This window comes from Crocodylus siamensis, chromosome 2 (assembly GCF_052110815.1).
Source record: "Crocodylus siamensis isolate JL-2025a chromosome 2, ASM5211081v1, whole genome shotgun sequence".
Lineage (NCBI taxonomy): Eukaryota > Metazoa > Chordata > Crocodylia > Crocodylidae > Crocodylus > Crocodylus siamensis.
In genome coordinates, this window is record NC_143396.1 from 32,196,394 (window position 1) to 32,773,109 (window position 576,716).

At 43.3% G+C, this 576,716-nt stretch overlaps 1 protein-coding gene and 2 long non-coding RNA genes across 24 annotated transcripts; 2 read left to right on the forward strand and 1 right to left on the reverse strand.

The window, feature by feature from the left end:
- Positions 1-5,933: 5,933 nt before the first annotated feature.
- On the forward strand, positions 5,934-40,404 carry LOC149870132 (uncharacterized). The gene is made up of 2 exons (XR_016440424.1): positions 5,934-6,052; positions 39,593-40,404. It is a non-coding gene; the product is annotated as an uncharacterized LOC149870132 (long non-coding RNA).
- A 28,661-nt stretch (positions 40,405-69,065) lies between these two features.
- LOC149870133 (uncharacterized) lies at positions 69,066-78,443 on the forward strand. Its single transcript, XR_016440693.1, has 3 exons — positions 69,066-69,211; positions 69,384-69,542; positions 77,691-78,443. It is a non-coding gene; the product is annotated as an uncharacterized LOC149870133 (long non-coding RNA).
- Positions 78,444-111,520: 33,077 nt separating this feature from the next.
- Positions 111,521-457,319, reverse strand: LDB2 (LIM domain binding 2). 22 transcript variants are annotated; one of them, XM_090035640.1, is made up of 11 exons: positions 456,805-457,317; positions 377,812-377,895; positions 314,380-314,482; positions 311,062-311,148; positions 185,779-185,951; positions 176,643-176,765; positions 173,298-173,381; positions 125,893-126,016; positions 124,695-124,837; positions 119,716-119,781; positions 111,521-112,816 (listed from the first exon to the last, which is right to left on the reverse strand). In XM_090035640.1, the coding sequence occupies exons 1-11, from the start codon at positions 456,934-456,936 to the stop codon at positions 112,586-112,588; spliced, it is 1,350 nt and encodes a 449-aa protein (XP_089891766.1). In that variant the 5' UTR covers positions 456,937-457,317; the 3' UTR covers positions 111,521-112,585. The 22 variants fall into 22 exon arrangements, with proteins under 22 accessions (XP_089891766.1, XP_089891771.1, XP_089891765.1 ...); XM_090035639.1 differs by having other exon boundaries at positions 111,522-112,816; positions 124,695-124,840; positions 456,805-457,312; XM_090035652.1 differs by lacking the exon at positions 119,716-119,781 and adding an exon at positions 115,615-115,757 and having other exon boundaries at positions 112,684-112,816; positions 124,695-124,840; positions 456,805-457,314.
- Positions 457,320-576,716: the final 119,397 nt, after the last annotated feature.

Below are 576,716 nucleotides of genomic sequence, written 5' to 3' on the forward strand. Positions count from 1 at the left end.
TTGTTTTAGGTAGTAATTCAGTTCACTTTACCTATTACCTATTTACCCTATTCAAATACTTTGAAGAACTTGTAAGGAACAGTGTTACAGATGACTTTTACTTAAAAATAAAACAAAAAATGGACTGAAGCTTAGTAAGCCAGAAAATGTGTGCAAAAGAATATCAATGGGAATAAAATAGCTCTTTTAATATTCTATTAAGGGAAAAAACAGAATCACAACTATTATTTTTAATTTTGGTCATCTGAAGAGATTATGAACCATCTTGGTTTGCACTCAGAAAATTAAACACAAAGAGCAGTCATTTATATTAGAGAGAAATGGATAATAATGCAACAGTTTAACATGATGAAGGATTTTATACATTTAAAAGGCTAATTGATAGATCAATGCAAATAAATATGGAATATGGATTACTCTGATGAGGCTTTAGCTTCATAAAACTTGAACTATCAAAAAGCCTAGTAAAAGATTCAGATGAGGAGTCTGAGAAATGGATAATAATGCAACAGTTTAACATGATGAAGGATTTTATACATTTAAAAGGCTAATTGATGATAGATCAATGCAAATAAATATGGAATATGGATTACTCTGATGACCGAATAAATATTGGCTTTATGTGCTTTGTGTGCTTCATAAAACTTGAACTATCAAAAAGCCTAGTAAAAGATTCAGATGAGGAGTCTGTAAGTATTATTAATGAACGATGAAGAACAGAAAGAGTGAAAAATGAATTTCAGTATTTCTGATAATTCTTTGCACAAGACTGTATATTTCATAAAATATGAAGAATGATATAGTTACAGGTAAATGGCAGGACTGTATGTATCATGATATACTGCAAATCTGGCAGCTAGCTCTGGCTAAGCAAATAATAATGCTAATTTTTCATAGTTAAAACCAAATGAGTGTTCTCTCTTGTAACATCGTATTTTTGCCAAAAAAAGACATTACATGTTTTTAATCTTCTTAGATGAGTAGGAAACAGTTGCATTCTAATTACACAACCTTGCCAAGGTGATTCTGTGGTCGTGTTTCCATCGCCCCTAGTCCATGCTAGGAAGCAACCTTAAGCACAACATGCACGCTCAATGCAAGCTAGACGTACTAGAGCAGGGGCAGGCAATTATTTGAGGTGGAGGGCCACTTACTGAGTTTTGGCAAGCCATCAAGGGCTGCCTGACAGGATTGAGTTCAGCCCCCTGCCCCAGGGGCAGGACGTCAGCAGGGATCATAGGATCCCAGCAAGATAAGCATCCAAATGTGTCTTGAAGGCATGTGAACTGGGTGCTTGAACCACGTCTGGTGGTAGTCTATTTCAAAACTTGGGGGCTCAGACAGTGAAAAAGTTCTTTCTTATGTCCAGCCTGAATTGGTTGCGGTGGAGTTTGTGACCGTTTGATCTTGTCATCCCTTGGGGTGCTCTGGTGAACAGATGTTCCCCCAGATCCTGGTGGTCACCCCTGATAAACTTATAGGTGGCCATCAGATCACCCCTAAGCCTGCACTTTTCCAGGCTAAAGAGCCCCATGGCTCTCAGCCTCTTGTCATAAGGTCTGTTATCCTGACCTCTGATCATTTGCGTGGCTCTCCTCTGCACCCTCTGAAGCTTCTCCACATCCTTTTTGAATTGTGGAGCCCAAAATGACGCAGTACTCCAGCTGCGGTCACCAAGGCTGAGTACAACGGGAGAATGACATCCTGGGATTTGCTTTAGAAGCATCTCTGGATGGAAGCCAGCATTTTGCTCGCTTTACTAGCTGCAGAATCACACTGGAGGCTCATGTTCATCTTGTGGTCAATCATGACCCCCAAGTCCCTTTCATCTGTAGTGCTAACCAGTGTAGTACTACCGAGCCTATAAGGATGCTGCAGGTTTTTCCTCCTAAGGTGGAGAACCTTGCATTTTTCAGTGTTGAACACCATCAGGTTCTTGTCTTCCCATTTCATGAGCCTGTCAAGATCTGCCTGGATCACCCTCTTGTTCTCAGGTGTGGATGCTTTACCCCAGAGTTTGGTGTCATCGGCAAACTCGGCCAGTCTGCTTCTGACACCAATGTCCACATCATTGATGAAGATGTTAAATAGTATAGGCCCTAAGACAGGGCCTTGAGGGACCCCACTGGTCACAGCGCACCAAGACGATTGGCCTCCGTTGACCACCACCCTCTGGGTCCTACCGCAGAGCCAATTCCCCAGCCAGCAGATCGTGGTGAGGTTGAGGCCGCAGTTAGTCAGTTTAGCCAAGAGGTGATTATGGGATACCAGACCAAAGGTTTTTTAAAGTCAAGATATACAACATCGATCTCTTCCTCTTTGTCCAGGTGATAAGTCACCTGGTCATAAATAAATTAGGTTGAACTATTGATTTCAATTAAGGTGAGATATAGGATTTTATTCTGAATCAACCTTTAGCACAGAAAAACTCTGGAAGAATCATTCTACTTCATGGATCCCTACGCGATGTGGCTCAGAGACATGACGATGCAGAGAGTAATAATTAGAATAAGTCCATCTGCATGAGGAATGTTGTTTTCCTTATTACTAATCATGTATATTATGGTAGTTCTTGAAGACCAACCAAGATTGGAGCCCTTTCTATAAGGCATGCTGAAAACACAGGTGCATTCAGACAACCCATCCACGGCACTGAACGCTGCACATGTCACATATGCAGGCATTCCCCATACAGTGCTGGGGGTGGGGGTTAATACTGGGAGATCTCCATGTCAAAAAACTCCATTCCTTAAAAAAATGGGGTGGTGAATGTGGTGGCAGTGTGCACTGCCAGGAACCATAGCCTGGCCAGCCAGACCCATGCTTCAGCTGCCTGCCAGGCTTCATGCTGCCAGACTGCTGTGGCTGCAGCCCTTGGAGGCCCTCAGGACCCCAGGTTAGGTTGCGGCTGGCCCCAGCCTCCCCTACCCCACCCAGGGCAACTCCAGAGCAGGTGTGCGTGGGTGTTTCCCAGGGACAAGCAGCAGCAGTACATACTGTGCCAGTGCTCTTTTTCCCTGGAGAAACGCATGTTCCTGCTCTAGGGGATGTGCCCATAGAGTCCAGATAGAAGATGATGTTCATTAAATTTCAGGATTCCATCAAACTTCATAGTGGTGTGGTGTAAACCTGTACATTTGTAGCACACTGATGTTAAATTTCATATAATGTATATATACACAAGTTCATTTTTTATCCATCTTCCATGTCTTACTCTGTTTTCTTTCAGACCATTATCCCCTGAGGCACTGAAAGATTTTCAGTCTTTAATCGCTAAAACACCAGACTCAAAATTTGTTTAAAATATCATTTCTGCCATGTATAAAAATAGAATGAACACATACATGGTTTGTAATGCCATGAGCACCTGCATGATTGTAGTATTATACTCACTGCCCTACTTACCTAATTTTTAGAAGTTAAAGCTCTGAGAGGACACTTCAGCATCCTGTGTCCAGCAACAGTCCTCTTAGTGTAGGACCTAAAGAAGGTGGCTGTGCATCATCTTTGTCCTGCCCAAAATTCCAAGGATGCAGAGAAAGGTAGGGTGCATTAATCCTACTTGTAATTCAGCGCAGCAACTGTGTCAGCTGGGATGTCTCTTTGCTAGAAAAATACTCAGTTTCCTTTTGCAGACCTTTTCAACTCTCTAGTGGCTAAAAGTGCATGTGTGCATCAGGATCAGATTCCTTGATCTTTTTCTTGTACTTTAACTCTGGAAAGAATATATCTGTCTTCTTCTCACAAGCATCTCTTAATACCTGCTTCTGTGGAAACTTTATAATCCTAATGGTGCTTTTTGTTTTTTCTTGGTGGTCCCTTTTGTGATTGGGACTTGTCTCTGACAGCTGAGATACCTTATCATCTTCTCAATCATAGTAGGCTCTGATTCCTTCTCATTCATAGTAGGCTCCGATTCCTTAATTGCCATCCTGCTCCAGTCCACAATTTTTAAAAGACAAGGTAAGGGCCCAAATTTCTATTAATAACCAGCCTTCTGACAATGCAGTTGCTTGTTCCATTCTGTATATTATAGTAGAATATGGCTGTATAAATTGTATGGTACTTTTCCTAATTGCCTGCAACAAAGCTCTTTTTGTTGGATAATAGTGTCTAGGAAGTAATGTATAAATTTAAAACATCTGATGTTATGAGGAATATATTAAGCACAAGATGTTGAAAAGAAAGAAGAAATCTTGTTCAGTGAATACTTGCTTTATCTCTCCTGGTAAAAGAAAGAAGTCTGTATTAAAAAATACTTGAAGGTGGCATATTCCAGAGGTAGTGCTGCCCTACAGGAGCTACTGGGGACAAAAGGTATATAATTAGAAATTAGGAACCATGGGACAAATATTACTAACCAGGTACATAGGATTTTCATCCTTTAACTGTTTTACCAATATTAATTAATCCAAATGAGAGTTTTAAAAGCTGGAGAAACATTCTTAGCAACAGTGGAGTAATCTCCCCTAGGATATATTGGAAGCTCAATGCATTTAAACCTGAGCTGAACAAACACACTGTGAGGAGTAACTTTGTACTGGCACTGGCACAGAACTAAGAAGAGAATTTGGCCCAAAGCCCACTGAAGACAATTGGAGTCTTTCACAGTTTACTTCAATGGGCTTTGGATCTGGCCGCGAGCTGAGTGATTGCATTCAAGTCAACTGAGTTATTCTCCATTTAAACGGGCGTAACAGAGAGCAGAACTTGGCTCACAGGAAGAGACACAAAATAGATTGCTATAATACACATAAAAGATGCATCCTCATGAGTACACACGTGTTGTTTGTGGCACCTTAAAGCTGTTTGAGGTGCTGCAAACTGCACACGGTGCATGTGCACCCATGCACTGTGTGGCGGGCCAGTAGAGGGCGCTCCTGTATTGAGCCACCCACCTCACTGTGCCCGTCCACCTTCCGGACTCCACGTGTCTCTCCAGGTGCGCCTAAGCCCTAGCAGACCCGCTCTCGAGCCCCATCACAGAGTCCGGGGGTAACGTATGCTGGCACCACACTGAGAAGTGACTCTCTCGGCCCTGTGTCCTCGGGGAAACACAGGCCTAATAGTCCTACGGGTACTTGACCCAGTGCAAGCACTTGGGGCATTTCCCCAAGTCGGGGACCAAAAAGGAAAGTGCCTTTTAGTCCGCAGACCTAAGGGGCCTCTCAGGCATAATTTAGACTCACCCCTCAATAAGTCTCCTACACTGGTCACAAAGGAGAACTGTATTGTTTACAGGTGGTAGGGTGAAAATAGGGTACAAGATAGAGCAATATCATAGAAATCCCATCAAGCAAAACTGTCTGGCTGAGGTAGCCTTTTGATCATGCATTTGAGTTACTGCCAGCTATATATCTAATCAGATCTCGAGTAGCTTCCTCACAAGCATCATCCCAAGGCTGTTGGAGATCCCCTCCGGAGGCAGGCTGTTCCTTTCTCGTGAGTTATGGGGGAGAGAGCCAGTTTCAGATGGTGAAACTCCTCTCCATGTCTGAGTCCCTTGCATGGCTGCTGCTCCCTCCTCCTGGGCAGTCTTAACTTATATAGCCCCTGTGACCTCATTCACCTGGTCCAATGGAGGCCAGCACCTGTTGGCTGTCGGCCAACCAATTTGAAATACATCACTAGTTGCCGGGCAGACTCCAGACAACCAGGTAGAAGCCCCTCACCCCGGTAGCTGATACCAGTCACGTAGGCAGAGGGAGCAGGTTTCCCCTCTCCCTCAGGAATGTAGCCAGCTCAGGTTACCTAAAGAGATGGGGTAAAGGTGTGTCTCCTCTGCTGGGCCCATCCTTATCAAATTGTCACAGAGCAGAGATTTTGGGGAGAAACAAAGGTGGCTTCCTGCCACCCACTGTGCTAATAATTTGCAGTGGGAAATCCCAGTGTAAAAAAACCACGCTGCTAACAAAAGCAGTGTGGTGCACATGGAAGCAGCGTGCGTCGCTAGAAACGAGCCTGGCTGGCCAGAGCCATGCTCTGGCTGCTGGCCAGGCTATGAGCAGCTGACTTGGCACTGCTGCTGCCCCAGGAAGCTCCAGGACCCCAGGTAAGGCTGCCCCAGCTGCCCCTGCCCCACCAAGGTGCCTTTACCATGCACCAGAGTGTGTAGGGGCGTGCCCGGAGGCAAATAGCAGCAGCACAAATACGTGCCACTGCTATTTGTTCTGCAGGGAATGTGCACCCTTGCACATGTGCGCTTGTAGGATCTCCCCAAATTGTCTAGGTTATAACCACAATGGAGGAGAACAAGTCACTGTACCATTTCTAATGAGAAAGCTTGAAAGTACATGCATTAGAGTGTCATCTAGAGAGGTTGAGAGAATCAGTCAACAAGAAAGTTATACAGTGAAGTTATGGTCAACAAGCAAGTTATGGTGGTTGTGCTTTTTTGTGTCACTAGCCTTATTCTTCAATTATTTTTTCAATAAATCTTACATGCTGGTAAATGTTTTTAAATGAATGAAAATTGTAAAATTAAAACAGACGGCAAGCAGCAAATGAAATCACATCCATGATCCTCCACAAGATGGAGCTGTGAGCTCAGGACCATGTAGGATATTCTTTGTGTATTCAGAAATGAGATATTTTTACTTTTACCCTTTTCTAATTTTTATCCTTTGCTAATATAATGCAGATTGGTTTTATACATTATTTATAGAGCAGAGAGCTGGTATTGGGAATGCTGTCGCTCATTTTAATGATTTAGGTATGTTTTTTATTATTATTATACTGTATAGAATTTGGAAAACCTTCATTTGGATCCCATTTAGAATACAGGAAGTTGCCCAAAGCTTGGATGTGAACCTTAATTTTCTGAAATCCTCGTAAGGCTGGGAATATTTACTGCTGGCATTTATTGCTCCTGAGAGAGTTGGAGGGAAGGCAAGCAAGGGGGAGAGAGAAAGAGAGAAAAGGAAAGACAACCATAACTTAAGCCAAGAAAGCAAAGAACATATGTTAGAGTCATGATCAGCTTGCTGTATGAGTGGAACAACAGGATAAAATGCATGTGATCACTTCTGCCTGTATTAGAAGGTGCTGTATTGTTCTGGAGATTTAGCAGGAAGCTTAATTTACAAAAGCTAAAGTCTGATTCTGCTGCAAGGTGCTAAACTCCACTGTATAAGGCAGAGCCCAGTAGCAATTGTGGACATGTGGCACTATATATAGCATGAAGGACAGTGTCTCGCTTTTTGCAGCAGAACTGCACTCATTGATGACATTCTCTTTGGTGCCCTGTAAACAACATTTACATCTATTTTAAAATGTAGGCCTTCCTCTATTAGTTAAAAGAATGTTGTTAGAAGGCACTGTACTGTAATAACAAGGCAGCATCTCCAGCATGTTATAACTCATGCTCAGGAAGAGGAGGCACAAGATAAGGGCACTCCTTTTTTCCCAGTTGACAAGACTGCATATTTTCATCAGATTCAAAAGAAACTGAGTTCTACACACTAGGAAGGGCAAGTAAACGCCCTTCAATTCCTATGGGATTTTTCACTCAGAAAAGCAGAACAAGTCTTTTAAAAATGTACCATGTTTAGTTATTTCCTTTATGATCCATTGCTCCCATCTTCTACCAGCCATTCTAGGCAGCTGTTTAAGTTACCTTCCAACATCACTCTCTTGTGGGTTGCCAGGTGCTGCAAGAGTTAGAACAGCTAATAAAGCAGCTGGCAGAGGGATGAGTAAGGGGGACCATGCCAGCCATATCAGGACAGCAGTAGAAGTTTATATTCTGATGATGTACTCCACCCATCACATGGGACAAAAAATATTAATGGACTTTTGATATGTCTATGTCAAAACTGACTCAGACACCCAAGCATTCTGACCCACATCTTTCTGGAAAGAAATGCCCTTCTTTAAAGATGCATCCAATTTTCTAAAATGCGCTTTAATGAACGCTTACATGATTCTGATACCCACCATAACTACAGTGTTTATTACTGCCTGCTTACTGACTTCTGAGTATGACCTAGCATTATTTGTATTTATGATTTACATTGCACTAGTGTATCAGGGCACCATGAAAGATCAGGGCATTGTTCTATTTTGCTGCACTGATGCATAGTAAAAACACTAGGGCTGTGCTAAGCTTCAGTTCCTGATTCGATCTGGCAGACATTCAGCCTGATTTGGTGGCCAAATCTCTGAATCCGAACTGAACCAGGAGATTCTTTAATCTGTCTGACTCGAATCGGAAACTTTGGAGAATCAGCGATTCCAACATAGACACAGCTTTAAATGTTTTCACTACATACCTCAAGGTACCAGGTGGCTTGTGAATGCTGAGATGGTGGGGCAGATGGAGTGTCCCACGGGAGCATGGGGGACTCCCCAGCATGTTGGGCAGCAGACCCAGAAGTAGACCAGAAGCACTTCCTATTCACTTCTGGGTCCACTAGGGAGTGTGCTGGGCTCCCACCCCTGTATGCCCCTGGCTTGGTGACTGGTGCCTCCTGGGTCCAGAGGGGCACCTGGGGTCCCCCTGCAGATGATCACTGAGCCGGGGAGGGTATGGGGGGGCCCTGCCCCTGCCCGCTCCCCGGAGGACCTGGAAGTGGACTGCAAGTACTTCTGGTCCACTACCAGGTTCACCATTGAGCACACAGCGGGGCCTCCCCATACTCCTGTGGGAATCTCCATCTGCCCCAGCATCACAGCATTCACAAGCCAGGCCTGGTACCTTGAGGTATGTACAAAAAACATTTAAAGCTGTGTCTATGGCTGAATCACTGATTCTCCGAATCAGCATTGAATCTTCAGATCCAGATTTCGCTGAATTGAATCAGCGAGTGACCTGAATCAATGAATTGAATCATTGTCCCTGATTTGGGCTGAATCTGAATTCGATACAGCTCATTCTGCACACCCTTAAAAAACACAGCCTTTGTCCCTAAAAGCTCACAGTCTAGGTTATGACAAGATGTAACAGACGGATAATGCAAACAAATAGGGAGAGAATAAGGGGAGTCAAAATTATTATGTATTAAGCCAAGGGTTTTCAACCTTTTTAAAGGCGTGTACCCCTTCTGGTGGTAGCAGTTGGATGCAGAGTTGGGGGGGGCTTGCACGTGGTGGCATGGGGCGGGTGGGTGGTGGCAGTGGTTGCATGTCACACGGCCGGTCACACCATGGTGGCTGATTACATGTGTACCTTTGCGGGCTGCTCATGGGCCTCACACTCGGCCAATTGCACACCACCATCAGCAGCCTGCAGAACTGCATGTGCAAACAGCTCGCAGTGGTGTGGGATGCTGGATGGCAGTGGCAGCCATCATGTGTGAGGTCCCTCCCCCACCACGTAGGGGATCCACTGCACTTGCCCCTCCCCCAGCCTTGCTCCTGGGAGGTGATGGCATGGTGTGGGGGTGGTGGTACTCTGTTCCCAACCACCCATACATACCCCCTAGCACCTTTCCTCGTACCCCCGGTTGACAACCCCCGTATTAAGTAGTTAACCATTTGTCTATCAAAATGATTTTGCATATCATATCAGACTGTCACAGATGCAAGTTCTTCAGCAATCCCTCTCAGGCAAGGATGATGGGGGCGGGGCCTGGTGCTTTCCTCTGCGGCAGCTGGGGAGCACTGCAGCCATGGAAGGAAGCACTGGGCCTCCATGCAGCTCAGGCAGGCAGGCTCTGGAGGTGGGGGGGTGGGGAGGGGTGCGGGGCAGGGTGAGAGATCAGGCTCACATCTTTTCTTGGCCGGAGCCTGCCTGCCTTCCTGGGCTGCAGCCAGGCTGCCTGCAGGCCTTCCTGCAAAGCCCCTGAGCTGCATTGAGCCTGGTGCTTCACTCCATGGCTGTAGGGGCAGCAAACTACCAAATCAGTTAAGGCGCATTAAACTGCTGAATTTCCTACAGCGGGTGGAATTAATGCGCAATATACCACCGAGGTGTGCAAATATTAAAGTGGTAAAAAAGCATTTAGCCCTCTTTAAAGTGTCATGCACACAAACCTCTCGTTTTGTCTACATGTGGCCCTTGAAGTGCTTTCTCTGTCCTCTTAAACTGAGGCTGAGAGAATAAAACCTGCTTTGGGAGTCTGGAATCAGACATCCAGATGACTTGGCTGGCCCAGCAAAGTTAATGTTGGATGATTGGCACCTCGAAGCTTGTGGTGCTTGCTTGTAAGAGGATGTTAATGCTGGCATGTCTATCATCCCACTGGATCTGGAGGATCTTCCACAGGCAGTATTGATGGTACTTCTCCAATGAGCTGAGGTGTTTCCTGTACATTGTCCATGTCTCAGCTCCATACATTAAGGAGGGGATCACAACCGCTTGATAAACCATGAGCTTGGTTTCAGATCCGATGTCACAATCTTTGAATGCCTGTTTCCTCAGATGTCTAAAGGCTGCATTTGCATATTTGAGGTGATGTTGGATTTATTTGTGGATGTCAGCCTTTTGTGAGAGATGGCTTACAAAGGTACAGGAAATACTCAGTGTTCTCCAGAGTCTCATTATGAATCTGATTTACCAGAGCCCGGGGCTGCTTATTAAGACCTTGGTGGTGGAGGACCTGAGTCTTCTGTATGTTAAGCATCAGTCCCATTTTCTTGTATGCTTCAGTAAAGACAACAATGAGTGCCTGAAGGCCTGCTTCTGAGTGACTGGAGATGAATTAGCAGCATATTGGAGGTCAATGATTGAAGTTGGGGTAGTCTTGGTTTTGGCTCAGAGTTGGCTGAAATTGAACAGCTCACCATCCATTCAGTAATTTAGCTACACTCTGACTGGTGGTCAGACGTAGCATCATGGTAAAGAATATCAAAAGGAGTGTTGGAGCATTGAGGCAGACTCGTTTAACTCCCGTCTTAATTTCAAAGGGATATGTAATGATAGATCTGTTACTGAGAACCACCATTCCCATACTGTTATGGAGCAGGCAAGCATGGTGAATACAAAGAATGCCGAGTACAAAGAACAGTACAGTTCTGCCGCCAGAGATACCAGATCACTGTAAAGACCTCACAGTTGCAAATATACCTGAGTAAAGGAATATGTTTGAAACAGCAAAAGGGGAAAGTCAGTGGTCACAGTACACTATCTAGATATTAACTTGGTATTCATTATCATTGTATCTGAGCACCTTCTTGAAAAGATGGGGGGGCGTGCATTCTTATATTTTTGTGGGATTGAGAGTGCACCAATCTTGAACAAGAGTTGGCTATTCATTCATTTTTACATGAAAATGGTGAATTTCAAATTAATTGTAACTAGGTAAAAATAAATTCATTATATTAGGAAGTAACCTGAAACTTAAAAGAAATTTGTATCTGTTCAAATGAGCAATGTATAGCAAGGAGAACAAATCTGCTATTAAGTGACATATTGCAAAAACCATATCGTTAAGGCATTTGAGCATATGTGGTCCCAGATTAAATTGATATCTTAAAGGCATGTTAGATTTTCTGCTATATTTTTCCTCCTCACTGGGTGTATCTACACGAGATGCTTAGTGAGTAGTAGACTAATTCTACTATGCATTAGCATGGCAGGCAAAAACTGTGCTAATGTGCAGTATAGTCTACTGTGTCACAGAAAAGCATGCACTGGCGCTACTGTGCAGTAGCACTGATTAGGGCACATTAAGTTAATACCTGTTATTATAGGTACTAAATGTAGTGCACTGTAATTACGACACATTAATGAATGTGTAGACATGCTCATTGTCTCATATAGGGCAGAGTTTCCCTTAAGAAGGTAGCCAGCAGTCACCTCTGTTAAAAGCATACCGTGGCTTCCAGTTCAGGAAAAACAATGGGGAAAGTGATGCTCTCCCCAAAATGGCTTAAGAAAGCTCATAAGCAACTGGTGCCTCCTGAGATCCAGGCAGCGACTTGGGGGTGTGTGGGGGGGGTCCCCTGCGGCTGATTGCACTGACCCAGAAGTGCCAGCAGTGCTTCTCCTGGTGCCCCCACTCCCTGGCCAGTGCTCTCAGGGGAGGCACTAGCACTCCCACCTGCCCCCCTGCCTATTGCCTAAGTGGGGAATGCTGGCTGTGAGGGGGGTGCACCAGCACCCCCAGCACATGCACCTCCTTGCACACCCTATGTGTCACCACTGAGGAAGCTATTTCTGCCATCAAGTTGAATACAGTTTTGCTTCAAGACCTCAGATACATTAATAATGTTATTTTGTTTGCTCCAGTTGATGAATCTCTGTTGATGTGCTCAGCTTAATGGGTAGCAAAGCAGTATACATAAGCCTGGTTATCAGGCTTTACAAACTAAATCTCTCTAACTATCTCACAGCCTCAATTTTTAAGTATTTGAGGAGCATAACCAGTAGTTCTGGAAGATATTCTATTATATGGTATTAAAATGTGGGTGCTGCAAAAGCCAGAGAAGTGGCAGACTTATTTCTTTTGATTCTTGATGTCTTCATCTGTTCATCAGCTGTTCCATGTTAAATGGCAGGATAAGATTAGTAATGAAGGTATCTGTAGCTGAACCTAAAAGTTGCCTCCATCCGTCTAGTTCAGTTTTGGAAGTTCTTTTGGTTCAGACATATTATTAGTATGGAAGATCAGTGAGTAATGAGCTGTGAAGCATATTTATTAAAGAATTCCATTATCTGGTCAGATGGTCACCAACAATTCAGTGGCTTCTGAACATCAGTGTTCAAAAATTCAGTAGTCTTTGAACACTATTGACAGACACAGACTGAACATCTCATCAATGTCTTAAAAACTTGCTTCAGAGTGATCCAGGTAACATTCACTCTGCAAGGAAGCTACGTCCCTTTGGGATGTTATGCTTGAATCACTGTTTTAACAGCAAAAATTAACTAGTTGCTATTATGGAACTATGAGTAGTACTTCCATAAGGAGGCTGTTGTAATCAAAGTTTAAGGGGACTCAGGTACCTGTAGATTCCCTAACCATCACAATGGAGTTCAGTTAAAAAAAAACAGAGATAGGACACAACACCAAACTAACCTATTTATGCGTTTTTGTTTATGGAAGTGTCCCTCGCAGTACCCTCTTTTCCACGTCACTGTGTATGGAAATTTATATTTGGCAAACGCCCCATATATTTTAGTGACTCACCAAGCACTTAAGTCAGCATTGTTTGATCCATTCAGTTCCTGCCATTTGCCAGCTCTTTCCATGACTAGGTGGGGCAGAAGGATTTTCTACTCAGCAGTTTTCCTTGACAAGGAGCTCTTAGGATCTCACTGCCAGGTACTTTGGTAATGGGAGCTGAGATATGAGTGAGAATGACTATGCATAATTCAAACTCACCTACACATGCGAGTTGGGTTGGAATCCAAGGATGGGCAAGATGGGTTGGAGGCAAGCAGTGTTCTGTGCTAAAGAGCCAGTGAGCTCATGGGCTGCACAGCCAAAGAGGGTCTGCGGTCACACCTGGGCCTGGCCATGACAGAGTCTATGTCTAATAGTTTTGTGGTAAATAGTGTCTTAATTTCTTCAGTTCAGAATATTCCCAGATTCCTCTTTCAAGAATGGGGAACAGAGAATGGTATAGTTCAGCGGTGGCCAAGCTGCAGCTCCAGAGCCACATACAGCTCTCCAGAAGTTAATATGAGTGTCCTTGAATCTTTGCACAAGCACATGGTGACCAGCTTCCATAGCCGTTGTCACATCACATGATGTGACTGTTCACAGTGAGCACATTATTCATTTTAGACTTGGAAGTTTGGACTCCAGAGCCACGGGTTGGCCACCCTGGTATAGTTGGTCTGTGTGATGCAGAAACTTAACACAGTCAGCCAATTCACCAACACTGAATGTATGCAACTACCCACCTTTTCACCCAGCCCTATTGGAACTTATGAATCCTCTGCTCCCTTTGCTCCATCTCCTCAAATTCTTAGATTTACTCAACACTTCTTTTCTTCCTGATACAATCCTTCCCAGGCAATTTCCTCAAGACCCTAAAGCCCCTAATCCTCCTGTAAAACAGAACATAATACACTAATGTGTTTTCTTTATAATAATCCTTACTATTATTCTGACCTCCCACTATTATGAGAAAAATATTGTAGGACCCATATTCATAGCATGAGAAAAATTCAGGGTTCCTTGTCTAAGATTTAGGCAATTGCATATACAGCAAGTATGATGATGAAATTAGTTTCCTTTCCTTGATTTGAGAAGATATGCATTGATGGTAAAAGGTTTAAGCAACTGAACACCTTAACTCAATGGTCCTCAATTAGGGTGCTGCCTAACCTGGGGTGTCTTGAGATCCTTCTAAGGGTTTCACAAGGTACCACTCAGTATCAACAGTGTTAGGTATACAGCCACTTGCATATGATTCACAAGATAAACCCAGAGATTTCAAATAGGAACTCAGAGTGTAAAAACATTGTGGCCTTGTTATGGTGTTTCGGAGCAAAATAATTGCTTTATTATTTTTGCTTTATTATTAATAATTGCTTATTAATAATTGCTTTATTTATTCCGTAATCAAGAAACAAGTGAAAGCTAAGAGCTGGCATTTTCCAAAGGGTGCCTTGAGTCTAACATGGGGTTCCTTGAATCTAAAAAAGGTTAAGAACAACTGCCTTAGCCAGAGGTAGATTAAGATTTATTGGGGCCCTGGGAAAATACAAAATTGGAGGCCCGGTCTTCCCCATGGGAGATGGACTCCACCGGGGGGAGGGACCCTTTCTCCTCCTGGTGCTGCCACTGCCAGGGGCAGGGTGGGCCTCCGTACCCTACAGTGGAGGTAGGGTGTACTTGGCTGAGCTGGGGTGGCATATGCCTGCCTCTCTTCCCTGCTACCCCCCACTCCCTCTGCCATGGCCAGAGTAGAGCCCAGTGAGGCAAGGGTGGATGGAGGCTGCCCACTGTGGTCTTGGGGCTCTCCCTCCCCCTGTCCCACACCCCCTGGACAGGCCACCTGTAGCTTCATCCAATTCCATGCCCCAGCACTGGGTCTTATGCACTACCCTGGCTGGACAGTACCCCCAGCCCTAGCCCCATTACCTCCCTCACTGTAGGGGCCTCGATCTGCTCCATCCCATGCCCCTTTCCCTACCATTAGACTTACCTGTAGGGAGCTGGCTCCCTGGCTGTGTTCCTGGCCACATGTGGGCATGCACATGTACAGGTCTGGCATTGGGGGAGGGTTGGGGGGGCTATAGCCACCCCAAAATTCACTTTATCTCCCCTTCCCAGTGCTGCCATTGCCACCCAGTTGCCCCGCTCCCAGCCACAGCAGCGTGGTGCTCCCAGCCCAGCCAAGCCCAGCGTTGGCCCAGCTCCCCACTGGGAAGAGGTTGGAACCACCCCTGCATCTCCTGGCAGCCCCAAGCAGGACCCCTTGCAGGCTGGAATGCTGTCTGCCTGCAAAAGGAACCCACCAATCCTGAGGGCACCCAGACATCCAGGGGCCCATGACTGGCAGGGGCCCCGCTAGCCTGTGTGTTGATCTGTTAACTGAAGTCTGTGCTAAATCTGTTAACAGAAGTCTGTGCAAAAATTTGCCAGCCAGGTACATTGCCAATGTAGTTATCAAAATGCAAATATATGCTACTGGCTTCAAGTGGACAGACCTGATCTGATCTTTCTTTCATGTATATTAGTGTAAATCATAAGTAAGTTTGGAAGTACATGGAATTACACTAATATAACATTTTTATGAAGGAAGAATCAGACTTAAAATAGCTATTTTTGAACCTGGTATTTTGTTCAAGCTAGATTGCTTCCATGCAAAAAATAAGGGCATTATTCTTGCTGTTTTGTATCTTACTCCCACTAGCCTCTCTTTAAGAGATGTTGGTTAAATGAGGCATCAGATAGCATGGCCAAGATATCTGGAAGGGGAATGAGATACAGTGCCTTTTATTTTGTCCTTAGTTAAATGATGGTGTTAATTTCTAGCCCATCTATTTATGGGTACAAGCAACCTTAACTCTCCTCTGTAATGACAACAGGGATCGATATATGATTACAATTAAATTATTTATTGTTTTAATCCCAGGTGGTATTAAACTGGTGTTTAAGTACATTAGATTTTTTTTATGTTTTCCCTTCAAAATTCTTTTGTAAGACAATAGATAAGAATTTCTGGATGCTTTTACTGTGAATTCTCATACCTTAACATGTCTAGATTTCTTTGAGAGTGACCTTAACTCTGAAAGTGTATATCTTGGTTTGGAGAAAATTGTAATAAATCATTTTTATCTATTCATTTTTAATATTCACCATCAACCTTAACTCCATTTTAACAGTTGAATCTGCTAATTATCTCAGTTTTAAGAAATGCAAGACTACTGAACAAGAAATCCAAAGGAGAATACATACTATATTTCTAAAGAATTAAAAGTTAAAAATGAAAGATGATTTCAGGATACATTTTTTTAAGGGCAGATTCACTTGTATAAGCAGTAAAAAGCAGCCAGAGAGCACTGGGTTAGTTGCACTGGGCTTTCAGCTTATTTGCATTAGCAGAACAGCATAAAGTAGCTTTCGTGGGAGCTTGAATCTAGCCTGGATTTGTAATTAATTAGTTAAAGGACTGCGTAAGTGAGACCAGTGCCTTGTGAAGAAAGGGCAGGTGGAGCACATGCAGGCTCCAGAATCCTTGTATTTTAAAGGAATTCCCTTTTGCACTTGTCTCAGCCCTGGGAGGGCTTCATCAGCATGTAGTAGAGCCAAGACTGTATTGCTGATGCCAAACTAGCACGCGCCTACAGAACCTGCAAAGAGCAGCAACCTACTAATGAGACCTGGTAAGTAATCTACTAATGAGAACTCTTGACATATGTCCAGTCTCCCTCCTACTGCTGAATCATTATAACCAACAGAATTGTTACATGCAGATTAGCTATATATGAAAGGTGGTGATTGGTTAAAGTACGTCTGATGTAGATCCACTTAAGAGTGACCTGAGCTATTGACCTGACCCTCTGTGGATCAGATATAAACATAGCAATTAGCTCAGCTTAATTAAACTTAACACTTAGCTTAATTACAACCTAATTTCATCAAGTGTAACCTGCACACAGGATTTTAATTAATTTTAGCTATAGAGAGAGTTGGAAGAGTTTGTTTGTTTTAAGATTAGTCAGGACAAAAACAAAGATTAACACAGATGCTGAATTTCCTTAAAGGACCCAATTTAATTTTAAATCAAAGAAATAAGCAGGTTTTCTTCTAAATGCTCAGAAAATCTATGTTGCGCTCAGGAGTAGTGTTAAAAGTTTGCGGAAGATTCAGGGGGTGGGGAGGGGGTTCATGCACAATAAGGAGCTTGAATCCCTGCTTTAAATGCAAAACAGAAAATCTTCCTTAATTGCAAAGTTGTGAATGAAGCTTCTGTAACAGCAACTTGCAGAATAATGATTCTGAGGCAGTGTGGGTTATGTCCTGTCTGAATGTACAATATGGTGTGGGGTACAAGGAGCCACTCTTATTCTTCCTGGGCAGGGGCTGGGTACACAATTAGTCTCATTGTTGCCAATTCTAATGATTTTACTGCACACCTCACAAAACTGTTGGGACTTGATATAGGTCCTCAGAATTTTCTAGTTTTGCTTCTCTAATTCTAGCACATCTTGTAAGTAGTCGAGCCCTCGTCAAAAACAGCTGCCATCTCCTAGGCAAGGCAGTGGGACTAAAACAGCCCTACGCAAGGCAGCCAAAATTGTCACTTTAACCTTTTCCCTTAAACAAGTAGTTTTCCAGGTGAAAGTGAGGCTGCCTCTAAAGATAGCTGTGTTCCCCTATTAGTGCCAGTAGGGCTGAAGCTTCAGGCTACTCACTGCAAAGTTAAAGTCTCTGACTATTAAAAAAAATCTCATTTTTCATTGTTCCCAAATCGGCAGCAACCAAGTTGTCGTTAGGGAAGACAGTAACCTTTTCATCAATATGGGAGGGCTAGAGACATGTAAAGATGCAGAGAACAAAGCTTTGGAGTCAACAAGGAATTTGCTTGGAAACAGGTTCAGCCATAGGAGTTAGAATGACGCTGGGGAGCGGAAGGAAGTCAGAATGAGGGCATGGAGGGAGGTGTGCCAGAAAAGAAGAATGTGAGGAATACGAGGCTAGGGGATAAATGACAGAGAGTGAATGCAAAGCACAGGTGGGTGGCAAGAAACAAAAGGAGTGGAGTAGCTGTCTATGTTCATCCCCTTCCCAATCTAGACAAATAGCAGTTCCCCCTACCTTGGCGAGAGGGAACTCCTCTCACCCTCTCCTAAGAGAAGTGAAGAGGGAGTTGCCTTTAGTTCTTGAGATCTCAGAAAAGGTGGAAAGAAAGCTTCTCCCTCCCCTGCCCAAACTGGGGAAAAATAGCAGTCAGGAATGTGGGGCCTTGATGCTTAATTGTGGAATGCTTGGAGTCAACACGCTGTTCTTGTGCGCAGGGCTGGATGTATTCTGCATAGCATATACCAATAGTAGCAGCCAGCTTTTCTAAAGGGGGACCTATCTATCAAAACTTATATGCAAGTATGGCCCCCTTAAGCTCTACAAAAATAAGCAGAATTGTCCACTAGGCACAGTTAAGCATCTGTTTCAGACTTTCAAAGCCTGTGACTGCAGCTGTGCTTTGCTGTGCTCCAGAAGGCCTTGCCTGTGCCTGAGGTGTAGTGCCTCCAGTGGTGGTAGGGGCAGGTATGAATGTTTTTTTATGTATTCCCGGCACAGCTTGTTCTGCATGAATGTTGCTTATCCTTCAAATACCATGGTCACCACAAGCTGTTGTACTGTAAACTATGAAATTATATACATTTTAGACGCTAGTACCAATCCTTTTCAAGGTTTTCCTGTATTTCCAAAAAATCTGACCGTTAAAACATGCTCTCTAACAGCATTTGTCACAAGTGCTGATTTATACTATTCAGTGGTCTGATATTCATGGGTTTTAATTGGCTGTATGAAATTTAAGATGTATACAGGTGCACTGCTAGAACTCATGCAAAATTAGTGCCAAGGGTTTGCTTTAACCACGATGAAAGCCGTGGATTAGGCCTTTCAGAATAAAGAAAACCTGCTTCTGAACTTTTTGCCACAGTTGGATACTCCCTCACTGAATAGTCTTCATACTTCCAGTACATTTTACAATGTAAACGTTTTCGTTTTAAGGTCAGGGTTTTAAAGCACTAGACTGCTATTGAAACTGCAGGGGCAGAGCCTGAACAATTCTACTGGTTTTCTAAAAATAAGGAGCTTTATATTTAAACTGTAGGATGTATTTTTAAAAAAAGAGTCTCAACATTTTCTTTTTACTGCCACTTGTATCCCATCTCTACCAATTTTTTTCATGCTTTATACAAAGGCACATCTATTGCAAAGAACTGCATAAAAACCAGCACTCTTGGATTCTAGCAGTTAAGCCCAGTTTTGCAGGGTGCATAATGTGCCACTATATTCTTAATACTTGATTCTCAAATGCATTAGCACACAATCAGAAACACCAACAGGAATAAAGCTTCAAAAGAAAAATACCTTATAGTTTTGGAGAATGGCAGCTGGTTAAATTCATCTTATTTTTCGCGACACCTACTATTTAAAATGTTACATTAAGCTTCAAAGACTGCCCCCCTTAAACTTTTCATGAAATCCTGCATTGTTCTAAGGTACAAATGACACAATTCATACATTATAAATGTTTCATTTTTCATCAGTCACTGTTTGGTATTCCAGACTTATAGGAGAACTCCTGTTTAGTCTCACAGTGCTTGAAATCTTTACTGGTTGAAACAGAAGGAATTTGTTTTCTTCTTAATGGAGAGATTTTGCTATTAATTGCTGTCACTAGTACTGTACTGTGTCCAAAAATGCCGTGTGGTAGACTTTTTGCCTGGTTATGTGGAGGTAGAAAAGCAGTAAAAAACCTTCCTACTTCTGTGTTGCCTGTTCACATGCTGATGGTCTTCCCCTAGAAATCTATAAGGCTCTTGCTGAAATAGTCCTGAATGGGGCAAACTGGGATGCATCTACACATGCTATTACTGTGATAAAGGCTTAGTGTGCAGTAAAATACTGTGCAATAAGTCTTCCCCGGGAGCATGTCTACATGTGCACCCTGTTAGAAGCAAATCTGTTCCCAATGGGAGCAGCCCAGTACAGGGCTGCTCCTGTCCTGGTATGACATCCTGCCTGTTGTGGGGGGGCTCCAAGTTCCCCTGGGGTGCTAGGCTGGGGGATGGCAGGGGGCACAGGAGCCAGTCTTGTTGCACATGGGGCCAGGAGAAGCTGTTTCCTGGCCCCATGCACATCAGGACCCCTCCTGATGTGCACAGGGCCAGAAGACAGCTGCCACTGTAGCCAGCAGACCTCTCCTGGCCTTGTGCACATCGGGACACAGAGCTGTAAGCCTGGTACCCAGCAAGGCTTCCCTGCTCAGCAGAGCTGTACTGCTTTTGGGGCATCTGTCAGTGAGCCCCCAGCTCAGGAAGATGACCAGAGAAACCAGAAGCAGGACAGCTCCTGGACAGCCCCCTGTTGGGTGGGTGGGGTGGGGCTGGGACAAGCTGCCCAGGTGGGGTGAGGGACACATTACTTTGGTGAGGGAGAGGGGGCGTGGGTTGTGGGCATGTCAGCACTGGGAGTGGGGACTCTGCCCTGCTGCCGCTTGCCCAGCTGGGGCATGGGGAGGGGCAGGATGAGGGCGCAGCTTGCTCCAGGCACAAACAAGCAAGCAGCAGCAGGGCATAGCTTCTTCCCCAGTGCTGCCACACCTACATCCCATGCCCCTCTGTGCTGGCTGGCAAGTGGTGGCAGGGCAGAGCCCCAACTCCCAGTGCTGATATGGGCACGGCAGTGCTGGGAGCAGGGGTTATAACCTGCTGCCACCCGGAGTGAGCTATGCCTGTATCGTGCCCCCCCCGCTACCTGATGCTGGCACCAGGGCCTAGCCCCCGCAGCTCCCCCTGCCAGGGCAGAGGCAGGCACAATGGGAGGATCTGCGGGAAAAGTCCCCACAGCTGCCCTGCCTGTCCCTATCCCGTGCCTGGCCCCAGCCTAGTGCCAGCACTTAAAAAGTCCCACACTCACCAGCCACAGGAGCAGTGACTGGGGCCTCTGAGGGCTTGTGGCAGAGCCCTACCCATGCAGCATGGGGCAGTGGGGATGGCCCACCCCACCTGGCACCCATGCTGCAGCTGCTTCATGGCATGGATGCAGTGTGGCTTGGCAGGGCACCATGCACTGTCCCAGAGCTCAGGCAGCTCCATGTGTCAGCTGGAGCCTGGCATTACTCAGCCCCAGCTCTCAGGCAGCATGCAGTGCCCTACCAAGCTGCACTGCACCCGCACCATGGGGCAGCTGCCATGTGGGTGCTAGGTGGGGGGGAATCCCTGCTGCCCCCCCCACTGCCCTGTACTGCACAGGAGGCTCTGCCACAAGCTCTCAGAGACCCCATGCCGCTCCCAATCGCATGCAGTTGTTGAATACGGGGCTTTTTTTTAAGTGCCTGGATGCTGGGGCCAGGTGGGGCATCAATTGGGGGCATGGCTGGGCGAGGGGGGGGAGATCAGGGACCACAGGCTGTGTGGGGAGCTCTGCCATGTGGCCCCAGATCCCCCACAGCCCCTGCTACTGCTGGTGAGTGAAGTTGTTTATTTTTAATTCCCAGACTTCTGGGGCCCGGTGGGGGGGTAATTGGGGAGTGGGGGCTGCAGAGGGAGGCCCTGCCATGAGCGCCCACAGGCTCCAATTGCTGCTGCTGCATCCAGTGAGTGTGGGGCTTTTTTTTTTTTTTAAATTGCTGGGGCAGGGGATGGGGCCAGGCAGGGGAGCTATCAGGACTTCTCCAGCAGCTCCCCCTGCCCAGGGATAGGCAGGCACAGCTGGAGAAGGCATAGGAGAATCTGTAGCCCTCCAGCTGTGCCTGCCTCACCCTACCTGATCTGAATCACCAAATCTATCCAAATCAGCACCGAATCTTCCAAAGCTGATTCAGCTGAATTGATTCAGGACAGTGATCCAAATCTCCGAATCCAATCACTGTCCTCTGAATGAGCCGAATCCAAACTGGCTTCCCTATTTCCCTATCAGTCAGGCTTAGGGAGTGGCGCGAGATATGCAAGTGAAAGCCTGCTGTGCCCCTGTACCCTGAAGCTCCCCAGAGACCCCTAACTGCCGCAGAGCGGTCCCACCAACCCCCAGCAGCAGCCAGAGGTAAGGAGGGCCCTGTGGTGGGAGGGACTAGCCCAGCCTAGCTGCAGGGAGGCAGCTAAACTGGAGCCGAGGAGGGTCTCACCCCACCCTGGCACCTACTTTGCCCAGCCCCACAGGGAGTTGTGTGGACAGGCTACTCAAACAGGCATGCTTATCTGCCCAGTCCATGAGTTAGTGTGGGAGTCTGCGCAGGAGGACAAGTGGGAGGGCCCAAGGCCCTGCCAATGCACCCCCCCTAGGGAAACCAGTCCCAACCGTAGCCAGTCCACCAGCAACATAAACATGGATGGGCACATGCTGCAAGCCTGCAGCCTCCCCCTCTAGTGCCTCAGAGGCCTCCACCCAGATGAAGCCCATGGTTCCGGGCTCCACACACATGGAGCCCCTGGCTCGCAGCTGTGGGGGTTGCCTATCACTTTTTCAGGCTCTGGGGTCTGGGAGCATGGCCCCCTCCCCTTGTGAGGTCTGCTCTCTTTTGGGGTCTCTGGCACGCCAACTGGAGGAGCTCCAGGCTGCAGTCCAGAGACTGCGTGCCATCAGGGACTGTGAGCAGGAGATCAACTCCTACTGCCAGGCCCTTCACCCCCAAAAGGCAGAGGGTCAACAAAGGTCACCTTCTAGGGTAAGGGAGGACTTGGGGACCTCCCCTTCTGTCCAGCCACAGGGGTGGACCAAGGTGGTCAAGGGCCCTAAGACCTGCCACACCAGGGTCCCTGCCCTGCTGGAGTTTTGCAACAGATATGAAACTGTTGCAGCCCCAGCAGAGCCTGCCAAGCTGCCAGATCCTGCAGGCAACACTGGCTCAACTGCAGCTACCGCCCCTGGTCTTCCCAAGACAAAACACAAAGTCCTTGTCATAGGAGACTCCATCTTCAGGGGGACTGAGGGGACAATCTGCTGCCCTGACCCTCTAGCTCATGAAGTCTACTGCTTCCCATATCCAAGACATTGTGGAGAAGATCCCTGGGCTCCTCCGGCCCACTGACTACTATGCTCCTTATCCATGTGGGCACCAATGACACAGCTTGGAGCAATCCCAGCCGGGTCATGAAGCACTACAGGGATTTGGGAGTAGGGCTTGAGGGGTTGGGGATACAGGTGGTGTTCTCTTCGATCCTCCCAGTCTCAGGCTATGGGCTGTGGAGGGAGAGGAGGATTGAGGTAGTGAACCAAAGACTGTGGCGCTAGTGTCAACGGGAAGGCTTTGGCTTCTGTGACCACAGTCCACTCTTCAGTGAGAGATTCAGTGAGCTGCTGGGAAGGGATGGCTTCTACCTCTCTCCACTGGGGAGGAGGCTATTCTCAGCCAGACTGGCTGACCTGCTCCACCAGGCTCTAAACTAAGCCTGCCGGTGGATGGGGGAACTACCATCACTGCTAGCCCGCTGAGCAACCCTTGCAAAGCCAGCAGGCCAAGGCACTCTAGGGAGCCCACCCCTGCCCTGCCCATCCCATTCCCAGCCCTGGAATGCTCTGGAGACAAGGCAGAGGCCCCCAAAGGGACACTTGCTTGCCTGTACACAAATGCCAGGAGCTTGAGAAATAAACAGGAGGAACTCGTCCTCCTGCTTAACACAAATAAATAGGATGTCATAGGGATAACAGAAACCTGGTAGGACTCCACCCATGACTGGGCCACAGGTATAGAAGGCTATACCTTGTACAGGAGAGATTGAGTGGACGAAACGGGTTGGGGTGTAGCTGTCTATGTCAAGGAAAGCTACGTGTCCCTGCAAGTCAACACTGGCATCCAGGGTGGACAACTAGAGACCATCTGGGTGAAAATCCATGGGGAACACGGCACAGGGGACACAATGGTGGGAGTCTATTACAGACCTCCTACCCAGGGTCAAGAGCTTGACTAGGAGTTCACCAGGGAATTGGCTGAGGCCACATGCTCCCAGTCCATGGTTGTCATGGGAGACTTCAACTACCCAGACATCTCGTGGGAAGAACGCTCGGCCGAATCCGAATGGTAACAAAGTTCTCTCACATGCATGGATGACCTCTGATGCAAGAAGTTTATAGGCCAATGAGAGATAAAGCACTGCTCGACCTGGTACTAACAATAGGGGGTGACCTTATTGGTGACCTAATGATAGAAAGGAAGCTGGGCGAGAGTGACCATGAGCTGATCACCTTCACCATCTGCTGTAAAGCTGACAATTTAGTCAGCAATACAGAAGTCCTCGATTTCAGGAAAGCTGACTTTGACAAGTGTCAGGCCAAAGGGGAGGGGAGTTCAGGATGACTGGTTGCTCCCCAAGGGAGCGATCTTCGATGCACAAGCAAAGTCTATCCCATCTTGGAGGAAAGGAAGCAAAAGGGCACAGCAGCCCCCATAGCTCTGCAGGGAATTAGTGGACCTCCTGCATCTAAAAAGTAAGGCCTACAAGTGATGGAGGAAGGGATCCACCTCCAAAGAGGAATGTTCTGCACTGGTCCAGACATGCAGAGACCAAACCAGGAAAGTCAAAGCTGCAACCAAACTCCAACTAGCTACAAGTATCAAGGACAATAAAACGTTCTTTTTTAGATACGTGGGGAGCTGGAGGAAAAGCAAGGGCAACATCGGACCCCTGCTAAACCAGATGGGACAACTGACAACTGATGCCCATGAAAAAGCCAACTTGAAAGACTAACACAAAGTACCCATTTAGCATCAGTCCCAAGGGACATCCCTGCCCATTATGGGACAGGAAGGCCTGGGTGAGGGAGATTCCTTACCTTCTATCAATGCTGACCTCATGAAGGAACATCTTGAGAGGCTGGATACCTTCAAGTCAGCCAGCCCTGACAATCTACACCCCAAGGTACTCAAGGAGCTGGCAAGCATCATAGCTCAGCCTCTGGCACAGGTCTTTTAGAACTCCTGGTGCTTCAATGGAGTGCCCAAAATTGGAAGAAGGCCAATGTGGTGCCTATTTTCAAGAAGGAGAGGAAAGTGGATCCAGCAAACTACAGGCCCATCAGCCTGACCTCTATCCCAGGGAAGTCTTAGAAAACATTATCAAAGAGACCATCCTCATCAGATTGGCCAATGGCAAAATCCTGAGGGATAGCCAGCATGGGTTTTTGTCACGGGTAGGTCTTGCTTGACCAATCTTATTTCCTTTTATGACCAGGTGACCTATCACCTGGACAAGGCGGAAGAGATTGATATCATATAATTTGACTTAAAGCCTTCGATCTGATATCCCATGATCACCTCTTGGCAAAACTGACCAACTGCGGCCTCAGCTTATCCACGATCCACTGGCTGGGAAATTGGCTACGTGGTCAGAACCAGAGTGGTGGTTGATGGAAGTTAATTGTTGTAGTGCCCTGTGACTTTGGGCCTATATTGTTCAACATCTTCATTAATGATGTGGACACTGGCATCAGAAGCAGACAGGCCGAGTTCACCGATGACTTCAAACTTTGGGGTAAAGCTTCCACACCTGAGGACAGGAGGACACTCCAGGTCGACCTTGACAGGCTCAAGAAATGGGTAGACAAGAACTTGATGGCATTTAAGACCGAAAAATGCAAGGTTCTCCACCTTGGGAGGAAAAACCCACAGCATGCTTGTAGGCTCAGCAGTGCTGCATTGGCTAGCGCTTTGGACAAAAGGGACTTGGGGGTCGTGATTGACCACAACATGAACATGAGCCTTCAGTGTGATGCTGCAGCTAGTAAAGCAAGCAAAACGCTGGCTTGCATCCATAGATGCTTCTCAAGCAAATCCCAGGATGTCATTCTCCCATTGTACTTGGCCTTGGTGAGGCTGCAGCTGGAGTACTTCATCCAGTTTTGGGCTCCACAATTCAAAAAGGATGTGGAGAAGCTTGAGAGAGTGTAAAGGAGAGCCATGTACATGATCAGAGGACAGGAAAACAGACCTTATGATGAGAGATTGAGAGCCATGGGACTCTTCAGCCTGGAGAAGTGCAGGGTCAGAGGTGATCTGGTGGCCACCTATAAGTTTATCAAGAGTGCTCATCAGGATCTGGGGGAACATTTGTTCACCAGAGCGCACCAAGGGATGACAAGGTTGAACAGTCACAAACTCCTCTGTGACCGTTTCAGGCTGGACATAAGGAAGAATTTCTTTACTGTCCGAGCCCCCAAGGTTTGGATAGACTGCCACCAGAGGTGGCTCAAGCACCTACTTTGAACACCTTCAAGACATATTTGGATGTCTATCTTGCTGGGATCCTATGACCCCTGCTGACTTCCTGCCCCTGGGGGTTGGACTCAATGATCTCCCAAGGTCCCTTCCAGCCCTAGTGTCTATGAAATTGCACAGGCCTATGTTTCCTGTGGTCCCCTGCTGGTATAGCTGATCAAGATCAAATTTGTTCCTGGTCAGTGCCTACACAAGCAGTATTGTACAGTCGCTAATCTACTACCTGTATTTACAGGTAGTAGAAAACCACACGTTAGCCTATTTTAATGCACAGTAGCTGCTGTGCATGGATACATGGTGGCATCAGTCTACTAAGCAGTAAAGCATCTTGTGTAGATATGTGCCCACTGAGCCTCAAGGAAGATGCAGAGCTGAGATAAGGATTTAACTCTTAAAGAATTTCATGTGGGTTGCCTTACATCTCTGAATGTTCTTCAGATTTCAAATTTGGCCTCCTCAGCTACAACCTTGCTGTACCACTTTCCTGACATGACTCTTGAAAACCAGTTTTAAATTGCAAACAGTAACATCTTAATACCTAAGAAAAACAAGATGAATGTTAGTATAGTTTTTCTGTGTTCATTGAGAAATGAAATAAAGAAAGAGTAGGTAGTAAAAGGTAGAGGAGGGTAAAACTCCACTCTTACAAATCTATTAAATAATATACCATAACTGTCAATGGTGCCAGGATTTTTAATACTGAATCTTATATAGAGTTGAGTTCCCCAGTTCTCAAAAGCTTCAGTGTTATGCACATCATATGACTGTCCTTAACTCCATTACATTTTAAAGCATATGGCATCATCCACCATTTTACCATATCAATACCACTTAGGTAATGTTACAGAATGTTGAACTCACGATTAAGATTTAAACTGATTATCACCAATCCAAATAAAAGTGGAAAGTATTCAATTTCAGTCTGGATTCTGCTTGATTTTTGACATAACTTTTGCTCAAGCCTTATTACAGAGACACATATATAGATCATAGCCAGTCACTGTTTAAAACACGCACTCTCCTTTGATTTTTGTCTTCAAACAACTGTGAAATAAGTCATATAGATGAAAATGACTGTTTTGCTCTGCTCCCAAGCTTACAGTTCTAAAAATTAAGTAGCCATTTATCACTTATACTATACCAATTCTTTATCTGGAACTACAATTTTGGTGGAGTCAGACTTGGACATTTGAGTTACTACTTATACTCTAAGTAATTCCCAACTAAAATAAGTGGCCTATTATAAACTAGTCAGGGGGGATCAGCAGGCATTAGGGGAGTCACTGTTTCCCCGAGCACCGCCAGGAGTGACCAGGAATAATGGTCACAAGCTGGCAGAGGGTAGGTTTAGGTTAGATATCAGGAGGCGCTACTTCACGGTCAGCGGCTAGGGTCTGGAACCAGCTTCCAAGAGAAGTGGTGCAGGCTCCTACCCTGGGGGTGTTTAAGAGGAGGTTAGATGAACATCTTGCTGGGGTCATTTGACCCCAGTATTCTTTCCTGCCATGGCAGGGGGTCGGACTAGATGATCTGCTCAGGTCCCTTCCGACCCTACAAACTATGAAACTATGAAGCTTCCACCACCTCTCTGGGTAACCTGTCCCAGTGTTTTACTACCCTCCTAGTGAGAAAATTCTTCCTAATATCTAATCTAAACTTCCCTTGCTGCAACTTGAGACCATTGCTCCTTGTTCTGTCATCTGCCACCACTGAGAACAGTCTAGCTCCATCCTCTTTTGAACCCCCCTTCAGGTAGTTGAATGCTGCTATTAAGTCCCTTCTTGGTCTCCTCTTCTCTAAACTAAATACGCTCAGTTCCCTCAGTCTTTCTTCATAAGTCCACATCTTTTCTGTAGTGGGGGGCCCAAATCTGAACACAGTACTCCAGATGGCCTCACCAGTGCTGACTAGAGGGGAATAACCACTTCCCTTGACCTACTGGCAGCACAGCTACCAATGCAGCCCAGTATGCCATTAACCTTCTTGGCAGCAAGGGCACACTGCTGGCTCATATTCAGCTTATTGTCCACTGTAACCCTCAGTTCTTTTCTGCAGAGCTCCTGCCCAGCCAGTCAGCCCCAGCCTGCACTGGTGCATGGGATTGTTCCATCCTAAGTGCTAGACTTTGAACTTTTCCTTGTTGAACCTCATGAGATTTCTTTTGGCCCAATCCTCCAATTTGTCTAGGTCACTCTGAATTCTAGCCCTACCCTCCAGTATATCTGCTACTTGCCCCAGTTTGGTGTCATCTGCAAACTTGTGGAGGATGCACTTATGCCATCTTCCGGGGTGCTGAAGAAGACATTGAACAAAACTGGCCCTAGGACCAACCCCTGGGGCACTCCACTTGATACTGGCTGCCAACTAGATATCAAGCCATTGATTACTACTCTCTGAGCCCAATGCTCCAACCAGTTTTCTATCTACCTTACAGTCCATTCATCCAGCCCATACTTCCTTACCTTGCCTGTGAGAATGTTGTAGGAGACCGTATCAAAACCTTTCTAAAATCAAGGTACACCACATTCACCAGTCTCCCATGACCTGGTGAATCCATGCTGACTGTTCCCAATCACCTTCTTCTCCTCCAAGTGCTTAGAAATGGATTCCTTGAGGATATACTCCATGATTTTTCCAGGGACTGAAGTAAGGCTGACTGGTCTGTAGTTCCCTGGATCCTCCTTCTTCCCTTTCTTAAATATGGGCACCTTGTTTGCCCTTTTTCAATCATCCAGGACCTCTCCTGATTGCCAGGGGTTTTCAAAGATGATGGCCAATGGCTCTGCAATCACATCAGCCACCTCCCTCAGCACCTTCAGGTGCATCCCATCCAGCCCCATGGACTTGTACATGTTCAGCTTTTCTAAGTAGTCCTAACCTGTTTTTTTCACCACTATTAGCTCCTCACCTTCTCCCCAAACTGTGCTGCCAGGCGCAATAGTTTCAGAGCTGACCTTGCTTGTGACGATTGAAGCAAAAAAAGGCGTCGAGCACTTCAGTCTTTTTTGTATCCTCTGTCACAAGGTCGCCTCCTTGATCCAGTAAGGGACCCAACACTTTCCCTGATCCTTCTCTTGCTACCAATATACTTACAGAAACCCTTCTTGTTACCCTTCACATCATCCCTTGCTAGCTGCAACTCCAACTGTACTTTGACCTTCCTCACTTCATCCCTGCATGCCCAAGCAATGCTCTTATAGTCTTCCCTAGTTATTTTTTTTAAGTTTCCACTTCTTATAAGCTTCCTTTTTGTTATTAGTTTACTGCTATGCCAAACTGGTCTTCTGCCATACTTGCTAGTCTTCTTGCACATTGGAATGGCTTGTTCATGCACTCACAGTAAGGCTTCTTTCAAGTGCAACCAGTCCTGGACTCTTCTCCCCCTCAGTCTGGCATCCCAGGAGATCCTACCCAGGAGTTCCCTACATGAGTCAAAATCTACTTTTTTGAAGTCTAGGGTTCTTACTTTACTGGTCTCCATCCTTCCTTTCCTCAGGATCCTGAGCTGTATCATCTCGTGGTCACTGCTGCCTAAGTTGCCATCCACTACTACGTTACCCATCAATTCTTCCCTCTTTGTGAGCAGCAGGTCAAAAAGAATATGGTCCCTAGTTTGCCGCTTCAGCACTTGCAGAAGAAAGTTGTCCCCAGTACTCTCCAAAACCTTCCTGGATTGCCTGTGCACTGCTGTATTGCCCTCCCAGCAGATATCAGGGTGATTGAAGCCCCCCATGAGAACCAGGGCCTGTGATCAGGAAATTTCTGCTAGCTGTTTGAAGAAAGCCTTATCTACCACTTCCTCTTCTTCTGGTTGTCTATAGCAGATACACTTTCAAATTTTCAAATACACCTTCAAATTTTCTTTTTCGAAGAGCACATAAAATGTGTTGACCTGACAATTTGCAAAAGCACTAAGATTGGGAGAACTTTGCAAGATTTTAGGATCTATGTAAATTTTTCACAAATTTCAGATACTTGGAATCTTGTCTCATCAGTACTCAGGCTTTGGGGATTGCAGACTATAACTTGTGTCAAACATGTACTTGATACACTGGTTTCTATATCACCCGTGTCATATTTGCTAGTGGGTCTTCTAAACTGCCTACTACAAGGTAATATTATATACAGAATTTAACTTGCAGCTAATTAAAACTAATTAACTTGGGCACTGAAAGTAATATAGTTGTAGTGGTATTACTGCAGCTTCATATGGGCTAATTTATCTTGCTTCCCAGTAGAGTAAATTATTGTGTGCCATGCTCCCTGCACTGTACCTACACCCATAGTTATACTGCTTCTGATTCAGAGTAGCATGTATGCTTGGTGTCCCACTGCTGGCATAAGAACCTGGTTGCATAGACATTAGGGGTGTGCAAAGCAGGCCTTATTCAATTGGGATTAGGATTTGGCCTGAATTGAGGACAGTGATTCGGTTTGATGATTCAGATCACTGTCCCCGATTTGATTCGGCCAAGTCCAAATCTGAAGATTCGATGCTGATTCAGAGAATCAATGATTTGGCCATAGACACAGCTTTAAATGTTTTTCTACATACTTTGAGGTATCAGTGTGGCTTGTGAACATTGCAGTGCTGGGGTGGATGAAGCATCCCACAGAAGTGTGTGTGTGTGTGTGGGGGAGGTCCTCCACGTGCTTGGGGGCAAACCCAGGAGCCCCCTGTGCTTTTGTGGGGCACTCCATGTGCCCCAGTATTGCAGCATTCATGAGCCATTTGGCACCTTGAGGTATGTAGAAAAAATATTTAAAGCTATGTCTATGTCTGAATCACCGAATCGATTTGGAGGGTTTCAATTCGATTCGGAGAGATTAAAGGGTCCTTTGATTCAATTTGGATTCAGGGATTCAGCTGCTGAATCGGCCTGAATCTCCACCGAATCAAATCAGGGACTTAAGCTTCACACAGCCCTAACAGACATGTCCCTAAATATTTCTAAGGAGATGCCCCCCAAACACCTTTGGAACAGATAGAACCTATAGCTAACTAATTGCCCTGGTTAGATTGTTTTGTTGTCATTTTAATAAGCCATCTCCTGTTGCTAATTTTGTCAAACAAGACAAAGAAATATTTCTTTAACTGCACAGTGTTATTATGTAGATGGGGCTCAGAGATAGAAGATAGAGTTCGTGAGTGTGCCCAGAATAGCTGAATGAGTAAAGCATCAGTGTAAGGTTCAAATTCCTACTCTGCCCGACTTGGACAATGGACTTGAATCTAGGTTTCTTACATCCTGGAATTCTCTCGTTGCCAAGCTATAGCTGTTCTAGAATGGCTCTTTTTCAGTCTTTCCTTTTTGGGTTGTTCCATTTGCTATAAATCATTTAACATTATTTGGAGCAAGGAGTGGAACCTCAGTTTCCTTCATCCCACGTGAGTGTCCTAACCACAAAGTTATAGATACAGTACTTCTCCAGGCCAGTATTTAAAAGTGATACAGATCTAACAAGTGATTGAGGAAGACATACCTTACAGTACCCTATAGCCTAATGGCCAAGCAGAGTTGTGGGTCCAGCAGCAGTTGTGAATCAAGAGGCTTAAAAAAAGCCCCTGAAAAGGCTCAAGTTCAGGATCCCAAGCAGAGGGAGGCACCTATCTCTGGGCAGGCCAGCTGCTTAGGTGCTTAAGTCTTTCCTATTTCCACTGCCCTGACTAGTTTAGGCAGTTGTCTTGCTAGCAGGCTTCTGAAGATTCCTTTTCTGACACCTAAGTCTCCCGTTGCATAGTATAAGAGAGTTTGGAGGGGGGGGGCAATCTTTTTTGGAAGATGTTCCACAAACTAGCTCCATAGTCTCCCGTGCCACTCCCAACCCCTTCTCTCAGTGGATCTGTTACTCTGCTTTCTGGTTCTTGCTTGTCTGGTGCTTTGCTTCCTGTCCCCTCCCTGATCTTCCATATGCCACATGCAGAGCTGACCATGCATGCCACTTGTGGAACCCATACTGCAGGTTGGCTACTCCTTGTATAGGATCCTGGGATCCCAGCGGGGGGCTGGAGATTCCAGTAGGCAGCATGGCACATAGGAGTTTGATGTTGCAACATCAAAACAGTGTTTATACAACATTTACTGCCTTATGTACAGCACTCTCAAACATGCAGCTGTTCCTTGTAGGCTGTCTTCTGAATTGGAAGTGGTGTAGTTATAAGCAGGTTAGTTAGCATATGATAATGCCATTCAACAGGGATTGTTAGTTTGTTTACCATTCCACGCACACATAGCTATACTTCTGGTTCAGGAGTCCATGCTGCCCAGGATGGTAAATTGGCTATATAGACTTGCCCCAAACTACTTCTAAGGATATGCCCCCCAACTTTCATTGAGGTAGGTGTCTAAAGGTCTTTAAAAGTCTAGGTGTAGGACTTGTGTGTGAAAGGTGTGAAACAGTTGTGCCTGAAATGCTAAGTTGTATTTTTGATGTCTCCATAGATTTTACCCAGCTTTATAAACAAGCCATAGGAAACTATGGAACTCATTAAGAGTAGTTTATCCATGCAATGTGTGTTAGAATACAAGGTGAATTGAATAAAAAAAAGTATTGCTTTATCCCCCTCTTCAAATTTTAAGTAAATGGCAATTCTATCTTCAAATATGTTCAGATACGTCTATAAAAGTATCTAGGAATAATGTTCTGAGTTTCAATACTTAAAAGAAAACTGCCAAATTGTAAACCCTACATTTTACTAACATCTTACCATAAATACTCACTTAGCAATTATCACTAAGGCCTATTTATCTGACAGCTTTCTACATCTAACAAATTAAACACCAATGTACAGCATTAGTGAATGCATATAAGAAGCCTATTCATTATCCCCGTTATTTTGAATTTGGTCCATAACTTAATTATATAAGTACATATGCCTGCAGAAGATTTGTAAAGAGGAGGAGGCCAGGAACAAAATACAAGCTCTACTGGAAACTGTGAAGAGCAGTATTGGCTAGTCTTGTGCACAAGTGACCAAAGACTACCCAATGTGTATACAGGTAGCAGAGTCTGAACTCTGGAGAGAAGCTTAGCACTGCAGCTCCACTGAATAATAGGGTTCATGCCAAGAACCCACAGGAGTTGGTTGGGAAGAATGGTATAAGTGACCTCAACTCAGAAACAAGTTAGCGCTGAATGCAACCCCTTTGCAGCGGCTCTCCCAGTTATAACTCTGCCGTACCACATTTTGCAGTGCATCACACATTACAACTGATTTGGGCTCTCTACACCACATATACATTTTGACAAGGCTGTCTTCCACGTATGCTGTTATCTCAAGCATCAACAAAAGACTGACAATGGAAGAGCGATGAGGACTGCCTGTGCATAATGATGTCTCCAAGCATAATCATGACTACAGACAGCATAGACAAAGGGAGGAGTTATGAACCCAAACTGCTACAACCTTCAGTATCTGCAGCTCAGTACCATAACTTCAGAAAAGCGTGACACCCTCATCCTTTACCATCTGTTCCTACTGGAAAGGAGCTCCCCCATCACAAGAGAAGGAGGGGGGCACAGCTGCCTCACTCTAGTCCCGTCTCAGGCAGAACACTGATGCACTAAGGGCTGTTCTCAGCCTTGCAATGCTGCCACCATGGCCATCTGTTTTCATGTCTGTAGTGGCTCATTAGCTGCCAGGATTTCAAAGGTGAGGAGATATTACTCTCACTTTCCACCAGCACACCTGCTACCCCACTTATGCTCCTCCCTGACCTGAAAGTTTTGCCATAGGACTCCCAGATGCTTCTTAACAGCTCGCTGTTTGTGAGATGATACTGGGAGATAAGGCAATGATGGGACATGAGACTAGAAAGGTGGGAGGAGAGGCAGAGAATGCTGAGCCTTTGATATCACAAGGCTGAGTGTCGTAGCATCTAACTTGTAGATGCCCCATCATCAATCACAACACCAAGTTAAGTGTCTTGGTTCCTATACAAGGCATGGGGAAGGCCAACATCACAGAAACCACTACACTAGGAAAATACTGAGTAGAGGGGTCTGGTTTACAAGAGAAAAACACTTAAGTCGGCATTCAGAATTTCAAGCTTGAATATTCTCTCAGAATTAGGCACTTAAGTCAGTCCTTCTTTTAAAAATGTAAGAGGAATTCAGCCCTTTCAAAACACAGGGGAAGAAGAAGTGGTTGAGAGTGACCCTGCCTTTTTTCAGTGGCCATGTAATTAAAGCATTCACCTAGGATGGGGAAAATCTGGATTCTTTTCCCTTTGCTAGTGAATATGTATTTTACACAAAGTGAAATGACTCCAACAGAAGACTCTAAGATAACCTCATCCCCAAATTCCCTGTAATCTTGACAGCATAGATGGCATGGAAAGTAGGTTCAAATTCCTCTGGTAGCAAGGGCAGTGCTGGGGAAGGGCTTGGGGAGGCTATAGCCACTCCAGAATTTGCCTTAGACCCCTGTAACCACCCCTCCCAGTGCTGCTGCTGACTAAGCCCTCTGCCTTCCACCTGGGACACTGCCCATGCCCTGCAGCCCACAGAAGCATGGCATGCCTAGCCCGAACCAATCTGTTTGCATACAGTATATATTTTTATTCTCCTTTTGCAGATAACATAGATAAAACACATGTTTAAGTGGGTATTGTTAAAAAACCAAATAAGCATGTTTGGCTAGAAGCTGTATAGTGCAGTCCCTCCCCCTCCAATTTTCTGCCTAGCCCACCTCAGCCCCTCCTCCCCCAACAAGCAGGAAGAAGCTGGTGTCATCCCTATCTGGTATAGGACATATTTGAACCCCAAACTTCCATATGTCAGGCAAGTACTCTAAACAGTGGTCTAAGAGTGGAACACTACCACCACCATATGATTTTCATATGCCCACTGCATTAGGCTCCTACTAGTGTTATGGGTTGGGAACACCAACTTAATGATCCCATCGTGGCCTAAGTGTGAGATAGGCACCTAAAGAGGTGCCTTTATACATAGACCATTGTACATATGACCAGCCAGACAAATTTGGTATCTAATGTGCCCACAGGGTTTGACAGGGACTTTGTGAATGCCAGGAACACCAAAATGTTGGACTTTGCACCTGTTATGCCCCTAAATGTTGGACTGTACCTGCTATGCACCCAGAGAGGCAAGTCAGTACCTCAGCCTCGCTTGTAAATCTGATCCAGTGAGTAAGAGCTAGAGAGAATGAATGGGGCTCCTGTGTTTTGTTGCATGATGTCTCATGACCAGCATCATAGTGGGGGGAGGGAAGCGGGGTGACTGCCCTGGGTGCTGAAGCAAAGGGGCACTAACAGGTGCTGGGCAGCCGGGGAGGGGTGTGGGACAGAGTTGCAAGCGACTTATTTGGAGGGGTCAGGGACAGGGTCGGGGTGGCTCCCGCTGCTGAGTGCACCCCCAGGCAAGCATGGGGGGGTGTCCTCCGTATCTGTGCATGGGGTGAGCTGTTGCTGCAGGCTTGCCCCAGGCACCAAACTTCCTTGCTATAGTACTGCTCATGACTGACAGATTGTAACAGCTTTGAACTGTGAAACCTGCTCTCTCATTAAGCAATCCAAATAGCTTAGTTTTGCAGTATCATTCACTTAAAGAAAATATATCCCTAGAAACTGTTTTACCATGAAAATCCATTTTCAACTCTTAATTTTGACACAGTGAATAATGAAGCCCAGTTATATCACTTTTCACTTGCCAGGCTTTGAAGCTGAGAGGTCTAATTCTATCATATACACTCTAATAGTTATGGCTACTCCTCACTTTCATCTCTTCAACCTTGTGCAGCCTTGTTCAGAGTCTTCTATGGCTAAAGGGCCTAGTACATGTCCTTTATATTGGAATTAGCAACATTGAAATGAAATTGTTGATTTATTACTTCTCTCTGTGAAGAAAACAGATTCCATTATGGCCTCACACCTCCTCACAATTTTCATAGATTCATAGAAGTAGGGTCAGAAGGGACCTTGTAGATCATCAAGTCCAACCCCCTGCCATGGGCAGGAGAGAAAACTGGGCTCAAATGACCCCAGCCAGGTAATCGTCAAGCCTCCTCTTAAAGACCCCCAGGGTAGGAGCCATCACCACTTCCCTTGGAAGTTGTTCCAGATCCTAGCCACCCTGACTGTGAAGTAGTGCCTTCAGATGTCTAGTCTAAACCTATTCTCTAACAACTTGTGGCTGTTGTTCCTTGTTACCCCGGGGGGCGCGGGGGGGAACCCGGCTGGTTCCCCTAGTGAATTTATAGACGGCCACCAGGTCCCCCCTCTGCCTTCTCTTGCAAAGGCTGAACAGGTTAAGTTCCTGTAGCCTCTCCCTCATAGGGTCTGCCCTGCTGTCCCCAGATCATGTGGGTGGCCCTCCTCTGGACTCTCTCAATGCTGTCCACATCCTTCCTGAAGTGCAGCACCCAGAACTGAAGGCAGTACTCCAGCTGTGGCCTGACCAGTGTTGCATAGAGGGGGAGGATCACCTCCTTGGTCCTGCTTGAGATGCACCTGTGGATGCACGATAAGGTACAGTTAGCCCTACTGACTGTGACCTTGCATTGTCAGCCCATGTTCACCTTGGAGTCGATAATGACTCCAAGATCTCTTTCTGCCACTGTGCTCTCGAGAAGGAAGTTTCCCAGCTTAAGTGTGCTGCTGGCTCCTACTGCCCAAGCGCAGCAGCTTGCACTTGTCAATATTGAAACCCATCCTATTTTCATTAGCCCACCCCTGTAACCTGTCCAGGTTCTGCTGTAATCTGTCCTTCCCTAGTAGCATGCCCACCTCACCCCAAATCTTGGTATCATCAGTGTCGGGTAATCACCGATGTCTGTGGACCATGCAGGTGCCACCTGCCGTTCGCCTAGTGTATCCTCACCTCTAATTGGGGTGTCATACGCGTCTGCTTCACCTGCCATGACTTCAAGCCCTTGCAGAGGCCAGCAGACTGGGTTCAAAACCCCTCTGGGGCTTTGATCTCTGCGAGAGGCTCCTACCAGCACTCAGCGTTGCTTTCAGCATCCCTCGCAGCGTGCACCAGCCTGCTCCACCTCCTCCTTGTGCTCTTTCCGGTTCTGCATTGCTGCCACTTTCCAGTCCCGGCTCTCCTTTATACTGGCAGTGGAAGTACCGGCCCCTCCCTTCCCAACACACCTGGGTAAGGGAACTTTCTGCCAGGCTCTTTGGGGCTGTGGGCCTGGGGCCGCTGGCCCTCCGCTTAGCCCGGGAGCCTTGGAGCCTGCTGACTCCTTCTCTCTCTCACAATCAGCAAATTTAAACGGGCTGCTTTTCACCCCATTGTCCAAGTCATTAATAAAGAAATTGAACAGTGTGGGCCCAAGGACCGAGTCCTGGGGGACCCCACTGCCCACTTCCCTCCAGGTCGAAAAAGACCCGTGCACCACTACCTTCTGACCCTTCAGCCAATTTACAATCCATCTGTGTAGGCATCAGTGCCACAGTCACCTAGTTTTTTAATGAGAATGGGGTGGGAGACAGTGTCAAATGCTTTGCTGAAGTCCTAAAAGACTACATCCACTGCAACATCTGCATCCAATGCTTTTGTGACCTGATTGTAGAAGGCAATCAGGTTGGTCTGACAGGACCTGTCCCTAATGAAACTGTGCTGGTTGCCTTTGAGCATCATCCCTGCTGCTGGCCCATCACAGATGTGCTTGATAATCTTCTCAAAGAGTTTCCCCAGGATTGAAGTAAGACTAATGGGCTTATAGTTGCCCAGGTCCTCCCTCTTCCCTTTTTTTTAAAGATGGGGACCACGTTGGCTATCTTCCAGTTATCTGGCCAGAGCACCACGAGTACTTGTAAAGCCATGCCAGGGGCCTCGCAATAACTCCTGCCAATTTCCTCAACACCCTGGGGTGGAGAGCATCTGGACCTGCTGATTTGAACACGTCCAGCCCCTCCAGAAGCTCTCTAACCTGGTCCGCCCCGACCTTAGGCCTGGCGGCATTTCTCCCAAGTCAATCTGGAATTGGTCAGGGAGTCCCAGTCCCTGCATGAGAAAGTGGAGGCAAAGAATTTGTTAAAGAGGTCTGCTTTCTCCTCTGGTGCAGCCACCAGATTGCCAAGCATATCCTGCAGGGGCCCCACATTCCTTCTTCATTCTCCCTATATATTTAAAAAAGGACTGTTTATTATCTTTGATCCTTGATGCTAGCCCTAAGTCGGTATCTGACTTAGCTTTTCTAACAGCCCCCCTACAGACCTGAGCGGTGGAGGCATACTCCTCTTTGGTGATAGCCCTTTCCTTCCACAATTTTGCCTCGTGCTATTGCTGATTCCAACCTAGTGCAGCCTTCCCTGAATCACAGTATTTAATATAGTGATATAATGTCTGTGGAACTCAGCACACTCTCTACAGGCAAGTGTGTTTGTTTTTAACACTGTTTTGCCCACTTCATCAAATTTTTTCTTTTTGAACTTTACAGAAAACTCTATAATGATTGTGACCTACTAAGCATGAATATTGTGCTTTGCATCTGGGAGTTGTAGTTCAGTATCTAGACTCTTTACCCAGAGGCACGCATTTAATAAAAACATTTGGTTTACCTTCTATATGCCTTTTACTGTTATCAATATGTTAGTAAAATAATTTAAATCCAGGGGGAACTAATTATATATGTAGAAAATAATAAAATTCTATGGAACTATTCAATACTAAGAAAGATTATACCACCCTAGTGACCAACACATTGACCTCTGCAGGTTCAATGTGATTCCAGGAAATCTTTTAGATTTCTGAGTCAGACTTCCAAAGAGAAAGTTTAATGCCTTACAGTGCTAGAAGTTATCAGTGCTGACTACTCCTATTCCAGATACTATCAAAGATAGTTTTCAGGACTCAGCACCTCCAAGAGAAACAACAACAACCACCATACCGTAGCCAAGGTCTAAGCCACACACCTAACAGGCAAATGATCTATAGTAGTAGTTTTTGTCCAAGGAGGAGATATATAATTCAATCCACATAATATATACTGGGGAGGCGGTTACTGTGCTGTGCACACAGCACACAGTTAAATTTTGCCATTATGTTGCCGTAGCAACACGCTATACCAAAGGAGTACGTCACTACAGCGACATAGCTGCTGATCATGTACAGACCCATGTGATTGCTACATCACCATAGCACACTGTATGGTGATGTAGCGCGTTGCTACATCACTGTAGGGTGACATGTAGATGCACCCACAGTGCACCACTACCTTGCCTTCTGCCTAAATATATTTAAAACAGTGAATGTTGTTTCACAGTTTTTGTTACTTATACATTTAACTACTGCCCTATTTGATGAAACTCTTCCATATCCTTTTCTCCATTAGGTGCAGGAATATAATAAGGCTGTAGGATCTATTATGAGAAGATGCAACCGAGTGATTGCAAGAAACTGGATTTGATGGCCCAGGAGGCTCCTTGCAGGCTTATGTTCCTATCATTAGAAGACTATGGACAAAGTTCCAAATTCTGCACAATAGTGAACTTCACCCCCATGGAAAAGGCCAGTGTGAAAAATCAATAAGCTCATATAATCCTTACAGCCTCCATATAAAGCATGATTGAAACGACTGCATTTAGTCTCTGATAGGCATTGACTTCAAGATCTTTAATGCTCATTTATCTCACTGAAACTTCCCCCTTTTCAGTATATTAAGAGCTGAATATGCAACCAAAAAGGACAAGCAATTATCCAGCACCATCTTCTGAGAAAGGCCTGCCTAATGTAGTGGTTAGAGGCCACATCAATAGGGATGACACCCCACCTTCCCCTTCCTGGGCCACTGCCTCCCCCACTGTACTGCACTGTAAGCTCCCCCAGCACTGCACGCACAGGTGTGGGGTCTTCTTCACTTACTCAGCAATGGACTTCCCTGGCATTGCAGGCAGAAGCAGGGCAGGAAGAGAAAACCAAGGAAGGAAGGGGAGGTAAGAAACCCAGTCTGCAGCAGCAACTGGAACGAAGAGTGGAGCTGGACAGTCAGTTGGACAGCCCTTCTCTGAGAAACCCCAAAATGCCACATATAAGTCAACAGTAGTTTGGTGCCAAAGGTATCAACAGCTGTATCTCATATAATTGTCAATTACCAGTTGCAATAATTCTGGTAATTTAAAGCCAAATAAAACAAGACCATACAGATTCATGTTGTACCAGAATGCTGCTGTGCCACAAACTTTCATCTTCTGCTCTTCTGTTTATGGGAATGATACTATTATGCAACAGTGGCTTTCATCTGGAGCTACAATGGTAAGCGAGGCCACTTTCAGCTCTGGAAATTTTGGTCTGCACCTGCTTGAGCATGATGTTTTTAAACACATTTGCAGATTTTGTTAGTAAAACACTAAAAACAATTACCATATTTACTCAAATCTATGACGACCCTGAATATGGGACAACCCCCCCCCCCAATTTAGAATCTATACATGAAAATTGATAAATTTGATATAATTTTCCAGGTATACAATCCAATTATTGGAGCTCTGTCTTGAATTTGTTGATCTCTGACTGGTACAGCAGGAAAAATAAACCTGGGGGGCCAGGTAGTCCCTTTGCCCTCTTCCTTTCCTCCCTGCAATTTCTTCCTCCTGCAGTCCCTGCTCTCCTTGTACACATGGAAGTAAGGAACAAATTTAAAAACTGATCTTTAAATAAACATAGCTGTAGCAATTTGCATGTAGTATTCCCAGACATAGCTCATCCAGAATTGAGACATTTTACCTATTTTTGAAACTGAAGCAAGTTTTAGCACAGGTACTGCATAAACAGACTTTTAAGCAGCTACCTATTTATATATAGTACAAACTATTTTTTTAAAGACATTTTTCATGTTCCAAGCCAAATCAAGTCCAAATCTGTGAGTCAGTCCAGAACCATAAGTGGCCCTACAAGCAGCAAACATCCTCTACCCCCACCAGGGGCCTCTGAGATTTCCAAAGTCTTTGGCAGGCATCCTATATGCAGGCCCAAGCCTGGAAACTTGTGGTTTGGATGCCCCCAAGTTTCACCTGCCCTCAGCCATATGGCTATAGAAGTAAGCTAGGAAAGAGCCTCCTATTTCCCTAAAAAAGAGTTTTAAAGCCCAACACCTTGGCAGGTATTAAACCATCCCAGAAAAACAGTTATCCCCAGGAGTTCTTAAGGAAAACTACCTTCATTAGCCCAAACATATGGTGTTGCCCCTGCCAAGTAAGTACAAACTTTTTTTTTTCCCCCATCTTTTTTGCTCCAGTCCTGGAAGCACTGTAATACCAGGTCAATGCATGGAGTGGATGGAGCACGCTCCAGTTCCACCACCCAACACCAAAAACAAAATCTGCTCAATATAGACCTCCTATGGAGGACATATCAGAGACAATCATCTGCCCTGGGGAGCCTGCCCATCTGGGTGATCATGATGTTGCCCCTGCCAGGTAACTTTTTTATTTTTATTTTCTGTTTTTTGCACCAGTCCTGGAAACACTGTAATACCAGGTCAATGCATGGAGTGGATGGAGCAAGCTCTGGTTCCACCACCCAACACCAAAAAGAATCTGCTCAATATAGACCTCCAATGGATGACATATCAGAGACAATCACCTGCCCTGGGGAGCCCATCTATGTGGTCACGCTGTTTCCCCTGCCAGTTAAGTATTTTTTTTTTTAAATATACCATTTTATTAGAAAAACAAACACTATCAAACATATTAAAGAAGGGGAAACAAACAAAACCCACCTGAGGTATCACAAGGTTAATACAAATTCGAATTTACAAAATTTACATAATATTCACAGAAGAAACAATACCACCTTCGAGTAGCTGGAAAACGCCTTCAGAAATATTGCACCCTTGTTTCTAATATAATTACAGGTTCTGACGAATCCCTCACCCACTCTTGGAGACCCTTTGCCACTTTATTGGCAAACTAGGCACTATTCAACCCATTGAGGAAATAAAGGATCCCACCTGAAGTATCACAAAATTAATAATACAATGTCAAGAAATTACATACTATTCACATAATCAATGTCACAGACGACTTGCAGAAGATTCCATTCAGGGAACATCTTACCCTTGACATATAACGACAGACTGACCCCTTGATACCTAATAGGCAAATACTGAGAAACTCCCACCAACTCTTGCTGACAACCATGCTGTCCCATAGACTATCCTATGCCTTTGCGGGGCTGAAACAACCCCCTGAAGTCCAGCCCTTGCCAGGGCGTTGTGTCCCCTCCTTCCGTCCCCTGCTTTCCTCTACCACTATAGAACTGCAGCTCGTGCATTGCTAACTGTAGACACTCTACCGTTGAAAAGCACGAGCCCTTTAATGCTAACAGGGAGCACACTTTCCAAATTGCTACTTTGATACATGTAACAAGAACCCTCACACCCCATGACCCATCCGTCCCCTCTGTTAAACCATAGAGCACGTTTTCGAGCGTGATCCCCATTGCCTTCCCTGTCTCCTTCAGTAAAATGGCTGCCTTCGCCCACACCTTTTGTGCATAAAAATAATCCCACAAAACATGCACCACAGACTTGGTTTCATCACAGATTTCTCTTGGACACTTGGGGGACCGTGAGAGTCCCCACCATACGGGACTTGTTGCACTGGCAGTGCATTTCTCACAGCCCTCCACGCCAGCTCCTCGTGCTCCCCTTTCCACTCCTTCCCCACCAGCCCTCTCCACACCCTGCCAACTTTTCACCGTGCTCAACTCCCCGACATCTGACATTCTCTGCTTCCCCCTCATAAACTTAAGAACTTTCCGAGCATCTGCCAGGCCTGCGATCCCTAACCCCGTCAAGCCTTCCCTTGCCACAAAGGATCCAAGACGCGCATAAGGGAGTGACATCTGCCAAGCCCACGCCCCCTGCCACTCGCTCCCAAACAGTCCCAACCTTTGTAAGAGTCTTCCCTCCCAGAACGCGCAAAAGTTGGAAACAGGTCCCGGTGCGCCCCTCACTTCCCTCACGACCATTTTCAGAAAGTGCACATAAACAAAAAACTCTATGTTAGGGAGACCCCATCCCCCCAACCCCTCTTCCTTATATAACTCTGTCCTAGCCACCTTCTCTGTCTTCCCCCTCCAAAAAAGAGGCATAAGGCCCGCTGGACCCGCCGGGCCTGTAGCCAGGACGGGGGGTACACCATCGCTGTGTACAAAATCATTGGCAAGAGGCACTGTTTGATCACCTGCATCTTACCCCTTGATGATAAATTCCGGGTGCTCTACAACCCCACCGTCTGGTTTACCCTCCCCTCTAACACTTCCCAAGCCCACTTTCCTTTCCCCTGGGTATCCATCCACACACCCAGGATTTTCAGTTCCTCCCTTTCCACCTTCAAACCAAATTTCCCTAAATCTCCCCAGTTCCCAACTGCCAGGACTTAGCTCTTGTCCACGTTCACTCTCGCTTCCGATACTTCCCCAAACTCATTGGCGTGCTTTACTACTCTTCCTAAGGACACTTCATCCCGCACCACGCACGTCATGTCATCCATATACAGGAGGACTTTCAATTCCCCGCCCCTCGGCACTCGAACCCCGTTGATCACCCTATCACTTCTAATTCGTTGTGCCAGCGGCTCGATGGCACACACAAAGAGCCCCGGCGACAGCGGGCACCCTTGTCTCACTCCCGAGTCCACTGCAAAGGCTTCTCCCAGGAAGCCCCTCACCAGCACTCTGCTCGTTGCCCTCCCGTAGAGTGCCCGCAGCCACCCCACAAATTCCCCCGGCATCCCCATCCTTGCCAGAACCCCAAACAGAAACTCGTGCCCGATGCTGTCGTACGCCTTTTGCAAGTCGAGATTCACCACTATCGTATTCCACTTCCAGTCAGCAATGTACGACAGCATATCCCGTAGCAGCCAGTGTGTGTGTGTCGTCCGTCACCCCCCCACCACGCACATTTGTTCCCCACCCAGCACCTACGGTAACACTTCTCCCAGCCTTGTTGCTAGGATCTTGGAAAATAATTTATAATCGGTATTCAGCAGGGTGATCGGCCTCCAGTTCTTAATGTCTTCCCGTCTCCCTTTCTTATAGATCAAGACCACGATTCCCTGGGCAAAGTCCTCCCCTACCCGACCCCGATCCATAATTTCCTTAAACACAGCCAAGAGGTCCCCCTTCACTAAATCCCAAAACTTCCCATAAAATTCCACTGGGATCCCGTCACCTCCCGGGGTCTTCTTTAATGGCATTGTCCTCAAGACACTCAGCATCTCGGTTTCTGTCAATTCCTTTATCAGTCCCTGTCTCCCTTCTTCCCCCACTTGGGTTTCCAAACTCCCCACCAGCCCCTCCAGGTCTTCTCGCCTCACCGCTTTCTTACGAAACAAATCCCCGTAGAACCTAGTCACCTCCCGCAATACCCCATCCATGTCCTCCACTCTCCCTCCGTCGGCCGTGTGGACCGCCCTCATCACCTGCTTTTTCCTTCTCACCCGCAAGGTGAAAAACTTGCCCCATTCCTCTCCCTCGTCCACCCACTCCGCCTTGGCCAGGAACATCTGTTTCTGCATCCTGGTCTGGAACCAATTTCTCAATCCCTCCCTCACCCTATCCCATTCTCCCTGTACCGCTGCCCCCTTCTTCTGCTCTTCCCACAACCTTTGAACCTCTCCTTGTAAGCGCACTAACTCCTTCTTCCTCTGCCGCGGCCGCTTCCTCCCCACACCAGTGAACCACTCCCGCACACGCTTCTTGATTTCTATCCACCAGTCCCACCATGTTGCAAAAAGGGACCGTAAGGACTGCCACTGGCGATACGCTCTTTGAAAGTCACTGCATTCCTGAGGGTCATCCAGTAAGGACACATTCAATTTCCAGATCCCTCTGCCCTGTTTCAGCCACTGTCCGATGCCCACTTCCACCCACAGCACACGATGATCCGAGAAGCTGACTTCTATCAGTCGCTTACCACGGATTGCCAAACCTGCCGATACCAGCACAAAATCGATCTTCGATTGCCCCCAGCCACCGGGATCCACTCTAGTAAAGACTTCTGTCCCTGCCCAAATACCCTGGAGCCCCTCTTCTTGAATCCACCCCTGCAACCACTTCCCTGTACTATCCATCCCAACTCCCTGCCCTATCCCTATCCACCCACCTTCTTCAAGTATGCAATTGAAATCCCCCATCATGATCCGCGGTCCTCCACCCCCCATACACATCCCCATTTTGCAGAAGAATCGTACCCTCTCCATTCTCTCGGTCGGGGCATAGACGTTGTACAAAGTCACCTCCATGCCGTCCACCTCAACCACTGCCTTTTGCAGATGCCCTTCTTCCAGGACCTGCTGGTCTTTAAATTTCAAACCCCGCTCCCTCATCAGGAACCCTACTCCTGCTGCTCGATTCTCGTTTGAACCCCCCCACCACGATGGTCCCACATCCCAACGCTTCTCCAGATATTTGTAATTTCTCCCCCAGGGAATCCCACACTCCTGTAAACCCAACACCTGCACATCTAGACCTTGTAAAGTGGTATACATTGACTCCCATCTCTGCCTCCTGTATAGACTTCTTACATTTAAGGATGCTATGGTCAATGCCATCAAGGCTATTTTCCAGAAAGAAGTCTACCTCATTAAACATCCGATCCGCTACTGGGGTCTGAGGTGTGTTCCCCCCCTTTCCGCATCCCCGTGGCCCTAGCCAGATGTTCAATCGCGGTCGGGCTCAGATAGCCAGAGAAGTCTGCTCTCTCAGACTCTTCAACCTCTCGTCCCTCCACCAGCAGCTCCCTGCTCTTTCCCTTGTCTTTTTGTATTGCATTCCCTTCTGTCTCCCGGACCGTTCCCCCTTCCTCCTCTATTCTCTTTTTCTTAGGTTTAACCCTCCGCTTCTTCTTTCTTTTGGTGGGGGAGGGCTCTTTCCCCTTCTCCCCGGACACATCCAAGTCCATGGTTGCCGAGTCAGATTCGTGTGCCCCTTCTCCCGCTGCCTCGCTCTGCTCCTCCTTCATCTGTTCCTCTCCTCCAGACTTGGAGAGCTAGTCAGCCGCCTCGATCACGTCGTGTCTCTGCTCCGCTTCCGGTGTTTCCTCCACTATGAAGGTGTCCATATCCAAGTTGGTGGACTCCGCATCCTCTGGCTTTTCTTTATCCCTCTCCTCTGCTGCGTGGGACTCTTGTGCTTTGTTCGCGTAGGACAGGGGGCACTGGCGCGGCAAGTGCCCCTCACCTCCACAAATGGTGCATTTCAACTCCTCTTTACAGGCTTGTGCCCGGCGGCCCCTGCCGCCACACCTGTAGCAAATTGTCAGGCTACAGAAGGCAGCCAGGTGCCCCGCCAAGCCACACCTGCTACACAGTTTCGGCTGGCCGTGATAGGTCACGTATCCGCGGTAGGGCCCTATGGACACTACAGAGGGCAGGTGTCTCACCCCACCGGGGTGTCTTGGGTCTTCGTCGAGGATGACTCTGGCTCTCCATACCCCGGTCCAGATTTGCTACTGATCCAGGACCCGCTGAACATTGAGGATCTTTTTGATCCGGCCCTCCAGCCACCTTCTGATGTCTGCATACTCTAAGTCGGCTGTATACATTTTAAAGTATAAAACTCGCTCCTGGTTCTTCTGGCCAGTTTTAAAATGCAGACCCCGCAAGTCCCCCTTGTCTGCTACTTCCGCGTACCGGGTCCAGAAGGCCGCGTACCTCCAAAAGGTGATATTCCAGTGGCGGAAATTATCAAAAGCCACCACGCAACTTAAATCTTTAGGGTTCACATGCAACTCTTCGAAAAGAACCCTGGTCGTAAAGTCTGCTCTCAACATGGTTGTTTCCCCTTTAACTCCTTCTGGGGTCAAAGTGGCCTTCACCCTCAGCTTCACTGTTCTTCGGGGGTCTCCATCTTCCCACAAACAATAAGAAGGTTCTGGCCCCTTCCGGCCAGTTTTACTGCTCTCTGCAGAGCTCTGCCTCTCTTCCTGCAATGGGACCGCCCTCTCTCTAGAAACTGCTTGCCCAGCAACATTACCACTCTTCCTCTCTGAAGACACCACCTTGCCTCTTCGGCCCACCGTGGACCAGTCCCCAACCACCTTCTCCGTCATGCTGCCGGAAAGCTCACCAGAAACACTCTTCATTATCAAAGCCAACAGGATCTGAGATGAAACACTTGCTGGTCCATACTCTTCAATAATCAAGGCTTTCTTCTGCGCTGCCTCCTCCAGCAACTGAGCCTTTTCCTTCTGCTCCACTATCTCCATCACTGCACCAAATCAGCAGAGACACCACTTTACAACTTAGGGTATTTCTCCCGGCCTGGGAAAACTTTCCAGATCATGGTGTTTCCTCTGCCAGCTAAGTATGCACAACATTAATCCAAAAGTAAAAAATTCATGATTTGCCATATAGTTCATTGAGCTAAGCCCCACCAGAATCAAGAGCATTTCAAGCCATGGTGACCCCACAGCTCAGTATGAGTGTGTACTTCAGATACCTCCCACAAAGGATCCACATACTAATTTGCCCTCATGAATGAATGAAACTGGGTGCTCTTGTCATGAGTCCTGGGATCCTCCAAAAATTTATATGCAGAAGAAGCATAGGGTAGCCTGGTCCAGCTTTACCTCATAGAAGGTGGGGCCACACTAATAATATGCAACAGGCTGAGTGGGGGCAACATAGGGATTCTGGGTAAGATGCTTAGGGTCCCATTAGGTGATGTTTGCTAGACATTTAAGGCCGGAGAAGAAACAAGAATGATTGGAAATGGGAAGGAAAGGTGCAGCTCAGTTGTGGGACTGAAGAGGAAGTTGAAACATATGCAAAGTAGTGGTTCACCGTGACTTGAGAGCTAGGACTGAGTGGGGCTGTTGGTGGGGTGAAATAGCCTTTTTGGTAGGTTTCTATTAGCATTTTCTCAGCTTCTTGGGTTAAGATCAATTGATAAGCTGAACATCTGATTGAGCTCACGAATAGGGATCACTGGAGCATTAAGGTGTAAGGTGTAGAGGGTGGAAACCCAAAGTTCAAAACACTGGCAGTGGCAGCAAATAACCATGAGATGGAAAGTGGAAAAGAAAGTCTGGAGACAGAGAATGGGAAAAAGTTGAGAAGCAGAGAAGAAAGATAATGAAAAAGATGGGAGCAACAGTGGAAGTAGCAATGATGACAGAGGAAGCAGAAAAGGTGACAGGGAGAGGAACAACATCAGAGGGAAGACAGGAGCAGGGGAGAATGGGAGATAGAGTAGGAACAACAGGAGAAAGTGCATTGGATGAGAGGCAGAAAGTGGCAGGAGTATGATGGAATGCCAGCCCACCCGGAGGGGCATGGCTGGAAGACACGGAAGATTAGATGAGAGATGTCAGGGAGGAAAGGAGCCTGCAGATAAAAGCAATATCAGCTGGTGATGGGATGCATAAAGGATTTATGATGAACAGATATGAGTTCATAGAAAAGGTACTGTTTGAGAAGTTCTGCCTGCACCTCTAATATCTCACCAGCCTGATTGCTTTCCAAAACAGAAAGACTTGGGAGTTTACTTACTGGAACAGTGAAGGGCATGAACATTTTTGGAAGAAAGATGTAGAGGAATGTGAGAGGAAGGAATTAAGAGGGATTAAGTTTACAGCAGGGGAAAAGTCAAGGGAATGAGTGATTATTGTAAGAATGTATATGGATTAATTAGAGGCTGAAGACATAGAAAGGTGGATGAAATTGTATGTGCAAAGAGTAGTGTGTGTAGAGAAGGTGTGGGACAAATATGATATTTGGATGAGGTCATGGAGCACATAAATTGTGTTGAGAGCAAATGAGTGGATCCTAGGTGGAGTATAGCACCTCCCATCTGTGATCCAGCTGGGGCCCCACCAGGGTTTTATAATATACCATGGACAACCTGCTTCAATGCAGCAAATGCAGCAAGGAGGGGCACCTGTCTGCACACTGTCCCCTCATGATGTGTTACAAAGGGGCATAGAGCTGCAGAGTCCCTAAAATGCACTAGCTGCTGGAGGGAGAGGGGGAGGGGAATTTATTTCCTAAGTGTCCCAAAGCATATGCAAGCTAGGTCAGACCTCTGAGGAACAGTGTGGATCAAAAAGGGATGGCGGGGGAGAAAAGGAGCATAGAAGTGAAGTAGAAATGGTGGATGAGACCCCGCAGAAGGGAGGAAAGGAGAAAGAGGGGAGTGGGAGACCTGTGACTGAGATGACATAAGGAAGAGCAGGAGCAGAAGGAAAGGGGGAAGTGGCAGAGGTGGAGGTGGGAGAGGGCTGGCAAGAAACCAAACAAGCAGAAGAAATCAATGTGGAACAAATGGAAGAGCCTGGGAGTCAGGGAGGGAAAAGGAAGAAAACACGGAAAGAAAAATCAGAAGAAAGAAACCTTAAAAGGAGGGAAGTGAGTCAGAGTGAGAGCCAGAGAGCAGCTTCCCACCATGATCTCCCTGGGCTCTAGCCCAGAGTAGAGACGGAAAGAAGCAGAGAGGTGGGAAAATGGAAACCTTCCTGAATGCAAAGGCGATCGGGTAAAGTTTGCAAAGAAAACCTACCTGATTGGGAGTGAGGGAGGGGGAGGAGTCCACCTTGGGGAGCAGCAGTGCCACCAAACCTTAAAGGGACAGGCATGCTCATTTTAGAGGAAGTGGAAGAGTACTTAAACTTTTGAAAGAGGGAAATCACCAAGAGCAGGTGGACTGCCTACAGAATTTTATGGGAAGTTTTGGGCATGGGTAGTGAGGAATATAGGGGAAGTTTTCAAAGAAACAGAAGAAATAGGAGAGGCAGGGAAAGATTTTACAAGAGTGCTGTGATCTGAAGAAAGGGGAGAAGGAACTCCTGAAAAATTGGAGACTAATTACACTCCTTAATATGAAATATAAGTTAATGGCCAAGGTGCTGGCTTTGGGGATTAGGAAAAACTTCCAGAAGATAATATATGAAAACCAAGTATGTGTAGTACCAGGTAGAAAGATCTCTGAAGCAGTCAGAGTGATCAGAGATCACTGTCCCACACCCAAGAGAGGAAAACAAGCACAGTTATAGTAAACCTAGATTTAGAAAAGACATATGACAGGGTGGATCATGATTACATATTCAAAATGGTAGGAAAAATGGGGTTCCCAGAGAAATTTGTATGTTGGATAAGGTTATTGTATACAGAAGCAGAGAGTGAAGTCCAAATTAACAGGCATCTAAGTAAGGCTTTTAAAATCCATATGGGGGAAGGATGTCGCCTGTTGCCACTACTATTTGTGTGTGACATGGAACCATCAGCAGAAAGCATAAGGAAAGGCAAGGTCATACATGGATTAAAGAAACTGGGGGAAGGGGGACGATATAAAATGTGTATTATACATGGATGATATAAATATAGTAGTTAGAGAGACTTTTGATGGAAAGGGTGCTAAAGCATCAGGGTATGGAGAAGTGATGGAGGCTAAATGAAATAGACCAAAAAGCACCATAATGGGAATGGGGAACTGAAGGGACTTGGAGAAATTCGGCCTTCAAATGAGAGAGCAAAATCAGGGTACTAGGGATCCTAATGGACACCAAGGGGAAAGGTAATGCAACATGGGAAAAGGTGATGGCAAGGTTACAGCAAATACTTTGTTGATGGTCCAGAAGGACATATCCCTTGCTGGAAAACTGATGGTTAAGGCTGTGCTACTGCCAATTATTTTCTATACAGGAATTGTATTCCCACTGATGTGGCAGCAGATAGCAAAAGTACAGAGGGAAATATGCGTGTTCTTCTGGAATCCCAAAAGAGAAAGGTTGGCTAGATCTGAACTGAACAAAGCAAGAGAGATTGGTGGGGAGGGGGTAAATACCAGGCTTTGGATTGTTTGTCCATATGAAATATGTAAGAACGGTGCTCAAGGCAGTAACAGAGGGAGAGGGGAAAAAAAGTAGTGTGTGTCACCTGATTTCATGCAGCTGCAATTTTGAGGAAATAAGGAGCATGTCAGACCTCTTTGGAGTCCACAGGCAACCACTGATTCATTACATCAGGATGGAAGGTTTCATGGAAATGTATAAAATTGGGAAAGTAGGAGTGGAAGTCCTGAAGGATCATAAGAAACTGATGAAAGCTGTAAGGGAGAGGGACAGGATGGTGCCAGTGGGGTGGTGTGTAAACAACTAAAAAGTGAGCATGCTGACCTAGTATGGATGGTTGTAAGAAATGTTTTGCTGGTGACAGGTGTAACGCAGAGTTAAATATATATAGCTGTATGGTTTTTGATATGTAGTTGCTTTTGTGATATGAAGTTTTGGTAAAACAAGGATGCTCAACATGTCAAGTTTTGTAAGTGAAAAGTGATAAGTGTATTTTTAATAACTTCTTCTTTTTTTTTTTTTACAAAAGGTTCCCATCAGCATGTTTCCTACACATGAGCCATGTACTTTATAGTCATGCTCACCCATGGCTACATTCAATCAACTTCATAGTTGGTTTACATTACTTAGCACATGCTGCTCTTAGTAGTAGTTCAAAGATAAACGATGTATTTAATGTTGTTTCCTTGTATGCAAATGCAAGACAAGGAACTTTTTCCCCCACCCCTCCTGTTGATTGGGGGGGAAACCTCATCTTATATTTGAGTAAATACAGTTCCAGAGTCAAATCAAATTCCAAGTGAAAATCAACACTACTTACACATCACTACTCTATATGCATACAAGAGCTGTGTAATTGCTGTCATATTCCCTATGGCTCCAAATACCAAAGTGTGTGGCTCCACCTATTTGTTATGCATTTGGAAATAAATTGGGAAATTTAGCCCATTTCAAACTGTGGAGCTCACTCAACATAATTTTTGGACTATTCCTTTTTATCTTGTCATAAATTTGACTATCAAAAGTCCTTGTCCTGTAGATGAATGAAGTTATTGCCAGTCTAATATCCTATGGACTAAAAATTCAATCGTTTTAGGTTTTTAGGTTTGATTGTGCATGGTTTGTGGGATTATAGCTTCTTGGTTTTAATGTCTATTTTTGAATGCTGGTTTGGGGTCAATGGTTAGACATTCTCAGTATCATTTTTAGTTCTGAAATATGCTTTTGATTTACATGTCTGAAGAGACAAAACCTCTTATTGTTATCATTTTTTAAAATTGCCAGGCTACAGCCAAATCTTTCATTGCTTGCTGCAGAAAGCTGCTTCTTGCCTTCATGTCATGTACTATAGAATTCATTATTGTAATGCCTTGTTTACTAACATTTCTTTCTGGTGATAATAGGCTTTTCAGCCTTCAGCATTCAAGGCCTTTGTCCACAGAAGGAAGGAAAGAAAAATAAAGGCAAAACATCAGGCTCTTTCATCAAGCATTTCAAATCTCATTGGAAAAGTTTGCTGTTAACTCTTTGGATGCTACACTACAGGAATAAGGCCCTTGATTATATAATTTCTAGATTTAGCAACAAGGGATAAAAAGTCATGTACTCAAAAAGATAGGATACACCAGAATGCCTGTTTAACAATAATTTGGTTCCTTTTTGCATGTGTCATGTATGTGTGTATCCATTAGGACAAGAGGTGATAAAGCACTGCATTTTTGTTTCACAAATATCTCCCATTTGGACTGTTTGTCATTTTTTAAATGTAAAAATCCCAAAGACAAATACACAGAAATGTTCTGAAATTGAAATGCTGGGAAAAAATGATTTGGGGCCAGTCGAAGTCTGTTTCTCTTATATAATAATATATACAAACATGTTTAAAAATTAAGCAAAAAAGGCATTTCAGAGTAGAAATTTGAAACATTCCATTTTAACTTTATTGAAATCCTTTTTTCCCCCATTATTTTTCAAAAATAAATTTTTCCTGAAATAAATATGGTTCCATGACATACTTGTCTCTAATTGAAATAACATTTTCTGATATGATTTAACTTGCAATATCATGATCATGTATGTTTTTCCCCACTGGACATTTCATTCAGGGCAAAAATTAAACCTGTTCAAACTTTTTAGAGAAGGAGACCAACCTCTAGTACTGCTCCCTCAATTGCTGTAGCATTTGGAGGATGTACACTATTTCAGACAAGTCCTTGAACAGTGGTCTCCCACACTCCTTACTAGTGCCCTAACAACTGAAAGTGTGTGGTGAGTGAGAAAGGGGACTTCAGGGAGTCCTAAATCCTCTCTGGATTTGGTGCTCAGCCTCAGTTTGTCATCTACAATAAAAAGGATAATACCGCTCCTTTAAGGTCACAATTCTGAAGCATTGGACACTATAGCAAGAAGCACACTAGGAAAACCCATAGGGAAATTAATACATTTGTCTTCAGAGCAAGATTTCAGTAGTGTACAGTAAGGGATATATGGGGCCCACACACATTGAAGAATGAAGAAGGAAAATATATCAATGAACTAATTCAGCAGATACTTTCCATTCTGTACTGAATGAGACGGACATCCTGCGAAAAAAAAATACCGTGGGATTATGTCATTAAGGACTATTACAGAAAAGGGAGGCCACAGTAGGAGGCCCCAGCCGGTGATAATTCTGGTATTGTGCAACTTATTAAAACTGCAAGTCAAGTGCTCATAAAGTTCATCTAACATGATCTGTCTGTCTGTCTCTCCATCTAATTTAGGTAGTGCTGGTAGAATCATCTATAATTAATTTTGCTCCACCATTCCTATTATTAAATCCTATTTTCTGCTCTTAATAAAGTTTGCACCTTATTAAATTAGAGATGTATAGCATAAGCTTTTTTGAGCCTAAGCTCACTTTATCAGATGCTGTCACAGTATCTGTATAGCTGTCATAGCATCTGATGAAGTAAGCTTGAACTTGCAAAAGTTTATGCTATACATCTCTGATTTAGTTAGTCTATAAAAGGTACAAATCTACCCTGCCTTCTGCTTGCCTTGACTAACGTGGCTAATCACCATTATCTCCTTAAAAGTTTGCCAACCTTGAACAATTTGGCCTGAAGTTTTCCATGTTGAGCATCTGTCTTGGACTGAAAGTGTGTTCTTTGTTGGAAAGTTTTCAGCAGAAATATTTCATCCATTTCCAACCATGAGATCAGAAAAAAAAAATGGCCCATGTTAAAAAATTTAAATAATTTTTCCCTTACCAGCTAAATCTACTCCATGCTTTGGAGCCAGAATTTGAAATAAAGCAAAGGAGAAAGGGAATCTGTGCGTTTGTAAGGTGTCCTCCCGTCATGAAAATTTGCCCAAATTTTGCATATGCTCAGTAAAGACTTGTTCAGGAGGCTGCTTTTTCCTGGGAATGCCATGGTCACTGAGCATACTTTGACTATATGGCAGTCAGACTGCGCTCTGCACCATTCCTACAAAGCAGTTGAATATGCTTTAGCTGCTAGGGCTGTATAAGCTTTTCAGATATTATGCAGCTGTCTTGGGAGTCATTATATAGGGAAAGAACTGAGAGTTTTCAACATCAGCTGCCTGTTCCTGGCTACAAGTTAGTTAACTCTTTTGGTGACTGTAGGTCTTTTAGTACTTTAATGAGTTACTTTGACTTTTAACTGTTCCCCTGTGGGGTCAGGCCAACTCTCAGGATCTCAATATTGTGCTGTTAGATGGGAGGGTGTGACACAATTGCACGTATACAAATACACAAATCAGTTAGGTGCATACACACACTCCCAGCCTAGGCACATGAATATCTATCACAAATTCAAGCACATACACATTAAAATTAGACAAAAGTCAATTACATACATACATGTTCCTAACCTGGATGGTATGGTATTTATGTATGTGCTTGGGGTACCTGGGAGAAGGTTAAGGTGGGAGGGAGAGAGAGAGTTAAAGTGTAGGGAGTGAAAGTTGCCAAAACTAGGATTAGAACTGGTGGACTAGAGAGAAGCTAAGTGAGACTTGGGTTTACTTAAGATCAAGTGGCCCCAGGGTTACTTGAGGTCACTGGTGCATGGGAGGGAGGAAAAAAAAGCCTGGTGGCAAGGAGGAGACAGCCGAGAAAGAGAGAAACCTGGGAGCTTGAGGCTGGAAACTGAGGCAGATAGCTGAGATGTTGGTGGGGGGAGGGGTTAGCATCAAATACCATAAAACTGGTACCTTGATAAAATAAGAGCAAAAGGGGAAAAAAGTGAGCATTTTTACATAGCATTTAGTTGCTTTTAATTTTTGTTTTCTTTTATATTCCATTGTATTGGCTTCTCATTCCAGCATATTTAAAACTATAATTAGAATGACAGTTGCTGTATAACATGAATCTAGAACCATAGGGTTGGAAGGGACCTCAGTGGTCACCTAGTCTAATGGTAGACAGCCTTTTCCAGCTGCAGGTCAGGATGACCTCCCTTAAGTCAGAAGCAGACAGACTGGCACTAGGACCCTACAGCCAGTGGCTAATGCTTCTCCCTGAGCCAAAGCCCCAGGTCTGCAGGCCATAGGTTGCTGACCCCAAATCTTGTCCAACTCCCTGCACAAATTTGAATGTAAATCAAAATCAGCTCTCTTTGGAGAAATAAAGACAATTAAAGAGACCATTAAAATAAAAAAAATTAAAGATATAGTTCTACAGACCTCTCACAAATAGAGTCCCATTTACTTGAATCAGACCAGTCTTAAAAATAAAGACAGCTTGCTAGAGCTGGATCAAGCTCTGGTTGTTTCCTTTTCATAATCACATGTTTGCTTGTTTTAACAGTGTGAACATGTTTGAATTGCCTTACATCTATGTAATTAATATATCCTCATTAGAAATCAATTAGCTCAGATAATTACCATTGGTGCTATGGTACATAAACAAAGTGCCAATCATAGTAATAAAAGGAATGAAATATAATTTCTTGTTGTTCAAAGGGCTGATCAACTTTAATCAGCAGTAAATTTAGTCAAAACATACTGACATCGATCAAACATATTGAAGCTTATAAAATATAACTATCTGTGTCTGACACGTTATGGGAATTAAAACAAATTGTAATCCACTACTGTATTCGAGTATTGGCACAGTGTATATACCTAGACCAAAACATGTAGTTTGAATGAACCACAGACTGTTATTAAAGTTACCATTACTTGAACGTTATATAATTTATAGACATGTTTTTGTGTTCTATGGCTCAAAACTGAGTTTGGCATTACCTAGATTTTAACACAATGTGAATAATGAACAAAAGCTGATGGACTTGTCCAGCTTGGAAGTACAATGTTTTTTGGCTCTCTAGATGGCACGTTGTCTGGAACTCTACCTCCCATCTGGTTGACATGTCTGCAGAGTGTTTTGCCATTAGAAGTCTTGAATCTTGTAGGACACAGGTCCTGTAGTTTCAAGAACACCTTGTTCTACTAGACAATTGATCTCAGCGTTGATCTTTGGGTGGAGGGTCAATGTAACAAGATGGGGCTTCATGTGTTTCAGTACCCTGCCTGGATCTAAAAGAAACAGGCAGACTTTTGTACACGCCAAGTCCTTCTCTAAAATTTTTGCTGAATTCCTTTAGGACATCTTGAATCATGTCTGTTGCAACTATGTTCCTGTTAACTCAGTGCTTTAAACCCTTATCCACCTAGGAAGCTCATTCGTTATCCTTTGGCAACTGAGAGGTAGAGGACTCTAATTTCTGTAGTGGTTGTTGACATAGATTCATAGATGCTAGGGTTGGAAGGGACCTCAACAGATTATCAAGTCCGACCCCTGCCTAGGCAGGAAAGAGTGCTGGGGTCAGATGACCCCAGCCAGATGCCTATCCAGCCTTCTCTTAAAGACCCACAAGGTAGGGGAGAGCACCACCTCCCTTGGAAACCCATTCCAAATTCTGGCCACCCTCACCATGAAGAAGTTCTTCCTGATGTCCAGCTAAATCTGCTCTCTGTCAGTTTGTGACCATTGTTCCTTGTTACCCCAAGAGGTTCCCTGGTGAACAGAGCATCTCTGATCCCTTACTGCATCCCCCTAATGAATTTGTAGGTGGCCACAAGATCACCTCTCAGCCTTCTCTTGCGGAGACTGAAGAGGCCCAGGTCCCTCAGTCTCTCCTCATAGGGAATGTCCTGTAAGCCCCTAACCATTCGAGTGGCCCTCCTCTGGACCCTCTTGAGTCTATCAACATCCTTCTTGACATACAGCACCCAAAACTGGATGCAGTACTCCAACTGCAGTCTGACTAATGCTGCATAAAGGGGAAGTATCACCTCCTTGGATCTGCTTGTCATGCATCTGCAGCAGTACTTTTCATTAAAACAAACATTCCAGTTTATCTCCAGGTAAACTACAGAAACATGACTCCATGAATATTCAGAGTTAGTCATAACAATTGAGGGCACTTACACAAGTGACAGTTTTCATGCAGTCGGGCCCCTGAAAGTGCTCAAAAGCTGCGACTTCATAGATTTCATAGACATTATGGCAGGAAGGGACCTTGAAAGATCATCAAGTCCAGCCCCCTGCCCCAGGGGCAGGAAGTCAGCCAGGGTAAAAGGATCCCAGCAAGACAAAGGTCCAAACATTTCTTAAAAGAGTGCTTGCACCACCTCTGGAGGGAGTCCATTCCAGGCCTTGGGGGCTCAAACAATAAAGAAGTTTTTCCTTATGTCCAGTGCCATGGGGAGAGACAGGGAGGAAGACCCCGAGGAGCCAGGGAGGAACCCTGGGGCCAGGAACCCGCCAAGGAAAATGAAAATAAAAGAAAAGAAACACAAAACTTCTTACCTGCAGCAGGATCTGTGGCAAAGACGGAAATGGAGGTGGGACCCGAGCGGCTCATTAGCCACATCTGTATACAGCTGCGGCCAGCAGGTAACGCTGGCGGCAGAAGCTGGCCGGTGGGTATAAAAGGAGCCACTAGCAAGGAAGGGGGGGCGAGACCCGCAGGGACCTCAGCAGGGAGGATACTCCCAGAACCCCTATGAGAGGGAAAAGGGTGGGGAGCTGCCTCTCCCAACACATGTGGACACTGCAAAAACCGCCACAGGAATAGCTCTGCCAGTGGCAGTGCAGGGACCGAGGAAACTGCTGCCCCTCACCCAGATCAAGGACCCGACTCTGAAGACCGGGAAGAGCGGAAGGAGCATGACACTGAGGGCTACTACCGAGGAGCTGGAGGGAGCAACAGCCACCAAGACGCCAGACCATGTGGGATAGCTGTGGGCTCCGGAGGGCTTGAAGAGACACCCCAGGTGGGGGTTGAAGGGTATAAACAGTGCAGGGGGTTCCAGAAGCCAGGCCCCATGGCATAGAGCTGCCCAATGAGGGAGAGAGGGGAGGTGTACCTCCATGGTTCCAGTGAGCCCACAGGCGAGGTGAAGTGTGAGGAGAAGGAGAGCGCTACAGCTCACAGTCTAGCCCGGACCCAGTTTATAGCCAACTGGGGATCTTGGGCATCTAGAGCTTGGCGGTGGTAGGCAGACTGTGACTGTAGGTGGCCAGAGGGCAAAGGGCCCCTCCCTTTGCATAGCCTTATATTTTTGTTGTTGTTGATAACTTTTCTTGTGTTTCCCACTTTTGGAGGGGTTGTGGTGTATGGCATCTAAAGCCCAAGCGTTGCTTAGGCCTAAAAGGGGTTCCCATCTTGGGGAGGCAAGGCAGGGGTTAGGCACTGTGGGCGGAGGCAGGGCCAGGCCCAGCAGGTGGATAAAACCATCCCCGCGAGCATCCGCAGAGCCCCAACAGTCAGGGAAGCCGGCCGAAGGACCTCACGAACCCATCAAGGCAAGGTGTGAGGGCGAGGTAGAGGGGAGGTGGAGCCTCGCAGAAGACCTCCATACAACTGTCCCATAGTCGCGAGGACCCTGGCAGTTGGTCACCCCACCACTAGAATGAGATCCAAAGTCGTGGCAGGAAAGATTGGGGAGAAGACTACTTGGGAGAGAGACGACTACTCGGCAGGACAGCAAGGACGGATAGATGAACACCCTTGAACATCCGGGTCCGTATGGCGTGTGACCAGATGTTCGAGACCAGACGGGCACATCCAGCCTAAAATGGTCTTGGAGGAGTTTGTGACCATTGGAACTTGTCATCCCTTGGGGCGCTCTGGTGAACAGGCATTCCCCCAGATCTTGACACACACCTTTTATATACTTATAGGCTGCCACCAGGTCACCCTTGAGCCTGCATTTTTCCAGGCTGAAGAGTCTCATTACTCCCAGCCTCCCTTCATAAGGCCTGTTCTCTTGTCCTCTGATCATGCAGGTGGCTCTCCTCTGGACTCTCTCAAGCTTCTCCACATCCCTCTTGAATTGTGGAGCCCAGAATTGGATGCAGTACTCCAGCTGTGGTCTCACCAAGGCCGAGTACAGTGGGAGGATGACATCCTGAGATTTGCTTGAGAAGCATCTATGGATGCAAGCCAGGGTTTTGTTCGCTTTACCAGCTGCAACATTAGATTGGTGGCTCGTGTTCATCTTGTGGTCAATCATGACCCCCAAGTCCTTTTCCGCCATGGTGCTAGGAAGCGTAGCACTGCCAAGCCTATAAGCATGATGCCGGCTTTTTTTCCCCCTGAGGTGGAGTACCTTGCATTTTTCCATATTGAATGTCATCGGGTTTTTATCCGCACACTTTCTAAGCCTATCAAGGTCAGCCTGGATCACCAGCCTATCCTCAGGTGTGAACAATCTACCCAAAGTTTAGTGTTATTGGTGAACTTGGCCAGTTCGCTTCTGACACCAGTATCCACGTTGTTGATAAAGACATTAAAGAGAAACAATCCAAAGACAGAGGCTTGGGGGATACCACTGGTCACGGAGCACCATGATTCACTTTCATTGACTACTACTCTCTGGGTCTGACTTCAGAGCCAATTCCCAAGCCATTGGACTGTAATGTAGCCAAGGCACAGTTGGCCAATTTTTCCATGAGGAGGTCATGAGACACCAGATCAAAGGCTTTTTTAGAGTCCAGATATATGATGTCAATCACTTCTCCCTTGTCCAGGTGATGTGTCACCTGGTCATAGATGGAGGTGAGATTGGTCAGGCAAGATCTACCCACAACAAACCCGTGCTGGCTGTCCCAATGTTGCCATCAGCCAGCTTGTCAAGAATATTCTCTCTGATAATTTTTTCCAGAATCTTACCAGGGATTGAGGTCAAGCTGATGAGCCTGTAGTTCTCTGGATCTAGTTTCTTCCCTTTCTTAAAGATGGGAACCACATTAGCCTTGTTCCAATCTTCAGGTACTTCGCCTGAGTGCCACGAGCACTTAACAGAGTGCTTTTAAAATGGTTGATCTCATGAAAAATTAACCCTGGTCAAATGAGTATTAAATGAAGGTGCTTTAAAGCAGAGTGTCTTAGGGAACTTGTGTTCCCTCCAGGATTAATTTTTCATGCAGGTACAGGGCTGCATTGGTGCTTGTGTGGGCAACACCATCCCAGCCCCTCCCCCCTGCTCAGCCAGGCTGTCAGTCGGGGAGGGAGGGAAAAGGGAAGGGAGAAGCCAGCACAGAGTTGCCAGGTGCTTTTGAATAGCCAGAGCTGGGGGAGGATGAAATGAAGCCCCCTCACCACATGTCCCCCACCAGCTACCCCAGCTGGGGTACTGGAGGGAGCCAGGCTGGGCCCATGAGGCATGGGGGCTCTGTTCCACCCTGCCACTCCCCCTGCCCAGCTCTGGCTACCATTCAACAGCAGCCAGCAGCTCCATGATGCTGCCACTGTCCAGAGGCCTGGATGGGGGATGGGGAAAGGAGCCCCCCTCACTTCATTGGGCCCCCCCAGCTACCTTGGCAGGGTACAGGGGGGAGGGGATCTGGGCAGGACCAGTGAGGCAGGGTGGGACTCTGTTGCACCCTGCTGCCCACCCCTAGCTCTGGCCATTCAAAAGCAGCTGGCTGCTCTGTGATGGCTTCCCCCTCCTCTTCCCCTGCCCTCCCCCACTGTCAGCCTGGGGGTGGGGGGGCTTGGCTGGTGTTGCCCACACAAGCACCAGCCCAGCCTTGTCCCTGCATGAAAAATTAACCCTGAAATTATTATTTGACATTATTCTCTGAATAGTGTCTCTCCAATTTTCCATCTGTAGCTTGTTTGTACAGGGAATGTTTGCTAATTTAAGTTCTATTAGTTTTGATTGGCCATCTATTTCAATATGCTGTGACTTCCATTCACTTACTGAATGTGGCTTCCAGTGAATATTGAAGGGTACCAGTTAAAATTCATTCTGAATACTGTCATTATGCTCAAATATTTGGAAGGCAGTAATTACCCTTCCTACCTGTAAAGTCATGGTAGAATGTTCTCAACAAGTAAGCAGAAAAGGGGCACAAACACACCCAAAATAAATTCACTGTTTTATGTAAGTGAATAAGGAAAATGTTTAGAGGTATTGGCCCAGGTCTGTTAGTAGAATTGTATGAATACTTACGTAACTATTAGGTCTCCTACCTGAAATTACTCAACTCTTTATAGGAACTTGACAAGTAAAAGTCATGTCTTTTAATATATTTTTGCAATTTTTTCCAGAGGTATAATAGACAGACTGGATATGGCCTTATAAATTACAGCCTTTTTACACTCATGTAGTTATGGGGCCAAATCTCAAAGTTAACTTTAATGGGATTTTGGCTCAGCAAGAAGGGAGGAAATGGTTCAAAATTTAGTCTGATTTATACCACTTTCAGAAATCTGTCAGTAAGAACCCCCCCCAACGAAAAAATAATAAAAACAACCCCAGCAATGGTCCTAATGTCCTACAGTTGTAGGAAATTTAATTCTGCATAAACTGCATGAAATGTAATAGGATATAAAAAAGTCATATTTGACTGAAGTCTTACAAATGTAGCTTAAGTGAAAATAACTGTTGGCTTTTCAAATGAATAGACCAAGTAAGGTCAAGAAGAAGGAGAGTGAGAGAGCAAACAAAAGACATGCATTGCAGTGTGTGGTTTCCCTGAATTCTACTTTGAAAAAAAATTGCTTTTTATAAAATACACCAACATATGACAAAGATTAGGAAATGTTATGTTGTCATGTTCTCAGCAGGAAGGAAAGAAGAGATTCCAGATAGTTTAGGGACAATTTTTAGATGGGGAGGGAGGGAGCGGGAAACGTAGCTAAAACCATATCAGACTCTAAAATCAGTCCTCTTATTTAAATTAAAATCAATAGTAGCTCCAAGTACTCAGCACCTCAAAAAGTGTTTTATGGTTGTGGGAGCCTAACATCACCTCCTCAGTTTTAAATCAGAAGGTTCAGGGATTTTTTCTTTGTGTTGAATAAGACTGTGACCGGGCTTGGCTGATGCTTGTCAGTAAAGGCAATCAATGACATTCCTGCTGATTTTTATGTATTTTGGGGGGTGCTGGCTTAAGTAGCAAATATGAAGAATCTAAAATAGCTTATTCACATTCTGGCAGGGTCAATATAATCCATCACGCTTAGTAGAGTAAGTAAGCTTAGTTCAGTTACGAGTATTACAGGTTAACTTTTTGGTGTGGATCTTAAGAGCCAACGGGTGTGTGCGCTCACGTCTGTGCATTAAGAATCGGTAGTGATATTTGTAAGAGTAAGGGTTTACCTTAGGGCCTTCCAATGCAATTTTTTTGCGAACAGCTTATGACTGAAAATCCACATAGCAATGATGTTCTGCTATGTGTGAGCACCGTGCATACAAACCCTGGTACCTCTACAATGCCATGTTACGGTCAATATTCAATTTTAGTTATGCATGGATCTTGCAGTAGTTCTACTGTGGCACATCTGTTGATGTCAGTGGAGTGAAGGCAGGATCAGGCACTGCTTGCATTATAACTAGGGACCTACTGAATTCACAGTGGAAGTGAACTGTGCAGCAGCTCCTTTAATCTTGAAAGTTCCCACACATGCTTCCCGCATTGCTGATTGGCTGAGGCCCTGCTGCTTGTTGCAGAAAAGCAAGGAAGCAAAAATTTAGAACCACGGTTTTCACCTCCCTACTGATTAGGAGCAAGCGATGGGGCCCCTCTGCCAATCAGTGTGTGTGGGGAGAAGGGGGAGCACATGGGGGAACCTGCAAATTCAAGGAGGTGCTGCACAGCCCACTTCCACCGTGAATTCAGTAGGTCCCTAGTTATGACTCTCAGAATATCACTAATTTGGTAAATCTTGTTTTTCATCCAAACTCTGTTGATACCTACTTTTTTAGACCAGTGATTATTAGTACTTTTGACAAAGACATGTATTTGATATTACTTGATCAAGATGCATTAGGTTCTAGATTCCTCTTGTGCTTTTACCAAAAATTCATTCAAATCATTTACTCATAAAAGGGCTCTTAATTCTTCTGTTAAGTCTCTAGAAAGCTAATTATTTCCATATATTCCCCAAACTAAAAACGCAGATAATTACAAACTACTGATCGACTGAATTCCCATGTCATAATTGCATACACAATAGAGATCTAGGAGGCACTAAAAGAAAATCTTTTACTTGTATACAGTGTTCACAGAAATGAGGTCAAGCATTCCCCAGTCCTTAGCAAGAAACTTTCTGATTCATTAGTCAACCACAAAGCATCTAGAAATTCCCCTAGGGTGCAAGTCAACTTGTTCAAATCCTTCGGAAAAACAGATCTTTGACATCCTGAGAAAGGGAATATAGAAAAAAGCTGTCTTCATTGCATGAAAGGATTTAGTCACTTTAGATTTGAAGTTGTATGCCTGCACTTCCCAGAATATTTTCATGCGTTGATTCACGCAATGGATTGCACAAATACTGAGGTATTTTACAGAATTAAGCATTTTATTGCCAAGACATAAATACAAAACTCCACTCATTGTAACCGCTACTGAGCTGCAGCCATTTCTCTTCTAGAAGAACACTTCCAGCAAATGACGTATCTAGTCCAGCTCCTCCTATCTAACACTTGCCTAACATTAGATACTAATCCCAAATATGCTTAGCATCCTGGTCCTGGGCACCAGTTAGGTATTAACCAGGCTTTAGGCCTCTCAATACTCATTTTGAGTTCAGACCTATTTTCTGACACCCCTTTGCAATATGGGAACTCCACAGTTCAAAGACCTCAAGCCCAAAGCTAGTGTTGTTGCTCCCAAACTTTTCCAGCAGCTCAGAAACATTCGCTATCATGCTCCTGAAGGCTCAACTTTCTGGAATACTCTAGGGTAGGGGTAGGCAATGTTTTTTGGCCAGAACACCAAAAAACCCACAATGTCTACCTTGGAAGGTGCTGGAGTGCTGGCATGCCAGAAAATCAAAATGGCGAGGGGGAGGGCGTACATGGCAGGACGTGCTGCATATTAGTATATTTAATAATCATAAATATTGCCTTTGTTGTTGTGTATTCCTTTTTTGTTGAGCATGTTGCAATGAGAGAGAGAGAAAAAAAGAGACAAACAAGAGAAAGGAGAGAGAAAGAACCAGACACATGCACACAGAGAACCATGTGCCCAAACACAGGAAACCAGAACACACTCAGAACAGACATCCAGAACCAGACATGTGTGCACACAGAACCAGACAGAGGCAGACAAACACACAAAACCAGATGTGTGGGCACACAGAGCCGGGCTCCTAGGCCACTGGATAAAGTTTGACCCAACAATGCCCTGGTCCGGCCGGAGCCCCGGTGCCTCCCCGGGGAGCCAGCCCCTGGGCTGCAGCACAGCTGGATGAGGCCCGGGCCCAGAGCCTGCCCATCAGTCCACCCACCCACCCACCCACCCACCCTGTACAGCTAAACCCGCAAAAGGTGCTGTGCTCCTGGCAAGAAGCAGTGCTAGAGTCATTCCGGTAGGGGAGCTGGGCCAGGGCTGGGCTCAGAATGGGTGGGAGTCAGGCAGGCTCAGCTGCAAGCCCTTCTGCAAGCAGCCTCAGCTCCGTGGTTGGCAACAGCTACCAGAGCCTGGGCTGGCTGCAGCCGGGAGGTAGCAAACAGCTGCTCTGGGCTCCGGCATCAGCTCCATACCAGTGGGAGCACGTGTGCCTCCGAGCAGATGGTGGGGATAGGGCCGGAGGCAGCACAGCCCTCATGCTGTCCTCTCTGAGGTACATGAGCAGTCGCCGCCAGCATGGAGCTGATGCCAGGGCTGTGGAGTCCAGCACAGCTGTTTGCAGCCTGCCTCCTGCCTGCTGCAGCTGTCCAGAGCCCAGGCTAGCTACAAACAGCTGCGCTGGGCTCTGGAGCCCCACCATCAGCTCTGCGTTGGCAGCTGGGGAGTGGCCAGGGTTGCACTGCCTCAGGCCGCTCCCCTACTATCTGCTTCAAGGCACAAGTGCACCTACTGGTATGGAGCTAATGTTAGAGCCCAGAGCAGATGTTTGTAGCCTCCTGGCTGCAGCCAGCCTAGGCTCTGGGTAGCTGCTGCCAACCACAGAGCCCGGTCTGCTTGCAGAAAGGCTTGCAGCTGCACTGCTGCCTGCTGGGAGCAGCCCGAGCTTTGTGGCTGGCAGCAGCTGCCTAGAGCCCAGGTCAGCAGTGGTGTGCTGAGCAAAATGGTCTCACGTGCTGTGCTCAGCACATGTGCCTGGGGTTGTTGACCCCTGGTCTTGGGACTCAGCGGTGTTTTCTGGAGCAATGAGGATCCTTTTACCTAAGCTAAAAGCATCTCATCAGAATCACACAGCAACTATCTGCTTCAGATTGCAGCCAGACCAGGTCAAAAAAAGAAGGCTAAAGTTAAAATTATATTCAGCTGTTTGCTTTAAAAAAAAAAAAGGACCATAATTTCTTGGGTGCCTCTAGGTGTTTTCTGCTTAGTCCTGGGTCTTCCTGTTTCATCACCTCTGTCTCTTTGTCCCATTTGGGAATTTTCTGGCCCATATATTTTCCCCTACCTGCAGACAAACTGGTAAAGATATTAAATTCTACTAGCTCCACTCAGACTTCTTAGCATACCATTTCCCTGTTAGAGTAGTCAATAAGGTTAATAACTCTCCATCATCTCTTGTCAGGTAAATAACATGCTGTAGGACTTGTTCTGGACCCCATATATCTTGAGGTAGTCCCTGATACAATACGTTTTCAGAATTAACCAACAGAATTGATAAGTAGACAAAAATTCTACAAATTGTCCAGAAAATTATTTTTGGGCAGAAAATAAAGAATAGTACCTATATCCATATGATGAAGAAAGGGAGTTTAGGTAAGCAGAAAGTGCTGCTTAAAAAATTTAGGCCAGCAGAAACAGAACTAAACACACCTAGGACACGTCCAGACGAGCATGCAAATGTCTGCTGTGGTGTCTCAAAACAGCTTGAGATGCCACAAGAGACATGCTTGGAATGGAAAAATGTAAATCCAGGTATCAAAAATAAAAAGCTGTGGGAAAAAAAATGGGGCAAGACATGGTTCACAAACATGCCCTGAGGCAACTGGGGGGGGGGGTCCTCCAGAGAAATGCACTTGTATCTAGCCAGAGCATCTCTATGGTGCCCTGCTGCCTCAGTGTGCGGGGCAAACAGGGGTGGGGCATGACCCAGACCTACGTGCTGTCCCAGGTAAGTTAGCAGGGACATGTGGGTGATGGTGTTGGGGGGTGTTATGGATGTGGTGTATGTGGGTGGCTGTGGGGTGTGTGGGTGTGGGATTTGTTGGGGAGCTTGAGTAGGGGCCACCACATGCATGTTCTCACACCCCCTGTGGCACTGGCAGCAGCAGCCAGCTAGGCTATCAGGGCCTGGCTGCAGGTACAGCTCATGGGGGCATGGCACTGCCTGATATGGGCACTGTGCTGAATGGATCTGAGCCAGCTTGGGGGTCCAGCCCACCCCACTAGCGCACGGGGCTTTCCCAGTCATGTCCAAAGCTGTGTGCTAGTGGACTGGTCATGGTCAGGGTGTTCAGCATGTACACACCCTGGGTGAGGCAGCACTGTGCTGCTGAGGGCTGTGTCTGCAGCCAGGCCACGGCCTCGACAGCCCGGCTGACTGGCATTGCTGCCAGTGCTGCATGAGGTGGGGGGGCAGGTGCGTGGTGGTCCCTGCTCAAGCCCCCCCACAAACCTACCCACAAACCCCATATCCCCCCACACAAGCCCCACATCCACCCATACCCACACCCACCCATGAACACCCAACACCTACGCAAGAACCCCAAACCCACCTCCCACACCCCTTCCTGCAAACCCCACATCCCCCACATCTTGCATCCTATGAGCCCAGCTGTCAGAAAGGATGGGACCTGCTGGCAGAAGCGGTGGCTGCAGGGGCAACTGTCTCCACATCCTGGTTAGTAAATGGGTCACAGGGAGCTTTGATTTTTCTTTGATAAGAAAACCAATAGCAAACACCAAAACATATAGATATTTAGAATGTATTTTATTATGATGATAGAGGCACTGGCAGGCTTCCAAATGGCTTTAAAATTGTAAATATATCAATAAAACACTGTCCAATTGATTGATCATTTTATTTTAATCATGGAAGAACACAAATTTTGGGGTATTTTAAAGAGTGAATTTGGGATATTTTAGGAGAGAATTTGTAATTTTTAAACAAGGAACACCAGGATTCCTGCTAGTGAGGCAAGTGGCAGGACCCAGGCAGAGGACCCTGCCCAGGGCTGGTATTGGGGACCCAGATGGAGGGCAAATTAAGTGACTGAACTCCTAGCTATTTGGGGCCAGGAAGACATGCTTTGACAGTTCAATGCTGGCCACCACACTCAGCACATCTTCCAAGTGATAGCTGCCAAGATGGCAGGCTGGGGCCACACATGGCAGTGGTGCTACGCAAAGGCCAACTGTGCAGCCACAACCCAATGGCAGCTGGCCCAGAGGTGCAGGAGACTTTGCTGCAGTGCCCATGCCACAGCCCAGACAGTCAGTTAGTCCCTGTCCAGATCTGGCAGGCATGCAGACACAGGGCTGCAGGTCCAAGGGGACGGATGCTGTTGCAGGTGGCAGCAGGTAACAGCCAGGAACTGCCGACAGGCACTTCCGGGTAGACCGGGCGCCTGATTGGCTGTTAGAGCGGGGGCGGGTAATTCAAACCGCAGGTTTCAAAGCCGCAGGGTGACGTAGTTCCCTCACTTGGGAAGCAGCAGCGGGAAGGAGAGGAATCAGGCACACGTGTGTCCCGCACGCAGGTGTGCCCCATAACTAACTTCTGACCGGAGGCAGTGGCGGCGGCGGCAGCAGCAGCAGCAGAGGAATCGGCAGCGGGGGCAGCAGCAGCTGATCCCCCAAAGGTAAGTGGGGCAGAGGGCCTTGGCACAGCTGAGCCGGATCCGGAGGGGAAGCCCCCCGGGTCCCATATAGCTGAGCCGGTAGGGAGCCACGCTCCCGAGCCGCGCAGCGCGAACAGAGTGCGCAAACAGGCGCGCTCTGTAAGAGCGCGCCGGCGTTTGCGCAGGCGTTTGCGCCGGCGGGCGGGCCAGGAGTGGGACTCCTGTACGGGTAGGACGTAGACACCACACAGGTCTACAAACAGCAGCTTAGAATGGTGTCTACGAGGAGTGCTGCTAGGGCCTCTGCCCAGGGGGACAAGGCTAACCGGGGCTGGTCTGAGGCCTCCACCCAGACTGAGCCCATGGGGGAGCTGATGTCCCCCTACCTCCTGGCCTGTGGGGGATCCCCAGCAGGGCCGGGGGGGGCAGAGATTGGGAGCCCCCACACCTGTCCGGCAGGTGCCCGGCTTAGGGCTCTGGAGGCACAGGTGAGGGAGCTCCGGGAGGAGGTTAGCAGGCTGAGGGGGATCAGGGAGGCGGAGGAGGAAATTGACAGTTATTTCCTTTCCCTGCAGGACCAGGCACCCAAGGAAGAAGCAGCCCAGGGAAGGACCTCCACAGCAGAGTGGCAGACGGTCACAGCCAGGACTGGAGCAGCTCGCAGCGAGCAGGTACCAGCTTCTCCAGTCCTGACTGGAGAACAGGTACGAGGCCTTGGCGACTCTGCAGGAGATGGAAAGGGAGGAGGAAACCCTTGGGCAGGAAGAAACGCCACATTCTTCACACTCCAAACAGACCGACAGGACCCAGAAGAGGAGGAGACGCGTGCTCGTCATAGGCGATTCCATCCTGAGAGGTGCGGAAGGGCCCATTTGTCGCCAGGACCCTTCAGCACGAGAGGTCTACTACCTGCCTGGAGCTAAGATTCGGGATGTGACGGAGGTAATCCAGGCCAGGATCAAGCCCACCGATTACTACCCCACGGTCCTTGTCCATGTGGGTACTAATGATGCGGCCAGGAGAACCCCCGATCACCTGATGGCGGACTACCACGCTCTGGGCAGCGTGCTGAGGGAAGTCGGTGCACAGGTGGTATTCTCTTCCATCCTACCAGTGAACAGACGCGGCAGACGGCATGAGAACTGCGTCCGAGAGACCAACTGGCGGCTTCGGCAGTGGTGTCTCGAGGCAGGCTTCGGCTTCCTGGACAATGACCCACACATTACAACGAGGGACATGCTCAGCTGGGATGGGCTTCACCTGTCCCCCAAAGGTAAGCGTGTGTTTTCTTACAGGTTGGCGGATCTCCTCCGGCGGGCTTTAAACTAGGCTCGTCGGGGGGAGGGGAAGATGAGGGCGGGGGAAGCTGTGGACCACCAAACCAGGTGGCACCAACAAGGACAGCCCAGCCTGAAGAAAGAGAGCTTTGGGAACATGAAAGACAGGGGGTGGACAGCAATACGGCACAGGTAAGGAATGAGAAGGTAAGAGACAAAGAGCCCTTTGGGACTTGGAGCGGGGGGGCAGCAAAGGCACCAGTCGTAGGGCTCGAGTGCCTATATACTAATGCTAGGAGCATGGGGAACAAGCAGGATGAACTAGCGCTCCTGGTTGCACTAAACGCCTATGACTTAGTGGGGCTGACGGAAACCTGGTGGGATTCATCCCATGACTGGGCGGTACATATCGAGGGCTATAGATTGTACAGAAAGGACAGGGTGGGGAAAAAGGGGGGAGGGGTTGCGCTCTATGTCAAGGAGCAATATACATCAACCCTCATCAAGACAGAATCAAAGGATGAGGAAGTAGAAGGACTGTGGGTTAGGCTACATGGGGGGCAAGGAGAAAAGGATTTGGTGGTAGGGGTCTGCTACAGACCCCCACATCAAGGGGAAGAAATAGATTTGGGGCTCCTGAGGCAACTCTCGGAGACCATAAAAGCTAAAGAGGCGGTGGTCATGGGGGACCTAAACTACCCGGACATCTGCTGGGAGACACAGACAGCAAAGTCCCACCGCTCACGCAGGTTTCTAACCTGTGTACAGGACCTCCACCTGACGCAGGAGGTACATGGTCCCACTAGGGGGAATGCCTTACTGGATCTGGTATTGGCAACGGGGGATGACATAGTAGGGGACCTACAGATCGGTAGCCATCTGGGGGACAGTGATCACCTAAAAATACAATTCAACATAAGGCGTCGAGTGGGTAAGGTAACTAGTAGGGTGAACGTGCTGGACTTTAGGAAAGCTAATTTCAGTGAACTCAGGCGATTAGTGAAGGACGCACTGCAGAGTAGTAGTTTTGAAATGATGGGAGCCCAAGAAGGGTGGCTGTGCCTTAAGGAAACTATCCTTCGAGCACAAAGCGAGACGATCCCCGTGAGAGGTAAAAGAGGGAAAGGGGCCAGGAGGCTTCCCTGGCTGACCAGAGAAATCCAGGGCAGACTAAGGGCCAAAAGGGGAGCACATAAAAAGTGGAAACAGGGAGAGATCACCAAAGAGGAATATACTTCTTCTGCTCGTGCTTGTAGGGAGGCAGTTAGACAGGCCAAAGCTACCATGGAGCTGAGGATGGCAACCCAAGTAAAAGACAATAAGAAATTGTTTTTTAGATATATAGGGAGCAAAAGGAAGGCCCAGGGAGGAATAGGACCTCCGCTAAATGGGCAGAAACAATTGGTGATGGGCAGAGGGGACAAGGCTGAACTCCGCAACGAGTTCTTCGCCTCAGTGTTCCTAAGCGAGAGGCACAACAAGTCTCTCACTGGGAGTGTAGAGAGGCAGCAGCAAGGCACCAGACTTCCATGCGTGGACCCTGAGGTGGTGCAGGGTCACTTGGAAGAACTGGATGCCTTTAAGTCGGCAGGCCCGGATGAGCTCCATCCGAGGGTACTGAAAGCACTGGCTGACATCATTGCAGAGCCACTGGCGGGAATATTTGAATGCTCGTGGCGCACGGGTCAAGTCCCGGAGGACTGGAAAAGGGCCAGTGTGGTTCCCATTTTCAAGAAGGGGAGGAAGGAGGACCCGGGCAACTATAGGCCAATTAGTCTCACCTCCATCCTTGGCAAAGTCTTTGAAAAAATTATCAAGGCTCACATTTGTGAGAGCCCGGCAGGACAAATTATGCTGAGGGGAAACCAGCACGGGTTCGTGGCAGGCAGATCGTGCCTGACCAATCTAGTCTCTTTTTATGACCAGGTTACAAAACGCCTCGACGCAGGAGGAGGGGTGGATGTCGTATACTTGGACTTCAGGAAGGCCTTTGATACGGTATCCCACCCCATACTGGTGAACAAGTTGAGGGGCTGTGACTTGGATGACTGCACAGTCCGGTGGGTGGAGAATTGGCTGGAGGGTCGCACCCAGAGAGTCGTGGTGGATGGGTCGGTTTCGACCTGGAAGGGTGTGGGCAGTGGGGTCCTGCAGGGCTCGGTCCTTGGACCGATACTCTTTAATGTCTTCATCAGCGACTTGGATGAGGGAGTGAAATGTACTCTGTCCAAGTTTGCAGATGACACTAAGCTATGGGGCGAAGTGGACACGCCGGAGGGCAGGGAGCAGCTTCAAGCAGACCTGGACAGGTTAGACAAGTGGGCAGAAAACAACAGAATGCAGTTCAACAAGGAGAAATGCAAAGTGCTGCATCTAGGGAGGAAAAATGTCCAGCACACCTACAGCCTAGGAAATGACCTGCTGGGTGGCACGGAAGTGGAAAGGGATCTTGGAGTCCTAGTAGACTCCAAGATGAACATGAGTCGGCAGTGTGACGAAACCATCAGAAAAGCCAATGGCACTTTATCGTGCATCAGCAGATGCATGACAAATAGGTCCAAGGAGGTGATACTTCCCCTCTATCGGGCGCCGGTCAGACCGCAGCTGGAGTACTGCGTGCAATTCTGGGCGCCGCACTTCACGAAGGATGCGGATAACCTGGAGAGGGTCCAGAGAAGGGCCACTCGTATGGTTAAGGGCCTGCAGGCCAAGCCCTACGAGGAGAGACTAGAGAAACTGGACCTTTTCAGCCTCCGCAAGAGAAGGTTGAGAGGCGACCTGGTGGCTGCCTATAAGTTCATCAGGGGGGCACAGAAGGGAATTGGTGAGTATTTATTCACCAAGGCCCCCCTGGGGGTTACAAGAAATAATGGCCACAAGCTAGAAGAGAGCAGATTTAGATTGGATAATAGGAGGAACTTCTTCACAGTTTGAGTGACGAAGGTCTGGAACGGGCTCCCAAGGGAGGTGGTGCTCTCCCCTACCCTGGGGGTCTTCAAGCGAAGGTTAGATGTGTATCTAGCTGGGGTATTGTAGGCCCAGCACTCTTTCCTGCTTATGCAGGGGGTCGGACTCGATGATCTATTGAGGTCCCTTCCGACCCTAGCATCTATGAATCTATGAATAGGCAGCAACCCCTACTGCCAGACTGCTGCAGTGGGTAGATGGTGCAGGGTCTACTTTAGGTCAAGGCTGGTGCAGCACTGGCATGGGAGACTAGTCTCCCCAGATACCAACTGGCTGGGCTTGAGAGGCTCCTGTCTATTTGTATCTTCCAGAGATTGTGGGCCTTAAGGCCCACCTAGTTAACTAATTGGCCCCACACAGTAGTGGGGGCTAAGTTTGAAAGATACAATGGTTGAGAAGCCCCTGAGAGCAAGTAGCCCCAAGCTGCTTGCCAGAGCAGCTTTTTATACTGTTGGGACCAGCACAGCATAGCCTCCAGCTCCTCCTGGTTACATATCTGGGAGGAGCTGAGCAGGGTCAGTTTGCCCCAAGTGGCACAACTTGCCTCACACCAGAGTGCATGTTCAGGCATGTGTGTGGAGGCAAAAATCCCCGGCAGATTTGTGCTGCTCTTATTTGAACTGCTGCAAGCGCACATGCCTGCATGTGTGGATGCACCCCTAGTGTTTTCTATAGCCAAGATTTTCTGTCCTGTCAAGGAATGCTACCAAGCAGCATTAAAACAAATTTAACTGGCAAATGGAGAGCTCTCTTCAATAGAGGAATATCCCACTTTTGTAGATACCTCAGAGCAGCTTCATCCTCCTAATTCTCTTCTACAAGAAGCCTAAGCAAGATTTGTCTTAATTCACTGAATATCTCCAGCTGCCAGAGAAACTCCTTGAGAACCAGTATCCTCATCCATTTAGGCTTGTGCCTAAAGTTAAATATGGGTGGTCCACTGAAGCCAACTGTGATGTTTATGTGCTCAAAATTAGGTAGCTGCTTAAGTATTTTGCTGATCAAAGCTACAGCTCACAGCATGAACAATACATGCCCCTGGCAGCTGGCAGGGGGGACATGGTGGCACTGACGGTGGTAGGAGCGCAGCGCCAGCAAGCAGGGAGCTCCTGCAGATGCTGCAGGTGCTGTCGGTGGTGGGGGAAGTGGGGTGGCGAGCATTGACCAGGGGTTGGAAACCATGCATAGGCACCACCAGCAGCATTGGTGGCAGCCATTAGTGATCACCGACTGCCTGCAGACGCTGCTGACACCTTTTCATGGGGGGTGCATCACCATGCTCAGGGGTACAGGTGCACCCACATGCACCCCCCCTACATGTCGCCACTGGCTCACAGGATATAGACTCAGTTTTGAACTGCTCTACTTCATTAGGAGGCAAGCACAATTGCCTTATCACTTTGCCACTCTGACATGCACTAAGCTGCACAGATCCAGAGCTGCCACCGCTGCAGCTGTTTCTGCCTGACTGGGATGGGGCTTGAGAGACCATGTGTTCCGTGCCCTGGGCCAGAGTGGAATCAGTGCCACAATGTATAGTAAGTGGCAGCAGGGATTGGGGGGACTGCACAGGATAAGAAGAGTGGGTCAGGCCACTTAACTTCCTCACCACCTGCCCCACTACTGCTTCTCGCCCTGCTGCAGTCACGGTGGGGAAGGAGGAGTAGAGGGCAGCCAACATTAAAATATCCCCTCCCAATAATTAGATTCTATACATAGAATGTAACAACAACATTTATAATTTTTTCCATATATAAAATTTAATTAATTGAGGGGGGTTGTTTTAATTTTGATGTCATCTTGGATTTAGGTAAATAGAATATTTGGTTTTCTGCCTCACAATTCCTACTAGAAGAATTACTTTCATAACTTAATTCTTAGTTTATTATACATGTCAAAAGAAAAAAAATTAGATACTTATTGTGAATATAATAGTTACTAGCCAATTGCCTGTCACAAATGACGGACCATTTCAAGGAGAGCTTATGTGCCCCCCACCACTCACCCTTTAGGGCCGGCCATGCAAACCAGGGACAGGCAATTATTTTGGGCGAAGGGCCACTTACCAAGTTTTGCAGTCAAGGGCTGCATGGGTAGCACTACCACTTAGCAGGTGCCCCACCCCCTGGCCATCTTGTAACCAGAAATCCCACCCCCTGACCCTTGACCTTTACCACCAGAAGTCTGGCCCCCTACCGCCAGAAGTAGATTCATAGATTATAGAGTCGGAAGGAACCCAATGGATCATCATGTCCGACCCCCTGCCCCTGGCAGGAAAGAGGACCGAGGTCAGATGACACCAGCCAGGCAACTGTCAAGCCTCCTCTTCAAGACCTCCAAGTTAGGTGACAGCACCACCTCTCTTGGAAGCCCATTTCAGACTCTAGCCACCCTTATTGAAAAAAATGTCTTCCTAATATCTAACCTAAAACTACTCTCCACTAACTTGCACCCATTATTCCTAGTTACTCCTTGGGGTGCTCTGGTAAACAGCGTATTCCCAATTCCATGCCGTCCTCCCCTGATAAATTTATAAGTGGCTACAAGGTCACCCGTCAGCTGGCTTTTGTATAGGCTGAAGAGATCCAGCTCTCTCAACCTCTCCTCGTAGCGTCTTTCACGGAGACCACTAATCATGTCAGTGGCCCTCCTCTGAACCCTCTTCAGATCTTCCGTGTCCCTCTTGAAGTGCAGCACCTAAAACTGGACACAGTATTCCAACTGCGGCCTGACTAGTGCCACATAGTGGGGAAGCACCACCTCTCTCGATCTGTTGGTCATGCATCTGCTAATACATGACAAGGTACGATTAGCTTTGTTGACGGCCTCATTACACTGCCAGCTCATGTTCATCTTGGAGTTAACTATGACTCCAAGATCTCTCTCAGCCTCTGAGGTGCTGAGGAAGACCCAACCTGTAGGTGTGCTAGGAAGGAGGAATCCCCAGGTGGAGCACCTTACATTTATCTTTGTTGAATTGCATCCTATTATGTTCCACCCATTGATCTAACCTGTCCAGGTCGGCCTGCATCTGCTCCCTGAGCTCTGGTGTATTAACTTTGTCCCATAATTTGGTATCATCCAAACTTGGAGAGGGTGCTCACCACACCCTCGTCCAAATTGCTGATGAAGATATTAAATAATACCAGCCCAAGGGCCAAACACTCCGGGACACCCCTGCCGACCTCCTTCCAGGCCGGGAATGACCCGTCAACCACCACTCTCTGGGTGCAGACCCTAAGCCACTTAGCCACCCACCCGACTGTGTAGGCATCCACTCCACAGCCTATTAGCTACCCTATGAGAATAGGGTGTAAAACTGAGTCGAAGGCCTTCCTAAAATCCAGGTAGATCACATCAGCCTCAGCTCCTGTGTCAAGGCAGTGTGTGACCTGGTTATAAAAGGCTATAAGGTTTGTCAGGAAGGATCTACCTGTGATGAACCCATGCTGGTTTCCTTTCAGCATTGCTTCCCCTGCTGGGCCTTCACAAATATGCTCTTTGATGATTTTTTCTAGCATTTTCCCAGGGATAGAGGTAAGACTGACTGGCCTAAAGTTACCCAGCTCCTCCCTTCTTAAAAATGGGCACCACGTTGGCCTTTTTCCAGTTCTTAGGGACCTGGCCGGAGCACCATGAGAGCTCAAACAGCTGGGCCAGTGGCGCAGCAATGACACTGGCCAATTCCTTCAGCACCCGTGGATGCAGGTCATCCAGGCTGGCTGACTTGTACCCATCCAGCCCTTCCAAGTGCTCTTTAACTAAGTCAGCACAAACCTTTGGTGGTCTTCTGCCTTTTGGACATCCGTCTGTGCTCAAGGTGGGGGGGATTGTCTTGGTCAGTATTAAGGAATTCTGAAGCGAAGAACTCATTGAAGAGCTCTGCCTTTTTCTCTGCGTCAACCACCAACTGACCTGATTTGTTCTGCAGGGGCCCTATGCTATTCTGCACTTTCTTTTTGCTTGCTATGTATCTGTAGAACTTTATATTGTCCTTAATTGTTGTAGCCAGCCTAAGCTCCAGTCCTGCCATGACCTGCCTGACTCCCTGCAATAGCACGACAGGGTGGTGTCTACCTCCTTGGTGGCTGCCCCCTGCTTCCACTGCCTATACATCTCTTTCTTTGTCCCCAGTCTTTCCTGAAGCTTCCTGTTCAGCCAAGGGGGCTTTTTTTTTTTTATCCCCCTAACCCCTTTCCTGCATAAGGGGATAGACTCCTTTTGTACCCCAAGGATCACTCCCTTGAGAAACTTCCAACCCTCTTGGACCCCCATTAGCTCGATGCTCTTGAGTTCTGCCACCTCACTAACTAGGTTTCTAAGATTATTAAAGTTGGCCTTTCTGAAGTCTAAAACTTTAGCATCCCTGGATATTTTTATCACCCTTCGCTGGATAGTGAACACTACCAAGTGATGGTCACTATCACCCAGGCAGTGTACCTGCAGGTCCCCACAAGATCATCCCCTGTTGCTAAGACCACATCTAGCAAGGCGCTACCCCTGGTAGGACTGGACACCATCTGGGTTAGGTGGGGGTCCTGCACACAGTATAAGAACCTCCTTGAGCAGCTTGTTTTGGTCGCCTGTTCCTCCCAGATGATGTCTGGGTAATTTAGGTCCCCCATGATCACTGCCTCCCTCGCCTGTATGGCATCTGAGAGCTACTTGGAGAGTACCTCGTCTAGCTTATCATCCTGGTGAGGAGGTCTGTAGTATACCCCCACAACAAGTCCTTTTTCCCTGACTCCCCCTGGATCCTGACCTGCAATGCCTTGGTATTGCCCTCCTCTACTCCTGCCTTTATGATGGAAGATGTGTACTGCTCCGTAACATAGAGAGCTATACCCCAACCTTTTCTCCCCACTCTGTTTTGTCTATACAACCTGTACCCCTCAATACCTACCACCCAGTCGTGCGTAGAATCCCACCCTGTTTCAGTTAAGCTGACTAGGTCATACTGTATGCTAGGAAGTAGGAGTGTGAGCTCCTCCTGCTTGTTCCCCATACTGGCATTTGTGTAAAGACATTTTAGTCCCCCAGTGGGTGCTCTTGGTGTTCCTTTGCCTTGATGGCATGCGTTCCCCTTAGTGCTTACCTGGTTAGGTCCTGTGCCTTGTTTGTGGCTTTCCTACCCTGGGTTCTCATCAACCACTGGTTCCCCATCCCCTTAAACCTAGTTTAAAGCTCTTCAGAGGAGATCAGCCAGCCTGCAGAAGAACAGATGCTTACCTCTAGGAAAGAGATGAAGATCATCCCATCCCAGGAAGCCTTCTCCCTGGAAGTGCTGGTCGTGGTTGCAGAATCTGAATCCCTCCTGAAGACACCATCTCTGGAGCCGCCGGTTGACTTCCCTGATGCAGGCATCCTGGTGCCTTCAGCTGCTGCCAACTGGAAGGATGGAGGAGAATACCACCTCTGCCCCTGACTTTGTAAGGCTGACCCCCAGCTCATGGAAGTCCTTCATGATGCAGTCAGGACTACTCCCAGCCACATCATTAGTGCTCACATGGACAAGGACCATGGGTTCTGTCCCAGTCAGAGGGCTTGATGAGTTTAGGAATCCTTGCAGTGATATCACTGATCTTAGCTCCAGGTATGCAGGAGACCTCTCTCATCATGGGATCTGGTCAGCTGATCAGCCCTTCCGTGCCTCTCAGGATTGAGTCACCCACCACAATACCTTGGTGTTTCTTCTTCTGCCTGGGCAGTGGTCCCCCAGTCTGCATCCTCCGCATCCTCCTCTACTGGAGAATATTCCTCCTTTGTCTCCTCCTCCAAGGCTGCCAGGGCCCCGTACCTGTTCCCCAGATACACTGGGGGAGCAGACGCCAGTACTCCTTTCAGCAAGGGGTTTTGCCATCTTGGAACCAGAAAAATACCAAATTATATTCCAAAAAGAAAACTTCTCCAGCATTCATTAATTTGATTAAAAAAAATGTCCTGATTTACATGCATTTGTGTAGTATATGCAGAGGTGATTATGCAGTAGCTTAAAATGAAGTTTTACTCTTGTATATCGTGGAGGGTGGATATAGGTTTTTGGGGTCTGTGGGTGTAAGGGATGAGGGAGCGTGTGTGTGTGTGGGGGGGATATGTGGGGGGCTGGGTGTGAGGGGGTCTGTGTGAATGGTAGTGTGAGGCAAGTGTGGGTGCATGTGTATAGTGGGGTATGTGTGTGGCACTCTCCTATGAATACACCCCCCCCCACAGACACTCTGCCCCTGCCTACACCCCCCCCCGCATCTGGCCCCTGGCTGCCCAACCACACCCACCCATGTGCCGGGCCCCTGGCTGCCTAATCCGGCAATGCGGCTCGGCCATGTGGTACTGACAGTACCAGCAGGCAGGGGGTGGGCTGGGCTGCTCAGTCCTGCTTAGGCTTTCTCTGGGTCTTACTGCCCCTGGCTCCTATCAGCTGTGACAAACCAAAACAGTTTTAAAGCCTAAGGTTCTCCCTCTACCTCTGGCTCCCTGCCTGAGGGGGCAGGGCCCATGCAGCCAATTGCCACCTGCCCTCTCCAAGGCGAATGCATAGTTGGCCCCAGCATGACAGACAAACAGGCAGAAGTACTACGTTTTTTATTAGTTTAGAATAGTTTGTCTTAACATCAGTATTACTGTTTAATATTTTCTTTTTACATTTGGATAAGAATTCAATATGCTCACTCCTCGTCCCTCACTCATCTGTCCCAAAATATTGTATGCTCTGGCACTTAAACACTTATTTACACTTAATAAAAGTATTGCTTTGGCATCTTTACCTTATTTGTGCTGAAGTCTCATCTCCAATTCTTTTAACTATCATATCCACCTAGGTGTCTCATACACTCAAATGACATTTGATGGCCTGGTCTAGGAGCCCTTAATATGAAAATGTCCCATTGGTCAGATTGGGAGTTATGTAAGTTAACAGCAGGAGAATGGAGACAATTCAGATGAATACATTTGCTTGAATTGACTAAAGAGGGAATTAAAGCTTCTTGCCTTTGAAGCTGGACTTATATTGCTGCAGTATCCTACAGCACATTTTTATGACTCATCATTTATTTCTGTAAGCAAGGAACATGATGATAAACCAAGAGCTTGGTTTTGCTTTCCTTCATTAGGGTCTGAGGACAAATCCTAAAGGCTGAGCAGATCCTGGGTCAGGATTAGACCCTAAATTGTTCTCATTTGGTGAAACTGAAAATAGAAAAACACTTGTACAGATCTTGGCAGAGAGCCTTTTTTTTTTTTTTTAAATCTGAGACTAATGATTTAGTCAGAACAACTTTCTGCAGCCTCTTGATCAGTTAAAGGTGTGTTTGTTCAAGCCACTTTAATCCCAAATGGGGCACCAATTTCTTCTCTTGCTGACTTGCATTCATCATTAACATAAAGCTGGCCTGACATTGTTTCTCATCATATTCTTATTTATTTCTCTCTCTAGAGATCTAGAGAGATCTCTCTTTCTATTGAGAGAGAGACTTTGTTGTAAGACTGTAGGGGAGGATAAGCCAAACACCAAAATTATAGGGCTGTATCCCATTGGACTTAAGGAATGTTCAGTTCAGTTCCCAGCCAGAGTGTTGTATCTAGAAACTATTACAAGCCACAAAGGTAGTCTCTGATATTATAGCAGCATTCAAATAATGCTGATGGTGGAACAGGGGAAGGTGAGCAGGCACTCCTAGCATATAGCAAACCACTGCCCTGGAACAGCTGTGGACATATACCACTTATGTCAGTGGTATTTTATCCCCATTTTTTTTCCAGGCAACTGTACCCAGGATACAAGCAAGGAACCTGCTACATGTTCAAATTAAAGCTGGCTAGAAACTAGCTATAAAAGTTGTTATACATTTTCAAGCACTAACTTTGTAGTTGGTTGACTCCTTTTATAGCTGCATGAACATTTTTATGGAGTGATAACTTACTCTGCATGTGTGGCCGCTCTAAATTTATTTAATAATTAACCAGTTAGTTGCATAATATATGTAATGTACAGGAGGGGCCTAAATTAGACAAGTAACCGAGTATATACTGGTGAAAACTTGGTGTCTGTCCAAAGACAAAGGGGGGAAAAATCATGGTTAACAACACATATCAGAGTTGAAAAAAAAATCTTTTTGAGGGTTGTAATTTAATTTGTTCTTAAATGTTTAATTACCTTTTAAATCAGTCTGGTTTTTAGTAGTCAATAAAAGGTCCTAAGCATAAAAAAATGCAAGGAACTGCAGTGCCTGTTCACTTTCCCTCATCTCACTGTCAGCATTATTTGAATGCTGCCTATAATATCAGAAACTACCTTTGTGGATTGTAATAGTTTCTAGATACAACACTCTGGCTGGGAACTGAACGTTCCTTAAGTCTACGGGACACAGACCTATAATTTTGGTGTTTGGTTCATTGTAAAGAGGGATCAGAGAGAAGCTTAGAACTAGTTTTTAATTTTCTTAGAAGTTCTGGTGTATTCAGAACCTGGATTTTGGTTCAGGTCCAAACAAAGTTTTTATATAATGTCACCATTAACTTTTCTTTCACACATAAGTAATAGAAGGCAGGGAGGTACACATTTCCTGACAGCAGTATTTTTTAAAAGAGTAAAAGTTGCAAAAAGTAAGTGATAGCCATTATAGCTTTTCATTTCTATTCTGCCTTTCATTCAGATCCTGGAGGGATGTCTACAGCTCATACCAACGTTAACAGGAGCTGCTTGCACATATCCCTAGGTAACATTGGTCTCCAAATATGAGAGGTAGGAATCATTTCACACATTGTTGAGGTGAAACCTGACAACTATTTAACAACATCACTGCAGCACAGTGGAACATTTTAACACAGGAAATTAAGAGCATCTGAGCAAACTAAAGCTACATGGGGAGATTCAGATGGACAGGATTTAATTACCTGTATGGAATCTAGCTGTGACATCAGGACTTTCTCTTGTGTCAAGTACCATCAGACATTTAATAATAACAGATGGCCAGGGCATCAGCTTCAGGTATGTTCAAGAGGAGGACAGCCGTATGTCATTAAAAACTGTACTGGGATATTTATTTAGTACCAACTGACAAGGGAGAGAGTAAAATGTGCTGAGTCACCAAAATCAAATTTGGCACAAATAGGAGAATACCTTGGTTATCAACATCATAGCAAACACCCATCCTCCAGAACTACCTTAATATTTTCAGGTAAGCATAGAATCAAATAAGATTAGGGTTGCAAGGGACTGCAGGAGGTCATCTCGTCCAACCCCCTGCTCAAAACAGGATCTGCTCCAGTATGTTACTACATTCCTAGTAACAAAATTCTTCCCAATATCTAACCTAAACTTCCCTGGCTGCAGGTAGAACAAGGAGCGACAGTCTCAGTCATCTGCCACCATTGAGAACAGTCTAGGTCCATTCTCTTTTGAGCCCCCCTTCAGGTAGTTGAGGGGTGCTATTAAAACCCCTCTCAGTCTTTTGTCTAAAATAAATAAGCCCAGTTCCCTCAGCCTGTCCTTGTAAGTCATGTGCCCCAGCCCCTAAACCATTTTTGTTGCCCTTCTCTGGACTCTCTCCAATTTGTCCACATCCTTTCTGTAGCAGAGGCCCCAAAACTGAACACAATACTCAAGATGTGGCCTCATCAGTGCTGAATAGAGGGGAATAATCACTTCCTTGGACCTACTGGCAATACACCTACCAATGCAGCCCAATATGTCATTCGCCTTCTTGGCAACAAGGGCACACTGCTGGCTCATATTCAGCATATTGTCCACTGTAACCCCAAGGTCCTTTTCTGCAGAGCTCCTGCCCAGCCAGTCAGCTCCCAGCCTGTACTGGTGCATGGGATTGTTCTGTCCTAACTTTGCATTTGTCCTTGTTGAACCTCATGAGATTTATTTGGCCCAATCCTCCAATTTGTCTAGGTCACTCTGAATCCTAACCCTATCCTCCAGCATACCTACTACTGCCCCCAGCTTGGTGTCATTTGCAAACTTGCTGAGGGTGTACTCTATGCCATCTTCCAGGTTGTTGATGAAGACACTGAACAAAACCAGCCAAGACCAACCCCTGGGGCACTCCACTTGATACTGACTGCCAACTAGACTTGGAGCCATTGTTTACTACTCTGAGACTGATGCTCCAGCCAGTTTTCTATCCACCTTACAGTCCATTAATTCAACCTATAGTTCCTTAGCTTGCCTCTGAGAATGCCATGGGAGACCATATCGAAAACCTTGTTAAAATCAAGGTACAGCATGCAACATTTGCACACACCTCAAAATTCCTCGAGTGAAGTATACATCAATAATTCAGCTACTAAAATATCCTTATTTTACAGGCTTTTAAGATACTTTCAATTCCCAAATCTTTGTTCATCATGAGTACGAAAGAAAGAAAGAAAGAAAACTATGAAGTATGAAGGAAAGAAAACTACCATATTAAAATTACCCTAGTTATAGGATTCATGTTCAGAAGTAGAATTTTGTACTTTAGTTTTTTTTGCATGTGTTTCACTAAAATCTGGATTCTAATTAAGAAATCATTTTTAGTAAAACTAAAAAAAATGTTTTTTAAACAAAATGGGATTTCTACAAATAATCATTCTTGAAATTTGGTTCATGAATTATGTCAGGCAAGAAAAGCTGACATAATGGTTCATTATTCACATTGTGTTATGCTGTTGACATAATTCACGAAGACTGGGAGATGAGGTGTCCCAGTTTGATGTGTCAACCTGCAGTCCTGGCGCTTAGCTTTTGTAAATACATCATTGTACACGAATACTTGTTTTTAGAAGTCATTTTGACAGTGTATGTACACAAGAAAGGAAACCTGGGTTAGATGTAGACTACCAGCATATTAGAAGGCAGCATTAGCCATGCATGCCATGGGGATACATTTCATTATTTGAAATGTATTCACTAAGAACCATACACATTCGTGGTTATTCTTTCATTAATAATGATGATAATATAGATGAATCCTGTGTTTCATTAACACCTTTGTAAAGAAAATACTACTGTGAAGGGTCTTTCCCCTCTTTGTAAATCAAAAGTTATACAATAGTAAAGTCACTCTACTTGAAACAGAGGTTGTGGACTTTGGCAGTTAGTAGTCAGCTGCTGGGAGCCACATTCTTTTTGATCTTGATCTTAAATGGCTTACTTTGATCACCTAGACAATAGACTAAAAAAAAAAAAAAGAACAGAGCTTTTACCTATAGCTCCCTAATTTGCAGGTAAATAAGGAGATGGTTGGAACAGAAGATTTTTAACAAACAATTTTCTTTGAAGTTGACTTAGAAAAATTAGCATATAAATGAGCAGTGCTGTACATAAGGCTATTTGGTTGAAGAGGGATAATTGGACTTAAAAGTCAGTTCTTATATGATGTCATTTGCTAAATGACCAGCAGTCAGGCTGGAGGTACGTTCATTTTAGGTCTTTGATATCAGTTTTTAACAAAGAGCGGGCAGGCTAAATAGGAAAACTTAAGGAGCTATGGTTTGCATCTCTTGTAGTCAAAAAAAGTTTGATACTTTTGCGTCAGACAAAGTGAGAAAAACTGGACATGAAATAATCCTACTTAAACATCAATTTTAGAAGTGTTATCCTAAATTAATCTCTATAAAAGTTTGATCGTGGTTTATTATGGCTGTAAATAAAGAAAGGATTTGCTACCCCTGAGCACCTCTTTCACCCCCGCCCCTTTGATATTTTTCACTATTGTGTGCCTGGCTCCCTGTGATCAGAGACCTGAGGAAGAATGTCTTGCATTTGAAAACTTGTCTAACTTTATTCCAACTACAAACTTGGTCTAATAAGAGATATATCAATCTAAGAAATCATAGCCCCCCCACATGATTTCTGGACCAGCAGGGCTACAACATCATTTTTATACTACCATCTATAAATAACTTGTCTGTCACCACTATCTTTAAACTCATAAAGTTGTATAAATTCTAGCAACTAAGTCTTTTGTCCCTATAGTCATTTGAAGATTTTTATTAAATATGTAATATCTCAGATAGTCATTAGGTGAGGCAATAAATGGCTTTAGCAATTAATTAAATGAGGAGTGAACAGCTAGGGTATTAGATAGTCACAAGTTAGTACTTACGATTTAATACCATGTATCAAACATTTCCCTTAACTGACACAATTTAATAAGTCAGAAGAAAAACTATAATTCCTTTTTTGTGTTGGTTGAATGTTGTGCGACTCTTGGTTTCTCTCAATGTCTTCGAGAATTAGTGTTTAGAGGAAAAAATGTTGAAGTAAAAAGTAAACAAAATCTTACTTGTACAAAAGACTGGTCTGGGTAGAAAATGGGTGGAGGTATTATCATGTGTCAACAGGCATTTCAAAAGAAAAGTCACATTGGCCATTTATTAAGTATGGCCAGGTGCTCAGGGTGCCAGAATGGTCTCTGTAACCCTAGAATCAGTTCCCACTCTGATACTGTAATCTTGGGTAAGTCACATACGCTCAAATCCTCAAATATAGTTAGCTACCTGAGATCTACAGGAGTTACATATCTACCTTTGAATATCTGGGCTGTTGCCTCTCTGTGCTTTGTTTTCCCCGTCTACAAAATGGGGATAAGAGTGCTTTCCTACCTCACACATGTGGTTAAATATAGTGTGGAACTCATACTGCAGTGATACAAATAGCTTAAAAAGTGTTTTGAGGAGCATAAGAAGGGATTTACATCTTCTGTGGCAGTCACTTAACAGATTCTTCCAATCCATCCCTAGTGGCTGAGCTTTTTAGGAAACACAAGCTGTTCAGCATTATTACTTTTAGATCTTGTGTTCCCAGCACAAGATGAGCCATAATTCACATAATTCAGAGTATTTTTGCTTTTATGGGTTGTGTGTTCTTGTCACCACTTGCTCTTTGGTTTAAGACCGATTCATTGGGCATTACTGTATTTCTTTTTTTTATCCATGTTAACTTTGATATACTGTTCCAGTCAGCATTTTATAAGTCACACTGTGGAATCATGTCTTGCAACACCACATTCTGCTGATTAACATTAGAAGTTAATAAACTCTTTGTAGTCCTGATGTATTGATAATCTCAGTAGAATCCAACCAGACTACTTTTGCAGTATTGTTATTAAACCCTGCAACACCCCACTTGATATCTTGGGTGTGGGCCTCTGGGCTAGGGACAGACATTACACATAAACTGGTTTAAGTGATCAGAAACTGGTTTAAATCTATAAACAGAACAGACATTCAGTGCACATAAACCAGTTTGAAAATGGCTGAAACCAGTTTGAGATAAACTTGGTTGAATGTAGTATCAGATTTAACTGATCTGGGTCAAACTGGTTTATGCAATGTCTGTCCCAGATTCCTTGGTTTAACTTAAACCAGAGTCCCCCAGCATCCCAAGATACTTTGCAGCCCTGGGCGGGGCTCTCTACTCTTCTCTCTGGCTGTCGATCCAGCAGAGACAGCCTTGACTTCCCCATGCTCCTCCCTGTCCCTCCCAGCACTCCCTGCTCAAGCAGGGATTCCCCCCTCCCCCCCCCCACAGCACAGACCATAGCCAGAATGCAGTATGCTTGCTAATGCTGCAAGGTGTCTTTGTAAGGCAGACAGGACAAAGACAGACAGGACAGTGTCCACTTACAGCTTTTTGGAGGTAATCAACAGGTAGCTGGTAACGTTTGGGCCCCCACTACAGAAATGATGCAGACAATTGGAGAGATGTTACCAGACAAATTGGAGAAAGCCCAGTGAAGGGAGGTGGAAATGTTTAGGTAGCTAGGGTACGTGACTTCTGAGGAGAGGCTAAGGGCTCATTAATCTGGAGAAAAGAAGCCAGGGATGGGGGGAAGAAGGTAGATTTAATAGCAGCCTTAAACTACTTGAAAGGTGGAAGATGGAGCTAGACTGTTCTCAGTGGCAACAGATGACAGAACAAGGAGCAATGGTCTCAAGTTGCAGCAAGGGAACTTTAGGTTAGATTAGGAAAAAACTCTTCTCACTAGGAGGGAAGTAAAACACAGTAACATGTTACCCAGAGAGGTTGTGAAATCTCCATCTTGGAGGTTTTTAAAACCCAGCTAGACAAAGCATTGACTGGAATGATATAGTTGGGGATGGTTCTGCTTTCAGTAGGGGGTTGGACTAGATGACCTCCTAAGGTCTGTTCTAAACCTGATTTTCTATGATTTTATGAATTGTTTAGGATTTAATATTGGAGGTGACTATCCCTAGGCAACAAAGTCCTCACAGGTGCTTAAATGTCAACTGCTGAGCACACCCAGGGCTACTAAAATCTTGATGATGCTAAGTGGGTAGGTGTCTCTCTCATGCCCCGGTCATTCCATAAACAGTGGAATACTTGCATGTTCATTGCATTAGAGAGGTGATACCTCTCTAGAGATGTGGGTTTTCTCCTTGTAGAGGAGAACCCCAAGTTCCATACCTTGCTTTGGTAAATATTCAAGTATTCTATATAAAGTGGAATCATTTCAATAGGAAGGACGGCATGCCTCACTTCACAGTGCTATATACGCTTGTTGTTTACAGCATAGGTTCAGCAGAAGACAGACTATGGACTAGTTCTTCATTGTGCGTGCTCTAGCTATTGGCTAAAGGACACACTACCACTTCCCCTGCTACTTTGTGAGCAAGGGCTGGTATAGGTGCTTAACTCCAAGAGAAGGTGGCATCAATAACCTGAATGTGGGGGGAGAGCAGGGGAGGGGTGGGAAGTATGCAGGGAAGATGCCAGAGAACACTGGGGCATGGGGCACAAGTTAGACCACAGCAGTTCTACCATCTGGTTTCAGATCAACTGGTACAATCCAACAACTTTTAAGATGCACCCTAAGAGGATCAGGAGACAGGAAACTAAGGGATAAGAATGGCTGTGGCAGAATTTGGGCTTTACTTGCAAGTCAAGAGATGAGCCTGTACCTATCTCCACCTCTTTTTGGCATCCTTTATTTAGAGAACAACCCAGGATGAAGTATGGTTTGTCACTACATCATGCGTTCCCACCTGACCCATGTTTCTGAGGTCTACCTAGGGTGCTTTGTGCATTACCTTGATCCTAAGTATTCTGATAACAATGGACCAGAAAGACAAGTCTTGGCTAAGGCCTGAACATCCCCTGAAGTGTCAGACTTTAGCTCCTGTAGTCACTTCCCCTCCCTCCTATGTACTTGGCCTCTTTCCCTTTCTTCCTTGCCCTCCTCCAATTATTTAGTAATAGGAAAGGAGTGCTGTTGCAGTTGCAATGGTCCTACTATGAGAAGCTAGGGGTTTTTGTGATTTTTTTTAATTGGAACAGTAGTAGAGTTGGGAGAGAAGTTTGTCAGAATTTTCTCTGAAATATATAGTTGGTCCAATAAAAGACATCACAAAAAAACCCTCTTGCCTCTTAGTAATGAGAGTCTGCCTTAACTTCCCTGGACTGGTTTCTTTTGCAACATAGTTGTGAGCCAAAGATAATAGCCTAAGCAGTCTGATGCTGGTTGAAGTTTGCCGGGTAGACCAGGTGATAAGACTATAGGCTCTTTCCACATTTCTCAAATTGCAAAAGTTGTTAGACAGCCAGCACTGAAAGAGAAGCTGCATTCTCTGCCTCGCTCATGCCTTTTGGTTGGGTGTTCCTCGTTTTGCCTTCAAGGCTGCAGATCATGCTTTAAAAGTAAGTCAACAGCTGTGCCAGCCTACCCCAACTCATTTTTTCTTTTCCTCAGAAAGGATTGGTTTTACCCACTATAGTGATATCAAAGGGTTTCTCTCTCCCCTCTCCCACTATAAAGATTCTCTACAGCTATGGGGAAAATTGAAAATGGAATGCTGTTAAAATAAAAACTGTATGCAATACTTTTCAAAAGTTGGACCCATTTTACTTTTAAAAAAAAAAAAATCATTAATAAAAAAAGATTAGGAAAAAGATTTTTAATGGTGGTGGCTGCCAAGAAACTAAGCAGACCAAGGTCTTTTTATTAAAAAGAAACACACTCAAACCTTGCTTAACAATTTAGTGTTGGATAGCAACTGGGTTATGTTAAATGTTTTAAGTCTCTGGTACCATTTATTCCATAGAATATAACATAAACATACCTACAACACTGAGAAAAATGCCACCTTTTTAGAGGTACTCTGTTCTTGCTTTGCTTCCTGTTCTTACAGCTGGTGCAGAAGATGACCTTGCCATACCCCAGGAGGGACACAGAGTTAGGGCTGATCAGATAAGGAATTTTTTAGTTTGACAGCCAAACAAATGACATTATATCATAATTGCAGGTTGATCAGAAATGGAATCCATTTTCTTAACTAAAATGGATTTTTCCCCCCTTTAAGTTTTTAAAGGAAAGCAGTGATGGATTAATAACCTGGGGTTATTGAACTTGGGTTGTCCCACTTTTAGGAAGAGTGCCTTAATTATTAGACTTTAGAGACATGTGCGATTGACTTGGCCTGTTCAATATTCAGCTATGCGAGGCAAAATGAACAAGCAGCGATAGAAGACCCATTGCAATCCTCAATACCATATAGCCTGGTACTTACAGTACTCTTCTTACAGGAGTCCAAAGCTCAGCTTGTGCTCAGACAGAAAAGCTATTTGAAACCAGATCTCCCACATCTTGGACAGATGTACTAACCAGGGTATGTGAGCAGCACCACAACTACATCATGTATGACACTTAATTCCCCTATCAGACCCCATCCCTCCAGTAAATAAAATCATTTTAGAACCATTGAGATGAACAGCTTTACTCTTTATAGTTTTGTTTTTTTATTTATTCATTCATTCATCTCAAGTATTTGTTGCTCCTAACCCGAATTCACAAGTTATTTTAAGACAGCTGATGCTACTTAAGTTCATTAAATATGGACAACATATATCATTTTACCAGCCCAACATTTAACTCACGTGGCCTGTAAGCAGATCAGTGCACTTGCTCCTCTATAGTGGACTTTGCCCCATTAATAATCCTTCTAAAAGTCCAAGCAATAGTCCATGAGCAGGCTTGGGCACTACTGTCTGACATTGCTTTCTTGGGAGCCCCTCAACCAGTCCTTATAACAAAACAATAATCCTTGGACCAAACAAATAAATCAATAATGCAAACCTTTAGCACTTTCCCAGACAGCATGAAAGAGGCCTGATTAGTTCTAGCCCTACCTAGGTACAAGCTCCCCTGGGTTTCAGTCTGCTTTCAGTCAAACTGCTCCTTCCTAACTCAAGCTGTTTCCTCTTTCTTCCCTTCCTTTTTTACCTGCTTGCTTATCAGCCACAGCTGGGCTCCAAGCCCAGGGCTGTTTGCTTCCCTTAAAGGCCAGATTGCTCTGTTACACAGTTCCTTTATGCTGTTGGGTTTGTGGCTGGTCTCTGTACAGGAGTGTAAGGGACAATTAGAAGGAAGACCTACTTGCAACTTCCATGCCTATGTCATAAGGTATAAATTGATCTTTATGTAGAATGTACACCTGTAAGGGACTGGTGTGTAGACTGTCTTGCATATTGGTTAGGCTACTGAGGGAAAAATGGGGCCTGGGGCTAGGTCAAAGTGCAACAGCCATAAGCCAGAGGGTGATCCAGACGTAGAGTCCATGACACAACCCAAAGTCAGGATCTGGGTTCAGATGCTAAACTTCAATCTGAGGGCCAATCCACAGGGTAAAGTCCAAAAATGGAGTCAAACAAAGTCCAGAAATAAGCCAAACAAAAGGGTCAGGAACCAGGTGACTTGCTACAGCAGACAGTTGACTGGACTGCAGACCCAGGTGCTAGCTGGTGCTAAATAGATAGGTGGTACTCCCAGCAGCCAGTCAGGATGCTTGCTGCTCCTAAACTGGGGCAAAGTTTATTTGGTGGGGCTTTCTGCTGGAGTGGCTGCTGTGATACTTGGATTAGGTTAGCCTGCCTGCTCAGCATCCCTGACAGGCTGGGTCCAGGCTGGTCTGCCTAGTTAGCGTCCCTGACAGCATCTTACTATATTAAAGTACACTGATGCTCCAACTTCATTCCTAACTTTGAAGTCTTACCTACAAAAGTTCTCTGCAAAGCCAACAGGTATCACACAGACAACACATTGAAGCCACGCTAATTTGTGCATCTAAGTGTAGAACACAAAACCTACACATGGCAATACTCTTTAATGGATCAGCTAAATATAATAATGTTGTGCATTCTACAATCCTTCTCTTCATACAGCCATAGAAAGAAAACAAGGTACAGCTGCATGTTTAAAGGTCTCAGCTGATGCTCTGTCACATCCCTTGCAGCAGCAGGACATTGGCCCCTGCTATTCCCCTCCTGTACCTCTGGCAGGTTAGGGTGCTTTGTGCTCTGAGAGGGGATCACCTGTGTAGTTTTAGTAGTAGGTTAGATAAAGATTTGATTGTGATAGGGTTTCAATAGGGATCATTCTGTCTCCGGCAGGGGGTTTGACTAGATAGCCTCCTATGATCCCATATGAACTGCTACAAGCCTTGCACAATTCTATATGGAGACAGATAATCCTGTGCTATTAACAGACTTCTTTAAATCTTTGACAAATTACTGATCAGCTAATTATAGCTACCAAACAGTAAACTGGTGATCATTATGAAAAGCTGACAAAACATGTGTTTTACATCTCAAAAAGTGCAGGGCAGTGGTGATCAGACTCACTTGATTTATTGCCTGAACAGATTTGAAATGATCCATCCCTAGACACAAAGCAGTTTCCAAGTGTAGCTGCATATGTCAGGCATTATCCCTCCTCTGCCTCCCATCTCCCATGGGGCACCCAGATTTGAATCAGGCCTCCTCTTTAAACACCACACAGGTTAGTATTTTAAAAAAAATAATTTTCAGTTCATGTGAATGTTTATTTCCCTTGGTGTAGTGAGAAAAGTTGAGTCCTTTCCTGTTCTGCGTAGAATGGGTATAGCTGCAATATAAGCTTTCCGCTCACTGCTGTATCTCAGGCCCCTGCTTGGAGATGCCAGCTATTGCAGGGTGTATTGTTCTATAAAACTATACATGGCTGCTAGCAGGCTGAAATGGATAGAGCACTATTTGTTCCTGATGCTTGTACAGTAGTGGAAAAAAAGGAATTTTTCCCTTTATAACACTTCTCAGTTAAAATGCTAGGGGAGTAGCACAAACAAATGAAATTGGGAAGTACAGGAATCAGACCTCAGTGGCTAGCCATCGGGGAGGGTCAAGTTAGGTTCATACTGCACATTCAAGAGTCTGAAGGAGCAGAGCAGTTGTGGAAAACACAGTGTAGTGTGGTCTAAAGATAACAGCATAGTCAGCATACGGTGTAGTCTAGTGTGCTGATGCTTCAGTGCAATCTAGCAGTGACTGGCAAACTGTTCAGAACCTGGCTAAAATGGAGTTATGATTTCTGGCTTTGGGAAACCCTATCAAGGGAAATGAAACTGCAGAGTGCAAAACAGCAAAGAATTGCTTTCCTGGAATGTGATATGTAGCAATAGGTGAAAGGAAATTGGGGAAATAAGAATGGTTTTGATGGGACAGATATAGAGCGAGTGAAGAAGACACCAGGGTTTTTTTCCTCCCGACAAATTGAAAGAAGGAAGAATGAAAACAGCTAGGGGTCTGGAGAGTTACGGGGAAAAGGATATTCCCCAGGATGTAACAACTCCAGCCTAAACAAAAAATAGCACAAAGTGCCCAGGAAAATCAGTTTAGTCTTGAACATTAACATTATGTCCATTTAGCTCAGATAATCTATTTCCATTTTAAGTGGAATCCACTCCACCAGATACCTACCATAAATAACAAAATACATTATAACCTGGACATGTCCTCTACATGGAATAATCCTGCTGTAAAAATTGAGAACAAAAGAATTTGCAGGATGACTAGCACTTAAACGATTGTTCCCTGGTGGGTCATTTGCATCCTTTTCTCTACTTCAGTAGAAGTTTGTGTTGGATAACTCACAGCTGTGGAAATACCTGCAACTATGGAATTTAATATTGCTAATAAATGGATCCAAATTGGCAGAACTCCACACAAGACTCACTGATCTTAAAATATACAGCTGTCTTGGGTCATGTTAAATGGAGAGTGGCCTCATATATAACTGTATATATGCAAGTACTGGCGTGGACACATATAATGATTGTGGAAATAATTAAAGGACAGTATCTGTGTTATCTAGACATATATTTAGGACATAACATCTGAACACCTGGAAGAGGGGAATCAAGTATGTGAGACTAATCCAGAAAAATAGCTTATGATTGTAGGGTCAACAAAAACAAAAGAGGTGGGAGTAAAAGAAATTGCTAAGTGCAGGAAACAGGTGGTATTGCAGGATACACAATGGCTCATATTGAGATATCCCGGGGCAATGTTATGAACAGAAACAGTGAAATAATCCCTATGACCAATAAATCCAGTTCCAGTTTCATAGATTCATAGATATTAGGGTTGGAAGGGACCTCAGCAGATCATCAAGTCCAACTTCCTGCCCTGGGCAGGAAAGAGCACTAGGGTCAGATGACCCTAGCCAGGTGCTTGTCCAGTCTCCTTTTAAAGACTCCCAAGGTAGGGAGAGCACCACCTCCCTTGGAAACCCATTCCAGATTCTGGCAAACTTTACCGCAAAGAAGTTCTTCCTGATGTCTAACCTGAATCTGTTCTCTGTCAGTTTGTGGCCCTTATTTCTAGTTACTCCAAGGGGTGCCCTAGTAAAACAGCATCTCCTAACCCTTGTTGTCCCCCACGATGGATTCATAGGTGGCCACAAGATCACCTCTCAGCCTTCTCTTGCAGACATTGAAGAGATTCAGGTCCCTCAGTCTCTCCTTGTAGGGCCTTACCTGCAGGCCCCTAACCATATGAGTGACCCTCCCCTTGACCCTCTCAAGGTTATCCACATCCCTGTTGAAGGATGGCACCCAAAACTGGATGCAGTACTCCAGTTGCAGCCTGATCAATGCTGCATAGAGGGGAAGTATTACCTCCCAGGACCTGTTTGTGACACACCTGCTAATGCATGATAAAGTGCAGTTAGCTTTACTGATCGCTTCATCACATTGATGTCTCATGTTCATCTTGGAGTCAGCTATGACTCTGAGATCTCTTTCTGCTGCTGTGCTGCTGAGAGGATCATCCCCCAGCCTATAAGTGTGTTGGTGATTAGTTCTCTCTAGGTGCAGCACTTTGCATTTGTCCTTGCTGAACTGCATCCTATTCTGTTCTGCCCACTTCTCCAACCTGTACAGATCTGCCTAGATTCATTCCCTGCCCACTAGTGTGTTTACTTTTCCCAATAATTTGGTGTCATCCATGAATTTGGACTGAGTGCTTTCCACACCCTCATCCAAGTCACTAATGAAGGCATTGAACAGCACTGGTCCAAGGACCAAGCCATTTAGGGCTCCACTGCCCACATCTTTCCACATCCATCCCATCCCATCCCATCCCATCCACTACCACTCTCTGGGTGCATCCCATTAGGCAGTTTGTCACCCACCTAACCATGAAATCATCTATGCCACAGCCACTCAGTTTATTTATGAGACTAGGATGAGATACCATATCAAAGGCTTTCTTGAAATCCAGGTAGATAACAGTTATTGGAAAGAAAGATAATTAGGTCCATTTTGGGAAGGTGTGTTATGTTCTAGTACAGGGGCAGCCAATTATTTCTGGTGGAGGACTGCGTAACAAGTTTTGGTGAGCGGGCCACGTGGGTAGTCCCACCTCTTGACAGTTGCCCAGCCCCCTGGACTCTACATTGGGACCAGAAGCCCTACTCCCTATCCGCTGACCTTTGTCACCAGAAGTCTCTCCCGTTGACCTCCAGAAATACTCCTTTTGGGAGGGGGGGTTGCCATCTTAGAACTAGAAAGAAAACAAACCATGCGCTAGAAGTCAAACACCTGCTAGAACATAAATATTTTTTGTAATAAAATTCAGTTTCATAGTTAGTAAGGTCAGAAGGGACCTGAGCAGATCATCAAGTCCGACTCCCTGCCATGAGTACCGGGGTCAAACAGCCCTGGCAAGGTGTTCATCTAGCCTCCTCCTCTTAAAGACCCCCAGGGTAGGAGCCTGCACCACTTCTCTTGCAAGTTGGTTCCAGACCCTAGCCGCCCTGACCGTGAAGTAGCGCCTCCTGATGTCTAGCCTGAATCTGCCCTCTGCTGGCTTGTGACCGTTATTTCTGGTCACTCCTGGTAGTGGTCGGAGGAACAGGGACTCCCCCAGTGCCTGCTGGTCCCCTCTGACTAGTTTGTAACAGGCCACTAGATCCCCCCTCAGCCTTCTCTTGTGGAGGCTGAACAGCTTCAGGTCCCGTAGCCTGTCCTCGTAGGGCCTGCCCTGCTGCCCCCGATCATGCAAGTGGCCCTCCTCTGGACCCTCTCCGTGTTGTCCACATCCCTCCTGAAGTGCGGCGCCCAGAACTGGACGCAGTACTCCAGCTGCGGCCTGACCAGTGCCGCATAGAGGGGGAGGATCACCTCCTTGGACCTGCTTGAGATACATCTGTGGATGCATGCCAAGGTGCAGTTGGCCTTCCTGACTGCATCCCCACACTGCCAGCCCATGTTCATCTTGGCATCAATAATGACTCGAAGATCCTTTTCTGCCTCTGCACTGATGAGAAGGGAGTTCCCCAACCTGTACGTACAGTGCTGGTTCTTCCTCCCCAAGTGCATCACCTTGCACTTGTCAGTGTTGAAACTCATCCTGTTCTCATCCACCCACCCTTGTAACCTGTCTAGGTCTGATTGCAGCCTATTCCTCCCATCTAGCATGCTCACTTCCCCCTACATCTTAGTGTCATCTGCAAATTTGAACAGGGTGCTTTTTACCCCCTTGTCCAAGTTCCTGATGAAGATGTTGAACAGTGCGGGCCCGAGGACCGAGCCCTGGGGGACCCCACTGCCCACATCCCTCCAGGTCAAAAATGACCCAGCCACCACCACTCTCTAGGTGTGGCCCTCCAGCCAGTTAGTGACCCATTTGACTGTGTAAGTGTCAATGCCACAGTCCCCCAGTTTTTTAATGAGAATGGGGTGAGAGACAGTGTCGAAGGCCTTCCTAAAGTCCAGAAAGACTACATCCACTGCTACCCCTGCAGCTAAGGATTTTGTGACCTGGTCATAGAAGGCCACCAGGTTGGTCTGACAGTACCTGCCTCTAATGAACCTGTGTTGGTTGCCCCTAAGCATAATCTCTCCTGCTGGTCCCTCATGGACATGTGCTATGATAATTTTCTCAAAAAGCTTCCCCAGGATCAAGGTAAGATTAACTAGCCTATAGTTTCCTGGGTCTTCCTTCTCCCTTTTTTGAAAATGGGAACCACACTGGTCCTTTTCCAGTCCCCTGGCACCACACCAGAGTACCATGAGTGCTCATAAAGCCGTGCCAGGGGTCCTGCAATGACCTCTGCTAATTCCCTCAGTACTCTGTGGTGGAGATCGTCTGGACCAGCTGATTTAAATAATCCAGTCCCTCCAGAAGTTCCCTGACTAGATCCTCACTGACCATAGGCCTGGATGCACCTCCCCTGGGGCCTATGGGGGTCCCGGTGCGGGGGGGGTCTCTGCTCAGGAAAATGGAGGCAAAGAAATTGTTAAATAGGTTAGGTGCGATAACCAGATTTCCTAGTGTGTCTTGCAGAGGCCCCATGTTACCCGATACCTTCTTTTTACCCCCTAGCATTTAAAAAAGGACTTCTTTTTGTGCTTGATCCGGGTAGTTAGTCCCAGTTCCATCTCTGCCTTGGCCTTCCTGACTGCCCCCCTACAGTCCCGAGCCACTGAGGTATCAACCTCCCTGGTGATGGCCTCTCCCTTCCATTGGGTGTACACCTCCTTTTTAGCTAGGAGACGTTCCTGTATGCTTTTGGTGAGCCATGGGGGCTTGTGTGCCCTCCTGCTCCCTTTGATCCATGTTGGGATTACCTCCCTTTGGGCTTGGAGGATCATCTCCTTAAGGAACAACCACTTTTCTTGGACACCTGACTCCTCTCCCCTTTGGGACCTCAGTGCCTCCCCGACTATTCTCTTTACCTCACTGAAGTCCAGGGCTGCCGCCTTGCTGCATGCCTTTGCCACCTTGCGCTGGATGGTGAATTCCAGCAGGCGATGATCACTGTCGCCCAGGTGGTCGAGCACCAACAGACCCCCTCACCAGCTTGTCGCCCATGGCCAGGACCAGGTCCAACAAGGCGTCTCCCCTGGTGGGCCTGTGCACCTCCTGGGTTAGATGGAGGTCCTGTATATTAGCTAGGAACCTATGTGAGCGGTCAGACCTAGCTGACTGCTCTTCCCAGCAGATGTCTGGAAAGTTCAGGTCACTCATGATGACCACGTCTTTTGACATAACTACCTCCGTGAGCTGACTTAAGAATTCCTGGTCTAGCCCTTCCCCTTGGTTGGGTAGTCTGTAGTAGACCCCCACCATTAAGTCCCTTTCCTTTCAACTTCCTTGTATTCTAACCCAGAGCACTTCAGTGTGCCCCTCCTCTGACCTTGTGCTACTTGTTGAAGATGTGTATTCCTCCTTGATGTACAGCATCACACTCTCAACTTTCCTCCCTGTCCTATCCCTTCTGTACAGCTTATAGCCATTGATATTCACTGCCCAGTTGTGCATTGGGTCCCACCATGTTTCTGTGAGCCCCACTATGTCTGGGTTGGTGTCAGCTAGCAGGAGGGTAAGTTCCTCCTGCTTGTTCCCCGTACTACGAGCGTTTGTGTAGAGGCATTTGAGGCCTCCTGAAGATGTGTGCACTGGTCCCCTAATCTCAGTACTGCCCTGGCCCCTGTTGCTTACTTGGGTATTTGTTCTGCTGGTCATCCATCTAGGCTGGGCTGTTCTTGTGGGTGACACTTGGTTTAGTGGTCCAAGACTTCCTCTACCCTCATTTTAAAAAAAAAAAAGATTTGTGTTAGTGCCATGAATATAGAAGGGATTGCCTAATAACTCAACAATACAGTCTTACTCTTTTATGTTGTGTGTGAGGGTGGTGGTGTGTGCGTATGATGAGGTGTGTGAGGGGGTTGTGAGGGGCTGTGGCTGTGTGGGGGGGAATAGGTTATATTGGGGTGTGTTTATATGTGGGTTGGGGGTTGTGGGGGCAAGATGTGGGTGTGTGAGGTTTGGGGGCCCTCCACACACTGCCCCCATGGCAGTACCCACTGCTGCCAGCAGCAGCAGCAGGTTGGGGACTCAGGGAGCTTCTGCCCAGCACAGGGGCTGGTGCCAGGTGGACTGTGGCTCTGGTCAGTGCTGTGCTGAGGGCGAGAGGTGCAGCCTGCCCTGCTGCCTCTATTGCGGGGGCTCTGCACTGTGCCTGCAGCTCCTGCCCTTGCATGGGGAAGTTCTGCAGGACCCCGCGGGGAAACAGGGGGTGGGTTCCCTCCAATCACAGTCCATAGACCTGTACCGCAGGGGCAGGAAGGCAGCAGCTCCAGTGTGGGTCTTCCCCCAGTGCACAGCCCTGCCATAAAGGAGGCAGCAGCAGCTGGCAGGAAACCATGGGGCCAGGCTGGCTCCTACTGCGTTCCACATCCTGGCTCCTGCTGCAACCCCAGAGCTGGGATGGGAGTGAGGAGCAGCATGTGCAGCCCTGACCCTGTGCACCCTGCATTGGCTATGGGCTTACCCATCTGATCTGAGCAGCAGCAGCAGCAGCAGCAGCAGTGGTGGTGGCGCCAGACAGAAACTGTTTCTCAGCTCAGGGAAAGTGACCCCTCCCCCTTGCTGCTGCTAGGCAATTTTTGGTGCAGCCACCCAGACCCTACTCTAGGCTGTGATGTGGCTCCATCACTGCTGTCACGCAGAGTAGTCCAGAGGTGCTGGAGATGCAGGGCAGCCCTGCACAGGCTCCTGTTGCCTGAACCAGGATGTGCTGGCATGTTTGTGCAGTGCTGCCGCTACTTAGCCCAGACAGAAAGCCTGGACCTGACACTGGGTGTGCGGGGTTGAGGCTGTGTGCACTGGTCCCTACCTGTACCATGAGGCTGGGGACAGTGGCAACAGCAAAGGAGCTGCTGCGGCCCGGGCTGCCTAGAAAAGCAGTTATGCTGCAGAGCTGCCCCAACCCCTCTGCATGCCCAGGACACAAACGTGCATGCAGGAACGCAGCAACAGCTGTGTGGGAACACAGGGCCTTCACTGGTGTGCTGGGGCCAGCACCAGCGAGGCCCAGAATGGGGCAGCAGGAGCACAGGGTGTGGGCAGGCAGGGACTCTATGGACTCAGGCTAGGCTGTGCCAGTAGGGAGGGGAGGCACCAGGCTGGGCCCTGCACTCCTGCCTCCTCGCTCTCGGCCCTGCAGACACTGGCTCCGGCATGTTGGCATGGGCCCCATGCTCCCTCCAAGCTGTGGCTGCACTCCACGGAGCCACTCACTGCCTCTTCCTCCCCGTCTTCTGCAGCCATTTCCAGCTTTCCTGTCTGTGGCTGCCACCGCTCCCCTCCGCCCCCTGGCCAGTCACTCCAGCACCATGTGGTTCCCTGCTGCAGTGCTGGCACCACAAGAGCTGCTGGCACCACAAGAGCTGCCGGCCCAATCCTGAGGACTGGGGTGATCACCCATGATCCTCCCCTGCCTCCCTCCCCCCATCCTTATCTGATTTTTCCCTCCAGTGCAGGGAGGTGGGAACAGCCCCAGGGTCCCAGGCCAGGAGCCTGCTAGGCACAGGCTTCCAGCTGTGGGCTGGAGGGGCAAGGCAGGGCGGGTGGGCCTTGCTTCTACAGTGACTTGGTTCTGCTGGCAGCTTCCCCTGGGTCCTACTGCCCCTGATTCTTGTCATTCTGTACAGGTAGCCAGGGTGCCTGTACAGGATAAATACTAATTTTCTAAAGTTTTAGGGGCCCTGTGGCCCAGATAGAATAGCCTGGTGGACTGGATCTGGACCACAGGCTATATTTTGCCCATTCCTGTTCTACCATAACAGAAAGGGGAGACATAATAGGATTTAATGCTACTCCCCCAGCTGAAGGGAAGGCAAGGCAGGAAGCCCAGCTAGCTGCAAAATGGCTGCTCAAAAGCCAAATCTCTTTTCCCGTCAGATGCCAGAAAAAACCCCAACACACACACACACACACACACACACACACACACACGTGTGTTCCTGTACAATTATGACAGAGTTGACAGCTTTTCTGATTGTCTGGTGTGTATTAACAATACATACATGTATATATATTTAAACTCCTAACTGCTGGAGTTGGGAGAATCTGTTTTGTTTAAGGAAGTGCCTAGGCTCATAGCTACAGAAAAAAGTTATAAACTATAACCCCAATCTAGCCTAATAACGAAGCTTCAGATAGAAAAAAACAAATATTTATTTATTTTTGAAACCTCACGATTTGGGGAGTCAGAATCTCCCTGATTTCCCAGCACAGTGCTCTAAGCATTGTGGCACAGATTAGGTGTGGTTCAGATCTTTTGCTAGTGCTTTTGAGGCAGCCAAGAGAAGGAGGTTGGTAGGAACAAGGAGTACAGATCATGCTGTGAAATGGCTGCTGCCCTGAATGGCAGAGGCCTTACTTCTAGCCTGGACCTTTACTTCCAGTACAGAAGAAGCTTCTCCACTGCATTCCATCCCTCTTATCCAATGACTGTTACAGGCAACAGGCAGTAGCTCAAGTTTCAGAAGGAGAATGAGATGGGTCTAGGTACTGCTGGACACACGATATATGGTTAGAGTACTGTCCTGGCAATTGGGGGACAATGAATTACCCAAACAGAGCTTAGGCCTGCTATTGGATCTGGCATGTGAACCTTATAAAAATTCTGAAACCCACTAGTTTTTTTGTTTAGTGTAGCAGCATTAAAATAGTACTCACCTGAAGGGATAGGAAGTCCTGCCCTGCAGAGGGACACAGTGTGATGAGAGAAGGTTTGTCCCAGTAGGGACACCTTTTACCTTGAGGGTAAGTGAAGCTGCTTTGGAGGCAGCCTTCTTTGAAGTGGGAGGAGTGATGCAACTCCAGCAGGGGTTTTGAGAGAGAACCCCTGTTGGAGCCCTGCAGACAGTGGCAGTGTGTAGGGGATGCACAGGGGTGCATGTGCACCCTGACAGCACCAGTGCACCCCCTGTCAGGCCGTACTCCCTGTTTAGCCAGTGGGCAGAGAGGCAAGCAGAAGCACCAGTGCCCCCCCCCCCGCAAGCACCAGCCAGGGAGCGGGGCCACCAGCAAAAGCAGCCACGCCGCTTCCAGAAGTGGCTGTGCAACTTCCAGAAGCAGCATGGCCACTTTTTGATGAGTGAGATTGGCCATGGGGGAGCCCCCTCCCTAGGTCAGTGGGATCGGCTATCAGGAGACCCCTTCCCCCCCCCCGACTCAAGTCATCAGTCACCCATGACTGCAGAGGTGGCAGCTAGAGGCTGCACTGGAGAGAAACACAGTATCCTTTTTTCTTCTCTTCCCCCTTGGTACCCTGCCCGGGCAGGCACAAAAGAGGACCTGCCTGTCAGGAGACCCCCAAGCCTGGGAAGACCCTCCAAGGCCCTGTGTGGCTAGGTGATCACAAGAGGGGAGGGGGACACAGGACCAGGGGGAGACTGCTCTACTTTGCTCCATAAGTGAGAAAGAAACCAGGGAGGGGCAGGCTCAGTGTGCCAGAGGGAGTACTGGGCAGGAGGGGTCAGGAAACTGCTCCAGCCCACCAGAAGCCCCGGTGCAGGTAGGGCCCAGGGTGGGGGGTTTGCATTTGCCAGGTCGTGTGAGAGTGCTGGGCAGGGGAAACTGCTACAGCCTGCAGCCCAGACACTGCTCCCTGCTGTGCCAAGGTCAGAAATAAGCTGTCTTGCAGGGATCACAGGGGAGGAGCCACCACCTGCTGTACTGAGACCACTTGAAGCTCATGCGAGGGATGCTGGCAGTGGGGACCCACCTATGGCTCCTGTGGGAGGGGCACAGAAGCAGTCCTGCTCCCTGAGAAACCAAGCCGAAGGGTAGTGTACACAGGGTCCTCATATTTACCGTGGAGCATACAAGTTATAGACTAAGTGTTTAAATATGTTCTTGATAGTTTTTTAGTTGGTGTATCAATTTATTTAGTTATTGGTTCCTTATTTAGCTTGGATAATTTGTATGCCTTCCCCTGGTGTAATGTGTATACAAGACATATTAACCCTTAAGCCACCATTGCCAGGTTATGTTGTGTAACATTATTTATTTTATTCTATTAGTTATATGTCATCTTCTGTACATTAAATTACAGAAAAACTATATTAAATTCTGCAAATAGTTCTATAATGGTCTGCAAAGTTGTTTTGATTGTCAGGGGAGGCTCTTCACTTGGAGACCCTGCAGCAGCTACCCCAGGATCCCACCATTCAGGTAAGGGTGTAGCATCACTCCCAGGGTTACATTAGCTAGCACAAAACATAACAGACATGGACAAAGCAATGCATTCTTACATACCTTTCCTTTCCTCAACTTCCTCACCACTCTTAAACAGTCATCAGACATAGGTCAGAGTTCTTTAAGGAGTTCTCCTACCGATCCTACACAGGACTGCTTCTCCAGGAAAAAGTAGTTCCACACCCACCCCCTACTACATGTACTCCCATCCATCTTTTAAGCAACCAGTGAGAAACTCTTTCATAATCTTCAGTCCTTCTGAAAGCTGTACCCCTTGATTAGTTGATCAGTGACCAGAATCCCACATCAGGTGAACCTATGGAACAAACTCACCCCCGAGGTGGTGCAATCATCTACCCTAGAGGTCTTCAAGAGAAGACTGGATGGTCACCTGGCTGGGGTCATCTGATCCCAGATGTCTTTCCTGCGCATGCAGGGGGCTGGACCTGATGCTCCTTCGGGGTCCCTTGCAGCCCTACTATTCTATTGCTTAATTACACCAGTACCCTGGAGTTCAGACTTGAAAAAGTGGTCTGACTTGGTAGTAGCCAACTCTTTGTGTAAGAAGATGCCTGTATGAAGAATGGATCCCCAAGGTTGGACCACTCTGTATTGTTTGTCTGAGGAGCTCAAAAAATAATAGAGACAGCAGGCAAATTACACACACAAAAATGTTGTAGTCTGGCAAGGAACTGTATAGATAGTCTCCAGTGTCAAACAATTCATAAGCTGCATGTAGATACACTTCCCAAATTGCCACAAACACTAGCAGGTGAATTCCATCATTTCTTTGAAGCCACATACTGTCCTGATTTTAATGGGGGTGCTTGTGGAGATTAAGTGAAGCCACAGTTTTATGGATAATCAAAGGAAGGCAGAGGGTTAAATGTTTGAGTGAAGCAGAAAATGAGATTTTAAAAGCTATCAGGAAGGTTTGAGAGAAAGTTTAGAAAAAACAGAGGTAGAAGTATTAAATACAGCTCTTAAAAGCTTTTCCAGTACTCAGACCCCCAAGAGATCACTCAAGGAGGATGAAACTTTATGTGATGAAATGAGAGTTGGAGTTGAATATGATAAGAAGTGTTAAATGACTGTTTCATATCTAGCATTCACTAAATGTCTTCTAAATGCACTTACAAAGGAGACACTGGCCCTATACGTTCTAGCTGTCCAGTACTGAAATATACATAGTGTCTCAGATGTATTCAGAGTAGCTGAGACAGAGCAATTAATTAAAATAGAAAGATACAAAGCTTTTAGAGCTCCAGAGATCAGGTGGAATTCATTTTAGCCTAGGATAAAATATTAAAGAAAAAAATTGTATTCTAATGGCACTCATGCTTGCCAGCTCACAATGTGTAAGATCCTAAACACCTGCAAATAATTAAAGCCAGCATCTTAAAGTGAATGAATGAAAGAAAGGGAAAACAAAACTGAGAAAGACATTATATACTTAAATTATAAATATAGATTGAGATGATACTTTCTGGGGATGAAAGGTCTCTTGCATTTTCCACAGTGGTGAGGCAATTGGACTTTCAGTTCCATATTCTAATGATTAACAAAAAGGACCCAGCCTTTTGAGAAGCTCTAATGGGTTTACAGTGTCACCGTTAGATAAGGCCTTGCCAGAAAGATAAGTTGTGATGAATCACAGGTTAGCAGAATAGCCCCATTATGCAAAGCTGTTTAGCCCATGCATTACTGAATAGAACTAGGAAAGAACATATGCTTAATGTATGCAAAACTTAAAGCAAAGCTAGAAGTTAAGCACATGTGTAATCCAATCCCTATTCATTTATGTATGGGCTCAAGTGCTTTGTGGACTGGAGCCCTCAGCTCAAACCACCTCCTGGCCTGTAAATCATAATGACTTAATTTCAAATATATTGTAGCAGGCTCACCTTTCAGAGCTTGAGGTTGAGTCCCAGGCTCAAGATTCTGCTGTTTTGATTGGTGGAGCCCATCCACCAGTCAGGAGGCAGCAGGAGAAATAAAGTCACTCCCCTTTCCTGAGGGGAGGGGGAGAAGAGCTCTCCCGGACCTGATTGAAGACTGTAAACTGTCAGGTCCAGAAGACTTCGGGGCGGAGCCCTGGAGCGTATAAAAGGAGCTGCGTGCCCAGCACGAGGGGGCAAATGCAGGGAGGGACTCAAGAGCAGCAGAGCCAAGAAAAGCTGGGGAGCTTTCCCTCAGCGGGCAATAGGCCCAGGGCTCCTGAAGCTGCCACTAGAGGAGCAGCCTTGGGAGTGGAGCGAGACCGCTTGGGCTGTTGATGGTGCACAGGGGCAATGCATGGAGACCCGGCCCTGGGAGCAGTGTGAGACTGCTCAGGCCCATCATGGTGCACAGTTAAGTGCACAGAGCCCAGGCTTTGGGAGCCACAAGCGGCAACTTGAGACTGCAACCCTGGTAGGGCACTGGGTGCCGCAGTGAGACAGCTCAGGTCCCATGGTGCACAGGCCCAAGACTTGGGAGCCAGGGAGCAGCAGAGGCTGCTTAGGTTAGCCACCCAGCACGAGGATGGCTGGCCGGAGCCTAAAGGGCCCAGCCTGTGCTAAGAGAGCCCTCAGTGCCGAGCCAGGGCACAGGGAAATGGTAGTGCTGTGGCATGAGGCCCAGGAGCCAGCAGCTGAGAGGTGCTGAGCCCTCAGTGCCCAGGAGCGGGGCACAGGGTGGGGAGGAGCCCAGTGGCACGGGAGAGGCCTGGAGAGGCACTCCAGCAGAGGAGACCCCATCGAGCTGCACCCTGACCACTGCCACTCATGAGGGGACATGAGTCATTGGGCCCTTGGGTCCCACAGGGGAAAGACATTTGGGGCGGGCAAACCCAGAGAAGGGGCCGGGTGAGGGGAAGGGCCCCTGGTGCTTCCTGGACACCCCCCAAAGGGACCCCGTTGGAAGGAGGACTGTCTTTTGCCATGGGTCAGGGACTATGTTAAGCGATAAATGTTATTAAGATTGTTCATGTTTGTGCCTTATGCTGTAATTGAAATGTTGTATTGTGATGTTGTAAATAGTGTTACTTTGGGTTTGACCTTGTTTATTGGTTAGTGTTCACTGTGCAAATATATGTATATATTTAGTTTTATGTTTATGTATATTATAACTCAATCAATTGTTTATAGTTAAGAACTTTGGGCTTGGACTAACTCTGGGATCTGCTTGAAATTCTGGCATCCCTCTCACAGCACCCCCTCCTGCCTACTCATCCCATTCAGTTGAGAATAGGGCACACCCTTGGATGTACCCAGGTTACAATATGTTTAAATGCTTTGTTGCATTAAAAGTTATTGTCCTGATTCAGATCCCTTTGAAGTCAATGGATACGCATATGTTGACTTCAGTAGGACTTGCATCAGGTCTAAGTCTTCAGCTGACTGACTCATTGGCATGGCAGAATATCTTCCAATGTCTTTAACCACAAGTACTCACACATTCATTGCTTTATATCATCAACATCAGTGCCTCTACATGTGTCATTAACGGCTTTTGTAAATGCACTTTTACAAAAGGACTTAGAGATTAGGTTACTCCTGGGCACTGAAACAACTATAGATATAAAAAGATTAACATGATAGTTTATATAAGGGATATAAATCCTTATGATTCAGGTGCAACTAGCTTATTCCATTAATTGTCCCTTTGGGAGCTTCTTTCTCTAAAGCAGCTGGTACTGGTCACTGTCAGAAGCACAACACTGAATCACATGATCCTGCTGCAGTAATTCCTACGTGTATCCAAAGTCCATGTTGAGTTCCTCATTGGAAACTCAGATATTTTGATATTGCACAGCAATACTGGCAATACACTAAGAGACTTACCTAAACAGTTATTTCTGGATAAGGAAAACCATTAAAGTTAATCATAGTTTCATACCACTTTGCAATGTTGTGGTACCATAGTATTTCCTAATCTGAACATAGAGATATCCTAACATTGATCCAGTTACATGTGGCAAGAAAGGTTAAATGGTGTCTAACACAGTAGAAGCCTGTCTTGGGTTTCATGCTTATGTAAAAATAAGTGATCAAAAAGCAAAGACCCCATATATATCATTAGACACCACTCAGTAAATTGAGCCACCTCTTTGATTGTTCTTGTAAAGATTTATGACAACAGATTTTTTCTAAAAGTTAGCAGCCAAGTTTAACTGTGTCTGGATGCAAGGTCAATTTGGGTACTCAGTTAGATCATAGGTCTAATTTACTAGGGTTGCACAATCAAGGAACATTTTCAGGATGACTGAGTTTCATGTAGCAATTTCTTCAAGGTATTTCAGACACAACAAGGTTTTTCTTCAGCATCAGTTATACATGTTTTCTCTTTCATCCTATCTTTGCTAAAATAGGCATATTCATTATGGTCACTAAATTGGAAATTGCAGCTGATTCTTATGGCTGGCTTGCTTCCTTCTTTTTCAGTCTCACAGTATGGAGGCATAGAGACCATGGTTCTAGCCTCATAGCATAGAGCACCTGCTAGTATTTATTTTGCAATTCCATCCATTGTTTCAATCTATTTTGCAATCAGTCTTTTTTTTATTATCTATAGTTTGGCATCCCTGCAGAAAAGGGAGACTATCATCTTGTTTTCTGGAAATGTGTATTGATTAGGAGAAAAAGGTGGGAGGTAGCAGCTTTTGCAGTACTGGGCTTATGAATTTGCTTGGTCAAGGTATCCGCTTAAGGATCTTTGATATCGGAATATAAACTGTAAATAATGCACGCAGTGCTATTTGCAACAGGAAAGAGCCTGCCTTCTTTTGGGAAAGGTCTGAAAGATCTAATGCTGCCTCCATTTGCACGATGTAGAAGAGTAAAAGGAAGAGCTTTGTAGACTACATAAAGACAAGTCTGGCTATACTGTGCTCAGATTTTCTCATTTGCTCACACTTCTGCTCTACTCATACAGTTCACGCTAGCACCACGGTGCATAAGAAAAATAGGGGTCATAACGTGGACAGAGGATGGGGGAGGTCTCATTGCCCTTGATACTTTCAGACATTTGTAGCAAAAAAATGGTAACACTTGCAGATACAAATACTCACCTGACCCACTGGTAATACAGATACTGTTGATGCCATACTTTCGTTCACTCCAAGGGCATAGTTCCCCTTTTCTGGACCAACAGAGGATATGGCTCATTAAGTATGTACACTGTAGACCTAAGCAGTGTTTGACTGAATTTTGTGCTCTGGTGTGAAAGGGGTCAGGATTTAACTCTGCATCGTTCCATATTGAACTCTGCTCTTAAAGGTGCAGCTGGAGAAATCCAAGGGCGACTGGCAGGAGGGTCACAAAACATAGATACTCTTTGAATAGGATACAAAGCAAACACAAGAACAAATTTCAGAAACTAAAGAAAAAGAGTTCAAAACACACAAGTCCAAAGTACTGGGTTGGACCTTGTTGCTTATGATTCCCACATGACCCTAATAAGAGGAAAGAGCAGTAAGATCACTTATCCAATCTCTTATTTGGTACCTTATTAATGATATAATCCCGCTTTTCTAAGTACACTTCTGGAATTTCCTCTTTCTGCTCTGGCAGGGCACTTCTCATGGCTAGCATTTCTCTTCATTTAGGTAAAACAAACAACATTTTTTCTCTTTGAAAAGTTTTTTTGGCAGTTTGCAATAAGTTTCCTCCCTCCTTTAATAATTCCCTGGCTCCCCAGAGGAAAACACTGACAACATTATTTCCTTCGAAATTCTGAAACAGTTGCAATGCTCTTGTAGGGGGTGAGATTAGATTACAGTAAAATGAATTGTTAATTTTAAACTCCAATTTTTCAGACAGTTCACACAGCTACTTCAACTCCCAAGGTGCTTTTACATTATCTCTCTAGTGATCATTATTTCCCTCGCCTACTTTTTTATACAATTATTGGAAAAGCACAGGGCCATATAGTTAATGCCTCCCCCCCAATATTTTTTGGAAAATATGTTTGCAGATCCAAATCTCGATTTACATGAACATTTTATTATCTATAAATTATATCCAAGAATACCATAGAGCAGGAGTTCAAACTCTGACAGATTGTGCACTACCAATTTAAAACAATACAGCCATAAGTACCACCAACAAAATTTTCAGTTCAACCTTAAGTACCACCAGCAAATTTTTGTCATTTAAAGTAATTATAATAAATCTGTTTATGCATACCACTGACAAGTTGGCTGTGTACCACTGGTGGTACCCATACCACAGATTGGGAACCGCTGCCATAGAGGCAAGAAGCTATAACTAGAATGGCTATTCAAAAATAGTACTTCTGGAAGCATACACTCCCCTCAACAGCAGGGTAGAGCATCACTTCAGTACTCGTTCAGTTGAAAAGAGTATATGGACTGATCCATATTGCATCCCGCATACCTCAGTGTACTTTGGAAGGCTCTAGATTTTCCACAAGCTCATCAGGTCCAAAGTTGATTAGCTTGTGAGATTTGACAGAATCAGGTCACAGGATGTTATAACTCACAAAACAGTCAACTTACGCTGTGGCAGACCTTAACAATGCACTTTTGGAAAGAAATGCTACTTAGTGGCAACTTGTGGATCAAATAGGATGAAACTGGAAAGATAAATGATTATTTGTTATGTAAATAGCAAATAAATAGCACCCATGTGCCTACATCAGCCATCGAATCCCATGATGATGGGCACAATACAAACACATAGAGGGGGGACACAGTATCTGTCTCAAAGAGTCTACTATATCATTTGAAATGATGTAAAAAGATCATGCAGCAAAGTCTGAAAGAGAAATGGGAAATAGCAATAAAATCATCACGTGGTCACCTAAGGCAGATATTGCACAGCTTTATTAGTCCAAAACACTTGGACATTTTTCTGTTATGGATAAATAAATGATTCAGTAAAACTGGCTGTCTTCTCCTGCCATTCAAATTAACTGCCAAGGTTGGAGGGATATCTTGGAGGTCAAGTTTTGAAGAGGGATGGGAAAAGAACCTTAATTAATTCAAGGAGGGCACTCTGAACAGCCAGTTATTCATTTTTCAAAATGTTTCTATGTTTATTTATTGAAATGACAAGAGCAATATCGCATTACAGATCCTTTAAAAATTAAAATGGTAGTGCCAGTCTTAAAAGATTAATAATAAGGAATGCTTTTTAAGTGTGTTTATGGAAATGTAATGTGAATGATTAGTGTTTTAGAACATTAGAATTAAAGTGTGTAATTGTAATGTTATTGCAGTGATGTATGAGCCAGTAATTCCTTAATGGAATACAGTTTGAATTTAATTATTTACAGAGAAAAATCATTGTTGATAAATTCACTGATTGATAGTCTCACTGTCTCCACATTCTGCAAATATTAAAAAGGAACAACTTTGCTATTATTTTAGACACACTCAGTTCATGTTCTCTATATCTGAAAGTAATCTCTCAACTTCTAAAACTAAACTAAACTAAATGACCATACCAAGGGGACACAATCCAAATAGATTCTGTTATTATTTGAAGAGACTAACTTTGCACACACCAGGCACCTAGAGTAGCATATGTGTGGACAACAGTTCCTGAAGAACTGCAATTACTGTAGGATAAGTAACTTCTTGCATTTTTTTGTACTTAAGCCCTAATCTGAAGCCCAAAAATGAGGGTTTTCATTAACTACAACAGACTTTGGATCAGGTTCCAATTCAGTGAAGTACCTAAGTTCATCCCTATTCAACGAGGCAGCTAAGCATGTGCTTATGTATTTTGCTGGCTAGGGAGACTTTCCCAACTTGGGGCCTTAAAGAGTGATTTAAATCTGTTTATGATGTGTGAGCATGCACAGAAAAAGCCACAAATAAGCCTAATCAAATTAGGAGCATGAATTTAATCTTCTAGGCACCTTTCATATTCATTTAGCATATTTTTAGAAATCTACAGCTTTCCAGAATGATTTTACACGTATAGGCCTGAAACAAATCTAGTAAGATTTTTTTCTAGCTGCTTGTCCACAACCTAACTACACAGCTTGGTTTTTTGCAGGGCTTCAACCTAGGAACAAGTACAGCTTCGGGTAATTTTGTAACAACTAACAGGAAAAGAAGTTTGTTATCCCCATGTAATGTAGAGTTGCAAAGCAGAAAAATGTTGGTTACAAACAATAGAATGAAATATTCAAGATTACAGTCATTGTTTGCTGCTGGACCTCAGACACAGTTGTCACGGAAGGAATGGTACCTTATTTCTCACCTTTTATTATCAGCTGCATGCACATGATGGGACCCTGGAAATGGAAATAAAATGCCAGACACAAACTCTTGGTCTGAGGTTATTTTATTACAGGAAGTCGAAAAAAAAGGAATTCCCAAATTCTGGGATGAAGCTTCCAATTCTGCTTTCCAATAAACTGAAAATCTAATGCAAAAAGGTGCCTTCTGTAAATCTAGTCCCTCCAGCCCCAAAGGTCCAAAATTATGAATCCATCTTCAGAAAATCTAGAGCTTGGATTAAAATATATAGAACTAAATATACTAATAATACATTTCTGTTATCAGTTTGCACTGTTCAGTCAGTTAGCTAAAAATGGCAACTAGGATTATATTATTTTATAGTCACAAAGGGTGCGCATATAGGTACTAACTTTCTGACTGTTAAGCTGACTTAACTTTTTAAAGTGTTAAAGAATCAGAGTGTACATTTGTATGTGGAGCAGAGATGACTTAAATGCGGGGCAAACTAATACACCCTGAGGTATATTGTCTTGAGTCGCATTAGTTAAGTCGACTTAGGTCACAAGATGGCTGCCACCATGTCAAGAACCTGTACATGTGTACGCTCCAATGTGGTTTAACTTAGTTTGACTTAGATAAGTCACCTTATTTTAAGTCATCTTAGTCTGTGTGTATGCACCCAAACTGCTTAACTTCCTGGATCACTCAATAAGCTGGTGGAGCCTTAGTTGTGTGCATATCGTAGTAAGAGACATTGAGATCTGTCATCCTCAGGACATACGTGAAAACCTGTTCTGCATTAAAAACATTGAATGATTAAAATACATTGCCCTTGAGAAGCTCACAAGCTTTCTTTGTGCAAGATTTTACTTTTTGAAGGTGTTCACAGCATTTCTTATATGGTCCTCCCTGTCTGCCTGTTTTTCTTCCTTATGACAGTATTATAGAATGCACTATTTGGGCACTATGTACACACCAAGGTATGACTGTCACACCAAATATTTTAAGTTCCAGGTTGGCTTTGTAAATCAATTTGTATTTGATAGGAAATGGACAAACAATAATTTTCAATCCTTTCAGCAACAGTTTATGGACCCATCACCAGAGTTAGAAAAATGGGCAGTCCCTGCTGAGGTGGGTGGCAAGATCAGAGGGATAGGGGTGTCTATGTCAAGAACAGTGTGCTTTGGCAGAGTGAGTAAGTGCTATTTCTACTGCACTGCATTCTTTTGTGCTTGGCTCAAGCCATGGCAATCAGTCTTTCACTTGAATAAATAATTAATGTCCAGGGAGAAAATGCAAACAAATTAAAATGTGAATAATGTATTGTATACCTTGCAAATCCAGCCTTCTCTTTTTGCTAGAAACAGCTGATAATTAGATGGAACACTAATTTCAAGAAATAAAACTGTCAAAGACCCTCAGACGAGCTCCATCTCCCCTTTCTGTTACATGATCAGCTGTATGTTGATGGGCTTCTCATGTCTGTGAGGAACTTGGAAAGACGCTATATAAAAGCACATTTGTTAACACAGTTTATTGGCACACTTATTGGCAAAGCATACATAAAATACAGTTGTATTATATAACACACTGACTCACTGTGTCTTTACATGATGAGTTGAACATATTAATATGTAAATGAAAAAATTAGTTTCTTTTATAAAGTTTCACATAAATACACTGGAATCAAAAAATTAACTGCTTTGAGGGCTTTACAAAAAATATTATACAAGAAATATACTATGAAAAGAAATAGCAACAAAGCCAACTGAGATACAATAATAAAAACACAAAAGTTTTAGATTTATTAAGCTGCCCACAAAATTAATGGATTACATGGCTTTAAAATATCTGGATCAGCAGCAATTTTACAAAGCATAAACTCTCATAGGACTGGGTGCCTTTCTCCACAGAAAAATATTTTTCATGTCTTTGATGAAAAGTGACATTTCTTGTTTCAGCCTTTTTATTAAATGACAGAAGGATTATTTATTGGCCTCAGCTGTAATATAAATTAAAAATGCTGGATCCTTTAAATGGTTAACTAATGAAAGAAGATTTAAAGAAAGAACTAAAGGATATTTTAATTTACTTTAAAAAAAAAGCTGATATTTTTCTGAAACAAGAAATTTTAGGTGCAAGTTGAATAGCAGAAAATATTTTACAATTTTAAAAAGTTTTTCATAGTTACCTTAATGAGATCCTGAGCACTGATGACTTGTTAAAATATGGCCTTCATTTGATGAGGAAAAAAACCCACCTCCAACAAAATGTATTGTTAGAAATTTGCCATGAGGTGCTATTTAATTTTCAATTATTTTAATTGAGGTCAGTGCCAGTATCGTGTCATATGTGAAAGCTTCCAAGAAATAGACAGGGAAGCTCACACATGATTTTTCTCTAATTAAAAAATATCAGATAGCTGGCTGGAGTTTTAGAAATAGATACTGTACCCAGGGAAAGATTTTGTTTGTTTATGTGTTTCATTATTTAGAGAACACTCTGAAATAGTAATTATAATCCACTGATGTACATTGCAGTGGATGCTGCTGCAGAATAATCTATTGGGAAGCTTGTGGTGTTGGGTTTTCAGATTTGGTTTCCTGGTTAGCAGGAGGTTTGCTGTTCCAAGGGCTGTTATTTCCCAGTGCAGGTGAACTGTTGAAATCTTCTTCATCATCCATGCCATTTGCTGCATCATACTGTGTATTCTCTAGTCTAGTGATAAGCCTTTCATCTTCATCCCCAAATTCGCCTCCCATCAGAGTTGGTTCTCCTACCACCATCACATCCTGTGAACAGCACCCAACATTTGTTATATGGAAACCTTGAGAGAGAGAAAATCAACTTAAAATAGCCATATTAGAAGATTAGAATCTGTTAATTTTGTGACATTCATACAATGGAATTAAATGTTTTTATATGGTAGGAGCCATGATATAGAGCAACATGGCTACAACCAACAACCCTAATGATATGGATTTACACTTGACTTTAAATATATATGAAAAACTGTAGCATTCTTTTCTAGTTCCATGTTCATGGCACTGGTCTTAGAAACCCAAAAATAAGCAATATAAGCAGAGTGAAAACCATGCATTATATATGTCAACATGTGTGTACCCCAAGCAGCCTTGGCAAAAAAAATAATATATGGCCTGGAAATGAAAAAGATTAGGTAGGTTAAAAATACGAGGTAGAAGATTAAACCAAGTAGTTTCAAAACCTGATATATGTAAAAATCAGGCTTTGAAACTAATTGGCTTAACCTACCTGGTATTTTTAGCCTCCCTAATATTTTTTCATTTCCAGCCCCCCACACACGCACACTTTTTTTTCGGCCAAGACTGTTCGGGGTACAAGCAAGTTGCCATTCTGTAGTACTGATACATTAAAAGTAGTTTAACAGGAAACAGTACTTCATCTGCTCAGACTTTTGAAATAGGGAGTATAGTAACATCTCTCTAACAGAGATGGTAACTCTCTTATTCCTAGCCAGGCAAGCCCTTTTATGCATCCAATATACTTGACATTCTGCTACTTAATTATGGTAATTAATTTAGGTAAAGTTTTCGATAAAAACAATGTTCACACTGATTTGACAATTTGCATAGCTAATTAAGTCATTAGCAAAAACCTGCTGATTGCCAACAAGCCCTGAATTTACCATCTGTTATTTCATGGTGCCTGTCACCTATTTCCGTGTAGGCAACCCTGCCACCAATCTGTGCAGTAAGAGGACCAATCTGTCCAGCTGGTACCATAAAAGGAAGATGAAGAGTGCTAATTATAATTACACTGATGAAGCTAGTAGTCATCAGAAACTGAAGTATGCAAGAAAGAAAGAATCTATCTAATCACTGCTTTAAGTACAACTTGTCTTTCCATAAAAACAAGTAAAGCTCCTACTGTACTGCAGTGCATCCCAGATTTGTTGCTGAACACTAACCAGAGCAGGATAGAAAGTTGTGAACCAAGACTGGAAAGCAAAGATGCAAGACCAGAGAACGCTCTTGTTCTCTTGGCTTAAAAAGATAAAATCATGTTCCTGTGCAAACAATTGCACTTGGAAAAGAAATACGTGGGATGCATCTCTTGCAGCAGCTTGACTGCAGCTCAGCTGGCAGGGTTTCAGATGACATTTGGTGACTGTACAGTAATTCCAGATGTCCAGATTTGTACCTGCCAATTTAACAAGGTCTTCTAAGAACCCTTTAGAACTACAGATTCTTATTTGAAAGCATCTGTAGCTACTTACGAATATAAAACATTTGGAAAATGCAAACAGAAGACTAATGCTTGCACAGAGTAAGATTTTTATCAGATACACATTTCATTTTCCATGGAATAAAACAAGACATTGTGTACACATATTTATATTGCTTCTTCATGTTCCTTAGCAAAGGCTGACACATTATGGAAAAAGGTTTATGTGGCCATTTTAACCTGTGCTACGTGAGGAATTCTTGGTTAGATGGACTCTATTAGAGAATTTCTTCTTTACAACATCTTTCTTGGGTTACTCTCAATATCAGTATAAATATTTTTAAATCAAACTGTAACACAACTTTGCAACATAAGAATTTAAAGCAAAAATATGTCCGTAACCCAAAATTTGTTCTGCTTTAAGCCTTTAAACATCAGAAAACAGTTATTTTGCACTGCTGAACCCCTTTGTGTTGAGAGAACAAAAATGATGAGAGAAACCTGGCAGCAAATTAGATTTGGGTTTGAAATGGGATGTGGCAAGCAGAAAAGACTACAGTTTAAACTAAGTCTCTGTCCGGGCAGTTCAACACTGTGAAGGTATCAGCAGCTTAGATGGATTTTAGAGACGTGCATCAAAAATAACTAATGGTCTAGACTGGCTGGTGTAGGAGCCGCTCTCTCTATATAGCTACTCCTATGTGCACTGACCAACTGATTGCTAGGAGGAAATATGTCAACTGGCTGCAAGCAGTAAAAGGAGAGTTGGTGCTTAGGACAGTCCAAGGACATAGAACTTGGACTACCAAGATAAAATTAAGTAAAGGAAAATGCAAGTCACATTAGTAGGAAATTTTTCCTTGCAGAGTAGCAGATGGTGAAATAGTTACCCAAAGGAATCACTGATGAGAGCTCTATCACTTGAGTCACTGAAAACTTAACCAGGCAGAGCATTTAACATTCATGCACTGAGGTAGGATATTCTAAGTGACCTAGGAAGTATTTCCTTTCTCTAATTCCTCAGATTATTTGCAGATCTGTTGTCATCCTTCAACACACTGACATCCACAGAGAGAACAGTTTATACCTATATGTCTCTCCATTAATACATGATTTCTATTTGGGAGCTAAACTAAAATTATGTAGATTTTAGTGGAGTCTTTTCCACTTCTATGTAAAAGATAGAAACTAGAGTATTAGCTAGAGGGCATAGATGCTTTACATTTCTGCTATTGATATATAGGCAAAAAGATACTTTCTTAGGAGGCACACATGCCACCGCCTCCCACAGAGGGCTCTGCTCCTTTGATGGACTGTGGAAGTTCCCCACCAACTGAACCCCATATAACCTCCACTAACTAATTCCCGTGCAATGACCACCAACCTCTGAGGAGGACTGGAAGTGACTCCTTTTAGAGCCCCTCAATGCTTCTCCTTAAATTGGCCAGTAGGGGTCACTGTTGCTGAATGACACAAGGCTCCATCCCTCCCAGGGTTGAGGCTGCAGCTCTGGAGTGCTCCTAGCTCCTGCTCATGGAGTGAGAAGCAGAATCCAAGAATTAAACCCTAGTCTCTTGTATGGCAGCACACACTGCTATGGGATAGTTATGGTAGCACATATTTGACTAGATTATTTAAAAAAAACAATTTAGGCTGTAGTCACTTAACCTTATTTATTTACTTTGTGATTGAAACAACATTTTTTGGTCGGGAATGTCGAGTGATAACAGTATATTTTTGCAGTGACGCACTGTAAATAAAGCAGTGGATGTTTTACACTGTATGACAGAAATTTCTGACTGAATAATATTATCATAATAGCAGCTTTTATGTATATATCTTTTATCCTAAATCATCTCTGACTGCCAAATATATATCAATAGTTACAGATTATATACAGGGATCACTTTATCTGCAGCAGAGGGTGTGGACACATGTTGTACTCACAATGGCTTAAACGCAGTTCAAAGTTGAAGCAGACAGACATACAAGCCTGATAAAATGGTTTATATCTGCACAGAATAATTCAAATGTGTACCTGGAAAATCAAATAGTATTTTGAACTGGTTCATTGTGAACCACTTTAGTGCTGTGTATCAACATCAAGCATTCCGTGACACATGTCTGGTCAGTCCTTCAGGTATCCCACACTGTTTTGCTCCTCATCCCATAACATACGCTGCTGCAACTGGCCACTCTAGTGTGTAGCCAGAGCTCTACTGCTGCTTTTTTCTTCCTAGGCACTTTTTAATAAGTGAGCTCCCTTGCATTGCTTGGTCAGTAAGGCTGCTTGTACACACCACAGGGGTTTAATTTGGTTTAGTTCTCCCTAAATTGAAACTGTGGATTTTTAAAAACACCGCTTCAATTTAGGGAGAATTAAACCAAACTAAACCTCCATGGCGTGTACCCAAGGGTGGGGACCCAATCCTTACCTGCCTCTTAGGCAGCAGGGGCAGAGGGCAAGCTGCTGGTGGGCTGAGTGGTCCCTGAGCTGCATAGTTCACTCTTTCTATATCTAACCTGTACAGTTTAGCTTAGCTATGCTTGATTATGTAACAGACCTCTTTAACCTGTGATTTTCAATATTTTCCTAAGGCTAAATTATATCTCACTGGAGCGTGGATATATACAAGTATAGTGGGCCATGTGAAATTGCCCTAAGCTTTTTCTTGCCTATTTTGCTGTTCTGCTCAGAGCATGAAAGCAATAGTTCACAGCACAAGAGAAATATGCATGTTATTGCCTCAAAAGCCTAAGGTAATTAAAGAAATATAATGCAAGTGCTATTTTGGCAAAGCTGCTAGCTTTGGTGCTTGGAAAGATTATTTGATAATGGGGTGAACGAAGCTGGAGGTGATTATAGTGAGAGTGTTTGAATTTCAAGTTCTACTCCATGGTTCCCATTAATGGCTAACTATCCTACTGCTGACCATCCCAATAACTGTGACCATACCCAGCAAAGAAAGGTAAGAATGTTAGATTGGTATTTCTGCTGAAATGATCTATAAAGATAGAATTAACATTCACATTAGATTTTAGAATAAACACCCCATTGAAACAAATGCGTCTCAGATTTTAAGTTGGAGTTTGGTTGACATCCTATTTTCATTTGGAAGTTTTGCAAACCTGATGACTAGAAACTACCTTGCTAATTCTTACTCCCTTATAATTAGATTAGATGTTGACATACTATTCTAGGACAGTGGGTAGTTTCTGCCACAAATACTCCAGCTTTGGCACTGTAGATGATGTGAAGCCCTGGTTAAAGATACTGCCATATCCTCTACAATACATCTTAACTTACCCTGTTTATACAAGGCATGCAACTAAATAATATAATTCTCCTTCCTACTAGCAGTTTGATTTGTGAATGTGGCTTACAAGTAAGGAACTACAGACTGGAAGTGAGACCACTGAGATCTATAAACACCATCTGGAACATGACAGGACTCTAATTAGGATTTTAGATGCCCTAAGAAGGATTAATTATTTTAGGGCAGGGATATATTAATGGTTAATATTAAGCTAGGGTGTGAACTTAAAGTATGTTGACTACTCTGTGGTAACTGCCCAGGTGCCTGCTCTGACCTTATAGAAAATCCATGGTAGCTTACCTTTCAATGAAAGTGGGGTAAATGATCTTCCATTTACTATAAGAGTGCACAGATGGGTGGTTACCACAAAATATTTGATACACTGCATATTCACACCCTAGTTTACCTTCTAGTGACTTGTGTGTAAACATGCTCTTTGTAAAAGAGTCTTGCCCGGTTGTTTCTGACACTCTAGCAGCTTCACAGGGATCAGAATTACTCGGTACAATCGATGATCTAGAAGAACCAGATATATCTAACAAGTGCCAACATTCAGACCAGGAACATTCACAAGAAAGAAGATCTGGTGTATCAAAATCTGGAAGAGAGAAGACTGTGAGATAGATGACAGCTCTCCAGGAGGCGGCATGTACAGAACGGAGAGAGATCCCCATCAGCTTCAGTGCCCTGCACTATGCTTCAAATATGGAGGAAACAGTAGTGAAGTGTGGAATGAGGAAGCAAAACACACACAAACATTCGAGCAAGAGCAATCCTATCTGATGCCCTCTGAAACAGAAAGCAACTTGGTATGTGGAGAAAGAACTAGAAACATGATCGTCTGTCAGCCCGAGGGAGAGAAGTCAATGTACCAGGTTCGCACGATCAGATATGAAGTGTGGAGGTGGATATTCCCTTAATCCATTTTTGCACATGGAGAAGAAAGACATTCAAGTTGGTAACACAGTTCCTTAAGTAAATGCAGTGGCTTGTGTGGTTGTCTTATTTAATGCCTGCCAAGGAAGTGACCAAAGGGATGATGCTGAAGAAACTCATGAGTAGATTGAATGATCTGAAAGCTTTGGTGCTTGTAAACCTAAAAAGAACCCAAGCCCTAGGGCCTTGGTGGTATCCTTGATAGTGTACCAAGAAGAAAAGGGATGCCACACTGGAAGTGCAGAGCCTGGAAAAACACCTTTCTACCTTTGATGAGACTTTGTATCTTTGATGAAGCCAGCTTCATGCCATAAAAGTAGCCTAATTGTCTGAGGATTCAGGTCAAGTGAATTACCAAGGAACTGAAGAGCAGTTCGGTGCAGGACTGCCAGCTGGCAATTTAGATCCTGAAGTGCAGTTGGCCACCCACACATTTTAAAGGAAAAGCTCCTAATCTGTAAAAAGATTACAGGGAGCAGGGAGGTTTAAATCCACAAAAAGAGATGCTGAATGAGGGGAGCTGAAAAGAACCAGAGCGAAAAACAGGACAAAAAGTGAAGGAAGAGAAGTGAGGAAGTGTCAAAGGGGAAGAGCCAGAAAATATAATCACTTCTTTTTTAACAAGGTGGGTGTTTGTTACTGACATTGTTGAAGGACCATACAGTGGAATAGAGAGATCTGATATCTGAATGGAAGTGACTGTTTTCAAGTTATAGGTGGAGAGATGGATATTTAGTCAGAAGCAGAGGACTAGACGGTTTTTTGGAGACCAATGGGTACGGCCTGGTTTAAATTGTGGGCCCAGGTCACCGCACAGCAGCTCCTTTAAACTTGGAGTTCCCCTTATGTGCCACCCCTCCTCCCCACTGATTGGTGGAGGGGCCCTATTGGACCTGCCACTCAATGCTCAGTTCTGATGGCTGAGAGGCAAAAACTGTGGTTTTAAATATGCCGTAGTTTTTGTCTCCCACCTAGTCAGCAGCAAGTGGCAAGGCTGCCAGGGCCCCTCTGCCAATCAGTAGCAGGAGGCAAAAACTGTGGGATATTTAAAACGACAGTTGTCACCTCCTGGCCATCAGGAGCAAACAGTGAGCAGTGAGGCCAACAGGGCTCCTCCACCAATCAGTTCTGTTATAATGGCTGTCACATTCTTGAAGAAGGAAGGACAAAGGGCCAATAAGACAAATACAACTAAATCTTATTTAACTTTCATGCATTGAAGTGGCACTTACGTGGCCACGTGCCTGCACTTTTTGGCACTTATGCAGACTATGGGATTTTGTGTAGCTACGTTCACCCTGCAAGAACAAACAATATGTTGTTAACCTGTGGAACTTATGGTTGCAGGAGCTTGTAGAGCCAGACACTATAACATGGTTCAAAAAGGGATTAGAAAATCCATAGAGGACAGGTCCGCTATTAAACAGAAGAGTCAGAACTGACATCCTTAAACTGATGATACTTGATGACAGAGAGGGTATGTTAAAACATGCCATATTCAATACTCTTCCTCTAAACCAAGGGTCAAACTCACCCTGGGCCCCAGGCCAAATCCAAACTGCAGGAACCGGTCCCAGGTTAGATCTGTGGGCCTGGGAGATGGTAGTGAGTGCGGTCTGGGGTCATGCAGCTTCACAGAACCTCATTCTGGAGCGTGGAGCTGTGGACGTGCCGTGTGTTCCTGGCTCCAGGGGCAGGCAGCTGCACAAAGCAGCTGCAAAGCCCTGGTGCTGCCTGGTGGTACAGAGCTCAGACTGGTCAGCAGTGTCAGGGCATGCAGCGCTGTGGAGTCGACAGCGGTAGATGGACTCTTTTAGGCTGAATGCAATGGTTCTGCACGCCAGATCTGACCCACGTGCTGTATGTCTGACCTATCTCCATACCGTCTAATTTTGCCACTGTTGGAGATAGGCTATTGGGTTAAGTGGACTATAGGTCTGACACAGTCTGGCACTTCTTGTGTTCTTTTACTGAACGTGCTTAGCAGGCTGCATGCTAGCTGTGTAGGTGCCCACATAAGCTAGAATAGTCTGGGCATGTATATAATAATCCTAGGTAGGAACTGGTGAAGTAGGTTCTACAGTGACCCTCGCCCAGGTTAATTCTTATCTTATTCAGATTCAGGTTTGACCCCGAAGTTCCAACTTCTGAGCAAACCACTTCTCTATCTCACAGACAGCTGTGAACTACATGCTGCATGGACCGCAGTCCTGGGGGCTGCACAAGATGTGGGCTATGTAAGTGGCCCCTCTTGGGCTCTCTGCTGCTCCATGGGCTGCCTAGCATGCCTCCCCCCAGCTGTCTGCATAGCCTTCTGCTCTGCCCCACCCAGAGACACATGCCACCTGGCTTCTGCCTGCTTCCCAGCTGCATGCACTGTGCAGGCAGTCCCACTCGCCCTCTGCAGCACAGGCAGCTTGGCTCCCTCCACTGCACTCACAGCATCTCCTTCCCCTCCCAGCCATTCACCATCCTTCTGTGCAGATAGCTGGCTTTTTCATGCACAGCATGAGCAGCCTAACCCCCTCTCCTGCCAAGCGTGCAGCTCCTGCCATAAGCAGCCTAACCCCCTCTCACTGTGCCACCCCAGCCCCCAAAAGTGGAGGCAGGAAGTAGAAGTGGGAGGAGGAAGGGGGAGCCTAAAGAACCTGGCTGCTGTGGCAGGAAAAAGAGTGGAGGGAGTGGGGGTGGCAGTGATGCTTGAAGGTGGTACGCTAGGATATCAGGGCCTGTCACTTGGACAAACCTGGTCTACAGCATTCTCCAGCATCCTGTTGAAGCTGTTCCACTGTCACTCTCATTTAATATTCCTTGCAGAAAATGGATAAAGAGCAGAAGGATTGTTTCTGCCCTACCGCCTGCTATCCCACTGCCTCTTTCCTTCTACCTTGTTCTCTTCCTAGTTGCCCAGTGAGCCAGCTCAAAAAAGCAGCCTAAGAAGTTGGAGATGCTGGTTCAAATGTCTTCTGGGGGAGAAAAACCTAGAAACTGCGTCTCCTGATTCCTGAATAAACCCTAACCACCAAATTACTCAGCTCATATGTGGGAGGGCTGCTCTTTCTTTTTATTTTACTTCCAGCAGGAATGAACACGGGACAATTCTATTCTGCCACAGGCAGAAACAGAAATCCAACCTATGCATAGGTACCACTTAGGTATGCAAAGGTGAAAAAGGACTTAGCCCATAATGTGCCCTGTAACCAACTGACTACATTTTTCTGGATATTTGTGAGGGTTTGTATGGGAAATGCCATTTCCTCATAGAGTTTAAAAATTCTGTCGTTGCTGATAGTGCTGACTGCTCTCTGACCACCGGGGCTGAAGATGATATGTCATTTGCTTAGAGCAGGGCACTCCAGGTTGCTGATTTTGAAGAGATTCTTTTGGCTCAAGTGATCAACGTGGAGTAGGTGTGTTATGTTTTCAAAGCACCCAGAGTATATAAAGTATACCACTGTAACTGTGACACTGACCTGGGTAGTTACTAATGTTCTCTAACAAGAATGCCCAGATGGAGCACAGCACAGTGAAATATTCTTCACCTGAGCAGACTGGCTAAGTTTGATTACCAAAGAAAAACTAAGACAGAAGCATACAATTAACTAGACCATAGCAAAAACAGACTTTCTTTGCTTGGTAGAGTTGACTCTGAAGAAAAAAGGAAACCTCTTTGGATGGAGTGCCCCCAAACTAACTTTGTACTATGCTTCCCCTTGGAGAAAATGATGGGGAAGAAAACAGGACTGGAGCTAATTCTACTCATTTGAGTCATCTGGAAACAGAGGCTGGAATTATGTCATTTCTATCAGCTAATAGCACCAGGAAGAAATGTGTATCATCATCGTCTGCTTTGTGCACTCGAATCCTGAGCACGTACTAAGAAGTCATCTCAGGAGCAAAGAGCAGAACAAGACTATCTAAAGAGAGTACTTTGATAAACTGAGCTGTTAGTAGGCAAACTGTAGTTTTAGACTGCTTAGTCTGTGAAGTAATGATACTATATATGAAAATAAGTAAGTCTGAAGGAGATAGAAATGCAGTGTCTACCCCTTGTCCATTGCATATAGATGAAAACTGTAAAAACTTTACCTTCACTACTGGTTGCTTTGCTAGTGAGTGAGGTTAGAAAAAGTAGAACTGAAGCACCTGTGCTGCAACGTGTAGCCTGTTTTAGATAGTATCAGTTCTATAATAAAGACACTGACTGCATTAATGACTATGATTTTAATGACATATGGTCTCATCTCACTGATTCACATACCTGAATATATATTTCAATATATTTAGTGAAAAGTATATCTAATTTAAAAGAAAAAATTCTGAATAGGTTCATACCAGAACATCTGATAGCTGAAATCATCTTGGGTTCTGTCTAACCTATATAAAAATACTTCTGTGCTTCCCTAGATGGATATGATATGCTACAAAATAAAGGCAAAACTAAAAATCCACCCATATTTTATGAAGAATATCATATGGGGAATATTTTACTATTGTGTATATCAGAGTAGTTGTACAATTACCATTAATATCAATGGGAATTGCACTGTAATTATTACTTAATTAGTAATTTATGGGCCCTTAAAGAAATCTCACCCTCTTCTATGGCTGCACAGAGTCTCTTTTTATCACTGGGAGGGATGGATTTCTCTCAAAAGGCACAAAAATTTCTCTTGAAATCAATAAGACCAGAGAACATGTGTCTCCTGGGAAGATGAGACTCAAGGGATGTACATGTAGGGTACCAGATTTGGGTTTGGCTGAAATGAATCAGAGCAGGGAGCAAGAGATATAAGGTGTCTCTAACCACTGTAATGGCCTCCTGATCCTGGTGCCTTCTGGGGACCACCAGGGGTGCACTTTCTCATGCATGCTCATGGTCCTAGGGAGTCATTTTGGCAGCGAGGCACAGCACCCCGTGCCACCCAGAGAGGGATGGAATCTCCAGGTAGTCTCCTGCACCAGTTTTCTGGTGCCATCTGAACCGAATAAAGCTAGCAGCATTAGAGGAGGGATCTGGGCCTGGATGTGAGATCTGCATGAAGTCTGATTTGCCAGGGAAAAAATAAGTTTAATATTCTGAAGACAAAAGCTGCTGTAACCTAGTGGTTTGCTGAATTAGTCATTAAGAATGAAAATCCATTTTACATCCCCTAGTACTACCTCTAGGTAGTTCAGTGCTCCTATTTACTTAACTAGTTAGCTTCTTTAGGAATTCCCTTCTGTGTGGTAACAAATGGCCCATATCCTTTGTTAGGATCCACAGAGGATCTACTCCTTTTGTACATGTTGATCAAAAAGACAATAAAAATCACTTTATGTTATTCTCAAATTGCAACATTAGAATCCCTATAATGTCAAATTAATTTTTCAAGCTTTAAAATGCATGACCTACCCCCTTCAGATACAAAACTCACTTCAGTCACAGTTTGGAACCTGATTATCAATAGATAGTGATTCAGGCAACAAACTCAATACTGATAAAAGGGAATATTTTTTGTGTGATGCATAATTAGACTGTAGAATTGTTGCTATGAGATACCACTGAGACTGAGAACTCAGTAGGGGTCAAAAACATATTATAGTAGGTGGCTATATGTACTATACATCAACAATTACAGGTAACAAGATAAAAATTGGTAAGAGGTATCAGTTCTTAAGCTGCAGGTGTCCGCTGGTAACTGAAAGGAGTTAGGAGAATATAACCTCTGTGGGGTTTCTGACAGCTTCCACTGAAGCATCTGAAAAAGGCTGTTGTTAGAGATAGGATATTAGATCAGATGCACTGTTAGTCTGTCCCACTATGGTATCCTTATGCTTGCATTATAACTCAGATTAATGCATGAATCTAGTTTCTGGTGACTATAAGAGAGACGATCTGTGGTCCTACTGCTGAATACTGAAGGCTCAAACCAACACCCACTGCAGTCTATGGAAAGTCTCTCTCTGAGATGAGTGGGATTTGGACCAGGCCCCAAAAGATTAAATCCATTTTTAATCCCACCCACTCCCTGAGGGTCATTCACTAAAACTGAATTGCAGAACAGCCTCTTCACGGTCTCCCTCTCATTTCGCAGATTCCACATCACACTGTGTAAGGTCTCGCCATACGCTTGATAATTTTGGCTCATGAATAAATCTTCTTTGCATATGCAGAAAGCTGTAAAGTACTGAGATTCAGTCCTAAAATGAAAATGAGACTTACAGGTACCTGACTTGACAGACTCAGGTTTGCAGCTGCTGTTTTCTTCTTGCTATTGGTGCTGTTCGCATTGTTCCCAGCACTGCTGTTTGAAGTGCTGCTGGTTGAATTTTTCCTTTTCCTCCGTTTCGTGGTTGGTTGTCTTGTGGGTTCTGCTACAATAAAATTGTACAAGCAAAGCAAATCATGGGTGTTTTAAAGCATGTAAAAGAATGAACAATAAAAGTAAGTACTAAATAAATACCGTTTTTTCCTCACCCATTTCCAAATAGCTGCGTGTTTAGTACTGTTATTATTCTGGAGTTAATTTATAAACTTGTGACCACCGCATGGAACAAAAAGCAATGGACTCGGTTTTCAGTGTAATTAATGGATTAATAATAATTATTCTTCCAGCAGTGTTCATCAATCTACCTCAGAAGGAACATTATAATGAGTATTATTAGGGGTAGCTGGGGTGCAGAGAGGTCCTGGGCAGAACTAAAAACAGAAACCTGTTCTACTAGCCCACAGCCCTAACCATTGGACCATCCTGCCAAAGTCAAGACTATTTAAAGGATCAGAGAATCATTCAATATGACTTCAAGTCTCCATCATGGCTCTCACCTTCAGTAGAGACTTTCAGAGTGTAAAATGTCAATGTGTATAAAATCATGTTCCTCTACTAGATTTCAAAATATAGACCATCCACTAAACCTATTTTTCAGTTGTCTTAAGCTAGACAAATACAAAAGTGACAATTTTTCAATCCTTCTAGAATGTGTCATGTGATCTACTTTAATAGCTTAATTTTTATTTTTTTGTAGCAGATGGTTATTATTACATTTAAGATGAAAGAGGTTAAATACAAGTCTGTAAGTAAAAATATATTAGACTTCAAGCCAATTAATTACGACTTGAAGCTCTAATTCCAGAGTCACAGCAGGAAGCTAGAGTATATAAACTGAATTCTAGTGGTGCCAGTGGGCTTTTTACTTTCTCTCTCTGTTTTATTTTTCCTAAACAGTGAAACTATTTGAATATGTATATTTAGCATATCATATCACAATTTTTTACACCAAATCAAATGACATCAAAATCATGTCCAAGTTTTTCCAAACATTTCCAAATGGATATTCTGAGTGGATTTTCAAGAGTACAGTTTTCCCATATTGATTAAAAAAATTCTAATCAGAATATAGAAAAAAATACTGACACCCAAACTTACCTGGTGGTGCCACCATTCGCTGCCATTTTTGAAACAAACATGTCTTCAAGCAGTCTCGAGGACTTAAATTGTAAGTTTTATGTCTTGACATCAATTCTTGCATTGGCTCCAATATTACACACAACTGAAAGAAAGAGTCAAGACAAAATGATTTGACTTAAAAGTGTCATAATGTAATAGTGTTCTCATGATATGAAACTCAAAAGCTACTCTTTTTGGGTGCATACAAATATAGTAATTAACTGACAGTTAAGTCAACTTAACTTTCTAAAGTTGACTTAACTGTCTGTGGAGCAGTCTCAACTTAAATGCAGTGCAATATAATACACCTTTGAGATGCATTATCTTGAGTCACATTAGCTAAGTTGACTTACCTTCAAAATGACCACCACCATGCCAAGGAGCTGGACATGTATAAGCTCTAATATGGTTTAACTTAAGTCGACAGTTAAGTTGACTTAGTTAAGCCACCTTATTTTAGGCTGACTTAGTATGTGTGTATGCACCCCTTCTTTCTGGCTTTCATTTTTCCTATTTAGCTAATGAGGAACATACCAAACAGTGCAGTTCAGTCTGTGGTGGGTCTGCAAAATCAAATACTGAGTTATTTAGAATTTAAATGTCCTTAAACACTTACAGAAATCAATGATACTTCATTATAGAAATGTGTATTAATATATATACTTGGCAAAACAGCATACAGCTTACTTAAAAAATCAAGTAAATGTAAAAAAACAGATCCTTCAGAATATGGATACTTCAAAAGAGAAAAAAAGCTTATCATGCCTGATTGTGAAAACTGAGACTATTGATAAATCAATAATAACAGATTCCCACAGTTTACAGTACATTTCTCCAGTATATACAGTATACACACTCCAGTATAATAATAATGTAGACTTAACCAACTTCAATCTGCCAGATCTCCATCATGAATGCCCATTAATTCAGATTATAAACATGATATTTGTACTTTCACTTCCCTTGTAATTTCACACAGTACAATGATATTATTGTTGATCAGTCACTCAAATGATTTTCTTCTCCTCTTGTTATGAAAAAGAATATAGGAGGGTCTCTTCCCATCACATTAATGACATCTCTAGGAGAGAAACCTCATTCTGCTTCCCTTCAGTCAGCCCAAATGTTTTATTATTGAAGAAACCAGGCAAATACCATTGCCTGTATGTGTGGGGATCCAAATAGTTCTTGTAGAATCTGATCATTTCCCTTCAAAAAATCATCCTGGCACTGTGTACAATGGGAGTTGCTAACACTTTTGAAACTCTGGTCATTTTATTTAGGCACCTGAATAGGAACTGGGCCCTTTTGAGAATGTATTCCCAGTTGCGGTTGATGGACATTTTTAAAAATCTGACTTCAAGTACAGTTCTTCTTCCTCGAATAGTTTTGGTCCTTATGCATTTACTGACATATATCTGCTCATTTAATAATTCAAATAATTTTTCACTGATCTTTGCTAATGTTAGTACACCCCATACAGCTCAACTGAGACGGAGGAAGCTGTATTCTGTTCCATCTCATCTATCAGCACAGAATCAGTTCCAGCCAAGCTGCAGTGTTGCTGTCATGTAATAGAGGGCTTAATTTGGCCTTCAGAATGCTTTTTCTGGTCATCATATGTCAGAAGGAAGAACTCAGATTGATACCTAGATCCTAGGTTAAGTTTTAAGAGTTGGTATTAAGGGGGGGGAAATGTCCTTACTCGTGAGATGAGCCCATTTGATACGGAAACTGCAGGGAACCAACAAGGCTACTTTTACAGTCAGTTTCCAGAATAGAAGTGCTTTTTAAAATCTGCTTTTTGAATGAAACCTCAATGTTTCCTTGATGATTAGAAGTCAGAAGGGAATTGTTTTTGTATTGGGTAAGGACAATAACTGCAAGTGGTACTTACCTTGTTTAGAATGGTACAGTCCCACTTTCATAAATGTAGTATGTCTTGCTGAGTGAGTAACTCATGTTTATTTTTACCACCTGATGATTTGCATTCATTCTTGTATACATTTATAAGACAAGAAGTAAATTCTCCTCTCTGAGCTACAAAGCAGACCAAAGTATGCTCCATCCTCACCACACAGATTCCACTCTAATCTGTATGAACAAAGATGCCAGGCTTGAAGAAAGAGCAGCACGACAGTGAGAGAATTGCTATGCAGACTAGAGAGAAGAATTCAGTATTTCAATAGTGTTAAGTAGTGGCTCTATCTTCTGATGAGTCCCTTATTAGCCATCCAGCTATAAAAATCCAGATAATGTGGAACACTGGGGCAGAATGAGCAGCTTCAAGAGGTTGAATATTCTTCTAACCACAGAAATCGGATCACTGATTTCTGAGAGATGGTGTATATAAACTGCTGTAGAAAAATCTAGTGGTCAAACTGTTGCTACTGAACTGTCTGCTACTGCCTTTGATTTACTCAGATTTTGCCTTGTTGCAATATAATATTCTTCAGTTAATCAGAGTATAATAATCCACAGGATCCAGTTTCCGCTGCAGCATATGTTGTGCCTTGGGTTCTTTTTAAATTTATTTTAAAACCTGCAAGCACCTGCTCAGCCTTTTGTGAATTGTGATAATCCACAGAACTCGGGTCCCAAATATTTCTCTCTTTGGCTAGCTACTTAAATGTTCTCTAAAATCAGGTTAGTCCTTTTGGGGTCTTTGAAGACCTGCATCATACAGGTATACATATAAAGCATTAGCACTGTAACTATAAAATTACATAGTTGCTATCTAGAAGTTTCTTAAGTGATGACCTTACCTATGCTGTACTTGATTTCACACAGAATTTTAAAACTGACCGAAGAGCACAGAAGTTAGAGATGCCTGCATGTCTGCTCTTCCGCACAAGCACCAACGTGACTGAGGCTCTGTTCTTTTTGAGGTGGGGGGACTTCTCCTGTCCCAACTATTTAGCAACCCACAGACCAGCCCAAACACCTCCTCTGGTTCTGGGCCAGGAAATTCTCTAGCAATTTCTCTCACTAGAGTCTTAGACCCTGCAAATTGTAAGGTTACTTCTGGATGCCTGAGTAATAAAAGAGTATTGTGCTCTGTAGTGACAAGTCCATTTAAAATACCTCCAGCTTGCTGTGAACTGGACACAAATGTAAAAAGAACAGAATTAAGAATGATTGATATTAAATCTTTCAGTCTCTCTTAGTGACCTTTGAGACCCATTTGAAATCTAAAGTAACTCAAGGGACAAATCCTTACAAACAAAGGAATCATGGCCCAATTATCCTAAACCTGAAGAATCTGACAGTGACAATCAGCATCTGGGTCCCTGCAAAGAGCTCGGTTAAAAGTGTAAGGACAAAATACATATAATTCAGGGGTATCGCTAAACTATCTGCCACCATTTGCTGCCAGAAAGTAGCACAAAAGGCAGTCAGGATTCAGACACACCATTTGAATAATACGCTTTCCTAAAATGATTATACAGAGATGTTTACTCATTTAAATAAAAAACAGCATGTTAACTGGACTGCCTATTCCCAACAGATCTCATTCTTTTAGGTGTCTTTTAAAAATCATTGTTTTAACTTTCTAAAGAGTACTGGGTAGTATTTAAATGTAAAAATCCATGTCTAAGGCTCATAATATATGTAGGAACAATACAGAATTATTATATCTACAGGCATTTTTGGTATAGCCCAATATAAATACTTAGTTCTAGGAAAAATACCCATACTTTAAATATACTTCTGCAGGGATGCATAGTAATACAGCTATTCATATGGACTTTTGGTGATGAAGATGTTTTGTGAGAGATTTCTTGTGTTGACAAGCTCATAATCTGTTTTCAAAGTCATATTTTTTAATGCATACAATATGTGGAAGAACTTACGCCATTTTAAAATCTATATAGTGTCTCTGCATTCCTGAGCCACCACCAAAAGAACCATGTGCAATACAAACAATTCTAAGAGTATTATAATTAATGCATTTACTCAAAACCAAGACAAGGTTTTCCCCCCCATTTACCCTGGGAAATAAAGTCCCTTCTTTTGGATTCAAGGTGGCAGGAGCAGGTGGCTGCTGCAGCTTTGACCTACAGCCCGAGTCAGAGCTCTTGTAGCTGCCTGACCTCCGCCCCTGCTGCCTCTGCCCCACCACCTACTCCCCATCTCTGCCTGGCCCTTCACCCTCCCCCCCCCAATACCTCCTGCCCACCAGTACTACCCATTACCCTCTGGCCCCACTCCAGCCTGGCCATGCCCCAGCTCCAGCCTGGGGCAGAGAGTAAGCTAGGGGTGGGATGCAGGTGAATAAGAGGTGACAGGGGAGAAGAGGAGCAGGGGCAATAGGGGGCAGGTGAGCAGGCAGAGGTAGTGGGGGGTAGAGGCAGTGGGAGGACAGGCAGGCAGGAAGGTTGACAGGTGCTAGGGAGTGCAGGTACTGCAAGGGTAGGGGAGGGGGCTGGTGCCAGAGGGTACAGGTAGGGGGGAAAGGGGCGGGGGGGCAGATACTGGGGGGGGAGGCAAAAGGGCATACAGCTTCTGGGAGAGACAGGTGGCAGCGGGCAAAGTGTTGGGGGGAAGGGGCAAGAGTCAGACCACTTAACTCTCATACCCCGACCCCTGTGCTGCCTGCCTCCCTGCCATGGCTTTCCCCGCTGCAGCAGTTGGGGGGACAAATTTAAGATGACCCTCCAATAATTGGATTTGCAAATTTATAAATTTTTCATGCAGAGAATCTATCTGGGGGGGGGGAGGTATCTTAAATTAAGTGTTCTTGGATTTGGGTAAATAGTTTCTACTGAGTTTTTTATACTCAGGCTATTGCTATCACCTATCAACCAGTTCCACTATGGTAATATTACTATGAGTAGCAGGAGAATTTATAAAGAGCTGTAACAGAACATAGTCCTTTATACTGACAGAAGGAACTGTCACAATGAAGTTATATGCTAGGGTGCTAATCATGCATTAGATGGCTGTGCTTGGACACTCGCACCTCTGCGCACCTTAGCATCTTTGGTAATGTTCCAAGAGGCACCTTTGGTCCATCCCCACTGATCCAATTACATGATAGTGATCTCAGATAAAATAAAAGAGAATGAGGGACATTGGAAAGGCAAAGTAAAGATTAAAATGATACAATCATACAGTTACTTGGGTTAAAATGCACTCTTCTTGATTTTTTTTAATAACATTTTTCTTAGAAGAGAAGCTTAGCATTATAGGTTCAAGAAAGAAGGAAGTTTTAAAAAGCAGCTTCCATGAAGGGGTGCTAAAGGCACAGCAGGTTTTAGTAAAGGCTTCAAGTGTGTGGGTCCATATGAAGGCCCATGTAATATGTTAATTATCAGTTCAATAACATAGCAGGACCCAAATTTGCCTTTACAATTAAAAGATCAAGTCTGGCTCCAGAGGACCACAGCAGTCACACTTTATAAAATTAGGTCTGGCCCCATGACTGTTGTTCCCTCAGTGATTTCCTGTACTCAATTGGAAACATCAGTGCACTGTGACAGCACAACAGCTAAGAAGAAAGGGCTAATAGGAAAGTCTCCTTTCACATTATTGTTGTTTATGATTAATGTATGTTTCTTACTACTGATTTTGATCCCCCCCCAACTCTCTTCAGTCACTCTTCTCCATTAGATTGTCAACAGTTTCTCTAATCTAAGCTTATTCCTCCATATACATAACTGAATTTTTTAAACATCTTGCAGTTCTGCCAGTTCTGAGCTGCAGGTGGCAGAACTAACTCAGCTAAGAAACTTTTCCCACTGCTTAAAGACACAAAAGAACTGCATTCATTTCAGACATTCAATGCTATCTGCATTTTAAAGAGAATGCAGTGGGATTTGGAATCATACTTAGGTGGTAAGATGAACATAATCAGCAGGCCAGTACCTTTAAAGCAAGAAATGCATTTAGTGAGTAGGAACCAGCCAGGCAACAACTTCCAAATTTTACCAAAAGCAGTAGTTTTAAAGGAGGACTTAATCTCCCTATATCTTATAATTTATGCCCCAATAAAGAAATGCTCCATTAATCACCATGGAAAATGGACTGACTTAGAATTTCATCAGAGATGAAATATAGAAAATTGTGCAGAATTTGATGGTGCAGTATTAGCCTTTTCTGAAATAAAACAATTGTAGACTTCCTTGATGTTCTACTGCAATTTAGCTTTAACACTTTAATGTCTGTAATTTTTCTCCAACAGAGAACCACTGAAAAACTGAGGAAACTGTAGAATAGCAGCACCTCAGAGATTTAGAACTCTTCATAAAAGTAACAAAACCCCATTTATATCTAAATATTATTCATTGTCAAAATCAAGTTAGGATTCAAACAATGAAATTACACCTGGAGGGGGCTGTGCAATTTGTATACGGCTGAATGCTTTAAGGCTAAAGATCTTCAGAGCCTCTGATTTAATGTCAAACAAAGCCGAACACACTATTTACTTCAATTTTCATGTTGAAGTTCAACAGTCACAGCCCAATGTGTTTTGCCATTGCAGTTTTGTATGTTTGAAAGAGAATGCTTTCATTTTAATTAACCCAATGAGTAGAATTCTGGCCCCCATAACTTCAGTGGCAGGGATTTCACCACTGCAACTGCAAATTTGAACTTCAGGCATAATATCTCCAAAGCACAGTTGTTCAGAGCTCCAGAGGTATTTGTGAACAACTCTTTCACACAATATGGGTACTGTTACATTACTGGAGGAAAAACCATACACAAAAGTGAACTGAAGGTACTGTATACGTTTACATGACAATAATGTATTGAAAGAGCAACACCTGGCCACAGTCCTCAATTTGGTATAGTGAAATACACAGCAGTCAATTTAAGTCCCTCTTCTTTTAACTGTTTTCCAAAAAAGTAAATCTTTCTTGTAGAAAATAGATTAAAGAATGGAAATTTTGTAGGAACAGGAAATATATTGCTACTTTATTCACTGGCCAGCTTACATAATTTACTGTTCAAGTAGTTTGTGTTTGTGAGTATTCACATATGAATGTAGAAGATTTCCACCTTAAAAACTGCCTTTTAGTTTCCATTACAAAGATTTAAGCATAAATGAAAAGTATATTGGTTGGTCATGAACCAAAAGGAAAGTTTCTTGAGGTCTTTTTTTCCCCTTTTTGCTCTAAGCTCTTGTTGCCTAGCATGTCACCTCAAATCTGGCTCTCCTTCATGACTGTGTTTCAGTAGGTCAGCTATAGGCATGCTTCCCACTTAATGAATACTAACCCAAAATAAGTATATTGCAGATATCTGCTGTCACTATTCTCCTTGGCACCTGCTTTCACTTTTTTCTGCATCCAGAATAAATTCTGTCTCACTGTATACTTATGAAGAATTCTGGGGACTAAGAGTATGCACACTGATGAGAAGTGGGGTAAATCAGCCTGTACAAAGCTCTGTGCTACTAGTACCCAACTGAGTTCGGTTAGACCTAGCTTGGCTATTTCTACATGTACAGTCGTGTGCAGGGCAGATGTGTGAAATAAAAATTCCCAACAAATGCTCAATCGGACAGCAATATTTGTGTTGTTTATTTTGTTATTAATTTCCTTTTATTTGCTGCTGCCCCCACATTTTCAGTTTCTAATCTGTCCAATAGTTCTTACTGGTGGGGGTGGGCAGGAAGATAGTGGTTTTGGTACATAGGAAAGGAGCAGTTTGAGCTTTTGGTCTCTGGAAAGCAATTTGGGAGCATGGGATCAGCACATTTGCTGCTACTAATCCCCTGCTGCTAAAATGCTAAGCAATGAAAATATTTCAAATTTGTCTTACATTTTCATCTTTAACCACAGAATAAAACTTCACTAAGATAAACAGGGCCCTTCACATCTCTCAGAGCTATTGTTTGAGGCTTTCTGAAGATTCAGCAAAAAGCTTTCACAGCAGCTTTCACTTGGTTCTTCACTGCCATATTGAGGAGATATTTTTATTCTTTAAAAAAAAAAACAGAACTTGAACATCTTCACCAAAGGATAAATCCCATGGCTATGAAATGGGCTGGGGTCTGGATACAGTTAATGAATCATCATTCCCGGATAAGGACAAGCCTTTGTTTTTGTGATTACTTTTAAAAGTGAGCCAAAAAAGCATCCAAAGCTTGTGGTTATACAACATTAGAACTAGAGTTACAGTGTTAATGATGATTAGGATCTTGAGATTATTATTTAAATATAATTCCATGTATAAACAGTACCATTACAAACTACTGAGTTCCTACTGTGAAAGGGCAGCTAAGCAGTTCAGACAAAAAGGAAGAGATGGCCAAGAGAGGAGAGAATTAGTGGCTGTGAGCTACATGTCTGATGACAGTTTCCTGTGGACTCCCATATGCCTCTTGAGGGTTATGCAGATTTTGTTGAGATGATCCCTGAGGGCTGCCACTGGCAGCTTTGGAGAAATACGTCTCTTTTGTCCTCAAAGCTTTGTTTGATGCACGTTTAACAAGTTATTAGGGTTTTCATTCATTATTTTGTTACATGAGAAACACTAGGAGCTCAATTACAGCACAAAGCTCTTGGAATTAAGGATCACATTACCCTGGGCTGCTGACCCTGTATAATTTAGCTGGACAATACAAGACTTCTGTTTCCCCATCATGGTTTTATTGGTAAGCACTCGTTACTCAGTTATGTTTATTCATCCCATGCTCTGCCCTGAATGCTGGTCTAGGACTCTCCAGTTTCCGACTAACACCCAGAGGTAAGAAATGATTTCTCAATAATGCAGCATTCAGTAGTTCAATTGCTCCCAAGTTACATAGCTCATCATGTTTTTACACTGTGCTCTGTATCAGCAGCCATTTCAATTCCCAGTAATAGTGAAAATGGAAAGAAGCTGCATTCATTTCAAACAGGGCAAAGCTTTAACAAAATAAATATTCTTTTAGACAAATGTTATGGACATCTAGAAAATAGAATTAACTCCTAGTACAATATTGACTAGAGCTGCTACTAATTCTCATTACTGTTTGTACTGCAATGTTTTAGCATATCTGTCAGCTACTGACATCCAGTACTGCCCTTTCCTCTATTATACTTAAAAACAATGCAGGGGAACGTGACTACACTTCCAGTTCTTGTTGTCATTAATCCTATCTTTGTAAGCAGTGATACAAGCAATGGTATCAACAGCATGATCCTGTGCTGGCAAGGATTCTACTGTTCCTAATGCCTCCTTCCCTCGTATGCTAGATGTCGTGCTCACTTGCCGCTAGCTCCCTTGAATTTGTCTAACATAAGGGCTTGGTGTTTCAATATTTCTGTGGTCAAGGACCTGCTGATGTAAACTTCCTGATAATTTTATAATTAATGCTGACACGCGTTGATGCCTTGTCAACATCCAAGCACACTGGTCTTTGATGACAACTCAATGTAAAGTTCTTTATAGGGTTTATGCTACAATTGCTGCTTGTGTCATATACTCCAACAACTTCACTAACTTTAGTACTCTTTCTGCTGGATGTAAGCAGCCTTGCTAAAACCTGGAGTGAGCTAAGAAATGCAATAAGGAACAAGCTTCTTCCAGATACTATTTCATGAATGCAAACCTAGATAGAGGTACTCTCCTCTGTCCATCTCAGGTGGAGCTGTCATGCCTGTGCTGTTTGAGAAGATGTCTGCCTAATCTATGTGGTCTGGCATCTGCTTTATCCACTTAGCTATCTGCTCTTCAGTATGCCCATCATTATGACATATGTTAGGATGAATCCTGTTTTACAATACTTTTTCTCTTGGGGGATATTAAAAGTGTTTTCAACCTACCAGTGGCTATTGTTAAATGCGTTTGATAATATTTTTACTTTACTTGTTGGTTTGCTTAATCTCTCTATTTTGACCCATAGTCTGAGTGCTTGTAAAGGACTTTTATTGCTTGTGTTAACTGTTTCTCTCTTTGAAATTTTTATTTTATTTTAATAGATTTGTATTAGTTACAAGTTCTTTGCAGTAAACTTTGCATCAGAGACTGCTTGCCCTTTCTCTTGTTACTCAATCATGAGAAGAAAGTCCTGTCGTTATTTGCTGGGAAATCACCTTTTTCTAGTCACTGCTTCACACAATGGAGGGATGGTTCCAAAAAACCTTCGCTGGGCACCACTGCCTCATTTATTTGTCTGAGCTTTTCAAGTTGTTTGCACCAGCCAGGGTCATGTCCCCTTAACTGTCGTTCCCAATGCTAGCACTGAAGGTGTCCTTTCATTATTCCTAGATGGCAAATCAGGCAAACTGAGGGTTTCAAGAGAATCTTGGATTCTAACTGGCAAAGACGAATGATCTGTTATAGCTATAGCCCAACTAGCAAAAGGAAAAGGACTGCCTAGATTCAGAGTCTCCCCTCTCTTCCCTGGCTCCACTAGGTTCTTAGATCTCTGAAAACCTGGGAATAATTCAATATCTAACCCTTTCTTATGGTCCTTCCTGATAACAATCTAGCCTCTTCCCATCACGCACCTGAGTTTCTTGGTATTCTCTGCATGAAAGCAAACACCTTGAGCCCTATCTTTGACCAGAGAAGCTCACCAAAGAACAACAGTGATGCTGCCAGACATAAACCTTCACCATATGGAAAAGCCTGCTGCAAACGATCACACTGTGTGATTCTCATCTCAGAAGCATTTACATATGGGCAATGACCACTAAGCAATATTTTGTCTAGTGCATATCTGAAATCAGAATCAAGCTCTTAATGATTTTGAAAGCATACATAAAAATGCCTTTGCAATTTTAAGTTAGGTTTCGTTTTTATTGGAAAGTTTATCCTGTTGACTCTTTAATTTCATGTTTACAGCAATTCCAGAACAGCACTGCTTACAACTTGTTCATTCTTTCCCTATTATCTCCTCTACAAATCTAATATCATTTTTTTGAAAAACACTCAAGTTAAAATCAAACCAGTAACACTTTTCAGAATTATGCACATTTCAAAAATGTTCTATAATCATTCTTTTCAAAGTCCAGACTTTATTAATTGAAACAGCATAATAACCAACCAGCAAACCAAGTTCAAACAGTATCTTTAGGAAACAGCCTGAGAAAGGTTTATTTCCCTGCTTGCCATCTCCCATCCCTATCATGTGTGATGTTGCTGCATGACATTTCCTTCCTCTCAATTTCTCCAAAAGGCAAACAAGCTACTATTCAGCAGTTCTGAGTCAAATCCTAACACCTGATACATCTGATATGCAAACAGTTAGCTTTTTCTATTTGTGCAACAATGAGACCTTATCAGTTTTGTTGCTTTTCATTTTGATTGTAAAATGCATCCACTATCTCTCTTCACCTGTGTCCTTGGCAGCTCTCTTCAGTTTGGATGGATTCTGGAATGTTGTTTGTCTTGCTCAAGCTAATGCTGATCCAAAACAAATCACAGTCTTATAAAAAATCAAGGGTCTACAGATTGTTCTTGAGTGCTGACAGTTCTAAGTGTGGCAGCATATTAAAACTTGGAAATAACTTTAGGAATATTTTCTTTGCGAAATGTTCTTCAGACAGCAAATGGCACTTTAGAAATACTTAAGACAGATAGTTCAAGTAGGTCACACCTGACAGAGACATTAGAGCTTAAACATTTAGCAGTTTTTAATTTGGTATATAATTTACTGTTTAATGTTAGGCGGCAGTTCAAAATATATGGCTCACATGTAATCGCTTTATTTATACTGGAAAAAAATCATGATTATATGGCATTCCCGTTTTTAAAAGCTCATTTTTTATCATTTTGCTCTTCTTCTTTCGTGTGGCATCAGAAATCAACTTTCAAGTCTATTAGCCGCTGCCTGGTATTATCACTCAGTGTGCAGATTCCATCTACCCTGCCTGGGCATTTGTAAAGATTATTGCTTGCAATTAAGTGCCGTGCTGTTTGCTAGACACCACATTCACACAGGGGGCTGTCCAAGATGTTCATCTTGCACAGTGTTGTTTTGAAGTGTCCGTATCCAGATTTCAGTCTCCTTCAGTTTGACCCACGTTTTTCTGTTGAGGTCATGCCCACTGGTGGACTTGGTTGGTGTTGGTATAAAACCCTGCAAGAATATGCTTGGCTTTTTCCAGTGATCAGCCTACTCTTTTGCTGCCCATAGGATTTGTTCAACATCTCCAATGTCTTCCAGGAGCTTGTGGGCATGATGTACAAAGAATTTATGACTTTTAAGCCTCTTAAACCTCCATCTGTTTGGGTCTTCAGTTAACAGGTGATGGAGCAGGTGATTTTCATCATCTCTTGCCTCTGTTGCCAGTAATGTAATAATGTTCGCCAGAGCGCCCCAAGGGATGACGAGGTCGAACGGTCATAAACTACTGCGAGACCATTTCAGGCTGGAAATAAGGGACACTTTCTTTACTGTCCGAGCCCCCAAGGTCTGGAACAGCCTGCCATCGGAGGTGGTTCAAGCACCTACATTGAACACCTTCAAGAGCAAATTGGATGCTTATCTTGCTGAGATCCTATGACCCCAGCTGACTTCCTGCCCTTTGGGCGGGGGGCTGGACCCGATGATCTTCCAAGGTCCCTTCCAGCCCTAATGTCTATGAAATCTATTAAATGATGTTAGAGTCTGTTTTCTCATATCACTTGGTCTTATGACAAAGTATACAGGAATTTCATCTGTGTGTGTATAAGTTGTGTAGCCTGTTATGAGTCTCAGCGCATTAAGTACAGTGTCAAACTTTTTAGTATGACAACTTATGGACCATACAGGAGTGCAGTATTTTCCTGGACAAATAACACTGTGAATGCAGTGGTTCTGAGCCCTTTGCTACATGCAGGTTTCCAGACTATCCCTCTCTTACAAATACACTCACAGAGGCATGATATACAGATGGATTCATACAAACTGAGGCAACATTACACATGTAACACATCCATCTGTAGAGAGTTGCATGTACATAGCAACTATAATCTTATGTATAACCACACAAAAAGGAAGCCTTTTCCTAGGGTATAACTAGCTAACTGCTCTGTGTCATGAATCTCTTCCAGTCCATATAATATCCTCTTGTTTCTATACAGCAGCTCAGGCACAAATGCAGTGTTTTTCACATAAACAGTTCTATTTTTAGACTGAATTGTAGGAAGTCTGCAGTATTAATAAATGAAAGAGAAGTACAGAACTACACTGCATGGTAATGTGCCAGTGCAAAAGCTAGCTTGGCCTTTAGCCAATGAACTGTGAATAGATGTTAGAGCAATGAAAGTAAAAACACCACTTAAAACAGAATGGTTAATAAGCTGAAAAACTTCCATGCGTTTATTTCATACTTCTTGTGTGCCAGCTGTATTAATACCAACATATTTTCCATTTTATTTGTAATATCTCTCAATCTGATACTGTTTTGTGTACATTACTGAGGGTCTCTTAATTCTACTTTCAAATAAAATGGTACAACATGAGAAGGAGATGATATTTCACGGTGCTGAGTTTGACATGCAAGAAAAAAAAAAAAAGAGCCATTCCTTATAAACTATTAAAGCACCACCACTAGCGGCTAATCCATTGTTTCATGATTTTCTTTTGCGCTGATTCTACAATTCATTTGCTCAGTAACAAAATTATGAAAGCAAAAATCCTCCAAAGTCTTTCTGTGGAGGACAAAAGTTCAGAGTTCTTTCAGGGATACAGATTCTTCCATAATCTCCCCATGTCTCACCAAATCTCCATGACTTACCCCAGTGTGGACAGATGGATGTTTATATAAAAGACCTTGTGCCTCAATAAAATTCCATTTTGGAGTTATATAAAAACGGCAATTACTGGAAAATGGAACTTTTTAATTAAATGTATTCAAAGGAAGTAGGGATTAATGACTTTAAAGTACGAGAATATTTAAAGCTTATAGTCATAGATCATCCTCTACTGAAGCTCTTTATCACTGTTGGCCAATGATGCTTTTAAGTATTGATATTGCCTGCATTAATATTGCTCTAAACTATCTTCATAACAATATAATTATTAACAATTAATATTACATACTGTACCTAAACCTTTATGTTAACATTTTCATAACATTAACTTAATATACAGGAACATAATCTTATTTGACTTCTCAGCTTAAAGGTGTGTTAACATCAAGAGCTTTTTGTGCACCTGGGAGAGCGAGTGTGTATGACACATTTCACATCTCTTTGGTAGCTACTGAAATAACAGGATTCTGGTTTTGAAATATTCTACCACTGCAGATATATATTCTACGCACCTGCAAACTATAACATCTGTACATCTGCTTACTTGATTTGCAGGTAGACAGATATAGAACTGCTATTGTTTGAGTTGACAATTAATTGCACGCACCCTGTTATGGCAACATTATTTGCAGACCCAAAATTTTGAGTTCAGGTTGTTTACCTTTTAAAATTCAGGCCCAATGTCTCTACCCAACAAAAAATCAAATACAGTGAATTCAAAAACCCGTCCACAAAAGTCATAAGGGAAACACACATTAGGTTTGTTTTTCTATTAAGAATTCCAGTCAGATATACCAAATCAATACTTTGCCTCTGTCTGTACACAGTGTACGCAAGCTGTTCTGTGAGGATCTATACAGAGATGGGATTTAGGGTAGGTGGATCTGCCAGTCAAGACAAGATACAGCATCCTAACATAACATATTTTCTCATATACAAGACCAACTCTCCCCGGCACCACAACAGCTTGAAATTGGAGTGTATATATACATGAGGAAATACAGTAACCACTGTCTCTGCTGCTTAGGCTTCTGCAAAGCAAAAGCAAAAGTAGCTCTGTGTGTGAACCACAAGGAGCAATAAGGAACAGATTACCTTCTGCTACTCAGTTATTAAATACAAGGAAAGATCTTTTTTCTTCATTCTGCTTTTCAAAAACCAGGTGCTCATCTTATTCTGGGGTGTGCTGCATACAAGAAAATAAGGTACTAGGGCCCAGTTCTTGGAAAGCCTGGATTCACTAGGTCCAACAGAACTGTTGCTCTGAGTTACGGGACAGGGTTATGCCACCCAGCTACACACAAACCTTTCTAGCTGCCTGTCTATGCAGGCAATTTTCTTTCCAAAAGGGAAGATAGCCAAAACAGGGGGGGTTTCTGAAAGAGAGAGAAAAGTCTCTTGACTCACTCTCTGAAAAACTAGCACAGGCGAAGTGGTGATAAATTATCACAATAAGCCAAGAATCACTGAATATCTATGAGTTGAAAGGTAGTATAATCCATGTAATGTCGTATAAATGAATGCGTTTTGAAATCCCTGAAATCCTGGTAATTCACCAAATCCTGGCCTTGCCAGAATCCAGCTTTTCAGTCACAAGAGCTCCTCTCCTACCCCCTCCAGAAAAATGAAGGAACTGAGATTAAAGGAAAATGGTAAGAAAAACATCTTAACTATTTCACTCATTCTTTTTCCCCCTATCTGTTATTAGCCAGCCCACATCCAACTATGTGACATGTTCGATAGCTGAATTAGTGATGCTCCACACACAACTTCCCTTGTCTGACATGCTTTTTTTGTTGTTGTTTTGCAGATGCAGGTTCTTGCAAGTTCTCTGCTAGTTCTTGCAAGTTATTGTAAGTGTTGCAAGGAAGATAAGGATAATAATTCACAGTTGTTCCATAGAAAGAAATTACTTAACCTGCATAACTATTTGAAAGAAAAAAACCTAAGATGCAACTGGAATGTCAAATATATTATCTGGACGACTTTTCAAATTTACTCATTAACTTTAGGTTTTGAACAATGGAAATTCCCATGAAAAGTTTCCTGTTTGTCATCAGGGCCACTGACTTCACAGAAACACTGTTCTGAACACTGATAGCTGTGATCCCCTCAGAGAGAAATTTTTTGTCAAGCCATCTTCCAACTGATGTCATCTGCTGCCCTTGGAAAGTCACTTCTGCTGTAATGATGAGAAACTGAGGTATTCCAGGCTGGACGAGTTATAGGCAATGTAGATCTTTCCCTTCTCACTGTGGATTGTAAGGAAAAGGTCTACATTTCTTACAGACAACACTACCAGAGGAATCCCCATCCTGGAAATTTTCAAGAGAAAGTTAGACAGACACTTTAGCTGAGCTGTTTTAGCCAGGGATGATCCTGTCTTGAGCAGCGGGCCAGACTAGATGGATGTAAGAACATTAGAAATATCATATTAAGTCAGATAATTGTCCCTCACAAACCACTTGAACACCTGTATGCTTGTTTTTGTGGTAAAAGGATGGATTTCTCACCAGGAATGTAATGCCTGTCCACATGTACAACAGGGACAAAAATAGTTCCAGATCCCACCAATGGGTGCTATGAGGACATTTTGCACTTAGCCAAGCACAATTTATGTTTTATCCATTCAGCCCAGTGACTTTGCCTGACTAACGGACTATAAACAGATGTCACCAAATGAAACACATAAGGCATGCCAGGACGTGATTTGGCACAGCTGATCTGCTTCACTGGGTGAAACAGGTGTTGCCTATTGTCCTGTAAGGGTAGATCCTCTGGAACAACTCAGAGCATCTCTCTGCAAATGGGGGAACCCCAGATTTCCATGCTTAGAGGCAAGCCTAGGGACTCCAGCAGGGGATTTCATGGGTGCAGGTAACGTGTTACCATGTCCTGAATTGGATCACATCTTTGCCAGTGGGGAACCCTGGGGTTTCTCAGTTTGCAGAGACATTTCCCAATTTGGGGCATAGCAGAGTGACACATGTGCCTACGGAATCCCCTGGCAAGGAATTTCTGGGGCATGCATCTGCAAGTAGGGAAGCCAGCGTTCCCCATTTGCAGAGTTACACCCAAGTCAGGATGCAGCAGAGTGCCTGTGCAAATGGGGAAAACCAAGCAGGCACTCCTGAGACCTCAGGAACCTGATCCTGGGAATTACCATTCCTGGGCTGCAGAATCAGGTCCTTGAAGCTCTGAGAGTGCCTGCCCAGGGCAACTGGAGAGTACAGGCTGCTCTGGGCTGCCCATGCTCTCCTATCCTAAAGCACATAGACATCTGCTGCAAAAAAAAGCAGCGTAAATTTATAATACTTATTGTTGCTGCCACAATTTTTGGCTTTTGTGGCACAAGGAGCATAGACCTCTGTTTGGTTTGCTTTTGTGCTGCCATAAAAATATTTATGGTGGCATAAAGGCAACATCTATTTCCAGTTTCAGCGGTATTTAATGGTCTATGATATACACAAAGTCAAACTAGATGATCTGGTGGCCTCTTCTGGTCTTGAACCCCATGAATCTATACATCTTTATTGATGATCTTGAGGTGTGCAGACCATGGGAGTAAGGCCAAGTAAGTATTGAAATAGCTATAAACTTACTTTGCATTTTACTAGTTTGAGAAGCATATTCTACAATTCCTACAATTTTGCATTCCACAATGTTAACTTATTCATGTGCGGGGCATGTTTTTGAAATGAGTCCTTTTTATTGCTGTGACTAAATCAGAATTTTTCAGGCTTCATGGACAGAGCACCGTGTTTGCAGTTCTTGTGTGCATTCTCAAACTGCAAGTCACTTATCAGCAAGTTAAGTCAATGTGCATATGTGTTTCCTTTTTAGTTTTTGGAAGTTTTTTTGGCTTGCATAGACACCATCCATTGCAGGATAGCTTGCTGGTATGATTATTGAAAATATGTAACAATTGAATTACACTTTCCATACCAAATGATAATACAATAAATTAGATCATTTTTCAAAATTCAAATATATATATGTTTAAATACAGGCTATTTCAAATATATATACAGCTACAAAGACCATCTGAATAATATAACTTTATAACCAGTGGATCAATTTATACAGCACCCCTTTAATCTAGAAGGCAGGAAGAAAGGATCCAGATTTAGAACCCACAATATGGCAAGCAGAATGCATTCCTATTGGGTAACAGAAACATCATGGCCCAGCATTTCAATGGGTATCCATTGTATATAGAAACCAGTCATGTGTGTACTCATGCCTGTCATAGAGTTTCCCTTGACTTGTGCTTGGGTCAGACATAAGATGTACTTAGCTAAAGCACAGTGCTCTTACAGCACATGTGTAAACCTCTAACTTGCATGTATACATTGGCATGGTCCATGCATGCTTGAATATCTGTTCCTCCTATTCTGTATAATTAACTTTATTTCCATAGTCCTTGTTCCTTTCCAGGGACTAGCAAAATATCCATGCTGAGGATAATGTTGTTTCTTGCAAGTTTCACAACTTTTTTCACTTCTACAGAGTGGTAGAAAAGACAATCTAATAATATTCTAAGGTTCAAAAATGGTATCCTGCAGCTTGGTCTTACTTGCCTCTCTTAGCTTCAGAGTCTTAAGCACCCAGGATTTTGTTTTTATGGCCTTCTGAACCAATTTTCTTTTTCCAAATGGCATTTCAACAAATGTTCCCAAGTGTCTGCCATTCTTTCCTCTCCTGACACTTGGTTCAGCACACAGTGCAAATGAACTGGCATATACAGTATTTGCTGAATCCAGGTCAGAAAGCTAGTAATCTTTGTTGCTTTGCCCTGTGGCATCACTCTGTTTTGAGACTGAAGCCAATTGCTTATTATAGTGATTTCACATCTGGGGGCTTTCCTAGATTGCATTACATTCCTGCTTTTGTTGCATGATTTCTGCTGTTTTTTCAGAATATCTGCAGTCAAAGGGCTTGATGATCCACTGCCTTGCAGCTCAGATCATCGTTTATTGACACAAAGTGAGCATAATGTGCTAAGCTGTACACAAATATAAGAGACTGCACAAGATGCAAGGCAGAGAAGAATCAGACCTAGAGACTCTGTCACTAGAAGTAATTTAGGGAAAACTCAGTGCTCATATATTGTGTGGCGTAAGTCAATTGATCAAGACACACATTGACAAGTCAGTGTGCAGATATAATTTAGGCTTTGTCTGCATGTTATAACTAGCATAGCATTTGCAGGAATAAATTATTCCAACATCACTACTTTGTGAACTCACTGTAATGGGGAAGAAAAGTCACTTTGTTCTGGAATTATTATTTTATGGTTATGAGTATACAGTAAACTTAACACCACTAGCAGTGGTGCCATCAACCACAATACGCTGCTCTTAGCAGCCTGCCTCCTCAGCTGGAAACACTGTAGCCACATCTTCACAGCCACACAGCAAGCTAATTACCTAGGGGTAGGCTAATTCTGGTGCTGCCACTCAGCGGTACTACTTAGAAAACATAAAAAAAGGAGGGTTGGAAGGGGCTTCCACAAGTCATGTAATCAGATCCCCTGCCTGAGGGGAGTCCACCTCTAGTTGCAGAGGCAGGTACACTGCTTCCAGTGAACATGCTTGAGGGCCCCCCTTCCAGTGCTAGGTAGTTTACCACATAGCCAGAACCAGGGCCAGATTACCTCTTTAGTGGGCCCTAGGCAAACCGACTTGTGGGCTCTGGGCCAGTCAAGACCCCTCTCCCCACTGTGGTGCTGCCATCCGCAAGGAGTGGGCTCCGAGTCGCTGCTAGGAAGCAGCTGCCACTGTGGTAAGGCCAGTGAAGAGGAGGGGTGGGGAAGGGAGGTGGACAGGGCCATTTGTGCCACCGCTGTGAAGGGAAGGACTGGGGTCCTCCGCAGCTCAGGGCCCTAGGCATATGCCTAGTTTACCTATGCATTAATCCAGCTCTGGCCAGAGTCAATAAGATATACTTCCACAATAACTCCTGTGGAACAGCTTATTCTGTTCTAACTATGTCAGTTGGTTTCCCTGTGTAGACAAGGTCTTGCATCACAGAGAAGGAGACATTAAAGCAGTCCAAACAACTACAAAGAAGGTATACCTAATTCTTCCTGCTTTAGTGGTACCCTTTTATGCCTCCAACACTGCACTTCTCTATGTTCTACCTTCCACTGCAATAGCTCACAGAACTCCTTTTTTCATTTTCCTTACCATATTATCATACCGTATGAGTGGATACCATATTATCTCCTATTCCAAAACACTGCAGCATGTGGGGAGCCATGCACTGGTAAGCAAAGGTTTGGGCTAACAATGGATAACACTCTCTACAATGCCTAAAGTTCTTCAGTTCTTTGTAACCAGGTAAGTTTTTCCCATTTTGCTCAGTGGTCACATGGGAAAGAGAAAGTGTTTTTTGGGTGGGAGTGTAGTAGAGCTCAGGGCCAGAGCTGGTGGGATCTCCCCCTGGTGACCTCTCAGTTTCAGCCTCTGGGTCTTGGGCCTGTCCCTTTTTTACTCCCCTTCATGCCTTTGATGATACCTTAAGAGAAAAAGGAGTTGAAAGGGAGCTGCCCATATCCCAGGATCTCACTGGTCTAGCCTACTTGTTCATACAGTGTCTGTGTTCATGTTGTATCCTACTGGTTATCTGTGGCCTCCAGCCTCCCCATTAGCCATGCCCATGCCTTGCAGGTGTCAATAATCACTCACTTCTGCAGGCCTTCAGCCTCAGACTCCTCCTCTGCCTTGCCAGGCATATAGGTTTCTAATCAGTCTTTGCCCCTCCTTGGGCTTGGGCCTTGCCTCCTCCCATTTTGGGCTGCAGACTTCTGGCCCTAGTCTCTTTTTTTCTTGGGGCCATGGATTCCTGACCCTGACCCCACCTCACTCTGGCCCTGGGCTCTGGGCCAGTCTCAGTCTCTTCCTCACTTCTCCTTATGCTGGATTGCTGGACCCCTCTCAGGGTATGCTGTCATTTGGGCCCTGTCCTTGACAGGATCAAGCTTGGTTGTGCCCCTGGGCACTACTGGGACCTCCTCTTCCCCTGATCAGCCCCAAACCCAGTTCACCAATGCAAATCACAACAATAAAGTTCAGCCCTCTGGCTACATTCCAAATCAAGCACTCTGGCTGCATAAGAAACTTTAGCTTGCAAGCAACTCATAGTTTCTTATTTCACCTGTAGCGAGGTCTCTGGCAGTCCCTTAGCCTTGGAGTAGCACTAAACCCCTTCCTTGGCAGTGGAGCAGGTAGGATTCCTCAGGCAGTCTCCCAGCCAGCCATCATGGAGGAGCTCCATCTCTGGGAGCCTTCAGAGGCAGACTGATCACTAGTCTCGAGTTCTGGGTTTATATAGAACCCAGCTCTTATGATTCCCCCAGCCACCACAGATAACTTTCTATATGCTAACTGCAGAGCTGCTCCCAGCAGCCAGTGATAGGAGCTAACCTCCCTGCTTCCCAGTACTACTGTGGTATAGCTAGTCTTGCAGTAGGCAGAGTGCTGTCCTCATCCTTCTCTGCCCTATGGTACTATTGCAGTGCTACTGCTTCAGCAATACGCACCTCTCCAGCCTAAGATCCAGGTGGCCTGTTCTTCTGATACTCTTTCCCACTACCAGCCCCTTCTTCATAATGACAGGGAGTCCCTGCCTTCCTGTTACAGGATTCAGAATACTGGCCATTTATCTTCGGTTGGCAGGTAGAACTAAATCTATGTTTTTTGGTCTTATTTTTATGGATGTTGTCCTTGGCCCTGGCACAGTAGCTGCAAAGGGAATTCCCCTTCATTCAAGGTTTGTTGTTGAATTAGAAGAGAAAACAGAGTCTTAGGGAGTGGGATCTGTAGATATAGCTCATTTTCTCTTCTCTCATATCCTTTTTTTATTACTATGCTTGAAACTGAGTCTTTGTCTCAAAGCACTTTAGAACAGCAGGCTGGTGAGAGAACTCATCACTGAAATACATGTAACAAAGAGAAAGGAAGGAAAAGAATCAGCAAAAGATGAATGAGAATTCTGGCTTTTAATTTCATGTAAACAGAGCATGGTATGTTTACCAATGTAAGATTCAAGAATGTATGTCAAATATTCATATAGCCTTGATCCCATAAGTCCTTTCATACTATGTAATATTGAGCTTAAGTAAGTCCTGCACCAGCAGACAAGAGTTGGTGGGGGTAGGGGGAGGCAGGGACTGTCCTCCCCCAGGCAAACTCCAGCTGGGGTCTGGGGCCAGGGAGCGGGGAGGGTGGGGTTAAAATTCCCCTCCCCTCCCCTGCCTTACCCTACTAAAAAAACCCAAACGAAAACAAACTTACTGCTGGCCACGACTGGACTACAAATCCCAGAGGCACCTGGAAGCAGGAAGAGGAAGTGATGAACAGCCCTGCAAAGTCCTGCTGCTGTAATTCTGGACTGCAAATCCCTGTGTCCTCAGGGGCAGCAGGAAGAGGAAGCGAACATACAGCCCATGCTGGCTATGTGCCAGACAGCTGTGTTTTAGTGCTCCTCAGCTTCTGGCCTGAGACACTGCAGGCATGTGGCTGCATTTCCTGAATCACAAGTGAATGTCTGGCCAGTTGTTTCTCAATTTAACTTCTGCAGCTTAGACTAACCTGCAAAGACTGAATTGACTCATCCTCAGGTTTTTTGACTGTATGTACTTAGCCTTTCTGTCAGGGCTGGAAACAAAAACAGGTTAGGTATGAGGAAGACTGGGCACATCTAAGTAGAGGGTTACTGTGATTCTCAGAATATAAATAAGGAAAACACACTCCCTCTTGCATCTTATTCCTGATGCAATATGGAAATAACTCAGGAGTTGAGTGGGATTGTTCACATGAATGCAGGACTGGGTTGCCCTAGTCTGCTGATCACTTTAGATCTGCTTTTTAGATCTGCTCAATATTCTACCTGCACTGGAAAGGATCAAATCCCCCAAGTAACATCACTAAAGTCAATAGAGTAACACCAGAGAGAAGTCTGGCTTTACAAAAAGCTTTTCACAGTTCTGTTGCCTTCAGCAGAGGTAGCGCTTATCTTTGTGGTTGACTGTGCCATGTGAGCAAACCTCCTTGTTCCACTACTCTGCCCACACAGGCACATCTAAAAAGGTATTCCCAAAGCTTTCTAGCATAGAAAGTAAACATGTCTCCTGCCCCACCCCTTCAGAAGATGCACACTGCCCTCATATAATTGCACAGCTGGCTAGTGGGGAGAGAAGAAATGGTCATGCTCCCTCACCCTTTTATGATACAGTTGGACCCCATCCTGCCTGGTCCACTGTTACGTAATACACTGAAATGTGTGCAAGGGGTTGATGAAACTTGCAGGCAAGAATCCAAACTGAGCAAACCTGCTCTCATCTCACTTGTGGTAAGGGAAGATCATGGTTTACTTTCAGTGCCACTTATGAAAAAATATAAGAACTGCCATTTACTGGCTAGGAACACAGGCCCATCTTGCCCAGTATCCTGTGTCACATGGTGGCAGACCATGGACGCTGAAATGAAGAGCAAACTGGATACGACCAGGTTTTTTTCCATTGTTCCTCTCATTTGCAGCCATTTAAGGTCTAGGAAGTTCTAATTCAGAGGCCGTATGTGTAATTTCCATGCTCAATAGTTACTGATGCCCCTTTCCTCCAAAAATTTGTTTGATCCCTTTTTGAATCTGGCTAAACATCTGGTGGCAATGAATTCCAAACTTTAATTACATGCTATGTGAAAAAGAACTTAACTTTTAACTTACTACCTAGTAGTTTGATTTTGTGGCCCCTAGTTCTTCTATTGTGAGAGACAGTAGATAATAAATCTCTATTTACTTTCTCTTGGAATTCACCACAGAGCTCAATGGGAGTTTGGCACATGCGTGTGTGCGCACGCACACACACAGCCCCTGCTGTGCTCAAAGGGCAGGGGTTGGAGGGGCAGAGCTGGTAGCAGCTGAGAGCATGGAGCCACCAGCCCCTCGCTCTGCTCAGGTCCCAACCTGGGCAGGGGCCAAACTACTGTAGTGCCCAGCCTGTCTCAGCCTTCCTGGGAGTTTGGTCCTAGTCTGATCACGCGGGGGTTAGGCCAGGCTCTGCAGGAGTTTGGCCCCTGCCCCAGTCATGCAGGGGACAAACTCCCATGGAGCTCAGCCTGGCCTGGTTCCTGCATGATTGGGGCAGGGACCAAACTCCCATGGAGCCCAGCCTGGCCCAGCGTCTACATGATAGGGGCAGGAGCCAAACTCTTGTGAAGACAAGCAATTAGCAAAGGGAGGGAGCACTCAAACACATAAGCCCGTGCCTGAGAGGGAGAGTGTGTAGGCCACACATAGGCCTATGTGGTATAAGCCCTAGGTACATTGCTGCTAAACTTGGTCATTTGCAAGAAGGCTAGGGCTACACTGAAAAAAATGTGGCTGAGCAGCAGCAGAAGTAGGCCTGAAAGCCTGATGCTTAAGTGACCATGGAGTGTGGCTTTGCAGATTCTGCAGCTGACTTAGTCAGTGGAACAGAGGAAAGTGTCCATTAGCTAGACACCCCCAGACAACACAAGACCTCAGTAAGAACAAGGCAGCCTTGTTAACCAGGCTTGAGACAGCATTCTACCATGGGAAGAAAGGAGATAAGCCCTCGTTACTCCCCTGTTATTTTCTCAAAGATATACATTTTAACTAATTGGCATCTTCTTGGCCCATGACAAATCTAGTTTAATCTGGTTCTGGAAGTTTCAGTGAAACAAAGATATTTAAATAAAACTAATCAGAGACCATTCATTAAAATATCAAAACTGCAGTTCTGATACCACAGCAATGAAGACCCATCCTGTAAGACTGAACTAATCCTCAGCTACTAATTTTGCTTTATCAATTAATCAATACATTTCTCTCATTGGTTGAAATGACTCAAGGGTCCACTTGAATTTTTTACCCATCCACCCCTACTAAAATTTGTCAAACAGGAGGGAGATAAATTCTGCAGGGAATGGAAGAAGGTGCCTGCTGGCGAAGGGCAGAGACAGTAGCTCGTGTGTTTCAGGAGCCAGGACGCCGTGACACAGACAGCAAGAGCCAGGGTGGGCCATCCCCTCCTGCGAAGTTTGTGTACTCCAAGGGACAAGACTTCAGTTAAAGCAGCAGTACTTATTTTTCTGTTTGTTGTATTATAACCAGGGAGGAAAGAAGTTTCTGTTAAAAAACAGCAGCTTATTTGTTTATGTTAACATTACAGTGGTGGACCTGAAGTGACTTTCAAAGGGACAAAGAGATCACAGAGTGCTGGAGGGGCATAGTATTGGGCCCTGCCACAAGGTAGGGGGGGGAAATGAGATACAGTGAGAAGATCTTCCCCCCAAAAACTGAGAAAAAGCACAGAGAGGTGGACTGGGGCCCAGAAGCTGGGACCAGAACAGCCGACTCAACCAGAGAAAAGGGGTTGAGGCCAGGGAGGCTGGCATCCCAATAAAGCTTGCTGAAGTCTGAGGATCAGGCAGTGAGGAGGGTGAGAGGACCTCACTCAAGTGTTAAATGAATACATCTGCAAAGCATGGGCATGACTATGGGAGCAGCAGGAGCTCACAATCATCACCTATAAGGTGTGACTGAGGAACTGACTTAAAGGAGAAATCCACCTGACAAAGTGAGGAGCAAGAGGAGCCTGGAATATAGTGCACCTAGGAAGAGGTCACCGCATCTGTCACCAGCCTCCTGAACTAGAAACCCTTAAAGGCCAAGTAGTGGCAGGCAATATAGGAGGCAAGGCAGAGACAAGGGGTTGTGAGCAGGCAGGCCTAACCACCAAGGGACCTCTAACACCAAGTGGATCACCTCATATCTGCTACAGGGTCCCTTTTAATTTCTGCCTAACTAGCTTCCTTATTTTGGTATAGTTTTTTCTTTCTAAAGTTAAAAGCTACTGTGGTAGATTATCAACCTATCTCCCTTCCTACTGGGATGACAAATTCAATTGCATTGTGGGCATTCCTACAGAGGGCTTGACGCCACCAAATGTTCTGTTATTAAAGAGGGGAAAGACTATTTTAGCTTTCTTTTTCTTTACAATTTTCATAAACCAGCCAGGACAACTTTCATGAACCAGCCGTGTTGGCAATGAACAAAGTAAATGATCAAAACAACAATTATATAGACAAAGCTAAAATTCTACTGAAGCAATGACAGGTCATTTCCATGAAGTTGCACCTGCCCTTTTTATGTTCCATATGACAAATGTCAGAGACAGCATTCAGGAAAAAGGTGTTTCTCTGATAAGGAAAAAACCTTGCAACAGTTCCTTTGGGGGGAAACAAACAGTCTTCCTCCCCTCCTTTCAAAAACAAACCATCAAACTTATTGCTAACAATTTGTACTAAGCTTCACACAACAAGATCTTTAAGTAACAATGTTCCATAACTGTTTCTGTAACAGAGTATCCTGGGGGCCTAAGATTATTATCTCACAGTGATAGATAGGATCTGCAGTTTACATGTTAATTTTTTTTCCTAACTCCCAGCCCTAAAAATCATGCCTGGAATTTGAAAGCCAAGCTGTGTTCAGACTCATGCATCAACATCCTAAGAGCTGTGCAACCGGAAGAACTTTGCAACAATTTTTTGAACTGGGCTTCACAAGAGAAGAGTCCAGTTCAGGCTGCTAGCTGTATGGACTCTAAAAATAGCAAAAATCCTTATTTTACTCAGCTATACATACAAAGAGAAAATCTGTTAAAAAACAGCAGCTTATTTGTGTTAACATTACAGTGGTGGACCTGAAGTGACTTTCAAAGGGACAAGGAGATCACAGAGTGCTGGAGGGGCATAGTATTGGGCCCTGCCACAAGGCAGGGGGGAAATGAGATACAGTGAGAAGATCTTCCACAACCACTCCCTAAATGCACAGAGAGGACTAACTTTATGTAGAATAACCTTGCTTTACATAGGAGGGATTCCCCATGTCCCACATCATGAAGCAGCATAGAACTGCCAGGTGCTATACACCTCAGGTGAAACTCATAGATTTAGAAGTCCAACCATATGGTGGTGACATCTGAACGAGTAAATAGAGGTTGATGCTCTTGTTGGTAGGATCTAGTATGAGTTGGGGTACAAAAAAAGCCCAAAATACAAAGCAAAACAACAAAAAATCCAAAAACAGTTGTCATGTCACCCATTAGTTGAGAGAATGAGAAGCTGATGGTAGTCCTTGTCTATGTTATAAAGGGAAGAGAAAGACCTTCTATCAGTGATGGCGAGTATCATCGTATGTAAATACTGGAATATGTCATAAAGCTCAAAGTTGCTTCAGCTATTGCACCACAAAGCTAAGATAAGAGATGTGGGTTCAAGTCACCAGTTTGCTACAGACTTCCACAATGACCTTGGGCAAATCAGTAAGGTCAAGATCCAAACCGGCCAACTGGGACTGCAGATCTCCCAAAGGAGTGCCTTTATCACTCAGCTACAGTCAAATTCCCTTTTGCTTGCTTTCCTCCTGGCCCACGAGTCTTGCATTCTTTACTGCCTAGTGGCCCAGCTTCAGCAGAAGCAATGAAGGACTCAACCACATTGATTATTCAAGAGCTTATAGTTGGGGAACTTTCCTGGCAAGCTGGGGAAGTAATCTGAATTCTCCCCTGGCTGAGGAAGGCCTAGAAGCCACATCGCCCGATTTCTAGGCAAATGTTCTAATGAGTAGGTATGCTGCAGAAGGTAGGCAGAATCACCCCTAATGATCAGGCAGGCACATTCCTTGGGTGTGGTGGCTCCTGAGATGACAACAGCACCAAAGCTCTGAGGTAAGTTATTCAGGCACACTGTGACGGGGGCCATCCTGGGGCCCGTTACAATGTCGGCTTGCCCGCCTGTCTGGGGCAGTCCACCCTGACTTTCCTGCTACATCTTGATGCATCTGAACCAGATGGAAAAATGCAGGAGGCTGCCCATTTAATGCTCTGATTCTAAGGGCATAACATACTGCTCTGACTTTCCCTTTACCATGTTCCATGTCTCACAGATGGCATCCAAAATCACTTCCACTATTACTCCCCTGACCCCAAGTGCTGGGCCACACTTGGCCTTGGGCTCAAATTTAGCCTCGGGTGTCCGTAGACATATCTTGGCCACATGTCCCCTTCACTGGGCCTTCTACTCCCACATGCTTTGGGGTCCTTGCCTTTGTTAGGCTCCTAGCCCCTCACATTCTGCCCCCTCACTGGAGCTTCTGGGCTTTGGGCCTCACACTTTTTTTTCAGGTGTCTGTTGACATGCCTAGACCTCACTCCTACTCAGGCCTCCCATTAGGCATCACTCATTTAGGCCTTGGCCCTCGGACCCTTCTGGCACCTGTGCTGTTGCCCAAGCCTAGTGCCTTTCTCTCAGGGTGTGCTCCCCTAGCCTTTCCCCTCCACAGGGTCACCCACAAGGCAGTGGGGGCTGAGGCTTTGTAGAGCCCCATACTTGCCTTTCACTAGGGTTGCACTCATGTGGCATTTCCTGGGGACTGCTCTACTGCACGCAGCCTATCCACACCATCCTCTCCAGCAAGGTGTAGTTTTAGGTCATTCCTCAGGACCAACTGCAGGCCCACCTGCCCTGGTCTTCCATTCACTCACTGGGATCCTCGATGCTCTTCCTTCTGGGCTGCTCATTCCTGGGCGCTCTATTATAGCCGCCACCACATCACAGTCACCAACCCCAACTCACTCAGACCACCTTATAGGATTCCTCCTGTCAGGAGGCTGGGCTTTAGCCTCTACCATTTTAGCACACTGGCTGCTGACTGCCTACCCTCTCTTGGCAGTGATGTCCCCCCTCAGGGAACTTAAGCCTCTTTTAGGCTCTGACTGGCTCTAGGCCAGTCAGGGTGTCAGTAGCTCTCCACAGCCCTGGCCTGCCCCTCAGTGGGCTTACCTGCCCTTCAGCCTGTCAGTCCTGGCCCCCCTGTATTGACCAGTCAAGAGTCCTGGGTCAATTGAGAAGCAGCTGACTTCTTCCCTCAATAGGGGCCCCCTCCTGGGCCCACCATAAAGCCAACAACTGATACTGGGCTTTCCTAGAGACCCAGAGAGCTTATACCTGGAAGCCCTTTGCTCCGCTGGGCTCATTTGAGCCCCTGGCCTCACCACCAGTTCCAATCAGGGCCTGCCGGCCTCTCAGTAGACACACAACCTCTAAGCCTGTGCCTTCTCTAGGCCTAGGTGTACATGACCTCTCTAGAGCCCCAGGCCTTCAGCCACTTCCTTGGGGCTTGGGACCCCACTGGGTCCTGAGGAACCTCCTCCTTTCCCCATAGTTCCTACCCTGACCTTCTGCACATTACCAGAAGCTGGCTGAGCAATGTTACTCCTGCAGCCACTGCCAGCTCTGCTCCTCGAGCCTGCTCTTATACTGAGGCTGCTCAGCCCTGCTCCAATCAGGCAGCTTCCTGGTTGTCATGTAAGCACCCGATTGGCTTTGCCATCACCTGCAGGCTGCCTCACAGCTTGCTCAAGCCCTAGTGGCAAGCACCCAAAGGCGTGCTGCTACACATCTTCCCCCTTAAAATCCTTCCAATGGGGGTGTGTGTGCGTCTCTCTGCTACTCCCCCACCCCCCGCAGGCTCCTCTGTAGCCAGCACAAACCCTTAAAGTGGCAGGCACCCAAAGGTGCTCTGCCACACGCATCCCTGTGCATAGTTTCCCAGGTGGCTTCCTGATTGAAGGCCTGCCTCCATTGATTCTATAGGGAGCCTAGGTACCCAAACTTCTCTAACTAGATTATCCCTCCTATGGCAAATCATCTAATATTTTGGCACTGCAACATGCTTTGTCTGAGGCTGATGTGAATCTGGGCCAAGTTCTTCTGAGTAGGGATGTGCAGCACAATGGAGTGGGTATCCTGAAATACTTAAGGTCACTGTACCCCTGTGGTAACTAAACCTGCTGTGAAGCAAGGTATGTTAGTCCAGGGGGAAGATTGTCCTTGCATGGGTATACTGAGTCCAGTGCCTAAGCTTGCTTACTCAGAACTAATTCAGTATCTCTGCATGGCACTGCATTAGGCTGTGTAGACAAACCTTCTGTGCCTATCTATAAAATGGGAATAACAACACTTCCCTAGGTCACAGTGGTGCTGTAAGGACAAATATCTTAAATATTTGTGACATACTCAGAAACTACAAGAATAGGGGCACAGATACAGCAAGAGTTTCAGAGTGAAGAATACATCCCAGGAGGCCTTGTAGGTTTTACATTATTATGAAATAGCTTTAACACACTGCAACTTTGGACATGTTGTCAATGATGTCATGGGCATGTAGTAAATGCGCATGTATGAATATCTTCTCTTCATTACTATTTCCATTCTGCAACAGCAAACACTGCCTGCCAGTAATGCATTTTCTGGCACTTCTTAGGTGGTTGAAATCATCTGGCCTTCCTAATGCCATGTCATGCTTTCAAGGTGTTTAATACTGATAACCAACCACAGATGCACTCCCTGGACTTTCCCTATTGCTTCAATAACACTGTGCCTAAACTTGCTAACTAGCATAATTTTATTCAAGCAGGGATTGGAAAAATTTGCTGAGTTTCAAATAAATATAAAAACAGCTACGTGATCAGCGTAAATCAATTGCTCTAGATGCATCCACACAGTTTTACGTTCAGGATTTTTTTCAAACCCCCCAGATGGAGGTTTGAACACAAGTGCTATCACCAGTGGCATTTTCTACAATATTGCAATGCCTGTCTTAAAAAGATTCATGCAGCTTTATTTAGTAGTACATGGAGAGTTGACCAGTATTAAGTGCATATTTCTGACAGTCTCCAAAGTTACAAATAAAGCAGTTAATGAGAAGAAAAACTGCCCATATTGCCTTATTCCCAAGGCCCAAATCATCTTTAAGACAGAATACAGTTACAAACGATACTTTTCCCCTTTCTATAACTCCTTCTTCTGAGATTACACATTTAGATGGATAGTTTTTTTTTTACAATAAAACTACAATACATTTTAGTGATAGAATCAAAAGCTCCAGCATTAATGGTATGCAATCCACAATAAAATTTCCAGAATGAAATCAAATCCACTCATTTTTAAATGTAAAATATATATTTATATTCTTAAAGCAAATTAATGTAAATATTTTTTAAAACCCAAAGTGTTAAGCTCATTGATATATTCAGGTTTTTAAAATGTCATTGTAATTAGCTGTGTTAACAGTAATTATAGGTATCTTTTTCTCTAAGGTGGCTGATATTTTGAGCCAAATGTTCCACTAGTGTAAACCAGTGTAGTTCCCCTGAAAACAGTAGAGCTGTGACAATTTATGCCACCTGGGTACCCAACCAAACTCATTTAGTCGATATACCGGCCGTAACTTGCACAATTAAAACAAAATGTTTTAAGCTAAAAATGCAGAAAACCTTATACCCATTTTTGAAAATTTACACTTGGGGGCAAATGCTGTAGGATACTCATCACCTTTTTTCTGAAGAGCTACTGAGTATCCCTAGCTTGCTTGCTTGCTTTTTTTAAAAAAAGGAAACAACAGAACAATTTCAGTGCTAGAAATAATAGGAGAAAGGTGTGAGCAATAAAAACGAGGAAGGCATAAGCAGAAAAGTGAAAGAAAGCATTACAAGGAACAACAACTGGTTTACAACTCCTGGGTGCTACAGTTCACTCAGTTCTGTTTTTGTTGCTTTTTCCTCCCACTTCATGCATTTCTAAACCTTTCTGCATGAAACATTGAACAATAATAAAAGCTCTCAAAGCTTCCATGATTTCCTTCTTCCTCTTAGTCCAAAGGGAGGCTTCTTCTCTAAACTGTATTGGTACTGCAGGGATAAGATCTTCAAGAGGTGAAGGTGTAGCACTGTTGATCTCAATGCAGCTTTGCTGATTTATAGCAGCTGAGGTGAGCGCCTTTGCAGCCACTTATGTTGCAAGTTAAATTATTACACGCTTCACCTCTGTTTTGTTCATGTGAGCTTCCGCATGTTGTTAATTATGATTAATCTTAAAATATTTAAAATAATGTGTCATATAAATATTAAGAGAGAAACTCTACCTCCTATTATACCACGGTCAGTCACTGGTTTCCAAAATGATATGCCAGATGTAGACAAGAACAGAATTTAACCCTGAGTTTTATACAATGCTTTGCTCAGGTAGGTAGGTAACACACAATATCAGCCAAAATTTTAAAATAAGAATTAACTGAACGAATCTACTATCTTACAAATCCAGAGAAAACCTGAGGGTGCTAGACAGAAAGAAAACACATGGCCTTTGAGGTATTGTAAGCCCCCAGAAGATGCAGAAAAACAGAACAAAAAGCAAAAACACAACAAAACACCCTCCCCCCCAAAAAACCAACCAGAAACAAAAACAAACAAAAAAACCCAAGGCACCAGGAACATGACTCTGCTGATAAATACTGGACCAGGATCACAGGATGCTGTTTTTGAACGGCATTGTTTTTCATTTCACTTTCAATCTTGGCATTACACCCTATTAATGATTAAGTTTTGTTCCATGTGCCAGTTTCATTGCTATGCTTTCCAAGAATTATTTTAAAGATAAATGTATTGTAAGGGAACATAGCCACAGCACATAGAATATTCTGTCCTTTACACGGGTAGACATTTCACCTCCTGTTATAGGTTAGTGAGTCTGTCAGGAATGCAGTGAAATATCACTCAGAATACTACATGTGGCAGAGTTATAAAATACAGAACCCTACAACTGAAAACTAGAAAAGTATTTTAAAATGGCATTATAGCTTTGACACATCTTGCGTAAAGCCAGTAAATGGAGACATTCAGTGGCAGGGGCCGAGCAAAGTAAGTCTTTGCTATCTCTTTTGATCCTCACATAAACATTTATTTAGTTTAATAATTCTTCTAAAGTTTTGTGGGAATGGCTTGTGTCTTCTTACAGATTTGGACTCTGCACTACACTAATACAAATAATGATAAACAACAATCCATTTTCTTTTGGAGTCAGTGGAAATGCTATATCCGAGCAGAAAGGTGGGACATGAATTGATCCAGAAGAAGCAACAGTGCCTACTTATTCATATACACCAGTTACCAGGGTACTTGGCTTTCCTTGGAAGACTCGTGTAACTCTTGATCAGGACTATCCTGCTTAGTATGTGAAATCCAATGAAATAATACCCTCAGAAATATGTCAGTGTGCCTCTTAATCTCTGTAAAATAGTCTTGAGCAGAAAAGAGTCCCTTAATTAAATCAGCACTAAAATTTGTCTAGCTGATTAATACAATGAGGAAATTCTCTGTTTCGCTGTGAAAACACTTTTTCCTATATTCTATTATGATTTATATTCCTAAACCTTTTCTTAAAACAAGATCTCCAAGCTGATATTTGTTCATTTGGGTTCACCTAAGAACTATAATCTAGGATTAAATCAAATACATTTTTTCTTGGCACACACACACACACACACACAAAATCACAATAAAAATAACCATTTTTTTTTTTGTTCATGAAGCATGGCATTTTCATGGCTAGGAATTGCCCAAGGGAACACAAAAACTAATGTCAAGAAATGTTATGGACACAAAAGGCCTCTGAATAGATGAAAATCTACATGACGACATTTGGATAAAAAGATACCCACCGACTCCAGTGGAAGTTGGTTTGGATCCTTCATTAACAAACTTTGCTCTTATGTAACAATGAGGCAGATATAGCTTTAGCAACAAAATGCAATAAGACATAAAATTAACCATGCCATTTTTGTCACATTTTGAAGAAATGCCATGCAGCTCGTAGTGCCATAGGTGCTAACTTTGGTTTTTGCTGGTTGGTGGCAGTGGGTGTTGGAGTGTGGATCTCTTCTCCACCCAGCCCCTAGCCTGACTATCTGGCCCTTAGGATCCCAGCCACCCAGTTCACTTAGCTTTCTCTTTCCTGAGTTGCCCTGGTCTTCTCTGGGTCTTGTCCAGGTTCCTCCAAGGCTCCTTTATTCAGCCACCTTGGTTCTGCATCTCCACATGAGTTGTGCAGCTCCAGGGGAACCCCAAAGCTAATGAGAGCAGGCTCCTCCTGGTACATGATCCCAGGTCTCCAGAGGAATACCCTTCTTCTGGATTGCCTCCGGACTCCTTTTTTGGGGCACCGGTAGCCATGTGGCTCATGGATGCTGAAAACTTGTTAATTTTTTTCAGTGGGTGCTTGAGCCCTGGAGCACCCAGATAGTCGGCATCTATGCCCAGTGCTCCCAGTGACATAATTCAGTAAAACCTCTACAAAACATTCTAAAAATGCTCCATTCTCCTTAAACTCATCCCAGCAAGTTTCAGATAGGTTCTAAATGCATGGTAAAACAGGTTTTTTGTGGCTGCCATCTCTACATTCAAATTAAAGTCCAAAATCCTCAGAAGCTGAATGGCTAACTAGGCTAGCTTGGTTCAGGCATGCCAGTTTCTGTAGGTAATGTGGAAATGTTGAGTGCATCACATTTGTTCACCTTTGACTGCTAAGGTTTAAAGGCCCAGTGACAGAATTCCATTTCCCTTTGTGCCCCCCCCAAACCCAGTTCTCTAGCCATATAATCAGTGTTTTTGGCAGTTATGCACAGAATGTGATTTGATTATCCCTCCACTGAGAATGCATCATGTGCATGCATAGACTGAGACTATGCAGTAGGCTGCACAGTGACCAGGAAGGTATGCAACTGTATACACATGCCCATTCTGAATGTTTAAGTACATGTAAATCACAAAGACATAGCTAGTTAGAAACCTGTGATCAACATGATAAACAGTGGAGGGTGGGAAGGACAACCTTCGTATGTTTTAGCCCCAAGAGCTGAATGTTTGGGACGCTTGCCCAGGAAGCAAGAGATTGAGGTCCTAAGCCCCCCCACCCTAACCCAGAGGTGGTTGGAACTGCATCTTTCTGACTTCCTAGCATAGAACTATAACCACCACATCACAGGTCGGGCATTATTTAAGCCTTTCTTTTGAAGCTGTTTGGGAAGCCAAGAAGGGGAAGATATGTCAGGCCAGAAGAATGAGTATAAGCTGGTTGGTATGTATGGCACAGTGACATGGCTGCTGCCTTGGATGGAAGGGACCCTGGGTTGCAGCCTATAATCTTGCTCCTAATAGGGCGGAAACTTCCCCAATGCACTCCATCCAGAAACACTGGTGAAGAAACTGAATAACACCTTACCTTTGGCATAGTAGTTGGATCACTGTTCTGGCAAGGTGGGGTCTAGAACAAAGGTGTTTGGCTTCCTGGGTGAGTATCCCAACCATGCAGCTACCGAGGCTACTTCTCCTCTGACTTATGCTCAGGTCACCATGTTCCTGCCCAGTGTAGCCTGCTGCACATGCTCAGTTTACACATATATGCTTATGTATCCACAGTGCAAAGGTAAATAGAAATACAACCTGTGCAGAAGTTCCAAAAAGCACCACTTACATGGCTACAAAACTGTTATTTAGGTGAACAAAGTTAAACAGAATTCCACCCCAGATGCTCATTCACAGCTGGGTCTACTGAAAACAGATTTTATGAACACCTAATTATATAGTTTTATTCATACCATGAATTAACATGGTACTAGACATGGAGAGAATATTTTTAATTGATGCAAAGGCTGCTAACTTCCTGAATACCTAAGCTACCTCCTACTTTTTAAAACACACTTTTCTGAATTAGACATTTATTTATTCATAAATCAAATTAGTCACAAAGCAAAATGTATTTTGAAATTGGCTTAACATTCTCAGTTCAACACCATAAGGTATATTCTCCAATGGGCCAGAATCTACCCTTTCACCCAAAACAGCCAGGAGTAACTTCACTGCAGTCAATAAAGTTACACCAGTGGAAGTGAGATCAAAATCAGTCACAGTTGCTACAATCTTTTTAAGTGTTAATTGTACATTTCTTTTTTCTTTCTATTTTTCTTAACAGAAAGTAAGTCAGTGGGGACTGAACATTTTTGCTGGTGAACCACAAATTAGCCCTGCACCCTTATGGAGTACTACTCTAATATCCTCCCGTTGCCCGATCTGCTGCTCTGCATTCTGCTCCCTGCCCTATCTGCCTTTGAGTTGCCTGCACCATCCCCAATCCAATCTGTCATGTGCCACACAGAAGCTGCATATGCAACTTGTGACACATGTGCCAAAAGTTGACCAACCCTGACTTAGGTCATGGCACAAGTGCAATCAAATGCTAATGACATTTGCCAAAGTAGGGAGGCATTGTCAATGTGATGGACTGGATTCTCACAGAGAAAGACCATGAGGACTGGAATAAAAGAAATGGTATAGTTTTAAAAGTGCAAAGCTGTGTGCTTAGGGATTAATAATAAAAATATGTACTGTAGCTAGAAACTAATCTCAGATTTTGTAAAGAGGGGTGCGGGAGTGGTGACCAGCACAGCTGGGGTGACTGTATCTCCACTTCCAGCCTCCTCCCCCCTCAAAGAGGGGGCCGACCATGCCCCGGGAGCAGCGACAAGGACTTCTGATATCCCTCTATCAGGTATGAATCTTCCCTTCCCTTCCATTATTAGCAGCAAATCTTCTCCTCTCCCATTCCCTGCCCTCTGCCTGCCAATACAACTGGCCCCACTGCCCTAAGCTGACCTGGGGGCAGAGAGGGGAGGCTCTAGAGTGACTCCTACCCACTCCATCTGGGCTGCATGTGAAGCCAAGCTCAGTCAGAAACAGAAGAGACAGCAGTGGTTCCCTTTCCCTGTGTCTGCTTTCAGACTGCCAGGGAACACCCAGGAGGATGGGACAGAGAGGAGGAACCCACCTGCTGCTGCTGCTGTCCCCAGCTGGAGCATGCAGGACTGGCTCTGGAGTCTCCCTCTGCCCCTGGGGCAGCTGGGGTCAATGGCAGATGTGGGCAGGGAAGGGAGGAAGAAGGACTTTTTTGGGGACTTAAAAAAAGTTTCCAGCTGCTTCTCCTGTGATGGTGTCAACTGAAAAGGGGTTGCATCAGCCACAGTGGCTGCCACAGCACCCACTCTGGATCCACCCCTGATGTGATGCAGACAAAGTCAAATGTGATTTTAAGATATGTCAGGAACTGTATTTCCAGTAGTGACAGGTGAATATTACTGCCATTTTACATACAAGTTATGGGGACAAACAACTTAAACTAGTTTTAAGATAGCATTTGATCAGTTTATGAAAGGAATTATATCATGTGGCTGCTTGTGGTGCCAAGGGACTGGACTTGATGATCTAAGAGGTCTCTTATATGCTTATGGCCAGGTACAAACATTACACTTTTACAGTATAAGTGATCAGAAACTCATCTATACCCATAACAGAACAGAAGTTCAGCACACAAAATTGGTTTAAAAATGGCAGAACCCAGTCTAAGATTTTTCCCCCACCCCTCCCCCAAGGGAAAATATGTGTTCTGTTCACTACAAATATAAACTATGCCGCTCACAGAAAATGATGCAACTTAGATCAATTCCCCTTTAGGTTTTCTGAATGTCTGTAGCTAGCCTATGAGATAAATGTGCCTCCTTTATGACTACTTGAATGCATAGGTCAAAAAGAAATCTCAAAATCCAAGATCTGCAAGCTAATCAAATGGATCCAATCAGCTGGTTTTGTAATTGCACTTGTTTTAAGTACTTTGTAATTTCAGTCAAGAGCCACAGAAAAGGACAACTGCCTTACCTGTCTCCTTAGCTGTTTCTAGAGGAAAAGCTTAATCAATTGCCAGAAATGTTACAGACACCAAGAAGTAAAATAATTGCATTTGCTGCTAAGGATCGGAGCCAAACTATTCCGGTTCAAGATACAAGAAAGTCTGTGGATGCTGATTTTTTTTTCTTTCTATATTAAGCAACAAATGGCTTATTTATGGTGAAATTATCCTCTCCTTTTATGAAGTAACAGATCAGTCTTTGTGTAAGGACAGGTGAAGGCCCAGGTGAAGGTCTGGAATCCACCTGCAAAGAAGGCTAGGGGGCTGCAAGAGAGCTCTTCTGCAGCTAATACTTAAGACTGAAATAACAGCCTTTTATCATCTGCTTTCCTTGAGCAGAGACTTTGAGCCATCAGATTTGCATGCCTGTTTTTTTCCTGAGCCCCTGTGACTGACTACCCAGCCCTCTGCACATTATTTGCACCAAGTACAGCCATGGCATGCAAGGTACCAGAAATGATTAAAATAAGTAATGCTGACAGCTTTGAACAAGAAGCTGGCATTCTCACTGCTTTCCATCAATCCTGCTTCCCTGACTCCCATTTCTATCATTAATTAATAATTATTATTTATTCTTACACGGACTTCTAATAGAGGCTTCTGCTTTCTCTGCTGCAAAATGCCTTATGGCTTTGGTCTTGGTCCTCTCATTTCATTCCATTATTTTATCTCTTGAGATAACACTGTTAACTTAAACCTTGTATGTAGCTTATGTGAATAACACTCTCTCTTGCTGATCCTTCTCTATTCCATCTCTCTGCCTTCTTTTGTCAACTGTGTGCACCCGGCTACACCCTGCTTTCTGACTCCTGGCTGCTTCAAAGACAGAAGTCCTCCTTTCCACAGCCTCTATATCATCTTCTCATTCTCATTAATCCAGACCTTAATTTTGCTCCCAAGGTCAGGTGTTTGTATATCTACCATGCACCAGAAGTCAGTTTGTGTTCATGCACAATATATCTTTCCTGTAGGATTCTCTTAAACTAAGACCCATGAGCCCGCCAGTGTTTTCTGTGGGCAAATTTATCTCTGCTTCCTCTAGAATATTGCTAAAATTTGTCTCTGCCTCAGTTGAAATCTTTATTTGTTCTTTAACCACCTGCTCCCTTCTTGCCACTATTCCTACTTGTTCACTGACTTCCTAAATTTCTGCTATCAAGAGAAACAAAGAACCTACTTCACCAAAAAACAGAACTGATGTACCACACCTTGATGTATGGTAATTCTCAAAATCCCATTGAAAACCATGTCCCTAGTTTTAAAACTCTCTTGGGATTCATTCCATCCAACTGCCCTACAATCTGTTTCCCACATCAACAAAATACATTTTTTTAAATGTTTGGGTAACATAGATGAATTAATTAAGATTAATTCATTATTATTCTCTCTCTTAGTGTATCTACCTCCCAACTCTTAACTCCTAGCTTTTGTCTCCTCCCTATAATATTTCTTAATTAGAAGTTAATTTTTTACCAAAGATGTCCCATTTACTGGAACTGTTTCACCTTCTGCTTTACCTTACCGCTTTCTCTATCTCAATCACTTCTTTTCTATACACTCATCCTTATGACTTTCCTTCCCGCTCTTTTCCACTGATCTTGGATGAACTCTTGCTATAAATTGTTTAGTTACACTGTGTCTTCAAGCATCTGGTTTTTTAAAAAAATCTGGATTAGATTAATTGGGGAAAACACATACTTCATCAGTTTTTCAATTAGAAAGTACCAGCTGGTCTTGTTCAACAAAAGTTAGATACCTAAAAGGAAAGAATGCAAGTTACCCTGATTGCAATTAAACAGTGCAATATAACATTTGCTTCTCTAGAAATTCCTTGGTAGAATCACCTTATCATTGGTTGTAGAGAGTTAAAATGCCTATAATTATGGTTGCCTAACACTTTCCATTATAAGATTCTGTTTTCAGTTGCCTATAACTTTGTCAAACAATCATGTAGAAGAAAATTTCCCATAGTGGTTGTTTGCCTCAGGCGGAGGGTTTTTTTTGTTTGTTTTTCATTTTTTAAGTTTGAGGTAAACTGGTTTAGACATTTCAAAAAATGAGGTTGATACCAAGTTCAGTTAATCACAGGTTTCATAGGAAAGTAGGGCTGGAAGGACCTCATGAGGTCGTCTAGTCCAGGCCCCTACTCAAGGCAGAAATCACCCCCAACCAAACCATCTCAGGGAAGTGCCTGTCTAACCTCCTTCTGAAAGTTTACAAGGATGGAGATTCCACAACTTCTCTACGTAGCCTGTCCCAGTGCTTGAACACCCTTATGGTCAGAAAGTTCTCCCTAATCTCCAAACTAAATTTCCCCTGCTGCATCTTGAGGCCATTGCTCCTAGTCCTGCCCCTTAAAGCTGCACAGAAAAGTCCATCTCTGTCTTCTCTATTATTGCCCTTCAGGTACTTGAAGACTTATCAAATCCCCCCTCAGTGGCCGCATCTACACAAGATGCTGATTATGCAGTAACAGAGAATACTGCACAGTAGTGTCATGTGCCAGCAACCATGATGTGATGCTACAGCACAGCAGTCTCAGGCTATTGTGCAGCTAGCATCAGAAAGAAGCCATTTGTCAATGCATTTGTTAATACAAGTACTAAATGACTATGCAGTAGTGACTGCACAGTCAGAGTCTCATGTAGATGCAGCCAGACTTCTCTTCTCCAGACTAAATAACATTGTCTGCAGTACTACAGCCTAGCCAGTCATTGTCCAGTCTGTTATGCAGTTATTTCATCCCAAGTAACTGCAAGGCGGGGTCTGCTCCCAGCTCTGCACTTGTTCTTGTTGAAATTCATCTCATTGATTGTAGACCAATTTTCCATTCTATCCAGGTCATTCTGGATCCTACCATCCTGGGTGTCCTCAGTTGCACCCAACTTGGTGTCATCCACAAATTTGTGAAGCTTGCACTTGATGCCATCATCCAAATCATTAATGAAGATATTAAAAAATATTTGTCCTAGGACAGACTCCCCTGGGGAATCCCACTTGATGTCTCTTCTCATCTAGACATTGAGCCATTGAGGACTATTCGCTAGTCCTCATTGGGCATGTCTACACAGACACTTTACTGCACAGCAGATTAATTTGCTCTGTAGTAAAGCATTGTCATCTACACATGTGATGCAATTAGGGCACAATAGACTAATTTACTGTGCTGCCAGATAGTCCTGTCAGATACAAGTGGTATCCAACAGCACAGTAAATTACCGCACTTAAATGCACATGTAGACAGTGACATTGGGATTCATTTACTCCAGCTCAATTCAAGTATATTCAGTTACATTAACTGCACTGTAGACATGCTCACTGAGGACTAGTTGTGGTATCCAAAGTTCAGTATGGATGTAGATCTTATGTGATGCTGGGCAAAAAAGATAAATCAGAATGTTCATAGGTCAACACTGGGCACACCTACATGTGGACTTTACTGCACATTAGTCTAATCTAATGCACAGTAAAGCATCACTGTCAACACGTGCACCACAATTAGTGTGCAGTAGATTAATTTACTTTGGCATAGGATAGTCCCGTCAGACACAGGTACTATCCCACACCACTTAAATTACTGTGTTTAAATACACATGTAGATGGTGGTGTTGAAATTTGTTTACTTGGTCTCAAACCGAGGCAAAGTACATTCAGTCACATTAACTAAACATGTTGACATGCCCACTATGTCCTAAATCCTATTTCACTTTTTGCATTTAAATAGAATATGCTTGCCACATAAATGCAGTTTTTGGTGCTTACATACAGCTTGAGATTTGATATACTCCTGTAGAGAAACAGAAACCACCCATGTATATAGCTGCCAGAAATAGACTGGAAAAGAAAGAAAGCCCTCCAAAGTTTTAGCCTAGTCTAGTGACTGGGATAACTGCTGAGGCAGGTGGACAATTTGTAGGTCCCCCTTATTCAGAGAAAGTTTAAAACTGCATTTCCTGCTTTCTAGCAAAGTGCTATAACCACCAAGCCATGGGCAAGGCATTGCTAGAGTATTCTCTAGGCCTCCCACTGAAGCTGACCCATTGCACCTTTCCTTTAATATTCATTAGATAAAAAGCTCTTGGAAAAAAATGCCCTTTTGGGAAAAGGGTCCCAAGCCTAGGGCCTATTCCTTTTCAGGGCAGCATCTACCTCACCGAACCACACTCCTTCCCTGGACTTTTCTTCCTGGCTTCATGTATGTTCCTTACTTTATTATCCTATGAGCCAGGTTCAAGAAAAGTGTAAGAGGGGAATGTGGGAGGGCCCACAAGCCCAGTGATTAGAGAACTTTTCTGGGAAGTAGGATGCTATGGGGCTTAAAATTTGGGGCTCACTCTACCTAGGAAAGTGCTCTAATCACTAGGTATTTGGGCTAAACTTTTTTTCCTTGTGGCTTATAATATTGGATTTTCTGTCACTGTTACTGTGACTAAAATTTCAGGATCTAATTGACCATATGCATATACTCAGGTGAGACTGTTTCACAGGACTTCTGCCTGACCATGGCAATGGCCTACTGAACATGTGTGGGCTTATGTAGGCAGAGCTGAATCACAAACTGTTCATAAGTGCCAAAACCTGCACAAAAGCAGCTGTGGGTGCATCTATATGTGTATTAATGTGCTTTAGTTAATGCACAATTAAATCTAGTACCTCCACTGTGAGGTACTAGGAAAACGTGCATTAGCTTGTCTTAATGCACATCAACTAAAGAGCAAGGGGCATTTATACACGTGCTCCAGGAGTGTGCGGGGGGGGGAGGGTGCTTTAATTAGAGTGGTTCCAAGAGTCATTGTAATTAAGCACCCAGAGCATATTTCATAATGAAGGTTCAGAGCATGTTTCATAATGAAGGTTCATTTAGGGCCTGAATTAAGATTGCATGGACAACCCTGTGTCTGGTATTTCTTACATTCTGAAACCTTGGGGTTTTTTTATTGATGTAATTATGCACACTTTTCTCTCTGTGCCCTTGTGACAATTATTTACCAGAATTTGCAGATTCACTGGAATATGACAGGGCCATGCCATGACCACTTCTGCTATGGCCTCAAACTTACTACCTCTGGGATGTCAAAAGTGCACCTTTGTGCCTGGGCCACTGCAGCCCCCATTATACACGCAACACACAGAGTTGCAAAATGCTGACTTGATCCTGCCATAGACAATTACTAGGGCTACAAAACTGATCTCCAAAATAATTTGTGCTCATAGTGAGAGCGTGTATGAAACCTATATTTATACATGTAAACTCCTTATTTGCACAATAAAAAGTAGCAATTTGTGCATTTTACATGCATAATACACACACCCACACACATACACCCACATATACACACCCACACACACAGTGTGCGGGCAGTTTAAGTAGTTCTTCTTATTCTTCTGTAGAAAACACTACTCCAGATAGTGGGTGGAAGGGGCAGGCTCTAAAAGGTTGGTTCTTCATATGCAGGAGAACAGAGAGGTGTCTGTGAATAGAACCTCTATTGTACTCTAACATAATGGTTATTGAGCTGATCTTGTATATCCACACCTAGCAATGTGCTATAGCAAATAACCCCATCCTTTCCCAGTAAGCGAAGAACACAGGAAGAACTGTGAGCTTCCCCTGAGCAGCACAGAGCTGAGCCTAAAGGAATAGTTTAGCCCCAATTACTTTAATGTGCAAGACCAACATTTCTTTAAACTTAAAGTGTATGTAAAATGTGGCTTTGTTTTTATAGCATCTGACATTGGAGGACAGAGAGGATTTTGAGGTCTAAAATGAAAAGGTCCAACTACTGGAAATTAGACGTATCAGCATTTACACCAAAGGAAATAGCTGAGTAGATAACAAATGACATACAAAAGAATTTGGGTCTAATGCTTTAGTCACCTAAAATTCTTATGATCTGATGGGAACTGTTCACGGTGTGTCATATCCATCCTCAATCTCTGTATAGGATTTTTATTAGTTCCTAAGAGATGTTGTGACTGAGACTAGGCAACAGTTCATAGCTATCCTGTCTGATATTTCACAATATTCACCATTTGCTGAGATATTAAAGAAAAAAAATGTTTGATATTTTAAATCCTCTCGATTTTGTTCATTATTTCTCAGTGGGCCCCTTGCAACAAAACAGTGATATTCAAGATTCACAGCAAGGCATGTTGACCTCATTGATGACGTAATCAATTATGCTGGTACAAAACAAAGCAGAAATGAAGAGAAAAAGAACCTATGTTCTTTCTATGGTGCAGGTAGAGAGAGCACATTTGCCAAGAGGAATAGGGCAAAAGTAAAAGGGGAGTAAAATTTCTTTCCGGGTTTCAAGCAAATATATTTTTAATTTTTTTTAAAAAAGGTTATTTATGAAATTAATATTCCTCTAAGCAAAACAGATTTATTTCCACCACATCAAAATAAATAAAGACAATATAGAGTACACATCCAGTCCTAGGGGCATTTATCACTCTGGAATGAAGGTTTACACATCAGCATCTGTAATTATCCTAAATAGTAATGATTTACTATACTGTGGTGTCTGAAGAGGACAATATACAGACTACAAATTTATAACTGCATCATCCAAAACCAAGGTTTAAATTCTGCTTTTAAATACACTGCAGCACAGCTCACTGCTGTGTGCACTTAGGAGAATAGAAATGATTAATTCTGCCCATCAGCTAAGTTTTTGCTTACGATTATCACAATCCTTTGCTATGTGCAGCAGAAGAAAAATGGAATTCATTTATATGTTTAATTTTAAAAGCTTATTTAAAATCATGTAACAATACTAATTAATAACCACCAGAAAGGTTTAAATAAAATCACATAAAATGCTGACTTCTAAAAACTTAAACATAGCCACATGTAACAGACTTCTTTTTTCAATGCACCACTTCACAACCGTAGGTTAAAAAGGAATTTTCATTTAAAAATTAACACAAGAAAGTGATTGGGAAAGATGTAAATCAAACTGGAAGTGTATTGCCTAATGAGAGCTCCCATGATGAGCTGTACATCTGAAAAGAGCAGAATGATCAATTCACTACAAGGCAGAAAGAAGCAAAGAGTGTCTTGCATAGGATGATTTCCTTTTGGAATCCCACAGCAGGAACTGGAGAAAACTTTACATTCAGAGACCTAAAGTTATCTGTTAAGCTAATAAAATAAGACCATTATGGAAGAAATATTTTAGGGGGTGGGGAGGGGGAAGAAAGATTTCAATTTTTTATCCCCTACTACCTCTTTGAGCAGCCCCTTCAATGGTTATTTCAATCTCAGTTTCCTTTTCTGGGTATAGTTTTTATCCTGCTATGTTACTTCCATCATGCCAACTGTGTCCTAACAGAGAGCCTTCTTATTTCATTTGCATTTGCACATGCAGGAGTTATAGAATATGCCAAGAAGGATCCCAAAGGTGTTGGCAGTTGATACAATGTTTTAGATTCAAAATGGCACTCTGAATATTTTGAGCTTGCACAGTCACAATAATCTAGAATTGGCACCTGAAAAAACTCCAATATGATATCTTATTTCTGTTAGATTTTATACTACATACATCTCTTGGTTATTTTGGGGTAGACCTCTCCTATGTAACTGATAGAAAAAGATAACCAATTGTTTTTAAACCTACGTGAAGCAACACTGAACAATGTCCAACTAGTCTATCAGGAGAGTCTATGTTGTCCCTGATTGGACAAGAACAATATTGACTTTAACTGCATTTTGTTTCAGTGAAGGGGTCTGTCCAACTCTCACAGGATCACAGCCATAGAGAAATGCAACTGTTATTCTGTCTAGCTCTTCACAGAGCTGAAAACATTTGGTATCTTCTTGAATACTCTTCTTGTCTTAAATCCATTTTGAGTAATTATTTTTATAATTAAAATAAAATAAACCGTTATTATGGCCAGATCTGAAGGACAATTACCTAATGATGCACATTATTTTCTTAACCCTCTGCCTAGAAATAAAAATATTACATGTGTAGCAGGGCACCAGGGTGCCTGCTACTAGCAGGAGGAATAGGGCTGCTGAAGCACCCTGGAGCAACACAGATGGGGGTTGCTAGGGCAACCAGGCAGGTCATGTGGCCAGGAGGGGGCACGGCCAGGCCCTTATAAACAGCTAGGCCAAAGCCTAGCTAGCAGTTCCCTTCTGGCAGCCGCAGGAGCAGCCAGAGTTGGGGACTTGCAGCTTTACCTTGCTGACCGGCTGTGATGATGCTGGGAACAAGAACACCCTAAAAGGAGGTAGGATTGAGAGCCCTGGTGGGGGCTTGGAGTACGGAGACTCTGTGTTTATGTTACAGCCAGATGGCTTGAGTCTCAGTTATAGTTTACACTGGAGGACCGGGTGAGGCTGTAGGGGAGCGAGGAGGCCTCAGGGGAGCTCCCCAGCAGCTTGGGGGTCCCCAGTGCCCAGTAAGGGCACAGTGCTAGCAGGGCACTACAGTTGCACCGGAGAGGCACGGGTTGTGCCAGAGAGACGCGCGGTGTTTGCCCAGAAGGCAAGAGACCCAGAGAAGGGTCAAGGGGGCCAGGCACGGCGGCGGCCACCTGAGCCCCAAGAGCGTAGAGCGCGGTATAGGCCCGGGAGGAGGGCAACCGCCGCGGAGAGCGTGGCGTGGGCCCTAGAGAGGGCAAGGCCCCAGAGGGGCCAGAGAGAGCGCGCAGAGAGAGTGTGGCGCAGGCCCAGAGGCTAGGCAATGGCCGCAGGAAGCGCGGCGTGGGCCCTAGAGAAGGCAAGGCCCAAGAGCAGGGCAGCAGGTGCGGTGAGCGCGGTACAGGCCCTAGAGTGGGTGAGAGGTGCGGTGAACGCGGTACAGGCCCCAGAGTGGGCAAGAGGCGCGGTGAGCGCGGTCAGAGACCCCAAGAGGGGCCGCAAGTGTGGAGAGCGCGGCAGAGACCCCGAGAGGGGCGAGAGGAGCTAGGGCGGCGGCTATGTGCCAGGCCCAGGGGTGCCGGTAGTAGCTGGACATTGGCGAGACAGGCCCGGGGGCGCCAGGAGCAGGCCGGTGCATAGGAGCCCGGCCCAGGGGCGCCAGGCGGGTGAGGAGCCCAGGGTGCCCGAGAAGGAGAGAGAGCACCCGAGTGGAGAGGGACCGCACAACATCCCAAGGAACAGCTGCAAGGCTTGGGGTGTGCTAAAGGGGAGGTTTGGAGGCACGCATTGGCCCATAAGGCTGGGGTGAGGGTACCCCACTTTGGAACGGAGGTGATCCCAGCAAGGTGTCATAGGGGTAAATAGGCAGCCTCCCATTCGGAACCTCAACAGCAAAGACGTGGCAGGCGAGTAGAGGGTGCCGGATCACCCTAATTGGCACGGCAAGGGGGCGCTAGCGAGCTCACGGCCGGTCGCGGGCCCCACCCCGTGACAACATGCTAACTACAAAATATGAACTGTCCAGACTCACATTTTAGTATGTGCACCGTACATCCACACAAGGGAATACTTTCAAAAATAAAAATAAAGTTCTAAACTTTGAATGCACTTCAAGGGTCAAAAAGCAATGAGAACAAATGCATATTTAAACATACAAATTACAGTCAATTCAATGCAAAGCTGAAGAAACAACTCATGTTCTCAGGAGCAAAAAGCAGAATGGATGCTTAGAGGGTACTGCTGCCTTCATAGCCAAAACTTTCCTTCCTCCCAGTCCTGAATCTTACTGAGAGAGGTGGAAAAGAGGAGGAAACTAGTGGATGGTGGTAAGAACTTGCTGTAATTGACTCAAAAAAGTGAATTGGAGAGAGGAAGAAAATCTGAAATTTTAGCAAGAGAGGATGAAGAATTTCTAGCTTACAGGCAACAAATCCAGTCAAATTATCCAAAGTTTAAAAAGTTCATGAAAAACAAGGGAGCTCATCCTGATTTCTTGCAAACTAATGACAGAACTCCTATTCCCTTTAATAGGGCATCACTATTTTCTTCATTGTTTTCTTAATTACAAACACCGATTAGCTTGTGCTCTATTTTTGTTACTTTGGCTTCCCCAAAGATGATTGTAACCTTTTAAAACATTACTCACAATAATCCTCAAGTATAGTATCACTTACCCTGAGGTAGTTGAGGGTGAAGTTTGTCAGACCCATTCGGGTGATGTTTTTGGACAGCTGCTCCAGCACCTGAGGGTCTTGTGCCTAAGCAGGGAAGAAAAAGGAAATTTTCACTTGCTTTTTAATTTGTAGTTGTTTTTGTTTTGTTTGAGGGGGGCAGTCAGTCTTGTGAGAAATGCACATTTTAAGGCCAAATTTAAAAGTAGAATAAATAAAATCACTGCTGAGGTCCTCAGATGAAACTGGAAAATATTAAGTAACACTAATTTGCTGTAGGATAAAGTCCATTTCTGTTGGTTTTTACAAAACATTTTCTGATCCAGCTCATCTGAGGGTCTGCTGAGACCCTGATCTTCTAGTAGATAGCATACGGCCAGACTAGCGTGCCTGTGTAAAAAAACAACTGAAGTAAAAGAAGCTCCTTTTAAAAGCAGCAGACTGTGTGAGAGCCATCACCTCCAGATAGAGGGTTCACACAAATGAGGAAGATGAAGGATAAAAGAAAACAGATTAGCACCCCCCCGATAACATATTTCAGTATGTGCCTTCCATGTTTTTATTCATGTGATTGAACATAAGCATAGGCTGAAGTACCTTGCTGAACTGTGGGGCTAAGATATTTTCCCAAAGTCATGGGGGAAGTCAGTGACAGAATCAAAAACTGAACTGCTAACACCTGAGACCCAGCCCAGGGCTTTAACCATGAAACCATCCTTCTGCCTTAAAATCATTTTAAATAAGCATAATCCTGGAACACACCCTGTTCTTAAAAACAATACATGCTGATTTTGTCTGCATACGCACATTCAAGTAATCTGGGAGAATTCTCCCGGGTTTGTTTTCCTTGTAGGAAAACTTACCTGGACATACCTGAACAAGCATTTGAATGCAAAGCCCCAAAGAGCAGAGAGCTTGCAGTGCTGATACTATGCAGTCAGGGAGACTCTGTGAACACAACTCAGTGTGCTCTACAGACTCTGTCAGTTGGCTTGGAGACAAAGTCAGGAGTGGACAGGACAGTTCTGACTGACTACCCAGACTGTCTGTGCCTCCCTGTAGCATAATGTGGGGACTATGAAGCAGGTATGTTCCCTTCCCTGATCACTGGAGCAGCAGAGTTCAGTGAATAACACACTGCCTTGTGAGTGAGAGGAGGGACCCTGGGATGCTGGAAGACAGCTATAGCTTCTCTCAGAAGAGAACATGTATAGACATTCACTCTTCCAGAAGAAACTCTCCTAGGAGTGATTTAACCCTGGCTGTTACTGAGTTTTTGTCTTCCTGGAGTGGCCATTTTTGCTTTTAGAGAAAAGCCCCAAACGTCTGCGTGCTTGTGGTTTCATTTAGTGATTCTCCCAAGAGAAAGCAAGGGTACGGACAGAAGTGCAGCTCCCCACTGCAACTAAGAACACTTAGCAGGAAGCATTCTGAATTGCAACGACTCCCTGGACCAAACAGAAGTCCGCTCCTGGTTCCAGGGGGAGAGGAATCTAGCTGGTGGTGGCAAGCCTGCAGCCCGTTTCCTCTGGCAATGGCCCTCTCTCTCTCTCCCAGGTTACCCCCATTTCAGAATGGGAGGGGGAAAGAAGGAGAGGTAGCTCATTCTAGGGGTTCTCTACCCAGTGCTGGAGTGTGATGTGGATGTACTGGAGCCCCCACACCTCAGGGGGGCTCCAATACACCCAACTGCACCCTCCAGTGGGGGCTGGAAACCCCCCAGACCAAACTTCTTCCTCCCTTTCCACCCTCACAATGCAGACAGAACTTACAGAAGATGCTCTGTTTTGAAATGTCTTCGTCTGACCCCTCACACAATGAGCATTCAGATTTTCACCCAATTGGTCGTTTTTGAAGCTGTCTGAAGCTGTGTACTTGTATTTGGTCACAGCTATAAACTGCTTTCTGTGGCCAGATCTGGTGAAAATTGTCACTTCTGCCTGTTCCCCGAATGTCTGTACATGGCTTTTGGCTGACCCAGTTGTAAGATTTTTTGTCATTTATCAAAAGGAGTGCGAACCATATGGCCATTGCCCAGATCTAGTCTGCAGGGGTGGGTTAACTGGCTTGCAGAGTTTCTCAGAACTGCTGCCAAAGTTGTTGTGTTAGGGGTCAACATCTATGAGATTAATGCCACCGCCACTCAACCAGCTTTCCAGTTTGTGATCCCCACTGGGGTGGTAAATCAGAAGCAGGTGAACAAGCATTGGTGTCATTAACCCCTGCATACAGGCCAGGCTGACAGAGCAGCTCTAGCAGCAGCTGTGAGAAGCTGTGTGGTCTGGATCTGACTGGCCAACTCAATGAGTTTCACACTTTTGCTTTAAGTGACTAACTAATCCTGAAAACTCTCAGTTTCACTGATGGCGAGTCTGCACTGGCATTTTTGCTAGATGAGGTCCATAGGCTGAAAGGTCCTCAGTGGTGTTTTTTAAAGCGGATGAAATGCTTAAGTGTTTTTAAAAAATTCACTCAGCACTTACCTGCACCTACTGATGCTTTAAATCCATTTGGCCCTCACCTTGCAATTCATTTTGTGCAAGTGGACTGTTGGACCTGCATGGAGCTTCACTGATTTCTATGGCTGTATAGTGCTCAGCACCCAGAAAGTTCTGAACTGAAACTAATATTAGCATTTGTTTCTCATCAGTGTATTCTATTTTCTCCAATTGATGCAAATTATGCTATATATTTTATGCTAAATATATCTGCACTTCAACTTGCTGCAGCATTTTTTTGGGATTTTAATGTTCCACTTGACTATTTCATTTAAAAAAAAGAAACTAAGCTAAAAATTCAGATTGTAATGTTGCTACTGAGGTCTGCACAGTGTGTAAGTAATATAAGGTGTAGTTTTTTCCCTTTGTAGAACAAGTACTCTAAACGTGAAAATCAAATCTTGATGAGGGACCCAAAGTTTTGTTTTGGACTCGGTTCTACCAACAATATATTCACTTTATCTATCTGAGAGGATAAAAATCAGTTTTAAATTGCTGAAGGACCAAAGCCAGCTTTCAGCAATATTGAGGAAAGTCCACAAATGTCAGCAGAGTATGACTTGAAGCCAAAACCTACTATACAAACCAGAGTGACAAAACGGGATTCAAGAAAAAAAGTGTTAAAGTGAAATGAAAATCTAAAATAATAAGAAAAACATAGTTACAATATAGCCTTATGGGAAACACTGAGAAACAATAGAGAGTGATGAAAGAATTTGCAAATAAATGTGGTTGTAGGCAAAACAAAATATTTATAGTTAATTGCCTTGGGTGTGAAATTTGCTTGAGTTCTTTAAAACCATAATCTTATCAGTTTGTATTAGGTCAAGTGAAAAAAAGGATTACTTACATGCATGGCTAGAATGCTGCGTGGGACTAATTCTCTGTACTGTCTAATGGTAAAGTGCCATGTTTTTATTCTCATTAGATCATCAAATGTAAATTCCAAAATAAGACGCCCTTCTGTGCATACCTAGAATTGAACAGAAGAAATAAAAACTTCCAGGAATGTTCCTGCTCCCAACCCCCAACAAATTATGGTATTTTCATTCACTTAAACTAAGTACCAAAATATTATCAGTATTATATGGTTCAACATCATTGGGTTAATTGTTTTTCCTTCTCCAGAAAAAAAAAAATGAGTGTAAGTAACTCAATATAGGCTTTATAGTGGAGACAATAACTCATTATGATAGACTTTATAGCATTATGTGCTTTAATTATTATTTATTGCATCATTTCAGTTCCCCTATTGAATCACTACTACTAATTAATGACAGTAAACCCTTCACTACAGGTGGCTGAGGTGCAGTTGTGCATTCTTGATGTTAAACTGCTGAACCAGTCAGTCCCCAACCATTTTTTTTGTCTGATCCTCCCTAGCGCTCCACTCGGTGTACGCGTTGCATTGTATCCAGTGAAGAGTACACCGTGCCCCTGCAGAGCTGCTGCCAATCCTTTTTTTTTTTTTTTTTTGTCCTTTTCCATCCTCTTACCTTTTAATGTGGTGTTTTCTGCTTTTTATTTTTCATTAGTATTTCTTCTCTCATTTTCTTTCTTTTGTATCAACTAGCTATCACCTTTCCCATCCCCAGTGGATTTAATACCAACCAGAATGATTTGTGATGGTGTGTGCACTGGATGTTCCTTGGAGCTGAATCATGACTACCATTGCAGCAGAGTCAAATGTTGCGGGAAGAGAGAAAGGAATCTTAGGCAGGTAGGCTGCTGCCTGATCTTGCTGTCCTGTGCATGTGAGCTGTCCCCAGAACTGCATGATTTATGCAGAAATGAACAAGAGAAGAGACAAGAAGAGAGAGACACAGAGGGAGGGATAAAAGCATTACAGGGGAAAGGAGGGAAAGTTGGTGGCTTTCAAAGAACTGCCCAAAACCTTATCTGCAGGGAATGAAGTATCTGAGTATGTTGTAAATTGAGCCTTCATTAGGGTGCATAAACATACACCTTTGCATGGTGCCTTGGCTAGTGTGTCCCAAAAAAAAAAAAAAAAAATCACTGTACGTGCATCTACACGAGACATTTACTACAGAGGGCCACTTGTACATGTGACAGGGGTTTAGTTCCCTAAATTGAAATGGTGGGTTTTTAATTGCGATTTAGGGGCTTCCATCAGTGTTACAATGAAGGGCCCGATCCTTTTTTTTTTGCACAGTCTGCCCACAGCCAGGGGGTGAACTGCCAGTTGGCTAAGTGGCCCCTGAGCTGTGGGGTCCCCAGTCCTTCCCTCTGTGGCAGTGGTGCCCCCTGGGGCTGTCTGAGTGGGCTGCTAGTAGGCGGGTGTCACCTGGGGGTGCTACCACCTCAAAGGGAAGGTCTGGGGCCCCCTGCAGCGCAGGGCCCACTGACAGCTAGCCCCCCGGCTGTGGGAGAGGCGGGCAGGCTCTGTGGAAAAAGAGAGAATGCCTCTCACTGCTTTTTTTTCTTCTTCTCCCTCAGTGGAGCCTGTCCGCGTGAGGTGCTCCCGGGCCACATAGCCCCTGTGCTGCAGAGGAACCTGGTCCTTCCCTCCTTGGCAGTGGTGCCTTCTGGGGCTGTCTGGGTGGGGTGCTAGCTGCATGGGTGCTGCCCCAGCTCGCAGGCAGCACCTGCTGGATCCAACTCTTTCCCACACCCACATGGCAAGCAGCACCCAAGCTGGGGCAGCATCAGTCCCCTAGCAGCCCACCCAGGTGGCCCCAGGGAGTGCCGCCACCATGGAAGGAAGGACCGGGGACCTCTGCAGCTCAGGGGCTGCTTCGTCGACTGGCAGCTTGCCCCTTGGCTTGACCCTGGCAGGCTCCATGGAAAAACAAAAAGGATTGGGCCCCTCACTGCTTCTGCCTTCAACCCGCCTCTCTTGAGGCTGGGGGAAGAGCTGTCAAAGGTTGCAATGTTACAAATAGGTAAAGTGCTAACTAAACTATATGCAGATGTGGTTTAGTTTAAAACATAGCAAACTCATTTAAATCATAAAAAAATCCTGCACGTGTACAGTGTGATGCAATTAAAATCGCAAAAAAGTCCAATTTTCATAGTGTGTACAAGTACCCAAGTAGACTAATTAGTTCCTCAGTAAACGTCATGCATCTACACGTGCACCCCTTATATGCTGGAGTAAACTAACTTGTAAAAACAAGTAGTATCTTGCTGCAGAGTTTTTATTTCACAGCAGTGCATGTGCAGACATTGCCCCAGCTGGCCGGGACATAAAGGTGCTTTAGTGCAGGGGCTTCCTGCTGGCTAGCCCCACACTGGACCACTCCCATACCCCAGCAGTCCCTCTGCAGCACACTGAGCCAGGGAGAAGCAGCTCTGGGCAGGTAGGCTCACCCACAGGGCTCCCTGCCAGCCGGGTCTGCTCCGACCTGGTTCACCATGCTGTGGTCCCAGGCACACGTTCAAACAACATGCCCGGGAGCAATAAACTCTGAAGCAATAAGCTCTGGAGTCTATTGGTTCACATTAATGCACGTGTAGATGTGTCCCATATGTATTAGATGAGCTGGTAATACATTATTCCTGACAAAAAAAAAAAAGATATAGGAATTTGGTTTCATAACACCTGTTAGAGGCTAGTACAACAGAGAGAACCTGCAGCGCAGTGTATAATGAAAAGATGCAGACAGTAATTAGTGAAATGTCCTAACAATATAGAAAACAGACACTTAAATTGCATAAACTTCTATTACAATCAGATTTTCTTCTGAAACAATAATCACATATTACCTTAATTAAGAGCCTGGCATGCTAGATTTCTCTTTAGTCTGGTGAACACATTGAGATACAAACAGACTCAGATTTATATAGTTGCTAGTTTTACAACACAACTTCTTTGGTTAGTTATTCTTCTGAGGGCAGCACCATGCCTCTTCATAGTTTTGACCTGCTTTTGCATGCTGTTCAAAACTACCTTTTGCCATGTAACCAGGCACACTGTATGTACAAGAAGTTTTAGGTCTAGTAAGAAGGAACTTGCAACAGGTCCTTGTCTCTCCTGATTGATCTACCTTATTCATGCCTTCAACTTCCTTTGCATGGCTGATGGTACATGCAGAACTCACTGACCTGTTTGACTCTGATTTCCCCATTACTTTCACTAGAATTAAACATTTCATGAGCAAACACCCATCCACTCACTTACCTATATCCCCCAGCCTCTTGGTATAACTGTTCTAAGGGCAAGGATTCTGCCCGTTTTACATTAATGTATTTCATGTTTCTAATTTCTAATATATCATAGCTCACAAATATGTCTTCCATGAACCTCGAAGAAACAGTTCTTAACAGAATTTATTTTAAATGACAAACAAATTACTACAGAAAAACTGGAAGACATACCTCATTTCACAGTAGTAAAAATTTACACATCTTATAAAGGAATTTAATTTCTCCATGTACAGAAGAACTTTATACATTGCTTCTAGTCAATAAAATTAACATAGTTCTTATTTTAAATTGGCCTTAAAAAAGACTGTCTTTCATATAGAATCCAAAATCAAAAGGGTCTCCAATTAAGAAAACATTTTCTGTTGTGCTGAATTCATGTTACCGTACTGTGAGCTCTGACATTTTGTTTCTGTGGTAACCAAAATCAGCTGATTAGTTGGCATGGCAACAGAAAAGATGTAATCCCAGCAGACACTCTAATCAATGCCCCCAGCACAGATGGTCTCCAGAGGATCAACAAGAAAGAGGCTGGCAGGCATTCAGTCTGTCACGTGATTGCTCTAGACTAGGCCAGGAAAAAGAAAACTAAAAAAGAACATTTCTCAAACTAACCAATAGCTATTTAACCCTTTCATTGCTTTGATTAATTGTAGGACATTCAGGCACTTGCACCCAGGAAAAAAATCCAATATTGCTTTCTGTTGGACAGAATATTGATTTTTTCCAAAATAATGTAAACTTTTTTTCCTATTCAGCTTTTATTAATGACCATTTCTTAAATCTGTCCCTTTTACATAAGACATAATGTAATGAGTATATGAATGCATAAAACAAAAAATTCAGCAACATTTAAAAAAATCATGAAGCTAGTTTCCATGCTATCCTTGTACACTACAGATGACTGGTTCATTTTCAATCACAGGGAACAAATACAGCCTAACAACAGGTACATTCAGGGTGCATCTACATGAGATGCTACATCACCATAGCGATGAGCTACATCATCGGTAGGCACTAACTGTGATGCTGCTGCTACTGCGCAGTAGGGTTGAAAGTGACCCGTGTGCCGCTGGGACTGTACAGAGGGGACTGCACAGTCATTTAGTACTTGCTAAAGCATGGAGCTCCACTGCTTTAGCAAGTACTAAATGATTGCACGGTATCAACTGCACATCAGGGACATAAGTAGCCATGCCCACATATTAAGATTTTCTGGTAGTACAGTTTTAATTTTGTGAGGCTAGAAGGAAAAGCAAAAATCATCAACACTAAAATAACAATCCAACTGCCATATAAAATTTAGTGTAAGGACCTAGATAAATTCTGTAAGAGCACTCCTCAGTGATTTTGAGTGGGGGAAAAAAAGCCCAAACTGGAACACACACTAAGGTGAATCAGCCTGGGTGACTTGGATTACAGGAACTTGATCTTCTTATCATAAAAGTCAGCAGCAAAACTACCAATTGCACCTGTCAATCCTGAACACATTTTCTTTCTTTTATAGGTTTTCAGTCATATCCTTAACCACCTAGAAGATATCTGTTATTTCCTTTGATTTCTTTTCAAATGCAGCTTTTATTTATACATTAAATCAAGAAATGTAAGCATATGCCTCCCTTTAAGGTACCTATTCCCCTAAAGTCAATTTGAACTACTCATGTGCTTAGACATGTATTAACTCTGCACTGTTACTTTGCTTATACAAGAATTTGAAAATGGTCTATCACATATTTGCTTAATACTGACTAATAAGTTGACTTAACAAGAAAATGTAAAAAAAACCCCAAAACATAATGAACAGCTCTGGACTCTTGATATAATAAATTAACAAAGCTAAATAATTAACAAACTAACAAATGTCGAGCTTATTGTATTAAAATCTACTTAGAGAATGTTAAGCTTATGGATTGCTCATCAGATCAAAGCTCATGTCAAACAAGTGCTGTGTGTTTAGTATGTTGGCATCTATGAAGAACTTACTGAAGAAAGAAAAAAAGAAACAACCTTGCAGGCCAAAATTTGATATACTGTGCATAAGCAAATTAAATTTAATTTAGTGATACCTGTTACAGAAGGTTTGAATTTGATCCAGTGTATAAGTGCCACAAAGGTAAAATTCTTCCCAGAGTAATTATGGTGGGCATATGTTCTTGTGGTGACTTCACTGGAAGCCATGAATACACATTTGAAGGCCACTAATTCATTTTAGAATAGGATAAATTATTTCCCCCTCTGTCCTCCCTTATTCCACATACTTAAGATATCTTATGTCAAATGTTATTTTTCTAAGAAAAGTCATGCTTGCAATCTACAAATATTCAAAGCATCTCAATTTTTTTTCAGAAGCCCAGGTTGGATCTCTGTCAATGCATCTACATGTGCAATCAATGCACCTGAATTTTCTGGGCAGATAATTCAGGCTCATTAAAGTGCTCCCTGGTGCATGTCTACATGTGCATCCCCACTGGGAGCAAACTGAGCACAACAAGGAGCAGCCCAGTCCAGGGCAGCTCCTGCCATTCTCTGCCCCTCTGCAGCAACCAGCAGGAGTTCCTGGTTCCCCTGGGTTCTAGCCCCTGACTGGCAAAGAGCACAGGGGCTTAGCCCTAAGCTCCAGAGGGCAGGGGGAGAGCTGTGCCAGCTACATCGAGATCAGGAGGGGTCCCAATCTCCTTACGGCTAGGAGGTAGCTTCTCAGCAGCCAGATCTCTATGTGGCTGGCAGGCAGCATCTCACTGGCCCCTGTGGCCCACTGCTGCCTAGACTGACCAGGAACAATTTGTTCCCAGTTAGCATCCACATGTGCAGTATATCATCTTAGTTACTGCACTGTTTTTCTAGTACAGGTTTCCCTCGATTTATGTGGGTTCTTTATATGCAAATTCGCTCTTATGCGATGAACATATTTAGACCCATAATTCGTTATATGCGGGGTAAATTAACTCTTATATGAGCAGCTTTGATGCCCCTCCCCCCCAAGCAGGTAAGTCTGTGGTGGGGAGGAGAAAGGGCTATGGCCCCACTCACCCCATCCCCGGCTGCAGTGTCTCCAAGAGTGGCTGGCACCAGCTGCCTGCAGCCAATAAGCTGCACTGTGCTCCACCTGTCCCCCTGCACCTGGGTTCAACCCAGCTCCTGGGCTGCACCGTGCCATGGTGGAGGCAGCTGGTGTTGGCTGCTCCTGGGGCCGCTCTAGCACGGGCTGGCGTGAATGCGGAGAAGCGGAGCAATGGGTGGCATTAACCCCAGCCCATCTGCAGCAGCCCTGGGAGCAGCTGACACCAGCTCCCTGCACCAGGGCATAGCGCAGCCCAGGAGCAGCAGTGAGTGGGGACAGGCAGAGCACGGTGCAGCCCAGCAGCTTCAGGCAGCTGGCACCAGCCACTCCCAGGGCCACTCTGTTCCCTCTGCTTTGCTGCCTTGTGCAGCCCCGGGAGCAGCACCCCTCCCCTTGCCCCTTTCCTAGCCCCAGCCTCACTCCCTCTTCCTCCCTTACCATTTCAACCTATCCCTATTTGTTACCTTGTAAAGTGAGTTCACTTTATGTGAATTTGATTTATGCGCCATTCTCCAGGAATGAATGTACAGCATAAATCTACAGGTACTAGAAAACAGACTATTAGACTAATATACTGTGCAGTACCTGCTGCACATGTGTAGATGGTGATGCTCTACTGCACATTAGTCTAATGCACAGTAAAGTGTCTGGTGTAGACACACTCTGAGTGAGCTTTCTACTTAAGTATACGGAGTTTATATTACAAGCCACAACATAAGCTTCCTTATGGGGCATGTGTAGTGTCACTAAGACCCTGGTCCTGCAAATACTTGATTCTAAACATAAGCGTTGAGCCTAGGGTCAATTTCAGTCCTGTTTCACCTTTGATTTTGTTTCAGCTAGGTGCTGTTTTTCTCTCTGAAGAAACAGCTCTATAACAGACCATGCTGACAATGAAAACAAATTAATTAAATTGGTGAAAGTCTGCTTCTTATTTACTGGGTACCAAACTAAGGGTTTCAAAGTTTTGCTTCTCTCTATATTACAGTCAACCAACTAACCGTTACTCAGCTCTTGGGCCAAGTTTACCATTAGGGGGAGGAATGACACAGACATGTGTTTGGCAGTCATGCAGAGGGGCAAAGGAGCAATAATATTTTATCTCCTTTCTCAAGGAGGAGGGTAGGGGGGAAAATTTCTCACACATACAGGCACTGTAAGTTACTACTGCCCTGCACATAAATAACTCTCTCCCAGGCTAGGGACAGATATTCAAAAAGCCTGAGCCTGAATTGATTCCATCTTTGCAGGTTAATTTAATCTGGCTAGGCTGAATCACTTTGCAACTGCACAGACATCCCAGAAATTCAGGCACATGCCTGCAGTGGCCAGGAGGCACTAAAGCAGCCCTCTCTTCCCTTGCACAGAACTGAGCTGAGGGGGAGGCATGACCAGGCCCCGGCAGGATGCTCTAATTAACCCAGCAAGGAATTGATAACTGTGTTTATCACCCCATCAAGAAAACAACAGAGGGACTGTTGATTCTTCCTTTTGATTCAGCATGGACCATAGCCAGCATGTGGTCTACTAACTAATACACAGACACCTTTCTGCAAGGCAGAGGGAAGGGAGGAATTCCTGCTTAGCAGGGAGTAGTGGGGGGGGATGAGTAGCCTGCAGTCCCTGCCAGAGCTCCAGCCAGGGAGCAGAGGGGAGGGGCCAGCCCTGCTGTAGAGCAGAGAGCCCCGCCCAGCCCAGAGAGCATGCCAAGATGCTGGGGGAGTTTAATTTATCTTAAACCAGGAAGGGGTCTGGGTCAGACATTGCATAAACCAGTTTGACCCAAATCAGTTAAGTCTGATACTACATTCAACCAGGTTTATCTCAAACCAGTTTCAGCCATTTTCAAACTGGTTTATAAGCACTAAACATCTGTTCTTTTACAGGTTTATACCAGTTTCTGATCACTTAAACCGGTTTGTGTGTAATGTCTGTCCCTAGACCCAATGACCATCAAATACTTTGGAAAAAGCATATGAGTGTGGCAGGCAAAGAGTCAGTGCAATCAGCTAAAACAAGTTTCACATGACCAAACCCCGACACTCTCTCAAACAGGGAATTAATTTAACTGTTCCCTAAAGGCTCTGATAAAGGCCCCTGATTTAAAAAGCAAAAACACTGATTTCTACTCCAAATAATGACTATTGTAATTTTTCCATTGAAGTGCATCATATAAGTACATAGGAATTTTATTTTCATCTGTTATGTCCACCTGCTATTCTTCTTGCTTGGTCTCTCTTTTTGTAAGTATCCTAATTACACAAATCAGCTGCAAACTGAAAAGAGGCCAAAGCATGAAGAAAATTCACTGCAGAATCAGAAGCAGTGGATACGTACAGAGGGCCTAATCAATCCTTCTACACATGTCAATGCACTTTGGATTCAACTCTTCATAGATCAATTGAGAATATCAACTGAAATGTTATATACTAATAATGTAAGCATTCAGTATGGTTTAAAAACATGAGAAAAGGGTAGACATGCCACTGAATCACAGTTCCCATAAGTTTGGTGGCTCTTGTGGCTTAGTTTTATGCGCCTTCTCTTCCAAGCTCCCTAAAAAGACTTGAAAGAGTCACCACAAAACTGTCAAATATAATTAATATAAAATGAAGGAATATAACAAATTATTAAAGAGCAGCAAATGCCCAATATTTCAGAAATAAAAATCAGTCTTGCAGGAAAAACCCCCCCATAGTTATTATCCTTCAGTATACACTGAAAAGAAAGCCAAGCAAAGCAACCAAGTTTTCCCTGTTACCTTGGTAAACATAGGTTTTCCATGCTGAGTGACCATGGTGCATTGATCACAGTCCACTGTGATAGATGAGTTGTGGTAGGACTCTTTTGAGTGCTTGAGAATGTAATACAGGTCTGTTACACCTCCTTCAAAGACAGTGCTAAAGTAACGAGGAATGAGAGTCCTTCCAATTGCTGTAAGGAAAATATAAAGCAGAATTCTCTCTGTTATTAAATCTTAAACCATTTCTTATATTAAGTATTAATATAACATGAATAACTTGAAATAAAATGAAATCACCAAAGTAAACTTTTATTCAAAGAACATAATACATATTCTCTGGTTTCTCTGTTAAGTAGGCATTGCTCCCATTCCCACTGAAATCAGTGAATTCAGTAGTTTTTTTGTTTTTTACTGTTAGTAAAGAATCTTCTCCATTTATGAAGGTTTGAAGGTTATTGTAGATGCTCTAAAGTTATTATTACAAAGAAACCATATTATGTAAATATTGATTAAAAGTTGGATGTTATCCTTAAATAAACGTGTGTTTGTGTTCATTGAAAAATATGTTAACATACAAAGACAGAATGAACGCATTCTGCAGATGTGATACAGGCTGAATGGAGAGAAGGCTATTGCAGAACAATTAAAATAATGAAGATGGAAAAATGGCCTGACAATAGGCAACAATATATAAAGCCTCGTGGGTGACAGCATCAGAGCCCATCTAACTCAGCTGAAGTTGCTTATTAAAGCTAGAAACAATGGATGCTGACAGATGTGCAACTCCCTGCTGTAACTTGAATGCCTTGAGTTACAGCATTCCCCTAAATCCAACATATTGGCTGTTGGGTCCGGGGGGTTTGGCAATAGAGCTCCAGTTTGCAGCAGCTTCATGCCTGCTCTGCCCCAGCCCCACCGCTCCCGCTTCCCAGCTCTAGTGTGGTCTTCAGAATGGAAGTGGGGGGATGGAGCAGATGGATCTTAGTCTGGGCTGTGCCTCTTCTGGGAGGCTCCAATCCACCCATCCCAGTGCAGTGCAAGCTGGGCAAACCCCAGATGGAACAACCTCCCCTCCTTTCTCTCCTTCTATTCTGAAGACAGCCTTAGGGGCAGGGCTGGCCTGGGCTGATGCATGCTAACAGACATTAATGAAGGAACTTCAGTTTGGAGTGCTTCCTTTGAACCCTCAAATGTAATAAGGGTTCAGACTGTCACATGATTGGGCATACTTTCAGTGTTCTGCAGCTGTGCACCTCTGTCAGTGCATGGCTGTAGAGTGCTTCAGGGGCCCAATTTGTATGACAAACAGTCACTTCTGTCAGCACCCAATGAATAGTCACTCAAATACCATGAAGATGGGCCTGATATAAAAGAGATTAAACTGACACACCAGCCTGCATGAGTTTCTTAAATCCCAAGAATGGACTCCAAGGTTCAAATCCCAAAGTGCTTACTTAGGGAAATCATTACTCATTGAAATCATTAGCAGTTTTAAATACAGACTGCAGAATTTAGTTTAAATTATATAGTACTGGGCCTCTGAGGACTTTGCCATTTGCATTAACTATTAGCACCATTTGGACATAAAAGAGAAAATTTTTATAGGCAACTGATGTTTTCCTATTATATTTCTGCAGGTAAATTTGGCTAGCATCAGCAGGCCAGTACATCAAGACAATATGTTCATTTGCAATAGACCAACGCTGTATTTTTAGAAGTGCTCATTAATAATTTGAGGTTATAGGATGTTGATTTTTATCTGAAAAATACTTTGCAAATGTTAATTAATCCACAACACCCATGAGTGGTAGGTAAGTAAAATCTCTCTCCATATTACAGAGGGAGAAAACAAGACAGATAAATGGAAGGCAACAAAGAAATCAATTATGATAGCCAAGATTAGAACTCGTTAGCCCATTGCTTTTTCTTCTCTGCTCAGCCTACTGAGTTCATGCCTCTTACCTGTCTGATGTAAGCTAATTATTTTTTTAAAATTGCTTCCATAGGAGTTTTTCTTGCACATGAACATGAATCTATTTGTGAATAGAGGCTGGGAATTAAAACTATGAGGTTTTGCACGTAAGCAGTTCTGTAAAAACAGATTATACTCTGTGCATTAGTTTTAAAAATATCATAAACTGCCTGACTCAGCCAACTGGATTGTATAGTTTATAATGCAAATATACAATAGATAGACAAATACAGACATATATAAGAGTTTGCTAAAAGCTTCTATGGATATACTACACTTTGATATGCCTGTGAATGCCTTTATTGCTTTACATTTAATTTATATACACTGAGTGGCTGTCAATTCAACGTACACTTTGAACAACTATTCTGCAAGCTTATATAAAGACTCACCCATATGTCAAGAATGTATTAAATTTCCTATAGTCTTTAAATTTAATTAGCGAAAATAGCATCCAATGTGTCAGAAAAAAACTTTACCAAAGCTTTAACTAAAATTTTCCTGTGTTGCTCAGTGTGGTATGTAGTAAAACGTAAAATGTAGCCATCAGGTTAATTTCTTGCTCCCATTACGACTAATTAGAATACATTAATTTTCCTGCTAATCACTCTGAATGGTTAATCCATGATATGAAAATCCAGGAATTCTACAGATTGCAATAAATATATATTCATTTACTTGGGCAATATATTAATAAAATGGAGCTATTTTTACTCCAATTTATAAGTTGTTCTCAAAATGGCCTGGTCACATAGCCCTGCTTTCTATTTTGTATCCAGCTGTTACAACACATTAAAGAAAGCTGAAATATATATGCAATACTTTCCTATTATTACTTTTCCAGGTAAGCAATTGCTGTGGTTTCCATAGGGATCTTGTGCAGCTGTTACTGGAATAGTCATGAAGGGTAAGGTGTCCAGAAAACATTTGGCTCAAAGTGCAAAGGCACATTTTCTTCACCTGTATACTAAGCAATATAGAGTATATACTAGGGCCATGAGAAAGTTTGCTGGGTGTTTTGTTTGGACGCTGTTTCAACTCATTTCGCGCTCGAAACAGTGAAATGAAACAAAAGGCTTCAAAACAACCTCGAAACGAAACGAGAGCGCTCAAAACATTCAGAAAGTTTCAAAACATTTTGAGTTTCGAAGCTGGGCTTACTTGCAGAGAAACAGAAAGTAAGGAGAAGGGCAGCGGGGGGGGGGGGGGAAGCTGCTCTGATATTGACATGTGTTGCTGGCCAGTGACTGTGATCCTTCCCTCAGGTCCCTTCCAATCCCAGTGCTCTGGTGGAGGGATGGAAAAACAGCTGTGCCGTGACACGCACACATCACAAGTTTTGCTTGTCAACTGCTTGAGGTGCAGTTCCCCATGCCGCACCTCTCACGCTCCCTGGCCCCTTTGGGCCTATATCGCGTCTCTCGCGCTTCTCATGCCCGGGGCTCAGGTAGCTCGTAGCTGTGCCTGGCCCCCTTGACCCTTCCTCCGGGTCGTATGCCCTACTGGGCTTTCCCCCTCTGGGGCCTATGCCGTGCTTCTCATGCTCGTTGCCCCTTTTGGGGTCTCTGCCACGCCTCTCGTGCCTTGGGGCTCAGGTGGCCGTACCCGTGCCTGGCCCCCTGACCCTTCCTCTGGGATCATCTCCCCAAGGGGAGCCAACACTGCCCTCAGGGTTGGGGTCCCTGCCCCCTCACACCACACCTCACTGGCGCAAACAGCTGTGCCCCACTGGCACCACTCGCTGTGCCCCACTGGGCACCAGGAGCCCCCACGTTACTGGGTAGCCCTACAGCCTCACCCAGTCCTCTGGTCAAGGTCAACACCCCCAATATGCACCCCACTGGCGCAAACAGTTGTGCCCGCCCGGCACCACTCGCTGTGCCCTCTGGGCACTAGGAACCCCCAGATTATAGGGGAGCTCCTGTGAGGCCTCCTCGCACCCCTACAGCCTCACCCAGTCCTCCGGTGTAAGCATAACTAAGCCATGAGCCAAACAGCTGTAACATACAAAACAAGGAGCCTTCTGGCTCACAACATAAACTTCGTGCCACACCAGCTCTTAGCCATACCTCCCTTAGGGTTCTCTCTTCCCCTGCATCATTGCAGCTAGCCTGCGTGGTCAGGCAGCAACCATCCACCCAGCCTGCTCAGCTCTCCCACAGAGCTCCTGCTCCTGCGGCTGTTTAAAAATGCCTGGCCCTGCTCCTTTTTGGTCATGTGACCAGCCTGGTTCCCCCAGCAACCCACATCTGTGCTGCTTCAGGGAGCTTCAGCAGCCCTATTCCTACTGCTAGTAGCAGGCACCCTGGTGTCCTGCTACACCCCAGAAATCCCTACACTTATCTCCTTGAAACTTGATGGGCTTCATGGTCTCAGATGGGGCTACTATCCCTGGAAGTTTCATCTAAATCAGGCAAGAAATGACAAAGTTATAGGCTGTTTTGTGCTTCCCCATTATAGGCTATGGGCAAAATGTCGAAACAGTGCCAAAATAGAGAAGGAGTTTTGATGAAATAAAATGGAACAGTGCTTTGCCGCTGCTGTGGTGGTGAGTGAGGGAGCAATTTCTCCATCCCACCTCGGGCCCAATCCTTTCTCACACCCCCCACATCAGACCCAGGCCCAGGCCCAGACCTCCCATCCCCCCACTACTGCTGCATTGGCCCACCCCTACTGTGATGGGCCCAGTCCTCCTCCCACCCCCCCCATGCTGGGCCCAGGCCCTCTCCCCCCCTTCCACTTGGGGTCTTGGACTGCTCCCATTCCCCACCGTGGAAGCATGGGGAGACAGAAGGGGGAACATGTGTAGGCCTGCTCCTCACTTCCCCACTGCCACAGCCGGCCCTGCAGGCAGCAACAATGGAAGAGGGAAGGGGCAGGCTGAGGCCAGCACTGGTAGCCTCACCCCCCCCGCAGCATCTTGACCCCGCTCCCGCCCACTGTCTCGGCGCCACTGCTGTTACCTCCAAGGAGCAAGGGGGAGGCGTGAGGCCAGCTCTGGTGGCCTGGCCCCCCCTCCACTCCATTGTCACCATATCCAGGGAGCGGAAAGGACAGCTCTACTAGCCATGCCCCCCCTTCCATCTTCTCCATTGCTGCCACTTCCTGCTTCCCCTTTGCCTTATTCCAATTTCATTCTCCTTGTTATCCAGTTTCACTATCTAAACCTCTATTTTCCTCTCATCCCAATTCCACTGCCTCACATAGGTATTCCTAGAGTTCTGCTCTAGGGTCACTGTCCAAGTCCCAGTATTTCCATGTCTTTCCCCTCTCCCACACCAGTTTTCTAGCTAATCCCATCCAATCTCTCTCTCCCTTCTCTACTGTCTCCCAGCCTGTGCTTCCCGTCCAATTTTAGTCTTCTCATCATCTCCCTGCCTTTCTGATACAGTCTCTTTGCCCAGCCAGTCCAAGTCGTCTTTCCAAGCTCTGGGGTCTTACCAGAGCTCCTTTCCAGCTTTTACCACTTCCTCTATTCCTCTGATTCCTAATTTCAGTCTCATTCTCTAGCCACTCCCAGCCCTCTCTCCCAGATGTTCTTCCGATTAGCCTTCCCCCACCCCATTCCCCTCAATGACTCATTTCCCCCTACCATGGCTCCTAAGACAGTTTCCTTGCCTTATCAGTTGCTACCTCCCCACAGTCTCCTTGACCAACCAGTCCAAGTTTCTCCATTCCATATCTTAGTAACAGATTCTCTCTTCATTCCTGTAGTCCTAGCTTTACCAATCTTCTTGTCCCCATCTATTTCCCTCCTGCATTAGAGGCTAAGTCTTGCAGAATCCTGAAGAACTGTGGAGAGGGCCAACATACAGCCTGGCCAGCATGAGAAGCTTTAGGAGACTCAATCAGGCTCAGTGAGAATGGAATCTTTGGAGATTTTAAACTGTTAAGCATTAGCAAATCTCTACGGAGCATATGTAAACTGTAATGGTCTCAGAAATGTATAACTTGGCCAAATTCAGACTTCCACAGGGAAGATAAAAGGCAACTCCCTAGTACAAAGGTCACCCTCTGTCAAATTTCAAACCTTTGCTTCAAATTACGAAAGAGGAAAATATCACAAAAAAAAAATTAACATGGGCAAAACATGTATACTTGTTACCAGCCTCACTCTCTGAAATGGTAAAAACATTATGGCTGAAAAAGAAACAAAGAAAAAACAACAACAACAACAACAACAACTGGCCTGAGGCAAGCAGCAAACATGGACTATTTCATGTGGTTAAAGTCTGGCAAAGTTGTAAAGCAACTGCAAATAGAGTCTTACTATAGAAACTGCCAGGGAACCTTAATAATAGATAGCACTATAAGCCCTAAGAAGAAGCACTATAAGAAGAAATAAGAACAGACTTCAGTGCATGTTCTGTGCCAGGATGAGCTCAATCTGTCCACTGGTGGCCCAGAGCCCTCCCAGTGCTAGGATGGCAGATATTGGTGCAATCTAGCATTCTTTACACAAATGCACCAAGAACTGGCAGGGTATTATCCAGAAAAGGTGGGAGGGGGCAGAAACAGGCACCTTCTGCTCCAGCAGCAAGTAGTGCATTTTGTAGCCTGGTAGGAAACCTTTCCACTTGTTCTCCTCCGCTGCTATCTGAGCATGCATTGAAGGTCTCTGAGAGACATAGCTTATTGCCACTGTGCAGTAGTGCCGGCATCATGGTTTCTGCCTGCCAATGCTACGTTGCTGTAGCAATGAGCAATGTCACCGTAGCTTGTTGGTATGGCAACGTAATATCTCATGTAGACACCCTGCATTAAAAGATGTGTAGCTTCCTCCACCCTTAACAGAGGATCAGATAATGCCCAGCCACCTCCCATGAAGAATAGGTCATCACGGATTAATGTTTCTGTATTCATGTTAGCAAACCAAACTGACAAAAAGTAGCTGGATTTAGTAACAGGTAGAAGTTACTTATATAAACATGTTTATGACAAGGGAATATCCAAAGCTAGTTTTTTGTGCATAATCTAATGGCAACATTTGCTAGAATAACGTGATTTTCAGCCTCCTCAGTTCTGTAACCAACAGAGAACTGTCTAGCTACTTGCAACTTCATATAGCTTTCAGGTGAATTAGAGATCTAAATACAGTTCTAGCACTCAGGGAAGTCTTGTGGCTATTTGATACTCCTTGGAGAAGCAGGGACCCAGAAATCAATTAATCCATTATAGCAAAGCACAAAGTGGGAGAGGAGCTTTCCACTATAAATTATCTTCATATCACGTAACTCCTATAAAAACATCATGAAGGAATTAAAAGCATAAATAAATAAATAAGGAACTGCATCACTTGAGAATGGCTGAAATATTTCATGGCATGTGACCTGTGTCTGAGAAGAATGAAAAGCATATCTTGTGCCACCATATCTTTGGCTTGCTGTTGTCATTTATCAGGACTATCTGTATAATACTGTTTTGCCAGTACCAGACAAGTTTATTTTCACTATTTTTTCAGGTATTCCACTACTAAACAAGTATGATTGGGCAGGATATGATTTTTCCATCTCAGGAAAATTTTCAAGATTTCAAAAGTTTTTCATATCCCAAATAAGGAACGAAATTTAAGATTCTCAAAATATTCACAAATTGATAATCCTCCCAAATTCTGCTTCATGGCAAAAGCCACATTTCATTTTTATTATTTTAAACATGCTAAGTTTAATGATCTATTACTATATTTAGTTAAAATTTTGAAACAAAAAGTTATTTCAAACCACACTTGTTATAATTTTCAAAATGGAACTTTTTTACAAGGACTAAACTTTTTTCTTTAAAACTTTCAAAACTTTTTTCCCAGAAACATTTTTAATGCAATAAATGTGCCAAAGCTAATAATTTCTCATGAAAAAAATCAGTTTTAACAATCCAGCCTTTTCTGATGAAGAAAAAGCTTAGTTTAATTCTTAACCTGCTCTATAAATAAGACAGTATGTCAATAAATCCTTGGATATGTTTCCCTTGTAGTCCCTAAAACTCTGTCATCAATTTTTATATGATGCTTTCATTCTGAAACAGCTATATATAAGCTTTACTTTTACTTGTAGGGAAAAATTACAAAATTCTAGATGATATAGAACTTTTATTTTAAGGTAGCTTATCCCAGGAACCCTTCTGTTTACTTTAATTCATACTTTATGGCCACACAAAAAAAAAGTCAGGCTTCATATAATACTCTTCATCATTCCCCATTAATGCAGTGAAATACCTGTGTTCTTGTAAATGAAAATCTCCATTTCTAAAAATGAAAATCTCCATTTCTAAAACTAACTTCCTATAGCTCACTAGCTACAGAGAGTCTCTGGATGTTGATTGTTAAATATAACACTGTTCTCTCAGTAAGAGGTGGTGCTCTCAGGAACACTGTGCTGCTTCATACACACTGCCTTCTCAACCAGAAGCAGATTAACCACATCTACGTGGCATTTGTGCAAAGCTAATTAGCTCAAAGGCAGGCTGTTACTTGTCAGGTGATGTGTCTACCTGTGCATTGACACCAGCTTAAATTTATTGTGCAGTAAATTACTGTGCAGTAAGCAAGAATAGGCCAGCATTTACGCATGCAGGCATTAAAGCACATGAATGCTGTGTGTGGACTGATCGGGGATTAGTGGACTGACACCTGATTAGTTACATGTCTTGACCCCTTACTGTGCAGTAACTAATTGGATGTAATTTTGATGCCTGAATGATGCAGTTATCAAACCTGTGCTCACGTCACCGTAAGTCGACATATTTACTGCATGGTGCAGGCATGCCCAGGTACTATGCAGTAATTTTTGTTCCTGTGCTGTAAATTGTACCTGTGTAGATGTGCCCAGTGCTCACTAACCTCTTTCCCCAAAGTTCTGTGCAAATATAACTACTCACTTTCCAATTTATGTGACAGATTTGATAGACATACAGGATAGTCAGAAGATAATCTACTGGAAGTCTCATTGGACATAAAAATCCAAATCCTACATCAGAAATGTGTAGGCAAGTCTTGTTAAATTACCCATGTCTTTTACAGACAGAACCTGGTGCCTCTCGCCTTCTTGTCTTTTTTCCCTTCTAAAAGGTAAAATTATTTAAAATACATTATTTGCTTTGTAATTATAGCAGATTTTTCTTATGGTATATAACAAGTATTTTCTTTCTGTATATAACAGATTTTTATTATTAACTTACTTATCCAAAGAAATAGAATGATGGTTGATTGGAGACTACATATAGATATTTTATCTGTACAATTTTACTGACATTACAGAAATGTCACAGAATAAAAAAAATGCATTTAAAGAAGTATATACCTAATAAAACAGAAAAGATCTTTACATAGTGGGACACCTCTTTTAAATGGCAGCATCTTCCATTTTGGCATCAGACAGGTTAAGATTACACTAACCAATCATTAGCAGGGGTTTTTTTTTTCTTTTGTTGAATGTTGATTGTACCTGTCCTTGATCAATTACATCACACTATTTCAGATGAGATGCAAGTTGCTAGCGATACATTTGAGCACTTTGTACACAATACAGTGGTGAAGAACATGAAACTGCACCACTTGTATTTTGATAAGTAAGCATCTCAAAGTAATTAAGAAAACTGATCAACATATTATGCTTTCTACTCAATCCAAAAAGATCTTTTTTATATACATTTGTACCATACATATTTGTAGTCTGAGGCTCAACAGTTCTATCAACTTTGCTGTTGCTCTTAGTTGCGTGGGAAAACGGCACATGCAGGATGAGTAACATCATATGTAACATATCATAACACTGTGGCTGCATGGCCTGAATCTTGCTGACTCCCACACTCCAACCGTGTCTTTATGCTGTGCTCCACCTGTATCAGTCAGGTCAGAGTTGGTTCCATAAAAACTTCTGCTTTCACTTCCTATTAAAATTCTGGATCTGCTTCCTTCCTTGACAGAGTTAGTCCAATCATTCTACTTCTGTAATGGTTTTAGTACCCAATCTTCTCTCTCACATAGCACCACTGGTTGCAAATTAAAGTACAAAATAACATGAAATCTTTCAAAATATTGCAGAAGTCCTTTTCTTCCTCTCTGATCCTCTGTAAGTTTGGACTGGGCTCTGATTGACTGAACTCACACCCACAGCCATGGAAGGGACCTCAACAGTCATCTAGATGAAACCCCTGCACAAATGTAGGATGCATTATTCTTAAACCATCCCTATCAAATGCAATTTAATTTGTTCTGCCAGTTTTAAACCTGGTCAGGATGCTGACAAGTAACTGAGGATGTGGAAAAATATAACATCTGAAGCACTTTCCAGGCCCTGAGTATCCCAGCCAAGTTGAGTTAACTAAGTTACACTTCACCCTTGTTTTGCCAAAAAAGTAACCCGTGCAATTTTGATTCCATAGGAAATGTGGTTCCTCCCCTCAAATATCTGCAACATCTTCACCACTTCTACTATCCTTATTTGCAACCTACTTAATTCAGAAACACAGCATATATTTTCTTTATGACAGTGGGAACTCTCATCAACTCTTCATAGCTATATTGGTGAGTTACCTAGGATGCAAGATTTTGCAGGAGGTTTTTGCTCCCTGAGAGGTTCCTCACTCAGTCCCCTGATATAACAATACTTAGGCAACAAGCAAGCTAACAAAATACAAGCAAAAGAAAATACAAACACTTCTGCCCTGTCCCAGGACTTCAAGAAGCAGTTGTTAAGGTATGGCTTCTAAAACAGCTGCCTGGCTCCCTTCTTATAGCAAGCAGTTGAATTCAGTTTACTTCTTCCTCTGTTACTTACATTTCTAGGACCTTTTTAAAGCTTTGCCTATCAAAGTGCCCTGCAGCTGGTGTCTCAACAGGGCTGACTGTTCCCTCTTAAAGGAGCAAAGTGCCCTGTTACAAGCTGATTAGAAAGACCCATTCCCCTAAACACACTCCTTGCAGATAAAATACAGCCTGCAACCTCACAGCTCAGTCTTAGTCCTATCATCTCTGAGAGAACAGCCAATATGTTATTTCATTTATTTTTATTTAAATGATAAAAGATGCCTATTTAAAGACTACTCTGGCACCTTGGATACCCACTGCTACAACAGAAACAGAGTAGTGTTACAAATAAGAGTTAATTGAAGAATGATTGGCCAGATAATGAGTTGCAATAGACTCTCCTTTCTACCCTTTTATCATTATGGGAAGCAAAATGGAAGTACGGAATAGTGTGGCAGGGCACTGGATGTATGTGCCACTTTAAGAGGTCAGGCAGCCTGCTGAGCCACCGGCAGGTGAAGGTCAGGGCTAACTACTGCATCAGCTGATCCAGGGGAGTAACAGGTGTGGCTAGGCTTGATCAAAGGAATAACCTAAGTGAAGGAAGTCTCCTGGTTGGAGGAGAGCTGAGCATAGACTAGGTGTACGAACATTACCCAGCAGGAAGGCTGCCACTCCTGAATACTAGCACAGAGATTGACATCCAGAGGTTTGGGCAGGAACTAAGAGGGCAGAGGAGGCTCCTGGGGACCCAGTGTGGGGTCCAGAGCCATGAGAAGGGGGCCGAGAGTATGTGGGCCTGTTGAGAGGCAAGGAGACCTCTGAGAGAAGGGCTGAGTGCCTGGGCCATGTTGAGCCCAGAGAGAGGGGACAAAGTGCACAGGGACCTAGTGAGAGATCAGATGAGCCCTGGGAGAGGGGCCGAAAGTCTGTGGGCCTACAGAGGGGCCAGGTGAGTCATGAGAGAGGGTCTGAGTGCTTGGCCCTGTTGAAAGGCCAGACAAGCCTGGAGAGAGAGAAGCTGAGTGCACAGGGGCCTAATGAGAGACTGGGAGAGGGGCTGAGAGTTGGTGGGCCAACTGAGGGGCCAGGTTTTGCCTAGAGAAGGGGCTGACTAGCAAAACATATGGAGGGCTCCAAACCCATACAGCTAAAGAGAGTGACACATGGAGGGGCCCAAGAGGTTCAATCCAAAGAGATAAGGGGGCTTCTGCCAAAGGACTGACCCTGGGAATCTCAAGTGACGTGTATGGGACCAGGGATGCTGAAGGGTGAGTTAGTTCACAGCGGAGACTGCCAGAACCAGGCAGGCCAGTAGTTCTCAACTGGCCTTGAGGTAGGGCCAGGGCCTAGGAGAGGCCAAAGGTTCCTGGGAGGGGAGTGGTGATAGCCAAGAGGAACGGGTCAGGGGGCACGTAGCCTGGGATGATGAAGGCCAGTGGGTCCAAGAGCGAGCTGGGGCCAGAGATGGATTATTCAAGGAAGGAGATGTTGGGAGTGGAAGAAAGAGACTTCTGTTGTGCGTGCAGACTGCTCACATGTGTGTGCGCGTGTGCATGCATGTGTTGTGTTTGGTGCCCCCCTGACCAAGGTGCCCTGTGCAGTCACCCACATCGCCTGCTTCTAAGGCTGGCTCTGAGGGTAAGCACTCCTAACATGATGATCACAGAATTGCTCACAAAGTCTGACTTTTAAACCACTTAATTAGGTTTATGGAAATTCAGGGTAGGCCTCGTCCCTACTCTGCATTACAGAATTCAAGAATACTAAGTGGAAGTTAATAAGTCGACAAAAGTTCCAGGAAGATTTATTGACTTCGGGTTTTAAATTATTGTCAATTATTAATTTTACATTAACAAAAAGGTCTTGAAGATGGAAAAGCATTCGTTTTACTATATAAACATTCAAATTTGGAAAACTAAACCTATCACTCACTAGCATAGACCTAACTTGTAATGCATTTGTACTTTTGTGTTAAATGCCTTACTTGTAGACAAGATTCTTTGGCTAAATCTGATATCTTTTATTAGACCAACTCAGGTAGTTGGAAAAATTCTTCTTTACAAGCTTTTGGGTATAAATTCCTCAGGCTGAGGAAGCATCTGCAGTTGGTGTGTGGTTTTCCTGAATAGAATGAATAGTACAGAATCCAGAGGCTGATATGCATGCAAGAAAGCTAATCAGTAAAGATGTAAATTGAGGAGTCAGTGGGTGAGAGGCAGGTTGCGGTGGGGGGGGAAGGGAATGAATGTAGCTGGTAAAAGGTGGAGAGTACCTGGGGTGTCAGATGTTAGGCAGGTTATAATGTGTCATAAATCCAATGTCTGTATTTAATCCATGATTTTTTGTATCCAGTAGGTTGATGAAGTTCGTAGGTTCATCTGTGAAAGGTGTTGTAATGAATGCCTTAATACAACCACACTTGCATGTTAGTTAGTGCTAATCATTTTGTTAGAGGAAGAATATTTCAGTTAGCTTGGTTCAGCAACTACAAAGAAAGTTTTATAAGCAAACCAAAGAAGTCATCCACAGCTTTATGACAAACTACTGTCAAAACATTACAAGCCACAACCACGCTCATATAAAAACGATAAAATGTAAGACCATAAAAATGATGGAAATTGTTCAGGACAGGCATTTTAGATGAACAAATCCATGCCAGCAGGTAGGACCTATACAACACAGAAAATGATACCCCCCCAACAAAATGGTCTGATGACATATGGACAAAACAATAAAATTCAAATGACAGGACAACCAAAACAGATAAACAGTAGACAGGCAAACGATCCACTTTCATTTAATCAAGCAGACCTATAACTCTTGATCTGACTTGACCTCAGTAGTGTATTGAATACTGCATTAAAAATTACATACGGGCACAAACAAAAGGGCATTAAGACAAAATTATATCAGTGATATGCTATCTCTGGTGTCATGATCCTGTCACATGCCATATCACAAGCTACTTGGATCTGGGCTAAGTCAAAAGTTACATGGGAGACCTCAACAATCAGGCCTTTTTGGCTGCAGGGAATGGTTACTAATATACTTTGGTATGTTTCTATGCATTGTGAAAAACTACTGAATGTCAGTGGTAGCTTAATTGACCCAGATGTACATTTTTAATACCACTTTCTTAGATCAGATTTTCATCTGGTATAAATTCATGCAGTTCTACTGAAATTAACTGAATCATTGGAACTAACCTAATTTATACTATGTCTGGACCTAGCTCTTATGTTTGAAATCTTTTACAAAGAAAGGCTCTGCTACAAGAGTAGCCAAAAGAATACCAATATTCTTGACCAGTGCATACCCTGGGACATACCAGAAAAATTGTTGAGTTATACTGAATATTTGAGTCAGACGACTATGAAGTGCAGGCCTTTCACCTCTAACACTTTTGTTTACATCTAAAACAAGTTGACAGCAATGCATAGCTGATATTACCTACTCACTGATTAGGAGGTTTGGTAAAATAAATTTCTGGTATCAGTCCATTTTATAGAAGACAGATATATGTGTCACTAAACTACCATCAAAACTACATTAAACTTCCAAAGAGAGGTCAAAAACTAAAGGGACCACCATTGTCTTTTGTCTGGTCTGTGAGATTACTCCCCAAAAGCCAGCCCAGGTGCGGCTTCTGCGGGGGGGGGAGCAGAGCCCAGGTTTCTTTTCTCTCCAAAAATCCACTTTTCAGTTCCACTCCCTCTCATTCTCCATGGACCTGATTCAATGAGCTGGAATCCAGTTCTGCTCCTAAGAGAAAGACTTCACTTGGGAAGATCCAGTGCAGCCCCTAGTCCCAAGAAGCACAGCAGAAAGTCTCTTCAGTAAAGGTATTTTTTGGGGCAGAGACTACCCAGCCAGAGGCTCTCTGTTCCTTCCATCCCCAATCCAGCCCACACAGCTCTGAACACTACCAAAGATACTTCACTATTCATTTCCAGTCTTTCTCCAAAGCTTTTCTACTTCTCTCAGCCCCCAGATTTTTCTGCCCAGGAGGTGACACACTGCTTCAGCCCTGGTCTGATCTTCTATTGTCATGTACTTCATTTACTCAACTCCAAGATGGGTTGTTGTCCCTCACCAACATGGGGAAAAAAGCCTCATCTTGGATTCAACTACCAGCCGAGGGCAGGAGGTGGCTCAGCTTTGGCTTTGGCCCTGTGTTTGGGCCTGAAGCTGGGAGTGAGTCATTACCTGCCCCAGGCTGGAATGGCTCATTTGGTGGAGGAGAGGCCAGCCACATGGCCAGGGGAGAGTGGGGAAGACCACAGAGGGAGGGGAACCTGCAACTTGCACCCCTTGCTCCCATACCTATGCCTGACTCCGCACCCCTGCCCCCACAATCCATCTGTCCCCTCCCTCTTTATCTTCTGCTCCATCTCCAGTCCCTCCAGCTCTGTCTGACCCAGCCCAGCTGGGAGCAGCCACTGCTTCCCCTTAATCGGGCCAGACTGGAACCAGGCAGAGCCAATGCAGCTGCTGAGTTCCCCGATGTGAAGCAGAGGCTGCAACAGAAGTTAAGAGGTAGGGAAGGACAGGAAGGGGAGCAGGGGGTGGAAAGACAAACTAAGGTGGGAGCAATGTGTGGGGAATGAGTGGGGAGCAGGCACAGACAGAGGGGCAGATGGCAGAGTAGCAGGTTCTGGGGAGGGGTATAGGTACAGACATGGGGGGAAAAGGGGTAGGGGAGCAAGGAACAGGGTTCTGGCCCCTCACCTCCCACTGCTGCTTTCCTTGGCACATCAGGGAGAGGGGAATGAATTTTAAGTGACCTTCCATTAATTAGATTCTATACATGGAATAGTATAACAAATTTATAATTTTCCACATGTAGAATCAAATTGTTGGGGTCATCTTAAACTTGAAATTATCTTGGATTTGGGTAAATATGCTATAATTTCCTCAGACACTTCCTGGAAGTTGGACAGGTCACCTTTGTTGAGACTGTTCATGCTAAATCACCACCTTATCTTCTCCTTCATGTCCTGCACCTAGCCAGGGCCTGTACACTGGCACTTCGTTGTCTATGAATAGGTTAATGAGGTAAATGGGGTCACACAATCAATCAGTACCCTAGGGTACTGCAAATGGGAGTGAGCACCCCGAGCCCCATGCTGGCTGAAGAGCCAGGTGGAGCAGTTGCAGCCCCTCCCATGGTGCCCACCTGGAGCTGGCAGCTCAACCCCACACTAGGGAAGAAGCTCAGAGACCACTCCCCCCCCATTGCGGGGATACCACAGCCCCATGCAGTGTTAAGGGGGCCCCCACACAAGCTGATTTGCCCAGGTCCCCGCACCCTCCTAGGGTTGGCTCTGCACACAATATTATAATAACATGAACACAATTAACAAGAATATCACAATAAAACCTACAATCCATCACACATTTCCACTGTTCTTCCTTCATCTACAAAATCTGTTTCCTTGTCAGAGAATAAAATCAGGTTAGATAGGCATGACTTGCTTTTGACAAAATCATATTCATTGTTCCTTATATTTTTTAATATACTAGATGCTTACAAATTGATTGACTATATGCTCCAGTAACTATCCATGTAATAATGCTAGATTGACCAGTTTATAATTCAGTAGGTTCCTATATTTTTTAAAGACAGGCCTCTTCTCCAGTCTTCTGGAACTTTATCTGACCTCTGTAAAGTTTCAAAGATAACAGCCAATGGGCATTTTTACACATGCATGTGCTGCAGTGCTGGGCGCTTTGAAAAGTACCCAGTGCTGTAATACATGCAGTTATACAAGTGGCGAAATGTGTGTCGGTGTGCAGAAAATGGTGGTGGTCTACTTCTGAACTAAAGCGCATTAAAGGCATTTTAGTTCAAAAGCTCACCATTGTCATTTTTGTCAGCTGTGCTGACGTGCATTTCACCACTTGTACAACTGCATGTGTTGCAGCGCGGTTTGTGTCAGCTCTCAGGCGAAGGAGACTCTGCTCTGATACGCTGGATTGCTGGCACACTGCAGCATGAAAAAGTATGTGTATAAATGCTCAATGACTCTACAATTACCTTAGCCAATTCTTTGAGTATTCAAGAATGTATCAGGCTCATTGGGCTATGCCGATTCAAAAACATTCGTTCTACAGGCAACCCCCACTTAGCGCTCTTAATTGGTTCCTGAAAAACCAAGCATTATGTGAAACCGAAAGTATTTGACAATCCAAGATGATGACCACAAGTGTTTACAATGACCCAAGATGGCAACTGCAAGTGTTATAGCGAAACTTGCAGAGGACTAAGTGGAATCAGATATAAATTTAAAATGAGCGTTATAGTGAAATAGCACTAAGCAAAAGAGCATTAAGTGGGGTTGCCTGTATTTAGGTAAACAAGTTTATCTGTAAACTAGCTAGTTCAGTTACTGGTAGTAATCTAGGTACACCAGAGCAAAGATCAGCACAGGCTATAAAGCCAGTTTAAGAACTAGAGTAAATTAATCTGTGCTGAGTTTTGTACTGCTGCACCTAGACTACTACTGGTATACAACCAGCTATTCTAAAGTTAGTTTGGTTATCTCTACATCACACTGCAGGCACTACAACTAAGTACAGATAGTCAAAAAGCCTGAGGATGAATCAATTCAATCTTTGCAGGTTAGTTTAAGCTGCATAGATTGAACTGATAAACAAGTGAACAGCCATTCACTTTTGATTCTGGAAATGCCCCAGATGCCTGCAGTGGCCCAGGCCAGAAGCTTGGGCATGCTAAAGCATGCCTGCCTGCTTGGCTGGAGCAGACGGTTTGGGCCAAGGTTCTCTCACCCACTCCGTGAGGGGGGATTTTCTGGGGAGGTGCAACGCATCCTGAGATGCTGGGGGACTGTGAGTTAACTTGAACATAGAAAGGATCTGGGACAGCAGTATAATAGACCGATTTAGCCTAAAACAGTTAAGTCTGATACTACATCCATCCAGGTTTACCTTAAATCAGTTTCAGCCATTTTAAAAGCAGTCTATGTGCACTGAACTTCTGTTTTGTTACAGATTTAAACCGATTTCCAATAGCTTATCCTGGTTTATGTGTAAATTCTACCCCTAGCCTAGAGGGATGGCAGCATAGACACAACCATAGGGACTGAATGAACCCTTCAGCTCTACAACAAATCTCTCTTTTCAAGAAAGGATTGAAGCAGGTTGGCAAGCTATGTGGAAAGGGAAACTTGCCTCGTCTGTGGATTTAGAACTTCATGCTCCGACACCATCAATCCAGCAGCTCAGTAAGCTCCATGTTCAGCTTAATAATATCAGAGGGAAAATAGATGTTCCTATCTGCATGAAAGGGTACATTGTAGCAAGGGCCAGGCATGGAGAATTTGTGGGAGATAAGGGGTTAAAAAGATACGATAAAAAAGATCTGTAAGAAATTCTCAAATTGACAGAGTGCACTGGGCACATGTGGATTGATAACTAGCATGATTTTTCTGGTAATTTTATATTGTAGACATGTGAACAATATCTCACCAGTGGATAATACCACTTGTCAGTCATATATATGCTTTATAACAACCAGAACATTCTTTTTGTGCAAAGCTCTTGGTGGTTAGCTTTGATTTTTTTGTCTACTGCAAAGCTTGTTTTTTCCCCCCTCTCCTCTCTCTCTTTCTCTCATTTTAATGTTAATGGAACTCAACTGTAGAGAAAATCAAAAGGATATTCAAAATTCTAGACAAAATAATTAGAAAAACTATTATATGGTTTTAAAATGTTTCATTGATTGTAAATGTGAAGACTTAAATGTTTATTACTGGTTAGCCTTAAAAGAGGACAAATGCAGTGCTTTCAGTGATACACATCAGACATCTGACAAAATAATGTCAAATAACAAATAACCACTTTTTAAAAAGGGCAAGCAATGTAGCAGGTTTGTATGCTTTAGTCAGAACACACATTGTATAGCTTTTAATAAAATTTTACCCAGTAATACAGAATGCAGTTAACTTAAAATAAAGTACACACCAATAATGACTATGTACTGGAGGTGATATAACAGAACTGCACTGAAGGGGAAAGGACCTCTTCTGTAACCGAAATATATTTTCTGCTTTTCACATACAGCCATTAAGTTCACCTTCCCTATACGTATTTGTCAGAGGTACTGACTGCTTTTTGGAATTGATATAGGTAAGGAACAGTTATTGTGACAGTTCTAAGAAACTACAGATAGAAAGCTTAAGGGACCCACATGTACACAATGCTAACCAATCAAAGAGTCATTTTCATTAAATAAATAATTTTTACAGATTGTTCTGGCCTCAAACAGGGAACAATTCATTAGAAATTCCTCTCAGAAAATACTTTTCAGGGAACTGAAGAAATTCAAGATGGCAGTCTTGTTTCCTAGACTGAGAACAAAAGCTACTTATTTTTCAAGGGCACAATATGGTCACTGGGCTTGATATAACTCCCAGTGCAATTAATGGCTACCTTTGCTGACTTCAACTGGAAAAAGATCGGACCCATAACTCAACCAGACAACAGCTGTGTGTGGGATGAAATGTGTAACAAAGTACCAAAATTAGACAGAAAAAATATTATTCCTGCAGGAAAGCTCAAGTGCTCTGAAATGCACTCCTGGGGTGCATCCAGATGTATGTGGACGTTTGGTTCCCCGGGAACAAGCAGCAGTGGTGCATTGTGCATCACAGCTACTTGTGCCTGGGAACACCCAAGCCACGTGCAGTTTGGTGCATGGCAAGTTACCCTGGGGGCGGTACGGGAGCCTAGGGCCAGCACTGTGCTGGTCCCAGCAGCCTTACCTGGGGTCCTCCCAGGGCTGCAGCCACAGTGATCCTGCCAGGCAGTGCCTGGCTGGCAGAAGCAGCACAGCTCTGGGCTGCCCAGTTTCACTTTTCAGCAGTGCCTGCTGCGAGTATGCACTGCTCCAGGGGTTTTTTCTGCATGTTTTTTTGGATATCCAGGGGTCAAAAAAACCCCCAAAAACTGCAGGGGGAAAACCCCCCCCAACAGCGCATACTCGGCCAGCGTGCCCTTGGGTGGTATGTGGCACTGCAAACATGCTTGCAGCACCACATAAAGGCCGCGTTTACCTGGACACAACCCTGAGGTGCATTCTCACAAGTGCAAATGTGTGGTTTGTGGTGCCTCAAAGCCATTTGAGCCACCGTGAACTGCACATAGTGGACATACATCCATGCACTGCATTGCTAATTTGCAGCACTGTGGGGGGGTTTTGACACACAAATCCTGGTGTCAGAAAACCTACCACTTAGAAAAGCAGTGCAGCACTGGAGCGTCGCCAGCCGGAGCCATGTTCTGGCTGCTGGCCTGGCTCTGAGTGACTGGCTCAGCACTGCTGCTGCCCTGAATGGCCTTCAGGATCCTAGCTAAGGCTGCTGGGGCCAGCATGGGTACAGGCTCCAACCTCCCATACCCCACCTGGGTCCTTTTGCTAGAGTTCACATGGGGGCATGCCTGGGAACAAATAGCAGCGGCACATATTTGTGCCACTGCTATTTGTACCATGGGAAATGTGCATCCCTTGTGTGCAAATAACTCTTTCTATAACCTCTATATCATGAATCTTTATGTGTGGTATAATTTTCAATGATCAAAGTGGCACGATACCAGGTTCAGGTGGACTGTAGGTCTACCACTGACTCATACTCAGTCTTATTCTAGTTTGCAATTCAACAAACACCTGTAACATATATACATTTTGCAGCATTTCACTGAACTTGCAAGTGCAAAACACAAAAAAATTGGTAAATTTAATTAAATTGAAACTCCTTATATTTGTTATGGTCCTAACCATCATTTAGATCTATCTGTATGAAAAAGCAGATACGCATCTTTTAATGTAGTTACTGTCAGTAAAATGAACCTCTAAAAATGACACTGTATGCATCTATATTTGGAATCCTCCTTTGGCTTTCACATTATAATATTATGGTTTACAGGCCAGATGATTAATATTCTAAAAGCCAGCACTGAAAATTCAATATGGAATGTGCGAAAAAATCTGTGGCACCTTGTACAATATCATTGGGAAGAATCTACAATAAACTGTCAGTTAAATTATGGTCTGACTACAAACCTGGAACTATGGTATGCCTTTATGTAAAATCTAGCTCCCACTCTTCCAAGGACACAGTTATTGGAATAAAATGCAATATTGCTGATCCGATTTTTTTAGAAAGTAGGATTCTAAGACATACAAGGGGTAATAAAATACAGCATTCTTATTTGGCTAATTATTTACTTTCATTATATAAATGCTCAAAATATAGCAAAAGAAATATGTCCCAACAGGTCTTTGCACACTACATTGGTGCCTAAATATTTTTATGTGTTTTAAAAAATGTTATACTGATTCTAAAATTAATATCAGAGTGTTTATGACCAAATATTTTCCCCATTGCTCACAACTTGAGGGAAGGTACTGCAAGATTTGAATCAGTTCAATTACAGGGCAAGGAAGAGAAAGGATCAAGTATGTAAGTGCCTCAGGGTACTACCTAGTGTAGATGTCATAAAAGACAAATTAAAAAGTGTCGCTTTGTCCTGTATAGTTAAAAAATATTTATCCTATCTAGTACTGTAACATGAATGATATTAAAGTGCTAAGGATATTGATAAGTCTGCAAGCTGCAACAAATTGAGAGTAGTATAATACATCTACAAGGAGATTTTAGTTCCTCAACCTCTCATGAAGAAAGTGATTTCTATTCAACTAAACTTATACAATACTAGCAGTCTGACAGATAAGGAACAGAAATTCCTAATGCTCTGTTCTGGATGAGAACAGGTAAATCTAGTGTTTCTTCTTCCTGCTTGTGTGAACTACTTTAATAAATATGAAAAGTATGATTAGAAAACCTGGGAAGGAGTCAGTCTTTGTTTTGCAACTCTATGTATGTACAAAATGATTTTTGCATTTTTTATGAGAATTTATTCAAGGGCAACATTTCATTTTGCTACAGAAATAAAAAAAAAAAAGAAAAATTGAATGCATAGTTAAGCAAAGCAATTTAGATGAAATAAGGATATTTCCAGACCTTTGTCATATTCATGTCAAGGTTTGTACATTTAAAAAAAATTGGACTTGCACTCTTTTATTTTAGAAAGCACCTTATCCAAGTGCTTCCAAGCCAAGATTTCTGAGAATCAGCACAGCCAGAAATAGAAAGAAGAAATTCTTGCCTACTTCACTTCTGTTTGGAATTAGGAAGTACTAAAAATCATGTGAGAAAGCTCAGTTCCCAAAGATCTTGAGCTATACTTTCTTGATGCTCTTGGTCTTTTAAAAGAACTGAGAAGAGAGTTTGTTCTTAAAAGTAGTCTATTCTACTTGCAATTTAAATACAGTACAGCTATATTAAAAGCCTCAGATGTGGATAGGAACTTCCAATGAATGTATGAAATGGTTTAAAATAAGTTTTCTACAGAAACTTTCTAATGGAACAGTTAATATCAACCAATGCAAAACCATGAACCTTTCTATGAAGACATATTTATTTAGGGGGTGATTTGCCTCAATTCCAATATACTTGTAACAGTTAAGACTGCATTACCTTCTCTCCAGTTTAAGATTGAGGTCCCTGCTACATGTTCAAATTAAAGCTGGATAAAAACCAACTATAGAGTTGTTACAAATTTTCAAGCACTAACTTTATAGCTGGTTCAGACTTTTTATAGCTGGATGACCATTTTTATTATGTGATAATTACTTTGCATATGTGCCTGGTATAAATTTATTGCATAATTAATTGTTAATTTTGAAATAATCACTTTGCCCTTATGGCCTATCTTACTTTGCATGTGTGGTCAGTCCAAATTTATTGTGCAATTGGCCAGTTAATTGCTGAATACATACAATGTGTAGCACGGGTTTGAATGATGTGCTTCCCAGACTCATTTCAGTGCACAACAAAAATCAGCTTTAAACTCAGAAAGAAGGGGGAGGACCGGGGGAGCTTGTTACTTTGAGCAGTTCAATCTCACATATTCCTAAGAGTGAAACAGTAGTAATCCTGTATCTGTCTGCAGTATGATCAATACTTCTGAAACAAGCAAATGTTGTATTGCCATGGTCTTCATTGTTTGTGCATGAATCAGTATTTTTGCTTTTATTTATGGAACAAGTACGCATTTAACAAGGTGTGTACATATTTTTCTTTATACACATGCACAGGGACAACGTGAGCCTTTCCAACAGACCTGTCTATACTGGTGCCTCATAATGCCTAAGGTCAGATCTACATAAGATAAAGTATAAATTTGCATCTCTTTTGCTTGTTGGAACTACTGGCAAGTGACTTTTTTGCCCATGTGGCAATATCTGAGGAAGTTCCCTGTTCTGTACGGGTGAAGCTGAGTTGATTCTTCTCCTTCTGTTATTTTCATCTGTTTCACCCATCCACAAATAAATTGACCTACATTTTCCTCAGTTCTTATTCTCCTCTATTCATCTTGTTGCAAAGTGATGATCCCTTTTTAAAATAAGAACACCCAATCCCTGATGATGACACTTTTGTAACACACTATTCTGTACATGTTACATATATCATAAGTACTTGTGCTCCCGGTGCCATAAATAACAACACGTACATCTAAAATAGCCTATTCCTGGGAAAAGTGTTCCTAAACATCTCAGGAATGGTAGTATGGCAGCGAGAAACCCCCACAAAGCTCAGAAATGCTAGGGGTGAACCCAGTGTTCCCAAGGGGGAGAGTAGGGCCACCCATGTCCTGGGAAACTTACCTCCTGGGCAGGCTAGGGCGGAGTGAGAGCCGCATGAGCCAGCATTTTGCCAGTTGTTCAAGCGGCTGCTTCCTGGGCAGGGTGGCAGCTGTCTGATTGTGTCAGCTAGAGTCACCACCGTGTATGATTTAAAAACCCCACCAGAAGCCAGCTAGGGGAGGAGAAGCCAGCGAGGAGCATGCCAGCTGGATGGAGACCCAGTGCACTGGCAATAGCAGCTCCGGAGACACTGTCCTGTGGCAGAGGAGTGGGGACAGTGGCTGGCACCTGGCTGGGGGCAAGCAGTTCCTAGCCCCGCAGTATTGAAGTATCAGGGCAGCATTCCTCTCAGTGAGGAACACTCGACTTCTATGGCTTGGACCCTGAAGCCAGGGTCTGAAGCCCCAACATTAGATCAGCAGCCCGACAGCTGGCTGGATTGTTGGAGCCAACACTGGACCCATAGTTGTGGGTTGGATGACCCATTGGGGTGAAAGTCCGAAGACCTGAGTAGCTGGTGAGTGGACAGGGTGATGGGGAGGCGGAGCCCCGAGGACCACCGTGGCACACCTGTGAGTACCCTGTCTTCAGGCCAAGAGGGGAAGAAACACCACTGAACCCCCTCCTTCTTTACGTGTTCCATCAAGTCTTGGCACGAGAGTCGGGGGACCCCAGCCATGGGTCGGGACTATACTCACAGTGCCGACTTGGGGAGTGACAGGAAGCCTTTCATAACTCTAGTAGTGAAGAGAGTTGGCACAAAATGATGAAATATTTTGTTTAAGGCATGAAGGGGCCAAGTCAAAGTGTTAGAGAGGATGAATAGATTTTTTAAGTATCTATTGTTCCATGAGGGAAGTATATGCTAGAAAATAAAGCATTCTTAAAAGACTGTACAATGAATGAAGGGATTTTGTCAAGGCTTCTCTTGGAGAGGTTGAACTCTAAGGCTTAAAGTACAGATGCTCAAAAAGCCCGAGGCTAAATCGATTCAATCTTTGCAGCTTAGTCTAAACTGAGTAGATTGAATGGATAAGCAAGTAAACAGACATTCACTTTTATTACTGGAAATGCCCCATGTGCCTCCAGTGGCCCACGCTAGAAGCTGGGGTGTGCTAGAGCATGCCTCCCTGCTTGGGTGGAGCAGATAGCTTGAGCCAAAGTTAGCCTGCCCATTGAGAGGAGGATTTGTGGGGGAGATGCAAAGCATCCGGGGATTCTGGGGGGACTGTGAGTTAACTTGAATCTAGAAGGGATCTGGGACAGAAGTTAAGTAAACCAATTTAACCTAAATCTGTTAAGTCTGATACTACATCCATCCAGGTTTACCTTAAACTGGTTTCAGACATTTTGAAAGCAGTTTATGTGCACTGAATTTCTGTTGCGTTATAGATTTGAGCCGATTTATGAACATTTATTCTGGTTTATGTGTAATTTCTGTTCCTAGCCTAAAATGGAATTACAAGCTGCTGATGCTACCTAAAGCATTACTTTATTATAATCTTTTCTTGAAGATCTTGAAAATCAATTCCAAAGCATCTCCTGTGTTCTCCATGTTGTCCTATGGTGCATAGCAAAATGGATTAATTCATCAAATAGCTGTTAATTGTTTTCAGTGATGTTGCAAATGGAATGCTTATAATTTGGGAAAATGAAAGGGGATGACACGTTCATTCTCACAGTTAGGCCTGATTTTTTATCAGTGCAACTATCCCAGTAAGAAATACAAACTTGTAGCTTACAATGGTATAGTGTATTCTCTTTTGCCTGTAGGAATATGTTACACTTCTAACAACTGCATTGTCACTAAGGGTTATATTGGTATTGTTAAAGAGACAGTAATTCTGGGTGGACACAAATTCTATTATTATACTTGGTAAACATGACTTATTCTGATTTCAGCAAACAATTTTCTGTCATATGATAAAAATTAAATAAGAAATATAACAAATATTTTAGCAGGGTATATGGTTGAACAATTATACTGTATTTGCTTCTCTTCTGAAACTTGGATACACCCACTAAGGCTGATAGATTTGATCAGAAAATTCATTTTTTCAGAAATTTAATCCCAGAGGCTGATTATTATTCTGAGATAGGAACATACATAATAAAAATAGGCACTTTCTTAGTCAGATGGTCTTAGGGCACACAGTATAAAAGGCACATAGCTGAGCTGATGAACCTGCAAAATGTCTTGCTTTATTGCCAACTTGTAGGATACAATTACTTCATCAGCGTTAGTCCAGTATAACAGAGAAGACAATTTGTCTTTTCTTTTCAATGTTTAAGCTGGAAATACAAAACTACATGAAGGAGTTGGAGAAATAATTGTAACAACAGAAATTAACCCAATGCTGAATTCTTACTCAGGCACAGCTCCCATTGATTTTAATTAAACTTCTGTCATAGTAAGAACAGAGAGCTTTGATAGTTTCACACTAAATAAATCATTAAAAAATTAAATATTGTCACACCAGAAATCATATAAAACATACTTAAAATATATAAGTAAATAGCAGCAGGGCTTGACACAAGGGAAGGGGAAAGTAAAGTCATGAACTTCAGGAAAGTTGCAGTGCTTGTAATACAAACTCCATTGAAAAAATGTATTAGGTGTTATTGAAAAGTTTGATTATGTCCCATTTTTCTCTTTTCAAATCATTCAAGGGATGGAAAGAGACTTTTCAAGTTAGGTAAATGCAACATTTCTCCTTTTAGCAACTCCTGACCACTTTCCCTTAATGAAGTCCTACTTATTAAAAGCACCCTATGAACACAACCCTTCAAATCAACTTTTACTATCTTTAAAGGACTTGTCTTGAATAATGTTATAGATTGCTTCTTACTTGAAGTAATACGTAATGAGACAAATTTGGTTTGTTGTGTACAACTTTCTGGAATCTCTCTCCCCTCATGTATATCTCTTCATTATTTTTACATTCATGTGCTAACACATGGTTTTGTTTAATAAAATAAGAAAAATAATCTAACATTTTTCTCTAATTTTTAATAGGAAAACATGTATGCATGATGTTTTCTTAAATTTTTAACTCTTATTCAGGAGCATTTGGAGGCAAAGTTCTATTTCTGACTTCAAAGAGTCCAAGCCTTTATTTCTCTATTAGAAATAAGGTTAATTTAATTTCCAGTTGGTGGATCTCATCTCAAGCACCACGATCTTGGAAGCTGGTTAGCTAGTTCTTATGCTCACTGGGCCAAATTTGACCTTTTACACATTTGGATAATACTTTACTCCTAAATTGTCGTACTGAAGGAAGCAAGCCACAGCTATTCTACCACAAAGGTGACAGATTTTTACATGTGCTTCTTTTAAGGGATGAACCTCTGGGGGTGAAGTTACTCACCTACAAAGACATCTGATTCTTATACTAAATGACTGGACAGGCAAACAAATTATGTTGAGATAAAAGGGAGTAGATGCTTACCACAGACTATCTGTTCCACAATAACTGTTTTGTGTATTCACTTGGGGCAAATGGAAGCCAAACTGTAGTAACGCAGCCTTGTTCCAGCTTGTCTAACTTTATCCCAACCATACAGTTGATGCAATTAAAAAAAAAACCACCCCCCAAAATCGTTGCGTCTTCCATAATTCCTAGATCATCATGGCTACAACTTCACTCCAACACTACCAATATCCTTAGAGTACTTTACATGTCTTTAGGAGTGGAAATGACATGTATGCCAAGTTTAAGGCCCCTTTGCAAGAGCTGTGTAAATCAGGTTTGGAAAAAATGAAAATCATACCCTTAAATGTTTACAGAATCTAGCTCATCCTTTGTAAACTCTAAAATGCCTACAATAAAACTTGCTGTGATGTAGCTGTGATGGTCCAGAAAATGTGAGGGGCAAGGATTTTTATGGGTGATATCTTTTATTCAACATAGCTGAGAGACACTTAGACAAGCCATTGAGTACAAGGTATCCTTCTTCCAATAAATGAAAACTTGTAGTTTGATTAACACAACTAAGTAAAATGATTCATACTGGAGGGGATAAAATAAGCTATGTAGGACTGAGCCCCTCTCCTCACTCACAGGTTATTTACTAGGGCTGTACGAAACAGCACCATTCCGCTTTGACTTCCGGTTTTGAGTTTAGTTTATTTTAGAAAGCACTATTCCATTTCATTTCATCGAAACAGTTTCAGTGTTTCAGCACTGTTTCGACACTTTGCCCACAGGCTATAGTGGGGAAGCACGAAACTGGAGGAGGAGCAGCCTCCTGTGACCGTAGGCGGATCAGGGTCCCGCACCCCCAGGAGGAGTCTGGCAGAGTCCCACAGCCCTCCCAGGGGTGCAGACGGGAGGCTGCTGCTGCCACCTGGAGCCGGCGCTGGGAGATGAGTCCAGTGGAGGGAGACAGATCACAGCCCCAGCGTTGCACCCCACTTCCCCCCACTGGGATGCAAGCCGCTGGGTGCTGAACCCAATGGAGGGAGCTGGAGTGCAGCCCCGATGCTGTGCTCAGCCTCCCTCCACTGGGCTGTAAGCCACTGGGCTCATCGCAGCACCAGAGTGCAGTGCCGGCTCTGCCAGCCTAGCTTGCAGCCCGGTGGGGGGAAGCAGAGCACAGCACTGGGGCTGTGTCCCACTTCTCTCCACCAGGCTCAGGTCCCAGTGGCTTGCAGCCCCATGCAACTCAGCCTGGTGGTGGGAAGTGGAGGCCAGTGCTGGCTCTGCCCACCTCCTGCTACCAGGCTGAGCCACATGGGGCTGCAGAGCTGCCTGGAGTACAACCCTGGCTCTCCCATGCCCCCCCCCCACCTGGCTGCTGCTTTGAAACTTTTAGTTTAGTTTCGAGGGCTTTTGTTTTGTTTCGATTTCGCTGTTTCAAGTTTGAAATGACTTGAAACAGAGTCAAAACGAAACAGCTGTTGAAGCCTCTTACAGCCCTATTATTTACCACTGCATACAAACTAGTATGAGCTAAACAAGAGGTCAGCAACTTATGGCTACCCGAGTTCAGTCTTCTGCTAATACAGGTAACCACATCCTATAAATCCATCCATAAGCTGGTTGGGCTTCCTCTCCTAACTATTCAAGTGACATTGGAAATTATTTCCAGAACTTTATCCTTCTTTTAGAAACTCCTCTCTAATTTCCAGACTAAATTTATTCATAGACATTTTATACCCATTGGTTCTTGTGCCAACATTGTCCTTTAGCTTAAATGGCTCTTCTCCCTCCATGGCATATTAGTCTTCTCTTGTAAGACAGGCTTCACTATTCCCCTGATATTCTTATTAGCTCCTTTTCTAAGCCTGTTTCAGTTTGAATGCATCTTTCTTGAAAGCAGGGAGAAAGTTTTCTAGATGATGTCTTACCAGTGCCTTGTGTAAAGGCATTGTTTCCCTTTCTCTGCTGGAAATACCTCATCTGATACACACTAAGAAAATTGTCATTAAAGGCATTTTATTTCAGGGCAACCAATGAAACAAACATAGCTATTAACCAACAACGACCTATAACGACTATAAGGAAAAAGGCACCTTGGCAAGAAGTTATATTTTTAATCTTACAATGACATGCCTTTGTAACAAATAAACATATTTGACATATACTTGCGTTTAAAACCCAGCTACCATTTTAACATCTATTAACAATTTAGATAGCCATGCACTTTGACAATATACTGGGAATCCACAGAGAACAGCGGAGAAGATACTAGAATTTGTTACAGCTAAACGGGATTGAATGGTTGAAACACAGATTAAGACGGAGTTGAATGATCTTTAACTATAAACATACACTCAGTAGTTATGTGCGTGTATGTACGTCTGTATCTGGAAAGACATTGGGAAGGACATTAGCATTGTGCCAGGGGGAACTTTTCAGAATTGAATGAGGAAATCAGGACCTGGCTAAAAGAAAATCAGGGAACAGATAATGATATAAGCGCTTATTAGTGTCAACAATATCTTTGTTGGTTTGCGATTATATTAACTTACTGCTGCAAGAAATCCCCAAAATGACATTAGCAATGTTGTTTCCAGAGCTATGAAACATGGGCCCTCAGGCAATTGAAAGTTAGCAGGCAACATGGCAGTGTACAACAACACAGCAAAGCTGATCTCTGCTTGCCATGTTGGCTCCCCAAAGAATACCATGTCACACTCAAGGTTCTACTTTTATCTTCAAGCCATTTAATGATGTGGATGCAAGATACATAGAAAATGCTCGATATTCCAGAGAGAAGACCACTGCTGACAACCCTGGTCTTTTGCTACAATAGAATTACCCACAACAAATATAAAAGTTTATTTCTGCAGAAGTTCTCAGCAGCTAGTTTAAGACCATGGAGCCAACTCCTGCAGGATCTAAGAACCACCACAACCTCATTACTTTCTGATTCCATTCTTCAGCCTTACACTTGGTAATATAAACGTATACTAAGGTAAGCAGATAATTAAAAAAAAGTCTTTAAAAGTAAATACTACCTGTGATGGCAACAGAGTTTGTGTATGACCATCATATTTAATTTCTACAAAACACTAAAAAGGGCAAGAACACCCACTACATCATAGAATCACACAAAATTAGGGTTGCCCTCAGAAGGTCATCTAATTGAACACCCTGCTCAAAGCAGGATAGTCCCCAACTAGATCATCCCAGCCAGGATTTTATTGAGCTGGGCCTTAAAAACCTCCATGGATGGAGATTCCATCACCTCTCTACATAACCTGTTTCAGTGTTTCACCACCCTCCCAGTGAGAAAATGTTTCTTAACATCTAACCAACTTCCCTTGCCGCAACTTGAGACCATTGCTTCTTGTTCCGTCATCTGCCACTACTGTGAACAGTCTGGCTGCATCCTTTTTAGAACCACACTTCAGGTAGTTAAATATTGTTATCAAATCCCCCCTTAGTCTTCTCTTCTGCAGACTAAATAACCCAATTCCCTCAGCCTCTTCTCATAAGTCACGTGTCCCAGCCCCCTCAACATTTTTGTTTCCCTCTGCTAGACTCTCTCCAACTTGTCCACATCCTTTCTGTAGTGGGAGGCCCAAAACTGGACACAGTACTCCAAGTGTGGCCTTACCAGTGCAAAACAGAGGGGGATAATTACTTCCCTCTATCTGCTGGCAATGCTTCTACTAATGCAGTCCAGTATGCTGTTAGCCCTCTTGGCAACAAGGGTACACTGCTGACAAATATCCATCTTATTGTTCACTGTAACCCGCAGGTCCTTTTCTGCAGAACTCCTGCTTAGTTAGTTGGTCCCAAGGTGCATGGGATTGTTCCATCCTATACATAGGACTTTGCACTTGTTCTTGTTGAACCTCATGAGATTACTTTTGGCCCAGTCTCCACTTTGTCTAGGTCACTTTGAATCCTAGTCTTACTCTCCAGCATATCTGCTACTCCCCCCAGCTTCCTATCATCTGCAAACCTGCCCAGGGTGCACTCCATCTATCTTCCAGACCGTTAATGAAGATATTGAACAAAAGTGGCCCTAGGACTAACCCCTGGGGCACTCCACATGATACTGGCTGCCAATTAGACCTCAAGCCCTTGATCACTACTTATTGAGCTCAATGATCCAGCTAGCTTTCTACCCATCTTACAGTCCATTCATCCAACCCATACTTCGTTAGCTTGCTTGCAAGAATCTGGTGGGAGACCATACCAAAAGCCTTGCTAAAGTCAAAGTATATCACGTCCACTGCTTTCCCCATATCCACAGAGCCAGTCACCTCATCATAGAAGGCAATCAGATTGGTCACATGACTTGTCCTTGATGAACCCATGCTGACTTTCTTCTTGATCACTTTCTTTTCCTCCAAGTGCTTCGAAATGAATTCCCTAAGGAATTCCTTGAGTAACATACATTATTTCATTTATAGGTATTATTCAAGTTATTCAAAGCCAAGTTACAGCATAATTCTATTTTACCCTTATCCAGTGAAATCAAGTGGCTATACAATATTACTCTTTTATGAACATTGTTGGACAAAATGACTAATGATGGACACATCTCCTGTGAATTCACTAATTTAAGAAAACGCTGAAACCCTATTCTCATATGAATCAATGCATCATTCATGTTAGCAGACTACATACAAAGTATATGACATTATTAGCAATAAATGAGAGAGAATAGGATTAAAGACAGTAACAAATAGTAAGCAAGCCTACCAAAATGATGACTGAGACCCATGAATCAAGAAATCAATCACAAATAACAACAAATGCAAAAAATATTCTGTGGTCTGGGTAATTAACTTTAATTAAAGTTCTTTAATTAAAACATGGCGACCAGTTTGTGGACAAACGGTGCTCTTAGCCAGACTGTACCAAACAGATTTACTTTTTTCCTATATTTTCTGTGTCAGAAGCAAAAGCTGCAAACTACAATAAGGCAGGCAGGCAAGCATTGTTCCTTTTGGTTACAGAACAAATACAAAAGAAAGTAACAAGTAATCAAATGAAATCCCTTCCTCAGTAATATTGACAGATCTGCTGTGGGTGTGCTTAAAATGCTTGTTCTAGTCATAGCGATAAGGAGAGTTAGCAGTCCTGCCCATCTGAAGTACAGGGATTATCAATGGAATCTTTTCTCTTGCCTGGAATGGCTTTTTAATAGAGCAAGCAGACAGAACAAGCCTAAGTATCAGATGAGAAAAAGCACATACCAAGACAGAAGTCTGCTCTCTTCCTCTCCATGACTATATGGGAGATTCTTATCCGGGTGCTCCAGGCATTTGGAATGGTAGAAGAATTGAGCCAGAGCCTCTTAATGGAATCACCCCCTGCTCAAAACTATGAGCCAGACTAATGTGAGCCAAGTTCTTCGTCTTGCAGCTTCACTGGAGGTCCACTAATGTGGAAATACCTGCAGCAGCCAAACCAGTACTAACATTCAAGGGGTACCTCTCAGTTTCAGCAGCAGACATGGAAGAAACCCATGATCTTATATTTAAAATTTAATCTACAAGGCAAACTTCTGTTCTCAGTTATATAATTTTAAATCCATGTTAATTCTTCTGGCTTCACTGAGAACTTATCACACTGACATTAATGGAGTTCTCAGGTTTCTACTGGTGCAGTGTTATGGTAGAATTTTGCTCACCAAGCCTGACTTATGAAACTACGTATTATTTCTTTTTTCTATATAATTATTTTAATAACATGGTCTTGGTTTGCAATGGAGTGGGAAATACTCATATTTCGATACACTCAGACATCATTTTGGAATATATAATAAAAAACAAAACAATAAGTTATAAATAGCTTATTACTGTATGAAGTTATATCACTTTATTTTCAAAAAATATTCGAAAAAAGAATATTTCAAACTTCTAAGCCTACAAATCTCAATCATTAAACAAATAAAAGTCTCAGAAATCTAATTATCTCCATGTAGCACAGAGGTGGGCAATTATTTTTGGGGGAGGACCACTTGACGAGGTTCGGTGAGCTTTTGAGGGTCACAAGCCCCGCCCCTTGACTGTTGCCCTACCCCCAGGTCTCCATCTTGGAGCTGGAAGTCCTGTCCCTAACACCTGACCTTTGCCAGTGGAAGCCCCTCCCCTTGCCCCCCTTTTGAGAGGGGGGTTTTCTATCCTAGAACCAGAAAAAAGCCAAATCATACGCTAAAAGTCAAGCACCTTCTATATTTTAATTGTATTACAAAAAATATTTTTTAATGATTTGTGTTTGCGTACGTATATAGAAATGATTGCATAACCCAAAAATAAATTCTTGATGTTTGATTAACATAAACATCAGTTTTATTTAAATTATAATGGCATTCTCTAAATTAATACAGATAAGAATTAATAAACTTAATTTGTGATGAAGTAATTAAAAATATATACTGACCTGAATACAAAATTGCAGAGTTTTCAAGCCAACAAAGCTAAATCATGAAGCTGGGAGTATGCTATACTTTTATTTTCTAAATAATAAAGCCTATGAAAGTATCGTTAATGTAATATTGCACATCATGGGCTATATGCTGCTCTCAGTTACACCAGTTCAACCTAGAACTGACACTAAATATGGTTGAAAAATAGTATCACGTTTTACAGATATCTGCCTCACAAGCTTATTGGCTGTATAATTTTGTCACCTAGCAAAATGATTCCTGGCATGAACTGCATGCTACTGGGATGTTGAATAGGAAAATAAAGAATCTTTCTTTTGATGCTACTAGGGAACCTGTAGCAGGGCACTAGGGTGCCTGCTACTGAATAGTAGTAAATGGGCTCAGCTGCCACTCACCAGGGCAGCAGGTGGGAGTTGCTATGGCAACAGAGTGGGTCAGCTGACTGCCAGGGGGCAGGGCCTGGCCTTTATAAACAGAGAAGGCTAAGGCCAGAGTTAGTTCCCTTGCTGGCAGCTTAAGAGGAAGAAGCCTGATGGCTGGAGAGTGCTGGTGGAGGAAACCCTGATGAGGAGATGTGAGAGGGAGCCAGGTTTGCTTGGAGTTTATGTTGGAATCCTGGAGGGGGAGATTTCTGTTGTGCTTGGGAGTTATGTTGTAACCCAGGAAGGGGAGATTTTGGATTTGTGTTATTGTTACACCGGAGGCCTGGGCGAGGCTGTAAGGGTGGAGGAGACCTCATTAGGAGCTCCCCAGTAAAGTGGGGGTGTTCCTGGCACCACAGGGGGTGCTGTGTTTTGGGGGTGTCCCAACCCCAGCTCAGTGCAGGCAGCTTCAGGAAGAGCTTGGTGCATAGGCAGAAGCCCCAGTGGGTCATAGGCCCAAAAAGCCGGGTCTGGGGGCCAGGTAAGGCTAAGGCTGCCTGAGCCCCAATCCAGGGAAGCCCAAGTCGGGCATACAAGGCCCCAGTGCGGGCGGAGAGTGCGAGGCCCTGGGAAGGGGGCAGCGGTAGAAGGGCAAGGCCCAGCACAGATTATGAGAACACTTGAGATGGGCCGTGGAAGAAATGAGGGGGCACCTGTGAGGGTGCAGCTCTGGTACAGTAAGACCCCATGCCAAGGAGGGCAGGAAGGCAGCCTCCCATTAACGATATAGCAACGTACACCAACAGGACATGGCGGGCGAGAGAGGGTGCATTCAAGACCCAATTTGGCATGGTAGCCAGGTGGCACTAGGGGAGGTCACGGCTCCCCTAGAGAGCATCCTGTCACAGAACCAGATAAAAAGTTGCAGTGATATAACTTTTAAAATACTACTGCTACAAAACCAGGCCCTGATATTAGACAAGGGGCAGGAAATGTGTTACACTTCCAAACTAGCATAAGAAAACAAACAGATTGTTGATTCTTATTACTTTGATGCCTTTGCAACACTTCAAATGAAATTAAAAGTGGCAAGTTCAAAGCCAATAGGAGACACCTTTTCTCTCAACACCACAGACCTCATTGCTAACATGCATCACAGAAGCCAAGATCTTAGCAAGATTCAAAGGAAGTAGATGTTTAAATGGATAAACAAAGCTAAACAGTTAAAATAGTTCTAGTTAACAAATTTTTGGAGAAAATGTAAGCCGTATAAACAAATCTGCAATTGAAGGAAACAGGGTGAGACCTGTCAGGAGCACATTATTCTATGTTCATCTACTGCTAGGTTTTTGCACCTTTCTGTGGGGCATCTGTTTCTGATCCTGATTAGGAGGTAGGCCATTCCCTGATCCGGTATAGAAAGTCTTATATTCCATTTAGAAAAATCAACCACAGCAAAATCTTCATCTGCTCATACAACCAACAATCAAGTCTCAAAATGAGGGAATAAAATGAATGCCAACTCTTTATCGGTATAAGAATGAAAAGTTAAATAAACTAGCAATGAAACTTTCAACATTGGATCATCCTGTCAAAAATTTGCACATAGATCTGTTCTTTTCCATGTACACTGAAGGTTTGTCTACCTGCACAGTGCAGAGATACCAGAGCAATACATGCATAACTTTGTGGAGATCTGTCTACGCTACCTTACCTTGCTGAAAATTTACCCTTAGAAACACAGTAAATTACTCTAGGTAAGGTCAGTGCTAATGGAGCTCTATTGATTCATGTGCTAACTCTAAATTAGCTAGCTTGGATATCCCTTCACAGCACTGCTGTAGTGTAAATGTATCTAAACAATGTGAATACTTCCTTCAAGGCGCACTTCCGTACAGCCTTGACCTTACAGAGATGTCTTCATGGGTCATGACCCTGTGACAACTGCCCTGAAAAGAGAGGAAGAGTGAACTGGAATGAAACTCTTGGGTTACTGAATGCAGTCCCCCTACTGTTGCAGGCATCACATCATATAATCTTTCATAAACTTTATGAGCTCCAATTTCAATGTAGGTAGACTTCTGCCTGACTCCTGTGGCTAGATGTTTGTTCAGAAGCATAATGCTCTAATGATAGTGTCTATACATGATGTTATGCTGCCGTAGCAACATGCTATAGCGACGTAGCGTCAGTGGGCACAAACTGTGATGCTGCAGCTATGTCACCGTAGCAACATGCTCCCTCATTATAGCATGTTGCTGTGGTGATGTAGGGGCTAAAAATAACCGTATGGACTATGTTACTGAGCCATTATTTAGTACTTCCTTTTGGAACAAAGGCGTCATAGGGACACATGTAACTGCACCCACTGGAAGTCTAAGTTTATGTGTGGCCAGTTAAATGCATTGGTTCTTGAGCCTGCGTTCTCCTTTAGTTTATGTGGCTCTTCTCCTTCCCTGGTGTTTAATCCCCCAAGTAATGTGGCCTGAAGATTAGTATAAGAAAATTCATTCATAATCTTTAGGCAAGATGAAGATATATTTCCTTTAAAAAGCAAGTGGAAAAAGTTACATGCATCACGACTGGATGTTGATAAAAACCAGATTTTTATTTAATACACTAGAGAATTTAAATATTTAAATAACAGTACTTAACATTCTGCTTTTCATCTGCAAAGTGCTTCACAAACATTTACTAACCTAATTTTGTTTGAGATATTATAATACCTCTTGGTGCTGCCAGTCTCAGGGAAGATCCAATGAAAGTTGGGCTAATAGATTTGCTGAGTTTTTGGAGAGTTTTCTAAGTTTTGTATGCATAGATTAAAGTAGTCTGCTTCTTCAGCACTCCTCCCTCCCTTTCCCTTCTGTGCTTTCTACTTAGCAAACATGTCACCCCCTCTGCTTCTCATTCTACAAAGTTGCAACATGGCAATAACTCATGTTTATGAATGTTCTTCCTGTACAAATTGTTTGGGAATTGTTATTCAGCCTTTTGAGCAATTTACGTGCAAGTCTGCAGTAAATGCCACTGGATTATTGATACAAGCCATAATAAGAACAGCATAAAATTCAAATGCAACTTTATGGAATGCCAGTTGCCCCAGGTAAGATATTGTACACTTCAAGGCAAGATGAACATGTCAGATTATCTTACTCTAGTGTATCAATCCAATTTTAGCTCACTGGTGATGAACAAGTTTTATAAAAGCTTTGGGGTCAAGTAAGGGAGAGGTTGGCTAGTCCACACAAAGGCAGTTTTTCTCAAAGGGAATGAAAGTGTAAAGCTCATGGGCAACTGGGCAAATGAAACAAACCTCAGTATATCTTTGTAAAGCTGAAGTTAAGACTTCAGACACAGAGCAATTCTTTGTATTTCATGTTTCAAGAGAATTAGAAGTTAAGGGTTTAAACAAGTTAGAAATGTAGGGTACTTAATAAGTCTTTACCTACCACAACAATGTACACAAACTCAAATGCACAATCAACACAACCTTAACTTTGGCCCAGCAGAGGCAACAGAAACCAAAAGTCCTATTTGAGGAGCAAAACTAACAACATTCCATTGCATTAAACAGTGCAGGAACTGCTCAGGAAAACAGCAGTGCTACAGTAGGAAAGTACTCTGTGGATTTATGCTCCAAAGTAGTAGTCTTATACTTTCTATTGCATGGGGGCTACAACTCTAACATTAAAAATGTATGTGTGCTCTGTTTCACTTTCAGTAATTAGAATTTCAAAATCAGAAGCATTCAATATTGTTTATTAAACTATTTTTTACCCTTACATTACTTAAAGCCATTTTCAAAATACAAAGGTTGAGTATATAAATGCATAGTTCAGTCATACACCATGACAGCAAAGGACTATAGTTCAATTTCTACACTCAATATATGGTGAAAATTACAGCCATCCATATTCATAACTTGTAATTCCATTACACTTCTTATTTAGCAATACAAAAAATTAAATCACCCTTGCCAACTCTGCAGCCCCAGAGACTGACACAAGAAGCAAAGGGGAGTTCCCACTTTTATAAAGAAAATCATTGGGGTTAGGTTCACAAGCCAACAGGCCAAAAGGGCGGAACAGGTGAAAGATAAAGAAATATTAGCAGTATGATTACATACACTCAGCACCTTAATTTCCTCCCCCCACCTCTGAATGTGTCCCAGAACAAGTGCTCAAACAGCATCCTGTAGCTGCACCCAAGTCTGAGTCCAGCTCCTTTATTCCACAGTCCTGGCTGACAGAGCTGGTGAGATCTCCACTTCCACTGTGCACTCATCTGTATGCTGGGGTAGGCAAAATATGGACCGCAGGACAGATTTGGCCTGCAAACTGATTGTATCTGGCCTGCAAGTCATAGGATTAGGCCTGTAGGTCCTGGCTGCTACCAGAGCCAGAGGTTCCAGCTGTTGCAATGTGCCAGGCAGGTGGGGACATCCCAGCCCCACTGACAGCTTACACAAGCTCCCACCCTACATATCAGCAGTGTCATAAGCTGTGGACACTGCCTGAAGGTGACTGTTGGGATCTGGGAGACTGCCTGGGACCACAGCTGACATACTGATGCAGCAGCATCACCTACAGAACCAGGAGGATGCCCTGATCTCCAGGAGGAAGCTGCCGGCTTGCATCCACTGCTGATGCTGGCATCCATCTGTCACTGCTTCTGGCACACAGACTGGGAACTGGTGTAAGCTGTGGGGCTGTGAAGGATGGTTAGGGAAGGAGCGGAAAGGTGGGGGCAAAGAGGAAGAGGGAGATGGAGAGAGGAGACCCTGCCCATGATGAGTGGCACCAGCTGGTGCTGGGCACCAGGCAAAAGCAGGACCTGGAAATAGGTGCACACAGTGCTCCTGGGGCCCCTCTGGCTGTAGCTGCCCTGTGGCTCCTCCCCACTGGTGCCACCCCATGCCATCTCAAAGCCACCCTGGGCTCAAGGGTGGGGTAGCAGCAGCAGTGGGGAGGAGCCACAGGGCAGCCCCGGCATGGGATCCAATCAGCCACAGCCAGAAGGAGCCCAGAAGTGGTGAGTGCACTTGCTGCCAGGTCCTGCTTTTGCCCAGCACCCAGCAGTGGTTGCTGCCACTCATTATGGGCAGGGCCACCTCTCTCTGTCTCTGTTTCCCCCTTCCCTCACTTCCTTTGCCTCTCGCTCCCCCCAACTATTGCATACCTCCAGCACCGCCCCACAGCTTACACCAGCTCCTGACCCGTGTTCCAGAAGTGGTGCTGGGCAGGCACTGGCATCAGCAGCTGTGGACACTCATGGTATACGGGTGTCTGCCTGAGCACCTCCTTAAGGTACAAGAGCCAGCTGGAGGCTGAAGCTGCCACCGGCTCACCTGCCCCGCAGCCCCATCCCACACAGGGAGGTTTGGTGAGCTGTTGCAGGGGATGGAGGGGGTGACCTGGCCCACAACAGCTCCCCAAAACTCCCTATGTGGCTCTTGGACCCAAATAATTGCCAACCCCTGTTCTATTTGTACACCGCTCTCTCTTCCCCCTTACTCCAGCCTCAAAATTTCCCTTCCTTTTTCCCTTTCCCCTCCTGGGGGTTTCTAGGAATTGTCATCCAAATTAAGGATCAGCATAGCTCTGCAGACTGTCCCCTGGTTCCACCTGCTGTTACACAGATTACATTCACACTGTAACATTTGAGGTTGGACATCTATGAGCAGGAGTTATTGGCTAGCTGTGCCATAAATCAAGTCAACAATGTTACCATAACACTCTTAAATGATATCTCACACTTAAAGCCATTCAAGTAACCCGAAAGAGAAAGTGCAGCAGAATAATGTAATATTTTCAGATCCATCAGAGGATACTATACTGTTGCAACTCTCTTCAAGCATAATTAAGGTTTTGGTTTTCATGTTAGGCTAATTTTGTTGTACATATACAAACAACTCAGAAGTTTTGCAAGTATTTTCCTGCTTCTGGAAGGAAGCATATATTCAGAACAACATCTGCTTGCAACTTTCACTAAACTTGGATTATACTTTGTTGCGTAGGTAGATGTTTCAGTACATTCTTACATCTTCACAGGTTTGCCTGAACCAGTGGAGGTCTCACAAGGTGTGTTTTCTAGTTTTATAGAAGTACTCTTAAGTTCCACAAGAAACAGTAACCTTTCCCTCTGGGGTGACCTGGCCCACAACAGCTCAGCTAGGAAGATATAGTCAATATGAAGCACTTGACCAGGCTCCCAATTTAAGAGGGGCCCAGTTTTACCCAGAACTAGCCTCTTGAAGAAGAAACTAGTCAGATCATTGCATCTTTCCTGTTAAACCTTGATTGGCTTCTATTTTGTCCTAGTCAAAAAACCACTGTTTTAAAATTATGTATTTCTGTTGGGTCTATCAGAACAACATAATTCAAAGGTTAAGTTTGACCCCATCCTTTTTCAGTTACTCTTAAGAACTGCAGTAGCTATACTATCACTAATACAAGGAGGATTCCTGCAATCCTCATGAACCGAACTTTTGGGGGGATGCTAATAAGAACATATCTATTAAATCAGTGAGAGGAACTCTGTGCAAAATCTCTGGATTTCTTATTGTGGTCTTCTATGGTGTTTATCCAACATCCACTGAAGTCAGTGGAAATAGTTACATGTCACTCTTTAGACTTAGACTGTAAGCTTTCAGGGCAAAGACTGCCTATTTTTGAGTACTGTACTGAGGACAGTCAGTGCTAAACAAGTAAGTATAAATATAACAGGATAATGGAAGTTAAAGTTATGGCCCCAATTGTACCTTCCAAAGTATTGTGAGTTTAAGTCAGATTCTTAAAGTTGAATTAATAAAAGCTACATGTGGCTTGTGCCAATTAGCTTAAACTGAACTCATTAGATTTCAAACTGTACAAGACTGAGCCATTCCTACCTAAACATCTAGTCTATACATTTCTTTCTTCTTTTTTTTTGGAAGGAACTTTCTTGTACCTAGTATCATCTGAAAATAGGGCTGGAAAGAACCTCACAAGGTTATCTAGTGCAGCCCCTTTCTCATGGCAGAATCATCTCTAACTAAACCACCCCAGACACTTAAGTGTCTGTCTGCTCTGGAAAGATTTCCAGGGATGGAGATTCTACAACTTCATTAAGTAGCTTTTGCAATGTTTTATCATGCCCATAGTTACAAAGCTCTAGCTTAGATTTCCTCTACTTGAGCTTGACTCCATTGTTCCTGGTCCTACAGCTTATTCTCTGTGGCAATAAGGTATCTCCACCCACTCTATAATCACCCTTCAGGTATTTAGAAATGTATTAAATCCTGCCTTGATCTTCTCTTCTTCAGACCAAAAAACCCTACCTCTGTCAGGTTTTCCTCATAAATCATGCTTCCCAGGCCTCTAATCATTTTTGTTGCTCTCTGCTAGACTCTTCACAATCTGTCCACATACTCCTTGAAGTGTGGAGTCCAAAACTGGACAAAGTATTCTAGGTGAGGCCTCATCAGTGCTGAAGAGAGTGGAAGAATCACTTCCCCTGATTTGCAACAGGCATGCTGTTAATACAACCCAGTATGCTGTTGACTTTTTTGTTGTTGCTTTTGTTGTTGTTTTTTTGTGTTTTTTGAGGTTTTTTGTTTGTTTGTTTGTTTTACAAGAGCACAGTGCTGGGTCACATTCAGGTTATAGTCTAAACCCCAGATCTAAGCCCCACCTGACCTCCTCCACCAGTTCTCAGGGGATAGCCAATGGCTCTGAAATTACTTCAGCCAATTCCTTCAATACCTAGGGTGTACTCCATCTGGCCCTGATGACCTGAAAGCATCTAGCTTCTCTAAGGAATCCCTAGCCTGTTCTGCTACTACCTAGGGTGTCTGACTCCTTCCCTGTCATTGCTGCCAGCTGTGCTTGTCATCTGGTAGCTGACCCTGTTTGTGAGGACTGTTTCTCTGCTCAGAAAAGCTAAGATTATTTCAACCACTAGAATTAACTGGAGGCAGTAGTCAGTCAATTAGTTGGAGTCAGTAAGACAGCTTTTGCCAACGTTCTCTTGTTCTCAAATAACTAATAATGAGTTGTACTAATACTTTTAAATTACTATGTGTATTGTCTTCATAAGCTCTTTGGTAAGTTTTTGGTAAAGTCTTAGATTTAAGTAATTTATTTATTACATGGTGTAGTCCTTAATGACTGGGCCGGCAGTGTGGAGAGGCAGTAAGGAAGGCCAATCGCACCTTGGCATGCATCCACAGATGCATCTCGAGCAGGTCCAAGGAGGTGATCCTCCCCCTCTATGCAGCACTGGTCAGGCCGCAGCTGGAGTATTGCGTCCAATTCTGGGCGCCGCACTTCAAGAGGGATGTCGACAGCATGGAGAGGGTCCAGAGGAGGGCCACTCGTATGATCAGGGGCAGCAGGGAAGGCCCTATGAGGACAGGTTGCGGGACCTGAACCTGTTCAGCCTCAACAAGAGAAGGCTGAGGGGGCATCTTGTGGCCTGTTATAAACTAGTCAGGGGGGATCAGCAGGCATTGGGGAAGTCACTGTTTCCTCAGGCACCGCCAGGAGTGACCAGGAATAACGGTCACAAGCTGGCAGAGGGTAGATTTAGGTTAGATATCAGGAGGCGCTACTTCACTGCCAGGGTGGCTAGGGTCTGGAACCAGCTTCCAAGAGAAGTGGTGCAGGCTCCTACCCTGGGGGTGTTTAAGAGGAGGTTAGATGAACATCTTGCTGGGGTCATTTGACCCCAGTATTCTTTCCTGCCATGGTAGGAGGTTGGACTAGATGATCTGCTCAGGTCCCTTCCGACCCTAGAAACTACGAAACTATGATTTAAACTCATAAATATAGCACCAAATTCTGACCCCAGAACAATATAGCCAAACAATATTTAGAAACTATACCTGGATTTACCATCTAATGATCATATCTGAACACCCCATAATAAAAAGTACACCTTTCTCCTCCTTAAGTGACAAGTCTCTTACTTTCCACCTGAGGAAAAAGTGATTTGCAGGGATGGAAAAAATATATTTTTATTTTATTTACAGAGTTAAATAGCTGGATAAAAAAGAAAGTGGAAGGAGTGGGCCCCAAGGATAATTAGATGCACATATTTAGAGGCAGTCAGAGGAACAGACAGTGTTCTAGCAAACCAGACTGTTTGTTATAGGGCACAAGTCAGATTTTCATTTTATAGAAAAAGAAAAGTAGGGTTGGAAGTGACCTCTGGAGATCAGCTGATCTAAGCCCCTGCTCAAGGCAGGGTTGTCCTGACCAAACCATCCCATACAGGTGTCTATCTAATCTGCTCTTAAGAACTTACAAGGATGGGGATGCCACAACCACTCAGGGTAGCCCATATAATGCTTACACCTACCCTCATAAAGAGAAAATTGGCTTTAATCTTCAACCAAAATTTCCTCTGCTGCAGTTTGAGGCTGCTGCTCTTAGTCCTATCTCCTACAGCCACAGAGAATAAGCTATTTCCATCATCTTTATAATCACCCTTCAGGTACTTGAAGACTTATCTAATTCTTCCTCAACCACCTTTTCTCCAGACCAAGCAATCCCAGTTCTTCACCTTTTCCTTGTAAGTCTCATTTCTCAGGTCTCTAATAATTTTTGTGGCTCTCTGGCAGACTCTTTCTAATCTGTCTACATTTTTTTTGTTAAGTAAGGGGCTCAAAATAGGACACAGTACTCTAGGATAGACCTGAATAAAACAGGAAAAATCAATTTTCTTGATTTGCAAGTGATACTCCTATTAACCCAATCAAGTATGCCATCAGCCTTTCTTTTGCAACAAGAGAACCTTGTTGACTCATATTCAGTTTATAGTCCATTACAGGTTTCCCTTGATTTTTGCTGTACATGCGTTCCTGGAGGATGGCGCATAAATTGAATTTGCATAAAGCGAACCCACTTTACAATGTAATAAATAGGGATAGGTTCCCATGGTGGGGAGGGAGGGAGGGAGGTGGGGATAAGGGAAGGTGCGGGGGGGGGGGGGGGGGAGGGGTGCCACTCCTGGGGCTGCACAAGGCAGCAAAGCAGAGGGAACAGAACGGCACTCACCACAGCCCTGGCTGTGGCAGCCCCGGGAGCAGCTGATGCCAGCTGTCTGCAGCCGCTGGGCTGTACTGTGGTCTGCCTGTCCCCACTCACCTCTGCTTCTGGGCTGCGCCGTGCCCTGGTGCAGGCAGCTGGTGTTGGCTGCTCCCGGAGCCACTGAAGCTGGGGCTGGGGTGAGTGGAGCCATGGCCCTTTCCCCTTCCCCCACAGACTTACCTGTATGGGGGGGGGGGGTGCTTCTGTGCTGATAGCATTGGAGTTGATTTACCTTGCATATAACAAATTATGGGTCTAAATATGTTCATCACATAAGAGCAAATTTGCATATAAAGAACCCATATATATTGAGGGAAACCTGTATAAACCTCAGGTTCTTTTCTGTAGTATTGTAGCCTAGCTTATCCAGCCATCCCCCAGTTTGTATTTGTACATTCAATTGTTTCATTCTAGGTGATTTTCGACTATTTCTTCAGTTTATCAAGGTCATTCTGTTTCCTAACCCTACTCTACAATGTCTGAAAATTCACCCAACTTGGTGCTGACAAATCTGCTAAGTGTACTCTCAGTCCCATCCTCTAAATCATTAATGATTAATGAATTTTCCACTGGTATACGTCATTTGATATCTGTAATGGGGCCCCTCCCCAATTGCTAGAGGGAGCAGGTATCTAGGGTAGCCCTTTTATCTTCCAGATGCGCTTTTCCCTCTTGCCCTTTCCCCCCTCTTCTATTGCTTTGCTAGCTGTCTTCCTCCCCTACCACACATGTGCACCCATTTTTAGCTGATGAAGGCTTTATCGCAGCATGTCAGCAAGTGGAGAGGGCAGGAGGGAGAAGGACCACCAGGCACAGGGGCAGATGGTGCCACAGGACCCAGGGTGGAAGTACAAGGATCAGATGACCCATACTTACTACATATGAGCCCAGCCATGAGACTGGGACAGAAGGGAGAAGCTGCAGGAGTCCTGAAAGAAGAACGGCTCCCAGCAGGGAGAGAGAGGAGCAGATGCAGAACCACAACAGGCAGGCTTGGATGCTGGCCAGACAATGAAGACCAGCTATGCACTGCAGTGAGACAAGTTTCAAGCCTTATTTTCTTTTCTGTGTTTGTGTTTTGACTGAAGGAAGAAAGACTCTGGAGAAGACCAACCCAAAAAAGGGAAATTTTTGTGTTAGAAGTTGATTTGATGCCTAGACAGGGGTCTTTGACCCAGTAGTCTGGGAAGTGGCTGAAGGGGAAGAAGAGGCTACAGAAATGGGGCAAAAGCAGCACCCTGAAACCCCAGCACTCACAAGGAGCAGCAGATAAAGGCTGAGGGATAAGTCTGGCACAGCGAATGAGAAACTGGTGTTGGCAGACAGGAATGAGTGTGATGAGAGACTGAACATAAGCCAAGCATGGAAAGGCTGGCACAGTGGGTAAAGGGGACAGTCTGACTCAGGGTCACCAGTCCTATGCTGAGAGCACATCTCACGATAATGGAAGTCTGTGGTCCTGAACACTGGGTCCAGAGCTAACCAGCAAATTTGGACAGAGCTTGAGTACACTCAACCAGACACGGACCTAGTGTTTGAAAACCCTGGTGCACTACAAGGTTGAGCTTGTGACACTTTATCCCATCAAGGTGTGGCAGGAAAGTCACAGGCAGCTCAAAAAAGAAAGGCAGCAAGGAGAGATTCCAGGGAACAAGAATACCTGGCCCTTTCCTGGGAGGGGTACAATGTCTTTTGGAGTTACACTAAGTATTTGACTCAGTATGTTTTCCTAGGTGTGTAGCTAGCTCTCCTAAAACAGCCACTGAGGGCCACCCTACATTTGCATACAGAAGGTTTATGCACCCTACCAAGGAAATTTTCCCTAGTCTGTCTAAAGATTAAATATTAGCATGTTTCTATTTGCTAAAAGAACTTAATACATGGAAAGTTTCAAAATGTAAAATTTGCATTTGAATATAATACCCAAGAGGAGGATAAAGGTCAGGTGATATTTCTTTTTAGGAGAAAAATGAGATTATAAAGCAAAAAATGGACCTATTTTTTAAATAAAAGTGTGAAATGTCACAAGTTTTCAATAAATACATACGAACACAAAAAATTATGAAAACTTAAAATGCTGCGTTAAACTACTTATGCAGCCCTACTTCAAAAATCTCCTGACATTTATGTATGCAAATTCAAAATCTTAATGTTGCATAAATATGCTCATCAATACCATATTTTTTGACAGATTATACTGCCCTCTCAACTCCCCCTCTCTCCCCCAAGTAAGAATGCATCTTGTTTTAAGAAGATTTTCCAGTCATGGCCACATAGAGCAGAAACAGAGCCTACTCTTTGGTTCACTCAGCCTCCACCCCTCACCTCTCCCCTACCCTCTCCTCCTTCCTGTTCAGCCAAAAATTGCTGCCAGTTCAGCAGCTGTAAAAGAGTTAAAAATGTAATGACTGCTGAAAAATGGACTCTGCCCCTTCTTTCTTGTGGCCAACTGGTTGCCAGGTGGAGAAAAGGAAAAGAAGCAGTATTAATTTCTCTAGGTTTCTATTCTGGGTAGAAAATCAGCTGCTGTTTAGGACACACACCCCAATTCTGGAGGACTATTTGGGGAGTAAAAAGTGCCTGTGGTATGCAAGTAAATATGGTAGCTGTAGTAAGACACAACCTAACAGAAGGCTTGTACATAGTTTCAGCTTCAACTACAAAAGCAGTCTCACAGAATTTAGGAACTGGTCTTAACAGCTCTGTAACTCTATAGCTCCAAAAACAATGAACCAAATTATACTGAACACACATAATTATTAAAAAAGCATATCTTTATAAGCTGTTGTTGCTATATAAAGTAACTTTAGATAAGCTTACCCAATACTTTTTAATATAAGACCAGGTTTTTAGTTGCTTGTAAAATTTGCCAGCTGAAATAGTCCACCCTGGATGTCTGTTTTAAGCTCTTCTTCTAAGTTTCTGCCAAACCTGTTGCTACGGTTGCTTCCTAGAATGAGGTTAGGGAAATATATGTTGTTTTGCCCACACTGAAAGAATTCCTAAAACTTTTTTATTGAGAAGCTCTAACATCTTCATTTTTCTAAGCAAGACCTGGAAATCTGGGGCTGGAAGGCAGGCAAGGCAAAACAGGGATGGGACCCCCTAGTATTCAAGGATGACGTTATTTATTATTATGAAAACCTGCCTAAAGCTCCTAGAAATTTACAGTTTTTATAGTATTATTCTTCAAGGATTGCCTGCACTGAGAAGGCTCAATCCATACTTCCATGGAGGAAGTATGGATTCCACAAATACTTAGGGATGAAAAGCAGGTGGATACAGAGGGGCAGGCTGGGAGTGGCAGCAGGTAAAGGAGACAGAAAGCAGGGAGCAAGGGCATATAGGAACAGAATGCACCCCAAGGGGGCTGGGGTGGATGCATTTAAAATCACTTGCCTGATTTAAAACCACTCGCAAGCACCTGGAATCAAACCCCCTAAACATTCCTCTTCTTTGAATCACAATCAGTGCCTGGTCTATACCGACCATGAGCAGTCTAGTAACCATAATGCTTACTCAGCTTAAGTGGTAAAGATCTGGGCTGTGGATGCAAAGGTTTAACAGTGCTGATGAAACAGGCAACTGGTTCTATGTGATAGATTTTCTGTTGTTTCAGGGTTTGGGGTTTTTTTTTTTTATTTGGAGTTTAGGAAAATATATCAAACCTCCTCTGCCACCTCCCATATTCAGGGAACATTAAGGTCACCGAGGCAAATACACAGCGTTATGCAAAGCCCCTGTGACAGTTCATCTGAAATACAACGTAAAGTTCTGGACCACCGTGTTAGAAAAAGAAGAACTCAAAGTGGAACAGGTGCAGAGAAAGACTACAATGAGGAAAAGGAGAAAGGAGAGTGGTAAGAAGTCTTTTTTTCATCCCATCCAAACCAAGACCAAGAAAAGATATTATTGCTTTCTATAAATACACTGGGAGGTGGGGACACACCAGGAAGAGAAGAATTATTTAAACTAAAGTAAAAATTTGGCCCAAGAACATATGGGTACCAACTGGCCACAAATAAATTCAGGCTGGAGATTCTAACCAGCTGAGGAGCGAGGTGCTGGAACAGCTGTCCAGTGGAACAGTAGGGCAACAAATAAGTACTTTGAAAGATGAAGCTTATGTGGTTTATAATAGGGATCATTTGAAGTACCTGTCTGTGATGTCAGGAGACTGGATTTGATCTAGGAGATCACTGTTCACCCCTATGTTCTTAAGTCCTTAAAAGTTAGAAAATGGCACAATTGCACCTGGCCCTACAGTCCTCATTTGATCCCTAAATGGGTGTGCATAATGATTCAGCCCTTAATTACCCTCTCTCATATATTGTTAATACAATATACATATATACACAAAAACACACGCACCATAAAGGCAATTACTCCTTGCAAAAGGAGTTACTAAATGTTTCTCAAGCCGACTTCTGAAGGTAACTTGCTACTTTAGATGCTCATTTCATTATATGCTATAGTTCATGTATTCCCTTAGGACACAATTTTTATTTTTAGAGAAGCCTCTATTTGCTGACTGTTGTGAAAGGAACACTCAGGAGATGCGATTAGCAGTCACTTGTTTCAGTAAACACTGAATGTAACATATGCCTCTCAAGTAATGTGTATCCAAACATACAATTTACAAATAATTAACATCATGTTAATTAGTCACATTAATTTATGCCACTTTGTGGAATTATTTCCTCAGAGTCTTTAGGAATGCTGCCAGCAGTTTGAGCCAAAGAGTGTGAAAATTTGCTTGAAGTAACTGTTGTGACTGGCTGTGACACACAGCTTGAACAACAGGCAACTAGGGGCCATAAAGACTGATTGAAGATCACTAAGTCTTAGAGGTGGGTGATTGCTGACACTGCACATACCGTATAGCAGCCAGAGAACATTTCTTATAAATAGCTCGCGCGCTCTCTCTCTCTCACACCCCCCCCACCTCGTGCTCCCTCTCCCTCTGCCCAGTCTCTCATTGAAAAACATGTGCATAGGGTAATGTGCAATAGCATGACACATTCCTATAATTACTTTGGGTCATTTCATATGATGAATCTTGGGTGGGGAAAAAAAGCTGTTGAAAACAAACAAACTTCAAAACAGAGAAATGCCAAAATGAAGCTTTAACTTCTCAAAAACAAAGGAGAAGCCATTTGGACTACTGGCGCACACTCAAAAAAAAATCAGGCACAGCTATTCTTAAATGTGTGAGAATGGGACTGCTAAACACAGCTGTAGGCTTCCGTAATACAATATGAAATGCGCCTTGTGAAAAAAAAAGAAAAAAGAATTGCCCTCTGTGGATGGAGACAGTCAAGCCAAATGGAGTGAAGATGTAAAGGAGATTATTTGCAGTCATTTATTGGTATATTCTGTAGCCAGTCTCAGCTCCACATCAGGAATAATACATAAAAACTGTATACTAATTGCATTACAATTGCATATTTTCCATTTTAATTCAGACTCTGTTTCTTAAAAAAGGCCCAGTAAAGCAACTGATAGGACATTAAATAAAAAATGGTATCATCAATTCATGTTAAGGGATCTGACTCTCAACCTGTGGAAGTGTTAAAAACAGTCCTACTTAAAGGTACTCATCAGTTTCATACTTACAGCATGATATGAATAAAATCAGATCATAGCCAAAGTACAAAGAACCAAAGTACAGGGTGGTCAGACTAAGAAAGAAAGAAAAGAAAAAAGCAAGATTGATGGCTTGAAGACTAGTTAGTTAGATATATTTTAAAAACTATGACTTCTAAACCTGTGTTACAAGGGCTTTGTTGCTCTCTCTCCATTTGCTGAGATCCATATAGAGACTGCACCAAAATAATCTGATATACGCACATGTTGAAATCCCCACATTTGGCACAGCCCCACAATCTTAATGCGGGCAAATCTCTCAGTAGAATCAATGAGTGGCCTGCCTATGACTGCAGCACCAAGCCCTTGCTCTTTGTTGGATAAATAAAACACCATATTACAAAGAATTAAAGCTGAATTAACTATTTGTTAACACTTCCACAACTCTCCAGAAGTCATCTAAATACTTGGGAATAATAAATAAAATGGGCCTGATTCTATGCCTGTTGAATTCAATAGGCACTGAATTGTGACTGATAAGCCAGCCATCCACCCACTCCTGCAGTCAAAAAGAACCTACCAGATACTTTTATTCATGAATATTATTTGCATATTCAACAAGCTCTATGAAGAATTACAGATTGAGGGCTAAATACATTTAAACACACATGACATCATGTACAGCAAATCTAGATCATGAAGGCTCCTATCTCTGACATACATGAATGAACACATGCCGTGGTGCATATTAGTGGCATTATCCAAGATTTTCTAGCAAAGCCAATTAAATTAATAATACTATATTCCAAGAGCTGTAACATATATTTTCTTTGGGCTTAACTCACTCATTTTGATTTTTATTCTTTTTATCCTTTTAAAAATATTTATTCAGTATCAGGCAGAACACAAAGTATCTGAATACATGAAAGGTATCAGCTAATGTCCAGCACACCATTGAGAATATGAAAGCAGAAAATCTATCACAGAGTTTTAGGTCCAGTTTGCACTTCAAAGGGATATGAAAGGAAGCTGCACCTATTTTTCTCAATCTTAAATTTCACATGGTACAAGCAGCACTTCTCTCTATGTATGCATTTTAAACTGCATTTGAAAGAAGTACCTAAACCCACAGAAATGAATGGTTAATCTCCTACTGACCTCAATGGGTGCAAAATTGGGACCAAAGGTTTTAATTAAAAGTGTCTGGCTCTACACACTAGTTAGGCCCTTCAACTGGCAACTCCCATCCTTGAACTTGTCCTTCTATTCCTGTGAACTAAAGACTTTGAAGGTGTCTGTCTGTAATATTCATGACGGGCCTGCTTTCGTGCACATATGCTCTCTGAACTCCCTGGTGAAGTGTGCCATTTTTCTAGGCTGATCATGTTTCTATTACAGTTCAAAAAAGTCCTTTTTTTTAAAAAAAGTGCCATTTATAAGTTTTCAAATGGAGCAGACTTTCTTGCTGAAAAATTTCTACAAAACATTTGACAATGACTCGGCAGCTGGTGTGCTCATTATATGTACAATGGAGTGGCAATCATTTTTCTGCCACCCCATTGTACCTTCCTCCCCACAGGAGTTTGTTTGTTGTATCTACCTGGTCTCTTACATCATATATTTAAAGTGTGTGTTTGTTTGGGCAGAGAAAAATCTTTTTTGATATACAAATATAGAAAACAGGACAACATAAACTTGATTCCTAAATGGGGTCTATACTTACAGAAAACAAATACATAAATTACCTAATAATTATTAAAGTAGAGGTTTTATTAAAGACACTGGAAGCAATACATAAAGTCCTGATACAAAAGATAATCTAATATCCATAGTCTGTTATATACCTATACACGTGCCAGATGTCTGCTCTGACACGTGCTAAAAGCAGGCACTGCGTCACGTGTATTCGGCATCCCTGTACTTCAAAATGGCAGTGGAGGCACTTTCACTAAAACTCGTCAAACAAGCTTTAGTGAAAGCACCCCTGCACAGGACACCTAATACATGGTAAACTGCGGGTGCTTTATTTGTGCCCCTTCCCCCCCACCCACCCAAAGCACATATAAAGACTCCCTAAGTTTCAATCCTGCCTTAGTTCTAACACCGTTTCCCAAAATGATTTGGTCTGATACACAATTCATAGACTCTAAAGCCAAAAAGTACAGCTCTGATTATCTGGTCTGGCCTCTTGTATATACGAAACAGACTTTCTCTCAGAAGCTGGATTAGGGTGTCCCTTTCAGAAACTTCTTTTACTGCATTTTAAAGGCTCCACATTGTGGTGAGTCTGCCACATTATCTGGCAAGCTATTTCAATTAACAATTGTCCATGCTATGAAACAGTGTCCATTTCAAGGATGAATCTGATGACCTTCAGCTTCCAGTCACAGGCTCTTCATATACCCTTTTTTGCAAGACTAACAGCCACCATCAAATACCTTTCCCATGCTTAAATAACTATACAGTGGTAAAATCATTTTTCAACCATCTCTTTGACTGCGTGACAAGACTAAATCTCTTTAGGTTCACATCAAAAAGCTCCTTGGCTAGTTCCTTTAAAATTCTTATGTAGGCCAACTGATTTTAAAATGTGTAATTTTAGTGGATGCAACATAGCATCCTTCTTTGACGAACATGGTAAACTCTCCATTTACTAAAGTACATGGGATGGGCATAACCTTGTTTTCTATAAAACAGGAAAATCAACCAATCAGTTCTACCTTTTCTGCATCATTATTTATGATTTTTCTGCTTGTATACAATCTTAGGCCTGACTTAGGGCTCCTTGTAGTCAAAATATGTTTTCACAATACTTGCTGGTGCCATGTTCTATTCGCACAAAGCAAATGTAACCAGATCATGATCACTGGCACCAAGCAACCACTAATATTTAGGTCAGTGATTAAGTTTTCTTTATATATAGTTGGTAAATGGTTCATTAGACTTAAATCCAATATTGGATACTCTATGCTGGGTAGGATTTTGTTAAGACATTAATAACTTATTTTTAATGTTTCTGCAGTAATTTTACTACTGAGCATGAGGGGTGCATCCAAATGAGTGCACACAGTTGCTTCACTGGGGAGAAACAGCAGCAGCACATATTTGTGCCGTTGCTAGTCGTCCTTAGGGAATGCCCCTGCATGCACACTGTGGCATGCGGCAAGTTAGCCCAGGTAGGGTAAGGGAGGGAGCCTTATCTGAGGTCCTGGGGGCCTCCAGCAGCAGCAATCTGGGCATGCAGGAGCCTGGCTGGCAGCTGGAGCATGGCTCTTACTTGCCAGGCCACGGTTTTCGGGGGCACATGCTGCCACCTTATGCACACCCCACTCTTTTGGGACATGCTTTGCTCTGATACAGGATCCCCCAGTATCTAAATTTGTCTCTGTGTTGCAAATATGCAGCATGGAAAACCAAATCACATGTGCAAGGTGCATTTTGCAGTGCCTCAAAAGCCTTTGAGGTGCTGCAGAATGCATGTATGCACTTGCTTGGACATCACCGAGGAATCTAGTAAATGTCCTTCAGGTTGAAGTCACTTATAATACCCTTGATGCCTGCACAACACTCTTGGTTTTAAAGTGGAGTTATATGCTTACAGGGGTAAATCCTGTCCCTTAGAGCAAAAATGTAAAGCACCTGATAAAAAGTAGAACCACTGGATTGAAGGGCTTGGATGGGGATTAGGGCAAGAATTCCTCCTCACTGGGATCTCTCTCTGCTGGGATTACTGAGGCAATGTTGAGCAATGCAAAACCCAACAGAAAGCATTGTGCTAGTGAAGGGAAGAGGATTTGTCCCATAGTGAGAGAGATTGATCAGAGTGGTAAAAATAGATAACACTGCTAATACAATATAATTTTTTAGAGTTTTATCCAATCAAGTTGTTAAAGTCCCAAGCAATGGGAACTTTCACTACTTCCTGGTAAAGATGATTCTTACTCTTGGGATTTTTCCTCAACACTCAGTCTTAAATTTCCACTTTTTAATACCATTCATGCTGTAGTTATATTCCCACACTAAAGCAAACTAAATAATTCTTTTCTCTCTTCGTTCCCACTCCTTTCAAATATTTGCAGTTAGTTATGTCTTTCTTATCCAATATCCAGTCTTTTTTCATAAATCAATCCGTTCTTAGCTAGATACCCGTTAGAACTCAGTTGTGACAAATGGCTGCAGCAGTCAAACCTCAGGGGGCAATTCCAAGAAATACTGCTCAAGTGAAACTCTGGAGGCACTGCGTAGTCAGAGAGGAAGCAGTGTTCACTCCCTGCTACATCTAGCTCAATGCATTCTGCAGCCACTATGCCCGAGTGCCAGAGGGGCTGTAGAGAGGTGCCTTTTTAAGTCTTCCCCTCCTTTTGTGAACCTGTACAATTAGGTCCCATTTTTAAAGAGCCAAAATATAAACTTTATTGGTGAGGGTTTTTTGTATTGGTCAGCCCTAAAATGGCTAAGTTAAAACAAAAGTGAACTCTCTTCTGGGAAGCGGATGGAGGTTTAGATGACTGCAAAATAATATCTCCATCCATCACAGAAATACACAGATGTGTGCAAAAGCACATTTATACAAATGAGTTTAATTTACCCAGCAGATTTTCAGATCTGGTATGATTATACGTAATACATGAAATGTGTCTCATTTGCTTGATAACCCATCGTCACTGAACTTATGCATCCATATCAAGGATATTAACCAAATGTAATACTTAAAAGCTTCTTCAGTGCCCCAATGCAGACATTTGCACAATTCTGCATATTGGATCAGTCCACTGCACAAATATGTGATTTGTTTTGTATGCACATACACACACCAACTTTAGGGGAAAGTTATTATTCAGATGTAGAAACCGATTTTTCAGTCTTACCAATCCATTTCTCACTGAGCAGGTAGGATTAAGACAAAAGGAAAAATAAAATGAGCCTTTTTGTTTTCTGTTTGCAACTTAATTGCCAGTGGGTTTTCATCTTAGGGTAAGACAGAATCTCATAATGCATTTGACTGACAAAAAAGTCCACCTTTTTTTTAAAGTTTGAAAAGTGTGAAAAGATTTTAGATCCTGGACTCTTTGTCAAGTTCTCTTTGTGCATCCTTCCAGCCAAGTTAGAAATTGCAGAAATTAGTTTATTATAAAAACATAGACAGTGATCTCTTGTTACAATTGACTGGGTGGGGAAGAACAATAGTGTCCAAGACAAACAGAAATGGCTTGCATACATATGGCCACATTTTGCTCTGAGTTTGGGTTACATGTACAGAAATCTGAGGGCAGACTTTGTTCCTTATTTTTTAATAAATGGCAGATCAAGATTTAAAACCTGCTTTAAAATGTCTTCAAGGTAGCATGAAAGGTATGTTCTCATTCTATTTTAACTGTGTTTGAAAAGTTAACCCTTAAGCAGTGAAAGTAGTAAAGATATAAAGGTTATAGGGGGACTTGGCAGCTTTAGCTTTTTGTCTTAGTTTTAAAAAGTTTTATTCCGACATAAGGTTTTGCTTAGGGATGCAGGAGGTGAATACAATAGTTGATCAGTATTCCCTTAGAGCTGCCTGCATTCAATTTATTGGCATGATCTCACAACTTAACTCAATATGACGTAGACATTTCTCTAATAGTTTGTTTGCTTTTAATTCCAAAGGCAATGCTAAATGCTGTTTGGCAGGAAAAAAAAATAAAAAGCTTGCAGGAACGGACAGGCCATAATTTTACCGTCTTAAGATGTAGACAAGACAGAAGGAAGTAGGAGGGAAGATAGAAGGGGCATTTCTCATTGACGATCCTGAATGAGAAAACTAATGAAGAAATCAGCTTTATTTTCTGACAAAGGACCACCACCTATTCAGTGCCATGCTGGTGTAGAAAGTAAAAGGCATTATAAAAGAAAAAAATTGTCTTTGTTATCCTGTGGCAATATTACAAAACCACTCATTTTCTCTCTTCACTGCAGACCTCTCAGTAAATCATTCAGCTTTTTTAATGACTTGCAGTCATCAGCTAAAAAAAAAAAATCAGCGTGGCTTCAGAAATTAAGCAAGTCATCTAGAGATGCTGGGCCTTACTGACCATCTATGAATATAGTCTGATATATACTGTATATGCTCACATATGTGAATTGCCTGTTTGCAAATCCACAGGGTGAGAAATAGGCTTCTATTGCCTTGTGACCATGTTTAATACTGAAGTTCCAACCAAGAGCTGTTTGGAAACTCTATAGAGCACAGTTCAGGACTTCCCACTAGCAGTGGTGCAATATTATTTTGTATCTAGCTTCACATAGGCATTAAAGTTGCATAGAAAGAACAAGAAACTTCCCTCTAACACTTCCCCATCCTGGTCCTTATGTCTCCAGGTGGGAGGAATGCAAGTTCTACATAAATGACACGGCTAGGAGCTCCAGGGAAAATGGAAAGCAGCAGGGCCAGCATAGAAAGGAAAACATGCTGCATGTACAGTGCCAAGACTCCTGGAAGCATTTGGCTACAGCATCAGTTGCTGCACTCTGGTGTAGCTCCACTGGAGCAAAACTAACTAAAGAATCTGGCCCATTATATCTTTCCCAAACACACTGCCTCTGGGAGTTGCAGCCAGGTGATGCAGAACCAGACACCCTCTACCCTGGGCCGTGACTGAAAAACGACAGAAAAGCCCACAGTTAGTTTGGGTTACACGACTGAATCAGCCATGGGGGACTTCTCACAAAGTACAGAATTTCTGCTTCAGTGAACAAGTTTCTCTTCTAGGAAACTGTTTCTCGCAATGGTGGATTTTTCTACCAGGTTTGTCTCTAACTAACTGACTGCAAGATACATAACACCATGCTAGTCTTACTCTCAAAAGAACCCTGTCTTCACAACAGCAACTGGACATTTTAAAGACATTGATATTATTTAAAAGCAGCTAATATAATGGCAGCTTAAATGAAAAGCCTATGCTGAAGCACTGCGGCAGAGCCAACGCTCTATAATCCTCTCTGCCCAAGGTGACACAGGAAGTACATGAAAGAAGGATAACTTTCTTTCTACAGGCTCCACCAAGCTGTCTCTTAGGAGAGAGGGATGGCAGTAATCCTTAAACAAAAGGAATAGTTTAGCATTCATTCAAAGTGGCTAAATTACTTGCTCTTCTGTCTCTTACCGGCATTGTTTTCTCATAGCATGGCAGAGCCTTTCTTGGACAAGGAGAATTATTTGTTTTCCAGACATAGATTTCATAGACATTAGGGCTAGAAGGGACCTCAGAAGATCATCGAGTCCAGCCCCCGCCCAAAGGGCAAGAAGTCAGCTGGGGTCATAGGATCCTAGCAAGATAAGCATCAAATTTACTCTTGAAGGTGTTCAATGTAGGTGCTTGAACCACCTCCGATGGCAGGTTGTTCCAGACCTTGGGGGCTCGGACAGTAAAGAAATTCTTCCTTATGTCCAGCCTGAAACGGTTTTGCAGTAGTTTATAATCGTTCAACCTCGTCATCCCTTGGGGTGCTCTGGTGAACAAATGTTCCCCCAGAAACTGGTGGTCACCCCTGATAAACTTATAGATGGCCATCACATTTCCTGTCATGGTCTTATATTTTGAAGTCTTTATGGGTCATTTTTGCTGTTCTCTTCCGTATCTTCCTTTAATTCACACCACTGATTCTAGGCATTCCATGTTTCTCATTAGCTGTCTTTACCACTTCTGTTTTTCTAAGCTCCTGTGAAACTTAAGGAGAGTCAAGTCTTGGTTTTGGTATCATAACCCACATTGGATATGGGCTGGTTCTCCTAAATTTCCTTTGTAATTTCAACTAGATATGCTACTTTCCTTCTGCTCTACATTGATCTAAAGCAGTAGTGCATCAACTAAAACAACCTTTTTACATTTAAAATCAGAAATGGGCTGAAGGAGGCATAAAAAAAAATGATTACCAAAGCTCTGTATGCACAATGAGCTCTCTGAGCTTACCAGTCATCAGCAGGGGCTCTGGCTTGAGCTATCACTTTCATGCAGCTCCAGAGTTCAGGGGGTGAATGCTGCTGCCACTCATCTCTTCTTTTTCCTTGCCACTGAAGTCAGAGAAGAGTGATAGCAAAAGTGGTGTGTCTGGCCAGAGTCCATGCTTGTCATACCAGTGAGCTCACAGAGCTTACTACACATGTGGAACTCACATGTGGACATGATGTTAAGTGATGCACCATTCACAGGGCTTTGCTGGCTACATCTGGCCTGCCAGGCATAGGTTGACCATAACTCCTCCAAAGTGCTGCTACCTGTAAGCCTCCACATTGTTGACAGGAGACGCCTCAAGTCACTGGAGAACTACCATCATCAATGCTGACTGTGGAAGATCCTTCAAATCCAGCGGAAAGACAGATGTACCAATATTAGCATCCTCTCCCAAGCAAACACCATGAGCATTGAAGTGATGATCATCCAACATCAACTTCACTGGGCCAGGCATGTCATCTGGATGTCCAACTCCAGATTCCCAAAGCAAGTTATATTCTTCCAGCTCAGTCAAGGTGTATGCTCAAGAAGAGGTCAGAGAAAGCACTTCAAGGACATCCTCAAGGCCAACTTAAAAAACAGCAACATAAATATCAACTCATTGGAGACTATCGCCCAGAACTGCCCCAAATGAAGGAAGTCTGCTGCAAGAATCTCAGTACTTTGAAACCTCATGATGACCACAGGAGATGAAAATGCAGAAGTGGCAGAAACAGCATGTCACAGACCAAACCAAGAATCCAGAGCCACCCACCCCACATGGAAACACGTGCGCAAGTTGCAACAGAACCATTCCTGGACTGGTCTTGTCAGACATCTTTGGACCCATAGATAAGGCAATCATGGGAGACAATCCTCCTCAACTGTAAGGGATTGCCAATGATGCTGCTGCTGCTGCTGCTGCCTCCACAGGTGCAATCCATGGGGGTTCAGGAGGGTTTGGTGGGTTCAGGGAGACTCATGCAGTCTGTGTGGGGGGAGCTTGGGAGGGACCAGGCACTATATTAAGTCTCCCAACCTGCCCTGGTAAACCTACCCCCACTCCCTCTCAACCCTTCCCCCACCAGGACTTATATGCTCAGCTCTGGCACTGGTGAATGCTGCTCCAGTGGCACCTGGAGTAGTATATAGGACAGGGGTTGGGGTGGGGCTGGCTGGTCCACAGGGAGGGGAGCAATGGGCTGAGGGGCTAAAAATAACCTGTTGCCAGGTGGTGGGGGAAGAAGGGAGGGGCTAAAAAGCACAGCCCTGGGACTGGGGTGAGTGGCTGGCCTATCCCAGCCATGGGGCTGCACAGGGAACATACAGAAGTTCCACGCACTAGTCTCACCTAGATTGATTAAATTTGAGTGTACTTCAATCCAGGTCTATCTTAGACCAGATTGAGCCATTCTCAAACCAGTCTTTAGGTGCGGAACTTCTGTACAGTTACAGTTTAGACTGATTTCATATCACTGATACTGGGTCTGAGTGTAAGGTCTGCGCCCAGTGTGAATTAAGTTACATAGGGTAGCCATTTTTAATCCCATCTAACCTCTCCTGGCCCCCCTGAATGTCTGTACTTAGCCTAAAATATTATGTTAGTAGTGGTACTAAATTATTAAAAGTCTAAAAGCTGAAGTAAAAATAGCAAAGCTCAGCTTCATTACACAATTTCTGCCTATATAATTCAAGTTCAAAATATATCCTGTCCAGCCGCTGTTACAAAGAGAGAATCTGACCAAAACTCAGGAGCTGGGGAGGACAGTGAGAATAATTTTGGATCATACATTGAGTCAGTTAAAGAAGATTAGTGATAGTGGATTATTCTAACTCTCTATGCAAATGCAGCAGATTTCCCATTCCTCTTCTGACCCAAGAGAAAAGGAAAAACGCACACAATTTGGGGAATATTGAGAGATTCTGACAATAAATGTACTGTATAGGTGGAGCTGCCACCATTGAGAGAGCCGTACCACATATTAGATTTTTTTAAAATTCCAGTTCAACACTAGTAAAAATTTAAAAATCTGGTTACTGCAGCACACATCCTGTAGGAAAGATAATTTCTGAGCTTTATTGGCATTGCATAGGATACTGTGCTGCAAGAGCTGGGTGGAATTTTAACTGAAATGGGTCCAAAGAAAGGAACTACACAAGACACAAAGAATGGGCACTCAGGAAGAGAGACAGTAGATAGCACATATTTCTGCAGCAGTTCATTGCTAACAGAGAAGCTTAAACTTCCTTGAATAAAACTGAAAATAGCAGCAAATGTCCTTAATTACTTATAAAAGGAAGTTAAAGAGTATAAAGGATAATGTAATCAGATGATACAGTCAATAAATGTCAACTGGAAAAGCACTTTTTTAACTAATTAAAGCCAACTGACTTAATATCAGGATTTATCAAATCAAAAATACAATAAGATATCTGAAGAAGTCACCCTACAGAGCTCTCAGTTCTGTTTTTTAACAGAACCAGGATACAGAATCAGGTGAAGTTAGATATTTGTCCATCTTGCTTTCCTGTTAAAAGGGCATACATGTTTCATAAAAGGAAAATTATATACAGGATGATATACTTACTACATTTTCTGGGAGGACTGTCATACTTCAGGGAAGCTTCTGGGACATTTTGTCCCAGTAAATGTTCATTTACAAACTTGGCCTCCTGTGTTAGGTCTAGTCTGTATTATTATTACAGTTTCTTGTTAAGAAATACCTCCCAGTTGTCTTGATATGGGCATGGAGTGGCTTGAATCATTTTCAAATTGCTATGTAAGGGTGTTCTGCGGTATGTTCATTAAATTCCACGGATGATATGTGGCTAAAGAGCCACACAAATGTATTGGAGATATATTACTGAATGTCAGACTTATACCAAACTTTTTGCTGTTATTTTTTTAAATTCTTTTTCCGTGTTTCAATCTGTTTATACCATGTACTACATACATGGAGTAAAACACTTCCCCTAAGTCTAAACACACACTTAGAACATATTATAATTTGATAATTGGGTGACATCCATTTTGTTCGTATTAACATATATATAGCAGTCTTGTCAACAGTGAAACAGGAGAACAATAAGGAAAACAGGGGTAAAAAATGTCAAACAGTGGGATCAAATTGGATGTTGGCAGAAAGAATAGCTAGCTACCTGGAAGTCTGTTTCTAAAAGCTAACAGACCACAGGGGATATTTTCAATAGCACCTAAGGGAAAGAAGAGCCCAAGTACAATCGAGAGTAATGATAAATGTGCCTTCTATTTAGCAGTAGCAAGTGCTTGTAAAACAGATAACCATACATGCATGCATGGCATAGACCTATGCTTTGCACAGAGGTATTACTAGACATGTGGAAGAGGTATTACTAGACACGTGGATTACTGCTCAGATAAATTAAGAGTTATTTGACACCCCTTCCCATTCATAGCCACCTCTACTCTGTGCTAAATGTAGGTCTCTAATTTTCAGTTTTATCCTGACATTAACTTAACTCTGCAAATAAGATCTCAGCTTTCCAGATTACTTTATAGGCAAATGAATCACTACATGTATTTGAACCGGAGAGAGTCTAGTTTGTCATAGTAACCCCACCTACCAGAGTCAGTAATACGCACTCCAGCTAACAACTAACACTATGAAAGAGAGACAAAGAAACTGCAGTGGCCACTAAAGCTGGTTCTAGCCGTCTTCTAATTTAAATGAAAACTTCTTGCTAGGTAGATGAATGAATGCTAGTCTACATGCTAGTCTCTTCAGCCACCTGAAGGTTAAAGTTTCTTCCTCCGTTGTTACAAAAAGTAGGCTTCCCCAATAAAAGAAGGTGGCCAATCTGGTTCTTGAAGAGCATATGTTGTAATCCCTTTCAATCTCTTAGATGTCACAGGCCAGGTGGTATCAGTACTCAAAAAGAAGACCCTATTGCAGGGACCTTGGTTAACAATTTGGCTGGCAGTCCTTTCTTGAATCAGTCCTGAACTCCTACTCCAGTGCTGCAGGCTACTGAACTGCTGGGCATGCCATTTTTCAGACAAGATGTAACACCATGATGTTGGCCACCTGGAATGAATGAAGGTTCTCTGTCGCTCTTTGGAGGACCAGGAATATTTGTGGTGTCCTGGATAAATTCCAGTTTTGCAATTACACTGTTTTTTCTGTAACATGAATTAAATTTCAGTGATGAAAGATTCTGCTCTTTATTTCCTAAGTGCTCTGCTGTGTAGATTTTCTGGACACTGCCACATTTCACTCCTGAGCTGGCTTCAGTAATCCTATTTCTACTCTTATAAAAAACTTGATAATATTCTCCAGAATGATCCAAAAAATTTCAAAAACACTAATGTAATCTATAGTGCTTCAGATCATTACTCAGAATATTGCAAGTTTATTTTGTTTTATAAGGATCATCTATGCAACAGTTTAAGTTGCTTTGTGATGAAAGGTGCTACATAAACTCAAGCTATTGTTTGTTATTCCTACATTCCATCCATCAATAAGTAAGAAAGATACCAAGGCAGCTCCATGGTTGTTTGATATGTTTGAGATCATATAATCCTTTGTCCAATATTTCATTTTTACTGGAATTTGTGATTCACGTGAACATCAAGCCTTTTCCCATACCCCAGCCCTTTATTAGTTTTGATTTAATACACAGCAATATTGCACCACCTTTCTGTAAACCATTTTAGAGGAGCCAGTGAAGGGCAATTAAATTAGCTATCAGAACCCAGTGTGTGCAGGTTATGAAGAGAGGACTGTGGGGCCCATTTCCATTTTTAAAAGGGCTCAGAAAATGTGGCAAAGTCTGGCGGTGTTCTCACTTGGAAGAAGAGCTTTTATGAAGAGCCCCTGGGCAAACAACAGGACAATTTAGGCTCTAATTCCTTTACACAGGCAAATGTTCAGGAAATATTTGCTGTCTCATGAATTGTGGCCGTGTGTGTTGAGTTTTTTTTCCTCTTATGCTTCAGAGGGTTCTCTTTCACTAGCACAATGCTGAATGGATCCCACTTGGACACAGTTTATAGCTCACCCACTTTTGGACATATCACAGTCATTTGAAGAAGCCAGTAGTAGAAGCAGATAACATACGATAATAAATAACATACAGAAAAGGTGGCAAGGTACCAAAGTCACTTGATAGCTGCCATTTGATGCTGGGGACAAGAGTGGCATGGAACCAGCCACACACCACTGAAAATTCAATTACTGAATTAAATCAAGGAAAGGTGGCAATTGTGATGAAAGAGTTAAAGGAATCTAATCTGGGCCCTTGTATCTCTGTGTTCTGGAGTCTTTCTTAAACTATACTACTGGGATGCACCACAAGACTTCCCTTCTTATTATTAAAAAAAGCAAAAACTGCTTATGCAGCAACTGCAGCAGGGCACTGTTGTTAGCAGATAGTAAGGGCGTATGGAGATGAACTACAAACAGTATCAGTATCAATGGAGACATTTATGGGGAAAGAATTTTTTCTGTGAGCATCACACATTCCAGCCGTTATTAAACATTCATCAATCATTCTTTTGGGGGTAGGGGAAGAAATCATTTTCCTGTTATAGTTAAAAGGGAGAAATATTTGCATCCGGTGATGCAAACAGGAGATGGTTCTCTGTTCTGTGACAGCAGTGAACACTGAGGGTTGTGCAGACTGAAAGAAATAATTTCAGCTGCTTAAATGTCTTTTAAGAAAATACAGGACCTTGTTCTCTTGGTGTGCATCCCTCCCTCCAGACACTGTAAAACAGGTGGTGCATATTGCAGATATACCTCTTTCCATTCTGGGCATCATGTCCTTACCAAATATGCCTTCAGAGGATCAAAGGAAAGAGAGCAAAGGAACACAAACAAAAAGGCAAGACATTCCCCGCTTATCCACATTTCATTTGTACCTTCAAATGTAGCATGTGCCACATATTCAAATTTCCAAGACCAGAGGGACAAAAATGAAAACTCCAAAAGTAAGGTTAGGAATGATGCATCTGCTAACATATCCTTGTTACATGGAAATTGGCAAACCTAAACTCTAAGCTGCCTTGGGAGAATACCTCATTACTTACATTTTGGAAAGGTTTATGCAGTGCCTTTTGAACACGGCCAGGTATTTTTTTTTCCCATTTGAGGGTTTTGGTGAGGAGTATTAGCTGTGCTTTTGTTCCTTTTTTTTGTTTTAGGCACCCTTGAGGAGAATAATAAGGACTGGAATCCTTTCTTATAGAGAAAGGACAAAAATTACATGTGTCAATGGTGATCAACCAACCCAATCTCAGGCCAGATATGCTTTCAGTTCATTGGGCAGATGTGTGTGTGTTGGAACGTGTCCATTTCTTATTTTTGAAGACAGCATGTTATTGCAAATAAATTGTAACTATGCAGTGCTATAGTACTTTATGGCACAGTCAAGGGACCTAAACCTACAGTCACTGATAAGCTAGGCTCCTCTGACTTTTTGCAAACTAAAATGGCCTTTAGGCCCCTACAGGAAAATCTCAGATTTCAGTCATTACAAATGGAAATTCTAGCTCTTTTACTTATGTAGACTGCCTGGAAAATATTTACAGGAATAAACTGATGTGAACCAGTTGCTAAGAACAAAAGAAGAACAGAGTTGGGCTTAATTGCTCCCAATCTTCAAACTTGCCAACATGCAATGCAAGCAAACATTTGAAAAATAATCAGAAAGTTGTGTGCAGTGCCTCAAATGAGACTTTATAATGAATCTTATCTATAAAGCATGCCTTAAAGGTGTTTTTCTTCTACTGTATCAATTAAGTAAGACAATAAAAAAGAAGCAGCAAACAAAAACAAAAAAAACCCCCAGAAGGAATACTTCCAGCCTATTCAGTCATAAAAGCTAAGTACAGACAGTCAAAAAGCCTGAAGCTGAGTTGATTCAGTTTTTGCAAGTTAGTCTAACCTGCACTGATTAAATTGAAACAGAAGTGAACTGACATTTACCTTTGATTCAGAAAATACAGCCACACATTTGCAGTGGCTCAGGTCAAAAGCCAGAGAGCACTAGAACATGGCTCTCTGGCTGTGTGTTCACTTCCTCTTCCTGCTGCCCTCAAGGTCTCTGGGATTTGCAGTCCAGCATTACAGTAGCAGGACTCTGCAAGGTTGCTCATCACTTCTTCCTGCTTCCAGCTGTCTCTGGGATTTGTAGTCTGCAACTGTAGTTGCAGTTAGCAGTAAATTTGAGGAGGAGGAGGGGTGGTTAACCTCCTTCACTATCCCCAGATTCCAGCCTGGGTTTCCCTGGGGCAGAGGCAGTCTACCCCCAGTAGACTGGGCTGCATCCCCAGGCAGGCTTGGCCACCTCATGCTCTTGTCAACCAGCTCTCACTGCTCCAGTTAGGAAACAGAGGGGAGTGGCCAACCCTGCTTTCTGGAGCAAATATCACGGCCCAGCCTAGCCCAGGGCTGAAAAGCATGATGGGATGCTGAGTGACTCTGATTTAACTTGAATCAAGAAGGGGTCTGGGATAGAAGCTTTATAATCCGGTTTGACCCAAATCAGTTAAGTCTGATACCACATTCAACCAGGTATATCTTAAACCAGTTTCAGCCATATTGAAACTGGTTTATGTGCACTGAGCTTCTGTTCTGTTACAGGATTAAATCAGTTTCTGATCACTTAAACTGATTTGTGTGTTACTTCTGTCCCTAGCCAAAGACTTCATATCTGGTTTGTACCATGGAGCTTCAGTTCACTGAGCACAGACTTTTGTCATTTGAACTAAATGAGCAATTCTTAGCTTCTACAACAACCAGTGATGTGTGTTTCAAAGGGAAGTGCCTGGCCAATTAATTATACTACTTATCAGGTAGCAGTAAAATGCTGGGAAGGAGAACTTCTGGGTTTTATTCCTAGTTCTGATATGAGAGTGTGGTTTAGTGTATGTAGGCAGGGTTGCCAGGTGCAGAGATTTAACATGTTCTTTCTGAAACAAAGTAGGGAAGGACAGATTCTGCTTTATCAGAAACTGGAGTCCTGTTCCCCTTTCTGCCTAAGTGGCTCTGGCCAGCCTTTCAGTTAACTTATTCATAAGATGAGGAGGAATGATCCCTGACTTCCTTCTAGGCCTTTCAGAACACATGGCAAGCTGGACTATTAATCACATGAGTAACACAGAGGGAAATGTTACTGGCATGTGGCATGTGGGCTGGACCCAGGGCTACATGCAGCACAGGAAGTGGCCCTGTACTGGCCCTGCACACTGGCTCCCAGGCTAGTCCAGACTGGGCTCCAGGCTGTCTGTACACACTACAGCCCCCCACACAAGGACAATCCAGCAGGGCACTGCATGCAGCCGATGCCCCAAACTGACCCCATATGCTGTGTAAGCACTGGGTCTATCTCACATGCCGCATGCCAGTACAAACCCTATACTGGCCCTGGGCCCCTGTGCTGCATGCACACTAAACCCCCAGCTGGTGCATACTGCACCTGGGGCTGGAAAGGCTGTGGCCCTGGACCCAGTGCCCAGATCCAGCCTGGTGCAGGCATCACATGCAGTATGCAACCTAGACCAACCCCCTGTGTTGCATGCAAAACCCACAGTGCCAAGTCCAGTCTATGAGCTGCATGAAGCATAGGGAGTCAAGGCCAGTGAATGGGGTTGATCTGAGACTGTCTTGTTAGCACCATTAGACAAAGTGGCAAGAAGAGCGTGCCCATTTTATGATTTACCATGGCAGCAAGAAAATCTGCTGCTGCTCCCTGTCAATCTAAAAGTCATCTTGGTTGACTCTATGAGAGCATTCTGGAATTAGAGCTACTCAACAGATCATTTTTTTAAAGGGTGGAGGGTGGTAGATAATGTTGTTGGTTCACCATCTGATAGTCTCTCTGCTCACACCCAATGCATATCATTACAAATTGCAGCCTATTGCCAACTCCAGATTTCTAAAGAAGGTCATTTTGGCCCTGTTGCAAAAGCTCTCAGTACATGGAGAGTGAAAAGCTAGACATTTAAGGAGACAGCCTCCGAGCCTAATCCAGTCTTCTACAAACTATCGATGTCTAATGAGAGTCTCATTATAGTTGAAAGGGTTTCCTATAAGTGCTGGAACTCTACAGTCACATAAGAATCAGCCTTCATTTGATAGCAAAGATAAGTTTTTAGACCTTGATACAGAGAAAACAGTCAAAACAGGACCATAATGCATCCAAAAGTTTCAAAACCAATATATATATACTTTAAAAGGACCAAATGTATGCTATTTTAACAGAAAATATCACAATTTTTTAAAGCCTGACTTTAGATATTTTAACAAAAGCACTTGGATATACTAATTATGTGTTTAAGATTGGGGCTATTTTCTGGAAGAAAAGTTCATTAAATCAAATTCTAACCTGTCTGGAACTCGTACTAATAGGGTCCTCCATTCTCTGGACACAGTTAAAATCTCCTCCATATTGCTTTTTAGTCTCAAATATATTCTAACACTGCAACACCCTTGCAGCCAAACAGAAAACAATAAAAATGCAACACTAATACAACAATTCACATAATACCAGAATTCACTTCTGGTTACTTCCATCAATTTAAATTATTCAAAAATTACTCTAGTGTCCTTACATTGTTTTTTCATCGCTTGGTTGGCAACATACGAAGATTTTAACTTACAGAATCACAGCACAGACCTTTTCTGTTACACCTCAAGAAGCAGCTGCTGGACAGAGTGTTTGCTTTATCCCCTATTGAAAACTGTCCATGCAGAGAAAGACAGAATTCACACATGGCTAGTGGACTACACAAATATTTATGAGGCAGCAGTAGAACACCATTCATCAGGATGCTAGATTTCTGTTGCTGGTTGTGATCCAGTGGTTAAAGACAGATAGTCAAGTGTAAGAATGCCTGAGTCACCTGTAGGAACATCAACAAGTGGATCTGGCAAACTATAGGTCCATTAGCCTGACCTTTATCCTGGGGAAGGTCTTAGAAAAGCTTATCAAAGAGGCCATTCTTAAAAGACTGGCCAATGGCAACATCCTGAGGGATAGCCAGCACAGGTTTGTTGTTGGTAGGTCTTGCTTGACCAATCTTATTTCCTTCTACGACCAGGTGACATATCACCTGGACAAGGGAGAAGAGATTGATGTTGTATATCTTGACTTGAAAAAAGCCTTCAATCTGGTATCCCATGATCACCTCTTAGCAAAACTGGCCAACTGCGACGTCAGCCTCACCACGATCTGCTGGCTGGGCAATCAGCTCTGTGGTAGGACCCAGAGGGTGGTGGTTGATGGAAGTCAATTATCATGGTGCCATGTGACCAGTGGGGTTCCTCAAAGCTCTGTCCATGGGCCTATACTATTAAACATCTTCTTTAATGATGTGGACATTGGTATCAGAAGTGGACTGGCCAAGTTCGCTGATGACACCAAACTCTGAGGCAAAGCATCCATACCTGAAGACATGAGGTTGATTCAGGTTGACCTTGACAGGCTCAGGAAACGGGTGGATGAGAACCTGATGGTGTTTAACACTGAAAAATGCAGGGTTCTCCACGTTGGGAAGAAAAATCTGCAGCATCCTTATAGGCTCGGCAGTGCTATGCTGGCTAGCACTACGAACGAAAGGGACTTGGGGTCATGATTGACCACAAGATGAACATGAGCCTTCAGTGTGATGCAGCGGCTAGTAAAGCAAGCAGAACGCTGGCTTGCATCCACAGATGCTTCTCAAGCAAATCCCAGGATGTCCTTCTCCCATTGTACTCTGCCTTGGTGAGGCCACAACTGGGAGTACTGCGTCCATTTTTGAGCTCCATAATTCAAAATGGATGCGGAGAAGCTTGAGAGAGTGCAGAGGAGAGCCATGTGCATGATCAGAGGTCAGGAAAACAGACCTTATGATGAGAGACTGAGAGGCATGGGCCTCTTCAGCCTAGAAAAGCGCAGGCTCAGAGGTGATCTGGTGGTCGCCTATAAGTTTATCAGGATCTGGGGGAACGTCTGTTCACCAGAGCGCCCCAAGGGATGACAAGGTCAAACGGTCACAAACTCCTCCATGACCATTTCAGGCTGGACATAAGGAAGAACTTCTTTACTGTCTGAACCCCCAAGGTTTGGAATAGACTGCTGACGGAGGTGGTTCAAGTACCTACTTTGAATGCCTTCAAGAGACATTTGGATGTTTATCTTGCTGGGACCCTATGATCCCTGCTGACTTCCTGCCCCTGGGGCAGGGGTCTGGACTCGATGATCTTCCGAGGTCCCTTCCAGCCCTAATGTCTATGAATTTATGAATCTAGGATGCAAAATGTAACCCTTACCTCTTCAGCTGAAAGACTAGCTCTCTTAGCATAGCAGCAACAGAGTTAAGCCAACACATATAGCCATGGTTCCAGGAGGGCATGTCCTCATGAAGAAGTAGCCAAGAAGAGTAAGAAGGAATAGGGATTCACTGTGTGTTAGTTACTCTATGGTAACTGTTCATGTGAATTGTTCCGACCCCACATAAAATGAAAATGGTACTTAGAGTACCTTTCCCTTTCACCTGCTAAACTTGTTTGTGTGCCTATGCTGAGCCACATTATGTTAACATAGTATATGAAAATTGCTCATTTGTCATATTCTTGCTAAACTAATGTGTGGAAAAATAAATGTGACTTGGTCCTGATATAATACAGACCTGGGTCAGTTCTTAGCTTTGCGTGAAATAGCTTCATGGAAGTTATCAGCAAAACTCCCAAAGACTTCACCAAGGCCATCATTCTGGGTCATACGTACTATATTTTCACAACCTATATGGACATACTGTATAAAAGAATACTGAGAGCATAATAGTAAAAGAGTCCTTCATTAATGTTCTTGCCCTTAGCCCAATCCTTAGCTAATGCTTACCATAACCACAGTGTAGACCATAAAGTATTTATGGTAGGACATTTAAAACAGCATTTCCCTCCCTCCCTGCCACCTTTCGGACTCTTTGCAGCAATGTATTATTTGCCTTTCCCTCTGCTCAGAATATTCTAGCATATAACTACTGAGCAGCACATCTCTCCCCCAGCTGCTTCTTAATACTGTGCCCCCCACACCTCAGCCATCCCATTTAATAAAGTGCTATGCATCTTACTTTCTTACTGCTACACTACACACTCCGTGTAGGAAAGCTTGACCAGAGTGCATTTCTAGTAGTAAACAACACACATGAAATGCAAACTCAAATTGAAAAACAAACTCCAGTTCAATTGTACAGTACACATACACAAGCAATATAGGGCCAGTAACTTCTACAAATATTCAGATGCAATGTAGAGTACAAAATTAGAGTAGTCACATCTAACCAATCACATTTTACACTCTTACCAGGTGTTGATATCCATTCAATACACCTTTTTTTTCCAAGTCACTCCCCTATCTCCTGTTTAGTAACAACCATTTGTCAACATAAAAATACACCTGTTGCCAGCAGTCACATTGACAATGTGGTTGGTTAACAGCATTGCTGCAAAATGTTTGGCTTAACATTAGAACAGAATTTCTATTGTTCAGAAATCCATTGAAAAATAACTGCAGGGTATTCATACTGAGAATGACCCAAGGCTCTTTTAGGACATCAACATTTTTACTGGAGGACTGAAAATATAGTTATTATCAAGGGCATACTCAGCATGTGTGAATTGCACATCAGATGAAGTTTAGTTGTGAAAAACTGCTTTGCAACAAGTGAATATTTTAGAGAGATGTTTACACACTAGGATAAGTTGTAAAAATACCATATAAACTGAATTTAAAATTTAATGTTCATGTTTCCTTATTGCTTTTCTTGTCTGTTTGCTAATTATCAAAGCTATTTGTGATTATCCAAAGCCATGCCTTCCCTCATAACTCATTGAATCTACACTAAACAGCAGAACAGTGAATTTGTAAGACCACATTCATTTCCATAAAAATAGACTTAACATGCTTCACACATAACGTACCAATGGCTGAAGCCTTACGCACAAAACCTTTATACAAGTTATGGGTATTTTATCTATGTAAACATTTAATATTTTTATTGTCATTTATGGGTATGTGCAGATGTTACACATAGATTGATACAACTAGGGTTAGGTCGGTCTAAGTGCCAACCTATACAGACATTCAGTTCTATTCTCATTATTTTACTCGTTGCCTCATTTTCCACTTCTGTACATGTTTGGAGTGCAGCCCCATGACAGAGAAAGCCAATATGCTCATCCCAGCCCTGGGACTGTGCTCTTTCTACCCTCCCCACCTGGTGACCCTGAGCTGGTTATTTTAGACACCCAACTCCTGCCTTCCCCTGGATGCCATCCCCAGACTCACCTACCATGGAACCACTGGGTCCCCCACCTCAAGTTACTTATACCAGGTTTCTGGCATGGCTCCCAGCACTGGCGAACATCTGCACAAGCAAGACCTCATCTATGATCATGCGAGTTAAGGTAAGCCACACGACTGTGAATCAGGTCTTGTGAACGTGTGCATGTACCCTATATGTAGCAGCATTTATAAAACTACCAAGTAGCCCACACTTTGTGTGGTGTTCTGCACACAACGAAGAACCAAACTTTTCCCAAGATGGTTACAAAGCAGAGTGCACACACCAGTTGAGAGGAATTACAATAGAATTCATATTATACAATGTAAAACCAGCAACATGTTGGAAGGGTGTCTGTAAGGCTCCTGTACTGCAGCCTGGCCCAGCTCTATAAGGCTCAAGCAGGTTCCTGCCTGACCCAGTTACCAATGATCAAGGCCAACTGACCCCACCCTTCCCTCTGGTTGGTTCTGGAGCTGCAATAAAGGAACTTGGTCCTTGATTTCAGCCTTTGGATTCTCCCTACAGACCTGTTTCCTGACTCCGGACCTTGGCTTGACTTATGCTTGGACTCTGCCCTGTGGGTTATCCTTTGGTTTTTGTAAGTAGAGTTCTGATTTTTGGCGCTTGACACTGGCTTGCCATTTTGGCTCCAGGCTTGTGGCTTCTAACCTTAATGACCACAACCCCAGCTCCATGCTCAGCTCTATCCATTAGACTGGCTGGCTTTGTGGACCGTGACAAGGTCTTTCAATAGGAGTTAAAAGTAACTACCATATAATTTGATCTGATGAGTGTAAACTCAAAGCAGGATTAAGCAATAGGCAGTAACATATATCTAAGCTAAGAGAAAACAAAATGAAGTGAAACAGAAAATATATCCAGAAATATAATGTTTACTTTGAATATTATATTTAATGTGGAAGGCATCTGTGAGATTACAGCATATCTTCTATTGATTGTATGGGATAAATTACAGTCAATCTTATAGTTGGTTGAGAGTTAAGGGTGTGAAATGAGGACAACAAAAACTGCTTTCCCTACTGCACACTCATGTACGACCCAGACAAAAAGATGCCATGGACCATTCCCTGCATGTGAAGGGGATATGGGAACATTACATCACATTGGGTGCATCTACATATGATGCTAAACTGTGACACTGCAGCTATATCACTGTAGCAATGCACTCCCTCATTATGGTGTGCTGCTACAGAGATGTAGCAGCTAAAAATAATGGTGTACAGTTGGCACGGCAAAGTATGGGCTGTTACTGCACCAAAAGGAAGTACTAGATGATGGTGCAGTAACAACAGGACCATATGGTCACATGTAGATGCACCCCTGGTATTGTAGTTAAGATGGAAATTATGGCTGGATGCTTTCCATGCAGATGCCCAAAAATTAGTGCTGCAGGGAACTGAATGAAGCAGCAGGTTTTGAGCACACTCTAGTAATATTTTTGGGACATCCTTCTTATATTTGCCCAGAATGCCCGGGCAATGTGTGTGAGCTAGGGAATATGGCTGCTACAGATTCATTTCCATTTACCACACTCTTCCCAAAGGAACAGGCAGACACTGTGACTATGAAACAGAGCAGGAAACCTGTCTTAGTCTCTGAGAAATTCAGTAATAGTATCTACATATTTGTTTGATGAATTCTATTAGTGGTAAAAATACAACAATGATTAATCTGAGACCAAATCCTTGTACTAGCTATCACCATCCCAAACCCCATTTACTTCAGTAAGGTTATGGTCAATATAAGTTATCACAGAAACTGGTTTGAAGACAGTGGGTTCTTTTCTTGGCTTGCCATTGACTAGCAAGTAAGCTTGACTAAGTCAGTGTTTTTCTTATTGCCTCACTTTTCACGTCTATAAAACAGGGATAATCACTCCAATACAGATGTACATAAATACAAGCTATTATTATACACAGGTCCTTTAAGATAGGATGACAGTCCTCCCCACACAGGACCATAAGGTTTCAAAGCATGTTAATATTTAGGTACTTTACCCCCCAAACCTAAGATCTATAAAAGGGTTAATTCAAAAACACCCTCAGAAACCAGAGAGCTACAGGTATTCTTGATACCCTGAACATGTAATATTTATAGCAGTCATACAACTTTAATTTTATGTCTTTGCCTTAGAAAGAAAGAGTGCAATTTTTCTAAGCACAGCAGTGCAGAAAAAAATGAAGTGCTCGTTAGTTTGGAATTTTCCATTCCTTTTTGCTTCTGCCTGAAAGGCAGAGGACTGTGGGGGTTTCATAGTGGAAAGAATTTAGGGCTGTCTCCCTTTGACTTGCAAATTTTAGAAACAGTGCAGTATCCATCTATATGACTGGCAAGGGTTTAAGACTGATTTAATATCTCCAAAGCTAGTTGCAAAGTATTGTACACCAGTGTCACTCACGGTCCCCCACCCCTTCAAATTGTGTATAATAGTAGAGAGCAGCACAACACACCCATCACAACAGCAGCTGCTAGTGTGGCTATAAAGTGTAATGATAACAGCAGTTAAAGGTCTGGCAATGTTACTTCATAAAGTCCATGTTTCTTTAGGGGAAACCGTGTCTCAGCTATTAAAACTCACTGAAATTTGGCACGTGGGCTCTGGTCTGAAATAATACATTTTAAAATATCATGTTTTAGCAACACAGACTGAACATGCTATGTGAATCTTCCCTCTGAACAGGATATATATCTATACACACACACACACACACACACACACACACACACACACAATATTGTGTCAATTCACATTTATAAAATTAGTAATCATAGTTTGCTTTTTTTTCTTGAATTTTTTCAGATATTCAGAGCAGGTATAAAAATAAGTCAGAAATGAGACCTGAGCTTGTAAGTGCACATTAAAGACAGAACCTTATTCCTCTTTCATTAATTAAAAACTTTTGAAGACCAGCCACGTAAAGCTTTTCATCTATTCAGTTTTATGATTAATAGAATCTTATACCATGTTCATCACCCTGGTACCTGCATCTTTAAAGAGCATTATTCAGTCTCCCCATTTCCTTGGTTTTCTTCTTTACTTTATTGATATGCACCCTAAAATGTGCACTCTTTGTGGAAGGGGCTAAAATCTGGCATGCTTACCCGTGCCAAAGTTCTGTGTACCTTTTTGGCACTATATAAAAAGTAGAAGTAATTGCTGTGCTTGAAAATGCCTCACACTTAGGAGCACAAAACCCTCTGCTTACATATAAGCAACAGAGAATTGCATGTCCAGGTACCAAGTTGCATCCACAGCAACCACGCCTACACACACCAGCACTCCTTTGTACATGCAAATACAGGCTTTGCATGTGCACCTATTATCTCCCATGGTTGCAAATTTTAAGCTTCTTATCACGCCATCAATGTCAAAGCAGAACTCACCAATTATGTTGAAATAAAACACTTAAATGAATAGGTGCTCACATCTGTGAGAGAGCTCATTTCATACAATCATAGAAAAGTGGGGCTAAAGGGGACCTCAGATTACACCTGCTTCAACCCTGCTCAGTATAGGATTGTCCTTGACTAAATCATCCCAGTTAAGCATCCGTCTAACCTGCTTTTGAAAATTTCCAAAGATGGTGTGGTAGGAGTTCCTGCTGAGACGCAACACTTCCTGATAATTCATGTTCCCAGGAGGAGTTACTCTCTTGCTGAGTACACACATTTTATAACCTGAGATAATTCTCCCTGGTTTCTTCTCATTGTAGAAAAATTTACCCAGAGCCACATGTATAGACATTCCAAGGCTGAGGCCCTGAATTGTGGAGAGCTTGCAATGCTGACACTGTACAGCCAGGCAGGCTCTCAGTAGTCTCTTCAGGCTCCCTTAGTCTGCCTGGCAACTGATGGCAGCAGTGCCTAGGGCAGCCCTCATGGGCTGCCCCAGACTGTGCATAATCAGCCTGTGTTGTCAGCATGTACAGACATTCACCTTCCTGGGAGAAACTCTCCTGGAAGTGATTTAACCCTGGTTGTTCCCAGGTTGTTATCCTCCTGGAGTGGCCATTTTTACTGAAGAAACTGAATGCCTGTATGAAGCCTATGTCATGAAAGGTTAAGCCACGAACCCTTGCAAGGGAAGCAGCAAGACTGTTACTTCTTTAACGTAAGTAGTTCTTATAAATAAAGTACTTTTTCAACATCACAAACCTTATCAAGCTCTCTAGCAGCTTTCTTTCTGCTTCAGGCACAAAATTCTGATGCTCAGGCAATAGTTACAGCTGTGAGAGTATTAACACAGGACTCTGCCCATTCGACTTGCTCAGCCAGACACAAGCAGCAGCTGTCTTGGCAGCTGCATGGCATGCACAGTGTTTCTAGGCTTGCTTTTTTCCCAGCAAAGAAAACAGCTTTCCTGCTTAAGGCTTGTACCTCACTTTGGAGGGTTATTTTTTAAGGAAAGGTGCATGTGGTATACAAAAACATGGGGCATTTGAAGGCATCTGCAAGCTTGTGAAAAGAAAACTGCATCAATTCACATCTGGAAAGAACAGAAGCTTAAATTCATCCAAAACTGATGGCACCAGAGGTGCCTATACAGTATCCCATTATTACTGAGCATTGGGGCACAGTCCAGCTCCTGGTTTTGTTTCAAATTATGGCAACACAATGCAAGTAAACTACCAAAAACATTTAACACTGCAGAATTCAGTTTGTAATCAGTTTGCAATCCAAATATAGCTGTAAGTAGTGTCTAATGGCATTATCAATAACTCAGGAGTTCACATCACCTCTGAAGTGTGTTAGCATCTTAGAAGCATCTAATTGTTATAACACAAGTTACGCTTTTGAGCACAGTTTGAATATTTTAAAAATATCTCAAGAACACAGAACATTTCATTTATATGAAAGCATATTGTGACCAATGGAATAAAGTGCCTGCCAGTTATCAGAATTTCACTCAGTGTAGCTGCATTTTAGAATCAAAGCCCAAAAACCCAATGCCAAAAGCAGTTTTTACCCCTTATTAACATCTCACTTTATAGAATCAGCTGTTTACTAGATTTAAACTATAACCAGTAAGAACAAGGGTTTCTCTCCCTCCCCTCCCAGCTATTAGAATCAGAATAAAATATAATGAAGTACTAAAACTATACAGAGTTCTTGATAGGACTCCACAAAGGCTTTTAACTTTGCTCATTTTACTTTGCAACCACTTTTTAGAATCAAAAATGCTTTACCCAATTTCATTCTAATAACCAATGGACATGGTAGATGATACTTGTACACTGCATAGCTTTCTCTGTACACCTTCTCATAAATATATTATTCTGGGTTTTTTCCAAAGGCAAAAAGAAAAAAAATCTAGAAGTAGAACCAGAGCATCCATTACTTCTACTCTTCATATAGTGCCAGAACCACAATTTGTGATCTAGTCCATTTTCAAATTAAGTTGATAGACAAGGCAATTCAAATCTGCAATGGAACAACTGCACCAGTAAATGACTCCATTTAATCCAAATAGGTACCTTTGAAGAGCTGTCTGCAATACTTGGAGTGTTGAACAGAGTTTTATATCGAACCCATGAACTGGTCTGTATTTAAAGTCTATGAAATAAAACACGGCTTTTAATAAAGTGTCATTTATACAATTACATTGCAAACAGGACTGAGTTGCATGAGTGGGGTGATACCCTACCCTCTTTCCACTTTCAGCAGGGGGAGGAATAAGCAGCAAAACTATTTTGCAGCTAGAGAAATCTCTATTTAATTTCTGTGGCATTGTATGTGTGTGTATTATTCTATAAGGCTCAAAGTCCCATTTGTTTTGCTTCTTGTTTTCTATGTTTCATTATTAGGAAAGATTATTCTTAAATTGCATGAGCTATTATTTATTTATTTAACCTTCCTGCTTTTGGAGAAAAGGAGTTTGAGCAACCAGAAAGGGCTCTTCTTGCTTCCCTTTGCTTGTTTTGAAGGCTGCTGGCCTCCAGGTTTTTGTCAGATTTTTTCCTATTATTGCCTTTCCCTTACAGCATTCCCTCCTTTTTTCCTAGAACCATATTTATCTGCTATTGCAATATATTAAAGACTTAAACTTTTCAGCTGTTGTGTGCCCTGGACTTGTATTGATTTCAATTGTCATAACTGAGTTACCACTTCAAGATACAACAAATTCAATCCAAAAAATATTTTAAGAAGATGACATTAAGCAGGAAAAAGTGAAGATGAGCCAAAATATAAGTTGCATGCACAACCATAACTCTCCCCCATCCAGCATAGCTACTCACACACAATTTTTAAGTTACTTGCTTTTTCTTAAATGTTTTCTTTCAACAGTATTAAATTGTATACCATTTTGCCATAAGTTTTCTTTTCTCTTAGCTTATTCCATTGTTTCCTTTATTGATTTAGACTGAAAAAAAAAGTTCATCCCTGCCCCATCCAGTTTCATCAACTTGCATGCTCTGTGCATTTTGTTCCCAAGAGTTTTTCTTAAGAGCAATTCAGTGGATGAGCCAATTCATGACAAAGGAATTAGCTATGAATAAGGCAATTTATGTATTGTATTATGATATACTATACAGTTTGTCCTGATTTAGACGAGTTATGCCAGCATAAAACTAGTTTTAAAGTGAAGAAGTAGGGCTCTCAAAGAATGAGTTGTCCCTTTAAAGTCAGGGGTGGGCAATTATTTGGGCTGGAGGGACATTTAAGACATTCTTAGAGCTTTTTCCATGGCACCTTCATGGGGTGCTAGCCGTAGGCTTTACATTTTTCAGAAATATTTTGCACTGCATTTTTTTTCTTTTCACTAAATTAGCTAAGTCCACAGTAACACCTTTCTCTTCTGTACATCTTGTAAAGCTGGTGGGTAAAAAAGTGCTTTTTCATTTGCCTAAAGGCTCATAATGAAGGCAAGTGAAAAGCAGTTTGAGTTAATCCCATAACGCTTCCTTCCACTACTATCTAAATGTATATATTTATCTCCTATTAATCTACAGCATTAAAATACATGATTTAGCTCTAAAAATTTGGGAAGCAAATGTTAATTTTTCCAAAATTTGAAACAAGCCCATGGAAAAAAAAAGTGGAGCAGCGCATGCACAGGCAGTGCACGCCACTCAAGAGCAGAGCCAGGGCATCTGGAGCTGCGCTGTGGCTGCCAGCCAGGCCCCACGTGGCAAAATCACCACTGTTGCAGCCCCGGGAGGCCCCTGGGACTTCAGGTAAGGCTGCTGGGGCCAGCCCAGTGCTAGCCTTAGCCTCCCCCACCCCACCCAGGGTAACTTGCCATGTGCCAAAGTGCACTTGGCATGGATATTCCCTGAGAAGTAGCATAGAGCAAGGTGCTTCCACCATGCCAGAAGGGTGGCAAGACACTTGTGGATGCTGCCAGCAGGTTCTGCATCAAAACTCCTGAACCTATCAGTAGTTTCCACAGCTGACACCACCACCTACCCACTGTGGAGGAAGCCCTGCCTGGGTCCACAGCTGATACCTGATGCTGCTGGGTGGAAGCAGTCCCACTCACCCTCGTGGCACCATGCAATGGCCAAAGCCACTGCTTACCCATGAGTCAGATCCAATTAGTTGGTAGTCGTCCAGCTGCAAGCCAGATCAAATCTGTTGACAGGCTGCGTCCGGCCTTAGGGCTGTATTAGCCTGTCCTAGACCCCAAGGACTTTACACTTTTACCAGTATAGACCAATTTCTGATCATTTATACTAATAACAAAACAGAAGTTTGGCACAGAGACTAGTTTAAAATTGGCAGAAACCAGTCTAAGATTTACACTCCCCACAGTGAAGGGTGTATGTGTGTTCTGGTTGCTACCAATCTAAACTATGCTGCTTACAGAAAACAGCATAACTGAGACTGATTCTGCTTTGGGCTTTTTCAATCTCTGTATCTAATGCTGGAAGCTGCAAGCAGGAGAGGAAGAGTGGAAAAACCCTGGCCATACTCTATTCATTTTTCCTTTCAGTATCCACTCTTTGCCACTGTGCAACACAGGATACTAGGCAAGATAGACCTGTGGTCTGATTCAGTAAAATGGCAATTCTTATGTTCAATGACTGTAACTCAGTTGAGAAAACTACAGCAAATGAGAGCATGCTGCTCATTAAACAAAAGGGTTGGTGGATGGCCAGAGGAGCATATGATTGGAAGGGGTGGAGCTCAGGTGAGTATAAACCTTAGCTCTAGAGCACAGCCATCAGCTTGGTCCTGATCTTTACAGTGAGAACTTCTGTGAAGCCAATCTGTTAGACAGGGGAATAGAGGCAAGTGCAGGGACCTGGGAGAGCTGGAGGGTGTACCAGCTAATAAAGAGATACGAGTTTTCTGCATAAGTGATTTATATTATCTTGTGAGTTTTTAAACAACCAGATTGATCAGGAGTGCCTAAAGGGGAAGGCCATAGTGGGTGTTAAGGAAGCACCCAAAATTTTGAGTCATGGACCTAGTGCCCATCAGCAAGAGAGGCAAGGGAACAAGAAGCCTGTACCTGGAGGGACTGTGTCAAGGGCCCTGCATCCAGGAAGTGGAATACGTTCAGGGAACTGAGCCAAACTCCCTTTCGGTTCAGGGAATTGGACCAAAGGTCCCATGATGAGCAGGGCCAAATGAAGCCAGAGAAACTTGCAGAAAGCTCATGCTGGTCTCTGAGGGCAGTCTCCTCAACTGTTTGATCATTTATTTCGTTAAGACATGGCAGGAAAAGCAGCAGGGTGATACCCTGGGAGACCAGAGAGTGAATGAGAGTGGGGATTTGCAGCTGACAGAGGCAGATCCTGCTACAGTGGCATTCAGTGAATTACCCATGTCAAGACTATTGGCTGCTTGAACTTGAATCGTGTCTGTGATTTGCCATCTGCTACATGAACGGCTGTTCACTCTTTGTAATGAGTCTCTTAGTCTACATAGGCAAAAAACTTTTATAGCTAAAAGCCCAATTGCTCTAAATAAACATCCATCCAAAGCTAATGTGAATTTAACTCAGAAACCACAGAACTATGTTTCAAACCATAAGCTAATCAATAGACACAGGGACTAGGGATCCTTATGTGCTAAGACAGCTGTTTGTTTATGATATTTTTTTGCTATATGTCAACCAGAGCCCAAGACAGAATTCTATCAGATGTGTTCTGGCAGAGCCCATGAATCATCTTTCTCTGATTAAATAGCTAGAAAGATGGTTATAACCTTTTCTGTGTTGACATCTTTTTACTTTTGCTATTGCTGAAAGCTGTAAGTTAATATTGCAACTTATATTAAGTATATTTTCACCAGACGTGGTAGTCTAGAACAACCATAGATAAAACTGTACATCAGTCATAATAAAAGAATATTAGAACACCTGTACAATAAAAATTAGCTCACCCTGGTTTAAGACTTAATTCAACCATTAAATATCATTATATTTCATATGTATATACATGCATGCCTGAAAATGTATATTTTATATATTACATATAATCGATAAACATAAAATTATATTTGCATACCTCAGAATATAATCAAACCATGAATCAGTGGTAGTTAACAAAATTCATTGGACAGGTTATTTTCAATAGTAAGCTGAACTCATTTTCACAGTAATAATTTCTAGGGTTAATTGTTGTGGCTTATTCAATGCAATCTTCTCCACCAGCTTTATTTTATCTGCCAACATACCAATCTAGCATGATTAGCATAAATTAAAACTGAATACCTTCTGTGGGTTACTATATTATTTAACACTAATCCATTTATTTATTTATTTTAAACACTGCACAGTTAGGTATGAGAAAACAGTTAGATGGTGAATTCTTACAGGTAGATAGATGTTCAGTCTCAGCTCAGAACTTAAAACTGGATGGCAGATTTAAAAAAATGTGTGGAGAGATACAGACTGTAAAAGCATCATCATATGAACCGTTACATCATTATATACTGACCATAGAGTCAGTGATGCTGTGAAGCAAGAAGCTCACTGTGCAAAATCTGAAAAATGCAGAACAAGAAAACATTAAGCATCATGCAGTTTGCTCGCATGTCTCAAAATGAAAAGCATTTGAGGTGTTAAAAATGAAGTGGACTGACTTCCTGCTGCTTCAGATAATGTGTTATTCCTAAAAATTAAAAAAGACTTTGCTCATCTCAAATAGCTGATTCATGCCAATATTAATCAAGGCTCTCCTAGCGAACTATTTATATTTAGCAAATGTTAGTTATCCTACCTCATAAAAGTTTTACAAAACATTTATTGTTTAAGTAAATATATCTAGCCACTAAGTACCACATGGTTCCCATTCTGTTTGATTAATAATAATGTAATCCAGAGTCAATGTTTACTTTTAAACTAACCCTGATTTAATGGTCAACATGACTATAAAAAAGCTACTTCACTGATATTTTTCAGTTTTACATCAGCCCCTCCTCAATAGGAAGGATAATGTGGTGGTAAAGTGGAAGTGTGGAACCTGGGAGACCCAGGTTTTGCTCCCTGAAGTAGCATCCTGTGCTACTTTGAAGAAGGTTCCTCTGTGGGACCCATGGTGGAAATGCGCTTGTTGTGTGTTCCTCCAGCTGACATCACCTTCTACTTCTTCAGCACATTGGCATGATGATCATGGAATGAATCCCCTCCAAAATAATACTAAAGGATTCATCAGGTATGCTTAGTGAAACCTGCTTATCTCACTATTAAGGAACATATATGCATATAAGAATTTTAGTTTCTGACCTGAAAGGTAGACTGCATGAAAAAGGACACGCAACTCCTAAAGTCCTGAGCATTTTGCCAGGAGCCATATGTAACTGATATCCAGTCTCAGTCAGGCTTGTATTCCTTAGCCACTAGGATGATTGTTACTAGTGCTCACTGCTAGCATTGTATTTAGTGATATCAATGGGGGGTAGTCAAGTGTTGAAATTAAGTCTGGGTTGAAGAGTCTGGAACACTGAAGACCAACACTGTACAGCATCAAGAACTTGGTGAATCATATCTTTATAGAAAAAGTCTCATCAATATTAAGTAGTGAGGGTGGAAGCCTATTAAAAAACCCCTATACATTTAAAATCTTCATAAAAAGAAAAACCTTTAGAGAGATGACACCAAGGCAGATACCACCAGCTCTGTATCATGCACAGCATAGCAGCTTTTGCCGCACTGTGATTTTTCAAGATGATATCTAAAAGGCGTTTGATAAAAAGTAGAAGAATTACAATGGGTTTTCTAGATGTCAAAAGGTACTAGAATCCCTCTTTCATTCTGAATAAATGATATTGCCTCTTTTTCAAATGGTTAAAATGGACTTTGGATAAAATTGAAAGTGCCTGAGCCTCTCTGTCTTTCTCTTTCTGGATTTTTTGCCATGAATGTACTCCCAATGTTCTGTCAAAAGCATTCAGAAAAAAATAGATCAATTTATAGTCAAATTACCAGCAATTTAGCTTCACAAATGCTGTAATTTAACTGTTTAACACTAAATTAATCATTTGCAATGTAAATATATTGTTCTTTTTAATTGCAAATAAGAATATATAACATGTACATAATGGAACCTCAGCTTAGCAACAGCAGACCATTTTTATAATAGACAAAATTTACTTTTTTTGCTTATATTTATCGTTCAACTATCCTGTGATGACAGAATTGTTTTTAACTATAAATGTTGTGCTAAAACATTTAACTTTAATAGCAAAATCCTGTCAAATTGATGTACAGTAATAGGACATCATAAAAGCTTATTTCAAATTGTAAACTGAAGCATTAAAAATTAACAGTGTTACCATTATATGCTAGGAAGGCAGGTTTAAATTACTACTGTATGTTTAGAATAGTCATTTTTGAGACAAGTATGAGTTAGAAAAGATTGTGTTTAACACATTAAAAGATAAAATAAGTCCAAAACATCCTGGACATGAAAAAAAGTATGGAATACCCATCTCTAGTTCATAGCCAATCAAAAATATTTTTAGGCCTCAGCTGTGCAAACTGATTTGCATGAACAGATCTTCATACCAATGTGAAGGTTTTGAAACGGCAGATGAAAGGCATTTGCCCCTCCTGACTCCCTATGCATAGCCTGTACTGCCCCATGTGTTGCCTGTGCTCACATCCCCCCCTTTCCCATGCATCCACCATCTTCATCATACACTGGGGGGCTGGGAGTGATGGGCACTGGCAGGCAGAGATGACCCGAACAGGGTATGGGGCCCAAGGGCAAATCAGCCTGTGTGAGGCCCTACCCCCGGATGCAAGGAAGCCAGTGGCGGATTTGGTGGAGGGAGTGGGGGGGTGGTGAGCGGCCAGACACACTGGATTCAACACCGGAGTGGGGGGGTGCCGAATGGCTGGACATGAAGCGGCGCTGCTCTGCCCAGCTCCGTGGGGCCCCCCCAAAGTGTGGGGCCTGGGACGGTCACCCCGATTTAACCCCCCCAAGGGACAGTCCTGCTGGCAGGATTGGGGGACTGTGACTTGGGAGTGAGGGGCAACAGCACCACAAAACAGCCAGGATGACAGCTACAGCTGGACCTGTGTCCTGGTGAGTGAAAGGGGCAGGGGGAGCTCCGATTTTCTGAGGCACTGGTAGGCCTCCAAATTGCTTTAAAATTGTAAATATATCAATAAAACATAGTTTCCAACTGATACCTATATATATAGAGTGGTGTTTCAATTTAATTACGGAAAAACATGGATTTGAGGTTTTTAAATCAGAGAATTGGTCGTTTTTAACCAGACAATTGGTGATTTTTAACACAGCAAACCAGGATCCCTGATTATGACTATGGCCCTCAAAAGGACTTCTAGAGCCCATTACCAGGGGGAGTGTCTATTCCACAAGGGAGGAAATGCAGATGCTCTCAAAGTCTAATCAGTATAAAGTTGAGACACTGTGCTAACTCAAGATAGCTAATTAATTCTCAGAGTAGGAACAGAGCTACACAATATTGAAAAACTCTGTGACCCTTGGCAACAGTACGTAGAAAACAATTCCTGGTATTGTAAACCTGGGGAGTAAAGAGGTATTCATGGATGCACAAACAAGTAAAGACAAAAGAGAACATTAGAAGTAATTTGCGGATTTTACACACAAATATATTCAGAGGACCACATCACAAGGCAAAAATAGTTTATTGGGAGAAAAGGTTTTTCACTTGGTACAGTGACTGTGAAAAACAAAGTGACTTGGTACAGTGACTGTGCAAATCTGAAGTCACACAGAAGGCAGGGCAGGATGGCACACAGAAAGCTGTGTGAGACTCTGCAAGAGGCATGCTGGGAACAAAAAAATGTTCCCCACACTGCATATTTGCAGCATCTTTTTATACCAGGAATTAGTCTGTGCTGCAAATGTGCAGTGCAAGGAACCTTTTTTCATTCCCAGCATGCCTTTTGTGGCATCTCAAACTGCTTTGAGATGCCACAACAGACACACACTCACTCATCTGGATGTGCTCTTAGCGAGCAACCAGTACAGAGATGCAGAAGCCTTCAGAGGAGACAGCCAGTTTCACCAGATGCTATGAATTCACACCATTCATAGCACCTGATGAAATAAACTGTTAGCTATGAAAGCTTATGTCCTCTGAACCAGTTAGTCTCTAAGGTGCCACCCTGACCTTCTTCCTGCAAAAAAGAAATGTATATTTAACAGCAACTAACAGAGGGAAAAGTGGGAAGCACTGAACTCTGGGACACCTTTGCAGCAGTTATGCACAGTCCAGTCACAATGGTGGTTCATGTCCTTCTTCAAAGCCCGAATTCTCAATCCCCTGCTCCCATAGTAATTGCACTAGTTAGCTGCTAAGATACAGAAATTCTGCACAGGGTTAAGGAGTGGTAAAATATAAACACTCCCCTGAAGGTAAGAATTTTTTTTCTGATCAGAAGATCAGAAATCAGAAAGATTTCAGGGGACAAACTCCCTCTGTGGCAGGGAGGGGTGGTTCTGCAAGAGTCTGATCTAAAACTCATGAAAATCAAGGGAAGATTGATCAACATCAACAAGGTTGAGGTCAGAATCAAAAATATGCCCATCATGTAACAAAATGGCCCTGAGCAATGGGAAGGCAGGTTTTGTCTCATACTCCGATCCTGTCTTCCTCTTAGCACTGATTTTCTCATTCACAGGTAAAACTCAAAACCTGCTTTCTATTTTTTCTGCCACTACTGCACAGAAGCAAAATCCATCTTCCTTCAGCAATTTCTTGTCTGATACCCAAGTGCTTCCTGCCAATATTGTTTTATTTTAAATCTATCCCTGGCTGCATGGCATTGGGGGCTGAGAGAGAGGAAAACTGAACAGAGCCATGTGTGGCTGGGGATAAGCACTGCCCACAAGCATATCACACAGCCGTACCTATTCCTAGGAAAAACACCCTATTATTCACCCTCTTCAGCCCCACGTGTCATTTCAGCAAAAAGACTAAGGCAGGCTTTCTGGAAACTTTATTATGTATCTAAATATTTTCAAGAGAGCAGACATGTTATACCTGTGCCACCTTAAAAAATACCTATACCATCTGTGTAGTTTTGAAAATGTATCCATCCACTAGATGCTAATGGCTTCTTATAAGGAACTACCCATTTAATTTTATGTTTAGGTTTTTGATTATGTGTATCAGGAACTTTATAAGCCACAACGCATTCTGTCACGATCTGATCTGTACTTACTTAGGAACAAAGTCAGGTCCCTTCCTCATGGTGAAAATAACTTATGCCAGACAGTCTGATTGAAGTTAATGAAGAATTAAGTTGCACCTAAAATGAGCTAAAAAATTAGCCTTTAATTCAAACTAGCAGGTTGACTAATAGTCCAGAAGGACCCCAAAGTGTTTCACAAGGTATGTATGCATTCATTACTCCTCCTTGCTTGTCCTGGAGGTCTCTTATCAGAGTTCTAGTCACATATGGTTAAAGGTGGTATAAGACTGCAGGTACAACACAAATTAGGATTTGCACATCTGCTACAAAAATGGCTGAACATCTCCCTAAACTAGGAATGAGCAAACATCACTTCCTGCCTTTTCAGGCCTTCTAACCTATAGGCAGCTAGCTTGATCTTATTAAGATATAGAATGCTCTATTTTTGTATACTTCTTTGCCAAACCAGTATTCGCTGTTTGGAAAAGTAAGGGCATCAAGTGGTTAAAATACTTTAACAGAATTAATTACTTTGCTTCTGTTTCAAAAACATCCAAGTTTATTAGAATTAAAATAATTCAAAACGTATGTTGACTTATCACAGATATTTTTTAATTTACAGAAATAGCTAGACACCCAAACTAATATTGGGGTCCCATTGCTATACATATACATAGTTAGAGACAGTCCCTGTTCTGAAGAGTTTGTCACTGAAGTTAAGACAAAAATTATCACAGAAAAGAGGTATGGTATGCCCAAGGTCACATAGCAGGTCAGTAACAGTTTTTCAGGTCTCCTGAATCTCTTTCCAGTATCCTATCCATTCAACCACACAGTCCGCAGAAACACTTGGAAATAACAGTTGGAAAATGAACATAGAGCAGCTTTATTTCACTGAGGTTTAGTTTTGTTTACCCAGGTTCTAAGTGAACTACATTTCCAAGGTAGTAACAGGACTGCCTGGGTTCCCAATTCTGAAAAAATATATTTATTTATTTTTACAACTCTGCTCCCATTGCCATTTAAAACCATCATGGCAAACATTTAGAAATCTTAGGTTTTATATAACCTAAAATAGAACACAGTTGTAATGAACTGAAAAGTCTTTTTTTCTTACATTAAATAAGGGATTTTATTACAGGAATAAAAGGAAAATGGTATTATCTTCAAAGCTACTCCATCTCCCTGTTTCTAAAGAAGCTTGGCTTTGAACTTTCACTAGCACCTCAAACTGTGTTTCACCTCCTGCTACACAGTTGTATAAACAATACATACACTCCGTGCAATATCTCCGTGGTGTTCGTTAACCTGCTATGCAGCTCTTTGCTCTTCCAGTTAGTTCTCCTAGTGCATGTAGGAGAACTCAGTTCCATTTCAAAGGAAACTTGATCAGCTCTGTAAGAAACAAAGCTGCAAACTGCACTGCCGATTAGGAGTAGCACTAATGGATGTTGAACCAATTCTCACTCTGCCATCACTGGCCAGAAGGCACCGTGTGCTCAGACCTTTGATTAAGATATAAAATGGGCAGCTTGTTCCCAGCTCCTGTGCCATGATCGGGATCATGGAGTAGGGCCCGGAAGCTTCCTGCATGAGGAGAGTTCCCTGCCCAGCCTGGAGCTGGCTGGGACCTGCTCCTGACTGGGATGTTCCTGGCCAGCCCTGGGCTGTGCAGGGAAATCTGCACATGCAGCCTTGAGGTGGCTGCAGACTGTCCAATTTCAGGCAATCCCCAGCTGGCTCTAGGTTGCATGTACAGACTTCTCCGTGAAGCCTAGAGCTAGGTGGGAACTGTCCTGGTCAGGAGCAGGTCCCAGCCAGCTCCAAACTGGGCAGGGAACTCGCCCCATGCAGGGAGTTCCCAGCTCCACTCTTGACTGCGACAGTTCCTGACCAGCTCCAGGCTGTGGGGAATTCCTGTGCAGCCAGGGGCTCACTGCTAGCTGCCCCACCAGGAGATTGGAGCATGGAGCTGGGACCTGTTCCTCTCCTGCAGCTCATTTCAAGCCCACTGCCCACAACTGGGGAGCTGGGGCCAGGAGCTCTCTGCTACTGGGGGACATTGTCCTTGCTCAGGCTCCAGAGGTGGAGCCAGCTCCAGCAGCAGGCAGCTCCCGGGAGCAATCTCCCAGCCTCCATGGGGAGACAGCTGTCTCCTGGCCCCCTGCTCCCTGCCAGCCCCTGGACTAGTACCCAGGGAGAGCCTAGAGCTCCTCCTCGCTGCTTCAGGGGGTTGGTGCAGGGCTAGAATGGGTATAATCCACCCCACAGCATTTGTACATGTAGATGTGCCCAATAAATACTGAACAGAAATTAAATGAAAAAGGAAAAGAAAAACAGTACTCCTGTTTGGACTGAAAAGCTGTTGGTGTTGCTCTATACTCCACTCCAACAGACTGGATGGCATCACTTGTTTTTTTATCATGCTTTTAAATTGTGTCATGGAAAAACTAATCATGTCTAGAGTTTCATTCACCCTCCAGTAAACAATAGCCGTCAGCTGACCTGCTGGTCAGCTGTACATATTTAAAATGGAACAATAGTATTTTGCGCATAAACATTTTCAAGTCCCTTTCCAGAAGTGGAAACTGTGCCTGCTAATGTTAAGATGGTCTAAGTTCAAATTCAGTTTAGCATAAATGCAACACTACTTCAGCATGATGCATTCATGCATATAATGAGAGATGCCTAAGGTCATGGAGCTGGACTTGATGAAGTTTGATCAAAAACTCAATTTTAAAACTCTCCATTCCCATTTGGAATGGAAATCGGAAAACCATACAGTGGGAGGAAAAGGGGGAGGAATTATGCAGTTTTGTTTTTGTAAAGATTTGTTAATCTGTTGTTTTTCAGTTGGTCTTTATCCTCAGAATCCCAGATCTTTGTTTAAGCTACAAACGGACTATAAAAATCAGCTCACTGGCCTCTCTCCTTATTATCCACATCCCTGCACAAATCAAATGAAGCTTTTGCTGTAAAGCTGATAAAAAAACACCATACACATGAGCAAGCTGATGTATTTAAAAAGTGGTTATCATTTCTAATCCTTTCCTCTCTCTCCAGGGAATATCATCTTTCCAAGGAATACACAAAACTCCACCACTGAGCACACATCAGCATTTATACTTGTTTTGATTAGGGATTTTCTAAAATAACAATGAACAAAGTGCTCTAGCTTTATCATTGATTTGTAGCACCTAGGGAGGCAGTATGACAGTAGTGCAATTGTTTACAATCAATGAATAGCTTGGACTAGTCCTTACAAATATCTGCATTCACATAATCCATTTCAGAGACCTTGTGAAATGTACTACTGAATATATTTTGATAACATTTGGATGTGATTGTCATATCTTGTGTAGATAACCCAAGATCCAAGTGTTGTAACCCAGAATAAGGGAAGAAGTGGTCACTGCTGATAAACTCATTTCAGAGCTTTCCTAATGGGCAATGGATGGATTCACTTAGGATTTTGGGTAGTCACTGAGATCCTATCCACTTTCAGTTCCTAGTTAATCGTTCCAGAAAAACAGACATTATCTAATTTATTCATATAAAAATGAGGTCTCTCCACCCACCCCGCTACTGTTCTACACAATGAAGCTTTGGATTTGGAAACAAAAATGTGACAATTGCTCATTTCATCCTAGTATGTTTCATGTGGTATTTCATCTGATGTGAAAATCAATGTGTTATACTAAAGCAAAATTCAGCTGAAATGAGATTTTGGCCCCAGATCTCAAAATTCATGGTAATTATTTTAAAATGCGTTTTTTTTCTCTCAGAAAAAACTAATTTTAAAAAGGTTTCGCTATTGATCACTGGCTTCCCTATTTCAACCTGATTTGTTATAGATTTGGAACAGATTCTAAGTTTGTCTTGCTGGCAACCTAATGCTGAGAGAAGAACAGATTTAGGTGTTACCTCCAACCCAGCACTTTAAGTCTTTATCCTTTCAAGGACCTCTCTTTATAAATGAAAATACAGCTATGCTGTTATATACTTCAGTACAGCCTAAAAGGTTAAGTATTAAACTATAGCACTCCCTGATAATTATATATGTATTTCTGTTCCCTACAGGGTAGAAAATGTTGCTTCATGTGTGTGGATTTTAGCACAATGCTTCTTATACCCATAGCTGCTATTCCTGTACCAGAAGAAGCTGTGCATTTCATGAGGTGTACACTTATTAAACTACATCATGCATAACACTCTGATTTCATTGTATAGTTTAATTTCTACTAATTTAACCCTTTGTTATTTGTCCTCAATTTGCATAGCATGGATACTTTAAAGTTACAATATAGAACTAACTGTTAATCAATAAGGTTGCTTTAAAACAGGGAAAAAACAATTGATAAATTGCAATAGCTTCATGGTGGAAGCAGTAATTTAAACTAGTTGAGAATTCTGAAACAAAAATAAAATAGATTCAACTGACTAAAGATACATATTTGCAGTGACGATTTTTTAAAACAAGGCTTGTCGTTTTGTTTTCCCTAGATCCTGTTTACTTTTGTGGAACTTTAAAAATTTTTAAATATAGAATTGATAAAAGATTAGAAATTTGACAAACCACCCTCTGTTTGGATAAGCTAAGTCTGACTAACTATGGTTTGTGTTTTAAACTACTGAAGATGTTTAGAAGTAGAAACAAAACTTATGTCAAGGGCAAATTAAATTGCAGCAAATTCTACACTATGCAGCTAACTCAGATGGCTAGTTATTTTTATTTTTTTATTTCATTTACTAATTTCTAGTAAATGAACCACCAGATAAAACAAATAAAAATAACACCTATTTAATTTAATGTGGTCACAGAAGATGAAAAAGATTTGGCCTCTAATGTAGCCACTGTATGCAACAAGAGTTATAATAAGATAATGTATATATTTCTGAGCAAATTTTCAAAGGCCTTCTATGTGTTGAATAGTTGATAAAAGCCTTCTGGACCATCAAATATCATATTGTACAAGATACAGAAATAATTAATATATATAAGCCCAATCAGTCAGAATGACAGATCTACTTTCTGACTGCTTAGTTTTTTAGTAGCACTTCTGACAGCTATGTATACTTCTGTCTCAACAGAGTTAAGAAGCATAGTTTGTATCTGTATGGAATTTTTGATTCACCTTGATGCAAATGCCATGGTATTTCTCTAGGGGGAAAAAGTGCAAAAGTCACTTTTTGTGTCAGTTAATAACATTATTTTACAATTCATTCGATTATTTTCCCTGATCTGCAGATATGGACACCCTAGCAGTTATAAGACAAACAACAGACATGGACAAGATGGTGCAGCTTACTAAGCTGCTGTCACTACGAGTCCAGAAAGCGATGAATAAAAAAGTGATGCAGTGAACATCAGTCTCCCTAGAGCCTAAACAGATCATCTCTACTCCCCAAAGTGTAACAGCAGTTATTCATGGAATGCACCAAATTTTGTCCTCACAGTTTTGATGAACAAGTTCCATATGCATGAACAACTCTGCTTTTTTCTGATCTGACATTTAAAAAGGGATGTAGATACTCAAATTTATTTTTTGCTTGTAATACCTGTGCTTACCTACATGTTAGAGACCATGAAAGGACAAACCTGAAGTACTGGGGGATGGGAAAAGTACACTGTGAGCATATCTAGTTGTGTAATTACGGAGCCTGAATAAACCACGGAGTTTATTGTTTCAGAGTTCATTGCGCCCAGGTGCATGTTCAAACAGCACACCTGGGAGCAGTTAACTCCAGACCAATAAGCACCATAGTTTATTCAGGTGCAGCACATAGAGCCTGGGTGGAGCAGTCCTACCTGGCAGGGAGTCCTGGGGGCCTGCCTGGCAGCCTGGGACTGCTCCCTCTGGCTCATTGTATTGCAGAGGGGCTGACTAGGACACGCGAGCACTTTAGTGTGGGGCTAGCCAGCAGACAGCCCTTGCACTGAAACACCCTTGTGTCCCAACCGGCCAGGCAGCATCTACACATACACTGCTACACAGCTTTTACTTCGCAGCAAGGTAGTACTTGTATTCACTTGCTGCGGAGTAAATTAGTTGACTCCCATTTAATAGGGGTGCATGTGTAGATGCTGAGATGTTTACTGCATAGCTAATTAGTCAACTGCACAGTAAATGTCTCATACAGATGCATCCAGTGTCTGCTCTCACAAGCCTGATCTAGCTGTTGGGTACAGTGCCCCACTCCTGCAAAACATTCAGGGGTAGATTTTCAAAGCACAATGGGCACTTGTACACGTGACAAAAATTGCCCATTTTTTGCAGTTTAATTATATCACAGTTTACACATACAGGGCTTTTTTGCAATTTAAATGAGTTTGTTATGTTGCAAACTAAACCACATCCCCATGTTGTTTAGTTTGCAATGTAGCTACTTGTAAAATTCCTGCCTTTAATCTGACAGCTCACCCCCCAGCTGCAGGACAGGCAGCCTGAAGGCCGAAGTGGTGAGAGGCCCTATCTTTTTTGGGTTTTTTTTGGTCAGAGCCTGCCTGCCTCTTCCTGTGGCCAGGGGGCAAGCTTCTCGTGGGCCAAGAGGACCCAGAGCTATGGGGGGCCCTGGTCCTTCCCTCTGTGGTGGTGGTGTCCCTCCCTCCCCACCAGGAGCCACCTGGGAGGGCTGCTAGCAGGTGGGTGCTGCCACAGCTCAGAGGTACCCAATCCAATGCTTCCCTGAGCCTGCCTGGGCTTCCAGTGAGCTGTGCACTGTCTCTGCTGCCTTCTCTGGCTGCCAGCGCACAAAGCCACCCTCCTGTTGCCTTCCTGCACTGCCCCAGGAGCAAACCAGCACATTCCTGGGTGGTCCCAGGTGGCAGGAAGGTGGTGGGGACAGTGCTGCTCCCTGGGCAGGCTCAGGAAAAAGTTGGATCCAGCCGAGTGCTACCTCCAAGCTGGGGCAGCACTTAGCTGCTAGTAGCTGACCTGGACAGCCCCAGTGGGGTGCTGCTGCTGCAGAGGGAAGAACTGGGGCCCCCCCACAGCTGATGGGCCACTCAGCCCACCGATAGCTTGCGTGGGCAGCCTCCACCGGGAAAAAAAAAATTAAAAAGCAATGATGGGCCTGATCCTTTTCTTTCTTTCCTTTGTTTAAAAAAAAAAAAAAGGCTGCCTGTGGCTATGGGGGAAGCTGCCAGTAGATGCGAAACTGCAAGGGGCCCTGCTCCTTCCTTTCACGGAAGCAGTGCCCCACCCTGGGGCCACCCCAGTGGGTTCCTAGTGTGTGGGTGCTGCCCCAGCTTGGAGGCACCAGCTGGCCCAATCCAACTGCTCCCCTGAGCCTACCTGGGGAGCAGTGCCAGGCGGGCTTCCAGCAGATGGGCTCGGGGAACAGTTGGATTAGACTGGGTGCTGCCTCTGAGCTACAGCAGCACCCACCTGCTAGCAGCCCATCCATAGGTGCCACTGCCATGGAGGGAAAGACTGGGGCCCCCTGCAGCTCAGGGCCCTACACAGCTGCAGGAAAGGCAGGCAGACTTTGTTGGGGGAAAAAATTAAAGGATCGGGTCCCTCATCATAACAGTGAATGAAGCCCCTAAATTGAAACGTGGGTGTTTAATCACAGTTAAAAACCTACAATTTCAGTTTAGGGGACTAAACCCCCATCACATGTACACACACCTATTTCCCATTGACTTGTAATGGGGTTAAGCACCTAACTGCTGCTTCTGCCATTGAAAATCTCCCCTTCCACCCCCACCTGTTCCTACCCAACTGCATAATTAACTATAAGTACAGATTGTCTCAAACTTTTACAAAATCCCTGTGTGCTCAGCATTTCTGAAAATCAGGCCAGTTATTTAGGAGCCTAAATATAAAAATAGAGGCCTAGTTTTAGATACCTGCTGTTTCAAGTTATGGCCCAAATCTCCCAACTCTTAGCCCTTTGATCTAACCACCAAACATATTGTCTCAGCCTTGAAGAATGCAGATGTAAGAAAGAAAACATTTTCCTTTGCGTAATAAGACTATTGTAAGTAAAACTGTTTCATTATGAACACAATAATCTAGGTCTTGCTACCAAAATTAATTTTCACACTCTGAATAAATAATGAAGTAATTCCTAACTAGCAACATCCTACAGACTCTCCAGTAGCTGAGATGGAGTTTCAATCACAAATAACAACAGTAAGCAGTTTTATTTGGGAAATACCATATACCACATGCATAACATTACCTTCAATGGGATTTTTGTTATAAATTCAAGAGGAAAAACCTTGCTCCAGAAAGAACATAAGAGCACAAATTCTTAGCACAGCCGCTGGACAGGAATCAGCAGATTATACAGAAAAAAAGCTGTCTGTTCTACTTTTATCATCTTGTAGGTGAAATAAATGAGAGCATGGTAATTTTCAGACAAAAACAGGAGGTTATATGATAAAAAGCTGAGGTATTCTATGTGCTGAAATGAAAACTGTCTTTTCTCTAGAGATAATGTGATGTAGTCAGACACACTACAGAAGATTAGAAGTAACCTGCAATGTTTTATTACCTTTGATTTTTAGCTCTGCGGTACATAAAATTAATTTGTATTTTGCTGTAGAAAATCCAGGATTAATGATGGCAATGAAGAACAGATATTTTGCCTCTGCTCCTTCTGTGAACTCTTTTCAGAACTCAAGCAACAGTTACAGCAAAAGAAAAATATCTGCTGTGTGTTTTATAGTGCTGGACAAATCACAAGAGGTTCAGTTCACACACACATCCAGACTTTTGGGTACCTAGCTGAGCCTTTCTAAATCACTTTGATCTTGAAATCAGACTAGATATCTCAAAAGAACAAGCAATTTAAGGCGAGTCTGGATATCTACTATGTTCCTGGGAGAATAACCTTTCCTGTGCTATTTCATTACTTTCCCTTCCAATACCAAGCAAAACAAGAAAGAAGCAAGAATCACAAAACAAACAAGAGAAATAAAAAAGGTTAGGTAACCTGCAGAACTAGTTTTGTACACAAACTACATTTTGCCTAAAGTATACTGCCTAAAACTTTAGGAAGGGTGATCTAAAAAAGAAATTTCTTTTCATCTGGTGGTTGAGGTGTGGGGAGTAAAGGCAGAATTAGTGGATGACCAAAATGCAGTTTGTGATCAACTCTGAATTCCCTTTCTAAAAGAAGCAATTCTTTTACCCCTTTTCGAGTGCATCCTCAAATGCAGGGGTGTGCACTTCCAGCAGTAAAAATAGCAGTGGCACAAATTTGTGCTGCTACTTTTTCCCACTTCACACACCCCTGCATGTGCACTTTGGAGGCAAAATGCTCCGCTTCAGGCAAACCACCCTTTCTCCACATTCCCAGCATGCTGGAGGAGCTGGGGCAGAACTGAAGGAGGGGAGATGCTCTGGCCAAGAGCCAGGGCATCTCCCTGAGGACCGAGCCGATATGTTAGCTGATGTACATTCCTGTGGCATGCACTGCTTTTTGTTGGGTTGTTTTTTTTTGGGGGGGGGGGAGGAGTTGCTACTGGGATTTCTGTATAGCAAATTTTGTCCCCATGCTGCAAATCTGTAGTGGAGGGCACATTTTAATATGCCAGGCATGCAGTTTGTTGTGCCACAAACAGGCTTGCAGTGCCACAAACTGCATATGCCTGCACATCTGGATCCAGCCTTTGGATGCACAGGTACCCTCATTACAGAACTGAGAGGAAAGAGGTTGCAGGGAAAAGTGAACCCTTCAGATCAAGGAACAACAAACCGGCCAGCTACAGAGGATTTTGCTAGGGAAGGTCTGCTTGCAAAAAGAGGCACAACATGAGAGGCAGCAGGTTAGAAGACCCAAAGACATGGCTGGAGGATGTTGCAATCTCAGAGCCACTGCCACTTCTAGCTCTTCCTCTGCTTCCACCATTGAGGTGGATGTCCAGGTAGGACAACACATCACATCATTGAGGCTTTCACCCTGGTCCTGGTTTTGTGCTGTGCGGAATGCAGCTTGCAGATTCCCCCTAGTGTAAGCCAGGTTGAGAAGTACCTGCAATGTGAGCGGTGTCTTCTGGTGGTGTCTCTCAGCACATTGCATTGGTGGAAGAGCCCAGGCCAGGAATCTCCAAGGTGGGGAGGATCAAGACCACTGTCATGAAGAGGAAGTGATGGGTGGTGGTGGTTGGAGACTCTCTTCTGTGAGGGACAGAGGGATCCATCCCTTGGCCTGACCTAACATTTAGGGAGATCTGTTGCTTGCTTGGAGTCCATATCCAAGATGTCACAGAAGGATTACTGAGACTCATCTGACTCTCTACTATCCCATGCTGCTCATCCATGTAGGCCCCAAGTGATAATGCCAGGGGTGACTCTGAGAAGATCAAGAGTGACTACAGGGCTCTAGGTGCTAGGGGGAAGGGGACAGGGGCACAGATAGTGTTCTCCTTAATCCTTCTGGTAAAAGGGGAAGAGCCCTGGCAGGAGCAGACACATCCTGCAGATCAATGCATAGCTGTGCATGTGGTATCACCAGCAGGGATTCAACTTTGACTATGGGATGTTGTTTCAAGAAGGATTGCTAAGAAGAGATGGGATCCACCTGATGAAGAGAGGGTAGTGCATCTTTGCAGACAGGCTTGTTAACCTAGTGAGGAGGGCTTTAAACTAGGATCACTGGGGGATGGAGAACAAAACCCAGAGGTAAGTGGGGAAGCAGGGGACCTGGATGAAGAAGAAACAGGAGGGGGCAGCAGGGGAAGCCTCATTCTTCCTGAGAAAGTTGGGCAATCAGCTGTCACCTTAGGTGTCTGTACATGAATGCATGGAGCCTGGGAAGCAAGCGGGAAGAACTGGAAGTCCTGTCACAGTCAAGAAACTATGATGTGATTAGAATAACAGAGACTTGGTGGGATAGCTCACATGACTGGCATACTGTCATGGGTGGGTACAAACTGTTCAGGAAGGACAGGCAGGGGAGAAGAAGAAGAGGAGTATGAAACTGGAGACAGGCTTGTTGAAAGTGTCTGGGGTAAGGTTAGAGGGGAGAAGGGTGGGTATGCAGGATGAGGTAGATGAGGCTTTCTTGAAACAACTAAGGAATTTTCCATATCACAAACCCTGGTTCTCATGGGGGACTTCAATCACTGTGACTTCTGCTTGGAGGGCAATATAGCAGGGCACAGGCAATCCAGGAATTTTTGAGAGAGCTTTGGAGACAACTTCCTGGTGCAAGTGTTGAGGAGACCAACTAGGGGCCCTGCTGTTCTTTACCTGCTGCTCACAAACAAGGAAGAATTGATGAGGGATGTAGAAACAAATGACAAGTTGGGCAGAAGTGACCATGAAATGATTGAATTCAGGATCCTGACAAAAGCAAGAAAGGAAAGCAGCAGAGTACAGACTGGATTTCAGAAAAGCCAACTTTGACTGCCTCAGGAAGGAAGGTCAGATAAAGCAGTGGATGTAATATACCTTGAGTTTAGCAAGGCTTTTGATACCATCTCTGACATCGTTCTTGCAAGCAAACTGAGGAAGTATAGGTTGGATGAACAGACTGTAAGGTGGATAGAAAGTTGGCTGGATTGTTGGGCTCAGAGTGTAGTAATAAATGGCTCAATGTCTAGCTGGCAGCCAATATCAAGTAAAGTGCCCCAGGGGTCAGTCCTGGGGCCAGTTGTGTTCAATATCTTTATTAATGATCAGGTAGGGCTAGGATTCAGAGTGACCTAGACAAATTGGAGGATTGGGCCAAAAGAAATCTCATGAGGTTCAACAAGGACAAGCGCAAAGTCCGCCACTTAGAATGAAAGAATCCCATGCACGACTATAGCCTGGGGACTGACTGGCTAAGCAGCAGCTCTCCACAAAAGAATCTGGGGGTTACAGTGGACAATAAGATGGATATGCATCAGCAGTGTAAACTTGTTGCCAAGAAGGTTAACAGCATACTGGGCTGCATTAGTAGAAGCATTGCCAGCAGATCAAGGGAAGTAATTATTCTGCTCTATTCTTCACTGGTGAAGCCACATCTGGTGTACTGTGTCCAGTTTTGGGACCCCCACTATTGAAAGGATGTGGACAAGTTGGACAGTGTCCAGCGGAGGGCAATAAAAATGGTTTTGGGGGCTGGGGCACATGACTTATGAGGAGAAGCTGAGGGAACTGGACTTATTTAGTCTGCAAAAGAGAAGACCAAGTGGGGATTTGATAGCAGTCTTTAACTACCTTAAGGGTGGTTCCAAAGAGGATGGAGCTGGAGTGTTCCCATGAGCTACCAGGGACCTCAGGTGGCACCTCCTCCATGGACCCATCTTCATGGGTGTGTATTTGGTGCACATTATAGACACCTCCAAAACCTGCGCCTTTTGCCCACAGAGGGAGACCCTGGAGCATGTCTTCATTGAGTGTGCCAGATTGCAGCCCCTCTTCCACCACCTCCATAACCTCTTACTGAAGTTATGGCTGCACTCCTCCCTGCACCTTTTTTGTTATGCACTTTCCACTTGTGGCCCCACTAAGTCCTGAGACCTCCTGGTCAACCTCCTCCTGGCTCTGGCCAAGTTGGCCATCTCTAAGACCAGGAAGGAGGTTCTGGCTGAGAGGAGCCCAGGTGAGTGCAGGGCTGCTTTCCTGACATTCCTCCACTCATGTCTCCAAACAGAGTTTCACTGGTTAGAATCCACAGCCTCCCTTGATTCCTTCAGGGAACATTGGGCACTGGCTGGTGTGCTCTGTTTGGTGTCCACTCTTGATGCTCTACTTATTAACCTATGACTTCACTCCTGTTCCTGTTTTCTTTTTATGTTGTTCCAAGAACAAAGTTGATGTGTCCCCAGTGGCCTCCTTTCTTAAGGGGGGCTTATGGGACCCATGATGGATATGGTCTATGATCTTTTCTTGGCACATAAAATTGGCCTGTGTCACACACTGTAAAACTGTGGATGTTGAAAGGGAGAATGAACTGGATATGACCAGGGAATTTTTCCACTGTTCCTCTCTCATTGACAGCCTCCAGTATCTGAGGTCTAGGATGTTCTAATTCAGAGGCTGTACCCCTATGCTGAATACCTATTGATGCCCTTTTCCTCCAAGAATTTGTCCAATCCCTTTTTGAATCTGACTAAACATCTAGCATCAGTGAGTTCCACACTTTAATTACAAGATATGTGAAAAAGAACTTCCTTTTGTTAGTTTTAAACTTACTATGTATTGTTTGTCTTTCACAAGCGAAGATGACCACATCCAGCAGGTAGACAGGGGGGAAGGGAGAAAAGAGAAAGGGAGAAAGAAAGCAAAAAGGAAAAAGAAGAGAGAGGAAAGAGAGAGGATGGGGTAGAGGCTAGGTCACGTGTGTATGCAGGTGACTTATAAGCCCAATCTTTGCCCTGAACAGTCTTCTGGAGCAGGGACAGGAGAGCAATGAGGACCAGACATGAGAGGTCCTCGTTTTTTGGCCATGCAGTTCCTCACTGCCACTGCCATGCACTGCTGCTCAAAGGCCAGTGCTCCGCTCTGGACCAATGACCTCCAGGATGGACAGTCATGAGTATTTACTCCCATGACTCCAGGTCAATGTTAAAATTCTTTAGGGACATCTTTAGTATGTCCTTGTACTGCTTCTTTGGTGTGCTGCCAAAGCGTACTCCATTTGACAGTTTGCCATAAAAAATTTTCTTCAACAGGCTAGTGTCGGGCATTCTTGAAATGAGGCTGGCCCATGTTAGTTGTGCCAGTTTGTCGATGTTCAACAAGTTTCCCTATCTAGACAGCACACTCCCGTGCTGTGCACATCAATGACAAAGTCAACGTGAGACTAGCAAAAGCCAGTATGGCCTTCAGCAGACTGCCTTAAGTTGGTCTGGGACCACAGAGGCATCAGAATGTCAACAAAACTGAAGTTTTACAAAGCCATCATTCTCCTGACCCTCCTTTATGCCTGCAAAACCTGGACCATCTACCAGTGTTGTGCCAAGAAACTAACCTACTTCCACCTGTGCTGCCTGTGAAAGATACTAAAGATCAAATGGCAGGACAAGATTCCAGACACTGAGGTGCTCAGAAGATCAGCTCTCCCCAGTATCCACGCTCTACTGAAACTAGAGCAAACTTACTATGTACTAGTTTCATTTTGTGACTTCTAGTTCTTATATTGTGAGAGACAGCAAATAATAAATCTCTATTCACTTTCTCCTCACCATTTATTATTTTATAAACACTTATCATGTCCCCCCTCAAGGATATCTTTTCTGAACTGAATAGGTCTAGCCTCTTCAGTCTTTCCTCATATGGAAGTGCTTCCACTATTCCACTGTTCATCCCTGTTGCCCTTCTCTGTACCTTCTTTAGTTCTTCTATATCCTTTTCAGCTAAGGGGACCAGAACTGAGCACAGCATTCAAGTTGTGGGTGCATGATGGATTTATAAAGGGGCATGATGATAATTTATGTTTGTTTACAATTTCCTTCTTAATAATCCTTAACATGTTGTTTGCATTTTTGATGACTATTGAGCACTGAGCTGATATTTTCAGTGAACTGTCTACAATGACTCCCAGGCCTCTTTCCAATGTGGTAACAGTTAATGTAGAGCCCAACATAATGTAGGTGAACAGCGAATCACATCTGCCATTTAGTTGCCCATTTGCTTAATCATGCCAGATCTTTCTTTAGTTCCTCACAGTCTTTATGACTTTGAATAATTTTGTGGCATCGGCAAATTTGGCTATCTCACTACTCACCCACTTTTCCAGATCATCTATGAATATGTTAATTAGCACTGGTCCCAATACAGATCCCTGGGGAACCCCACTGTTTACTCCTTTCCATTCTGAAAACTGACCATTTATACTCACTGTTTGCTGCCTATCTTTGTGCCAGTTACTAATCCACAAGTGGACTCTACTCCCACGACTACCTAATTTATTAAGAGCTTCTAATGGGGGACCCATCAGTATGACTTACTCTATCATTCCTGTGTAATTTGTATCCTAGTGTTATAGCATTCCATTGATTTTCCTTATTTTGCCATGTTTCAGAGATACCTGTTCTGTTAATATCACTATTTACTGCTAAGCATTCAAGTTCCCCCACCTTTAGTCTTAGACTTCTAGCATCAGTATAAAAGCATGTGAACTTTTATTGTTGCCTAGTTGGTTACTTGTGTGTGACCTTGTGTTTGTCTTCACCATGTTTCTTATTCCCTTTTTTTTTTTTTTTTTTTTTTTTTTTACAGTTTTACCCCTCTAGGGTGTGTCAGTCTGAACAGTGTGCTGGTCTGCACCCGTCAGCTTCCTCCCCATTTTTAGTTCAAAAGCTGCTCTACCACCTTTTTAATGTTACATGCTAACAATTTGGTATCATTTTGGTCCAGGTGGAGACCTTTCCTTCTGTAAGGCTGCACCTATTCCAAAAGGTACCCCAGTTCCTAATAAACATTAACTCTTCATCTCAGCCAGTCATCAAGTCTCTGGAGTCCTGCTTGTCTACCTGGCCCTGCATGTGGCACCGGAAGTATTTCAGAGAATGCTACTATAGAGGTCCTGAATTTCAACCTCCTACCTAGCAGCCTAAATTTAGCTTCCAGGACCTCTCTGCTACCCTTTCCTATGTCGTTGGTACCCACAGGGACCATGACCAGCTCCTCGTCAGGCCTCCCTATCTACACATCTCATGAGGTCAGCTACCTTTGCACCTGGCAGGCAAGAAATCATGCAGTCCTCTTGGATGTCACAAACACAGCTATCTATGTCCCTATTAATCAAATCATCCACTACTACCACCTACCTCTTCCTATTGTGTGAGGTTTCTTCCCTTTGAGTATCCTTGGCCCAACATCAGCTGAAAGTTTCCCCTCCCTCCCAGCTTGATGCCCTCCATCCCCAAGGCTCTCACCCTCCTCAGCAGTATGGGAGCTGCTACAATGGAGGTGGGACTGCTCTACACTGTCCCTAAAAGCCTCATCTATGAATTTCTCTGCCTCCCTCAGCTACTCCTTTAACCCTGATAGAACAGACTTGCTGTCTCAGAGCCAGGAGTTCCTTGCACCAGTTGCACACATATGAAACTTTCCCCAGAGCAGATAATTATATATATGCTGCTCCTGGTGCAATAAACTGCTTAGCCCTCAACCCGCTGCTGGTTTTCTACCTGAATATTTTTAAAAAGTGTTTAAACTGAGTTTACCTTTTTAAGAAGGTTTTAATTTATGGGTTTCCCTTAGACAAGAAACTTTGAACTTATAGATTGACCTTCTGTTTAGCCTTACTGTGCCCTGATTACAGCTAATAATTAAAAAAGGGACTTAAGTATTGCTCTAACTGCTGAGTATCAGCTACTTTTGTTAAATAACTAGGTTAGTTGCTTTTAATTAAAAAAAAAAAAACTTACCGTAAAAGGCTCCCCGTCATAGAGGGGGCAGAAAATGGACTTGCGAACTGACTTGTGCACTGCTTGCAAACTGCCCTTTTTGTTATCCCTGGTTGCTTGTGCCCTGGTCACTAAGGAAGACTCCTTTTATGTCTGTTGGGCCTGGACTGGCTCTGCCCCCTTGCTAGGTCTCTTAAAAGACACAGGCAGCAATCACCAGCTGCTCAGAGCACATGGCCCTCGCAAACAGCCAAACAAACAAATGCTCACCAAACTAGATAAACAGACCAAACTCATTTACCTACCCAGGAGCAGGATCTGGTGCCTGGTACCTGGCTCTTCTTCCTCCTCTTGCTCCCAAAGAACTACTTGCAAACTATCCTATTTTCTCACTCCAGGAGTAGGGAATAGGGAGATGTCTGTATTATCTCTAGAGGACCATTCTATTCTTATAATAGGAACGCTTGTTCCAATTAGAAGAGGGGGTAATAGAATCAGCCCTGCACTCGAGTCAGGTAATTTAGAATTAGTCACAAACTGTCCTTTGTTCATCTGCTAGGTGAAATGCAATTCTGCCCTCAGAATCAGAAGACCTGGATAGTCTCATAGCTTATAGAACCATAGAATCATAGAAAATTAGGGATAGAAGGGACCTCAGGAGGTCATCTAGTCCAACCTCCTGCTCAAGGCAGGTCTATCCCCAACTAGATCATCTCAGCCAAGGCTTTGTCTAGCCAGGTCTTAAAAACCTCCAAGTATAGGGACTCCACAATCTCTCTGGGTAACTTGTTCTGGTGTTTTACTACCGTTTGTGAGAAAAGTCTCCGTTGCTGCAACTTGAGACTGCTGCTCCTTGTTCTGTGATCTGACACTGCTGAGAACAGTCTAGCTCCATCCTCTTTTGTACCCCGTTTCAGGTAGTTGAAGGGTGCTATTAAATCCCCTTTCACTATTTCCTTCTCTAGACTAAATAAGCCTAGTCCTTTTCACAAAGAATAGCAAATCAATTCATTTTAAAATCATTAGTCTCCTATTTGCCATAAATAAATTCAGAATAGTGCCTTATCTGTCTTTCAGGGACACTGCAGTATCAACCATCCCAAGAGACCAGAAATCATGGTTCAGAATGAAAAATAATAATAATAATAATATTTATATAAAGTCATGACATTTATATAAAAAGATAATAGTAATAACATAAATAAAGAAGAATATGAAGAATAAAGAATGAAAATAGTAATTATAAATAATAAAATACACAATATTTTTGGATATTTCTATTTTCTGATTCTTGAACTCTGTCTGCCCACTCTGTGTGTCTGACAATGGCTTACCCTTTATGCACCTAAGGCCCATTTTACAGCTATGTTATGGGCATCTTTGGCACTTGTGCAGTTTGTGATTCTATTACCTGTGCAGTGTGGACACGACAACGGTTACAAGGCTACTGGATATGCTCAATAGGCTCCACACTGACTGGGCAGTTGCATGGCATATATGTGTACCTGAGCATAAATCCCTGGAAAACCAGAATAAAGTCCCTCCCGTGGTTTATCCCCATTAGCTGAGTGCCTTGGGCAACTCCAGGTCCTTGTCCCCTCTCCTATTGCTTAGAGAGGATTTGAATCTGTATCTAACTTCCCAGCCTTGTGCTCTAACCACCATGACACAGGTTAAGTATTATCAAGCCCCTTCTATGGGCCTCCTTTTGAAGTTGAGCCATAACACTTTGCATTTGATATCCCGCTGATAAAATGGATGAACAGTGGGAAAATTTCTGCCCCATTCTGATCCAGGTTAAAACCCTGGGCTGGCTCCCTCCAAGGGCACTCTCCATCACACCCTCTATCTCACATTCTTTTTCAGGGGTCTTTTGGTTGCCCATAAGGTCAGCTTGAAAAGAAGAGCTGGAGAAGGCACTAGAACAAGAAGCATAAGAACAAGGAGCACTAGAAGGCACTAGAACAAGGAGAAATGGTCTCAAGTTGTAGCAAGGAAAGTTTAAATTAGATATTAGGAAAAATTCTCTTACTTGGAGGGTAGTAAGACACTGGAACAGGTTACTCAGAGAGATGGTAGAATCTCCTTCCTTGGAGGTTTTTAAGACCCAGCTAGACAAAGTCTTGGCTGGGATGATATAGTTCTGGATGGTCCTGCTTTGAGCAGGTGGTTGGACTAGATGGCCTTCTGAGGTCCCTTCCAACCCTAATTTTCTATGATTCTATAATAATGTCTAACCTGAAGTTGAGTATTGTATTAGATGAGGGTGGCCTAAAACCTGGACTTCTAATTTCCTAGGTACGTGCCCTGACCATTCATCTACTGGGGCTAGAACATGGGAACCTGCACCCTCAGCTAGTCATGACTTTTGCTAGGCAAATTTTTGAGACTTGCGGCCAAACTATACATAGCCACATACATGCCCAGGAAGTGCACAGCCTATTGCAAAGGTTCACTAGCCATCTGAAAGACAAAGGATATTCGTACCCAAAAGTTTGCAAAGAAGATTTTTTTCCAACTATTTGAGTTCATCTAATAAAAGATATCAGATTTACCCAAAGAACCTTGTCTGCCTATGTCTTTAGACCAACACGGCTACAACCTAGACTCCACGAGCCATGTGGACACTTATGTATCCACAATGACAGGGGCTGATCCAGGATTTGGCAATGGGAAGTGAAGAAGCAGCCACCTGCACTGTAGAGGTGGCTGCACCCCACTCCCAGCCTCCTTTCCCTACCACTAGCACAAACTGGTGTAGGTAGACCTGAGTGCCGGAGCCTCTGGGTACAGTTTAAAGTCACCAAAGCAGGTAAGAATCCCCTCTTCCACTTCATGCTCAGAGGCACATCCCCTTCCCTCCCTTTGCAACCCAGTCCCTGCCTGCTGCTACTGCTTTCCATGCTGTCTAGGGCCAAGGAAACCCCAACACCCCTCCTGTCTGCTCCAGGTGGGCTATGAGGAGGCTGGGCTCAGCAGGAACAGCAGGAGCAGTGGAGATGGGTGGGGGTGCATTCCCCTACCCTTCCCAGTCCCCCCAGGAGCAGGCATGAGAAGAGATAAGAGAGAAAGGACAGGAGAAAAGCAGGGGAGGGGACCTGCCTGAGTATGGAGAGAAAGGAGAGGAATTCTTACAAGCTTTGGGGAGTTTACAAAAGTCATTGGGGCTCCCAGAGTGTGATCTACTCTGAAAGGGGGATGCAGCTGCACTAATGCACCCCCTTTGGATCTGCCCCCTGCACAAGTAATAGAATCATAAGCTATGAAAGTGGCTAAAAAAGTGCTTACCTGGCTAGACAATTTCCCTTTAGGCATCTAAATGGTAACAGAATTTGGCTCTAAATGTGAACACACAAAAATATACAGCTCAGCCCCATTGCTTCCAAACTCCTCTCCCCTCCTTCCCTTCCCCTGAGCACTCTTTGCTCCTCAAGCCCATCTCTCAAGTCCTGCAGCCTCATAAGTCCACTACCCCCAGGGCTCAAAATTCAGGGGGACTTGGGGGCGGGGAGACTGCACTCCCATAAGACATGAACCCCACCATAAGTAACAAGAGCCCCCCTATCAAGGCACTCTGGATACCCTAGGCACTCTGACCAGCACAGAACAATATTAACACTGAATTTTCTAATTGATTCTTGTGAACTATAGCATTTTTAAGCTGAGCATCCAGTATGTGGCAGCCCCATAACTCCAGGAGAGAGTTGGTCAAAGTTAATAACAGCTTGCCTGGAGAAGCTTCCCCACATAGAGAAGATAAGAACAGCAAATGCCTGGTGTCATGGATTCACCCAAAACTAAAGGTACCTTTGGAAATCATTATGTGGCATGCACAAACATTCTCTTAAATTTGATTTACTCCTATGGTGTTTAGTCTCCGTTTGTAGCTAGTATGAATCTGGGTTCAGTTTTGTCATTTTCATATCTGTATACACAATAGCATTTGATATAAATGTACTTACTTCATGCTGTAACTGGAAAATAATCAAGTGAAGTACTTAGCAAATACCCGAGCCACTGTTTAATGGGGAACTCAACTCCTATATAGCAAAGGCATCTGAGAGAAATGGCCCATAAGGCTAGAAGAATGCCAGCTGTCTGAGGAAGAGACATTTCTGGAGGAGTCCAGTGACTCGTGAGCAACGAGAATAATGCTGACAGTGGAAGGGGACTGTGTTTGGAGGCTTTTTAGAGCCTAGCTGCAATAGCGTTGTGGCCTTTTGGATCTACAGCTTTGGAGGTGGCACCAGTAGTCAGGGATAGCAGAATCAGAAGGGAGTCTGAGTTCTGGAATCACTGCCAAGAGTCTCAGGAGGGTTGGGGTACAGCCCGATGAGAGGATAAGAAACTGTGCTTGTTTGTTTTTCTGTCTCCAAATCTTTGGTCAGTTTTGCTTGTATAATTCTTTCCTCCTACATAATAAATCCTTTAGCTGTTTTGTCTCCTTACTGATCACCCATGGAAAGTTATTTTGGAGAAACTGATAGTCCAGGGTAGGCATTTCTATGAAAAGGGGGCCTAAGGTTTTTTTTTTTCCCCCCCCACAACTCTAGAGCTGGCAGACATCCCCTTACTACAGCTGTCATGTTCACTGTAAGGGCAGTGGATCTGAGGTTTGTGGGGGGAATGAGTTATCCTGGGACAAAAGGCATTATAGTAGGGAAAAACTTGGGGCTCTGGGGGTCCTCCGTGGATAGGTTTGTGATACCTGGGTTAAGCTAAACTTAAAGAAATGGCTGTATCCTCCCAAATTTAAAAGAAACGTTAGTTGGCCTTCAGTAAATCCTTGCATGTCAGTGGGCTGCTATTTGAAGGGGAGTATACATTTGAAATGGAATCTCGCAGGAGAGATTTTCAACCCAAATAGAGACAGCACAAAGTGGTGTTCCCCAAAGATGCAGGGTTGGGGGACAGAACTGAGTGTTTAGTTCCTTGCACAGGAGCTGCAGCAGTAACAGCACAGGCTGCTGCTGCCTCAACACAAGCTCCCTAAACATGGGCTGTTATTGGTGCAGTGGCAGCATTGACATCTCCTTTGAACTGATACCTGAGCATAATGCCCCACTTGTGGTTCCTCCACTCACATTATGTTACTGTTCATATAATATTTCCCTTATTTAGTTTTCAGTGCAAAGGAACAATCAGCAACTTCTTGTGAAATTCTTACTTAGAAAATGTTGCCTGGGCAAAAGACAGGCAGGGCCCATCTTATTCTTCCTTGTGCAGGTGCACATTATACCACAGCTTTACTGGGGAAGAAGGGCAGGTTGTAAAAATAAAAATAAAAATCTGTAGGGCTGCACAGCAGCATTTCATAGCTTCATACTCAATTCAGAGATAGTTTGAAAACAAGGGAAGTTGGGCAGTCCATTATTCTGACAGTGCATTGGTTAAACACTAGGAGTGTGTGAAATGGGCTATATTTGATTCGAATTCGGATTTGGCCTAAATTGGGGACAGTGATTCGATTAGTTGATTTGGATCACTGTCCCTGATTCAATTTGGCCAAATCTGAAGATTCGATGCTGATTTGGAGAATCAGCAATTTGGCCATAGACACACCTTTAAATGCTTTTTCTATATACTTCATGAATGCTGCGATGCTGAGGCAGATGGAGAGCCCCATGGAAGCATGCCCCCCCCCCCACTGCATGCTCCTCAGTGGACCCAAAAGTGGACTGGAAGTGCTTCTGGTCCACTCCGGGTCTGCTGCCAAGTGTGCGGGGGAGCGCCCCACGCTCATGTGGGACACTCAATCCGCCCCAGCACTGCAGTTTTCACAACAGATTCAGCCACCAAATCGGGCTGAATCTCCGCCGAATCAAATCAGGGGCTGAAGCTTTGCACAGCCCTATTCAACACCTTTAAGTTGGGAGGAAAACCAAACTGCTCTGTTTGGTCATTCCCTACCTTACACATTATCTAGGTTTAGGCAAAGGGGTAGCGGTAGGCTCTGGGACTGTATTTTTAACATATATAAGGTACTCTTGCTCAAGGTCAGGGAATGCTGAGGTATGTTGATAAAATCTTATACTTAGCAAATCAGGATTTCTTAATGAAAATAAAGACCTAGTTTTCAGAGACAAAGCATACGTGCACGCAGAATTTGAAGCCTAAATTTTGTTGTATTTTTAGTGCAGTTTGTAACTTCTTATTTTGAGGCACAGAGAGAACACACTGGGAAAGACTCTGCTGAGGACCAATTCTAACAAATCAGCCTGAGATTTTCCAGACCCACTAAACAATTTTCATTGCACATTAATATGTGAAACTGTATCAGTGAATAAAATTGAGGGCGTGGGGGTTGATTTTAATTTCAAGGTAACCCTCATAAGGTCAATGACAAAATGAGTAAGAGTTTCTGCCAGTCCTGACGCACATTCTAAGGAATCCAAGGTACCTGATCTAATAGGCAGCATTAAGCATGTTGTCTCCGAGATATCTTGTAGCAGCTTTGAAAAGCTTGAGAATATGCTATAAACTGAAAATGTGAGAAAGATCATTTTACCTCTGCTGCAATTGTAAATAGTAATGATGGCTGACAGATTAAAACTTTTGTGCTATTTTGAAAGAGAAATAAATTACACAAAATATTACAATGTCTTCAGTGTGAGAAAAAAAGGAATCCATGCACATACAATGCATGAATTTATATTAGCTAAGACTCTGTGTTGCTATCTGTGCTGATGTTCATTATCAAAGTTCATATTGAAATACGATAAATTCCTTTTTTTCTGGTGTTTAGCCCTAACCAGAAAAATTTTGCCCCGGCCCTGCCACTGGGACAAATCACCAAAAGCGTCTGCCCTCCTGGATTGTCAGGCCGGACGCCGCGTTCAAAATGACCTCATACGGACTTCCGGGCTGCGCCGGGGCAAAATTTTTCTAAGTCCTGCGTCGGGTGCAAGGTCAACCCGGTTCTAACCCCACGGCCCCACTAACCGGAAGCATCTAAGTCCTGAAACAGGAAGTTAGATTCCTCCAAGAAGATAAGAAAGCAAATATAATTTTAAGTGAGGCTTCAGCTGATTTTTGAGTTCATCAACTGTTCTCAGCAGCATCATGAACCAAGTGATACCTACGTTTGAAATATCAATTAAAGAAATACATTTCCATATAAAGAATTGTCCCACATCATCCAAGGAAACTTTTATGTTTTAGTAAAAAAGTAGACCTAGTGCTTGTGTTACCTGGCATCTCGGCACACAGACTCTAATGTGCAAAATAAGTAAGGAAAGAGAAAAAGGTGGCCAAAAACGTGGCCAATAATGTTCTAAAGTACTCATAAAAGGTGGGGGGCAGGGACAAGGGAGAAGAAAATACTATGCAATTCTTTCTTTTAATATAGAAACACATCATCTTCTTTATATATCTCATGCAGATATGGCCAGTTAAAAATTAACAGGTTGAAATTGAGGCTTGGAGCTAAGAGCAAGAAACAATGGATTGTCAAGTCAGCATGGAAGAGAGGTTAGTTCCTTCTAAATAGAACAACTAGAGCTAAGCTTCCAAACTCAAACTTTGATGAGCAAGGCTGGAGGTCTGCCTGGATTTGATGAGCAGATGATTTTCTTAAATAAGATATAAAGCTAGTTGGACATTAGTTTCACAAGTTAATTAACCAGTGAGTGAAAAATAGCTGCTGCACTGTTGTGAACTTGTGTAATCTCTCTTGTAATTACTGATGTTTTTGGTCTACCTTTATTTAAAAAGAATGATGCAGTTTTGCATATTAAAATTTTTGTATAAAATATGTCATTTGTATAAAAAATGTTAGCGTACAATGACTAAAATTATAGGTTTACTTGTTTATAATCAAACAAACATTGTTTATCCTTTCCAAGATGTTCTTTGAATAGGGAAGTTAAATACTCTTGAAATTTTGCAAGGTCATTAAGCCATTAACTTTGAAAAAAATGATAATTATTATATGAAAAGCACACAAAAATAAGTTTTGTGAATACCTCGACAGCAAAATGGATAAATGCACTTGACTTTAACAAACGGTGGGAAGACATCAAATATATGACATAGTATATCTTTACAGTGAGAATTTGCACAGGCAAATTCTTTTTCCCAGGCAGCATTATATATCCCCAATTCTGAAGGTGTTTTTAAAAAAAAGTATTTATGCATACTTGTACTAGGTATCCTTCACTATGAAAATGGTTATCCTTTCCCTTCCCCTTCCCTTTTTGTACCACCATTGCACAGATGAAGTATACAATAGGTATGACAGAAGTCTTGCTTGGGTATTACTGACTTGGATTTCATTATAATCAGCTTCTCAGGAGGCCCTCTTTGTTCCCAGTGTAACTAAGCTAACTTGACATATCAAATACTACATTTTCCAAAATAAAGATAAACAATCAAAGCACAAACATGGTTTTACAACGGGAAAAAACAGAGGAAGACAGAAGTCATTTTGAAATGTTTGTAGAGTAATAGTATGTTTTTCATAGATAATATTAAGATCACCTATTAATGCATACATTAATAGCGGCATCCTGCCTTGGCAGGGATGCTTGTTTCTGCCTCAGGCTCCCAACTCCTTCCATTTAATATTAGAATTAATTGTTTGAAAACTGCATGTAAGAGGGACTTAGATTCATTGTTGGCTCTTTCAAATCTCATTGACTCATGCTTGTAAATTCAAAGCACACAGAAAAGTACAGGTCAGGTCCCATCAACCAGTCTGGGGAACTATGCCAGGGTCTGGTAGGTAAGTGTATCAGTTTCAAAAAGACAATACATAAATGCTGCATAATTGTGATAACCTTTATTTTATAATGAAGGTGACAGAAGTTGAATGCACTAATAGAAAGAGATTAAAGTCAGAGAATTCTCAAACTGAAACATACTTTCACCACATAATGAACTAAAAAAAACTGTTCAAGTATGATGCTAATAAATAATTTTGTATACCCTGAATATCTACTAGCATCTACAATATGTAATAAAATGACTTGTATTTAACTAGTCAGATGGTCTAGCCCAGTGATTCTCAACCAGGGTGATAGATCTTTTGAAAGGATCCTCAAAAAGTATGAGAAATTAAGCAAGGTATGAGGAGATAAGCAGACACATACAACATCCCATCTACACTGCCCAGACCCTGTGCAATGAGGTAAGCGCTGTAATATATAAAATTAGTTTTGAAATGTGATGCCACTTAATTCACAGAAGGTGCAGAGAGCCAGGTATCTTGAGTGCAATAAGGGGCACTTCAAGTCCAAAAAAATGAGAACCACTGGTTTAGCCTATACTCATCAACTTATAAACTATAGGAAAAAAAGCAAACTCCAGACAATTTATCTCTTGCTCTTTCCCTTATTTCTAGAAGAATATAATGTGAGGGATCTCTCTGTTTTCTCCCTCAGCACCATCTGTGCTGATTTGCCCTTCTAATTTCTCATATCATAAGTTAGACAAGCATAGTTCCCCGCTCTTAGAAGTATCATGTGCTTGCACTGATCTCTTCTTAGCAAGTAAGCTGCCATTTTCCACACTAGTTCAAACTCCTGCTAGGCTATTATTTTCATTCCCAATTCAATGTGTTACAGCAGATCTGAGGGTGACAAATGCATAGGTCACCATGGCCAAGCTTATATCTATGAAGTTAGGAGATGAATTGCCTACCATAAATAGAAACAAGTATTGCTGTTTACTCTAAATACACATTCAAAGCAAAAGAGTGGAATACATTGGAATATACTCAAAAGTCAGGTAATACCCATGTTGAAATTGACAGAAATCTAAATAATACTTATTTCTGAATATGGATTACAGTACAGAGTCTAATAATATGATCACATATATTTACTCAAATTATTACTTTAACATAACACCTGGCATAAATTTATCTTATGCAAACTAAAGAAGTTTTTAAAACATTTTCTTGAGGTATGTTTTGTTATAGAAGTCCAAAATATTTTTACTGATATATGAGCAAAATTTTCAAAATGCCTAAGTCATAGTCACTAAAATGTTTTTTTAAATGTTACCACTGGGACCAGTTTAGGTTCTTTTTTTTTTTTACATTCCTTAGGTTTGAGTTCTCTACTATGCAATCTGAACATAGAATGCTGAATATATAGTTACACAGGAGTTTTCTTGGTTTCATGATGACAAAAGAAAAAAATAAATGTTAATACAGGGTATTTCAGTCCCTATGACTTGAAGGATCTACAGGCTTCCAAAAATGCACACAGCACATGCAAGTTCCATGATCATATTCTCCTGTGTAATGAAGTTTGCAGATGTCACTCTTTGACAGCCATTAAGATGTTATGGGTCACAGCAGCTACCATAGCAGCTGCAGCTAATTGATTGACTCAGCAACAGTTGGGGATAAGAAGTGGCAACCCAGGCTGTCACAGGAGTTTAGGATTATCCTGAGAGAGCTCATCGGCTGGCAGAGAGGTGCCTAAAAAGTAAGATCACATCTCACAAAGAATAAAAAGAAAGTGTGGGAGTTCTGGAAAGGGGAGTAAGAGCTAACCAAGTATTCTCTTCCCTCGTACCACCTACTTTCTCCCCATCTTCCTTACTCCTCATTTCCCTCCCCAGGCAGTAGGGGGGGATGAAATTCCTGTCACACCTGAGAAAATTATGTGAGGGCTCAAGTGAAGCAAGTGAAGACCAGAAGACCAGGTTCCTAAAGGGCAGGAGAGTGTCCTACAGGCTCATGTAAGTGGCTATATTCTAGCCCCACAAGCAGTACTGAAAGTAAGAACTCCCTTTAGCTATGGCACAGGCCTGGCAACCTGGTGAATGCCTATGTTGAAGACCTACCATGAACTAGGTCAAGACCTTACATAAACAAGTGACATTTGGGATGTGCATAAATAGATACAAATGCTGACACCGCTACTGCTCATTAGAAAATGCCAGTTCCTTGAACCTAAGAGATTTAATGGATTAACAGTAAAACACCACCTTTTGGAACTTAGGCTTTTACTGTCCTTTACTCTGGGACATACCCACTCTGCAGATGGCCCAGTGTTGGAGATAATTCAGAGGGTTATCTGGAGACATCTGAATACCTGGCTAACTCTGCCTGCTGGGATCCAGAGTCATGGGTCTTCTACTTGGCATCTACCTAGACAAGAAAAGTGACAATGGCCTACCGAGCTCTAGACCAGCCGGCACGTCTCTGACTATTTGATCATGAAGAAAACGATGTTAAATAACTCCAGATAAATGAGGAAATGCTCCTTATGTGAAGAACAGTATGGGTTGATTGCATGACTTCAGAAGTTGACCCATAGACTAAAAGACCTCAGTCAGATATGAGTAAGATGTTGTCACGCTGACAAGTATCAGAAGTGGTGTTCTTGGAACAGGACCTCTTGGTTCTCCCAGCAGGGGTAAAAGAATGGGTATAAAGATACCAGCTGTAAGCAAGAAAATCTGATTAGCAGAGAACTCCACGGGAGCAAAAGTTGCTCAACCCTGACATTTGCAGTACCACCAATCCTAAGGGAATTTGTGCAGGAACAGACAAATTTATTGCTGGATGGCAAGGATCATCCTCTTACTGAAGAATTATCACAGGCCATGCTAAGATCAACCACCAGTTCCAGCTGCCTGAACCCTGGAGGACCTGCCAAACTGATATGTAGCCTGCCCAGATGAATAACAGTGCAAAGAGGGACACATTGTATGAGACTTGGTGCAAGAATACTGGTATAAACTTCAAGAGAAACACTTGGGTATCTTCTTTTATTTATGGTAACATGTTTCTTCCCTGATATAGTCTTTGAAAGAAGGACTGCAAGATGGGATGAACATGACTGGAGATAGGAAGACTTTGACTATTTAGGAAAGGATGCCAGTGCAATGGTAACAAGAAACCCTCCCCTTCCTCCCCCCCCCCCGGAAGGGCTTCCCTTGACTCTTTCTCCCAATAGACATAAAACAGCAAATGGGTTACTCGAACCTGGAGGTGGACCAGCAGAGTCACATGACAAGTATACCAAGATATTACAATGCTTCTAGATGGGTAGGTGCTTTGGCTTCACCTCTGTACATCCTGCTTATATTGCTAATTAATAGGCCCCAATTGGTAGAGGAATACTGCCAAATAGTAACCCCCAAACAGGTGCAGTGGTCCTGCTCATTTAGTTTTCATGCAGCTCCAGAGCCCAGAAGCTGAGTACTGATGCTACTGAGAACCGCTACACCACTGCTGTGAGGCTGAATTTAGGGGAGGGGAGAGGGAGGGAAGAGGTGAACACCAGGGACACTCAGCTCCTGGGTGGCACCTGGAAGAGGAAAGACAGTGGTGACCCACCTTGGCAGCCCTACGCATGCATGCCCAGAGGATTCTGGCATGAAGGAAATTTCCACAACACCTTTCGTCTCATTGTCAACCCAAGCTAACTTAGGGTATGGACAAAAGTAACAAATGTAATGTTTTAAATGCCTCTGAAATGCTTCAAAGGGCTAGCCAGACACTTGTACAAAGTCCTCTAAAATATTCCAAAAACAGCTGAATGCTCCAAAATGACACTTCTTGAAGTGAAGTATTGTTTTGAAGTGTTTCACTTCTCACTGTGAGTGCACGGGGCCAGAGGACCCATATATTTTCCAGAATCCCAGACTGCATCCCAATCCATGGGGGAAGGAATGATAGTGGGAGGCACTGACTGCAGGCTTATTAGAGGGGTTTAGAATAGGAACTGTATCATTATCACCAATCCCTTGATTCAAGAATGATCTCTACCATGACTCATTGATGGATTCTGAGGCAACTTAAAACACCAATCCCTGAGCCACAGGCCCTTCTGTAGAAGTTACAGGTCTTTCCACAAGGAAGAGGCCACAGGCCAGGATTTCTCTCCTTTTCTTTCCTCCACTCTCTCTTCTCTACTTTGAGGGTAAGACGCTTTACCTTGAAACAGGCTGTTGCTTAGTTGACATTGTAGTGCAGTTGAGGTCAGTCGGCCAACAGTTCCTCCCATTTCTTGTTGTCAGCATCTGTTTTCTTGAGATGCCTTCAATGTGCCCCTGTAGCATTTTATCTTGCCATCATAAGATCTCAGGTGTTACTAAGCTGAGAGTAGAGCACTAATTTTGCGAGTTGAGCATCCATACACAATATCCAGTCCAGCAAAGTTGATGCTTGAGGATCACCAACTCAACACTGGTAACATTGAGTTCAGCAAGGATGCTGGCATTTGTGCAGTGATCTTCCCATTTGATGTGGAGGATTTTCTGGAGGCATCATTGGTACTACCACTTCAGACTCGTGAGATGATGACTGCATATCATCCACAGGAACTGCTATTTAGTATGCCTGTGTGAAGCAGAAAGTATTCACTTTGGATTCAGATTTGGCAATTCAGAGGGACAGTGATATGATTCAGTGATTTGAATCACTATCCCAGTTCAATTCAGCTGAATCTGAATCAGAAAATATTTGGTGCCAAATCTTATTTGGCCATAGGCAGGCAATGCCCATGGGAGCAGCTGGGGGAGCAGCTGGACAAGCCTTGGCTTGAGCCGGCAGCCCCTCATCCAGCTGCTCCCCCACCAGGGTGAGGCAGGCAGTGCTGGCAGCCTTAGAAGAAGCCATGGAAGCTAGGGGGAATGAATGGGGAGCTGGGGGATTGAACCAAGAGTTGCGGAATTGGACCAGAAGCTGGAAGAAAGCTCCAAATCATTCCTCCAAGCTCCTGGCTTGATCCCCCAACTCGTGGTTCGATCCCCCAGCTCCCCGATCATTCCTCCCAGCCTACACAGCTTCTCCCAAAGCTACCAGCACTGTCTGACTTGCCCTGGCAGAAGGGCAGCTGGAGAAGCAGCTGAACAAGCCACGGCTCAAGCCAGCAACTCCGGGAGAAGCCGCAGGGACTAGGGAGAAACGATTGGGGAGCTGGAGGATTGAACCAGGAGGTGGGGAATCAAACTGGGAGCTGGGGGGAAGCCTCTCTTCGTTCCCTCAGCTCCCCCAATCATTTCCCCCACCCCCACGGCTTCTCCTGGGACTGCCAGCACCGACTATCTCACCCCAGCAGGGGGGGCTGGGGCAGCCAGGGAAGCAGCCGGATGAGCTGCAGCTTCTCCTGGGACTGCCAGCTCAAGCCAGGGCACGTCCAGCTGCTCTCCTAGCTGCTCCCATGGGCACTACATAGTGCCTGCCTGTACAGCCTACAGCCAAATCTCTGAATCTCTCCTAATTGATTCAGAAGCTTGTGATTTGATTCAGAGAGATGAATGGGTCTCCCAACTCTATTCGGAGATTTAGCCGCTGAATCAGGCCAAATCTCCTCCGAATCGAATCAGCTACCGAAGTTTTGCACAGCCCTACTATATAGCCTGGCAGTCAAGCAACTTGTTACTCTTCCTCCTTCAAAACATGTTAGTATATGTATTTATTAGACTTATACGCTACCCCACCAAAGGATGGGCAGGGTGGCTTACAATAAACACCAGATAAATTATAAATACAGATAAAATATTAAAATAAAATAATATGTAATAGAACAAAATCACAAGATAAAGCCCCTGAGTAGTTTCAGTTTACTTCATTTTAGTATCATATACCACAAAGGAACATGGGTCAAATGTGAGGGATAAGAATTAGCTTTGAACACTAAATATAAAACTACCAAATCATGCTTAATAGTATACATACAATATCATTGTAAACTCACCAAAACTACAACACATTACATTGTTGTATATTAAAATGTCTGACTTATTTTTTAGAAGCAAATGGGAGTACTAAGGCATTTGTAAAGGACACAACAAATGAGCACCATCTACATGCATCTGCTAGGTGTACTGGTCAGGTGTTACGTACTAAAAAGCATGACCAATAGTTAGGTAACACACAACTGTATTTATTCTATACCACATACAGACTACCACTAATGCCAGTGTTTCAGCTTTCTCCAAGACTAGCTCATGGATAAAGAACAGCTCAAGTTTAACCCCAGCAACAGAAAGATGCTATTTTTAAAGGAGGGTATTCTGAAAAATTTGGAGCCATGGTGCTGACAGTTACCATTGATTAGATCAGTTTGTAGTTATGGGATAGGAGTTCTCCTAGATTCTTCACCAAGTTCTCATTTAGCAAGGTGCACAGATAATGCTTCCTGCTATCTTTGGTCAGCTACTAGACTCCATCCCATCCTGGTCCATTTGGCCCAGCCTTGGTCAGCTACAGCTATATTACATCCTCCCTGGACTTCAGCAATGAAATAGACGTAGGCACAGAACTTTCAGCACTTAGAATCCTCCAAAAACTCCTGTGTGTTTCCTCAATAAAGCAGATTACCTGCAGTACATCAAACATCTCTGTTGTCTACTCTGGTTTTCCAATCAGTACGAAATCATGTCCAAGACGTGTGCCCTCATCTTCCAGATACTCAATGACTTGGATTCAGGATGTCAAAAAAGTTGTCCAAATAAAGTCCTAATCACCAGCTTCATCACCGCGGCACAACTAACCTCTCTACAGCAAGTCTAAAACCCATCTCTGCATAAAGCAGGACATTTTAAAGGACCTTAGAGTGAACATCACAAGAACTGAGAGGCATCACAAGCCTTGCCATCTCTTGCTCTTAGTATAAAACACCCACGGAGACTTTTTACCATCTTGTACCATCTACACTTTTCCCAGAGCCTGACGAAGGCTTTGATCCTGAAACCTGGCAGAAAAGGACAATTTTCTTGCCATTTTCCAGTTGGTCTAATAAAAAGGTATCATTTTGGAACCAAGAGTTCTAGTTTTTTGTATCAGACCAACACAGCTACCAAGTACACCCTGACACATTTCTTGGAACTTGTTTTCCCTGACTTGAAGAAATATATAATTTCAGCAATGCAGTTGATATGATAAAGAAAGGTAGTGGCAGTATAACATCCCTACTTTCTGCCATACAGTCAAATTTTTAAAACTTTTCATAATTGCATCCACATTAATTCAGAAACATTTGAGATATGGAATTGGGAACACTATCTCTTTGTTCCATCAGTTTTAAGCTCTATTTCTAATAAACACAGTGCTCAAGCTGACTTAGTTTGACTTCCAAAACAAGTAAAGATTCTATAATTTTAGGTGATCCTCAATATACTATCTTATTCAGCCATTTTAAAACACTAGGCTATAGGTCAACACCTGCTGCTCAGAAAGAACACCTATCGCACAGAATACTTCTGCATTATCCAAATAAAATGTAAAAAATCCATATAAGAATTATATATTAAACATACATACAAACATTTACATTCATATACACAAAGTTAATAGTTTCAAATTATTAGAAAGCTGCTGTACAACAGACTTACAAACTTCGCTACTTTGGTGTGTTTAATCATTGACACTTGAGGCTTCAAAAAAAGAAATGGAAAACCCAAAATGAAATATTACCATGTTGTTGAACAATGCTCTATAAATGATAGAGAAAGGAAGTCTTTTTTTTCTAATGTCTGCAGATGATCAGTAAGTTCTGAAGCATCAAGTTTATACTTTTTTCTGAATAAAACTCTAGAAGGGTAACAAGTTTGGTTACAAGTCTCTGAATTTCTTTGCTCCGGAAGTCAGGATGGAAATCTCATGATAAGCTCTTTCATGAGAGTATTCCTCTTCTCTAGTTCTTGTCTATGTCTTTCATTTGATATTTCATCCAGAATAAGAAGGGTCAAAATCAAATGAAAACAGAAAATAAAGCCAAGAATCAAGGGGAAAAAGTCTCTGTATTGACATGAAAAACATGGGGTTCAGATTTGAAGATTTAAGCTGGTCCCTATTTTTTACAGGAACTGATCAATTTATCCCACATCAGATGTATTAGTAAAACTATAATCAATCTGGTGATTTTCATGGTAATAAATGAAAATTATTGTTACTACACCATTTTAACCGACCACTTCAGGGACTGACAGAAAGTAATGATTGCTTTTTCATAAGGGTGGCTGATAATTTTATTTTAACGGAAGAAAGTGTCTCCATAAAATATTAAATCTTACTAATATAATATCAACATTTATTTTAAAATACTTAAGAACACTGGCATTTTTATAAGTATTTGAGTACCTAATAAAGACAGATATTTAATGTATTAAGGCCATCTACAGCCAACACACTGGTCTGCCTGCCACCTACCACAGACAAAAATAAAATACAAGGGGATGGTCCAATTCTGTTCCCTAGTATATGGCTCAAACTCTCCCTGTGCAAATAAGAAAAGAATTAACTTGTCACAGTTACAATATTAATGTTAAGCAGCTGTTTGGTGTTCTTGTATAAACATATATTGACATACAAGCACGGTCACTACTTCCTCATTATTGTTTTAACTAGAAAAGAAAGAAAGAACTGAGAGCTTTTTAAATGGCGACAAATTGCCTGAATCGAAGCCCAGGGAGCTTTCCCACTGAGTTCTGGGTTGGGCCCATAAGCACTTCATATTACGACGTTGTTATGTCATTATTAAAGGAGAGATTCTCTCTTACTCTCCTGTGTTTGTACAGCACCAATTAGAATCAGGATTAGGACCCTCTGGTGCAGGACCCTTCCACTACAGTGGAAGTAATAAATAATACTTGTGTAATAGCTGCATGACCATTTTTGTAAGAACTGCTAGCACAGAAACCCTTTTTAAAAGGACCACCTTCCTGAGATGGAATTTCTGCAGCTGACGTGAGATGTGTAACAGGCTAGGTAACAAACAAGAGGAATTGGAGATTCTTACTGATGAGGATGCATTTGATATCACTGACTTTACTGAAGCCTGATGGGATGATTCGCATGACTAGAATGTTGAAATCACTGGTTAGGACTTATTCAGGAAGGACAGAGTGGGAAAAAGAGGCATGTGAGGGGGTGGCAGTCTACATTAAAGATGCTCATACCTATTTTAGAAGTACTTACTAGCATTTTGAATGCATAGGGATCTATGTTGCAAGCTGACGAAGTTTAGGAGGGGATAGAAGATGAGGATCTTACACAACACCAAATCAGACTAAAAAAGAGGTTGAGTTATTTCTTAAGTACCAGTCTGAACAGTGTGCAAATTACACATGTTCCGAGGGACTTCCATTTTGGGAAACATATATTGGAGGTTACATGCAATCAGAATTAATAGCAAAACTTCATTAGAGTTGCCAAAAATTACTACTGATCATTTTCTAACAGAGAAGCATAGTCACAATAAATTGTATCCATAATGTACTTGCATTTCAATAGGACTGATCTCTCAAAGTTTAGAAAAAATACAAGCTGACTGGCAGGAAAAAAATAGAATAATGAATTTTGGGAGTTCTTTAAGGAGAATTTATTAGATGATAAAAAGGCATGATTTTACAACCAAGCAATAGGACAAACTTGGCTAAAATCCCACCCTGACCAGTAGCAAAATGAAGATAGAAAATAGATTTCAAAAGCAATATATAACAAATGGAAGAAAGAGAAGTAAATAGCATCAACAAAAGGCAGAAGTTATGAAGTGTATAAAATTGATAATGGAAACAGCACCAGCAGGTAAAGAATCTGGGCTGATAGAGCGAAGGACAATAAAGGAAGGAGCTGTTAAAAATTTTAGGAACAAAATTAATCCTAGGAATTAAGATGTTTAATTACAAAATGGAAATGGTAAATTTGAGAAGGTGGAGGAATCTGATGATGACAACAAAACAGAGTTGTTTAATAATTATTTCTCTTCTGTATTTGTTAAGAATGATGTTCTTGCACAACATCAGGTTCATCAGTAGGTTCCAGACCACCTGTCCACCACTGACCCATTGACTTTATTTAATCTTAGAATATTTATCCTGAAAATAAATTCAGGATATTTAATCCTGAAAATTTTGATTTAATTTAATCATTATTAAATTAATGGATTAATTATTTAATCCTGAAAATCCATTGGGATTAATTATTTAATCCTGAAAAATTTGAAAGATGAATGACTGTTAATGTTGTGCCAGTACTCAAAAAGGGCTACTCTGGTGACTCAGGTAAGCACATATTATTAACCTGCTCATTTAATCTGGTAATAATATGAGCAAAAATACTGAAAGACCAATAAAAGTTTGTCAGCTGACAAAGGATTAAAAAATAAAGTTTTTTATAAAATAAAGTAGTAAAAGAATTAATACTAGTCAACATGACTTTATGGAAAAATAGACCTTTTCAAGAACATATGATTTCATATGTTCTTGAAAAGGAAGAAAGGGGCCAAGAGGCTTCCTTGGCTGACCAGAGAAATCCAGAGCAGCGTAAGGGCAAAAGGGGGGGATATAAGCAGTGGAAACAGGGAGAAATTACTAAAGAGGAGTATGCCTCCTCAGCTCGCAATTGTAGGGAGGCAGTTAGAAAGGCCAAAGCTACCATGGAGCTGAGGATGGCACCCCAAGTTAAGGATAACAAAAAATTGTTTTTCAGATATATAGGGAGTAAAAGGAAGGCCCAGGGCAGTATGGGACCACTACTGAACTGGCAAAAGCAACTGGTGACAGACGGGGGACAAGGCTGAACTCCCCAATGAGTTCTTTGCCTCAGTGTTCCTAAATGACGGGCAAAACAAGTCTCACAATGGGTTCATAGAGAGACAACTGCTGGGCACCAGACTATCAAGCGTTGACCCTGAGATGGTGCAGAGTCACTTGGAAGGACTGGATAGGTTTAAGTCGGCAGGCCCGGATAAGCTCCATCCGAGGGTACTGAAGGCACTGACCGATATCATTGCACAGCCACTGGCAAGAATATTTGAGCACGCATGGTGCACGGGACAGGTCCTGGAAGACTGGAAAAGAACCAGTGTGGTTCCTATTTTCAAGAAGGGGAGGAAGGAGGATCCAGGCAACTACAGGCCAGTCAGTCTCACCTCTATCCTTGGTAAAGTCTTTGAAAAGATTGTTAAGGCTCACATATGTGAGAGCTCAGCAAGAAAAATTATGCTGAGGGGAAGCCAGCACAGGTTCATAGCAGGTAGATCATGCCTGACAAATCTAGTCTCTTTTTATGACCAGGTTACAAAGCACCCAGACGCAGGAGTAGGGGTAGCTATCGTTTACTTAGACTTCAGGAAGGCCTTCGATATAGTATCCCACCCCATATTGGTGAACAAATTAAGAGGCTGTGACTTGGATGATTACATAGTCCGGTGGGTGGCAAATTGGCTAGAGGGTTGCACCCAGAATGTGGTGGTGGGCAGGTCCGCATCGATCTGGAAGGACATGGGCAGTGGGGTCCCACAGGGATCGGTCCTTGGACCGATACTCTTCAATGTCTTCATCAGTGACTTGGACGAAGGATCCAAGTATACTCTGTCCAAGTTTGTGGATGATACAAAACTGTGGGGAGAAGTGGACATACTGGAGGGCAGGAAACAACTACAGGCAGACCTGGACAGGTTGGACAAATGGGCAGAAAACAATAGAATGTGATTTAACAAGGAGAAATGCAAAGTGCTGCACTTAGGGAGGAAAAATATCCAACACACCTACTGCCTAGGAAAGGACCTGCTTGGCAGCATGGAAGCAGAAAGGGACATAGGAACTGTAGCGGACTCCAAAATGAACACGAGTCGTCAGTGTGACAAAGTCATCAACAAAGCTAATGCCACTTTACCGTGCATCAGGAGATGCATGACAAACAGAACCAAGGAGGTGATGCTTCCCTCTATCGGGTGCTGGTCAGACTGCAGTTGGAATACTGTATCCAGTTTTGGGTGCTACACTTTAAGAGGGATGTGGATAACCTGGAGAGGGTCCAGAGAAGGGCCACTCATATGGGTAAGGGCTTGCAGGCCAAGCCCATGAGGAGAGACTAGGGCACCTGGACCTCTTCAGCCTACGCAGGAGAAGGTTGAGAGGCAACCTTGTGGCTACCTATAAATTCATCATGGGGGCGCAGAAGGGAATTGGTGAGGCTCTACTTACCAAGACACCCCTGGGGGTTACAAGAAATAATGGCCATAAGCTAGCAGAGAGCAGATTTAGACTGGACATTAGGAAGAACTTCTTCACAGAGTGGCCAAAAGCTGGAATGGGCTTCCAAGGGAGGTGGTGCTCTCCCCTACCCTGGGGATCTTCAAGAGGAGGTTGGATGGGCATCTGGCTGGGGCATCTGAACCCAGCACTCTTTCCTGCCTATGCAGGGGGTCGGACTCGATGATCTATTGAGGTCCCTTCTGACTCTAACATCTATGAATCTCCCGAGGTCCCTTCCAGCCCTGATGTCTATGAAATCTATTAAATTATTTGATGAGATTACCAGTTTGGTTGATAAAGCTAATTGCATAAATGTTGTAGACTTAGGGCCGCAGTAGCCAAACCACAGCTTGCGAGTTGCATGCAGCTCACTGGCACAGTATTTGCAGCTCTCTGGAAATTCGCCAAAGCCCCACCCACTTCTCCCCAAAGCAGATGTGGGGGAGAGCTGAGCCCAGCACCCCTTGCAGCTCTGGCTTTCCCTGCGGGGAGCATACCCTAAGTCCACCCTCCTCCTCCTTTCTTTCCATTCAGGGCTGCCGGCTGCTGGGGTGGCAAGCCAAGCTGATTGGGCTATTTAGCTCCCTGACTGGCCCTGACTGAGCAACCTCCCACCCCCTACTGAACCACCAATGTTCTCTCCCCGCAGGCCTGCCAGCCCCCTTTGATCCCACCCTGAGCAACTTATACTAGCATCCCCGTGTTGCTTCCAGGAGTCATGACTGGCTGCACATGCTGCTCACACCCACTCCTCGTCTAGGTGTAGAAGCCTTACTTTAAAAACTGCTTAGATCTAGACTGGGTACAGCAAACCTTAGATTTTTTTGCATCCTCAGACTTTTGTAAAGCATTTGACTTATTACAACATGACATTCTGATTAAAGCATTAGTGATATATAGTATGAATAAGGCATGTATTACATGGATCAAGAATAAATCAATTTCAACAAGTGGATACACTGCTGAAGTTGCTTTAGTGGAGTCCCGCAGGAACTAGTATTAGGCCTGACTAGTCAACATTTTCATCAATAATCTGTAAATATGAAATCACTCCGGATGAAATGTACTGGTGATACAAAAAATTGGAAGACTGGTGAAAATGATGAGAAGGGGACAGTTAAATAGAATGATCTTGATAGACTACAACCATTTATTTTTCTGTACTTCAATTACTTCATTAAGTTAACAACTGAAACTTGTCTGGAAAAACAGAAATAAGAGAAAGCATGTACCTAGAACCACTGCAATTCATTTGTTTTGAAATGTTCTAAGAGTTACATGAGAGAAAGCAGTTTATAAAATCCTGAGTCTACAGGTAATATACTTGCATCTTGTACCTCTTGTAGCATCTTTCTGCCAACAATTAGCAGGTCAGCAAAGGTGGCAGTTAACCACTGTATATACTTAGGAGTCCCGGAGCACAATCCTTGCTTGAGACAAACATCCAGTCCCAAACTTCCACTATTATATTGGTAAATGGTATCCAGCAAATGTCTGAGATTAACAGAATGTCGTAAGATGTAAACAAGGAAAAAGGTACAATGGATTTGGCTTAGAAATATAAGCAACTCTTGCAGTCTGCTTGCATGATGCATTCACAAAAAGAGCAATTAGAAATAAAATTAAAAATGCAGAGAAACAAAATATTCTAAAGGCAGAGGCAGAATCTAATTATGGTCTTTAAAGCTCTAAATATGTGCTATTTAGTTCAGTTTTGGATTTACGCTACACTATTACTTTTAAAAACCTTCTCTACCCATGCCAAGGGAAATCTAGGATGAAGGGGGAAAAAACATCTCATGCCCCAAACAATAGGAAAATGAATAATAGTGCATGACATACAAAGTATGTTATAGTCACATTGTTGTACCTTCTATTCACAAAATACAATAGCAGCTATAACATTAAAAATATATTCACTTATTACCTAAAGATTCAGAACAGTAATAAAACTGATAATATTCATATTTTCTAGATCAAAAAGCAAACTAGTACAACCTGATGCTTCTGAAATTTCCACCTTTCTAAACTGCTTAAAGTTATGCAAACACATATACAACACAATGATGTATGCTCATAAAAAGTGTATGAAATCTCCAATACATTCTATATATAATTTCTGTACGTAAAGCTTCAGATAAGCCCATTTTAAAGAGTCCACCTGTATCTAGCATGCATCTAGTTTAGGTAATCTGTTGAAATTACAAATATAATAACTAAATCTCTTTTTTTTCCGTACAGTACCAATTTCCTTCATAAATAGAAAGCTCTCAGCTAATTAGAAATCTAAACAAGCCATGATTTCCAATAAAGTGGTAGCCACATCTGTTATGTGTTCGTGTTACTTTGCCTTGAAAGAGTTAACTTTCTAGCTTCGATCCTCTGCAGTGCTGCATAAACACTGCACATTATTCTTACTGAGCATGCTTCATCTTTCCTGTCTCCACAGTCTTGGGCTGTCAATCACCTGTCAGTCCCCACCACATCAGTACAGTGTGCATCACCAGGCTGTCAGCACAGCAGCTGATGAGACTTTGCTAAGGGCTGTCAATCAAACTTGTTTCTCTTATCTTTTCTAGAAATATTGTGTCTCTAAGAAACAAAGAGCCTGGGCAACAATGGATCAGAGTCTAGTATTTACTCTTTTGCAAGGCTGCAACGCACTTAACAGGAAACAAGTATGTTTTATCCACAACTAGGAAAAATCTGTTTTATTAGGATAAATAGTGAATTTTCTTTTCTTGAATAATCCCTATTGAGTTCTTGACCCAATAAAGCAAAACATTATAAAACTATCTCAGATTTGCTTTTGCTTACCTGGTGAAACTAATTTGACAGGTTTGCTTTTTAACTTACTTTGTTCAGTAGATGTTGATATGCATTGTGTTATCCTTTTGGTTTGAAAAAGGCACTCTCTCCTGACTGGTAATGTGGATCCCCTTCCTAAGGTACAAGAATGTAGGGTCTGTCTTTTTGCATCTGGCTCTAGACTGAAAGCTAGTTTAGAGAATGTACATAGGTGTCTTACACACCTTTGTTACGTAATAGTGACATTTTATTTTGTATAGGGAAAACAACTTGCAACGCACAACACAGAGTTTAAGAACAGGAAGAGGTCACAAATGACAGAAGATGGAGAGACATTAAGGGGTACAAGCAAGAAAGAAAAGATATCTTTTCAGCCAAGGGTGAAAAAGATGGTACAAGAAACAGGAGCTTCTGAGGACAAGCATTTTACATTTACAGGGAAGACTGAAGACCCAAGGGACCCCGGGGGAATAATCTGAGAAGAGATATGATAAGAAGCGTTGGGAAGGCTGGGAAGATAGGCCTAAAAGGGGCAGGAAACAAGAAACAGAGGGCTTTGTGACCTGCACTTAAGGAGAGAAGGGCTCAGAGCAGAATAATTGAGAATGACCTATACTGCAATTGCACTACTGAACCTTGGGCTTGTGCGTAAACCTCCCATGGAACTAGGTTGTAGCTGTGTCCTGGGGACCTTGGACTATTTTTCCATTCCAAAACAGGGCAAAGAACTGGATTTCATTTTATGGGAATTTGTTCACCCTGATGAGGATGACTTTAGTTTCATGAGAGGGCTAAACTACCCCCCAAATGAGGGAAACCAAGTCCCAAAAGAAAAAAAAATAAGGTTGCAGCTACATCCAGTCTCAGATACGTAATTGATAGGCTTACAGACTGAAACAAGTCTAAGGAAAGTTCCTGGAGCAGAGGCATATGGTTGCCATCCTCCATCATCTTCAGTACTACAAATGAATGATTAAGGAATGATATGCATCCATTATGTCTAGGGCTGCATCTTTGTGCCCTGTACCCAATGAGGTACAGGGTTCAAAACTAAGATGGCACTATGTTTCCCTCTTCCTTTCCCTCTTCCTTCTATGACAGCATTCATAGATTTTGTCCTCTAAGGATTAATGTTTAAAATTTGCTGTTGGAAGTATATTATTGCAGGAAAGGTTGGGCAGAGAGGTACGTGTGACATTTAGTTCTGAGTGCTGTGAAATGACCAATCATTTGTGTTTCATCTCCTAGAAAATACCATACTTTTGGTCCTGCTATTGTGACTGTTCCATCTCCCACAATGCGAACCTCCTATTATTATCGACAGGTTCATTGTTCCCATGGAATAAAGCTAATGTGTGAGGTTATGGTCAAGGGGAGAGAGAGAATTTTTCCAGTAGCAAGGACCAATTCTTTACAGGGCTCTGACAGGCAAATCAGAGACCTCTGTGTTCAATGAAGAACCACTGCAGAGAGGAATGAATTGTCCAGATGACCTGTATTTCTACTGCGTTCTGAACTAGCTGTAGCCTTTTCAGGATATAAGACCTCATTAGTAGGCAAAAAGGCAAATGCTCTACCCATCTCCTCACCCAAACAATGTCTGAGCAAGCTGTAAGTGAGCATATTGTAAGTGGGACAATTTACATTCCAGCCACTCAAAAATGTTGTTCTGGAACCTGGATCATGCTCAGGTAACAGTCATTGGTACAGGGGTTTGATAGCTTAGATGGCACATGAGATCTTACAGTAACAATGAATGTTAGCAATATAGCTGCTATAAAACATTGGTAAAAACTCCAGGATGGAATTATATTAATATTTGGTAATGCATGTATAGAAGTGAAAATATCTAAACTACTTTGCAAAGTCAGTTTTAATCACAACATTAAGGAGCACAGCAACAAAAGTTACAATAACAGTTTATTCAGAAGTCAACATATAAAAAAAAGTACTGTATACTAGTCAGCTTTAGTGTGCTCACAATAATTTGACCTCTCAATCATGTGCATGAACAGCAATGCTGAGAATTACAGCATTGCCCTGCACTGAACTACCCAACTTTACAGATAGCAGAACCATTACCAAGCATTTGTGACAACAGCAATATTTTACCCTTTGACAAATCCTTTCATATGCTATGCTGTTTTCCAGAAACACAACTTCCTCTGATCTAACTGGACATTAATTGCTTTTTTGCTGATGTATCTCTGCCTTCTGGACTGATAATACAACTAGCAAATCTGATATCTGACAAGTTGACTCAACCTAATCAGGACAGATCAGCTGTTACCAATGTTGCTACAGGCTGTAATTTGAGGACCTTTACAGAGTTATCACTTGCTTTGAAAGGCAAGAAACTGTAATTCTGTCAACACTAATCCCAAAATGTGCGTTCAAAGTGGCTGTTATTTTTCCTTCAGAAAAAGGTAACACTTGTCAAATAAATACCTGAGATAATTGATAAAAGGAATTAGAGGCATGCAAGTGATACACTGACAATCGCTCACTGAGGAAAAATAAGAACCTTGCAAGATTCAGAACATTAAGCACAGAGTACAAGCTGTCACAGAGAAACAGGGGTCACTCGGAATGGATTGAAACAATTTGCAATGCAGTTTTTCAATGTTTACTTATCTTGGTGTTGCTTGGTGCTGGAGCCAAGTGAATAATTCATTCAAAACATTTTATTTTAGCACTTTTCTCTGCTTGCAGAGCACAGGAAAATGAATCATAATATCATCAGATTTAGTCATTACTTGAATATATTTAGGATTGAGTGAGTGCATTCTAAATTTGAGCATCACTGCTTAATTGTGATTGGTCAGAGAGGATTCAGAGGCGATCCTTGCTGGTACAAATCTCCATGAAATAGGTGGAAAAATGGAGATTTACACCAGCCAGGGTAACGCTCCTGATACTTTTTCTGATCTCTCAAATGTAGAAGCACTTCCAGCACAAATTTTTAAATTCACTGTAAATCTCCTTCCCTGTGACCATTTTTGCCTACAAAATTCAATCACTTCAATGTTTGGGGAGAGTGAATATATAGAATAGTGCAGACACAGGCAAAGCAAATATACTTAAACACTCTAAGTAATACCAGAAGAATGTGTTTCATTATTTGCCCAGCTTATCTTGGAACTTGCTTATTTTGGGGTATACCAGCTATAGAAGTAGAAAAGAAATTTTGTAATTTAAATTTCTTTCAGAGAGAAAGTTAACCAATTAATTTGTTCATGGAACTTGCTGGTAGCCGAATACATTGAAGTGATAGTTTTCTTAACAGGCTCTCAGGTCTGTCTTTCTTTTAAAGGTAAAATATATAGAACTGAAGTTTATATTTATAACAATAAACTTCTTTCTTACTGTATCGCTTTGGTCCATCTTCCAAACAAAATGAAAGGGTTAAGGTCGCATCATCTTCAAAAAATTCAGTTGCAAAGGCATCCCACCAAAGGTTGTCACTATCCTGCAAAGCAAAGGATCATTTATTTAACAGGAATCAAAAGTATTTTTTTTCTTTTTTATTGAAGAAATTAGAAAAGATACATTTTTTATTTGTGTAAATGTGTGTAAATGTAGATACACAGATGATCAAATTTGAAATTAATTTATCCAATTAATCAATTCTAATTTATAAAAAAAGGCTAAGAATTATTTATTATATTAAAAGAGAGTACTCCTTTTTCCTAGGCACATTACAAATATGCAAAACAATACAGTCTCTTAAACACATATAAATAATTATATTAACTTTGTTAAATCTTAAAATTTGTGTCACCAAATGATTTGTAATTTAACATAATGCAACCTTTATTTTATCTATCACATATATAATATTCCTGGTGTTGAGTGTGAAAAAGAATAATACTATGCAACGTGATTATTAAAGTGAGTCTTCCAGAAAGATATTTTAAAATAAAAAAGAATAGCTATTCCACTTGGCTGTATTAAATATAACCACGGCAATACTGTAGATTAATTAGATAGCCGGTACTTGTTTGACACTGTTCTATATGATACAAGAAATTAAAACAATATTTTAAAGTGCTTTCTGTATTGAGACATTCAGTGTTGTACATTATTGGAATGCACCAATGATTAAACACAAAATACACAATGGCCACATCTATATGAGATGGTGACTGTGCTGTAGCTCGTTACTACTGCGCAGTAGCGTCATAAGCCATGCTTCATGTCACAACACCACTGTGTAGTAGTAATGAACTACTGTGCAGTCAGCACCAACAAGAATCTCTACAGGGACGCAACTGTGCATTAACGCCAGTTACTGTGCAGTCATTTAGTACTTGTGTATGCCAGTACAAAAGGACTGTGCAGTAACAACTGTGCAGTCAGTGTCTCATGTAGATGCAGCCAGTACATACCAAAGAAAATACTGAGTCCATTAATTACCTGGAAAAATGAACCAAACATTTTCAAACACGGAAGCTTAAAAATGGGCATGCAAGTCTATATTTAGGGACCTAAATAAAGCAGTCTGATTTGCAAATGTGACAAGCAAGGAAATTCAAAATCAGACCAGTTACTGAGATGGAGAAATATGGGCTTAGGTTCCTAGCCTAGCTTGAAAACTTTGGTGCAAGGCCTTCTGTTTGTCCTGCCAACTCATAAATCGAGGTAGTAACAAAGGAAGTTCATCATACACTCTGCTAGTGTACCTGAACTCTGATCTAGAAAGATGTCCTCTAATAAGTCTCAGCTTGCACCTTTGTCTTCATCTCTATTCTTGGTTTTTCTGCTGAAAACTCCCAAAGAGGCCGGCTAATATTCTGATTTTTAAAACATTACCATGTCCTTCCCTAAATACAAGTCAGGTGGTGTCAGTTCAAAAGCCACTGTGTCCATTGGGGCACCTTACATGCTGTGCATCATTGATGATTTTTTAGGCAAAATGACCTGGTGGCACCCATCTCCTATTCAGGTATGGATAGCTGTTGGCACACAGGGAGCTCATCTGCCCTTTGACAGGTCTTGGTTTTAGTCCTGCTAGGTGTCCACACACCCTCTTCACCCAGGGTAGCCCAGGTGGGGCACCAGTTTAGTCACCGACACCCCAACCATGGAAAAGGCTCTACTGATTTAAATGGTATCAGATAGCAGACCAAGAGAGGCCTGGCCTGCCTGGATGCCTAAACACAGCTACATATTTTCATGATGCACATCATCTCCATGTGCCACAAAATCCAGGGGAAAGCAAAACTATCTGTTGTTTAAAAAAGAGCCAATAGGGAACTCATTCCAGAAATGTGAAATGCACAGATGTGATCTAGGAAAATATATAGAGGCATTGAAGCTTAATTGACTTACTGACAGTCATAAAGGGCACGTGTAGATGAAACAAGGGGCATGTGTGTATGACAGTTTAAAGCAGGTTAAATGCTTCTGCACCACTTTAATGGTGTTGGTGTTTGCACATGTTGGCAGCGTAGTGTGCATTAATTCCAGCCACTGCAGCACATTCAGCGGTGTAATGTCCCTTAAATGACTGTGGGGCACAGCAAACTAAAACACCTCTGAGGAGCTTGAGTTTGCTGCCCTATAGCCGTGGAGTGAAGCATCAGGCTCCGTGCACCTCAGGGGCTCTGCAGGCAACCCATGCAGACAGCCTGGTAGCAGCCCAGGAAGGCAGACTCCACCAAAGGGAAAAAAAGCAACAACAAAAAAAAAGCAGCAAGCCTGATCTTTATTTTTTCCCCCCTTGGAGCTGGCCTGCCATCCTGAGCTGCGCAGGGGCCTGGTCCTTCCCTCCATGGCTGCGGTATCCCCTGGGACTGCCAGAGCTGGGTGCCGGAGTGTGGATGCCGCCTAGGGGGGGCCACTGCTGCTGTGGAGGGAACACCAGCCTCTCCCCACACAGCCTAGGGACCACTCTGCCCATCAGCAGCTCACCCTCCCCTCCCCACTGCCAGAGAGGCAAGTAAGAAACGAGTGTACATGACACAGGGGTTTACTTCACCCTAAATTGTAGCAGTGTTTTTAGAAACCCACCTCTTCAATTTAGGGCCCCTGTTTTATTTGCACACACCCGAAGAGAGCTAGTGGTGAAGCCAGAACTAAAAATTGAGAATCCCAACACTCAGATCCCTGATGTTATTATGTTCTGGCATTCATTCCAGCAGTCTCGTCAGTGCAGTCAGCTTGGTGAGCTGTAAGTAGATCTCTTATGTACTCAGCAATATATACCAAACAGCCAGTACTTATTACCTTGCTCAGAAAAAACCCCAGGAATAAAATGCTAGTTAAAAAGGTGCTTATATCATATTTCTTGACGCATGCAAACAGTGCCTTTTTTAAATGGATTTCCCTCCTGATTTTCCAGAGGATCCTGCTATATTATTTTTGCCAGCATTTAAAGAAGATGCGAAAAGAATACTTCATATTGTCACCTCAGTTATTGTCTTGGTAGCATGGGAGATTTTGGAACTGGCCCAGAAATTGGATTATTCAACAACATCATTAGTTATTCCTGCTGACAGCAGTGTCACCAGCAGGAGGCAATGCAATCTATAACAGAAATGGCTTTGGAGTTCCTGGTAAATAATTCACCACCATTCTCAACAAGGAGAACAAAAGATTTTGAGGTTTTTTGTTTTATATTGTTTTGTTTTAAAAAGGACCCCATTTTTCAGAAGTCAGTGGTTAGTGAGAGGTTCCTGCTCCTTGTGTAATTTCTGTGAGAGTATGCACATATACAAACTGTTGCATTATTTGTTGTTGACATGACAAGCAGTGTTTTCAAGACCAGAATAGATAGATAGATGCTCAGTACAACAAAGCACACAGTCTTCCAGCAGTCTATACCCTGAGTTTTATTTGTAAGAGTCTGGTAGGTTGATATCATAAGCCCGTACAATAGCTTAGTGTCTACTCAATAATTATAAGTTATCTCTAACTCACTGTCATTTCCTAAGAGATGCTGCATCATGACTGTTCCACTGAAACCTTTTTGCCATGTTTCTTACCACTTTGCAGGGGACAGAGGGAGGCTTAAGCAATATTACACATCACATTTCCAGTTCTGCAGTAAAAAGTCTATTATTAATTTGGCATTCCAGCACTCCTACAGCTACTAATGCAAAAATCAAATAATGAAGACAGGTAAAAAGAAAGTCTCATACAGTTGTGATGCAAATTCACACAGGAAACAAAGAGAAGAGGATAAGAAAAAGTGCAGTATTTCAACTTAAACCGCATATATTTTTCATCCTTCATTTTTCCTTTCCTGGACTCTGAAGGCTAAGAAAATGCACAAATTAAATCATCATGGATACTTTCAAATAAATACATAAATAAAAATATCCACATTCTATCAAAGTTTGAACATGGTTTAAGGTCTTTATCTTGTAATTTTTGCATACTTTAAATCAGAAAGAGGGGTAAAAAATCCCAGTGGAACATGAATTCTGGATATACTTTTCTGATTAAACCTATGGACCAACTGCCTCACAGATTAGCTCACGTGCTTTTACAGCTAAATGGTGAACAAAACCAAACCAAGTGTCTCTAGCCAAACTGCAGAATATGGATATAATTATTACCAAAAAAATGATAAAATTCCCCTTCTCCCCACAAAAAAGAAAGATGTTGAAGTCAAGACTGCCCCCAGGCATCTTTAACTTATGCACTGACAGGTTACGTGGGATTTTGCCAGAGTAATTATTTTTCTATTCAACAATAATGAGAAATTACCATGGCAACCTCCCTTTCACATGGTGCAGTCATGCACTCAAACATTGAAATAATGGACTTAATGTAACAAAAAATTAATACTTTGAAAATTATTTTTTTATTAAAATAAACTTAAAGAATACATCAAAAGGACAATAAGGTAGGGGAAACCTAAGAGCTGGGTCAGTGTAGAAGATTATATTCCACTGTATCCAGTTATCCAGAAGCAGAGTATTTCTCTGTCACAAATGTCACTGTTCCTTTTAATCACCTCCACCATTATTATTATTTGTATTTTAAAGCATAGTTCAACCCTGAATAGTGACTTTGTGAAAATGCAATCCTGGGGCTTCCTGATTATTTTCTTTTTCTAACTTCTAAGCAATATGCAACTCAGTTTTCAAGCAAAAAAAAAAAAAGATTTCCCCCTGTAACTGACAGTGCTGAAAATTTTCTCTGAGATCTGAAACAAGCTGGGTCTTTTCCTTGTTACATGCTTGCATCAGTAACATAGTGTAGGCCAAATGTTACTTTCCTCCTTGCCTGCGACTGAGACTATGGGACAGGTGTAATTTTTTGACCCTGCAATAGGAACTTCAGTGAATTATTCTGTGAAGTTTTCTCAAATCCTTTTATTTTTAGTAATGACTCAGAATGTAAGCAAAAAGCTCATATATACAATTTGCAAATGACATACAGCTGGGAGGGGTTGCGATCGCTCTAGAGGACAGGCTTCAAATTTAAAATTATCTTACTAAATTGAAAAAAAGATTCAAAATAAAAGACACATGTAGAGTGCTACAATGAGGAATGAGAATGAGCATCAACTGAAGTACAAAGTATGGGTGAAGGAAAATAGTGCTATAAATGTTGCTATCCACCCTTGGACAAAAAGAAGAGCATTCGCCAAAAACAGCTTTCCACTGAGGACATCAAAAGCAAAACTGGACTCTTAATGAACACTGAATGAACTGCACCAGAGCAGATTTAAATCAGTTCTCAGAAACGCCCCCCCAACAACTTTGTAAAAACAAAGGCTAATGCAACCAGCTTCCCGAGGAAACTCAAATATTCTTTGGAAGGTTTCAATAGGAGGCTGAAGGGGCATCTGCCTGGGATGATTTAGGAGTTCTGAACTCTGCATCTGGGGTGGACTACATGACCCTCAGGTTACATGACCTTCAGGCTCACTTCCAACCATTTGGGTGTTTATACATGCGCTCCAGGCTTGAAAGGGGTGGGGGGAGGGTAGCACTTTAACTAGAGCTGCTTTGAGAGCCACTTTAAAGCACCCACAGCATCATGTGTATACAGCATCCTGTGCTTCCAAATGGCAGTTTGCTGAATACACATGGCGCTGCGGGTGCTTTAGAGTGGCTTTAGTTCAAGCGTCCCACCACCATTTTGAAGCATGGGGGTACTGAATAGATGTGACATGGAGGCTGCTGGAATACATTAATTAACACGCTCCAGCAGAATGAAATTTGAGACTGCTCTGATTAATTAGCACACACTGGAGCAGACATCTGGCATGTGTATAGGTGAGCTATGATTCTAGTTACGCTCCTGCTACAGAAGCAAGTACTGTTAACTCCCTTGCATCTTTGTTTTCTATGCACTTATAACAGGGTATAAACACTATATTGAAGAGACAATCATTAGAATTAGGAAACAGGTCTATGAAAACACACAGGATGCACATCTGTTTGAAATGGGACCATTTCCATATAATCACTCTTCAGTGAAAAACTGAATTTTACATGCCAGTCTATGTTGCTTGGCACTGTGCAAGACAAAAATAGATAGAGGTAGTGCCCTAGGGAGCTTACAGTTTTCTTCTGGTACTTGCAGGTATTCCCTATTACCACTTACTCTTTTCAATACTATGTACATCCTCATTCCTTTTAACAACATACATCCTTGTCATATTTAAAGCTAACTCTGCACAAGAAAACTACTGCCTCTCAAAAGATAGAACAAGACACAGAGCACCACATAAACACCTTCAGTTCAAGAGGAGTGTTACCATTAAATGTAAAACCTTAAAACCTTCACAGAAATTATACATTACAAACCGTGTAAGACAAGTTTATATTAAAATTCTGACACAATTATATCCAATAGTCTTATACCCAGACCATCTGCAATCATTTGTGACAAACTGGATTTTATTGTGATGTTCAAAAGCTGTGTTCATGTTATTATAATATTGCATTACTTAGTTTTCCTTCTTAGCCTCTGAACAGATAAGGATGGGTTGAATGCCAGGATTGACTACCTAGAGGAGGAGACAAGATGGACCTTTATCGTCAGCAGTCTTGAGTGGCTTTGTTGACATAGAGTGAGATGGCCAACACCCAGGAGGTGTGGAGAGACAATAAGCCTGACAATGGGAGAGCAGGCTGAAAAACCCCCCAGCCTGTCAGGCTCTGGCTAGAATAATCTGGGGATTGAGAGAAGCAGAGGACCTTTGGAGACTTGGAAAGAGAACAGCCGAGTATTTTGGGGGGTGCTCAGGTCTGTGCAGGCTGGACTGGAGACAGATGGGACCGAAAACCTCTGACTGGGTGACCGTTGCCCCAGTCATTGCCTTTTACTGAAGAGACTGTCTGCTATGATGCTTGGAACTGGGGCTGGGGATCTCTCCAACAAAAGCTTAAGCATTTTTCTCAAGAACAGAATGCAGAACTGGATGCTAGCTCCTTCAGGTCAGGGTCATGGTAAACCAGGGAAGGTGAAAGACTATAAGATCCATAGGCAGTGGAAGGGGGGGTGCTAATGGGGCTTAGCCCCCCCCAAATGGTGGGCAGCTGTAGGGCTGCAAGGCAGCCTGGCTGTGGGTTTCCAGCAGCTGCAACAAGGATAGGGAGGTGCACGCAGACAGCAGTGAGGGAGGGGGTAGGGCTGGGGCAGCCTGGAGCTAGGGGCGGAGCAGGCTCTGCACAGCCGGTGAGGCATGGACCCGAAGGGGAAGTGGCTGGTCTGGGGGAGTGTAGGTCCTGCTGCTATGCACACCCTGGAAGGCACGGGGGCACGTGCTCCAAGGTTTACACAGGGCAGGGCAGGATGCTGCTGTGGGCTGGGGCTATGGCTGCATTTGGGCTCTTCCCTGAGGGTGGCAGTGGGGCTAGAAAGGAGCTATGTCGGGCAGCTGCAGCCACCCCAAAATTCACTGTAGCCCCCCTGACCTATCCCTCCTAATGCCACCACCGCCCACTGGGAATGGCCTGGTGCAGCCCCTGCCCCAGCCTGCAGCAGCAGCTTGCCCTGTCCTGTGCAGATCTGCGGGCATGCACCCCCCCCATGCCCTCCTGGAGCATGTGTAGCAGTTAGAGCCACCCCCTGGATGATCCATGGCTCCAGCCTGTGCCCCATGCTGTCCTGGTTGGGCAGCACCTGCACCAGCCCCTGCTCCACTCCCTCCCCCCACCACAGTCCTTTCCCCTCCCCCCATAGACTCACCTGCTGGCATTCACGTGCACCTTCAGCCCCCTTCCCCCAATTTTTTTTCTTCTGCCACCTATGATATAGGCACAGACAGAAGTGCAGCTCCCTTATCAGAAAGCTTTGCAGGAAGAATTCTTAGTTACAATGATCCCTTGGACCAAACATAAGTTGGTTCCAGAGGGGAGGGGAATCTAGCTGCTGGCAGCAAGCCTGGAGACAGTTTTCCCTAGCAATGGCTTCTTCTCTCTCCCAGCCTGCCCCTGTTTCAGAATGGGAGGAGGGATCTCATTCTAGGGGTTCCCCAGCCAGTGCTGGAGGGTGGGGTGAGTGAATTGGAACTCAGCCCCCACCAGGGGCTCTGTAATACACCTGCCCCACCCATCAGCGGGAACTGAAAAAATCCCAGACCAAACTCCTTCCACACCCTGTCCCCCTCCCATTCTGAAAATAGCTTGAGATTGGGAGGCAGTGCAAACAGAAGTTACAGGAAACACTCTATATTAAAACATCTTCATCTGAGTCCTCATGCAATGAGGCATCAGATTTTCACCTGATCAGTCATTTTTAAGCAGTCTCCAGCCATGCACTTATGTTTGGTCATGGCTATACATCACTTTCTGTGGCCAGACTGGGCAAAAACTGTCACTTCTGTGTATGCCCTATAAAGCTACATTCTCAGAATGGGAAGGAGTTTCAACTCCCACTTGCTCGAGCAGCCAAGTCTGGGCTGTCTTTAGGAGACTCTCTCACAGACCAGTCCAGGACACAGTTGTACTGAGCAATCACCCCTTTAACTAGGCTCGTCGGGGGAGGGGGAAGATGAGGGCGGAGGAGACGATGAGATACCAGGCCCAGCAACAGCCAGCGAGCCCAGACCAATGGTCAAAAGGGAGAAACAGGTAAGCGATGGGGGACGGGGCATTGCTGAGACTAGGGGGTCAGTGGGCACAACCGCTGAAGGCCTCAAATGCCTCTACACGAATGCTCGAAGTATGGGGAAGAAGCAGGAGGAACTCGCCCTCCTCCTAGCTGTCACCAGCCCTGACATAGTAGGGATCACAGAAACGTGGTGGGACTCATCGCATGACTGGGCGGTGAGTGTCAAGGGCTATAGGCTATACAGGAAGGACAGGATAGGAAGGAAAGGTGGAGGAGTAGCACTCTACATCAAGGAGGAATATACTTCCTCGTTAATTAGCATGCGGGTAGAGGGGGGGCACTCTGAGGTGCTCTGGGTTAGAGTAAAAGGCAGTCCAGGGGAGAGAGACTTAACGGTGGGAGTCTACTATAGACCTCCCAACCAGGGAGAAGAGCTCGACCTGGAATTCTTAGGTCAGCTTACAGAGGCAGTGAGGGCTAAGGATGTGGTCATCATGGGGGACCTGAACTTCCCAGACATCTGCTGGGAGGAGCAGTCAGCCAAGTCTGATCGCTCACGTCGGTTCTTAGCCAGACTGCAGGACCTCCATCTAACCCAGGAGGTGCACAGTCCAACCAGGGGAGACGCCTTGTTGGACCTAGTGCTGGCCACGGGTGATGACCTGGTGAGGGGGCTGCGGGTGATGGGCCACCTGGGAGACAGTGATCATCGCTTGCTGGAATTCACCATCCAGCGTAAGGTGGCAAAGGGCTGCAGCAAGGCAACAGCCCTAGACTTTAGGAGGGCTGACTTCAACAAGCTAAGGAGGATAGTTGGGGAAGCGCTGAGGACCCAGAGGGGAAGGGAATCAGATGTCGAAGGTGAGTGGTTGCTCCTTAAGGAGACGATCCTCCATGCCCAAAGGGAGGTAATCCCAACAAGGGTCAAAGGGAGCAGGAGGGCACATAAACCCCCATGGCTCACTAAGAGCATCCGGGAATGTCTCCTTGCTAAAAGGGAGGCATATACCCAATGGAGAGATGGGGTCATCGCCAAGAAGGACTATGTTATAGTCGCCCGAGGATGTAGGGGGGCAGTCAGGAGGGCCAAGGCAGAGTTGGAGATAGGACTAGCTTCCCGGATTAAGGACAATAAGAAGTCCTTCTTCAAATACATAGGGGGTAAAAAGAGGGTCCCGGGTAATGTGGGGCCCCTGCAGGACACGATGGGCAACTTAGTCATCACGCCAGATGACAAAGCTAACATATTTAACGATTTCTTTGCCTCTGTCTTCCTAAGTAGGGACCAGTTCAGCCACCTCCCTGCTGGGCCCCCCTCGGGCCCCGAGAGAGACACGCCTGGGCCAAGGGTTAGCGAGGAGTTAGTTAGGGTACTTCTGGAGAGGCTGGACGTGTTCAAGTCCGCTGGTCCGGACGATCTTCACCCTAGGGTTCTACAGGAACTGGCTGAGGTCATTGCGGGACCCCTGGCACGGCTCTATGAGCACTTGTGGTGCTCTGGCGAGGTGCCGGAGGACTGGAAGAGGGCCAATGTGGTCCCTATCTTCAAAAAGGGAAAAAAAGAGGACCCGGGAAATTACAGGCCAGTTAGTCTGACCTCAATCCCGGGTAAGCTCTTTGAAAAAATTATCCTGGCACACATCCAGGAGGGCCTTGCGGGGGAATGCATGCTCAGGGGCAACCAACATGGGTTTATCAGTGGCAGGTCTTGTCAGACCAACCTGGTGGCCTTTTACGATCAGGTCACCAAAACATTAGACGCAGGGGTTGCTGTGGATGTAGTCTTTTTGGACTTCCGGAAGGCTTTCGACACTGTCTCTCACCCTGTCCTCATCAAAAAGCTGGGAGACTGTGGTGTCGATGCCCACACGGTCAAATGGGTCGCCAACTGGTTGGAGGGCCGCACCCAGAGGGTGGTAGTGGATGGGTTCTTCTCGACCTGGAAGGATGTGGGCAGTGGGGTTCCGCAGGGCTCGGTCCTTGGGCCCGCACTGTTCAACATCTTCATCAGTGACTTGGATGAGGGGGTAGAAAGCACCCTGTTCAAGTTTGCTGATGATACTAAGATGTGGGGGGATGTGGGTGCACTAGAAGGGTGCAATAGGCTACAAGCTGACCTTGACAGGTTGCAACGGTGGGCGGATGAGAATAGGATGGGGTTTAACACTGATAAGTGCAAGGTGTTGCACATGGGGAGGAAGAACTGGCACCACACTTACAGGTTGGGGAACTCCCCTCTTGCCAGCACGGAGACGGAAAAGGATCTTGGAGTCGTCATTGACTCCACGATGAACATGGGCCGGCAGTGTGGGGAGGCAGTCAAGAAGGCCAATCGTACCCTGTCATGCATCCACAGATGCATCTCGAGCAGGTCCAGGGAGGTGATCCTCCCCCTCTATGCGGCACTGGTCAGGCCGCAGCTGGAGTACTGCGTCCAGTTCTGGGCGCCACACTTCAAGAGGGACGTGGACAATATGGAAAGAGTTCAGAGGAGGGCCACTCGTATGATCAGGGGTCAGCAGGGCAGGCCTTATGAGGATAGGCTACGGGACCTGAACCTGTTTAGCCTCCACAAGAGAAGGCTAAGGGGGGACCTTGTGGCCTGCTACAAACTGGTCAGGGGGGATCAGCAGGTATTGGGGGAGTCCCTGTTCCCCCGTGCGCTGCCAGGAGTGACCAGGAATAACGGTCACAAACTGGCGGAGGGTAAGTTTAGATTAGATATTAGGAGGCGCTACTTCACAGTCAGGGTGGCTAGGGCCTGGAACCAGCTTCCAGGGGAAGTGGTGCAGGCTCCTAGCCTGGGGATTTTTAAAAGGAAGTTAGATGAGCACCTTGCCGGGGTCATCTGACCCCGGTGCTCTTTCCTGCTAAGGCAGGGGGTCGGACTAGATGATCTACCTAGGTCCCTTCCGACTCTAGCTACTATGAAACTATGAAACTATGAAACCCCACTTGGAGGGCACGCCATGATGCTAATACCCACTAACCTTAACTCTGCCCTTGGGAAACGTCTCAACCTTAACTGAACCCAGCATATATAGTCACGATCTAACTTCAGCCAAAGTCAGCTTCAGCCTTTCAATTTACTTCACTGAAAATTAAAAGGGACCTTCATGTGCCTCATGTCCTGTTTTGATAAACAGGAATGAATGTACTTACTTAGTTCTGCAATAAACAATATTTTATATTTTAGCACAAGTTGTTGCTATTATCTGTGTACATTTCTATAGGAAAACCTAAGATAGAATACTGATATTCAGGTACTCTTGAACTGTTTGATTTTAATTGCATACAGTTATTTAAAAGCCAAACTTCTATTAATGTGAATACAACATGGTGATGAGAACACTGTAACAATATGTAACAATTCTGAGAGAAAACTACATTCTTAATTATTATAATTCACTTACATGTTATGTTTCTGTTCTGGTCTGGGACAGGGTGTTGCAGGAGGAAGTCATTTAGCTGTTGCAAACAATAATTTATGTGGTTTAATGTTCTATATGGTATGTGTGACACACACAGTTCCACATTAAGATATAGCTGCCTTATCTGTTTTGGGGCACAGAGCAGACAGAATGGATGTGGCACACTTCACTGTGGTCCTCTGATATTGACATACTGTGATGTCAAAAATATAGGTGTTTGGCTCCAGGAAAGTGCCACAGATTCCCCGGAGTAGCACTTTCTTGGGACTCTCACTTTTATACAACTTCTTAGACTATTACCTGAAGCTTGACCAGGTGTAGCTTCTGAACAGGCTGAGCCCCTAGCTCCTTGGACTCAGAGACCCTGACTTCCCTGGTTATCTATGACTCCCCACATACAACTACCTCTGGATTAGCTCCTGGAAAGAGACTATATTTTTTCAAGGACATGGAATGCACCCAAAGTCACCTGCAGCAAAGCAGACAGTTCATACATTCATAGATTACAGAGTCAGAAGGGACCCAATGGATCATCATGTCTGACTCCCTGCCCCTGGCAGAAAAGAGAACCAAGGTCAGACAACCCCAGCCAGGCAATTGTCAAGCCTCCTCTTGAAGACCTCCAAGTTAGGTGACAGCACCACCTCTCTTGGAAGCCCATTTCAGACTCTGGCCACCCTTATTGTAAAAAATGTCTTCCTAATGTCTAACCTAAATCTCCTCTCCACTAATTTGCACCCATTATTCCTAGTTACTTCCTGGGGTGCTCTGGTAAACAGTGCATCCCCAATTCCCTGCTGTCCTCCCCTGATAGTTTATAGGTGGCTACAAGGTCACCCCTCAGCCATCTTCTATATAGGCTGAAGACCCTTTCACAGATCATGCAAGTGGCCCTCCACTGAAACCTCTCCAGATCCTCTGTGTCCCTCTAAGTGCAGCGCCCAAAACTGGGCACAGTACTCCAACTGCAGCCTGACCAATGGCACATAGAGGGGGAGCATCACCTCCCTCAATCTGTTGGTTATGCATCTGCTAATACATGACAAGGTACGATTGGCTTTGATGATGGCCTCATTGCACTGCTGGTTCATGTTCATCTTGGAGTCAACTATGACTCCAAGATCTCTCTCAGCCTCTGAGGTGCTGAGGAAGACACCTCCCAACCTGTAGGTGTGCTGGGGATTCCTCCTCCCTAGGTGGAGCACCTTACATTTATCTTTGTTGAATTGCATCCTGTTACGTTCCACCCATTGATCTAACCTGTCCAGGTCGGCCTGTAACTGCTCCCTGCCTTCTGGTGTACTTTGCCCCATAATTTGGTATCATCCAAATTTGGAGAGGGTGCTCAATACACCCTCGTCCAAATCACTGATGAAGATATTAAATAATACCGGCCCAAGAATCGAACACTGTGGGACCCCACTGCCCACCTCCTTCCAGGTTGAAAATGACCCATCAACCACCAGTATCTAGGTGCGGACCCTAAAGCAGTTAGCCACCCACCTGACTGTGTAGGCACCCTTTCCACAGCCCATTAGCTTCCCTATGAGACTAGGATGTCAAACTGTGTCACGGGCCTTCCTAAAATCCAGGTAGATGACATCGGCCTCAGCTCCTATGTCAAGGCAGTGTGTGACCTGGTCATAAAAGGCTATAAGGTTTGTCAGGAAGGATCTACCTGTGACGAATCCATGCTGGTTTCCATTCAGCATAATTTCCCCTGCTGGGCTTTCACAAATATGCTCTTTGATGATTTTTTCTAGCATTTTCCCAGGGATAGAGGTAAGACTGACTGGCCTAAAACTACGCAGCTCCTCCCTTCTCCCCTTCTTAAAAATGGGCACCACGCTGGCTTTTTTCCAGTCCTCAGGGACCTGTCCAGAGAACCAGAGAACAGCCATGCCAGCAACTCAGCAATGACACTGGCCAATTCCTTCAGCACCCATGGATGGAGGTCATCCGGGCTAGCTGACTTGTACCCATCCAGCCCTTCCAAGTGCTCTTTAACTTAAGTCAGCACTAACCTTTTGTGGTCTGGTGCCTTTTGGACATCTGTCTATGTTCAAGGTGGGGGGATTGTCTCGGTCAGGATTAAGGAATACTGAAGCAAAGAACTCATTGAAGAGCTCTGCCTTTTTGTCTGCATCAACCACCAACTGACCTGATTTGTCCTGCAAGGGCCCTGTGCTACTCTGCACTTTCTTTTCACTCGCTATGTATCTGTAGAAGGACTTTTTAGTTCTTAGAACAAAAACAAGCTAACTACCTCTCTTATCTTTTTTTCCATTTGCCTCAGAAGTGAGAGATGTAAATTCAAATCCCCTCTAAATAAGTGAGAGCCTATAACCTACTACCACTTTCCCAGTAAGTGTTCTAATCTCCCAATTTCTCAGTAAGTGTTCTAACCACATTTAAACAGGGCTCCTTCTTGAGAATTTGCTATTTTAAAAATGCTTTTATCCAATAGTTCTAAGAAAATTCAGCTCACCACTTACAAATATTTTCCATAGCTGTAAAAATTCAGATAGCCTTTTATGACCAAGTAACTAAATCCTTGGACGATGGTGTCGCCATGGACATAGTCTTTCTAGACTTTAAGAAGGCCTTTGACACAGTCTCTCACCCCATCCTCATCAATAAATTAAGCGAATGTGGCATTGATACCTACACAGCTGGATGGGTAAAAAATTGGCTGATGGGGTGCACCCAGAGAGTAGTGGTGGAAGGGTTGTACTCAACCTGGTGAGATGTGAGCAGTGGGGTACCCCAGGGCTCAGTCCTTGGGCCCGCACTGTTTAACATCTTCATGAGCGATTTGGACAAGGTGGTGGAAAGCACACTGTCCTAGTTTGCTGATGACACCAAGATGTGGGGTGAGGTGGACACACTTGAAGGGAGAGAGAGGTTGCAAATAGATTTAGACAGACTACAGAAATGGGTAGATGAGAATAGGATGGGATTCAGTGTAGACAAATGCAGGGTGCTACACCTTGGGAGAAGGAATCCACAGCATACATACAGGCTGGGGAGTTCCCCTCTTGAAAGTACAGAGGCAGAACGGGATCTTGGAGTCATTACTGACTCCAAGATGAACATGAGCCGCCAATGCCAGACTGCAGTTAGCAAGGCCAGCCATACCTTGTCATGCAACCAAAGATGCATCTCAAGCTGGTCCAGAGAGGTGATACTCCCCCTCTATGCGACTCTGGTCAGGCCCCAATTGGAGTACTGCATCCAGTATTGGGCACTGCACTTTAAAAAGGATGTGGCTGGCCTGGAGAGGATTCAGAGGAGGGCCACCCACTTGGTGAGAGGGCAACAGGACAGGCCCTATGAGAAGAGGCTGAGGGATCTGAACCAGTTCAGCCTCAGCAAGAGAAGGCTGAGGGGAGATGTGGTGGCTGCCTACAAACTCATCTGGGGAGATCAACAGCAAATAGGTAGAGCCCTTTGCTCCCCAGCATCACCTGGGGTGATGAGGAACAATGGTAATAAGCTGATGGAGAACAGGTTTAGGTTAGAGATCAGAAGGCAATATTTTACAGTTAGGGTGGCCAAAATCTGGAACCAACTTCCCAGGGAAGTGGTCCTCACCCCTACCCTGGGCAAATTCAAGAGGAGGTTGGATGATCACCTGTCTGGGGTCTTTTGAACCCAGCATTCATTCCTGCCTGCGGCAGGGGGTCAGGCTAGATGGTTGAGGACCCTCCTGACCCTAGCTACTATGAAACTAAGATAGGAATTTTTTGAGATGTACCTTATTATAAGACTCAACTTCAATGATGGAGTGCCCTCATAAATACTATCAACATTTCTTTGGTGCCTCTTTGTTCTTTACAAATTGGAGAAATAAAAGACAATCTGTGCCCTCATGAGTTTCCAATCTACAAAATAAATAAGTATGACTGTGAGTAGAGCTATGTGAGAGAGCACCACAGAATGTCACCAGGGACTCTTTCTTGTCCCATAATCTGTCCCTATGTCTCAGAGATGGGCATACAAGTTAAAAGTCAATTTAGGGAGGGGAAAAAAAGAAGGAATTCTTCTTTTCTGTTTTATGAGCCTATCATTCATTTATATGGTCATATGGACCCCTTTCTTTCATGTTGGGCCATTCAGATAAGGCAAACACAAATTTAATCCTGCTACCATTTCTCCAAGTCTTCTATACTTCTTAGGTCCCATCTACATGTTACACTTAATGTGTGATTAACCAGTTAATTATGCCTTAAGTGTTCACTTGGCCACATAGTCAATCAAATAATGGTGCGATAAAAAGAGGAATAAGCTACAAAGTTATTCCACAAAATGTGCAGAATAACTTTGTAGCTGCTTCCTATTGTGCCATTAACTGAATGTGTAGCCAGGGGCCCATGTGGCTGGGCACCCTGAAAACTGATTGTAGCTCCCAGCTGGGAGAAGCCCATGTGCATCCACAAGCCTGTGAGCTCCCAGCTGACAGGACTCCCAGTCGTGGAGGGGCCCCATGAACCCCCACACCTGGGAGACTGCAGCAACTATGGTCTCCCAGCCATGGAGTATGTGGAGCCACCTGTGCCTGGGAAAATACAGGTGGTGTGGTCTACCAGACATGGGATATGTGTGAAAGTCCCTGCAGCTGGGAGATTGCAGCCAGTCTCCCTGGGCTGGCTGGCTGGAAGACCTGGTCAGCTGATGAGGCTTCCAGGCACAAGCACATATTATGCCCCCACAGCTGGGCTCCCAGCTAAGGGAGCTTGATTCTTACTGGTGCAGGGGGTGTCCAGGATCAGGCTCAAGGCATGATGGGATCTAATAAACATTTCACATAATCATGCCTCCTGCAGGGCAAATGTGACCTGGCAGGAGCTGTGATTGTGTACATTGTGCTTTTGATCCCATTGCACCTTTACCTGCATGTGTAGAGGGACTGCTAAATGATCTTTTTCTCAAATAATGTAGCAAACAAACACCTCATAGGAAGATCCATTCTCTTCTTCCATTCAGAATAATGATTCTACAAAGTATTTGTTGGTTTTACCACACTAATACATAACATTTACTAGATGGATCATACTATAGAGGGATCTGAAAAGCAATATATAATATACTGTCTGAAATCTAGCTACTAAGGGAAGGAGACTTTCATAATGATTTTGCATCAGCTACAGACCTTGATGCATATGTGAGGTAACCAGGAGGTTAAATTTTGACACCACCTCCCACCCACAATTTGTCTTCTTGCCTGAAGTCAGTTGGACTCACCAGCATTAGGACTGAACTAACTCTTACTATTCCTGTTGTTCCTTTTGCTTCTTTTAGCTTTTTCTTTGTCTGGATAAAAATTCTAGAAAATCTTTTGTATAATTTTTTCTTTTAAGAGCACTACTATTGGCAGCACCCAGCATTAGGAATACCAAGCTCTATTACTGCCATTTATTATTTCACACATGCCCATAGTTTTATTTTAATAGCCTTGCTTACTTTATTTCACTTATAAGCATGGCTGGATGCCATCTCTTGAACAATGTTTAGTAAAACTGGAAGAAAGATTTGAAAACTTGGCATTGGTCATGAGGAGTTTTCTATTCCATCGTATTCTTTCAATTTCTTGCCAAAAAGCTACTTGGTACGCAAAGCGTATAGGTTTTTCACAGAGTTATCAATTAATTAAATTACTGTTTATATTCCAATTTGGAACTCATTGTATGTTTTGCAGCAGAGATAGGTCCTGGTTTCATTCTATCTATGTATAACTGTGCAATAAATTCCCATAGATTCAAATCTCAAGGAGACAATGCAGTCTCAAGACAAATGGCCAGGTTCTCTTGATGTAATTAAGAGTAACTTTATGGAAGTTATTGAATTACACCAGTGGGAGAAGAAAATCAGGTTCAAAATGCAAACTCACAAGTAATTTGTTCATTGAACATAATTGACAAAGTTTCATAGTTTTATTGCTTACAAAGCCCCCTACAGTATCATGCTATATTGGTATGTGATATGATGCAACACAATATGATACAATGTAGTCATAGCACATATTTCTCAAAAAAGAAATTTTGAATTCAGACATTAATACTTGGATCCAAGAAAAAAAAAACTGGCAGACTGAAAAACAATACATTTGGGATAATCTGCAAGAGACACAGATTGATTAATGCCATTTTCATGGTGTACCACTGTTTTGAATGAATACAAGAGCTTTTCCACACAGAGAAATTGAGCAGCATAACTACAGAAAAATCATTCTACTATTACAACTAAGCTAGTATAACATACCCAGACAGATGTTTTATGATAAAAGAAAGTCACTACTATTCTGGAACATATAGAGTCCATATGGAAGATTTATACCAGCATAGGTACAGTGGTATTGTTGTACTACATACAGGTAGGCTGATCAATTTCCTTATGTAGATATATCCTAAATGTAGGACATCCTCTTGAAAACTGAAATATTCAGTGACAGAAGTTTGCTAAATTTAATAGTCAAGAAATAATAAAGCAACAAGCTATCTGATTCAGTATAACAACAAAATTGAGAGAAACATGTTTCTGGCCCTAAACCTATTATTTGTGATTGTTTAAATTTTTATTGCATACTGCACACAAAAAAGAAATGAATCTTTAAGTATACACTCTGTGTGTGATTCACTGGCCACCTACAGCAAACAGATACAGATTGCAATACTTAATGTTATGTTTTAGCTCATGCAAAGAAAAAAGCGGCAATTTATGAGGCATGTCATTTCACCTGTGGATTTAATTTGAATTTCCTATTTATATTCAGGACTATGAATCTGCACATAAGAAGAAGAATTAGGATAAGGAAAAGAAAAATAAGGGCAGAGTAAGCTGGCATCAAGAATGCGCACATTGTCACATGATACTCCATAGCAAAACTGTCTGGATTTTAATTTAGTTTTTTTTAACTTTCTATGGTACTCATGACTTTCAGGGACCTCTGTGATAATCCTATATTCCTTGTAAGTACACAGAGGCACTGGTGTGTAAGGAGCTAATAGTACTGCCCTTCTCCAGTTGTTGACAGAGATGGACATTTACACATTTAATGTAGTATCTCTTTGGCCTCCATATATATAAAAACCTTTATAAATCCAGGTTCTTTAAAGTTCTTTGAAAGTTTAAACATAATGTCCCTCTTTATACCTAAAAGGTATAAAGAGGCTGTCTGTCAGCAAAATAGGATTTTTAGTAATATACTTCATCCCTGGCTACTGCAGATAAAATCATACACTTGACTTTTGTGCTTTGCTCAAACTCCTGTGCTCTACATCAGAATATGCAATAACCTTCACCTTTGAAAATGAGATGCTTACAATATTTTGTATTACTTTCAGTGATACAAATTCCCTTATTTTATCCTGATACATTGACCTGGTTTCTTTTTTACCTTGTTTGCTTGCATCTACCTTAGTAAGTGGAAACTACCTTCTCTGTCTCTCTCACTGAACAGAGCATGTTCTGTCACCATCAGTGAAGTCCAACGTCGTATGTCAGAGTGGAGATGAAAAAAAACCTTATTCCCATCAGATTCAGCAAACAGAAACCATTTGATCTGTCAGGTTTAGTGGACAGACTTAGTCTATGTCCTCAAATTCAATGAATACAAAAAAGCACTCAACTATTATATTGTAGGTGGTTTCACAGAAACTAAATTCCTAACAACATTTAAATACTATACTGATGGAAACTGTCAAAAAAGCAGAGAGGTTTCTTTCTTTTTCTTTCTAACGCATCTCCCTTAGAGGTGGTTTCTCACCAGATCCATTTATTTATTTATTTATATAGCCTAAATAGAGTACCAGGCCCTTTCCAGACATGTATGAAGAAGATGAGGCTCCTGCTCCAGAGATCTTACAGTCTAAACTGAGTGTTTGCTACCAAGATATTTCTTGAACAGTAAGAAATAGATTTTTCGTTGAGGCCAAGAGTTTAGCCATATTAAAAACACAAGTAGACAACATACATGGATAATAAGGAAATACACAGGCACATAAAAATAGATTTTAAAAACCCTTAGATTGCAGACTACAAACTAAACAGTAATGTGAGAGTTAGGGGAAAAAAGTTCTTATGTCCATAACTGCCCACTTCAGGGTTTTTTGCACTTTCCTCTAAAGCAAGTATACTAGCCAAAGGGAAAAAGAGGGTGCTAGACAGGCAAATTGCTTCCCTGATCTGGTCAGACTAATCTTATTTTCCAGTTTATGGATATTTGCATAATTAGTAAACTATGGAAGTGGCAAGATGAGAAATTAAACGGTGAAGATTTAATGTTGTTTTAGTTTAAAAGAGATGCAAAGACTTTCAGGTGAGTTAACTTATAGCAACATTACATTTAAGTACCCTTGAGTTTCCACATTAAAAGATTGAGAGAAAAACATCTCTTTAAGACTCTGATCCAGCAAATACTTCAGCACATGCTCTAAATTAAGCACATGCTTACACACTTTGCTAGATTCAGACTCAGGTATACATCTGCAGTCTATAAACACAAAAAGAATTACATGTAAATCACTTCAAAAACTAGCATTTTACTTCCTTTTAAGTGTTGAAGGCCGTCCTACTATTCTCAGGAAAAATACACATTAAAAATTGACTTCTTTCCCCCAAAGACACCTTACTTCCAAGTAACACATAAGTTAGCGATGGAAAACAGTTACTGTGTGATACATCCCACCCCCTTAGAGGACAGGATTGTTCTCTCTAACCTTATGCTACTAAAGCTTGATCTGCAAAGAGGTAGGCAGTGAAAGAGACAGCATTTGACAGATTCTATTATAGCAGTAACTGCAGTGAGGGAGGTATTCAAGAAATTATTCCTTTTTCTTACTGCTGATTCAAAAACATACATTCCCTTTTAAATTATATATTATCTGCATTTAAGTACTTAATAATATAACTGTGGTTCTGTTTGCTCAGTATCACCCAAACAATTTGTAACAGCATTATATAATTCTGAAAAGACCAGGGAGGCAAATATTATTGTGGTTCCACAGCAGCTCCATTGTTAAGGTTGTGTTGAGAGTTGCTTTTAAAGCAGGGATTATGTTTCTTTGTTATGATGAACAATACAGTCTATATCCCCCAAATAAATAGAGGTGTTCCTTAAGCTCAGAATGAATTTTCTAAGAATTAACAAGGAATAATATAAGACAATCACCTTGAAATGACCCGTTTATAAATTTGATCAGTAACACTTCCTCTTCTATCCAGTAGGCAAATACTAGAATTTTGAAATCAGTATATTCCAGCAGTTTTCAAATGAAGCAAAATCTCAAGTAATCTGCATTTTAAGTTTATGAATGTGTTTGTATCTTGTTCTACTCCATTTCTGTATATTTTATAAAGTTATTTCATCAAAGGCTGCCATTGCTGAATGTCTGTTTCATAATCTAAGCCCTTATTAAAAAAGAATGTAAAAAATATGGTCACAATTTTTAAACAATCGATTCATAAAGCCAGGTGTTTAAACCCATTTTGAGGATCCAGACATGCAGGCATGTGTGGTTTGTGGCACCACAAATTTCTGTGAGGCACTACAAACCACACATGTTGCATGTTAAACCATGCCCCTCACTAGTAACTGGCAGCGCTGGGGCAAAATTTGCTACTGAGATTTCCACAGCTAACTGGGGCAACAGGGTGCCTCAAGATGGGGAGCAGAGGCACACAGAGACAGGGGAGCAGCCAGCCCAGAGGTGCTTGCTCCCCCATCTTGAGGCACCCTGTGCCCCAGGCAGCCAGGGAAAGGCTGGCTGGGGCACAGGGTGCTTCAAGGTGTAGGCTCTGTAGCATGTGTAGATGGGGGAAAAGGCAGCTCAGGGCCTCTCTACAGCTGGCTGGGACACAGGGTGCTTCAGCACGGGGGCTGTGTCAGTTAGGCATCCTGTGCCCCATCCAGCCCCGCCCCTGCAGCACATGGAGCAGCAATACAATGTGTCCCACTGCAAACCGCCTGAGCAGGGGCGTGCACTGCAGCACAAAGTAGCAGCACCAATTTGTGCCATTCCTTTTTGCGCTGCTGCAAACACACACCCCTGCTAATGTGGACATGGCCTTAGTGGCCTGGTTTTCAGAGGCGATGAGCAACTTTCATCACCCATTTGACTCAGTATAGGTAATCAGAGTAAGTGGGTGCTGCTAGATGTAAAAGAACACAGCTACATTTTTGTGTCTACACATTTGGCAGTTACAGACATTTACACACATTAAAATGTAAGCATACAAGGCTGAGATTTTCAAAAATATGTAAAGGATTTAGACATCCTATTTCCTTTAAATTTTATGGAAAATGAATGTCAGAGTACTAAAACCAGCTCTGAACATCTAGGCACATGAACTTTCTTCTGTTTTACAGGATGAAACCCAGATATGAGGTAGCAAGTGCCTAGCTGGGATTTCAAGGCTGGCTGAGGTATCTGGAAGCGAACCCAGCTAAAGGAAAGGTAAAAGTTACTGGGAAGCTGGTGAAGCAATCATATTTGATCTGTCTAAAATGTTACTCTTGGCAGAGAAATCTATACATGATGCTCAAGTTTTTGCTCTCTGATGCTCAAAGCTCTTCAAGCCACCAAGTTCCTGCTGTTGAACATGAAAAGCTCTGTGTGGCAGACAGAAGCAGCTGGAGCATTGGTTAAAGCTTTCTCTGCCAGAATGAAGTACTTTAAACAAAGGAGATAAAATTATTTGCCTGGTTCCCAGCTCCACTCCCTAGCTATCCCCTTTCACCACTATAGGCCTGCAGGCTTCATATTTATATGCAAAAAGCAGTTAACTTAGAGAGACTGAGTTGCTTGAGTGAATTTCCTTAAAACAATGCAAACACTAAACAAGAAAAAGCATATGTCAAGACAACACCCACAAACAACACCATTCTCTAAACATTAGTCTATTATTATCATAGTAATCAGGATGTGCAGAGTTAGCTCTGAACAAGATACCCTGAAAAGCAAGGTAAATAAATCCAGGCAGAATGCCACATGAATGCAGCTAGGCAGCTTTCAGTACTTGACCTGATGCATTTAGAGGAAGATCAAGGATCTTTGCACTGCATTGTGCCATTTACACATCTTCAGTCACATGTAGAACATACTAACACAACATTTCAGTTTGACAGTGCTATTAGCCTCCATGCACATACAGTTAAAATGAAAAGATATTGCAATTGTGTGTTATGAAGAAATAATAATTAAAAGTTAAGGCCACATGTGTAATTCCTTTTTTAGAAGGGAGAATTTGTGCAAATAAAGCTGTACCCATTCATCTTAGTACACTCTCCTGATGGTACATGCAAACATTCACTGTATTTGATCTACACTCACACAGCTTGCTTTAAGCTGCCTGATTATAGATTGAGAGTGGCCTGCATACACATTCTTCAATGCTGTGAGCTACACTGGGAACCCAATCTAAGTAAACTGGGGTGAGGGAAAGGGCAGACACTTGGTGGGACTAAATGTAATCTGGTTGGCTGGGGGCGAGGGGGTAGGAAGAGCACAGCCCTGGAGCTGGGGTGAGCAGCTGGACTTTCTCACCCCTCAGGCTGCACTCCAAGGCTAGGGATAGACATTACACATAAACTGGTTTAAGTGATCAGAAACTGGTTTAAACCTGTCTCAGAACAGACATTCAGTGCACATAAATCAGTTTCAAACTGGTCAAAACTGGTTCTAGAAAAACCTGGTTGAATGTAGGATCAGACTTAACTGATTTGGCTCAAACCGGTTTATGTAATGTCTGTCCCAGACTCCTTGCTAGTTTAAGATAAACCAGACTCCCCCAGCATCCCAGCATGCTCTTTGGGCTGAGCTAGGCAGGGCTTTTTGCTCTAGCCACAGGACTGACCCCGCACTTCTGCTCTCTAGCCAGAGCAAGAACCAGCCCTAGGGGAGACACTGGCCAGCATTGCCCCGTTAAGACAAAGTGGGCAGGGGTTAATTCTTCCCTCCTTCCCCTCTTTCCCCACTGCAGCCAGGGTCTGCCTGTCTGCCAGCTAGCAGAGGGGAGGGGGTTGCAGCAGTGGCCCCTGGAGCTGGCAGACTCCAGCTGCAGGGAAGGGATGGAGGGAGGAATTAATCCTTCTCCCTGCCCCCTTCAACTTAATGGGGCCATTGTCCCACAAGGTGGGGAGGGGGGCACAGTTCTGTGCTGGGGAGGACACTTCCCCCTCCTCCTTCTCCCAGGGTGGGGAGGGGGATTCTGTGAGGTGCTGGATGAGGATTCTTTCACCGCCTCCTCTTCCCCCCCACCACTGTGGGGCTGGAAGGTGGGTGCTCCATGTGATGCTACCTGGCCCTAGAGCAGGCATGGGGAGTCAGGGGGAGTCTCTTCCATGCTGGGGGGGAATTTCTTCCCCTCCTCCCCACAGAGGGGCAGCAGGAGCACGGAGCTCAGCTGAGCAGGGTGCACGTATGAAAGGTATGAGGTGCGAGGGAGGATCGGGGTGTAGGTGTGGGAAAAGTGGGGGGGCTGAAAACCGTTTGCTTTTATGAGAACTCAGGAAGCATCTACATGCAGCTTGTTTCCCGCTCTGTTGTACAAACATGCAAACCGCAGACTTGCAGTTGGAAAGTCCTTAGCTTCGCAACTATGCTAGTTTGAAATGCGATTGCGCTAATGGGAATTTTCCAATACCTTGTAATCGAGTATATAAGCAATGGAGAATAAGCACTCGAGGTCGTCTTTGATCCAAGTCTCATGACTCCATGCCGACCTGCTTGCAAGCAATAAAGGCTTTGTCTCTGTGGCTTGTGGTGTGACTCACTTCTGGGGACCAAATTGGAACTTAGCCTCCAGGGGCTCAAACGGCCCCTTGTGCAACAATTCTGGTGAGCCAGGCAGGAGAGCTCTTGGACCACCCCAGGGCCGGACGACAAGACCTCCGTACGTACTCGTGGAGTGCACACCAAGCCATAATTTGGGCTTGCCACGAGGCCGAAAGCGTGAGTCAGGGCACCCGGGAGGTTAAAGGCACTCCATTTCCATTTGAGTCACCCCAGCCATGGACTCTGAGGACGAGGTACCTGGGCATGTTTGGAGTGAGTATACTAATTCCCTGTCTCATTTTGTTAGTATTGTTATTTGTTAGTCCGTCAGGACGTTGGTCTGGGAGTTCTTTGGCCCAGAATTTGGAAAGAGACATAATGGGTACAGGTCGCTCCCGAGTTGAAAACTCCAGCACCCCATTGGGTTGTATTTTGCGCAATTTTGATAAAAATTACTAAGAGTGAAATTTCAAAGTTCTGCCAATTAGAAAGGCCTACCTTCGGGGTAGGCTGGCCAGGAATGGGATCCTTTGATGTTGACCAGGTCACAAGGGTGCATAACGTAGTAGTTCATGACTGACATTGGGACCAGTTCCCTTACACTGACTGTTGGTTAGGCATGGCCCAGGACCAACCATCTTAGATCAAGAAATGTGCAACAAGTATAACTGTCAGCATATTCTTTTGCATTGTGTCAAGCTGCTGTCTCCTCACCTGTTGTGTACAGTGGTGTTTGCAGGCAGACTGTCACAATTTGGATTTTCAGGCAGACTGTCATAATTTGGATTTGCTTCTGCTTTTTTTTCTGGCTTGCATGCTTAGGGTGTGTTCAAATGTGCAGGCATGTGGGCTTTGTGGTGTCACAAACTGCACTCATTACATGTTAAACCGTGCTTGGCACTGCTAATTTGCAGTGCAGGATTTTCTAGTAGCACAAATAAACCCCAGAAAAAAAGCATGCGAAAATAGCATGTGCTGGGACAAACTTGGAGATGGGGGGAGCAGGCAGCATACAGTGGCTTGCTCCCCCATCTCTGCACCCTTACTCCAGTTTATTGAAAAGGTAGATATGTTCTGTACTTCAGACAGATTTATAGGGTGGTGGGGCAGTGGAAGGGGTGATCTTTTAAAGGTGAAGGTATAGTAACCATTTCATTTGAAGCTGTAATGTTCCAGATATGCTTAAAATTGGTAATCTGTTTTGAAATAATGCATGCATTTAGTTTGGAGGTATCCTAAGAAGAAAAGAGAACTTTTTTCCTAAAGTTTTAGTTTTGGAATTTTCAATCCATCTGCATATGCCTGAGTGCCTTGATACCTTATTGACTGGTTTCAAGACTATTGGATTTACTTGGATATTTGGGGGTTTCGTGTCACAGGGAGCGGGACGTGTCGAGGTGGATACATGTGCCTATCGTAAAGAAAAGGGACATTGGAAGCGAGAGTGCGCCCGGCTGAGGGAGAAGAGGGGGGAACACTCTAAGTCCCACCAAATGAGAGTCGAACTTTCTAGGGAGGAGTCCAGTTGATGGGGACTGGGATCCAAAACCACCACCCTGCGGGCGGAGTCCCGCAAGGATCCCATGGTAACAATAAGGGCTGGTGGTAAAAATTATGAAGCACTAGTGGACACTGGAGCTACATTTTCAATGCTCCCTGAAAAGCCCCATCCGGAGAAGAGAATGGGAAGTATGTAACGGTAGAGGGAACTGAGAGGAAGCAAAGTAAATTACCCGTGTGCGGACCTCTCCTCACTAAAGTCGGCAATAATCTACTTGAACATGCCTTTGTTTACTCCCCCGCCTGTCCGGTTGCCCTGTTGGGACGAGATATCCTTACTAAACTCCAAGCTAAGATTTTCTTTCGAGGAAACCAGATGGTAGTGCAGTTACCGGTGAAACAAGGATCCAACTATCAGATGGCCCTCCTGAAGGGCAAAAGCTCAGCGGTGGGAATCGAGGGCTTGGAAGATGTAAATCCACAGGTATGGGCCGATGGGACCCCCCGCGAGGGCCAAGCATGTGATACCGGTAAGGGTTTACCTTAAGGAGGGAGAGGGGCCCGCCTGTGTAAAGCAATATGCCCTTAACAAGCAAGTCAGAAGGGGATTAAAACCCCTCATAGAGAAATTTAAAGGATATGGATGGCTAGTGGAAGGCTCATCTTCATTTAACACCCCCATACTCGGAATACCCAAGGCTGACGGGACCTCATACCGACTGGTGCAGGACTTACGAACTGTGAATCAGAAGGTTCTAGTAGATCACCCGGTGGTCCCAAATCCTCACACCATCCTAACCCAGGTCCCACCGAAAGCAGAGATCTTCACAGTGCTTGACCTTAAAGATGTCTTCTTTTCCATCCCTCTCCATGAGGGTAGCCAAAGGCTCTTTGCTTTTGAATGGGAAGATCCGCACACTCACCGTAAGTCTCAACTTATGTGGACTGTTTTGCCTTAAGGATTTGTATCTGCCCCACAGATTTTTGGCATCTCTCTCCAAAAGGACTTAGAGGAGTGGAAGCAACTACACTCAGATGTTACCCTAATTCGTATTTGAAGCACCCCACGGAGGGGCATCAAATTATCCCCTTATGAAATAATGTTTGGTATGCCACCCCGAGTCCTGCCACCAGGGGTCAGGGAAGCAATTACTTTTGAATTGGGTAATGGCGAGCTACAGACATATATTATTGCTTTGCAGTCTGTTTTAACCTCTCTCCACAGGTATACCACCTCTTTTCAGCGGCTTCCCTTGGATGCCCCAGTCCATAGCTTCCAACCCGGCGACCAGGTGTTGGTACAACAGTGGAAGCATGAGCCACTCTCGGAGAAGTGGGAAGGTCCCTATCAGGTGCTGTTGACCACTCACTCCGCGGTGAAACTCGAGAAACACGACCGCTGGATCCATCACACCAGAATCAAGCGATACACGGGCAGGGAGACAAGCAACAGCTCCCCGGGTGAGCCCGCAACGGAAGCCAGGCCACCCTCGGAACAAGAAGCCAACACCTGGACCAGTGAGCAAGCAAGGGACCTCACGCTCCGACTTAAGCGATCGTCTAAGACCTAGTAGTATGGCAAAACAGTTGCTTTGCTTGCTTTTTCTCTCATTCCTCCCAACTACCCCATTCCCCTTTCCTGAAGGAGTGTTAACCTCCTCCTACCAGCTTGCTAACCACACGACTCATAGTCTAAACCTTTCTGCCTGTTGGCTTTGTGTGTCCCAGCGAAGCTGGGGAACCCCTATCCCAGCCCCACCATCCCTGTGGGGTTCTCTACAGGCTAGTAATTCTCAATGGACGAGAACGCACCCTAAATCAGACAGGGGTCAGTCTCTGAGGGGAGGGGAACAAGCGCTTAAGTCGGCATGGAAATTCAGAGATCAGCCCTTTACAGCAAAAAGCCCAGCATCCGGGTCCATATTTGGATATATTACTAATCATGCTGAGAATTTATACCCAATTTGCTTGCAGAGCAATTATACCAGTCATCAAGGCTCTGTTTACCTTGGCAGCATAAGGCCCTGGCAATGTAATATTACCTTTTTGATCCAACCCCCAAAATTTACTACAGGAGGTTTCAATTATTCTGTATTCTCCCCCTCGCAACTTAAAAGCTCTTCAAGACCCAGGCTGTACTCAGACTACACCTGGGGTAGACCCACAAACTCACACCCAGCTTTGACAAAGGGAGGGCCAAATGCGATCCTATTGTATCAATCATTGCAGCCTCAAGGACAGGTTCTTTTCGATAGCAGCTGAGGGTCGATCTTCTTTGCCCCCACAAACGACACCTCCTACAAAGATCCTTCCCTAGATCCTTTGCTCTCAGCTACTATGGCTGCTCAAACGTTGCAGGCCTTTGTCGTAAAAGAAACTAGGAATGGAAGGGAGGTCAACCTCAACCCTCAGCACTTATATGCATCCGTCGTCTTTAGCAGTGTCCTGTCCCCCACATCGGGAGTCTACTGGATATGTGGCAATCGGGCCTACTGGGTCTTACCCCCTGGTTGGCAAGGGACTTGCTCCCTAGGGTTTGTGCTGCCACAAATCGAGGTGGCCCCCTCAGGGACTCCACTCCCCTTCCGACTACAAGCAGTAGGTAAAATAGCTAAAAGAGCAGCCCCACTGCTACCCTTAATGGCAGTAGTAGCGGCCGCAGCCAATGCAACCGGGATAGCCACTGGGGGAACTGTGCTAGGGTTACAGCAAAAACTGTCCCAAGAGACAGCCAAAGCCCTTGAAAAAACAGGTGAGACTTTAACCTTGCTCCAGCAGCAATTTGACTCCCTTGCATGGGTAGTGCTCCAGAATAGACGAGCTCTAGATCTTTTGACCTCAGGACAAAGAGGAACATGCCTGTTTCTCCAAGAGGAATGTTGCTCTTATGTAAACCAGTCAGGGCAAGTACAAGAAAACATTAATGAAATACTGCAGCATGCTAGCAACATCAAGTCAGCGGGATGGGGAACCTGGGCAGGGGGACCGATACAATGACTATTATCCCTTCTACTGCCCCTCATAACAGTCCTACTTGTCGGGCTAGTTATCTTAATGTGTGGCCCTCATATTATACAAGCCCTGAACCAATTTATTTCTGCAAGGATCAAAACTGCTACACATTTACAACTCGCAATGCTTCACGGGAGACAGATGAGGAATTAAAAAGAAAGCATCTTGAGGGGGGAATAACTGTGGGAAAAGTGGGGGGGCTGAAAACCGTTTGCTTTTACGAGAACTCAGGAAGCATCTACATGCAGCTTGTTTCCCGCTCTGTTGTGCAAACATGCAAACCGCAGACTTGCAGTTGGAAAGTCCTTAGCTTCGCAACTATGCTAGTTTGAAATGTGATTGCGCTAATGGGAATTTTCCAATACCTTGTAATCGAGTATATAAGCAATGGAGAATAAGCACTCGAGGTCATCTTTGATCCGAGTCTCATGACTCCAGGCCGACCTGCTTGCAAGCAATAAAGACTTTGTCTCTGTGGCTTGTGGTGTGACTCACTTCTGGGGACCAAATTGGAACTTAGCCTCCAGGAGCTCAAACGGCCCCTTGTGCAACATAGGGACCCCCACACACTCCCCACCTAAGGCATGCAGTCCCCATTGCCTGGCAGCAGCAGCAGGCAGGGAGGTCTGGGTATTTGTGCCCGGTGCAGGTGCAGCTCTGACCAGTGCAGGAAGGGGGAGGGATAGGAGCCTGCCTTATCCCCATGGTTCTGCTCCCCGAGCCTGCAGCTCCAGCACTCACAGCAGCAGAAGCCCTACACTGGAGCCAGCTGCTTCCCATGCTGCCTGCCATGCAGGTCCCCTCACCCTGCTGGGACTTGACAGAGCCCCACCTTCTGCTTCCCCACAGAGTCCGATGCGGGACTTCCTTGTTGTGAGTGCGCAGCTGCAGCTGTGGCATGAAGCCACAATAGAGGCAGGCGGGGCTGCACTGGGATGAGGAGTGCAGCCTGAAGAGTTCCCCCCAGCATGGAACAGAGCCTCCCTCTTCCCTGGGGGGTGGGGAGAGGTGTGGGGGGGGGGAAGAGTCCCCCTCCTGGGCTGGTCAGCCTCACAGAACCTCCCTCCCCACCCTGCCGTGGGGGAAGGAGGGAGAAGAGCCCTCCAGCACCTAACAGGGTCCCCCTCCCACCCCTGCAATGGTGGGGGAGAGGGAGGAGGGGGAAGAGTTCCCTTCTGGGGCTGGGCAGCCCTGTGCACCAGGAATACCAGCTGTCAAGTAACCTCTGGGGTGGGCCTGCCAGGGCCTGGACACACCCTCTCTCCTCAGCTCAGCTTCCCTGTGGAGGGGAGGGCTGCTCTAGCATCCCCAGACTTCTGGCTTGAGCCACTGCAGGCATGTGCCAAATGTCTATCCACTTGTAAACGAGTTCAGTCTTCAGGTTAGATTAACGTGCAAAGACTGAATCAATTCAGGCTCAGGCTTTTTGAATGTCTGTCCCTAACCTAAACATGTATAGCTGTTCAATACATAGGGCTAATCCAGTAGTCTCCAACCTTTTTAAGTAGATCACCTTTGGCATTTAAAAGCAACCCAAGATCTACCGTGCACTGCCGCCAGCCCCCTCCCCCCGCCAAGCAGATAAGTCTGTGGGGAGGGAAGGAGGTGGGGAAAGATTGAGGCAGAGGGAGAAATTATTTGGGGACGCACCTTCCCAAGATCAGCCGTGAAAGCACCATCTGCGAAACTGGAAGTGCCACTGTGCACTTCTGATTTCACTGGTTTTGCCTCTGGCTTGGTGATTAGGAGCTGAGGGACCCCCCTTCCCCAGTCAGTGAGGGGCCACTGGGGAACCCCGCCAAGTCAGCGATCTGGTCCCCCCCCAGACTCAAGAGGCACCAGTCACCCATGCCAGCAGGTAGGTCCCACCCAACCAGGGCCCCACTCAACTTATCCCTGCTTCTGCCTCTGTGGCACTGTCCCTTACCGTGGGGGCCTCAATCCCATCCAGCCTCTTTCCCAGACTGACCTGCTGGTCTGGGGTATGCATGTGCATGCACATGGGCACTCAGCCCCCAACCCCAGCCACGGATTGGCTCCAAGAAGCTCCGAGATCTACTGGTGGATCCAGATCCAGTGATTGGTGACCACTGGGCTAACCCATTCCTTATCTTAGTTCACATCCTGATCTTAGATTACATCAACTATTTTCTACCCAATGTAATCTCTCCGAATGGTTAAATGGATCAGTAATTAGATCAACCTGATTAGGAATACGTTGATTAGGAATAGGCAGTTGAGGTGCGCTTCCTCCACCACGCCCGCCTCAACTGCCTGACTCTGAACGGGGCTGTGCACTTCAGCCACCAGGGCAAGAGGTGCTGACAGTGCGGCTATGCGGCGGAGACCCTCCCCCACGTGCTATGCGGCTGCAAGCCGCACACCAGAGCCTGGCAGCTCTGCCACAATGCTGTCCAGGACCGCCTGGTGTGGGCCATCCTGGCCGGGGCGGGGGAGATCTCCGTGAACCGCACCGTCCCGGGCTGCGAGAGCCAGCTGCACCCTGACATCGTCGTCACAGACCACGAGGCCAAGAAGATCATGATCATGGACGTTACCATCCCCTTCGAGAACTGGCGCCAAGCCTTCACCGATGTCCGGGCTCACAAGCGGGAGAAGTATGCCCTGCTGACCGACACCCTGAGGAGCCGCGGGTACGACGTGATGGTGGACGCATTCATCGTGGGGATGCTCGGAGCCTGGGACCCCAGCAACGAGAGCGTCCTCCGCGCCTGCTGCGTCTCCCCCCGCTACGCCAAGATGATGCGCTGCCTCATGGTGTCCGACACCATCCACTGGTCCCGCGACATCTACGTGGAGCACATCACGGGCCACCACCAGTACACCGACCCCTCCAGATGAGCCGCCACCGGACTGGACCCGAACACCGCCACCTGAACTGCCCCCCCCGCTTCGCTTCACTTCGAGAGGATTTCGCCGCCACAGATGACCCCGCCCCACCCGAAGAGGACCCCTGCGATCGGACTTCATGGACTGAGACGCTTTCTCCGAGCCACTTCCTCCAACATTGCGGACCACTGTAACGGGCATGTGTGTATCCATCTCCTTTCCCTCTCAGCGTCGTGACCCTCCCTCCCCTTGCCCCTTCCCACATCCCCCCACCCCCGGGCTTAGTTGGCTAACATTGAATCGTATGTAACCTAGTTGCGTTCCCCTCCTCTCCCCCGTCCCTCAATTGTTAGTCCCTCGCTCGGGCGCTTTGTATTTCCATCTCAGCTTTGTCATCTTTTTCCTGGATTCCCCATCCAAAAGTCAATCTGTACATACCCTGATAGTTTATATGGTAGGACTCATAAGTGAACCATCTGCATTATAAGAAGTTAGGGTACATGTTCAAACTTCCTATTAAAGGTCTCTAGAAAGTCCATCACTAAAAGGCAAACTTTTTAGAATCAAAAAATATTATTTTTATTATGAATAGTTGATTATCCAAAATCTTTTGGAATTTGAATGAGGGGAAAAACATGATAGTGTATGAGTGATGTTGTAGTGGCAGAAATTATGTGAGGTTAGGATTTCTTAGGGTGATATCTTATATTGGACCAACCCTGTAATTGGGATAAAGTTAGACAAGCTTTCAAATGCAAGGAAGAATGTTTAACTTTATCCCAACTACATAGTTGGTACTATAAAAAAATCTTAGCCTAGGAAAAAAAATACAGTCCATACCCTGAAAAGCTCCCTAGCTAAAAGGAAGATAGAGAAGACAGCACACATTGGGAAACAGAGGTGGGAATAACAGAGTGTTTTTGTATGTTTGTTTTAATTATTAACTTCACATTTTCATTTCAAAGAAAAGGGAGAATTTATGTATGACAAGAAATGCTTCTTTTCAAAAGTGGTCCTACTGAGCAAACTAAGTACAGCTTTCTTTAAAACAGGATACCTTATCTTGTCATCCTCATTTAAAGTAAAGAGGCATCAGTAGTAATAATGAGAATACAGTTTGCTGAACAGTTCCTTCACAGAAGCCAGCTATTACATATTGTAACAAATTAAGAACTCTGAAAAGTCTATGCAAGTCCCCAGAGAAATGCTATTTAATAAAGCAAACACCGATATTGGATGTGACAGAATTCCATTTGCTATAGAATCCCATCCAACAGAGTTTGGCTGCCACTGAAGCAATTAGAGAAAGCTGTGATTTAATGATTATGCTAAAACCCTAGACAAACAAAGCTCTCACCTACCAAGTGGCCACTTATCAGTATCACTACCACAAAAATTTATAAACCTCCTTGTAAGATTGCATTTGTTGTCACTCAACTGGTGGCAACATGAGCAATTATTTACTAACAATGTCTAGTTACCAGCAGCCTTACTGCTAGAATATGAAAAATGTATAAATCTAAGTTTAAACAAAGCAAGCAAGGCCAAGTGTGAGCTACATAATGTCAGGAAAATCACCTAATAAGGTCAGCCTTGCTTCTGAGACCCAAGATGATCCAATGGAAAGATCAGAAAAAGTCAGAGTTTAGTCTTCTTTAAAAATAATTCTTTATGTGGTATCAGATAATCCACTGGGGCCTCACCTCTGAGTCCATAAACATCTAATGAAATTTTAAACATCACTTCATCACAGCAGTAGCCTCCTAGAAGCTGCAAGTCTTCTGCTTCAGACTGTGTAGTTCTGTTACATCAGCAGTAAAGCCAATTCACTTGAGATTTCTTGACTTTTGATGGATTGTATTTAGCTATCCCTATTTTCTAACATTTTGAAAATTCCTTTACACATAGCTGAGGGAAGTTAAGCACTACTAGAAAACACAAATGATTATTTGGGAAGTCTATGTATAGTTCTGTTTGATTTGGAGACCTCTCAATGTTTCTCTGCATAAGGCTACAGACTTCTTTTGGAATATGGGACTATTGCTTCTTTGTTGTCTGTTTATCTCCTCAAATTCCAAAGGTTGGTAATATAGGTTTTATAATAAAGAATAATTTACCTGACTGCACCCATTCAAGTAGAAGCAAACATGGCTAAAGCCTAAAGAAAATCAGTTTTCTCCAACTTCTTTGCAGGATGCTGGTATCTAGAGCAATGGAATTTCCCCACAGGCAGAGCAGAGATACCATGTACAGCTGTAACCATAGATGTTGAGCAGATGGGGAGGGGATTTGGACACAGGAAAGTTGGACAGGAAAGGAGAAAAGAAGGACATGCATTAATAGCTGAAGGGCCCTGTTTAACTAAAGGATCAGTCAAGGAAGAAGGAAACTGGCTACACAGGAGAGAAATTCTACAGTTTGAAGGACATACCATATACAGAAGAGAGGGTCCCAAATTCCTTAGAGCGCTCTGACCTAAGACTAAAGAACACGCAGAAATGGTGAGGAAACTGAGGCAGTGGACCACACATAGGTGTGTTTATCATTTTATCTACTGAAGTATACTTCCTATGCTAGTTAAAGAGCAATTGTGTTTATGGACTCCTACAATATCTGTATTTAACTATTGCTCATGAAAAGGAATCCAGAGCAGTAACAAAGATCAGGTAAGGAATTCAGGTCTGTAAGCAAAAAGAGCCACAGATCAGGCAGAGGAAGGAGATTAGACTGGTATTCAGGCTAATTTGTGGCCTCCCAAAAAGGTTGGCTCCTACAGCTTACATTTAATGCAGTGGGTCTTCACTGTGAAGACCTTTTGAGTATGTCTATATCAACAAATAAAAAGACTGGGCAAACCATTGAGACAGAGTTCTTCCCGTTCGTACCTACTCTGTGTATGCCCAACCTTGCAAATCTGCATGGTAGAAGGCTTGGCAGGATCCAGCATGCTGTTCATGCTCTCTGAGAAAATAATGCATTATCCTCCTGTGACACCCCCTGATGATAATCCTACCCAACTCCAGTTCCTTGGTATGTCTCATTGGTGTCTCATCTGTCATGCCTTGATGTCCATATTATCATAGAACCATAGGAAATTAGGGTTGGACAGAACCTCAGGAGTTCATCTAATCCAACCCCCTGCCCAAAGCAGGACCATCCCCAACTAGATCATCCCAGCCAAAGCTTTGTCTAGATGGGTCTTAAAAACCTTCAAAGATGGAGATTCCACAACCTCTCTGGGTAACTGTTCCAGTGTTTTACTACCCTCCTAGTGAGAAAATTCTTCCTAATATAACCTAAACTTCCCTTGCTGCAACTTGAGACCATATACACATATATTATATTATATTACATTGGAGGGAAGTCCCTGACTCCCCAAAGCCTGGAGTGATTCTACTGGTGTGGCATTTAGCTGGACTCTTGACCCCTTTTGTCTCTCTGTGGGGATCTGGCCCCTCCAAAAAACAGCTCTCTGACCCTGGGTCCAACTGGCTGTAATCATGGCCTTGCAGATCCCAGTTGCTTCAAGGGCAATAACTGGCCTTCAGCTGCCCCTTAGCCACAGCCACACCTTGTAGATTTCACTCGGTCATTCACCAGACCCTCCAGTCCTACACTGTTTTCAAATTGGGTCCCTTACCCACACCAGGCTGTTGTCTCCAGCCTACAGTTACTCAGCTTTGGCCCACACAGCCTGCCAGGCCCCGAACCTATGCAAGGCTTCATGTTGGCCTCAGCCTCTCTCGGTTTCAGCCCCAGAGGTCCTTGACCAGTGCTAGGATGTTGCCTGCAACCTATAACCACTCGGCTTTGGCTCACATAGCCCACTAGATCCTGGACCTATGCAAGCCTCTATTTTGGCCTCAACCTCTTTCTTGGCTTCTGCCAATGTTGAGCCTCAGCCCCTTGGTACTCTAAACCTGGAGTGTCCCTAAGGTACCCCATCCCCCTCAATGGCCTCCATACCACCCCAAAAGCCACAACCTAGCCCTCCAGTCTCACTCCAACTGAAGTCTCAAGTTTGCCCTCCTTTAGGCTTTTCTCACTGTCAGCTGTTCCTCAGCATTTCCCTTCCGACTTCTGTCCCCACCCTCAGACTTGCCTTTGGCTGAGGCTTCTCTCCACTTCTACCCACCCTGCCTGAGTCTCACTCGATGCAGGTACCAATCCCATAGCCTCAGCTTTTCCCTGGACTACCCACAAAACCTCTTACAGCAGATTTATGGGAGCCCCTGCCTCTGCAGTGGCCAGGGTCAGACTGCCTCTTCAGCACTGGAAGCAGGCTTCTATAGCCCTTCGCTCCTTCTCCATCTAGTCACCGACCCCCTGCTCCCTTTGCAGCTGGGTTTAGATGCCACTCACCATCTATTACCAGGCTTCCTACTCTGTGGCCTGTTTGCCCCTGTAGTTCTGTCTCTTAGCACTAACTGCAACCGTCTCATATTGGTCTCGTCACTAGTTTGATTACAGTCTGTCAGCCTTCCCTTCAGACTGTGTTTTTCCCTCTCCTGAAGGCACTACGCAATCAGCTGCAGTCCTATTCTCAGTTAACAGGAGCTAGCCCTGTTACATCTCTTTCAAACATGCCTCTGTTTCCTGATCCCTGACTGAGCCTCCCAACAGCCTTTTCCACAAGTCTGTGCACAGTATCTCTTTCCCCCAGTTCTTTTCTTTAAAGCTAGTCCCAACAGTCTGGCAATGTCTGTTGGATTTAGATCAGATGCTGTCCTACAATCATACAGTGAGGTCTCCTTGGTCTCCAGAATGAATATGCACCGTTAGTAATCTCCACAGTATACATGGTCTGAAAACAATTAGAAGCCCATCAGAGACTGCTAGGTCTGCGCAAACCACATTGCCCATTTAGTGGGATATCAGCAAGGACAAATACATCTATTGAAGACTACATATTCAGTTTGTTAGGCAGGCAGGCATTCTTTCAAACTTTGAAGAGGATTCTAATTTTGCAAGGTTCAGCATTTAGATGGACTGTCTTGAACTGACTAATATTCCTCTTGAACAAATTCACCCCATGCACTAGTCTCCAGTAACATAGCTGCCATTTTTATGGATATACAGAACAGGCAGAGAATCAGGAAACTGCCTCACTTTTCACTGATAATGCACCTGAACCCTGATCTGGAGCAAACACTGGCAGGATTAAGCTGTCGGTCCTGCCTTCATGCCAGTTCATCCCTTTGGCTCTACCAAGTCTTCAAGCATACTAATTAGTACCAGCTGAGGTGGTAATAGGTGCCTTCCCATTGGGAAATACATAAAAACCAAAAGAAGGCATTAAGTTTTCTCAAAGTAAGTTACCTTAAACACTTTGCCCTACAATTCTTTGGGCTACCAGTGTGTATGCACAAGCTGATCCCAGTGCCAAGGGCAGGACATGAAGAAAAATGGGTGTTCTGTATGTTAAACAGAATCTAAATCATAATCAAGAATGTCATATGGAAATGTCTAACCTATTGAACTATCAGAGGCAAGACAACTACAGTATCTTGCAAACATAAAAAGAAACATGATGTTCCGTTATGTTCCTATGATAATAAGCTCAGTAGTCAGGCATACTAAATGTCTCTCAAGAAATGTAAGGTGAAAAGGTGGTGCTGCATGAAGTAACCATCTCTCTAAGAATCTGAGTTTCTTACTTGAAAGACTAAGTTTCTTTTTCATTTCCACAGAATGCCCAGCTGCCAAGTCTTCTTCTATGCTTTAACTGACTATTTTTATACAGCTAAGGAGGTCAAAATGTGTGGCCTCAATCTTTCCGGGTTTTTGAGAAAGCAAAATTTGGAGGTAACCAAAGTAGCAAAAGCTGAAGAGACAAACAGAGATCTAATGTATTCACTCTGCCTACTGCTACACGTATTCTTAGGAGCTTCTGAAAACCTTCCTAAAAATATGACTCATAATTTTAAGAACTTTTCCTTCTCCCATGACTCTGATTTTAGGAGTTCTGACCATCTTCTGATCTGAAGTCTACTCTATCATGTGTCAGATGCTCCAGTATAAATTTTCTGTTTCATACGTTGCTGGGCTATTGATTCAATTTATCACTAGGAATATTTGACCTTCTAGGAACACACTAAACCTTTCGTCCATGCGTTAGCTTGATCTTTCCAAAATTAATTTAAAAGCAAAGATACCTTCATCCTCATACGGGTATTAAAGATCCCATGCATTTAAGTAAGGTCGGGGTCTGGTATTCTCTGGTTGCAGAGAAAAACATGAAAATATGACCCCAGTAGAAGTTAAGAAAACTGGCAAATAATTAAGATTAATCCTCAATCTTATATTTTAAATTCAAACTCATGATTTTTCAGAGTCTGACTCTTGATTGTTATAAATCTGAGGTTTGCACTGCTTAATACTGTTCCATTTGACATCTTCACCATATGATGTTGAAAAAATAGTAAATGTCTTTAAAATCCAAACACCATATTTATTCAAATACAAGATGAGGTCCCCCCAGTCAGCATAGGGGGAAAGCCCCTCGTCTTACATTCGCATACAAGGATACCACATTAAATACTATGGCCAACTGTGAAGTCGATTAAATAAAGCCAACACTGAGCATGACCATAAAGTATTTGACTCACTCTAGGCAACTATACTGATAGGTTAGTGCAGTCCATCTGAATAAGATATAGGGTAGCGCCCATTGGAGTGCAGTCTCCCTCAGCCCTGACTCTTTTATCAAGTGAGCCACCACAATGTAGACATTTCAATTTCCTCTTCACTCCCACAGCTAAGGTGCACCTTTCTCTCCCATTTCCAATGACTCGTGTTCCTTCACCAGCTTTAAATGTCTGTCAAACACCACCAAACAGGGCTCTTAACAGTCCAGCCAGAATCCCATGTCACCCCCTCTCGGTCTGTCACATAGGATTAGTGTGGCTCCGCCTTCCAAGAGGTGGAGCTGGTTGCTCTGCACCTCACAAGAGTATACATTTTTGGAGGATCCCAGGACTCATGACAAGAACACCTGGCTTCAGTCATGAGTTGAGGGGTAATTAACACATGGCTTTTTTGGGAAGGGGCAGGGATATCTGGAGTACACAGACATACTGAGCAGTGATGGGCTGGTCACCATGTGCATTTATACGCAGATTTTTCCCTCAATGTGCTGGAGATCCGCTGCTTCAGAGCACGGTGCTACATGCAGTTGTATAAGCAGTGAAATGCACGTCAGCATGCAGAAAATGGCAGTGGGGCACTTTTGAACTAATATGCCTCTGAGGTGTTTTAGTTCAAAAGCGCGCTGCCCCCATTTTCTCAGTGCTGACGTGCATTTTCCTGCTTATACAACTGTAAGCGCTGCAGCACTGAGTATAATTCAAAGCGCCTGGGGTTGCGGCGCTTGCTCTTGTAAAAACACCCCATGGCTTGAAATGCTGTTTACTCTGGTGGAGCCCAGCCTAATGAACTACATGGTAAATCATGAGCTTTTTGGCTTTGGACTAATACCATGCACAGTTTGTACTATATGTAAGTACACAAAAGTGCTGCTTAAAAATGCGTTTATGGAGTACCTGTACTGAAACTTGCAACAATTTCAAAAAGGGTAAAATGCATCAGTTCTGGAAGAACTAAGTTAATGGGTTCTATAAACAAATTGCTACAGGTATGTTTATTTCAAGGTCATTTTTTTCAAATTTGTTCCTCACTTCCATGTGCTCGGGAGAGCAGGATCTGACAGTATAGAGGGCCTGTAGGGGGAGGAAATTGTGGGAACCAACAGAGGGCAAAGGGGCTACTTGACCCCCCAGATTTATTTCTCCTGCTACAGCAGTGGGAGCGGGGGAAATGCAAGACAACCCTTCAGGCTAACTACAGGCTCATTAGCCTGACTTCTATCCTGGGGAAGATCTTAGAAAAGTTTATTAAGGAGGCCATCCTTGAGCGACTGGCCCAGGCTAACATTCTAAGGGACAGCCAGCACAGGTTTGTTGCAGGTAGGTCTTGCTTGACCAATCTCATTTCCTTCTATGACCAGGTGACCTATCACCTGGACAAGGGAGAAGAGATTGATGTCCTATATCTTGACTTCAAAAAAGCTTTTGATCTGGTATCCCATGATCACCTCTTGGCCAAACTGCCCAGTTGTGGCCTTGGCTCCACCACGATCTGCTGGCTGGGAAATTGGCTTCGTGGTCAGACCCAGAGGGTTGTAATTGATGGCAGTCACTCATCGTGGTGCCCTGTAACCAGTGGGGTCCCTCAAGGCTCTGTCCTGGGACCCATACTGTTCAACATCTTCATTAACGATGTGGACATTGGAGTCAGGAGTGGACTGGCCAAGTTCGCCGATGACACCAAACTTTGGGGCAAAGCATCCACGCCAGAAGATAGGCGGGTGATCCAGGCTGACCTGGACAAGCTCAGCAAATGGACAGACGAGACCCTGATGGTGTTTAACACCGAAAAATGCAAGGTTCTCCACCTTGGGAGGAAAAACCTGCAGCACCCTTATAGGCTCGGCAGTGCTACGTTGGTTAGCACTACAGAAGAAAAAGACTTGGGGGGTCATCATTGACCACAAGATGAACATGAGCCTCCAATGCGATGCTGTGGCTAGTAAAGCGACCAAAATGCTGGCGTGCATCCATAGATGCTTCTCGAGCAAATCCTGGGACGTCATTCTCCCCTTGTACTCGGCCTTGGTGAGGCCGCAGCTGGAGTACTGCGTCCAGTTTTGGGCTCCACAATTCAAAAAGGATGTGGAGAAGCTTGAGAGAGTCCAGAGGAGAGCCACACGCATGATCAGAGGTCAGGAAAACAGATCTTACGATGACAGGCTGAGAGCCATGGGACTCTTTAGCCTGGAAAAGCGCAGGCTCAGGGGTGATCTGATGGCCACCTATAAGTTTATCAGGGGCGACCACCAGGATCTGGGGGAACGTCTGTTCACCAGAGCGCCCCATGGGATGACGAGGTCGAATGGTCACAAACTCCTGCAAGACCGTTTCAGGCTGGACATAAGGAAGACTTTCTTTACTGTCCGAGCCCCCAAGGTCTGGAACAGTCTGCCATCGGAGGTGGTTCAAGCGCCTACATTGAACACCTTCAAGAGTAAATTGGATGCTTATCTTGCTGGGATCCTATGAACCCAGCTGACTTCCTGCCCTTTGGGCAGGGGGCTGGACTCGATGATCTCCCGAGGTCCCTTCCAGCCCTAATGTCTATGAAATCTATGAAAGTAATTAGAACCTATACGTAGAAAATTATATCTAACATATACATTTTCCATAGATAGAACCTAATAATCAGTGGTCTTATAATCAATGTTATATTATATTCAAGTAAAGAAGGTAGATCCTTTTGGAATAATGTTGCTTAAAATTGCCAACTACATACCAGGAGTGTCTGAGGCACAGCCAATCTGCTTAGGACAAACTGGAAGGATGGTATTTAGTATTCTATCTTCCTTGTCTTCAACTAATACAGCTGCAGATATTTAAAAAGCTTAAATCTTTTTTCCTCCCAATGTCATCTATCACTTATCCAGAAATTAATTAAAATTGTGTTTTTATATGTTCAACGATGTAAGCGGTGGTCTTTAGCTATTTATATCTGCACAGGAAAAGATCAGCTTATTTTGAAACACTGACCACTTTTAAGAGTAGAAAGATGGCTGGTTCTCCTTCCTTCATGCTTTGATAGAAAAGTCCACAGACACATAATACAAACTGACAGCATTTTATGACTGACCTCCTGATATCTACTGGTGCATAAACATGCAGTTGTTAAAACTTATCTTTGGGGCCCAGGGTTATCCCCTCCTGACTAGGAGGCTGCCAATGAGTAAATAAAGAAGCTAAAAATAGATTTCCAAAATAATGTTGCTGGTTAGTTGTTTCCACAACTAAAACATTATGCAAGTCTGCCACAGAAAATCCCTAAACATGGAAGTTTAAGAGACATTTCACAACTTTATTTCCTAATTTTCTAGGTGTTATGAGTTGCATATGAAACACAAACGTTGTTGTTGAGTTCTTTCAAATAAATACACACAGTAATTTCCTCAGCTTCTAAGAAAAACATGGTTTCCTTTTTCTGAAATGGAAAGAAAACTCCTCTGTATGCCACTGCTACAATACCTACAAAAACAAAGGAAGAGTAAGCATTGTGAAAACCAATGGAGGCCAATCTTCTTGGCAGGCATGCCATGAATTAACCCTGTACATTCCCTGAGCGCCTTCCTCTGCCCTGTCTGCTACTCTGCTTTCTGATCCCACTCTATGCTCCCACCCCAATCACCTCCTGCTTTGAGATTTACTTCCTGCCTTGCATTCCATCTGATTTCCTGCTCTGCTTTCTGCTTCCTACTCCATCTGCTGTACTGCCTATACCCTCCCTGATCTGCTATAAGCCACACAGACTGTCCATGCAACTTGTGGCTATCCTGCCACCGGTTGGCCACCCCAGGTGAAAACAATGCAACTGATGCAAAGACCTACAGAAATCTGCAAAGTACATGCATTCCATTTCACTATACTGGTGAAACTCTTCATGTTGCTCAATTGTCTCAAGCTTATGGCCTCCGGGCTAGATTTGGCCCATGGAGGTCTATTATCCGGCTTGTGGGTCTCAGACAGCACAGGCTGGATACAGCACTGTGGATGTTGCATGTGGCACAAGGAGTTAGTCTAGGGCGAGTGCTGCATGCAGGTCCAATCCAAACCAGCCCTAGAGCCAGCACACAGGGACAGTTTGGCAGGGCAATGTACCCTGCATCAGTCCCTTGTGCTCCATGCAGTATGCGCAGCTGGTTCAGCCCTGCACGCTGCAACATGCCAACTCTGCTCTGGAGTTCACTCTGCACATGGTAAACAAAATCAGCATGGGACAAATACTGCCTCGGATGGCCTCCTGGACTAGCCCTGCGTGCTAGCTGTAGCACAAACAGACAGCTTGGGGCCAGATCAGCCCCAGAGCCAGCACATGGGGCTGGGCTGGTGAGGCACCCAATACAGCTTGTGCCCCACACTTACCTTGTGCAATGTGCAGAGTGACACCTGGAGTGGGGCTACCAAGTGGTGCAGCAGCATGCAGGGCTGGACCCGCCACACACATTGTACATGGTGCAGGTAGTTGGTACAGGGCATATGCTACATGTGGTGCCCTGCTAGATCAAGCCCCGTGTGTTGGCTCTGGCATGGCCCAGTTCAGCCCATGTACCGACTCAGTGACCGTCTGAGTTTTATACCCCAATGTAGCTGCTCCTTGTACAATACTCTATGAAATAGCTGGCTCAATAATCTTTAAAAAGTCTGCTAAATTACAAAGCAGGTGTCATTTAATCCATTTATGAAGATTTGGGCAATCAAATTTTGTTCATGCTTATAAACAGTAGATGTGGCCTGTAGCCAAAATAATTAATTCACAAAACAAAATGTGCATTGGGTTGAAATGAAACTTGTTTCAAGTAGAGCCAAAAACAGTTTTTAGAAGTATGTTTGTTTAATTAGGGTACCTATACACATGCTAGAGGTCTGCTCCAATGTGCTAATTAGCACACATTGGAGCAGACTCGATTAATCAAGTCTGCTGGAGCATGCTGATTATAGCACACTCTGCATCATGTCTATTCAGCTTCCCCACACTTCAAAATGGCAGTGGGGGCAATTTAGTTAAAGCACAGGAGCCACTCTAGTTAAAGCACCACTCCCCCCCACACAAGAGCATATGCATAGACAGTCCTAGCGAATATGAAAAATCCCAAGATAATACACTAATGCTATCAGATGTGGTGCCACATGATGGAATATTCACATATCTTTCAGTTTGCTTTATGAAAAAAAACTCAGAAATTATACACAAACGATGGCCAAATATAAAGCAACATTTGCTATACAGACAGTTCATTGTCATTCCATGATCAGAGGTATAACAATTACTGAAACTAGGGGTGTGCTGATAAAGATTTTCTTGGCTGATACCAATAACCAACATTTAACCAACCATATCAGCCAATGCTGATCCGATAATGGATATTTAGTAACAGCGCAAGGCATTTTAAGCTACTGCCATAAACCTTTTTTTTGTTTGCAGGGTTGTTGATTGTTGCATTCCTTCACACATTTCCCTCCTTTCCTCTCCCCCACCCTGCTGCCTATCTCTAGCCATTGTCTTCCAAACTTCCACTAATTTGTATTTTCATAGACTTCTTTCTTACTTTAGCTTCTTTTCTGCCTTGGAGAACACATAGGCTCCCAGTGCTTGAAGAAGGGTGTTTGTGCTCGAAAGCTTGCAAATAATTTTTTCTTCTAACTATTAAATTAGTCTAATAGAAGATATCACATCTACCTAAAGAACTTCGCCTGCCTTTCATTTGTTTTACATTTATAATACACACATGCCTCCTGCCTGCTCTGGCCCTTGATGAGCAAGGCAGTGACTGTCGCCCCCTCACTTACAGCTGTTACCCACAGCCCCGCTCCCCACAGATGCTTCTGTGGACAGCAGTGTCAAGTGTATTTAGAGCCCCAGAACATGCTGCTGCTTCACTACCAGCAGGCTCCGCACAGCCAAGCTCTGGCAGCTGCCGAAGAGAAACCACTTTTGCAAAAGTGCCCAGGGCCTGATGAAGTGAAATGTCCCTCGCACAGCACCTAACCTCCCCAGCACACAGCCCAAGATCTCTGCAGCAGCCCCAGTGGTCAGGCCCCTGCTGCACATGTGGTGTTGCCGTGGCAGTTGCAGCAGCAGGAACCAGTAATAGTCCCTTTGTTGCTGAGTGCAGTGCCCTGTGCTTGCTCCCTGGTGCCCCCTACCCTTCCTGCTGCTCACTGGGAACTGTAGTCTGCCATGCACTCAGACCAGCGGTGGGGTGCGAGGACTGGACTATTCTCACCAGGGTGCTCCAAAAAAGCCCATAGCTGATAATGTAATTTCTCTTAACAGTGCCGATCCAACAGCCCACCGATACATCAATGTATCCTTAACTGCAACCATTTCTAAATCTAAAAATCATGATCAAGAAAGTGAGAAAAGTCGATCCGGCTAACTATAGGCCCATCAGCCTGACTTCTATCCCGGGAAAGACCTTAGACAAGTTTATTAAAGAGGCCATCCTTAATGGACTGGCCAACGCCAACATCCCGAGGGATAGCCAGCATGGGTTTGTTGGGGGTAGGTCTTGCTTGACCAATTTCATTTCCTTCTATGACCAGGTGACCTATCACCTGGACAAGGGAGAAGAGATTTATATCCTATATCTTGACTTCAAAAAAGCCTTCGATCTGGTATCCCATGATCACCCCTTAACAAAACTGGCTGATTGTGGCCTTGGGTCCACCATGATCCATTGGCTGGGAAACTGGCTCTGTGGTCAGACCCAGAGAGTAGTAATTGATGGAAGTCACTCATCATGGTGCCCTGTGACCAGTGGGGCCCCCAAGGCTCTGTCCATGGACCCATATTGTTCAACATCTTCATTAGTGATGTGGACATTGGAGTCAGGAGCGGACTCACCAAGTTCGCCGATGACACCAAACTTTGGGGCAAAGCATCCACGCCAGAAGACAGGCAGGTGATCCAGGCTAACCTGGACAGGCTCAGCAAATGGACGGATGAGAACCTGATGGTGTTTAACACTGAAAAATGCAAGGTTCTCCACCTTGGGGAAAAAAAACCTGCAGCATCCTTATAGGTTTGGCTGGTTAGCACTATGGAAGAAAGAGACTTGGGGGTCGTCATTGACCACAAGATGAACGTAAGCCTGCAATGCGATGCTGTGGCTAGTAAAGCGACCAAAATGCTGGCTTGCATCCATAGATGCTTCTCGAGCAAATCCCAGGATGTCCTTCTCCCCCTGTACTCGGCCTTGGTGAGGCTGCAGCTGGAGTACTGCATCTAATTTTGGGCTCCCCAATTAAAAAAGGATGTTAACAAGCTTGAGAGAGTCCAGAGAAGAGCCACACGCATGATCAGAGGTAAAGAAAGCAGAACTTACGATGACAGGCTGAGAGCCACGGGGCTCTTTGGCCTGGAAAAGCGCAGGCTCAGGGGTGATCTGATGGCCATCTATAAGTTTATCGGGGTGACCACCAGTATCTGGGGGAACGTTTGTTCACCAGAGCGTCCCAAGGGATGATGAGGTCAAACAGTGATAAACTACTGTGAGACCATTTCAGGCTGGACACAAGGAAGAATTTCTTTACTGTCCGAGCCCCCAAGGTCTGGAACAGCCTGCCATCAGAGGTGGTTCAAGCACCTACACTGAATACCTTCAAGAACAAATTGGATGCTTATCTTGCTGGGATCCTATGACCCCAGCTGACTTCCTGCCCTTTGGGTGCGGGGGCTGGACTTGATGATCTTCCGAGGTCCCTTCCAGCCCTGATGTCTATAAAATCTATTAAATGTGTTGGTAGACAGTTTATAAATGGAAAGTTCATCAAAAGAATAAAAGAAAAAAGAAAATAAAGGCCTAACAGGGAAAAAAAATCATAAAGGATAGTTTGATTAGTCTATCTTTCTCTGCAGGTATCAGCCTCAGTCTTCACAAGCAAGGTCAGCTTCTAAACTATTGCACCACCGCACCAGGCATCACAGTGTGGGGAGGAGATAAGCAGTCCTCAGTGGTGAAAGAACAGGTTACAACTTAAAAAAGCTGTACATGTACAGGGCCATGGGCCCAGATGGGATACATCCAAGAGTTGGCTGATGTGATTACAGAACCATTGGCCATCATCTTTGAAAACTCATGGTGATCAGGAGAGGTCCTGGAAAAGGGAAAACATAATGCCCGTATTTAAGAAAGGGAAGAAGGAGGATCCAGGGGACTACAGACCAGTCAGCCTCACCTCAGTCCCTGGAAAAATAATGGATCCTCAAGGAATCCCTTTCTAAGCACTTGGAGAAGAAAAAGTGATTAGGAACAGGCAGCATGGATTCACCAGAGGCAAGTCATGACTGACCAACCCGATTGCCTTCTATGACAAGGTAACTAGCTGTGTGCATGCAGGGAGACTGGTAGATGTGGTGTACCTTGATTTTAGCAAGGCTTCTGATACGTCTCCCACAGCATTCTCCCAGGCAAGTTAAGGAAGTACCAACTGGATGAATGGACTGTAAAGTGGACAGAAAACTGGTTGGAGCATTGGGCTCAGAGAGTAGTAATCAATGGCTCGATATCTAGTTGGCAGCCAATATCAAGTAGAATGCTCCAGGGGTTGGTCAGGGGGCTGGTTTTGTTCAAAGCTTCTTCAATGACCTGGGAGATGGCATAGAGTGCACCCTCAGCAAGTTTGCAGATGACACCAAGCTGGGGGTAGTAGTAGATACACTGGAGGGTAGGGTTAGGATTCAGAACAACCTAGACAGATTAGAGGATTGGGCCAAAAGGAACCTAATGAGGTTCAACAAGGACAAGTTCAAAGTCTTACACTAAGACAGAACAATCCCATGCACCAATGCAGGCTGAGGGCTGACTGGCCAGGCAGCAGCTCTGCAGAAACAATGTGCTCTGTAGGCATGACTTATGAGGAAGGACTGAGGGAACTGGGCTTATTTAGTCTGGAGAAGAGGAGACAGAGGGAATTTAATAGCAGCCTTTACTTAAAGTGGGGTTTGAACAAAGATGGAGCTCAGTGACGTACCATAGGTCTCCAGCACCTGGGGGCCAATGCTTTCATTTGCACCTCTCCCCCCACCCCATCCTTCTTGTAGCAATACTTAGTCATGTTGCACAATAAGAATTGTGAAGGGCCAGGCCAGCACCTTCCTCCCCACCCCCTCAGGCCAGCACTCATGGGCCATGGCCCCCTCCCACACCGTTGGTCCACCACCGATACAGCTTAACTGTTTTCAATGGTGACGGATGAGAGAACAAGGAGCAGTCTCAAGATGCAGCAAGGGAAGTTTAAGTTAGATATTAGGAAGAATGTTCTCACTAGGAGGGTAGTAAACCACTAGAACATGTTACCCAGAGAGATGGCAGAAGCTTCATCCTTGGGGGTTTTCAAAACCCAGCTGGACAAAGCTTTGGCTGGAATGATCTAGTTAGGATTGTTTGAGCAGGGGATTGGACTAGACGATCTCCTGAAGAATGCAAGGAACAATAATTCAACAAAGCCAGACCCATAGGATTGTTAGGACTAATTTCTGTTCCCAATTAAGCTGAAGTAAAATCTACTGACTTCTAAAGAACCTCTCCACATTTTACTCAGTGTAACAGAAAACAAAATGTGGCCTTTAAACAGGCAATAGCTTTTTAAGGATAAACACTGGCGTGGCTTATTGTTGGATCAGAGTAGTATATGTCAGGGTCCTCCCGTTTTCATTTTCAGAGAGACAGCCGAAAGACAATTCTATCTATGTGACTTCAGAAATCCAAGCTACCTACTGAGTAGGTAGGGGGATGGTTTTTTGATTCAGCACAATTATGACCATTATCACAAGTTTGGTTGAGTCTATTAGAATTTCTGGGATAAACCTTGTGTTTTGTGATTTAATATGTTGTCTGGTTTGTTTTTGTAGCGGGCTGAATCTTGGCATATGGGCTGTCAAATAATATTCTTTTTTATTCTTACAAAGTTTAATATAAACAGGAACAGCTGGTGTTGATTTATAAACAACAGAGTCTTCTTGAGAGTTTAGATATTATTTTGCCAACATCTAGGCCTAATCATTTGCAGGCCATTATTCAGTGTGGTGGACAGTAGATTTTCTAGTGTCTTGGAAAGAAGATAACTTCTGAAAATAATTACACTTCTTACTGTAGCTTGTTTTACAATTTAAGCTATAAGAATTATATGTTATATGAGCTATGAGAATTATATTTTTATATATATACACACACACACACACACACACATATACACACTTATGTGCACAAGCACATATTTGATAGGTCTTTTCAGCATTCATTCATTACATTTATCCCCCGCTCTTCATTAATCAGGGCTACGGGTTTGAAAATGTCAGAGTTCTAAAAGTTAATAATAGGCACCCACACAGAGAGAGTTAAAAGAACATGATGTACACTGCATGACCCAGGCATTCTGTGGAAAAATTGTATGTTATTATTTAACACAAAAGAGCACCGTATACACAGAGAAGCCAGTTAAAGTTGCCAAAGCAGCTTTAATTCTGGAATTTTCTAATGTGTGAGAGTCTGATATGAAAACCTCAATAAAATTAATATATTATACAGTATTTACTTAATCCAAGAAGATGTTGAAACTAAGATGACTTCCTACGAATTAGATTCTATACCTGGAAAATTATAAATGTTTCATTAGTTTCCAGCTATAGAATTTAATTAGTAGAAAGTCATTTTAAATTTGCCCTGTGCCCCACCCCCACTGCTATGGTGGGGAAAGCAGTGGCAGGGGGCAAGGGGCCCTGTCCCTTCCCTTCCCTGCCTAGCCCCCTGCCCCTCATCCCCAACCTGTGCCCCTTGGTACCTGCCCCCATCCCACTTTGCACCCCTGCCTGTGCTTGCCCCCCCACTCCTAGTCCCCTCAGCACTTACCCCCTGTGCCTGCTCCTCACCCCTGCCACCTATTGTGCCTGCCCTCCCCCACCACTGCTTAACTTCTGTTCCAGCTTTGGGGCAGTCAGCAGCAGTAGTGGCCCTGGCTCAGCCACTTCACCCTGGCCAGGGTGGGCTGAGACAGCAGCTTGTAGCCAAACTGCATTGGGGCTGGAAGGACTGGAGCCGAAGCAGAAGGAAAGGGGGAAGGAGGGAGCTGGGTGGAAGGAAAGCTACACAGTATCCCCTGACTTTCCCCTGAACCCCACATGTAGGTCTTCCCCATCTTCCCACCCCCACCATGTGGTCTCTGTTGTCCTTCCCCAACCACATACACCCCCCCCCCCCCCCAACAAGACATCCTGGCTCAGGGCAGGCAGCATCTAAACTGTAGTTTCAGCCCCAAGCCCAGGGCTGAAGCCAGAGCTGAGTGGCCATCTGCCAGCACTTGAATCCAAGGTGAGGTTTTTTTATCCATGCTGACTGGGATGGAGGGGGAACTTTGTCTTGGATCTGGGTAAATGTGGTAGAGTGTTTGTTTCCTGTTAAATTGCTTAGTTGGTGATCATGAATGCAGCATTGTTTCCTATTAAAACCTAGGTGCTATTGTTTCTTATTAAAAGGTGCCTAATTGTTTCCTATTAAAACCTAGGAAATAAAACAAACTGAGTCCCTTCCCCCCATCACCCCTCCCAAAACAGAAATTGCATCAAGTGGCAGAGCAACTGGTAGTGGTAAATTTCTGCTGTCTTCTCAGGGTGCCAACTCGAGAACGGACTTTGTCAATGGATTTCAGATATTTGCTGCTGGCAGAGGAATGCAGAGACTCAGATCCCCGATGCCTGAAATCTGGAAGTTAATACACTTTCTGAGATGCACAAACCTCTGCTTTTTCTGCAACCACAGCTTGACCCTACAACTTCTCCTGTCCCACTGTGGCTCTCCAACCCTGTCCCTTTGGCTCATTTGCATTCTCCCTTAGGTAGCCTCAATTTCTACTCATCGAGCCTCTAGCTTCCTTGCCTGGCAAGTCCTAATCTCTGCCTCCGGGCTTGTTTTTAGGGACCCAATCTCCCACCACATTCTGGGGCTTCTCCTTTTTGAATCCATTTTCACAGGAGTGGCAAAAGGCACAAAACGCCAACACAAGAGCCACCAAAATTCACATCTGTGTTCCAAAGAATTGGGGACAGAATCCCAGAATGGACAGAATCCCAGAATCCTCTTCAAAGAAAAGGTCACTAACAATTTATTTCCCTCTTTCTTCATTCTGGGAACTAATTTTATTGAAATTTCAAAAATAAGATCAACTAAGGGCACATACCCAGCATGGCATTTCCAGCCCACATGGTTGAAGTTTGGTAAAATAATTAATAATTACAAAGAAAATTTTAGGGTGTGGGCAGATGTAATGCTCAGAACATTCTAAATAAATTTTGAACCAAAAGAGTCTATATGTGCATGTCACTTAAGACTGGTTTAAACTTCCTGAACATTTCATAGAATCATAAAATGGGGTCGGAAGGGACCTTGTAGATCTTCAAGTCCAACCCTCTGCCTGGACAGGAGAAAAAACTGGGCTCAAATGATCCCAGCTAGGTAGGCATCAAGCCTCTTCTTAAAGACCCCCAGGGTAGGAGCCAGCACCACTTTCCTTGGAAGTTGGTACCAGACCCTAGCCACCCTAACTGTGAAGTAGTTCTTACGGATGTCTAATTTAAACTTACTCTCCAACAACTTGTGGCCGTTATTCCTTGTTATACCAGGGGGCACTAGGGGAAACAAGGTCTCTCCCAAACCCTTCTGGTCCCCCCTAGTGAGTTTACAGACGGTCACCAGGTCCCCCCTCAGCCTTCACTTGTGAAGGCTGAACAGGTTCAGGTCCTGCAGTCTCTCATTGTAGGGTCTGCCCTGTTGTCCCCGGATCATGCGGATGGCCCTCCTCTGGACCCTCTCAGTGTTGTCCACATACCTCCTGAAGTGGGGCGCACAGAACTGGACACAGTACTCCAGCTGTGGCCTGACCAGTGTCACGCAGAGGGGGAGGATCACCTCCCTGGCCCTACTTGAGATGCACCTGTGGATGCACAACAAGGTCTGGTTAGCTCTGCCAACCGTGACCTCGCATTGTCGGCCCATGTTCATCTTGGAGTCAATAATGACTCCAAGATCCTTTTCTGCCTCCGTGCTCTCAGGAAGGACATTTCCCATCTTATAAGTGTGCTGCTGGTTACTACTGCCCAAGTGTAGCACCCTGCACTTGTCAGTATTGAAGCGCATCCTGTTTTTGCTAGCCCACCCCTGTAACCTATCCAGGTCTTGCTGCAGTCTTTCCCTCCCTACTAGCGTGCTCAGCTCACCCCAAATTTAGATATCATCAGCAAATTTAAACAGGGTGCTTTTCACCCCATTGTCCAAATTGCTGATAAAGAAATTGAACAGCGCGGGCCCAAGGACCAAGCCCTGGGGCACTCCGCTGCCCACTTCTCCCCAGGTCAAATATGACCCATCCAACACCATCCTCTGAGTGTGACCCTTCAGCCAATCTGCAGTCCATCTGACTGTGTGGGCATCAATGCCACAGTTGCCCAATTTTTTAATGAGGATGGGGTGGGAGATGGTTTCAAAAGCACACAGGAAATATCAAATACTATTTTCACCTGATTATCTGTGATCTGGGTTCAATGTTATGTGCAGAGACATAATATTCCATGCCAAGAGTCTGGTCAGCCCTCCAGGTATTCCAAACTGCACAGATCCCCCCCCCGCCCCCAAACACACACATGCAAGGCAAGGCGCTACTCTAGAATGCAGCCAGGTCAACAGACCACAGTGGGGGGGGAAGTAAAGCCTCCATGCTAGCTTGACTTCCTTGCTACAGACACTGGGCAGTGGGATCCCAGACTTGCTTGGGGTGGAGAGTGGGAGTGGAGGGATTGGCAGGTGCTGGTGGGGGGAACTGTGTGACCCCTTGTTTGTGGTTTCTGGGGCATAGGTGGTCTGGGGGCCTCCCAAGATCTTGTTTTTGCTGCAAGCCCTGCATGGGAAAGGGGTTTGTCAATTTTGGCTCCCTGCTAGCACCCTGTACTCTGGGTTCATAGGCTTATTTGGGTTAGGGGTAGAAATGAAGGGGTTACCAGGTACTGGGGAGGAACTTGTAGTGACCAAGGGGCTGCATGCTCTGAGGCCCCCCAAGATCGCCAAGACAAGCCCCTTTCAAATGGAGGGGTTGAAAAACTGAGGAGCTATTTGGGGGTGGGGGGCAGGGCTGGCACTCAGCCTGGACATCACATGACATAGTCCCCAGCACCAAACAACCCCACCTTTCCTACTCCCACCCCAAATGAGCCTGGTATTTCACTAAGTGGGGTTCACTTCCCATCTTGGGGTCCAGGCTGCACCCTTACAGACATACCTGTGCCTCTCTTGTCCAGGTACCACCATGCAGATTTTGTAAAGTGTAATTATGCTTTTTATTCAAGTCAATCAGGATAGTTCTACTTTGAGCCCTTTGCAGTGTATAAGCAGACACTTCTGTCCACGGACAAATATGAATCAGTTGCTAATCAGTGCCGTTCTTGGAAAGGGGTTAGTGTCTGCATTCTTAAAATGGGAAGTGTTAGGCAACCTTATATAATAATTATAAGTCGGCTTGCTTATAACAGTATATATAGTAGAGTATAAAACTTTTGTGGTTACTGATGCATCTGATAATATTAAAGACAAGATTTTCTTGTGGTATATTTAGGCAGTAGTTTCTCTTCACATGATTCTAACTATGCATTGTTTTTATTTTTTAATCTCTGTTCAATTTAAAAGTCTACAGTCATCAAAAGCCAAAAGGAGTCCTAAGTTGCTTAGTGGGAGCAGCTACCCACCTAGCGACTATAACAACAAATATTTATAATGGTGCTTGTATCATATCCTTCTGTTACACATGTATATAACTCATTTTCAAAAAGATACATTTATATAAAAATTGTCTTTGGATACTTAAAGGACAATTTTAAGTGTACAATAGCAGCAGAATGTAGAGTTAAAATGGAGACAAAGTTGATTTAAACCATTCCCCATTCTGCCTAGTTAATGCAATAAGTTATATAAAAAATCACTAACTGTTCTGATGTCTTGAGTAGAGGGAATGTATATATAGTTCTAACTTTAATTGGAAGAAATTTAAAATTTGATTTCTAAATTTCTTGATTTTTTTAAACACACACTTAATGTCTCTGTTATACTGGTTCTTTGTTGTTTTTAAATTAATTATATTTAAGGAGCTGTAGGTAGAATTGTCCTCTACCCAGAAACAGTCAAGCTGTCAGTTCCCTGGGTACCGCTAAGCGTCTCATTTTCTGTTCCTTAGATTGCACAAGTTTTCATAAATCAAAGAGAATGTGCTTTGCTTGCTTTCTAGGCACATGTGTATAAACTGACAGTTTACCACATATTTTAAAAAGCTGCACACCATTTTAACAACATTTGATAAATAATTAACATACCATGTGGACTTGTACCTCAATTAAAAGCTTAAACTTTATTTACTGCATTACACTAGTTGTTACACTTTCAGTAGAGCATTCATGCCCCTCTACCTCTAGGTTCAGTAGGAAATGCCTTTGACCTAGTACTGCATACATTTTCATTAAATGTTTGTAATGCCAGTAAGGGAAAGTCCTCAATGGATTTTCAGGGCATGTGCTATTTTGATCAAAAAGGCTTCAGCACTACAGTGAAGTAAGCACAGGGGGCTTAAGGGGCTGCCATCATATGGTTCACTGGAGGACCATAGTCAAAGGTTATAAATGTGTACAGAATCCACTTGAGATTTGGAGCTGAAATACTGCAGGTTTCTTTTAAGGCTGAATAAAGGACACTGACGGTGCTTATACACATGCTGGTTCGTGTTCTAATTAAAATGTGTCAGAGCAGACTCAATTAATCAGATCTGTTCCACGTTCTAATTAGAACACTCCAGTGTGGCTTCATAAGACCCCATGGATTTAAAAATGGCTGCTGGGGCAATTTATCTAAACCTCATTTGACAAGGTTTAGATAAAGCACCCCAGCAGTCGTTTTTAAACCCATAGAGGCTTATACACATGACAGTGAGGCATCTTAATTAGAGCAGCTCTCCAAGAACTGCTGTAATTAAAATTCCTCCCCTCCCCACCCCCAGGCACACATATAAGCAGCCTGTAGCACTACAGTTCACAGGGAATCACTTCTACCTAAAGAGTGATAGTTTTCCTTTGAATCCAGCCTATATACCTGTTATAAACCCTTTAAATAATATTTTTACTTTGGCTATACTAAAAGATAGTTTCAATTCCTTTTATCTAACAATGTTTTTAATTCACACATTCCCATCTACTCTTCTTATATCAGCCGTGTCACTAGCAAAGGGAGAATGGCCTGGATCCTGTTCTGGTCCAGCTACTTACATAGAATCCTTGACTCACTTTTTGCCATGGAGCCTTTATTTCTGATGATGTACGAGCAAGACTGAACACTGATTGCTCCCCAGAGGGAGTCATTTGGGTTTGCAATTAGGAATAATTTTTTTTTGTTATTATTCACTTGAAAACTGAATGTTTCTGATATGGAAATTCTGGACACAGAGTAAGCATGGAATCCTGGAGTATTATTTTCAGAGTCACTTTTCAGGATAGAATCACACTTTAATTTTTTCCAGGCTTTTTATTTCCCACAGTACTGCTGGCAAACTCTGAAGCCCATACCAGAGGAACAAGGAAACAGATTCCAAATCTTCTCTATGGGCCAGGGCGTGATTATCCTGGCATGGAATTGTAGGCACTGAGATGTCAGGGAGAAGGGAAGGAGAGGGAAAACAACCAACATCCCCACTATGGCCCTGCACAAGAGTCCAGGCAGAAAATATCAGAAAAGCTGAAACACTGATTCATGCTAGAGCTGGGGATGACATTAGTGTCCTCCAAAAAGAGAGAAAAGAGCATCTGAGTGATTTATAGTAGTGTCAGACTACTATCACTGGTTATCTACTCCAAGGGTTTGGCCTATGGAGTCATTTGATTCAACTCACAGGTGTGGGACTTCAACAACTTTTGGCAATGAGGAGCTTCAGCCTCAGTCGCTTTCTTGGGACACCACAGGGAGAAGTGCCTACTGCAGGCTCTCCCTCCGTGCTCCTATAGGGAAAGACAGCGGTGGTGGCTGGGTCTTAGCACCTGCCTAGTGCCTGCCTCAGACCCAAACTGGGTCACTCTGGCCTGAAGCCTAAAAAAGTTGCCAACCACTGGTCTAAGGTGTTCAAACACAGAGGGGTGCCCTTTCAAGGGAGGGCTGAGCCGTTTCTGCAACATAGCCTTCCATTACAACATAACCTCCCCTCCCTGTTTTCACTTGATAAACACAGGGCTGCATCTTAATCTAAACCTGGAATGTATTTCACCCCAAATACATTGAGATAGATGCTGAGCTGTGCCTCCCAGGAGCAAGCAGATACATTGTGCAGATTAGTTATTAGGAGCCTAGTTTGTATTTTTTTACTATTATTCTTATAATCCTCGAAGCAAAGCAAGTATTGTTTACAGGAGAAAATATTATTTTAGCTGGCAATGTCATCCACATGGAAACCATAAAATATTCCAGGGCCCCCACTATGTGAACCACAAATTGAAAGTTGAATGATTTTGGTTTTGTCACACAACTGAAATTTTGCCAAAGTAAAAACACGCCTCCCAAGCCCATCTCTGTCTTGCATGAGATCCCCAGTATATTGGTATGCGTTATAATGACACATCTATCTCTCTGTTTCAAATGCTCTAGGAAAAAAAATATTGCATTCATCACTGCAATGCAACCTCCTCTGTGTTGACATGTAGCAGCTATTTAATAGGTATGTTTCACCACGGTTTATGACAAGAATAAAGCAAGCCTCAAAGCAAGGTCAAATTGCAGGGCAAAAATAAAATTACCTTGCCTACTGCCCAACAATACTCTGCCTCTGAAGACTTCTCCTCTCCTTGTTACTATATGTTTGTTTAATGTCCTACCTCTTTTCTTAACCTGAATTTTCAAACAATATGACTGACTATTTTCTGAAGTGGCCTCACAGTTTCCCACATATGCATATGCAGCCTGGTACTTACAAAGCTCCCAAGGATATTTTGTACAGATTATTGCTGCAAGTCTTTGAAGCAGAATCTGAAGCATATCAGATCAAGCCAGGAGCAACCAGCAGAGACTGGCAGAATTTCTTAAACTTGCTAAGGTGGAAACTAAACCCCAAGAAATGTCTTAGCAGTCCAGTCCTATAACAACTAACCATTACATGGTGATGAGGCAGTCCAGTTTTCTTATCTGACCATCACCTACATTCATTTTCTACAGTATTGCATTTCATATATCAAATTCCAAATTAAGGGAAGATATACTACTCTGTTTTTAACAGTTATGTGTTCTATGCCTCCAATAAGAAACAACTTATTGGAAATCAAGCACCGCGTCAATATTTACATCAAAAAACAAAATAAATGGTAAAAATGCTACCTTCATGATCACCAGCTAATCTATTAGCTTACTGTTCTTATGTAAATTGCATTAATATTTTAAACTTGTAAAATGTCTCCAAAATTTCAAAAGCCTCTAGAACTTAATGGGAGCATCTATATGTGCACTTAATTCAAAGCAATGAACTCCAGCACTTATTGCTGCAGTACATTGAGCCAGGTCAGAGCGGCCCTGGCTGGCAGAGAACCCCGGGGGTCAGTCTGCTAGCCCAGGGCTTCTCTGAGCCAATTTAACATGCTGTGGAGGGGCTGGCTGGGGCACTATCCTTCAGTGGAATTTATTACTTTACTCCGGCCTAATAAACCTGCACATATAGATGCCAATATGTTTACTATGGAGCTAATTAGGCACCTTCACAGTAAACGTTTTGTGTAGACATGCCCAATTTGTTCCACCCTTGAACCATTTTTTATCCTCTCAGGCTTAATTCATAAGGATTTGGCTCCTGCGGGTATATCTTCATTTGTAAAAGTTTTTCCATGCAGCAACACGTGTACATTAGGTATACCTCAGTCTGTAACAAAAGAATCACCAAACAGGCTTTCTACTAGCATTTCAGTGGAGTTTCTTACAGATGTACTAGGGATGGTTATAGCATGATTATTTGTTTAGGCTGTTCAAAGGAATCTTAACATGCACTGAGCCTTTACCGATTATTCATCAACAGAATGCAGGCAGCCTCTGCATTTTAAGGAGGGAGATGTATACATGCATCTTTTGCAAATGAATAGACAAGTAGCCTTGGTCAGGCAGAATCCCTTTTCTAGTTTGAAATTCTGGTCTGTAAATAAATACTCCTCTATATCCCTCACACTGGCCTCTAGAGCGTTTTATGAGAGGATATTTAATAGACTCCATCAGCTCATAGTGCACAAGGTTCAGAACTGTTTGGCTTTACAGAATAGGCTGGGAAAGCTGCCTTGACAAATCTGTTCATGCTTAAGGTCCTGCTGCTGCCAACTGAGAGCTTGAAACTGCTGCCTCCCCATCCTCTGCTGTTGGTTTAACTGCACATTCATAGGAGAGAGGGAGAAACCTATAATTAGGGAGACCTATGCCAAAAGGAAAAGCAAAACTGCTTCTATGCCCAAAATGCAGACCTGCTGGGAGAGAACAATACTAGTATCCAATTTTCCCTGGCTCAACAGTTTTGTAAAAGAATCAGGCCTCCATGTGTGAAACAAGATCCCACACTTCATTTGTACTCTGGAGTACAAGAGACTTGCAAGAACTCGGACATGAGCAGACAGTGGGAATTTCCCGGCACCAGGCAGAACAAATACATTTGTTCAAGAAAAAATGAAAAGAGGTAAAACGAGACTACAAGCATGGTTGCTGTTGAAGGCAAAACCTATATGAGCCTGATATATTGGAGAAATTGTTCAAGAAGTTCATCGTTACGTAAAGAAGCTCTCATGCTGTCAAAGTCACCATGCGTTTGAGTTATCTGTTGTCTGGGGCTAGTATTTTACTTGTTTTTCTTTCAGGAATCACCATTCTTCACTTGTTTATGTGAATTTCATTCCACCCCTTTTCTTCATTCTGTGCTCCCTTTTCAGCTGGTGGTTCCCCAAGCACATGCCAGAGGACCATCCTGTTGCATTTTGAAGAATAGATATTCTAATTAGAAGTAGGAACATCATTGTACCAGATTTCCTCTTTAAAAGAAAAAAAAAACAGGGATCTAAGAAGTTTTTTGTGAGAGAGTGAGGAAAAATGGATTTAGCTGATCACAAAGATAGAAAATGTCATGTATGTAAGCAGAGGGGGGAAAAACCTTCATCTACCTTTCTCTAGTACAATAAACAGGAGACTTATGTACTACCACAGTTGTCCCTGTACTCTATTGCTATTCAATAAATTATTTAAGTGAGTACTTAAGGATTAATCAGAAGTAGAAACATAAAGGATGGAGAAATGAAGGAGAGGACTGAAGGGGAAAAATGAAGCAGGAGAGCAGAAAAGAGAGAAAAGCAGACAATGGGATATAAAGAAAATTGCATATTATCCATATGCAGAAGCATGGAGATCAGGGAGCACAGTTTTCAGGTAAGGCTTTTGTGCTAAGATGTGGAATAATATTGTCTTTTGAGAGAGCAATATCTTCCATCATGAGTGCTACAGCAATCTCTCATCTCAATTCACCTAAAGCCTTGCCTGCGATTCCAAGGTATTACAATATTATAAATTCCTCTTACGGATTGTATCTCTGTAGCGTATTTTTTAGTAAATACTCGCATTGAACTATGACTTGTTACTACATTCAAACCTCACATAAAAATTGTACAAACAAGGCCAAGTTCAACCCTGTCGTAAGCAACTTCAGCTTCCACTGATTGAAGCAGGAGCTGGACGCACCTATGTCAAGGCTGACTTTGTCTCTAGTTCTCCAAATCACCATGTAATAGGCTTTCTTAGCCTTCCCTTTCCTTAGGATTTGCGACCTTTTTCCATCTCCTCTGTGACTTACATGCCCCTGGATACAAAACACATAGCCAGTACAATATCCTGCCTTCTTAAACTTTTCTTTTCTTAAATTGCTCTTTTTTTACATGCCAATGAAAAAATAGCCCAAATTAAGAGAGTTTAAATTCAGATTTTATTGTGTATATATTATTTTTCTATATAGGTTTTGCTTCCTATAGGTGTACACATTCTTTTTTCAATAGGTTCAAAAGCTCTTTAGGTTGTTTAGGACACCTGCAAGCAGCTAATAAAATAACTAACTTAGGCAATTCCAAATCAAAAAGTGTTCTATGAGGATGGGATTGAAATTTGACATAGCTGAAATCACTGTAAAAAATAAAAGTAGCTCACTTCACTGAGAAATTAAGGTGATCACTGGAAATCCATTGAGCCTGACAACACAGGAATTTTCGAACAGCTGCTTGGAGAGTACATAAATGGTGAGGAGAGATTATGGTCTGTCTGGTTGCAACTGAAAGTGCCTCAAGTGACAGAGCAGAACTTCCCAAAACAGGCTCGTTGTACTTACTATAGTATTTCTGCAGTAAAGTTTGTAAGGTCAAATAAGTAAACATCATTATTAGCCTTTTGCCACTGCCTTGACGTCATGGAAAATGGCTCCGTGACAAGGATTCACTTGGCAATTCCTAGCAGCTGAAGGAAAGATTTCTGTAAGAGCTTAGCTTGCTCTGTAGGAATACCAGGAGTTCATTCACTTCTGGAAAATGATGGTCTTAATGACTAAGTACAGAGGTTCAAAAAGCCCAAGGGAGAATCAGTTCAATCTTCATAGGTTTTTCTAAGCTTGAACTGATGACAAACTGAACTGGTGTTCAGTGTTCAGGTGGCCAAGACAGGCAGAAGCCTGCAGTGGCCAAGGCCTGGGGGTGTTCACATGCACTACCCACATGGCCAGCTGCCTAAGGCTGCTAAACCCAGCCCAGGCCTGATTGGCTGCTGGACACACACCACCTTCCCCTGTTGTCAGCTGCAGGGTAGGGAGAGCCAGCAGAAAATCTCTCCCCAGCCCCCACCTCTGAGAAGGCGGTGGGGAGGGAGAACACACCACCCAGCCCTGGCCCCCAAGCTGGGGTCTGCCTGGCATGGGACCTGCAGTCCGGCTACCAGGGCTCTGATTAACTCAGCCCCACCCCCTCTCCAGATCCATGTCTGAGCTGAGGTGGGGGGAATGCACACACCTGACCCAGCACCAGCCCCTCTCCCACAATCCAGCGTCTGCCTGGCATGGGGGAAAGATCCCACTGGGGGTTTTTTGCTCTCCTGAAGCCCAAGTCATCAGATCAGGATCAGTTTAGATCTGATCCCTCCCCATGGCTGCTGCTGGGGCAAAAAGCCCCCACTGCTAGGGCTTTTCTTGCCCTCGTCCTGTACAAATGGGCAGGTACAGGAGTTTGGGGGTCCATTCCCTTGCCCCTCCCTGATCCACGTGGGCTGACGGGTGCTGGCAGGGAGCAGAGAGGCTTTAGTGCCTTAGCTCTATGATAGCTGGGGGAGGGGCCAGCCCTGCTCCACTGGAGCAGACAGCACAGTCCAGGGCTGCAAAGCATTCTGGGATGCAAGTTAACTTGAATCAGGAAGGGATCTGGGACAGAAGTTCAATAAACCAGTTTGACCTAAATCAGTTAAGTGTGATACTGCATCCAATGAGGTTTTATCTTAAACAGTTTCAGCCATTTTGAAAGCAATTTATGTTCACTGAACTTCTGTTGTGTTATAGGTTTAAACCACTTTTGGATCACTTAAACCGGTTTAACTGTAACTTCTGATCCTAGCCAAGAGCCTTACTAAATAGCACTTTCCAAACTATGTACTGCCTAGGAACCATGCATACCAGTTTTATCCCCTTGCATGTGATTTACAAAATTCTTTAAGTGAAAGACATTAATCAAGGTGACTACATGGGTTGCTACAAGATCTGTCCCTCCAACTTGTCAGATGCTTAGCTTTGGGAAATCATCTTAAACCTTTGCAAAAGACTACATAGGAACAGCTGATAAACTAGTATTGATTTTAACATATCACTCTTGTCACAAGGATTTATTGATGTGTCAATGCATGTTGTGGCAAGGATCATAGCAGGATAGCTTTAAAGGATTTATGGGGAATTTACAGGCTTTAATACACTCTGTGGTAAATAACTAACAAGTACCGTGTACATTGATTCTTGTCATATGGTCAATGGGATCTTTAGCCACTAATTGTCAGTATTGACAAACAGTTCATGATCTAAATGAGCAGTTGGACATAATTTTCAAATGGAATTTTTGCAGACAGTTTTCTTTACTAAAGTAGTGATGGCAAAACTCTGACTTCACTGTATATCTGAGCAGCCCTTGTAGGTGAGGTGGCTCTGTACATGCTCACAGAAGTTGCAATATATGTAACCATATTATTCTGTCTGTCCTTAAGCGAGTGATTCTCAATCAAGGTGCCACTGCACCCTGATGTGTTGTGAGATCTCTTTAAGGGTGTCACGGGCCACATCTATATGTGATGCTGACTGCGCAGTTACTGTGCAGCCAAATACTAAATGACTGCGCAGTAAGTGGCACTACAGTGCAGTAGCATCCCCGTACAGCTTCCTGGTGACGATACAGTAGCTTGTTATTACTATGCAGTAGCATCGCATCATGGTTCATGTCCCACAATGCTACTACACAGTACTAACGAGCTACTGTGCAGTAAGCATCTTGTGTAGATGCGGCCACAGAGTGCTACACAATATCAGCACTGTTAGGTGTGCAAACAAAGCCAGTGCTGTGGTCTTTCTGAGTTTTTTGCAAAAGAAGTGTTGTTCTATTATTTTTCCGTAGTCAAGAAATGAGTTAAAGCTAAAAACTGGCATTTTCTGAGGGGTCCTCAAATCTAAAAAGGGATGTTGTGAGTCTAAAAGGTTGAAAACCACTGTCTTAGACTGCTTCCATAATAATTTAGCTTAATAGATACATTTTGGCCTATATCATCAGACCTTAGTTATGCCTCCAGACAACTGGCCTGGATTCCATGGTTCTCAACTTAACGGAGCAACATGAGTGGATGAAAACAGATTTTGACCCACACTTTTGGTATGGAATTTCAGGATGAAAGAACTTTGAGGTAAAATGATAGTAATTAGAATTTTTTGGTCTTACCCATCTATACCACATAAAATATAATAACATTATATGCTGGTTATAAAAATATTTGATTAAACTCATTCCCAGGATAACTGCACACTAAACTAGGAATGAGTCACACTCATCATGTAGTTTATACTTAAAACAATTTTAAAAAAATGCATCTGGTTAATTCAGAGCCACAAACATGCAAAATATAATATAAATACTAAGCATTCTTAACTAATTCTCTGATGCCTATGTATTATGAACTGTATTATATTCATTATATTTTAAAATATATCTATATTTATAGAGTACTTTAAAAAAAACAACAACCAGGGCTGTTTGAATCTTAGTCATAAGTCATAAATAAAAGTATCCTCATACAAGGAAGTAATAAGAAATCAATCTCCAAGTTTCCTTTAGTTACATATGAGGCTTCAGGTTCAACCTTTCTGCCTCAAAAGCCTAAAAACAGGGATAGCAACATGCACCTACACTTAACAGATTTGGGTTAATTTGGATCCATAATAAGACAGTGCATTCAGAACCCATACGCCTCTATGACAGGTCCCCACGAGGCTTACCTCAGCACCGTAGCTCTGGTGGCCGGGCTGTGACCAGCGCAGCTGATGCTCTACAGCTGGAGGAGCTGGGTCCCTACCAACCACCTGTTTAAAATGTTTTAAATAGTAAGGGCTCCAGGCTTATATATTGTTTTAGATAATCCACTACTCAAAAATTCCTTATAGCAATAATCCTTAACAAAACAGATCAGGATTGAATTTGCACCTTAAATCAGAATGTTAATGAAAAAGTTAATTCAGTATTACTCTTTTTTATTATTATTTGGTTATTTGGGCTTTCTAGCCTAGTGCTTCAACACCAACACCTCTCCAGGAAGTGTTTATGAACAGATGTGATTAAGAGTTTCTTCAGAACCAAACTATTGCTGGCTATTCTGGAAGCATTAAGAAAACTGCACCATCAAACCTGCACTAAATGTGCATTACAGAGATGGTATTTTCATCATCTGGACTAAACACCTGGACTCACTTACTGACTTCTACCACAGTCTTAACAGCTAGCATTCCTCAATCAGACTTTCTCTGGAATACTCCTACACTAACATCAACTTTCTAGACATCATGATTCACATCTGGGATGGCATCCTATAAACCACCATATACAAAAAACCCACAGACTAGCTGTAACAGAGAGCTAGAAGGCTCCTTATATTTGAGAAGGAAAGAGCAGGAGAAGGAGATAATAAACAAGAAAATAGTCAGCCAGGGGAAAAAACATAGGTTAGAAGGGCATACTGCAGAGTGAGTTACCTTACAATAGTCCAGCAGAGTTGAGTCTAGCAAGAGAGACAAGGCACCCCCACAGCAGCTAGGCAGCTGCAGTGAGCTACCTGGGGTGAAGCCAGCAAGACTAATCAGAAAGTATCTGTAACTAGCTGGGGAGGTCACCTGACTGGAAAGAGGTGGGGCCTGGGGTACATAGGTCAAGGGCTGAGCCACAGCAGTCAGTCTGGCCCTGAAGGCAGGAGAGGAAAGAGCTCTGAAGCTTAGAGGACTGCTGGGAGGTCTCTGAAGCTGACAGGGGCCTTGCAAGTAAGGCTTGGATGGCTTGCAGAGGAATATGACCAGAGTGAGGCAGTTTGTGTTATAGCTGGAGAGCTTATAATTTTGACTATACTTTTAAACCAGTGGTCTGAAGGTCTCATTAGTGCATGAAGAGCACACAACTGCCTTGAGCCCTGCCAGAGGTCAGACTTATGGCACAGACAGGGGCCAGGAAGCCCAACATTGCCTCAGAGGGACAGAAACAGGGCTAGAGAGCCTATGTCACATAGGGGGGAAGAACTTGGGGCTAAGGGACCCCAGAGGGACATTAACAGGGCTATAGTGCCTGCAGCCTAAAGAGGAGCAGAGCTTGGGGCCAGGGGCCCCAGAGCCTAAGAAGGGCAGAGTTCAAGAGCCTGTGAGAGGCAAATGGGGCCAGGGGTCCCAGAGCCCAGGAGAGGTGAAGATGAGAGTACAGGAGGGTGAGACAAAGGCTGGAGCCCAAGAACAAGGACTTGGTGTGGTGGGCCTAGGCAGAAAAGGGCCAGCTAGAGGAAGGGGCTGGAAACCATGAAGGAAGCAAATGGAGGCCAGAGGATGTTACTGCAGGGAAGTGGAGGGCCAAGGTAGCCCGGTGGCTTAGGGCAAAGTGCCCAACTGAGTTACATTTTGAAACACCTGTAAGGTAGGGCACAGCTGTAGTGGAGGTTCAGTAGCTGTTATTAACCCACAAGGCTACAGGTGTCATGGGGGACACCGTAGGCTGGGAGGGCCAACTAAGTGTGAGGACTGAAGTGAGTTCCATGGGATCTGAGGAGATCTGCTGGGAGGAGGCCAGTGTGAAGTTTTGCTCTAGGGCCCTGGGGTAGCCTTCCTTTCCAAACTTTACTAAGACCATCAAAGTGGGGCAGGTGAGAGTACAAGGAGGGTACCTAGAACCAGAGCAGAACAGGAGCAGAGAGTGACCACCAGGGAGCACCACAGCTGCCTTGGGGCCTCCTGTTACACCACCATACTTATGTCAATAAACAAACAATCATCGCAAGCACACCAAGAAAGCTGAAATCTACAGTCAGGCCCTCAGATACTACTGTATCTGCCCTGAGGGCAATACTCGCCATGCTCACCAGGCCAGCCTGAATATTCCTCTTGTACAAAAAGGCCCTCCAGTAGAGAAGCAGATCATATCTTCATATCTTTGAAAGGGCCAACGAAATACCCTGTAGTAACCTACTACAATACAAAAAGAAACCATTCTGTGACTGCACTCCACTGGTGGTCATGTACCACCTCACACCACACAGATCAGAAGAATTATCAAACAATTACAACCTACACTCAAAGATCAGACCTTGAGAGAGAAATTTGTAGTCCCTTTGCTCCTGGCTTTCCAACAGCCCCCTAGACTTGCATAGCTCATCATCAGAAGCAAATTCCTCACAGCTCAACAGACATCATATAACACATGGCCTTGACTCAACAATAGATACTTAACCTACCAACACACTGCTACAACCTGTTTCCACTCCTATAACAATCAACACACACAACAAACTTACAACACCCACAACAAATCCATCAAAATTTGTAGATCCTACAGAGTCCTTTCCCACAATGTGATATATCTGATCCAATGCATCAAATACCCTCATAGTAATTACACGGGTAAAGCTAAACAGCAACTATGCATGATAATGAACTCTCATTTTAAAAAATATAAAGTACAGAGACACACAAATATTACTAGCAGCACATTCTTCACAGAACAACCACTCCCTTTATGACTTCACAATCTTCACGCTCAAGGGAAATCTACCGAACATCTATAAAAGGCGAGTTTAGGATAATCATTTATAAACTGGCTGGATACTAGGAACCAAGAACTGAACGCTGATAAGGACTTTCGGGCACAGTGAGCACATCCACATGAGACACTTAATGTGCAGTAGCATGCTGGGCAAAAAACATGCTAATACACTCCTGAGCAGTAGTATTCGACTGCTGTGCAGTAAATGTCACTAAAAAACTGTGCCAGCGCTACTATGCAGTAACTGTAGTTGCTGCAAATGTAGTTAGTACTTCATTAAGCAAGAACTAAACTAAATGTGCACTAACTACTATGCATTAATGAACTTGTAGACATGCCCCATATAATATAATTCCAAAAATTCTTCCTACACGTGACAGATGATAATGATTCTTATCCCTTTTGACAGGTCTTGATCTCCCAGTAATCAAGCCTCTTTTCTTCTGCTAATTGTTTGTCTGCTATTCCTGGGAATTTCTCCCCTCTCCAATTCCACTGTTCTACCCACTATTTTTATTCATCCCTATATATGCTTTCCTCTGCAGACCTGATGAAGAATGCCTTGCATTCAAATGTTTGTCTAACTTTATCCCAGTTATGCAGCTGGTCCAACTAAAGCCATCACCCAAAAAATCTTACTGCTCACAAAAGTCCTAGATCATAATCCAACACTACAAAGACAAATTAGAAACAATTTTAATGCAGTTAAATAAATGAATCCCTTAGTTCATATTATGGAGACATTCTGATGTTTAAATACAAACAAGCTGAAGCTCCATTGAGGGCACTCTACCAAACCAAAAAAAAAGTTTAGAAAAAATATGCTTGGAGTTGCTGGCTGACTTATAACTGCAGTAAATCAGTGTTATGGAGCAGCTTTAGATCTTTTATGTCTTATAGCTTTGTGGAGTGAATGTATTGCACAATGGACAATAGTACAAGACGTGATAGTTGGGAATGTACTAACATTTTTTTTCTACTAGACATCTGGCTTAATTTTGCTCCAAATGCTAATATTATCCTAATAATTTTTCACAGCCTTTTCGAAGTGACGTTTACGTTGTTTGCCTGTCATCTTGCTGACTTTTGTTTCTTTCTTCCTTGTAGACAATTCCAACGTCGGGCATATTTTAGTTTGGTTAGAGGGATTATGAGATGCCTCCTGTCTTTTTGGTCACTCTTCATTATACAGGCTACTTCTCGTTTCCTCTCATAGAAATTCATTTTAAAACTTTGTTATTAACTCCCTGTTTACATACCCTCTCAGTAAAGACTTGAGTCAGCAGCTTTGAAATCACAGGAAATTTTGCTGTTGTCTTCAATGAGCATACGAACAAGCATTAGTACCGAAATAAACTCTAGAAAACTGCAACTGCAAGATATGTGTATGGAATTTATAATCCCTTACAATGTATATTTTTAAAATAGTATCTTCCTACTTTTAGTTTCTATGTTGTAAAAGATGTGCTTATGAATATAATGCTAAAGCCTGGCTATCTTGTATCTAAGCCAATACTATAAGCAAAAGAGCATTTGGAACAAGGACTATAACTTTCCAAAAATTCATTAATACATGCTTCAATTTTAAAAACCAGAGTTTGCTTTTTTTATAAAAAGGCCACACAGTTTTCCTGAGCATACCCATTTCCTTTTTAGAAACAGTAATAAACATTCTTACTTTTGATAAAGGAGTACTGGAACTGCATTATACTTGCTCAATCCAAATACTTTATTTGTACTGTGTCATCATCAAGACACAGTAACTGCAGTTCTAATTTTATAATGAGCAATGAGGACAACAGGAAGCTATTAATAAAACACATTGTGAAGGGCAATATAACTAATAAGTTTTGTTTTCTGAGGTTAGGAGGTCGACTAATTATTAGGTGTTTTTTAGGACCTCCTGCTGCAATTAATGATAAAATATAATGCGTGTGACTTTATCATGTACTGATCAATTCAATATTTAGCTTCCAATTTAGCTTCAGCTGCATTCCATTTTCAGCTGTTCTGAAGTCATCCCGCTACAATAATTATGCATTCTGTACACTCTTCATGTGCAATGTTGTGTGTCCTATGAGAGGAACAGGGGAGAGACTGGGTCAAATACTGAAAAAGGCAGTACACAGTAAAGAGCTGAGTGAACTGACTAATTCTCTTCTCTTACAAGCTCATTGTCTATGCATTCTAGAAACAGGAAAAATGATACTACTGGAAAATTAAAAGCACCGCAGAAGTCTGACTGGTGAAACCCAAAAGCAGGAGAGAATATTGACCAGTGTGTATCTAAGCTTTTTTCCCTACATTACTATTATTGTGTACCATTGTGTATGATGCTTTACAAAAATATAAGATGGAAGATCTGAGTCCCATAGAGTTTCCAGTACAAATAAACAAGGAACCATACCAAGTGGAACTAATAATGGTGCCAGAGGAAACATACAGAGAATAAAGACTGAAATTCTAGGCTTAAGTGTCTTCTTAGGTATGATTCCTTCTCCACTTATATATTATACTACTTCTTCTGCTTTATTTTGTTTTAGTCTGAAAGAACAATGTCAGGCGTAGTGGGATAAGAAGTGAGGCTGGGGCAGTATACCAACCCTGGAAAGTATTTTGAGAAAGAGTTTAAAAAAGAAAGTTTCAGGCATCTGGCACAATGGAACATTATAGGAATTAGCACTTGAAAGAGTTGACTTTGAATTCTCCCAAAAGAACTGGGCTCAGGGTAGTTAGTGCTGTTCAGTACAATAAAGGTAACTGGAGAATAAACTGTATTTGCATGGGAAAGCACCTAGACTGTCTGGAAAACAAGCACTGTGTTCAGTGGTTAAATAATATTATTTTTATAGCACTGTCACTAAGGGTTGATCTCCAATGTCTAATTATTACTAGCTGTTCAGGTGACAAGGTTGCAGGAAAAATCTCATCTTCCAGATTCCTTCTAGGTGTTGTTACAAGCAAAAGTATGAGCTTTGGCTCTATAGGAATAGTTTAAAAGAACACAAGGTTGATGCTTTTTTGTTCATTTTAAGATGACAAAATCCTTTAAGATTCCAGCATAGTTTTTCTTTTTTTAAAAGACAGTTTGATATCTATATCATAGTTTGATATAGACTTTGCTATATCACACAGGGACAGAGAATGAAAGCGGGCCCAAAGAGGAACAGGGTGTATTTACAGTCATCTTCAAAGGGTTGCCTTTTGCAGTGAAGATGGTGCCCTATTTACAGTCATGGCTTTACTCCTCTTGTTAACTAGATGCATTTGCTCCACAAACTGGCCCTGCTATTACCAGTTAGCTGTCCTTGTAGGGCTGTTAAATTACTCTTTCGTGATGAAGGGTGCTGCTAGGAGTTGAGGCCGCCTTCCCCCCCTTTTCATTAGTCAGGCGCAACACAGAATTTTGTTGCCTCATCTTTCAGGGAAGATGAATAGGAAACTTCCTAATGGAATTCAAAATTCCCATTATTTTATCCTATCCTGGCCTCTAATCAGCCAAAGGCATCAGTAGGTACATAAGAGTTGTACACTGATTTTGGTTCTTTTGTATGCACAGTCTTTCACTCACGGAGGGAGTGAAACTCTCCTTCTTTCCAATCATACTTCCATCTGAGAAAGAAGAATCCAATTAACATTTTTACATTCTTACAGCATGCTCTCTGATGATTCCTTTAAAGTTATACTTTAAATTGCTCCTAATTCTTGTGATTTTGTAAGTAATTTTTAAAGTATTTTTTTATCTGTCCAACTAACATTGTTTTTACAGTTGTGTATTAAATACTTTAGTCCAACATTACTAAAAATCTATGGACTAATTGCTTATATTGTATTGGACACTTCAGGTGAGAGTCTCACTTATGTCTCTGGCCACTTTGCACTGCATAAAAAAGCAGGTGATGATTTAAAGCCACAGAATTCCTTCTCTCCCTCTCAGAAAGCACAGCAAAGAATCTCACCCTTCAACTATCCAAACTAATCTGAATATTTTTTTTCCTCAAAAGTTCCTGTTTTGAAAATAACCATTAAAATCCCTGACCTCATCAGAGCTATGCACCAAAGTACTTGGCTGGAGCAAAAGATTAGTGTTCAGCACACTGGGGATTAGACCCTTACAATATTTTTTGCTTTATTTGTAACATAGGAATAATTCTTTTCTCTAACCCATTGCTTGTTTATTTAAATCAGGGGTGTCAAATATATGGTCCTTGGCGCTCCCAGGAGGGCTAGGATTCAGGGGCATCCATGAGATGGTGTGAGTTTGACACTCCTGATTTAAATGACAGATGCTTTGACAGAGGAAGAATCTATTACCCTGTGCTCCTATAGAAAATAACATAAACTGGAGTCCTAATCTTAGCTTCACCTCTGGACACTACCAAAATATAAATAGTACAATCAAATAATAGTAATAATAGTTATTAGAGATATAATATAAAGAAAATAGAACCTAAAATTCACCAGACTTGACATAAAATTCTCCAGCAGATGGGGGCTTAGCACTCCCTGAAGGCCCTACTTATATGAAGATTTGTTACTTGTAAACATTTATAAATGTTGGGAAATATGTACAAACTTCAGCACAAGTAATTGCATTCCCCTCCTCTTGCATCAGAGGCAGCTGGTGCTAGTCCAAAGATACCCTATCCCTAGAACAAGTCTGCATTATTTCACACATACATTTCTTAAGAAAAATAATAAACAGACCAGCCAACAAGCAAACATCTGTCCCATGAGATGTTCAGCCCAAAAAGTTTGAAAGGAAGATTTACTGTTTCTGTTATCTACCATCATTAACATATGGTGCATGAACTATGCCTTTCTGTTGGATGATTCAAATAATCTTGGCTAGGGACCATTAAGAGAAGCCATGCAGTTAGTTTACTGTTAGTGCCATTTCACTGAAACAAACAATGAAAACCTGGTTTCCAAAACACAAGACAACAGGCCAGGAAATCCCATTCAGGTGCATCAAGCCATAAGCCATTTATATTTATAAAGTATTGCGATGCAAAAAAACCCAGAAGTCAGAAACACTGGAAACAAATGCAACAGAGGCTGGGAATAAAAAAAAATAAAATAAAAAATTAATCCTGTCACAATGGAAAATTTAGACAAAAAATGTACAAGGGGGAGTCATTAATCCTACATTTAGGTATTGGCTGAAGCATTCCTCATTGGCTAAAAACATTCCTATATATTTTATATTACTAAAATAGCAAACTGACATCCAAAAAGTATTAGGGCTGGTATTCCATGAGAGTGAGATATCCAAATCTCATTGAAACTGAATGGGAGTGGGCCACCGGACTCCCACTTATTCTCTGAAAATTTCTGCTTTCCTCACCAATAAAATACGCAATACTGAGATCTGTATTAGAAAAAAGAAAGGAATGGAGAAGGAAAGGGAGTAACTTGGTATATTGGAAATTGTATTCCAAGTGTCAGAGGAGGGTGACTGTTTACTCTCTAGAGATCACACGGTACTTGTGAAAGTCATTTTTAATGCATTTGGGGATGATAATCATTCGTAGAACCCTAAGCAAAACCCACCCTCTGTCTAGGCATCAATGTAAATATCCAATAAAATAGCGAGTCACTAAGCGGTCTCCTGCTGCCTGCCAGCGCTCTGTCTGTAAACTTTAGATCCCTGTCTTGAACTCCTGTCCCCTTCTCCAAAAAGACACTGTTGCTTGTAGGGCTTGCACTATAAAACCCTGTAAAACTCAGTTTTTCTTTTCTCTTAGAATCTCAAATCTGTCATTTTTGCACACACTCCAGTCCCTTCCCTCTTCCAGCACCATCAAGCACTTAAGCTTTCCTTATCCCATCAACAGGGCCCTATGTTTATGCCTGTTCGCCAACGTATAATATCTGTAGTTAGGCCCCACTAATGTGATAACTTGCCAGAACAGTGGCAGAACGTTATTTACACAGTTGTGCGTGTAGCTGTTGCAGAGCATTGCAATGCAATTTGATGAGGTCTTGTGAAAGCATTAACTATGATCTGGAAAGAAGTCTCTTGATTAGAAAGGCACTGTAGCTGCTCCATGATCTTCTTTCAGAATCCAACCTGCTAGAGCATGATTCCTGACATTTGTTCTGTTTCCCAACTGAGATGAAGAGGAAACTCACTTGGTACTTCTAAAGTACAATCTTGCCTAATTATGCTGACTTATCACTTAAAAGTAAAGTTTGTACACAGGTGCTGCAAAATGTCAGGAGTGTGGGCTTGATTCCTTTTCAGAGGAAGAAACTATTTACATCTGTTTTAAAATAAGGAGCTCACTGTCTGTGTAACTATGGTGTAATGGAACATATCAGCAGTAAACTATGCTAATACTCACTTGCAGTTGACGGGAATACATTAATCTGCCTGCATAGATTGCTGCTGGAATGGAAAGGCAGCATAATGGGAGAGAGGAAACATCTAGAGAAGGAAGCAGCAGACACTCCTGCAGGGAAGAAAAGGCTGCTTAGGCAGGAGTTGGGAGCTGCTCTGGAGGAGACGATGCAGTTGCCAGAGTGGGAGGCAAGAGCTGCTCCAGTGCTAGACAACGAAGACTACGGCACAGGGGATAATAGTGCAGTAGCAGCATGGAAGGAAAGAGGAAGGAAGGTATTGCAGGCAGGAAAATAGTCAGATTGATTATTTATTTTATATAAATTAAAATGTCTATATCTTTTGAATTGTAGGGCTATAATTCCACTGAGAGGCAGTGACAGCTATTACAAAGTATGCTTTCCTGATTTATAGTTCCTAGAACCCCTAAATGCAGTTATAGACCATATTATTAATATTGGATTCTCACTATGATAATTCTTATTACCATACACGGTTATATTAGGATCAATTTCCTGTAATACAGTGGTTCTCTGAGCAGTGTTAGTAACTTAACAGTGACCTGCAGAGCCTTCCTAGTGGTCCCCAGAAAGGAAACTCCATGTTCTAAGCCAGGCTAGTAAAGGTGGTTTTACAGGAGCAGTAAAATAAATTAGTCACTGCAGTTTTACATTTACAATTGCAAAAGGAGTTTTTGGAGCGGTGTATGGGGACACCACTGATCTTGTGCTATTTAGAAAGGTTTAGAATAAGGTAGCAAGTGACTCATCTACCCTAGTAAAACGCTAGAGGGCTTGGATGCCATCTCACACTTAAACAGACCTGTAAATACAAAGAGCCCTACTACGGGAATATGAATATTCAATAGCTACAGAGGGTGGTGAATTGTTATGCAAATAGAAATACCCACTGCATACAATAAAATTCCTCTTGCTTCACTCTAGCATCCAGTGCTCTGCTTGCAGGCTGCTGTATATAAACATACTGGGTTTCTTCACCTTTTTTTTTTTTTTAATAATTCTAACATAATTCATGTCCATAAGAGTTATGCCATTTTTTATTGGCTTAAACAGTTTTATCCAAGAAAAACGTGACAGATGAGTTAAAAATAAATGGAAAACAACTTAGGTGTAAAGAGTGACATTTGAACTATAAAATTCTGCTGTAATTCTAGATTGATTAAATACTGTACTAAGCTTGATTGCTTTAAAGGCTCAGTCGTAACAGCTGTTTAGGCATATCACAGTAGGGAAAGGTCAGTGTAAGGGGTTAGAAGGTCTCAGAAAAGCTGCAAAAAACAGCTGCATAGAAAACACACATTTGCAGTTTAACTTTTTAACAATGTTTATATCTTGCTTCATAGGAAGAATCTCAATAAAGGCAGTAAAAATAAGCAAAAAAACACAGTTATGCTTGGGGAGCATCCTTGAAGATTCACTACTTATCTGGAGAGCAGGGTTTAAGTTCTATCCAGTGGACTTTACAAAACAAAGAAGTCACTAAGAAAGGACTAATAGGAATGAATTAGATTAGTGCAGTGCAACAACTGACACAAACTTTTACTAAAATGTGTTGTATTATCATAGTACTAGGGAAGAGTATAAGAGCATTACATAGGCATGCAGGGAGAAAATTAGGAAGGGCAACATACAGTTTGAGATGCAGTTGGCAAGGGACTTAAAAGTCAATAAAAAAGGATTCTATATGTATGTCAAAAGCAGGAGGAAGATCAGGGGTCCCATAGGTCCCTTAGAGAATGCGGAAGGCAATTTAGTCACAGACAATGCAGAAAAGGCTGAAAAATTTCAGTTTTCACAGACAGTTTTCACAGCTACCAGATAATGAATGCAGTCAGCAGCAGAGATAAATAGGAAAGCAGACAAACAGCCTAGAGTAATGGCAGAACAGGTTAGGGATTACTTAGAGAAGCTAGATGCTTTTAAGTTCACATGTCTGGATGAGATGCACCCAAGGGTACTGAAAGAATTGGGTGAGGTAACTTTGGAGCCATTGATTGATTGGCTACCCTTTTTGAGAACTCGTGGAGCTTGGATCAGGTCCTGGATGACTGGAAAAGGGCAAATATAGTACCCATCTTTAAGAAAGGGAAGAAGGAAGATTTGGGCAGCTATAGACCAGTCAGCCTGACCTCTATACCCAGAAAGATCATGGAGCAGGTCCCTAAGGAATCCATTGTGAAATACCTCAAGGTGACAAGGAGCAGTTAGTATGGATTCACTAAGAACAAGTTATGCCTGACCAATCTGATTTCCTTCTATGATAAAGCAACAGGCTCTGTGGATGAGAGGAGTGCAGTGGACATGGTATACCTTGACTTTAGCAAGGTTTTGACACTATCTCCCATAACATTCTCATTAACAAGCTAAGGAAATACAGACTAGATACAAGTACTGTAAGGTGCATACGTAACTGGTTGGGTCATCATACTTAGCAAGTAGTCCTCAGTGACTCAAGGCCATGATAAACGTTACACTTTACAGTACAACCTGTAACGTGATACACATGAATGGGGTTAAATATTGTTTAGGGGTGATAACTAAATCTCATTATCGCATAATAACTAAAGCTCAATGGATGTAGCTTAGCTGAACCTGATGTAATTGAACCAGGTTCTGTGATTGGTTTTGTAACGTCTATCAGGCACACAGTTTGCCCACCAGGTGTAGCTCCAGAGCCTATAATTTCTTATCTCCACACTTCCTTGTTGTCAGTGGGTGTGAGTGAGGTTAAATAGATAAAGCAGATTGTGTTGCTGGAAATGCGAAGTACTCAATTATGACCATGAAAATATACTCTATATATATATATATATATATATATATACACATACACACACACACACTTGAAATTTCAAGTAGCCACTTGAGCTAGGAGATATCAGCAGTGGGATCCTAGACTGTCCCGCAGTTATACACTTGAGCCTCTGTGCCCTGGTCTGGAATGAACTATGGTGTGTTGTATCTAAATATTCCTAGGACAGAGAAATGAGAGGATTATGAGGCATCAAACCTTGATCACTTGTCACTCCTGAGATGCTTGTGTCTTAGGAAGTCAGAAGCACTCATACAGACTCATTTTCCATTCACATGCCTCCAAATACACAGATGCACAATAAGTTCATACATTTGTTCTTCCAAGATGCGCATATTTGCACAGACACCAGCAGGGAAGGAAAGGGGAAGAAAGATGAAAAACTGGAAAAAAAAATAGTCACAAAAACTTCAACTAAAGGAAAGCTCTGATCTATTTGAAAGTATTGATTAAACCCTCTCCCATTTCTCAGTCCCTTTTATGCCAGTGTCAGGCTCAGATATGATCGGTATTTATCCTGCAGGAGCATACAGCAGCCCCAGCCACAGGGTGGGATTCCATTGTGCCAGGTGCTGTACACATATAGAAAAAAAAGACGGTCTCCAAAAGAAAAAAGAACAATAAGAGAAGAGGAGCTGGGTAGGCTCAGTGATAGCTGTGGGATAATTTCAATCCAAGAAATGGGTGAGTCTCCTCAGCTGCTGCCTGATGTGGTTGGGGGAAATTCCATGATACTAATCTACACCAGGAGTTGTCAAGCAGGGGTATGCATATGCCCAGGGGTACTTGAGAAGTCCCTAGTGGGTATGTGTGGGCAGGCGGGGACAGAGCACTGCCACACATGATCCCAGGGGCTCCGCCTGGCTGGCTGGATGCACAGAGCAGGGGAAGCTCACACACAGTAGCTGCCGCCGCTCTTCATCCAGCCATGCGCCACCCCCTGCTTCCTGCATCTGGCTGCTGGGGGCACACCGCTCTGTGTCCAGCCGCCAGGGGTACATTGACCCAAAAAGGTTGAAAACACCTGCTCTACACAATTCCCCTGCTGCTGCCCATATCTCTAGACATGATTGGTGGCAGACAGTCCCCCAAGCACAGCTGCTTCTGCCTGCTCCTCTTTTCTGCAGGGCCCTGTGATTGCATGATGGTCCCACACAGGGGCAGGTGACCTGAATTTGTGCTGCTGAGAGCCAGACTAGATTTAGCCAAAAATTCTTCCCAGGGGCTGGAGAAGCCAAGCTCTCTCTGAAGCACAGAGTCTGGCTCCCTGCAGACATGCAGCAGCCTATTCCTAATGTAGGACCAAGCCCTCCTAAACCTCTCCTGTTACACCTGGCTCCTTTCATTCTCACTGCTCTTTGTAGCCTGCTTGTTCAGTGGGGGAAAAGACAGCTCTGAGCTGTTTTAACAGTGTGGAGTAACCAGTCAGAAAAATTATGGTGGTTTATAAACCTAGCAATACCAGAGCCCAGAAGTTCATTAACTCGAGTAACTTCAGCTCTGCTTCTTCGACTTCCATCTCCCTCTACTCCACTTTGATCAAGGCCATGATCAGTTCCTCTTTCTCTGATTGATATGAAATTAGCTTGATACTGGGCACAGCAGTGTCCTGTCCACTAGCTCTGTTGCTGTTAGTGTAAACTACTTAGCTATCACTTGGATACAGTATTTGCCAACACTGAAAGTAGCCCCTTGACATACACAATAGTGGGCAATGAATTGTTCTTGGAGGTTTCCCTCTCATCCTCCAAGCAGTCACCAGTCACCCTCAGGGTGGGGGTTGGTATGCTTAAAGGCCAAGCTTAAGATGGAGTATGCCATGTATTGAAACTGCCAGTTGTCTGTCAGGAATCATGGCAAGTTCTGCAAACTCAGATCCTCTGAAAAAATGATGATCCTGTTGCTACCAACACTGCGTCAACACTGAAAATTCAAGTATGAGTACAGATACAATCCAAGACTGTAAAAGTCTCAGCAATGGGAGGGACAAAACTTCTATTTATTATACTAATAAAAAAGTCAGACTACGTGTTAGGTGCAGTGAAGGAAGTGTTAAGGTAAGAAAAAGCAAAGACTTTTAGCTCTGTAAAGAAACAATCATAGGTTGCTGGAATCATTAAAACGCCTAATGAAGGAATTTTGTCTTAATATCTGTGTTGTGTAGTGTGCAGTGTAAGGAATTAATATTTTGAAATGAGGAAAAGTATACAGACTGTATAATTCATCTCTATTGTTTCCTAGTCTCATTCAATGAATAGCAGCAATATGCATGCCAGAAGTGCAAAATACAAGGGTTTCTTAAGCATTTTGTAGACAGAATTAAGCCTTGATACAACCTTCTGAGTAACATTGAGCTTTACTCAGTACAGCTGTATCTGCCTATAAAATACAGCAATGCCACACAGTTATTTAGGACAGGAAACCAAGGAAGAGAATTCCTACTTGAAACTGAAAGAGAATTAATGGAGGCATAATGTAATTAAGCAAGTTATGGTAATGTTAGATTGATGTTATAGCTGTGGTATTCCAGGAATCAATGCAAGAGGCAATCTTTTATTGGCCTTGGCCACCTGCCTGCCTGCGGGCCGAGAACCAGCAGACTCACTTCACATGTGAGACACAGCACCCCAAGGAGGTTGGGAGGGGTCAGTGCCATGTAGACTAGGCTGGCCCTTCTGGGAATGGGCAGACACTGGGCAGTTTTCTCTTCTGCTCATAGGGGAAAATGCCCCCATCTGGGGCCAGCTCTGAGATGGGTGCTGGGCAGGGTGGCGGCACCAAGGAGCTGCATGCAAGGGCCTCCAGGACTTGAGAGCCGGGTCCCAGGACAGACCCTCCAAGCCACCTGGGAGCTTTAAAAAACTCATCCCAGCCCCTGAGGAAGCCTTCTCAGGCCCCAGGTGCCTTCCCTTACTTCTCCCCGCTGGGCCTGAGGGAAAGCACTCCTTGCCTAGCAGATGGTTTTCTAATTAATATCCCCTCTTATGTCACTTGTTTCCATATGTCTTTCGTGGTTTGAGGAATGTGGTGGGTGAGGTGTTTGAATAAGCCAGGACAGGAGCCAGGAACTGAGCTACTGGGGGCCTGTGAAGGCAGCATGTGTGTTGGGGTCTGGGAGGGTGGCTGGGAACTTGCATTGGGAGCCCTGGGAGACCCTGGCCCTGTTCGAGCCCTTCAGTCCTTGCAGCCCCTCAACCTTCAGTGCAAGCCCCTGAGGCCCTGAATAATTTTTTCAGCTAAGCTACAGTGAGGAGGTGGCTAAGATTTTATGGTCCTATGCATTATGCCATGTTAAATTTACCCTTATGCTAACCTGCTATAATTTTACCCTTACAATAACTAGAAATACAGACTGCTATAGCCAAAATAAGAATGCCCACACAGCCTTTAAGTTTCACAAGCAAATGGATACAAACTAGAAAGCTAACAGGTAGGAGCAATTAGTGAGCATTCAACTTCTTTACTTGCTACCATTGTGCAGTTAAGTAGCCCCTTGACCATAAACAATGGTGGGATGGCCATTTCCATCTATTGTTCGGGGTCTAGCTGCTCTCATGTCAGCAAGAGTCATCCAGATGCCCTCCCACCCAGCCTTAATCCTACCAGCGACAAAAGACGGTGAGCTAGCATTCAGACAAACCACTGCTGTCTTTCCTCAGAGACCTGGTGCCTCTGACATACTGAAAGGGCCCGTTCTCTGCCTGAAATCACTGCAAGGTCTGCAAATATAGATCCTCCAAATAAAGAGGGCTCTGGAATAAATGCTTCCTTGATTCAGAGTACCTTCCCACGGCCTTTCAGTGCACCACGCTATCATATGGCCACCTTGTTTTGCTGCCCAGAGAAAATGCTTCATTGTAGCCCCATATCTCCATGTCACACTCCAGAAGATGTCATAGCTGTGCTCTACCTGGCTGCTGATAGGTCTCCCCACCCCACTGCTAAGCCCCTCAACCACTCTCCTCCTCCTCCCCCCACAAGAATAAACCAGGCTCAGAAGAGCAAGCAAATAAATTTTATTCTTTACATAGTGGAAAGTTTTAATTTTCTTTATATACATATATACATGCATATGTATTATTAATTACAGCTAAATTAAACCTAAGCTATTAAAGCTAACCATTTAAATCTTAAATATTTAAACTTTTATTTTTTTTATATTTAAGGTGAAATATTTAAATTTTTGGAGTATTTAAAATAAAGCTAAATAATTAAAACTAAATTAAAATTAAATATATTTTCTGTCTAGAACATTGCTGCCTAAAGCATGATAATTCAAACTACATGAACCTGTAAAAACATCATGGCATGTAAGCGCCATCCAGTGGTGCCAGGAGGTGCGTAATTTAACACACATGACCAAATGAACATATATCACTCTCATATAAATAAGTATGCATATAAATTGGATGCAGTTTGAATCCACATTTAGATAAATCACTTACACGTGTATCAAAGCCTTCAATGTCTGGTTGGAGGTATCAAGTGGCATTCCCCAGGGGTCTCTCCAGGGTCAGGTGTTGTTCACAGTTGTCATTAATGGTTTGTATGATGGAACAGAGCTCAATTTATGAATGACACCAAGTTGGGTTGTGAATTTTCTGCAGAGCAGAACTAATATACAGAATGACCTGGATATACTGGAAAAATGGTCTTCAATCAATAAGATGAAATTCAGAAAGGACATGTGCAAAGTCCTGAAATAACCGCATGCACAAATATAGACTAGCTGGCTAGGCTACAGTACTGCAGAGAAGGACCTTGGCCTAAGGGTTATTATGGTAGACCATAAGCTGAATATCAGCCAACAGCATGTTCTTCTTGCAAAAAAACCTAACGGCATCCTGGGTTGTCCTAAAAGGAGTGTCACTTGCGAATCAAGGGAAACGATTCTTCCACTCCATTCAACACCAGTAACCCTCATCGAATCATACAGTCATAGGCGTAGAAGGAAACCCAAGAAGTCAGCTACTTTAAATCCCTGCTCAAAGCAGGACCAACCCCAACTAGATCATTCCAGCCAGGGCTTTGTCAATGGGGCCTTAAAAACCTCCAAGGATGGAGATTCCACCACTTCTCTAGGTAACTTGTTCCAGTGCTTTACTATACTCCTAGTGAGAAAGTTTTTCCTAATATTCAGCCTAAACCTCCCTTGCTGCAACTTGAAACTATTCATCCTTGTTCTGTCATCTGTCACCACTGAGAACAGTTTAGCTCAGGGGCGGGCAATTATTTTGGGCATAGGACCACTTAGCAAGTTTTGGCAAGCTGTTGAAGGCCGCATGGATAACCCAGCCTGTCGCAGAGCTCTCAGGTGCCCTGCGACTGAGAGCAGAAATGGCTCGGGAGAGACCCCTAGTGGCGGGAAGGGAGAAGCGCAACTGCCAGTCACCGGGACTGCACAGGTGCTGGTTGCCCTAGCAACCGGGGAAAACCTAGAGCCAGGAAGGGACGGAGCTTAGCCCTTCTTAAGCCCAGGCAGAAGGCCAGGAGGGCAGTCCCCTTCTGGCAGCTGGAGAAGCAGGAACTCTGCAATGGAGCTGAGCTGAGTCGAGCAGACCGACCGATGGAGTAGCTGCATCATGTTTCAGGGTAGAAAGAACCCTGGCTGGGAGGCTTGGTAGGAGAGACAGGTGGGACTGGATTGTATGTTATAGCCGGCGGGCTTGTTGTTGTGTTATAGCCAATTGGCTTATGGTTCTGTTCAGTTATGGTTAACCGGAGGACCGGGTGAGGCTATAAGGGGTTAGAGGAGGCCTCATGGGAGCCCCACGAGAGCGGGGGTCTCCTGGTGCCGAAGGGGGCGCAGCTTTGTGTAGGGGCACATTGGCCCAGTTAGGCTGCCCCGAGCGAGGGGGCAGCAAGAAGCCCCAAGCTAGGGGGCAGCAAGGTGCCCCGGAGTAAAAAGGGGGCAGTGAGGAGCCTGGAGTCTGGAGGACGAGAGACCCCAGAGCTGAAGGGGGCAGCAAGGAGCCTCAGAGCCAGGGGGCAGCAAGAAGCCCCAAGGTAGGGGGCAGGAAGGAGCCCGAGAATGAGGAGGGGCAGCAAGGAGCCCCAAGAATGAAAGAAGGGCCGAGACTTAGGAACATGGCCCATGTTAGGTCAGGCCAACAACATCTGTGAGACATGGGCTGTGGTGTAGGGGAGGAAAAGGAGCCGCAGACAGCGCCCCCTGTCATTGGGGCATATATAAACGGGCAGCCTCCTGCTGATTCAGATCATCTATCAATCACAAGAAAGATCAAGGCGTGGCAGGCAAGAGTAAGCAGGCGGTTGGCCCACTGCAGGAGGGCGAAGCCCCATGTCCAGAGAGGCTCCGAAAGTAAGACTCCTGCTACATAGCCCCTGACAGGTGCCCTGCCCCCTAGTCACCATCTTGGGACTGGAAGTCCCACCCCTGACCTCTGACTCTTGCCACCAGAAATACTCCTTCAGAGAAGAGGGTTTTTGCTATCTTAGAACTGGGGGAAAAAAACATATTATGTACTATAAATCAAATACCCATAATGTTATATTTTAATTCAATTAAAAAATAGATTTTTTTCCTGATATCTCTGTGTTTGTGCTTTCTGTGTAGAAGTGATTGCATAATAGCTCAAAATGTAGTCTTACTCTTGTATAGTGTGTAGGATGTGCAGCGGTGTTGGGTGGTATGGGTGAGTGGATGTGGAGTATGTGGAGAGCTGTGGATGTGTGTATGTGTGTGTGGTATTTGTGGGATGCGTAATTGTGTCTGGAGGAGGGTGTGGCTGTGGGGTTTTCAGGAAGGGCTGCAAGGGGGGAGCCAGCTGGGTACTTGCTGCCCCAAGCCTCATGGCTGCATTTGTACTCCGGTGGCTCCTGCTGCTACCAGGAGGCTGGGGGCTGCCAGGGAAGGACCTGTCAGGCTTGGGGGTAGTGGGGGGGCTCCTGGAGCCACTGATGGTGGCACAAGTCAGTGGAAACCTGGCCTGGGATGTGGGAAGCCCAAGGAGGTGGTGCAGAATTTGCATTGTGTGCCTGAGGTCTGTGGTAGAAAAGGCTTGGCTGCCTCCCCTATGGGTGGCCTGTCGGTTGCCACCACCCCGGGGGGATAGCCCAGTCCCGCCCACCCCACAGGGGCCTGACAGAAGCTTGTCCCCCAACCCTGGGACAGGCAGGGAGTCTGTGCCAGGAGCCAGAGCAGAGCCATGGCTGCTTTTTTCCTCTGAAAGCTCCTGCGGCCTCTCCAAGCTCCCCGCACCCTAGGCCAGGTCATGCCACCCCCAGCAGCCTTAGGAGGTGACCTGTGCTGCCCCCAGCGCTGGCCAGGAACTTCCCCAGGGCCCCTGGGCTCCTTGCAGCTGCAGGAACTGCTGGAGCAGAAAAGTGGCTGTGGATCCACTCCCGCTCCTGACACAGCCTCCCCACCCAGCCTGGGGACAGGGAGTGAGCTGCTGCTGAGCTCCTGTGGGGTGGGGAGACCCAGGCCTTCCCCCTGGGGCAGCAGCACCCACTGGAGCCTCCTGAGGGGCAGCCGGGCCGTTGCTGCCCCAAGCCTCAGGTGCAGGATGGATATTTTGCGCCAACTCCTCGCACCCCAGGCTACATTCCTACCAGGTCATGCCACTCCAAGCAGCCCCAGGCACCCCCCGTGCTGCCCCCAGGGCCGGACAGGGGGTTTAGGAGCCAGGCAGTGCCCCGGGGCCAGTGCTGGCAGGGCCCAGAGCAGGCTGGCAGGAGCCTGGGACACAACTGCCTGGGCTCTATGGACCCAGGCTGGGCTGCCCCAGCAGGGAGAGAGGGGAGCCACCCTTCTCTGGGCCCCACCAGCACTGGCTCCCACATGCCCCCTCGCTCCCAGCCCCCCCACCCCAACCCTGTGGCCAGACGGAGACCAGCATGCCCCCTGACCCATTCTTACCTGAGGTTTCCGCTCTGGCATGGGCAGGAACAACCTCATGGTCCCTCCAGTTGTGTGGGGGGCAGGGCCTGCTGTGGCTTCCCATGGGGCCTACTGCCCCTGGCTCCTGTCACTTTTGACTGGAGCCAGAAGCAAATAAATATTAATTTTTAAAAAATTTCTAGGGGCCCAGTGGGCCAGACAGAATGGCCTGGCAGGATGGATACATCTCGCAGGCCATATTTTGCCCACCCCTGGTCTAGCTTCATCCTCTTTGGAACCCCCTTCAGGTAGTTAAAGGCAGCTATCAATTCCCCTCGCAGTCTTGCCTTCTCTAAACTAAATAAGCCCAGTTCCCTCATCCTCTCTTCAGAAGTCATGTACCCTGGCTCCTGAACCATTTTCATTGCTCTCCACTGCACTCTCTCCAACTTGCCCACATTTTTTCTATAGTAGGGGGTACAGTACTCCAGATGTGGCCTCACCCGTGCTGAGTAGGGCAGAATAATTACTTCCCTCAATCCACTGGCAAGGCTCCTACTAATGTAGCCCAATATGCTGTTAGCCTTCATGGCAACAAGGGCACACTGCTGGCTCATATTCATCTTATTGTCAACTATAATCCCCAGGTCCTTTTTTGCAGAGCTGCTGCTTAGCCAGTTGGTCACAAGTCTGTACTGGTTCATGGGGTTCTTCTGTCCTAAGTGCAGGACTTTGCACTTATCTTTGTTGAACCTCATGAGATGTCCTTTGGCCCAATCCTCCAATTTGTGTAGATCACTCTGAATCCTAGCCCTACCCTCCAGCATATCTACTACACCACCCAGCTTCGTGTCATATGCAAACTTACTGAGTGTGCAATCCCATCCCATATTGTTAATGAACAAACCTGGCCCCAGGACCAACACCTGGGGCACTCCACTTGATACTGACTGCCAGGTACACATTGAGCCATCGATTACTACCCATTGAGCTTGACAATCCAGCCAGCTTTTTGTCCACCTTACAGTCCATTCATCCAACCCATACTTCCCCAGCTTGCTTTCATGAATGCTGTGGAAGATGGTATGAAGAGCCTTCCTAAAGTCAAGGTATATTATGTCCACTGCTTTCCCCATATCCACAGACCCAGTTATTTCATCATAGAAGGAAATCAGCTTGGTCAGGTATGAATTGCCCTAGGTGAATCCATGCTGACTGTTCCTAATCACCTTCTTCTCATCCAAGTGCTTAGAAATGGATTCTTTGAAGACGTGCTCCATGATTTTTCTAGGGACTGAGGTCAGGCTGATTGGTCTATAGTTCCCTAGATCCTCTTTCTTCCCTTTCTTAAAGATGGGCACTATATTTGCCCTTTTCCAATCGTTCGGGACCTCCCCTGATCAGCATGAGTTTTCAAAGATAATGGCCAGAGGCTCTGATATCACATGGAGTGCTTTGTTTAGTTTTGGGTGCCATACCTCAGAATGGACATGGAAAGTTTGAAAAAGTCCACTATGGGGCAACAAAAGTGATCAGAAGCCTAGAGGCACTATTTATATGAAAAGGCGGAAAGTAAGAGAAGACTCAGGCAGGTTTTGATAATAGTCTTCATATACCTGAAGGGTGATGATAGAGAAGATGGAGATAGACTTTTCTCTGTGACTATACTAAGAGACAGGACTAGGAGCAATGGATTTAGGCTACAACAGGGGAAATTTAGTCTGGAGATTAGAGGAACTTTCTGACTATGAGGTGGTCAGGCATTAGAAAAGGGTGCCTAGAGGATTTGTGGAATCTCCATCCTTGAAAACTTTCAAAAGCAGTTAGACAATTTGCTGGGGCAGTTTAGTTGGGTATGGTTGAACAGGAGGCTGAACTAGTTGACTTTATGCCAACTATTCCAGCCCTACTTTCCTATGGATGAGGAATAATTAGGCTGGAATATTTAGCCCTTTCTCTTGCAACTGTCTGTATATACTCCCTTATTTTATTTATTTATTCATTTCCTTATTCCTGGCTATTTAGAGTTAATCAACGAACAATATAAGTGAACAAATTGCATGGAGTATATTCCTGGGAGGATTCAATATGCACAATTCAGCTGATGCATTCAACATTTGAGCTGTATAACTGGATAGTAAGTCACACAGTATTGTTTATGTTACCCAATAATGATACCTGTATAAAAGAGTTTCCATCCCAAAAAAGTTTGGTTCAGTTGTCAAGTAAATTTGGTTTAAGGAATAACTAACTGGTCTCTGGGTCCCACAACAGATTTCTAAGAAGTTGTCATCAAAGTTAAAAAAATGCCCAGCCATCAAACAAAATCTTACACTGGGATGTTTTGGGATCTGAGGGTAAAATCAGTCATTTAAGTTAGTAATAAAAGCATGCCCAAAAAAAAGGGAGAACTGAAACAATTTTCAGTTTCTGTTTTTTCTGTTAGGAGCAGGAAGGGAGCTACACTTGAATACTCACATTAATCCTTGCAAGCCACATGTGACATGCAAGTCACATGCAAGTGCTAGGAAAGAATTTGGAGGTACATAATAATTCGCTGAGATGCCTTTGGATTTTTCTAATATTTTATTTCTCAAGAATTCCATTATAGCAGTTGAGTTCACCTCAGTAATTTCACCCCTTTGAATATGTTGAATGTTAACAAAATCAGAAAAAACCCACATTGTTTGAAGCTATTCAAGAAGCATGTCTCAAAATCAAGTGTCATTTTTCCCTTATTTTTTCCCAAAGCAATGATTCTAAAGTGGGGAGAGTTAATTCAAGAAGGTGCTAGTGCTGCTCACCTATCACTTCACTATGACTAGTAGCATAGTTAGTTTCAATATGTTTGAAAGGGATTGACAACTTTCTGTAATCCAGGGTCTTGGTGAATGTACAAATTCAGCACAATGAGATTTGTGTGCATTCTCATGCATTCACTTTAATCATAGCTTCATAATGTTAGACAAAAAAACTGCAGATAGCATTTTTACTGAGCTGTTAAAAGACAAAAAATAAATAAAATGTAAATTTTAAAATTCTGGCATGAAATTGGGAGACTGCACTCATAAGGTGCATCCAAATCAGCCCGCATGTGCCTCTTGCAGCATCTCAAACCCTGAGCCCTGATGCCTTGTGCTGCCCAGGGATGCTTTGCCAGGAGGCCCCAGAGCCCCTCCAGCCCCTGCTTCTAGGATGAGTAGAGGCTTTTTTTTTTAGTGCTGGTGCCTGGGGCTGGGGGGGCAGCTATGGGGGCCTGGGGAGCAAATGGGGGCTGGAGCTGGGCAGGGAAGCCATTGGGGGCTCTGGAAGAGTGGGGGGGCTGGAGTAGCAGCTATCTGGGGGGTTGCAGTAACTGGCGGGGGATGGGGCCAGGTGGGGCAGCAATTGGAGGACTGGGGTGGGGCATCTGGGCCCTGCAGGTGGGGGTAGTAGCCCCTGTAGGGGCCATATGGCCCCTTTTTGGGTGAGCTGTAGCCCCTGTGTGGGGGGGGCTCTTACCCCTGTTGAGGGGGCAACAAAATATATATTCATGTAACATGTATTTAGAGTTCACTTTAGTATTATGATAGAGACACTGGTAGTCTTCCAAATTGCTTTAACACTGCAGATATATCAATAAAACATTGCTCAACTGATTGCTGTCTTTCTGTCTCACTTTCTCTCTCTCTCTCTTTATAGTGGTCTTTTGTTTTAATTGTGGAGGAACATGGATTTTGGGGTATTTTACAGAGTGACTTTGGGATTTTTTTTTATCAGGGATTTTTCAGTTTTCCAATATGGAACACCAGAATTCTTGCTAAGGAGGACCCTGCCTGCTCAGAGCTGGCACCTTGGACCCAGCTGGCTGTGGCTGACCTCCAGGAGGACATGCTTTGACCATTCAAAGCAGGCTGCCCCACTGGGAACATCTGGGCAATAGCTGAGGGGTACACATGGTAGTAGTGCTGCACAAAGGCCAACTCTGCAACCAGCTGGCCCAGAGGGGCAAATGCCTCATCCGGGTCTGGCAGGTGTGCAGCAGGTCACAGCCAGGCAGCAGCCCCCGCTGCCAGACTGCTGCAGTGGGTAGAGGGTGCAGGGAACTCTCAGGGCTGCTTCAGCAGTCCAGCTGGCACAACGGGTAGTGCTCCCAGGTACCAATTGGCTGGGCCCCAGAAGCTCCTGAGAGCAAGCAGCCCTGACCTACTTGCCAGGGCAGCTTTTTGTACTGATGGGGCCAGGATAAGACAGCTTTTTATATTGCTGGGGACAGCACAGGTGCTGGCCCCCGGCTCTAGCTCCCCATGGCTGCAGATCTGGGAGGAGCCAGGCAGAGCTATTTTGCCCCAAGTGGCACAACTTGCTCCATAACAAAGTGTATGCCCAGGCACATGTGCTGTGGCAAAAAGCCCTGGCTCAAATTTGCACCACTTCTATTTGAGCTGCTGCAAGCGCACATGCCTGCACGTGTGGTCGCGACCATAACAATACCATCATGTGTCACAAAAGAAAAGGTATAACTATGAGTTATAATAATATGTATTTATTTTATTCTTTCTGCAAACTGTGAGAATGGGATTATTGTGGAAATTATTTTGTGGAAGATTATTGTGGAAGTTTTTTTAGTCCTCTTGTAATACAAAGATTTCCAATCCAAGGCACAGGTTTTGGAATTTACATCGCTCATTAAAGTTTGAAAGGATCAAGAATCCACCCTAGTTTTAAATGTTAATTTTCCCTAATGCATATACATTCAGGAAAGTTGCAAGAGTATAGCAAGACAATATACAACAACCAAAGTTCTGCTGCAAACCTGCATAACATTCTCTCTTTTTGTTGTTTATTTAACACTATTCCCAGTATTCAGCAATCACTCATTTACCCTAGAGGAGAGTGAAAGCCAGAAAGGGAGCAGAGAGAGACAAAATGTGTTCTCTTATCAAAGCCTCAAACAAATTGAGGCCAAAGCAGGAAAAAAGTATATTGTTTTCCTTACCAAGAATAAATATATCCTTTATAATCATTTATAGCAATGTGTTCCTGTTGTAACATGTTACTCTGAGTAACTAACGTTCAAGTATTACAGAGCAGCAGTCCTTTACAATGATATCTATATGTAGAAACTACTGATGGATAGTATTCTTAGGATGCTGAATATTTTTAGACATCACTATATTTTTAAATAATATCCAATCATATAATTTTATAAATACAAAAATCACCACAAGAGATTCTGCCAGATGCACATCAACATATCAGTGATCCGAGCAATTAATCATATCCTCACAGCCTCCAGAATGCTAACATTAGTCTCTGTGTGATCTATACATGTATTATTTCAGAAAAACTATGGATAAAGTAGCCTCTAAAAACAAGACAGTTTTTACTTATGCCTTCCCCTCATTAGCTATCAACTATTATTTTCCTAGATCCGGACACTAACACATATTTGTAAGCTGCAAAGCCAGCCTGCAGTATTTTAAGAGAAATAACGTAATAAAAAAATTTTTTTCGAGTCTTGTGGCTGTACTGCTCCTTGTAGAATGCTCTTTAGGTGTTACATTTACTTTTACCTATGCAAAATAAATATCTTTTAGCTAGTGATGATCAGAGATCCTGGTTTTCTCTGTTTAAAAATCTCAAGTTCACTGATAAAAAATCTAAAACCTTGTGATAAAAAACCCTAAATCTGTGTTCTTCCACAATTAAAATGAAACACCACTATATAGAGAGAGGTATTAGTTGAACACAATGTTTTCTTGATATATTTATGATTTTAAAGCAATATGGAAACCTACTAGTGCCTCAATCATTATAATAACATAAATTCTAAATATCTATATATTTTGGTGTTTGATTTTGGAGTTTTTTTATCATGGAAAATCAGAGCTCCCCCTGCCCACTCTGCTCACCAGCACAGGGATCCAGTTGCCGCTGCCCAGCTGCTTTGTGGTGCTGAGCAGCCCCGATATGCTGGTGCCCTGTCCCTGACCATGCCATTACCCTTCACTCCCAACCACCAGCATACCCACCCCCCCAGCACTACCAGTGTCCCTCTCTCCCAACCTACATTCTCCTGACCCCTTGGCCATGCCATCTCATGCGGAAGCACCAGCCGTGGCTGGGGTACCACATGCTACACTGGGCCTACACTGCTGCCAGCTGGGAGTGGGACTGGGGCCGTGGCACAGTGCAGTGGAGAGGACCAGCACCATGCTCCACGGCAGCAGTGTGAAGTGAAGTGTGGCTCTGACCCAAGCAATGCTGCAGGCAGCAGGAGAGCAAGGGGCTTCAGCTGGCCTCTGTCCCACCCAGGCCAGAGAGCAGCAGCTGCAGTGGTTCTGGCTTGTGCACATGACAGCAGAGGGAATCTAGCCCTGGTTCAGGCTGGAGGGTGGTGGAGGGGATACCTGTGGCACCACCCACCCTGGGGTTAGGGCTCCCATGCTGTGTCAGGCAGCCTGGCTACCTCCCCCCTTCCAAGGTAGTGTCCCCAGCCACCCCGCCTTTGCCCCTGAGAGCACAGAAACCAGCCCCCAGTGCCACCAGCCCAGCTATGCATCTCCCTGCCACCCCCCAAGGACCCTTCCTCTGCTCAGGGGGGCAGGCCTCACTGGCAACAGCATGGAGCTGGTCTCACTGGTAGCAGCAAGCACTACCTCAAACCCTCCTGCCCCGCCATAGCTCCATCACCCAGACACCTTCAACCAGCACCAGCAGGCACCCACCCCACAAAGCTGCTCTGTCTGGCCTGATGAGTTACCAGTCAGCCAGGAAATTTGGGACTATGGCTAATGATGGGCAAGCTCTGCCACAGAATCCAGGACCTGGGGTCCCAGTGGACATGGCCCTTGTTAGCAACGGGACATAAAGGTTGTGACAACACAGCCCACCTAACCTGGTGGTCACTGGGCCTGTTCCCACTTGTCCCACTGCCACTAACACCATGTAGTTTCTGCTACTTGCAGATCCTGCCCATCTATGAGTCCCATTGTCTGGATCTGGCCCAGGCACAAGGTAAGTTTAATATGCCTGCTTCTTAAAGTCACCGCTATATAGAGAGAGGTATTAGTTGAACACAATGTTTTCTTGATCTATTTATGATTTTAAAGCAATTTGGAAACCTACTAGTGCCTCAATCATTATAATAAAATAAATTCACCAGTAATATTACTGCTTACATTCAAAGGATTTAATTACCTGGGGCAGAACTTAGGTTGAATGCAAATACCTGAGTCCAAGAGCATACATCTCAAAACCTCTCCCTCACCCTTTAAATACTGAAAGACAGCTAAATTTTCACTAGTGAAGTTCCCAAGGTACCTACAATATAGCTTCTGTACATGCCCAGTATTACTGCCTTGTTATCAGAGTCAAGCAGCTTGGTACAAATCTTGTGCACAAGATCTTCAAACAAGGTACCCCTGCCTAAATGCCCTGAGAAACCCAGTCTACTAGGCACGCTTATACTGTGCCTCACACATACCCTGACAAGACTGATCTCTGCACAAAGCAAAGCAGTAAATGTTTTCATTCAGAAATCATGGCTTCAGGGATTGCTTATGCATTTTTCACGTTGCAGAATGGTACTGCTTCAATAGCAAGGGTGAAGAGTCCCTCTTCCAGTCCTGAATAACCTGAAGACAGGGTGTTGAGACAGTCTACTGAGTGGTGGGATATATGGTTTGAACCCATCAACCCTGCCTCTTCAGCTTTCTCCCCCTGGCCAGCCCCAGCTAAAGGACAATTCACACCATGGGTGAGTTTCCTTATCCCCTGAACTACTGCAGGAAAGGTAGACACTAGTACCATGTTTTCCTAAAGAAAAGCAATCTCTTTCCAAAGTGCCTAATCCTCCAAGGGAACTTAGACAACTAACTTCATTCCAGGAACCACTGAGTGTCATGACATTTAACTTCTTTGTACATCTGGCCCTAAGTGACTCCTATGAGGGACTGAACAACCTCAATCAACTTCTATGCAGTCAGTGTGTTCTGAGAGTGCCTCAGAAGAGGTGAGATGGAGCTCAGTTAAGAATGACTTGCCCAACCCAATGTTGGCACATTTCTGTATATCTAATCCCAGAGTACCTAGCATCTATTACGCACATGGTGAAATTGGTTGGCACACCAGAACTACTTGAAAGTTATGAAATACTTAATAAACTTTCTTTCACGGAAAAAGGGCCCATTCCTTATGTTTCTTAAAATTCAACTCGGGCATAACTAACTATTACTATGGCATTTGGGAACCAATTTTTATGCAGATATGGAGGAGATGTGGTCAGCTATATCCATTTTTTGTATTGTTATGGACCACCCCATACTTTTTCCCACTACTAATATTACCAAATATATGTATTTCTAGGCTGTCTTATTACTACTATATACCAGTTACACTCAAGGAAGTCCTTGGAAAATGCCACCTCTTACAATTCACTCTTTTTTTTTTTTTAATTATGGAAAAATAATAGAGCAATTCTGTTTCAAAGAACTTAGAAAGACCCTAATAGGACAGGATGTTCTGAGCATTATAGATTCGTCTTTGAAATCTCTGTGCATTTATGCACATACATTTTTGGGTAGGGACATGCCAGAGGTCTGGCATGTCAGAGTAGACTCAATTAATTAAGTCTGGTCTGCATGCGAGCTGATGTGCACTGCGCTACATTGCATGCAGTTGTGTAAGTGGAGAAATGCGTATCAGCACACAGAGAATGGTGGCAGTACGCTTTTGAACTAAAGTACCTCTGATGTGTTTTAGTTCAAAAGCGTACCACCGCCATTTTCTCAGCACTGACATGCATTTTACCACTTACACAAATGCATGCACTGCAGCACCTGGTGCTTTTCAAAACGCCCACCACTGCAGCATGGGCAAGGGTACAAATGCCCTTTAGGTTTATCTTGTGAATCATGCATAGGTGTTTGCACACCTAACAGTACTAATATTGCACATCACCTTGAGACACCATTAAAAAAAAATCTCATGACACCTAGAGTTCTGCTGAGAATCATTGCTGTATACATCTCAGTTCAGTCTACACCTACATAACAACCGATCTGTGCTTGATTAGAACTTGGAACTACAGTACTTTGGATTCCTGTACTTTCCACCATATTGATTATAAAGCCTACTGTTGAACTCAGATCACATGCAGTTATTAAAAAAAAAAAAGCATATACTAGTTTTTAATGTTTACTCCAGCTGGAAGAATAGTTTAGAAACAGATATAAACATATACAATACTTCTTGCTGCCTGATTTTAAATATTTAGAAAACAGAATATTTAAGTGTAGTCTCTCATAATATGGATAATCCTTTAGCTTTCAGTATTTCAAAGTTTTTCAGGCTCCAGTGAAACTGAAATAACTTCTACTTGGGAATGTTTAGTTAGTGAATGGGCATATAAAACTTCTTTCCAGCCTCCTACTTATCATCCCAGTAAGACCTAGATGATGCAGAACAAGAACCTTTTGCAGATTTTCAGAGAATTGTGGGAAATGTAAAATGTCCCAGAAGGACGAGGAAGCTCCCAATGTTTTTTCTGAAAGGAAATAATAGCATATACCCACTCACTGTGCAAGACCCTGAAGCAAATGTTGTAGCTCAAAACTTTGAATTATTAAACTCCCATTTTCTTCAACAGTTTGTCAGAGAGAAAACAGAATTAAAGTGCTCTCATCTTGAAAGAGTTTTTCAGATACAAAAATAATCAAGAATTAAATAAGAAACAGCACTGACAAAAACAAGGAAAATACATAGTGAGTTTGGTGTCAATATTAAAGACCCTGTTGTACCTTTTGATTCCCTATACCACACAGCAGCAGCAAAGAGGAGTTTACTTGTAAAAACAGCTAGTTCTGGAGCCTTTTTTTTTTCCCTATTCAAGGGCTGAGGCAACTGGGATGCTGGGAGAGAAATAAAAACAAAACAACTGCCAGCTGTATTGTGTATTTCCCCCAGAAACAGACCTTCGCTAAGGGCTGGTGTAGAAAGGGATGCAATGATGGATGCTCCTGGGGCTTCAGTTGTGGGGAGCTTATTACAGCTGCTGGTGCCCTGGCAAATGCTAGCTCCATGTGCTATAAATTGCAATGGCCAGATTCTGGATGCTCCTGCTCAGGGCAGGTGCCTGTGTAAATGTAGGCTCCTTTTTTTTCCCCCATCCTTATGCCAAGGGGAAACAGCTCTGTCCAAGAATTATAGCAAAAGGCCTGACTATGAATCCAAGCTAAGCAACATTTTTGCTATGGTGTTTTATCATTTAATTTTTTTAAGCATCATTCAAATCCTAGTAAAAATCTACTGAAAGTTCATAGTTGTATGAAATACTGGCTTGTAAAATAATACTTTAACCAGACTTTCACCGTGAATCACAGAATAGCAAGATCAGAAGGTACTTTGGCAGGTTATCTAGTCCAGTCCTTTCCATACTCAAGGCAGGGTCATCTCTTGACTCCATGATTCCAGGCAAGTGTCTATTTAATCTGCTCCTAAACTTCCAAGCATGGAGATCCCACAGCCTCTCTGGGCAGTCTGTTCCAATGCTTAATCATCCACATAACAAGCAAGTTCTTTCTAATATATAACCTAAATTTCCCCTGCTGTAATTAGAGACAATCGCACCTAGTCCTGTCACCTGCAGTCACAGAGAATAGTCGATATCAGTGGTATTCAATCTCTGGCCCAAAGGCTGGATCCAACCCTTGGAGGTCCCCCCCAAGTCTGGATAGTTGATGGCAAGGAAACAGTGGCAAAGCAGTCTCTGCTACAGCTCTGGTGCTGCCAAATTTCTAGACCAGTAGGGAGCTCCATGGACCAGATAATGTAACTCAGTGCACAGGACTGGGCCACCACAGGGTAAGTCTGGGGCCAGATCTGGTGTGCAGACCTAGCCCATGTGGCCGGTTTGAGCTGGTACGCAGAATCTGTCCATGGCCCCATTTGGCTCACAGAGGCAGCTTTGAATGTCAGATGGGGCCTGAGAACCGACCCTGTGCACCAGTTCTGGCCTGTTGCCTGGCTCTGTGCCACAGGACTGGATGGTTGAACACCACTGGTATACCTCCATCCTTATAACCAGTAGCAGGTATGATGAAAGCCCTCAGAATTCCCTGGCAAGGCTTTGACTTGAAAAGCACATGAAGGAGCCTGTGGAAGCACACATCAAACTAATACATTCATTCCTAATGTATACACAGCACTGAAATTTTTAATTATCATAACCCCCACTGTTAATAGTATATTCAGCCTATTGTGCTGGCCAGGATTATCTTGCTATTTCTCCCCATCTCTCTGTATCCAACTCTTGTCTTTCTCTTATATTATAATAATTTTGGAGGACTTCTTTTTGTTCTGCATTTGTAAGCAACTAGTAAATAGGGTCCAGATGTATAACTTTCAGTCACAAGTGCTACAGTAACACAAATGAAAATAATAACAATGCCATTTATACCCCATCCAACAGATGTATTTGGTAACCACAAAACTGCCCTGCACTGAGTGGACAGTTAATCAATCTAGGCCAGGGCTCTCCAACTGGCAGGTTGCAGTCCACCTCTGACTCGCACAAAGCATTAACCTGTAGCCCCCGGGCTCCTGGTTTGGGAGGCACTCCCCTCATTGCTTTCCCGCTGCTGTTGGAGTCTCCAGGTTCCTACTCCCTCCCGCTGCTTCCATTGCTTGTCCCCTGCTCCTGGGCTGGGGCAGAGTGGAACAGGCCATGGGGCTGAGAGAGGCCATGGTTAAAGGTTTCAGGGCTTCACAGGAGTTATTCTGGCACAGTTCAGTGGGGAGGGAGGGGCATGCAGTGTGGCATGCAGCCTGCATGCCATGTAACCTGGGGCTGTGCAGTTTTTAGCCACTCAAAAGCTGGACAGCCCTGGTATAAGCCAGTGGTTCCTAACCTTTTCGGCTTGTAGGATGGACAACTGATGTCAGATCCATCCATGGGTCAGATATGGTTTATGGTCCTGATCCAGCACGCTGTGCTGGCCCAGCTGGGGCCCAATGCAACCATTGCAGTGCTTGGAAACTCGGTAGCAGGTGAGTGTCACAGTGTTAATTGCTACTACTCCCCCACCACCAAATTTCCAGACCCGTTGGGAGGCCTGCAGGCCAAATTACATGGCAGGGGTTTGAGCATCCCTGGTCTAAGTCATCTCAACTACTGCTAGTCCTGAGCTAGAAGCAGCCCTAAAATTGACATGCTAGTTTTAAGCCTGCTAGTTAGAGGCACTGAGCTCTGAATAACAATGTAGCAAGCCTTAATAAGGTGCAAACCACTCTGCAGAGGCTGAGAACGGTCTTTAAATAATAATGCAGCCAGTGTTAATGGTGTATGAAAAGCTAAGAGCCCTCTGTTAGCAGGCATACTTACGCTGCAGTAAGAAGTGCTTTTAATATTTAAATCAATAGGATTCTTTTATTTATTAGATTTATATGCTGCTCTCCCCAGAACAGACTCAGAGTGGCTTACAATAAAAAGCTGGTAAGTTATAGACAGGCAAAAATATTAAAATGAAACAATATATAATAGAACAAACTCTGCCTGCTGAAGTCCTGCCTGTACTGTGCTTCCAGAATGTGTCCCAGCTGCGGCTCTGAGGAACCACGATGGGGAGGGAATCACAGAGTTGAGGAGTAGCTTCCTAGAACAACCAAGAAAACTTGGTGCACAGCTGCTACTTGAAGGAGATTACTGAGTTTAGAGACTGCACTGAAACAGAAGGGAGAAAGTGGTGCCTAAGGTACAGGGGGCCCCAACTATTTAAGGTCTTATAGTACATTAAATGACTCCCAGAAAACTACTGGAAGCCAGCAAAGTAATGTCGAGTAATGTGTCTGGTGACCCACCCCTGTCAGAAGGACACTGCATTCTCCACCAGCTGCATCCTCCAGATGGCCCGCAAGGGCAGTTCACATTAAGTGCATCGTAGTAGTCTAGCCTCAAAATTACAAAAGGATGGGCAATGACCAATATTATTTATATAGTTCAAATGGTTGTCTGCCTTCCCTATAAGCACCTTTAGTGGCATATATTTTGTGCGTGTTACACTCCTCCTTTCTTTTGAAATTCCACCTTTATTCAACCTAATTCAGCTTAATAAATGATCTGGACTCAGGTGTCAGAAGCAGACTGGCTAAGTTCACAGACAACACTAAACTATGGGGAAGTGCGGTCACTCTAGAGGATAGGCTGGCAATTCAATCTGAACAGGCTCGCAAGGTGGGCAGATCAAAACCTGATGACATTCAACACGGAGAAATTCAAGGTGCTCCATCTTGGGAGAAGAAACCCACAGCATACTTACAGGCTCGGCAGTGCTTCATTCACTAACACCATAACCGAAAGAGACTTGGGGGTCCTCATTGACCACAAGATGAACATGAGCCTGCAATGCGATGCCACAGGTGGCAAAGCAAATAAAACTCTGGCTTGCATGTACCAGTGCATCTCAAACAAGACCCAAGAATTCATCTACCTGCTTTACTCAGCCTTGCTGAGGCCACAGCTGGAGTACTGCATCCAGTTCTGGGCTCTGCACTTCAGAAAGGATGTGGAGAAGCTTGAGAGAGTCCAGGGGAGAGCAAGATGCATGACTAGAGGTCAAAAGAACAGGCCTTATGAGGAGAAGCTGAGAGGCATGGCACTCTTCAGCCTGAAGAAGTGAAGGCTCAGGGATATAAGTATATAAGGGGTGCGCATCAGGAACTGGGAAAATGTCAGTTCACCAGGGCACCCCAAGGGAACACAAGGTCACAAACTGCTGGAAGACTGTTTTAGACTGGACATAAAGAAAAACCTTTTTACCATCCAAGTCTCCAGAGTCTGGAATAGATGCCCCCAGAAGTGGTACAATCACCTACTCTGGATATCTTTAAGAAGTGCTTGGATGCTTATCTTGCTGGGGTCTTCTCACCCCAGCTGACCTCCTGCCCCTTGGGCAGAGGGCTGGACTAAGTGATCTCATGAGCCCTCATGTCTATGAAATCTAATATCTCACACCCACTCAAAAAAAATAAAAAAACCCAAAAAGAAAAGCCAGTATTGGCAAGATGTGGTATGTTAACACAAGGCACAAAATAAGCCATTACTGTCCACCCTATTAAAGCTCAGAACTTATTTAAATTTCCATGTTGCCAAACTGATCTCAACAGACAGTATAATGGTTCTTGGCCTGGTTCAGGTAAGCATAAGGTTGTTAGGTAAAACAGTCACACTACTAAAAGCACCAGGAAAGGTACTGGCAAGGGGAACTGGTTAAGAGACATGAGTCACCTAGGATGCGTCCAAATGAATGCAGACATATGATATGCAGTGCTGCAGACCTGTCTGAGGCACCGCACACACCACACATGCAGTTGTTCCCCATACTGCTAATTTGCAACACATGGGGTTTTTTGACACCGGGAGATCCCACACCAGAGTATGTGTGCAGGGGCATTCCCTGGGAACAAGCAGCAGTGGCACACATTGTGCCATTGATGTTTGTCCCCAGGGAAACGCACATTCCCACTCATGGGGACATGCCCCTAGGGGACAAGAGAAACATAGTATAACAGTGATATCTAATCATGTGTTTATTTTTTTGTCAAAAGAGACTGAAAAACATTTTCTTGGAAAAATGTTAATTAGAAATAAAATGTCAATTCTCCCCATTCCAGATGCAATGCAGAAAATAAACCTAGAGTACTTGGAAAACACAGACTTCAATATCACTTGCAATAGCCTGAACTGACATCTTCAAAGATTCACATTTTAACCATAATTCTATATTTGTCTAGATTTCCCAGTAAAACTGCTGACATCCGGTCCGCTCAGATGGAAGGCCCTATAGGTGTGTATTGGAGTCCTAGGGAAAGATGTTCCAGACATAACCAATGGTTAGCTGATAAGATGATGAATGGAAAGGAAGGAGGTTTCCAGGAAGAAGGTTTAATGACCAGCTAAGGAGGCCATCTCCTTCTAAGAGGAAGAACACTACACCAACAGCCAGGAAGGTGTTTGAAGTTTAGGTAGAGAGAGACAGCCCATTGCCAGAAATATGGTGAGTGAGTTAGACTTTGGAAGAGAACTGACAGATCTTGGAGCTGCCAGAGGCAAAGCTGCCAACATTAACCAGAAGGAAAAACAAAGAATCAAGCTAATAACAACATACAATTTATTTATAACTCTAAAAACTCTACTGCCTGGCCACAGAGGTTTGGCATAACATTACTTCAATGGTGTGAAATTTTGCAGTTCAGTTATTTCCATTGGTTCTCTCCGTTCCTTCCAGGTAAATGATTTATTTACTTGTTTTATTTGACCTAAATCTAAGTACTGATGATTCCTTCAATCGACTCTATGTTAAGCACTATGCAGGCCTATAGAAATTATACACACATTACATAACACTAATGACAATGAAGCGAATAATGCTTCATCCTCTAAAAATATGTTGAAGGGGAGCCACAGCTAAACTTAGAGTTGAAGCTGAAAGGTACTGACTGAGGCCTTCTGACCCTTTGGGAGCAGTATTTGAGGTTGCTTCAAAGTATGTAAAACCCCCTAAAGACAACCAAAAAATAGCTGTGAATGGTAGAAATAACCTTGTTTTAGCTCATTATGCTGTAAGTATGTTGGTCCTTTATATAAGGATGTAGCAAGTGGCATATCACAAAGGATTAGCAATCTATCTAGTCCTGTATTCAGCCTCTGGCCAACACTAGACCTGTTAAAATGAGCTGATACCCACAATTCGCAGAACAGTCATCTTTACACAAGGAAATCAGCTATATCATGTAATTATCTATATCATGAACAATTGTTCCAAAATAGCAGGGTGTTTTATAAATTATTCTAAGACATTCTTAACCATCCAGTATTTAACTAATGGACTCTAATCAGTGACTTTATTTTGAGAGAATGGTGATTGAACTTTCTGAAACTTTACAGCCAACGGAACAAACTTTAAAACACCATATTTCCTCACCAGGACTGCTCTGAAAGTATTGACTGATTGAGAATTTTTTTAACAAGAATAGTATATGAGAAAGAATAGAGAATAACATTTGATGTAAAATTACAAAAAGCTTTCCCACTATTATCCATTTCTAGATCAACAGCTAGTGTAGGCATAATGTCTCCTGTTCCCTCCTGTACCTTCCTGACTCCATACAGGATATCCACATAAAAGGAAGCCTGGATTTAGTAATATAGCCTGTTGCAAGACCCTTGTTTTCCATCTGTCTACAGAATGTATTGCTGCAAATTAATTATTCCTTCATGGCAAGTGGGCACAATGCTGTTTGTGATGTCACACTTGGAAATACAGCTTCAAAGCAAAGGTACTTTGGAGGACAGGAATACAGCATCAGCCAACACTGTGCAGTAACCCCTGAAAGATGTTATTTTGACACATGCAGAATTAAACCTTTTGTTTTGGTATTAATTCCCAAATGTACCACTTACGGGCATTACTATCAGAAGTTTTTTCAGGAAAATGACAGTCACTGATAAGGAGGTTAGTCAACATACCAGAATACCCATGAAACTCTTACAATGCAGGATTTACAGATTCCCTTTTTCAGAAACTGCATCTAATATCCCTCAAATTTTCACACGTTTGGGATTCTTCCACATGATTCTGCACAAACAGTATCCACAGGTTGTTGTAACACCTAAGTGTCAGGCAACAGCAGCACTGCACCTAACTTTCCCAGCTGACTTAAACTGCTACATTTTCACAGTACCTTCTCTATACTCTGGACTACCTGACCCAATTCACTACATCCTCTTACTAAGAGGGAGCAAGGGTCCACTATACTAAGTCTGGGGTCGACAGTTAATGCTGGCTCTGACAGTGTCTTGCTGTGTGGACAAGTGCAAATCAAAAGACTAGTTTCAGCTTTGGGAAAATTAATCCTCAACTATCTCACAGAGATACTGTGGGCACATTTACACAAGATGCTACATTGCTGTAGCAACGAGCTACAGAAATGTAGCTCATAGCTACAGCAATGTAGCATTGGCGGGCACTAACTGTGAAGCCACCATTACTGCGCAGTAGGGTCAGAAACAACCTGTGCACCACAAGGACTGTGCAGTAGTGGCATGGCACTGCGTAGTCATTTGCTACTCACTAAATGTACTAACAAGTACTAAAGCAAATACTTAATGACTGCGCAGTACAAACTGCGCAGCCAGGGGCACATGTAGACACGCCTTGTGAGAATTCAATAATTAACATCAATAGTGCTTGGATAGTTGAAGTGCTACAGAAATACTAAAATTGTCTTCTCCCAGTAAAAGGCAATCAAGGTACATACAGTGGAACATCAATTATCCAAAGTAATTGGGACCAACACTATTTGTAAAATCAAATTGTTTGGTTAATGAAGCACATATTAAATGAACATACTCCAGTGCCTTACTCTAAAAAAAGCGTGGTAACAAATTCACCTTTCCTCAGTTTGTTGATTATTTTATTTTATTTTATTTTATTTTTTCTTGATCATTACACAATTCACTCTCATTTTTAGTCACTGTTGCTCTCATTTATCGCACAAACTATTCAAGTCAGCAAGATGTTCTGCATTCAGATAACTGAATGATTCAGATAAATGGTGTTCAGATTATTAACAATCTACTGTATTTACAAAAAGTCCCATTTTTCTAAGAGAGGCTTCTCCACAAGACCTCTTCTCTTTCCATTTTCATGCACTCAGCTTCTTCCATTCCACCACAACACAGTATTTTTTTTCCTTTAGTTTTTCAGCTAAGAAATGTCCTGGAACATCAAATGGAACTAGTCATACCCATAGCCTCACTCATGTCAATGACCAATGATCTCTTTACCTTTTTAAGGTAAAGTATTCTCAGAATAGAGACCATTGCTGGAGGGCCATTTGAAGAAAGGATAAAATGTATAACAAAATCAATTATGTTTTGCCCTCTTCCTAATAGTTAACAACTGAGCTATACATTGCATTAGCCTAATGCAAAGTGATCATGTCTTTTATGACATAGGCTTGGAAGTCTTCTCCCTACCATTCAAAAAAAAGACTTTAAACTAGGTCACCAAATGTACATAAATATATTGACCATGTATCATTACTGACTAGTTTTACATTAAAAAACCTGAGAAGTAACACATGTATAAGTGCCAGAGAAAACAGCACCACTGATTCTCCTTTCTAGTTTGCTTAACTACCTGAAATGACCTCTTAGTAACATTAGGTTATTTTGCATAAATATGTACAAAAGCTATTTGCAAAATAATCTTTTGTGTTAAGATGCTAAAAACATATCAACCATACAATACAAATCATGGCTAGGAAAGATTCTTCTGTCATAAAGAAGATGCAGTTTATTCTGACAGTTTCTGAGGATCTTTGATATCAAAGTCTCTTTATAAGACACTGACAGTCATCAAATGGATGTTTGTCAAAGTACAATTTCCAGATGTCTAAATAAAACAGGTTTACTTTGATGAGTTTCATACTGATAGCTGAAGGTAGAATACAGGCTTTGCTTCTATTTGCATTTCTTTACCTCAGTGTCACACAAATTTGCTTCAGCTTTCTATCTATTTTTGTTGCACTTTTTGAAAATTAATTATTAAAAACCTCATAAAATATTAAAATTCCTCCACCGCCTTTTTTTAGAAAAGATAAATCTGACCGGGTCTTTGGCATGTAGCTTTTGCACCAGTGGAAAGCAGAAACTCCAGTCCAGCATTCATTAACAGGCTCTAGAGAAGTCACTTAGGAAGATAGCCCCTGTAGCAATATAAGTGGCAATAGTGGATTTTCACAGAAAAAGGGCCTTACTCTGTTTCGCTGAAATCTATGGAATTTTTGCATTGATCTCAACAGGAGTAGGACCAGCCCCCTCCAGAGAAAGACAAGCAGACATGCAGAGGTAAACAGGGAAGGATAAGAATGGAAGGTATTTCTACAGCCTACAAGCAGAGCTGCACTGATGCTCTTTTGCCTCTACTTGTATGTTGGGGGTGTGAAAACCACACACCCCAACCTCCACATCCTTCTACAAGTGCCCTTTTATTGGGGTTGATCCAGGACCCAGTTTTGGCCTACAGCTGTATAAGCATGCTCAGCAATAAAGATTGTGAATATACTTAAGGTACCGAGCAGAACTGTGCTCAGAAAAATGAAAACAGGACAGACACTGCATGGATGGATCATAACCACTGGACAGGCTTATGAAAATGATTTATATGAAGGTATGAAATAAAAATTATTCGGCAGTCTTCTTTTTGCATACCCACTAGTTTCAGGGCTTCAGGAATTTTTCTTACACAGCCCTGAGCAAAAATGTAATATTTGTTCTAAATCCTTGCAGAAAACCTAACTGTACTTGTAGTAGAAAGCTTTCTGCTATAAGTCACGCAGATGCCAAACTGTGTCATTAATAGTTAAATCTCACAATCTAATCCAAATATTTAAAAAAACACTGGTTGCCATGCCCAGCATTTTTTATAAATATTTATCTCTGTTTATATAAACCAGTTGGTTGGGATTTGGGAAATGGAAAAAGGGAAGCCGTCTCCATTTAGTGAAATCTGTTTTTTCCCCTGCATGTAATGCAGCTGATGAGGAGAAAACTTATTTATTGTTCATTTGAACAAGATTAGAAAAAAAAGAGTGACTTAAATAAAGCACAAAATTTACCCAACCTTGAAAAAAGCTGAGGAAATGAGTTTAGTGCGTAAAACTGGGAAAAGATAGGGAGAATGGAGGACAGGTCCCCTACTCTCCAGCTGAGAACATCTGGTTCATGGAGCTGAATGCAGTAAATGCGAATGTCTTTCTTAATAAACTGATATATGAATGAGAGTTTGGTTATGCAGCACTTTTAGGGCCCTGAAAGGATGACGGATACTCACCCAAGTATTAGTCACAAACTAACAGGAGAATCCACCTTGGCCAACAAACCAGGAATTGAGTGGAGATCTCTAGGGCTAAAATCATCATCAGACACTCCCTGAGCTGAAGTGTCCAGTCACTGGAGCTTAGGGTTATAACAGGTATTGAAAGGGACCCATCAGACACAGGCCCAGACACAGATACTAATGAGTTAAAATCATTTAGCTCTTGGACACTCTCTAATAAGTATTTATTATTTATTTCAACAGTACTTTGAATAATTTAGAATACAAATTTAACTATGCTACTCCTTTCTTGAATACATCAACAGCAAAGGACTGTTTTACTAGTCCAAAGAATCAGCACTACAGTAATATAAATTTCTAAATGTAAAATATTTTTGTGCCAGTCACCAGCTGAAAAACCCTTGAACATACCATGCAGTTGAGCAATTTGATGAGTTACCAGAAGGGTTTTATCTACACTGCATAGCTATGGTAAAACTGCATGGAATGAGTGAAGCTAAAACCCATTTTTAATCAGACACAATTTTAACAAAAAAAATCTATTTCCAGTTGGCACAGAACCCAGTCCACAGCATTATCTGTGTCGCCTGGAAGGAACTCTGGGTAAGTCACAGGAAAAAGGTGGGAGCATTGTCGGTGCTTCCTGATGGCCAGAACACTACTGTATTGTTCTGCTTTAGTTTTATTTTTTTTAAAAAACAACCTATCGAATCATGTCATAATTATTTCTGCAACATCCTCCTTCCATGAAGGACTTGATATGATATGTATTGACTTGGAAAAAAATGCATCAATATATATGCCCCTCTTGGTACTTAACTTTTAAAATAGAAAAACTACAGTCCTTCTGGAGCACTTTGTTCTTCCGATACTCCTCATGTAACAAGGACCAGTCTTTCAAATATCTCTGGAAGCATTAACTACTACTGTTTTTGTAAATAATGTTGTAATGCATAAGTAACCTTACTTTTTTAGGCACAGATGCATTCTACCTGCTCAACTTTACCAAGGGACAAAAATTCACCCTTTTATCAGAAAACTTATAGAGTATTTATCATGGATCAGTATTCACCCCTATGCAGAGGACTAGAACAAGGTCCATGCACCACATTAATCCTCTAGATAGGACAAGTAAATTCAATGGGTGTATTGGCCTTACACTAGAAGAATTGTGGGAAAGAATTCTGCCCCACAATATATCTGAAAAGTGGCATAGGAAATGTGCATTACACCTACTCATCTTTGCGTCTTTTCTTGTAATTATTTGCAGTTTAAAATATTAACTAGGTATAAGCACTGTACTAGAAAAACCACTTTGGGGTGGTTTTTTTAGCATCTCAGCTGAATTATGACTTCAGTCTCCTGGGACCAATCAGTCTTTGTTTCTTTTATTTTGTATGATTGAAATCTGGGAAGAATCAATGTGGAACAGTGACTCAATAGTATTTTAGCTAAGTGTTTTACTATTGATTTGCAATACATGACGAGTACAGCTGCACTAAGCAAGGAAGAGCTCCAACACTTCAGTAACATAACAGATCCAGAATGACACAAATTCCTTTACCATGTGAAAAAACTGCCTTATTAGTGAGAACAGATTCAATATTTCAGTGTAGTTATGAGCACTATGGCCAAGATGTTCAAATCTGAGTGCCTACACTTAGGTTATTAAATCCCTGTTTAAGAACCTTAAATAAAAAGCACTTGATTTGAAAAAGGACTCACAAATTCAATTGAAATGACTCACAGATGGCACTGAGGAAAGGGGTAACAACAGGCACGTGAGGAAGCAAGTCTCCTTCAATTTTAACATCTCCCTCTGACAGATCACCAGCATGAAGACCTAAGTAGGGGAGCCTAGGACAGACCCCCTGGGAAACAAATCCTGAAGAACACAATCTGCCAAATGCTCATTCTGCCTGTACTGCATCACCTTGGGTACCGGACTGCATAGCACTGCATCACTACACAATTACACAGCATGATGCTGCATCATTTCCTTAAATGTTGTCACATTCTGACTGGGGAGTGGGGGGCCACATAAAACCATCCCAAGTTACAACAAATAAATACATTTGGGATCTTTTATTTGGACACTAGATAGACCCATGAAAATTAAGCCTGTTCAAGATAGGGCCAAAAAAAATCAGCAGGGGTTGTGTGGTTGAGTATCAGAAGTATTTATTCCCTTTCAGTGTACCTGTGCAGTGACTTTTTTAATAACTCAGCAAAACTTTTAACAAAGCAGTTTTCTTCATATCTAATTTATAAATATCCTCTGCTCATCTTTGCATTTATCCCATACAATTCTTTTCATTAGAGATCTGCTACAGCAGAAGCACATTTATTAACTGCCTTTCAAAGTACACTTAAGGAACTCAGTTTTCAAGTTTGGGTGACTAAATTAGGCTGCTCATTTCAACACTAATTTTAAAACTAGTAAAACATCACTTACTGTAACAGGCTAACAGTGTTTGCTTCACATACCCCACCCATGAGCAGGTGTTGTTCTGTCTGGAAAATGCTAAGTGGGTTTACTTCCTATTGGTGCAGCTGGCTGGTTACTCCACCCAGATGCAAGGGAGGTTAGAAAAGCTCTTTGTGAAAAAAAGAAGAGTCCTGTGGGAAGGAAGCATCACAGTAGCCCACCATAGAAAGGAGGATCCAGCTGGGTTAAAGTGACTAAGGGCAGTCATGTCTGACAAAAAGGTTAAGCTGGGGTCTCTGCATAGTATCATGGCCTTGCTAAGTAACCAAACTTCAGGAATAGTGACTCTCTGTATGTGAGTAATTTTTAGCCTCATGCTATTTAGGTGGGAGTAAACTGAAGCATGCATCCAGTAACTTGAATGTAAAGAACTTTGAACAGAAAAACATTACATTTATAAATATTGTTGATCCTGAAATCCCTAAAGCAAAGCAGATGAACTAACTTTTCATTCCCTCTCACTGAAAACAAAGACAATTCCAAAACACAGGTAGTAGAGACTTGATGGATATTTTCTAGATTCCTTATTACCCAATGAAACAAGGAATTATCTTCAACTCAAATGCTAGTTAGTTTGGTTTTTCACCCTCTGCTTTCATAGCCAAAAAGACCAGATCTTCCTGATTCAGTGTACCAAAGGAGATAAAAGAAACCTTAATGACTTTCCAGTGCCTTATCTTGGAGGCAGTCGAAAGCTAACTCAGCCTAGGCATGAGATAGAACAGCCTCTAACTTCCACCCTCCTGCCCGGGGCTGTAGTAGTGTCCCCAGGTTGCCATTTGTACTCTCCCTCAGCATGCTCCCTTTCTCTCCTTTCCATGGCAGTCTGGAGCAGAGCCTATTCTGCCAGGTTCAGGTCACCCCTGGATTTCCTGGCAGCAGGCTTTTGATCCTCTTAGTAACATCTTTCAGATGTAAGAGAGTAAGAGGCTGGCCCAAATTTGACTTCTTTGTACCAGCAGGGTCTCCCTCTACCATTTCCACCAGTTTTAATCCAGCAGATTTTATTAGTATAAGACCTAGGCTTGTGAGTCATGTAGTTGGTAATTATGTGATACCAATGAACCACCATTTTCCACAGTTCTCCAAGGCCTGGGAGGGCAATTTGAGTCTTTTTATACCAAATGTCACTCTGCTACTAATAACAAGAGAAAATATCTTGATATTCCTCTTCTGTGAATTCCTCTAACGTGGAGGAACCATATAACCCCCTTATCCTGTACTCCAATGATACTGTCAGACATGTTAGGGAACTCTTTTCTCTGTCCTGTTTGTAGGATGCAAAAGGAAAATTCTAAACCAAACCAAAAGAAAAATAAAAATTGAAAAGAACACTAGAATCCAAGCATACAATGATGTGTAGGCAGGAGAGCTACCAAAAGAGAAATTAAAACCCTTAGAGTATAAGAACATAAGAGTGCCATACTGGATCAGATCACAGGCCCACCTTGCCCACTATCTTGCTTCTCACAATGGCCAAGAGTGAGAGCACCTTACAGCTTCTAGTATTCAAGGCTTGCTGCACCCCTAACTAATGGAGCTGTCTTCTATGAATTTGTCCAGTCCCCTTTTGAACCTTGTTAAATTATTAGTCTCTACAACATCTCATGGCAATGAATTCTGTAAGCTGTGCAAAGAAGAACTTTGTTTGTTTTAAACTTTCTTCCTTATAATTTCATTCTATGTCCTCTAAGGCTGATAAGTGAGCTGTAAATCCCATTAGGCAGCACCAAAAGTAGAAACCCTACAAATTACCTAACACTCAAAAACTGAGCCTAATAGTGTCAGCAGTCTGGCATGGCACAAATGAGCCCCTAATCATTTTGACTATGGAATAAAAATTTCAGCTCATGGTGAATCCAAGTAACTGAATTATAAGACATTCAACCACAGGCTTCATAATAGAAATGCTGACACTATTGTGAATGTATTACAGGTGCACATGATCCCCAAGCCAGGGAGTCAACTACAGGATGCAGTTCCCAAATATAGCAAGGCTGACTGCTGGTCACTCAAGTTTGTCCCTTTCTCATGGGAACTTAAGAAAATTAGAGGAAAAGAAAAGCCATTAACTGCCCTCTCCACCTCCAGGCCCCCAGAAGAGAGTACTTTTGAAGTATTTTTAAAGTTAAAGCTATGCCAAACACCCCCAGATTTAACAGCGCTGTTCTGTCAAGGGGAAAAGGAAATGTAACAAGGAAAGGGAAGGGGATGTAGAAAGGCAATGCAAGTTTAGTGAAGGAGCTATCAATCACCTGGCTATCACTAGGCATCCTGCTAATTGACAGCTACTGAGGGCGTTGGCTTCTGTGAACCAAGGCTGAGAGAAACCAAAAGGAGAATAAAAATCTGAGACAAGAGGGAAGAGGGAAAAGGACAGCTCCTAAGGCCAAAATCATTTACTCCTAAACACAAATGACAAGCTGGGCTGGAAAGTTTGTCACAAAACCTGCTTAAGCAAACTATTAGTAAGTGCATATAGTTAGAAGTCAAGGAGCCTGCTAGGTAAGTAGAGCCAAATTAGTTACATGTGCAGAGATCCCCTTGACATTAGAATCCTATATGCTTACCAAGACCAGACTTTGGCTCTTACGTTATTAACCACCTAATGTTTACTGCCTTAATAGCAATATCTGTCATGCTTGCAGATGTTTGTACTATAAATAATCACTGCATTAGAATCCCACAGTATCACTGAATGTAGATGAATGGCTTGAAAAAATCTAGCCTTATGATGTTTTGTTATGCTTACTTAGTAGACCTGTGCAAAGCAGCTAATATTCACTTGGGATTTGGATTCAGCCTATTCGGGGGACAATGATTTGATTCAGTGATTTGAATCACTGTCCTGAATCGATTCAGCCGAATTTGATTCGGAGATTCAGCCACCGCCGAATCTCCAAATCAAACAGGCCCCATCCACCGCCCACTCTCCCAGCCCTCTCAATGGCTGCCCCACCTGGCCCCCGCTCACAGCTCTTTAAAAAAAAAAAAAAGGCCCTGCACTCACTGGATCCTGCCAGGCAGGGGAGGGAAGAGAGTGATCCCCGCTGCCCCCCACTGCCCTGCACGGTATGAGTGGGGCTCTGCCATGAGCCCCCAGAAGCCCCAAGGCTGCTGCAGGAGCCAGTGAGTGTGGGGCTTCTTTTTTTTTAAACAGCTGGGAGCTGAGGCCAGTGGAGGCAACTATCAAGTGGGCTGGGAGAATGGGCATTGGATACAACGCAGGGCAGTGGGAATTGCCCCCACACCTGATTCCCCACACCTGGTAGCAGCCAGTGAATGCAGGGCTTTTTAAAAATTATTTTTTAAAGAACCAGGAGCTGGGACTGGGCAGGGGAGCCATGTAGCGGCTGGGAGAGCGGGCAGGGGTCGGGGGCACTCATGGGGGCTGTGGGAGCAGGCAGGGGATGGGACCTGGCAGTCCCCCCATGGTCCCCTTTCCCCCTCCGCCAGCCCCTCCCCCCCATCCCCTTCTTACTGTCATGGAGTCTGGGTCCAGCTCCCTGTGGCAGCGAGCTGGGACTGCCCGAATCTCTGAAGCTCTCCGAATTTTTTCTGAATCAATTCAGAGAGCTTTGAATTCAGACCTTCTTATTGGTCTCCCAATCAATTCGGATTTGGAAATTCAGCCGCCAAATTGGGCCAAATCTCTTCCAAATGGAATCAGCATCCAAAGCTTCGCACAGCCCTAATGCTTAGTCATGCTCTTGTCTCCATTTGTTGAGAGTCAGAGTGGTGATACATCAGAGGAAAAAATAATGTAGAAAACTGCACTTCATACATTACAAAAAGATTTATGAAAAACAGAACCTACAGGTATATGAAATTTACCCTGATCTAACTACTACATTTCATAGATTTCATAGACATTAGGGCTGGAAGGGACCTTGGAAGATCATCAAGTCCAACCCCCTGCCCAGGAGCAGGAAGTCAGCTGGGATCACAGGATCCCAGCAATATAAACATCCAATTCACTCTTAAAGGAGCCCAGAGTAGGTGCTTGCACTGCCTCTGGCGGCAGTCTGTTTCAGGCCTTGGGAGCTCAGACAGTAAAGAAGTTCTTCCTTATGTTCAGCCTGAAATGGTCTTGGAGGAGTTTGTGACTGTTTGACCTTGTCATCCCATGGGGTACTCTGGCGAACAGGTTTTCCCCTGGATCCTGATGTACACCCCTTATATACTTACAAGCAGTGACCAGGTGCCCCCTGAGCTTGCGCCTTTTCAGGCTGAAGAGTCCCATAGCTCTCAGCCTCTCATCGTAAGGCCTGTTTTCCTGCCCTCTGATCATGCACATGGCTCTCTTCATGACTCTCTCATGTTTCTCCACATCCTTTTTAAATTGTGGAGCCCAGAATTGGATGCAGTACTCCAGCTGTGGCCTCACCAAAGACGAATACAGTGGGAGGATAATATTCTGGGATTTGCTAGAGATGCATCTATGGATGCAAGCAAGCATTTTGCTTGCTTTGTGGGCTGCAGCATCACATTGGTGGCTCATATTCATTTTGTGGTCAATCATGATCTTCCGGTCCCTTTCAGCCTTGATGCTACTAAGCATAGCACTACCAAGCCTATAAGCATTCTGTGGGTTTTTCTTCCCAGGGTGGAGTACCTTGCATTTTTCAGTGTTGAAGGCCATCAGGTTTTTGTCCGCCCATTTTCTGAGCCTGTCAAGGTCAGCCTGGATCACCATCCTGTCCTTGGGTGTGGACGTTTTACCCCAAAGTTTGGTGTCATCAGCGAACTTGGCCAGTCCGCTTCTGATACCAATGTCCACATCATTAATGAAGATGTTGAAAATAATAGGCCCAAGGACAGAGCCTTGAGGGACCCCACTGGTCACCGTGTACCACAATGATTGAATTCTGTCAACTACCACTCTCTGGGTCCAACCTCGGAGCCAATTCCCCAGCCAGTGGACTGTGATGTAGCCAAGGCCGCAGTTGGCCAATTTTTCTATGAGATGATCGCGGGATACTAAATCAAAAGCTTTTTTTAAATCAAGATATATGATGTCAATCTCTTCTCCCTTGTCCACATATGTCACCTGGTTATAGAAGGAGATTAGATTGGTCAGGCAAGACCTACCCGCAACAAACCTGTGCTGGTTATCCCTCAGGAAGTTGCCTTCAGCCAGTTTGTCAAGAATGGTCTCTTTAATGATTTTTTCCAAGAACTTCCCTGGGATAGCGGTCAGGCTGATGGGCCTGTAGTTCCCCAGATCTACTTTCCTCCCTTTCTTGAAGACAGACACAATATTGGCTTTCTTCCAATCTTCAGGCACTTCACTTGAGTACCATGAGTTCTTGAAGATCCATGCTAGTGGCAGAGCTATGATGCTTGCCAGCTTCTTAAGTACCCTGTGGTATTAGCTGTCTGGGCCAGCTGACTTGAAGGTGTCCAGCCTCTTAAGGTGTTCCTTCACATGGTCAACATTGATGAAGGGTAACAATTCTCCCTCACCCTGGCCATTCCATACCATATTGAGCATCCTTTGGGGCTGGTGAAAAACTGACACAAAATACCCATTAAGCAGGTTGTCTTTTTCCTAGGCATTGGTTGTCAGTTGACTTATATGGTTAAGCAGGGGTCCAACGTTACCCTTGCTTTTCCTCCGGCTCCCCACATATCTAAAAAAGGACTTTTGATTTTCCTTGATATGTGTAGCCAGTCAGAGTTCAGTCACAGCCTTGGCTTTCCTGGTTCACTCCCTACAGGTCTGGACCAGTGCAGAGTACTCCTTCTTTGTGGTGGATCCAGATCTTCCTTTCTAAACACAGGAGGTCCATTAACTGCCTGCAGAGCCAAGGGAGCTGCTGTGCCCTTTTGCTGCCTTTTCTCCAAAACAGGATAGACACTGCTTGAGTTTCCAGGATTGCTCCCTTGAGGAGCAACCACTTTTCCAGAACTCCCCTTTGGGTTGAGGTCCCTTAGGGCCTTGCCAACAAGCCTCCTGAGCTTGTCAAAATCAGCTTTTCTGAAGTTGAGGACTTCTGCTTTGCTGACTTGCCAGCTTTACAGTGAATGGTGAAGGTGATCAGTTCATGGTCGCTGTCTCCCTTTGATCGTTAGATCACTAATTAAGTGACTCCATTCCAGTACCAGGTCAAGCAGCACTTTGCCTATCATCGTTCCATAGATTTCTTGAGTCAGATAGAGCTCATCCACACACGAGGAACCTTTGCGACCATTTGGATGTGGCCAAGTGCTCTTCCCATGAGATGTCAGGGTAGTTGAAATGTCCCATGAAAACCATGAACTGGGAGCATGCAGCCTCAGCTAGTTTCCTGGAAAATTTCTGGTCAAGCTCTTGATCCTGGCTAGGAGGTCTGTAGTAGACTCCCACAAATGTGTCTCCTGTGCCTTGTTCACCATGGATTTTGACCCAGAGAGTCTCCAGTTGTTCCCCCTGGGTACCAATGTCAGCTTGCAAGGTCACATAGCTTTCCTTGACTAGAGAGCTACCACCCTCTGCCCCTTTTTTCCACATGATCACTCCTGTACAAGGTATAGCTGTCTATACCTGTGGCCCAGTCATAGGTGGAGTCCCACCAGGTCTCCATTATCTTTATGAGATCATATTATCCATATGAGATCATACGTTATCCCTATGAGATCAATTTGACGCTGCATTCTGCCATTATCGAACTAATTCATGATTCCATCCTATTTTACATAATTCTTAAGGTTTGTAAACTGTGACAGAGCTGTGGCACAGAATTCCATCAAGGGCTCCAATAGCCACCAGAGAGCAAGGCAAAATACCTTTCTCAAAATTATGAGAGGGGTGAGGAGGGACAAACCCTTGACAGAAAAGCATTCTCAGCAGCTTGCTTGCTCTAAAATTCTATGGGCTTCACACTGGGAATGCAACATTCCTTGGAGCAAATTCTTTCCTCTTACTGCTGATTCTTCTTTTTAAAGCCTCTTTATGTCACCACGCCTGTTACATGCAACATCCCACCTCTTCCCAGCTTCACATCTGCTACCACTTGTAACCTTCTCCTATATTTTCAAATTATGCCAATGACCATGAAGACAAGTTGGCAAGCAAGTATTCAACCACCTCAAAGCCGGAAGAAAACAACAATGGGTAAAATATCCACCCAGCTATCAAGTCACAAAACCATATTGTAAACCACCCTAGCTCTCTGACCCTATTTAACTTCCTTTGCTAGGAAAGAACAAACCAACTGTTTCCAGGCCTGGCAGGAAAGGAAGAGGGAGATATCATTGTTGCTGTTCTCACAGTTAGGCAGGGGTCAGATACAATGGCAATGAATGTTAATGTAAGAAGCTAGCAAGGGCGATTAAGTTGGTCTTCAAAAACAGATTCACTGCTATATTAGAGACATCTGTCAGATCCTCAGTGAGACATTTGCAATGGTTGCTAAAGTGTTCAGACTAAAGCAAGAATCCACATGTTAAAAACTCATCTCCAATTTCAACTGTTTCATTCCTTGTTTGAGGCATGCAACTTTACTCCTGTTACTGCTGATCAAAATCAAAACAGCAGCAAAATACTGGATGCATGTGGGTGTCTGAGAGGTAGAGAAAGATGAAAGGGTCCTAAAAAGGTAATTTGCAGATAAAAAAAACACAGCAGAAACTCATTGTACAATAATAGACTTTTCTGAATGACCTGCTAGTGGCCATGATCTTGCAATGGGACCAACCATCTCAGACTTTAAGGCTAGGGACAGACATTCAAAAAGCCTGAGCCTAAATTAATTCAATCTTTGCAGGTTAGTCTAACCTGGCTAAGCTGAACTGGTTTGAAATTGAACAAACATTCTCTGTGGACTGAGGAAATTCAGGCACATGCCTGCTCAGGCTAGAAGCTGGAGTTGCTAGAGAAGCCCTCCCTTCCCTTCTGCAGGGAGCTGATTTGCGGGGGGTGCGGCCAGGCCCCAGCAAGTCTCTCTCATTTGGGAGGTCTGCTGGCACAGTCCAAAGCTTTTCCCCACTGGCTGCTCAAGGGTCAGGAGTGTTGCCAGCCTGCAGCCGCAGCTGACCCAAGCAGGGTGTTGGGCCTCGGGCAAACCAGTCCATGCAGGGCCCTGCTCCCACTCCGATCGCACATGCCCTGGACTTGAAGAAGCTACTGCTCCCATCTGCAGCAGTGGCAGCAGGGGGTAGGGAGGGGGTAGCAAGTGGCTGGATGCCACAGCCGCTCCACCCAGCTCTGTGGGGCCTCTCAAAGTTACCCAGATTCACCGTCCCCTAGGGATGGCCCTGCCTGCAGCCCCAGGCTAGCACTCTGAGGCAAAGTGGGGAAGAAGGGTGCAGTACATGTATCTGTTGATGATATGGAGCTTTTCAATCCACCTCCCTGCTTCCTTCATACTGTCTGCAGCAAACTGACAAGCAAGCAAGCCAGCTGGGGGCTGATAGTGATAACAGACTTTATCACCTGATTACCAAAAAATGGCCTCTCTCCATTACTTCAAACTGCTTAAGCAGCTTATTGGCTGACCTGTTGATTAGCTCCAAACAGCCCTAAATAGTCACTGTTCTGTCTGTCTTCCCCAGTAACATTGGAGAAAAAAAACACACAGAGACACCTCCTGGCATTAATTAGCATATCACATGCCTAGGCTCCATGCTGTTGAAGATGGGAGGGAGGAAGGGGATGATTTCCTGATTGAGCAGTGAGGGAGGGCAGAGGGAAGTCAGGCAGACCCTGCTGTGTCTGCAGTCTCTGCTTGAGCCTTCCACAGCATTAGCTAGTATACCACATGCTGATTAAGGTCTGTGCTGTGGTAGAGAGGAGGAAAGGATCGAGTGGTGAGGGGGTGGGGAGGGAGGGGCATGGGGAAGCCAGCAGACTCTGCTGTGCCTGAAAGTCTCTATCAGAGCTCTGACCAGGGAGCAGAGGGGAGGGTCCAGCTCTGCTGTGGAACAGAGAGCCCCGCCTAGCCCAGGGAGCATGTTGGGATGTTGGGAGACTCTGATTTAACTTAAACCAGCAAGCAGTCTGGGACAGACCTTGCATAAACTGGTTTAACCCAAATCAGTTAAGTTTGATACTACATTCAACCAGGTTTATCTCAAACTGGTTTCAGCCATTTTCAACAGACAGCTTCAAGTCAGTGGACACTTGTGTGTGATTGGGGACTTTCAAGGTACTCAGAACACAAAAAGCCTAAATAGGAGTCTTTAAAGTGAGTAGACAGCCCCAAACCACAACTCTGAATCAAAACTTAGGTATTTACAAGGAGGAGGAGGGGAGAAATAGAATTCATGCTATGTCACAAAGAGACAGAAAAACAGAAAACCACACAGTCCAAGTTCAAATTTCTCTGCAGTGCTACAGTGTCCTAGCCGAGGGCAGATCAGTATTAATTTTCTAAATCTTTTAGGGGCCCCATGAGCCAGATAGACTGGCCTGGAGGGCCACATCCAGCCTGCGGGCCACATTTTGCCCACCCCTGTACTAAGAGATCTTTGTGCCTATGAGCAGGTTATTGACTTCAATGGGTGTCTATCAGAGATCCATATCTAACTGGAGAACCATATGTTAAATGAATTACAACCCCAGCTTAGCAGGAGGAAGAGGGTGTGGAAAGACTGGGAAGTGAAATGGACTAATCATTGTCACTGTCCAAACTGAATGCAATATGAGAAGTGGAAGGAACAGTATGTGACAAACCACAAATAAATCAAAATTTTAATTCAATTTTTATATTCTTGCGTGAGGAGGAGAGAATTTTAGTGTTTCTTGAAATGCTGATTGTTTTAGATGTCACCTCCCCTTGGAAATAAAAAAAGGAACTTTGAAAACCAAGACCCAGTGGAGTTTTCTGGTTTGGCTTTGTGACTTCAGAGTATAACACAGTGTTGGACATAATCATGCAGTGTTAGACATAATCATGCATTCAACTGGCAGAACTTCACAGAACCTAAAAATAATGATTTTATAGAGCGAGTCTTTATGTTGCTTGGCCAAGTTCAAGGGAACATTAACCACATATTATTCTGTCAAATCAGGTTTCCATTTTTTGATTGTAGATCTTTATGGAACTGAGTTTATGATGTATCCTTTTCACTTTCTATTTATCATGCGTTTTTCATAAATATTGAAGTCTTGCAGTATCTTTTACTTCTAGCATTATACTTCTTCTTAGAGAATGCCAATTTATTCTTCCAGGTGTCTTCCCATGTCTATAGAAACTTCTTGAAGATTGCCATTTGACAATTTTCAAACTCTTTTGGATATACAAACAGGACACCCACTAACATCAGTGAATATTGCAAGGGCACATCCCCATCCCAAATTCATCCCTGCAGTGTCATAGTAACCCCTCTAATCTTTGCCAGGTGACTTTTGTTAACACAACACTTACTGCCTCTTGGAAAGCTTCCTCTAGGAATAACAGTCCACCCCACCCTGCCTTCTGTCTTAAAATATCTGTTACATGAGAGAGACAACAGTGTAGTTAACAGGTCTAAAATTTATGTGTTAGATAATTTCTGTCTAATTTTGAAAAATCTCTGAGCTCTTCTAAAACCAAGGCTTCCACATTGGCAATATATTTACTGCGCTGCACCGGGGTTGGGGCTCTGAGCTTTCTGGATTTTCCTGAAGGTCCTAGAACCCACATGCATACACACTGACATCAACCACACTGCCTGACAAAACACGTTTTGCAGGCAGGCAGGCTGGCAAATTGGTGCAAAGAAGCTTGCACCATATGATACACATGCGCATGCTCACCCTCCCCCCAGGACCAAAGCTTTCGGGTGTATTTTTAGACCCCTGATCTTTATCAGTATCCCTGTAAACTATTCTCCTCTGCTTAGCTTACACAAGAAATAACTGCTAGCATGTATGTCTTATCATGATTCAAAAACATATTAATTCACCACACTGATGGAGTGGGAGATTTCCCAAAATCTGAAATGTTACTGTTAACAAACAGTAGTGTTTGCTCTTTATTTACAGTTCGTTAATAGGAGCCTAGGTTGGGTGCAGCTGCTAACAGACTATTAGTTTAAAGGTTCTGTGCTTGGACCAATTACATATGCCTCCATTCCCTTTGTATGGTAGTATACCATTGATAAAAAGTGGCATCAGTTACTAGTGCAGCTGAAGCTATCAGTGAAGCATTTAGCCTTGATGGCATTATCCTTTTTTTGCCTGTTAAGCAGCTTTACTCCTCCAAAGATCACTAGATAGCTGTGCACTCATAAACAAAGTCAAAAGATGCCCTAGATAAAAAGATTTGAGTTCTTATTCAAAAACAACATTCACAATAGGGGCTGGAGTATTTGGGACATCCTGTTAATGAAGAATTCTTGATTGATACCAAACCCAGAGGAACTCAGTGGCAATATTTAATGTACATGCCTTTCAATGTACTGTAATAGAAAAAAAGGGAAAAATGCTAATGTCAATATTTTGATAGAGCTCCTACAAAAATGCTGATATACAAAAAATCTCCATTCAAATTAACAGTAATCAAAATTAAGAAACTTGTGGCTGTGATTTAACAGCTACTCTCACACCAAATCTAAGAACAATGAATGACCTGAAAATGAATGTTGCCATGTATTAATTCTATTGGGATCTTGTATGAGCTGTATATATTACAGCAAAGTAAGTCATGGGTAAGTTTCAGTCTAAATCTCATGGGCCAAATTTTCAGTGGACCAAACCCAAGTCTCAGATTTGTCCCTGCAACTCCACACTTGCACACAAAATAAATACAAGTTTAGCAAATATTTATTCCCCCATTTCCGTTTACAATATTTTTCCTTCTGCAAAATATTTCCATTTCAAACTTATATACAGAAATGTATTTTTATATTTGTCCTTGAACCACTATTAGCCTAATTAAACTTGCACATGCTCTGTTTATTAAAATTTAGTATAACAATGAAATATACTATTTGAATTGAAACTGTGAACAATGCAAGGAACCATTTTTGGAAGTTTAAGCGCAAACAATCATCTTTCAATAAAGCCTTGCAGACCAAGACTGCAGTATGCCAGTTAGGAACTGATCGTATAGGAAATATTTCAATTAATTCTTCCATTAAAATAAATATTTTCTTGTAAAACATAACCAAGGATGGAGGCACCACTACTCTGATACCTTTTTATTTATTCCAATGGCAAAAAATTGTTCTTCGGAAGAATTCTGACAAGCTTCTATAAGACCCTTCTAGGCAGAATGCTTTGGCAATGTTCAGAAATAAACAGATCTGTATCAGGCTGGAAAATTATTTCAGTCTTCTCACTTTATTTGCAGAATTTTAACAATGGGTGCAGATTGTTCATAAAATATTTCAAAATTACTTTTTTTTGTAATTATAACATCCATATGTGGATTTTAGTAGTATTAAGACTTCCATGTCAGCCCATTTTCAAGCTGAAGTAACTGCTATTTGCTAGTCTGTAATTTAACTTTGTAATAATGCCCTTTTTAGCATAAGCAACCAAAAGAGCTTATGAGCTCTTTTTCTTCTTCCTACCACACCTGGAGAAATAACTCCTTGTAGGCCTCTTTCCTTTGGGAGGTAATTGGATATACAGTGCTGTTAGTCATGGCCTCTAGAGGCATAGGAGAAAACAAAATCTGTTTCCTCTTCATTCCCTCTTTGGCTAGGGACAGACATTACACATAAACCAGTTAAAGTGATCAGAAACTGATTGAAACCTGTAACAGAACAGACATTCAGTGCCTATAAACCAGTTTGAAAATGGCTGGAACTGGTTTGAGATAAACCTGTTTATCTCAAACTGTAGCTTCAAACTTAACTGATTTGGGTCAAGCCAGTTTATGCAATGTCTGTCCCAAACCCCTTGCTGGTTTAAGTTAAATCAGAGGCCCCCAGCATCCCGGCATGCTCTCTGGGCTGGGCAGGGCTCTCTGCTCCACAGCAGAGCTGGCCCCTCCCCTCTGCTCCCTGGCTGGAGCTCCAGCAGAGACTTGCAGGCACAGCAGGGTCTGCTGGCTTCCCTGTGTTTCCTTTCCTCCTCACCACTTGAGCAGAGATCCCTTCCTCCTCTCTCCCACAGCATGGACCATAGCCAGCATGTGGTATGCTAGCTAATACTGTGTAAGGCAGATACGGGCCACTGCATCCAGATGTCCGAGAACCACCTTCCTTGCCAGATTCTCTTCTTCCAGCTCTCTGTTGGCCAATGATCAAAGGGTGGCCAAAGGAAATGGTATAAAGACATGCTCAAGGTTACCCTCAAGCACGTAGGCATCAACACCAACAGCTGGGACAAGCAAGCTGCTGACCATTTGGCATGGGGCCACCTGGTTCACCAAGGCATGTGCTACTTCAAGGCCCAATGACTCTATACCAATGTGGAACAACAGCAGTGAAAGAAGAAAGGGAGACCAACCCAGGGCTGAGACCCACTCTCCCATGCAACAACATGCCCCCATTGCCGAACAATGTGTGCATCCAGAATCAGGCTCTACAGTCATCTGAGGACTGTATGCTGTGTATGCTGAATGCTGTGTAAGGCAGATAGGGCAGTGTCTGCTTAAGGATTTTTAGAGCTAATCAACAGTTCAGCTGGTAATGTCCCTGCATTCCTTACTTTGGAAAAAGCTGTTTAAGAAGTGCTTGAACTACTGAGCAAGGCTTTGTTTTCTGATGGGGTGCTAAATGCTGATAACAGAGCTGATAAATGCTCAAAGACCCCTCCCTAATCACACTGTCCTGCCGGGGTGTGGCCATCCACCCCTCAGCTCAGCTCTGTGCAAGGGAAAGGAGGGCTGCTCTAGCACCCTCTGGCTTCTAGCCTGAGCCATTGCAGGCATGTGCCAGCATTTTTTCAGTCCAGAGGGAATGTTTGTGCAGTTACAAAGTGATTTAGCCTATCCAGGTTAGACTAAGAAGCAAAGATTGAATTAATTCAGGCTCAGGCTTTTTGAATGTCTGTCCCTAGTGTTTGAGGATATTGGCATTGATGCTGTACCAAGGGTTGACTATGTCAAACCTAGACAAGAATTAAACAAAAATGTGTTGGTAATGAGGAAGTTAGCACACCTAGGTGCATAGCAATTTGTCTTGCTTCAGAACTTTTCTGGTTAGTGAAACATTGTTCTTTAAAAATTTGTAATATATAATAAGCATGCTAGAAGGAGGACTTTTCAGGGAAGGAGAGTTGAGACTTGCCGTACAAGGATGGGGTAGGGATTCCAGATGTAAGGGACAAGGTAAAGAGACATATTAGGAAGGTGGGAAAATTATACCAAAGTGGTGATGAGGCATGAACTGCTGGCTGAAGTTTACACATGCAAAGTGAAGGCAGTCTTTGGAGAAACTTCAAAGCAATCTCTGAGGCTCTGCAAATGCCACCATCTGCTACACTCTTTTCAGAATTCTTTTGAGAACTGCTCTCTCAAGGTTAAAATGTGAATGTCTCCAGAGACAAGATTCGAGATCCATCATTAACCAGATCTTTCTTATCATTTATCAGAGACATCACCTTGTTCATTACACCTTCCTGGAGGACTACGGTCTCTTCAAAATGCACTATGCAACCATCCCCAGGAGACAGACAACCAATTGAAACATAGTTGGGAACAGGGCTATGACTAATCTTTTAGTCAGTATTCTGCTAGTGCAAAATTTCATTTGTAGTCATCCCTACCAGTCTAGTTTCCTGGAATTCTTTTTTTCCCAAAATAAATAACAGAGGACCAGATGCTCAGCTAATATAATTTGGTGAAGCTGCACTCAAGTCAATGGAGCTATGCCAATCTACACCAGCAGAAAATCTGATCTACAGTCTCTTTATGGCTAGCTCATTAGCAGAATTGTCTATATTGTGCAATTGAATTTTAGTCCTTTCAGTATCTGAGATAAGGAATTAATCATGGAGGGGAAGCTGAACCTGCTTTTTTCATTTAAGTATGTATGTCTGTTGATGCTGGCACTTTCAGTGTTTTTATATGTGTTTGCAGCCACATCCAAAGGGAAATATTCATGGATATTTAAGCCCTTGTGGTGCACATCTGTTGATATTTCAATACAACAGTTTTCCACTGTTTTTTTATTCTAGTAGATGTTAGATGTCTCCTAGGCAAGCTCTTAAAGCAGCTTCTCAGGATAAGTAGTTTAAGCTAAGTACATCAACTTAATTAGATTATTGCATTCTCTACTTAAAATAGATTTTCAAAAAACTTAAAACACAATTATAAAGACTCTGCCCTCTATCTCATGACTTTTACCACTGATTTCAAGTCATTCTTACCGCTACAAAAATGTATTCAGTCAGTCATCCTGGCTACAGCAGGGAAGCAAAATGGCATACTTGATGACAAGTTGGTCCTGAAAACATTTCCTTCCTTTATGCCTACAGCCAATTCTCATTTTCAGTAATTCTCAGAGATTCTATTCTTGTCTTTATTTTGCTGAATTTGAAAACCAAAGAAGGAAAACTTTGATATGAACATAATATTGAAAAGAACTTTCAAAATATGCATCAAACATACCAAAACTCTGAAAACAGACATCTCCTCTTCCTTCCATTTCTCCAGAATCATAACATTCAAAAGGCAACCAATTAATTATTTCAAAATGCTGTGTTCAGAAAGCCTACATTAAAATCAGAAAGTCATTTGGAAAAATTTAGGAAACGTTCTACAAGGGCCTCTCTGTGAAATGGAAAGGACTTAACTTCAGCTGAAGGACTGCTATCTGGTAATTGCTTCCACTCTCTACCAGTCATTATAAAAAGAATTTACCATCTTCCTCCAAAATGTACCTAATACACTAGGTAAATGCATAAGTTCTTGACTCCTTTTGAGACTTGCCGCAGTGAGTATAACAGTGTGCTACTTCTTGACACAAGTTATTTCTTCAACTTTTACTATAAATGGTGAAAACATCCTGATGTCCACACAGATATCCAGGTACCTATCCAGCCTTAGTTTATTACACATTGCTCTGGAAAAGGTCAGCAGTATCCCCAACAGCTGCAAATTTATCTAGGGTCTTCTTTCAATTGGATTATAGAGCCTCCATGACATCTAGCTATATTCTGCACCAGGGGTGTCAAACTCATCCAGCCCTATAGCCTGCATGAGTGGCAAAGGGCCACTTCACAGGCCAGACTGGGCCCACAGACTGGCCCTATATTTCTCATCTGAAGTTTCCACCACCACCACGGGGTTCTGCAGTGCAAGCCTGAAGTCACTGTCACAGCATGCAGCAGTTCTGAGCTTGTGCTGCTCGCAGCAGCCACACTACGACATGAGCTGAAATAGGCACCCCATGTAGCATGCGGGGACATCTGGCATGCTCTGTGTGTTGCTTAGGTAGAGACCTACCTAAATCATGGCAGAAGTGCACTGCACAGTGGCTCCTTTAATCTTGGTCTTTTCGCCATGTGCCTCTCCTCCCCCACCCCGACCGGTAGAGAAACCCCAGATGCCCTGCTGCTCACCGCTCACTGCTGATTAGCCAAGAGGCAAAGACTATGATTTTAAATATACCATGGTTTTTGCCTCCTGGTCAACTAGCAGCAATCAGCTGGCCCACCACAGCCCCTCAGCCAATCAGCAGCACCAAGCAAAACCCATGGCATATTTAAAACCACAGTTTTTGCCTCCCAGCCCATCAGCAGCAAGCAGAGAGCAGCAGGGCTGACAGGGCCCCTTTGCCAATCAGCAGCGAGGGGGTGCACAGTGAAAAGAGCAAGACTAAAGGAACCACTGCACAGCATACTTGTGCCATGATTTAGGTAGGTCCTTACTCATAGGCAGTACCTGGGGCCAGATGACATAGTTCTGCGAGCCATAGGTTTGACACCTCTTGTAGACACCAGCCCTTCTCTCACAAAATCTAGTTTATTGACATCATTTAATTGTTTCTGAAGGAAAGAGACAGGAAAAAAATTATATTTAGTCAACTAAAACAAATATCACAATGGCTTGTAAAAAAGTGCAGCTTAGCACGAACATTTTCAATCATGTTTTTTAGAAGTATTCTTGAAAGTTCCATGCTATGCTGAAGGGTAACTGCAGCTAAAACCTTTCCTTAATCAACTCAGGAAAAAGTCTAATAAATGTGTCCTTTGCAAAAACGTTTGTTACTCTTAGGTGCTTACATGGTCCCAAATGTGGTAGAATCAGAGCTACTTATAATCCTTAATATATATCTCCTCACCCTAGTGAAGTAAGAAAGTACTATTCTCCCCATTCTATAAACAGACACTGAAGCACAGAGACTATGAGTTGCCCCTTCAGTGAATTCCCTGAGGTTATACAGTAAGCCTGTGTCACAGACTGAACACAGGTCTCCCAGGTCCTGGGATAGTAACCTGATCATTGGACATCTTGGACCACATGAAGAATATTATGCGATTCCCGAGGTGAACTGGAAAAATTGATTTCACTAGAGTGTAAGGAGGATTATTCTAAAGAAGGGTATCACACAAGGATGGACAAGATTTCTAAGACTCCACTGACTCATTTAAGAATGAAAACTGAAACAGGGTTTCTCCTTGGAGGCACAGTGTGTGGAGCACAGATAAACACAGTCCTTTTGAAAAAGAACCAGAAGGGAATGTGAGAATTTAGCATCTTTGTGAATAATCTGGTAATGTCCTGAGATAAAAGGTAATGGACAGCAATGTCTCATACTATCCTCCACCTCCTTCTGATTCCTTTAGAAATATACGATTGTGTCCAGGCTCACTAACCCAAATTAGTTTACTATGTAATTGTCTGTATTGTGGAAGGCTTCTTTAATCGAAGTGCAGCAGGCAAGAAGTAATATTCATTTTTAATATTTAAATACAATCCATAAATAAAGACTATAATCATTCCCAGTTTTTAAATTCCCTAGAGGTTTTGTTAATGACTGAATCAGTGTTGATGGAAACCATTTTTAAAGATTAGAAGCCAACTTTATACCCAAAAAATTACTTCTTTGGAATTTTCCGAGAGTGAAAGAGAAATTCACTAACTGGATGCAAGCTAGAGGTATGAGAATATTATTGATTTAGATTTTACGAAACTTTCTTTATAGCCTGAGACGTAGCCAAAAGTTTTAATTTCACAGAATCATAGAATCAATGAGTCAGAAGGGACCTAGACAGATCATCTAGTCCAGCCCCCTGCCATGGGCAGGAAGGAGCTCTGGGGGTGGGAGGGGTCATAAGACCCCAGCCAGGTGCCTTTCCAGTCTCCTTTTGAATGAATTTCGGTAAATGACAGTGTGAAAAGAGCGAAAACACCATATACACATTCTGTAAAGGAAATTCTTTTACTCATTTTCCCACTGGTGCTTCAAAGGCTCATATGACTATCGAACTAAAGGTATGGCTACTTTAAAATCTATGGTGGGCATACCTACGTGTGCTTTACTGTGCATTAAATTAATTTAATAAGCAATAAAGTGTCACCATCTACATATGCACTACAAGTAGTGCACAGTAGATTAATTTACTCCAGCATAGGATAGTCCTGTCAGACACAGATACTATTCTACACCGCAGTAAATTACTGAGCTTAACTGTACATGTAGATGGTGATGCCAGGATTTGTTTACTCCAGCTCAAACTGAGCCAGAGTATATACAGTCACATTAATTGCACAGGGTGTTATTCTGGTCCCACTGAAATCAATGGGAGTTTTGCCACTGACGCTGAAGAGGTTAGGTTTCACCCTGAGTATTTGCTAACTGCATGGATTTTTTTCTCTCATTAATCCAGTGAGGTGCCATTTATAATAAACAAATAATACATTTTTTTAGAAAACACAACTCTAAAGTAGTTGCCAGACATCAGCGACTGACGCTCTGTTTATAAGCAACGTAAGTTTGTAGTAGTAATCATCAGCTTGATTTGTTTATTCTCCCCTTTGTACAAGGAGGAGTACCTAGCCTCCTCAGTGACAACAAGCAGGGGGACTGTTTTTAAAGCCCATTTTTGGCAAGCATAACTCCACACTTGAGGTCAGATGGAGGCTGTAATTCTGCCAGTTCACCAGCCAAAAACCACACATTCAGCTAGTCTCAGCCTGAACACCCACTAAGAGGTTATGAATTTCATTTAATCCTCTCCTTTCTCCTCTCAGTAAAGCACCAAAGAAATATGTTTAAGAAATGTGCTGAACAATATTAACCATGAGTTTCTGTATTTTTAAGCAAACTAGAATAAGTCTACCAATTAATCCTGTAAAAAGTGTTCAATATTAGTGTACCTAATATAGCTTTTGGCATCCAGTTTAAATAAGTGCATGGACAAAGCTGGGTGGATGATTTACTTTTTCATATATGTTGTACAAGTAGTGATTGCTAATTTATTTATGGGCCAGACTTCTCTTTCCAGCTACATTTGTGATTTAATGAAACTGCATCCTCCTTAAATTGTACACTTTTCTGCAAAATGCGGCTGTCCACTCTTTGTGGTCCTACAAGCTAGATCTGGACCAGTAGGCTTCTCATAAGCCAGCTTCTCATAAGTCAGACAGCCCAGCTCTGGAAACCATGGAATTAGTGCAGCCACTGCTCACTGCCTCTTTTCCCCTGCTGCCAGCGAGTCACCAGCAGTGACCAAACACAGTAAACTGGCAGTCGGCAAAAAAGCATGGGGGCGAGTGGTGGCAGCATTAATCTCCTGGGCTCCAGAGCCACACCAGAAGCTCCAGGAGTTGCTCTGACAAGACCCGTGGAGTGCAACTGAACTCCCCTTGTGCTGCCAGTGGACAGCCCTGTTCTAAAATATTCGAAGATGTAGAAAGGTGGGTTGTTATAACCACAGGGTGCATGTACATGAGCCAGGAGGCTGCTTCAGTGTGCTGTAATTAAAGTACATCGGTGCAGAACAATCGAGTCTGTTAGAGCATGCTAATTAGTGCGCTCCAGCCAGCCTCCACGTCTCATGTATCAGTGTCCACATGCTTCAAAATGACAGTGGGGGTGCTTTAACTAAAGCTCATTCAACGAGCTTTAGATAAAGCGTCCCCACTACCATTTTGAAGTGTGAGGATGCTGATATGCAAGACGCTCTGGGCACTTTAATTAGAGTGGCTCTCAGAGCCTCCGCAAACTTATGTAAAACCATCCATACTTTCTATTACATCCCTAATATGTGTTCAGTTACATTCAGAAAATTTATGTACACATACAGCTTGGGCATCTGAACATTCTTGCATACAACACATCCCCAAAGAAGACACGTGCCTTGTTTTTGGAAAGTGTAATGTACGAAAAAAGATATTTCCAGAGTCATGGTCTATGGCTTTTTCATGAAGACACAGTACTACAAGATAGCTGCCAACTCTTTTGTCCCTGCCAGGAAACAGAAGTGGAGAGAGTACAGTCTTAACCAGGGGCAGGCAATTATTTTGGGCAGAGGGCCATTTATTGAGTTTTGGCAAGCCATCAAGGGCCACATAACAGGCAGCCGAGGGCAGATAAATATTAATTTTCTAAATTTTTTAGGAGCCCCACAGGCCAGATAGAATGACCTGGCAGGCCACATCTGATCCCTGGGCTGCATTTTGCCCACCCTTGGTTTTAACCTTTCCACAGCTGTTCTCATGTTGGCGCCAGTTTTTGGTAGGTTTTATCCCACAACAAGAGGAGGGTATGTAATACTAAGATGACACCCTTCACAGTACTACATATCTCCCACATTTCCCATCTTGTAGCACAGTGTCTTTATTCTTTTCTGCATCCAGGCAGTGAAGTTCTGGCACAGAAAATCAGCCTTCCCACCTCAGACATGCATCTTAATTTTAGAAGGCTGATTTTGGGGGGAAAAGTACATATGGTAAATCCAATAGTTTTACACAGATACAGCAAAGCATGACATGGACAGCATTTTTTAACCAGTTGATATTCAGGCCCCTTTAAGTTGTCACAAATCAGGCATTAAAGAATCAAGGCACCTAAAATCACTATGCACGTTAAGTAAATTCATGCCCAGAAAGTTATGTTTTCCTAAATCAGCCCCTGTAGACTTGAAGCACAATACTCTAGCTGCTCTAATTACATATTCCCAGTGGGTTCAAATGTGAGTTCCACAGACAGGGCAGAACCCTGGCCCTGCTTAATGTAAAGGGCAATACTTAGTGGGACCAGTATCCTCACTACAGAGGAGCTACAACTACAGTGAAATATTGCTGCAGTTTAGGCTCTTACAATTTGGTATAAAGATGAAAGTGAAAATCACTAAAAAGCTGCTAAACCACAAAGACAGTATGTTATTTATGTCTGTGTGCACCTGCGTGGCTGAAATTTCAGAGGCAGAGAATGAGGAACACTGGACTGAGCTTTCTCAACCTATATATTTCTCTTTTGACTCATGTAATCATGCTCATTCACAAACCTGTTGAAGCTGTTTTGGTAAGGAATGTTTCCATACCAGGTGGGTTTATCCAAGTTGCCCTACTCCTCATATTTTCATGTATTTCCTCATAATTACCTTGAAAATTATGTGTGTAACTTTATTGGTAAAAAGCCACCTTAATGGTTTCAGTAAGTGTGGTAGAGCAGTGGTTCTCAACTGTTTTGATCCCACAGTTCTCCTTAACGACTGCAAAGTAATCCACAGAACTCCCAGAGCCAGGAGTAGTTTAGCCAGAACCAAAATTGGTGTTGCAAAGCTGGAAGCAGGGTAGTAGCTGCCGTAGCATGGTGCCATGTCAAAGACAGGCAGGCACCAGCTAGCTCTGTACACACTGCCTCCTTAATGGAAATCAACAGGGCTGTGTTAGTGTGGCACTTCATCTGGGCTACTTAGCTCTGCCTGTCAGCAGGGCTAATTTTTTTTTACCAGCATTGCCACATTACAGGTGGGTATACCTCTCTCTGCTTAAAGGTAGGGAACCATCTCAGCACATTCAAGGTGGAGCCAGCATTGGTCTACACTGATCACAGGTTCCTTCCTTATCTGCTTTTGTGAACTGCTTGTGTCATCTCTGCAGCTCACTGGAGGGGTAGAAGGCATTTTCTTCCACAAACAGACTATTTTCTTTAAAACACATCTACCTTTCACAAATATCAAATAGGCAAAAAGAAGGTGATTCCACTTGCTAGATTTTAATAGATCCTCTTTCACTGATGCAGTTCTTAGATACTGCATTAGCCAAAGATAGGGGAAGTCTGGGCAGAAAGAATTACAGTCCATGAATCTTTTCACTATCAGGAAGCATCTCTCAGTTCTGCCACAGAGGTCTAGAAAGGTACATTTGTATTTACACTCTCCTCTGTGAGTAGGAAAGAGACAAAAGTCCTATGCAGTAGTAAGCCTAGCCAATCAGCAGCACAGAGAAATGCTTCCCTTTCTCAAAACTCAGTCCATCCTATTCGTACTGCAAGAAGATACAGTATAGACAAATGGAGTAGAGAATGTGATCATCTCAGTAGTTTTAGACATCTCTCCTCCCCTACCTTCTTGAACAATCTATAACCCTTTATTTCTTTTGTCCCTTGCAGTTCTTTTCAACTTAGAGAAGCTTCTATAACATTAACTATATATTACAGCATTGGTTGTATATTGTATATCTATATTGGTTGTATATGGTAAAATACAGCTTTGGTACTTAACTCAATATCAGGATATTATCAGTTCTTGATTTGTGTAGAACACCCAAAATGCTTTATGCTTTGCTTAAGGTAAACCACATTTCTTTTCAAAATGACTTTTTAAGTTGCCCTTTTGCTTCAGAATGAAATATTTAGAACTGCTTTATTCATTTGCAAGCAAATATGGGTAAGGACTATTAAAAAATAAAATTCTGCATACATCTCAGCAGTACTATATGCAATAGTGGTGAGAGATTGTGCTTACACATGCTATGTTCTCAAAGAGGTTACTTTAGAGCAGTCGAGAGCAGTTGTTAAAAAATATATATCTTTTGTCTTCCCTAGAAGAATCTACATGGTTCATCTCTACCTGATACTTATGCATGTTGCAAGAGTTTACTGCATTGCCTCCAAATGTCCTAGTGAGATAAAATAAGTGTTCCACAAAAAACACTGTTGAAAAGAGCATGCTTTTCATGTGGAACTGAAGACACTTCAAATTTTCTCCTTTAACTAGCATGAGACTATTATAAAATCATAAAAAGTTGCTACCATGCAACAACTGATATCAGGTATAAAGTATAATTGGCAAAATGCTCCCTTTGCTATATTCTTTAAAATCCTGGCACAGTCAGTTGTTCATATGGATGTAAGGGCAAGCAAATATATGTCCAATCTGTTCTGAAAAAAATCAATTGTGTTAAGGACAGAATATCTCATCATTTTCTAATCAAAAAAGAATTTACAGCGGAGGAGCATGAACCTTTTGACACAGTATCAAAATGAAAGTGAGTTATTTACAATTTGATTAAAAAGCAGCATTTGAAATCCTCCTTTCTATTTCTATACTTTTAGGATTTCTATTCCTGTAGTATCTAGGAGGACTGTCCAGGCCAGTATCTGGTCCAGGCTCCACTGTGCTTGACACCCTTCAAATATAAAAGAGATGGTCCCAGGTTGAAAAGGCTTACAATCTAAGTATAAGAGTATATCAGCACAGGCTTCTCAGGTGGGTTTTGCAGCTGAGCTTCATGCCACAGCTTTTAGACTGCTATGAGTACCTCTGCTAGGTAGTTTAAAGAAAGCTTGGTTATGTCTACACTGGACACCATCTACTCTGGAGTGTAAATATTCCTTGAGACAAGGCAACAGATAGAGACAGACAAATTAAAATATGCAACCCCCTCCCAAAAAACCCACTGGTGAGCATGGTAAGCAGTGGTATGAGCCACTGCCTAACTGTCACCAAACTTTTTGTTGGCATTGAGGATACTGAGGTAGTGTTGAATGTGTCTGAGAGCACTCCTTTCCAGTGTGAGGGGTCAGCATGGGACAAAACTTAAAGGAGCTTGCAGGCTGACATCTTATACTGCTAGTCCTGACTCCTTGGGCGTAACTTTATGTTTTGCTATCGCACTGTTGTTACTGTGCCATCATTTAGTACTTCCTTTTGGAAGTACTAAAAGACAGTGCAGTAACAGCTGGTACTGCACCGTGCATGGTTAATTTTAGGTACTATTTTGCCGTAGCAATGCACTATAACGAGGGAGTGTGTCACTATGGCAACATAGCTGTGGTGTCACGAGTTTTGCCTATGGAAGTTATGTCATCATAGTGCGCTGCTACAGTGACGTAGAATCACATGTAGACTTCCCCTTATGACTATGAATGATCCATCAAATTATCTCAGCACATGCACTGCCTGTTAGTTTTTCAGAAAAATACTACTAAGAGAAATCAAATTAAAGGTAGTAGTTAGTGAAAATACTATTTTTTACCTTAATTCAGGGTTAAAAATGTAGGGTTTTCTGCCTGCTATCAAAGCATTCAGTACATGTTAGTCACCTTCAGTTCCCTCTGCTAGTTCATACACAAATTCAGCAATGTTTGGCTCACTTCTGAGATTTCAGCAAGCAAATTCAGAGTAGCAAACAAATGTTTCTTTCTCTGATCTAAGTAAGGGAGTACCTTTAGAACAAGGGATCCAATTTAAGTGAGAAAATGCCTATGCTGTGACACTTGCAGTAAAATACATGCTGGGCCCAAATGACTGCTGTTTAACATAACATAGTACACTAACCTGTAAGGATAGTACACTAACCCAGCAAAGTTATTTAAGCCAGAAGCCTATTGTGTCAAATAATATTGAAAATACCCAGTAACGTCCAAGTTTTACCTGTCATTTTCCAAAAGATATATGTTTTACTTAGTAAGCCACAAGGTGTCATAGTGGCGCAACGGGTAGGACTCTTGTTAGTCTAGACACGCAGGTTGTGGCTTTAGGTTACATACCAATGCTAACATAGCTCAGAACTGGGAAGTCTGTGCTGTACTGCATATTTAGAAGTACAGCCCTTTGGGTGAAATAGGCAGCCAAGGTGCAGCCTATTTGCTCCAGGTTGGCTCTTGATGTGGGTGTTAAATAAGCTTATCACACTGTTTGAAATGAGATGATCGTAATAGGCTGGCTTCTTGATCAATCCTTTTACTTTGCATTATTAACCCTGTCAGAGTACGCGAAAGTACTATAGAGAGCTGAGCCAATTATTCATATCAAATAATATACTATAATAACTGCTATATAATTTAACATTTTCTGCTCAGAGTTGCCATGAGCTAAGGTTTTTTTAATGTATCATATTCATAATTTACAATAATTAACTATTAATTATTCACATTTGAGACAAATTTTTGCTTGTTTTTTAACTCATTGTGTTTGTCAACAGGAGTTTGCTATACATATTCAATCCTCTATAGACAGACTAATTGTTCTTTGTTTTTTTAGCTCATTGGGTTTATCATCAAAAGTTTGCTATACTCCATATGCAATACTCTAAATTCAGAATTCAAACTGAGATTGGTCACAGAAGTCACATGCCATTGTTTCTGTTGCCTGACTGGATAAGTGTTACTATTATAATCAGGGTGAGCACTTAAAAAGCCAGGGAGGTTTGAACTGTTTCCATCTTTTTTCCCTTACACTCACATAAAGTAATTGCATGTCAGGGTGTGTCCCATCTCACATAAAATACACAAGTGCATTGCATTTACTACTCTGTAATTTTCCATTGTCAGCAGTCATTGACACTAAATAGCTTTATGTGTAAACACAAATTTAGTCATGAAGGAAGGAGATAGATCCTTTTCTGACTTAATTTCTCATTGTCCTGTTTTAGCTTGAAAAGGGCTTTGAAAAGGGCCTTTTCAAAACTCTGTGTCCTGGCCAGGTCAAATGGTACCCTATTGTATCTAAAATGGGCAGTTCCTTACAGAATGCCTGAAAGTACAGATAAAAATTAGCTCTTTGCAAGTATTCATGAGATTAAAACTCAACTGATCAAGCTTTCCCTGAAAGCAAAACACAGAAAGGGCATTAGTAAAGCCAAGGCAAATTCATTTTTAAATTCCAGTGGATGTTCATGAAAATTTTGACTGCAGCATTTGTTACAAGCAATGGCTTGTCTCATCCTATCACTCATGCCAATATGTTTATTAGAACAGATATACCACTTGTAATATAACCATAGGTATACATAGGGCATGGCATAAAATTCACGGCATTTTACCAGAACTTACTGGCATATTGCTCATAGACATGGGCAGGTCTCCCTTCAGTGTATAATGCCAGCTATCCCACAAAACATATGGTATTTGTTGCTGGATAAAATAGATAAAGGCATTATATAATATGTAACCGCAGTGCATCATAGCTGAACTTCTGATTGCTAAAAATGATACTTCAAATCACAACATTATTACCTAATTACCCTAAGGACCAACTGATTTTCTATTGATGAAATCTAGATAGAAGTGTCAGAGCTATTTATTACCTTAATTCATTGAAGTAACTTGTAGAGGAACATATAGGGCTGAATATTTGTGTGCTAGCAACACAGTATGGTGTTGAGAAATGAGGATGGAGGAAGGATGCATGATTAGAAGTGTTTTCTTTGCTAAGCAGGAGGAGGTCCCAGAAGGTCCTGAATGCTCTGACAAGCCCCATTCTCATTTGAGCACTTCCATTACAAAAGTAATTATTTTACACCAATGCTTTTATTTAATGCTGATTCTTAGTTACAGGAACATTGTTAGTATGAATGCCATTGTCCTAACTGGAGTATTATGAAAACACTTTGGATAGTGAAATCTCACACAGGAATGATGGAAGATTGGGTGATGCTGCTTTCAAGCTGTAAGTACCATTCAGATTATAGAGGCTGATCAGAACAGACAGAGGGTTCTACTTTGCTTTATGCCTTATGTACTATTTAGCATTCATGCAAATTGAATATAGAAAGCTAACCTTCTAATCAAGTGGTGTTTCACACTCACTGACCACATCTACACAGGATGTTTACTGCACGGTTGACCAATTAACTGTGCAGTAAACATCTTGGCATCTACATGTGTGCCCCTACTAGGGCGTATAAAACTAATAAACTCCACAGCACGGTAGTACTAGTAAAATATTGTATTTAAAAATGTTAAAATACAAATATTGTATTTTACAAGTACTACCTTGCTGCAGAGTTTTTTCATGTGCAGCAGTGCACGTGTAGACCCTGCCCTGGCTGGCTGGAGCACAGGGTGTTTCAGTGCAGGGGCTAGCCAGCAGACAGCCCCACACTGAAGCACCCTCATGCTTCAACCAGCCACTCTGCAGCACATGGAGCCCAGTCAGAGCAGCCCTGAGCTGGCAGGCTATCCCTTGGGTCCCCTGCCAGACCAGGCTACTTCAACTGTGCTCTATGTGCTATGCATAAATAAACTTCAGGGCAAAATGCTCTAGAGTTTTTTGCTCCTGCATGGAAGGTGCAAAAAAATCTGAAGTAATAAGCTCCAAAGTTTATTCACGCACATTAATGGCACCTGTAAACACATCACTGGGTGCATCTACATGTGCAATTAATGAAAAGCAATAAACTTTGTAGCAGTTTGAGCCAGAGTAAACTAATCTTGGTGCACCATCTACGCATGTGCCTAGCATCAATTTCAGCCAGGGTGGAGCAGGCCCAGGCTGGCAGGGGGCATAGAGCAGCCACCACAGCCTCCAGGTGGTGGTGTGCAGGAACACAGGAGCTGGCTGGGGGACAAGGGTGCTGAAAGTGTAGAGCGACGTTGCTAGGTGGCAGGCAGGAGACTGGCCCCTGGCTGGCTGAGTTAAGTGGGCACAATTTACACCTGCAGTCAGCATCTACATGTGTGTTTAATCACAGTAAATTACCCCGGCATAAAATAGTACTGTCCACAACAATACAATCTTATGTCCACACAAGTTAGTTTACCGCGGCCTAATACCATCACATATATAGATGGTGACGCTTTACTCTGTAGCTAATTAATCTATTCCACAGTAAAGTGCATGTGTAAACACAACCACTGAGTTCAAGCATAAAATACTATACAGGTTGTGAAGCAAAGGTAGAATCTGTTCTGCCCTATTTCACATAATCTGAAAGGTCCTGTGTCACAAAGAAATAAGGTATGGAATGTTGATGTTGTTAGCTATCCTCCGAAGAAATAAAGTAAGAAATGGTATACCCTGAGTTAGGAACATAAAATGTCATAGTTTTTTACTTCTGGATTTCCCAACACTTCTTTTGACTCATATCTCTATAAAGAAAAAAATATTGAATTCCCAAGGAAATATGGTTCCCAAGGAAATGCTTGTGCCAAGTGCCCTCTGACAGGTGGCAAGTTATCTAAGCTTGGGTAGGGGAGGCTGGCCCCAACAGCCTTACATGGGGTCCTGGGGACCTCCTGGGGCTGCAGCAGTGATGATCCTGCTGCTCAGAGCCTGGCCAGCAGCTGAAGCCTGGGTATGGCCAGCCCAGCTCCAGTTTTGAGTAGTGTGCACTGTCCCCATGTGCACCACTCTGCTTTTTGTGCATGCGGTTTTTTTACCCTGAATATCCGTGTCTGCAGTGCCACATACTGCACAGCTGCGCACGTACGGACACGGCCATTGTGTCCATTAAACAGGGTAAACATACGGTCTAATAAATGACAGCCTTCTCACTGTTTTAATCAAAGGTTTTACCAAAGATTTTTTTTTTAATAGAAAATAACCTTGGTAGAAAATTAGTTAGAAAAAGCCAGTTGCTAAAAGTAAAAACAATATCAGATTAAAGTTTTAACCAAATAAAAGATCCCCAGTTGTGTAATATGGCATTTCATCTGTGAATATTACCAATTATTTTAAATCTTTAAAAAAAATAATGAAAAGATGGGGTCTGCAAGTCAAATTTCATCCTTGAGTCTGTTCTAAAAAAAGAATTCTGATTATGTCCAGTAGAACACACATAACCCCTTATCCTTAGGAAGCAACGGGTAAGTTCATCATGCATATAAAATCCCCTATCTGGCATGAAGGCTACTGTAGCTAGCGTTTGTATAATGGCTGGGATAAGGATAGATCAGGGGTGGGCAATTATTTCAGATGGAGGGCTGCTTAACAAGTTTTGGTGAGCTGTCGAGGGCTGCATGGGTAGCCCTGCCCCTTGACAGTTGCCTCGCCCCTAGTTGCCATCTTGGGGCCGGAAGTCCAAACCTGTAACCTCTGACCTTTGCCACCAGAAGTCCTTCCCTTGTCCCCCAGAAATACTCTTTTTGCGAGGGGGGGCTGCCATCTTAGAACCAGCAAAAAACAAATCATACACTAGAAGTCAAACACCTAATATAACATATTTTAATTTTATTACAAAAAATATTTGTCATTATTTCTGTTGGTGTACTGTATATAGAAGGGATTGCATAATAACTCAAAAATAAAGTCTCACTCTTTTATCTAGTGTGTGTGTGTGTGTGTGTGTGTGTGTGTGTGTGTGTGTATGGGGGTGTTTGGGGGGGGCATAGGGTATGTTGGGGTGTGTGTATATGTCAGTGCGGGTTGTGGGGGCTGGGTGTGGGTATGTGAGGTTTCTGGGGTGCAGGGACACCCTCCAAGCTTCCCCACATGGTGCCCAGCCCCTGCTGCTGGAGGCAGCAGCAACAGGTGGGAGGGCTCAGGGAGCTCATGCCCTAGCCAGGCACTGGTGACCGGCGGGGATCAGCTGTGAGGAGCACAGCCTTCCGAGCCGCCTGTATCACAGGGGCTCCACTCCATGGGCCTGCAGCTCTCACACTCCCACAGGGGAAGCCATGTGCTGGACTCTGCAGGGAAGTAGAGGATGGGGCTCCCTCCACTCCAGTGAAATCCAGGCAGCTACCAGCAGGGGAAGGGGAAGGGGAAGGCAGCTGGCTCCAGTGTGGGACCTCCCCCTCTGAGTGTGGGAGCTGTAGGAACGACACAGTAAAGGAGGCAACAGAAGAAAGTTGGGACGTAAGGGAACCCAGCTGGCTCCTGCTGCATTCTGTGCTCCTGGTATTGCAGCTGGAAGCCAAACAGCACAGTGTGGCATGGCTGGGCACCTCCCAGTAGTGCACTGTTCCTTGCTGCAATCCCAGAACTGCAGAACATAGCAGGAGATAGCCCAGCCCCATGGTTCCCAGCTGTCCCTGACCCCTGGGGCCCTGTGCTCCTACCCACTGCCACTCCCCCACCATGCCTGCCCCCACTGTTCACATTTCCCAAATTATCAATAAAGCCCTATTTTACTTTGCATTGGGTAGGAACACCACATGTTTGTTGGTGAATAATAAAATCTGGCCGGGTAGAGGACTCAGATATAGAGTGTGATTTGTAAATTAGTATGCACAGTGGAGAATGATGCAGAGGTAACATTTGCCTCATACTGGGCAGCAGCTGCAGGAATGGCCCAGTGTGATGAGCCCTAGGACCTGGCAGTACAAAGAGGCTTCATTTTTATGGAACTTCAAAGTTTACTAAAGAATCTTATACTATCTCTCTATTCCTGGCTGTACTTCAGGTTCCTTAAAGGCTTGTGGTCTCCATAAATACTCTATTTCATCTGGTGTCTCAGTCCTGATGAGATTATACATTTATATACAACCGGACACCAGGGTGCTTGCTGCTGAGGTTCTAAAGAAAGAAACTCTAGGAGCACCCATACCCGAAGAGAAGGCTTAAGTAGGATTTATTTTTCAATAAACTTTTAAAACAAATCAGACACTGAGCAGGTAGTTGGGAGCTGGTAAAGATGAAGTCCAGATGGCCCTACCTCTGAATCCTGGTCTTGCCCCTCTCTGAAATGGTAGCAGTACCTGCTTCAGAATGTTTTCTTTGGACTGGTGGGGACCCATCACCACGTATTCCTGGGCAGGTTTCCTCCCACCCAGGTCATCACTTCCCAGTTTCAGGTGGCCTAGAATCTATCCTAAAGAATGAGGACTTGATCTTCACCCAAGCAGTAAAGCACTGTGCACTTTTGCCAATATACCCAACATAGCACCCCAAAAAGTGCTGTGTTGGCAAATCAGAGTATTTGGAAGATTTAGTGTATAGAATGGGCAACTTCTGGCAAAAAACAGAGAAAAGAAATATCATGCAAAGCAAAGAGTCTACAAAAATGGTTTCTGTGACTTCAGAAATCTACCCTTGACCTTTTTTTTTTACAGCGTAAACAATGGAAGCCAAAGTAGTACATACATTCGAAGTCAAATGAAATACTTTGTGGTCTGATCTAGCAGTCCTCATTCAGACAAAATTCCCACTGAATTAAGAGTGCAGGACTGGGTCCTTTAATATGATCTGTTTTTTTCCTTCCAATGAAAATAACTGTTATTTTTCTTTTCAGATCAGATCTGCACTGTGAATCATGTCTACATCCACAATGGAGAAAAAAATGAGTTATGAAAATTTTAAGTGGCTTTTTTTTTTGCTGAAAAAAAAGCGAGTTGCGTTCCTCTCCTTACAAGTCACATTGATGTTTTTTTTTCCCACCAAACAAGAAACTCTGGGCTCGCCAAGTGTATAGTTTACATTCTATATTTTAAATCAAGGGAAAAAAAAGCAGCAAGCCATCACTGACTGTAAGTTAAGAATCTGTGTGGAAAGGGACTGATTTTTTTTTCTAGACTCATATGAATTGTTAGTTTGTAGCAATTTTAATTGAAAACAGCCTCAACAGAAATTTATAAAAAGGGAAAGATAAAACTGGAATGGGAAACTACAATCATTACAAAGACCTTCAAATTCCATTTTAAATTCTATGTATCTAAAGAGTCTTGAAGGGTTTGTTTTTAAGTGACCTTTTAGTTTCAGTTAAACATGTTTGAAGAAAGGCCTTTTAAAATACTTTTGTTCTGTTCCTATAATTGCTAGTTATTAAGATATTTCAGGGTAACAAGAACATTTCTTCTCTTAAGAATGGTTGTCTCAAAACTTTTGTCTCCCTTCCCCCCCAACCTATAAATTCAGCTGAATTTGGACTTATATACATAATATCAAAGACTTGTTTGTGATATGAAGTTGCTATGTCAACAACTGTGATGTCACAATTTCATGACTAATATATTAAAATATTTATCAGGAGGAGGTAGAAAGATGATTTCATAATATAACAATGTAAGGAAGTAAGCCACAACTACGGTGGATGGGAGTTGTTTTTGTTTTTCTTTGCTTTGTGGTTTTTTAAATGTTTGGTTTCATCTGAATGTCTGCTCTGACTAAATAATTAAGCAACTAAAAAGAAAATCACAATTTATTTTCTTTTAATGACATTTTTCACTGTGAAATTTCCAAATTGTGAACTCTACCAGCCAGTTTAAAGAAAGGTAATACGATTTGATTGCACTGGTTTTACAAAGAACAGCTCACTACTCAAAACAACTTCTCCAGTCACCTTTATAGCATCACTTGCTGAGGCAGGTAAGAAGTTGGATTTTGCACACAGAACATAATGTTCATGGAAAATATCACCTCTCACAGTAGAGACAAATATATAGTGCTGGGTGAATTCAATCTTCTAAAATACACAACATTTCCAGAAATACAAAGGAGTACAGAAACAAGCCAAGTCCTTGGTATAGTTCTCTGAATATTCACAATAAAGCAATTGATTGGACTTTAAACTGTCAGCAAATATAAGTCATCTGCCCACGGCAAGTTGTAGAGAGTGGAGAATTGTTAAAGCTTAGACTTATTTACCTTTCATTTTGTTTTATTTTAAACATTTTCAAGTTATAAAACTTTATAATGAAACAGGAACTGCAGCATCAAAGGAGGAGGGAAGCTGTTTTTTTCACACTGGCATTTCATGGAGGAGGAAGATATAAAATATAAATCAAATTACTTATTTTGTATATTTGCTACATAGAACATGAGAGCCTGTTCACTTTGCCACAACAATTATTTTCTAAACTAAGTATACTAAACTAACACAGACATCAAAAACATTTAGATAAACAGAGCTTGCACAAACAGGTAAGAAATCCAATGACCACACATTCATAGCTTAGAGAGAGCTGCATTTTGATCAAACAGGAATGTCAGTTAACGAGGATAAAAATTAAATGGGCTTTATATTTCTGCCAGTGATAAATAAACATTTATAAGAGAATATATTTCTTGCTGTGTAATTTCTTGCATATGTAAGAAAATATATTGTCAATAAGCAGGACTGACAATATGTTTTCAAAGCACATTTGACTCCTCAAGTAGAATGAAGAATTTTGGTGTACTAATTTACAGTTCTAAGGGGAAACTACCACAACGTCCAACTTCTGGGGGATTTTACTTTTTCCAACCTATCTTAATGAGGTGGAAAGGTGTTGCTATAGGCTTGTTAAGAACCTGAAATCTCTAACATAAGAAAAAACACATTTGGTAGTAGGAACCCTGAGGTAGCGGAGATTTGCTGAGCTTTAAGAACTCCAGTCATGTTGAGTCAGGTACTGGTTTTGAGAGCTAAGTCTTAGATCTAAGTCTGGAGTTGACTGGAGTTCTCAAACCTCCTTTCAAGCCTACCAGGCCGGACTGGTAGTCTAGGTAAGGCACACCAGTTTCTGTAGCCAACGAGTGCATGAGGCGACAGCATCACATCCTACTGCCTTTAACTCCCCAGCCCAACCAGATATTCTCATTTACAGCTGAGATGACTGGGGCAGCACTGAACACAAGTCTGGAGTGGGGCTGGAACTGCTATCCTGGAGCCATAAGGAGACACCATCACTCCTCTGATAGTGAACCCCTCTTTGCTTAGGACTGACCTCAGATTTAAAGGGCAGCTGTAAGTCCTGTCGAAGAAGCCCTGAAAGTTGAGAGAGGAAGTTTGGAACAGAGAAGCATGCACCGCACTAGGAAGGTTTAGTCTGAACAGTTCTTCCACTGCAGGGCTACCATTTTTTTCATATAGAAAACCAGATGCTTTAGAAAAAACAGCAATATGCACACTGCATCTAAGTCATCATTCCTTATAGCACTGGGTCAAGTGACCTCAGCATACTGAGCTACAGTGATCCAGGCTTCATTAGGGACTAATTATCACCCCTATGCCATGCCAAAGTAACTCAGGCTTGATGAAGTGTCTATATAAGGACTGACCATGGGCTAAAGAACTGCTGCCATACCACTCTACAGGCACTGCTTCATTCTTAAGGATGTGGTTGACGCTGCCATTGGGGTAGGGGAAATAGAAGCAGCAATGGCTGGGGATCTGCATAACTTCAAATCTGGTGGCACACTGCTCCACTTCCCACAAACCTTGAAAAGTTGTGATGTTTTGGGAGCATCCATAACACTGAACTCTGCAGCACACAGAATGAAAGAGCATGTACATAACCTGCACAGGGTCCTCGTATGCTGAACTCCTCTAATTTTGGACTTCCGACAACCATGGGAGGAGGCACAAAGCTTGACTCTAAAGGATTCATTAATAATGTTATTTTTATAAGCCAGCATAAATCATCCCAAATAATTATCAACGGATGTTTAAATAAATGTGGGGCTTTGCAGGGAGAGGATGTGGTTCTCACCCTTACAACAGCCACGCTTTCCACTGGCTCTGTCCAAAGTAAGTCCCTTCCCTCTATTCCACTCTTAGGAGTTTCTTTGTAACTCTTTCCCCTTTAATAGCGTTAGTTGTGCTGCCTCTCACATACAGAGCGCAGTGAGCAAGCAGTCTCCTTCAGAGACCACTACCTACTTTATCCAAAGACTGCATGAAGAGACATGTTTATATCATGGAACTATAGCACAAGCTCAAGCACATTTTTCTTCCACTAGACAGGATCCAAGAAATTCAAGGCTGGCCCTAATGAATTCTAGTACTGCTTAAAAGCATCCAAAACTAATGTGGAAGTTCCCTTCCTAATCTGCAAGCAAGCAAAATGAGGAATGATTTTTTTACAACCTTTCCACATCTAGTCACTATAAATGACAAAAGTGTCCATGAAGTTATTTTTTTAATTAAAAAGGATGCTGTTATAGGGCTATCTAGAGAATATTTATCTCAATGAAAAATAATGCATAATCTTGGATTCAGAAGACGAGATTCTTAATTCCAAATGATCACAAAGCAAGAGTATTTTTACTCTGAGAAAAGGAAAAGTTTAAAAAGTATGTTATCATCAGTCTCCACGCTCTCTGTCATATCCCACTAGCATCTATCCCAGTACCAGCAAAGAGAGTTCAGTCTGCTTAGATCAGCCCATCCCACAGAGTGACTGGGACAAAAAATGTAATGAAATGCATTAGAGCCTAAAAGACTAGTTCAGAGCATAACAGCAGCAGGATATGGGAAAGGCTTTCTACAAGTACTTCCAAAAGTTTTTGTAGTGGAAGATTTTTAGAGTCCAGGTTGTCTAATCAAGAAGTTGTGCTTAAAAAAATTAAAAATATCACTGATGGTTGAATTACACACAGTAGCAACGATAGCTTTTCAAAATTACTTCTGCATAATAGTGCCAAAGTAATCATTTGATGAAACATTTTCTTTCTTGTCCACATGTAAGATGCTACAAATTGTTGCATTAATTTGTATAGGAATGTAAAGCAGAGTTGTAACTATCTGACAAATAAGGAGTAACAAAAACACAATACCTTCCAAATCTAAATATAAGTGATTGCCAGTAGCTAACGACCTGAGGCAAAACTAAGAACAGTTTAACACAACTATAGGACCAATGAGTTTCTTTGAGATTATGTATATCATCAACTATATATAACATTAATAAAGAATTAATATGTTTAAAAAATAGCATTGATAACTGCTAGAAAAGCAGTCACTTTCTGGCTGTTAACCAATCAGAAAGCAGGTCACATCTTGTTAGCTGTATCATATACATTAAACGTCATGAATTCTCTATGGCTTAGCTGACAATTCAGGCATGTGTGTTTTATTTTATGATAACCTCATGTCCCCTTAAAGAATTATGATACAACAAACAGATCCACCTTAAATTCCTCCAAAATCCTTTACTATATCTCTTGACAAATTCACTGGACAGTTGCACTCTAGAGAAGGCCATTCATTCTACCAGATTTATACTTTGTTAAGTGTTTTCAGGGCATCCACAGTAAACTACTTTGGAAAAATTGAAGCACCAAACATGTGGGCTGCACAAACAAACACATGGGTACAGCTACAGCCTGATTCAGTCTGCACACTTTTCACTCCAATAGCCTCAAAAGTGTTGCTTCATTTCAATTGCAGGAGGCAGAATTGAATTTTAATTAAAAAGTACTAAAAGTATTTTTACTCTTCATTTTTTGAGGTAGCTGATCTCCATGCAGAATCTGATATGTATAAACCAGTAACATATTATACAAAGCACCTCAAACAGTGGATGGAGTTTACATTACAAGGTACTCTGACAGCTACATAACAAAGTCATGGACTAATCCTTTCTCTTGCTATAAATGCAAGTGTTTTCTAAAGACGTGCACATATTTCTGTATGTATTCGTTATGAACATGTGTTCTTTAAGCGCAGCTCTGGAATAAGTTTTAAAAACTCTGCTTCTGTTTGCTCCTATCATTCATATTTAATTTTAATGACTCTGAAAAACAAATACAGGTCATGGTTCAGCTCCTTCTAAAGGAGGAATATTTCTGGATTCATTTAGTGCAAATGATCAAGCAATACCTTATAATATTATAGCTGCAAATGCCATCAGGACAGATACTGAGCAAACAACACACTAAAGGAAAGGAAATTTCCCTCAGATTGGCATCATAATCAACCCTGAAGTGCTGTACTGTAATTTCAAGATTTCAGCTGGTATCTACTCAAAGAGTTGCTCTGCGTGGAAATATAATGAGGGATTACCCAATTAAACTACTAAATTAATTAGGGTGTTTATTCCTCTATATATTGTACTGTCTAATGGGACGCTTCAGATGGAATTCAGCCTGAAACCTAGCACAGTCCATGCACAGTAAAACAAGGTTGAGGGACTTACCTCTGTACGAGACTGCAGCCTCTTGTTCATTTCATATATTCGGTACTCTGGTTGCACCATGTATGGTGTATGTCTCCTATAAAATGGGCCAAAAGGAGAAGAATAGAAAGGGTCATGTGGTGTGCTGGACATCTTGCCTGCTTGCAGAGAATCAAGCTACACAGAGTATCATCAACATCCATACAGAGCACATGGGCTGTGTGTTCCTCACAGTACAAAGTAGCAGCATGCGCGCACACACACGCACACACACGCACACAGAGCGAACACACTGGCTGGGAACTGCTGTTGGAGCCCTCTATAGCAAGAGGGGGGGGAGAGGGAGCGGGAGAGGGAGAGAGCATGAGAGAGAGTGAGAGAGAGAGAGAGAGAGGGAGAGAGCACAAGCTCCAGAGAGAGAGGGAGAGAGACTGGATAGCTTCAGGCACCACTGCTTGTTTTTAAAGAAGCAGTTTGGGAAGGGGTCATTTCCTGTCCACACTGTAGACTAGTTCAAAAATATAATTTTCCTCCCAGTCTGACAGGGGTCTAAGGTTTGGTTTTAATTTTTCCCAGCCAGGACCCCTTAGGAACCTGGCAGCCAGGCTTGTTAGCATATAGGTGGTTTAACTGCTGCCTGAGCCAATCACCCTCTAAGAAGAGCACACTTGTACAATATCAGAAATGTGATTACTACAAAACACATCAACACAGGCCACAACAATACCACGCATTCGGAGCCGGTGATTCACCTCTAGGAGACGATTTCTTTCAGCAGAGATCTGGCAGTTCAAAGTGTTTGTGTTCATCTACAGTGGATTGAGCTGCCCATTAGACTTCTGCACATTTTTGTTTTTACATTTCAAATCAACAGTTAAAGGATTGTGAGAGGGTTTGGCTCTCTGTTTCATCAGGGACTAAAATCATTGTGGGTAGAGAATCTGCACAAAGAAATAATCTCAGGGCTTCACTTCACACAATGAGAACAGTCAAATGCAAATAATATAAAACCTCCCAGAAAAATATAAAAAGGAAAGAACCGGGCAGGCGGGGGTAGGGGGGATTACAGAAAACAACTGGGGAAAATTCTTTTTTACCAACGATTATAACGAATAACGAACTCTAGATCTGCTAGAGCACTAGACGTTATTGTCCAGGATTATGTGAGTAAATAAATCTTTCACCAATTGTTATATATTATAAATGGAAGAAATGCAAATATATCCACTGGGGTTAAAAGTTAAGGGTGGAATATATCTGACTATGAAACTTATGTGAAAGTCCTGGAACCTGTAGCATGCAGATTAGAAAGTGTTCAATGCAGAGAAAACCAGAATGGGTTAATCTGCTGTCTGAGACTGTGCAAGGCTTTAGCGAGAGGAGTCTTTAAATCATGTGTAAAAAAGGTCTTTTTCTGTACTTTTAAAGCATCACACATGTTTACAAGACTAACCGGTGCAAAAATAATAATAAATTGGGCTGAGTTCGTCTCTGGTGTAAATTCATTTATATCAGTAGATTACACAAGGGATCGATTTACCTAATTAATACGAGTAACAAGAATAGCATGATTTTCGTGGACCTTCTCATCCATACATCTCAGAATGTTTTACAAAAGAGGTAAACCTTATCACTACCCTCTTCATGGACAGGGAAACCAAGGCAGCAGCAGTCAAGTTATGACTGATTTTATGAAATGATCATGGGAAATATCTGAGTTTCCCATGGTTTCATATGGTACCATAAACTGGTTCTAGATTCACTAGAAATATAGTAAAATATAGCTCTATCTTCAAGATGCATTATGCAAATTTCACATTATTTATTATCAGCTGGGGGGGGAGGTTGAGACAGTAATTTATTTGATGCATCAGTCATAATGTTTAGCAAAAGTTCTCCCATTCATTATTGAGATGCTTCTATAAGGTGTCACATTTTGAACTGTTTCTGTGGACATCTCTCTGTGTCTGTCACCAACCTCGCAGACACTACAGGTGACAATGGACATTTTACTCTGTTCTTTAATACTCACTAGCTATACATAAGCAGGTATGTTATATTGTTGCTTAAATATCATCCTCAGAAAACACTGATGAACAGATACAGATTTGCATGAAGAAGTCTGGTTTATTGGTGCTTTAGCAAAACTGGCAAGACTATGCAAACATTCAACAGGTGTGAGACTAAATGTAGTAACTCTATGAAGCAGGTGATTACATGAAAGAGGGTTCAGAACACAGTTCTCTGCTATATTCTAAGAAATCCCAACCACCCGACCTAGGGCCTGAAAAATGAAGAACACCAGTCTAAAAATACAGACCTAGCTCTACCAACATTCCCATGCAAATTTATTTTTTTCACACACATCATATAATTTGCTTAACAAAACTCTTCTTAAGCAAACCCCCAGCTAACAAACTCAGCTATATTTCCTCAGTGATTTCATATCATGCTGGGCAACAAATACAGAATCTTCACCACATTCTGATCTGAACGCTATTTAAATCCTGTATTCAGGAAAAGCCTTGTGTATACACACATGTTTCAGGTACTTCCCGAAATAAAATTACACTTTATTTGTAAAGTAAAAATTAAGCAAAAATAAATAAATAAATAAATAATAAGGCCAATTCCAGAGAAAGTCTGCTTTGCTTCCCAGGTTCAAGATGTGTAAACTTCCACACCGCTGGCAAAATTGATTGATTTTCAGGAATTTTTCCTCAGTCCAAAAAACACCACTTCACAATGTACATTTTGTAGAAATATGGCCATTTTAAGCTTTACTTATTGTTCAAAAAACCAAGAAACAAACATGAAAGATGCATTTGACTTTTTACTGGGTACCCACACACTAAATATTTTTTTCTTTTAGTGAGTGAAGAGTCTATGCAAGAGCACTACTGAGAGGAAGAAATGGGAAATGATGGTTTTAAAGTTACTGGCAAAACTATAAAACAGCTACAGCTCACCAGGAAGATTTCAGGCCCAAGCTGGGTACTTCCTGGCCACAGCCCCCACAAGCCTTTCCAGTGGATTGTTCTTACCCTGACAAACACCACATTTACAAGAGTCAATTTAAAAAAAAAAAGGAATAAAGGAAAAACAAAGTTACTGGGACTGTCAGTCATGTTCAGAGCTGTACGTAGTCCCCTTGGGTCTCACTGTTTTAAAAACTTTGCCTGCTCTGCATGTGACTGATGGTTAAGGGGGTGTCCAGTTTGCCTTCCCTCCACGAATGGTTGCAAACCCACACGTAACTGCGATGAGGCACTAAGGGAGAGAAACTGCCTGGTCAAAATCAACCACTGCGTCTGGAGAAGTGAGGATACAGCAAGATCCTAAAAGAGAGAGCAAAGCAGGAGGCAAGAGTGAGAAAGAAACTGGTCACCTTTCCCAGTCCAGAGGAGGAAACAGCTCTGTCTCTAGAAATGTCTGGGGAAGAGAGTGGAGTGCATCCAGGATTGTGAATGCATACGATGTTGTGGGTGGGCTTGCTCACAGATGATTTTGTGAAGGACGCTCCAGCCCAGAGATGAGAGGCTCCTTCACTTTTGAAGAGCTCAGAGAAGAGAAACCTTCTTACCCATGTTACCACATACTAATAGTTTAACTATATAAAGTGACCTCAGGCAACTGCGTGTTTAAAAAGCAGAAGTGTGACTGCTGAAATAATGTGAGCAAAGAAATCATAGCCCCAGATTCACTGGGGTAGACAATACATGCCCTGAAAGAAAATGGAATTGGGCAGAAGAAAAGAACTGCACAAGAGAATAAACCGAGACAAAGAGAAAGTGCATAACCACATGGATTCAAAGGGGCCAGGAGTTTTCAATGGTTTAACTTGCCTGTATCATTACTACTGCCATCTGCTGGATGGAATCAGAACTGCTTTGGTCTATATGGCAGACTTTATCCTGCTGATAACGGAGACAGATTCCCCTTTCACTTGTGGAGTAGGCACTTGTGGTTTTGGACTATGGAGATCTCAGTTCTATCCCTAATTGCTAACTATAACATCCGTGTGTAAAGAGTAAAGATCTGTTACAATATAAAGGTAATGCCACCTGCCAAGAAGAATGAATGTAGAACCTTCCTTTGGGACAAAAACAGGGGGAATAGGAACAGTTCATTCATCTGTCCCTGCAGTTTGTACTCTCACACGTGGTCTTTTGCTGCCTTCTGGTTGCTGCTATTATTAGAAGCCTGGGGGAGTTATGTTTCTAGTTATGTTATGAGCATGTTTCTGAGCATGTCCCTGCTCACTAACCTCATGGATTCCAGACTGCACTGGGAGAGGAGCTCTTCTCCACTATACACAGACACACCTTCCATACCACAACTACTTTTATAAAGTATTATTCATAGTTATGTCATGTAGCACTGTGAAGGGTGCCATACACAGTCTTGAAGTGCTGACAACCTGAGTAGAGATTATACTGTTTTTTAAACAACTATTGTAATAACTCAGGGAAATGACAGCGTTCTAATAAATAAGTATAATTATTGGTTTATATGCACTTTGTATTAGTGGACAGGCTAGTTCATATTATGACAGAACAATATGGGCAAGTTTAAAGTGTTTTTTAGCTGCTGCGAATGGAGGAAGCAGGAAAAAGCCTGTCTGTGTAGTTAAGGACGTAGAGCAAGCAAATAAAGTATAACTAGAGGGAGCTGAAAGCAGAGGTCTTGAATATATTCACATAAATATGAATTAATATAAAAGACTGAATGAAAATGACCTGCTCAAAATGTCTCTCTTTTCTATTAAGGTTTCAGTTTTCTAGGGAAGAACAAAAACAACAGTGAATGATTATTTGATTAAATAAATACCAGCTGCAGGCCCAAAACAAGTTTACTGTGAACATTCATAGTCACAAAATGAAGTTTGCTCTGTGGCTAAATGAAATTTGTTTAAAAATCTAAGAAGTCTGTAAAAGTTAGGACATCCATACAGAAAACACAAACAGAATCCTGTGACAGTCAGTAGTAGACATAGTAGTACACATAGAACGCGTCTACACATGGCCATACTGCGCCATTGTTACTGCGCCATCATGGATTGTAAACTCTGAAGCCTTTTAGTACTTTGGAAGTACTAAAAGATGGCACAGTAACACCCTATACTGCACAGTGCTGGCCATGCATGGTTATTTTTGGTTGCTACATCACTGTAGCAATGCAGTATAATGAAGGAGCACATTGCTATGGCACCATAGCATCTTGTGTAGATGTGCCCATAGTCTCACACTGCAAAGACTGAATTTTAAATACATTTCAATACTACATTTCGGTTCTCCTGAGCTTCCAGTCTCATAAGGCTTTATAAATGCACAGTTCAAAAGGATAGATTAGATGCTCATAACAGTTTACAAGGGATCCAGAAGTTGACCTTTGTTTGCATAAAATATTAAATAAGTGAACACATTGGTGAAAATTTCAACCCATTCAGATAATTTGTGAAGAGGAAACTAGCTAAATTTGTTGAGCACATTGTTACAAAACATTTGCCAGTCTTAAGTGTATTCTTTAATTCCTGTTAGTGTGAATGGAATTATTCTCCCACCTCACCCGTGATTAATGATATGTTCTCTCACCACTAAACAGTATAAGAATTTTGATTATAGACACTAAACCAGAACTGCCCAAAGCTGCAGGTTTCAGAGTTTACAATCCATTAAGAAGAATACGACAGTTCACAGCCCTTCATGTTATTGTTTCAAGCGTTCTACAGACTCAAGCAGACATTGCTGCTTTTGGGTCATATTTGCAGGGGCTCTTGTGCGTGTAGAAACAAACACATATGTCTTTTCAAAAGAGATTCTAAAGTCATCACATGAAGCCAAAGCCACTATCCTAGGCACAGCCCACTAGTGCCTGTGCTTTAACAAGTCCATGGCAGGACCATCTCCATATTTGAAATGCCTCTGAACCAGTGGGACTTCTGTTAATTCCCTAGTGTAGTCAAGGCCTTTGTTGTTTGTTGAAAGACAGTTACAATTCTGTCGTGATGGTACGATGACAAGCCTTTTAAAAATACAATGGACAGATCAAGTTAGCCTCTCTTTCATTAGGTTATTGTAACCCACTGTTCAGTGTGTGTTGCATGTCCCTTTCTGCATTTCACACAAAGAAGATAGAAGTCTCTTACAGCTCTTCATTATGAGTCTGTCTCTTTTAGCTCAAAAGGTACACATTTATGCTTTAACCAATTCTCTGTGTCTTGTTTATCGTGACAGGCATCACACTATGTTATTCCAGTCTGGCAGGGTGAGTCTATATTATGTTGCACCTAAGCAAAGTGCTTCTAAGGTGAATATAAAACACTACTAACCCAGAGATGCTCCAGGGAATGGAAAATTAAGTCCAAAGGGGAAAATGTTGACCCCTTAAAGTCCCTAAAAGCTTTGCCATTGGTTTCAGTGGGGCCAGGATATCAACCAGAACATCTGCCCTTTTGCAGAATGAGACCTGTCTACCACGGCCTGACAAAAAGCCTAAGATTTAATTTACACACAGTTTGCCTTTGGCTGCTTTGTGACTTTCAGAGCAGCTGTCAGGCTTGCTTTCCTGTCTTCAACAGCTTCAGGGGGCAGCTCCCTTTCTTACTGCAAGAGCATCTCTTCTACTCCCTACCCCTATCCTGCTGAGGTCCCCATCACGTCCAACAACCCCAACGTTCCCTTCTTCTCTTCATACATCTGCCTCTGTATCATCCCCCTCTGTCTTCTCTTTTCTCTCTCAAGAACAGACCCCAGAAATCACCTTTTTCTCATCTGCCTTTACCCTCCCCAATATTCCATCTTTCTGCTTTCCATCCAGCCACCAGGGCTAGGGACAGACATTACACATGAACCTGTTTAAGTAATCAGAAACTGGTTTAAACTTGTAACAGAACGTAAGTTCAGTGCACATAAACCAGTTTCAAAATGCCTGAAACTGGTTTAAGATAAACCTGATTGAATGTAGTATCAGACTTAACTGATTTGGCTCAAACCAGTTTATGCAATGTCTGTCCCAGACCCCTTCCTAGTTTAAGTTAAATCAGAGTCCCACAGCATCCCAGATGCTTTGCAGCCCTGGGCTGGGCTGGGCTGGGCTGGACTGGGCTGGGCTGTCTGCTGGAGCAAAGCAGGGTTGGCCGTGCCCCTCTCCTTCCTAGCCAGAGCACTATCACTGCTCCAGCTGGCTGAGGGAGTGCAGTAGCTACCGCGCTTTTCCCTGCCCCTGCCCTCCTCTCCCACACAGCTGCTCAAGCAGGGATCCCCTCTTCCTGCACCTCTTCCATGGCAGGAACCCCAGGACAGGGACCTGGCATCTGGGCAAACCACCCCCCACCCATGCTAGCTATTGCTGAGAGGTGACTCTGTGGGTCTCCAGTTTCACTGGAACGAAGGGCAGACAGCTAGTGGCTTGCAAATGCAAATGCACTCTGCAGATAAGAAGAGCTTGGAACTAATGAGAGAAATGTTTGCTTTTTTAGGGTGGGCTAATAAACTTTTGTTCTGACAAGCAAGCTGCTAGGTGCAATTTGTCAGTCTTCAAAAGGGGACAGAGAAAGTTGTTAGAAATGACCTGGTTTGCAGACAGTATGAAGAAGCAGGGAGAGGGACATAAACGATGTGTGGCCCTGAAGGCTGGTGGGGTACGGCGACTGCCTGCAGACAGTGGCAGCAGTAGGGGCACGTGGTGGCAAGCGGTGAGCTCCTGCAGGTGGCCACAGCAGTGATGGTGGCAGGGAGTGGGTGGCAAGCATCAACTGGTGGTCAGCAACCACCTGCAGGCACCACTAGTAGCATCGGTGGCAGCCACTGACAATCGGCAACCACCCACAAACACCACCAGCAGTGGTGTCAGCAGTGGGGAGGAAGCGGCCACCGCCTACAGACGCCACCAACAGTATCAGTGGCACTTCTTTCAGGGAGTGCACTACCAATCTCAGGGGGGTACACATGTCGCCAATGGAGAGGGAGACTGGAAAACTCAGTGTCATCAACCGATGCAGGGCCTGGCAACACTCCCATTCCTTGAACAGTGATCTGAGAAAAGCCTGGGAGGACCCCCTGGCTTCTAGCCTGAGCCACTGCAGGCATGTGCCTGCATTTCTGAAATGAAAAGGGAATGTCTATCTACCTCCAAATCAGGTCACACTTTGCAGGTTAGACTAATCTGCAAAAATTGAATCAATTCAGGCTCAAGTTTTTTAAACGTCTCTTCCCTAGGGATTTGACTGCTGCCGAAAAGGACACGTGGTGTTCAACGTTGATTTATGTTAAACGTATGTTGCTGCTTGGAATCAATAAACCAGCTAAAACTCCTCCACCCTTGACTAATTGTTCCAGGTTTATCTTAAACCAGTTTCAGCGTTCTGTCCCATTGTTTTCTCCCCCTGGGGGAGCATGCAAAGTTCATGCAGAGGGTGGTGACCCCTGAGCAGCCTAGCAGGGAAGGGAAAGGTTCAACTGAGGTTCAATAAGGACAACTGCAAAGTTCTGTAATTAGGATGAAACAATCCCATGCACCAGTACAGGCTGGGGACTGACTGCCTAAGCAGTAGCCTTGCAAAAAAGGACATGGGGCTATAGTGGACAATAAGCTGCGTGTAAGCCAACAGTGTGCCATTGTTGCCAAAAAGGCTAATGATATACCGTGCTACATTTGTAGGAGCAATGCCAGCAGATTGAGATAAGTGATTCTTCCTCTGTATTCAGCACTGGTGAGGCCATATATGGAGTACTGTGTCCAGTTTTGGGCCCCACACAACAAAAAGGATGTGCAAAAATTGTAAAAGAGTGTACTGGAGGGCAATAAAAATGGTTAGGCGGCTAGGGGACATGACTAATGAGGAAACACTGAGAGAACTGGGTTTATTTAATCTGGAGTATAGGAGACTGACGGGGGATTAAATAGCAGCCTTCCACTACCTGAAGGGTGTTTCCAAAGAAGATGGAGTTAGACTCTTCTCAGTGGTGGCAGATGACAGAACAAGAAGCAATGGTCTCAAGTTGCAGCAAGGGAAGTTTAGGTTAGATATTAGGAAAAAACTCTCACTAGGAGGGTAGTAAAACACTGGAACAGGTTACCCAGAGAGGTTATGGAATCTCCACTCTTGAAGGTTTTCTAAGACCTGGGCAGACAAAGTGTTGGCTGGGATGATCTAGTTGGGGACAGTTTTGCTTTGAGCAAGGAGTTAGACTAGATGACCTCCTGAGGTCCCTTGCAACCCTAACTGGGTATGCCTACACAAGACACTCCTGTGCAGTCATGACTGCGCATGTATTAGTACTTGTATTTGCAAGTACTAAAAAAATGCACAGTAACCGGAGCTACTGTGCAGGAGCACTAGCAAATATCTTTTAGATGGATGGTGCAATAGCCTAATAATACTGTGCAGTAGAATATTAACACTGTCCAAATTTTTCAGCTACTGTGCAGTCAGTATCTTGTGTAGAAATGCCCACTTTCTATGATTCTATGAAAGAAAGGAATTCCAGTCTCTGGCCTCCTGCAGCCTTATTCAGCAGCTGAGGAAGAAAACAGCTATGAGCACCAAATACGAATTTTTTAAGTATTACTGCTTTTAACTTTGGCAGGTGGACAACAAATCTAGAGAACTGGTGGAGAAAGCTAAGGAAACAGAGAACAGGCTACAAAATTGAGCCTCTGCCTTAAAGGTGGATGTTAGACTGGCAAACCAGAAAAGAGCCAAGGACCATGGAAATCCAAGCTTTCTCTAGCACATCAGTTTTTCCTTCAGGATAAATGAATCACATTAAAGTAATCACAGAAGTAAAAAAAACAGGTGACCCAATCATTCAACTTGAATGTGCAGCTTTCTAACATGCATGCCTCTTTCAGTCTCACTGCTTAGTGTAGTTGCTAACCTCCTAAGCTTACCTGAGACCTCAGCAGAAACCACCATGGCCCAGTTTTCTCCATCTACTTATGCTAGAAAGGTAAGCCAAGTCATGTGCAGAGGCTGAGCCATCCTCTCACCTAATCTTCCTTTCCAGAAATATGCAGGCACATCTATCCTGATTATAACAGGTTATAAAACTGATGAGCACATGGAGAGAAAGGTGCAGAAGCACAAAAGAAAAGAAGCTCACCGTGGATAGAGATTCTTGCATGGATCTCCACATGTGCAAACTTAGTATTCCTGCCACCCCAGCAGACCTTACCCAGTGCTCAACTTCCAGTACATTTCAATTAGTGGGAAGCTTACTTTTTAAAGGACTCAACTGGGAGCACTCAGCTTTGGAGGCATTTCAGTTGAGTGCTAATTAGAAACTAGCTGACTGTCAACTTTTCTTCTTCAAGAAGGAAGTGTTGGTGATTCCTTTCAGAAATTGCCTAGCAATCAAATACACGTTGAAAATATTCATTAGCTTATAATAATCAGTGCTAGCATTTCTTCGGCAATTTCCATCTTCAAAGTCCTTTACAAACATTCACAGACACATTGTGATGATGAGAAATAAGCAAGATAGGTGTTCCAAGGTAATATATGATAAGTATTCCCATTTTAGAGATGGGCGGGGAAAGCAAAGCAGAGAGAAGTGACTCACCAATGGCCACAGAGGAAATCAGTGATAGATACAGAATTACACATCAGTAATTTCTAACTCCCTGTTCTATATTCAGAACATGTTTCTCGCAAACCTACACAATTCCAACAAGACCTAGCCATAGACAATCAGGTAGGCTACTGACAGGGAAACAATGCTCATAGAAATCCTGAACCTACTGTCAAATCACACTTACTTTGATACAGTTTGGTCATATGATTAAGCTTCAGGCGAGTAAGTAGATCCATACAACCTGAGGCCAGCCTCTAAGATGACATTGAATGCATTCAGTTGCAGAAGTGGGACCTTAGCATGGACTGTAAAGCAGTAAATCTGTTGTCAGTATTTCAGACCAAAACTTCTGTCCCTATATGAACCAAAATTTCTGCTCCCTTCTACATATAAAAAACTGATCATTCCCTGTATTCAACTTTATTATAATGCCATGCTCAGTGTATATAATTCAACAGTAGACATGATACTGTGCACGTCTACATGTTCATCAATCCACTGTACTTACTGCACATTAAATTTAGTACTTGTATAACCATATACTAAATCAATACGCAGTAACCAGCATCACTACACAGTATTGCCAGGGCACACCTTCATAGTGACGCTGCTATGCAGTAGCCTGATAATACTGTACGCTAGCATATTAGCACTGTTTCTGCCTTGACACACTATGGCGCTGTATTATCAGATTACTGCGCATTTAGCATGTCATGTAGACACACCCACTGTGTCTAGATAACAGCTACAACACAGAGCTTCAGTCATGCCCCCTTCAGAGCAGATGTCCTAGTCAATATTGCCTTGATTTCAGCACCTGGATCTTATTAAACCAGACTGAAAATGTGAATCCAATAAAGACGGGAATGGGGGAGGGGATAAAAAAGCATTAAATTTACTGTGCAGCTTTTGTATTAACTTTCAAAAGCAAAGAAGCAGTTAAAGCTGCCACAGGACCTATAGTTCAGGCTTCCCATATCTTAGCTAGAAACTGCAGCACTTCCCACTGATATGAGACCACCAGGTACAAGACCATATTAATTCTATGGCTGATTTGAGGTTCTACAGTTTTAGCTGAAAATGTTATTGATTCTGCAGCTAAATTAAACCTTAAAAATGTTTAGGGATAAGGAAAAGGACAGATATAAAATCAGTGACAAAGTTTATGAATATCAAAAAAGGCAGTCAGAAGGCAGTTTCATTTTAAGAGAATACACCCTCAAACTTTTCTTAGCCCTTTAGTACAACTATTACATTTTTTCTACACTTGATGGTATTTCATAGCTATATATATTTGTATATTATTTATACTCATATGAACATCTGTTATGTTAATACATATCACTAAAGCAAAGGAGACATTAGTACAAGCACAGTAGTATTAAAATTACACCATTTCACACTATGATTAACTACTGTTCCAAAAATGCCAGAAAATATATCTACCTGGCAAAATGAAATTGTGGCTGTAGCTTGGGTAGCCAATTAGCATTAGAAAAACAGTGAAACAGTAAAAGAAGCCCTCAGTACAAGCTGCAAACAAGCGGATACACTGTATGCCCAGAGGGCTACCCCATGTCCCTGCCTCTTGACTGCCATTGTTACCCATGGTAGCTAGATTAAAAGTAATTTGGGTATGTCTTGCTGTACTGGAATCATACTTGCATTTTATTTGGCAGTCACACCCAACACGCCCCACTTCTCCATTACAAGCAAGTCAAAGCCACTTTGGTATTTTTGAAGAATCCCACCCTTTGTCTCCTAATTGGAATCTTTTACTGATTGATTGATTGATTGATTGATTGATTTTTCTCTAGCTATTTTCTCTCCTGGGCCCACCAGGCCCCAAATTTTGCATGCATAGCTAAACAAAATCTTATAGCTTGTCCACTTTGGAAATACTACAACTTAAATTAAAATTCAGAACTATTCTCTCAATAATCAGGATAATCTAACTGGGCCCATGGACAGACAAATAACTGCATCACTTTAATAAGGTGGGGGACACTACTACTCACAAGCATGTGTCTGCTGATCTGCTATAGCTGTTTCATCTCTTCACTGCTATACATGAGTGTGTGTAGATGAAACAGGGGCTCTGCATTGAAGCCTCTAAAAAACACCACTTCAATTTAGGGCTGATTAAACCTCCATGTTGTGCACACACCCTGCTGACTTACCTGTCTCCCCAGCGGGAAGGGGAGGGGAGGGTGAGCTGCTGGTGGGCAGAGCACTCCCTGGGCTACACAGGGTGGGGGCTGATGTTTCCCTCTATGGCAGCACTGGGCCCCCCCGCGCAGCTCAGGCAGGCAGGCTCCAGGGGAGGAAGGGGGAAGATCAGGCTCACCACTTTTCTTGGGTGCAGCCTGCTTTTCCGGGCTGGTGCCAAGCTGCCTGCAGGGCTTCCTACGGAGCCACAGAGCTGCACGGAGCCTGGTGCTCTGCTCCATGGCTGTAGGGGCAGCAAACTAAAACTCCTCGAAGGAGCTTTGGTTTGCTGCACCCCAAGTCATTTAAGATGCACTATGCCACCGAATTTCCTACAGCAGCTGGAATTAATGCACAATACGCTGCCGAGGCGTACAAACATCAACACCATTAAAGCAATGCAAAAGCATTTAGCCCACTTTAAAGTGTTGTGCATACATGCCTCTCATTTTGTCTACACACGGCCCATAAGAAGATGTAGAATTTTGAAAAGTGGAGTGCACATGGGGAAGTGCATCATCACATATAAAATAACACATATTTTTCTCCAGCTAAGCATAAAATAGGAGCTTTCCTAAGGGCCTTGTTACACCTTACGCTGCATGGGTGACTGGTGCCTCCAGAGTCTGGGGGGACACCAGTGGGTGATTGCCAACTGGGGGAGGTACTGCTGATGGCAGTACTGGCAGCAAAACCGGAAGTGCCCGCCAGTGCTTCTCAATGCTGGCTGGTGCCAAACTCAGGGTGGGCACCAGCCGGTGCTCCACTTAGCGCTGCCCCCACTCTTGGCTGGAGAGGGCCAACCTCAGGGGGGGCACGAGCACCTTCCCACCCCCCGTGCCCTGCATGCATTGCCTACGTTATGCTTTATGCTGTACATATGTTCCTGGAAAATGGCACATAACTCAAATTCCCATAAAGATAATCTACTTCACAATATAACAAATAGGGATACGTTCCAAGACCTTGACTGTACTTACTCCCAAACCCATTTCTAGCACTTTTACAAAGCAATTTTGGTACTCAACAGCAGCAGACAGTACACACAAGCACAGGGCACTTTCATAATGGGGATGACAACTACAGAAACACATGTTGCAGGAGCACAGATCCACACAGGAGACTATATTTTGGTGTGCATCGCTCCCACAATGCACTGCACAAAGCAGCTGACTGCAGGCTTCCACCGCATTGATCGCATAAGAGTGAATTTACCTTGCATATAGCGAATTTTTGGTATAAAAAGGGTCATCGCATAAAAGTGAATTCGCACATACAGAACCCGCACAAAGTTAGGGAAACCTGTATGCTGAACAGTGTTAGTACTAGCTTGAATTTGGAGCAGCCACACTTCAGGCCAGCAGGGACCTGGAAGACTGAAAGGTAAGTATTTCTTCCTCCCATTCTGAGCTTCCCCTCCTGCCCCTGGGGCTCCCCCACTTCAGCTTGTGCCCCAGGGCTCCCCCTTGCTCCGTGGAGTTCTTCCTCTGCCTCCCACCTCCTGCACCCCAAGGGCATTACTTACTTGTGGATGCCTGTGCTGCTGGCCCTGTGGGAGCAGGCAGGGAAGGGTTAATCTGTCTCCCTTGCTGCCATGCTGCAGGGCTGCTGGCCCAAGAGAGAAGGGCAGTGAGTGGGGATCTGGGGTGCTGGGGATGGGGCAGCAGGGCCCAATCTGGGCCAGTGGGGTAGGGAGCAAGTGGGGTGGTTACACTAAGGTGGAGCCTAGTGCAACAGGAGCTGGGTAACACGGATCAGAGATAATTCTGCCCTGGAGTGATGCAACTCCAAGCTGCATGAGTGCTTGGAACCAGTTTCAGGTGTTACTATATGTATAATCCTGGGGTTAAGAGCTCCAGGAGCTAGTTGTTCAAAATTACTGAGTAACAAGGCCCTAGCATGCTAAGGGCTCAGGGCTATAGGATTCAGTTTAACATTGAAGGAAAAATGAATATACCATATTTATTCAAACAGAAGATGACCCTGCCTATAAGATGACCCTGTAATAATTAGAGTCTATATATGGAATATTTATAATTTTGTTATAATTTTCCAGGTACTGAACCTAATTATTGGAGGTTTGCCTTGAATTTGTCCCCCTCCAACTGCTGCAACATGGAAAATAAATCTCAGAAGTCAGGAAGCCCCTTTGCTCTCTTTTTCCCCAGGCAGCCCCTAACTCCTCCCTTTACTGTCAGACCCTGCTGTCCCTGAGCGCATGGAAGTGACAAGCAAATTTGTAAACAATTTCCTTGAAATTAAATATGGCTGCAGCAATTTGCATATAGTACCCATGCACTTAGTTCATCCAGAATTGATGCATGTTACCTTTTATTTTTAAACTGCTGCGAGTTTTAGCACAGGTACTCCAAATACACAATTTTAAACAGCACTCTAGCACCAACTGGACATATCTACAAGACATTTACTGTGGAGTGGATTAATTAACTGTCAACTTCCCATAGATCCCCCAAAGGGGAGGCCCTGGGCAAATCCATTAATCTTGAACTCCTAGGGTGTCCAGACATGCATGGACATTTGGTTCCCCAGGGACAACTAGCAGAGACACACCTTGTGCCACAACTACTTGTCCATGTGCCATGTGCAGTTTGGCTCATGAAAAGTTACTCCAGGGATGGTAGGGGAGACAGGGGTCAGCACTGGACTTACTTGGGGTCCTGAGGGCCTCCTGGCACTGCAGTCATGGTGATCCTGCAGGTGGAGCTTGACCAGCAGTTGCAGCATGGCTCTGGGCAGCCCAGCTCCACGTCTCAGCAGTGCGCGCTGCCTGAGCGTGCGCTGGTCTGGTTTTTTTTCCTACTTTTTTTTTTGCCCCTGGACATCCAAGGGTCAAAAAAACCTGTGGGGAAAAAAATGGGGCAGCACACGCTTGGACAGCATGCCCTTGCAGTGTGGGGAACACTGAACTGTGTGGTATGTGGCACTGCAAATGTGTTTGCAGCACCACATACCACATAACTACACTCGTCTGGATGCGCCCCTACAGAGGAAAATAGGACTTCCCCATGAGTTTGGGATAGTGTGAAGGTAGAGCTGAATGGGTATGAAAGGTGCCTCTTCCTCCAATGTTTGTGCTTCCCCTCCTTTTCCATGTGTCCCATACTGCCTCCTTCTTCCCAGAAGGGTTTTCACTGAGCTATGCAGACTGCAGGTGGTCAAAGGAAGGTTAATTGAGACTGAGAAGGGAGAATCATGAGAGGAACATAGGGTGAGGAGAGACTTAACTAGCTATTTCTTAGCCTTTTACAGTGTGCAGTGGCAGAACATGCATTTTAGCAACCTTAAATCTAAGTTAATGAAGTTTTTTGTGTGGGATGAGGAATGTACATCATACATACAGCTTGACATCATTCACTGTCAACATCATAATGGAATCTCCATAGACAAATTGTACTGAAATCATTTTCCCTTTCATATCATAGCAGCATCATAGAAGCATAATAATGGGCTCACTGAGACTTGTAATACATTGTTTTACCATCTTAATCTCACATAGAAATGGCATTGTAATTAGGGACAGACTATTCCCCAAGGTTGGCAGGTACAGTCCAGTTCACTTACACTCCTACAGGCAAAGCTGTTTATCTTAATTTACCTTCTTTTCCTTGCCTACAACCCACCATTCTCCCAGTCCAACCATATTCTTCTGCTCCATTATATCCAATGTCCCCTGTTCCATCACCTCTCTTTAGCTATAAACCATTCCTTAGCTGGCACAATATATCCTGAGCCATGTCAACTGAATTATTTTCTCTTTTCTTTTTGAGGCATTTCTAACCCCTCCACAGCCAATATTTCTACTTCTTCCTCATACCAAACATAGTTTTCTTTTCTTTATCCAAGATCTCTTCTGCTTTCAACATTTTTCAACCACACCCACATACATTGTTTGATTTTTTTATATTACAAATGATGAGTTTCAGAGGGTCTAAGAAAATGCTGGGTAAGCTTCAGACTTCAAACCTTGTGGATGTGTCCAGACAAGACAGCACATGCCTGTTGTGGTGCTTCAAAGCAGTTTGAGATGCCGCAAGAGGCAGGTTAGGAAGAAAAACTGTTCCCCACGCTGCAAATTTGCAGCATGGGCTCTAAATCTGATACAAGGAAATCCTGGTATATATATTAAAAAAAAAACACCCGAAAAAAGCAACCAGAGTCTGGGTCCTCCAGAAAGATGCTCCGGCACCTGGCCAGAGTGTCTCTATGGCTGCCCCTGTGCCCCACTTCCCCAGCACACTGCCTCAGCATGCTGGGGCAAATAGGAGCAGGGCAAGGCTGCAGCAGTGGATTGGACCCAGGCACTGCCCCAAGTAAGTAGAGATGTGGGGCTGGGAGGAGTGTGGGAGTAGGGGGGACTGCTCAGGAGGGGTGAGTGTCCCCCTCAGCTTTCCCACAGCTCACAGCCCCCTCCCCCGCACAGCCCACAACCCCCCCAGGACCCATAGCCCCCCTGCACAGCATACAGCCCCCCACAACAGTAGTAGCAGTGGGGCAAATGCAGGCAGCACTTAGCCCAGTGCAAAGGCATGTGGCTTCTGCCTGCAGTGCTGGAAGCCCCCAGTGACAGCAAGAGCTGGCCTGGTTCTGTCTGAGGGCATGCAAGCTGGTCCAGGCCAGGCTGCTGCCATGTGCAGCTGGTGGTCTGAGGTACCCCCACTCTGTCAGGAGCGGGCATAAGTGCCCAGATGGCGGCGGCTGCTGCTGCTGCTGCTGCTGCTGGGAGAAGGGGTGAGGAGGGGCTGTGGGACCTGCAGGAGAGCTGTGGGCTGTGTGAGGGGTTGTGGGCAGGGGACTTTGGGCCATGCAGGAGGAACTGTGGGTCATGTGGGGGACCTCTGGGCCCTGCACTGGAGCTGTGCACTGTGTGCAGGGCCTGTGGTTCATGCAGGGGAGTTATGGGCTGTGCATGGAGGCTGTGAGCTGTGTGGGGCGGTGGGCAGGGGACCAACCCCTCCTGATCAGTCCCCCCACCCCCACACAACCCCCCCACACCCACAAACTCCCCCACATTTCACCCCTAAACCCCACACCCCAAACCACACCCACAAACCCCCCACCCATATACCCACCCACAAACCCCACACCACCCCAACCCCCTGTACAAGCCCCATACCACCCCCACAAATGCTATCCTCACTCCTACACCCACCATAAAATTCCCTCAACTCCTCCCACAAATCCCACACCCACCCCCCTCACTCCTTCCCCCTCTAAACCCCACCCCCCCACACACATCTCACACCTCACATGCCCAGCTGCCAAATGAAACAGGACCTGCTGGTGGGAGCTACGGCTGCAGGGGCAATGGCCACACTGCAGCTCTGCTCCATGCCTACACTGATGCTGGAACATGGGGCTCTGGCCTGTGAGGGTGCCTGGTCCCAGAAACCATTTGGGGGGTGTAATGGCCTGGGGGAGAGGAAGAGGGGTGTGTGTGTGTGTGTGTGTGAGACACAGAGAGAGAGTGAGAGAGAGAGAGAGAGGGGGGGGTGGGGGGGGGTGTGCGGGTAAAGGAGTGCTTCAGGTCGGAGAGGCCACCAGAGCTGGATTTAGAGCCCCTCTGCCCCCCTAGAGCAGCCTTTGCAGGGGGAGGCCATACTGGAAGGGAAGGGGCTTGCCCAGCCCAGGCCTTGAGTCCCAGCTGAGGGCTTCTCAGAAACAGCATGGGGATCGCTGGGGCCTGGGAACAGGTGCAAGGTGCAGAACAGGAAAGGCTGATCAGAGACACAGTGCCCTGGGTGGAACATCTGCAGCTGAACTTATGTTCTGGTGCTGGGACAGAGCTGCTGCCAGGAGGGAACTAGTGGGGGCAGGCAGGGGCTGTGGGTCAGGAGTGATGGACACTGGCAAGACTGTGGGTTGGGAATAAGGGGCAAGGGCAGGGCACCAGCATATCAGTGCTACTCAGCACCCCACATTCTGGTGAGTGAAGCGGGCAGGGGCAGCTCTGATTTTTCTATGATAAAAAACCCAAAAGCAAACACCAAAGTGTATAGATATTTAAAATTAATATTATTATGATGATAGTGGCACTGGTAGGCTTCCAAATTGCTTTACGCTTATAAATATATCAATAAAACATTGCTGAACTGATCTCTCTATATATAGTAGTGTTTCTTTTTAATTTCAGAAGAACATGGATTTTGAGTATTTTAATGAGAGAATTTGGGTTTTTTTATAAGAGAGTTTGCAATTTTTAAACCGGGAACACCAGGATCCCTGCTGGTGAGGCAAGTGGTGGGACCCAGGCAGAGAAGCTTGCCCAGGGCCAGCACCAGGGACCCAGCTAGAGGGTAGATGAGGTGGTGGACCTCCCGGCTATTTGGGGCCAGGAGGACATGCTTCAACAATTTGAAGTGGGCCACCACAAAAAACACATCTGGACAATAGCTGCCCAGATGGCAGAGAGGTGACACCAGAAGACATGACAGCAGTCCCGCCCAAAGGTGAACTGTACAGCCACAGCCCACTGGCAGCTGGCCCAGAGGTGGAGGCGACACTGCTGCAGTGCCCATACCAGAGCCCAGGCGGCCATCTGGTCCCCATCTGGGTTTGGCAGGTACGTAGCACCCAGGTCTGAGGACATGGATGCTGTTGCAGGTGGCAGCAGGTCACAGACAGGCAGCAGCTCCCACTGCCTGACTGCTGCAGTGGCTAGGAGGTGCAGGGGCCACTCTAGATTAGGGCTGCTTCAGCAGTCCAGCTGGCACAAGGGACCAGATGGCCAGGCCTCAGAAGTCCTGCCTATTTGTCCATCCAATTACAATGGGCAAGGCCCACCTGGCTAACTAGCAGCCCTTTTTTATGGGGGCTAATGAACAAATGGAACAATTAATTTGTTGGGACAACTAATGAAAAAAACAGGATAGAAGTATTGTGTGGGTCAAAGGGTCAAAAAGTGAAAATAAGTGTGCCTGAGGGAGACACTGAGCAGAGCCCCCCGAGCCATCTCAGAAGCTCCTGAGGGCAAGTAGCCCTAAGCTGCTTACCAAGGCAGCTTTTTATACTGCTGGGGCCAGCATAAGTGCTGGCCCAGCCTCTAACTCCCTCTGGCTGAAGATCCAGGAGGAGATGGGCAGGGTCAGTTTGCCCCAAGTGGCACAATTTGCCCCAGAGTAAAGTGCATGTTCAGGCACATGTGCTGAGGCACAAATCTCCAGCACAAATTTGTGCTGCTGCTATTTGAGCTGCTACAAGCACACGTGTCCACATGAGAAGACGCACCCTGTTTGGTCATAAGAGTTCAATAATGCATTGTGAATCCTCAACCCCATGGAAACCCTGAAGTATATAAAATATGCAAGCATCCCAGAAGAAACTATTAGATCTGTTGATATTCAGGCCAGGTTTTGTGGGGTATCTTAGACATCAAAGCAGTAAGGGAGAACATGTATGCAATTCATAACTAAATGGGTTCAGAAAGTCAAAAATGCTGTGGAATTCTGTCTGTTTTTGGTTTTGGGGGGGCACAGTCAGGGGAAAAGAATTTAGGATACTGTTACACTGTAGGACAGCAAAAGGCTCTAAATCACTGTAAGATACCAATACTACACATTATGGGTGCACCAACAGAGATTTTTAGAGCCAATAATGATAGCCAATTTTTAAGGAGGCATATCGGCCAATACCAATCTGATTTCCGATATCAGCCTGGCAGCATGGAGATCTGTGTGCAGCTGGTAAATCTGGTGTGGTGGAAGAGGAGGGGGAGCAGAAAGAATGAGGTGTAGGGCGTGCAAATCAAGACCCCCCCCCACGATGAAGGAGAAGTGAGGCAGGGGCTGGGGCAAGCACTGCCCAGCCATGGTAGGGCGAGCGTGGGACATGGCCACGGCTCATCCAAGGGGTGTGGGGAGGGGAGTGAGCGGCTCCCACCATTGCGCGCCACGGGTCCTGGAGCCACTAGTCCAACAGATCATTAGGCACTCGCCTGCTCATCTGGCAGCTCCCACTGCTGCTCCCACAGCTCGTCCGGGAGGGCATGAGGGGGCATCTGCTCCCAGATCTGCAAGGGGCAGGGCAGGCTGGGGCCACAGCTGCACCAAGTTCTTCCTGGCAGGGCGGGGCTTAGTGCAGGGCTGGCAACCGCAGTGCTGGGAGGGGGCTATGGGGAAGGCTACAGCAAATTTGGAGGTGGCGGCAGCCTCCCCCCTGTAGTCCCCTCCCAGAATCAGCACCTCCAGCCCCACACACAGCCCTGCCCCACTGGGATGAGAGTGATGCAGCTCCGGGCCCAGCCCACCCCACGCAGAGCACACACCCCCTCCATGCCCTCCTGGGCAAGCAGGCAAGTGCTGGATGAGCCGCTGGACCAGCAGCTCCTGGCCAAGTGGCACACAGTGGTGGAAGCCACCCCTCCATGCCTCCCAAAGAAGCTGCAGCCATGTCGCATGGCAGACCTTTCCCCAGCCTCTGCCCCAGCCCCACTGAGTCACTTATTGTGGGGGCCTTGATCTACCCCCGCACGCCCCTCCCCTCCTCCCTTACCTTCTACCACCACCAGATTTACCAGCTGCATGCAGCTCTCCAAGCTGCCGGGCTGTGTTCCTCACTGCCTATGTGCTGTGCTGTGGCTGCATGTATGCATGAGCTATTTATCAGTCAAATTATAAGCCTGATATGGCCTATTTCTGATTCAGACAATTTTCTTTATATCAGTGCCAATCCGATATCAGACCAATATATCAGCGCACTTCTACTACATATTAAAGTTAGGAACAACTCAGTTGAAGTCAAAGAACATGCAACTAATTTATCCTCTGGTTAAACTGGATCAGAATCTGACCACCTGAACTTAAGCCATTTTTTCATTCAAATACATATTCACCCTGCCACTTTTCACCGAAATGGAATGCAAGGTCCATTCCAATGGAATTTAAGGACAGATAGTAATACCAATTCAATCCATTCTTGTAGTTACCTCATTTTAGAAATGATCTTAAGTCAAGTTCCCCTCTCTATAAACTTTTTCTTCCTTCTCTCCAGGTTCCGAAATGTTCAAGTAGTAAGTTCAAATGTTCAAACTTTTGACTTTTGTTGTGCACTAGACTCTGAAGTTCTGGAAGGAATGACAGCCTGTCCATGTGCTCGCCCATATGTATACCTATACACAAGCTCATCTTCATATCATTTCCAGTGCTGATATGCAGACTCATATTCCAAACAAATTCCCAAGAAGCTTGTACATTGATTATTTGAATCCAGCTTGCACATTGATTGCACATTGATTATTTGAATCCAAAATCCAGCCTTTTCATGTTTCTTTATCCTTCCCAAAAATTGAGGTTTACAATGGGTGCATCTACGGGAGACGCTACATTGCTGTAATAACAAGCTACAGCAACATATCTCATCACTGCAATGGTGTAGCTTCAGCAGGCATGAACCATGATGCCAATGCTACTGTGTAGTAGCTCATTGCTACTGTGCAGTAGGGTCAGAAACGACCCATGCACCACTGGGACTGCGCAGTAATGGCAGTTACTGAGCAGTCATTTAGTACTGGCTTAGCACAATTTACTGCACAGTTGTGCATGTGTAGACACACCCAATGAGAACCAAACTGTAATTTAAGTCTGCATCAAACAATATACTCATAATAAGCTGAATAGTTTTAAGGAGTTTAATGACTCAGTTGCCTAGAACATTTTTCTGTTGACCACTGCAAGTCAACTCCAGTTTACATTGTAGTGACTCAGGTCACAATAGCTTTATGTTTGTAAGCTAAGCAATCTGGATATATGCAGACACATTTACCTCCTGATAGGCTGCAGAGGTTAAAATGTTATATAATTCCATAAAAGCAGGAATATACATTGCAGTGAAATTTTTGTTTGCTTTGATCTATATTGCTTGATACACAGCACAGCAGCTGTTCTTTCAGTTGACCCACACATATTATATTTATAGTACCCATTTTACATACACAGTATCTAAAATTCACACATTTCTCACATTTTCACAATTTTGAGCTTAAGTAAGCACTTTTATTTTTCTAACTTCTACAGTAACTGAGACAAGGGTCCCGCAGACAACAGCTGGTATTTAACAACCTTTTTGATGCAGCTCTGAGGGCTTAGCACCTTTGAAAATTTTACCTAGGTGTCTAAATATAGAGCCTAACTTTAGGCTTACATTTTTGAAGGTATGAGTCTAGATTTTTAGCATATAACATATTTCATTCAAAGACTGCAAAATCAAAAAGGAAATGTCAGAATTAACATCCCCGTGCAGTTTGTCCATGTGCTTGTGAGTTGTGGATATGACTTCAAAATTAACAGTGCAATACATGCACTTTTTAGCAAACAGCCTACAATATTTTTATTTTAATACAATTTTTCATTCTTATCTTGATATATTAGATACATTAATGGCTAGAGGCAGGAAAACTTCCTTCCTTCCTAATACTGTATATTTCATTAGGAGTGAAATCTTTAGAACTGCATACTTCCATTGTTTTTATTTGTGTGGAGACAGACTAAGTACTAAATGTAATAATCAAAACCAGTGCCAGTATACAATAGATCCCCCCGCAAAACAGAAAGATAAGGGTTCTTCAGCTGTACAGCAGAAACAATTAATAGAAACAATATAGTTTTGAAAATAGCCTGTCTCATTAGCATTTAGAATCCCGGAGCCAAACCGGATACTATATAGAGACTTGCAGCAAACATTCTTGGTTTTTACTGCACAAGGTCAAATTTTCTAATAATGCCTCAGAGGTGTGGACTCTGTCAGACTGATAGGTTCATATGATATGTGGGTGGTATGTTAAAAGACCTTACTTTAACTGGGTACGTCCTCACATTGGGAAGCACTGGTCATCAAAATGTTGTTTACTAAAATATATACATAATCAATACAACCATTATGTTAATCTATCCATATATTATTAGATAAAAGTATGCTTTTGATTTTCCTTTTAGTCTCCTGCTACACTAGATAGTCCCTCAAAGACTCTGCCAATAAACATATGACCAGATTCAAAAAGTACCTAAACACCTAATATCCAGCTAAGGTAGCATTTAAGTTCCTAAGGCTAAGTGAGCAATCTGAGCCTAACTGCTGAGAAGCCTGAGAATTCCTACATGCTTAAGTTTACATTAGAAATTAATTCAGTAACCAGCCAGAAAACCCTACATCCTTGGCACTGAATAAAGCAGGGTTCTCAAGGAAAAAAAAAAGTGGTGAGTCTTGGAAAGAAGCAGTCTGACCTTCAGACTTATGAGTAATGGAGACAGGAGGACACTTGGTCAAATGGAAGAAAGTTGCTAGTCCTCTCAAACAGAGGAAAGGGAGTGCAAGTGTGGTCCCAAAAGAGCTGAATTACTTGGGAGCTGGTAGTCCCATTGTATGTGATAAAACAACAGTTAATGTAGTTCTAGAAACATTTATAAAATGTCAATATCTGGTGGTATTCTCACGTTCCCTGTGTAGAACTGTAAAAGTTAGTAACTTTTGAGTTGATGAACAAACGCATCAAAATCTGATGAAATTACACTCATTTGTTACAAGGCATTCCTCTTAATATAGCTTACAATGTGGCGTGAACAGTTAATTAACTAATTCTGATTTTCAATACAAAATACAATGAAGATTTTGCTTCAAGTTTTTAAGTGGAGAAAAATGTAGCTGTTTCTTAAACTTCACCTCTCTCTCCCTTCTCACTCCCCACCTCCTGTGAACCCACATAGATCATGTCTGCTTCTGACCGTAAATATATAGCCATGCAATAGAAGAGCTAAAATTAACAAACGAGTCCAAGGAACAGAAACAGCTAACAAATGTATTTTGTTAGACTGCTGTCAGAGGACAAGATTTTTATCAAGAATGTTGTTTTTCAGAGGACACCAGAATAATTTCCTTCTAATAAATTTCCATCTTATTCAAAGAATCTAGCATTCTGCCAGCAAGAGTGAATTCTCCCAGGGGTGTGACTCAGCCAGCTACCCTACCACTGGATTAGATGAATGTACATGTTTCAAAATACAGTGAGCAAAGAGATCCTATACAAGTGCATTTGAGTATTTTTAAGAACAGAGTAATGGTAAAAGCTTGCCATATACTTTAACGAAATTAGGTACTTTGGGTTATTACAAACTTTTCCCTTTAATTCAGAAGAAGTGAGTATGAATAACTTCCACATTCCCTGCAAATGGGAAAGGAAAATATTGGTCTAAATAGGGATCTTTCTTCCTAAGAATAAAAGCATATTTCCATACCGCATTACTTGCAATGCCTCTTAAAAATCTATTTTCTCCCTTTAAAAGGTTTTCAAAAAGAAATGCATGTCTTAGACTATTAGGCATTTAGTTCATTCAAACAGTGGTAATTATAGATTAAATCACTTAAATGCAAAAGTCTTTTTTTTTTAATTTGCCGCATCAAACATACAGTGTGCCCAAAAATGGAAAGATTTGGGTACTGGGAACTGCAAGTATTTTTTGTAAACCTGACATGCAAAATGTGCAATGAGGAACAATGTGCCTCTATATAGAGATCAGCAAATGCATTTAAACCCCAAAGTCCCTCCTCCCCTCCCCCTGGGGTCGGAGAGCAGCCTCATTTGAACAATGACTAATGGAATGCACTGCAATGTGTGGGGGGTTGAAAGCAGAAATACTATTCAAGCCAACAAACTCATTTCATTTGTGATTTAGGGGGGGCACTGCACCTTTTCCCTGAACTTCTCCTGGGAAAGAATGAACGGCCATCTCAAGGTTATGCAAGTACTGGTATTTTGAAGGAAAACCACACTGGGTTTTCAAATAAATAAATAAATAAATAAAGGGACATGTTATGTCATAAAAATACAAAGAGAAGACCATACAAAATCCAGTAAGAGACATTCAAGACTTGGGTGGCTAGAGACATGAATCTTTTCATGAATGAAAAAAATACATAGTTAAATTCATGAAATGGTAACAACAACTACAATACAAGGGATGAGCTTGCTTTTTAATATGAGAAAACTAGGGGAAAGCAAAGGACGCATTCTGATTTTTACAGAACAGAAAAAACTAGATAATTAACATATTGAAGAATGCCGGGCTGCCAATCACTCCATCTTCTCATATTGACAAAGGAATGCACACACACATGCACACATATACATATAAAATATGTACTATATAAATATATTCATATGTATTTGTAAAGAAAGAAATGTTTTTAAAAACAACAGAGAAAATACAAGCACTGGCATTCCTCAGACATATCCGTTTCCTTGTTCCATATCTCTGTTCCTTCAGTAATCAAGTTGTATCCGAAATGTTATTGCATTTTTCTAAACCTTCAAGTTGCTATTAAGCTCCAGTATTCTCAACAACATTATGGAAGTACACACGTAGCAGCAAAGCCTGGTGCATGCAGAGAGCTCCTCTTAATTTAATAAGGGTTTTTAAACTGAATGCTATGCACCATTGACTATGCAGGAAAGCTATTTTTGCTGCAAAAGTTCCCAGCTCATGAATATCCTTGTACGCTTCTCTGTACAGAGCCTCCCTCGTTGTCCCCTTTTCCTGCTGAGAGGGTCACATGGCCACAGGAGAGCCTGACCCCCTGTTTACATTTCAGTGTACAGATTACACAGTGAAGAATAGTACTACAGTTGGTTACCGCTTCCAATTATTAAAAAAAAAAGCTTTTAAAAGCTGAGTTTGTGTAAGTCTCTTTCTCTCACTCCCTCTACTTCTCATTCTGTCTTCTACATACAGCTTGAAAATATTTTTAGTTTGGTACACAAATTCATTCCTAGTTTGGATGCTTCTAGTGCAAAGCAAATACACAACAGTCACAGCTTAGTCTTATCCAAGATTTTGTGTTTCTTTTGAAACCTCGCACCATGAAATGCTTATAAATTATTATATCCATTTGGTAGATGAGTAAACTCAGGTAGAGAAGTTGTAAGTCCAAGATCACACATCAGTCAGTGACCAACCTTGGAATATACTCTTTGGAGTACTAGAGAATAGTTGCCTAGTCTAATTATTAGGCATGCCTACCTCTCCTTTCTTACGGTGGCAAAAATACTTTGTGATGTCTCAGTAGAAAGGCTCTTGAAATATGATAGCTCTTGGGGAAAAAAGTGCTGTAAAGAGGCGCTATTTCAAATTTAGAAAGATGATACTAGTGAGATTTTGTTCATGTTAAATCTAAATTGAGTGGATTTCCAATGTGATCAAGAAACAGCATACTGAGGGAGAGACTTGGAGTCACATCCTCTGGGGATTTATGTGGTTATACCTCCAGATGATTCTGTAACAGTCAGAAAATGAGATACAAAGGGCTCTATTCTGCCCTCATTTACACAGCACTTAACTCAGATTGTCATGCCATTTAAACAAGAAAGTCACATCAAATGCCTTGCTCATTTAAAATAGTTCATATTATATGTTCTCCCAGCAAGATGATCTCATGCAACTCAAATCATGGTACATTTATGTGAGAGGGTACAGGCTTTGAAAAACTGGTGAAGAGATTAAAATAGAGACCATAAAGAAACTAAACCAAATTCTCCTTCCTTTGATAAATATACAACTAAATTAATGTTGTATGCAAAATAGATAGCACTTTTTTCTACTTGTGTCCATATACATTGTATTATAGTTTACACGTAAATGTACAACACCCAGTGTTTTAATCTATGAATCTATTGGAACATTCAGAATGCCATCCTTTAAGATTGTATCATATAACTTGCTATTCAGTATATATGTGCATTGCCACATCTTATATTCACTGTGTATTTAAAAGGTAAGCTATTTCCTCAGACTTACATGTGTAACACAACTATTCAAAAGACAATATTTGCTGATTATGAAACACTTACCAGATAGCATTGTTTCCCCATACTGCAGTGTTTCAGGTTCTACTGAACAGTAACATGTCAAAAAGATGAATATTGAATGGGAACTATTACATAGCCTGTGTAGCAAAATATATTCAGCCCAACGTGCATATTCTTTGCATTTTATGAAGCAGCCTGTTCTATCACCTGCCAAAGATGTCTACTTTCTACCAGGGAAACAAATATGCACCAGACAACTGTAAAAAAAGGTATATTTGAGCATGTTAGCTATTTACAGATACTAATTAGTCTACAAACTATGCCTAAATTTCCATTGTTTTCAGTTAGCTTTTTAAAATACAATATTTAAAGGAAAACATGGTGCCAAGTAGATGGGTGATTATATTCTGGGGATAGTATTGGGGCACCTTCTACACTAACATAAGTACACACATTGCAATTAAAGTCACAAATATTTATGAGCACAAAAATTTCAGCCTCTGTCACCTCTGAATGCTCTTTCCTTTGCAATTAATAAAAAAAAAATCAGATATCTATCTGACCTTTTCTAATTAATGGCTATTTTGAAATGCTGCTTTTATATCTGTTAGTTACTTTTAGAACATGTCTCCTTAAGAACCATTTTCTGTGTGGGAAATATATAAAGTTTCTGGAAAATTGATATATTGATATTTTGCATTGCCACAGCTGTGAATTGTCATGTGTTACCTTAATAATTATTTTATTTATCTGATAATCTTGAACTAAAGGTATGGATACTTTAAAAGCTATGGTGGGCATATCTATGTGTATGCTTTACTGTGCATTAGATTAATTTAATGAGCAATATAATTTAATGAGGAATAAAATCCCAAAAGGTTCAAAATGGTCCTTTTGGGCTTATTTAGGATGCTTGTCTAAAGTTTATTCATGCTAGAACTGTTTGAGGAAAAAAGGTAAATTATCATTCAGTTTTGAATATGACTCATTTGTTCTCATGACCCACTATTTTCACCATCTGCAGATGTGTCTAGTACAAGTAGTTTCTACACATGTAGCTGTATTCAGTAGAAATACTTTTCAGATATATACCAAATTGTAAAGGACTATGGATAATTATCCAAATAAAAGCAAATTTCAAGTTTGTATAACTGATTATAAACTGATTCTTAGAATTAATCCTTCAATAAAAAAACAGACCTAATATTGTGTCACTGGTGTCTGACCAAAAGTATGAGAATGACATGAGATCTGCAAACTAACTACAGTAGAACATTTTCAAGACTGCTGAACATAATTTATGAATGAAAACTGCAGAATCACCAATTATAACATTCACCATAATTTCTACAACGAACTCTAATCTATGGTCTAGTAATCTTGATGGAAGACATACTCCTCTTCTCACAGATATTCTCATAGTTCACTTTTAGTTCTATATGTCATTTGGAAGTAAAGAGGCATGTCAAGGTGAAAAATAAAATGAATTATAGACAGTAAGAGCCTGACTACAATTCTTGTAACCTAAAACAATTTTTAATTTGGATTCATTTGAGCATTGGGTGAAAGGTTAGAGAATTTCTTGTATTCAAACTATTTCATCTATCTCTATTATACCCTTACAAATGTGCTAGAAGACAACCACCACAACAGTATAACTTGTTTCTACTATACTCTTACAAACTTGCTTGATGGCATAAATGCCTGGTAAACATAACAGCTATGGAATGGATGAAATGTTCTTTTTCTCACTTCTTCTATTTTATCAAGAATTTGTGCAAATGAAGTAGGTATGTTTGATGCTTTCTAAATCCACAGGGGCATCAGAACTGCTTGTCTGGGCCATCAGCATTCTGGCACTACTTGGTCAGCCTAGAAACCAACTTTATTTTTCTGTCTCCGAAATATTACTAACTTTAATGACATCAAAGAAGTTGCATACCCTTAACACAATATTAAAAAAAAAAAGGCATCTAGCTGCACTGGCTTCATGTTTCATTGTATTATCACATCACAAGTTTCTGCGCTGATAGAACAAATAATATATCCCCTATGGAAAAAAGGGAAGACAACTGTATATGATGTTCTTTGAAAGCTCTATAAATACACATTAACTGCATTTCACCAGGACAATACAAGCTACCATGACAGCAAAGTCATAAGGTCATGTATTTTTAGCAAAGATAATAGAGAAGAGAGAATTTAAAGTTGCCACTGGGGAACATGGGTGTGTAAAGTACATGTTGGAGATATCTCTAGGTAGGTCCAGCTTCGGTCTTCACTGGGAGGACAATACAGTTGATGTTTGTTTACAACAATACCTGGCAAGAACTACAATCTCTTACCAGCAGCGTTTCCCCTGCGAGCTTTATCAGTATCATGTACTCAGATCATATTCCCTATAGCAAAACCCCCCAGTTTTTCTTTTTTTAAAAAATGCATTCCCTCCCCTTCCCTAACCATTTCTAACTTTCTTTCTGACCTCTCTATCCTTATAAGTAGTTATTAGTATTAGTAGTATTAGGTAAGCTAAGTTCTTATATGACAAGCCCCTATTTTTTATATCGTAAATAGTGTTTTGCTAGGTTTATATGGATTTTGAGCGTTGTATACTGTATTATTATCATTTTTGTATTGATTTTTATTGTTTCATATAGATATTGTATGGCTTAGGCCTGTGTTTGTAAGTGAACCAAGGTACTGTCAAGTTTCCATTTTGTATGTCAAGCCTCCATCTTGTGTCCTCTGCCCGGGCATCTGCTATGTTGTAACTGCGTGACTCATGTCTACCCCTCCCATGTAAATTAGTTCCTGAATGAATGGGAGTGATTGGGAATGGTTGAAATACAATGGTAGCAGGCCTCTACTGAATGGCCTGTAAGGACTAGGCCATCACCTCGCATTGATTCATCCAGGAACCACGGACCTCACCCAGGAACAGATTCTGTTCTATCAAAGACCAGAATTTGAAAAACAAAAGACCCTGCAGAACCAGCAACCCTACCATTGTACCCCACCATTACAAACACCCCAAACTGCACATCCCTGTCTGCAGCACATATGCTCAGCTAACCCTTGCCTGGGCATGCCTCCTGTCACTAGGGTCACACAAGGTCTGCCCCTATGAAAAGGGCCACTTCTATCTGAACCAGACCAGCTCCACATTACGCTGCCTGTGCACCCCAGAGGCCCTGCCAGCGACCCCCTCCACAGAACAACAAGCTGAAGGAGACCCTGACTGGCCATCAAGGACCAGCTTTCAACCTGGGATAGGTAGCTATCACCTGCACATTTCTTCCTCCAATTTAGACTGTCTCCTCCTGGCCTTCAGCCCCTGCATCAAGCCTCCTTAACCCCTGCTGCCATTGTGTGTGTGTGTGTATGTGTGTGTGTGTGCACGCATGTGCAAAGGAACCAATAAGATAATGTGTCACCATCTCCCCTGTTCAATAAAACCACTGTCATTTGTAACCCTGAGTTGGGTTGTATATTACTGAGCCCTGGTACCTTCCTCATATTAAATTCCGGCTTCTGTCTCTCTCAGCCCCGCTCCCACCACTTTTTGCCTCTTCTCTGTCCCTTCTCAGCTGCAGCCTCTTGGCCCTATTGCTTTCTCCTGTCTCTCAGTCCTGTCCCTGCCGTCCACTGCCTTCTTCCTGCAGCCCTTCCTGCCATTTCTGCCACTTCTAGGCTCCTGGCTCCACCACCTCCTTCCTGTATCTCTCCACAGCTCTTCCTGCCACTTTGAGCCTCTTGGCCCCACTCATTTCTGCCTCCTGCTGCCCCTCCCCATCTCTCTCTCTCTGCCTTCTGTTCCAACCTTTCCTGCTCCCCCCTTCCCTCTGTGGGCTTCAGCTTTCCCCCACACCCTGTCTAGCCACCTCTTCTCCCCCCATAGCCCTCTGGCCTGCCACCAACTTCCCCATAGCTCCTTCAGGCTGCCCCACAGGATTCCCAGCATCCGGAGCCCTTCTCTAGGTCCTTGCACCAGCAGCCCCTCCCCCTGTAGTCCTGAGCTCCCTGGCAGTCTCTTTCCAGCACCCCTGGTTCCTGGAGCCAGTGCCATTTCCTCTGCACCCTCTCTAGCTCCCCTGCACCCTCTGTCCCAGTTTCCCTCTCCCTGCTTACCTTTTGGCTCCCCCATAGCTCCAGCTTTAGTCCCAGCCTCTGTGCCGGCTTCTCTCCGGCATCACTCCCCTGTTCTGCAGGCTTTGGGTATTGTCCTTTAATCAATTAAGGTCAACTAACCTAAAGTAACCCCCAAGCCTCAGTTCTTCAGCCCAGCTCTCCCTAGTCTACTGGTTCTAATCCCAGTCCTGGCAACTTTCACTCCCTACACTTCCATTTCTTACCTTAACCTTTTCCCAGATATCCCAAATACACCAAACACATTCATACATACACATCACAACACCCAAATTAGGAACTCACCTGTGTGTATGTGTAAGTGAGTGGTATGTATGTGAACTGATATACATATATGGCACTGTGTGCATGATACATGAATTAGTGATCCTTGTATGTGTATTGAGTGTCCAGCTATTGAGAATTGATTCTGGTCTAATTTTTGGTCTGTATAGTGTGTGTACGTGTTTGAACTGGTGACAGGTGCATATGCCTAGGCTGGTAATTGACTGTGTGTGCATGTATGCACCTAATTGATTTCTGTGTTTGTGTATGTGCAATTGTACACTGCGCCCTCCTGTCTAGCAGCACAATTTTGAGCTCCTGGGAGTTGGCCTGACCCCATAGGGCAACATCCTTATAACAGGACCAACCACTTAGTAGTAATATAGCACCAGGACACTGACATGTTGTTTCTAACAAACATCTATTATATAACCAAAGCACAAATCATTCTGTAGGCACTCTAAATACAGGTAGCATGTAGGGCTGTGTGAAATTTCACCAGCTGTTTCAACTCAATACTGTGTTGACTCATTTTGAGGTCAAAACAGTGAAACTGAATTGAAACAAAGAGCTTCAAAACAAAATGAGGCTAGTCGAAACGTTCTGAAAGTTTCAAAAGGTTTCAAGTTTCAAAGCAGCCAGCGGTGAGGTGGTAGGAGACACGGGAGAACTAGGGCTATGCTCCCAGCAGTAGCTGGGAGTGCAGCCCTGGCTCTCCCTATCTCTCTCCACCAGGCTGTAGGAAACTGATCACAGCACAGGGGAAGGGAACTGAGCCCAGGCTCAGTTCCCCTCCCAAGTGCTGCAGTCAGGCTGGGGAAAGGAACTGAGCCCGATGGCACTACAATCAGGCTGGGGAAAAGAAGTCAGCCCAGCTGGGCTGACTTCCCAACCCCAGCCCGACCATCATGCTGGGGAAAAGAACTCAGCTCAGCTGGGCTGACTTCCTTTCCCCAACCTGATGGTCAGGCAAAACAGCGAAACAGCATTGAAATAGCCTCACTGTCTCGAGGAAGTGAAACAGGAAGACTGTTTCAACACGAAATAAAATTGGAAACAAAACACTGCTCCGTCCAAACCTCAAAACTGAAGTTGAAATGGAAGAGCCCTATTTTGTACAGTCCTAGTAGCATGCTCTTTCTGAAAAAACTTGCTCTTGTATGATTAGTATATTACCTTAAAAAACTGGTTCTGCCCTAAGGACAGTGTTCTCGTACTACCAAATAAAATGGAAGCTAGGCTATATCACAAATTTCTTGTGCTATGTATATGTTATATATGTGTATGTATGTTTGTTTAGGCAATTTCACCTGTGGTCTAAATTGTTAAGTCAATCTCAACTTCTCTCAAGCACAAAAGAAAGTATCTGTCCTTTGGAGAAACTAGCATGCATTGTTGCTAATCTAACTGCGTAAAAAAACACATTCTCCATATACAATGTGCTGCAAGAAATTTAAACACATAGGTAATATTTTTGTTTGGACAATTTTCATTTTCCTTCTTTCATGCTGCAGCATAAGCACTGAAAGCTGAATGAAAAACCTGATGCAACCCTCAAGGCAGTTGTTATTTTTCAGCTGTACCTGGACAGGGAAGCAGGAGATTTTGCTAAATTCAAAGAACAAGAACTATGCATAATTTGAGCGATACCTGAGAAATCAAGGGAGCAGGAAGGATGAGTAGGAAGAGACAAGGAGGCAGGATTGTATTTCAAGTAAAAAATAAATACCTTTACTGTCAAATCATATTGTTAAGAATTAACTGTAGCAGTTACTTTAACTTGTATTTGTCTCTCTTGCACAGCTAGAAAGAGCCTGGCTCAGATTCTTAACTATAACCATTGTCTTTTGGGTGTTGTTGAAATACCAGTAGAACAAAGAAACCAGTGACAGCACCTTAATTCTAGAATTGGCCCCATACAAACCCCACCAAGCAGTTAAGGGCTACATACACATGTTCAAATTAGGTATCAACTGCATTTCACCAGCCAATACAAGCTACCTTGACAGCAAAATCATATGGTCATGAATCTTTAGCAAAGATAATAGAGAAGAAAGAAATTAAAGTTGCCACTGGAGGAACATAAGTGTATAAAATATATGTAGAAGGTATTTCTAGATAGGTCCCATTGTCTGGTCTTCATGGGAATGACAATACAGTTGATGCTTATTTACAACAATACTTGGCAAGAACAACAATCTCTTATCAGCAGAAATTCAAATGATCTGATAGAATTATCCCAAGTTTGCTTTTCTGATAGAAAAACATACTTGGAGACCCCTGAACAGACGTTTGAATGCTGAGCCCCCGAGGAATGGAGAGCTTACAGTGCTCTCTGCAGGCTCCCTCAGTCTGCCTGGTGACAGATGGCAGCAGTACACAATTCAACCCTGATTGGCTGATGCAGACTTCTCAGGGTCAGCATGTGTTTCCCTGCAGCACGATATAAGAATTATAAAGAGGGTATTTTCTGCTCCCTGCTTGGCTGGAGCAGTAGGGTCCAGCCTAAGTGACACACTGTGCCCCTGGTGAGGAGGGGCATAAGCAAAGCAGCCTGGGATGCTAGAGGACTATGTTGTGGCTTCTTTCAGAAAGGAAAATATACAGGAATTCACTCTCCAAAAAGAAAATCTCCCAGGACTGATTTAGCTAGCTCTGGTTGTTCCCAGGGTTATTTTTCTCCTCAAGTGACCACTTCTTCTCTTGGAGAAAAATCCTGAACATCTGTACACTCATATTTTCTACCGGGAGAGCAGTGACTCTCCCAGGAAAAACTGAATGTCTGTACATGGTCTGCTGTATTTTTCTCTATGCAGGATTATATATTTTGCTCCTCACAATAATATGAGCAGTGTGATGATACATCTCTGATGAGCAGGGGGAAAGGGATGCTAGGATTTGTTTGGTTTGTGGGAGATTTTTGTTTGTTTGTTTTAATATATATACTGTTATGTAGTTATGTTTGAAAAGGCAGGGATAAAGACATGCACCTTGAACTTGGAGTGAGTGGTGGGAAAGTCTGTGGCAATTCTTAGTTCCTGGGAGAATTCATTCCCTAGTCTCCCAGGGAAAATTTTGCCTTCCACAGAGTTTAGTTTTTCCCAAGTTGTGGAGCATTCCACTGTGCCAGAGCAGTACACTTGTCAGTCATAGTCTCCATCCCAGACCTTTAAGTGGCTGCTGAGATATCCTGGGGCCAAACCATGAAGAACCTGAAGATAAACACAAACACCTTCAACTTGATTTGAAATTCTATGGGAAGCCAATGTAGGGAACAGTGGACAAGTCCAACATACGTGCAGAAGCCATACGGCTGGAGAAAAACTGAAGCATTTTGAGGTACTTGGAGCTTCCTAAGTGCTGAAGGCTTCATGCCCAGGGATATCATATAGATGTAGTTCAGACAAGAAGTGAGAAAAACATGACCATCAACTGCCAGGAAGACATGGAGCCTTCTAACCAACTGGAGCTGACAGGAAGTGTTAGCTCCATATGCCATGTGACAATTTAGTCCCAGCAAGGAATCCAAGAGTAATGCTGAACTATGGGCTGAACTGACCAAAGGGGAAAGTAAGTACTCCTCCTGACTACAATCCTAAGAGAATACCTACTACCAGTGGAGAATACTATTAGTTACATCACTAAATTGAACACGGTTAAGTGAGTTAAATATGGTTAAATACCTACGCAGGGAGGTACAGAAAGGAAGGCCATTGAGGTGGGATACAGTAACTCTAAGATATTGGGACACTCTACCCTGTCCCACATTTGGGAGATGTGAAGCTAGCTCCTGACTTTTGAGATGCCAAATTACTGAGTGTATTGTGCCAGAGACAACATTAAATCCACTCCCAAGCTTATGCCTTGGTGCTATACTTTCTTTCAAAATCATAGCCTTTTATTTTGGTAGGCTGTCTTTAAGAAGCTGTATTTCCTTAGCAAACATTACTGATAGAATTCATTGTGGTCATCAGCCCAATGGACTCCAAATATTATTACAAATAAATCATTTCCTTTGACATTCTTCTTCTATCCTTATTGCCAATATAATTACTTCTGAGAATATTCTCCGAGTAAAGCAGGCTGTATCCAGGCAGACCTAGCCACGTTCAGTAACAATAAGTGTAAGGTGTTTTTTTTAAATGAATTAAATATTTCTTCTTTCCTCATGTACTGATTTTTAGGTTTCCTTCAGTGTTGTGTGTTATATACAGCATACTTTTGACTCAAGGACTTTAATTTCAATATAATGTATGATCTAATAACTAGTTATTTTTTCAAAACTTGTCAAAAATTAGATTGATGTTCCTTGTCAATTGGAATAGCATGAAAAAAGAACCAACACGTTAAACCTTTTTAAAGTATTTAAATCGAGAAGTCTTTAAGAAAATTACATCATCATGTCTTATATCCAAAACATGGTATCATTCTCTTTCCATAATATTACAACAGTCATAACATCTGACAGATGACAATAATCTTTTTAAAGAGATAATTCATTTTATTGGCTACCCATTCATTTTATAATTTTATAGGCAAAATATTTCATTTTCCCAGTGTCCAGAGGGAGTAAATAAAAAGTCACCTAGCTAATTATGATTACATCATAGTAATATCCAATTGCCAATGAAAAAAGGTCTGTGTAAAATTTTCTTAGATATTCTTCAAGAAATAGCTCATCCCTATCAGGAATACACCTACATCAGCTTGAAAACAGGAAACATTACTAAAGAGGATTACCGTACACTTGTCCATACCTGCAAAGAGCGGTTGAGAAAAGCCAAGGCACAAACTGAACTTAGGCTTGCTATGGGGATCAAGGACAACAAAAAGTCCTTCTTTAGATATGTGGGAAGTAGAAAAAAGAACGTGGACAGTATTGGGCCCCTGAGAGATCCAATGGGGCAACTGACATCAGATGCCTAAGGAAGGGCCAATCTCCTAAATTACTTTTTTGCATCGGTTTTTCATCCTCCCATGAGGATCACATTGCCAGGAATGGCACAAATGAACTTGGGAGTGGGTGATGGGCCAAAAATTGATGTTGATCAGGTGAGGGAACACCTTGAGAAACTGGACATTCACAAGTCTGTGGGCCCAGATGAAATGCACCCGAGGGTCTTGAAAGAGCTGGCAGATGTCATTGCATCCCCCTTGGCAGGGATATTTGAAAAATCATGGCACTCAGGCAAGGACCCCGATGACTAGAAAAGAGCCAGCATGGTCCCTATCTACAAGAAAGGGAGGAGGGAGGAGCTAGGGAACTATACACAATCAGTCTGACATCCGTCCCTGTAAAATTCTGGAGAAAATTGTCAAGGGATCCATTACCACCAGACTACCGGAAGGCAAGCTTCTGAATGCCAGTCAACATGGCTTTGTGATTGGCAGGTCTTACCTGACCAACCTCATCTCTTCCTATGACCAGGTAACATACGCCCTGAACAAGGGAGATGATGTGGACGTCATTTATCTGGACTTCAAGAAGGCCTTTGACTTAGTTCCCCATGATGTTCTCATGGTTAAGCTGGGGAACTGTGGTCTAGATCATCATACAGTCCAATGGCTAGGCAACTGCCTATGAAGTCCGACCCAAAGAGTACTAGTTGAAGGGAGCAAATCAAAGTGATACAATGCTACCAGTGGAGTCCCTCAGGGCTCAGTACTTGAGCCAGTACTCTTTAACATTTTCATCAATGATCTAGATTTAGGAGTCAGATGCTAACTGGCCACATTCATGGATGATACCAAATTATGGGGGAGGGCCGTCACACCACAAGACAGGCTAGGGATACAGGCTGACTTGGACACACTCTCAAAGTGGGCCAAACAAAACTGGATGACCTTTAATACAGAGAAGTGCAAGGTGCTGCACCTTGGTAGGAAGAACCCTCAGCATACTTACAGGCTCGGCAGTGCTATGCTTGCTAGCACCATGACCAAAAGGGACTCGGGGGTCTTGATTGATCACAAGATGCATATAAGCCATATATGATGTGGTGGCAGGCAAAGCTAACCAAACTCTGGTGTGCATCCACTGATGCATCTCAAGCAAAACCAGGGAAGTCATCCTCCCACTTTACTCAGCCCTGATGAGACTGCAGCTGAAGCACTGCATCCAGTATTGGGCCCCCCACTTCAGGAAAGATGTGGAAAAGCTCGAGAAAGTCCAGAGGAGAGCCACTTGTATGATCCGAGGCCTGGAGGGAAGGCTGAGGGACTTGAGACTCTTCAGTCTGATGAAGAGAAGGCTCAGGGGGAACTTTGTGGCAGCCTGCAACTTCATAAAAGGGGTATATCAGGACTTGGGAGAACATCCATTCACCAGAGCTCCCCAAGGGATAACAAGGTCTAACAGCCATAAACTCCAGGAAGGCTGATTTAGACTGGATATCAGAAAAAAAGTTCTTTACGGTACGTGTTTCCAGGATCTGGAACAAGGTCCCCCCCAGGGGGCAGTGCAAGCACCTACTCTGTATCCCTTAAAAAAACAGCTGGATTTATTTCTTGCTGGGGTCACTTAATCCTAGCTGACCTCCCACCTATGGTGTGGGGGGGCTAGACCCGATGATCACTTGAGGTCCCTTCCCATCTCTAATGTCTATGAAAACATTACTAGAAAACAGTAAGTATTGATGGCACATTACTTACCCATATTCAGACCAGTACAACCTAATGCTAAATCACTCTCTTACGAAGTCTGGAATATTACTGCATGAATGAGATTGTACTGAAGTTGGATAACGTTCCACACCTATCTTGTGTATAGTAAATGCATCGTAATTTGAAATTTGAGAACATGACAGCATTTAGCAATCTGGGAAGTCAGATACAGTATAAACATTTGTGTACAATGTGGGCAGAACAGGTCATTGCTGTTAGCAGTTCTCCTCTTTCTCTGACAACTTCACAAACTTTGTATTGCAACAGAACAACAGCCACTACAAACTTATGATGTTTGCTGGCCCAAATACTGTATTACTAAGAGAAGAGATATTTATTAGTGTCTCAAATATTATTTACTAAATGATTCACTATATTGTTAAATATAGCTGATACATTAGTGCTTTTGAGATGGTACCAAAGAAGCTTAAACAACTACAACAGCTGGGAAAAAGCAGAATTTTTATTTGGCTTTTTCATAAGAATCAATTAAGTATCTACAACTGGGGCACTTTTATAAATAACTATAACATTCTTCCATAGTGAAAGGTCTAGAGCCCTAATAAAGCAATGCTACCTTACCAGTGGCAGCAGGAAAGTTTGACCAAAAAAAAAATGTTTCCTACAAATACCTGGATAGATACAGAATAGATGATACTAGATAATACAGAAGAAAGACCAGACACAGACGCTGCTGTGCACATAGCCACAGGTTTTTAAGCAAAGTGTATTACTGCTGGTATTGTAGGAATGCCTTAAAGCCTTAACTGAAATAAGGGCCTCATTATATCAGAAGAAGAAAAAAAAATCACAAAAATGTGTCCCAAACCAGTAGCGCTTATGTTCTAAACCAGTGGTGCTCAACCTTTTGGCCCCACAAGCCAGATGAGTGGTGTGGGGCCAGTTCACAGGCTGGATCAGGCCCTGGGCCCAGCACCACCCCCTCCCTGCCCTACACACTGCAATTAACTGGAATTGCCTCCTGAAGGCCCAGCACCACCTTCTCCTGCCCCCTGTGCACCACCATCTAGCACACAGGGACCGGGGCTCCCCATGGGTCATAAATTTGGTAGCAAGGGAGTGGTGCCCTCTCTCCCCCAGTGCCAAATTAGCAGACCCGTGGAGAGCCCTGCAGATGGAATGATGTGGGCTGCAGATTGGGCACCCTGCTCTAAACTGACTAGAACAAAGGATGGGAGAAAGGGGGAAATTTTATCTAATTTTCCAGATGAAGAATGGAAGAACAGACAAGAAACTACGGTTGCAAAAAATCTGTGACAGCTGAATTTAGTCTGAGGAGAAATTCAGTTAGTGGGCAACAACAAAAGCTCTACGCTGTTACAGTATCAGCCCCTAGAGATTCCCTTTATTTTGACTATTACTGCAGTGCACATAAGTGCAAGGTTTTTTCAGCGAACTTATAATTGATGTTCGTGTGAACAACACATTTAAGAAAAATTATCTTGCAAAAAAAGGCTTCTCTAATGGTAAATATTCATTAGCTGTACTCCCAAGTGCACATGTGTACACATATACTTCTGTTCTGCACAGTAAAGAGACCTGTTTGGTAAACATATTCCTGATTGTGATCTAGAAACCTGACAATTCAAACAGTCTGTAAAAAGGGAGAGCTGCACTAGGAAATTCAGATTTGGAGGACTGATATTAATTACTAAGGGTCTACTCAATTTGCAATTCTGTGGATTTCATGGAAAACGTGAAATATGGGATCATCCACAAAATCAACTTAAACAAATTTAAAAGTTAATAATAATAAAATGTTTGCACCCCACTGGGAGCCAGTGGTCCGCACTGCTGGTGAGGCCTGACCTTACAGCCCACCCAGGGTGGAGGGGAGGAAAGGGTGGCCAGGTAGCATGAAGGGCAGCAGTCACCTCGCTGAGGACCTCTCTGTTTGGCTCCAGCCGCACACAAAATGGTGGCTGTCCCCTCATCCCTCCAACCCCCCCACCAGGACATAGGTGCCTACATTAATGGACTGTTTTTATTAAGGTAAGCGTAAATTAGTATTATTAAACTTTTTGTACAACTCTACATAGAATTTACTTTGTCATATACCATGTATGAGAACATCCAGGAAATACGCCTGAAATTTGCCATTTATATTATGACCAGCCCATAAAATTTTGTTTCGTTTCTCCATGATTTAAGTAGATCCCTATTAATTACCACTAAAGTGTTCCGGAATCCTCAGTAGTCCTTTTCTGAGAAAAAAGGGAATTTGAGCCCTGTTAAGTGCAGTAACTGGAGAAAACTGTTTTGGGAAGTAGAGGGTAGAAGGCTAAATTGGTAATGAAGGTGTTGAATAAGAGAACTCTGGACACAGAAAAGTTGCTGCTGGTCTCTGGAAAGCAAGCAATGCAGAGAGGTGAGTAAAGTGCTTGGAGAAAAGATACTGGCTCTCAAGGGATGTAAAACAAAAATATCTTATCTTGTTTAGCTTATTAAAAAGTGTCAACAGCAAATAGGGTTCTTTTATTCTGTTTTGTCTTTTACAAAGGTTGCTATTGTCTGCTATTGTCTAGAGCAATACAAAATGGTTTTCAGTGAATAGTAAATCTGCCAAAAATGCAGTTTTGGACAAGGGAAAATAGTTTTGGAAAAGAAAAGAAAAAGGCCAAAAAACAAAAACTCATTTGAAAATAATTAAAATATTGAAATTCTTCAATTTTTCATTTGATAAGGGCAACAAAACTTCTTATTTTAATCAGACTTACTTAAAAAAGGATGTAAAATGTTATACAACTTTAAAATGTACTGAAATATTTTATTTTAGGTTCACCCAAAATAATGGGTCCCACGTGCTCTGGGATGTGGGGAGGGATGTTTTAATTAGAGTGGCTCCTAGCCAGCCTCTCTAATTAGAATGCTGCAGCATCACATGTATTAAAACTGTTTGATAAGGTTTAGATTAAGCGCCCCATGGCCATTTTAAAATGAATTTAATACACATGACTTTGCAGCAATGTTACAGCGTTCTAACTGGAGCACAGAGCAGACTCCATTAATCAAGTCTGTTCTGACACATTCTAACTAGAATACCGAGGAGCACAAATATAGGCAGCCAATATTTTTAAGTTGGAAGAAGCTAAAAAAACTTCTGATTTGGTTCTGCAAACTAACGGAAAATTCCACAATTTTTCCAACTCTAGAAATTTTCCAAAGGCATCCTCAATGAAAAGGAAACCCGATAGCCTACAAGAAAAAGAATTGATGAGTAAAGACTTTGTGTATCTTAGTAAAAGGACAGGGACAAAAGTGTGCTGTCCCAGTGAGTTATGTTGCCATAAGGATGTGACATGCAAACACAAGAAGAAAAGTCAAAACATGTGAAGAAAATGAGAACTGGCAGTGGTGTCAGTCACACTATCTTTCCAGGGAAAGGTACCCATCATTTCTCCTTGGCATGGGAAAGCAGTCAAAATTGAACTGCATTCCTGGGACATGAAGAAGACAGTTGACATGTGATGGCATATGTCAAAATATGAAATGTAATATGAATTTTAAAAATCCATGCATTTCAACAACATGACTGATGCGATACCCACCAAACCTAAAAAGGAAGCTAAAACATCATTCCCTAACTTGTCTCCTTCTACTAGATAGACCTGTGGTTCTCAATCAGGGAGCCACAGCACCCCAGCATGCTGCAAAACTGTTTCAAGGATGCTGCAGAGTGATCAGCAAGGGCTGCATAAGCACAAGCTCTTCCCCTGCATTAGGGTTCTCTGGCAAACCTAAAGCAGGCAGGAGTCACCAGTCCTGCCAATGCTCTTCTGGTATGACTGTGGCAGGGCACAGTCAGGCAGCTACCAGGTGCCTGATGACAGCAGCCATTTTGAGAGCATGGGATATAAAGACTGCAGTTTGCTGCTGCCAGCTGAGGCAAAAATATTGCCTGGCTGAGCTGCATGGAACATCTAGCAGGTAGGAGCTGGAAGCTTGTGGTCCTGGGCATGACCTAAAAACTGCACCCTGCCAGGGCTCCTGGTGGCACGGGAGTCCCCAGGAAATGCTGGGCCAGTTATCTCCCTGGTGAAAGGCAAGGAGGGGTGCCTTAACCCTAGCCACCACCTTTGGGTGGGCTTTGGGAGTAATGGGGCCAGACACAGCAAGCAGCATGCCACCTGAGCCCAGCAGGGATGTGAGATCCCAGAGACCTCAGAGGGGGTAGCATGAAGAGCACAGAGTGTGGCCCCACACAGAGAAGGGCTGAACAGGAATAGGCCTGAAGGGCTGTGTGTGAGCGGGGCTGAGTAGGGCTAAACAAGGAGTAGGCCTGAAGGGTAGTCCCAGGGGCATATTGAGTAGGGTTGAACTGGAAGTAAGCCTGAAGGCAGTGTGAGGGCCAGCCCTGTGAATAGTTGATCATGAAGATGAGAAGACCCTATGATGGGGTGTGGTGTCGGGTTTGTAGTAGGAACCGCATGTGTAAGGAAGAGGCAAAGGCATGGTTGTGGATGCCTGAGGCTGTTGTTTGGGCCAGAGGCTGAGCAGGGGGCTCAGCCAGAGAGACAGAGGTGAGTCCTGATCCCGGTAAGTCCTCCATGGTAAGGAGGCCAAGTGTAGGACAAAAGTAAGACCGGTAGGTTGAGCACAATGATCTGCTGCTCCAGGGAGGGAGGGAGAGTCTCTGTGAGACCCAGGAGCACCAGTCATGGTGCAGAGTCTGATTATGACATGTGGATGCCATCTGTGAGGCACTGGCTGTGCTGTAGTGGAGGTCAGAGCCACAGATAATGCCCCCTGACATCTACCATCCATTTATGGGAACAGCAAAGTTGTGGCAGGTGAAACTATGGGGCAATCCACCCTGAGACAGGTGGGTGGGCTGGCATGGGACTTGGCCCCTAGCGTGTCCCGTGTCACAATAACCTTGCATGGCATCCCCTGGAAATAGTCATGCAGGGCAGGTGGAACTGTTTTGTGCACCTCTTGTTTCCAAGAGAAGTGATGGGGGACTAGAGTGGAAAATTTATTCCTGGCACAGCCTGTGCACCCCTGTACTGGTTTACTCTATCCCTCAGCCATGCAGCAAATGCCACTGGGCAGAGCAGCTTCCCAGAGCTCCCTGGACCTACTGCCCCCAAACGCACCTGCTTCAGCAAAAGAAGCAGGACATATTGGTGTCATGGAGCAGTAACTGTTCCATGGAGCAGTCCCTGGTGAGAGCTAGCTCTTGGAAGCAGGACAAGGAGAGCAGCACAGGTGTACAAAATGGGCTGCATTGGACTCAGATTTGGATTTGGCCCAAATTGGGGACAGTGATTTAATTCGGATCACTGTCCCCAACTCGATTTGGCCGAACATGAATCTGAAGATTTGATGCTGATTTGGAGACTGATTTAAACATTTTTTCTACATACCTTGAGGTACCAGGCGCAGCTCATGAACACTGAGATGCTGGGGCAGATGGAGCATCCCACAGGAGTGCAGGGGGCCCCCCTGCATGCTCGGCGGCAAACCTGGAAGTGGACCAGAAGTACTTTGAGTCCACTTCCAGGTCTGCTGCTGTGTGCGGTGCCCCCCCCCCCCCCGTAGCTCTGTGATCAGCCATGGGGGGGGACCCTGGGTGCCCCCCCAGACCCAAGAGGCACCAGTCACTGAGCTGGGGAGGTATAGGGGGGCTTCCTTTGCGTGCTCTAATCATCTTTCAGGTCTGATGCTAAGTGCATTGGGACCCCCCATGGTCCCATGGGACGCTCCATTCACCCCACCATCACATCATTCACCAGCCACCTGGTACCTTGAGGTATGTAGAAAAAACATTTCAAGCTATGTCTATATCTGAATTACCAAATCTTTCCAAATCTCTCCAAATCAATTCAGAGGATTCTGATTTGATTCGGAGAGATTAAAGGATCTCCTGATTCGATTTGGATTCAGAGATTTGGCCACCGAATCAGGCCGAATCTCCACCAAATTGAATTGGGGACTGAAGCTTTGAACAGCCCTAGAGAGCAGCAGCAGCTAGAGGAGGAAAGACATATTCATGCAGATGAAGCCTCAGTCCTCTGACGCCCTGTGGAGGCTGCTTCCTGGGGGGCACAGGATGCAGAAGCCACAGTAGGGGACAGTTTAAGCCCTGAATGGTGTTTCCCTGGCCAGTGCCAAGCTGAGGTAGAGAAATACTGGTACAAGCCAAATCCTTTCCATTAATATTTATATGTTTTATGCCAAAAGATACAGGTCAAAAAAAGATAAAGGTTAAAATCTTGATCTTAATTCTGAAATGTCTTGCACTAGTTCATGTCAGTTAGGTTGGTGGTTGTCAAATTGTGCTTCATAACTAGTGGAGATCTGAATACTACTTCTGAATAGCTACTCATGGTTGAAGTATATGTCACTGTTGAGCCATGTCACAGCTCAGGGTCCTTTTTACAGTTTCCAGAAGTTTGGAGTTTGGTCCAAAAGATTAAGACTTCTGTGCACTGTTCAAGGTTCTCTTTCTTAGACATTTTGTTGGTTTAAAGGGTAGCCACACTTCAAATCTGTGCTTAATGCAAAGATTGTACATAAACACACATGAGCATGCACACATGGTAAAACAAAGCCTAGACTATAAAATGACAAAGGTAGCAGGCAGGAAAGCACTTAAACCTGTGTAGTCCTTTCCCAGGAAATAAGCAGTGAAAATACAAAATGAAACAGGTAAATAGAAGCCCATTACATTAAAGAGAATTTATTTTCATCATGGCTGCTTGCAGATGTTAAAAACAAACAAACAAAAAATACTTTACTGGAGGAAGCAATGCATAACTTTGACCAGCTCTGCAGCATCTGTAGAGACTGGGCACTTCAGAGGGGCTTTTTGGCACTTCTGGCTAAACCTGATGCTTGAGTAGTGGGGACATGGCCATTCCCAGGGGCAATCTGAAGCAAACAGAGGGTTCACTTCAAGCTGCTGCTGGGGCTAGCCACGCCCCCCCCCCCCCCCCCGCTGCTTGACCGGTGAGCAGGGCGATATGACTGATGGGGGCTGCTGAGCTCCTTCCTGGCAGACCCTACCTATGGGACAGGGGAGGGTGGGAGGAATTAAATCCCCCTCCATTTCCCTGTTCACTTCAGGCTACTGCCAGGGCTGGCCATACCCCATCCCACTCAAGTGGTGGGGGGGGATACCTGACAGGGGCTACTATGCCCCCACCAGGCAGGCCCCACATGGGGTCCCCAGTGGGTAAAAGGGGAAGGAGGAGGATATAAACCCCTTCCCTGCCCCTTTTGCCTTAGGGGACCAGACCGGGCCAGGCCCATGTCTGGCCATGCCCCCGCCACCTTTATTAGGAAGCAGAGGGGCAGGGCCAATCCTGCTCTCTGAAGCAGACAGCACAGCCCAGTCCAGGGCTCCAAAGCATGCTGGGATGCTGGGGGACTCTGATTTAACTTAAACCAGGAAGGGATCAGGGACAGAAGTTCCATAAACTGGTTTGACTGTAATCAGTTAAGTCTGACACTTAATTTAACCAGGTTTATTTTAAATCAGTTTCTGCTATTTTGAAACTAGTTTGAGTGCACTCAACTTCTGTTCTGTTATAGGTTTAAACCAGTTTCTGATCACTTAAACTCATTTATGTGTAACTTCTGTCCCTAGCCTCTGTGTCAGCTGTGCTTCTTGGCATGTGCTCATTGTCACTTTTCCAGCATATGAAGCATATTGAGTGGGAACAAATAAGCAGGGCATGTTTCATGGGTGTGGTGTGCAGGTTCTATAACCAGGTTCCTAAACATATATTTTAAAGCAGAGAACTATTTAAAAATGTTTCAGTTTGAAAACCTTTAAGGACCAACGAGCTAGCCCTTAGATTTTGAATTGCTATATCTGTCTTTGTATTTTTAAGATTGTGCACACTAGCTTAATTCTAAATAGAACAATCCTGTTCTCAGAGGGAATCTATTGCAAACAAAACTCCAATATTATTTGACTGAAGCAAATGGAATCTCATGAAGTTATCTAAATGCCTTCAGGTAATGTATGTATGATTGCCAGGGAGTTATGTGCAAGCAACTGAGAACAGATTTTGGCCCTGTTTTATGCAACTAAAAATTTATGCTTCCAAACTTTGTATCCTGATACATTTATAGAAAAGCACAGTAAGCAACAGTGCCTCTCTCTCAAACAGAGTGATTCCTGGCAGTTGGTTAGGGGTGATCAGACATGCACCATTCCTCTCCCTATAAAAGAGGGTGAGAGTTGAGAGAAACCTTTTCCAAAAATAAAGCTGCCAAGAAACAAAGGAAGAGGCAGCTGCATGGGCCTGGACACTTCACATACTCTTAAGAAAATGTCAGTGGGATGAAGGGTTTGTGGCTTCCTCCTGAAACAGCTTGTGTTGGAGGATGGCAGCAAGCCATGAGGTATCCCTCTATAAACAAAAGTACTGCATAAGTAGGGTGACCATATATACCGGTTTGCTCAGGACAGTCCCATATTTTACTGGTTGGTCTCAGCTGGCTGGTGAAGATTAAAACAAGTGTCCTGGATGCAGGGCACAGTCCAGCAGGGAGATGGAGTGGCACGGCATGCCAGGAAGGTGGGTGAGTAGGCAGACAGGCAGTGCTGCTGCCTGCTTGGTGCTGCTGCCAAGCAGCAGCACCATGTCTCTGCCTCTGCCTGCAGCAGATTTCCTTATGGTCATCCTCTGCATAAAAATAAATTGGGCTTCAGAGCTAATAATGATTCTCATGGATGGGGAATTGGACTGGATAATCTGCTGTCTAGACGTGTTGCTATCTCTTAAGAGAAGGGAAATGTTTCCCAAAAACAAAGCTGGAAAGGACTCCTATTTCACTGAAGCACGTATCTCTGTAAAATGCACCTGAAATTCAAGCTTTATGAATTTTATCTAGTAACTATATAGTGCTTTCTTCCTCAAAGAAATGTGCTGTTGTGGTTCAGTGGTAGAATCCTTTTCTGCCACATGGGAAACCAAGATTTGATTCATGGACATACATGTAACTACAGCCACCAAGGCACTGAATGTCTTGACTCAGCCTGGCCTTTGGATCCTGTATCAATGATCTGAAGTGGGATTGGAAGGTCTGGGCAGCCTCCACTCCTCCATACTCTTGCCCAAGTGTAAACATCAAAGGTCCTGGTGACCTCTCAGACATACACCATGATCCAGAAGGATTTATGGTTGCCTACCTGAAAGGATCATTCTCCTTAGTGAAGCACAACAAGGCTTTCTTCTCTTTCCCACCTTTTCCCCAGAAAGAGAATTGCTAGTTTAAACCCAATTTGTATGTTTAGCTGCAACTAATTCTAAGTCATGCATTTAAGAGTAAAGGGGAGCTTGAAGCTCCCTCCAGCCAAACACTGTTCCTTCCATGACAGTTGCATATATTTCCTTCCTCCAACAGAGACTTTTTTTTTTAATTCCTTATTGCTGTCAGCTTCATTTTTTACTGGAGAAGTGAGGCTGTGACAGTGTGTGGGTGTGTGAGCCACGTGACAGTAAGGTTGTTCAGGCACAGTGATTGCTACAGACATGCCAAACTGCCTGCAAGAGATTCTAGGACAGCACCAAACAACCTGCAGGTGGTGAGGCATTAATCTATGTGTCTAGCTAAGGCGTGCCAGCAAACACATCTGAAGGACCCAACCACCAAATCTTTTTCCAATTATGTGCACTGTATGAGCAATAAATATTTTAAATGCAGTTTTTTTAAACTGTGAGGTTAAAAAATAGTGAGTTACCACATAAACCATTATAAACTGCAGACTAATGATTCTACTAATCATATATTGAAAGACTGGGGTTTTGTTTGTTGGTCTGGAAAGCTGCAGAGCTGTACTTGTTACAAAAGGAGATGTAGCACTACCTGCAGGGCACAGACAGTGTGTAGCGACACAATGCCGTCTAGAACAGGAAGCTTGTGAGGGCAGGATTTTCTCCTCCATTTCTGCAAGCAAGAATTCACTTACCCCACTATTTTTTATGCATTTTAATTCAGTGAAAAACGACACTGGTGTACCAGCAGCTGCCCCTCTGGGTTCTTTAGGAATCCATAATGGCAAATAGATCTGCAAACTTGGAGGAAGTTCAAGCCTTTTCCAGTGTATCAACAAATATAACAAGAAATCCCACTATATACTGAGTGATTCTGTAATAATACATAGGGAAGAAAGTAGTCACATTAGATAATCCCCATAGAAGACTAACTCTTTGATCTCCAGCATTTACATGCATGTCTTCCCACTGTACGTTGCAGGCATTTGGTTTATTACTAACAGAGTACAGCTACAACCCACACTTGAATATTCTGGAAATAAAACTCTACTTGATCCAGTTATATGCTTTTTAACTGCTGAGGGAGAAGAGTGAGGCCCTTGGCTGACCATGATGAGTAAATTATCAAGTTATCAGCCAAATGCCAAGCACTAATAATGTCTGTTTAGTTTAGCTGCTTCTAAATATTAAGCCAATTATGGCTTCTGCCTCCTCCATGAGAATCAGAATATAATCACTTCTGTGCTCTTTCAAGTCAAGATATTGCTTAGATAGGTGGCACTAATATGGACATTTCTTCACATGGCTTCTGTTTGCATTCTGGACCAAGCCTTTTTTTAAAAAAAGTTTTGCATCAATTTCAGTGAGTAAAAGTTATTTTCACCTATGTGCTTCCTTGCAGCACTGACCCCTAGGGGCTGATCTTTTTCTCTTGATTCAGCTCTGTCCTTGAAGTATTCACATAGTTCAGCAAATGGGGAATAATAAGATATGATTTCTCGCGATATTGCCTGTCTCCTTAAATAAGTTGATATGTGGCAAGGAAGCCATTTCAGTGGGTGTCAGCATAAGGGAAATGACTCACTAGTCTAGCTTCGTAGCTGCCTCTGACTGCAGACTGTTAACTAAATCCTACCTAAATACTGATAAATGTTCCAAAATAAATTAGGCTGTGATGCAACTACTAAAGTCCAATACATTTAATATTAAAATTAAATGGAAGCAAATAGTCTGAAAGTCTCTGAGCAACAGTTCATTTTTTAAAAGGAGGAATTTGAATTTTTGATCAGGATGAGAAGGGAGATGAAGCCAAGGGAAGGCATTTTCACAGACAGAAACATCACATTACAGTTGGTTCCTTAACAGTATTTAAATGGCAGAGATGTGAGATTCAGAAAGAGATGAAAATGGATGCTTCCTTAATACATGCATCAACTCTCATAGTTTTACGTAGGGGTTATTCACAGCTCAGACTGATGTATTAAAACAAAGCATTCGGCATCAGAAAAGATCCCTATGACATTCTAATGCACACTGAATGTTGCTTTAGTTTGATTCTGAACAGCACACTTGAAAATGAATGCTATCTAATTAGCTTGTTGGATATGGTACACAAGGCTTGAGTCTATTTTATTTACTTCACTAAAGCTTTCAAGAATCTTATTTTGAGTTAGAAGAGGTAAAGTGTTAGAAGAAGTTTGAATTATGAGTGTGACATGACAATGCATTCTTGAGCATAGAGTGGAAATTCACATGTATGAAAACGTTGGGGAGAATATTTTGCTTCTTTCTTGCTAAATTAACCAGCAAATTAATTAATCAGGAATTTCTAAATCTCTGCTGAAGCAATAATACTAAACCAATTTCACTGAACTACATTCAAATAGGACAACCATAAGAATAGGTAAACTCAGATCTAACACAGTGGGCTCTTTGGGACAGCATCTATTTTTTACTATGTGTTTGCACCACACATAATCAAATGGAGACCAGATCTAGTTGAAATCTCTATCAACTGCTCTAATATAAATCATAATCAACAGTAAAATAATGACATCCTCTATGCTTCTAATTAATTACATACTTTCATACCCTTTTTGTTGACTGCTCAACACTGTGAATAGGCACTAGAAAGTGTAAGAATTTTTCACATGATTTCCAAAATATAGCATCATAAAACTCTGGTGTAAAGGCTGAGAGAGAAAAAATACTCATCATGTTCCACTGTGGTACACATGTACCTCAAGCACTTGAAAATGGGTGTATTTTTTACCCTAGTGTGATGTGACAAAGCACAGTCTGTGCTTATCACTAAAAGAGGTGTGGGTAAGCAGCCTGCAGGTGGCTGCACTCCCAATTAGGCACATGACTAGCAGGAAACTGCCTGATTGGGAATAGAGCCCAGCTGTTTAGGGTAAGAACAGGTCCTGAGTAGTAAACACAGCAGTTTGCTGCAAGCAGCTGCAAGAAGAACTGCTGCTCACCCAACATCTTTGAGGCATAGGGCAGGAGCTATGGGGCTGGGACATGACCCAAAACTATACCCTGCTGGGGCTGGATGGTGTGGTGGGGCAGTCTCCAGGAAATGCCACACCTGTGCCTGCCCCGTAAAGGGTGAATATGGGGCACCAGAAAGCCTCAGCCCCTGCTGCCTTGCAGGTTACCCTGCGGAGGAGAAAGGCTAGCAGAGCATACCTCAAGAACAAAGCAAGAGCCCAGGTTTACAGTGTGGAGCTGAAGGTTGGGTCCAGGTCATATAAAGGGACCTGAGACAGAGCCCAGGTCCACTGTGAGACCTGAGGTTCATAGAGGGAGCTGAGTGTGAGGCTCCAAGAAGGGTGTGATTCTGAGCCCCAAGAAGGGGATTGGGGCCCAGTGTCGGGCAAGGGATTGAGGCCCAGCGCAGAGTGTGACAAGACCAAGAGGGTCCAAAGCCAGGCAGGGAGCCCAAGGAAAAGGGAGGAACTGGGAGCCCTGAGTGAGAGTGATTGCAAACCCAATGTGAAGATGCAGGGAGTGAGAGTCCCAACGCAAGGACATGGAAGTGAGGATCCTAGTGTGAGGGCACAGGAGTGTGGGTCCTAGTGTAGGGACACTGGAGGGAGACCCTAATGTGGGGTACGCTAGAGGACAGATATTAGGCCAAATAAGCAAGTAGGCTGGGTGTTAGGCCATGGATGCCATCTGCAAGGCATGGGACACAGTATAAGAGGAGGTTTGGAGCCATGTGTACCATTGGTATCAGGGCAATTAAATGGGCAACCTCCTGCCCATTTAACAACTTTTAATTAGTCTCATCAAAGGCATGGCAGGCGGGCAGCTTGTCCTGAAACAAGTGGGCAGGTCAATATTCAGACCAGTCCCAGGATGCCCACTTGTTATACCTAGCAAGATCCATACAGCATGAACTCTGCCTCTCAAAATGCACAGGACTAAAGGACTGTGCACTCCTAAATTTTCTCTCAACCACAGAATACCAGAGTACAGGGCACTCCAGAAAAGAGGGTGGGGTGTGAAGTGGGAATACAGACAACACATCTCAAAGAACTTGAATTACTGATAACTAATTTTTCTGTCTCGTAATGCATATCCATAGGCACCATCCACTCTGTGGGACTCCCAAAGAATGCCCGGTCTACTTGAAGGTGGGACTCTAAGGAGTCCTATGAAAATAATGACTTCAGCACTGGTTTACCAAATACAATGTCTGCTCTAGAAGCTTCTGTGATAACATAGTGATTGTTGAAGGCATATATGGTACTCCAAAGGTTCTTGTTTTGCAGATGTGACGGTTATATACCAAAGTAATTTGTACTCTGGTAGAATAAGCTGTGTTAATTGTTTCAGTGTATCTACTGGAAAACTTTTTCCACTAAAAAGTAGCATAGGAAGCATATGCAATGAGTTGCTTGGATCTCATCCATCCTTCTGCTAAAGTAATGGCCATAAAGAAAGCTAACTCTGTGGACAAGAGTAGCAAAGAAGTAATCACCAGTTCAAATGGTGGACCAATCTGGGCAGCAAGGGAGCAACCTTAGGTTCCACAGATAGACTTGTGTTCACACCAGAGAGACCTCAGTCAAACTCCTAGTAAACTTCACACCACAGAGTGGGAGTATGTTTCAGAGGTAGATGCTGAGCTTCAATAACAGCCAGGTGAACTTTGACAGAGCTCAGAGACACTTCATTATGCTGCAGCTTTAGTAAGATTGCCAGAATGGATGCCTTGTGGGAAGAAAGATGTTCTAGCATTTTGGGACAGAATTATTCTTCACTTACTATCCCTGTAAGATTAAAGGATGGTCATTTTTTTATGATTTGGGCTACCATTATCATGAGGACCTAGGTGAAGTGCAGGACCTTGTATTGGTAGTGATCCTAACCTACCATGACTTGGATGTATCTTTAAATGAAGCCATTATGTTGATGTGAAAACAACTAACCATTCTGAAGATTTAGGAATGCAGGCAAGTGTCTTTATTATGTATTGTGGTGATTTGCATTACCATACAGAACTTGAATATACAAAGGATGAGTTCTCTTAAATCTAAGATGGAAAGTCATCCTCCCTTTTTTGGGGGGACTAGAAAGTAACAGCTATAGAACTATCTCCCTTGCTTTAGAGGAACTTTTTTAGGTCTCCTAAAGATAAGAGGAAGACAAGACACCTTCTTACAGCAAAATCTTATGAGAAGCAACCCTAAAAATGGGTTAGGAAATGGAAACTGTGGGTAGATAACATTCTGAACTGGATCGTATAACTAGATTATGGTCAACTAGTGTCTAAGACACCCTGTTCTGTTGTGATACAGACCCAAACATACTGAGCATGGGCCAGAAGTTTCCAAAAAGAAAAGGAAGAGAACAATGGAATCTACCAACTAATAGCATCTCTCAACTATTCCATCATGGGTTTTGCCTGTTGCATGGAAAATGGCAAGTTGAGGGGAGTACCAGTGGAAGAGATATCATCTTCCCAAAAAGGTAGTTCTTCCTCAGGACCTCTGGAGAATGAATGGTACATGAAGGGCTTTTCCACAGAATGTGGAGGGGATCTCAAAATCTTTAAGGTTCAGCAGAGCATCAACTGTCTTGAAGCTGAAAAGCTCAACCTCCATCTTCTAAAGGAAAAACATTCACAGCATTCTGCACTTCTGTAGGAAAACCAGGGTCCTGGACTCAAGGCAACTATCCCATGACACCTGCTGAAGCAGTTCCACAAAGGGCAGCTTATAGCAAGGTTTTGGCCACAATCTGTGCTTTTGTAAGGAGTGTAGCAAAGACTTTCCAGGAGTCCAAAGCCAGCTGGTGGAAGAAGAATGCCAGGTAATCGTATGTTCTAAAAGTGTACTGGGACAGTGACTAGAGTTAAATATATTTGCAAATTAGCAGAGCAATAAGAGTTCTTCCACAGCAAATCCTCTTTTTTGGGACAATCAATGATAGGGACAGCATCTTTACTAGGCACAGATTGTGGGAAGATGTCGATGAGTCTGTGTGGGCCCTTCATATCAAATTCCCGTGTTCTCTGAGGCATCCATTTAATGATATGGTGAAAACCTCTGACAGTTTCCCTCTGAGATGCTGAAGGAAAGACAACAGCCTCATTTGGAGAGCAGGAATACAGTGAAACAAGATCAGCTTCCTTCTGCAGGCTGAGTCTGGACAGAGGTCTCCCATTCTGGAGATATAAGGCCCAGGAGGTCCTACAATGCTGAACGCTAACTCTGATCGTAGGGGATAGGACACATTCCTTGAACCCTTGGGAGACTGTAAACCACTTACCCAGCTCCATTCTCAAAGCCAATAAGCTCCATGTTTGGGGTTTCCAGGCAGTTTATTTTTCATGGGCAAATTTGTCCACACAGAAACAAAACAAATGATAAACAAGCAAGTATGTGAATGACAGAAAGGTGAACCAAAACCTCCAGTTTTCCACAGACCCCGAGAGGACAAACCAGGCTCTGTACTTTTCCCTCAGCACTCAGGCTTCCCTCGCTCCCAGCCCCGCACTGCGGCTCCATCCTCATTCACTCATCATCAGTTGCAGGTTGCTCCTAGCCTTACAGCCAGGAAGCCAATGACCGGCTGCCTACATGCAGCTGGGGCGTCAGCCTCTGAATGCTGCACCTTCTTACAGGGGCACATTATAAAGGGGCCCTGCAGACAAGAGGCATAAAGTGGCAGCCTGCAGATAAGTGGTTTCATGACCCCAGTAGAGAGTCTCAGGTAGTATATCCAGGACCATGCTCAACACTGGAATGGAAAGAATTAATACTGATAGAAAAGGAGTGGAATAAGTTAGTACTGGTGGGGCCAAAGAAAGTAGTTTGGATTCTGGCTGAGGCAAGACAGTCAAGTCACTTGGTGCATGAAAAGGCACTTGAGGAGACATGAGAACTTACGGGTGAGATAGGGCAGCAGTAGGCTGCTGAGATGTTGCTGTGCCTTAGTAGCACAGTTGGTGCTAGTATCAAAGCACTTAGTGCCAGGGCAGAACACAGTGCTGGATTGTCAGCCTTATACTTACCTAGTTGCTGGAGTAGAAAACAAAATGTTCCTTAGGCTCTTCTTATGTGGTTTTTTTGGTTTGTTTTTTTTTTGGGGGGGGGGGGAGGGGTTGCATGGAAGTGGGATATTGGCACTACAACTTAAATTTCAAGTGCTTCCGAGCTTCATCTGGATCCTCACGGAGCCCAAGAAGTCTCTGAGGTGCAGGCACAACAAAAGGACAAGTGTACCTTCTCAGGGAACCCCAGAATGGGGATTTTCCTTTAAATCATCAGCAAGGCTATGTTCACAAGACATCCTCTCTATTGCTAATGATGAAGACAGGTCTTCTCAAAAGTGAACTTCTGTCCCTGAAAAATCTCTGCTCAGCTAAGTCATGTATCCCAAGACCTTAGGCCAACTCTATAGAAGAAAACTTGGAGCCAAACTCTGGGGCAAAAGGTAGTCTCATTTGAGTAGAGAACCCACATAGGGCAGGTTAAGGGTATATAGAAATATTAGTTTCACTGAAAAATGAGAGATGGGGTCACTTTTTCTTTTGTTCTCAAAACAAGACAAAAAAATGTAGAAAAAGAAAAAGTGAGAAGATGAGTTTTGAAAACAGACCAAGACCAGTTCCAGATGAGATCATCTGGAACAGACTGCAGGCATTGTCTCAAGTCAAGGAGGTTGAAAAGAATAGAGTGGGAAGCATGCACTGCTCTTTATGCTCTCAGCAAGGAGCAGGGGTGGCAGGGTGCATGTGTATAGCAAAGGTATGACTAGGTGTACACACTCACAGAGGAATATGTACATGGACAGACATTTGAAGAATGCCTGATGGAGTGGAAGTAATCCAAGGCTTGGAAGAGGCCACTTTCCATTTTTCCTATTGTTAGTGTACCATTTAAAGTCAGCAGCAAGGAAATACCTGATGGACATGAACTGAGTATCTGACTTGAAAAGTGCAACAGAAATTTTTAAAGTACTGTATGTGTTGTTGATCCTGAGAAGATCAACTGGTGACATTTGTCTGTAACTACAATCCAGAAGATGCAAACATCTACTTTGAATTCAATCTTGGGAGATATTTACCACCTAGAAATTGACTCTAACGGGGCCACTCTCACTCATTTGCACACACAACATCTGACCAAATATTGCTGAATATTACAATGCTGCCCCAGATGACCTAAAATCTGATTCTATTCTGCTTGTCATATAAGTCCAGGAAGTTATCACCAAGTAGAATCAAATAACAGTATGAGAAAAAACTAGCCATCCCTAAAGCAAACATGAACACACAGGAAAGTCTGATATCCTTTGAACAAAACTGAAAAAAGTAACTCTTGCCTGTATTTGGATCATCTGGTATGAAGGGGGCAATAGAAGTCTAATAATTAGTATTACAGCAGATGCTGAGGGTATCAATGTAAATGAGCGTAAGTAGGGAGAGTCTTCTTCTAAGGTAGCAGATAATTCACTCTTTTTTTAAAGTGAGTGACTCCAAAATGTATAGTTGGGTAAATGTATAATGAGACTATTCCTGTTGCCCCAAAATATACTCAAACTCAAATCAGGAATGAATTTGTTGCATTTTCTCAAATATAAATGGCACTATGCATAAAGTGTTAGATACTTATTTTCTCCTCACTACAAGAACTTTGGTAAAAAGTGATATTCATATATTTGTTGTACCCCAATCTACTCTTCCTCTTCCTAAGACCCAGACCATGGGCTAAGATCATAACCATTTAACCATTTCTACTCAGGAATGACTGTAGTTTATAAACTTAACCTGACATTTTTTCACAGAATCTTTCATTTTTTTTAAATGTTTGTCTGCATCTCCAAAACAGAATAATCAGATTTCTCATAGAATTTATTTTATTGGCTTTCTCTCAGGTTATGCTCTTGATTTCTTTGTCCTGAAAAACACACATACTGGGCCTCCTACAGTGAATTGCTATCAATGAGAATCTTCATTAAAGCGGTGGCATTTTTTTTTCTTGATACAGTAGATTGACTACCTCTTACTGTTTCTCTCTCCGTCTTCCAAATTGTCTGTTAGCAGTTTCTTGGAAAGAATATTTTTATTGATTGCTGCCTCCACGGTGCAGTACATGTCACATATTAGCAGACATGTTTGCATTTTGTCTTTTTAAGTTAAGAAGCTAAATTCTATTGGCAGAGTTTCATTTTTTTCAACTAATATCTCAAGTAGTTTTTTTGTGATGGGGAAGTTATTATGCTACTTTGTACTTAATAAAAATAAAATGTACATCACGAGGTGGGTAATAGAGTTGAAAGTCAAGGGGTAAATTACATTTACATTTTCACAAACTGGTCTTATGGATTCAGCAATATGCAATCACAGTGAGGAACAGTCGGGAAAGAAAGAACAGAGGAGTATGACTCAGGAAAATAAATTACAGAAGTCACTGTAAAAAACAAAACAAAACAAAAACAAAAAATTGAGATTTAGCTGCTATGGTGATGGATTCTCCATCAATTTAGAAATATCTAATGGAGATGGAAAAAGAAGACAGAAGTAACAGCAACATAAATAGAACCCCATTACCTTCTGGTTTGTGGACTGGAATAGAAAAGGAAAATACTAAGTATGCTTTTCTATATTGTTTACTTTGGCTATAAAATCAAAAGTCTTCAGTAAAAATGTTCCTATTTTTTCCGAAGGCCTTAGAGATTTATACTTGCTTATGCATTCTGAACAGTCAGACTTTTTGGAGTCTAATCCAATTTTCTTTCATTGAAGTAAATCAATGGGAATTTTGCCTGCATAGGTACCACAGGATTGGACTCCTGACTAATTCTGAAAGCTCTTATTACAGGAATATGGTTCACATTGGTCAGTCTTGATCTTTCCATCTTCTATACCCACATTCTTTAATGGGACTAGCATGAGTGTAATTCCAAGCACATACAAGCTGCTATATTTACAGAATCAGGACCTAACAACAGTCACTACTAAAATCTCTTCCACTCAAATGGGGAAAAAGGAGCAGTGGGGCAAAGGAGAAAAGCAGCATCCTTGCACCAGTTTCTATGTTAGCATAAATAAAGTCATTGAGTTTCAGGGGTCAGAGCAAAAGTTAATCAATGCCATAGTTGTCACAAGCTTGGCAAGTGTAGGAGCATGGTAGAAGAGACATTCAGGATTAGCTCTCTCCTGCCAGTGATATGAGTAATAAAAAAGAGTTACTTCTACTCTGCCCTTCTGAAATTAAAGAATCTCTCCTATGAGTAACTAACACTTGATCTTCTTTCCATTTTCAGCATGCACAACTTCATTACATAAAATACAAAAAGTAAGAACTCTTGCCATTTTAGCAAGCATATCCAAACTCATCTCAGTGCAGTGCTTGTTAAGCTTATGAGGCTGAAGGTGACGCAATGAACAGGTATCATTGGAGGCACCACAGGCAGAAATTGGATCTGGTCTGTGTGAAGTTTTAGTCATAGAGGAGCAGCATTCAAATTACACACAAAGTGAACTGCTTCATTAAGTGGTTGGATTTGGGGTTAAATTACTATCAATGTAGGACAGCAGGGTGCTCCTTTGGTTCATTTTAAAATGTATTTTATCAAATGTTTTTCTTAGATTTCACCTTCCTGTATTATCATAATGTAGTCTAATGTAACCTAGCTTTTTGTTGGTGGTAGCAGTGGATTTTTTTCACTGGGAGGGTGAGGTTGCATAACTGAGTAAAAGTCCAGATAAAAAACAGGCCATTTACCAACCATGTCAGAAGTTAGTGGACTTCTCATTACAGAGGAAGGAAGTGGGAGATCTAAAGAGAGGTATGCTTGTCACATAGCATCCTGGCACACCTGAGTTCAGAAAAGCAGAAGAAAGTTGAGACAAGGTGAGGAGACTTTTAAAGTCTATTTTTGTTACCATTCAAGACCTACCCAGAGCATGCAGCCCTACTGTTCTTTATTCCATACTTCCCTGAAGTAATCTATATTTTTATCTCTTTCCCAATATGGGTGGTTGTTATAATAATTTCAAAAGGGTAAAAACTGCTTTTGCAGGAAGAATGAGGGCTCCCCAGTGAGGGTTTTAAGGACATGAAGACATTAGTAACATCATTTCCAGCCACTTCATTGATTTTTAAAAGAAACCTAAACAATGCAATTATGTCAGTTAATTAAAATGGTTCTTTCCAGTTGCACTGAATTCCTTTTTGAGGATCATTACTTTCCTTGCAGGGAATTTCAATACTTTGGTACAAGGTTTAAAATTAAGGGGAAAAAGAGCAAGTGGAAGCTTAAAGCTATACAAACTTAGGTACCTAGAAGGAGAGACTTTGCAAGTGTGAGCTACATTTTGACTACGTTTTTTGAGTATGGAAAGTCATAGAAAATGTGCTGGTGGAACAGCTCCATGAATGATTTCTCATGAACAGGACAGACTTTTTTTGTATGGGGTAATACAAATATTACAGAATATGGAAAGTGATACTTTTTCACTTATTTAAATGCTGGTGATACTGCTAAGAATTAAAAAGAAATAAATATAAAGTGTGAGTTTATAGTTCTGGCTACCACTCCACTTAAGATATTATTAATATTGCTCATCTTCTTGCTGATAGTCTCAAAGCACAAGGAGGAGTGAAAAGACTTGGTAGGAAATAATGGGCAACACGTTTACTCCTTGTTGCAGGACATCCCACTTGCAGAAAGGTAGACTGTCACACAGAAAGGAAGACACAGTGACTACGGTACCACAACGAATGTGGGAGACCGAAATTCAAATCCCTGCTCTACCACAGATTTCCTGTGTGACCTTGGGCAACTCACTTGGGGCCAGATTTTCAGAACTATTTAGCCAGCCAGCAGGGGGTGAGAGAGTGCACCTTGTCCCTGGGAGCTGCCTGCTGCCAGGACCTGCTCTGCCACTGCAGCCCAGGTGGGGACAATGTCCCTCTGCCCCGGCAGTAGGGAGCTCCCAGCCCCTGCTCCATGATCAGGATTGGGAAGCCGGGGATGGGAGATTCTTACTCAGTTTGAAAAATTAATTCCATGGACCCATTAAACTTAGGTATAACTATATCACAAGGGCTATTATATTATAATTACACTATTCTTTAAAAATAAAACAAAGTGTTTTTGAATGAGAGTGCCAGAAATAACTAGGTTCTTGCAGCCAGGAAAAGAAATCTAGATTCAGGATCTTACTAATGTAATGAATTAACAACTGTTCCTTTTCCAACTTTTGAAATGCCCATGCTGGGTATGTGTCTGTCTTGGGTAAGCGTGCACATGAACATGTATGTGCATCGAGGCCAGGGTAAGTGGAGACAAAGGGAATGTTTTAGATGAAATCAGATGTGACTTGTTTGAAAACAGGACCATTTGAGTGGTTTTAATTATGAGCCTAGAAACAAGAGTTAAGTAAGCTTGGAGATACCCGAGCTGAGTGTGCTGTAGGAAACTTTTAGAAGTCTGCCTGCTTTACAGCACATAGGTTTTATGGCCTCTCACTCCATTAAAAAAAATAAATAAATAAGAAGCCTCAAGGCAGCCACATATTTAGAAGCAATGAAAATTCAACTTGTCTACCTCTAAAGCATTTAAAGCTGAAACATGTTCAGCCATGCAATCTATGAATGGAAGTAAAGCAGAATGAATTAAAATACTGCTGTATTGCAGCATATGGAACATGTCTAAAGACCAAGAATGCATCCCAGCCTTCTTTATGTTTAATAAAAATGAAGATCCTCAACATAACTAAACAGCCCAGCATTTTGAAGAGTCAGACACTTCATTAGAATTGTAATTGTGTAAAATGATAATGGGTTAATTCAAAGAAATCATGCCAATCAGTAATGAGCCCATTGTTCTGAAGAAACCAACATATTGTAAACAGGGGATCTAGAAATCTTCTGAAATCATTACAGGAACTGTAGAAAGACTAATATACTGTACCCAGAGAGAAAGGACTCTCTAACTGCAATGCTCATGATGGGCAAGGGAGCTTGCCGCCTTGGTTTTGGCTAGGATTTTTTTCTAGAAATAAAAGTACCTTTTCCCCCATCTGAAACTCAAGGTTTGCTTCCAGAACAGAATTCCCACATCCCACTACCCACTTGCATGCTCCTTTGTACTTTTAGACCTAGCTACCAGCTAAGAAAAAGTCAGAAGATACTCAATGCTACATCACCATAGTGACAAGCTACATTACCATAGCTTGTCACTACAGCAATATGGCATCCTGGATAGACGCACCCAGTGTAAAGCTCAGATGATCACAAAATTAATTGAACAGTAGATGCTTTTGATAAGCGAGTATGACTTGAAAGAACAAGGTGGGACCCTAGGACTATGCAACCTAGAGTCACAAAATGTAAATTCTAATCACTTAAATTAAAGCTAACTTAAAATAAATGGGATTGCAGGCAAATACAAAATATACCAATTCTGGGTTCCTATATGTCTTCCAAGGAAGTTTACAAGTATAAGCAACTAATATGGTGCTGGGAATTTTTTTAAAATATGCATGTATATTTCTGGATTAATTACTGCTTTTAAACCTCCTGGCCAATGGCTGGTAATGCCTCTTGTGGCAAAGCAGCCAGGGAGAAGAGAAAGAGAGCCCAGTTCCCCCCCACCCCAACCTGCGATGCATTTGGGATCCTCCCGGACTGTGGTTCCCTCCAGAAGCCGAGCAAGCAGGACTGAGGCTGTTCCCCACTTCTGACCACACTGGAGCATGCCAAGAGCATGTGAACGGAGGCACAGCGGGGAACAGACAGCAGACAATGCAGAGCAGCATACGGGTGGGAAGAAGCTGAACTGATCACCTTTTGTTGTATTCATTCAAAACAGACTGCTAGATATCCCTGGGGCAAAGCCTGGTGCCTTCAGCTACAAGGCTGAACATGAATGAGACTTTGGCTTGATATTGAGTGACTGCAGATCCCTTATGAAGGTCTGAGATTCTAGGAAGTATAGAGAAACAGAGGATTGGGGTGGGAGTGTAGGAGCTGGAGGAGCTCCCATTCAGACCCCTAAGGCCTCATAGCTGATCCAGAGGGTTCAGCTGCATAAGAGACTGGTGGTGTCATTTGTTTTTCCCGTTGATGGTTGGACTGCTCCTAGACTGCACATCGCCTCCTGAAATGTTCCATCAGCATCATGGCAGGCAAGACTGAGTGAGAACTGGAGCACTCTAACTGTGGGAGGGGCAGAATATACTGTGGCCACCTGTGAGGGGGCGGCGGCTAGGGGCAGCCGTGAGCTCCCTAGCGCCCCTTACCGTCACGTTAGGGTGACGTAGCACCCTCAGAATCTCGCCCGCCACGACTTTGATGACATATATATATATTGTGGAGGCTGCCAGTTTCCCTAGTGGACGGTCTTGGTGTTCCTGTCCCTATTCCAGACTGGGGTATCTATGTGCGTCCCGCCTTAAGGGCTATGCGTGCCTCCAAACCTCCCCCTCAGCACGCCCCAAGCCTCGCAGCTGTTCTACTGGCACCCAGCAACTTGCTGGCGCCCCCTGGGTCCGGCTCCCTAGCGTCGCCTAATACCGGCGCCCCCTGGGTCCGGCTCCCTAGCGTCGCCCTAGCCTCGGCGCCCTTGGGCCGGCTCGCTCTCGCCAGTTATTCTCTCTCGCTCTGGGTCCTCGGCCCCTTTTGGGGCCTGTACTGCACCCTCTGGGGCCTTGCCCACTCTGGGGCCTTGCCCACTCTGGGCTGACACGCACGCCTCGCGCCGTGTCTCTGCCCCACTCTGGGGCCTTGCCCTCCCTAGGGCTGACACCGCGCGCCTCGCGCCCTGCCTCTGCCCCACTCTGGGGCCTTGCCCTCTCTAGGGCTGACACCGCGCGCCTCGCGCCCTGCCTCTGCCCCACTCTGGGGCCTTGCCCTCTCTAGGGCTGACACCGCGCGCCTCGCGCCCTGCCTCTGCCCCACTCTGGGGCCTTGCCCTCTCTAGGGCTGACACCGCGCGCCTCGCGCCCTGCCTCTGCCCCACTCTGGGGCCTTGCCCTCTCTAGGGCTGACACCGCGCCTCGCGCCCTGTCTCGGCCCCGCTCTGGGCCTTGCCCTCTCTAGGGCTGACACCGCGCGCCTCGCGCTAGGGGCACAGGCACTCGCAGCCGTGCCTGTCTCCTTGACCCTTCTCTGGGTCTGGTTGCCTCGCTAGGCCTAACACCGCCCTGATGGGCCGGGGTCTGTAACCCCACACACCGCGCCTCCCTGGCGCAATACGGTGCCTCCTTGGCACCGACAATAGTGCCCCTGGCACTGTGCCCCTACTGGGCACTGGGAACCCCCAAGCTGTGGGGGAGCTCCCGTGAGGCCTCCTCGCTCCCCTACAGCCTCACCCGGTCCTCCGGAGTAAACTGTAACGTAAACTCAAGCCCTCTGGCTACAACATAAACAGAGGCTCCACATGCCTAACAATAACTCCAAGCCCTGCCAGGGCTCTCAGTCCTACCTCCCATCAGGGTGATCCTGTTCCCCGCATCATCGCAGCCTGTTAGTGGGGTAAGGCTGCGACCACCAACTCAGGCCACTCAGCTCAAGCCACAGAGCTCCTGCTCCTGCAGCAGCCAGAAGGGAACTGTGTTTCCAGCTCCGGCCTAAGCTGGTTATAAAGGCCTGGCCCTGCCCTCTTCCGGCCATGTGACCACCTGGTTGCCCCGGCAACCAGGCACCTGAGCTGCCTGGGTGATTGACAACTCTGCCAATCACCCTCACACTCACGGGGCACCTATGTGACTCCGTGACACCACCCTATTAAGGATGCAGTCATCCCAGGCCACTGAGACATCCTTAGTCAAGCTGGGAAGGCAGCTATGACTCAGTGACACTTCTGAATAAAAAAATATTAAACAGCCCATCAGACAAAGACCCAACAACCCTTCCACACAAATAAACTCCTAGGCAAACTAAAGTCTCAAGATCCTGAATTGACAACTGCTGCAGTTATGGAGAAATTTATCAGAACTTTGATTTGTCACTTTTAAAAATGGGATTTAAACTTCTGTATTACCTGGAAGATTTGGAAAAGTTTGTCCCAAGTCTCTAAGTCTGCACCAACTAATTTACAAAAAATTTAAGACAGGGTAGACTTGTCCTTTATAGGCTAACTAAAGTGTGTGTGTGTGTGTGTGTGTGTGTGTGTGTGTGTGTGTGTGTGTGTGTGTGTGTGTGTGTGTGTGTGCGCGTGTGTGTGTCTAGTGGCCCTAGCACAAGTAAACTCTGATCCTGACTGAAGGCTCTAAATGCCACTGCAATATAGATATTAATAAATAAAAGATAAGATTGCAAGGATATTGAAGTATCAACAGATGCATCGGGATTTACAAACATAGGTTAGGTTCCTTATCTCCACTGAAGTCAATGAGAATTAGGCACTATCTTGTTTAGACACTTTTATAAATGCCATCAAGCACCTATTTCCATCTTAAAGGCAGGCCTGAAATCCATCTACTGCTTTGAGCAGGAGATTGAACTAGATGACCTGACGTCCCTTCCAACCCTAATTGTCTATGATTCTATAATCTGCTTTATGTTTTAACGTAATATACCTCACCAGAATATCAAAGCATATTACACATTTTGAAAGAAAATTTTGGGTTGATATCTTCAGAGGTGGAAGCTGTCTCTTCAGAAGCTTTTGGGGTTTGTTAGTACTAGTAACTTGATAGCATTGCATCCAGTGCTGAAATCTGACTATATCTACAATTTCTATTAACTACAAAAGTGTAAGGAAGGAATACAAGGAATGCCAGAGTTGTCACATTAAGACTCCTTTAGGCAAATATCTAATTTGGGTAACTTTCAAAAATAATTTGCATCTGAAGAAAATGTCAGAGTTATTTAGCAAAAGACAGGAAGCTGACCTGAAATGTAAATGACTGGGGTCTCTGCAGAAAGATGGTGCCACTTTTTAGCACAGACATTTCTTTTTACAAGTTTTTCAAATGATAATGTTCTCCTTGAAGAATGTTAACTGTCTCCACTGTAAATTTAAAATGTCTCTGAATGAAGAACTCCAAGATAAGAAAAAAGGAACAAAGAATAACTTGTTTTTAATTCCAGCTTTAATTGAAGCTTTAGCTACTGAAAATGTATATTTTATTTGTTGATTTTGCTGAATTTTAATAAGAATGGGAGCAGTTAGTTCATGGCTTATGAGTGAGAAGTTATGGCACTAGAGAAAACATCTCCATTGCAGATAGCAATTAGAGCTAGTTGAAACTTGAGTTTTCTATTCTATGGGAAATTGAGAGCCTGAAATTTGTATTCATTCATGCCTGTACAGAACCAAAGACCCTAAAATTTCCCATTAAAGAAAATTTTCAAAAAAAAAAATCTGTTTTGGGGCAATTAGAATATTCTGTACAGATAAAATCAAGATATTTCATTCCATTTTTTTATGTTCAACTGCTCTACCATATTTTATAATATATAGCTAAATGTTATTATCAGAATACTTCTTTGCTTTTTGCACAGAACTAATCATAATCACCATGTTTCCATGGAAAGTTTCCATTTTAACAATATGACATTTTCCAGTGGAAAAAATTAGCAACAGTGCCATGCCCCCATGGTGAGCAAACATGCTGAAGTTTCAACTAAAATTCTGCCCTACACAAGAACATGAAACTCCAGTTGGGAACACAATGCTCAAGCTTTGTGAACAGCAAGATTCACTCTAAAACTGAGAACTTGCCATGAGTTTTACTAAGACTTTGGAAATAGTGCACCGAAAATATCTGATGAAGGTATGGGGCTGGAGAAATTTTTCTTTAAGATTACAGGGAATTATTTCATAAAATATGTTTCTGTATCAGAGGCCTACACCAAAATTATCATGCCAGAAACTCTTAGCAGCTCTATCAGAGAACACTGAGCCTATATGCTACTCTTGTCGAGTTACTTGTGCAACTTTGGGCAGGCATAACCTTTCCATACCTCAAGTTTCCCAGTGCCAGAGTTGTTGTAGCGCTCATTTAATTTTCGTAAAGGGCTCTGAATCACCAAAGGAAAGATGCAAAATATTTTATGGCATGCTGTCCACATCCATATTGGCTCAGAAGCTGTTTATCTTGGAAACAGTGAAGTGTCCAGGCATGTTGCTGCAAGTCACCCCAATCTTCAGAAAAGATTCAAACAAAGAAACTGGAAATAATATGGGGACAGGAGGATCGGACAGTTTATGCTTCTGATTGTCTTGATAAGATTTGTAATTAATCTGCAAATAGCTGCAATGGATCATATAGATGGAAAGTGGAATAAATTCCAAATTTACAACCCCTAGGAGACAGTAATGCATAGGGCACTAATGGATCAGCCAACACCTCCTTCCTCTTCCCATACTGCAACATATATACACACTGATACGGGTGTTTGAAAGGATTTAGTTAAGTATCTTTTAGGTACAGGGCAAATTGTATCCTGTAATCCAAAGAGAACTAATGACAACAAAGAAAAAAAAAAACAGGCAAGTACATACCTTTCTGCGGGTAGGATGCAGGCGAGCACATGTATATAGTTTTATGGAGATATGAAATCTAGGCATACAACTACAAAACTGTTTTGCTTGAAGAGACACTACCCACTTGTTCACACGTGGAATTTATTCCAATGCTCCATTTAAGAAAATCACAGTAGCCTAATAGCCACCATTTGCTTCAATCTTATGGCAACACCAAAATGTCTCAGATAAGAACATACTCCAGCTGTCTCTCACACTCATCATTTCCCTGCGATGCAAGCGTAACAATGCAACGAGAACAAAGCAACTAAGCTAACAAAGGGAGCATTAAATACTGGCAAGGAAATAAGGAACAAAATATTCCCTTCAAACATGGGGAAAGTTCACATTTTTTCTTCTGCGTGCTTTCCTAGTCAGGTTCTATGCATCTCAGAGATTAAAAATGTAACACGCACTTGCTTCAGTTGCTATGGTAAATCTGTCTTTTTTTATTTATTTAACTGAAGTGTGCTGCAAATAGTTATATAAATGTCCAGAACACAAAACATAGCTTGGCCCCAGGCAGTTTTTATTTGCACACCCTTCTTTTTCAGGCAAAACTTTATTATTGTTGTTTTTAATGAATATGCATACTGTATGCATTGAAGCAAAACTGCAGCAGAGAGGTACAGGAAATTGAATCCCAACTAATGAACAGCATGGTATTTGAAACTGTTTCAGAACCCAAATGTCACAGATGTTCGGATGGAATTTGTTATCTTATGAATTCAGAACTGGGTGGATATGGAAACTATTTGCAGTCCTTGCAATGCCATTGGATAGCTAGCAGCTGAGAGAGACTTCCACCATAGGAAACTGGCCATGGGTTTTCAGGAGGACTTGAAAGGCCTGGTTGCTACCTGTAGCTCATGTAGGGAGGAAGAATGGCATGTCTGCATGCCTTCACATCGAAGAGCCCTGTAAGTTAAAAATCAATAATCAAATCAGCTTGCAGTTGTTTTAGGTAGACTGAATAACTTACAGGGCATACTGGGGCTTAGACCTTACACAACTGTCACAAACAGAGAATCATTATTTGAAGGATGGAATAAAAATATCATACAAAGGCAGATGAAGGTGAAAATGGAGCTGCAATGGGGAAGAATTAATCAACCAGACTTGACTTCTAAGCTTGGGATATTTGGCCTGCTTCCCAGGATACTAGACATTCAGAAGTATCATCCAGCTCTATGCATTCCTATATGTACTCAGAATTTCAGGTTGTGGCACCAACGTCAATAGAAAGTACTTCTTCTCTTCCTTTGTATAATTTTCACACTATCCCAATTGTCTCTCAAGGGACCCCTTATTTTCAATTTTTTTGCCTACTTGTACAAAGGAATTCAAGCAAACAATGCAATGTTAGTTATCCAGCTGCTAAGTGTGACTACACAGTTCCCACACCCATTGTCTTACCTCCAAAAGAAAATGGTAAGAGTGATGGAGAAAATCAATTCACAGCATTCCCAAAAAAGTATGGAGAGAAGAAGCTTCTGCTTGTGTAACAAGATGATCCCAAATTATACTCATGTTTCTGGCTCCCTTGAATAATCCTGCTCCATATTTGACATCCACTGGGCACATCTACATAAGATGTTTACTGAGGAGCTGCTTAATTAGCTCTGCAGTAAAACATCACCCTGTACACATGTGGTGTTATTAGGATGGAGTAAACTAATTAACCCTACCACAGGATAGTATTTGTAAATACAGGTGAAGTTCTTTACTCCACAGCAATGCACATATAAATGGTGACGGGGCTGGCTGGGGCACAAGGGTGTTTCAGTGCAGGGGCTACCTGCTGCCTAGTCCCTCATTGGAGCACGCTTGTGCCCCAGCTAATCCCTTTGCAGCACATTGAGCCATGTCACAGCAGCCCCAGGCTGGCAGGCTAACCCCTGGGGACCTCTGCCAGCCAGGGCTGCTTCAACCTGGCTCAATATGCTACAGTCCTGGGTTTATGTGAAAACTCATGTGAAGTGTAAAGTGCCTAGGAGCAATAAGTGCTGGTGCAATAAGTGCTGGAGTCCACTGCTTTGCATTAATTGCACGTGTAGATGTGCCCACAGTCTACAGCACATTTAGCTCCTTCTCTTGGGATCTCTTTCTTCCTCTCTAGTTTCCCGTGTCACTTCAAATCAGTTTCACTAGTTTTGCTAGAGCTTGGGGTTGGCCTGACTGGAGTCACAAGAGGCTCCAACTCAAACATCTACTTTCTAGTAAAACTTACTTCTGATTACAGACTACTGCCTTAAAATGTCAGTCAGCATGCTGCACTGGTCCTAGGGAAGCCAGTCCTGTCCCTGACTCGACCAATAGCAAGAATTACTAGTTTGATCTCCTATTTGTAGTGCTGTTTGGCCACTGATCAGCCTGGACAGGGAAACACAGTAGAAGGTTTTGCAATTTACAGTTTCAGATAGGATCATAAAAGTATGGAGCGCTTACTGTACCACTGATCCATTTCAAATATCAAGCTTGTGGCAAAAAAGCGCTACTCTGAAGAAAGGCAAGGGTACCCAAGAGGCAGTGTTTTCAACCATATACTGAGGGCCAAATCTGTGGGAACTTTGGGACTTGAAACTGTGTGATTCCAGTATTTCATGTTACTGTAATCATGGTTTCTTATTTGTTAACATTAACATGGTACTCAAATACAAATAGGCACAGATCACAGATAGTATGCTGTCAAAGAAAAGACAGAAACAAATGGGGCTCAGATGGGTGGGGGAAACAGGGCTCATTTCTGTCTTTTCAAAAACTTATTCAAGCCCATGGGTGCTTATGTGGAAAAGAAGTGGTGATGACATATGATTGATGTTGACTCCTAGTTGTATCACTGAATGAGCAGCATATCAGGGCTGATTTGAATTTATACTAATAGCCACTTTCCCAGTAAAATGAGAAGAACCAATTTTACTTCTTTTCTATCCTTTCCTAAAGAGTGCTGGGCATATGTGAAGTAAGTTTTACTAGAAAGTAGATGTTTGAGTTGGAGCCTCTTGTGACTCCAGTCAGGCCAACCCCAAGCTCTAGCAAAACTAGTGAAACTGATTTGAAGTGACACGGGAAACTAGAGAGGAAGAAAGAGATCCCAAGAGAAGGAGCTAAATGTGCTGTATATGTATATGTATATCTAATGTATACATATGTATATACACATATACATATATATATACACATATACATATAAATGTGCTGTATATGTATATCTGTTTTATGGCATGCACTGAAGTACTTATTTCTTTCACTTTTGTTTCTGTAACTTGCTGGCAGTGTTCAAGATACAGAAGTCCAGGCAGATACATCTTACTCAATGCAAAACAATCTGCTAGTTAAAGTCTCATGTTGCACTATGAGCCTTTTTCCTTCATTTTCTTGGATTTTAGGCCATTTTTAAACTTTTCTATTTAAAAATGCAAAAACATCTAAATACTTGTTAGCTTGCTAAAAAAAAAATTCTAACTATTTAAGTTGGTCTAATAAAAGTTATCAGATTCACCCAGAGAACCTTGTCTACAATACATCTAAATCTTAGTTTCAAAAACAAATATAAAAGTCCTGATGCTTCATTAGTAAGTCTCTGATTTGTTGCATCTGTTTTACAAAAAAAAATCATTGAGTTCTTACTCACACAAGAAAACAAGAGAAATGGTTCTGTGTATATATGTTGGAAAAATAGTTTAACAACCATTTAATCTATGACATTTACAACAGATCAATCACATTATCTAAGTGCTGATGATGCCCATAATTCACAAGATAAAAATACTATTATGACATATTGCATGCTACTCTCCCTTCTCCCAAGAATATTAATATTCCTGTGATATTCACTAATTTTACATGCCATATGACTGTATATTTTTGATTGTATATTATCTATATCTATATATAGACGCACAAATATTTTAACAAACACCATTTTTAGTTATGTTGATCTACCACATGCCTGTTTTTCTTACAATCATTAAAATGATAAAGTTTCCAGTACAATACCCCTAGTTAATGTTACGCTTTCATGTTTCCTTTAAATCCATGCTGTTCAAATGTCAGTGATTTTAGCACTGAGTTTAACCTTTATACGTTTTTCTCTCTTGCTTCTGAGACATTTTAGTTTCTTTCCTCTGCTGGGTTTAGATAGCAGTGGGCTAGAATGTATCATACATATATTCACACTGCTATTTGAATTCCTCCAAGCCATTTCATGGCAAGTCTACTGAGTGACACTGTTCTTTCAGTTTGAACATATAAGAAGCATGTACACGAGATGCATTAATGCACCTTAGCCTAGTTTACTGCATAGTGCCAGCGCATGTCTAGATGTGCAAGCCCTTACTGCACAATAAAAATGGCTAAATGCACAGGGGCCAACGATGTCATTCTCATCCTCCCCATCAAGGCCTGGCCACACCACATGTGCAGGCCCAAGCCTTCCACCCAGGCCCCCAACTAGAGCCAGAAGGAGAATGGCAACCTGGTGGCACTCTGGGGTGATGCAGAGGTGCAGACGCAGTTCACATGGGGCAGGTGCTCAAACATGCACGTTTATGAAGCCCTGTTGGGCAGCACGCAGGAGTGAGCATGCCCAGTCAGCATGGCAGTGCCGCATAAAGATCAAGGCCTTGTGGGCACAGTGGGGGCCCATGACTGACCACAGTCTTCAGTCTGGTTGTGCCAAGATCATGCCCTTTATGTGGCAGCTGAGCAACATTTTGGCACCCCAGGACCCAAGCCACAGCCTGCCCAAGTCCCTGCCCTGCCCCTTCTGGTGACATGTGTTCAGTACCCTGCCCCACCCACCTACTGCATCTACTAGCAGCTTGGGGAGCCCTGGCCTATGGCTGCCTCAACAGCTCTGCAGCCCAAAACCCTATCACAAGGAGTGGCCAGCCATGACACCACTGCCTGTCAGCAGTGCCAGCTCCTCCCTGGGAGTGGCCCTTGGTCAGGTGCTAGCCCACCATGCACCACAGACCACAGACACCAGGCACAGCTGAACACCATTGCTGACAGGGAGGCCTGCACCCAGCCACCAGCCTCACCAACTCTGGACATGTGGTAAGTCCTGCACTGGTGGAAAGGTCCTCAGGCCCTGCCCCCAGCCCTAACTCCAACCCCTGGCCCTAGCCCCTGCCCCTGCCCCTAGATAGAGCCTCCCCTCCCTTGGCCTCAGACCTAGGAGGAAGTCTCCTGGCACCTCCCATCCACAGGAGCCCCTGACCCCGACTCAGCCCCTGATATGGTTCCCCCCAGTGGGCCCATCCCCATCGGTTGCCCCGGCACCATGTGCCTGAGAACCTGGAGGTGGCAGGTCCCCTATAAGGGGACAGTGGCCCAGTACTTGAGCAGCCAGAGGGGGAGCTGCCTGCCCTCAGGGACTGCCATTAGCCATCGCCATAGGACAAGACTGCCAACCACCGCAGTCCCTGGACCTGCGGGGGAATGGTCTGAGGTTGGGGGTGTTTGCTGCCTACCCCCAAAGCACCCCCACCCCACAGGTCCCAACTCTGGGACTCACAAATAGAGACTGAAACTCTTATAAATAATTTTGACACTGGGGAAAAGATTTTCCACTGGTGTGTAGGGAGGGTGGTGGAGGGGCTTTGTTGGTTGTGAAGGGGGCTCTGTGTGTTGGGGAGGAAGGGGAAAGAAGACTGTGTTGAGGAGGGATGGGGGACAGATGGGAGTGGGTATTGTGAGGGGAATAAAGCTTTTTTATTTTTTCAAACACATGCCTGGCCTGAGAGTGGAGTTGGGGGTGGGCAGAGGATAGTCAAGGTATGGGCAGATCCCTGCACATGTAGGTACCTGCCAAAAATCACTGTGCATTAAGCTAATACACAGTAAATTTAGTTGTGACTAACTGCTTATGTAGATCCGCCCATAGAACATCCACTCTGAAAACTTGTTAGATAAGTCAAAAGAATGGTACAAACATAACAAAAGTCCAGCTGTTTGCTTTATGTACTAACCCAAGATCTCCTTATGTCTTGCTATGGCACAGGAGCTTCTAAATGAAAAGAAACTACAGAATTTTTAATACAGATTTTTGATGTGCCAAGCTACTGGTAAAGGAACTTGTTCAAAAATGTGGAAATGTAAACAGAAGAATACTTGCTGGAAGTCTCATTCACACTTATTCACTCACTGTGTAACTTCAAGCAAATCTATTAGTGCTGCCTTAAAATTGGCTATAAATCAAGACTTTACTTAAAAAAAAATTAAGTCTACCTTCCTTAATAAAAGCCATTCTACATTCTAGCTCTGGTTTTAAACAACCGCCATGTCTCAAACAATATTGTCTCTTCATTTAGGTGCTCTAGTATGGAGAAAAATATTCTAAAATCATCAGAATTTACAATTTCAGTAAAGGTCAAGTAGAAATAAGATGAGTGAGTGCATTTATCAAGTATTTTCAGTTAACCACACACAAACAAAACAAAAACAATTTTATAAGGCCATTTCCAACCACAAATCTCAGCAGCTCTCAAATAATATTAACATTAGCCCTTTTTTGCATAGAGAAACTGAGGTACAGAGAGGAAGAATGATGAAGTGACATCTCAAGCTCACAGAATAAGCCCATGGTGGAGGCTGTAATATGATCCATGTGCCTCAGTCCAGCATCATATCCAATTTGCTATCTTGCCTCTTTCAGAAATGGAAATGTTAAATATTGACCACATAGGCAAGGGTATGTGAATTGTTCATAATCTCTATGAACACTGCTGTTTTTCCTTCTCTTAAATGATAATGACCGCGTTGTCAGCTTTGCTGCCTCCCTCTAATACAGAGTACACAGCTGGTTTCAGGGCTGCTGTAATTGTGTTGGTAGAGACTACAGTTTGAAATGAAATTAGCAGTTTATCAGCTGATACTTAAAACCAGCATACAAATAGTGGCTGGCAAACTTTGTAATGTTTGGAGACACAGCACAGGATAGATATTTATTTAAACTTGTCCAAACCTCTTTGGTCTGGATACTGAAAAACTAAGTAAGTTAAGGAATATTAAGATATGTGCTAGGAGAATGGACAGAAAAGTACAAAATAATGCACAGCAAAAAACTGTGATCAGCATAAAAGACAGACGCACACTATCTTTCCAGGAATAGCTTAATATTAAAATAACTTCAAAGATGCCATTTCTCCTGTATTTTGGCTTATGGCTTTGGCTAGGTGAAAAACAAGCTGGAAACAGCCTTTTCACATATTTTAGTATATCTTTTCTCTACAGAAAGCAGACTGTAAGACTCCTTTCTCTATCATGCCCCCTAAAGTACTATATAAAACCCCAAGAAATACATAGCTATTTCAGATGACCAAAACAAGTCCATAGCTAGAGCAAAAACATTTGTTTTTTTCCAAAAACAGTATCTTATTCACCCATTGTTTGCATCTTTTAGATGGTTCTGCACATCATCCTGCCAGAATCATTAACAAACAGGCCCACGTGAGTGTTGACTGCTTCGTGACCCATACATCACAGACAGCATTCACAATGGACTAACTTGTTAAGATCCCTGACCTGATTAAAAGGTACTTTAGGTCTTGGTAAAATTAAACTTCTCAGAAAGCTAAATGCTGAGCACTGTTGTTAGCAGTATGCAGGCAGTAGCAGTCTTTTCTATTTTATTGGCAGTAATATTGTTTAGATATTCTACAGATCTTTTCAAATCAGTTAACAAACTGCTTTATTCTATTCTAATGGCATGTGTATTACCAGCTCCAGAGCTACTCTTTAGCGATAAAGGTTAACTGACAGAATAGTAACACCCACATGTATTGCATGTAGTGTTCTACCCAAATCCCATTGAAGTCAATCAAAAGACTTGCACAGAATTCAGTGGGAGTTTGATCCATCCTCTGCTGCCCCTCTCTTCTCCTAGTGCCTGATCCAAAGGTAATGGAAGTCATCGGAGGTTCCTATTCAAGAAGGAGTGTCCATTTACTCATGGATAAGCAGAACAACCGACTGGTAAAGGAATATCCATTTTACATGGTGGAGCTCCATATTCATTTTGTGTTAAATCTAATCATTACTGCCTTACCCTGGCTCCCTGCTCCACCCCCCACCCTCTAACTAATCACAGGCCACAACAGCTACAATATTTTAGTTTTTGTAATTAGGATATCAAATACTAAACTAAGGATCCAATGCACAATCTAATTTGTAGCACTGTGAACATGACCCTGTTTGGCAAACCTGCTGATCTATGCAATAAACCTACAAAGATATTACTCATTGTATTATGTAATATTTTATTACAGATTCATATTTCTAAATAAAATCCTAAATAAAGGGTGAATTGTACATTTAAACAAGCATTTAAATAACTGCAAACTTTAAAGCTTTGGGGTGAAGACTTACCCCCCCCCGGTAGGTTTTTGGGATTACATACATATTTTCTGTCTGTAATAAATGGCTGAATGTCTGTAATAAATTGACTAGTAAAAAAAATCCTACCACTTCCAAAATGCTCTATTTTAGGATAATTCTACATGCCTTTGAAAAAAATTGATGGGTATTTGGCCACTTTTCAGTTCACCATTAGCAGCTTTTATTCTGATGACAGTTTTATATTTTTAATTTAGATATTTGTATCTGCAATGTTAAAGCTGAAAGATATTTTTCCGATAAGGTTACTTGGTTTAAACCTATGTTTATTATGCAACTGTTTCTAAACCATTCATTCCAGGGCCTGCCCTTTTGCTACAAAATCCACTTTCTTTTTAATTATTCATAAGCTCTGCCCTGATGATATGAAATATATTCCAAAAGCTCCTCTCCCTCTCTCTCTCTCTCTTTCTTTAATACCAAAGACTGCAAGTAAATTGGTAGCCCACAGTACTAACATATGCTTATAATTACGATTACCATCAGGGAATTCAACCTTACTGAAGGATAGAAAAGAGGCCCAAGCAGGGAAATCTCAAGAAATGCATGGAAATAAAAAGGAAGGAGAAAGCTGAAATGGGAAAACCACTCCTCGATAATGGAAAAAAAAAACCTTGGTTGTAAAAATAAATACTAGTTTCAACATTTTTGGTGAACAAGAAATCTTGAGAAACAAATTCTTCCTTTCACTATTGAAGTACAGATCCTAACTGAGGACTATGTAGTAACAGCTCAGCTACCTAAGAGAATGATTAAAGGGTTGGACACTTTATGTTGTTTTATGATGCTAATACAGTATGCATAGATTAGAACTGCTGTAGTTAATGCTGAATTGAGGTTTTCATCATGAACCTCATTTCTGAGGGTTCAATAGCTCAGCCATTTGAAATCACACTAAGCTGAAAGCTAGCATGCTTCATCTCTGGGTATGGTATTCAACACTGAGAATAGCACTTTCATTACTGTGCACTTATATGTATACACAATGCAATTATTAGGTTATGAATGAATCCCAAAAGATTTTAATTTGGAGTTTGGTTTGGCTGAGGATAATTATCTAATGTACCCTCAAATCCAAAGTCCCTCAAAATGGACTGGAATCTTCAAGAACTGTCTTTGATTTGGTATCCTGGCACTTTTGGCTCAGAGCACGAGAACCTATAGAAGGGCTCTTGCAGGCAAATATTTCAAATATCCAAAAATTTTGATTTCATGTTTAATAACTGGGCATTGTTAGTGTTTTTCATGCTAACAGACAAATACATAAACAGGAATTCCAGTTCTTTTAAACAAATTCTATTTAGGCTGAGACTTTTTTCCTGCTTTTTTAGCTCAATGTTTTATCTTTCTGTAAAAATATTAAGCTAATCAGTTTTGACATTTTTAATCACATAAGAATGAAAAAATACACATCTTACATGTCTGGACATTTTCATTTCTTCAGAAATGGCTGAAGTGGGACAAATTTCATAGCAGCAAGGTAGCTAGTTACGTTAGTCTCAAGTCAGGCAGGAGGCAGGGCAGGGACCCACCTTACAGACTTACTAAATCACAGGTGCATAAGCTTTTGAGAGTCAGGGCTCATTTCAACAGATACTACAAAAGGACATGCACAGATTTATAGTGATTTGTTCCACATACTTATCAAAAATGGGGATAAAAATCCTAGATGTAAAGAAAAATCTCTTTAGTACTTTTAAGATGATTGAAGCTGAAATATTATAAAGTGCCTGAGCACATTTGTTTGTTTGCTTCTTGAATAATTTTGATTCCTGTCAAGTTATAGAGGATTTGAGTACTATCTGTGGAATTGTTTTAACTGAGTCACGCTTGGAGGAGAACAATTTACTCTTAACGGTGATTCAGCCCTGAAGAAATACAGGCCTGATTCAGAGCCCATTAAGTTAACAGAAAGCCTCTCATTGATTTTAAGAAGTTAAATCAGGGCATAAACCACCTTGAATACTTTACCTGAAACCTGAAATACAATTTTAAGAAAATGGGAATAAAAAAGTCAGGATATTCAAAATAGTAATCTGTGTAATAAAACATCAATACACTCATATTGTACATAAAGCTGGTATTTTACATAGGCTTGGTTTCTGGGGGAGTGTCAAATGCAAATTCTGAGTATATTACTCTAGCTTGCTTTATTATGTCCCTACTTCTGGAATAGCTTATGCATTTTGCATTACAAAGTCCTTGGATAAAAATGTATAAACTTCTGGGAGCAGGGACTAGACCCCAAGATTTCCTCCATCCCCAGAAATGGTCCTCATCATTTGGCTCCAGAGTCATCTCTCTTCTTGTTTGCTTTCCCTGGGTCCCCATGAATTTTGTATCCCTTTCTGCATAGCGACTGCAACCTAGCCTTGTCTCTAGCTTGATTATTATGTCACTGTCTTGGGAAGGGGAAAGGTAGGGATATGAATACCCAAGAAAACCCTGGAAACCATCTCTCTCTTTTCTGGGCACACACTTGAAGCAACTGGCCATGTTTTGAAACAGAAGCAACTGTGGACGCTGAGTGTTCTTTTAGACTCAGTGCTGTCTGGGTGTGTTACACAAAGGGTGACCATACATCTCATTTTAGCCAGGACAGTCCTGGATTTCAGAGGCTGGTCCCAGCTGGCTGTTAGGAATTAAAATGGGAGCCCCAGAAATGCTGGAGCTAGGAGTTAGAACGGCACAGACTGCCTTGCAGGCAGGCAGGCACTGATGCTTTCCTGGCATGCAGCCCCACCCCCACCAACATTTGAAAGCAGGGGAGGGGGGAGTGTCCCAGATTTCCCAGATGGTGTTCCAGATTTCTGGGATTTCCATAGGATCAGCCTAGTTATGCATGGCCTGAATCTTCTGAATCATGTCCATCTAAGGACTTGGATACAGGGCCACCAATTTTGCAGACTCCAAAGGACCTTAAGCACCCAAATACCAAGTCAGCCAAGATAGCATTACCACGGTGCATGTAGAGAGGCAGAACTTAAGGTACCCAAGTCAGATTTTGCCAGAAGATTTAGATATCTAAGCAATTACGATACATATGCCATGGTGTCTACTCACAATTTTATTTGGCACTTTACTAAAAGTCTCACCCTCAAGCTTCAGGTGATTGTGAAAGAATCTCAGCTTTTATTTTAAAATAAAAGGCAACTTTGTGGCATTCATTGCTTCTGGAAAAAAAAAAAGCTCAAAAGTACCAAGCAAGTGGACCCTAAGAAGCTCAGAATCTGGAAGGTAAATTAAAATAAACAAACATAATATTTTAAAGAAATCTCATAATGGGGATGGGATTAACCCGATTAACGATTTTTTAAACACTTGGGGTTGGCAGTATTGCATGATATCAAATATTTAGGAAACATGATAACTGTTCATTAAAAATCTTACATTTGTAACATTTAGTTCTAATTCCCAACCTTCATGCTGCATTATTATTAGTTTGCATTTATATTATGTCAGATACACACACACACACATGCACACACACGCACAATCCACATGGAGCCATATAAAAATATCTTGAGATAAGAGTTGGCTATGACTGGTTAACAACACATGAAGGATCCAGAAACTGGAAAGACTGCTTTTTACAAAGTCAGATTTTGTGATATCTAATCTATCCTGTAAGGCTCCTAGAGCTTTAAATAAATACAAAAGTTTTGAATTTATCTTAACTTTTTGTGGAATTGTATGAAATCTGTTATGCTTAATTGAAACATGAAGAGCTTAAAGAAGAATATGTAACAAACTCCACTGTAAACACAATATAATACAGGACTGATCAAACTTGTTAATTAAATCCCAGGCAACAAGGTCACCATGCTGTGAAAGCCAATCAACTGACTGAAGCTTTAGTTGTGTGTTAAAATGATTAAGATTCTGGTTAATATTTCATCTTTGAAATACAAAACAAGAATGTGCATGTGCCTACTTTAGTCATTTAAAATCATTATGGCTTAATGCAGCAGAAAAGCATTCATTGCATTTTGGGTCATTTGAGGTCCTAAAAGGCCATGAATGCAGGTTCCATAGCAAGGAGCTATTCAGCAGAAAAGTTCTTACAGGAAGAAGTTTCTTTGATTCAAAGTCTGACACGACCAGATTGAAGCATAAGACACCACTGGTTTAACAGAGCAGGAAAAAACTGCCAACATTTTTCTTTAAAACAAAGCAAGGTAGAGCAAGGTTATGACCATATACACTCATCCTGGAGGAGAAAGAACTTGGGAGAGAAGGGGGTGGGGAAACTTTAAACTAATATTTCTTAATTTTGTTTCAACACCATTATGACACATTTAAGGACTTGGCTAGGGTGTATTTTTGGTAAGAATGAAGTTTTCTTTAGTCTTTATAGTCAAGCTTCCTAGCTTGTTGATGAATCTCAAAATAAATTTAATATCCCACTAATTCACAATAAATAATCCAGTAAATCTTATGCCCTATAGATATGGTCCCAATTAAACTGAGCCGCACATATTGTTTGAAATGGCTCTACATTAGCCACATGGATTGTAACCTTGACATGGTGGAAAGGCTTGTGTACTACCAATAGCCCTGAGAGTGATGTCATCCAGTCTTGTACTCCTCGTGGGGTCACCCATAGTGGCAAAGTCAAGAGTGAAGTTTCCAGGCTAACCGCAATCCAAAAATAAAAGTCCTCAATATTGGAGAAGGAAGATGTAGAAAGACTATTTTGTAATGGCTACAAAGGCAAATGAAGGCTGCAGCAGAAAAGAAACTTCCAGTCATCTAGGTTTTCCTTGTCATTGGATGAAGGTTTCCTTCCCATGAAATATCATGTGGTTACCGAGCCACAATGCCATCCCCATGTTAAAAGAAGACATGTACATTCCATTAATATCAAGTCCTACAGCAATGGGCAAGTGGTGATGGGGGTAGATGCTAGTGATTACCAGAAGCCCCCAGTCACAGACCTATACAGAAGCAATGATTATATGGTGGTAATTTTCTTGTACTTGGAATCAAAACAGGTATACAGTTCAGCAGCAGCAATCATGGCTGATCAGGCTTATTTAGACTACATCTGCACCCTGATGGGCAACCCTTATAGGCTAGGGACAGAAGTTACACACAAACCAGTTTAAGTAATCAAAAACTAGTTTAAACCTGTAACAGAATGTAAGTTCAGTGCGCATAAACCAGTTCCAAAATGGCTGAAACTGGTTTAAGATGAACCTGGCTGACTGTAATATAAGTCTTAACTGATTTGGGTCAAACTAGTTTATGAAATTTCTGTCCCAGAACCTTTCCTGGTTCAAGTTAAATCACAGTCCCCCAGTACTTTCCAGCCCTGGGCTGGGCTGTGCAGTCTGCTCCAGTGTGGGGAGGAGTGGGGGAAGACTGCCCCCACAACCCTGGCTGGGGTCTGGGGCCACGGAAAGGGGGAGAATTAAATTTCCCTTCCCCCAAATACAGAGCTGCCCTGCTAAAAACTTACTGCTGGCTGCAACTGTGGACTGAAAGCAAGAAGAGGAAGTGATGGGCAACCCCGCAGAGTCCTGCTGCTGTGATTCAGGACTGTAAATCCCAGGGACCTTGGGGGCAGAGGAAAGAGGAAATGAACATAAAGCCCATTTTGGCTGTGCCAGAGAGCCATGCTCTAGTGCCCCCTGGCTTCTGGCCTGACCTACTGCAGGTATGTAGCTGCATTTCCAGAATCAAAAGTGTATGTCTGTCCAGTTGTTTTTCAGTTTAATCTCTGCAGATTAAGCTAACCTGCAAACACTAAATCAATTCAGTCTCAGGCTTTCTGATTGTCTGTACTTAGCCATAGTGACTGACTGAACTAAAGGACAGCACTTAACTAGATAATTTTCATGATTTGTTATTAACATTGCTGCACTTAGTGAGACCAGATGTGCAGGTAGAGGGTCAGCTCATAGACAATGATGGACCTGTTTTGGAAAGGAAAAGCAGAAAAGGATAGACACATCCATGGTGCTGGTTTTGCTATCAAAACCAAGATCATTACTTAGATGCTGGAGTGTCCAGTTGGTATCACTGAATATCTCATGACCCTTTGCTTCCAACTGACCAACAAACAATATTCATCAGTGCATATGCCCCAAACCTTGATACAGGGGAAGAACCAAAACAAGAATTCCATTCTCAACTCAACCAAGTCCTGTCATTTGTCCCCAGAGAAGATAAGTTATTCCTATTTGTGATTTTAAGACTAGAGTGGGCAAGGACTCTTAGCTGTGGAACAGAATACTGGGAAAGGAAAGGGTGGGAAAACCCAGCTCAAATGGAATTCTTCTCCTAATCAAGTTTTCACAGGAATGAACCATCCCAATATGCAGAAAGACTAGCAAGTATGGCAGAAGATGACTTAGCACGGAACTCTTCACAGAGCTAAAACATAAAAAGGAAGCTTACAAGATGTGGAAACTTGGACAACCAACTTGGGAGAAGTACAAGAATATTGTTTGGGCATCCAGGGATGAAGTCAGGAAGACCAAAGCACAGCTGGAGTTGCAGAAGTAATGGACGTGAAGGGTAACAAGAAGAGTTTCTACAAGTATGTCAGCAACAAGAGGAAGATCAGGGAAAGTGTGGGTTCCTTACTGAATGGGTTCCTTACTGTGTAGGCATCAATGCCACAGTCGCCCAATTTTTTACGGGAAATGCAACCTAGCAACAGATGATGCAGAAAAGGAAAAACTTAAAAAGGGCCCAAGGGGTGACCATCCCAACAAGAAGCAAGGGGAGCAGGAGTGCCCAAAAGCCCCCCTGGCTCATCAAGGGCGTCCGGGAATGCATGATTGCCAAAAAGGTGGCGTACAACCGGTGGAAGGAGGGTGTTATCTCCAAAGAGGAGTATACCTCCTCTGCTTGGGCCTGTAGGGGGGCTGTCAGGAAAGCTAAGGCAGACATAGAGCTGGGACTAGCGTCCAAGATCAAAGATAATAAAAAGTCCTTTTTCAAATATTTAGGGAGGATGAAGAAAGCACCAGGAAATGTGGGGATCCTGCAAGATCCTCTGGGCAATCTGGTGGTTGCGCCAGAGGAGAAAGCAGGCCTCTTTAACCAATTCTTCACTTCCGTTTCTTGTGCAGACACTGGGACTTCCCCACCACGATGCAAGATGGACTTGAGGGGAAAGCCTCCAGACCTCAGGTTGGGGAGGACCGGGTTAGAGAGCTTCTGGAGGAGCTGGACATGTTCAAATCAGCAGGTCCAGATGCTCTCCACCCCAGGGTGTTGAGGGAGCTAGCAGGGGTTATTGCAGGGTCCTTGGCGTGGCTTTACGGGTGCTCATGGTGCTCGGGCCAGGTGCCAGATGATTGGAAGATAGCCAACATGGTCCCCATCTTTAAAAAAGGGAGGAGGGAGGATCTGGGCAACTATAGGCCCATCAGTCTTACCACAATCCTAGGAAAACTGTTTGAGAAGATCATCAAGGAGCACATCTGTGATGGGCCGGCCTCAGAGACGATGCTCAAGGACAACCAGCACAGTTTCATTAGGGGCAGGCCATGTCAGACCAACCTGATTGCTTTTTATGACCAGGTCACAAAAGCATTGGATGCAGGTGTCGCTGTGGACATAGTCTTTCTGGACTTCAGCAAGGCCTTTGACACTGTCTCCCACCCCATCCTCATTAAAAAATTGGGCGACTGTGGCATTGATGCCTACCACAGTCAGATGGATTGCAGATCAGCTGAATGGTTGCACTCAGAGGGTGGTGGTGGATGGGTCATATTCAACCTGGGGAGAAGTGGGCAGTTGAGTCCCCCAGGGCTTGGTCCTTGAGCCCGCACTGTTCAATTTCTTTATCAATGATTTGGATGGCGGGGTGAAAGGCAACCTGTTTAAATTCACTGGTGATATCTAAATTTGGGGTGAGGTGAACATGCTATTAGGGAGGGAAAGACTGCAGCAAGATCTGGATAGGTTACAGGGGTGGGCTAGAAAAAACAGGATGCGCTTCAATACTGACAAGTGCAGGGTGCTACACTTGGGCAGTAGTAACCAGCAGCACACTTATAAGATGGGAAACGTCCTTCTTGAGAGCATGGAGGCAGAAAGGGATCTTGGAGTCATTATTGGGCTGACAATGCGAGGTCACGGTTGGCAGGGCTACCTGGACCTTGTTATGCATCCCCAGGTGCATCTCTAGCAGGGCCAAGGAGGTGATCCTCCCCCTCTATGTGACACTTGTCAGGCCACAGCTGGAGTACTGTGTCCAGTTCTGCATGCCCCACTTTAGGAGGGATGTGGACAACACTGAGAGGGTCCAGAGGAGGGCCACCCACATGATCCGGGGACAACAGGGCAGACCCTACATTGAGAGACTGCAGGACTTGAACCTGTTCAGCTTTCACAAGCAAAGGCTGAGGGGGGACCTGGTGACCATCTATAAACTCACTAGGGGGGACCAGAAGGGTTTGGGAGAGACCTTGTTTCTCCTAGCGCCCCCTAGCATAACAAGGAATAACGGCCACAACTTGTGGGAGAGAAGGTTTAGATTAGACATCCATAAGAACTACTTCACAGTTAGGGCGGCTAGGATCTGGAACCAACTTCCAAGGGAAGTGGTGCTGGCTCCTACCTTTAAGAGGAGGCTTGATGCCTACCTATAGGGCTGGGATCATTTGAGCCCAGTTTTTTCTCCTGCCCAGGCAGGGGGACAGACTTGAAGATCTACAAGGTCCCTTCCAACCCTACTTCTATGATTCTATGAAAAGGCTGAAGTACTTTACGCGTTTTTTTACCTCATTCTTCACAGGCAAGGTCAGCTCCCTGACTACTGTACCTGGCAACACAGTTTGGGGAGGAGATGAGAAACCAATAGTAGCAAAAGAGCAGGTTAAAGACTGTATAGAAAAGTTGGATGGGTACAGGTACATAGGGCTGGACATAAAGCATCCAAGAGAACTGAAGGAGTTAGCCAATTTGATTACAGAGCCACTGGTCATTATCTTTGAAAACTCATGGCAATTGGAAAAGGTCCCAGATGACTGGAAAATGTCGAATACATTGCTCATTTTTAAGGAAGAGAAGAAGAAGAATCTGGGGAACTACAGTCTGGTCAGCCTCACCTAAGTCCCTGAAAAAACTATGGAACAGATCCTCAAAGAATTCTCAGTGCATATGCCCCTATGAATCTCCCTGGAGGAGGAAAAGGTGATTAGGAACAATCAGCATGGATTCACCAAGGGCAAGTCATGCCTGACTAACCTGATTGCCTTCTGTGATGAGATGACTGGCTCTGTGGATGCAGAAAAAGCAACAGATGTGATATTTCTTGACTTTAGCAAGGCTTTTGATACAGTCTCCCACAACATACTTACAAGCAAGCTAAGGAAGTACAGGTTGGATAAATGGACTGTAAGGTGGCTGGATCACAGGCTCAGAAGGTAGTAATCAATAGTTTGATGTCCCAGGGGTCAGTCCTGGAGCCAGTTTTGTTCAGTATCTTCATCAATGACTTGGAAGATGGGATGGAGTGCACCCTCAGCAAGCTTTCAGATGACACCATGATAGTGGGGAGTAGTGGATACACTGGAGGCTAGGGCTACAATTCAGAGACCTAGACAAATTGGAGTGGACCAGAATAAATCTCATGACGTTCAATGAGGACAAGTGCAAAGTCTGGCACTTAGGATGGAATAAGCCTACGTACCAATACAGGCTGGAGACTGACTGGCTAAACAGCATCTGCAGAAAAGGAACTGGGGATTACAGTGGACAATAAGCTGAATATGAGTCATCAGTGTGTCCTTGTTGCAAAGATGGTTAATGGCATACTGGGCTGCATTGCCGGCAGTTTGAGGGAAGTGATTCTTCCCCTTTATTTGGCACTGGTGGGGCCATATTTCGTGTGCTGGGTCCAATTTTGGGCCCCCACTACAGGAAGGATGTGGACAAATTGGAGAGCGTCCAATGGAGGGCAAAGGAAATGGTTAGAAGGCCGGGGGGACATGACTTATGAGGAGAAGCTGAGGGAACTGAGCTTATTTATTCTGGAAAACAGAAGACTTGGGGGGAGGGGGGATTTACTAGCTACCTTCAGGTACCTGAAGAGTGGTTCCAAGGAGGATGGAGCTAGATTGGTGGCAGTGGTGGCAGGTGACAGAGCAAGAAACAATGGTCTCAAGTTGCAGCAAGGGAAGTATAAGTTAGACATTGGGAAAAAATAAACTTTCCCACAAGGAGGGTAGTAAAACGCTGTAACATTTTACCCAGTGTTGGAATCTCCATCCTTGGAGGTTTTTAAGACCCAGCTAGACAAAGCCTTGGCTGGGATGATCTAGTTGGGGATGGTCCTGCTTTGAACAGGTGGTTGGACTAGATGATCCCCTGAGGTCCCTTCCAACCCTAACTTTCTATGATTCTAAACCATCCCATACAAATCATAATCTAAACTCTTCATAAGACTACTATCAACCCTGGCACAACACATGCCTAACACACGAGCCTGCCACAGATAAAGCAGGTGAACCACAGCATCCAGCTTCCTCCTTCTATGAAATGTTGTCAGCATATGCTCAAGAGATCCTGGATAGAGGGCCATGCCCTCTGCCACAGAAGGGGAAGCCCCCCACAGTCCATTCCAGTCTTACCATGGGGCAAAATTCCTTCCTGACCCTAAGCAGAGGGGCAGGACCCTGTAGCCAGGAGTCTCTGGCTTTGGTCCCAGCAGGAGGAAAGCCCAGTCAAGGTCCCCAGCCTTGGCTATAGCCAATGCCCAATGCCTTAAAAACACCCTGACATCAGAGTTCCCTCTAAGCTGCGCAGCTTAGAGGGAACACTGCCTGATGTGTCAGAAATTCAGGGGGCAAGGGCAGTGGGGAGGGCAACCAGCAGTTTCCAAAAGCATGTAAAATACCCATGGGAGAACACAGATATATCTACACCTATATCATCCTCAACCAGTGGCTGTACAACCTCTTCTTGAACACCTCCAGTGATGGAGAGCCCACAACTTCCCTAGGCAATCTATTTCACTGTATTACTATTCTTACAGTGAAAAAGTTTTCCAGATATCCAATCTAAAAAACTTACTTTGCTGCAACTTCAAGCCACTGGTCCATGTCCTCCTCTCTAGGAGGAAAGGTGCTTTCCCTCTTTGTTATGGCAGCCCTTCAAGTATTTGAAGATTGCAATCATATCCCCGCTAAAGCACCTTCTTTGCAAGCTGAACATGCCTAGCTCCTTTAGCCTCTCCTCCTCATATGACTTGCTTTCCAAACCCTAATCATCTTTGCTGCCCACCTCTGGATCTTCTCTCAATTCTCCATATCCTCCTGAAAGTGTGGAGCCCATACTGTACAGTGTGTTCCAGATGAGGCCTAAGCAGTGCTGAGTAGAGTGGCACTATCACCTCCCGTGTCTTGAACCTAATGCTTCTATTGATGCATCCCAAAACCGCATTTAACTTTTGTTCAGCTACATCACTCTGCAGTCTCCTATGGAGCCTGTGATCTACCAAGACTCACAAGTCCCTTTCCATAACCTTGACATCCAACCAAGTGTCACCCATTTTATATTTGTGTTTTTGATCATTCCTTCTGAGGTGTCACAACTTGCATTTGTTCACACTGTGTAGCAAAACCCCCAGTTTTTCTTTTTTAATACATATATATATTTATATGATAGATATGCATTCCCTTCCCTTCCCCAATTATTTCTGGCTTTTCTTTCTCTCCCTCCCTATTCCCTATAGACAAGCATAAGCGAGCTCAGACTTAGGATAAGCTTTAACTTTTTTATTTTGGTAGCAATTTTTTGGTTTTGGATATCCACTGTTTTATATTGTATTATTATTAGGTGTGTATTGATTCTTACTGTTGTATATTGTATTATTATCATTCTCATATTGATTTTTATTGTTTCATATAGATATTGTATGGTTTAGGCCTGTGTTTGTAAGTGAACCAAAGGAATGTCAAATTTCCATTTTTTATGTCAAGTCTCCATCTTGTTTCCCCTGTCCAGGCATTGCCTGTGTCACAACTGTACGAGTCACATACCCCTCCCATGTAAATTGGTTCCCGGATGAATGAAAGTGATTGGGAATAATTGAAATACAATGGTAGTAGGCCTCTACTGAATGGCCTGCAATGACTGGGCCATCAGCTTGCATTGATTCAGGAACCATGGACCTCACCCAGGAACAGAGACAAGACCAGTATTTGAAAGACAAAAGACCCTGCAGAACCAGCAACTGCACTGTACCCCACAATTACAGATACACAAAACTGCACATCCCTGCATGGAGCACACATGCTCAGTACGCCAGGGGCTGACCCTTGCCTGGGCATGCCTCCTGTCACTAGGGTCACACAAGGTCTGCCCCTATAAAAAGGGGTAGTGAAGACTGACCCAGTGGGACGCCCTCTCCATCTGGACCAGCACCATGCCACCTACCTATCCACTCAGAGGCCCTGCTGGCGACCCCCCTCTGGACAACACCTACTGGACAAGGACCCCTTTCCAGCCTTGATAGGTAGCTCTCACCCTCTACCCCTCTTCAACCAAGGACTTGGACTCTGCTTCTCTTCCCTACCTGGACTCCAGCCCTTCCACTGAGTCTTTTTCTCCTGCTGTCATTGTGAGTGCTTGTGTGTATGTGTAAACCAATAACTTCATGGGGCTGTGTAGTGTGTTGTCTGTGTAATAAAACTATTATTTGGATCCCTAAGTTGGGTTTTGCTTTACTATGGTTTGACCCTGCTCCAATCTCTGCTCCTCGCCCCTCTAACTTCTGTCTCATTTCTCCCTCTCCTGCTTCTGGCTCACTGCCACCTCCAACACCTGTCCTGAGCTCCTCTCTGCCTCCAAACCCCCTGTCTCTTTGCCACTGTCTTGTCCCCACTTCCTTGTCCTTTTCCCCTGAGCAACCAGGTTTCTGCCTCAGTTTCTTTCCTGGCTGTATCCTCCTTGCCACCACTTATCTGCCCCCCACTCCCCAATATCTCAGTTGTCTGCCTCAGTTTCCAGCCCCAGTCTACCTTAAGTAAACCCAAGCCTCAGTTCCTCAGCCAGCGTCTTTATAGTCTATCAGTTTTAATCCCGGTTCTGGCAACTTTCACTCCCTACACTTTAACTTTCTCTCTCACCTTAACCTTCCCCCAAGTATCCCAGGTACCCCAAGCACACACATACACACTGTCCATCCAAGTTAGGATGGACACCTGTGTTATGTGTAGGTGGGTTGTATGTGTGTGAACTGGTAAGTGTGTGTGTGTGTGTGTGTGTGTGTATACATATATGTCATTGTGTGCATGATATATGAATTAGTGATCTGGGTCTAACTTTTGGGGTGTATAGTGTATGTGACTGAATTGGTGATAGATATGCATGTGCCTAGGCTGGTTTGGATGTGTATGGGCCTGAGCTGGTAGTGTGCATGTGTATGCACCTAACTGATTTGTGTGTTTGTATATGTGCAATTGTGTCACACCCTCCTGTCTAACAGTGCAATATTGAGATCCTGAGAGTTGGCCTGACCCCACAGGGCAACAACTGAACTTCATCCTGTTATCTCTATGGGGCACTATGTTAGCCCAACTTTCCAATCTGTTGAGACCCTTCTGAATTTCACTTGCATCCTCCAAAGTGTTTGCAATCCTTCCCAGTTTCATGTTGCCAGAAAAGAAGCTTTCTATACCAGCATCCAAATTGTTAATAAACACAGTGAACAGCACCTTGCCCAGGACAGAACCCCATGAGATTCAGAACCTCCTGCCATTCTGACATGGACCCATTAATAATTACCCTTTGCTTGTGGTAACTGAGCCAGTTTTTCTCCACCTTGCAATAGGTTTGTCCAGCCCACATTTCTCCAATTTGATTATGAGAAGCTTGTCTGGGACCTCATCAAAAGCCTTGCTGATATCCACAGCATTCCCTTCATCTAGCTAAGTAGTTACTTTGTCAAAGGAAATCACCTTTGTGTTGAAACAATTCTTTTTCATAAATCCATGCTGGCCACTTGTAATCAGCCTTTCCTCATTTATATGCTTGTAAATGGCTGTCCTTAGGACATGTTCCAGTAACTTTCCAGGTATTGATGTAAGGCTAACTGGTCTGCAGTTCCCTGGGTACTTCTTTTGGCCTTTTTTTAAAAAGGTCAACATAGTGCCATTTTTCCAGTCCTTTGGTACCTGGCCCATCTCCCACAACTTCACAAAGATCATTGTCAAGGCCTCTGAAATCTCCTCTGCCCATTCCTTCAGGACTCTGGGATGAAGCTCATCCAGCCCTGCTGACTTGAATTCATTCAGATCCAACAAAAGCTGTCTGTTTATTTTGTTAACTCCTCCACCAGCTTGCCCCCTTCATTATCCATATCATTTTTATTAGGTCTAGCACACCTCAATTTTTTGTGAAGACTGAGGCAAAGTAGCTATTAAATAGCTCCATCTTCTTTGCATCTTCAGTTAGGAGTTCCCCCTGGCTTGTTAACAGAGGACCCACAGCTCTCTTAGTTCTGGACAACATACGTATAGAACCTATTCTTGTTGTCCTTAACCTTCTTTACCAGGTGCAGTTCATTCTTTATCTTTGCCTTCCTGGTTTAGTCCCTGCAGGTTTTCGTAATTTCCAGTTATGCTTCCCTGGTGACCTGCCCATTTTTCTCTTGCCTGTATGTTTTCCTTTTACATTTGAGCATTTTAGAAGTTCTTTGTGAATCCATGATGGTCTCTTGCCATTCTTCTTGTGCTTCTATCATGATAGGACAGTTTCTTGCTGGGCTTCCAATACTGTGCCCTTTAGAAGCTTCCAGCCCACCTGAGTGCCTTTATCCTTCAATCTATCCTCCCATGACACCATGCCTATTAGCACCTTTAGTTGGATGACATCTGCCTTTTAGAAACTTAGTGTACTAATTTTGCTGACCTCATGCTTTCCGTGTCTCAGGATCTGGAATTCTATTGGACCGTGATCATGTCCTTCAAGTTACCCACCACCTTCACACCCTTCACCAAGATGATCTCCTAGTTGTATCCTCTACTTTCTGGAACAGAAAGTTGTCCTCTACACGAGTCCGGAACCATGTTCTGTTGCACTGCTCTTCTAGCAGATGTCCAGAAACAGAAGTCTCCAATCCATTCTTCTTCCAGCAGATATCCAGTAACTGAAGTCTCTAACTAGTACGATCCCATTGCTTTTGGATAAATTTGTCACCTGCTTAAAGAGTGCCTCATCCACCTCCTCTTCCCGATTATGTGGCCTATAATAAATCTCCATAATTATATCAGTGCTGCATCTTTCACCTTTCATCTTCTCCCAAATGCATTCTGCTTTGCTGTCATTTTCCTCTTGAATCAGGGAACAAGTGTATGTGTTTTTGGTGTTCAAGGCAACACTATCACCTTTTCTCCCACCCTTGTCCTTCCAAATAGTGTAACCCTCAGTTTTGACATTCCAGTCATAAGAGCTGTCCCACTGGGTCTCAGAGATGCCAATCAGATCATAGTTCTTTTCATAGGCTGCATATTCCAGTTCATCTTGTTTATTCCCCATACTTCTCATATTTGTATACGTCCTTTCGATGTATTTTGCAGTGTGAACTCCTTGGGCACATCCAGATGATGTATGTGCAGTGGGTGCATATTTGCCAAGTATAAATAGAAGCAGCATATAATTATGCCACTGCTTTGTTCCCCAGAGCATGCCCCTATAAGCATGTTCTGACACGTGCCAAATTGTCCCAGGTGAGGTAGGGGAGGCTGAGGTCAGCATGTGTGCTGGCCCCAGCAGCTTTACCTGGGCCTCTGAGGGACTCCTGGAGCTTCACTGATGCCAATCTGGTCACAGCATGGCTGGCAGCCAAAGAGCTGCTCTGGATATCCAGGCCCCATTTCTGGTGGTATATGCTGCTGGCACATGCATCTCACTGCTTTTTTCATGGAGGTTTTTTGGGGTTTTTTGGTTTTTTTACACTGGGATCTTCTGTTGTCAAATTTGGCACTTCACTGCAAATTAGCAGCATAGCAAATGGGTACACCTGTGCCACATGGAGTTTGTGGCACCTGAAACAGCTTCAGGTGCCACAAACCATATATGTGCGCTCATCTGGAGGTGCCCTTTGCTTCTTTTTTACACCATTTGCTGCAGTCCTGTAGCTCTCTGGCCCCTTCCCAGAGCTAAGTGGCTTCTTCAAGTCCTTCCCCCTCTGGAATGCAGAAGCAGACACCAGGAAAGTCACATGGGTGAGAGCTACTCAGGGACTGAAACCAGTTTGTTGTGCATCAGGGGCCAGGTGCTGCAAGAGCTCCTGAAAAGCATGCTGAGGCTCAGCTGGCCCTGTTTAGGGGTCTGAGTGTTGCTCACCTACTTGCCCAGCTGCAATGTAGAGGCCTTATACTATTTGCCATGTCTGCAGTCCAACTTGCAGATCTTGGATTGACTTCCTCAGCCATTTCCTGATTCACCAATGACTCACCTATTACTGGAAGACTGGCCTCCTTGTATTGAGGGACTACTGCTGCTGCCACCAATGACTTTTGGGGTTTGAACCACCATTACATGGCCTTTATCAAGATGAAAACAGTAGGGAAAAGAAAGCCCTTTGCAATAGCCAAGTGGCCAAGCTGTCCTAGTGGGTAAACTATCACATAAACTGTACACCTCAGGTGAGAATCCTTTCTAGAAAATGTATTAGTTAACATTAAAACATGTCAGTCCAATTTTTCAGAGGTGTTGAGCACTCATAACCTATGCTGAATTCAGCAAGATCTCCAGATACATCACATCTTTGAGAATCAAGTGCTATATATCTGTCCCTCAGGAATTAAGTTACTCATTTGGACTAAGATATATCATTTCTTCTTGTAAATCTTAACTACTCAGTTTTAAAATTCTTTTACCCATTGTTTTTAGCTAAAACTTTGAACTATACATTTAACTTATTCTCAGGTCAGGAAACTGATTTATACAATTTAGAAATTTACAAATCCTATTCTTTAAGTCAGGCAACTGACTGGCCTGTTTTCAAACTATTTGATGAACTGATCAATCAGAAAATAAATCTAAAATATCATTTTAAAGCAAGATTATGAGCTATACAGCAAAGTTTACAAATCAGGTCAATAAATCCTAAATTAGAATGTTATATTCATAAATCCTTGAATGTTTGGATTAGTCACTTCATTTCCAAACACATTAGAATTCTGATGACCTAAAATTATAACCAGGGTCATAAATTCTGTTCAAGCATTTAAATAATTTAAATTAAAAACATTTTGTAGCCAGTTCACTTACACTGCTACATCTGCTCCAAAAAGAACCTATTTGCAAAACACTGATAACCATATAACAAGTAGAGAATACAATAGGGAAATGTTGCAGGTGGGAGCATAAATCATTTTGCAAATTATATCGAATAAGGGCAATGTGAAGAAGATATAATAGTGTCCCCAAGATTCATAAAAAATCCTCACTACTAAAAATCTTAACACATTCCCTGTCTAAATTTCCTCAGAACTCTCAGAATTGTATCCCAATTCTATAAATAATGTAAACTATACCCAGACATTTTCTCACACACATATCCAGTGTGACTTTTGAGAACCTTTCCAAATCAAAAATGCTGAGTATTCTTTTTCTCATAACCAAATGAGACAAACAGAAAGGAATATACAGGGTACAAACAAAAATTCCTCAATCCAGAGACCTTCACTTCATGAACATCAAGTAATCTGAACACAGATACATGTCTCTTTTCCTCTTTCACATTTACAGTTTCTTCTCCAAACAGATACCTATGCTATATTTTACCTAACTGGCACATGCAAATATTTAACAGAAAGGAATATGCAGAATCTAGAGCCCCCAATGCCCTATGTGAGCAATGTCAAAGAGGCCCATGAGTCCTGATTAGGAAGCAGGTAGAAAAGGGAATTGTATCCTCTGCCTCAAGAGCTCTCATTGACTAAAGGAATAAAAGAAAATTCTACCTCTGATTCCTGGCTGCCCACCTGACTGACTAAGGTAGAAGACAGTCATTCCCAAGAAAGAGGGAGATGGGTCATCCCGGTTCAGTCAATAGGCACGCAGGCAATGCCACAAGAAAGCTTCATAACCAGCAGGAAGCATGCTGCTGCTGGAAACTACAGGCATAAACAAAGCTGGCTATAAGACTGTAGACCAGAAGCAGGCCAGTTATAGTCAGGTTGAAAAAAAAATCCAGACCAACTAGTTTGGTGACAAGAGATCTGGTAATGCAGCAGAACTAGGACTCACTACTCGAAACTTGCACTGCATCCAATCAACAGTGATCGCCAGGAAGAGAAGCAAGTATCCTGTTGTGGGACTTCGGAAGAGAAGTTAGAAGAGCAGTGCTGGGAGGACAGAAATACTCTGCTAATTACAAGTCAAAGGATCAGTGATCAGAGTATTGTATTATTTGTCAGGTTATATATGCGTCTCCCTGTGGGGCCTCTTAGTGGTGAAGAACAGTAAACTAGCAAACCTAGGGGATATGCTAAGGAACTAAATCTGATGCAGCTTCTAACTATATGTTATGAGAAATTCAAACCAATATAGCAAAGCCTGTGAAGAGAAATAATGTTTCAGGTTCTTATACACTAGTGCTAGGACCATGGGTTAAAAAACAAGGAGATCTGGGGATTCTCAATATTGAAAAGAACTTTAATCTTACAGGCCAGGTACAGAAATTACACTTATTGTGTGGTAGGCACGCAGAAAGTGCTCTAAAGCCACAACCAAACAGATGGTCAGGGCCCCTAGAGTATTGCAAAAATGATGGGCCCTGCTCTAAGATAAGCCTGGATGGACATGGTATTGGATTTCAGTGCTGTAGGTTAGAGTGCCATAATAAACGAGCAAACATCTATACCACATCTCATCCCAGCTCACGGTAGGCTGCACTCCGCAATCCACCCTGTAGGGAGGAGTGAGCATTTCAGCACCCCGTTCACCCTCCCTCATGGGGTGGTGTCTAGCCCCAGCCAAAGCTTGTGTGGTCTGTCTGAGGGTCAGGCTGGCCCCACGCCCTGCCTATTGCTGAAAAGAGTCAGCAAAGCCCTCGTTTCCAACCTGCCCCCATCTTGTTCCTTCCGGCCAGCTACAAGCCACTGTCTGGTATTCTCTCTGTGTGCAGATCCCATCTACCCCATCTAGGTATTTGTAAAGATTGCAGCTTTCAATTAAGTGTTGTGCTGTTTCCTGAACAACATGTTCACACAGGGGTCTGTCCAAGATGTTCATCTTGCACAGTGTTGTTTTGAGATGTCTGTATCCAGATCTCAGTCTATTCAGCTTGATCCTTGCTTCTCTGTGAAAGTCATGCCCAATGGGAGACTCATATGGCATTGGTATAAAACACTGTAGGAATATACTTCAGACTGGATTACTCTGAACGGTCATTTCATTTCCATTCGCCCCACTTCTTACCTAAATTTAGCTCAACATACAAGACTACAATACCCAGCCCACTGGGCTCTCATGGGCCCAGAAACCTGGCAGCAAGGGAGAGTTAGGGTCTGTCTTCTTATGTCACTTGGTCTAATGCCCAAGATTGCGGGAAATACATCTGTGTGTAAGTTGAACAGCCTGTTACGAGACTCTGTGCTCTGTTAAGTACAGTGTCAAGCTTTTTAGTGCAACAACTTCTAGACCATACAGGAACACAGTACTCTGCTGGGACATCTACCATTGCAAGTGCCCTGGTTCAGTGCATTGTAAAGCTGGCATCCCATGTTGTGCTGGATAAACATCTTAAGGCAACTACCCATGTGGAGTCTTTACTACTGACTTTCTGAATGTGAAGTTTATAGGTGAAGGAATGCTATAATGTGACTCCTTGGTAAATTGGGGTGTGCTCACGGGGAAGGATATAGTTGCCTGCTCAGATATTCATGCTCTTGGCTCAGCAGTTGTACACGTGGAAAACTGATGATACTTGATTTACTGATGCTCCTTACTAACCTCGGGTGTCTCAAACAACTCTCCCCACCAACCCCTGTGCCACTGGCCTAGAACGATGTTACGGCACGAGGCTCAGTCCTCCATACTGTTGCTGGGGCCTTATCAGTTTGTGTTAAATTGAGTGGGGCCACAAGTCTGTGCGATTGACAACCGACTGTCCCATCTCTCAAGGTCACACTGCTTTCCTGAGAGAAGCCAACATGCTTACCTGGATCCACCTGACGAATCCTAGCCCAAACAGACCCCCATATACATTGAAAGCTTTGTTCGAGCCCCATAGTATTAATATACTGCCGATGGAGGTGTGAGGGGTGCAGCTTGGAGTCTTTTTAGGGTCTAGCAAGCAAGCAAAGGTGCAAGCAAAAGGCAAAAGTGCATATTTTTGCTGGCAGTCTTCCAGGCACCATTTGCAGAGCAGCTGCTGCAGGGAAGGCACAGTGGGAAATAGACATTCTCCCTAGCAAAACTCCCTCCACTCCCTCCCTCCTCCTCCTCCCAGAAAAGGCTCAACCCTCCAGGCCCTGATGCTTATGTTTCCCAGCTTGCCCAGGTCCCACAGCAGCAAGATGGACCCCAAGCATCTTGGATTTTCCAACTGGGAGGTGAAATGCAAGCTTTCTGTACCATGGTCAATGCTGGGTCATGAAGAGCTGCATGGCTTCCAGCTCTGGGTTGAGGGCCCCAGGACAGGAGATAAGTGCATGGGAGCTGCTAATCTCTGATGTGGTCTGAGGATCCATGAAGGTGCCTGGGAGAGCCCTGCTTTGGGGAGCAGCAGTGCGGGAGAAGAGGGGGATCAGGCTGCCCAAGCATTGATTCAGCCCATCTTCTCGAGCCAGCATTGATTCAGCCCATCTTCCAAGGCAAGTCACTAGCTGCTGGTGGTTGCTGGTGTAGGCACAGGGCCCAAAGAAATGCGGGGTGGGGAAGAGGCCCACCAGACCACCAGGCTATGCCACTGCAGGCCCAGGTCCTCCTTCAGGTGAATGGTGCAACCTCTGAAAAGTTAAGCAGCCCCCTGGGCTCTGGTCCAAGTTCCAGAATGGGCAATGTTCCACAGTTTTTCTTTATTATGCACACAAAAATTTTGGCAGCAGCAACATTTAATTAAACTGAGGGGCACCAGTTTTGTGCATGACATTCTCCTTGCTGCCCCAAGCCTTTTTGTTTTGTTAAGTTGAGACCTCATGGCTGCCAACCCCTTTCTCCCTCAACATCATGACTTTCTGGTGCAACCAGGCTCTTCCTCCACTCTCTTACTGTTAACTAAGAAGTTTCCAAGTTCTGGAGGGGGCAGTATTTCAGTTTTTATTTAATAAACACACTAAAAGTTTGTCAGCTTCAACTTTTGACTAAAACAAGGAACATCTCTTCCTTGTGCCCTATTCCCTGGCACCCAGGTGTGTGCCCCTGGTGGAGGGTGGGAAGGGAAGGAGGAAGGGGGATGGTATGGACTGTGGGCAGCAGCAGTACCTGTGACACGGGGCCAGGTCTGGAGATGCATGGCCTGGTGTCTGGGCAGAGGTACTCAAAGCCCTCCAGCCCTACTCATCCAGAGCCCTCCCATTCCACGCAGGTGAGCAGCTACTTGACCAGGGATTCTCCAATCCAGACAGCCTGCCACTGTGCAGGGTCAGGAACACCAATACTGGTGACGGGGAGGATACAGTCATCCAGGAAACACATGCACGCACAGACTCCAGGCATCTCACACACACACACATGCAGACACACAGCCCAGGGCACACAGACACACAGCCCAGGCATCCAGGATACAAACACGTAGTGGGTGCAGGGTGCACTGGGTGGGGATGGCTAATAGCTCATGGGGTGGGCATAATGAGTCACTGCTGCATTAGATCCAGGTAGGTGGCTATGAATCAGGGATGGCTCAGCCATTTGTCTCTATTCGGGAGTCTTCAGCAGCCCAACCTAAATACAGGCACTTAAGAGTAAAGCTTGAAAATTAGAGCACTTCTGCCACTGGCTTCTTGAACTTAGCCACTGGTACAACTGAGCCTTGGTAGGACATGTTTGGTAGTAACATGTCTTGGAATGTTAAAATCTGTTTCTAATGTAATCATGGAAAGTAAAGGGAAAGCATTTGTTTAATCACATTTAAGACAACAGAGTAGCACCCTACATTACAGCTACACTGTTGGTTTGGCTTACCCTCAGACCTGCTCCCTAGCCCCAACAGGTTGACCATCCTCATTATAAACCCCTTTGGCTCACCCTTGATGGCAGTACAGACTCCTGCTAGCTCTTCTGAACCACTGCTAGAGAATACTGAACCAATACTACAGAATCCAAAAGGTGAGCTACCCTCCTTTTAGGTGCTCCCTCTGCCCCCTGCATCCATGGTAAGCAAAACAGAAGCCCAGGTAGTCTGCAGGTGGTCCTTCTGTAGCCTACTTCTTGTATTTACTGACAATAATCAGAGCCAGAAAAAGAAGGGACAAACAGAAGGCATGATTACTAATGCTCCACCTGAATTTCCTGATCTCTAGCAACCAGTCTACATACTGGTCTCACCTACTGTGCCTTCAGAAGCACAAAATCTCTAATGTATGTTGATCAGAAATGCTAACAAACTCAGAAGGAGAGGCTAGTGGAGATATGTCACATAGCACTGATTAGACCAGACAACTGATTGAGTAACCACTTAAGCACATTTCTGTAATGTAGGGAAAGAAAAAAACTTGGTACTATGGAGAACTTTAGTTTGGAAGACATGCTGGAGGTTGTGTGCAACCACTAATAAAATGAAAGGCCACAATTCCACAACTGTGGTTAAAAGCTCATCCTCATTCAGGTGAGAAGTGAAAACATCAGTTAGGAATTAACAATGAGGGGAAAAAGGAGAAACAGTTTTATGAGCTCACCCCCCTCCCCCACCGAAAATTTGCTCCAGAAATTTCAGGTCTCCATGTGTTATGAGGCATTCCTCTGGTCTAATGGGCCATTATTCTCAGTTGCCTTTGCTATAGCAGAGACAATTTCCCCATTACAGGAATTACTTGGGTGTCCAACTCCTTCTGCTTGTGTCTGGGAGTGGCAATTCTTCTTGCACACAAAGCGCGTCTACACAAGATGCTACTGCACAGTTGTAATTGCTGATTTATACAGTATTTGTATTAGCAAATACTAAATAAATGCACAATAACTGGACTTACTGTGCAGTAGAGTCAGCGAACATCTTTTATGTAAAGCTACCACACAGTAACTTAATAATACTGTGCAGTAGTGTATTAGCACTGTTCGTGCTGTGGTGCGCTACTGCACAGTATTTTTTGGCTACTGCCCAGTCAGTGTCTCATGTAGATGCACCTAGAGTCTGAGAATCACAAAGCAAAGTTCTGCCCACTCCCTTTCCTTGACTAAGCCATATACATATATCTTTATGGTTTTGGATATAGACAGCATAACGTAATTGCTACAGTGATAACAGCAATACAAGTAGATACAACATAATATGGACTTTCCTACAAGACCACACATGCCATCTTAGTACAAGAAAACATTCACAAGACACCACAAAAATATAATGGGACTTGTGACACCAGACTTGGCTGGCAACAGCAGCAGCACACAGGTTCCTTCTTCTAGTGCTTGCTCCATGTCAGCAGGAGGACACAGGGGAGGAGGAAGGCTGGGAACAGGTGCTAGAAGGAGGAACCTCCATGCTGCTGCTCCTGTTCCCAGCAGAGCCTGGCACCATGCACAGCCACTCCCAACAGTGCCCAGCTGAAGCAGAGCAGGAGCAGCTCTGGTACTGTTCCCATGCTGGGGTCAGCTGGGGAAAGCAGCAGCAGCAGGCAGGTCCCCCTTCTTTATGCACCTGATCCATGCTTGGCTCCCCAGTATTTCCCACTGGCCTAGAGGCTCAAACAGTGCCTCACTCCCATACACACCCCATAGTCCCCTGGTGGTCCTCAGCCCCTGCTCCACCCACACTCCTCAGGCTTGCTCCCTCTTCACCTTGCCTGCAATGCCTTGTTGTTCTTAGAACTTTAGAAAGAGAGGCTCCCCAGAGATCCCCCATCCTCATGGGTATTCAGGAGTCTCTGCCTTGCCCTATGGGTTTATAACATAGCTCCAACCATCCCTTGCACCATACCCATGCCTTGAAAATGTTATCAATTGAGTCCATCACCAGCCTCCTTGGGCCGTAGCCTCAGTCTCTGTGATTAGGCCTCCCTGCCTGGGTACTTCACCTAGCTCAGTCCCTCCCCAGTCTAACTTCCAGGCTTTCCTTCGCCACCCTGGCACTTTGCCTCTCACAGCTATTCCCAAGCACAGAACCTCAGTCTGCACTCCCCACCTGGGCATTTCACCTCTGCGGGCTACTCCTGAGCACCACATCCTGCCCTATCAGGCTCCTATCTCTGTCCCTCCTGGGCTCCAGGCCCCTGGCCACAATCTCCAGGCTTATTTACCCTATCTATGCCCCTCCTGGGGTCCTCTGACCCCCTTGGTCTCTGGCAGTGGTCCTTGACCTTCAGTCTCCCTAGACCCTGGCCACACCCCTAGGCCAGTTGAGACCACAGGCACCCTGGCCATCCTTACTCCCCAGTTCTCTGCTCGTCCCTCCCCTCCCCAGGCTATCTGGTATCTAGCCCCATCTCTCAGGCCTCTCTATTTCCAGGCCTATTTCCATGCCTCTGGAATATGGGCTCACCAGCCCTGGCTCCCAGGCCTCTCCATTCACAGGCCTGTTGAGACCTCTGCCACCCCTTAGTCCCATTCACAAACCTCCAGATTGGCTTACCTCAGGTCACATGTTTGCCAGGAACCTGGCTGCAAAGTAGAAACTCCTTTCTCCGTGGCTTTCAGAACTAGACTGCCTGACCAGCTCAGGCCCTGGGCTCATACAATTCAAGGCCAACCTCCCATTTATGGCCAGGTGACTCTCTAATTGCCTCCTGCCACACCTGCAGGCTGCTTCTCATGCAGCCTCTTCCTCTCTTACAGTGATAGGCAAGCTGAGCACCCTGCCACAGGGTGCCATGCCCGGCTCTAGGAAATCCTGCATCTGCTTGTGGTGGTATCCACCTTTGTGGAAATACTTTGAAAATGCCTTACAGTGGGAGACACAAAAGGGTCCATCTGTTTAGCTTATCAAAGAGTATTTGAGAACTGAAAGGATTATAATTTAAAAGTAACTTTCTGGAAAGAAAATACTGGATGTGTAAGGGCTCTTTAATCTAACCAAGAAAGGCTTAAGAGTCAATGAATGGCTGGAAGCTGAAGCCAGACAAACCCAAGCTGAAACTAAGCATACATTTTTAACAAGCTCATTCACCAGTGGAATAAGCAACAAAGATGAGCATCTCTAGTTGTCTTCAAATCAAGATCTGATGTCTTCCTGGAGGTATGCTTTAGTGAAATACAGGTTATGGACCTCTAAAGGGGGATAACTGGATAAGACTTAATGGCCTCCGTAGAAAAATTAAAATACTTTATAATGGTACTTCCTCTTTGCCTTAGAATTTCTAGGCCCTCAAAGTGCAAACACCATGTTTGACACTTGTTCGGGCCATGGAGACCACAAAGTTTTATTGTCAAGGGGGGGAAAACTTAAGGCCTATAGGCTGGATGCAGGCCACAGAGCCATGCTGTGAGATGTGCAAGGCTCATAGAGGAAATTCAGAATGAGACCTGATGCTGAAATCTAGGGCACAATCTGGTACACACCCTTAGTTTCTCCCTACCAGTGCACTGCCTTCAGTGACTTCAGATTTCCTAAATCAAGTGATCTTTACTTGTTTACAAGCTTATTCCTCTGGCAGGCAGCAGCTAGCTCATTGTTTTAGGTTGCTTATATTTGAATGGGAGAGCTCCAGGTTAAAAATCCTTGATTGTTCTGCATTGTTAGTCATCAATGAGGTGCAAGAATTTCTCCTGACAACTCCCTGGAGGTTTCAGCATAAAAAAGAAGTTAAAAAACAAAAGTGTCCTCTCAGCACTATTTACAAAATGGGATTCATGAAACAAAAGGCATTTGTAGTTTGATGTAGATCCACATACTAACATGTCACAGTCCATTTTACTAACCATGACATGATCTGATAAAGTTATTTGTGCTACACAAGAGTGTGGCATTCTTTTTTCTATATCCTGCAAGGTTGTGAAAGGCCCTTGTGGAGGAAAGCAGAGGTTGGATATTGGAGATGACTTAGTGGACTCTAGTGCTCCCACAATGAAGTTTCTTCTCAGCTGAAGGCTTACATATTTCTGAAATACACCCACTGTTTGCTTTTAAAACATGTTTCTCTCTTAGATGTATGACAACAATGTTGATTAAATATCTTGCAGTAATGTCCAGAAATAAATCAAAATCAAACTTTTTCCTACAAAAGCTTATCCTTCTCTGAACTAGTTAGTATCTAAGTTGCCAGCCTACCCTGCCTTCTGCCTAGCTTCAGACTAACAGAGCTAACTACCCCTGTCTTCTTGTGTTATTCTTTCTATAACTACCTTGTAAGGAGCAGTCCTGCCCCCCAAAATCATACATGTTAAAGAGTATCTATGGGCCTTTGTACATGCCACAAAATTGGCCTTTAAAGTGGCTTAAATGCCCTTTTGCACAGCTTTAATGGCATTGCTGTTTGCACATTCAGCAGTGTATTCCACATTAATGGTGTTGCTGTTCGCATGCCCGGTGGCGTATTCTCCTTTAGATGACTTTGGTGCATAGCAAGATAAAACATCTCCAAGGCAGGTGCCACCTGGGGGGCCGCTGCGCAGCTCAGAGATCACTCAGCCTGCTGGCAGCTCATCTTCCCACACCCCCACTGCCAAAGAGGAAGGTAAGGATTGGGCCCCCACCCTTGTGTACACACCATGGAGGTTTAATTAGGTTTAATTCTCCCTAGATTGAAACAGTGTTTTTAAAAACCCACCATTTCAATTTAGGGAGAACTAAACCAAATTAAACCCTTGTGGCATGTGCAAGCAGTCTATTACAGAGGAGACCATTTTAAATGTAGAAAGTAAAGAAGCAGTTAAGACATCTTGTTATGGCTCCAATGCCATGAGTTCAAGTCCTGTTTCTGACTTCTGTCAAAGACTGCCACCTCCTCATCCTCCCTTGCAGCTGTAAAATAGTCCCTGGTCATTTAGATGGGAGTCAAAGGCAATTGGACATGATGCCAGCCACATCACTCCCTTTTGTGCTGTGGGCTACAGAAACTAGTATGCTTGAATCATGCTAGCTCAATGGGCTGTTAAGGTCAAGAAGACCCTTGCTGTAACTACTGTTTTGAAAGAAATATAGACAGCAGCTAAAATATACTATCATATATAAGAAAACATTCTAACCTAAAGCGTATTTCAAGCCTTTCCTCTAACGCAGAAATACTAAGTATTTTCAGGCTTTTTTTTTTAAAGAAATGAATGCTATGTACATATGGTGTTGCTGAAGGAATTCTCTTGATTTAAACTAAAAAGCAGCATCTGGTCTCCCCACTCTTCTACATTTAAGAATAATGCATTTTGATGTACAGAGTATACTAAGTTACTGTACCCATATAGCTGGAAGTAAAGTAGTTCTCAGTTGTAAAGCTTTCTTAGAAATTATAAATACTGATCTTCTGATATAATTCAATAAAACACTAAAACGGGGCCTGATAGAATCCCACAGAAGTGAAAGGAAACTACACCGATGACTTCAATGAGCCCAATATTTCCATTACCTATCATATATATTTCACAAAACTTGGAAGTCTAGTAACTAGAGGCATGTTATTTACAAATTCTTCATTCATGCACCCTATGATGTTTGAGTAGTTTTTTCTGTTGATTCGTATAGGTGATCTCTTTGTGAAATTAAGATATTACTTTACTTGTGTATTTAAACATTTGTGATGTAAAGTATTTGCACAATTGTCATGAAAGTTATCACAGGCCCTCATGAGAGTTACCATGATCTCAGCTCCATTTTGCTTAATTAAATAAAATCTCCAGCTACCTCATAATAAATGTTTTATGAGGGTTCATGTGGCAGCTACGAGTCTTTTATTGTCACCATTGTGCCTATGTATACATATATGCCAGCAACCTACAAATTCTTCAGTGCGTTGAATCCCATTTTCTGTCAACCTAATAAATGTCCTCTGAGTCTTATTCTTAGGATATTTAACTCCCTTGAAACTCTCTGCAACTTAAGCGAATGAGACCACTGACTGCATTACCATTACAGATGCTATACTGAGCATCTTGTGCTTAAAAATGCAATGAAACATTTCTCTATTAAGAATTCCTTCCTTTTATTGCTGTGTAATTCTCACTTCATTTGAACATACAGACTTCTTATCTCAAGTCTTCTTCATGTTTTTCCCCATGCTGAATTATCAAGCTACTCAGATACAAGGACCCTTATTTATAATTCTAACACCTCAGGTTTTTATTATGGAGGAGTTTTTCAATGGAGGAATCATAAATAGAGTGTCCTTCAATTTGAACAAACAGATTGATAATTCAGTAAATAAGCTGAACAAAATATGAGCTAGAATCAAAATGCCCAGTAGAAACAACAGCTTAGCAATGAATGCAAGAATCATTCGGCAATATATGTAGTCACGACACTGAGTGATTAGTGCACTTAGATCCTAGTAATTTCTCTAAGAAGAGAAAATGAGTAGAGAACAGACACCAAATTACTAAATTATCCTATTACACTTTTATTTAGAAATGTAGAATTCCTGCAGACAGACTTTGAACAGAATGGATTTTAACACAATTCAAGCTCTCACACACTAGGTAATAGCAAAGAATTTTTTCACCATCTGCTCTCATAAAATCCTGTGCCTTATTTCCAGTACAGCCCACACACCTTTTTTGCTGCAGCGTTCAGCTTTCAGCCCCAAAGATTTCTGTACTGGTTAGTGATTCTGCCTCAAAAAAAAACAAAAAAAAACCCCTGAGTAAAATCCTGTCCCCACTGAAGTCAATGGCAAAACTCCCAGTGATTTTAGTGAGTCCAGCCTATCTCCCTTTAAGTTCCTTAGCCTAAAGTTTGCCATCTGGCTCCAGATGGTCTGAAACTAGTCTTTCAAGATTGATTTTCCTGAGCTATCTGGTAGGGCAGACCCGTTTCCTGCTGGGACTGGAGCCACTGAGTCTAGGGATACTTTGCCAAAACAACACAGAAGCCACTTATCAGCTAACAGCCCACCCGATATTCACTTATTCCCTCCTCAACGTCCTCATCACCGACTTGTTGATCCTTACTGAATTTAAAAAATTGCACATTCCCTGTTAAAACTATGGCACCTGTTAATTCACAAGTACTAACATTCCTTCTAATAAAAGTATCCCTATGTTTTCCCTATGTGGGAGCAGCTTAGAATAGCTTCTGTTTTTTAAAGTAATTTAAAATTTTCTTTGTAGTCTTACTATTATGTACATATACTCTATACAGATCATCTGAAACCATGTGGTCACATACTGATGAAAAGTAAATGTCAGTTTGTCTCTGCCTGTTGTAATACTGCCCCAAACACTCTTTCCCCCACTAATTTTGACAAATGTTAATTCATAAATCACACATGAACTCCGTATTTCTGTTTAAATGAATTATGTGGTCATGATTTGCTAATATTTGTATGAAAAGTTCATGTATGTTACTGATGGTCAACAATCATTTTTTTTAAACTACTAAAATGAATAGGAATTGTAGTTCTTTGGTTGCCAGTGGAAAAGGCGGCATTGTTAGCCATTACTGCATTGTTAGTCATTACTGCATTTTTATTTCCTCCTATCAGTGGACTCAGTTCTGTACAGACTTCTGTTATGTAGCCCTTAGAATTAACAAATACACTAACAACATTTTAATAAAACAAAAATTTTTTTTTGAGATAGCAGAACACTAGAAGAAAGTCAACAAAGCACCAATATCCAAAAAAAAAAAAATCCATTATGGAAGTTTACTATTAAGTATGTTTAACTACAATAACGTTGAGAAGCATTTTAAGAGAGACTACTTTAGGCGTCTCCTGACAGTCTCTGCATCTGCAGCTGCAGCCAGGCTATGTTTAACTGGATACACAGGCTAGATCTGTACATAAAAAATACCAAAACCATGCACTTCATTCTGGTCAGTTTTCAACTTCCAGGTAAAGATGAGAGTCTCTTACAAAGCAAAATGTAACCATCGGCCAGGGTCAGTCTGAAAAACATGATTGAGAAATTCCAGATTTGCTGCACTAGAATCTCTGTTTTCTCCAGCCATCTGCTACATATCCTGGCTTATTCCAGTATTAAAAAGTTGTGTGGAAGAAACCAACAGAGACAGCTCTATCAAATTAGTTCTACACCTGTTAGTGACTCCCCTATGCTTAGGTTATCCAATTTGATGGAACCGAGAGGTCAAGGAGTAAAAGACTAATCAGAGGTAGAACAGTTTTCTCCAAGGAAACTGACTTTGCAGAATACCTGGGGGTCACGGACAATAATCAGCTGAACATAAGTTCTCAGTACAACACTGCCCAAAAAGGATACTGTTGGCATTGGATTTATAACCCACATACCTTGTTCTGGGCAGACCCAAACCCTCAGATCAACCACAACCTTGCCATTTGATAACAGGCAAATTTTATTGATAAACAGTGATAGGAGATAAAAATAATGCAAGCAGTTCTATATCTACCAGTTCCAGGGTTCACAGAGTCAAGGTACATCTGGCCAGTATGCGAGCTGCACTCTGAGGTTGAATGTCAGATGTCAGTAGCCTGGAGGTTGGAGGCCAAGGCCCACCCTCCTCCAGTAGGGTGGGTAAGATGGACTGGTGGTGTGTGCTTTGTCTATCATGTCCTCGGGTTCCCCTCTTGGGGACCCTTTGCTGCTCTGAAATCCCTCCTAGTGTATCTTTTCTCCTCTGTGATGACTCTTCATTTTTAGGTATCTTTGATTGGTCTCCCTGTGGTTGTCATACTGCCCACATTCTGCCCTGTCAGCATATTCATTTCACAAACGTATCACATGCACACATCCTAATTTGGTTCCTTCCAGTTTCTCCTAATTTGGTCCATCTACCAAAACCAGATCCCAAGGGCCCTGCAGTCTGGTCACTATGACCTGGCCAATATGGCCGAATCCCTTTCTCGTGTTATTGAACAATGTGCTATATGTCTTCAATTTCCCAGTCCAGTGTCTGCTTGCTGCTTGTCTGTTAGACATAGTGTACCTTGAAGAAACTATCACAAACAGGCTTTTAGAAATCAATTGCCCCTTGCTGTTCCCATGGACCAGTGTTCTAATGCATATCTACTTTACCTACAAGCCAATTCCCAAAAGCAAACCTCTAAATGCCGTTTTCTAGCCATCAGGTTCTGGAATTCTTACGGTAGTATAAGAGTGATATTATAGCCATGATGATCCAGAAATTATGCAAGAGGCAAGGATTTCTTAGGGTGATATATTTTATTGGACCAACTATGTAGTTGGGATAAAGTTACACAAGCTTTTAAATGCAAGATATTGCATTCAAAATTTTGCCTAACTTCATCCCCACACATAGTCTAATAAAAAATGTCACCATAAGAGTTCCTTGCCTCAATGTAATGTTTAGACATATAAATAAGGGAATATCAAATGGGAGGTCTGAGGTTATATTTTCTTTATACTTCATATTGATCATTCTACTACTATCTTATCAGGTATGATGTCCACACTTCAGGAGAGATTTTGAAAATTTGGAGAGGTGTTCAGAGAAAAACTACAAAAATGATTAAGGGACTGAAAAATATGTCTTATATGGAAAGACTCAAAAAGGTTATTGTGTTTAGTTCACTAAAAAAAAACCATGGATAAGAATAACTTGGTCATAATCTGACTTACATGGAGAAGCAAAATTTGAAAATAGAAGACTCTTCAGCCTAACAGACAAAGTGTAATGAGTTTCAGTGGCTGGAAATTGAAGCTAGACAAATTCAGACTCAAAAAGGACAGCTTTTTAACCCTGAGAGTAATTAACCACTGGAAAAACCCCATCACTTTAAATTCTTAAATTAATATTCTCTTTTTTTTCCTAAAAGATGTATTCTAATCAAAGCACAGCCACTGGAATTGAAGGCAGAATTAGGAGGCATGGCAGTACCTTCTAGCCTTAAAAATCTGTTAAATAAGCTCCACAGAGCAAAAGAAAGAATATATGTTGGTTCTGAATGGGCACATCCACATGAGATGTTAGAAGCGCAACAGACTAATTCCACTGAACAGTAACACACCACAATCAAAACCAGGCTACTGTACAGTAGAATTAGTCTAATGCACATCAGCGTCACATAAAAAACATGCATTGGCACTATTGCACAATAGCACTAATTACTGCTCATTAAATTAGGACCTGTTTTTACAGGTACTAAACTTAATGCACCGTAATTATAGTGCATTAATGCATGTGTAGACATGCCTTTTTCTTTTAGTAAAATATATACCAAATCAGATTGGCAGCTTTTATAACTTTCATCGAGTTCATTTGTGAATGGTAATATTAAGGAAGTACCCTTTGGATATACCAAAGAACTCTTACTAAGTCTGACATTTCTGCCAATATAAGCCCCAACATCATGGGACTCCACCCATAACTGGACCACGGGTATAGATGGCTATACCTTGTACAGAAGGGATCGAACAGATAAAAGGGGCGGGGGTGTAGCTCTCTATGTTAAGGAAAACTGCATGTCCCTGCAAGCTGATGTTGGCAACCAGAGTGGACAACTGCAGACACTCTGGATTAAAATCCATGGGGAACACGGCACAGGGGACATAACGGTGGAAGTCTACTACAGACCTCCCACCCAAAGTCAAGAGCTTGACAAGGAGTTCACCTGGGAACTGGCTGAGGCCGCATGCTCCAGGACCATGGTTATCATGGGTGACTTCAATTACCCAGACATCTTGTGGGAGGATCACTCAGCAAAACCTGAGCGGTCACAAAGCTTCCTATTGTGCATGGATGACCTTTACCTGACTCAAGAAGTCTACAGGCCAACAAGAGGTAAAGTGCTGCTCAACCTGGTACTGGCTACTGGGGATGACCTAATCGGCGACCTAGTGATCGATGGGAAGCTGGTTGACAGCAACCATGAGCTAATCACCTTCACCATCCGCCGTAAAGCTAGCAAGTCAGTCAGAAACATGGAAGTCCTTGATTTCAGGAAAGCTGACTTTGACAAGCTCAGGAGATTTTTCAGTGAGGGCCTAAGGCCCAGAGGGTCTCTAGCTGTCCACCCTGGTCGCCAACATCAGCCTGCAGGGACATGTAGTTTTCCTTAACATAGAGATCCACACCCCCACCCCTTTTAGCTACACGATCCCTCCTGTACAGGGTATAGCCTTCTATACCCGTGGTCCAGTCATGGGTGGAGTCCCACCAGGTCTCCATTATCCCAATGACATCATAATTCTTTGCAGTGAGCAGGAGGATGAGCTCCTCCTGCTTGTTCCCCAAGCTCCTGGCATTAGTGTACAGGCCCTCCTTGGAGACTCTTGCCTTGCCCACAGATTGTACCAGGGCTGGGGCAAGGGGGGGCTCCCTTAAGTGCCTTGGTCTGCTGGCTTTGCAAGGGTTGCTCAGTGGGCCAGCAGTGGCAGTAGTCCCCCCATGCCCCAGTGGGCCCAGTTTAAAGCCCGGTGGAGCAGGTCAGCCAGCCTGGCTGAGAAGAGCCTCCTCCCCAGGGGGGAGAGGTGGAGGCCATCTCTTCCCAGCAGCTCGCTGCCTCTCTAGCCAAAGAGCAGGCTGTGGTCATGGAAGCTAAAGCCTTCCCAATGACACCAGCGCTGCAGTCTTTGATTCACTACGTGGATCCTCCTCTCTCTCCTCAGCCCATAGCCCAAGACTGGGAGGATTGAAGAAAACACCACCTGTGCTCCCAGACCCTTAAGCCCTGCTCCCAAATCCCTGTAGCGCCTCATGACCTGGCTGGGAGCACTCCGAGCCATGTCATTGGTGCCTACGTGAATAAAGAGCATAGGATAGTGGTCTGGGGGCTGGAGGAGCTTAGGGATCTTCTCTGCAATGTCCTGGATACGGGTCCCCAGGAAGCAGCAGACTTCCCGGGCTAAGGGGTCAGAGCGGCAGATTGCCCCCTCAGTCCCCCACAGGATGGAGTCTCCCACAACAAACACCTTACGTTTTGTCTTGGGGAGAGTGGGGGCGGTAGCTGCAGTTGAGCCTGTGTTGCCTGTGGGAGGTGGCAAGTATGAACTACTGCAAGACCTTTTCAGGCTGGAAATAAGGAATACTGTCTGAGTCCCCAAGGTCTGGAATAGCCTGCCATCGGAAGTGGTTCAAGCACCTACATTGAACACCTTCAAGAGCAAATTGGATGCTTATCTTGCTGGGATCCTATGACCCCAGGTGAACTCGATGATCTTCCGAGGTCCCTTCCAACCCTAGCATCTATGAAATTTATGAAATCATTTTGCATATTTTATAAATAGCACCTTTCCTGTCTTCAAAGCACTTTGCAAAGGTGGTAAATTATTATTTTCTACATTTTATAGATGCATAAACTCAAGCAAAGATAAATCAAGTAACTTCCTTAAGGTCATACAACAATTCAGGAATGAAGCTCATAACCTTCACACCTCTAAACCTTATATCTCTCTTTTCCAACCACTTAACTATGTCACTTTCTTTAGTGTTGCAGCCCACATTTTGCATCACTTGCATATTGGCCAACTAAAATGTTTTTTTGGAACCATATCAACCGACCTGCTTTTTTTGCTCCAGTATTTCAGGCACCCAGCCTCTCCTTTTTCATATCTTTCTCTTGAAGCACTTGAAGCTCCAACCTGCCTTGATAAAAGTGTTGTCATCCATCTACAAAACTTAAAGGGTAAAATGAAAGAGAAAAATAATGATACTACTATTATTATTGGAATCTGCCACTTTATTTTGTGTTTTTTTGTCTTGTCTCTTTGGAACAAGAACTGCACCTTAGGCTGTTCATTAAATATTATTGGTATTACCATATTTTCTTGTATATAACCCCACCAAATAAACTGTTCATCATATTTCAGGAAGACAGAACAAGGAAGAAAACGATTTTTCCAGAGTCATGGCCAAAAGCTGACTGCACAGAACAGATCAGTCTACCTCAGCCAGCTCACCGACTTCTTCATGCAAAAGTACAAGCTTTAACTCCATCACTGCCAGATCGGCAGCAGCTTTTGACTGCTCAGCCAAAATTTGCGCAGCTGTGGCTGTAAGAAGTTAAACTCGACTCTGCCCCTGCTGAATGTTGGCCAGAGAGAAGGGAGAGAAGCAGCGCAGAAGCCATTACAATGCTATTTCAGAGCTGAAATAATCTTCTCTGCTTAACGTGCACCCCAATTTTAGAGAGCTAATTTTGGGGGGAAAGCGGAGTATGGCATGCAAGTAAATACTGTGATGATAATTTTCAAGATAGTAAAAGATCACACTTCAAGAAATTCTGGTAGACAGAGTAACATTCAATATAACAAGTTTGGAATGCCATATTTAATGTTCAGCATTTTCAGTGACTGCAAAAATTTACTGTGTTCAGTAGTTGGACCTAAACATCCTTTTCCCCTTATATCATAACTCTTCACTTTTACACTTGCTAAATTAGTATTTTTGGAGTATATACACATTAGAGCATGTGCAAAATGAATGCCAATTCTATGGAAGCTTATCTTCACAGCAGAGTTAACCCAGGCCCTAAATTTTCCCTGTCCCGAAACTTGCACTTGTCTGCATATAAATCCTCTCATATGAGTAAGGCAGTGTTTTTGAGCTAGCTATATGCTAAAACTCAACTGGTGCTTATACTCTGACTGCTATCTACTGTTGTGTGGATGCAGGCTATATTTCTCAAGTGCTGGGATAAGCTGATGATTGCTTTTAATATTCTTAGATACCTGGCTGGTAGATTTTGCTGATGCTTTAAGCAAATGCCAGATTTGGTACCAGAAACGCATTTCTTCCAGGTCAGACTGGAAAAGACTATGGCAGGGAAGGTGGTTTCCTCTCTGTCAGGGTGGGTTATCCACTTCATAGGATCTGCTGGTCTATTTTACCTCATTGATTTCTTGCCACTGCAGGTGCCCAAAGTTTTGGTGGTGTTCTTGCATTCTTATTGCACTCACTGCATGGGCAGGGTTAGCAAGTTGATTTTGTTGTTGCTAGTGCAGCGGCTTTTATAGTAGCCAAGATCCTAAGTGTGTTGTGGGAGGCTTTGGGGCACTGGTGTACAGAAAGGGCTGGAGTGAATATACTTGGGGACCCAGCTGGACAAACATTTCTTACATAGCTGCCTGTGATAACGGTCAATTGGACCTGATGGCTTGGGTGATCTCTTCCAGATCTATGTCCCTGTGTGCCCTAAAAGACAAATATGCATTCCCACAATTCAGAGAGAAAGAGAAAGAATCACAGAACCTGTCCACACCACAGCGCTAAGAACACAAAGATCCTACTGCAGAAGTCCTAGGGCCTACGCAGATGAGCGAGGCACCAATGTCAGTGCACTAAGTGGACAGAATTGAGTATGGCTCTACAATATAACCTTTCACATGCAAACACTAATCACACAAGTTAATTCTGTTGTGAAAACATACCCTGATACAAAACGGAGTAAAGTTCTCTCTAAGGTTAGCTTTGAGGAAAGCAAATACAGGTATAAGTGTAATAAACAATCAGTGTGAAGTAGCTTGGCATTTTAAAAAGTGTTTTTAAAGTGGTACATGAGTTTAAAGTATTCCTTTGAACAATGGAAGGCAACTGACCTGCTACTTTACATCTTTTATGATGTGTTTTCAAAAATGTTTAACAAATATACAGAGAGCAGAGACTTAGCCCTTTTCAGAGAGAAGCATTGTTTCTCAGAATCACACAGGGCTCTTAAAACAGTAAAAAGTTCTAGGTTCGCATTTAACATCAACTATTTTGTGCATTCAGGGAAGGCAATTCAATTTTATCTATCTTTCCATAGCAAGATATAAAGAACATATTTTGGCCTCTGCTTGTTATCCGACATACTTGTCATTAGACTGAGAAGCAAAATAAAAACAAAACTTTACTGACTCATTTACAATATCTATTCAGTGTCAAGGAACAACAGGGTAGCAACAATAGTATCTATATATTCCCAGTGTAAAAGTCAATGTTGTTGTCAAACACAACAATGATAAACCTGAAGACATTCTGCATTTTCCCTACTTGCATGCTACAGAAGAGCTACACTCATGCTATGATTATTTCTATTATATTCCTTACATATTTAAAGAAGTGGTTCATAATTGCATTTCTAAGTCTTTGCCACAACCTCTCCAAGCTGCCTCCAAAGGGAAAAAACAGCTTTTAAATAATTTAGATATCCGACCACCTGAAAGAGATTCAAGGTCTATGCAGTGCAGTTATTTTGCTCTATCCCCAAGTGGTTTATGCCTTATTTCAAATACAGCTGAAAAATTATTATTTTTCCTGCTGCATAATAAATCTAGATTAAATATGAAAAAAGACATACACTGGATTTTTTTTAAAATCACAAACCTTCCCCATACTGAAAAAAAACTCCTGGCCAATTCTTAGGACATCTACCCCTCCCTTACTGTTCCTGAACTTCTGTGTGCCCCATCCTATCAACTCGTCCATAATCTTTAAATCTTTTCTCCATTAGCTTCTGGAGCTACATCCTTTCATGGTTCTGCTACTCCAATGTGTCAGCTGAGGGAGGGGGCATTTCCTTTCCTCCTCCCTTTTTCACAGGTTGTTCCCCAAGACTCAATCTTTGGCACCCACCTTCATCTCTGCACCCTGTCCCTAGATGCTTTAATCTCCAAGCATGATTTCTAATGCCCTCTTCAAGCCTCCACCCAGGCCTGAACTTTGGCCTCCTTTCTGATGTCTTTTCCCCAAGTCTTCCCTTTTCACACCCAATTTCTTTGTCCGTTCACCTGGACTGCCTATACATGTGTTCCAATGCATGCTGATTAGAAAGCACTGGAGCAGACTCGATTAAATAAGTCTGCTCCATGTTCTAATTAGAACACTGCAGCATCACCAGTATCATGTGTATTAAGCCCCCATGCATTTAAAAATGGCCACAGGGCATTTTAACTAAATCTCATCAAATGAGCTGTAGATAAAGCATCCCACAGCCATTTTTAAATGCATGGGGGCTTAATACACATGTGCTGCAGCTTTTTAATTACAGCAGCTGTTGGAAACCAGTCTAATTAAAACGCACCCCCCCCACCCCGACACACAAGCACACACCTCCAAGCACATGTATAGTCAGCTCTGTTTATCTACTGCTACATACTCATTCCCAGACATTCTCTCTCTTCTTATTTGTCTGTATGCTACCTAGCACAATGGGACTCGCATTCTTGATTGAAGTTCCTTGGCACTACCATAATACAGAAAACATTAAGCTAAATATAATCTTAAATGGGTGGAGATTGCTTTACTACACAGAAAAGTATTTCAGTATACATAAAAAAACAAAACTTGTCTATATATCTGTACAGAAGCCCATACGGCAGCAGGAAGCAGACCATTTCTGCAATGCAGATCAGATACTGAAGGTGATTTTGGAAACCACTGAATGAGAGCAAAGACTCTCAGAATATAAAACTTTAAACAGGTGAGGGGTGGCTGCATTTGGTTGCTATCATGGAACTAAAATGATACTGTCTGATTACTAAATTTTGATACATCTGAGCTTCATGTGGATGCAATCAAGTTTCTCCTCAAATGTACAACTTAATTTGGCTACAAACAGAAAAGCTGTAGAGATTCTGATGAGCACAACAGGTCAAGATACTTGTCAACAATTGCTGACTTGAGTTGTCACGTCTAAATCTATATAGAGATAACCTCTTTAACGCCACAAAACATGGGTGCAGATCATTCAGTTAGAACCTGAGTTCTACTTTTAGGTCACATACAGACATTACACTTAAACTGGTCTAAGTGAACACAGATTGATCTAAACCCATAACCATGCAGAAGTTTAGCACTCATAGACCGGTCTAAACATGGCACAAGTGACCTAAGATAGATTTAATATGATATACACTCAGCTGAGATCAATTCAGGTTAGATCAATGCAATGAACTTGTATACTGTTTCCCTATCCATTAAAGTTAGATTGCTGTCCTCTGGCATCCCAGCCTGCTTTGCAGCCCCCCTACACCTCCCTTGCAGGGAGGTGTGCTAGCACTCAGCGCCGCCCCTGGCTGTCTCAGTGCCAAGTAAGGACAGCCTCTCTCTCCAGCCCTGCCTTCAGACACCTGGCAGCTGCAGGCAAGCAGCAGGGAGAAGTGATGTGTCTTTCCCCCCTGCACAAACCCTGGGACCTAGGCACCCATGTCCCTGGACCATGCCCCCATACCCTGTCTCATACATGCAGACTCTAACACTGAGCCAAAGAGCACCTACGTGCTCTGGCACAGCCTCACAGAACCCAACCGTAGCACATACACACCCAGCCAGGGACTTCTACGGCCCTGCACTTGGGCACAGCGCCACAAACCCCAACTCTGGCACCCATACGCTACATCTCAGAGGCCAGAGCCAGATGCCCTGCAACCCAGACCTCAGTATAGATATCACCCTCCGAGCAGGAGCCAATGCAGGCAGCTTGTCTCTTGTGGGACAGGGCAGCGGAAGGCAGAACATCAGGACTGGGCCTTCAGGGAGGCAACCAGGTAACCTCTGTGGCTTGGCCACTGGTGGCAGGTACCTGAGCCATGTGCACCAGGGCTGCTATAAGTGTTTTCTGCCCTGAAGCTACAAGGTCCTGGAGTACTTGGGCTGGGGGTGGTGGGGCACTGAACATCCAAGTTGGGGCAAGCAGGTGGATGTCCTGAAAACTTCAGAAGTAGGTGAAGTATAACCAGCTAGCTTAGTGTTGCAGGTCAAGGTCATTGGAAATTTCCAGGCCAGGGTGTGGGGCATTGCCAGCATCACAGGGGCATCTGTAGGAATCCCCTGGATAATTCAAGTTTAAGGGAGTGCCCTGGCCAGTAGAGCCCCGGTCATATTGGAGCATGGGCTACAACTAGTAGAAGTGAGAAAGAGCCATGCACTGGGACCTGCACCTACTATTCCTTCCATCCACCCACCCATTTCCTTGCAGCCAAACCATTGTCTTCCACAAATGCTGAGACCCCATGGGCACCACTGTGGACAAAGGAAGACTCCATCCTTTCATCCTCCTCCAGTACCCAACACTAGTAAGTGGGGCCATGGGGAGATAAGGAATCTCATTGCCAAGCAGGAGACCCAGGACCAATCTGCAAAGAGCACCACAACAGGGATGTGTTCAAGAACATTGTCTAACAGATGGAAGCTTGGGGCCACAACATGGACTGAGTGCAGTGCTGAGTGAAGACAAAATGGATGAAGATCCAATGTAAGCAAGTGCATGACATCATTACAAAGTCTGAAGGCAGGAGGCAGAACATGCTCTTCTATGAAAAGCCATCCAGCTCTCTTGCCACAGACAGGGCAATTGCCACCCCACACACATATGGTACCACCAGGAAACAGCAGCAGTTGCTGGCAGATGCCCAGAAGCAGATCCTCAGGGGCCATATGGCACAAGGTCTGAAGCTGGTGCAAGCCCCTGAGGACTCCAGCCCATTGAGACTAGCCCCAGATCATCACAGGATCTAGGAGCAGAGGACCACCTCAGGCATGATCAAGCACACAGACCATGGCATGCAAGAAAGCTCCAATGCTATGGTCAGCACAACTCAGATCCTGGACCCCAATGGCATGCCCTCTCCTTTATGGAAATTCCCCTTCCCCCTGCTCCCCAGTCCTCAACCCCATGGTGCTCCCCAGAACACCATTTCCAACACAGCTGCCATGGGTGTTCTGCTCCCACTCTTCTGAAACCTACTCGCTGGCTCCCTTCCAGATGTACAGGGCACCCCTCCCCCACTGGCTACCAGTGCAGCAGCTGCTCACCACCCAAAACATCTACACCTATCCCTCCCCACAAGATCTGTTGAAGACTCCTACACTAAGCGATAACACCCTGCTACCCAAAATGATATGTCTCTACCCTGTTCCACACAGCCATGACAGGGACCCAGGCACCAGAGGAAATATGAAGGGGGGAGGTAACAGGAGGGGAGCAGATGAGCCATGCTTATAGCCAGTGAGGTAGGGAGGTAGCAACACAGTGATACCCCACCAACCCAAAGCCCTCTGTGCATGCCTGTCTCCAGAAAGCAGTCACTGGACCCAACTTGCATGCTTTTCCCCCACTTTCCCTGGCCCCAACAGGACCAGTGGCTGTTACAGACCACCCCTATGGTCACATCCCTCTCCCATGCCATCATGGCTGACAATGCCAAAAGGTGGAGGCAGGAGCTGGTGCACAGATAGAGGGGTGTGGAGGGACAGTGAATCACCCCCCTCTGACTGATCAAATCATGGGGGCCCATGCCACTAACTGCTCAAGAGGCTTCTGTCTTTCAGAACTAGGCAAACCTGCTCCCCGCCCCTCCCTTTCTGGAGCTCAGCCAGGGCACAAAGGCACACTCTTCCTCCCCTCCCCTGACCTTGGGTTGTTAGCAGCCCATCTCCCATTCTGTGGGAACATAAATCTGCCTCATTCATACCTCCCAGCTCTCTTTCTCTCTCAGGGCCATGCTCAGCCACTGAGAGAAGCTGAGCCTCCTTCCAGCTGCCCAGACAGTTGGTGCTGAAACAGCCCTCCCTTTCCCCGTGCACTCAAGAAAATGTATTGAGAGTTTATTGAGCCCTGCAGGCAAAGTGTAAAAACCTGGCAGAAGTGCCTGTACTCTACATCTCACCCTGGCTGGCAGCGCCACAGGGCCAGGTGGCAGAGAGAACACTGAGGTCAGGGACAGAAGATAACATGCAGTTGTCTGAGAGACCCACTGGAGCTGCAGTACAGCTGGAATGAGAAAAAATCTCCCTTGCCAAAAAAACCCTCTTCTCTGGAATGGTTAGTTCCCTGCCCACTCTGGGGAGGGTCTGAGTCCCAGAGGGACCCCTGGTCCCCAGACCCTCTGAGGGAAGAGAGCAAGTGCCTGTCACAGCTCCTGGAGAGGGACCCACCCCTCCCTCTCCTCCAACACATCCTAGCAGCACTTCAGGGCCTGCTGCCCACCAACAGCCCAGTTGGGTCCCTCATCTCTGTTGTGACAGATGGAGAGCAGCAATGCAGCTCCTGGCCCCAGATAGGTGTGGGTGGAAGGGTCAAGACAAAGGACTTATCATAGCTACCTTACTGTCTAGGGCCATCCATGACAACATCCTCCTACCTCAGTTGATCTGTGCCCTGGCAATTGTCCTGTGTATGCAGGGTCTCCCAAGCAGTTTCAGGACAATCCCAGCAGGGTGTAGGAGCACTTGTAATCAGGGGGAGAGTGCAGCCCACCAGTCCACCATGCCAGGCTGTCACTGGGACAGTAGTTGACAACGGTGCCATCTGCCAATTTCATGCACCCGCCAGGTGTAGGGCCCAGGGGGTAGTTTTTCCATTCCCCATAACCTCTCTCCTGGCTTGGGTTCTGATGCACAGCAGTGCCCCCAGGCTCAGTCTTGCCAAGTGAGGTAGGTCCCAGGCATGGCTGAGGGTTGCAGGGATAGGGTTGCCACAGAGGGGGACCCGGACCCGGGGGGGGGGGGTGAGAGGGTAGGAGTCCCATGAGGTCCACAGCCCCTTCTGTAGCAATGCCTCCTGCCCCACAGCTGCCTCTCCCCCCAGCCCTGCAGCTATCTCAGTCAGATAATGGGTCCAGGATCATCCACCCACTCAGCACCTACACAGAGAAGTCTTCACTCCTGAGTCTGGGAATTAGTGTGCCAGGTCTAAAGCCCCCTTTCCCATGCCTCCCCCCAAGTTTCTGTGTCGATTTCTGCCCTGTAGCATTCCCCCGGCACCAATTCCTTCCCTGTTCCCTGCCCTAACTTCCCCTCCAATTTATTTTGCCCCTTTCACAAACCTCCCACACCCCCACTCCTACCCCCAGTTCTCCCCACCCACTTCTGCCACCCTCCAAAGCTTTGCTGATTTGCATCAGGAAAGAGGGACCAAGTTCTGACGTAGGCAATGTTCAACAGGTTTTCTTTATTAAAATAAGATGTTTGGCAATGGCAACACTGTAAACTGAGGCATCACTCTTCCTTATGCCACATTCTTTTTCATCCTAGGGTATGCCACTGGGGAAGGCGGGAGGTGAATTGTGTTGAGGCAGTCAGGGTTGTGGGCAGCACAACCTAGGATGTAGGGATCTAAATCCATTGCCTGGTGCCAGGTCCCGGGCACTGGAAGACTTGAAGCCCTCAAGCCCTACTTAACCAGGAAGCACTCTTGGGCTACGTGGTAGTCAGCCAGGGCTTCACAGATCCATACTTCCTCCAAGTATGTAGGGCTGCTGCTCCCAACATCAGTGAAAGGCTCTCTCTCTTCAGCCTCCCTGTGCCATGTATACTCAGTGCACTATCCCTGGTCAGCACACTGTCTCCTCTGCCCAAGCTTCATGGAAGACTTCCCCCCTAGTCTCACAGAAGTTGTGGAGGATGCATGTGACAACAAGTCATGGCAGGTTCTCTTCCTCCATCTCAAAGTGCACGCTGAGAGCTCACCAGCACACTTTGAGGCAGCTGAAGGCACATTCCATAGTCATGAAGCACCCACTCAGACAGTAGTTGAAGTGCTCCTTCAGCAATCCAGCTGCCCCCTGGTTTCATAAGCCAGAGCAGGAGCGGGTAAGCCAGGTCCCCAGTGATGACGGGAGGGACAAGGACAGCACCAATGATGAAACTGGGGACTCCTGCTTTGTAGCACTGGTACCCCAACATCTAGGGGAGGGAGGAGTTGCGGAAGATGCAGGCATTGTGGGTGCTACCCACGCAGCCAGTGAAGATGTGGGTGAAGCAGCCCTGGTAGTCGAGGACACCCAGCAGAACAATGAAGAAGTAGCTCTTGTAGTTGATGAATGTCCAGGCATCTTGAGGTGGGGAGAGGATATGGATGTGAGTGCCATCCATAGCCCCCAAGCAACTGGATAAGCCCAAGAGGCAGAACCCATAGGAGGTGGCCACCTCCTATGGGTTCATGAGGTGGATGAAACAGTTGGCTAGGAGATTTCTGATGACCAGACACACCTCCTGGCATTTTTGATGGACAGACAGCCTCTCTGGCTGTGAACTTGCACATGCCAAACTCATTAGCAACATAGCAGAGACTTCTCGGGGTGGCCAGATTCATGATGGCGATGGCTATCCACATGTCCACAATGAAGGGTGTCTGTATGCTGATGTCCTAGCATTTGATGTATGGCCCACCTGGACAACGATGTCCATGAAAGTGATCCAGCATATACAGAACATCAAGACCTGTTCTTTGTCATAGAATCATGGAAATTAAGGGCTGGAAGGGACCTTGAAAGATTAAGTCCAACCCCTCTGCTCTGGGCAGGAATACTGCTGAGATCAAATGATCCCAGCAAGGTGTTTGTCTAGTCCCCTCTTGAAGACTTTCAAAGGTTGAGGATTGTACCACCACCTTGGAAAGTCTGTTCCAGATTCTGGTCACCCTTACCTTAAAGAACCTTATGTCTAGCCTGAAACCATCCTCTAACAGTTTATGGCCGTGGGGGACCCTAGTGAACGTTTTTTCTCCCAGCTTCTGATATTCACCCCTTACATACTTACAGATGGCCACCAAGTTTCTGCTTAGTCCTCTCTTCCCCAGGCTGAACAGTCCCAGATCCCTTAGTCTTTCATCTTAAGGTTTGTCCTCCAGGCCCTTAATCATTCTTGTGGCCCTTCTCTGGACCCTTTCAAGATTTTCTATGATTTTTTTGAAGTGCAGCACCCAGTACTGGATGCAGCTGGGGTCTCACTAGCACTGAGTAGAGAGGAAGTATCACTTCCATAGCCCTGCTTGTGATGCATCAGCTAATGCATCACAGTATGCTATTAGCTCTGTTGACTACAGCATTGCACTGGTGGCTCATGTTCATCCTGTAATCAACCATAACCCCGAGGTCACTTTCAGCCATTGTGCTGGCCAGGACATCTCCTCCTAACCTGTAATCATGTTGGTGGTTACTTTTCCCCAGATGAAGCACTCTGCATTTATCCTTATTGAACTGCATCCAGTTCCACTCTGCCCACCTTTTCAGCTTGTCCAGGTCCACTTAGATCCACACCCT

Coding starts and splice junctions, on each gene's coding strand:
- LDB2 (XM_090035639.1), bottom strand. CDS start 456,936: ATGTCCAGCACACCACATGACCCTTTCTATTCTTCTCCTTTTGGCCCA. Junction 311,149..314,379: donor AGATGGACCAAAGCGATACA/GTAAGAAAGAAG, acceptor CTTGTACCTTAG/GAAGGGGATCCACATTACCA. Junction 112,817..119,715: donor AAGTGCAGGCACGTGGCCAC/GTAAGTGCCACT, acceptor TGCTGTTCACAG/GATGTGATGGTGGTAGGAGA.